General features: G+C 45.1%; 1 protein-coding gene and 1 long non-coding RNA gene across 2 annotated transcripts; both read left to right on the top strand.

Moving 5' to 3' along the window:
- The first annotated feature begins 88,108 nt into the window (after nucleotides 1–88,108).
- Nucleotides 88,109–360,246, top strand: UBXN1 (UBX domain protein 1). The gene is made up of 5 exons (XM_068261474.1): nucleotides 88,109–88,299; nucleotides 186,261–186,312; nucleotides 195,270–195,398; nucleotides 264,449–264,632; nucleotides 359,717–360,246. The coding sequence occupies exons 1-5, from the start codon at nucleotides 88,109–88,111 to the stop codon at nucleotides 359,755–359,757; spliced, it is 597 nt and encodes a 198-aa protein (XP_068117575.1). The 3' UTR covers nucleotides 359,758–360,246.
- Nucleotides 360,247–372,142: 11,896 nt separating this feature from the next.
- Nucleotides 372,143–377,849, top strand: LOC137538097 (uncharacterized). The gene is made up of 3 exons (XR_011024681.1): nucleotides 372,143–372,470; nucleotides 373,783–373,977; nucleotides 376,903–377,849. It is a non-coding gene; the product is annotated as an uncharacterized lncRNA (long non-coding RNA).
- Nucleotides 377,850–449,380: the final 71,531 nt, after the last annotated feature.

The raw sequence follows: 449,380 nt of genomic DNA, 5'->3' as shown, positions 1-449,380 counted from the left end.
AAATTTCGAACTGCTTTTATTACGAATGCGAAATTTAACATTACGACCCAAATTCGTAATTTCGTAATTAATTTTCAAATCGTAATTTACAATTTCGTAATCGAAATTTCACTTCCGTAATGACGAATTTCGTGTCTCCAACCGAAATTTTACTGTTTCAGGTTTGTAAGGGTTTCTATCCCTCTAGATGCCTAAAATGAATAGCACAGCCAGCCCTCCTCCTCCTCCTCCTCGCTCCTCCTCCTCCTCCTCCTCCTCCTCCTCCTCCTCTCCTCCTCCTCCTCCTCCTCCTCCTCCTCCTCCTCCTCCTCCTCCTCCTCCTCCTCCTCCTCCTCCTCCTCCTCCCTCCTCCTCCTCCTCCTCCTCCTCCTCCTCCTCCTCCTCCTCCTCCTCCTCCTCCTCCTCCTCCTCCTCCTCCTCCTCCTCCTCCTCCTCCTCCTCCTCCTCCTCCTCCTCCTCCTCCTCCTCCTCCTCCTCCTCCTCCTCCTCTCTCTCTCTCTCTCTCTCTCCAGAGATCTGTAGTATTTCAAAACCATACTCACATTCATGACATGTCCAGGGATCAAACCCAGGCCAACCACATGGAAGACAGCTATGCTCACCACCATACCACCAAACACACACTAAATAGACTGCTAACCTAAATCTTACTTGTAGACAGTCATATGAGACACATGCTGGGTGCAGGGCTTTGTGATTGGACCATGGACCATGCGATAGAGTGAGGTGCAAAAATGAAATCATGCCTAGCAGAGGATGGTTTCACAATGCTAAATGCTAGGCTGGCTGTGGTGCAATTGGTTAGTGCGTCTGGCTGGTAACAGCAAGGTTACAGGTTCGATTCCATCCAGGCATGTCTTTTCCTTTTGCGTTCAACAGTTGTCCAAACAGAGCCAACAGAGCCCCAGATAGCCATGTAGAGTTAGGTCACAGCTAGCCTGGCTGTGGTGCAATTGGTTAGTGTGTCTGGCTGGTAACAGCAAGGTTACAGGTTCGATTCCATCCAGGCATGTCTTTTCCTTTTGAGTTCAACAGTTGTCCAAACACCGAGCACAAAGTTTTGCATGCGTAAAGTTTTACGCACGCAAAATACCCCATGGGGTTCAATGGCGCAGCGCGCGCACGCAAAAGGAAAAGACATGCCTGGATGGAATCAAACCTTGCTGTTACCAGCCAGACACACTAACCAATTGCACCACAGCCAGGCTAGCTGTGACCTAACTCTACATGGCTATCTGGGGCTCTGTTGGCTCTGTTTGGACAACTGTTGAACGCAAAAGGAAAAGACATGCCTGGATGGAATCGAACCTGTAACCTTGCTGTTACTAGCCAGACGCACTAACCAATTGCACCACAGCCAGGCTAGCAGTGACCTAACTCTACATGGCTATCTGGGGCTCTGTTGACTCTGTTTGGACAACTGTTGAACGCAAAAGGAAAAGACATGCCTGGATGGAATCGAACCTGTAACCTTGCTGTTACTAGCCAGACGCACTAACCAATTGCACCACAGCCAGGCTAGCAGTGACCTAACTCTACATGGCTATCTGGGGCTCTGTTGACTCTGTTTGGACAACTGTTGAACGCAAAAGGAAAAGACATGCCTGGATGGAATTGAACCTGTAACCTTGCTGTTACCAGCCAGACACACTAACCAATTGCACCACAGCCAGCCTAGCATTTAGCACTGTGAAACCATCCTCTGCTAGGCATGATTTCATTTTTGCACCTCACTCTATCGCATGGTCCAATCACAAAGCCCTGCACCCAGCATGTGTCTCATATGACTGTCTACAAGTAAGATTTAGGTTAGCAGTCTATTTAGTGTGTGTTTGGTGGTATGGTGGTGAGCATAGCTGTCTTCCATGTGGTTGGCCTGGGTTTGATCCCTGGACATGTCATGAATGTGAGTATGGTTTTGAAGTACTACAGATCTCTGGAGAGAGAGAGAGAGAGAGAGAGAGAGAGAGAGAGAGAGAGAGAGAGAGAGAGAGAGAGAGAGAGAGAGAGAGAGAGAGAGAGAGAGAGAGAGAGAAAGGAGGAGGAGGAGGCTGGCTGGCTGGCTGGCTGGCTGGCTGGCTGGCTGGCTGGCTGGCTGTGCTATTCATTTTAAGCATCTAGAGGGATAGAAACCCTTACAAACCTGAAACAGTAAAATTTCGGTTGAAGACACGAAATTCGTCATTACGGGAGTGAAATTTCGATTACGAAGGCATCTAGAGGGATAGAAACCTTTGCAAACTTTAAAATACTAAATTTCGTAATCGTAATTACGAAAATTTGCGTAATTTGCGAAAATTACGAAATTTCGATTACTGCTAAAATCGTAATTGTAGTAATTTCGCGAAATTTCGGAAATTCGTAATTAGGTCATTACGCTCATCCCTATATATATATATATATATATATATAATGATATTTATATAGCGCTTTTCTCCCTGGGGACTCAAAGCGCTGTGACCCTGCATTATGCAGTCTCAAAGGCTAGGGAAAAGAGGTGAGTTTTTAGCCTTTTTTTGAAGCTGTCCAGAGAAGGAGCCTCTCGTACTGATTGTGGAAGTGAGTTCCATAGAGTAGGGGCTGCATAGGAAAAGGCCCGAGCACCAAATGTTAGTTGTATCCTGGGAATAACCAGCTTCATCTTGTTGGCAGAGCGGAGGGTGCATGGAGGGGCATAAAGTTCCAATAGATCAGCTACGTCTTCCTTCTTCCATCTAAGAAATATAGCGAAAATCAAACACCTTATCCCAGCTGAAGACCTACATGCCCTGGTTCACGCATTTGTATCCTCCCGCCTAGACTACTGCAACGCCCTGTTAATCGGATCTACAGATAAGGTTCTGCGCCCCTTACAGCTAGTACAGAATGCTGCAGCCAGACTCCTAGCCAATGCCCCCCGCAGCTCACACATCACCCCAGTACTGCAAACTCTTCACTGGTTGCCAGTAAAATGGAGAATCAATTTTAAGATCTGCCTGCTGACATTCAAGGCTCTACACCACATGGGACCCAAATACATAGCGGATCTATTGGAACTTTATGCCCCTCCACGCACCCTCCGCTATGCCAACAAGATGAAGCTGGTTATTCCCAGGATACACTTAACATTTGGTGCTCGGCCTTTTCCTATGCAGCCCCTACTCTATGGAACTCACTTCCACAATCAGTACGAGAGGCTCCTTCTCTGGACAGCTTTAAAAAAAAGGCTAAAAACTCACCTCTTTTCCCTAGCCTTTGAGACTGCATAATGCAGGGTCACAGCGCTTTGAGTCCCCAGGGAGAAAAGCGCTATATAAATATTATTTTTGTTGTTATTTGGGTCCCATGTGGTGTAGAGCCTTGAATGTCAGCAGGCAGATCTTAAAATTGATTCTCCATTTTACTGGCAACCAGTGAAGAGTTTGCAGTACTGGGGTGATGTGTGAGCTGCAGGGGGCATTGGCTAGGAGTCTGGCTGCAGCATTCTGTACTAGCTGTAAGGGGCGCAAAAGCTTATCTGTAGATCCGATGAACAGGGCGTTGCAGTAGTCTAGGCGGGAGGATACAAATGCATGAACCAGGACAGGTAGGTCTTCAGCTGGGATAAGGTCTTTGATTTTCGCTATATTTCTTAGATGGAAGAAGGAAGACTTGACGACAGCTGATATCTGCTGTTTGAGTTTTAGATTTCCATCCAGGATCACCCCAAGGTTTCGCACCGAGTCTTTATACTGTACAGTATCTCCCCCAATTGCTAGTTTGAGATGGTGAGCGTTTTGAACTTTATCCATCATGTGTGGACCACCTACCACCAACACCTCTGTTTTGTCAGAGTTCAGCCTCAGCCAGCTGGTGTTCATCCAATCTTGTAAATCCACTAGACACGCATTTATGGATGCTGATGGGTCTTGGGTGCCAGGCTTGAAGGACAGATACAGTTGTGTGTCATCTGCATAACAATGGTATCCTAGGCCATAGTTCTGGATTATTTTGCCCAGTGGGAGCATGTAGACTGCAAAGAGTAATGGTGATAGTACAGAACCCTGTGGAACTCCATAGGGAAGTGGCACTGGATTAGAGTAGTGTGTGCCCAGACATACTTGCTGTGTCCTGCCGGATAGGAAGGTCTGAAACCAGCTAAGAACAGTACCCCTTAGGCCACATTAATTCTTCAGTCGCTGGATTAGTATTTCATGATCCACAGTATCAAATGCTGCAGACAAGTCAAGATGAATCAGAATTGAGCAATCACCCCTGTCCCTTGCAGTAAGTAGATCATTCATTACTCGAACTAATGCCGTTTCAGTGCTGTGCTTTCTCCTGAATCCTGACTGAAAAGTATCAAAGATGTTGTTATCTGTAAGCCTGGCTTCTAGCTGGTTGGCGACTGCTTTCTCAATAACTTTTGATAGGAATGGTAAGTTCGCCACAGGTCTGTAGTTGGTTACAGAATCAGGATCTAGTGATGGTTTCTTCAAGAGGGGTTTTATGATTGCTTTCTTTAGTTCTTCTGGGAAAAGTCCACTTTGCAAGGAGCACTGAGTGATTGTGTGAAGTGCTGGCCTGATCAGCTCTGGGCACTGCATTAAGGATCCAGTTGGGCCAGGATCCAGGTCGCAGGTAGTGGGGGCGGAGACTTTGAATGAGAATTCCAAAATCTTCTTCACTCCTTCACTCAGAGTGTCAAAGACTTGCCATGGTGGTACGGTAGTAGGCAGATGCAAAGTCCAGTGGTCAATTGATGTTGTTAGTGTAATGCTGGCACGGATGGTAGACACCTTGTTTGTGAAGAAGGCAGAGAATTCTTCACACCTTTCCCTGGAGACTGTGGTTGGGGCTTTTAGGCAGGAAGGACTGCAGAGTGATTCCACTGTGTGGAAGAGTTGACCAGCTCTTACTATATATATATATATAGTAGATTGTGGTCGCCTAATCCTGGCTATTCCTGGTAAGATTATGACTTATCCATTGTTCCCTGATAGCAAATAATTACAGGCAGTAAGCAGTATATTACAGTAAATGATAAATAAACAAAAAAGACAAATAGAAGAGGAAACAGAGTGAGGGCCCTTTTCCACTATGAAATGCGATCGCGACTGCGATCGCGATTCTAATCGCGATCGCAATCGCGTTTCAATTTCCACCATGCGATTGCGATTGAGCTACTATACTCATTATAGTCCAGCTCAATCGCATACAAAACGCGGCAGGACGACGATTGCGCTTTTACCAAAATCGCATCGCAATCGGATCGCACTAATGGAAATTGCTGCTGCAGTTTCCATTAGTTTAATGTACCTTGCGATTTGCGATCAGAAGCAAATCGCAAATCGCAGGCTAGTGGAAAAAGGCCCTGAGACTACAAAGAAAACACTAAAAGGAAAAGGTATATACAATTTAAGTGGGAAGGTACTAATATAATCAGAAACTAATGTACTCAATAAGGGTTCGAAATTTGGTCCACAGCAGAACAATAACAAATTTGACATGTATTTCAACATACATGAATTTGTGTGTAAACTGAATATTAAGCAATACTTTTTGTCTCTAAAGAAGGACCAACACAGAGACCTAACCCCACATATAGTGGGTTTGTACTTACAACCATTAGAAACCTATCACTTTTTAATCCTCTGGATGACAATAAAGACAATATCGGTGATATGTAAAAAAAAAATAAAATTGTGGGGAAGGGCCAGACAATTAGCTAAGCATGAAAATTAGCTGAGCGAAAAACTTCCAAAAATACTTATTACTAATACTGAAGAAAGGGCTTTATAGGGGGATATTGATTGACACAGAATATGACTACTTAACACCTAGTGCACCTTGGATCTTGGTTATTTATTATTCCCCAAATGCCCCCGATGAGTCCTCATGGACGAAACTTGTAGGGCGGAGCCAGGTGCGTCTGACATCACCACTCAGGAAGGAGAAAGTACCAGCCAGTTACAGATTTTTTTTTCACAATTGAATTTGATTTGCCAAATGTAGTTAACGAACATACAATACTGTTTTTGAGACATAAGTCAAGCGAAAGAACACTGATAAGTCTTGAGGGATACATTACTAGATGAAGACATTTTGACAGTAGAAAAATGCTATCAAAACAAAGCATAAACATCAGAAACATATCTATGTCGAAGCATATAGGCTTTTATAATTGCAAGACTGTTTGTTAATTCCAAAACATTAAAACGACATTAAAAGTGATATAAATTGTAGTCTGGGGTCCTCCCACAAGGCCACCAGAAAGAGAGGAAGAGAGAAGAATGAAAAAAGACAAGGAGAAAAAAGAGGTTGGATATTTGAGCCTCATATCTGCATAATATCTTTATATTTTTGAGAGTATTGGAATTCGTTCCAAACAGTGGCGGACACAGCCAGCAGTGGGCCCCTGTGCAAAATTGTAATTGTGGGCCCCCTATGACCTGCGTCAAAATATGGGCGTGGCTACAACCTGCGGCGCGCCGCGGCAAAAAATAGTGGATAGAGCCTGCGGCGCGTAGAGCCTGCGGCGCGTAGCGCCGCGGCAAAAAATGGGCGTGGCAATGACCGGATGAGGGCGGAGCTAACTGTAACTTAAAGCGAACCCGGGGTGAGGGTTTATTTCCTTTTAAACAATACTAGTTGCCTGGCGGCCCTGCTGATCTATTTGGCTGCAGTAATAAACTGAATTACACCAGCAACAAGCATGCAGCTAATCTTCTCAGTTCTGACAATATTGTCAGAAACCCCTGACCTGCTGCATGCTTGTTCAGGGTCTATGGTTGAAAGAATAAGAGGCAGAGGACCAGCACGGCAGCCAGGCAACTGGTATTGCTTAAAAGGAGAGAAATATGTCAGCCTCAATATTATTCTCACCTCAGGTTCCCTTGAAAAGTGCAACGCAAAGACAGTGGGCCCAAGTTTTGGTGACCCTTTCCCCAGAAAATTCACATAATTGTGCAGGTTTTCTCAAGAAAATACACATATATGCCCAGAAAATACGTGCAATCATGTCGGCAGATATGCCCAGAAAATACGTGCAATCATGTCGGCAGATATGCCCAGAAAATACGTGCAATCAAGTCGGCAGATATGCCCAGAAAATACATGCAATCAAGTCGGCAGATATGCCCAGAAAATACGTGCAAACAAGTCGGCAGATATGCCCAGAAAATACATGCAATCAATTCGGCAGATATGCCCAGAAAATACGTGCAAACAAGTCGGCAGATATGCCCAGAAAATACGTGCAATCATGTCGGCAAATATGCCCAGAAAATACATGCAATCATGTGGCAGACCTGCCCAGAACATACACCTGCTAATATAAATAAAACAAAAACATTTACTCACCTGCAGCAGCAGACCTCCTGTCCCAGCCTCCATCCGGCGCGCAGCTCCCATGGGTGGTTGGGTGGATAGGTAGCCTAGTGGGTGGGTGAGTGGGTGGGTGGGTGGGTAGGTAGCCTGGTGGGTGGGTGGGTAACTAGCCCGGTAGGTAGGTAGGTAGCCCGGTGGGTGGGTAGGTAGGTAGCCTGGTGGGTGGGTTGGTAACTAGCCCGGTAGGTAGCCGGGTAGGTGGTTAGGTAGGTAGCCTGGTGGGTAGGTAGGTAGCCTGGTGGGTGGGTTGGTAACTAGCCCGGTAGGTAGCCGGGTGGGTGGTTAGGTAGGTAGCCGGGTGGGTGGTTAGGTAGGTAGCCGGGTGGGTGGTTAGGTAGGTAGCCTGGTGGGTGGGTGGGTGGGTAGCCTGGTGGGTGGGTAGGTAGCCTGGTGGGTGGGTTGGTAACTAGCCCGGTAGGTAGCCGGGTGGGTGGTTAGGTAGGTAGCCTGGTGGGTGGGTAGGTAGGTAGCCTGGTGGGTGGGTTGGTAACTAGCCCGGTAGGTAGCCGGGTGGGTGGTTAGGTAGGTAGCCGGGTGGGTGGTTAGGTAGGTAGCCTGGTGCGTGGGTGGGTGGGTAGCCTGGTGGGTGGGTAGGTAGCCTGGTGGGTGGGTTGGTAACTAGCCCGGTAGGTAGCCGGGTGGGTGGTTAGGTAGGTAGCCGGGTGGGTGGTTAGGTAGGTAGCCGGGTGGGTAGGTAGGTAGGAAGCCTGGTGGGTGGGTAGCCGGGTGGGTGGGTAGGTAGGTAGCCGGGTGGGTGGTTAGGTAGGTAGCCGGGTGGGTAGGTAGGAAGCCTGGTGGGTGGGTAGGTAGCCGGGTGGGTAGGTAGGTAGCCGGGTGGGTAGGTAGGAAGCCTGGTGGGTGGGTAGGTAGCCTGGTGGGTGGGTGGGTAGGTAGCCTCGTGGGTGGGTAGGTAGCCTGGTGGGTGGGTTGGTAACTAGCCCGGTAGGTAGCCGGGTGGGTGGTTAGGTAGGTAGCCGGGTGGGTAGGTAGGTAGGTAGCCTGGTGGGTGGGTGGGTAGCCGGGTGGGTGGGTAGGTAGCCTGGTGGGTGGGTTGGTAACTAGCCCGGTAGGTAGCCGGGTGGGTGGTTAGGTAGGTAGCCGGGTGGGTGGTTAGGTAGGTAGCCGGGTGGGTGGTTAGGTAGGTAGGTAGCCGGGTGGGTAGGTAGGTAGGTAGGTAGCCGGGTGGGTAGGTAGCCGGGTGGGTAGGTAGCCGGGTGGGTGGTTAGGTAGGAAGCCTGGTGGGTGGGTAGGTAGCCGGGTGGGTAGGTAGCCGGGTGGGTGGTTAGGTAGTTGGGTGGGTGGTTAGGTAGGAAGCCTGGTGGGTGGGTAGGTAGCCGGGTGGGTAGGTAGGTAGGAAGCCTGGTGGGTGGTTAGGTAGTCGGGTGGGTAGGTAGGAAGCCTGGTGGGTGGGTAGGTAGGTAGCCGGGTGGGTAGGTGGTTAGGTAGCCGGGTGGGTAGCTATCCGGGTGGGGGGCCCGACTCCTATCCTCCCTCCCTCCCTTCCTTCCTCACCTCGGGGGGCCCCCTCCCGATATGCGCGGCGGGAGAGCGAGCGGCAAATGCAGGAAGTCTTCAGGGCTCTCCAGGCATCCGCTAGAGGCCCAGCCGCTGAGTCTCCAATATGTCTCCAACTGGAGACATATTGGAGACTAAGCGGCTGGGCCTCTAGCGGATGCCTGGAGAGCCCTGAAGACTTCCTGCATTTGCCGCTCGCTCGCTCGCTCTCCCGCCGCGCATATCGGGAGGGGGGCCCCCCGAGGTGAGGGAGGGAGGGAGGATAGGAATCGGGGGGCCCCCCGGGGAATAAAATAATAAAAAAAAAAATTAAAAAAAAAAAAAATACTTAATGGGCCCCTGAAGAAAACGGAACTTCAGGGGCCCTCGTGCGGCGGCACGGCCTGCACGGCCGTATGTCCGCCACTGGTTCCAAAGGGACCAGGTAATGGTGTATTGTTCATTACGATCCTGTGCCAACAGTATAATATGCTCCATAGTCTCAATTGCCTCCACCCGCCTGACCCAGGCTTTGATTATAGGGGGAGTTGTGCTTTCCAATTCAATGGGACAAGGGCCCTTGCAGCATTGATTAGGTGGATTTTCAGGGATTTTTTATATGATTTGACTGGGTCACACGTGTCATGAAGCAGAAAGAGGCCCGGAGAGAAAACAACGCTCTCACCCAGAATATACTCCATCAGCCCATGTATATCCGTCCAGTAGGATACAATTAAAGAACAAGACCAAAAGATGTGAAAAAGAGTGCTGACATCTGAATTACATCTCCAGCAGTCAACAGAAGCAGATGGAAACACCTTCTGAATGGTGTAGGGAGTTTATACCAGCGTGTTAGAATTTTGTACCCTAGTTCTTGAGTATTAGCATTGAGAGACCCCTTATGATTTAACAAGTAGATTTTTGTCCATTGATCATTGGCAATCTCGTTACCCAAATCTGTTTCCCATTGAGTCTGGCATTTAAGTTTGGCTTCCTCAGTGCCAGCTATTAGCATCTTATAAATCGTAGAGATCAGGTGATTCGGTTTAATAGCATTAGAGATAAGATTCTCAAAGTCTGTGGGCGTTTTAGTCCAATCTGTGGATCTGCGTCTGGCATTGAGGAAGTGCCTGATCTGAAAGTATTGCCACTGTGTAAGCTTGACACCCTCTCTCAAAGCTTTCATCTGTGGGAATGAGAGTACTGCACCTCTACTGAGAAGGTCTTGGATTCTAGGGCAGCAAGTACCCGGCCAGTTCCTCAGGAATGTGTTGTCTGAGGCCACACAAAAGTCTAGGTTATCTATGAGAGATTCCAATCTACTAGGAAATGAGACCTGTTTTAACGATGGGAGGATTTTCCTTAGGGTTTTAATGGTTGCCGTCATGAGGGGGTTACCCCATTGGGATTGAATCTTGGCTGGGCAGGTAGACCAGGGTTTGGATCTTGCATTCGGCCGAGGCCTGTTCTATTTTAACCCAGTTTTTAGGTGATATAGTATTGGCCCATTCGACCACTCGACAGGCTTGGGCAGCTACATGATTGTTAAGCTTGGGGGTGTAATCTCCACAGTCAGCATACAACACATAAGCTGACGTGAAGGAGGTACACACACCAGCACAAGGGATCAGGATATCCCCAGTTTAGTGGAGGAGAGGACTGACTCCAATAGGAGATTGTGGTGCACAGAGCCGGTGCAGATCTGAACAGCCACAAACACTTCCGTAATAACGTCTCAGCGCAAAGTAGCGCTGAGCGCATAAACCAGGACTGAGGAGATCAGGACAGGTAGACAGAATGAACGCTTGCTAGCTAGCGATTACTTAGCGACAGCAAGCGTCCAAAACCAGACAGACTGGAATGAGGCAGCCAATGCGTTGCGGCGATGGCGTGCCTCACAAAGACAGGACAGGAGAGACAGGAAATAGCAGGATCGAGATAGATGAACGTAACACAGATAAATATACAATAAGTATGTTTTCCTAGCGTATTACACTTACAGCTATCAATGAAACTATTTGTAAGGTCTGACTAACATATGTATATATCGGCAATGAACCGATATATGACATAAGCAGGAACGCTGACTAGAACTGGAGTAATACAGGGAACAGGACTCAGAAGGATTCGCTATCTCTTCGCAGAGATGAACGCAATCCACAAACAGGACCAGGAACAGGATAACTAGCTCAGCACGGGTGTTCACGATACGCGCAAACTACCAAAACGTGCTGGAAACTGACTAACTGAACACAGGAAATAAACAGTTCGTGTACGTATATATCAGCAACACTGATATATCAACGTAACACGGATACAAGGAAAATAACAAAATGCGCAAGTATGCGTATATATTGGCGATGAACCAATATATGACACAAGACAAGCAAGTAACAACTTCTAGAACAAGAGCAGAACTAGGAGGACTCGCTGACCCCTTCGCAGGAGTCAGCGCAGTCCACACGGACCAGGAACGAGGTGGGGCACGAGCAGAGTAACAGATAGAGTCTGAAACTATGGTAGCCCATGAGGCATTGCAGGAAGCAGTTCTTTATACTGAGGTCATCCAATGGGAGCAGACCTGCAGATTCCCACACAAGTGAATGGTAATTAATCACAGGCTGATAGCAGGAAAAGGCAGACAATGATATGCAGCCTGCAGGAAAGGGACCGCCCCTCCACTGCAGCAGACAATGTTTGTTTACACAAAAGCATATTAAACTGTCATTAACTTCAGAGCGACTGCAGATGGAATCAGCAACTAGTTTAAGTGCAAACCAAACTATGCAAGCAAATGCATGTAATGACATTAGAACTGTTTGGTTTGCAATACCACTGCAGTCAGCAGTAAACGCTGCAGAAGCGATCATAACAGTACCCCCTCCCTTAAACGCGGCCTCTGGACGCCTATGAAAACTGACATATTTCTCCTGAACCACCCAAACCAAAAAATCAGAAGTGGGAAATCCAGCAAACTGATCTGACTGAAAATTCATGAAGGTCGGATCCGTCCGACAAAACCAAATTCCCAAATCAGTCTCACCAAAACTAGACCAATTGAAACCAGAACCTACCGAACCATGCCCGTCAGCACTACAAGCCTCAGTGTGATACCCATCAGAACCACGACTTCCAGAGAAAAGCCCCCAGAAACTCTCTGAGCGATACCCACCGCCTTCCCGGGACTGTCCAAAAACGCCAAAGCCTTTGCAATGCCCACCGGAACTGTCCACACCAACACAAAACCCACCGTTGAACCAGTCCAAGGTACCAGGACAAGTTTCCTTAGAGATCTCCCAGAACACTTGGAAGCTCCAAAGAGATCCCCACAGGTCAGAACGCCCCTTAGGCTCACATGGAGAACCATCAAGAACCCCTATGGAACCCAGGGCAACTCTAGAGTCAGGGTCACAAGGACAAACATCAAGATCAGGGTTTTTAGGGACCAGAACCATCTCCGGGCATGCAGGTCAACCGGCAACATCAGAACATGTCTCCACTAGGGAAGCGTGTGAGCACGCCAACACAGACACACTTGGGCACTCTGGCATACGAAGCACATCTGGGCACACCGGCACAAGAGAGACTTCTGGGCATGTCAAGGAACTGCAAACCTCAAAGTCAGTCAAGGTAGGACCCGAAACCAGGACTGGGCAAAAAAAAATCATCATGACTAGACTTCACAGTTACTGGATTCTCACTAAAAAATGCAGGATCAGACTTAGATGTCTCTGATTCCAGCAAAGTTATTAACAAATCATGTTCAGGGGCATTTACAAGACAGGACAAATCTTCTGATGTATGCACCGAACTAGACAGGGTTCCCATAACTTCTTCTGGACTAGACAGAGACTCATCAAATACACTGGATTGGAGCTCATGAAGGGCTGCAAAACAAGTCAGTAGTGCAGCAATCCCCACTGAACTAGGCAAAACTGAGTAACTCACTGGACAGGAAGGGGACTCAGGAACTTCTGCCACACCGGCCAGAGAACCAGAATTTTCCAGGATACAGGGCTGGGTTTCAGAAACACTCATTAACCCGGACTGAAATTCTGAGATTTCTATTATTTTTTCCAGCGAGTCAGAATTATCCATGTTACAGGGCAAGACTTTTGAAACATTCAGAGGACAGGGCTGGAGTTCCTCGGCTGTTACAACACTGGAGAGGGACTCAACAACATTGGTTAAATCAGACTGTGTACAGGGCAAGGTATCTAACACACTTGCTGACGAGGACAACATTTCAATGGCTTCTGCTTCGCTGGGCAGAAATTCATCAAGTTTTATTAGAGCAGACTGTAATTCCAAAACAGCTGCTAGACAAGTGAATATTACTGCAACACCAACTGAGGTAAGCAGTGCCTCAGACTGTTCTGCTAGAGGGTTTGAAGTATCCAAAGTACTGGGTGAAGCATAAGACTCTGCGACCACAGCTTCACTGGACAGGATCACCGAACAGTCCACACTGCAGGGCAAAACCATGGAAGCACCTGCTGGACAGCATAATGACTCTGTGACCTGAGTTTCATTGGAGAGATCTACTGCACAATTCATGGTACAGGGCAAGTTCACTGGAACATTTTCTGAACACGGTAATAATTCTGCGATTTCGGACTCACATAGCAGACGCTCTGAGTTATTCATGAAACTAGAGCGAGGTGTAGAAACAGGAAGATCAAAACACAATGTTTGCGCATCTAAATCACCATTCAATTGTGAAATTGGAAAATTCAGATGCTGGGGTTCTGAGATTTCTGGACAGGATTGCTGGGACTCAGAAACTGATGTAGTGCATCTATTGGCATCTGCTGGATCAGACAGGAGTTGAACTTTATTAACACAGGTAATTTCTGCAGAAATGTTTGCAGAGACAGGCAAGATTTTTCTGGTGTCTGTTTCACTAAACAAAGAGTCATGAGTACTGGCTAGGCTGGACTCAAAAGTCAGCAGGACCTCTGGGTCCTCTGCTGAGAAATTTGTGCAGGGCAAGATTAAGGAAGTATTAGTAATTTCTGTCTTACTGGGAAGTAACACTGAGTTATCCATGGTACAGGGTGGAATTACAGGAACTTCAATTTCACACAAAAGGAGCTCTGAATCACTCGCTGAATCAGCCAAAGGTGCTGAAGCAGGCGAGTCCTCAGGAACTGAGGAAAAGGAAACAATCTCCACTTGACAGTGTGTCTTCCCTGGTATCAACTGATTGAATCGCATAAAAATCGTCAAGAATCATTCTCCACACATCGATCAATGGAGCCACAAAGTCATACCCACACACACCAGTTTTTATTAGGTTATAGGCAGACTTAATGCATGCATTCAATACTAATTCACTTTTTGCACTGTAAAACTGACAAAATGAACTTGCATCTTTCTTCCATTCATAGACCAGAGCTTCCATCTCTCCTTTCTCAAATGGAGGATCCCATGCATATTTAACAGCTGAGCATTCCGGCTGATCATAGTTTGCAAATGTGTTAGTGGCAGAAACATACATTGGGTTATTTAGCAGGTAATTGGCCGATTTCTTATTCCTAAGGATTTCCAATACCTGTAGCAAGTGTTGAACTGTAGTGTATGCAAATTTCCCTTGCTGCACGAATAAATTGATCTGTTCAATACTCTGTAATATATCTTCATAATCATATTCAGATAATTCATTTAAACAAGAACTTTTATTTTCCCTGGCTAGCAATGAAAGTTCATTAGTAGTTTCATAGGTCCATTTGACTCCCCTGAATGGTGACTGAATTTCATTATCTGCTACTGGCGGAGTCTCATTACAGATCTGATGCGCAGTCGCCAAGGGCAACGACTCCGCTGATTGTAACGCTTTTCTTTTGGAGCGTTTACGTTTGGCTTTAGACCCTGCTGCCTTAGCAGAAGAAAAGTTATCAGAACAATTATCTGCTTGCTGATTATTTTTGTAGGCAGTAGAAGGAGCAGCTGATTGACAAGCTGCCAGGAGCTTATCAAAAGGGCTAGGCAAATCGGTTTTGCGCAGCCAGTTATGGATCACAAACGCTAGAAATTCCAGTGGTCTTTCTTTTAAATTGGTATGATCCAAGACATCGTAGGCCCACTGAAACAATCTTCCCTTAAATAAAACATAAACTAGCTGGGGGGCCCACGTTGAAACAGGAGTAGCCTGGAGCTCAGGATTGGCCAGGAACCTGGCACATTCAGAAAAAAACTCATTTTCTGTTTCAGAATTGAGCTTCTCAAATTTCTTAAAGGAACAGGAACCATAACAAACAGTGTCATTTTTGCTGGGAACCCCCCCCCACAATGGGGATTGGTAATGGGGCTACCATAATGTTAAGCTTGGGGGTGTAATCTCCACAGTCAGCATACAACACATAAGCTGACGTGAAGGAGGTACACACACCAGCACAAGGGATCAGGATATCCCCAGTTTAGTGGAGGAGAGGACTGACTCCAATAGGAGATTGTGGTGCACAGAGCCGGTGCAGATCTGAACAGCCACAAACACTTCCGTAATAACGTCTCAGCGCAAAGTAGCGCTGAGCGCATAAACCAGGACTGAGGAGATCAGGACAGGTAGACAGAATGAACGCTTGCTAGCTAGCGATTACTTAGCGACAGCAAGCGTCCAAAACCAGACAGACTGGAATGAGGCAGCCAATGCGTTGCGGCGATGGCGTGCCTCACAAAGACAGGACAGGAGAGACAGGAAATAGCAGGATCGAGATAGATGAACGTAACACAGATAAATATACAATAAGTATGTTTTCCTAGCGTATTACACTTACAGCTATCAATGAAACTATTTGTAAGGTCTGACTAACATATGTATATATCGGCAATGAACCGATATATGACATAAGCAGGAACGCTGACTAGAACTGGAGTAATACAGGGAACAGGACTCAGAAGGATTCGCTATCTCTTCGCAGAGATGAACGCAATCCACAAACAGGACCAGGAACAGGATAACTAGCTCAGCACGGGTGTTCACGATACGCGCAAACTACCAAAACGTGCTGGAAACTGACTAACTGAACACAGGAAATAAACAGTTCGTGTATGTATATATCAGCAACACTGATATATCAACGTAACACGGATACAAGGAAAATAACAAAATGCGCAAGTATGCGTATATATTGGCGATGAACCAATATATGACACAAGACAAGCAAGTAACAACTTCTAGAACAAGAGCAGAACTAGGAGGACTCGCTGACCCCTTCGCAGGAGTCAGCGCAGTCCACACGGACCAGGAACGAGGTGGGGCACGAGCAGAGTAACAGATAGAGTCTGAAACTATGGTAGCCCATGAGGCATTGCAGGAAGCAGTTCTTTATACTGAGGTCATCCAATGGGAGCAGACCTGCAGATTCCCACACAAGTGAATGGTAATTAATCACAGGCTGATAGCAGGAAAAGGCAGACAATGATATGCAGCCTGCAGGAAAGGGACCGCCCCTCCACTGCAGCAGACAATGTTTGTTTACACAAAAGCATATTAAACTGTCATTAACTTCAGAGCGACTGCAGATGGAATCAGCAACTAGTTTAAGTGCAAACCAAACTATGCAAGCAAATGCATGTAATGACATTAGAACTGTTTGGTTTGCAATACCACTGCAGTCAGCAGTAAACGCTGCAGAAGCGATCATAACAATGATATTTGTATAGATCTGGAAGAGCCATACCACCCTCTTCTTTTTGCGTGGACAAAATGGATCTTTTTAAACGCGGGGGTTTGTGGCCCCAGATGAATTTAGAGATTTGACTTGAAGGTCTTTGATAAATTTAGGTGGTAAGGAAATAGGAATGCATTGACTAATATATAAGAAGCGTGGTAATAAGTTCATTTTGACTGAAGCCATACGGCCGAACCATGAGGCTTTTTTGTTGTCCCCATCTCAGTAAGTCATCTCTCAAGGAGGTCCCCAAAGTAACATAGTTCAAGGAGTAGAGGTTATTTAGGTTTGTTGGAATGTTAATCCCTAAGTATCTGAGGGAGTCTCTGGCCCATTTGAAGGCAAAGGAGTGCTTACAGTGTTGGATAAGGGAATTCTCTAGAGAAATGTTTAGAGCTTGGGATTTATGAAAATTTATTGTAAGATTTGAGATAACGCCAAATTCCTTGAATTTACCGATTAGGACAGGCAGAGATACCAGTGGGTCCTGAAGATAAAACAGAAGGTCATCCGCAAATGCTGAGACTACATGTATGGTGTCATCAGCTGATATCCCCCTAATGTCCCTGTGTGGCCTCACAGCATTGAGGAATGATTCCAGAGTGAGAATGTATATGAGGGGGGACAGGGGGACACCCTTGCCTTGTTCCATTTGAAATAAGCAATGGCTCAGATAAGACGCCATTAGCCTTCACCCTGGCCGAGGGGTTGGTGTAGAGGAGCCCAATCCATTGTAACATGGGGGTGCCCAGGCCAAGGCTCGACAGGGTGGCATGCATATAATCCCACGCCACCCTGTCGAAAGCCTTTTCGGCATCAGTGGAGAGGAGGAACGAGTCGATCTTATGAGCCCTTGCATATGCTATTACACCTATCGTACGCATGACATTATCTTTAGCTTCTCTGCCTGGGACAAAGCCTGACTGATCTAGTTCAATGTGGTTCGGTACAGGGCCAGGACAAGGTTCTCCAGCACTAGAGGCGGAGATTCCAAGTTGCCCCCCCCCCCCTCAAAAAGGCAAAAAAAGCAAAAAAAAAAAATGCCCACCCCAGTACAGGTAACAAATTTGCCCCCAGTATTAGGAAGCCCCTAACCCTAGCCTTCCCCCCTTCCCAGTAATAGCCAGATGTGCCCCTCGAATAAGGTAGCTCACACACCACACCACCAGTAAAAGCCAGTCGTGTTTCCAGAGTAAAGTAGCCACCCCCCACCTAAGTAATAGCCAGATATGCCCCCAGAATAATGTAGCATTCTCCATCCAACCCGCCAATAGCCTGACATTCCCCCAAAATGAGATAGCCTCCCCTCCCCCATTAAAAGACGGATTTGCTGTCAGAGTAACTTGACCGTCCTCTTCCACTCCGGTAACTGTCAGACCCCCTTCAGAATATGGTAGCCTCCCCCCCTTCCCCCAGTAATAGCTACACATGCCCCCAGAATAAGATAGCACCCCCAGTAATAGCCAGACCTGCCCCAGAATAAGGTAGCACCCCACAATAGAACCTCACAGGACCTGCAGAATGTCATGTACAGAAATAGTAATAATTATATATAATATATAAAGAATTATATATTAGTTTCCCCCCTCTAAGCTAAACGCTGAGCAGATGATTAGAATACTGAAATTCCTGTGCTATCCCATGTCAATCTGTAAGCAGTGGTGTTGCAGACATATAGATGCACCTCTCACTAAAAACAACAATTAAATGTATGGCACAAGCACTTTATTGTTCTTATTGCCTCTAATCACTTGTATACTGTGGCTCAGGCTCACTGCAGTATACAAGCCCCCCTGCATCCCCCTCCCCCCCTGCAGAGTACGGAGGAGTGTGCAGAGAGGATCAAAGCAGCAGCTTCACTCACTTCCCAGCTACAGAAGTCCGGAGCTTGTCTGTCTCCTCTGCCTCTATATACTTCCTGTACTGAAAGTCAGGAAATATAGAGCATAAAGAGATAGATGGGCTCCGGTGCTCCTTGTCTATACATGTAGGCTGAATGAATCGCACACAGGCAGAAACACCAGACTTCGCTTGGATCCAGGAGGAGGTGAGTCAGGTTTCTGCTGTAATCCTTGCTGGTTGCCCGCTGCGCTCCATGCTCTGTCGGGGAGAAGTGTGGTGGGAAGCACAGTGAAGGAGGGGCATGAAGAGTGGGAGGGAGGAGAAGTTGGGACTTGGGAACCCCTTTTTGCGCCCTGGCAGCCAATCGCCCTAAGGCTGTAGCCTTTCCAGCCTCTGCCTCGGCCCGGCTCTGGTTCGGAATAAAAGGTAATATCCTATTTGCTAGAATTTTAGCAAGTAGCTCTGCGTCTAGGTTCAGCAGCGAAATTGGTCTATAATTAGAGCAACATTGGGTATCTTTTTCTGGCTTAGGGATGACTGAGATGTGCGCCTCAAGAAACTATCTAGAGGGGACAGTGGAGGACGAGACCCCGTTGAAAGCCTCCACAAAAAGTGGGCCTAAGGTTTGTTTAAATGTTTTGTAATATTGAGCTGTCAGTCCATCCGGACCCGGGGCTTTGCCTGGTTTAAGGGATTTTACTGCAATTAAAAATTCATCCACTGCCAGTGGAGCCTCCAGGTCCTCCCTGTCCCCCTCAGAAAGCCCGAGAGGTTTAGCATATTGTTTAAGAAAATCATTAATTTTGGGGGGCCCATGCGCGGCGCGGAGCAATGCAGTAGCTACTTCCGTGAGCTCCGATCGCAGCCTGGACCTAAAGCGAATAATCTCCTGAACCAAGGACTCTAGACGCACCGAGAGAGAATGAGCTGGAAGGGGAAGGACTCCCCGATCCCCCGCATGTCTTCGGCAGCGAATAAAACTAAAGACCCCACGGCTAGAACGCTGGATTTTTTTAGGCCGCGTGGTACTGGCACAGCTAAGATGGCCGCCGACAAGCAATCTGAGGCGCAAGCCGAGAGGGAGGCAGAAACAATCCACTGCACGCATTTCTCTCTAAAGGAGATAACAGATCTCCTCTCCGACTTGAAAGTCTCATTCCAAAGCGAGATCAGAGCGGCAGTCTCTACTATAACAGAACAGCTAGATGAGCTGGGAGATCGAACAAGCAAACTCGAATACAGGATGGATGAAGCAGTAGAGGTTATCACAAGCCTGCAGAAAGCTAATAAAGCACAGGAAGAACGCCTGGACTTTACGGAAAACAAACTGGAGGATATGGACAATAGAGGGAGAAGAGAAAACATCAGAATAAGGTCGGTACCAGAGTCTATCACTGATGTTAAACACTATGTGACAGCTCTCTTCAAGGCCCTTCTGCCTGATATTTCAGATGAGATGCTTAGATTTGACAGGATTCACAGAGCCCTTAAAGCTCCTAAGAACTCTGAATGGTCCAGGGACATTATTTTAAAAATTCACTACTCAGAAGCGAAGGAGGCAGTAATGAAAGCTGCACGAGACATGGGCCAGAACGGCATAGGCGAGCATAAGGTACAAATTTTTCCGGATCTCTCTCCCATCACACTGGCAAAGCGCAGATCGCTGAGACCTATTACAGCAGCATTGCAGAAGAGAGCAGTTCTATATAAATGGGGATTTCCATTTATGTTATACTTCAACCTGGGCCCTAAGAAATACCAAATCCATACGCTACAGGAAGGTCTGAAAGCACTGAAAGAGAACGGCTTCTTGGACTTAGTGGAAGGAACGCCGATGGACTCCTCACTGAAGTCCAAAAGACTCTCAAGGGATTGGCGAGAGGCGCAACACCCTAACTACAAGAGATCCAGGGAGAGCCACCTAACTCCTTCCAAGATCCCCAGAGCTCATAGGTCCGAAGTGAACACTGACTGAATAATTACAGCCACAGGTACCTTCACCTCCACAGAAGAGGTTATGACCTCTATTCCCCGTACCAGACACCAGACGAGTCCCACAGACGGTTTAACTACGGGTAGTACCCTCTCTTTCTCTTAGCATTGAACATTTGACCCATCTCATTTGGGATATAGGAAGTATAAGAGTTCTACACTGGTTGCTAGGTGTTTACTAGCTTAATGTTTCAGTTTTCGTAGACATGTTCCCGCTATTTTCATTCATGTTTTAGTTACCTCATCCAAGGTTCAGGAGGCTACTTTAAGCTTAATTGAGAGAATAGGTCAGGCTGCATGAATTGCAGCTCCACACTTCCCCACCAATGCATTCCCAAGCAGAGTCTGAGTTGGTGGCAGACAACACTGGCAGCAAACTGTCCAGTAAGGCTATCTTAGTTATAATTATAATTATATCTATATGTGCTTTATATAGACATATGTTTAGACCCTATAAGGGTCCACGCAGTCCACAAAAGAAGTGTAACACGGGAAGGGATGTGTCTAGACGTCCGCAAGACTTAACAGTATCGATTAGGTACTCAGGAAGATTTGAGTATGCAGGTTTTCCAAGGGAAGGTTCTCTATATCGCACTTGTACAATCGGGAATCAGATGGCAACCCCCCGGCCCCCTTAATATGAAAATATTCTCGCATAATACACAAGGACTTAACAGTCCTACGAAAAGAGCTAAATTTATGAAATTCTACGAAACAAGGAACCCCACAATAGTTATGCTGCAAGAGATCCATTTTACCAGGAAATCCTACCCCAAATTCCTTCATAAAACATTTCCTGAATTTTACCTATCTAGCCATCAAACAGCAAAAAAGAATGGAGTTGCTATCTTATTCCACAAAAATACTGCCTTTACCTTAAGAAAGAAAGTAACTGACAAGGAGGGGAGATATCTGTTTTTGGAGGGCAAAATGGAGGGATCTCCGATACTATTAGTGAATATTTGTGCCCCATCGACTAAAAACGGAGCCTTTTTTAAAGAAATCATAGAAATACTATACAAATTTGACAACCAAAATATTATTATAGGAGGAGATATGAACCTAGTCATAAATCCTAAATTAGACCACTATTCTGCAGCTTCACACTCAGAAAGATCAAAACCTCCCAAATCCTTTATAAGACTCCTGAAAGAATTCAACCTAACTGATTCTTGGAGAGAATACCATTCAAAAAAAAAAAAATTCTCGTTCTTTTCTCATCCACACCATAGCTCCTCGAGACTGGACTATATCTTCTCCGCTAAAACACTTATAACCAAAATTAGAGTGTCTTCGATAATTCATACGGACCTGTCAGACCACTCTATTGTGAGCACCCTTTTCCATATATCATACAACTCCCATAATCCCCCTAGATGGAGGATCCCGCCTTTCTTGCTCTCCAATCCTAAATGGGCAAATAGAATTGCTGTTTTCCTTACCGAATATTTTCAGATTAACAAGCCGGAAGACACTGCAGTTAGCACCTGGTGGGACGCCCACAAAGCATTCATTAGGGGCCACTTTATCTGCCTTTCTAAAGCTATTAAAAAAGATAGAGAGGCTAATAAAGTGGCCTTGGAACACCAGCTGCAGCAATTGTGGGAGTCTTATCACTTAAATAATTCGAGCACTCTCCTGAGACAGATAAATACAGTAAAGGAACAACTGGATGCAATAAGAACCGAAGAGGTCGCCAGGTCATTCAGATGGCTTGGAAGCAATAGATATTACTTAGCTAACAAAGCTAACACAAGACTAGCTAGACTCCTTGCAGGCAAAAATAGAGCATCTAGATTCAACCCTCCCCTGAGTAAATTAACACCGGAGAGGATAACTGCCAACCTGGATTTTACAAATCTGCTCCACAGCCAAATGGACCCAAACACTCTAGTAACCCAGTACAACACCACGATATATGAAACACTTGACAGTATTGCCCCATGGCGCACCAAATCAGCAACCAAAAAGCAGAAAGCTAATTGGTTTGACAAAACCATCATGGATCTAAAAAAGAAAGGGCGCAGACTAGTAAGACAGTGGCGTAAATCAGGGACTGAGGAGCACAAATCTAGCCTAGTTCAACACCTCAGACAATACCAACAAGCAATAACCAAGAAAAAATCAGACTTTATCTCGCACAAAATATCTACAGCCAACAACAGAGCTGCTCAACTCTTCCACACAGTGGAATCACTCTGCAATCCTTCCTGCCTAAAAGCCCCAACCACATACTCCAGGGAAAGGTGTGAAGAATTCTCTGCCTTCTTCACAAACAAGGTGTCTACCATCCGTGCCAGCATTACACCAACTACATCAATTGACCACTGGACGTTGCATATGCCTACTACCGTACCACCATGGCAAGTCTTTGACACTCTGAGTGTAGAAGATTTTGGAATTCTCATTCAAAGTCTCCGCCCCACTACCTGCGACCTGGATCCTGGCCCAACTGGATCCTTAATGCAGTGCCCAGAGCTGATCAGGCCAGCACTTCACAAAATCACTCAGTGCTCCTTGCAAAGTGGTCTTTTCCCAGAAGAACTAAAGAAAGCAATCATAAAACCCCTCCTGAAGAAACTATCTCTAGATCCTGATTCTGTAACCAACTACAGACCTGTGGCGAACTTACCATTCCTATCAAAAGTTATCGAGAAAGCAGTCGCCAACCAGCTAGAAGCCAGGCTTACAGATAACAACATCTTTGATACTTTTCAGTCAGGATTCAGGAAAAGGCACAGCACTGAAACAGCATTAGTCCGAGTAATGAATGATCTACTTACTGCAAGGGACAAGGGTGATTGCTCAATTCTGATTCTTCTTGACTTGTCAGCAGCATTTGATACTGTGGATCATGAAATTCTTATCCAGCGACTGAAGAATTACTGTGGCCTAAGGGGTACTGTTCTTAGATGGTTTCAGACCTTCGAATCTGGCAGGACACAGCAAGTAACTCTGGGCACACACTACTCTAATCCAGTGTCACTTGCCTATGGAGTTCCACAGGGTTCTGTACTATCACCATTACTCTTTGCAGCCTATATGCTCCCACTGGGCAAAATAATCCAGAACTATGGCCTAGGATACCATTGTTATGCAGATGACACACAACTGTATCTGTCCTTCAAGCCTGGCACCCAAGACCCATCAGCATCCATAAATGCGTGTCTAGTGGATTTACAAAATTGGATGAACACCAGCTGGCTGAGGCTGAACTCTGACAAAACAGAGGTGTTGGTGGTAGGTGGTCCACACATGATGGATAAAGTTCAAAACGCTCACCACCTCAAACTAGCAATTGGGGGAGATACTGTACAGTATAAAGACTCTGTGCGAAACCTTGGGGTGATCCTGGATGGAAATCTAAAACTCAGACAGCAGGTATCAGCTGTCGTCAAGTCTTCCTTCTTCCATCTAAGAAATATAGCGAAAATCAAACACCTTATCCCAGCTGAAGACCTACCTGCCCTGGTTCACGCATTTGTATCCTCCCGCCTAGACTGTAGAAAGTGAAGTCCGCACGATGTCGGTAGAATCAATATGGCTTTATTCAATCGTTACACATAACAAGCTATGATTAAGGGCGTGTAACGCCCGAAACATGTCAGCATGTGGTGCTGGCTTTTAGCTTGTTATGTGTAACGATTGAATAAAGCCATATTGATTCTACCGACATCGTGCGGACTTCACTTTCTACGGTCTTGGATCTGAGGTCTTGGCAGCCTGCTTTCCTGCACTGACGGTGGACGGAGGTGTGAGCGGAGTTCCACATTTACAGTGTATCTCCCGCCTAGACTACTGCAACGCCCTGTTCATCGGATCTACAGATAAGGCTCTGCGCCCCTTACAGCTAGTACAGAATGCTGCAGCCAGACTCCTAGCCAATGCCCCCCGCAGCTCACACATCACCCCAGTACTGCAAACTCTTCACTGGTTGCCAGTAAAATGGAGAATCAATTTTAAGATCTGCCTGCTGACATTCAAGGCTCTACACCACATGGGACCCAAATACATAGCGGATCTATTGGAACTTTATGCCCCTTCACGCACCCTCCGCTCTGCCAACAAGATGAAGCTGGTTATTCCCAGGATACACTTAACATTTGGTGCTCGGGCCTTTTCCTACGCAGCCCCTACTCTATGGAACTCACTTCCACAATCAGTACGAGAGGCTCCTTCTCTGGACAGCTTTAAAAAAAGGCTAAAAACTCACCTTTTTTCCCGAGCCTTTGAGACTGCATAATGCAGGGTCACAGCGCTTTGAGTCCCCAGGGAGAAAAGCGCTATATAAATATTATTGTTATTGTTGTTAAACACCCGGGGGGAGGGGTAACCCATAACCCTGCCAAGATAGCGGAATTATTCAGAGAATTCTATGCTAAACTCTATACCAACAACCAATCCTCCACTCCAGATGCAATACGTGGTTTTCTCAAACAAATTAATCTCCCAAAAGTAACACATCAACAGTTAGAATCACTCAATGCCCCCTTTACCCTACAAGAAGTCATGAAGGTTATCAATAACTTAAAGCCACTAAAGGCACCAGGCCCAGACGGTCTGAATGGACAATATTACAAAAGCTTCCAAACAATTATTGCACCCCAGCTTCTCACTTATCTTTCCTCAATCAGAGAGGGCAAACTAATTTCCCAAATTTCAAACAATGCGACAATCACGGTTATCCCTAAAGAAGACAGGGACCACACATTGTGTAAAAATTACAGACCTATATCACTTATAAATGTAGACCATAAAATATTAACAAAACTTCTGGCTGACAGAATAAACAAATTTCTTCCCTCTCTGATTGGGTGAGACCAGGTGGGCTTTGTGAGAACCAGACAAGGTACGGACAACATAAGGAAAATTTGTAATATTGTTCATTTAGCCAATCTTAAGAGCCTTCCTATGCTCCTGCTGGCAGTGGATATAGAGAAGGCCTTCGATTCACTGAATTGGGACTTTCTCTACGCTGTCCTAGGAAAATTTGGATTTCAGGGCCCCTTCATTGATATCCTCAATAACTTATATTCTAACCCATCAGCTTCCATTTTATCATCGGGCTCTTTCTCAGATCCCTTTCTCATTATGAGGGGTACGAGACAGGGCTGCCCTCTGTCCCCCGCCCTTTTTGTATTAGCATTCGAAACATTACTGGAGTCAATAAGAACAAACCCTTCAATAAAAGGCATTCAGATAGGCACAAATATGTATAAATGCAGCGCCTTTGCAGATGACCTTCTGCTGACTGTGACAGACCCTATAATATCTCTACCCAATGTTCTTCACACCCTTAATACCTTCGGCCTGGCGTCTGGCCTTATAGGTAACCAGGACAAAACAGAGGCTTTAGCACTAAATTTTACCCCTAAATTAGAATCCCAGATCAAAGAAAATTTTCAATTTATATGGAAAAGTAGTAAATTAAAATACTTAGGAATTCAGATCATGAATTCAATTAAAACCTTATACGACCAAAATTACCCACCTTTAATGAAGAAACTAAGAGCCAAACTCTTATCTTGGGAAAACTTGCACATATCCTGGATAGGCAGGATAACCTCCATTAAAATGATAATCTTACCCAAATTGCTCTACTTATTTAGATCCCTACCAATTGAAATCCCTTCCTCCCACCCACAGAAGCTGCAATCAGACATTTCGAGATTCATCTGGAATAAGAGCCACGTATTGCATCATCCATTATGTACAAACATAAATCGGAGGGGGGGCTAGGAGTACCCAAACTACAAAAATTCCTTAAGGCGGACAGAATTTCCCAACTGCTAAGTGCGACATTCAAAGACCACTCCTCACAATGGAGGGAAATAGAGGATACATTTATAACTCTCTTTAGAATACAGGATGTAATCTGGTTTAAAGAAATACCAAAGTCTATTCTGCACTCTACCAACCCAATTATACTCTATGCATTCAAACTTTAGAACATGCTACGCTTCAAGTACAAGCTTATTTCAGTAAATTCTCCCTTAGCTTCTATAACTAGAAACCCGGACTTTATACAATATACAATACAATACAATAACATTTCTATAGCGCTTTTCTCCCATAGGACTCAAAGCGCTTAGGCTCTCTCAGATTCAGTAATTAGTAGGATGAAGTATTCACACAACAAAAGTTATATTTTTGCAAATGCCAAACTGAACAGGTGGGTTTTCAGTCTGGATTTAAACACGTCCAGGGATGGAGCTGTCCTGATCTGTTGAGGTAAGGAGTTCCAAAACGTAGGGGCAGCATGACAGAAGGGTCTGGGACCAAAAGTTTCCAAGTGGACTCTGGGTATGACTAGATTATTAGAACCTGTTGATCTGAGAATGCGGGGATTGCTATGCAGCTGCAACATATCTTTCATGTATCCAGGGCCTAAATTATTCAGGGATTTAAATGTCAGTATAGACCAGGTCCAGGTATAGACCCACGGTACTACTCCTGGTGGACTGAAAATAAATTTAACTGCTTTCTCGACATCCTACAGAGAGGCCGAGGCACTATACAATCTATAATAAATCCCCCACCTTCTGAGGTATTCTGTTCCATTTAATTGCAACACTATTTATCACAACACTGGAAAAATAATCTCATCCCACCAATGACCACACTAGAAAAACTTGTTTCTAAAGAAGGGGAGATATCAAAATCTATATCTGTAATCTATAAAATGCTATCTCTTCCTCTAATTTCAGAGAAAAAACGTTATCAATTGAAATGGGCTAGCGACTTAAAGTCTGAAATCTCGGATACCCAGTGGTCATTAATATGGAGAAACACAGCCAAATGCTCAAGCAATATAACAATGACGGAAATTTCCCTCAAGCTTATGTTTTGCACTTATTTAACCCCAACTAGAATAAGCAAATACAAAAAAACAATTCTCCAGTAACTGCTTTAGAGGCTGTTTGGACACAGGGGACTATATACACATATGGTGGCATTGCCCCATAGTACAGTCATTATGGAGCAAAATCTTCAACCTACCCTCTGAGCTATGGAATAAGCCTATCCCCTTAGATCCACTATATGCTCTTCTCAACCTCAATACAACAAATCTTTCCAAATGGGAAAAATCACTCTTCACAAAGATGTTAGTGGCCACCAGATCACATATTGCCCAATCATGGCTTTCTGTAGAACTTAGCTGGAAGAAAGTAGTACAAAAAATCAATCATATGAATACATTATGGCTCTAACAAAAGGGGACACCCTCACATTTCTCTCCACTTGGCAGGATTGGTTAGCCTCTTCCTATGGAAAACACATACAAACTATCATAACTGGTTATGAGTAAGAGCACTCAGATACAGATAAATCTAGACAATCTTTAAAGAGTAACTGTCAGGCTGCAGAAGCTAATTTAAACCTCTATTCTCCTGTGTTAAACAGTTTAGAAGGAAGCTCAAAAGCCATTAGTGAAGATAAACATTTCAGTTACCTTTGATGTGTGCTTATCTTAAAGTCTGTTATAGACCCATAAAGACGCAAGCCGCAGCTAAACTGCAAAGCATTCTGGGGCCCTCCCCTCGGCTGCTAATGAGACGGTACAGGAGCTTCTATTCAGTCCAGCGCGAAACACTGATAAATCTCGGGGCAGAGTTTCACTGCAGGAGTCAGCTATTGTTCCTAGCCACATGGCTCATTAATATTCACTGCACACCGTGTTGTTCAAGAACGAGCTTATCTGTGATCAGAAGCAGGCAGGACATGACGACACATTTGGCTTCACAAACATGGAGCCTGCCATGAGCTGTCAGGAGCATCTATCTCTGCATATACTATATACAAATTCTGTGAAATCCAAACGTGGACAGTGAAATGCATATGTAATGTAAGTACAGCCAATCTTTAGCTACTGATATATGTGTTTATTTTCTCTGAGACCCTATACCTAACAGCTCCTCTTTAAAGTGCTCACTAAAAGTAGAGTTCATGTACTCACTTCTGTATCTGCCCGATAACAACAGGATACACATATCGTCAGCAAAATCCCCCCCAACACACTTCGTTCTTAATGTAAATAATTTGTTGTAATTAGTTCTAATCTGGTTAAAAAAAACTCTTGATTATCATAGGTTATTTCTGTATACAGTGAAGTTCAATATAGGTGACGAATTGTTGAATCTTATCCAAGGGGAAGAAATTTGGATCTCCCTGAATGTATAATGTCATTATCACTGATATTTGTACAGAATGTGTTAATGTTGACATTGATTGCTATGTTTTGTAATGCAGTTAATAAACTTCTTTGAAAGTAAAGAAAATCATTAATTTTGGCCTTTCTTAATTCTGGGTTCAAATGAGGTGAATCTGAATTCAGGTTATAGAGGGAGTTGTAATACACTCTAAATTCTTCCGCTATCTCTTCAGATTTTACCATTTTCTTTTGTGTTTTGGGATTTATCAGGCAGGAAATGTTAGATTGGAGAGACTGTTTTCGTAGGGCCCTGGCCAGGTACTTGCCACTCTTATTACCAGTTTCATAAAAAATATGTTTCCCCATTAGAATTATTATTATTATTATTTATTGTATTTATAAAGCGCCAACACATTACGCAGTACTGCACAATAGATAAAAGGGTTAACGTACAAGGTAGGACATACAGGAAACTCACAACAAAACAAGATCATGCAAATGATTTCATAATACAGTGTCATAGGTCAAAATAGAGATTGTTCTAGTCCACAAAAGGGGTGAGTGTCAGTAAGATTGCATAATCAAGCTGGAAACACTAAGGGAGAGGGCCCTGCCAGAGGCTTACAATCTAAAGGGTGGGGGTGGAGACAATAGGTGCGTCTTTTGAGAGGGTGTCTAACAGAACATATTATGGTGCTGGTGTAGGGGGGTATGCGAGCATGAAAGGGTGAGTCTTGAGAGCTTGTATGGAGGTGGGGGAGAGTCTGGTGGCTGGAGGGAGTGAGTTCCAGAGAATAGGGGCAGCCCTGGTGAGGTCCTGCAATCGTGCATGTTTGTTTTTATTTGGTGGCGTGGCTTGTGGGCTGTGCAGTTCAGATTCAAAGGCAGAGATGATCTAGTTAGACAGCAATAGTGTTCAGCAATACAAGTAAATCACAACAAAGATAATGTTACCTTGATGTGGTGCTTATTTCTGCTGAATTACTGGTGAATTCGGGTAAATTCGTTTTTTCGTCCTTTGAAAGCTGCCCTTAGAAAGCGAACCTATTTGTCGGCGAACCGACAAAAGAATGAGCTCTCCTTAGATACACAGAGCTAATCAGGAAGGCCTAGTCAGCTGGCAGACAATATGCTAATTAATAGAGGTGGGCTTGTCTCCTGCAAGTTCAAACAGATCTGTATGTGATACAGGCTTTGATGGAAATTGCAGGCCAGCCACCAGAAAGTAAAGTGTGAACAAACAAAGCCAGAATTCAATAGCAATTACAATAATGTCTGTAATGTTACTCAGGTGCTAACACTATTACAGAGGTAGATCAAGAAAGCAAAAGTGATCAAATACAAAAGATGGAAATTATCAGACATACACAGGCAATGCAGGATGAGATTAAGCGTGTGGTTGCAGATTTCAGTGCAGTTTAGATTCAAAGATGGAAATTATCAGACATACACAGGCAATGCACGATGAGATTAAGCGTGTGGTTGCAGATTTCAGTGCAGTTCAGATTCAAAGATGGAAATTATCAGACATACACAAGCAATGCACGATGAGATTAAGCGTGTGGTTGCAGATTTCAGTGCAGTTCAGATTCAAAGATGGAAATTATCAGACATACACAGGCAATGCAGGATGAGATTAAGCTTTCTTTTAGCATCAGAGAACAGTAATTTATGTAATTTGTCATGACATTCAGTCAATTCTGCAAGGGTACTAGCTGCCAGGGAGTGCTTGTGTATTTTTTCTAGTCTGGTAATGTTGGTCAAGAGATTTTGAATGCCCCCATTACGTTCTTTTTTCAATTTAGAATCTGCCTCTGACCACCGTCCTGTGTGCCTCCCACACTGTCAGCTTAGAAACTTCTGGGGTGTCATTATGATCAATGTAGGAAGACCGTGCAAGAGAGATCTCTTGTATTCTAGATTTGTCTGCTAGGATATTTGGATTGAGTCTCCAACACCATGATTTAGATACATTCTGTGCAGATATAATGGTAAGGAAGATTGGAGCATGGTCTGAGATAGATTTGCTTCCGATCTTAGATTCCAATACCAATGACAAATCTCTTTGAGCGATAAAGAAATAGTCTATCCTAGAGTATTTGTTATGCAGCGGTGAGAAGAATGTAAAGTCACTTTCCGCCGGATGGGAAATGCGCCATTGGTCCATTAAAGTTAGTTGTTGTCGTTTTTGCCTAATTAATTTAATTGTTCTATACGATAGCACAGATGAGCCATTTGAGCAGTCCAACAGGGGCTGTAAGGGTACATTAAAATCCCCACCTAAAACAAGAACTCCTTAAGTGAAGTTAGCAAGTTTTGACAGTGTGGAGGCAACAAAAGACGGCTGGTTCCTATTAGGAGCATAAAGTGTAGCAAAGGTCATTACTTGGGGGCTGATAGTCCCTTTGACAAATAAGGAACGTCCCTCTGAGTCTGATTCCACCTCATCCACCACAAAAGGAAAATCCTTATGTATGAAAATAGACACTTCTTTGGTCCTGGATGTGGGGGAGGCAGAATGAAAAGATAGTGGAAATCTGTGATTACACTTAGCCGGAACATGGTTCATTCGAAAAGGTGTCTCCTGCAAAAAAGCAACCTGGACCTTTTCTTTATGTAAAAAGTTAAATACAGTAGATCGTTTCTCCGGGATATTGAGACCATTAACATTCAAGCTAACAAATTTCCATGAAGACAAGGTTCTATTCTCTCTAGCATCCCTGTTTGAGGACATAGTTTTACATGATCTGGGCGGCATTCCAGACCCAGAAGGTGAATGAGCAGACATTATAACAAGACGGTAATGTTGAGGTACCAAAGCAAGAAAGGAGAGACTGAGTAAGAAAGAGATGAGTAAATAGAGTAAATGGTGACCTGTGGGAAAGGGTCCCATAAAATAGCTTTTGTGCACCTTTAGTAAGGAGCGAGAACTAACCCACACGGGCGCACCAGGGGAGGGTGCGTCCACAACCAATGTGGGATGAGTAACCAGTGTATCCGAGACACTGTTTGGGGGTAAGTGTATGACGTGCGGATGGCTCTTACCTCTGGAGGCAATAGCGATAATCTGTATACGTGTATGCCTGTCTAAACAACAGTGCGTACACGTATTAAAGTAAGAAAGTGGTTGAAAACACACCAGGTGCAAAATCCATCCACACCGTCCGCCCATATACTGATTAGTTAAGTGTACATCCCCTCAGCTATCAATATACGACTGCCCTACACAGCTAGACAATCCGACATTTAACAGAAAAGTAAAAATAAAAATATTTAGAAGTAAGAGCAGGAAGGCATCTAGTGGATATATAAACCTGTGGAACGATAATTATAACTCACATATCAATTTGGTTATAAAGTTAACTATCCCATCCCCCCCAGAGAGTTTTAAAGCTTTATCAATGCAGATTTACCTCATAGCATGGGCTTATGCCCGTCATATCCTTTGACTTCTAATCCGTCGATCCCGCCCTCCCTCCCCCTCACTCTCATCCAGTCCCTACATTAAATGGCAGCATAAATTGGAAAAACATTAACACAGTCCCCTAGGAACGGCACTCCCCGTCCCGCTCTCCCGGGAAGGGCCCCGCTAAAACGGGGGGCCCGACCAGGGAGGGCACGACAGCCGAGTCCGCCCCCGTCAAAACAACCGGAGTTTACTCAAATCTTCCCCAAACCTATGCATAGTATCATCAGTAGTTGCAACAACATCTTAGTGCTTTAGGTTAGTAGGCACTGTGCCCAATCAGCTATGCTAAGACAGTTATTGCCTTCCATCATGTCAGGTGCGTCCATGAAATGTTCCATGTAAAAGCATACTACACATCTGCCCACACTGAGAGGGGAGACTCGGGTGTTTAAGCAGATGTGTACCCCGGTCAACATAAGACCAGCATAAACTGCACTGCAGATGTTGGGTTTTGATCTATATTGAGAGGAGAGGTAGACAAAGCATCAACAGTTCAAGAAGAATAGGTCGGTAAAATTAGGCACTTCCCAGCCAAATAACGTGGCGTATAAGCATTGTGGGGTTCAAAACAAAAGGAGGGCAAATGGTTGGCACTACAGCGGTATGACATGCACAGCTCAGCTTGAAAGACATTCAGACTGCACAAGAGGATTTGTACTAACACACTCCTTCTCTAGAACCTCTTCAGCGTGCTCAAGCAAAAGCATCAAGTTGCAAATAAACAGGAGAAAGCAGGAAGGCTGGCACTGCTGCAAGTGTTCAATTTATTGTAGCGTGGATAAAGTGCAATTCAGCAACATCTTGCATAATGACATAGATAAAACACATACCCTTGTGAGAGGAGGCGTGGGTGGTGGTGGGTGCTGGGCACAGGATGCCTGACGGCCGTTTCGCGCTAGATAGCGCTTTTATGGAGGCTGCAACCATGTACTTCCGCATCACGTACGCGTACGTACTGACGCATTACGTCACCGTACTTTACACGCGTACATGATTCCGCGTCGCGCCTGTAACGTATGCATGTCTATTGGATACACGCGTACTGCATTATTATGCATATGGCGCATGCGTAAAAATGGTCGCATACAGGTGAGTGGAGGCTCCACCTAGCGGCCAAGCTTGAGTAGGACCCGACTCAGGCAAACCCACACCTTGGGTTGTAGGTGGGAAAGGAAAGAAAATGAAAGGGGGAGAAAGAAAAAGGGGGAAAGAGGGAGGGAAAGTGGTTATTAGATCAGGAAGAAACCTGAATAGGTGGGATGGAGTGAAACCCTTGGTGTCAGTGTGACCGAGTCGTGCTCCTTCAAGACGCAAAAATATCTAATTAAAATGCACCTAATGCATGGTGAATATCGGCCGTAAAGGCCATATTGACAACATAACAATTAATGTGGGAGAGAAAACTAAAAAAGAATTCACGAGTCCCGGACCAAAATACCAAGATGTCGTCCACATACCTGGACCACATCCTGAGGCTCGCCCTGTATGGATTGTCCTCTGCGTGTATAAAAAGTTCTTCCCACCATGCTAGGAATATATTGGCATACGTACAGGAGACAGCTGTCCCCATGGCGGTGCCCGCCACCTGTCAATACCATTTTCTATCAAAAAGCTCTCCCAGTGTTTCCTGTCATGTTGTGTCTTGATGTTTATGCTCTTGGTGCTATTAACCGCCTTTTGTATTGTTATCTAATTGGAGGATGGTATACAGACCAGACGCTTGCCCACCCCCCTCCCTTTATCATCCAGGTTATGTTCATCCCAAATGGCGGCAATCCGCCAAGGGATGTGGGCTATTTTACTTCCCCACACAATTTTTGCCTCCCTACTTCCTTCCCCCTTTTTTGATGGCACTTCTATTTAGCTTGATACAGCATTAGGTGCATTTTAATTAGATATTTTTGCGTCTTGAAGGAGCACGACTCGGTCACACTGACACCAAGGGTTTCACTCCATCCAGGGCCGGGCCTAGGCATAGGCTGGAGAGGCTCCAGCCTCAGGGCGCAGTGTAGGAGGGGGCGCACAATTCATTCAGCTGTCATTCCTAATTGTTTATGAAGGAGAAATAAATAAGAAAAGGGGATACATAGCAGTGACTGCAAGCCAGATAACTAGATATTAAGGTGTTGGGGAGGTTGTGGGCCCTGTGGCGCCTCTTAGTCTAATAGCAATCAGTGTGTGACAGCTGGGGTGGCAGGGATGGAGGGGCGCACTTTGGTGTCTCAGCCTTGGGTGCTGGAGGACCTTGTCCCTGCTCTGACTCCATCCCACCTATTCAGGTTTCTTCCTGATCTAATAACCACTTTCCCTCCCTCTTTCCCCCTTTTTCTTTCTCCCCCTTTCATTTTCTTTCCTTTCCCACCTACAACCCAAGGTGTGGGTTTGCCTGAGTCAGGCCCTACTCAAGCTTGGCCGCTAGGTGGAGCCTCCACCCACCTGTATGCGACCATTTTTACGCATGCGCCATATGCATAATAATGCAGTACACGTGTATCCAATAGACATGCGTACGTTACAGGCGCGACGCGGAATCATGTATGCGTGTGAAGTACGGTGACGTAATGCGTCAGTAGGTACGCGTACGTGATGCGGAAGTATGGGCGGCGCTGCCACCGGAAGTAATGCCAAACACCGGCTCTGAACAGTATTTAATCAAGAGCCTTTGCCCAACATGGTTGCAGCCTCCGTAGAAGCGCTATCTAGCGCGAAACGGCCATCAGGCATCCTGTGCCGAGCACCCAGCACCACCCACGCCTCCTCTCACAAGGGTATGTGTTTTATCTATGTCATTCTGCAAGATGTTGCTGAATTGCACTTTATCCACGCTACAATAAATTGAACACTTGCAGCAGTGCCAGCCTTCCTGCTTTCTCCTGTTTATAAGCATTGTGGGGGGTGGTTAAGGAAATAATCAACTCATCTAGATCCTTTAGTCCTCATCCGAGAGCGTGTGGTCAGGGCTGGGGTGTTGCGTGCTCTCTTGAATTTCTTGTTCCCCTGTGGTGTCTTGTTCCGCCTCCTCTGAGGCCTCCTGATCACGATCAAACTTGGAGCGTTTGTTAGTAGAGGTTTCTAAACTGGCCGGATCTGTGTCCCAGTCAGGAATGGAGATACGCTGGAGCCCAAGATCCTTACAGAAGCTTGTTATTTCTGAGGCATGTCTAATGATAAAAAGTTTACTGCCCTGTTGGACTGCAAGTGCAAAGGGAAACGGCATTTATAACTTAGGCCCTTGTTTTTTAAAGCAGTAAGCAGGGGCTTGAGAGCTCTCCTTTTAGCAAGCGTAAGAGGTGAAAGAACCTGATATAGTTGGATCGGATTACCATTAAAGAGTATCTCATCCTGTTCTCTCGCTGCTCGCATGATCTCTTCTTTCAAAGGGAAAGATTCCATACAGCAGATTATATCTCGCGGCTTTTCACCATCAAGGGCTCTCGGTTTCAAAGCGCGGTGAGCTCTGACAAAGCCTATCTGAGTATCTGCAGGTCTCTCCAGTAAGTCATTAAAGATGGCTGTTAGGGCCTTAGTAATATCTGTAGATGCCACGTTTTCCTGTACCCCTCGCACACGGATGTTCGCTCTGCTGCCTCTATTATCGAGGTCTTCCAGCCTTCTAGCGTGCTCCGTAAATCTCTCGTGGTGTGAGACGGAGGTTTTCTGAAGGGAGGCAATCTGAGAGTCCCTTTTAGAGCCTGCGGCCTCTATTGTGCATATGCGTGCTCCGATTGCGGCCACATCATGGCGTACCTCCGCAATCGCTGATTGGAAGGAGGCTTTTATGTTGTCCGCAAAGGCTTTCATGTCTGCAAGCGTGGGTGCTTTTTTCAGCTTTTCACCCACCTTATTAGATGTAGAGGCTGGCGGAGAGGAGTCCGGCGAGGTTGTTGGAGCTGCCGTCTCCTTCACTGGCGCCATCTTGGGAATCTGGGATCTGAGGCTGTGTGAGCGGAATAGATCGGGAACCGTTCTGCCGATTTGGACCGGAGTGGATTTTTCCTGCAGTGCGGGGGATTGCTGTCTTCGGGCGCTCCTCATAGCCACGTAAGGACAGCTGAGTGGATTGTCAGGTGAAGCTCTAGGTGGACAGCGTGTCGGAGCTCTGAGTTAAGCGGCCATCTTGAGACAGCGTCAAGCCACGCCCCTGCCAGTTACAGATTTATGAGCGGACCCACCTGGTTACCAAAGTGGGGACGGGACGCCCAACCACGGAAGGACAGTGGACATCGCTGGGCAACAGCCTGATGTTCTTAATCCTCACATGAACCACGGGAATGCGCTCATGACGTATTCAACATTTTACGCTGTGACGGATTTTATGTTTTTATCCCAGCACATGTGGAAGATGGTTTAAAGTTTTATATCTGCAACCAGCGTAAAGCAAATCTCTCATTTAACAAAGGATACTATGCGAACCTTACAATGGGTGTGCACATTTATGGTAGAGCCTGAATATATACTTGTACCAGTTGAGTTGTCACCACTGTACATGGTAATACCACATGATGAGGGGATACAGGCAGTGAAACAATGCGTGCCAAAGTTGCATCGTGTAGTAAATATCTTCATGGCTGAATAGGAGGGATTCTTTTTTCAAAAACATGGCAGTAAGATACACTTCTGGTCTAGGTGTATAGTTGACTCATTTATCATTTGGGGAGGGTGAACAGGAGAACTTACTAAATTCCTGCAACTTATGAGTGCAGCTCCTGCAACTAATGAGGAGTGTTCATAGAGTCAGTTTATGGCATCTACTAGTAAAAAGACCAGCCTGTTAAAAAACGGGCGCTAGGTCACAGCCGCTACCCCCTGCAATGCGCGCACATACACGTCCAGCTTGCTCGTTCCCCACCACTGTCTGAAGTATATGCACACAGGGAGCCGCTTGCTTGGCAGTTGGAAAAAGCTGTTATTTCCCACAATGCAATGAAAACCTCTGTGAACCACAGGCCGCAAACTGTCAGGTCCGGCCCTGTGTCCTATCTGCCCTGGCTGCGCACATGCTAAATACAAAAAAACCAGGGACACACAGTTGATGACGCAGGGACACTTGCATTTTATTGTATAGGATTAATGAAAGGGAAGTTAATTTCCTAGACTTGCTTATCTACAGATTTGATTGCAAACAATTCATTAGAGTTCCTGTTTCTGAGCAAAGATTACAAGTTTTTGTATACACCGTCCTGGCTCCTGTGTGTTTTTTTTCTAACAATACATTTTTATTGGTTTTAGAATAAAGTATACAGCATGAATGATATACATTATGCATTGCAGCATGTTACATAAGCAAAGTATACTACAGGGCATGTATACAGTATAAAAGAGTACATATACCGAATAACAGAGATCAATATTGTAAGATTGTGTATAACAAAGCAGCCATATTGTATTGTTTGGAAGCCATATTTTTCATTTTTCTATCTGCTGTGTATCTTTCAGAGGTGTATGTATGTTAAGCGGCCACTCTAGCAGCTGGCTTCAGGGTAATTGGTCACCTGGCGGGAGGAAACTGAATGCTAATGTGATTGTCTGTATGGCAGTGTGAAGTACAATAGCATTCAGGTCCTCTGGAAGCAGGGAGCTGCTAATTAGCAGCCATTTGGCGAAGGATAGTCTGTGTCTGCATGGCTTTTGAACTCTGTGTATATGTAGACAACCCCATTGTCCCAATATACAAATAAGGACCAACTGAGTCTGGGAACTTCAAAGGCTAACAGGAAACCTTTTATTTAGAAGTCTTTTGATATGTGTGTTAAACTACAATTTTACCTGTGGAAATTAGATCTATGGGGAGATGGGAAATATCTGCAAAGTTCAAGGTGGGACAGGAAAGGGTTGACGTTGCGTGTCATAGCCAGAGAGGATATGACAGGCATTCTGTGCGAACAATCTGGGAAGTTGGATTATGTCTGGACTTGTACCCCCGGGCCTCAAATCTGGCTATAAAACCTCATCTAGTAGGGTTTAGAGTTGTAGTTCTTTGGAGATAGCAAAGACGCTAGGACTATCCTGACTACCGGTCAGACCGCGTTCTCCCGCAAACAACGTTCAGACCTCGTATTGGTAACGTTACTCCCATTTTATTTTTAAGCAAACTGTCTTATTGTGTATCTTTGTAATTTTTACTTTGTTTTTGTAAATCTTTTGTATATATTATTTTCTGCATTGTTCCACTTTTTTCTGGAATATTAAATCTTTATTAAAGAAGTTTGACTTCTGATGTACTAAACTAGCTCATAGCCTAGAAAGAGACTGCAGTGTAATTTACGTTACAAGTTCAGTGCCTGATTGTGACTTGCTACTGTACGATTGTATTGTGTGTGTGGCGTTCCCATGTTTGGCCTAAGCGCAAAGCTGACCCAAATACGAAAACGCGGACTGCGTGCAGATCACTCGACAGCAGAGTGGGAATCGTTGAAGTGTCTAGCAGCAGCTAGTGGTGGCAGTGAGAAGTGCTTTGAGGGGCAACAGCCTTGTTGTAGCTTGAATAAGGCTGCTCCCCTCTCGATCTGGTCAAACCCGCAGTCGGGAACCGTTTCTGCAGGCATGCCGCGGGGCCAGTTCCTGACAAATATACCATTTAACAAGAACCATTTGTAGTTAAAGTATAGTATCTAGAATAGGGATATGGAATTCATAGCATATATTTATGAGTATCTTTTAGGTAGTCTACATTGCAGTAAGGGACTCCTAACCAGCTATTCATTAACCAATTTGGCTGACTAGTCATAGGTCTCCTCCCAGAAAGTGGTCTTATTCCTAATTCCCTTTATTTGGAAGTTGTTGTAGTGGTCAAGTAATAATGTGGCAACAATTATGATTAACCTTAGAATTTGCTTCAAGTTATCTGACCTCGTATTTCAAGGTAAAATTGTGATAAACCAATTATGCTGCATGTTAATGAGAGATTGAATAATATCTATTGAATAATATCTATTGTATATTGAGGCGCGTAATATGTTGGTGCTTTATAAATATAATAAATATATTTGGATATTAAAGCGGATCCAAACCAAACATTTTTTTAATTCAAAATATTTAGTTGCACCACTCTGACACATACAAAGATAAATAAACACTCCTTCAAGCCTATGAGCATTTCAATGCATGCTTTTCACCTTTCTTTTTTCATAACTAGGGTTATACAGGTGGCAGCCATTAGCAATTCCTCCTTTGCCAGATACCACCTACTCCACCAGTTTGCCGGATTCTGTCCCGGCAATATGAAAGGAAGGGAGGGGTTCTTCCAATAAATTTAAACTATTTTATATTTGTCATCATGCAGCTGAAAAAAGGCTGCTATTTATTATTATAATTTGGAAAATAGGTTTTATTCCTGAAAACTTGTATTTGTAATTTGGGTCCACTTTAAAGAGACTCTGTAACAAAATTTTCATCCTCATTTCTTCTTTCCTATACGTTCCTACAGTGGGTTGCAAAAGTATTTGGCCCCCTTGAAGTTTTCCACATTTTGTCACATTACTGCCACAAACATGCATCAATTTTATTGGAATTCCACGTGAAAGACCAATACAAAGTGGTGTACATGTGAGAAGTGGATCGAAAATCATACATGCTTCCAAACATTTTTTACAAATAAATAACTGCAAAGTGGGGTGTGCGTAATTATTCGGCCCCCTGAGTCAATACTTTGTAGAACCACCTTTTGCTGCAATTACAGCTGCCAGTCTTTTAGGGTATGTCTCTACCAGCTTTGCACATCTAGAGACTGAAATCCTTGCCCATTCTTCTTTACAAAACAGCTCCAGCTCAGTCAGATTAGATGGACAGCGTTTGTGAACAGCAGTTTTCAGATCTTGCCACAGATTCTCGATTGGTCTTAGATCTGGACTTTGACTGGGCCATTCTAACACATAGATATGTTTGTTTTAAACCATTCCATTGTTGCCCTGGCTTTATGTTTAGGGCCATTATCCTGCTGGAAGGTGAACCTCCGCCCCAGTCTCAAGTCTTTTGCAGTCTCCAAGAGGTTTTCTTCCAAGTTTGCCCTGTATTTGGCTCCATCCATCTTCCCATCAACTCTGACCAGCTTCCCTGACCCTGCTGAAGAGATGCTCCCCCCGAGCATGATGCTACCACCACCGTATTTGACAGTGGGGATGGTGTGTTCAGAGTGATGTGCAGTGTTAGTTTTCTGCCACACATAGCGTTTTGCATTTTGGCCAAAAAGTTCCATTTTGGTCATATCTGACCAGAGCACCTTCTTCCACATGGTTGCTGTGTCCCCCACATGGCTTGTACCAAACTGCAAACGGAACTTCTTATGCTTTCTGTTTACAATGCCTTTCTTCTTGCCACTCTTCCATAAAGGCCAACTTTGTACAGTGCATGACTAATAGTTGTCCTATGGACAGAGTCTCCCACCTGAGCTGTAGATCTCTGCAGCTCGTCCAGAGTCAACATGGGCCTCTTGACTGCATTTCTGATCAGCACTCTCTTTGTTCGGCCTGTGAGTTTAGGTGGACGGCCTTGTCTTGGTAGGTGTACAGTTGTGCCATACTCCTTCCATTTCTGAATGATCGCTTGAACAGTGCTCCGGGGGATGTTCAAGGTTTTGGAAATCTTTTTGTAGCCTAAGCCTGCTTTAAATTTCTCAGTAACTTGATCCCTGACCTGTCTTGTGTGTTCTTTGGACTTCACGGTGTTGTTGCTCCCAATATTCTCTTAGACAACCTCTTGAGGCCCTCACAAAGCAGCTGTATTTGTACTGACATTAGATTACACACAGGTGCACTCTATTTAGTCATTAGCACTCATCATGCAATGTCTATAGGCAATTGACTGCACTCAGATCGAAGGGGGCCGAATAATTATGCACACACCACTTTGCAGTTATTTATTTGTAAAAAATGTTTGGAATCATGTATGATTTTCATTCCACTTCTCTTGTGTACACCACTTTGTGTTGGTCTTTCATGTGGAATTCCAATAAAATTGATTCATGTTTGTGGCAGTAATATGACAAAATGTGGAAAACTTCAAGGGGGCCGAATACTTTTGCAACCCACTGTATACCTGTTCTAATGTGGTGTGTCTTACTGCAGACTTTTCTAGTTGCACAGTGGCTGTATTATCTATGTTATATGATCTAATCTTCTCTCCTCTGTCGGCTCTGTCGGGCTGAGGCAGTCAGGCTGGAATGTGCTGTGCTGCTTGTGATTGGATAGAAGCTATACACACCCTCTCCAGGCCCCCTGCACACTCTGTATGACTCACACACTGAGCTACTCTCAGCCTATCACTTGCTATGTCTTTTGTTTGTAAACACTGCATTAAAATGGCGATTGCAGCAAGGAGTGGCAGAAACAGCACAGAGGGGCCCAGGAGAACATAATGAATAGAATGGTATGCTTTTTATTGTAAGAATTTTAGAGTACAGATTCTCTTTAAGCGGTGAGAGAAAGCATCCTTATAAGTCTTAGAACCAATAGAACTATATAAGAAAAGAAGAAAAAAAGAAAAATGAAAAAGAAAAGTACAACCTTTCTAAAATAGAACCTGTATACCTCACCCTAACTCTTATACAAAGAATATATATGAGCTCTTAATGACCATTAATGACCATGCCACTAAATGCATCTTCATCTACTCAGAGGTACGATTTGGCCTAAGATATTCCTCTGTCAAATTGTGCTTGTACTTTGCCAAGAGATTGGGAAGGTCCTAGATCTGTAGATTTTCAATTAATCAAGATGGTGCATAGGGTTGCCATAATTAGATGAGTAATCTGTTTACGAAATGTAGAGACAACTTTGTCGATTCCAATAAGTAAAATCGCTAGTTGTGGTATCGCACAGAAGTTTGGGATACAATTATTTCCAGAGGACCAATGCAAGTTGGCAGTCCTATAACATGTGAGACATAGTGCCTATTTGTGATAAACATTCCAGCAGGTTGAAGGGGAGTTGGTAAAAAAAGGTTGCTAGCTTTCTAGGGGTGATATACCAACGTGTAAGGATCTTTATATATTGCTCCCAATGAGAATTGCATTTGGACATTTGTAATAGAGTTTTAATAGTTGTGATTATTTGGTGGACAGATAGATTGATGTTAAGGTCATATGACCATGTTTTGACATATTTATCTATCAAGGAAATATTATAGTCTTTTCATTTAATTTCATTATGCCATGAAATGAAATATATACCTCCTAGGAGTGGCTTAGGTGAGATGAGCATAGTTAGGATTTTGCTGTTGATTTGTGGAATATGTACCTTTTTGGCTTTTAGAAAGCTAGCAATTCTTTGATACGAGAATAGGAAGCTGTCTGGAATGTTTTGTTTGCTTTTCAGGTATGGAAATGATTTAATCTTATTCCTGTCCAAGATATAATTTAGGTTTGTGATACCAGCTGTTCTCAAAGGCAATGTATTTATATCTGAAATCATGACTTGTATGGCCGTTAGAGGAATTCTAGGCGTTTACATATAGGCCCTCATGAGGAGGGTGTTTCAAAAAGTATTCCCACGATAGTAGGACCTCAGCGAGTGCAGTGATTGGCTAGAATGGCAGAGCCTGCTCCCGCCCTCAAGACAATCAGCCCCCTCCTGATTGGCTGGCGGCGTCTGATAGGGACATATGGAGGCAGAAGCCGGGAGGAACGCTTGTTGCGGTGGGCGGCATACGGGTCAGCGTGTCTGACCATGACTGGCAGCGAGTCAAAATGGACATTTGAAGAAGAGCGAGGCAGCCCTTTGGCAGAGCAGACTTACTGGAATGCACGCACAGACTCTGCTGTACACAGACCCGGCCAGGAGGAAGAGTGACGGCAGGGGTCAGCGTGTCGGGCCGCTGCAGCGGCCATGATTGACAGCGCCCCCACAAGATTTGCTGGCATCTGAAGGATGAATAGATGCGGAGGCCACCTTGAGATTATCATTAAAGTGAGTGACACACTGGCGCATAGTTGCGGTGAGTGGGGGCCATGGGAGATGCAGCAAAAGGCCACAGGACAGGATATCCACAGGACAGAGAGGGGGACACAGGACAGAAAAAGGGGGACATGGGATGAAAGCAGGAAGGATATGGGGGCCACAGGAAGGACATGGAAGGACTGAGGAGGACAAGGAGGGACACAAAAGGCACAAGAGGTACAAAGAAGCCATTATAATTTGGGGGGGATTGGGGCAAAAGGTCCATAAGATGCCCCTGTGCCATGGACACACCAGGATAAGTTTATATTTTTTTTTCTGATTTTTGTCCGCAAAACCTAGGTGCGTCTTATGGTCCGAAAAATACGGTATTAAAAGCGTTGGATAAAAAAAAAGCTGCATTAACTTTTGCTGAGGGGTTAACATAGAGTGCCATGATGGCATTCAGTATTGGTCCCTGAAATCCAAATTTAGAGAGAGTTGCCTTTAAGAAGCCCCAGTGTACTCTGTCGAACGCTTTCTCAGCATTCAAAGTAAGGAGCAGAGAAGGCATTTGACAGAGCTCTATATGTCCCAAGACATTTAACATGTGCCTGGTGCCATCTGATGCCTGTCTGCCTTTTGTAAAGCCTACTTAATGAGGTAGTAATAGGTCAGGTGTTATTTGCATTAGTCGATTTGCAATTAGCTTCGCATATATGTTTATATCTATATTCAGAAGGGAAATTGGTCTATAATTGTTGGGATGTTGATGGTCTTTGCCCGGTTTGGGGATTACCGGTATTGTGGCCTGTAAATATTCTTTGGGTATGGGAGTTCCTAACATGAAGGTGTTAACGAGATCAGTTAATACTGGGGTTAATATTTGTAAGTATAGAATAAAATACAGGACTGTGGAGCCGGTACAAAAATCCACCGACTCTGACTCCTCAGTTTAGGATTCCTCCGACTCCTCTAATTTGCATATTACAATCTTGTTGATTGAAAGTATGTTACATGAAATTCGTCTCTTAACTGCCAATGCTTAGGAATTTTAAAAGACAACTGAAGTGAGAAGGATATGGAGACTGCCATATATATTCCCTTTAGTCATAGACTAAAACTAGTCCTTGGTAAGAGTACTTGTAAAAGGTACAGACCGGAACAAAGAACATCTATCAGGCCCTAGGCAATGTGACTGTGGGTACATGTAAGAATGATGTGCAGGTACTCTGCAGGGGAATAAGGAGATTCTTCCTCTATTACACATTCTTCATGCACAATCTGAACCAGGTTTATAGGTGATAGACAACACCTCTGTGTTCAATGTGCACAACATTCTCAGTGGATTCCCTGCAGCTCTGTGGAGAGTGCATATGCAGCGTATAGTACTACTGTGTAACAAAGTAAACCTGAGACAGATGAAATTAAAGTTTTATACATACCTGGGGCTTCCTCCAGCCCCCTTCAGGCTAATCAGTCCCTCGCTGTCCTCCTCCGCCACCTGGATCTTCTGCTATGAGTCCAGGTACTTGAGCCTGGCGTAGTGCGCATGCACACACTCCGCTGCCGGGAGCGTACTACACCTGTGCAGCACTATTGCACAGGTGCAGAACGCTCCTGGCTGTGGAAGCGGCACGTGGCTGGACTGCGCTGACTGGCTGAATTACCAGGACTCATAGCAGAAGATCCAGGTGGTGGAGGTGGACAGTGAGGGACTTATTAGCCTGAAGGGGGCTGGAAGAAGCCCCAGGTATGTATAAAACTTTTCTTTTCATCCTTCTCAGGTACCATTTAATTCGTAGTCAAACCAAATTTTAACAACATATCAAATTATTTGATTTCATGAGCAAAGGGAGTGCGTACATTTGCATAAATCAGAATCAACGCAGAATCATTTCCATCTCATTGACCATCTCTATTAGTGACACGGCTACACATCAGGCTTTATACTTACAGCATAGATGTTATTTAGTATATTTAGGAGATTCCTGTGTACACATCATATATACAGTCACAATCAGATATGCAGGGGTCTAGTCCTGGAAAAAGAGTTGAGTGGACTCACCCGAAAACCCCCTGCGCAGCGCATAGCGTGGCGTGCCAAAAAATGGGCGTAGTCAAACATAGTGTGGGCGTGGTCATGGGTGGGGCCAAATATACATGACCTTAGCAGTGATTTAAAAGGTCTGCCAGGGAAGTTTGAGCTCTGCCGTAGTGTATCCCCCAAAATAGATGTAATCTGACAGCATTTCACCAAAAAAACACATAATCTGGTAGAAGTTCCTCCAAAATAGACAATGTCGCAGCAGCAGTTCCCCCAACATACACATCATTTGGAAGCAGTTCCCCAAAATACGCAAAACCTGGCAGTGAGTCACCCAAAATGCACGTAACACCCAAAATACATATAATCTGGCAGCAGTGGTCCCCCAAACCTACACAATCTGGCAGCAGTTCCCCAAAATACATATACTCTGGCAGCAGTTGTCCCCCAAACATACACAATCTGGCAGCAGTTCCCCAAAATACACGTAATCTGGCAGCAGCCATTCCCCTAACATACACAATCTGGCAGCTGTTCCCCAAAATACATAACAGCGGTTCCACAAAAATGCAGATAATCTGACAGCAGTTCCCCCAAAATAGGTACCCCCAGCATAGTTAGCCAGGTCTATAAGTGTCCCCAGTATAAGTAGCCATGAGTATAGTAGTCCCCAGTATATGTAGCCAAAGGTATAGTTGCCTAGTATATGTAGCCAAGTGTATATGTGCCCAGTATATGTAGTCAGGGGTTTAGTAGTCCCCAGTATATGTAGCCAGAGGTATAGGTGTCCAGTATATGTAGCCAGGGGTATAGGTGTCCAGTATATGTAGCCGGGGTATAGGTGCCCAGTATATGTAGTCAGGAATATGTAGTCAGGGGTATATGTCCCCAGTATATGTAGTCAGGGGTATATGTCCCCAGTATATGTAGTCAGGGGTATATGTCCCCAGTATATGTAGTCAGGGGTATATGTACCAGTATATGTAGTCAGGGGTATATGTGCCCAGTATATGTAGCCAGAGGTATATTTCCCCAGTATATGTAGTCAGAGGTATATGTGCCCAGTATATGTAGCCAGGGGTATATGTCCCCAGTATATATAGTCAGTGGTATATGTCCCCAGTATATGTAGTCAGTGGTATATGTCCCCAGTATATGTAGTCAGGGGTATATGTGCCCAGTATATGTAGCCAGGGGTATATGTGCCCAGTATATGTAGTCAGGCAGCACAGAGAGGAAGGATTGGTGGGCACAGCAGGGAATGTCTCCCCCCCCCCCCCCCCCTCCGGGCTCCCCCTTCCTCCCTCTCCCCCTCCAGAACTAAAATTTGTGGGAGCCTGACAGCAGCGTGACTTACCTCTTCCTTCCGGGTAAGCCGGGTAAGTAGTGATGTCCGGTTCATTTGAGCCGGTTCTTTCCTGTGAGCAGGGGCGTTCCTAGCGCTGTTCATTCGTGGCCCGTGCCACGAACCTGGCGTAGGGTGCCCCTGATCTCTGTGTTATGGGGTGCCCAACACAGGTGCCCTGAATGTATGTGCACAGCAGCTGCACAAGTATGACTCAACACGACCGCTGTTCGCTCGATACGGCGGCCGCTCACGCTCACATTTCCGGCTCCCAGTCCCGACATCAACTTGACAGGCAGCATACGCTGCCTTGATCCGCCCCCTGCCGCCCCGTGCTCCAATCAGAAGCGGAGGAGCACCTGGAAGGGGGCGTGGCATTCCATTGAAAGGCAGGGGGCTGGAGCCATGGAGCGTGACTAGCTCCGCCCCCTGCATGGAGTCTGACCCGACCCAGGCAAGGCAGCACATGGCATGGCGTCATATTGGCGGCGCCGGCTTCCAATCCGCACCCGGCCAGACTGCTCCACGCCTCCACCACAGAGCAGCAGACCCCCACGACACCACCATCTGGCCGCCGCCCCAGACTTCGCCGCCTCAGTCTGCCTCACCCGGCCGGTGCACCCCACAGTGCCTCTCAAGTTGGCTCATTCGAGCAGACAGTGGACAGGACAAGGAAGCAAGCCTGCAGCCAGATGCCAGAGAGTCCCCACCAGGCAGCCTGCAGCCAGCAGAACACCGCAGTCATCCACCTTCACACAGTAAGTGGCAGCAGCAGCAGCACCCAGCAAATGCAAGTGGTGGGGGTTTGGTGGGGAGGGGGGAGATGAGAGGGTGCAGCACTGCAGCCAGAGCCAGCTAGCCACCCTGAAGCCAGCCTGTCACTAGCTATTGGGGGTCCCTGTCACTCACTAGCTATCAGGGGTCCCTGTCACTCACTATCGGGGGTCCCTGTCACTCACTATCGGGGGTTCCTGTCACTCACTAACTGGGGTCCCGGTCACTCACTATCGGGGGTCCCTGTCACTAACTGGGGTCCCTGTCACTATCTAACTGGGGTCCCTGTCACTATCTAACTGGGGTCCCTGTCACTATCTAACTGGGGTCCCTGTCACTCACTATCGAGGGTCCCTGTCACTCACTACCTAACTTGGGGGGCTACCATATTAAGGGGGGCATTCTGCCTATTTATGTGAAATGCTGTGTCTATTTATGTGCCTCATGACTGCTGAATTTGTCTTGTTGGGGGCCTTATGATTTTTTGGGGCCTCAAGATTGCTGAATTTGTCTTGTTGGGGGCCTCATGATTGCTGAATTTGTCTTGTTGGGGGCCTCATGATTTGTTGGGGGCCTCATGATTGCTGAATTTGTCATGTTGGGGGCCTCATGATTGCTGAATTTGTCATGTTGGGGGCGTCACGATTGCTGAATTTGTCATGTCGGGGGGCGTCACGATTGCTGAATTTGTCATGTCGGGGGGCGTCACGATTGCTGAATTTGTCTTGTTGGGGGTCACATGATTGCTAACTGCGAGACTATGGGAAAAGCTGAATCCTTATCATATGAGACAATAGCATTAAACCTACTTTTTTAGCTTTTTAAAACAGAAAATAAAACTAGGAGATTCTAAAAAATTGAATACATTTTTCAGGAGCAGGATGGATGAAATTGTTTATTTTCACAGTTTATTTTCATCTTGGATTTTCCATAATGTTCATGTATGAGTTAAAACGTTTGTACAGCATTTAGTTTAAATTGCTGTTGCCACTTTGCGATAGATAAGTGACTTTTGGGTTGCAGTTTGGGCACTCGGCCTCCAAAAGGTTCGCCACCACTGTCCTAATCTAATGTCCCACCATTGCTAGGTTCATGAAAATTTGTCTCCACCTGCTACCATACCTACATTCTGGTCCATGGCCCACCCATTTTTCCGCCGCACAACGTGATCCTCATATTTTTGGCACGCTCGCTGCAGTGTGCTGAATTCTGCTGCCTACAGTATGTACAGTATACGCTGTTCTCTAGTGCCTGCACTGTGTGCTGATCTACCTCCAGTGTGTACAGTGTAAGGTGTTACTCTGTGCCTTTACTGATTGTAAACCAGCTGTATTGTATGCTAATCCCTGCTACTTTTAGTATGTACAGTATTAGCTATAAAGCCTGGTACACACATACAGTTTTGATTAGCCAATTTTAGCTCTGTTCATAAAATTCATTGTCTGTTGGCCCACTTACTGCACGGGGGTGGTAAAATTGGTGGTCCGTGAATGACCAATCAAAATTGTATGTGCGTATACATCTTTGATCTATGCCTATACTGATTGTAAATTATCTAAATAAAGGACAGGGGGCTCCATCCAATATTTCGATGGGCAGGCCCGTTATCTGTAGCTTACACCGCTGCTAAGTTCATGTACATTTGGCCCCACCCATGGCCACGCCCACTCACCTCATGGCCACGCCCATTTTTGCCGCGACACGCGCACCTCCCCACCTGGTGGCCACCGGTGCCCCCGATCTCTAAGGACCCTAGAAACGCCCCTGCCTGTGAGTTGTGTGATCCGGCTCATCATACTGAACCGAATCAGTTCAGTGAAGGAGACAGGAACTGCAGCTGCAGTATTCAGCTGCAGTTCCTGTCTCATCCACTGAACTGATTCATAAAGCAGAGATACCGAGAGCCTAGTATAGTGTAGTATGTATTGGATCAAAGGTGAATAAATGACAAGTAAGTATTATACTCACAAACGTGGGTTACCACCAAGGCAACCACTGTATAGGCAGGTGGGGAGATTAGACCTGTCCTCACTCAGGATTAAGATGTCACTCTCTGAAGAAGAAAAAATGGGTTTATCACCCTTCCACCGAGGGTGGAATTCTTAACAAGTGAAGGTACAGAGACGCCAAAAGGATAAAATACGATAAAATGTTTAAAATATTCAGGTGGCGGCGGTGGACTGACCACTCAGAAACAGACTCGATGCTGTCTTAAGTAACAAAAAGGCAATTTATTTACATACTTCACGAACAATAACTGCAACGCATTTCACGGGCAGAATCCCGCTTCATCAGGCATTAAGCAACGGGAGTATCATACTGCAAAATGACATAGATGAAGGTATATCAGATCGCTGTTCAGTGTATGATAGTATTAAGCATAAAATACATGATCACGTAAAATATAGGTGGGTATGGTGAATTGGGGTGGAGGATAGTTACTGTATTTGGTAATAAGTATGAGTGATAAGGTGAAGGACTATGTATCAATAGTACAGTATTTAGGATAGTGTGTGTGTGTGTGTGGGGGGGGGGGGGGGCGAGATGGAAATCTCCTTTTAAACTTAGGACGTAGGTGGAGTGAGAGATGTTATAATCAGTGGGGGGACATGACAAGAAGAACTGAATGGGGAGGCACATAGTGTGTGATAGACAATATTGTGTGATAAAATATACTGGAGGGACTAGGGAGCTTATAACTGGATAGTGCATAGATATATTGCAATAGAGGTGCTGGGGTGGCATATGTTAGGACACAACACACATTAAACATAAATATGCAGCGCAACAGGAAAAAGTAAAAGTATAAATTCACTCACCAACTGTAGGTCCGAGACACGCTTGGCACCTATCCAGTTATAAGCTCCCTCCAGTATATTTTATCACACAATATTGTCTATCACACACTATGTGCCTCCCCATTCACTTCTTCTTGTCATGTCCCCCCACTGATTATAACATCTCTCTCTCCACCTACGTCCTAAGTTTAAAAGGAAATTTCCATCTTCCCCCCCCACACACACACACATACACTATACTAAATACTGTACTATTGATACATAGTCCTTCACCTTATCACTCATACTTATTACCAAATACAGTAACTATCCTCTACCCCAATTCACCATACCCACCTATATTTTACGTGATCATGTATTTTATGCTCAATACTATCATACACTAAACAGCGATCTGATATACCTTCATCTCTGTCATTTTGCAGTATGATACTCCCGTTGTTTAATGCCTGATGAAGCGGGATTCTGCCCGTGAAACGCGTTGCAGTTATTGTTCATGGAGTATGTAAATAAATTGCCTTTTTGTTACTTACGACAGCATCGAGGCTATTTCTGAGTGGTCGGTCCACCGCCGCCACCTGAATATTTTAAACATTTTATCATATTTTATCCTTTTGGCGCCTCTGTACCTTCACTTACTGAACTGATTCAGTTCAGTGTGATGAGCCAGATCACACAACTCACAGGAAAGAACCGGCTCAAATGAACCGGACATCACTACTTAGGGCCTTTTTCCACTAGCCTGCGATTTGCGATTTGCTTCTGATCGCAAATCGCAAGGTACATTAAACTAATGGAAACTGCAGCAGCAATTTCCATTAGTGCGATCCGATTGCGATGCGATTTTGGTAAAATCGCAATCGTTGTCCTGCCGCGTTTTGTATGCGATTGAGCTGGACTATAATGAGTATAGTAGCTCAATCGCAATCGCATGGTGGAAATTGAAACGCGATTGCGATCGCGATTGGAATCGCAATCGCGATTGCATTTCATAGTGGAAAAGGGCCCTTACTCAGCGTTTGGAACGAGAGCGAGGTAAGGTTCGACTCCCGCCCGCTGCCAGCTGCCCGTTCGTTACTTTTGGAGGGGAGAGTGGGGGATGGAGAGCCCCAAGGTGAGGGAAGGAGGGGGGAGATGGCCCCCCTTCCCCACCACTGCTCACAGCTCTCCTTCCACTGCGCTCTCTCCCTCCACAGATGCCAGGTTGGACGGCGTCCACTTTCTGAAAAAAAGCAAGTGGACGTCGTCCACCTGCGTCCACGCCCCACTCGACCCCTGCAGATATGTATATCTGACTTTAAAAATACGGGGACTGCTTTATTGAAGCAGCACAAGTAACTAATTTTGATTGGTTTATTTCATTTTTGTGGAGTAGTGCTAGCTAATAGCTGTGCTAGCTATTACTGTATCTATAAATTATTTATGATGACTATGATCTGAGAAATAGAACATTTTATCATATTTTCTATTTTAATTACAGTTTAAATTCATTAGGAGTCGGAGTCGGTGCATTTTTTCCCCGACTTCCACTCCAAGCACCCAAAATTACTCCGACTCCACGACTTCGACTCCACAGCCCTGATAAAATATTCATTGATAAAGCCATCTCGGCCATGGGCCTTATTTTTTTTTTAAAGATTTGATAGGTTTGAGAACCTCGGCTTGTGTAAAAGGCAAATTTACTTCTTCTAATTGTTCTGATCAGAGTTTTGGTAAGTCGATTGAAGCAAGGAACTCATTAATTGAAACTGGGGAAGGTTGAGTAGTATTGGGGTTGTTTTGTAGATTATATGACTGTGTGTAATAATCAGCAAATACATTAGCTATATGTTTGGGGTTCAGAATTTTTGATTTAATGGTTGGGTGTATGATTGAGTGGATCATGGATTTAGAATTTCTGTGTTTTATCAGATTGGCTAAACATTTTCCTGCCTTGTTACTGTTAGAGTATTTGGCGGAGTTCATTTTCCTCAAATTTGCTTCATATTGATATAGGAGAAAGTCTTTAGTTCTTGTCTGAGATAAAAACAATCTATTATATATAGGGAAGGATCAAGTGATTGTTTGTGTGCTTTTTCTAAAGCCTGAATCTGAGTGAGAAGATTTGAGTACATTTTCTGTCCTTTCTTTTTTTTTTTTTAATTCTGGAACTTTGTTGGAGGTATAGGCTTCTCATAAAGGCCTTGTGTGCTAACCAAATAGTGGGTTTGTCAGTGACTGGAGTAGTGTTAGATATGAAGAAGTCTTGCATATGTTCTTTGAAAGCACGTATATAATTTGGGTTAGATAAATTATCATAATTCATCCTCCATAATTTAGGTCTTGAGACATTGGATGTGTTTCTAATAGAGATTTGTATCCGGGCGTGGTCTGACCATGTTGCATATTTTGGTGTCTACTACTAATTGTAGGAGGTTTCGATCTGTGAGGAAATAAATCAATTTGTGAATGAGACTTGTGTACTGCGGAATAGAATGAGTTAAGGTAGCCATACAGTGGTCGATTTGCCATCACATTCGACCATCAGATAGATCCCTCTCTGATCGAATCTGATCAGAGAGGGATCGTATGGCTGCCTTTGCTGCAAACAGATTGTGAACCGATTTCAGCCTGAAACCGTTCACAATCTGTTGTGGTGGTGGTGCTGCCGCCGCTCCCCCCCCCCCCCCCCCCCCCCGCATGCCCGCATACATTACCTGTTCCGCCGGCGCGACTCCAGTCCCCAGGTCACCGCTGCTCCGTCTCCGCTCTGGTCTCCGGCCCCGGCATGCTTTACTTCTTCCTGCCCGGCAGGAACTTTAAACAGTAGAGCGCCCTCTACTGTTTAAACTTCCTGCCGGGCAGGAGGAACTGAAGCATGCCGGAGACCAGCGCGGACACGGAGCAGCGGTGACCGGGGGTAGTCGTGCCGGCGGAGCAGGTAATGTATGCGGCTCTATTGCGTCGGTCGTCGGGTACTCGAACGCCGCTAGCGACGCGCTCCCTACCCGCGGGCGATCGACGCTAATTTTCCGCACGGAGCGATCGACGGGATCGGACGAAAAGGATCGAAATTCGGCGTGTAGCGCGAACGGTTGGCAGCAGATTCGATCCCAGTGATCGAATCTGCGGCAAATCGGGCCAGTGTATGGCCAGCTTAAGTCTCTCTCTGTTGTGTGAAATATTCTCCATGGATCCAGGGCTGGGACACGGTCCACCATCAACAGAAGCTGAGCTGCCCTCTGCGTCCTCAGGGTCCCCCCCAGTCGTCCAGCTGGAGCTCCCGAAGTCCTGTGACTTTGCTTGAAGTCACGGCAAAGTGTGTAAGCATGGCCAGTCTGTGCTCCTGGCAAGATGGCGCAGGCTGTCTCTGTAAGCTTACTGCGCATGCGCGGTTCTCTGATGACTTAATGTATGTGTTAGTATGTGCTTGACCAGTAGAATGAAGGCAGTCATGCACACAGAAAATGAAACTTTGCACAGCACCTTCATTCTAATGGACACACGGACCTTATATCGCGCATTTCCAGTATGAACACAGTCGTCCACATTGGCACTCACACACACTGAGGAAACCTATTCAGCCAGAGAGGGACTCAGCACTGTAATGGAGGGGTGTAAGAAGACACAAGAAACTTCAGGACTTTTCAGAGGTGTAACACTAATGAGATAAATATCTCTATATATACATTTATTTTATTTGGTTCAGGATTGCTTTAAAGTGTTCCTGAGATAATGACTACTGCACATGCGCGGCCCTGGCCACGTGCCTCCATGGTCGTGCTCCCATATCCTGCATAGGCACAGAATGCTCCTATCCATTGAGGGCCATGCACAATAGTCCCTGACTACCTGGGCTGACTGTGGGAGAATGTAGCGGCCCCAGGAAGACATCAAGGGAGCCCACGGCCTACAGGGGGCCGAGGAAGCCCCAGGTAAGTATAAGTTATTGTATTTACTTTATCTCAAGTTTCCATTAAAATGAACCTAAAGTGACATTAAGGTTCCCAGTTTAACTAATCTGGGGCTTCTTTCAGCCCCCCTGTAGTCACCCTGATCCAACACTGTTGTTCTGCTCTTCTCCCTTCTCCTCAATCGTGTTTCCATAGCCAGCAGCATTCAGCGCATGCTCAGTTGCAATTTAATTAAACTGTGCAAGTGTAGAACGCTTCCGGCCATGGGAGTGTGATCAAGGCACCGTGTGGCATGCAGCTTTCAGAGGGGACAGCTGCTGAATGGAACAGGGTGAAAAGACATCCAGGACAACTACAGGAGGCTGGAAGCCCCAGGTAAGTTAAACTGGAAGCCTTACTAGAGAGAGAGAGAGGAGCACTTAACTGGAGAGAGAGAGAGAGAGTCACCTTACTGGAGAGAGAGGGAGGGAGAGAAAGAGACAGTCATCTTACCGGGGAGAGAGAGAGAGAGAGAGAGAGATACATCTTACTGGGGGGAAGGGGGGGAGAGAGATAGAGGCACCTCACTGGGGAGAATGAGACAGTTACCTTACGAGAGAGAGAGAGAGAGAGAAGAACCTTACTGGGGAGAGAGAGAGAAGCACCTTACTGGGGAGAATGAGACGGTCACCTTAGGAGAAAGAGAGAGAAAGAAGCACCTTACTGGAGAAAAAGAGAGGGAGAAAGATAGAGAGGGTTTGTGAGTCTCAGTGTGTATTACAAAAAAGGCAGGGTAAATGAACCATCTTACCAGAAGCTAAGCTTTTTCCTTCCTCCACACGCTGCCTGGATCATTAGTGTCAGTCCCAGCAGCGCGGCAACTTCTAGACCTTATGACCTGCAAGCAACTTTAGCTGGCAGAGACAGCCTACTGAGCGCTATAGAAAAAATGGGGAGAGATATCCTAAACTTGGTGATGCGTGGTGAAGGCACAGGGGACAGAGTGATTACTTGTGGAGGAGAGAAAGCAGGAGATCCACAGCACACAGCACAGATACTCTCCTTTATGGCTTCAGGGTCTGACGACGAACCGGCACCCAGATGAGGCTTCAATCTGCCCTGCACAAGTAACTGTGAAGGAGGACAGAGCTGGAGACATTCCTGTTAGAGCAGTCAAAGCTAGGCTGCAATAAGCGTGCAGCCGATGCCTTACGTTTCTGTAAGTGGTGCAGTGCTGCTTTGCTCCCCCTCTGTTCTGGGTTTATGTCTTGCTGAATTCTGACAGTCAAAAGAGGGATCCGCACACAGTCTTCATGGAACAACATGCTTTTATTGTTCCAATGCACTCATATAATACACACCAAATTGTCCCCTTTTTCAAGGCATAAGCAGAAAACATATACAACCACCAGTGTGAACAAACCCCCTATATATAATAAAGAAACAATTGGTGCAACACCCTAACTGCCACTACAGTGCCGCCCCAATCGGACGGACTGTCACTCAAGTCAAACAATTCAAAATCATTAGTGGAATGACCAGTCAGCTTACCTGTCAATGTAGTCTATTGCAGGACCATAACATCTGCAGCAGAATGTGTGCTTTGCTCCAAAAAGTGGGCGTGGCCAGTGCGCTGATGATGGCTTTCTTGTCCAATAATAGTCCATAGAGTCCGGAAGGTCTGTTGCTTAGCAACACCTATGCCGGTGAAGCGCCGGCCAATAGGATCCTGCCACCAAAGCAACCTGTGTGCCTCTCCATTGGTGCATCCCCGAGTGCCGGTCACATGATCCATGATGACATTAGTCACATGGACCAATAGTTGTCGTCCGTGTCATTCTGCACAAACCCCGCCCATCCACATCACACATCAGAGTGCTGGGTGGGTATGTGCAACCATGTTCCGCCCAGGAGGCAGATCAATGGGAGGAGGTGAACGTCTCTATTGCTGCTATGGATACGCATCAACAATAGGGAATATCATTGCATCTAAAGACACCGCTGCTGTGTCGCCACGATATCCCTAGACTTCGCCGCATAAAGCTGATCTGGTTTCTCCTATAATATGACAGCACATCACGAACACAATAAAGACATGGTCTTAAAGGGGAAGCATACAAGCAATTGCATAAAAATGCAGTTGGTGCAAACAGACAAACTGCACACGTCACATAAGGAACACAATAAAGACATGGTCTTGAAGGGGAAGCGTGCAACCAAATTGCAATTGCGTAAAAATTACATGGGATGGTGGGAAGAACAACACGTGGAGGGGGGGGGGGGGGGCTGCGGTCTGATGGAGAATGTTGTATGGTATGAGAGGTAGATTGATGATTTGTTGATCATTTGGAAGGGGGACATTATCCAAATTGGATCCCTGGTAGAATATTTTAATACCAATAGATTGAATTTACAATTTACTCATGAGGTGGGGGATCACTCCATTAACTATTTAGACCTGACACTTAGAGGTGATACTGAGCATGGTAGCATCTTAACTACCACCCACAGAAAGGCATGTAGCGGCAACACTGTACTTAGGGCGGATAGTTACCACCCAGCACATACCATTCGTGGGATACCTGTGGGGGAGTTTACGAGGGCCAAACGAAATTGCTCAGATAACAGATGTCTAGAACAAGAACTAGATATAGTGGAGGCATGTCTAAAGGACAGGGGGTATCCAAATTTTTGTATAAAGCGAGGGAGGACTCGTGTGTCCAAAAGGCCAAGAAGGGATTTGGTAAAACCATCAGAGTTACAAAGTAAAGTATCCCGTAAACCTACATTCGTTACGACCTATTCCTCTGAGTACAAACAGGTCACTAACATTATTACAAAATACCTTCCTGTATTACAGGCTGATAGTGGCCTTTCACAGGTGTTGAAGGAAGGGGTTAGGTATGCAAGCAGACGAGCACCCACCTTGGGACAGACCTTGTCTCCTAGTCTTTATAGTTCAAGTTCCACAGGCAAAACTTGGCTGGCCACGGTGGGTTCTTACAGATGTAGCATTTCATCGTGTAAATATTGTCGGGTGCATACCAGGACCAAGGTTGCTGTATCTGCCTCGAGTGGACGGAGTTTTCATATCAAACAGTTTATTAATTGCGGTTCCAGCTACGTGGTGTACCTCATTTCGTGCAGCATCTGCATGCTGCAGTATGTGGGGTGCACCACGAGACCCTTGAGGCAGAGAATAGCTGAACACTATTTGGGAGCAGGATGGCAGACTTCAAACATTACGAATGTTGCCAGGCACTTCCGTGAGGCCCATGGAGGTGACATGACGGGGTTCTCGTTTAGTGGAATTGAGAGGGTTATGCCATCGACTAGAGGAGGTGATCTTTACAAAAGGTTGTTGCGACAGGACGCTAAGTGGATTTTCCAACTAGGAACTAGGGTACCACTGGGCCTTAATGCCAGGTGGGATTTGGCGATGATTACTTGATTCCTTACCCCTTCCTTTCCTCCCTTTCTTCCATTCCCTCCCCATTTCCTTTTTCCCTTCCACCCTTCCCCCTCTTCCTTCCCATTTCCTGCCCGGCTCCTCTGGCTCCAGTGCATGCGGCATGTTTGTTCCTTACTATGATGGATAGCTGCCATGTATAACACTAGCTGTCTATATAATAATGACAAGATATAGCTATCATTTATATGTATTATTCGGTCCTAGGGTGATGTCTTCTGAGTTTGCTGCTTCTTGTTTTTGTCTCCTTGTTTTAATCTGTATATTTTCACTTTTTATATTCTTATTATGTTGTGTATATTTTAAATATATCATTGTTCAAGGTGATGGGGAGGCAGTGTGTGTTATGTAACCACTACCACAGGTGGATCCTGTGTGGGGGTGCAACACTGACCTCCCTATTTATATGTCTGTGTTGCCATTTGTGTGCAGGCTATGATTAAGGACTGACGTCCGAAACATGTCAGCCCTGATGTCTGCTGTGGGTGTTTGTGGATACGTCCATCAATAAAAGTTTTGTCCTGTTGACAAGTGCGGACCGTCCTTTCCTTTGTTGAACCGTGGACTTGCTATCCAGGTCGAGCACTGCAACAGGATTGTGGAGGTGAGCGGTGTTCACCACACTGCACTGTCTGCATAAAAATGTAGTTGGTGCAAACAGACATACTGCGGATGTCATATAGGCAGGTAAATGAATTATAACAGACATGAAACAATCCTGTAAATTAGTACATGACAGACATTGAGTATGCAATGCAAGGATACATTTGTGGCAGTAGCAGAATATGAAGTCCAAAGTAACAATATTACACAACACCTGATATCAATTCAGACCTGAAGAAAAAGACATGATTAAAATAATTGCACGATATGCAAAAATAATAAGAAAAAGTATTCAGCCCATATTGACAATCATCTATCCTTCAAGAAACATTATAAGACATTATTGCTGTTTAGACTTGCGGGAGTTACGGTATTCAAAGTGAATATCCACTATGCTTCCCTTTGCAAAAGGATGTTTTTGCGGTCACCTTCTCTTCTGGGGCTCTGTACTTGATCAATAACCATACCTCTGAGTGCGCTGGTTGGGTGTTGCACATTAAAAAATGTAAAGCTACTGGTTTGTTGGGGTCATTGGGTTTCCCCTTTTTATTAGTTTCCTTTGCGATCTTAGTATCGCTTCTGTGCTTCTGGAATCTCTTTTTGTAAGGACCAGTTGTTTTGCCAATATATGCTAGTCCGCATGGCCATTTGAGCATATAAATGATTCTCAATTCACTAAGCTTATCTCCTGTCCTTAACAACGTTTCTAGAGTTGTTACCATGGTGATGGTAGTCAGGAAACATTTTACCTCAGGCAAACCTAACGTTAACTCTTCTGTCTTTAAGTTAACTCTTCAATCCTTAAAATAACTCCAGAATTCTACATAATAACTACAGAGGAGGTAACTTAAGGAATGGAGAGATAACTCTCTCATTGTGTGGAGGTAAGTTTACTCTTGCCTTATTATCTCCAGCATGATCTTAGTGAATTGAGGCCTGTCTGAGTCACAGTTGAGGTAATAGCAGTAGGAGAACAGAGGCGCCAGCAGGATAAAAGTGGATAAAAACTTTAAAATTTGCTGGGAGGAAGTGGTGGACTTACCTCCATAAAGCAGACACGAAAGACTGTCTGAATAGTAGTCACATTTATTAATTAGTACCCCAAAACAGTGCAACGCATTTCGCAGGCCCAGCCCGCTTCATCAGGCAATAAAAATGGGGACAAGACAGAATTTCAGCAATAGCAGGTGTAACGCCTCAGGCCTGAGGCGTTACACCTGCTATTGCTGAAATTCTGTCTTGTCCCCATTTTTATTGCCTGATGAAGCGGGCTGGGCCTGCGAAACGCGTTGCACTGTTTTGGGGTACTAATTAATAAATGTGACTACTATTCAGACAGTCTTTCGTGTCTGCTTTATGGAGGTAAGTCCACCACTTCCTCCCAGCAAATTTTAAAGTTTTTATCCACTTTTATCCTGCTGGCGCCTCTGTTCTCCTACTGCTATACCGTGTCCACCCCTGGTGGAGGGGTGATCTACCCCCTTTCGCATCTACAGAGAGCGACTTCTTATCCCTGAGTGAGGACAGGTCTAATCTCCTCACCTGCCTATACAGTGGTTGCCTGTGTGGTAACCCATGTTTGTGAGTATAATTTTCTCACGATAACCTTTACTTCATTTATGCTTAACATACTACACTATATTGGGCTCTCGGTTTCTCTACTCTTTACAGTTGAGGTAATATTTGATGTCATATTTTCTGCAACTGTGAGGGTCTGTGAACTGACTACCTGTGTTGAGAGCATTGCAAACATTGCATTTCTGGTATCTAAACCAACCAGTTCTGGTGGATATTGTCACTTTTCGTTTGCTGTATTTTTGCCAGGGATCTGCTTGGACCAATTGGTCCCTCAAATTTTTGCATGATTTGTATGCAAACATGGGTCTTTGAGCGTTTTGGTCAGTGTTTTGTCAGATATTAGTCAGTTTGGTCACTGTTGTCCTAACTGTTCTGGACATGGCGCTGTAGGTATGGACAGGGTCGGACTGGGACACTAAGGGCCCACCAAGGAAGTTTCAGCCTGGGGCCCGCCACCCTCTCCTCCTCCTCCCCCCCCCCCCATTTTGGGCTCACATACACATGTACTCTACAAATTTTGCATGATTTTATGGTAGGGAATAGATTGTGAGTACTTCTGAGGACAGTCTCCAATAGGGATATGTCCACATGCGGAGCATGCAGCAGCAAAAATAAATGAGTGTCACCACGCACTGGAGCATGGGCGTGGTCATGATGAATCATGGGCAGACTTTAAAAAAAACCACAAAATAAGTAGCGGTGTTATTCACAGAGATTAGGTCTGACCAGATACATTTTAGATAAAATAATCAAGTAGTTGCATGCCTCATGATAATTCATCAAGTAGTCAAATGGCAGCAGATTTTCCGACAAAATGCAATCAGATTGGCAGCAGATATCCCCACAAAATGCAATCAGATTGGCAGAAGATACCCCCACAAATTGCAATCAGATTGGCGGCAGATTTCCCCACAAAATGCAATTAGATTGGCAGCAGATATTCCCACAAAATGCAATTAGATTGGCGGCAGATATCCCCACAAAATGCAATTAGGATCGGCTGCAGATTTCCCCACAAAATGCAATTAGATTGGCGGCAGATATCTCCACAAAATGCAATCAGATTGGTGGCAGATTTCCCCACAAAATACAATTAGATTGGCGGCAGATATCCCCACAAATTGCAATTAGATTGGCAGCAGATATCCCCACAAAATGCAATCAGATTGGCAGCATATATCCCCACATTGGCAGGTCCCCAGTTAGTGGGGGCCCCCATGCTGGAAGGGGGGGCAGCAAGCACAGAGCGGCGGGGAGGGGGTAAGCTCCCCCCCTCACCTAGAGCCCCCCCTTCCGCGCTCCCCCCCCAGTTAGGTATGCAGGTCTCAATGTATGCTGGAAGGGGGAAAAGTGGGCACAGAGCAGTGGGGAGGGGGGGAAGCCTCCCCCCCCCTCACCTAGCCCCCCCCCCCTCTCCAGGATTGCAGCGGCAGCGAGCAGGAATCACTTACCATCAACAGATCGATAGCTCTGTGTGCGGCTGCTGGTCTCAGTCTCCTGCACTGCTTTCCAATCACCCTCTCACAGGAAGTACTGCGAGAGCGTGATTGGATAGCGTCAGTGCAGGAGACCAGCCCAGCGGCACGCAGAGCTATCGACCTGATGCTGGTAAGCCATTCCCCGCTGCTGCCGCTGGCTGGCTGCAATTCTGGAGGGGGGGAGCTCGGAAGGGGGAGATCCCTAGGTGAGAGAAGGGGGGGAGGATTCCCCCCTCTCCGCCGCTCTGTGCACAATTTCCCCCCTTCTTGCACTGTGCCCCCCCTCCTTCTCAGCTCTGGGGCCGCAGCCCACCGATGGAAAAATCGGTGGTTCGGTGGCTCAGTCCGAGCCTGGGTATGGACAAGTGAGATACGTGTCTCTAGGTCCTGTTTGGGGTGGTCATGTGTCCACCTCTCCTTCGCTTGGTCAAGTGCTTTCACCAGATCCCAGTCCGTGTACCCTCTTTTCAGGAACCTTTTTTTCATATTTTCAATCTGGGTCTCTGTGTCCAAGTTGTTGTTGCAAATACGGAGTACTCTCAAAAATTGAGAAATGGGAAGTGACTTTTTAAGATGTTCAGGGTGGAAGCTGTCGTAGCGTAACAAACTGTTTCTGTCAGTTGGTTTTTGAAAAAGTGAGGTTCTGAATCTGCCATGATCCTTGATTCTAACATCAGTGTCCCCTGCATTTTTAACAAAGCTCCACCCATCAAAGTAAAAAAAAGTCTGGGCTTTTTTCCCCTGATTCTGTGCAGAGCATGTTGGGATTTCCTATGTTGTTGTTCACGTTGCCTAGCAACTGGGAGAGGTGCTCCGGACACAGGACAGTTGGAACTGTGTCTCATACTCCCTGTCACCTCCTTTCAACCAAAAAGATGGCTGCCATCATGAAATTAAACATTTGCCTGTTCTTTTAAAACAGTGTGGGTAAGAGATTATATTACCTATCTATTTTAATTAACATAACTAATGTAACTTAATGACAGTATGTTTGTTTAGGCTGGAGTTCCTCTTTAAGGACCAGAGGCTGCTGGTACTCTAAAACGCGTATACCGACGAATCGCCGCAATAATCCATCACTCCCCCCGATCACACCACTCTGTCCCCGCCGCAGGCTGCTCTCTCTGCTGTCTCTATGACGGCAGAGAACTGTGCGCCGGTCAGGAGCCGTTTTCATTGGCTCCTGACCCTGTCACTCAAAGTAAGCCAATGGGAACGTCTTACAGGAATGACAGGGCCAGGAGCCAATGAAAACGGCTCCTGCCCGGCTCACAGTGCTCTGCCGTCATAGAGGCAGCAGGGCAGCACATTGCGGCGGGGACAGAGCGGCGGGAACGGGCGAGGGCGCACGGTTAATGGGACGTAGAGTTTACGTCCAGTCAGAACCGCAGCGCCCCCTGCCCGACGTAGATTTAAACTGCGTCGGTCCGAAAGCGGTTAAGCTCAGACACTTTTTTTCCATTCAGACCACTGCAGCTTTAACGGTTTATTGCTCGGTCATACAACATACCACCTAAATTAATTTTACCTCCTTTTCTTGTCACTAATACAGCTTTCATTTGGTGCTATTTGATTGCTGCTGTGATTTTTAGTTTTTATTATATTCATCAAAAAAGACATGCCATTTTTTAACTTTCTGTGCTGACATTTTTCAAATAAAGTAAAATTTCTATATACATTTTTGTCAGAAATGTATTGTGCTACATGTCTTTGATACAAAAAAATCCAATAAGTGTATATTTATTGGTTTGGGTAAAAGTTAGTGTTTACAAACTATGGTGCCAAAAGTGAATTTTCCCATTTTGAAGCATCTCTGACTTTTCTGAGCACCTGTCATGTTTCATGAGGTGCTAGAATTCCAGGGTAGTATAAATACCCCACAAACACTGGTCCACATGACAGCTCAGGGGCCCCAGGTCTCTCTCACTCACTGGGGCCCCCAAACCACCATGCGACACCTAGAGGGAAGTGCGGGCAAGCCCTGGACCTCTCACCTCCAGGGAACTCACCCCACTAACTCTAAACTGAATGCCAACTGCAACAAACACAATTGCTAACTTCCAGTCAGAGCAATATCCTGCCTCTATCTGGCCAGCAGACGCTAGTCAGCCAATCAGGTGCACTGTCATACACCCTTTGCCTGCTGTACCATACCTAGCAGGAATTACATAGATTAGCATTCAGGTGGGAGGCTTCGGTTGGACACAATCGTGAATTGCGTCGTTTACAGGGACGCCCCGTGTAGGCACATCTCCCACACGGTCCCCTCCCTAACCACTCACCTGTCAACCGCATCCTAGAAGCTGCAAAAAATAAATTTAAAATCACAAACACTGGTCCACATGACAGCCCAGGGGCCCCAGGTCTCTCTCACTCACTGGGGCCCCCAAACCACCATGCGACACCTAGAGGGAAGTGCGGGCAAGCCCTGGACCTCTCACCTCCAGGGAACTCACCCCACCACCTCTAAACTGAATGCCAACTGCAACAAACACAATTGCTAACTTCCAGTCAGAGCAATATCCTGGTCAGCAGACGCTAGTCAGCCAATCAGGTGCACTGTCATACACCCTTTGCCTGCTTTACCATACCTAGCAGGAATTACATAGATTAGCATTCAGGTGGGAGGCTTTGGTTGGACGCAATCGTGAATTGCGTCGTTTACAGGGACGCCCCGTGTAGGCACATCTCCCACATGGTCCCCTCCCTAACCACTCACCTGTCAACCGCATCCTAGAAGCTGCAAAAATAATAATAATAGTATAAATACCCCCCAAATTACCCCATTTTGGAAAGAAGACATCCCAAAGTATTAACTAAGAGGCATGGTGAGTTCATAGTAGATTTTTTTTTTTGTCACAAGTTAGCGGAAAATTACACTTTGTGACAAAATTTTTTTTTCAAAAAAGTTTCCATTTCTGCTAACTTGTGACAAAAAAAAAAGAAATATGCCAGGGACTCACCATGCGCCTCTCTGAATACCTTGGGGTGTCTACTTTCCAAAATGGGGTGTGTTTACTGTCCTGGCATTTTAGGGGGTGCTAAATTGTAAGCACCCCTGTAAAGCCTAAAGGTGCTCATAGGACTTTGGGTCCCTTAGCTCACCTAGGCTGCAAAAAAGTGTCACACATGTGGTATCGCCGTACTCAGGAGAAATAGTATAATGTGTTTTGGGGTGTATTTTTACACATACCCATGCTGGGTGGGAGAAATAGCTCTGTAAATGAGATTTTTTTTATTTTTTTACACACAATTGTCCATTTACAGAGATATTTCTCACACCCAGCATGGGTATGTGTAAAAATACACCCCAAAACACATTATACTACTTCTCGTGAGTATGGCGATACCACATGTGTAACACTTTTTTGCAGCCTAGGTGCGCTAAGGGTCCCAAAGTCCTATGAGTACCTTTAGGATTTCACAGGTCATTTTGAGGCATTTGGTTTCTAGACTACTCCTCATGGTTTAGGGCCCCTAAAATGCCAGGGCAGTTTAGGAACCCCACAAGTGACCCCATTTTAGAAAGAAGACATCCCAAGGTATTCCGTTAGGTGTATGGTAAGTTCATAGAAGATTTAATTTTTTGTCACAAGTTAGCGGAAATTGATTTTTATTGTTTTTTTCACAAAGTGTCATTTTCCACTAACTTGTGACCAAAAAAAAAAAAAATCTTCTATGAACTCATCATACAACTAACGGAATACCTTGGGGTGTCTTCTTTCTAAAATGGGGTCACTTGTGGGGTTCCTATACTGCCCTGGCATTTTAGGGGCCCAAAACCGTGAGGAGTATTCTAGAAACCAAATGCCTCAAAATGACAGATCAGGGGTATAAGCATCTGCAAATTTTGATGACAGGTGGTCTATGAGGGGCCGAATTTTGTGGAACCGATCATAAGCAGGGTGGCCTCTTAGATGACAGGTTGTATTGGCACTGAAGGGCAGGAAGCACAGGATGTTCTCAAATCGTGACCTGGACATGGCAGCAGAGAACATGGGCATGGGATGTATTGGGTGCGTAGACCAATAAGACCGCAATACATTCTTTTTGACTAGACCCATGTTAAGGAGAAGGCCCCAAAAATTGTTACGTTCGGAAACTTGGAGTGGTTTCCACCGAAAAGGCTGGGCATGTTAGCTTCTTGGATTGGCGGTTGCGTATTGTGTGGCATAACGGTTGGTCTCAGCCACAATTAAGTCATAGAGACCAGCAGTGATCAGGAAAAAAAATTCTGTCACTGCGGTGGGGCGGGTGAGGGTTTGGCCGGGTGATCAGAAGCCGGCAGGAGGAAGATTAGGGCCTGATCTGATGGATAGGAGTGCTAGGGGGTGAGAGGAGGTGATTGATTGGTGTCTCAGGGGGTGATTAGAGGGGAGAATAGATGCAAGCAATGCACTGGGGAGGTGATCAGGGTGTGTGTGTGTGTGTGTGTGGGGGGGGGGTGTCTGAGGGCGATCTGAGGGTGTGGGCGGGTAATTGGGTGCCCGCAAGGGGCAGATTAGGATCTGATCTGATGGGTAGCAGTGACAGGTGGTGACAGATGAATGATCAGTGGGTGATTAGAGGGGAGAACAGATGTAAATAATGCACTTGGGAGGTGATAAGAGGGGTCTGAGGGCAATCTGAAGGTGTGGGTGGGTGTTTGGTTGCCCGAAAGGGGCAGATTAGGGTCTGATCTGATGGGTAGCAGTGACAGGTGGTGACAGGAGGTGATTTTATTATTATTATTATTTATTGTATTTATAAAGCGCCAACATATTACGCAGCGCTGATTGATTGGTGTCTCGGGGTGATTAAAGGGGAGAACAGATGTAAACAATGCACTTGGGAGGTAATCCGACGGTGGGTCTGTGGGATGATCTGAGGGTGTGGGTGAGTGATCAGGTGCCCGCAAGGGGCAGGTTAGGGTCTGATCTGATGGGTGGCAGTGACGGGGGGTGATTGATGGGTGATTGACAGGTAATTGACAGGTGATCAGTGGGTGATTACAGGGGAGGATAGATGTATACAGTACACGAGGGGGGGGGGGGTCTAGGGAGGATCTGAGGGTGTGTGTGTGTGTGTGGGGGGGGGGGGGTGATCAGGAGCCCCCATGGAGCAGTTTAGGACCTAATCTAAAATATAGCGTTGACAGATAGTGACAGGGGGTGATTGATGGGTGATTAGGGGGGTGATTGGGTGCAAACAGTGGTCTGAGAGGGTGATCAGGGGGTGGTCTGAGGGGTGCTGTGGGCGATCAGGGGGCGGGGGGGCAGAATCAGTGTGTGTGTGTGTTACTGTATCAAGGGCTGCAACCTGCCCTGGTGGTCCCTCGATCACTGGGACCACCAGGGAAGGAGGCAGCCTGTATAATACGCTTTGTATACATTACAAAGCATAGTATACGCTTACTATGCGGCAGATCAGGGTTTAACAACCTGCCGGTGCTTCTAAATGGCCGGCAGGTGGGCGGAGCCTAATGCCGGCGGATGCGTGCTATCCCTGGCAATTCAGTCCCCTAGGAGCCGCCGCTGATCGGTAGTGGGCGGTCGGCAAGTGGTTAAACGCACTGTAAAGCATAGTTGCAAAATTGTGTTGCAAGTGCTGCATCCTTTCAGCCTTGTGGTGATTTATTAACATCTCCGCCACTTTGTGCTTATACCGAGGGTCTAGTAGCGTGGCCACCCAGTACAGGTCATTCCCCTTGAGTTTTTTTCTACGGGGGTCCCTCAACAGGCTGGACAGCATGAAAGACGCCATCTACACAAAGTCAGATGCTGACGTACTAGCCATCTCGTCTTGCTCTTCCTCAGTGATGTCAGGTAAGTTCTCCTCATCCCCCCCCCCCCCAGCCACGAACAATACCACGGGAAAGGTGAGCAGCACAAGCCCCCTGCAACGCCTGCTGCAGTTGTTCTTCCGCCTCCTCTTAAAAAAAAACCCACCTTCTTCATCTGACTCCTCTTCCCCAGACGACTCCTCCCCCCTCCTCTGTGATGCCACAGGTATTGATGATGCTGTTTCCCACAACTCTTCCTCCTCTTCCTGATTACTCTCCTCTACAGCTTGATCCACCACTCTACGCATGGCACGCTCCAGGAAGAAAGCATATGAGATCAAGTCGCTGATGGCACCTTCACTGCGACTCACCAGGTTTGCCACCTCCTCAAACGGATGCATGAGCCTGCAGGCACTACCCATGAGTTTCCAGTACTTCTGCCAGAAAAGTCCTAGCTCCCCAGAGCATGACCTTTCATTGTAGTTGTACAGATACTCGTTGACGGCTTTCTCCTGTTGTAGCAGGCAGTCAAACATGAGGAGCGTTGAATTCCAGCGAGTCGGGCTATCGCAAATCAAGCGCCTCACCGGCAAGTTGTTTCTCTGCTGAATATCAGCCAAGTGCGCCATGAAATGCCCACACATCTTCCTGGACTGCTTCAGGACCTCCTGTAAGCCTGGGTACTGAGACACAAATCTTTGGATTATAAGATTGAGCACATGTGCCATGCAGGGTACATGTGTCAACTTTCCCAAACTCAAAGCCGAAATGAGATTCCTGCCGTTGTCACACACCACGTTGCCAATCTCCAGTTGGTGTGGGGTCAGCCACTGATCCACCTGTTTGTTCAGAGCAGCCAGGAGAGCTTCTCCAGTGTGACTCTTGGCTTTGAGGCAAGACATGTCCAAGATGGCGTGACACCATCATACCTGGCATGCAGCATAGGCCCTGGGGAGCTGGGGTGTGTAGTTGTAGAGGAGGTCGCAGCACCAGTAGAGTGGCACTGCCACTCAGCCGAGGAGGAGGAGGATGACCGCGAAGAGGATGTAGCAGGAGGAGTAGGAGGAGAAGGAGAGGTGGCAGCAGGCCTGCCTGCAAGCCGTGGAGGTGTCACAACTAGGTCCGCTGCACAGCCACATACTCCCTGCTTGCCAGCGGTCACCAGGTTGACCCAATAGAAGTATAAGTAATGTACCAGCCCTGGCCATGCTTTGCCTGGACCCTTGACCCAACGCTGTGTGCCAGAGATGACACCACTTGCCTTTCTACATCACGGTACAGTTTGGGTATTGCCTTTTGAGAAAAGTAATTGCGGCCTGATATCTTCCACTGCGGTTTCCCAATCGCCACATTTTCGGAAGGCCACAGAGTCCACCAGCTGGTATGGTAACAGCTGGCGAGCTAACAGTTCTGCCAAGCCAGCTGTCAGACGCCGGGCAAGGGGGTGACTGGCAGACATTGGCTTCTTCCTCTCAAAGATTTCCTTCACGGACACCTGGCTGCTGCTGTGGGCAGAAGAGCAGGAACCGCTCAAGGTGAGAGGCGGAGTGGAGGAGGGTGGATGTGAAGGTGCAAGGGAGAAAACGTCTGAAGATGCTGCACCATCATCTTGTAATAATGGCTGTGAATAAGTTAATTCCCCACCAAATAACTCCTGCGAAGTGTCAAATGGAGCGGATGTGGTGCTAGTAGTAGCGCTGGTGGCTGCGGAAGATGAGGTGTTCTGTGTTAAATAGTCAACTACATCCTAACAATCTTGGGAGTTGATGGCACGTGCCTTCTGAATACTGCACTTTGGTCCAGGGCCACACGAAATCATGTCAGTACGATCTCGAACAGACCTGCAGGGAGGCCTGCCTCTGCCTTTTGTTTTGTCCATATTGGAGGGATGAAGTGAAAGGTATGCACTGACTTGACTAATACAATGTGCAGTCACACAGGTGCAGTGAAAAAATTGCAGTGACTGGTGGTATATAAAACTGCGTGCAGTCACACACAGGTGCAGTGGACAGGCATGCAGTGACTGGTATATAAAACAGCGTGTGATCAAACAGAGGTGCAGTGAACAGGTATGCAGTGACTGGTATATAAAACTGCGTGCTGTCACACACAGGTGCAGTGAAAGGTGTACAGTGACTGGTATTACAATACAATGTGCAGCTGTCATACACAGGTGCAGTGAAAGGTATGCACGGACTGGTATATAAAACAGCGTGCAGCAGTCACACTAGGCACTGAATGTGCTGGGCCTGGCACAGTATAGCAATTAGCAAGGACCAGCTGCGACAGACAGGGCTGTATATGTAGTGTCAGTGAGCCACACAAAAAAAAAACACATCACAAGAACATTAGCTCTCAAAAGAGCTATTTTGGTGGTGCTTTTCCACTTTTCCAGCAACAAATATCAGCAAGGAGCAAGCTAACAGACCTCCTAACTATCTCTTTCCCTATCTCTCCAATGTCTCTCCTTTCTCTCACTAATACTGCAGCAACACAGAGTGAGAACATGGCCGATGTTGCTGCCTTATATAAGGGGGGGAGGGGGGGGGGCTTCAGGAGGGTTGCAGCCTGATTGGCTACCATGTGTCTGCTGACTGTGATGTAGAGGGTCGAAGTTTAGCCCAATGACGTAGTATAGGGGGCGGGGTCGAACCGGCATGAAGTTCACGATGTGAACGTGAACCTGCGTTCGTGCAAATAAGTTCACATGCGAACGGTTTGGGGCATCTCTATTTGTCACCCTTGTTCCACTAGGTCAGGTGTATCTTCAAAGAGACACAAAAAGAAAAAACATGGTATAGTCTGCTTGGCACAGCATGATCGGTGTCCCATCACCAGGAAAAATATACCTCCTGTGGTAACACCACGTGATCGCAGTGTGCACTGTCAGACGAGTGGCATGCTCATTTGGCCCTCTGGGTGCCATGACCCACGGACAGCAAAAATAGATTGTTTTTACCATTGCTTGACCACCTCCATGTACACCAGTGCTCCCATAAACCTCAGAAATGATAAAACCGCATCATTGCACAGCTATCTTCATTAGCATATTGCATCAAGTTTAGGAAACAACCACTGTAAGCAATGCAACCTTCACCTTGTTCACCCTCTTAGTATGCTGTCCACCCTCACAGACAGCTGTAACGCTTTGTAGTTGCATGCGGCCACCTTGGATACAGCCCTGGGATAGAACTTGTCCCAAACCAGTCTGTTTGTCCAGTGCTCCTTAACACCCCACTATCAGCATGTATGTAACACCAGCCCCTCCACAGTATCTAGGGACAAAAAACACTTGATAGTGTAAAACAATTAATTGAATTACAAAAGAGATTACACTCACAAACACAAGCGCTTATCAGTTTAAAAACAGGGGATATCCTCCAGGCTTACCCTGGCCACATCCTGCCTTTTAGCCCCTCTCCAACGCATTTCATCATGTAACCCATCAGGTCTATACTATGTTTTTTCTTTTTGTGTCTGTTTGAGGATACGCAATTAGGGCCCTGGATACATGAAGGACTTGCTGAAACTGTACCACACCTCTCAGAACCTCAGATCAGCAGGATCCATAAACTTGGTCACTCCACTCCCACAGTGCATCTCAAAACCTTCAGAGCCAGAGCTTTTCTGTCATGCTGCCCCTTACCTTTTGGAACTCCCTGCCACACCCAGTCAAGACAGCCCCATCCCTGAAATTATTCAAATCTAGACTGAAAATTCTTAAGGTGCCCATAGACTTAACGATTATGGGTAGATTCTGCCCATATACTACAAGCCGATTCCCGTCCGATTTCAGCATGAAATCTTCAAGGAATCTGCTGAGTCCACACCGCCACTGCCCCCAATGTATAAATGCCTCTCCCTCCCCCCACATCCGTACACGCTGCTGTCGCATAGAGTCCGACATCGGCGCATAGCGTCTGCTGTCAGACGCTATGCACCAGTGGTGTGTACGGAGAGCCGCAACAGGACAGGTAACACATAAATGCACACGGGGAGCACATTTATACTATGCGGCGGGGTTTTGTCATTTTATTGCTCATTCCGGAAATCGCCACCGCACACCCGACCAACCAACTTCGGCCTGACATCTTGCAGCATGTGCCATCGACTGTGCGTTCAATTTCCGTCCCGAAATTGGTCGCTTTGTCGGTCAGGCATGCACTTGGTGGCACCAATTTTCATCCAATTTGATTATAATAATCGAATTGGATGGTCGTTCGGCTTCCAAGTCACATGATGTATGGCCACCTTTATTCTGTACCACAATTTACAATTCAACCAATTACTGGTCTGAGCCATGGTTATGCGCTTTGAGTCCTACGGGAAGAAAAACTCAAATGAGCCAGGATGGTGTATACAAAAATTTTATACATAAACTTTTAATCTTTGTCGAGGACCAGGAAGTGCTCTCTAATGATTTTTTTTTTTTGTAATCAATTACTAGTAGTGCATGTAACACTTATTAAGAGGAGCAGCATGCCCATATTAAGTATTGATAGGGCCATAGTAGTCTTTTGTTAGAGGGGGAGTGCTTTCATTTCAAAACTTTAATCCACAGATAATGCAATCGATTATATCCAGCCAATCACTTCCAACCTACAGATAGAAACAGGCAAGATACAGATAGAAACAGGCAACAAGTGCAACTGTCACCACCCAGATGGTTAGATGGGATACCAAAAAGCCAATATATGAGGATAAAAAGTTATTGTAAACGATGGGACATAGTTACATAGTTATTTGGGTTGAAAAAAGAAATACGTCCATCGAGTTCAACCAGAGAACAAAGTACAACACCAGCCTGCTCCCTCACATATCCCTGTTGATCCAGAGGAAGGTGAAAAACCCTTACAAGGCATGGTCCAATTAGCCCCAGAAGGGAAAAGATTCCTTCCCGACTCCAGATGGTAATCAGATAAAATCCCTGGATCAACATCACTGGGCATTACCTAGTAATTGTAGCCATGGATGTCTTTCAATGCAAGGAAAGCATCTAAGCCCCCTTTAAATGCAGGTATAGAATTTGCCATAACTACTTCCTGTGGCAATGCATTCCACATCTTAATCACTCTTACTGTAAAGAACCCTTCCCCAAATACAGGGAGTGCAGAATTATTAGGCAAATGAGTATCTTGACCACATCATCCTCTTTATGCATGTTGTCTTACTCCAAGCTGTATAGGCTCGAAAGCCTACTACCAATTAAGCTTTTAGGACCATTGTAGTCCTTTACACACTCCAATGAGTTCTGGGTCACCATGAGCTTGCTGGTTAGTCTGTACCTCTCGGTGTTACAAGCCCTACTGCATAGAGCCAAATTAATCCATGCCATGCACTGATGAGGATCAAACAATCCGAAACAGTCTGTATGCATGTTGGATTGTTATGGCTCTGTACAAATTAACAAGCTGACACATCATTGCATTCCAGCAGTTCTGGAGGTGTGTTTAGCTTCTAAGGTTACAATGGTTAATTTGCATATATTCAGCAGTGATGCTCTGGGAGACATCTCAAGCTCACTCCAACCTGAATTATCGCAAATTCTTTCTGTTTTAAGAAAGCAAACTTTCGTTTTTCTTAACATCTTAGTAAGGGGGCTTTTAGGACCGTTGTAGTCACACACTCCAATGGGTTCTGGGTCACCATGAGCTTCCTGGTTAGTCTGTACCAATTAAGCATATTAGGTAATGTGCATCTCTGTAATGAGAAGGGGTGTGGTCTAATGACATCAACACCCTATATCAGGTGTGCATAATTATTAGGCAACTTCCTTTCCTTTGGCAAAATGGGTCAAAAGAAGGACTTGACAGGCTCAGAAAAGTCAAAAACAGTGAGATATCTTGCAGAGGGATGCATGCAGCACTCTTAAAATTGCAAAGCTTCTGAAGCGTGATCATCGAACAATCAAGCGCTTCATTCATAATAGTCAACAGGGCGCAAAATAACTGCCCATGAACTGAGAAAAGTCAAGCGTGCAGCTGCCAAGATGCCATTTACCACAATGTCATAGCCTTTGTCGATCAGAATGAATTGTAGCGCGTCCATTTTATTTGCAACGCTCCTAGCATTGGTTACTATACAGTTTATTTTTACCACCATATTTTCCAATTTTGGTTACCTGAAATGGGCTACTTGAAATTTTACCAACTTCCTTACTCTTTACACTGTCCCCACCCCCCTCTCCACCCCCCCCCCCCCCATAATGTTAGGCTCCCACTGTCTTTTTACCTTACCTTGTCTACATATTGAGACTTTGCTATGCAGGTGCTGGACCAATTTCTGGGGTAGCTGATGACCTGCGTCGCGGCAAAAAATGGGTGTGGCTACAACCTGGAAAAATGGTCGTGGTCATGACCAGATGAGGGCGGGGCTAACTGTAATTTAAAGTGAACCCGGGGTGAGAGTGATATGGAGGCTGCCATATTTATTTCCTTTTAAACAATTCTAGTTGCCTGGCAGCCCTGCTGATCTATTTGGCTGCAGTAGTGGACTGAATTACACCAGAAACAAGCATGCAGCTAATCTTGTCAGTTCTGACAATATTATACATATAGAGACAGATAGCGTGCATCTTCCGTCTTAAGCATGTAGATTTATTGTCAGTGTTGTACATCAAAATTGAATTCTGTGCATAGCATTTTCCATAACTGCATACAAAGTTTGCCAAGTATTGCGCATATATAGTACCTTGCGGTTCCTTGTGTGGGCCTGTCAGCGTAGGAGGTGGGAGTGAGGGACTGATGTGGGCCTAGCGACGGCCGTATCGCGTCCTCCTGGACGCTTGGTCACGCCGTGTTCCACAATATTGTCAGAAACCCCTGACCTGCTGCATGCTTGTTCAGGGTCTATGGTTGAAAGAATTAGAGGCAGAGGACCAACACGGCAGCCAGGCAGCTGGTATTGCTTAAAAGGAGATAAATATGGCAGCCTCAATATTATTCTCACCTCGGGTTCCCTTTAAAAATGCAACGTAAAGACAGAGGGCCCAAGTTTTGGTGACCCTTTCCCCAGAAAATTCACGTAATTGTGCAGGTTTATTCAAAAAGATACACATACTGTGAGCAGATTTGAACAAAAAACACGTTCAATAACCCCAATATGCACAATCGTTATCAGATATAACCCCAATATGCACATTCGTTATCAGATATGACCCCAATATGCACAATCGTTATCAGATATGACCCCAATATGCACAATAGTTATCAGATATGACCCCAATATGCACAATCATTAGCAGATATGACCCCAATATGCACAATCGTTAGCAGATATGACCACAATATGCTTAATCCTCAGCAGATCTGACCATAATATGCACAATCCTCAGCAGATGTGACCACAATATGCAGAATCCTCAGCAGATCTGACCACAATATGCACAATCCTCAGCAGATCTGACCCCAATATGCACAATCCTCAGCAGTTCTGACCACAATCAGCAGCACCACCTGAAAAAGAAAAGAAAAAGAAAAACCCATTTACTCACCTACAGTCAGAAGACCTCCTGTCCCGACCTCCTTGTGGCGCGCGGCTCCCACGATCCTCTTCCTTCACGTGACTTCCTGCCTGCAGCCTGCATTACCCGGTGAGCAGGGCTACGGGAAAATGGCTGCCCAAAGCACTGCACTGCAGACTCCAAGTCTGCAGAGCAGGGCTTTCGGAAGCCATCTTACCGTAGCCCTGCTTTGCTGCTTCGGGCTGCCGCTGTGAACTGACTCTGCGTGTCTTAGACGCCTGAAGTCAGTTCACGCCAGGGGGTGCTTTGGGGGTGCTTGGACAATTCTAGGGGGTGCTTGAGCAACCCCTTGCACCCCCCTGGCGCCGCCCATGTTTCTCAGCCACTTATTTAACTCCCTAAGCTCCATCTGTCTCTCAGATGTAGCATGTGGCACTGGCAGTATTTCTGAAAACACCACCTTGGAGGTCCCTGCTTCTCCATGTTGTGTATGCATCTCAGTGTTGCAAGATGCTCATTTAGCTCTCTGACTTCAGCCTCTAATTGAGCAACTCGCACACACCCAGGGCAACAGTAAACACTTTCAATCTGCTGATCAAGGCATGCATACATGTTGCAGTATGTACACTGTACTGCACTCTCCAACATGATGACAATTGTGTGGGGAAAAATTACTTAAAGTAAACCGTGGTGGTAAAAGATGAAGCGGGGGTGGAGGAGAAGGAGAGTGAGTTAAATAAGAGAGAGAAAATTAAAACTTCGACTACACCACAACGTGCCTAGCACATGGGACTGTAGTCAACACTGTTGGGGAAAAAAAGGTTAATCATAACATAAATAAATAAATAAATACACTCCAGGTTGCGGTTTTAAGGCCGTGGCCATCTTTATTGGTAAAATTTAAAAACTGTTGAGGTCCCAACTTTATTAAACCAATAACTTTATTCAAATTATTAACCATAGTAAAACAGACTTAACTCAGGTTATTAGATCCACCACTACGGTTTGGACCCAAATCAATATGACAACTCCGTTAGGACCCCACACGACAGGCAACTAGCCTGTCACCCCACCAACGGACTTTTCAATACAACCCTGGAGACCAAAGTTAAAGATATCCAGACCAACATCACTCAAATGAACACCATCCTGCCTATACAGACCTTGCAGCCCCCCTTCCAAATCACAATGCCTGAAGGAGAAGCCCCCAATTGTTGGTAAAGTTTTCTGGAGCTTATGATTCAAACGCTTCCTGACTTTTTCACAAGACCGAAGCTCAGGTGACACTAACCACTTCAGCCGCGGGACCACTTCAGAGAACACAATTACTGTTTTAGGAGAGAAAGATTTGAAGTCCGCTAAATCGTCCCTGATATTGAAGTACAGTTCCAGAGATTTAAGTTTTCCTATATCGTTCCCCTAAGTGAACAATTAACACATCTGGTTCAGCCCGAACTTTTAACAAATCAATTAACACATCACGCAACTGTGACCATAGCATACCTCTAACTCTGTGCCAATAAACATTAAACCTATTAGAGTCCGTAATCAAATTAGTGGTGTAGCATCTTCGGTAGGCCCTATTATGTGCCCAAAATACATAAGAATGGCCTATTATCCACACCTCAGTCTTTAATCCTGAAAAAACAAGAAAGAAGTTAAGTGCGGATATACAATTAAAAAGCACTCGATCTCCATCTACCGATACGTTTTATGACACTTTCATGTAAGCCCAATTTAGCTGCTTCCGTTGCTGCCCCGATACGGAATAATTGCGAGGTCAATTTCATATTACCAACACCAGCGGTTCTAGCGCACAGCTTCAGAACCGCATTAAACTGGAAATTAGATAAAGGGGAACCATTCTCATGACGTAACAACACGCCCTTGCTCATACCCCGTACCTGTAAGAAATCCTGAACATTTTTAAGCGGACATAACTTGTTACCGGGCCATGCATTCAGCTCCACTAATTCCCCTCTGCCTTCCTGATTCATTTTAGACCTCCTGATCCAAACGCCCAAGCTAGAATCTGAAATAATAACATTCTCATATTGGAGCCCATCATCCTTGGTCCTACTTGGCGAAATCAACTGAAGATACGCGCAAAGCGGCAAAAAACAAGACTAAAGGCGCAGCGAAAAAGAAGCGACTCAAAAGTAGATGAACAAGTGCTAGCAGTAGACTCCCACAACGACGTCAATATATCAATTGAAATCGGCTGCCTATCATCCGGAGTATGGGTGAGACGCCTATGACCTTTTAATGCCTGCTTTATTGGGAAAAATGAATTGCATGGTGGCAGATTGTTTAATTTTCTGAAGAAAGAAATACCCGCCAAGGATTTGCCAATATGAGAATGTGAAAGACCTCTTTGTATACAAATATGAGAATGTGAAAGACCTCTTTGTATACAAACCCCTACATAGTGTAAGACAATATCCTCCGAAACTGACCATTCATTCAAGCCTAAATTCCTAGTAAAGGTAATCCAGTCTCTCCATGCACCTGAATAGGCCTGCCTTGTAGACACAGAGACTGATTGACAGATTCTATTAATAACTAAGTCCATAATAGTTCCCACAGGAATGCTGGAAGTTCTTCTCCCACTGGCTCTGCTGACGGAGCTAATTCCCAGAACCTCTGTATCTGTAAGCGCAATAGAGAATCAGCTATATCATTATATATACCGGGAACATGGGAAGCTTTCATCCAGATATTAAATTTAAGAGCGTACAAAACTAATAAACGCAGCAATCTTACCACAAGAGGCGATTTGGATGACCTACAATTGATTGCAAATACAACACCTTTATTATCGGATTGAACTAGCACCCGCACCTTTATTATCGGATTGAACTAGCACCCGTTTTCCTTCAAAATGCCTGCCCCAGATAAATAAAGATGCCACTACTGGAAATAATTCTAAGAGAACTATATTTCCTGTCACCTCCTTCTGTCACCATTGTGCAGGCCATTGCGCGCAAAAACAACGGCCGCGGAAAAACGCCCCGCAGCCAACACTGCCGGATGCGTCTGTGAAAAAATTCATTTGAGAATTAGTCAAAAATTCATCTTGCCATATTAAACAACCATTATAATTGTTCAAGAAATTAGCCCAAACCAAAAGATCTTCTTTTCATTCTCCGGTTAACCTGATATGGGAATGAGGGGACTTGAGACCTTTTGTTGCTGCAGCTAACCTTCTAGAAAAAGCGCGGCCCATAGGCATTACTCTGGTGGTAAAAGCTAAACATCCTAATAATGACTGCATTTCCTTTAGTAATATTTTCTTACGTCTCAAAAAATTGCAAATTAAAGCATGCAGCTTTTACGATTTTTTCTTCAGGTAAACGAAACTCCATTAAACAGGTATCTATTGTAATCCCCAGGAATTCAATGCAAGTGCACGGCTGAACTGTCTTTTCTAACGCTAGGGGAATACCAAAGTGCTCACATACTACTGTAAATGTCACTAATTGATGGCAAAGGTTAGACTGTGAAGGACCCATAAATAAAAAATCATCCAAATAGTGAATAAGGCGGTCCTGGCCAGATATTATTTTAACAACCCAATCTAAAAAAGTGGAAAAGCTCTAAAAATAACTACATGACAAAGCACAACCCATAGGCAGGCATTTATCATAGTAAAATTGATCATCAAAATGAAAACCCAGAGAATTAAAAGAATCTGCATGGATTGGTAACAGTCGGGACGCAGATTTTATGTCTGATTTCGCTAGCAGAGCACCCCGACCTAAAGGCCGAAGTACTCCCAAAGCATCTTCAAAGGATGTATAAGAAACCGATGTTAAACTACCATCAATTTCGTCATTCAATGACTGACCGGACGGATATGACAAGTGGTGTATTAGTCTGAAAGAACCCAGTTCTTTTTTAGGCACTGCACCTAAGGGGGACAGACGGAAATTAACAAAAGGAGGTGACAGAAATGGGCCAGCAATCCGGCCCTCATCTAACTCTTTCTTGATTTTTTTCCCGCACTACATCTTTGTATAACTCTACCGATTTTAAATTTGGCACTAAGACACAACCCACTCCCGAAAATACTGGCAAACGAAAACCGTGGCTAAAACCATCAATTCTATATTTGATCAGTGCGCTCCTCAATAGATATTCTAAATATTAATAAATCTTAATAAATCTCTGTCTGGTCGGATCGCTATTCTTCAATTGTGTGTGTCACACTACGTACAAAATTTCTATTCTATGGAAACAGCGCTCAACAACCCACATATTAATACACAAGATTCCACATTTAAAAAGTCCACAACACCCTCAATAGGTGTGATCCACAGGTATCCAGTTAATAGTCCAACCAATAATTCTTCATATACAGTTCATAGCAGTAATGATATATTCTCACCGGAACAATAGGCCAACCACTAACGATTAGCAATCACGTTTTTGGACCATGCCAGCACACGAACTCCTCCACTGATATAGGACTCCTCAGATGTGTGTATACATGTCATATGAAAGAGAGACACAGCAATAGTGTGATACCGTTTACAGAGCATACACTATCCAGCACCACCAGTGCTCCCACTCCACTCACGGGTCACCCTAAAGTGCCTCCACCAGCTATGCACTCAAGCCTCTCACCAGATAATATGGCCGACCCTTCACAGACCAGCAGCTCTAGCTTGTTGTGATGACTTTCTCTTGTATCAGCAAAGAAATTATCTCTTTTGCTGATACAAGAGAAAGTCATCACAACAAGCTAGAGCTGCTGGTCTGTGAAGGGTCGGCCATATTATCTGGGGAGAGGCTTGAGTGCATAGCTGGTGGAGGCACTTTAGGGTGACCCGTGAGTGGAGTGGGAGCACTGGTGGTGCTGGATAGTGTATGCTCTGTAAACGATATCACACTATTGCTGTGTCTCTCTTTCATATGACATGTATACACACATCTGAGGAGTCCTATATCAGTGGAGGAGTTCGTGTGCTGGCATGGTCCAAAAACGTGATTGCTAATCGTTAGTGGTTGGCCTATTGTTCTGGTGAGAATATATCATTACTGCTATGAACTGTATATGAAGAATTATTGGTTGGACTATTAACTGGATACCTGTGGATCACACCTATTGAGGGTGTTGTGGACTTTTTAAATGTGGAATCTTGTGTATTAATATGTGGGTTGTTGAGCGCTGTTTCCATAGAATAGAAATAAAACCATCAATTAACAATTGCGCCGTCTCCCTGTCTGGATACAGCCTGAGCCACGGTAGCATGTTTGCCAGAATCACCGCGGTGGGCATTCCTAAGAAAAAGCTCCTTAGGATTCGATTGTGAAGCAGCAGCAGCTTTTTTGAAGCACTTGTCTATGGGGTGTGAGCCAGCACAGAAGCCGCACTCATGTTTATACTTTCAGGAACCAGGCCACTTGCATTGCGAATCATTAAACGCATAGCAAATGCCCTTCTTGTAATTTGTACTTGTGGAAGAATGTGCAGTTTGTTTAAAATTAGACATTTTTTGGTTTTGTTGCATCAGATTTAGCCAGAGGCCAACATCTTTTGAACCCCATCCCATTTCCGGGTACACTGAAATCCTCTGTCTAAACGCCTCATCATATGTAAACCATGCTAGGTCATATCACAAGATTTGTATGCTTCAACTATGGAATCTAAATATATGAACATTTCCGGACATTTTTGTGGGAATTTTTCCCCCATCACACCTGCATAAATAAAAAAGGCTTGAAGCCAGGTATGCAATGACCTGGGAACTGGACGTCTCCTATCGTCCTCTGACTTCTCATCCTTTTTACCTTCACCCTTAAGAAAATCTTTCGTATGTGGTAGCAGAGATAAAATGTCAACATACTCTCCTCTCCATATTTTCTCTTTGACCGTGATGGATAGGTGAAAACCTAAAGGAGACAATTTACATGACATATTTTCCTTATAAGCTGTTTCAGTAACCCCCGGTCTAATAACTGGTGCAGGCTGCACATGTGTGACAGGCATAGAAACAGTAGCAGAAGGAAGACTAGAAGCATCCTGCTGTGTGTGATGTGTATTAGCCAACCCTCCACTCACCACAGTGTTTTGTTCATTAACCCATACCCTGCCAGCATTATTAACAATAGGAATACCCTGCAGTGCTGTCAATAAAGCAGACATAATTGCAGATACTGGTGCAGTGCTGGGATACATACCGTCACCTGCAGGTTGCTGAGGTTGGAGTGAAGAGCTGCATACCACAGGAATCATCGATGAGGCGGCGACATCCGATGGGCCTGCAGCATGGAGCTGCGCTGCACCGCCTGAGCCCGCTGAAGCCAGCGTCGCCTGTTGCCAAGGCGACACTGGTCCAACAACCCCGGCGTGCGTGCGACCACTCCCAACAGGCTGGGATGACTGACAGGTGGAGGAGCCGATCGCTCCCCTCCGCGATCCGATGCAACCTCTGTGGAGGGCAGGAAACCCCCACGCCTGCTGCCGCCGGCTTCCCCGACAGGAAGCCCTGGATATGAGGACGCCCCGCTGCTGAAGGCCCCGCCGGAGCCATTCAGATGAAAGCCGACTCCGTCCCAGGGATCCGCAACGACCCGATTGGTCGCCGGGACCATGCCAGCTGGGAACCACGCCTCCTCCACTGTCCGATTGGTCGCTGCGTGGGATGGAAGCACAGGACATGCCTCCACTGCGACCCGAATGGTCGCTCCAGAAGACATTGCCGGTGGCCCCGCCTCCACTGCAACCCGACTGGTCGCTCCGGCAGACATCGCTGGTGGCCCCGCCTCCTCAGCGACCCGGTTGGTCTCTACTCCCAAAGGACCAGCTAGCTCCGCCTCCTCAGCAACCCGACTGGTCGCTGACAGGGACGATGCCGATGGACCCTCCTCCTCCGTGACCCGATTGGTCGCCATTTGAACCAGCGCAGGGCGGGCTTCAGGCTGGCCGGACTTCGCCGCCGCTGCTGATGACTTCTTGCCGGAGCCTCCACGCTGATTGCTCCGGCTGCCACTTTTCTTCTTCCCGGCCGATCCACCCAGTGCCGGCGACAGCGAAGCTCGAGACCTGGAGCTGGGATCTTCAGGCGAATACGCCCGAGGTGTCTTCTGCGGCCTCTTTGCTGGTCTGTCTCCGGCGCTGCTTGTGGCGATCTCCACCCTCCGCTCTTCCTCCGCCAGCTGCAGACACCGGGTAAGCACATCGAGACCACCCGGTTCTTCGGCCCTGGCGGCCAACAGCCTCACAACATCCATAGTGGCAGACAGCTCAGTATTACAAGCTCACGTAATACAGCTCTAGAGCTTGTCCCAGCCACGCAGGAATGAAGGCAGATAACAGCGGACCGGGGCTTCTTATATACACCTATCTAGCCCCTGATTCGTCCCTGCAACAATGTTGCACCCCAGCAACACCTGGCAGAAAAGGCACAGGTACCTGTGCCGACCAATCATTAACCTGCCTACACTATTTTCCCCTACTACTGAGCCCGAAGTAGCCAGCCAATCAGATACTTCATTACCTCATAACTAAATTCCACAGGTTTTTACCGACCCATGTTGGGCCACATTTATGTAAATATGTCCCTTCTCATTCTAACCAATGCAAAAAAACGCAATATTAGTTAAAAAAAAAAATATATATATATATATATTTTTTTTTAGTGCTTACCTGCTGCTTAAGGTATTTTCTCCCCTTTTGTGCCTGTGTAGTAACGCCTGTTTTTAACTCCTATGCCACTTGTGTCGAAGCCACTTGGTGAGCAAGCTCAGGTACTGAGTCCTGAAGCTGACCAAATACCTCCTGTTACAGATAATACAGCTAATCCCTCCCCTAGCTTATCCCCTGTCTGCTAAGCAAACTGGAGGGAAAGGGAAAAAAAAAAAAGGAAAAATATATGTTTACAATCTACCAACAACAGCAATGTATTATAAGCAGTGCTCACAGTTCCCAGAAGTGAAGTGAAATCAGACCTCCACCAGAACTATTAACAACAGAGTAACATATTGAACCAATGGTGCATAGAATGGACACAATGGAGAAAACCGTAGACACTGACTAGACAGACACATTACTGACAGATAACAGAAGGACCCCAGAATACAGCAATGGGAATAGGGCTACAATGCTATTAATTACCAGTTGAGAGATTTTGAAAAAATTTCAAGCAAACATTGTGAAGTTCTCCATATACTGGGTAATAGCTTACCAGACAGACCTAAATTTATATATGAGGGCACCCAACTTGAGATCTGTGTTGGCACCCAGCCATATTGATTTCCCACCCCCGCCCCTCAGTGCCTAGTAACCTGGGATAAAGGGGCTATTTTCCATATAGGACCCGTATTAGGTTCAAAATTGAAAAGGTGGCACTAATTAATGGCATCATATCTTTCAGCAATATCAGTCAATTTAAAATCCAACTTTTGGACTTTCTGCCACCTGATGAGAAATGTAAAGGATGCACCACCCACCCCCAAGATGGCGGCACTCACGGAGGAAAGTTGCGAGTGTGAGATGCAGGGAAAGTGCGAGTTTGAGACCGAGACAGTGCGAGTTTGATAAGGAGGGAAAATGCGAGTGTGAGATGCAGGGAAAGTGGAGCCGGAGGGAAAGTGTGAGTGTGTCAAGGAGGGAAAGTGCAAGATGGAGAAAGAGGATTGCAAGTTGGAGGAGCACTACTAAATGTTAGACAGTGCACTCTGACAGCCAGAGAAACTCAAGTACTGACAGCTCGTGTGACCTCCACAGCACAGCACACACTACAGGAGGTCTGTAGCTCGGGAAGGCTGATGTCCTCCGACAGCTAGATAACTTCTCTCAAGCAGTGGGAGAAGGGCAGCAATAGTGGCTGTAAAGTAGCCTGCTATCAGTCTCATCTCCTCTGCTCTCCTCCTGATAGAGGAAGTGAAGGGAAGGTCAGAAAGTAGGACCACAAAGACAGCACTGGCAACACGGCAGCTGTCGCCACCTTACCTAGGATGCCATAGCTGGGGGATCATCAATATAACATCAGCACCACAATCCTGTTGTTGCTCTCCTGGGACACTGCGTGATCGCTGCCGCTGCTCCACCAGATAAGTTATAATAGCATAAACATATTTACGGTAGATTATTTTAGGTTAACTGACAAGATGTAATGTAAATAAATATATAATATAAATGTATTATAACTGAAACAGTGGATCAATGCGTAGCACTGGAAGGGTTAAGCACAGAACAGCTTCACAGGACACCTGGCAGCAGGGGGGAGGAGCACTTCACAAATCATGTCTAGTGTACACTGCACAAGCTGTGTAGAAGTGCTATAAAGCACTACTTAACCACCTAACGACCGTCCCATGCCAATAGGCGTGGCCGCGGCAACAGCCCCAGGACCGCCTAATGTCAATTGGCGTCAAGTCCTGGGGCCGGCTACTGCAGCCTGCGCGCGCATCTCCTGCTAGGGGAGTGTAGCTCCGCCCCGCCTTAGTACAGCAAAAAATTTACAAAATAAAGAAATAAATATTTATTTAAAAAAAATAAACACTAGAGGGGCGATCAGACCCCACCAGCAAAGAATTCTGTTGGTCGGGGGAAAAGGGGGGGGGGGGGATCACTAGTGTGCTGTGTTGTGGCCCTGCAGCTTGGCCTTAAAGCTGCAGTGGCCTATTAAGCAAAAACTGGCCTGGTCTTTAGGGAGGTTTAGCACTGTAGTCCTCAAGTGGTTAATGCTGCAGTTTAGCACTGGCTTTGCACTGTAGTGCAGTTCTAGAAATTCATGCTAAACTGCCTCTATTAAGTAGGATTTACGAAGGTTCTTATTATCATGCAGAACAGTTCCTCCGGTTCGTTGGAACTGTTTAAGAAGAAAAAAAAATGGTAATGCTTTGATAAATCTAGCCCACAGTCACACAGCAATGCCACACTGCACTATAGAAATGGCTGATTGTCAAGGACACTGAGTGACTGTGCAGCTGCCGCGTGGTGTTCTGATCAACTTCCTGCTGAGAGCAGAGCACTGGGTGTCCAGGCGAACGATCAACAAGGCAGCGGCAGGTCAGGCTTCCAGGCACACTCTTCCACCCATCCTGTGGGCTGAATCCAACGATGTGCTACATGATGTACAGCTGGGGTTGTATATATTATATGGTGTACATGTGGTTAACAATACACAGGAAGAACAAAAAGACTACTAAAACCTGTTTATTAGAGCATGTTGATTATATAAACAATAGACTGATTGCACAATAGTGTCTTTGCAGATAAATATGGACGCAACCTGGGAGAGATTTTGTTTCTTTTGGGTGCAAAACATGTCCGATTTGCTTTTCGATCGTTTTCCGAGCATTTTCCAATCGATTTCCGTGCACTCTAATAGGAAATCGATCGGAAAATGCTCGGAAAACGATCGAAAAGCAAATCGAACATGTTGAAAATAATCGATCTGACAGTAAATCGACCAGAAAATCTCATAGTGTGTACCCAGCATTAGATATGGAGCTGGACATAAACTGCTTCATTGCAAATAACTAATGAGAACCTGAAGTGACAATAACCAATGTATTACCGTCTGTAACCAGAAAGGGTTTGCAATTAATGGGAACCTGAAATGCCTGTGACAGATTATTTTGTGCATATCACTAATGAATCATTGTGGTTCCCTTTAATCAAAGTGGACCTGTTTGGAGCTGGACTGGTGCAATACTTATTGGTTTATACATAATTAGACACTGTAAAAGATCCCCGTAAACTAATGTGCACCTGTAACTATTCTGGGTGATGTACTGCTGTCTGTAGTTAATTAGAACTTGAAGTGGTCATAAAACTTATGGTGCTGTTATAGATTTCCGATCATAAATTCAGATTTCCGATTGGAAATTCCGAAATTTCGATTCCACAAAATCCAAAGGAGCATCCCTAGTGTTCAGTATTTTTCTCCAGCTCTGTCCAGCCAATAACTCACACTCTCCATGTGGTAACATATTGACAGATGTAGCAGCCAGCCAATAGGAAGAGCCTCAAAGCCCTGCTTCTCTCCTGAATTGGTCCGATACCCTGGAAGGCAGGACTTAACTCTGGCAGAGCAGGGGAAGGAGACATTTATAAGGCTTTTCTGCATCCCTTTAAATGTGAATATCTGTATATTCATATACAGAAGACCTCCCACTGGTGGCTGCAGCACATCTAAAGGGATGCCGTGGATTCACTGGATAGAATGCCCCTACTCATACTCACAGCTTCCTGCCTGACTGCTGGACCTGCTCCACAGCTAGCACGTGAGACTTACCGAGCAGGGCTTAGTGAAGTAAAGCATATTTGTTTGGTAAATTACCAAACTTCTACCTCATGCGGAGAATCTTAGTGAATTTGTGAAAAAAGTGTAAAATACCGAATGTGACATTTTACTGACCTAAATTATTTTACCAAACTGCCTTAGTTTAGGTCTAGGTCAAGCCATATTTATTTTAGATTTTATCTTTAATCGATTGAGAAGTGTGTGCATACACTTTAACTACCATTCACGATGAATATTAATTTGCATAAATCTGCATGTTCTGAATGGTGGCCTAATTAATCAGTGAAAGTCTGTCCCAATTAGTGGTCAATGATTTATGTCTAAAAAATTTATAATGTTGGAATGATGCACTAGTAGTAGTGGGAGGATGGACCCCCAGAAAACACTGTGCATAGTCTCTGCAGGCTCAATGGCTGTGCATAGTCTTTGCAAGCTAGAAGACTATGTATGGTCTCTGCAGGTTCTATGGCTGTGCATAGTCTTTGCAAGCTCAACAACTATACAGTGTTCTTGCTCTGCAAGAAGCCCAGAGACAGAAGCAGCAGAACAGGAATTTATCCGCATCATAGTATCAACAGTGAATGATTGTACAGCGAAGCACCACAAAATGACTGGTCCCTGGCATATAAGAGGGACCCAAGTGCAGACCACTGCAATAGCAGCTCTTCTATCAGATGAGACCTGACCTAGTAGTCTAAGCACTACTATACCTACTTCCCCAGAGAGGGCTCCACATTGCCTTTTGTTTTTTGTGTTTCAGCCTACAGGATGGAGCAGCCCTGTGGATGTTTTCATCAGTTACCTATACACTCACTTTCTCTTTTTATTTACTTCACTTTTTATTGTAAGGGTTAATAAACGAGTGCTTTATCTATGCTGATGAGGGAGTTGGACTAAAGGCCCATACGAACGATAAATTGAAGTCGGCTATGGCTGCTGATAGCAAACGCCTGAGCTGTTAATCAGGTGTGTGTATAGCAGCCCCTGACAGATGCCCAGCCAGTGATGCGCCAGGCGGATCAAGTTGACTAGGCAGCAGACCGATACCTTTGCTCTTGACGCTCTTCCCGCCTGCCGCATGATGTCATGCCTGCCGTTCTCTGGCATCTCCCCCCCCCCACCCCCCTCACATTGCAACAGATTGCATTTTTAGTCTGTAGGCTGCCTCTGTATCTGTACAGCCTTGGCCCAGCGATATTTCCCAAGGGTTCAGGTCCCGATCCCTGTCAGAAGACATTTATCTAGTGTGTGTATGGGCCTTTACAGCTGAATGCAACATCAGCTCTCTGGAGAAGTAACTAGGAGCCAAACCGTTAAACTCCTGATAACAGTATAGTGATGAAAGTTCAAAAGGGTGATTTTTTTTTTCTTTTGTGGGAGATGAGTGAAACAATTTTATATTGATCTCATACGTTTGTTTTTAGCTTGCTTTAAATGTTTACATTAATTTAGTTTTTTCAGCACGTTAAAATAGCTCCCATTCTTGACAACAATTCTTCTTGTACACAATGGCGTCAATTCACCAGAGGTTACTAACCTATTTATCTCTTGGAAGGTAATTTACCTCCTGTGATATCTCCAAATAGCAATTCTCCAGAAGTATAGGGGAAAATAACGACAGAGAGAAATGCAAGAGGTAAATGTGAGATAAGTATGAGATAAATAAGTGATAGTTAGTAGTTAGTTTTTCTCCAAATCACAATTCACCAGGGAAGAAAGGGGGTGTGGCCATTCGTTATTTTTTCATCTCTTTATCCCCTGAATGAACCTGGAGATATCGTGGTTTTCACACAGCAGCTGCTGCTGTGGAAGATGGAGCCTTTTGAGCTTACTCTTTTAGGCCTGGTGCACACCAAAAACCGCTAGCAGATCCGCAAAATGCTAGCAGATTTTGAAACGCTTTTTCTTATTTTTCTGTAGCGTTTCAGCTAGCATTTTGCGGTTTTGTGAAGCGTTTTTGGTGTAGTAGATATCATGTATTGTTACAGTAAAGCTGTTACTCAACAGCTACTGTAACAAAAACCACCTGGCAAACCGCTCTGAAGTGCCGTTTTTCAGAGCGGTTTGCGTTTTTCCTATACTTAACATTGAGGCAGAAATACCTCCACAATCCAAAATCTGCAGCAGCCCGGGAGTATGCGTTTCTGCAAAACGCCTCCCGCTCTGGTGTGCACCAGCCCATTGAAATACATTACCCAAGCGTATCCGCAGCCGCAAGCAGATCACAAAACGCAGCCGAACCGCTCTAGTGTGCACTAGGCCTTAGAGCTTGCTTCTATTATGAGGAGACGAGGCGCAGGAGGAGGGTCTGTTTAATCGCCCCTCGTATTTTTCGTGAGAGAACAGTTCTTGATAATTTTACTGAGACAGAGGTGGTGAAGAAGTTCAGACTCACTCGTGATATGATTTATGATATGAACCGGCAGTAAAAGGCGGGAATACTCTGGTCACGTAGTGGTAAAACTCCACCTCCTACCCACAATGCTTCACTTTCAAGCTTACAGAGAGGAAAAGTATCCCATGTAAATCATTAATACCGATTACCTAACTCTCTGCTTTCTCTCACTTTCCTCATGCATATCTCTCCATTATCCCCTGTTATCGAACATTTTTCTCTCTGTCCTCTCACAATGGTGAATTGACTCCAGAGTGTTAGAATACCTCATGAGATAAACTACCTACCTTTTTTCTCTTAGTTAATACTCTCTGGTGAATTGACGCCAATGTCACGATTTAAAATATACAGTTTAACCTAAATAACACACCATTTTTTATAGTTTTATACTGCAAGGCTACACTGTAAATTGTATACATATTTTCTACAGAATGATGGAACTGATTGCCCAAAAACAACAAGAACGTGAAGAACGAGAAAAACGAGAGAAGGTTGAACAGGAGAAGCAAAGACGAAAGAAGGGACAAGAGTTATCAGCAATCAAACAAAAACTTCAAGAGCAAGAGATGCAAACAGCAGTGGAAGAGAGAAAAAGAGAAAAGCAAGAGGAAAGATTGGCTAGGTGAGGTTATTTGGATTTGAAAAATCATTAAGCTACAGTTTTTTATGTTGTGTAAAGAAAATCCTATCTTTATTTAAATGTTACTTGTGCAACTATGTTAGAAGATACAGATGTGTCTTCTAGGGACAAGCCAAATAATCAATGCCATGCTTGTGAGATGTTTGTTGAATTTCCAACTGTTGTGTGAAGTTTCGGCAAAACAGCTTTGCAAACTTAAATTGAAGAAGTTTTAAATCAGGATGATACCATTTATTGGCTAACTACAAATGAATAAGAATAAACAAGCTTTCGGCCTTGCAGCCTTCGTCAGGTTTACATCCTGTTAGTTTGCAAGCTGGTGGTACAGACAGCTTATATACATGCAACATCAAAAGGGAAAACAGATATTTTTTTCAAGCATAAATACGTCATTAAGATGCCTTAATACAAACAGACCATCTAAATGGGGTAAGATAAGGACCCTTGTTTACTCCATTGCTCACAGACCTGGTATTTAGGATTGACTCAGAGGTATCATAAATTCTTAGTTCACAGGTTCAGCTAGAGTGGCTGAGACAGTTCATATATCATCAATCTCATACCAATATAGAAAGTTGTTGTCCTTATTCAAACCCTTCTGCACAGCATTGAACCAATTTATAAATTTTGTTTCTGCTATTAATCGGTCATTTGACGTTTTGAAGCCGCCCTTCAGGGCAGTGACACGAAGATCATCCATGCTGTGTCCGTTGGACCGAAAGTGTGTAGCAACTGGGAGTCCAGATTTGGTATCATTAATAGTGTGCCTGTGTCCATTCATACGTTTGCGCAGTGTTTGTCCAGTTTCTCCCACGTACATAGCATTGGGGCATTTAGCACACATGATCAGATATACCAGATTGGTGGACCCACAGGAAAATTTACCTTGTACTCTGTACTCCTGTTGTGAACCTGGTATCGTTACCCTGTCAGTGGAGTAAATGTGTCTGCAGGTCCCACATATTTTTTGTCGGCAGGGTGATGTTCCGTTTTGTTGAGGCCTATTCAAAGAGCTCCTGACAATCATCTGTTTTAGATTGTGTGGTTGCCGATATGACAAGAGTGGAGGTTTAGGGAATATCGTTCTCAGTCTGTGATCCTTGTGTAAAATGGGATGAAGTTCCTTAGCAATCCTCCTTAAGATTTCCAGGTGTGGGTTGTAGGTAACAACCAAAGGGACACGTTCCTCTTTCTGGTTTTGCTTATATTTCAGGAGTTGACTGTTGACTGAACTCCTGAAATATAAGCAAAACCAGAAAGAGGAACGTGTCCCTTTGGTGGTCACCTACAACCCACACCTGGAAATCTTAAGGAGGATTGCTAAGGAACTTCATCCCATTTTACACAAGGATCACAGACTGAGAACGATATTCCCTAAACCTCCACTCTTGTCATATCGGCAACCACACAATCTAAAACAGATGATTGTCAGGAGCTCTTTGAATAGGCCTCAACAAAACGGAACATCACCCTGCCGACAAAAAATATGTGGGACCTGCAGACACATTTACTCCACTGACAGGGTAACGATACCAGGTTCACAACAGGAGTACAGAGCACAAGGTAAATTTTCCTGTGGGTCCACCAATCTGGTATATCTGATCATGTGTGCTAAATGCCCCAATGCTATGTACGTGGGAGAAACTGGACAAACACTGCGCAAACGTATGAATGGACACAGGCACACTATTAATGATACCAAATCTGGACTCCCAGTTGCTACACACTTTCGGTCCAACGGACACAGCATGGATGATCTTCGTGTCACTGCCCTGAAGGGCGGCTTCAAAACGTCAAATGACCGATTAATAGCAGAAACAAAATTTATAAATTGGTTCAATGCTGTGCAGAAGGGTTTGAATAAGGACAACAACTTTCTATATTGGTATGAGATTGATGATATATGAACTGTCTCAGCCACTCTAGCTGAACCTGTGAACTAAGAATTTATGATACCGCTGGGTCAATCCTAAATACCAGGTCTGTGAGCAATGGAGTAAACAAGGATCCTTATCTTACCCCATTTAGATGGTCTGTTTGTATTAAGGCATCTTAATGACGTATTTATGCTTGAAAAAAATATCTGTTTTCCCTTTTGATGTTGCATGTATATAAGCTGTCTGTACCACCAGCTTGCAAACTAACAGGATGTAAACCTGACGAAGGCTGCAAGGCCGAAAGCTTGTTTATTCTTATTCATTTGTAGTTAGCCAATAAATGGTATCATCCTGATTTAAAACGTCTTGCTTTTACTGATGGCTAACACGGTACAATACCCTACTGTTACTACTAAACTTAAATTGAAGTCAATAGCGCCGACCAATAGCATGGTATCATTTAAATGGACAGCAATTTTTCAGGATTTTCAGTAAGTAAATTTTTTGCCAATTCACTGTGAGATTAAATAGTTTGCTCCTCCTATGTGTCTTCTACTTTTAAAATGGAAATATTTCTTTAATGAGGATTGCATATGTTGCAACCCATCAATAAAGTATTTATAAAAATGAGTAAGTGTTTCATCTAATGCTTGCATTTAATAATGAAGTTTTTAAACCTGCATAAGGTGCAACAAAAAAAAACGTTCAGGTGGGGACTCACCGGATGTTGCGGCCTTCAGGGCCTCACTGGCAATCCACCATTGGTGTTTCTGTAGTTGGAAAAATAATGAAAAAGCTCCACATCTGTAAAAGCGTAACATAATTATTAATAAAAAATTGTAATGTTATAATGGCAGCAGAATGCTAATAGCCAGCATAAGCCCACTCACTATTGACAAAAAGACCGCTATGAAGCAGATGAGGGGATGCAATGGGCCTAACTGCACTCAAGTAGGAGTTGCTAACGCTGTCACACTAGCCTAGCCTGCTTGGTGTATATGCAGCCGCCCGCCGGCAAAAAGTTAAATCTCCCGCGTGTAAATCCTGGCCGGAGCCATGGAGTGAGGCTATCGTGATTTGCTGGTCGGACGCTCCGATGGTGGATTACCAGTGAAGCTGTTTGGGTGGCCTATACCCCAGAAGCGATTACGGGCCCTGAAGGCCGACACATCCGGTGAGGCCCCACCTGAAGTGGGGTTTTTGTTGCACCTTATGTAGGGTGACCATATTTTGATTTCCAAAAAAGAGAACGATCGGCACGGCCTCCAGACCTTCTGCTGCATTTACATCATCCTCAGTTTTTCCTGGTCTGACAAAAACCTCTGTCAACTCTCACCTCGCACAGCTTTTTTATGTTTCTCGGTGTCCATGTGGGCTTTCAGATCCCCAGCACCTCTGCTGGATACCGAGACATATGTACCGGGTTTGCACACTCCGCCTCCCACTTGTCCCGACCGGGTCGGTATGTGGGAAATTTTCTTTGCAGTTCATCGGTGAAGCTGCACTTACGCTTTGGCATTTTTCCTGCTATACTGCTCCGCTCTCTGCTCTGATCCCTGTCTGCAGTCTGCACTGCTCCCTGTCTGTGTCGCTCTCTGCTCTGATCCCTGGCCTGTCTGTCTGCAGTCTGCACTGCTCCCTGTCTGTGTCGCTCTCTGCTCTGATCCCTGGCCTGTCTGTCTGCAGTCTGCACTGCTCCCTGTCTGTGTCGCTCTCTGCTCTGATCCCTGGCCTGTCTGTCTGCAGTCTGCACTGCTCCCTGTCTGTGTCGCTCTCTGCTCTGATACCTGGCTTGTCTGCACTGCCACTGCTGCTCCCTGTCTGTGCCGCTCTCTGCTCTGATCCCTGCACTCTCTGCACTGCATCTGTGTCGCAGCTTATATAAATAAATTACTGCTCCCACAGGCCACAGCAGCCCAGTGTGACTTCACTTCACTGACTAAGTAACTCCGCCCCTCTGCTCCGCAATTTTCTCTCAGTGGATGGAGGCGGAGCAGAGCAGCAGGGATTGATTGCTTCATGCAATGAAGAGCCGTTTGGGAGCCGAATGAGCCGGCTCTTTGGGAGCCGAGCGACCGAGCCAGAAGAGCAGATTCTTAAAGAGACGGAATTCCCATCACTAGACTGAGTCTCAGTCTAGTAGACTGAGACTCAGTCTAGTGATGGGAATTCCAGGCTCTTTAGAAAGCATCGGCTCTTCTGGCTCGGCCGCTTGGCTCCCTTTAAAGAGCCGGCTCGTTCGGCTCCCAAACAGCTCTTCATGCTTGTCATTACTACCCGGACATTTCTAAAACCCGCCAGGACGCCCCGGACAGGACGGAAAAAGTGGACCTGTCCGGACAAAAGAGGACGCTTGGTCACCCTACCTTATGCAAGTTGAAAGACTCCATTATTAAATGCAAGCATTAGACTTAGTCATTTTTATAAAGACTTTATTGATGGTGCACACATCGAAGAGGAGCGTTCCACATGATTATTGCTAACTTGAGACTATTTGTGTTTAATGATTGACAGCTTTGGTACCTTTTTAGTTACCTATTAGGCAATAGGTTTTAATTGATTGTATGAGCACAGTGTCCTGGTGCATACCTTTTGTTTTATATATGTTGCAACCCAACCTTTTTTACCATACCTCCCTATTCTTTTCAGCCTTTGTTTTAAAACAAAATAACTGTAGGTCATATATGTCCAAAGACTACTGTATATGGGTATTTTACCTTCATCAGAACAAGATGTAGATTTTTCATAACTCGGTAGGACTTATACATGTAGTGATGCAAAGTAACCATCTCTCGGTGGGAGTCCCCCAAGGCTCTCTCCTTATCCCCTAATGTTTTCCCTATACACCTCCATTGGCAAGGAATCTCCTCCATGGGTTTAAACTATCATCTGTATGCATGGACAAGGTCTCCTCCTGCCTATCAGCCATCTTCTCCTGGACGTCCGCTAGGTACCTGAAACTAAACCTGGACAAACAGAACTTATGATCTTCCCACCCTGGTCATCCCTGACCCTCCCAGATGTACATGTCACTGTTAACCATGCTACCATTCACCCTACCTCTCAAGCCCGTTGTCTGGGTGTCACCCTGGACTCCGCACTCACCTTCTCCCCCCAAATCCAAAACCTCACAAAAAAGTCCTTCAACTTCCACCTCTGCAACATCTTCAAGATCCGCCCTTTCCTGACCTCTGTCACCACCAAACTCCTCATCTATGCCCTCATAATTTTCCGTCCTCATTAATGCAATGCCCTTCTGTCTGGTCTCCCTATGACCCGAATTGCCCCACTGCCTGAATGCATCAGCCAGAATTATCCACTCCACCACCATGGCTCCCCTCTGTGAATCCACTGGCTTCCTATCCAATACAGAATCAGATTCAATCTGTCCACAAAATCTGCCCAACCTACATTTCTGATCTTACTCAGAAGTACACAGCTAGCCACTCACTCTGCTCCTCCAATGAACTTTGCCTGACCGTCCCCCACATCACTTAGTCCCATGCACGCCTCCAGGACTTCTCAAGAGCTGCTCCACCACTATGGAACTCCCTAACTCCCTCCTTCGATCAATGAATGGGATTATAGATCCCATTCATTGATCGAAGCCCCTCACAGAAAAAACGACAGCCTCTTATCAGAGGCTGCAGTTTTTCTGGTTTGAAAAAAATTCCCATCCTCCTAATGCATCCTGGAAGCATGATCGTACACGCTTCCAGGACTTTTTGACTGTAGCCATCTTGTGGCCAAATAGTAAAATTATGCCCACATCCATTTTTCATTAAATAAATACATTTTTTACATTCAAAATTAGCTGTTTACCTCCCACACCAAAAATTACTCAAATTTAAAAAAAAAAAAAATTACAATAAAAAAAAAACATAAATAGTTACCTAAGGGTCTGAACTTTTTAAATATGCATGTCAAAGGAGTATATCATTTTTTAAAATGATGGGCTTGTAAAAAGTGATGGACGCAAATTGAAAAAATGCACCTTTATTTCCGAATAAAATATCGGCGCCATAAATTGTGATAGGGACATAATTTAAATGGTGTAATAAGTGGGACTAATGGGCAAATAAAATACATGGTTTTAATTACCGTAGCATGTATTAATTTCAAACTATAATGGCCAAAACGGAGAAATAATGATTTTTTTCCATTTCTTTCTTAAAGCGGAATATAACCCAGAATTTCTTCTTTGCTCTAAAAGATTATTTACAGCATATAATATACTAACACAATTTTTTTTAGTAAAACGGCATTCAAAGGGTTGCATCACAGGGCTGACTCTTTCTTCTGCAGGGAGAACCCGCATCCGAACTGCTGTTGGCTTATCTTATGTGCACATTCTTTACTTGCTACATTTATGTAAACATTCTCTGGCTGTGCTGGACTTCAGCTGATGAGTCCTGGGGTGAAACACAGGTCAGAAATCACTGGTGGCTGCATTCACAACAGAATTACAACAGTTATGAATAAAATGCACCAACAGCTTTAAAAATAAATTAACTGAACTTTGGGAAGTTATAATGTCTAAATGAATAATAATACTTGTGCACAAAAGCAAATATGATAATTGTATGGGTTATAAAAAGTAGGAAAACACATTTTTGTTGGAAATTTTGTCAGTTTTAAACCGCTTTAATATTCCTGTTAAAATGGATTTAGAATAAATTAATTCTTAGCAAAATGTATCACCCAAAGAAAGCCTAATTGGTGGTGGAAAAAACAAGATATAGATCAATTCATTGTGATTAGTAGTGATAAAGTTATTTATTTATTATTTATTTATTTATTGTACTTCTAAAGCGCCAACATATTACGCAGCGCTGGACATTAGTTCAGGTTACAGACAATATTTAGGGGTGACATACAGCAAAATGACAATACATGAATAGAAGAAAGACCAGGTCATGCAGCACAGTATGAGTACAAGGTAATGCTTAGTCAGTCACTGGATGGGAGCATGGAGATTAGGCAAGTTAGGCTCACTCAGATGCTTAGCATGGGTTCACAGTAATGGAGGTGCATGATCAGGTAGGACACAAAAGGAGGAGGACCCTGCCCAAAGGCTTACAATCTAAAGGGAGAGGTAAGGACACGAAAGATAGGGGACCAGATTTCAGCTGTGAGTTTAGAGCACTTGTGAGGGGTAATAGGCCAGAGTGAAAAGGTGAGTTTTGAGGGAGGTGAAAGTTGCTCAGATGCACAAAATAAACAATCCTTTGGGCTTAAATGGTTAAGATCAGCTCGCTCACAGTCTTACTAGCCATCGGAGACGATTATTCCCCGATGGTACTAGAGTAAGTTAGATGTGGGGCTGGGCATCACAGTGTATGCTAGCATCCCGTGTTTTTATTTGCCTTTAAATGTATCCCAAAATTGTATTTGCTTTATCTACAGCAGCTTGGCATTGAATATGATTACTTAACTTGCTGTCAACAAGTACTCCTAAGTTATTCTCCAAGATTGATATACCCATTCATTAAATGTCATCTGCCATTTATGTGACCATATAGCCATCCTATCCAGACCCTCCTGCAATATGTCACTATCTTCCCGAGAGTTGATGATTCTGCACAATTTTGTATCATCTGTAAAAATAGCAGCATTACTTTCTTCTTCATCTACTAGGCCATTAACCACTTCGCGTCCCTGAGGTTTTCCCCCTTAAAAACCAGAGCAATTTTCTACATTTCACACTCCTCCCATTCATTAGCCAATAACTTGATCACTACTTATCACACATACATTATCAATACCTTGTTTTTTTCGCCACCAATTAGGCTTTCTTTGGGTGGTACTTTTTGCTAAGAATTATTTAATTTTGTACAAATTTTAAAGGTAAAAAGGGGAAAAAATGAAAAAAGTAATTATTTCTCAGTTTTCAGCCATTATAGTTTAAAAATAATAAGTGCTACTGTAGATTAAACCCACAAATTTGATTTGCTCATTTGTCCTGGCTATTACAGTGTTTAAAGTATGATCCTAGTACAATGCATGGCGACAATATATTCTTTGGAAATAAAGGTGCATTTTTTCCATTTTGTGTCTTTGGATTTTTCTTTAATTGATGTGGGACTTTTTAATCCTCCACCCCCTCCCCCAGTTAGCCAGATGTTCTACTTTATATCCCCCCTCCCCTATAGTTGGCCAGATGTGCCTCTGTAACCCCCCTACTCAACCCCACCTCAGTAAGCCTGCTGCGCCTGTTACTCCCCCCCCCCCCATAGTTGGCCAGATGTGGGTTTTTTTTATTACCCCCACCCCCCCATTCATAGCCAGGTGTGTTCCCCTTTATCCCTTCCCCTCCCCATTGATATCCAGCTGTGTGCCCCTTTAATGTGTCCACCCATGGATAGCCAGGTGGTGGCCCTTTAAGATTTCCTTCTTACCCCCAAATGCCAGGTGTCTTCCCCCCCCCCCCCCCTGCAGAGTTGGGCGCAGGGAAGCATTACCAGTAACAATCTCTCACCTGACCTTGTTCCACCGGCGGTCGCGATCTCCTCCCAGCACTACCGCTGTCAGCCTCACTATGCTGACCGGATTGGGTCCCGGCTTGATGACATCATCAAGCCGGGACCTGATTCATTCAGCATAGTGAGGCTGTCAGTGGGACTGCAGGGAAAGGATCACGATTGCCGTAGGAACAAGGTCAGGTAATGATTGTTACATTGTAATGCTCCATGCTGCGCGATCACACCATGGAGGGGGAGGGGGTTATTACAGGGGATCGGCAGGTGGTGGGGGGATCAGAGCCCCGGGAAGGGATGCCAGTATAGTGTAGTTAGGGGGAGGGGGGTTAATGAGCCCAGGAGCGTGCTAGCACGCCCACTGTGCTCATTAAATGACAGCAACTTATATTCACGTCGGGTGGCTTTCAGGAGCCACTTGCAACGACGTGAATATATTGTATGCAGGATGTAAACTGGTTAATAAATACATTGAAAAATACTAGACCCAGTACTGACCCCTGTGGGACCCCACTGCGGACGGTCACCCATTTTGAATATGATCCATTGATCACACTCTTGCTTTCTGTCCATTAGCCTACTCATGCACACAGACACTTCCCCAGTCCTTGCATCCTCAACTTTTGCACCAGACTTTTGTGGGGAACAGTATCGAAAGGCCTTTGCAAAGTCCAAGTGGATATCAGGAATGCTGTAGATATACATCTACAGCATTTCCAATATCCACACTAGCATTCACCACCTCATAAGAGTCGGAAGGCATTGCCGTTTTGTACACCAATAAAACACAGCGGATTAAAGGTTTGATGGATAGAGACGGCCAGGCGATGGAAGATTCCAATCCCATGCGGGAGGCTTCACCGCCACTCCGTTCACGCAGCACCACGAGCAATGCGAGTGCCAACTAGAGATGGGCCGAATGGTTCGCCGGCGAACGGTTCCAGGCGAAAGCAAAGCCCCCTTACATAGTAAAAACACCAAAATTGTTGGGAATGTTAAGTGGAATAGTGGGAACAAGAGGAAAAAATTTTTTTTCAAAAAGACCTTATACTTTTTGAGAAAATCAATTTTAAAGTTTCAAAGTAAAATGAGCCGATTCATAAAAAAAAGAACCGATTCATTAAAAAGAACCGGATGATTCATGAACTGTTAGTATAGCAGAGAATGCGTCCTGAGCAGGACGTGAAGCTGCCGTCTCCGCTGCTGTTTCTCCCCACCTGCCTGCACCTGTCACCCTCACCTAGCCTGGCACCCGGTGCACCCATGGGTGCCAGGCTAGGTAAGGGTGACAGGTGAGGAGGTGGGGAGAGACAGCAAGAGTCGGCAGCTACGCGTCCAAAAGGACGCATTCTCTGCTATGTGGGAGGCGTTGGAGATCTTCAATCAACTTAATTGAAGATCGCAACATAAGAGGATACAGTTCGTTGGATCGTTTACCATGGATATTGGCGTGGGAAAACTTTTTTAAAGGTACAGGTAAGTATTTATGGTTAATTTAGAATAATAAAATACTTTTCTCGTGGTTGTGTTTGTATTTCATTTAACCCTTTGTGGAAATGGGTACCATGGACCATGTGGGCTGGTATAGCTCAGGGTGCGAAGCCCCAGTCGGCCGGGGCTCCGCATTCTGGCTATCCCAGCCTGCATGGTGGACAAGGGGTTACAGAGGCTCGGGAGGAGGGACCCCACGCCATTTTTTTTTTCAGATTTCCCACACACCGCACATAAAAATAATTTTAAAAACATAAAAACCTTTTTTAAAGGACTTCCGCGGCCACAAATGTGAAAAAAAGTTAAATACCTTTTCATAATCCAGATCCATTGAGGACGCCATCCGCACCCTCCCGTTCATTCCCCCATGGCTCCCGCACTAATAACGGCCCCGGTCGAGTCCCGACCCCTCTGAACGGGTCGGGTTCTCAACTCATTCCCCCCTCAATATGGCCGCCACAGATTGCCGCGGCTGCGCAGTCCGCATAGACGCGATTGCGGCTGCGCAGCTCTAGGACCTCCTCCCGATGCATCCGATGTATGCATGCATATTGATGACGCGGCGGGTGGAGAGCCTAGAGCGGCGCAGCCGCAATCACGCCTATACAGACTGCACAGCAGCGGCAATCTGTGGCCTTATTGAGGGGGGAATGAGAACCTGACCTGTTTGGAGGGGTCAGGGCCCGACCGGGGCTGGTATTACTGCGGGAGCCATGGGGGAATGAACGGGAGGGTGCGGATGGCGTCCTCCATGGATCTGGATCTGGTGTTTAACTTTTTTCACATTTGTGGCCTAGGAAGTCCGTTAAATATTGTTTCCCGCTATCTTTTTAACATATCCTGCAAATTTGGTGTTGCTAGGATGTAAGGGGCCTTTGCTATTAACTGCTAAAGTCGGCAGGTGATGATGATAACCAACCAGAATTATAGGGGTGCAAAAGTGCTGAATTCTGCCATAGGCTTCCATTAGGCTCCCTATTTCACTTTCCAAAATCTCAAATCTTTTCAAAGGGCAATGGCTCAGCAGTACCAAATTTTCTAGCATTGTAGGGACTCTTAGGGGGGTCATGACTGGTGAGTTTCGGGCCCCTAGGCCAAAGAGGTCATAGCCTAGGGCAGGGGTGCCCATACTTTTTCGGCTCGCGAGCTACTTTAAAATTTGCCAAGCCCAGGAGATCTACCAACATTTAGGTAGCTAGGTATACGTGCCTTCAGTATAGGTAGATAGGTATAGGGGCCTTCAGTATAGGTAGCCAGGTATAGTGTAGTTAGGTGTAGGAGCCTTCAGTATAGTTAGCCAGGTATAGTGTATTTAGGTGTGGGTGCCTTCAGTATAGTTTTCCAGGTATAGAGTAGTTAGGTGTGGGTGCCTTCAGTATAGTTAGCCAGGTATAGTGTAGTTAGGTGTGGGTGCCTTCAGTATAGTTAGCCAGGTATAGTGTAGTTAGGTGTAGGTGGCTTCAGTATAGTTAGCCAGGTATAGTGTAGCTAACTAAGTGTAGGGGCCTTCAGTATAGTTAAATATAAAATGTAAAAAGGGAATAGCGCTCTATAGCAAAGTCTTTGTTGCTAGTAGTGAAATGACATCAACTTTATAGGTGGAGCATGGAACACACACTCCCCCCTATGTGGATTAACTCACCGGATGATGCGGCCTATAGGGCCCAACAATGCCTCAGGGGTATAGGCCACCCCTCAGCCACACCGGCAATAACTGCTGGGCACTTGTAAGCCTTTCCAGGCAATAGGTCACCAGCTGTATTGTGTTTTCCAAAGGAAAAGAAAAAAACACGCCTCACATAGCGTAAAAGTATCAGGGTCAGCACCTACGTTTATTAAAAAAGAGTTGGGCAATAAAAAATGATAGCGGATGCGGCATGGGTGTGTTGGGCATATAAGCTAGAGCCTAGGAGCATCTGTAAGGGAAGCGCTCGGACTCACTCTAGCTCCAACCGCGCTCAAACACCGCCGCTCGTTTCCTCGTATGCAGCGCGTCACCGCGTCCGGTGACGTCACACGTTGCGCCGCTCCGTAGCTCCGCCCTACGCATTTCGTTGCTGTGCAACTCTTCAGGGGCTACGGAGCGTCGGATGTCGGCATCTTAAATAGCGTTCTATGCTACATTGATGGCTAAACTGCAGACCATGGCTGCCTATATGTCCCCACACCATGTCGCACCAGCACATAGCATATATTAAGAACAGCATATAATCTTAAAGAGACTCCGTAACAAAAATTGCATACTGTTTTTTATCATCCTACAAGTTCCAAAAGCTATTCTAATGTGTTCTGGCTAACTGCAGCACTTTATACTATCACTGTCTCTGTAATAAATCAACTTATCTCTCTCTTGTCAGACTTGTCAGCCTGTGTCTGGAAGGCTGCCAAGTTCTTCAGTGTTGTGGTTCTGCTATGAACTCACCTTTCCAGGCCCCTCTCTGCACACTGCCTGTGTGTTATTTAGATTAGAGCAGCTTCTCTCTTCTCGCTTATCTTTTACAAGCTGGATAAATCGTCCTCTGAGCTGGCTGGGCTTTCACATACTGAGGAATTACAAACAAGGGCAAAGCTGTTTGCAGGAAGAAAAGAGCAGCCTGAAACTTCAGTGCATGGGGGAAAGAAACACACAAATGATCTCTTGAGATTCAAAAGGAAGGGTGTATACAGCCTGCTTGTGTATGGATGTATTTTCTATGTGTGGACATACTGTACATCAACCTACTTCCTGTTTTGGTGGCCATTTTGTTTGTTTACAAACAAACTTTTTAAAACTGTTTTTAACCACTTTTAATGCGGCGAGGAGCGGCGAAATTGTGACAGAGGGTAATAGGAGATGTCCCTTAACGCACTGGTATGTTTACTTTTGAGCGATTTTAACAATACAGATTCTCTTTAAAACAATGGCCATTATACATAATGAAAAACTAATAAGGCTTAAAAGCAATGGTACAAACATAGTATCAATTGATATACATATCTGCCGCGGCAATTAAATTAAATTACAAAAATAAGTGCAGTTCATACACTTCCACTAGATGTCTCTATTACACTACGTATAACCAACCAAGGAAGGTTCAAAGTAGAGAGTTCATAGGAAGCACAAATCATGCATAGCTATCCACATCTACACTCCTACAGTTTATATGCACGGCACCAGTAATGCATGAGTCAAATTCATAATGCAAAGAGCAGTGATATTTCATCATATCAAATATAGGACAAACAGAAATTAAATACTTAAAAAATGTAATGAATTAAAATAAAAAAACATATAGGTAAATATAAATAGCTCCCCTTTCTCCAGTGCATACACAAGACACACCTAGGCCAACCCCCAGAGAAATTAACTATTATTAATGTAACAATTGAGATCAATATCAATATTCAGACCGGTAGGCTGTAGTGTGCCCATCTTGTGTATCCACTGTGTCTCCAATTTAGAGACAGCACGTACCCTATTGCAGCCCCTCCAGTCTGTCCTGACTTTCTGGACACCACATATCCTGAGACCTCGTACACATGATCCATGATGGTCAGAGAAGTGCCTAGAGACACTGTGGTTCTGGTGGCTTTTATTAATTTTATAGATATGCTCGCCCCATCGTTTATGGAGAGCCCTTGTGGTTCTACCAAGGTACTGCAGACCACACGCACAAGTGAGCAGGTAGACAGCATAGACAGTTTTACAGGTGATAAAATCCCTTATTTTGAACCTAGAGCCATTAGTCCCCGAAGTTATCTCATCAGTTCTATAAGTAAGGCCCTCACTACATGCCCTACAATCCCTACATGGATAGAAACCTGCTTTCTGCCAGGGATTAGTAGGTACCCTGGGTGGGTCCACGCAGCTAGGTGCTAGGTGGTCCTTAAGGTTCCTAGCCCGTCTATAAATGAAGGTAGGACGCGCAGGGATATGCACCTTGAGGGTAGGGTCATGTTGCAAAAGAGCCCAATGTTTTTTAAAAATAGATTCTACTTGTCTAAATTGACAGTTATATCCTGTGAGGAAGCTAAAGTCCATACTGACCTGCTTCTGCTCTCTAGGGGTGAAGGTGGCAGATCTATTCACCTCTGCAACCAAATCCCTCTGTTTAAGGACCAAATCTCAATTATATCCCTTCTCAATGAACCTATTAGACAGTATCTGAGACTGGGCATAGTAATCATCCAAGCGAGAGCAGTTCCTGCGTAACCGCAGGAACTGGCCTTGCGGGACCTCCCTGAGCCAATTAGGATGGTGACAACTCCCCTCAGGAATGTACCCATTTCGAGCTGTCTCCTTGAAATGAGCTTTAGTCCAAAGCAAATCACAATCCTTGTGAATTTACAGATCAAGGAAAACTACTGATTTGTAACTACTAGTAGCAGTAAGCTCTATATTAACTTCATTATTGTTAAGGGTCTCAATATACAGATTAAAGTCATTCTGTGTACCCTCCCATAGGATCAGCAGGTCATCAATGTAACCGGACCACTTGAGTACCCGCTCTGAACTTGGTCTCATAAGGACTTCCTCCTCCCATACAGCCATGAATAAATTGGCGAAGCTGGGAGCGTACCCAGCACCCATTGCGCATCCGCGCTTCTGTACATAGTACGCCCCAGCATGCCAAAAATAATTGTGTCTCAAAGCGTAGTCCAACAAAGTCAGAACAAACTCACACTGTTCACGCTTCATGTCTGTTTTTTGCAGGTATATTGCAGCAGCCTGCAAGCCTTCAGTATAGGTAGCCAGGTATAGTGTAGTTAGGTGTAGGAGCCTTCAGTATAGTTAGCCAGGTATAGTGTAGTTAGGTGTGGGTGCCTTCAGTATAGTTAGCCAGGTATAGAGTAGTTAGGTGTAGGTGCCACTCACCTCCCTCCAGTTCCAGCGGCGGTGTCTGGGGCTCTTCCTGGTCTCCCCTCCTTCGGCCGCGCTGGCTAGAGTCCGTGCAGATGCGCGGCATAGAAGAAGACTCCGGCGAGCGAAGAGGGCGGCGGGCAGCGTGCGCTGACGCATTGTGCCCAGCACCGCCCGCCGCTATGACGTTGCGGCGTCCTCCATTCCCGCTGTGCCGCCCCACTCCTCTCTGCCTCTTCCGATTGGCTAGCAGCCAACAGGAGTGCAAAAGTGGTAAAATCCCCCATAGGCTTTCATTGGGCCTCCTATTTACTGTTCCAAAATCTCACATCTTTTCAAAGGGCAATGGCTCAGCAGTATCAAATTTTCTAGCATTGTAGGGACCCTTAGGGGGATCATGACTGATGAGTTTCGGGCCCCTAGGTCAAAGAGGTCATAGCCCTGGGTCACAAAAACCTGTTTATTTGGGCAAAGTCAATGGTGGAAATTCTGACGAACATAAATCGCAGCCATGGCCGTTAGCAACGTCTGATTCTCACGACATGTCTCATGCAGGTAGAAGGCATATTGTTATACTTGGAATCCAAAGATGGATTTCCTACATCTCTGCAAACCAGAGTTACAGGGGTGCAAAATTGGTAAAATCCCCCATAGGCTTTAATTGGCTCCCTCTTTCACTTTCCAAAATCTCAAATCTTTTCAAAGGGCAATGGCTCAGCAGTTCCAAATTTTCTAGCATTGTAGGGACCCTTAGGGAGATCATGACTGGTGAGTTTTGGGCCCCTAGGCCAAAGAGGTCATAGCCTTGGGTCACAAAAACCTGTTTATTTGGGCAAAGTCAATGGTGGAAATTCTGACGAACATAAATCGCAGCCATGGCCGTTAGCAACGTCTGATTCTCACGACAGGTCTCATGCAGGTAGAAGGCATATTGTTATACTTGGAATCCAAAGATGGGTTCCCTACATCTCTGCAAACCAGAGTTACAGGGGTGCAAAAGTGGTAAAATCCCCCATAGGCTTTCATTGGGCCTCCTATTTACCGTTCCACTATCTCACACCATTTCAAAGGGCAATGGCTCAGCAGTGGCAAAACTCACCAGTCATGATCCCCCTAAGAGTCCCTACAATGCTAGAAAATTTGGTACTGCTGAGCCATTGCTCTTTGAAAAGATTTGAGATTTTGGAAAGTGAAATAGGGAGCCAATGAAAGCCTATGGGGGATTTTACTACTTTTGCACCCCTGTAACTCTGGTTTGCAGAGATGTAGGGAACCCATCTTTGGAGTCCAAGTCTAACAATATGTCTTCTACCTGCATGAGACATTTCGTGAGATTCAAACGTTGCTAACGGCCATGGCTGTGATTTATGTACGTCAGAATCGCCACCATTGACATTGCCCAAATAAACAGGTTTTTGTGACCCTAGGCTATGACCTCTTTGGCCTAGGGGCCCACAACTCACCAGTCATGATCCCACTAAAGGTCCCTACAATGCTAGAAAATTTGCCACTGCTGAGCCATTGCCCTTTGAAATGGTGTGAGATTTTGGAACTGTAAATAGGAGGCCCAATGAAAGCCTATGGGGGATTTTACCAATTTTGGAACCCTGTAACTCTGGTTTGCAGAGATGTATGGAACCCAACTTTGGAGTAAAAGTATAACAATATGCCTTCTACGTGCATGAGTTATGTCATGAGATTCAGACGTTGCTAATGGCAATGGCTGCGATTTATGTTCGTCAGAATCTCCACCATTGAAATTGCCCAAATAAACAGGTTTTTGTGACCCTAGGCTATGACCTCTTTGGCCTAGGGGCCCGAAACTCACCAGTTATGATCCCCCTAAGAGTTCCTACAATGCTAGAAAATTTGCAACTGCTGAGCCATTGCCCTTTGAAAAGATATGAGATTTTTGAAAGTGAAATAGGGAGCCTAATGGAAGCCTATGGCAGAATTCAGCACTTTTGCACCCCTATAATTCTGGTTGGTTATCATCACCCGCCAACTTTAGAAGTTAATAGCAAAGGCCCCTCACATCCTAGCAACACCAAATTTGCAGGATATGTTAAAAAGATAGCAGGAAACAATATTTAACCTCCCTGGCGGTAAGCCCGTGCTGAGCACGGTCTATGCCGCCGGAAGGCACCGCTCAGGCCCCCTGGGCCGACTTGCATAATTTTTTTTTTGCTAGCTGCATGTGCATTCCGATCGCAGCCGCTACCCGCCGATCCACCGCTATCCGTCGCTCCGCAGCCGCCCCCCCCCCCCCCCAGACCCCGTGCGCTGCCTGGCCAATCAGTGCCAGGCAGCGCTGTGGGGTGGATCGGAGTCCCCTTTGACGTCACGACGTCGATGACATCGGTGACGTAATCCCGCCCGTCGCCATGGCGATGGGGGAAGCCCTCCAGGAGATCCCGTTCTTTGGGGCTGGGGGGATGCCGCTGAGCAGCAGCTATCATGTAGCGAGACCTTGTCTCGCTTCATGAAAAAAAAAAAATAATAATAAAAAAAAAAATGGCCTTGCTGCCCCCTGGCGGATTTTAATAAACCGCCAGGAGGGTTAAAGGACTTCCGAGGCCACAAATGTGAAAAAAGTTAAATACCTTTTCATAATCCAGATCCATGGAGGACGCCATCCGTGCCCTCCCGTTCATTCCCCCATGGCTCCCGTAGTAATACCGGCCCCGGTCGGGTCCCGACTCCCGACCCCTCCGAACGGGTCGGGTTCTCATTCCCCACTCAATATGGCTGCCACAGATTGCCGCGGCTGCGTAGTCCGCACAGAGGCGATTGCACCTGCGCAGCTCTAGGGTCTCCTCCTGCCGCGTCATCAATATGCGTGCATACATCGGACGCATCGGGAGGACGACCTAGAGCTGCGCTGCCGCAATCGCATCTATGCGGACTGCGCAGCCGCGGCAATCTGTGGCGGCCATATTGAGGGAGGAATGAGAACCCGACCCGTTTGGAGGGGTCGGGACCCGACCGGGGCCGGTATTACTGCGGGTGCCATGGTGGAATGAACGGGAGGGCGCAGATGGCGTCCTCCATGGATCTGGATTATGAAATGGTATATAACTTTTTTCATACTTATGGCCTCGTAAGTCCACAAGTATATATGTATATATATATATATATATATATATATATATATATATATATATATATATATATATAAAAAAATTTTATTATTATTTTTTATGTGCTGAGTGTGGGAAATCTGAAAAAAAAAATGACGTGGGGTCCCCCCTCCCGAGCCTCTGTAACCCCTTGTCCCCCATGCAGGCTGGGATAGCCAGAATGCGGAGCCCTGGCCGACTGGGGCTTCGCACCCTGAGCTATACCAGCCCGCATGATCCATGGTATGGGAGGCTCCGGGGGGGGGGGGGGCAGCCAAGCATTCCCCTTCCCCCCGGAACCCTTGTCCAATCCATGGACAAGGGGCTCTTCCCCACCTCCGGTGCCCCAGGAGGAGGTGGGGGCGACGACTCCCTGGGGGGGGTTCATGGTGGCATCTGGGAGTCCCCTTTAAGGGGACCCCAGATGCCCACCCCCTCCCAGGAGAAATGAGTATAGAGGTACAAAGTACCCCTTACCCATTTCCACAAAGGGTTAAATGAAATAAAAACACAACCACGAAAAAAGTCCTTTAATTTTCTTAATTAACCAGAAATACTTACCTGTACCTTTAAAAAAAATTCCCACGCCAATATCCTCGGTAAATGATCCAATGAACTGTATCCTCTTATGTTGCGATCTTCTATTAAGTTGATTGAAGATCTCCGAAGCCCCCCACCCACATAGCAGAGAATGCGTCCTTTCGGACGCATAGCTGCTAGCTCCCGCTGTCTCTCCCCACCTGCTTCCCTGCACCTGTCAACCCCCACCTAGGCTGGCACCCAGTACACCCATGGGTGCACTGGGTGCCAGCCTAGGTGGGGGTTGACAGGTGCAGGCAGGTGGGGAGAGCCAGCAGCTTCACGTCCTTCCGAGGACGCATTCTCTGCTATACTAACGGCTCATGAATGAGCCGGATCTTTTTAATGAATCGGTTCTTTTTTTAAGAATCAACCTTTTTTTTTTTTTTTTTACTTTAAAATCGATTTTCTCAAAAACTATAAGGTCTTTTTGAAAAAAATGTTTTTTCCTCTTGTTTCCACTGTTCTTCTTAACATTCCCAGTAATTTTGGTGTTGCTAGCTTTTAAAGGGGCTTTGCAATTAACCATTAAAGTCGGCGGGGGTATATTTTCCCACGGTCAGAAGGAGAATTTACATTGAAACTTTAAAATTGATTTTCTCAAAAACTATAAGGTCTTTTTGAAAAAAAATTGTTTCCTCTTATTCCCACTGTTCTTCTTAACATTTTCTGCAAGTTTGGTGTTTCTAGCTTTTAAAGCGGCTTTGCTATTAACTGCTAAAGTCGGCGGGCGCTTAATTTTTAGTTTTCAAAGTTCGCCTCCCCATTGAAGTCTATTGCGGTTCGCGGAAGTTCATGCGAACCGAACCTTCCGCGGCAGTTCGCGAACCGAAAATCGGAGTTTCGAGACATCTCTAGTGCCGACATTGCTACTTCAGCTCCAGGTGATGTAAATACCATGTCCACAGCTCCTGCTGACCCTCAGCCAGGAACAAGCACCTCTGGAATAAACTACACTGCAGCTCCAGCTGAAGAGAGAACAGCTCCAGCTTGAGAGAGAGGAGCAATAGCAGCGTTTCCAGCTCCAGAGAGAGGAGTTGCAGCACCAGCGTGCACTGGAACTAGCCCAGATGAGACAGGCCAAGCGTTCTTTCTCTCCGAGCACTCCTTCTGCTTTGCTTTGGGAAGCTGTGGCTCCCAAAGCAAAGTTTCCAGTTATGAAGAAAAATGGGGACATTGACTTGTACTTGCACTCTTTTGAGAGAGCGTGCCGCCAGTTCTGCATCCCTGAGGAACAGTGGGCAAGCCATTCGATGCTGCAGCTGACTGGTTAAGCTTTAGATGCTTTTGCAGAGCTACCCGCAGACCAAGACTGCAATTATCAAACTATCAAGGATGCTATTATCGCTAAGTTTCAGTTAACTCCGGAAGTTTACCAGAAAAAGTTTTGTCCCACAGATTTTTACGCTGATGTGGCTAGCTGCTTATGCACCACATTCCACCAACGGACTCAGATCCTTACAGAAAAGACTTATGACAATATTGATGATTTGATAATTCACAACCAGTTCCTCGCTGTATGCCCTATAGACGTGAGACAGTTTGTGCTGGAGTGAAAGACCCAGTCTGCCAAAGATGCCACTGAGCTAGCAGACCTATTTGGCGCAACCCGAGGAACCTGTAACAATCGCTAACCTGCGGTACTGGACACCCGCAAACCTGCGGTATCAGACACCTGTAAACTCCTGGTACCTGATGGCCAAAAATCACCAGTGGCTGACAAGGACAGAGCCATGTCCCAGAACTGGAGAGAAGGCAGGCCCTGGTGTGAGTTGTCGCCAGCACAGTCACACCACACACACCTGTTATGCAGGGAAGCCGCCAGGCTACCACCGTGGCTATTATGCAGGCTACCACCGAGACAATGCTAAGGTGGCCAACACCTCCGCACCTACTTCATCCACTGCATTGCTGGTTGGGGCCCTCCGAGATCCATGACAGCTCCCACAATTATCAGCCTGTCAATGTGAATGGCCAGACTGTCATAGGCTTCTGAGACACTGGCGCAGAGGTTACCTTGGTCTGTTCACACCTTGTTACATAGTTACATAGTTATTTTGGTTGAAAAAAGACATACGTCCATCGAGTTCAACCAGTACAAAGTACAACTCCAGCCCGTCCCCCACATACCCCTGTTGATCCAGAGGAAGGCGAAAAAAACCCCACAAGGCATGGTCCAATTAGCCCCAAAAGGGCAAAATTCCTTCCTGACTCCAGATGGCAATCAGATAAAATCCCTGGATCAACATCATTAGGCATAACCTAGTAATTGTAGCCATGGATGTCTTTCAACGCAAGGAAAGCATCTAAGCCCCCTTTTAAATGCAGGTATAGAGTTTGCCATAACGACTTCCTGTGGCAATGCACTCCACATCTTAATCACTCTTACTGTAAAGAACCCTTTCCTAAATAAATGGCTAAAACGTTTTTCCTCCATGCGCAGATCATGTCCTCTAGTCCTTTGAGAAGGCCTAGGGACAAAAAGCTCATCTGCCAAGCTATTATATTGCCCTCTGATGTATTTATACATGTTATTTAGATCTCCTCTAAGGCGTCTTTTCTCTAGACTAAATAAACCCAGTTTATCTAACCTTTCTTGGTAAGCGAGACCTTCCATCCCACGTATCAATTTTGTAGCTCGTCTCTGCACCTGCTCTAAAACTGCAATATCTTTTTTGTAATGTGGTGCCCAGAACTGAATTCCATATTCCAGATGTGGCCTTACTAGAGAGTTAAACAGGGGCAATATTATGCTTGCATCTCGAGTTTTTATTTCCCTTTTAATGCATCCCAAAATTTTGTTCGCTTTAGCTGCAGCGGCTTGGCATTGAGTACGATTATTTAACTTGTTGTCGATGAGTACTACTAAGTCCTTCTCCAAGTTTGATGTCCCCAACTGTATCCCATTTATTTTGTATGGTGCTAGACCATTGGTACGACCAAAATGCATGACTTTACATTTGTCAACATTGAACTTCATCTGCCATGTATGCCATGTATTACGGCAAAGAATATCCTTCCAGGAAAATACCTCACTGTGGCTGGAGCCTGAGGCACTCGCGTGCATGTTGCACAAGCCCAAGTCAGTATTGACTGGGTAATGAGATGTAAAAAACAGGTACCGTATATACTCGCATATAAGCCGACCCGCATATAAGCCGACCCCCCAACTTTTACCTGAAAAACCAGGGGAAAATGATTGACCCCCATATAAGCCGGGGGTAGGAAATGCTGGCCGCCTTATTCCCCTAGTGTGTCCCAGTATAGCTAGTAAAGTGCCCAGTATGGGTAGGTAGTGCCCCAGTATAGCTAGTATAGTGCTCAGTATAGCTAGTAAAGTGCTCCAGTTTAGCTAGTATAGTGCTCCAGTTTAGCTAGTATAGTGCTCCAGTTTAGCTAGTATAGTGCCCCAGTATAGCTAGTATAATGCTCAGTATAGCTAGTATAGTGCTCAGTATAGCTAGTATAGTGCTCAGTATAGCTAGTAAAGTGCCCCAGTTTAGCTAGTATAGTGCTCAGTATAGCTACTATAGTGCTCAGTATAGATAGTATAGTGCCCCAGTATAGCTAGTATAGTGCTCAGTATAGCTAGTATAGTGCTCAGTATAGCTAGTATAGTGCTCAGTATAGCTAGTATAGTGCTCAGTATAGCTAGTATAGTGCTCAGTATAGCTAGTAAAGTGCCCCAGTTTAGCTAGTATAGTGCCCCAGTTTAGCTAGTATAGTGCCCCAGTTTAGCTAGTATAGTGCTCAGTATAGCTAGTATAGTGCTCAGTATAGATAGTATAGTGCTCAGTATAGATAGTATAGTGCCCCAGTTTAGCTAGTATAGTGCTCAGTATAGCTAGTATAGTGCTTAGTATAGCTAGTATAGTGCTCAGTATAGCTAGTAAAGTGCCCCAGTTTAGCTAGTATAGTGCCCCAGTTTAGCTAGTATAGTGCTCAGTATAGCTAGTATAGTGCTCAGTATAGCTAGTATAGTGCTCAGTATAGATCGTATAGTGCCCCAGTTTAGCTAGTATAGTGCTCAGTATAGCTAGTATAGTGCTCAGTATAGCTACTATAGTGCTCAGTATAGCTAGTATAGTGCCCCAGTTTAGCTTGTATAGTGCTCAGTATAGCTAGTATAGTGCTCAGTATAGCTAGTATAGTGCTCAGTATAGATCGTATAGTGCCCCAGTTTAGCTAGTATAGTGCTCAGTATAGCTAGTATAGTGCTCAGTATAGATAGTATAGTGCTCAGTATAGCTAGTATAGTGCCCCAGTTTAGCTTGTATAGTGCTCAGTATAGCGCTCAGTATAGCTAGTAAAGTGCCCAGTGTAGGTCCGCGGGTCTTCCCCGTCCCCCGCTCCCCCCACCCCCACCGCCGCTGCTATTACCTGGCCGCATCTTCTATTCACCTCTCCGTGCTTGTAAACATTCACAGCAGCGCGCCCGGCGCTGCTACTGTGACGAGCGGCGAGCCAGGAAAGAGCGGTTCCCATAGTAACAGGAAGCCGCGCTCTTTCCTGGCTCCTGACTCGTCACAGTAGCAGCGCCGGGCGCGCTGCTGTGAATGTTTACAAGCACGGAGAGGGGAATAGAAGATGCGGCCAGGTAATAGCAGCGGCGGCAGCCGTGGGGGGAGCGGGGGACCCGCGGACCAGCATGACTCGCATACAAGCCGACCCCCCAACTTTTGACCCCCTTTTTGGGGGTCAAAAATTCGGCTTGTATGCGAGTATATACGGTAGTTTTTAAATGAAATCCCTGTTAAAACAGTACTTGGTACTGATCTGGGCACCCTTGTGTGCCATTGTGAGTACCGTGTGGACAACCAGGAGACCCAAGCAGGATTCTCTGACCAAAACCAGGTACTGTACAATCCTTTGGGGAAACAGGGAGATGGAGACACCTATTTCTACCACAACTAACTCAGCTAGGCGGGAATTATCAGATTTAAATGTGCGAACAACTGAATGTTATTTACCTATTTCTGCACCTGTCATTGTTAATAAAAATGCATGTGTCAGTGATAACGATTGTGCTATAAATAATGCTATTCCTGTTCTGGCCATTACACGTGCTATAGCCAGCCCCATGAGCTCAGAATCGACAGATGAGACCCCATCTGGCAATTCTGACTTTCAGGCGGATGACAATGATGCAAAGGGTAACTTGTCATGTTATACCAATGTTTGTGTACATGCACTGGCAGAAACTTTCAGTGTTGCCAGTAACCTGACTCAGGTAGGGCTACTGGGAAAGAACAGACAGTTCCTCTACCCAGGCACGTGCAGAGGGGGTGCTCTGGGTGCCCAGACACCCCCTTTTTTCATTTGAATAAAAAAGGCCCCTTTCGCCGCGCACAATAAGCCCCGTCCCTGTCGCGGTAAGCTCCACCCACTACCCACAGGTAGCTCCACCTCCAACCAGGGTACTTGTTGAGAGGCAGCCCCAACAGGAGACTTTCTCTAGCCAAGAGTGGGAGCAGGTAAGACCCTGATGGCCTCCTTCCTTGGCACCCACAGTGACCTCTCCTTCCCCTGACATGCACTGTGACCTCCCCCCTCCTCCACCAGAATCCACACTGACCTCTCCCTCCACCAGCATGCACACTGACCTCTCCATTCCTCTGCACTCACACTGACCTCTTCCTCACCCGGCAGCACCTTTACTCGTCCCAGCAGCACCCACAGTGTCCTACCCCATTCCAAGCACCCACAGGGACCTCTCCTCCCCCCTGCACCCAAAATGACACCCCCATACCCAGCACCCACCTTACATTAAACCAGGAGCCCCCTTTCTACCCCCTATACCAAGCACTCACATGCTACCCAGAACCCGCACCATTTCCTCCTACATTTGGCACCCAGTACTTTCCCCCACACAATATCCAGTAACTGCACCCAGCCTTAACATGGCACCCAGTACTTACACCTGCACCCACATGATTTCCAGTATCTGCACCCAGCCTGCACATGGCACCCAGTACTTACACCTACACCCACATGATCTCCAGTACCTGCACCCAGCCTCGACGTGGCACCCAGTACTTGCACTTGCACCAACATGATATCCAGTACCTGCACCCAGCCTCGACATGGCACCCAGTACTTACACCTGCATCCACATGATATCCAGTACCTGCACCCAGCTTTGACATGGCACCCAGTACTTACACCTGCACCCACATGATATCCAGTACTTGCACTTGCACCTACAGGTCCTTCTCAAAAAAATTGCATATTGTGATAAAGTTCATTATTTTCTGTAATGTACTGATAAACATGACTTTCATATATTTTAGATTCATTACACACAATTGAAATAGTTCAAGCCTTTTATTGTTTTAATATTGATGATTTTGGCATACAGCTCATGAAAACCCAAAATTCCTGTCTCAAAAAATTAGCATATCATGAAAAGTTTCTCTAAACGAGCTATTAACCTAATCATCTGAATCAACTAATTCACTCTAAACACCTGCAAAAGATTCCTGAGGCTTTTAAAAACTCCCAGCCTGGTTCATTACTCAAAACCGCAATCATGGGTAAGACTGCCGACCTGACTGCTGTCCAGAAGGCCAACATTGACACCCTCAAGCAAGAGGGTAAGGCTCAACACACACCATACAATCTTGGTTGTACAGATTTACCAAAAGTATGTAGTATAAGGGCAATCAGATTGAAAATACTTTGAAAGGATTGTTTTGATAGGCTTTTATACTACATGAAAGTGGTAAGATTGAACAACCAAGATTGTATGGTGTGTGGTGAGCTTAAGACACAGAAAGAAATTTCTGAATGAATAGGCTGTTCCCAGAGTGCTGTATCAAGGCACCTCAGTGGGAAGTCTGTGGGGAGGAAAAAGTGTGGCAGAAAACGCTGCACAATGAGAAGAGGTGACCGGTCCCTGAGGAAGATTGTGGAGAAGGACTAATTCCAGACCTTAGGGGACCTGCGGAAGCAGTGGACTGAATCTGAAGTAGAAACATCCAGAGCCACCGTGTACAGGCGTGTGCAGGAAATAGGCTACAGGTGCCGCATTCCCCAGGTCAAGCCCCTTTGAACCCGAAACAGCGGCAGAAGCGCCTGACCTGGGCTACAGAGAAGCAGCACTGGACTGTTGCTCAGTGGTCCATAGTACTTTTTCGGATGAAAGCAACTTTTGCATGTCATTCGGAAATCAAGGTGCCAGATTCTGGAGGAAGACTGGGGAGAGGGAAATGCCAAAATGCCTGAAGTCCAGTGTCAAGTACCCACAGTCAGTGATGGTCTGGGGTGCCATGTCAGCTGCTGGTGTTGGTCCACTGTGTTTTATCAAGGGCAGGGTCAATGCAGCTAGCTATCAGGAGATTTTGGAGCACTTCATGCTTATATCTGTTGAAAAGCTTTATGGAGATGAAGATTTCATTTTTCAGCACGACCTGGCACCTGCTCACAGTACCAAAACCACTGGTAAATGGTTTACTGACCATGGTATTACTGTGCTCAATTGGCCTGCCAACTCTCCTGACCTGAACCGCATAGAGAATCTGTGGGATATTGTGAAGAGAAAGTTGAAAGACGCAAGACCCAACACTCTGGATGAGCTTAAGGCCGCTATCGAAGCATCCTGGGCCTCCATAACACCTGAGCAGTGCCACAGGCTGATTGCCTCCATGCCACGCCGCATTGAAGCAGTCATTTCTGCAAAAGGATTCCCGACCAAGCATTGAGTGCATAACTGAACATAATTATTTGAAGGTTGACTTTTTTTTGTTTTAAAAACACTTTTCTTTTATTGGTCGGATGAAATATGCAAATTTTTTGAGATAGGAATTTGGGGTTTTCATGAGCTGTATGCCAAAATCATCAATATTTAAACAATAAAAGGCTTGAACTAATTCGGTTGTGTGTAATGAATCTAAAATATATGAAAGTCTAATGTTTATCAGTACATTACAGAAAATAATGAACTTTATCACAATATGCTAATTTGAGAAGGACCTGTACATGATATCAAGTACCTGCACCCGGCCTCGTCATGGCACCCAGCACTTACACCTGCACCCACATGATATCCAATACCGGCACCCAGTACTTACACCTGCACTCAGCCTCGACATGTCACCCAGTACTTACACCTGCACCCACATGATCTCCAGGACCTGCACCCAGCCTCGACATGGCACCCAGTATTTACAGCTGCACATACATGATATCCAGTACCTGCACCCAGCCTCAACATGGCACCCAGTACACCTGCACCCACACCATATCCAGTACCTGCACCCAGCCTTGACTTGGCACCCAGCACTTACACCTCCACCCACATGATATGTATCCAGTACCTGCACCCAGCCTCCACATGACACCCAGTACTTACACCTGCACTCAGCCTCTACATGGCACTCACTATCTACAAACACCCACATAATAACTAGTATCCGCAAACACACACGATAACCAGTACCAGAGCCATCAAGGTTCTGAATACTTGCACTCAGCACCCACATAATACCCAATGCCCACCCATAACCAGCAACCAGTGCAGGCATGGCCCCAAGTATTCACACCCATGTGGCACCCAGTACACACACCCAGTACTCATACCCAGCCACCATATGGCATGCAGTACTTGCAACCACCACCCACATGGAACCTAGTAGTTTCATCTGTACCCAGCCTTTGCTTGGCACCCAGTACCCGCACCTAGCACCCCCATTACAACTAGTACCTGCACCCAGAACCCACATGGCACCAGGTACCTGCACTCAACACCCACATAATGACCAATCCTCCACCATAACCAGCACCCACACCTACATCGCATCCAGTAATCACAGGGTACGAAGTTTTCCCCATAGCCAGCATTCAGCCCCCACATGGGATTCAGTATTTCCCTTACCTAGCAATTAACTCACATATGGCACCCAGTAGCCAGTACCCACCTATGCCAGCACCCACATGGCACTAAATAACCTTCACACCCAGTACCCAACCATGGTTTGTAACCGCATGGTACCGAATACCTAGTCATTATGCACCTAGTACCCTTCCATGGCCTGCACCGACATAGCACCCAGTACCCAACCATGGTCAAAACCTATATGACATCCAGTACTGACCCGTGGTGCACATCCAGAACCAACATGGCACTCACTACCCACTCATGTCTTAACAGCACCTACATGCACCCAGTACCCACCTTTGGCCTGTACCCAGCACTCACATGGCACCCACTACTGTTTAGCACCATCTGCTGCTCAGTCAGCACCTACTGCAAAATAACACCCAATACTACCTAGCATCCACTACACCTTATCACAAACTAGACCTTGATACCCACTGCAACTTGACACATACTGTTTCAGTAATTCAACTTAAAAGATCAAATTCATAAATTAAATAAACTCATTATATGCAAAGCGAGATATTTCAAGCCTTTATTTGTTATCATTTTTAAGATTATGGCTTACCCCAAAATCAAAATCTCAGCCCATTACAATATTGTGGAAATGTTCAGTATTCTAGGCTCAAAGAGTCAAACTCTAATCAGCTAATTAATCCAAAAACACATGCAAAGGGCTCCTATTACATACAGTATATTAGTTTCACCTTTAAAGTTGAATTATTGAAATTGACTTTTACCATGATATTCAATTTTTTTGAATTCCACCTGTAAAGGGAGAGGGGACACAAAATCTGCCTGACACTGCTATCAAGGTAAAGGGGGGGGGGAGGCACTGCCTAATACTGCTTTAGGGGTGGATAATTACATACATAACGTTTCACAACTGATTGGTACCCTTTTTCAAAATTTGAGCACCCCCCTCTTGAGGATCCTCTGCACGGCCCTGCCTCTACCTACATCTGACCCCAGCATTGAAGGTAACTCTCCGCAGCTGACTCCCTACGTCACCGGTCAGCTAGAGGAGACATATGGCACTGCATTTGTGCAGGCCTTGAGAAGTGATCCAAGTTTGGTAGTGCTTAGGGCTCATGCCGCCAAGCCTCCAGCTAAGGGTGCTCCATACACAGTGTATTGGGAAAATTACAGACTGTACAACAAAGCTGTCCAGCCTACGAAAGGTGACGCAGGTAAGAAAACGAGGCAACTGGTAGTCCCTAGAGGATTTCGGGCACAGGTACTCAAAGCAGCTCACGACATTCCTCTAGCAGGACATTTAGGTACCAGAAAGACCCACAACCATGTTCATGACCTCATCTATGGGCCTAGCTTAAAAGTGGATGTTACTAAATTTTGCAGGTCATGTGCTGTTTGTCAGGAGTTGGAAAAGGCCAGGGATACCCACGGGGTTCCCCTATGTCCACCGCCACTCTGATGAACCCTTGCCAGGGTGGCTGTTGATATACACGCCTCACTGCTTATTATCAACAGTCCTGAGGACCAACACATCCCAGCGCAGTGGCACGAACGCACTGCAGGTGAAATACCATGTGATGCAAGTTTTTTGTTCAATTCTTTTTTATTGAATTATAAATAAAAAGGTAACATACAGACTCAGTGGTTTACTATCCGTATCACATGCTTGATAGGAATGGTGAATATACAAAATACAATGGGTATATAGTACATAGATCAACTATATTGCATACACATATTGCAGCATACACTTTTATTAAAGTTGAGTGTACAGTTTTGTATTATTTACTAATGAAGACAGTAGAGTCTACTTATACACCTTGAATGCTATCAACATTTGCCAGACTTGTAAAGACCATTAAAACAAGTATAACATACACTACACTTCTAAAAAAAAAAAAAAAAAACAACGGGTCCTAACATAAGAATCAATTATGTTAAAGGGCAGATACAAAAGAACCTCAAAGATGTTTCTCTTATATATCCCAAATAAAAACAATTTTTTCGTCGAGAGACTCGACTGGATTGCTCTCAGTATAGGGTATATATGAGGAGAAACCATAGTATTTAGAGTGGATAGGAGGCGCCCGGGCTGGGTTGCATCAAGGTATGAAGTAATACTATATCGAAATATCAAATGGTATCTAATCCAATCTCTATAAAGTATGGGATAATAATGTTCTCCTACCTTATACAGTAGATGTTTGGCAGAGTATAAAAGCAAGTAGACGTTTACGAATAAGCATTCAGTTTTTTATTGGTGCACTTTGACAACGCGTTTCTCGGCTCTCAGCTGCTTCCTCAGGTCAATACAAGTGCCTGCCAAAGGTTCGGAACGAGTATCCGGGCGCCAAAGGTCTTTGACGCCCGGATACTCGTTCCGAACCTTTGACAGGCGCTTGTGTTTACAAAATGTTGCACTGATAGTTAATTATGATGATGAATAGGAGTTGAGTATCTTCTCTTGCATTCTTTTACATGGCCACTCTGGGCGGAATGCAAGGGAAGAGATGTATAAATACAAGGAGAAACCAGAGCAGTCAGTACTGGTCTCCCTTAAACACGTCAGTGCTGTCAGTACAATAGAAAATCTTCCTCATCACATGACTGCAAAAGACTAATACCTACTTTTCCAGAAATATTTGAGCTCAGCCAAGTTAAATAACCTAGAGAACAGTATTATGCCTTACAGCTGAATACTCCACCATGAAAGTTAGATTAGTCTTTGTTTAGCCTTTTCCTTATATTTGTTTCAATTTGTAAGTTACTACTCACCATGGCCTGTAGTTGGGAGATATACATTTCTTCTGTGGATTTCCTATTAATATATGGCAAGGTAAAGGTTGGAGCTGGATTTTTATGTTATCAAATCCTAATAAAAGTAGAGCTAGAGCTGATGAGAGTTTGAATTGGGGAGATATTAGATTTTTTAAAATATTCTCTACTTTATCCCAAAATGTTTTAATTTCCCAGAGCATATGCAGTAACGTGCCTACATGTGTTTTGCACCTCCAGCATAGTGGGGAAGTCGTGGGTGAGAAGGATGCTACACTTCTTGGGGTGAGGTAACATCTGAACATGACTTTTTGGTGGGTTTCCCAGTGCGAATTGCATTTGGAGAATATTGTTATATATTTATAGGAGTGTCTGATATGCTCTGGAGAAATGTCTATTTGTAAGTCATGTGCCCATGCATTGGCGCAACGTGATAACATTTTCTCAGCTCCATGGAACATTTCGGTATACCACAAAGAGATGAAGCCTTTCAAGATACTTTTTTGTTTTCAAATATGTTGTAGATTTTATATGACATTTTGGGAATTGTCAGATTATGACTGTGAATTATATGATATATTCTATGGTACGTGAATAATTGAGAGTTGGGTAGTTTAAATCGGAGATCTTTAACCACTTGAGGACCACAGTCTTTCTACCCCTTAAGGACCAGAGCCTTTTTCTCCATTCAGACCACTGCAGCTTTCACGGTTTATTGCTCGGTCATACAACCTACCACCTAAATGAATTTTACCTCCTTTTCTTCTCACTAATACAGCTTTCTTTTGGTGCTATTTGATTGCTGCTGTGAGTTTTAATTTTTATTGTATTCATCAAAAAAGACATGAATTTTGTCAAAAAAATGACTTTTTTAACTTTCTGTGCTGACATTTTTCAAATAAAGTAAAATTTCCTATACATTTGAGCGCGAAAGTTATTCTGCTACATGTCTTTGATAAAAAAAAAACCATTCAGTGTATATTTATTGGATTGGGTAAAAGTTATAGCGTTTACAAACTATGGTGCCAAAAGTGAATTTTCCCATTTTCAAGCATCTCTGACTTTTCTGCCCACCTGTCATGTTTCATGAGGTGCTAAAATTCCAGGATAGTATAAATACCCCCCAAATGACCCCATTTTGGAAAGAAGACATCCCAAAGTATTCACTGAAAGGCATGGAGAGTTCATAGAAGATATTATTTTTTGTCACAAGTTAGCGGAAAATGACACTTTGTGACAAAAAAAAAAAAAAGTTTTCATTTCTTCTAACTTGCGACAAAAAAAAATGAAATCTGCCACGGACTCACTATGCTCCTCTCTGAATACCTTGAAGGGTCTACTTTCCAAAATGGGGTCATTTGTGTGGTGTGTTTACTGTCCTGGCATTTTGGGGGGTGCTAAATTGTAAGCACCCCTGTAAAGCCTAAAGGTGCTCATTGGACTTTGGGCCCCTTAGCGCAGTTAGGCTGCAAAAAAGTGCCACACGTGGTATTGCCGTACTCAGAAGTAGTGTAATGTGTTTTGGGGTGTATTTTTACACATACCCATGCTGGGTGGGAGAAATATCTCTGTAAATGACAATTTTTTTATTTTTTTTATACACAATTGTCCATTTACAGAGATATTTCTCCCACTCAGCATTAACTGCGCTAAGGGGCCCAGAGTCCAATGATTACCTTTAGGATTTCACAGGTCATTTTTGTTTCAAGACTACACCTCACGGTTTAGGGCCCCTAAAATGCCAGGGCAGTATAGGAACCCCACTAATGACCCCATTTTAGAAAGAAGACACCCCAAGGTATTCCGTTAGGAGTATGGGGAGTTCATAGAAGATTTTATTTTTTGCCACAAGTTAGCGGAAATTGATTTGAATTGTTTTTCTTCACAAAGTGTCATATTCCGCTAACTTGTGACAAAAAATAAAATCTTCTATGAACTCACCATACTCCTAAAGGAATACCTTTGGGTGTCTTCTTTCTAGAATGGGGTCATTTGTGGGGTTCCTATACTGCCCTGGCATTTTAGGGGCCCTAAACCGTGAGGAGTAGTCTTGAAACCAAATGTCGCAAAATGACCTGTGAAATCCTAAAGGTACTCATTGGACTTTGGGCCCCTTAGCGCACTTAGGGTGTAAAAAAGTGCCACACATGTGGTACCGCCGTACTCAGGAGAAGTAGTATAATGTGTTTTGTGGTGTATTTTTACACATACCCATGCTGGGTGGGAGAAATATCTCTGTACATGACAATTGTTTGATTTTTTTTTACACACAATTGTCCATTTACAGAGAGATTTCTCCCACCCAGCATGGGTATGTGTAAAAATACACCCCAAAACACATTATACTACTTCTCCTGAGTACGGCGATGCCACATTTGTGACACTTTTTTTGCAGCCGAAGTGCGCTAAGGGGCCCAACGTCCTATTCACAGGTAATTTTGAGGCATTTGTTTTCTAGACTACTCCTCACGGTTTAGGGCCCCTACAATGCCAGGGCAGTATAGGAACCCCACAAGTGACCCCATTTTAGAAAGAAGACACCCCAAGGTATTCCGTTAGGTGTATGGCGAGTTCATAGAAGATTTTATTTTTTGTTACAAGTTAGTGAAAAATGACACTTTGTGAACGTTTGACAAAAAATAAAATCTTCTATGAACTCGTCATACACCTAACAGAATACCTTGGGGTGTCTTTTTTCTAAAATGGGGTCACTTGTGGGGTTCCTATACCGCCCTGGCATTTTATGGGCCCAAAACCATGAGTAGTCTGGAAACCAAATGTCTCAAAATGACTGTTCAGGGGTATAAGCATCTGCAAATTTTGATGGCAGGTGGTCTATGAGGGGCTGAATTTTGTGGAACCGGTCATAAGCAGGGTGCCCTTTTAGATGACAGGTTGTATTGGGCCTGATCTGATGGATAGGAGTGCTAGGGGGGTGACAGGAGGTGATTGATGGGTGTCTCAGGGGGTGATTAGAGGGGAAAATAGATGCACTCAATGCACTGGGGAGGTGATCGAAAGGGGGTCTGAGGGGGATCTGAGGGTTTGGCCTAGTGATCAGGAGCCCACACTGGGCAAATTAGGGCCTGATCTGATGGGTAGGTGTGCTAGGGGGTGACAGGTGGTGACAGGAGGTGATTGATGGGTGTCTCAAGGTGTGATTAGTGGGGGGAATAGATGCAAGTAATGCACTGGCGAGGTGATCAGGGCTGGGGTCTGAGGGTGTGGGCGGGTGATTGGGTACCCTAGGGGCAGATAGGGGTCTAATCTGATGGGTAGCAGTGACAGGGGGTGATTGATGGGTAATTAGTGGGTGTTTAGAGGAGAGAACAGATGCAATGCACTTGGGAGGTGATCTGACTGCGGGTCTGCAGGCGATCGGATGGTGTGGGTGGGTGATCAGATTGCCCGCAAGGGGCAGGTTAGGGACTGGTTGATGGGTGGCAGTGACAGGGGGTGATTGATGGGTGGCAGTGACAGGGGCTGATTGATGGGTGGCAGTGACAGGGGGTGATTGATGGGTGATAGGTGATTGGCAGGTGATTGACAGGTGATCAGTGGGTTATTACAGGGAAGAACAGATGTAATTAATGCACTGGCGAATTGATAAGGGGCTTCCGTATGGCCGGCGGGATGTTGCGGCGGGTGGGCGGAGCCAGTTGCCGGGGGAAGCGCGCGTCATCAATGACGCGATCGCTCCCCCGGCATACGAAAAGGACGCAACGCCCTTGGGCGTATTGCGGTCCTTTAGGGATCCACTTTGCCGCCGCCCATCAGCTATGGGCGGTCGGCAAGTGGTTAAATAACCTAATTTTGCACTCTGAAAACAGATCATTCATTTTGGTAAGCCCAGGGGTCGAGTGGTGCATGGATGCGGGTGGACGACGTCCACTTACTATTTCCAGAGCGTGGACGCCGTCCACCCTGGCATGTTCGAAGGGGAGCAGCGCAGTAGAAGGAGAGCTGTGAGCAGCAGTGGAAAAGGGGGGCCATCCCCCCCCCCTTCCCTCACCTTAGTGCTCTCCCTCCCTCGCTCTCCCCTCCAGAAGTAACGTGCGGGCGGCTGGCAGCAGGCGGGACTTACCTCTCCTCGTTCCGGCGCCGGATCTGCTGGACCAGACCAGACTAGCGGCAGTGGAACGCTCGCGCCCGAACAAGGAGAGGTAAGTCCCGCCGGCTGCCCGCATGTTACTTCTGGAGGAGAGAGTGAGGGAGGGAGTGCACTAAGGTGAATGAAGGGTAGGGAGATGGCCCCCCTTCTCCACCGCTGCTCACAGCTCTCCTTCCACTGCGCTGCTCCCCTCATGCTGGGGGCACACCTGACTACCTATTCTGGGGACATATACACCTGACTACATATATACTGGGCACATATACCCCCGGACTACATATACTGGGCACATATACCCCTGGCTACATATACTGGGCACATATACCCCTGGCTACATATACTGGGCACATATACCCCCTGACTACATATACTGGGCACATATACCCCTGACTACATATACTGGGCACATATACCTCTGACTACATATATACTGGGCACATAAACCCCCTGACTACATATACTGGGCACATATACCCCCTGACTACATATACTGGGCACATATACACCTGCCTACATATACTGGGCACATATACCTCTGGCTCCATATACTGGGCACATATACCCCTGACTACATATACCGGGAAATATATCCCTGGCTACATATACTGGGACATATACCCCTGACTACGTATACTGGGCACATATACCCCTGGCTACATATACTGGCACATATACCCCTGGCTACATATACTGGGCACATATTCCCCCGACTACATATACTGGGACATATACCCCTGGCTACATATACTGGGCACATATACCCCTGACTACATATACTGGGCACATATACCCCTGACTACATATACTGGGCACCTATACCCCTGGCTACATATACTGGCACATATACCCCTGGCTACATATACTGGCACATATACCCCCGGCTACATATACTGGGCACATATTCCCCCGGCTACATATACTGGGCACATATACCCCTGGCTACATCTACTGGGCACATATACCCCTGGCTACATATACTGGGCACATATACCCCTGGCTACATATACTGGGGACATATACCTCTGGTTACATATACTGGGGACTACTATACTCATGGCTACTTATACTGGGGACACCTATAGACCTGGCTACCTATGCTGGGGGTACCTATTTTGGGGGAACTGCTGTCAGATTATCTGCATTTTTGTGGAACCGCTGTTATGTATTTTGGGGAACAGCTGCCAGATTGTGTATGTTAGGGGAACAGCTGCTGCCAGATTACTTGTATTTTGGGGAACAGCTGCCAGATTATGTGTATGTTAGGGGATAGGCTGCTGCCAGATTACACGTATTTTGGGGAGCTGCTGCCAGATTTTGTATGTTTGGGGGACCACTGCTGCCAGATTATATGTATTTTGAGTGTTACGTGTATTTTGGGTGATCCGCTGCCAGGTTTCACGTATTTTGGGGAACTGCTTCCAAATTATGTGTATGTTGGGGGAATTGCTGCTGCCACATTATCTATTTTGGGGGAACCACTGCCATATCTGTATTTTGGAGGAACTTCTACCAGATTATGTGTCTATTTTGGGGGGATACACTACGGCAGAGCTCAAACTTCCCTGGCAGACCTTTTACATCACTGCTAAGGTCATGTATATTTGGCCCCACCCATGGCCACACCCACATTATGCTTGACCACTGCCATTTTTTGGTTTTCCAGGTGAGTCCACTCACCTCTTTTCCCAGGACTAGACCCCTGGGTAAGCCTCAATTTGGACCATATAGACGTGTTTAGATGAGGAGAGAATAAGGCTAGACTGCTAATCGGGATTTGAGCGGAATGGATATTTTTGGCTTTGGGGGGAAATTTTAAACGTTCTCATGTTTTAAGAGTAGCATTAATAGTAGGGAAGGTGTGATTGACTGGTTTATAACCCAGCATCACAGCTGCTAATATGTCTTTGAGTGGGTAGTTTAAAAGTGAGGCTTCCATTTTAACCCAGATTTTTGAGGAATTCTCATCCCACCAATGTTTAATATTTTCAGGTAATGCCGCATTATAGTAATTGTATAGACATAGAAGACCCATGCCTCCTTTATGTTTTGGTAAAATCATAAAGCACTCACCAGAATTTCGGCAATAGCAGGTGTAGCGCCTCAGTGAAGTGGTGAGGACGCTCAACTCCTTATATATACCGGTTCTTGCTAAAAGGGCCAATTGGATGTGTGGGAGGTGTTAGGTGGGCGGGGTTAGGGTGGGCTTGTGAGTAGCCAATGAGCTCTCGCCACCTGTATTCAGTGTATTGGGTAGTTTGGGGGCGGATACAGGTATCATGGTGACCAAATGTGCAGCTGAATAGCGTACTGGCTGAATAGAGTACTGGTTAAGGGCACTGCCTTTGACATGGGAGACCAGGGTTCAAATCCCGGCCAGGGCCAGTACCTACTCAGTGGTGGTTGTAAAATGGGCAAAAGAATAAATTAAGTAAAAAAGAATATGCAAAGGTCTTTTTCAAGATTTAAATAAAATATAATGATTCAAGCCAGTGGGAATATAATTAGTATATTTCACAGAGGGATTGATGTGTAAAAATATTTAGCTGTCATCTAGTGGACCAAAAAGTTATAACCCGGTCCTAAGACACAAGCATAAATAGACATGTAAGAGCAACATAAAAATTAATAGAAACATAATAAAAATATATTAAAAAATATAATATATATATATATATATATATATCAAGAAGGTCATACCAATAATAAACAAATATGGATCAACTTAATAGTCCTGGACAATTGTAGCAACGGGTAAAAAGCACATAACAATCAAACCAAATTACACTTTTTGACATAAAAATATGTATGTAACGATTGCTGAACTATTTCTGTGGTCAGCGCACAGGACGCGCACTGACACTACGGAAATCCTCCACAAGCGTGTAAATTGAGAGAACCCAGCTATGGTGCTATGCACCTGTAGAAGGAGATTCCCACCGGCAGATGGAGCTGTGGAGTGCAGACGAACACAGCCTCTGCACTGCCACAGACGCCAGATGGGAATTGTATGAGTTGAAGCAATGCAGGGCAAGATCGCCCTTAAAGAGAGAGAGAACACAGAGACAGAATGTATGTGTGTCCTCCAATCCAGTCGCCACCCAGCGACGGTGAACACACAACAACGGAAACGAAGTGGTAACGCAATCGCCAGAGTGGCGATTACCAATAGTGACACAAAACCGAACTAGACAGAGCACAAGTATAAAGAAAGAGCACAGAGACAGAATGAATGTGTGTCCACCAATCTAGTCGCCACCCAGCGACGGTGAACACACATCAGCAGAAACAAAGTATGAATGCAATCTCCAGACTGGCGATTGCCAACAGACACAAGACTGAGCAGGACAGAGCACGAGAGTAGCAAAAGGCACAGCAAGCAACAACAATTAGAACATCAAGGAAAATAACAAACGCTAGCTAAACGCGAACACCGCACTCATTCGCAACAGCGAACACGTTATAGACACGATCACCACGCGTTAGGCGGCCAGTGATAACTCACCAATACAACACAAACACGAAATAGAGAACGCGAGCGCTTGCTAAACGGTTACCTAACCGAGCCTACAGCAAGCGTTCGTACCAGACCAGACAGAGAGAAGGAGTAGCCAGCAGCAACCGCAGCTCTGGCCTACACTCCCAGACAGAGCACAGAAGGAACCACCGCTGCTACCGCTAGAGCGGATGCGATTCAGACAGACAAACAGATGGGGCTACCGGTAGCAACCGCTGCTCTGGTTAGCACCCCTAACCAGAGCAGGGCATGGGATTCGCGTGGATTAAGGTTGGATTTGGCGGTGGATAGGTCATCCTGTAAGGTTTGTAGGTCTTTAAGAACTAAAGAGTAGAAAGTTTCAATGTAGCAGCCCTTAGAGGCTGCTGGGTAAAAGCGGGATCTCCCTTTTAACTGAGTAGTAATGTATTTTTCTGTGCTAATTTCAGGGTGAGAAATGGTAACATTGGGTAGGGTGTCATTGTTGGTGATGATAAGCGAGGTTAGGGCATTATCTTCAGTGGGTTTGAGGTTTTTGATGGCATAATGTCTTTTGAGTGTTAGTTTGCGGATATAACCATTGAGATCTGAGAAAAGTTCGAATGTATTGACTTGATTAGTTGGGCAAAAGGATAGGCCTTTTTCTAAGAGAGTAGTCTCATGGGTGCTAAGAATGTGGTCTGATAAATTGAAAATGCATCTGCTAATGTTTGTGGGGGAGAGTGTTGTGATTATGGTTTGTTTCTTTTTCACTTCCCTATACTTCCTCTTTTTCTATGTCTGGTAGTGGTCGTTTGGATTTGTTGGTGAGTTGGAAAAAAAAAATCACTAAAAAATTCCCCCTTCACAGCGTATCACGGCACTTCTGCACTCACCATGCCAACAACCCACAATTCTTCAACATTACACTAATTGACTCAATTGATGCAAGTTCGTGAAACGCATTCGCACAACTTAAAAAATATGAAATGTTCTGGATACAAACTATAAGAACCCTCACCCCTGAGGGTCTGAATGAAGTTCTGGAAAAAATTTACAAAAATTCCTCCTAAACCGTTTTTCTTTTATCTTGGCCGCTCTCTTTTACCCTTTTTTTTGTCTTGTTTCATGACTTTTTTAATTTATTTTATTTTATTTGTCCCAATAAGTTTCAGTGTAACATCATCCATTTTTACAATTACACCTCTGGCTTGATCATTATTTTACATATTTTTATGTCAAAAAGTGTCATTTGGTTTGATTGCTATGTGCTTTTTACCCGTTGCTACAATTGTCCAGGACTATTAAGTTGATCCATATATCAGTTTATTATTGGTATGACCTTTTTCTTTTAAATATATATATATATATATATATATATATATATATATATATGTATATATATATATATATATATATATATATATATATATATATATATATATGTATATATATATATATATATATATATATATATATATATATATATATATATATATATATATATATATATATATATATATATATATATATATATATATATATATATATATATATATATATATATATATATATATATATATATATATATATATGTATATATATGTATATATATGTATATATATATATGTATATATATATATGTGTATATATATATATATATATGTATATATATATATATGTATATATATGTATATATATATATATGTATATATATATATATATGTGTGTGTGTGTGTGTGTGTGTACAGTGGGTTGCAAAAGTATTAGGCCCCCTTGAAGTTTTCCACATTTTGTCACATTACTGCCACAAACATACATCAATTTTATTGGAATTCCACATGAAAGACCAATACAAAGTGGTGTACATGTGTGAAGTGGATTGAAAATCATACATCATTCCAAACATTTTTTACAAATAAATAACTGCAAAGTGAGGTGTGCGTAATTATTCGGCCCCCTGAGTCAATACTTTGTAGAACCACCTTTTGCTGCAATTACAGCTGCCAGTCTTTTAGGGTATGTCTCTACCAGCTTTGCACATCTAGAGACTGAAATCCTTGCCCATTCTTCTTTGCAAAACAGCTCCAGCTCAGTCAGATTAGACGGACAGCGTTTGTGAACAGCAGTTTTCAGATCTTGCCACAGATTCTCGATTGGATTTACATCTGGACTTTGACTGGGCCATTCTAACACATAGATATGTTTTGTTTTAAACCATTCCATTGTTGCCCTGGCTTTATGTTTACGGTCATTGTCCTGCTGGAAGGTGAACCTCCGCCCCAGTCTCAAGTCTTTTGCAGTCTCCAAGAGGTTTTTTTCCAAGTTTGCCCTGTATTTGGCTCCATCCATCTTCCCATCAACTCTGACCAGCTTCCCTGTCCCTGCTGAAGAGATGCACCCCCGCGCATGATGCTGCCACCACCATATTTGACAGTGGGGATGGTGTGTTCAGAGTGATGTGCAGTGTTAGTTTTCTGCCACACATAGCGTTTGGCATTTTGGCCAAAAAGTTCCATTTTGGTCTCATATGACCAGAGCACCTACACATGGTTGCACTTCCACATGGTTGCTGTGTCCCCCACATGGCTTGTGGCAAACTGCAAACGGGACTTCTTATGCTTTCTGTTAACAATGCCTTTCTTCTTGCCACTCTTCCATAAAGGCCAACTTTGTACAGTGCATGACTAATAGTTGTCCTATGGACAGAGTTTCCCACCTGAGCTGCAGATCTCTGCAGCTCGTCCAGAGTCACCATGGGCCTCTTGACTGCATTTCTGATCAGTGTTCTCCTTGTTCGGCCTGTGAGTTTAGGTGGATGGCCTTGTCTTGGTAGGTTTACAGTAGAGATGTGGCGAACGGTTACTGAGAAATTACATACAGGCAGAGCTGTCTGCACTCTGCAGGAAGAAACAGCCTGACACTTCAGTGGAAGATAGCTGCAGGGGGAAAGAAACACACAAATGATCTCTTGAGATTCAAAAGGAAGGGTGTATACAGCCTGCTTGTGTATGAATGTATTTTCTATGTGTGGACATACTGTACATCAACCTACTTCCTGTTTTGGTGGCCATTTTGTTTGTTTATAAACAAACTTTTTAAAACTGTTTTTAACCACTTTTAATGCAGCGAGGAGCGGCGAAATTGTGACAGAGGGTAATAGGAAATGTCCCCTAACGCACTGGTATGTTTACTTTTGTGCGATTTTAACAATACAGATTCTCTTTAAGAAGGTGGAATATATGGTATTCTGTTTGATGAATGCTCTTTTTTTCCCTCAATAAATTATATAAAAAAAACATTTAAAAAAAACTTGATTTTAACCACTTGCCGACCGCGCACTACCTATGGCCGGCGGCTCCTGGGGGACTAAATAGCTGGGGATCGCGCGCATCCACCGGCACACACACACTGATTCTGTCCTCCTGCCCCCCTGATCGCCCACAGCACCCCTCAAACCCCCCCCCCCCCCCGATCACCCACTCAGACCCCTGTTTGCACCCAATCACCCCCCTAATCACCCATCAATCACTCCCTGTCACTATCTGTCAACGCTATATTTTAGATTAGGTCCTAAACTGCCCCCTGGGGGCTTCTGATCACTCCCCCACCCTCAGATCCTCCCGAGACCCCCCCCCCCCCCCGTGTGCTGTATACATCTATTCTCCCCTGTAATCACCCGCTGATCACCTGTCAATCACCCATCAATCACCCCCTGTCACTGCCACCCATCAGATCAGACCCTAACCTGCCTCTTGCGGGCACCTGATCACCCGCCCACACCCTCAGATCACCCGCAGACCCACCCTCAGATCACCTCCCAAGTGCATTGTTTACATCTGTTCTCCCCTCTAAACATCCACTGATCACCCATCAATCACCCCCTGTCACTGCTACCCATCAGATCACACCCTAATCTGCCCCTTGCGGGTGCCCAATTACCCGCCCACACCCTTAGATCGCCCTCAGACCCCCCTGATCACCTCCCCAGTGCATTGTTTGCATCTATTCCCCCTCTCTAATCACACCCTGAGACACCCATCACCACCTGTCACCCGCTAGCACACCTAACCATCAGATCAGGCCCTAATTTGCCCGTGTGGGATCCTGATCACTCGTGCAAACCCTCAGATCCCCCTCAGACCCCCTTCCGATCACCTCCCCAGTGCATTGATTGCATCTATTCTCCCCTCTAATCACCCCCTGAGACACCAATCAATCACCTCCTGTCACCCCCTAGCACTCCTATCCATCAGATCAGGCCCTAATCTGCCCCCTGCGAGCTTTTGATCACCCGGCCAAACCCTCACCCGCCCCACCGCAGTGACAGAATTTTTTTTTCTGATCACTGCTGGTCTCTACGACTTAACCGTTATGCCACACAAAACGAAACCGCCAATCCAAGAAGCTACCATGCCCAGCCTTTTCGGTGGAAACCACTCCAAGTTTCCGAACGTAACATTTTTGGGGGCCTTCTCCTTAACATGGGTCTAGTCAAAAAGAATGTATTGCGGTCTTATTAGTCTACGCACCCAATACATCACATGCCCATGTTTTCTGCTGCCATGTCCAGGTCACGATTTGAGAACATCCTGCGCTTCCTGCACTTCAGTGCCAATACAACCTGTCATCTAAGAGGCCACTCTGCTTATGACCGGTTCCACAAAATTTGGCCCCTCATAGACCACCTGTCATCATAATTTGCAGATGCTTATGCCCCTGAACAGTCATTTTGAGGCATTTTGTTTCGAGACCACTCCTCACGGTTTTGGGCCCCTAAAATGGCAGGGCAGTATAGGAACCCCACGAGTGACCCCATTTTAGAAAGAAGACACCCCAAGGTATTTTGTTAGGTATATGATGAGTTCATAGAAGATTTTATTTTTTGTCACAAGTTGGTGGAAAATGACACTTTGTGAAAAAAAAGAAAAAAAATCAATTTCCGCTAACTTGTGACAAAAAATAAAATCTTCAATGAACTCACCATACACCTAACAGAATACCTTGGGGTGTCTTCTTTCTAAAATGGGGTCACTTGTGGGGTTCCTAAACTGCCCTGGCATTTTAGGGGCCCTAAACCCTGAGGAGTAATCTAGAAACCAAATGCCTCAAAATGACCTGTGAAATCCTAAAGGTACTAATAGGACGTTGGGCCCCTTAGCGCACCTAGGCTGCAAAAAAGTGTCACACGTGGTATCGCCGTACTCAGGAGAAGTAGTATAATGTGTTTTGGGGTGTATTTTTACACATACCCATGCTGGGTGGGAGAAATATCTCTGTAAATGGACAATTGTGTGTTAAAAAAAACAAAAAATCTCATTTACAGAGATATTTCTCCCACCCAGCATGGGTATGTGTAAAAATTCACCCCAAAACACATTATACTAAAACACCCTAAAACACATTATACTATTACGGCGATACCACGTGTGACACTTTTTTGCAAATTAGGTGCGCTAAGGGGATCAAAGTCCTATAAGAATCCTTAGGCTTTACAGGGGTGCTTACAATTTGGCACTCCCTAAAATGCCAGGACAGTAAACACACCCCACAAATGACCCCATTTTGGACAGTAGACACCCCAAACTATTCAGAGAGGGGCATGGGGAGTCCGTGGCAGATTTCATTTTTTTGTGTCACAAGTTTAGCAGAAATGGAAACTTTTTATTTATTTATTTTTTCAATTCAATTCACTTTATTGTCATTGTGTAACACAACGAAATTACTTTTCATGACAACCCCACGGTGCATATAGGGAACATAGTGATAGTAACAAGGAAGAGAAGAAATTATACAAGTATGCCAGGTATTACAGATGTTTAAACAATTTGTTCACAGTGTTAATTATTTCAGAGAGGATTCAGAGTTCATCAAGTTTATGGCGGATGGGAAAAAGCTGTCTTTCAGTCTGTTTGTGTGTGTGCGGATTGATCTAAAACGTTTGCCTGATGGAAGGAGCTCAAACAAGGCATTTCCAGGGTGAGTGTTGTCCTTGATAATGTTTTTGGCCCTTCTCACGCTGCGAGTATTATACAAAAGTTCCAGTGATGGTATTTTTTTTTGTCGCAAAGTGTCATTTTCCGCTAACTTGTGACAAAAAATAAAATCTACAACACAAGAAAAAGCATCCATCTAGGCATACAATCATGTAAATCAAATTCGCCACAACATGATAAAGTAATGAATATCAAACTTTATTTAGGACTTATCCCTTAGTTCATAAAATCAATTAAAACAATGCAGCACACAGACTGACAGAGGGATATCACAAATAACAACCTATACAGGCTCCACTGTATGTGTGGGTGTGTTGCCACAGCCTATAGTGTGTGATCATAAGTTCCACCTTCAACAATATTGCACATATCCGCCGCTAAAAGCTGTGATAATAAATGATACTTCCTCACCCAGACCTGCAAAGTTGGTGATCCACTGCCAGTCCGCGCCCCTCACGCGTTCCGTGACACCGTCACTTCTCCAGAAGTGGCAGTGGATCACCAACTTTGCAGGTCTAAATAAAATTTGATATTCATTACTTTATCATGTTGTGGCGAATTTGATTTACATGATTGTATGCCTAGATGGATGCTTTTTCTTGTGTTGTGGCTCACTACAGGTCCATGGCTATAGCCCTAAGGATTTGGGGCAGTGTTATCTCTATAATTTCTTTTGTTGTGTATACTGAAAAAATAAAATCTATGAACTCCCCATGCCTCTTAGTGAATACTTTGGGATGTCTTCTTTCCAAAATGGGGTCATTTGGGGGGTATTTATACTATCCTGGAATTCTAGCACCTCATGAAACATGACAGGTGCTCAAAAAAGTCAGAGATGCTTCAAAATGGGAAAATTCACTTTTTGCACCATAGTTTGTAAACGCTATAACTTTTACCCAAACCAATAAATATACACTTATTGGATTTTTTTTAATCAGACATGTAGCACAATAAATCTGGACAAAAAAATGATATTGAAATGTTGCTTCATTTGAAAAATGTCAGCACAGAAAGTTAAAAAAATCATTTTTTTTTACAAAATTCATGTCTTTTTTTATGAATATAATAAAAACTAAAAATATTAGCAGCAATCAAATAGCACCAAAAGAAAGCTGTATTAGTGACAAGTAAAGTGTCTGGTCCTTAAGGGGTTTTATGACTGCAGTCCTTAAGTGGTTAAAGTTTGTATCACTTTAATAACTTCTAGTGTAGTCAAGGGTTTGTTTAATACATCTAATTGGGCTGAGGAAAGAGAAGGTAAATTAATACTTGATTGTGTGGGCTGGGGAGTATTTGAATCATTAAGATTGTACAATTGCTGACAGTATTCTTTAAATGTTTCTGCAATCTGGGTAGGGTGAAATAATTTCTTTTTTGAGTGAGGATGGATTATTGCTGCTATTTTGGCCTTAGCTTGCTTTTGTTTTATTTGGTTCACTAGTAGTTTGCTTGCTTTGTTGCTTTGTGAGTAATGTAGTAAATTTAATCTAAAAAGATTAAGAGAATACTGTTTTTGTAACAGCTCTTTTAATTGTTGTCTCAGTTTGTAAAGCTCCTGGGTCAGATGTGTGGTTGGGTTTTGTTTATGGAGTTTTTCATTTATTTTGATAGAGGTAAGAATAGAGTTGTATTCAGCTTGTGTGTGTCTTTTTTTTTTTTTTTGGCGCCCAGTTTGATAAGGAGTCTCCTGATGTAGGTCTTGTGCGCAGCCCAAATCATAGCAGGGCCTACTTCTGGGGTGCATTTGAGTTTGAAGTATTCTTTAACCACTTTACCCCCAGTGGTGCAGATTTCTCAATCCCTTTTTTCCAGCCTGTTAACACCAAGGGACGGAGAAATCCTCACCTCCTGCGCTCTCGCCGCTGTCCACGCTCCCGCCCGCTCATCCGCGCGCCCGTGCACGCTGCCGCCCGCTCGCCCGGAGATCAATGAACGGGAAAAACTGTTCCCGTTCGTTGATCTAAGCCCCCGCAATGATCAGCTGCTTCTATGAGACACAGCGCGATCATTGTAATTTTCCCAGCCTCATTGTGCTTCCTGCAAGCGTACTTCTGGACGCTTGCAGGTCGCATGAACAAAAAATCACTGTGGCCATCTTGTGGCCAAATAGTAAAATCACACCCTAAAGCATTTTTCATGTACACATACATTAGTTTTACGCAATAAATTAACTCATTGCCTCCCACACTCAATTTTTTTTTTTTTTGTAATTAAAAAAAAAAATTGCAATTAAAAAAAAACAAACATAAATAGTCACCGTAGGGACTGAACTTTTTAAATATTTATGTCAAGAGGGTATAACACTGTTACTTTATAAACTATGGGCTTGTAATTATTATGGGCGACTTCAACTTTCCAGACATTGACTGGAGTATTGAGGCTACCCATTCTGGTAAAAGCAGCAGATTTCTGGCAGCACTACAGGACAATTACTTGACTCAAATGGTAACTGAACCAACTAGGGGGAATGCGTTACTGGATCTGATCATTTCTAATAGTAATGTATCAAAATGTGCAGGTTCAAGAACATTTGGGAAATAGTGATCACAACATGATAACGTTTGATCTGGTGACTGATAGGCCACGGGGCAGCGGGACCACTAAAACTATGAATTTTAGAAAAGCAAAGTTCAATCAAATTAGGCAGGCACTAAGTTTGGTGAACTGGGATAATGTACTACAAGGGGAAGACACTGAAGGGAAATGGCAAGCTTTTAAACTTATACTCAATCAATATTGTAGTATGTATATCCCAAATGGAAACAAAATATCTAGGAATAAAAAAAGGCCTTTATGGATGAATAGAAAGGTTAAAGATAAAATGAAGAGGAAAAAGAATGCCTGTAAGGTCTTAAAACAGGAGGGGACCGAGGCTGCACTAAGCAATTATAAGGAGTGCAATAAAAATTGTAAAAAAGAAATTAGGCAGGCAAAGATTGAAGCTGAAAAACAAATCACTAAGGATATCAAATCTAACCCAAAAAAGTTTTACAAGTACATTAACTCTAAAAAAAGAAAGGTTGACTGTATAGGACTCCTAAAGGATGAGTGTGGGAACTCAATGGTGGATGACCAAGGTAAGGCAGAGTTATTAAATGCTTTCTTTGCTTCTGTCTTCACAAAAGAAACAGCACTGTTGCAAACTACAGAGGCGGAAGAGTCTCAATCTTCTAACTGTAATATTAAACACTTAACGCAGGAAGAAGTGAAGGCAAGACTAAATAAATTAAAAATAGACAAGGCACCTGGCCTGGATGGCATGCATCCTCGGGTCCTAAGGGAATTAAGTTCAGTTATAGATAAGCCCCTTTATCTTATCTTTTGTGACTCTCTTGCAACTGGCAGAGTCCCAGTGGATTGGCGTACAGCCCACGTTTTCCCATTATTTAAGAAGGGCAAAAAATCTGATCCAGGAAATTATAGACCTGTAAGCTTAACATCAGTTGTATGCAAACTATTTGAGGGGTTACTAAGAGATACTATACATGACTTCATAGTAGAAAATAATCTTATTTCTCAGCATCAACATGGGTTTACTAAAGACAGGTCCTGTTTGACTAACATGCTCAGCTTTTATGAGGTAGTGAATGCTAATATGGATATTGGGAATGCTGTAGATGTGATATACTTGGACTTTGCAAAGGCCTTCGACACTGTTCCCCACAAAAGTCTGGTGCAAAAGTTGCCAAGCTGCTGTAGCTAAAGCTAACAAAATTTTGGGATGCATTAAAAGGGAAATAAAAACTCGAGATGCTAGCATAATATTGCCCCTGTTTAACTCTCTAGTAAGGCCACATCTGGAATATGGAATTCAGTTCTGGGCACCACATTACAAAAAAGATATTGCAGTTTTAGAGCAGGTGCAGAGACGAGCAACAAAATTGATACGTGGGATGGAAGGCCTCACTTATCAAGAAAGGTTAGATAAACTGGGTTTATTTAGTCTAGAGAAAAGACGCCTTAGAGGGGATCTAATTAACATGTATAAATACATCAGAGGGCAATATAATAGCTTGGCGGATGAGCTTTTTGTCCCTAGGCCTTCTCTAAGGACTAGAGGACATGATCTGCGCATGGAGGAAAAACGTTTTAGCCATTTATTTAGGAAAGGGTTCTTTACAGTAAGAGTGATTAAGATGTGGAATGCATTGCCACAGGAAGTCGTTATGGCAAACTCTATACCTGCATTTAAAGGGGGCTTAGATGCTTTCCTTGCGTTGAAAGACATCCATGGCTACAATTACTAGGTAATGCCTAATGATGTTGATCCAGGGATTTTATCTGATTGCCATCTGGAGTCGGGAAGGAATTTTTCCCTTTAGGGGCTAATTGAACCATGCCTTGTAAGGGTTTTTTGATTTCCTCTGGATCAACAGGGATATGTGAGGGAGCAGGCTGGTGTTGTACTTTATACTGGTTGAACTCGATGGACGTATGTCTTTTTTCAACCAAAATAACTATGTAACTATGTAATTAGGGAGGGACGCAAAACTGAAAAAAGACACCTTTATTTTCAAGTAAAATATTGGCGCCAAACATTGTGATAGGGACATAATTTAAACGGTTTTATAACCGGGACAAATGGGCAAATAAATTTCATGGGTTTTAATTACAGTAGCATGCATTATTTAAAAACTATAATGGCTGAAAACTGAAACATAATGATTTTTTTCCCTACATTTTTTCCTATTTTCCCATTAAAACACATTTAGAATAAAATAATTATTGGCATAATGTCCTACCTAAAGAAAGCCTAATTGGTGGTGAAAAAAAACAAGATATAGTTCATTTCATTGCGATAAGTAATAATAAAGTTATAGATGAATGAATGGAAGGAGCGCTGAAAGGTAAAAATTGCTCTGGTGTTTCAGGGGTAAAACCCCTCAGTTGTGAAGTGGTTAATGCTATCATTCAACTGTTTACAATTTTCGGAGTCATGTAATAAAGTGGCATTTAGTTGCCATTGTTTATATGTTGGGACCACGGGGCCCATATCATTTGACCTATACTGGCATCAATCACACTCTTAAGAAGCATTCTGTCTGTGAGGAAAAAATCTATCTGGTAATGAGATCTATGAACCGCAGAATAATACGAGTAAGCTCTTGAAGAACCGTTTTGTCTCTTGAACCATGATGACGTCACATTTATTGGAAAAGGCTTCTTTCCATAGTGCATGTTGTTTAAAGGCACTGTTCAGTCCTCTGGTATTTAGCGATACGATCCTTATGGAGGCCATCTCAGGGAATAATGTTGCATAACGTGCCCCTAACGCAACACCTGGTGATGTTCAAGGAGGACGCCAGAGTGAGCCTCGTTATGCAGCTATTTGTGCGCACTACGTCTCCGTGGTGCTGATTAGCTGGCGGGACTAACGTGCGCCTGTAACGTTTTACTGGGAAAGCAGCCTTAAGATAAAAGCATTATGTGTCACATAAGGATGATAATTTGTAGCTAAGGAATATTCACGGAGATCCACTGCCCAAAAAGTCATTTTCCCAAATTAACCTTCAAAACAGATTATCCTTAAAGCGGAATGAAACCCAGCATTTCTACTTTGCTCTAATAGATTATTTACAGCATATTATTAGAGATGGCCCAAACCTCCGATTTTCGGTTCGCGAACTCAGTTCGCGAACTTTCGCGACCCGCAATAGACTTCAATGGGGAGGCGAACTTTGAAAACTAGAAACACTTATGCTGGCCACAAAAGTGATGGAAAAGATGTTTCAAGGGGTCTAACACCTGAACCCTCAGGTGGCGGAGTAGGATACATGCCAAAAGTCCGAGGGAAAAATCAGGATTTGACGCAAAGCAGCAGGGCAGAAATCACATTGAATGCTAAATTGCAGGCCTAAAGTGCTTTAAAACATCTTGCATGTGTATACATCAATCAGGGAGTGTAATTCGAGTACTGCTTCACACTGACACACCAAACTCACTGTGTAACGCACCGCAAACAGCTGTTTGCGTAGTGACGACCGTGCTGGACTGGTGCGCAACATGGCCAGAGTGCAGGCCGTGGCGGTTTTCCAGCCCATATGGTCGCAGGGCTGTGGTAGCTTAATGATAGAACAACAGTGACTGTCCAGCTGATCAAATTTGGTCTGACCATAATGAAGCAACGACCTTATTATATTTGGTGTGCCACCCCCACCCGAGACACTCATATAGCCGGCGGTCATTGCTTCATTGTGATACGCAAGCCCCTTCACCGCGGCAAGGTAATGATCACGAAGGGGAATGGGCACATGTACATGCCTTTTGTTTTGTTGTTGCAGCCGCCTGCAGTGCAGCCAGAAAAATTAGGCAGGCATGTACACGCACCAGAAAAATTAGTATAGCTAGCAGCGGCCTTAAAAATTCAGGAATCCGCCTGGAGTGCTGGACGCTGTTGGTGGTGGCGGAGAAGGCAAGCGGCCTGCAGGCAGAGAGATGCTGTGTGTGGGGACTGACTTAGTCTTGGGGCAGGCAATAGCCATCCGGGATCCATGCCTCATTCATTTTGATAAAGGGGAGGTACTGAACACTTTTGTGACTTAGGCGACGTCTCTTCTCAGTGACAATGCCTCCATCTGCACTGAAGGTTCTTTCTGACAGGACGCTTGCGGCAGGGCAAGAGAGAAGTTAGATGGCAAATTGGGACAGCTCTGGCCACAGGTCAAGCCTGCACACCCAGTAGTCCAAGGGTTCATCGTCGCTGCTCGCAGTGTCTACATCCACACTTAAGGCCAGGTAGTCGGCTACATGCCGGTCCAGGCGTTGGTGGAGGGTGGATCCGGAAGGGCTAAGGCGAGGCGTTGGACTAAAGAATGTCCACATGTCCGACATCACCATGAGATCGCTGGAGCGTCCTGTCCTTGCCTGCGTGGACATGGAAGGAGGAGGATTACTGGCATTGGTACCTTTATTGCGTTGTGCTGTCACATCACCCTTAAACGCATTGTAAAGCATAATTGCCAGCTTGTTCTGCATGTGCTGCATCCTTTCCGCCTTCAGGTGAGTTGGTAACAGGTCCGCCACTTTGCCTGTACCGAGGGTCTAGTACCATGGCCACCCACTGCAGGTCATTCCCCTTGAGTTTTTTTATACGGGGGTCCCTCAACAGGCTGGACAACATGAAAGAGGCCATCTGCACAAATTTGGATCCAGACGTACTATCCATCTCCTCTTGTTTTACCTGAGTGACGTTATGCAAGTCCTCTTCCTCCCCCCAGCCACGAACAATACCAAGGGAACGTGGAGCAGCACAAGCCCCCTGTGACGGCTGCTGCGGTTGTTCTTCTACCGCCGCCTCTTCCTCCTCCACAGAAACACCTTCCTCATCATCCGAGTCTCACTCCTCTTTTTTCCCACACGACTCCTCTTCTTCCTCCTCCTCCCCCCTCTGTGCTGCCGCAGGTGTTGAGGAAACATCTGGTTCGGATGAAAATTGCTCCCACGACTCTTCCTGCCGTAACTGTTCTTCTTCATGCTTAATCCACCACTCCACGCACGGCACGCTCCAGGAAGTAAGCGTAGGGGATCAAGTCGCTGATGGTGCCTTCAGCGCGACTCACCAGGTTGGTCACCTCTTCAAACGGCCGCTTGATCCTGCATGCATTTCGTATCAGTGTCCAGTTCGGTGGCCAGAACATCCCCATCTTCCCAGATTGCGTCCTTCTACTGTAATTGTACAGGTACTGGGTGATGGCTGTCTCCTGTTCTAGCAGGCGAGAGAACATGAGCAGGATCAAATTCCAGCGAGTCAGGCTATTGCATATCAAGAGTCTCACCGGCAAGTTGTTTCTCCGCTGAATGTCCGCAAAGCGTGCCATGGCCGAGTAAGACCGCCTGATATGCCCACACAACTTCCTGGCCTGCTTCAGGACGTCCTCTAAGCCTTGGGTACTTTGACACAAATCTTTGAACGACCAGATTCAGCACATGTGCCATGCAGGATACATGTGTCAGCTTTCCCAAATTCAAAGCGGAAAGGAGATTGCTGCCGTTGTCACACACCACGTTGCCAATCTCCAGCTGGTGTGGGGTCAGCCATTGCTCCACTTCTGTGTTAAGAGCAGCCAGGAGAGCTGTTCCAGTGTGACTCTCCGCTTTGAGGCAAGACATGTCTAAAATGGCGCGACACTGTCGTACCTGGCATGCAGCGTAGGCTCTGGGGAGAGGGGGCTGTGTAGCTGGAGAGGAGGAGATGGCAGCACCACTAGAGTTGAACTGCCACTCAGGCAAGGAGGAGGAGAAGGATGACAGTGAAGAGGATGTAGCAGGAGAAGAAGGAGAGGAGGTAGCAGGAGGCCTGTCTGCAAGCCGTGGAGGTGTCACAAGTTGGTCCGCTGCGCAGCCACATACTCCCTGCTTGCCATCGGTCACCAGGTTGACCCAATGGGTTGTGTACGTAATGTAGCTGCCCTGCCCATGCTTGGCAGACCAGGCATCCGTGGTCAGGTGGACCCTTGACCCAATGCTCTTTACCAGAGATGACACCACTTGCCTCTCAACTTCACGGTACAGTTTGGGTATAGCCTTTTTAGAAAAAGAGGCAGAGGGTAAAACAGCTTTGATCAAATTTGTGATGTATAGACGCAATTCTTCGGTAGTGATCTTTTCTGAGACCCCCTGAACTTAAGGTTGTTCCTCCTGCATCTATCTTCCAGGTCTGCAGCTTTGTGTTTCAGCCACTGGATATCATCAGATTGAGGGATTGAGATTGATTGAGATCAATCATTTTATTGAACACTTTGGCAATTACTGTGATTTTGTTTTGTGTAATGTCTGTTCTGCTTCTCAGCTCAGCTATATCTCCTTTCAGCTTTTTATGTAATGTGGACATATCTACCATTAAAGGGAAGGTCCAAGCAAAAAAAAAAAAAATGAGTTTCACTTACCTGGGGCTTCTACCAGCCCCATGTAGCCATCCTGTGCCCTCGTAGTCACTCACTGCTGCTCCAGTCCCCCGCTGGCAGCTTTCTGACCTCGGAGGTCAGGGCCACATTGCATACATTTTTACGCATTCCAGCTAGTGCAGGAACAAAAATGTATGCGTTGCACCACTAACGCGTAAAAATGTATATGTTAATGTTCCTGCACTAGCGGGAATGCGTAAAAATGTACACAATGCGGCCCTGACCTCCGAGGTCAGAAAGCTGCCAGCGGGGGACTGGAGCAGCAGTGAGTGACTAAGAGGGCACAGGATGGCTACATGGGGCTGGTAGAAGCCCCAGGTAAGTTAAACTCATTTTTTTTTTTTTTGCTTGGACCTTCCCTTTAAGGATGATCAAAAGGATTGCAGTATATCCTTAATGTATAGCTGTGAGGCTGCTTGTTCAGTGGCGGGGAAAGATTCAAATGGAGTCTGCGGTCTGAGGTGCTTTCAGGGAGCTGACCGTGAGTGTGTGTCATGATTAGCTCTTACCTGCTCTGCAGTATATGTTGTTTCTGCAGTACGGGGCTTCGTTTTAACAGGGCTTCTGGTGTGGGGGTACCATCAGATGATGAAGAGGATCCTGTGGGATTGTTATACGCTGAGTCTGCAGCGTCTGGATGCTCTCTGTCAGCGCTGCCAGATAACTGCGTGTTACACTGTTTTGAGCCGGCGCCATCCTGGGAGTGCAGGGAAGGCCGCTGAGCTCTCTCGGTAAAGTATTCCATTAGTTTCTGCAGACGCTGGCTTCCTTTCTTTCTCTTTTTGCTCTAATCGAGCTCTAGCTGCATCTTCTCCATCTCATTAGTTTAAAATTGGCTGTAATACACTGCAGTAAATCGATATGAGCAGCCTGGACAGGAAACTCCTCTACTACACGTCCGTCTTCCTTGCGTGCTAGGCCACTACCCACCATGTGATGCAAGTTTTAACGGCAATGGACAACAGAATGCCCATGTCAACATGTTAAAGGCACATGAGGACACAGTAGGCAGTCAGACCCTGAAACCAAAGATAAGGAAGGTTGATGCCATTGTGGCATGGCTGCAGTCTACCACCAAAAAACACATACAGGCTTTCCTGGGAATTGCAGGGTAGTATAGGAAATGTGGGCACATTTAGAAAACCAAAGTCTGGGAACATGCTCCTGCATGCCTTGAGTTTCCACCTCTCATCACAGATCAGAGGAATACCCACTGGTCAGTTCCTGCGAGTTTGCAGAAACTGCTAGAATGAGGAGGAATTTAGGGTGTAGGCTGATACTATGCAAGAGAGGTTTAAACAGCGTGGCTATAGTGAAACTATCCTACATGATGCCAGAGAAAAACCTGAATCTATACCAAGGGAGCAACTCCTGCTTAGAAACACTACAAAAAAAACAACGTAAAAGTGATGATCATGCCCGTATGATAACGCGTTATGGTACACATGGGGGGGGGGGGGGCAATTAAGGGCCATTCTGTCCCGTCATTAGCACCTCCTCACACTTGATCCTAAAATAGCTAAGGTAGTAGGGGACTTTCCCAGATTAACAGAAAAGAGGGTGCCCAATTTACAGGATATTTGGATTACCGAGCGAAACGATCATCATCATCACAAATGTGGTTGGGTCCCTCAACACAACCAAATGGCAGGTTTCCATGTTCAAAATGTAGTGTATCCAAAACAAACAAGTAGAGCCTTCTTATAATGAAAACCGTAAATGCAGCCATAAGGACATTTGTATAACTCATAAACTAAAGAAGAAAGTGTCAATGACATAATAATTATACATGAACACTGTGTAGTCAAAATTAATACCATTTATTAGGGACTGATCCCAAAGTCATAAAAATATTAAAAAAAACACAGGTTTAGGCTTGGTATATCACTCTATACTCACTTTTTCCCTTGAGAGGAGTATGCACAATAATTTATACACCTGTGGTTCACGTATGATCTTGTAGCTACACAATAATTTTGTGATATTAATTTGTATTTTTATGCTAGATTTCAGACTTTACCTTTAAGAGCCAGCATTCTGGCATTGTATGGATCTCGATGTGGATCCTTTGGCACAGTTATCCCTGCACTTCTGGACTTTTTACCGTCTCTTATGCAGATTTTTTTGACTATCTCATAACACAATGCTTTTGCACATTTTTTGCAAAATGTTTGTATTTTTTTGTACTTTATGCGCACTTATGATTGGATCACCTATTGATAGAATTTACAGTATGTATTATATTTATGACATATTTATCACAGATATAACACCATTTGGTTGTAAAAAAAATTTGGGCTGCCATTTGGATATTCATTATCAGATGTGTGACCCAGGAAACCTACTGTATTTATTTATTTATTGCAATGTATTATATTTTTTCACCACTAGATGGCATGTTAGAGACACTTAACAATTTGTTAGCATCTTTGGAACACTACGTCCAGGCTTTGCTTCTATTACATAATTATTGTAAAAACAAAAATTTGCTTTCCTAAAACAGAAAGAATTTGCGATAATTCAGGTTGGAGTGAGCTCGAGATGTCTCCCAGAGCACCACTGCTGAATATATGCAAATTAACCATTGTACCCTTAGAAGCTAAACACACCTCCAGAACCGCTGGATTGCAATGATGTGTCAGCTTGTTAAATTGTACAGAGCCATAATAATCCAACATGCATACAGACTGTTTCGGATTGTTTGATCCTCATCAGTGCATGGCATGGATTAATTTGGCTCTATGGAGTAGGGCTTGTAAACCGAGAGGTACAGACTAACCAGCAAGCTCATGGTGACCCAGAACTCATTGGAGTGTGTAAGGGACTACAATGGTCCTAAAAGCCCCCTTACTAAGATGTTAAGAAAAACAAAAATTTGCTTTCCTAAAACAGAAAGAATTTGCGATAATTCAGGTTGGAGTGAGCTCGAGATGTCTCCCAGAGCACCACTGCTGAATATATGCAAATTAACCATTGTACCCTCAGAAGCTAAACACACCTCCAGAACCGCTGGATTGCAATGATGTGTCAGCTTGTTAAATTGTACAGAGCCATAATAATCCAACATGCATACAGACTGTTTCGGATTGTTTGATCCTCATCAGTGCATGGCATGGATTAATTTGGCTCTATGGAGTAGGGCTTGTAAACCGAGAGGTACAGACTAACCAGCAAGCTCATGGTGACCCAGAACTCATTGGAGTGTGTAAGGGACTACAATGGTCCTAAAAGCCCCCTTACTAAGATGTTAAGAAAAACAAAAATTTGCTTTCCTAAAACAGAAAGAATTTGCGGTAATTCAGGTTGGAGTGAGCTCGAGATGTCTCCCAGAGCACCTTACACACCTTACACACTCCAATGAGTTCTGGGTCACCATGAGCTTGCTGGTTAGTCTGTACCTCTCGGTTTACAAGCCCTACTCCATAGAGCCAAATTAATCCATGCCATGCACTGATGAGGATCAAACAATCCGAAACAGTCTGTATGCATGTTGGATTATTATGGCTCTGTACAATTTAACAAGCTGACACATCATTGCATTCCAGCGGTTCTGGAGGTGTGTTTAGCTTCTAAGGGTACAATGGTTAATTTGCATATATTCAGCAGTGGTGCTCTGGGAGACATCTCGAGCTCATAATTATTGTAGTTATAGTATATTACTTTTAAGCTCCCAATATCTCCTAATATGCTTTTACTTTATTTTGTTTTCATTTCTTTGCTATTTTACCACTGTCTTGGATTTATCTATTTCCCGTCCCCATTCCCATAGCAATAGTGTATGTTTAGTGACAGAGCCGCGCTTGCGTGTCACCTTATGACGCTCATCATGGTGACATCAGGGGGCATGGCCACGCCCACGGAAATCATCAGAGGTTCAGTATTTAGGGCTTCCTGTTAGCTTATACCCTTATCTCTGACAAAGAAAGCGTTTCAGGACGCGTGAGACACTATGGCTGTCTGGTGACATGCTTTATCTTTAGAGTGGGTAAGGTACCTTTTCTACTACTTCACGCTACTTCCTTTTCCCTCCTACTCGGACTACTTACATACATATTGTTTTGCAATATATTGGTATATTGGTTGCAATTTTTACATAGTTATAGTTATCTGGGTTGAAAAAAGACATACAGTACGTCCATCGAGTTCAACCAGAAAACAAAGTACAACACCAGCCTTCTCTCTCACATATCCCTGTTGATCCAGAGGAAGGCGAAAAACCTTTACAAGGCATGGTCCAATTAGCCCCAAAAGGGAAAAAAATTCTTCCCGACTCCAGATGGCAATCAGATAAAATCCCTGGATTACCACCACTGGGCATTACCTAGTAATTATCTAGGCTTTGGGTTTATCTGTATGGATGCAATTATTTTATGCTATCTAGTTTTGAACAACTTACTCTTATACTATATGATGTGACATTATATTCATCACCAGACACTGCTTGTTTTAATGTTTTTATGTCTTTGGGATAAGTCCCTTATAAATGGTATTATTTTTGACTACGCAGTGGTCATGTATAATTATGTCATGGACGCTTTCTTTTTTAGTTTACAAACTGTAGTGTATGCCATTTGGTGGAACGTGGTGATGTGTTTATGGATGCAAACTCAAGATATCGATATGACATTCGGTCGTTTATTAATTGCCTTATGTAATGCTAAGGTTGCATTATTAGTTCAATATACCATAATTACTAAGGAAAGCCCACACTTGTTGCTAGAAACTTGGTTTACTAAAGCAAAATATTTAAGATACTGCAAAACACAAGCAATAGTAGAACTGTACAATTGCATACACAATGGGAAAGCATACACATACAATCTTTACAATAATAAGTAAACACAAATGAATACTTATCTTTCATTAAAACTGTGAAAATCCTGCACAGACCACGGATCTGTGCAGAGAAAGACTTTTTCCATTCCAGGCTCATGCATGCTTCCTCCTTGCACAGGAGCTCCAAAGAAACATCTCTTCAGTCCTCAGTGGTTTCAAAAACCAGAGAGCACCTCTCCTGGTGTGTGAGTTAGTTAATCCTCACCAACTCCTCCCACAGCTAACATGTTACATCTATTGTGACCTCGGCCACACCTACTCCTAACACAATGGCAGCCATCTTCCCATTGTTAAACACAAATGGATACTTATCTTCCAAAATGCTGTGAAAATCCTGCACAGACCACGGACCCACAGGGAAAGACTTTTTCTTTCCAAGCTCATTCATGCTCCCTCCTTGCACAGGATCTCCAAAAAGCATGTCTCCAGTCCTCAATAATCTCTTAACTCTTAATCTTCACCAACTCCTCCCACAGCTAACCTTCAAACAGAGCGAGCCTCTCCTGGTGTGTGAGTTGGCTTAATCTTCACTAACTCCTCCCACAGCTAACCTGTTACATCATTTTTGACCTCAGCCACACCTACTCCTAAACACAATGGCAGCCATCTTCCCATTGTTAGAAGCAAAATGGAGTCTGCACATGGCAAAGACTCCATTTTACATTGGCACGCATACAGACTGTTTCGGATTGTTTGATCCTCATCAGTGCATGGCATGGATTAATTTGGCTCTATGCAGTAGGGCTTGTAACACCGAGAGGTACAGACTAACCAGCAAGCTCATGGTGACCCAGAACTCATTGGAGTGTGTAAGGGACTACAATGGTGCTAAAAGCCCCCTTACTAAGATGTTAAGAAAAACAAAAATTTGCTTTCTTAAAACAGAAAGAATTTGCAATAATTCAGGTTGGAGTGAGCTTGAGATGTCTCCCAGAGCATCACTGCTGAATATATGCAAATTAACCATTGAACCCTTAGAAGCTAAACACACCTCCAGAACCGCTGGAATGCAATGATGTGTCAGCTTGTTAATTTGTACAGAGCCATAATAATCCAACATGCATACAGACTGTTTCGGATTGTTTGATCCTCATCAGTGCATGACATGGATTAATTTGGCTCTATGCAGTAGGGCTTGTAACACCGAGAGGTACAGACTAACCAGCAAGCTCATGGTGACCCAGAACTCATTGGAGTGTGTAAGGGACTACAATGGTCCTAAAAGCCCACACTCCAATGAGTTCTGGGTCACCATGAGCTTGCTGGTTAGTCTGTACCTCTCGGTGTTACAAGCCCTAATGCATAGAGCCAAATTAATCCATGCTATGCACTGATGAGGATCAAACAATCCGAAACAGTCTGTATGTATGTTGGATTATTATGGCTCTGTACAAATTAACAAGCTGACACATCATTGCATTCCAGTGGTTCTGGAGGTGTGTTTAGCTTCTAAGGGTACAATGGTTAATTTGCATATATTCAGCAGTGATTCTCTGGGAGACATCTCAAGCTCACTCCAACCTGAATTATCGCAAATTCTTTCTGTTTTAAGAAAGCAAACTTGTTTTTCTTAACATCTTAGTAAGGGGGCTTTTAGAACCATTGTAGTCCCTTACACACTCCAATGAGTTCTGGGTCACCATGAGCTTGCTGGTTAGTCTGTACTTTACATTGGCACACAAGACACAAAGAAAGTCAATAAATATCATAGCACAACAGTCCACCTCTTGACTTTCATTGTGGAAAATTCACTTTTGTTTTTCACTTTATCATCTTCTTAATGTAGGACCCAGAGGAGGGCGAAAACTCAAAAACCTCTTTTGGGGCCCTTTTCCACCTGCAGTCGCTAGCGTTCACGCTGAACGCTAGCGATTGCTGAATCGCAAAACCAGCGATTCCCCGACGTTCGCGGCCGCGATTTTGCTATGCTATGCACTGCATAGCAAAATCGCGGCAAATATCGCTCCGCCGCGCGTTCGCGTTCCCGTAAAAAGTGATTCCTATGTTAAAAAGCAAACCGTAGCGATTGTAAAATCGCTAGCGGTTTGCGTTTTTGCGATTCAGCCAGCGCAAACGCGCTGGTGGAAAAGGGCCCTTGGGCATATGTTCAAAGTTGAAAATAAAAATTCCCTCCTGACCCCATCTGTAAGGGCAATCGGATTACAATCCCTGGATCATGCTGACTGTCCTTGTTAGCTACTGAGAATCTAACAGTTCTGGTCAGTCCATAGCTCTCAACACAGTTCATATCCTCCTCAAAGATGGTTAACAAGGAACCCTCATTGAACATCTTGCAGCCTCCACAGTCATCAGGCAATGATCTGGCTTCTCTGGACATCTGGTTCCTTCTCCAGTCTGCCTTGGTCATCCCTTTCTAGCTCCTCTTCAAGCAACGATCAGCCATGTGAGCTCAACTCCGCTTAGTTTCTCCTTCGCCAATCAGATGAGTAAGCCTATGAACAGGAAATAAGACGGCAGATGAACTGTTCCTTACAACCACAAAAATTACATGATCTGTGATTAGCTAAAACAATGAACTGCTACTTCTGCAATTCTCTCATTTCATATGACGTCCATCTTAATCTGACTTGATTTAGCTCTCTGTTCTTTAGACCCCAGCGTGGAGAGTTAACCTCTATGTCTCTCTTTGTGGTTCTGGGACCACCTGTTCTGGTTGCTCGCTGCACACAGTTACTCACAGCAGAGCAAAATCTTGCAATGTGACCTAATCTGCCACATGCAAAACATCTTATACAATGCTGAATTGAAGAGGACTTCTGCAGCTCCTTCCACCTCTTCAGCAAAGTTGGTGTGGGAACACCGTCAATTTCCTGCCTTTCTTTTTATGGACATTCAGCTACAGCCATTGTATGCTCTCCTTCCAACAATTGTCTGCAGTACTTTCCGTACAATCAATAGACCCAAGAAACTGTCTTTTGAATACATTCAATTCACATTCAAGTTTCTCTCTCCTGCTAGCCTCTGCATGGATTACATAAAGGAACTTCCAGCACAAAGAGTAAAGTCTTCAAAATCATTTGTAACATTATCCAAACCTGTTACATCAAAAGGGGAGGCATATGTGGCTAGTTCCTTTGCTACTGGTATCCATGCACTCTGTCGTAGCCACTCAGGCAGCTTACAGTCCTGCAATTTGTCAGCACTCTTAAACTTCAATACTTTGCTCAGAAAAATTTTAAAATAAATTCCAGCAACAAGTTGGCAAATCAGTCAGCAATCAGGGTATCCCGGACAGGGTATCCCATTTGTAATGCTAAGATAGCAATTATGGTATATGAAACTAATAATGCATTCTTAGCATTACCAAAACAAGTTTCTTGCAACAAGTGCGGGCTTTCCTTAGCAATTATGGTATATTGAACTAATAATGGAAAGGAAAGCCCACACTTGTTGCAAGAAACTTGTTTTGGTAATGCTAAGATTGCATTATTAGTTCCATATACCATAATTGCTAAGGAAAGCCCACACTTGTTGCAAGAAACTTGAGTTTACTAAAGCAAAATATTTACGATAATGCAAAACATAAGCAATAGTAGAACTGTACAATTGCATACACAACGGGAAAGCATACACATACAATCTTTACAATTATAAGTAAACACAAATGGATACTTACGATAATGCAAAACATAAGCAATAGTAGAACTGTACAATTGCATACACAACGGGAAAGCATACACATACAATCTTTACAATTATAAGTAAACACAAATGGATACTTCTCTTCCAAAATGCCGTGAAAATCCTGCACAGACCACGGACCCACAGGGAAAGACTTTTGCTTTCCAAGCTCATTCATGCTCCCTCCTTGCACAGGATCTCCAGAAAAGCATGTCGCCAGTCCTCAGTGGTTTCAAACAGAGCGAGCCTCTCCTGGTGTGTGAGTTGGCTTAATCTTCACTAACTCCTCCCACAGCTAACCTGTTACATCCTTTTTGACCTCAGCCACACCTACTCCTAACACAATGGCAGCCATCATCCCATTGTTAGAAGCAAAATGGAGTCTGCACATGGCACAGACTCCATTTTACATTGGCACACAAGACACAAAGAAAGTCAATAAATATCATAGCACAACACCTAATAAAAGAAATATTATATATGATTTTGTGTCCATGTGGATTGAAATACATTGGTGAATGTGGTGGTGGGAAGCCCCCCTGGGGGAACATTTCCAGCTGCATCACAATAGTGACCCAAGGAAACTGAAATTTAAAGGTTTCTTTAAAACTAGTATTCCCTCCAGGGGAGGCAATCTTGAAAAAAATGCTAAAATGTAGTGAATTGAGGTGGATTTTTAGACTCGGCTGATACCGAAGGGACTGAATTCTGATTTTTCACTCGTACCCTTCCTGCCTTCTTAATGATGCAGATGGGATTGTACTATACATGAGTCTTAATCATTACCTTTTCCTGTTCTTTCCTGTCGTTCTTCTTTTTTTACTTTCCTTCCTTCATATTGGGTAATTTGTTAATTTATTGTCTTTAGCTAGACAGGGTTAATAAGGTAGGAGCAGGCTGCTGAGCCCTGGAAGGGGTTTAGTGGATTGCACCCTGTCATCCTAGTGAGGGGGCCTAGAAAATATCAATGTTGCTGTGAGAATACATCGGCAAGCAGGTCTGTCTATGTAGTGACAGAGGTTGCAACTCATTATCAATAAAAAGCCTGACTTTATAGAAGGAGAATGTTTCATCTCACTACTTCATGGGTTGTGTAGGTTCCACTGTTTCTAGCGATGTGAGACAAATCAACAAGTGTATAATGTCTGAGATGGTAAATTAAAAAAAATACAGAGGTGTTACTATATGTGAGTAAAAGAGCCATTGTGCTCTGAAGTGCCTGCAGCGTGAATGATATGGATAAGTGAATGTAGTATCTTAAGTTAGGAATGGAGATGTAACAGCCATGGGCGTCCGCAGAAAATTTTCCATGGGGGGGGCAAGAAATGATGTTAAGTGAATGTTGCGCCGCGGTGAAAAGTGGGTGTGGCCATGGGTGGAGCCAAATTTACATGAACTTAGTAATGGTGGGACATTAGACTAGGGCTACGGTAGGATTCGATTGTGAGCTTCTCTGATGACAGCCTGTGACATGACTACGTACTCTGTAAAGTACTCTGTAAAGTGCTGCAGAAGATGTCAGTTCTATATATCTAATAATAATAATAAGGTAGGACATCAGACTATAGTTGTGGTAGGATTAGATTGTGAGCTACTCAGAGACATGACTATGACATGACTATGTACTCTGTCCAAATGGCCAATGCAGCAACCAGGAGGCCTCCAAGTGGCCAATGCAGCAACCAGGAGGCCTCCAAGTGGCCAATGCAGCAACCAGGAGGCCTCCAAATGGCCCAATGCAGCAACCAAGAGGCCTCCAAATGGCCAATGGAGCAATCAAGAGGCCTCCAAGTGACCAATACAGCAACCATGAGGCCTCCAAGTGATTAATACAGCAATCACGAGTCCTCCAAGTGACCAATACAGCAACCACGAGGCCTTCAAGCGGCCAATGCAACAACCACGAGGCCTCCAAGTGACCAATACAGCAACCATGAGGCTTCCAAATGATCAATACAGCAATCACAAGGCCTCTAAGTGACCAATAAAGCAACCAAGAGGCCTCCAAATGACCAATAAAGCAACAATGGGTCCAGAGGTGGAAGAAGAGAGACAGAGGGTGGGAGAGAGGGTGAGAGGCAAAGAAAGAGGTGGCATGAGAAAGATGGAAATAGAGGCGGGGGGGGGGGGGGGGCGAGGTGAGAGATAAAGAGAGATAGAGGGTGAGAGAGCACAGAGAGAGATGGACAGAGAGACAGAGGATCAGAGATGGACAGAGAGGAAAAGAGAGAAACAGAGGAGCAGAGAGAAACAGAGGGGAGGGATATGGACAGAGAGAGAGACAGCAGAGGGTGAGAGAGAGAGATGGACACAGAGAGACAGAGGAGCAGAGATAAACAGAGATGAGACAGAGATGGACAGTGAGTGGGCAACGCCACATGGACAGTGTATGGGCAGTGCAGAAAAAGACAGAGTGAGAGTTGGAAGGAGAGAGACAGAGGGTTAGAGAGTCTGGACAGAGAGTGAGGGGGAGGGAGAGAGAGAGGGTAGGCAGATAGACAGATACAGAGTGTTATAGAATACATGGACATTTTTGTTCATCTAAATTAAAGGTCACAGCAGGATTTTATCACTGGGTGCAGCTGGGAGGGTGACATTGTGAGAATATATATATACTGTATATACCGGCGTATAAGATGACTTTTTAACCCTTAAAAATCTTCTGAAAAGTCGTCAGTTGTCTTATACGCCGGATGTCAGTCAGGAGGGTGCTGGGTGCCAGGCAGAGTTTTAAATACCGGACTTATACTGCAGTCCCCTGGTTAATAGATCGCATTCTCCGCCCAATTGCTCCTTGCAGCTGCTCGCGCGGGTAGCAGTGCCTCTTCCGGGGTCACCTGACTGGTGATGCGTGCGCTCCAGTCAGGTGACCCCGGAAGAGGCACTGCTACCCGCGCGAGCAGCTGCTAGCAAGGATCAATTGGGCGGAGAATGCGATCTATTAACCAGGGGACTGCAGTATAAGTACAGTAGTTACAACTCTGCCTGGCACCCGGCATGCTCACTCACACACAGTGGTAGTCTTATACGGTGAGTATACCTCAAACTGTATATTGTAAGAGGAAAAGTTGGGGGTCATCTTATACGCCCAAGTCGCCTTATACGCCAGTATGTATATATATATATATATATATATGTGTGTGTGTGTGTATATATTCTTTTTAAATGAGCTTTGCTGACAGCACCACAGAATTGAATGAAGATTTCAGACAGTAGAATGTACACTAAATCAGAGCCTCGTAAGTGATACTGCTGAGCTGCTGAATGGGTTAAGTGCCCCATCCCCCATAGGAGAGCAGCCAGAAACTGGAGGAATACATGATAAGCTTGACCCTCTGTGTGTGTGCAGACAGTCCAGCTCCAATTAAGCAGCCCATACACTCAGCCGATTTTCTGGCCGATCGATCCCGATCGATCGATCGATCAATCGATTGCAAATCGGTTGGCCAATCGACCGATCGACGGCCGATTTCGATGGATTTCGATGGATTTCCATCGAACTTGCAGGGTGGAAAATTTAGGTTGATCTGATGAGATTGCTTATCAGTTTGCATTGACCTTAATGGAAATCTGATGGCAAAAAAATGCCATCAGATCGAATTTCAATAGATTTCAAACTGAAATCTATTGGAATTCCATCCTGGTAAAAAATGTTCTAAAAACGCATCAGATAGATCATCAGATGCATTTCTTATCTATCTGCTGCCAATCTGACGAGTGTATGGGCACCCTAAGGCTGCTGTTTGAGGAGGAAGGGAGGGAGTCTTTGCCAGCCAGCAAGAAAAAGCAAAGCATTATCTTCAGCAACAAGTGAAGGAAGGGACACTTATTGCAGCTGGTTATTGAAGCCCTGCCTGGAAAAAGACTCCGATCTCTCTTACAAATCACAACAACCAGAGCCATAAACCTCCAACTGTACCTGCAGGCTGCAGCTGGAGTTTCACTAGCTCCCTGGTGGCTGGCAGAAGTGTAGAGGCAGGAGGAGGATTTCATGCCACCCGCACTGGAATAGAGCTCTGTTTGCTCACGCTGGCCGGGACAGAGGCGGGACAGGCTCGGCTGGCTCTCTCCTTTCATTGGCTGAAGAGAGGTGCAGCTACTGACTGGAGGGAGAGAGAGACCCGGAACTCACTCCCCAGCTGCTGTCAGCATGTGTGCTATGAATGCACACAGAGTGCGCCGAGGTCTCTCTGAAAACAATCAAATTAAAAAAACGGAGCAACCCTGGCCCCAGGGGGTGGCGTACGCCCGAATTTGCCATATGTGTGAACGCCCATGGTAACAGCGGTCCACTCAGAAAATAGAGTAATGTCTTGCTGGGCAGATTATAGAAGATCATTGATTGGAGCAGAGTTTACACCGAGACACTACAAATCCGGAAATCTGTGTACCAAGCCTAGTTTTAGTTTGAAAAAGCTCAGAGGGAGGAGCGAAACATGTTACATGATATCGGCCGGTGACGTCAGCTGAGGAGACCGGCATCATTGCGGGCTACAAGCACTATTATCGTGCACTCTAGATCCTTATAACGGCAAGACGGCTGCTCAGGACGTGGCGAGCCTGATGACACTACCGCTTACCACTTTGAGCCTTAGTCCTTAACACGGTGAATGCAGGCTGGAAGGTGGTTAGAACCCCGGCGGGGCATCTAGAAGTGTTACTAGATATCTTGACGTATACGTTTGGCATAGGCTCTGTGATAAACTGTGCATCTTGTGCAATATAAGCCAGCAAGTAACCTGTGCAGCCTGAGCTTAGCAGAACTTTTAGATCCAATACTTCTGGTACTGTGGCTGCTTTGCATCCCATGATCACCCACACTGTGCATGGTGAGGGACCCCATAGTTACATAGTTACATAGTTATTTTGGTTGAAAAAAGACATACGTCCATCGAGTTCAACCAGCATAAAGTACAACACCAGCCTGCTCCCTCACATATCCCTGTTGATCCAGAGGAAGGCGAAAAAACCCTTACAAGGCATGGTCCAATTAGCCCCTAAAGGGAAAAATTCCTTCCCGACTCCAGATGGCAATCAGATAAAATCCCTGGATCAACATCATTAGGCATTACCTAGTAATTGTAGCCATGGATGTCTTTCAACGCAAGGAAAGCATCTAAGCCCCCTTTAAATGCAGGTATAGAGTTTGCCATAACGACTTCCTGTGGCAATGCATTCCACATCTTAACCTCTTGACGACCAGCTAACGCCGATCGGCGTAAACTGGTCGCCTGCGGGTTACCATGGAAACGGCCGCTCGATTGAGCGGCCTTTCCATGTCAGTTCACGGAGGGTGTCTCCGTGAACAGCCGGAGAGCCGCCGATCGCGGCTCGCCGGCAAAATGTAAACACGCGGGGAAGAAATCCAGCAGCAGCGCCGTAGGGCAGATCGGCGATCCCCGGCCTCTGATTGGCCGGGGATCGCCGGCATCTGATAGGCGGAAGCCTATCCTTCAATGCGCAGGACGGAACTCCGTCCTGCGCATTACGGAGAGAGGAAGGGAGGGAGGTAAGGAGGCAGAGGGCGGAAATGGCTGCGGAGGGGGGCTTTGAGGAGCCCCCCCCCCCCGCAAAACGCAGATAGCCGGCGGCGATCCGACCCCCCCGGCAGGACATCCCCCTAGTGGGGAAAAAAGGGGGGGGGGAAGTCTGATCGCCCTGGCAGAATACTGATCTGTGCTGCGGGCTGGAGAGCCCACGCAGCACAGATCAGGCAAATCACCCCTGGTCGGCAAGTGGTTAATCACTCTTACTGTAAAGAACCCTTTCCTAAATAAATGGCTAAAACATTTTTCCTCCATGCGCAGATCATGTCCTCTAGTCCTTTGAGAAGGCCTAGGGACAAAAAGCTCATCCGCCAAGGTATTATATTGCCCTCTGATGTATTTAAACATTTTAATTAGATCCCCTCTAAGGCGTCTTTTCTCTAGACTAAATAAACCCAGTTTATCTAACCTTTCTCGATAAGTGAGACCTTCCATCCCACGCATCAATTTTGTTGCTAGTCTCTGCACCTGCTCTAAAACTGCAATATCTTTTTTGTAATGTGGTGCCCAGAACTGAATTCCATATTCCAGATGTGGCCTTACTAGAGAGTTAAACAGGGGCAATATTATGCTAGCATCTTGAGTTTTTATTTCCCTTTTAATGCATCCCAAAATTTTGTTAGCTTTAGCTGCAGCTGCTTGGCATTGAGTACGATTATTTAACTTGTTGTCAATGAGTACTCCTAAGTCCTTCTCCAAGTTTGATGTCCCCAACTGTATCCCATTTATTTTGTATGGTGCTAGACCATTAGTACGTCCAAAATGCATGACCTTACATTTGTCAACATTGAATTTCATCTGCCATGTATGTGCCCATATAGCCATCCTATCCAGATCCTGTTGCAATATGACACTATCTTCCTGAGAGTTAATGATTCTGCACAATTTTGTATCATCTGCAAAAATAGCAACATTGCTCACTACTGCATCTACTAGGTCATTAATAAATAAATTGAAGAGCACTGGACCCAGAACAGACCCCTGTGGGACCCCACTGCTAACAGTCTCCCATTTTGAGTATGATCCATTGACCACAACTCTTTGTTTTCTGTCCATTAGCCAGTTCCCTATCCATGAACACAGACTCTTCCCCAGTCCTTGCATCCTCAACTTTTGCACCAGACTTTTGTGGGGAACAGTGTCGAAGGCCTTTGCAAAGTCCAAGTATATCACATCTACAGCATTCCCAATATCCATATTAGCATTCACTACCTCATAAAAGCTGAGCATGTTAGTCAAACAGGACCTGTCTTTAGTAAACCCATGTTGATGCTGAGAAATAAGATTATTTTCTACTATGAAGTCATGTATAGTATCTCTTAGTAACCCCTCAAATAGTTTGCATACAACTGATGTTAAACTTACAGGTCTATAATTTCCTGGATCAGATTTTTTGCCCTTCTTAAATAATGGGAAAACGTGGGCTGTACGCCAATCCACTGGGACTCTGCCAGTTGCAAGAGAGTCACAAAAGATAAGATAAAGGGGTTTATCTATAACTGAACTTAATTCCCTTAGGACCCGAGGATGCATGCCATCCGGGCCAGGTGCCTTGTCTATTTTTAATTTATTTAGTCTTGCCTTCACTTCTTCCTGCGTTAAGTATTTGATATTACAGTTAGAAGATTGAGACTCTTCCGCCTCTGTAGTTTGCAACAGTGCTGTTTCTTTTGTGAAGACAGAAGCAAAGAAAGCATTTAATAACTCTGCCTTACCTTGGTCATCCACCATTGAGTTCCCATCCTCATCCTTTAGGAGTCCTATACAGTCAACCTTTCTTTTTTTAGAGTTAATGTACTTGTAAAACTTTTTTGGGTTAGATTTGATATCCTTAGCGATTTGTTTTTCAGCTTCAATCTTTGCCTGCCTAATTTATTTTTTACAATTTTTATTGCACTCCTTATAAGCGGGCTATAGTATACTGTAGAAAAGGAATCAAGGGATAGATATCCTGGAATTTTGCCAGTGACTCTCTTATTGTCCCAGCCTCAGGGCCGTGCAGAGGATCCTTAAGTGGGGGGTGCTCAAATTTAAAAAAGGGGCCTGTCAATGCCTTCTCCCGCATGCCCCCCCTCCCCCCTTCCTTGTTTTCTGGCTACGGGGGTATTGATTGTCATGCTGCTGAATGCAGATGAGGGGTGCCATGTGGGTTCTGGGTGTAAGTACTGAGTGTCATGTGGGTTCTGGCTATGGTTGGGTATCGAGTGTCATGCGGGTGTTCATTGCAAGAACTTAGTGCCATGTAAGATCTAGGTGCATGTACTGGATGTCATGTGGGTGCTGGGTGCAGGTACAGGGTGTGACATGGGTGCGAATACTTGGCGCCATGCCTGTACTGGGTGCTGGCTATGGGTGGGCTTTGGGCATCACATGGGTTTTGAATGCAGGTACTTTGGGTGCGGGTACGGGTTAAGTGAATACTTGGTGCAGATAGTGGGTGCCATGTGGAAGCTGTGTGCAGGTGTGAGTACTAGGTGCAATTTTAGGCCTGGGTGCAGATACTTGGTGTCATGTGAGTGTGAGATCTGGGTGCCAGCTATGAGGGGAAGGGGTGGCTGATGGGAAATGTAGAGGTCAGTGTGGGTGCTGCAGGAAAGGGCAGGACCATGCAGAGGATCCTCAAGGGTGTGGTGCTCAAATTTGAAATCGATAAATTGTGCTAAATTGTGTATTTAATACCCCCTCTCCAGAAAGCATAAGGCAGTCTTAACCCCCCCCCCCCACACACACACACACACACACACACACACCTTTATAGCAGTATCAGGCAGACCTTGTGTCTCCTTCCAACTCTTTTGGTGCTACCACCCTCAAATCAGCAGTGATAGGTGCCCACTGTTAGTGGGTTAGAGTGGGCACAGTGGAGCCCACTGTGGAGGCACAGACTCACCTTTCATTACTGGGACCTCTGTCCCTCTTGCTCAGCACCCAAGCTTCTTTTCAGGCAAAGAAGTGGTTACCAATATGCAGTGGTTGCTAAGCATTAGTAGATGCAAAACTGCAGTAAGTGCCAAGGTGCAGTGGGTGCCCAGATGCAGTAGATGGTAAGACGCAAAGGTTCACTTTGTGGTAAGTTGCAGTGGGTGCCGAGATGCCAAAGTAAAGTCTGTGTCAAGCTACTTTGGGTACCAAGGTCCAGTTTGTATTGGGTGTTTGCAGTGGGTGCTATGCAGTATTGGGTGCTGAATGAGTAGCAGATCGTGATAAACAATAGTGGGTGCCATGTGAGTGCTAATTGGTACAGGGAGCCATGTGAGTGTTGGACATGAGTGAGTAGGGAGTGCCATGTGTGGTCTGGATGTGTGCCATGGGAGAGTACTGTGTCTCATATGGGTTCGGACCAAGGATGGGTACTGCGTGCTATTTGGGTGCTGGCCATGGACGGGTACTAGGTGCATATAATGGCTTTGGAACTTGGTGACGTGTGAGTACTGTGCCATGTGGGTGTTGATTATGGGGGTATGTGGGTCTTAGGTGCAAATACTGAATGCCAAGTGGGTACTGGGAGTGAGTACATGGTGACATATGGGTGATGGGTGCCGGCTAGTGGGGTATTTGTTGTCATGTGGGTGCTAAAGGGAGATGCTGGGTGCCATGTGGGTTCTGGGTGCTGGCACAGGGTGTCATGTGGATTCTGGCTGTATGGGTATGTATCAACCATCATGTAGGTGTTGATTGCAGGTACTCAGTCCCTTTTGAGTTCTGGGTGCAAGTACTGGATGTCCTATGTGAGTGCTTGCTGTGGGTGCTGGGCACCAAGTGGAGGCTTAGTGCAACTGGAACTACTGCAGATGAAACATGTGGGTGTTGGGTGCAGGTACCGGGTATCACATAGGTGCAAATACTTGGTGCCATGCCGGCACTGGGTGCTAGCTCTGGGTGGGTGTTGTGTGTCACGTGGGTTCTGAATGCAGGTACTTCGGGTGCTAGTACTGGTTATGTGAGTGGGTGCCATGTGGAGGCTGTGTGCAGGTGTGAGTAGTGAGTGACATGTCAGAGCTGGGTGCAAGTACTGTGCCATGTAGGTGTAATTACTGGGTGGTGCCAGCTATAGGGTGAAGGGGTGCAGGTATTGGGTGTCATGTGGCTGTTTGATGCAAGTACTATGTGCCATATTGAGGCCGGGTGTGAGTATTGGGTGCAGGGTGCTTGGTGCAAGTACTGGGTGCTTGCTATAGTGGGGGTTACTGGTTGAGTGTAATGTGGGTGCTGAATATTGGTGGGATTGCTGTGGGTGCAGGGTGTGGGAGGTCACTGTGGGTACTGCTATGAATGGCATAGTTGCTGCTAGGGGAGCTTGAGGTCAGTGTGGTTGATGGGGGAAGGATAGGTCACTGTGGGTGCTGGGGGGAGAAGTAACTGTGGGTGCTGTGAAAAGTAGAGGTCAGTATGGGTGCTGGAGGAAAGGGAGGTCACTGTGGGTCCTTTGGGGGAGATCACTGTGGGTCTCGGGAGGTAGAGGTCATTTTGGGTGCAGGGGTGGGAGGTCACTAGGGGTGCTGCTATGAATGGCATAGTTGCTGCTAAGGGAGGTAGAGGTCAGTGTGGGTGCTGGGGGAAGGGTAGGCTCTGTGGGTGCTGGGAGAAGTCAGTGTGGTTACTGGAGGAGGGAGTGGATGCTGGGTGTTGGGAGAAGCCACTGTGGGCGCTGGCAATGGGAGAGGTCACTGTAGGTGCTGCTTTTGGGATGGGAGGTACCTGTGGGTGCTGCAGGGGACAGGAGGGTAGCCACTGGGGGAGGGAAAAATCACTGTGGGTGCTGAGGGAGGGATAGGTCAGTGTGGGTGCTGGGGTAGGCAGGATCACTGCTAGAGCTGGGGAGGGAGAGGTCACTGTGGGTACTAGGTGGAGGGAGAGGTCACTGTGGGTGCTAGGGGAGGGAGAGGTCACTGTGGGTCCTAGGTGGAGGGAGAGATCACTGTGGGTTCGGGGGGAGGGAGAGGTCACTGTGGGTGCTGGGGGAGGGAGAGGTCACTGTGGGTTCTGGGGAGGAAGAGGTCACTATGGGTCCCAGGTGGAGAGAGAGGTCACTATGGGTCCCAGGTGGAGGGAGAGGTCACTGTGGGTTCGGGGGGAGGGAGAGGTCACTGTGGGTGCTGGGGGAGGGAGAGGTCACTGTGGGTTCTGGGGAGGAAGAGGTCACTATGGGTCCCAGGTGGAGAGAGAGGTCACTATGGGTCCCAGGTGGAGGGAAAGGTCACTGTGGGTCCCAGGTGGAGGGAAAGGTCACTGTGGGTGCTAGGTGGAGGGAGAGGTCACTGTGGGTGCTAGATGGAGGGAGAGGTCACTATGGGTCCCAGGTGGAGGGAGAGGTCACTGTGGGTGCTAGGTGGAGGGAGAGGTCACTATGGGTGCTAGGTGAAGGGAGATGTCACTGTGGGTACTTGGTAGGGAGAGGTCAGTATGGGTCCTAGGTAGAGATCACTGTGAGTGCTAGGGGAGGGAGTGTTCACTAGGTACTAGATGGAGGGAGAGGTCACAATGGGTGCTGGGGGAGGTAGAGGTCAGTATGCCACACTAGGATTCCTGTCTGGGCCTCTTCACTTGAAAGTGTCCCAGACGGGGGGCGGGGCTTCCCGCGGGTGAGTGGGGTTTGTCGGGGGTGGGGCTTATTTTGTGCGGCGAGAGGGGCCTTTTTTGAAGATTTTAAAAAGGGGGATGCCTGGGCACCCAGAGCACCCCCCTGTGCACGTGCCTGCCCAGCCTCATAGGTGGCCACCTGCGTGTATGAGTGGTATGCAAGTGTGTATAAGTGATATTTCAGCTGATGTTATATATACGGCTGATATTGTCACTATTTTAACCACTTAAGGACTGCAGTCTTAAAACCCCTTAAGGACCAGACACTTTTTTTCCATTCAGACCACTGCAGCTTTAACGGTTTATTGCTCGGTCATACAACCTACTATCTAAATGAATTTTACCTCCTTTTCTTGTCACTAATACAGCTTTCTTTTGGTGCTATTTGATTGCTGCTGTGATTTTTATTTTTTATTACATTCATCAAAAAAGACATGAATTTGATGTCACCAGGAGCGCACGGCGCAGGCACAGACCATACTGGGCCTGCACAGTACGCTCCTGGTGCCATCAGCGGGAGTGAGGACACGGCACCGCAGGTGCAGTGGCTTTCAGACTTTAAAGTCTGAAATTCCAGAAGTGAACCAGAGGCGGGCCGGAGCATTGGGGAGTGGCTGCGCAGGCACATGATGTCTGTGGGGGACCATTAGAAGCCCCGGGTAACTTCAACTCATTTTCCCCTGAGACCCCCCCCTCCCCCTTCCCTTTAACTTTCTGTGCTGACATTTTTCAAATAAAGTAAAATTTCTATATTTTTTTGTCCAAATTTATTGTACTACATGTCTTTGATAAAAAAAAAATCTAATAAGTGTATATTTATTGGTTTGGGTAAAAGTTATAGCGTTTACAAACTATGGTGCAAAAAGTGGATTTTCCCATTTTGAAGCATCTGACTTTTTTGAGCAACTATCATGTTTCATGAGGTGCTAGAATTCCAGGATAGTATAAATACCCCCCAAATGACCCCATTTTGGAAAGAAGACATCCCAAAGTATTCACTAAGAGGCATAGAAGATTTTATTTTTTGTCACAAGTTAGCGGAAAAATGAAACTTTGTGACAAAAAAAAAAAAGTTTCCATTTCTGCTAACTTGTGACCCAAAAAAATGAAATCTGCCACGGACTCACCATACCCCTCTCTGAATACTTTGGGGAAGTCTGCCATCCATTCAAGTGAAAGGTATGCACTGACTGCCAGGTATAATACAATGTGCAGTGAAAGGTATGCAGTGACTGCAAACAGCTGTTTGTGTAGTGACGGCTGTGCTGGACTGGTTCGCACCATGACACGAGAGTGCAGGTGATAACGGCTTTCCAGCCCATATGGTCGCCACCGGGCTGAGGTAGCTGAATGACAGAACAGTGATTGTCCAACTGATCAAATTTGGTCTGTCCACAATGAAGCAACGATCTTATTATCATGGGTGGGCCCCCTCCCCCCTCCGCCGACACACTCATATAGCCGTTGGTCATTGCTTCGTTGTGATACGCAAGCCCCTTCACCACATCAAGGTAATGATCACGAAGGGTAATTGCCACATGTACATGCCTTTTGTTTTGTTGTTGCAGCTGCAGTGCAGCCAGAAAAATTAGGCAGGCATGTACACGCACCAGAAAAATGAGTATATCGGCCGCTGCTAGCAGCGGCCTTAAAAAAATCAGGAATCCACCTGGAGTCCTGGACCCTGTTGGTGGTGGCGGAGAAGGCAGTCAAGCGGCCTGTGGGCAGAGATGCTGTGTTGGGAGCGACTTAGTCTTGGGGCAGGCAGTCAGACGGCATGCAGGCAGAGATGCTGTGTGTGGGGACTGACTTAGTCTTCGGGCAGGCCTGACCGTGCTTTGCAGACCACGTGGTCAGATGGACCCTTGACCCAACGCTGTGTGCCAGAGATGTTACCACTTGCTTTTCAACATCACCGTACAGTTTAGGTATCGCCTTTTTTGAGAATAAATTGCTTCCTGGTATCTTCCACTGCGGTGTGTGGCTTTGCTTTTGTGTGCTGCTTTTCCTCAGGTGGTCATCCCATTGCAGTTTGTGCTTTGTAATCATGTGCCTTCGTAAGGTAGTTGTCCCTATGCGGGTTTTGGTCTTTCCATGGCTCAATTTTCGGGGGCAGAGCGTACAGGTGGCATTGCTCTCATCTGAGGCAGACACACAAAAAAATGTCCACACCGCTGAGCCCTGGAGTGATGACACTTTGGTGGTGGCGGCTGACTGAGTGTTAAGTGGGGTGCCAGAATCAGAGCAAGAGGAGGAAGATATGTCATGCTTCCGTGCGGAAGCTGAGGTGTTCTGTGTTAAATAGTCAACTACGTCCTGACAATATTGGGGGTTGATGGCACATGCCTTCTTCTGAACTCTGTACTTTGGTCGAGGGCCACACGAAATCACATCAGCGCGACCTCGACCAGACCTGCCTCTGCCTTTTGTTTTGTCCGGATTGGGGGGGATGAAGTGAAAGGTATGCACTGTCTTGACTAATACAATGTGCAGTCACACAGGTGCAGTTAACAAGTATGCACGGAGTGGTATATCACACTGTGTGCACTCACGTAGGTAGGTGGGTGCATTAAACACAACAGGTAGGTATATGCAGTGATGGGTATTACAAATGTGCACCTGTCACACACACTTACCGTGAACAGGTAGAGTGACTGGCGGTATTAAATATCACACTGCGTGCTCTCATGTAGGTAGGTGGGTGCACTGTGAACAACAGGTAGGTATATGCAGTGATGGGTATTATAATGTGCACCTGTCACACACAGACAGGTACCGGACAGGCACAGGGACACTGTGTGCGCTCACGTAGGTAGGTGGGTGCACTGTGAACAGCAGGTAGGTATATGCAGTGAAGGGTATTATAATGTGCACTTGTGACACACCGACAGGTACCGGACAGGCACAATGACCCTGCGTGCGCTCACGTAGGTAGGTGGGTGCACTGAAGTGAACAACAGGTAGGTATATGCAGTGATGGGTATTATAATGTGCACCTGTCACACACAGACAGGTACCGGACAGTGCCTGTGCACAGTGACACTGCGTGCGCTCACGTAGGTAGGAGCGTGCACTGTGAACAACCGGTAGGTATATGCAGTGATGGGTATTACAATGTGCACCTGTCACACACACAGGTAGTCACTGAATGTGCTGGGCCTGGAAGTGGCACACACAGTAGGAATTACCAAGACTGTCTATGCAACACAAGTGTCTGTGGGACGCGCACGCACACACGCACGCACGCACACACACACACACACACAAAATAGATCACAAAACAAGATAAGCTCTCAAAAGATCTGTTGAGGGGTGCTTTTTTAGCAATAAGAATCAGCAAGGAGAAAGCTAAGAAGCCTACAAGAGCCTAAGCTTTCTCTATAGGTCTCTGCACAGCAGATCTCCCTTCTCTAATTACTGCAGGCACACGAGTGAGTGAAAAGCCTGACGCTGCCTGCCTTTTATAAGGTTGGGGGGGCTCCAGGAGGGAGCGTAGCTACGATGTGCCTGCTGACTGTGATGTAGAGGGTCAAAGTTGACCCTAATGATGCACTATGGGGGCGAATCCAACTGAACCACCAAAGTTCGCAGGGAACCGTTCGCCGGCGAACCGTTCAGGACATCTCTACTGAACATCACTATTTACAAGCAACTCATCTGATTCAAAAACATAGGGAGTGGCAATTCTGCTTAGCAGGAACCTCCCGATAGAAAACATTGAAATACTGAGAAACGACCAGGGTAGATACATCATGCTGAAATGACTATTAAATTGACAAACATATACCATATGCTCCATTTATACCCCCAACATAGAACAGACACAATTCCTACTGCATTTCCTGGAAACACTAGATACCTTGTGGAAGGCAGTGTCATATTAGAGGGAGACCTTAATGTAGTTCTAAACCCGTACATTGATACCTTACATGGCAAATCCTCCCTATCATTTTCCAAAATTAATGAGATCAAGAAAGCATTGCAAGGGCCTCAGTTGATCGATGCCTGGAGATTGCTAAACCCATCTAACAAGGAATATACTTTCTATTCTGCAGTACGTCACTTACTGTAGAATAGACTACATACTAATATCCCACAATCTTCTCTCTGACATTTCCAAAGCAGACATAGGTATATTTTCCTATTCCGACCATGCCCCAGTGGTACTAGAAATGTGCTGCAGGCACAAAACAGAACGGCCATTTAATTGGAAGCTTAATTCTTCCATGCTATTGAACAAAGAGACTGCTGTCAAGATCGAGATAGAGATTGAGGCATATTTCCACTTGAAGGCCAAGTAAGTCACCCCAGCCACCAAAGTCTGAGAGGCACACAAATGTGTCCTTAAGGTGCCCATACACTTACTCGATTTCGATAGACAGCGGATTAGATCACTGTGATCGAATTTGCTGTGACATCCATACCGCACACGTGGACCGACTAACTGATTTCCATCCGAAATCAATCGATTCCGTCAATATGTCCAGGCGGAAAATTTTGCTCGATCGCCGGCGTGTGGGAAGCGCGTCATTAGCGGCGGTCGATTTGGTGACGACTGACGAAGCAATAATCTCACCTGTTCTGAGTCCACAGGTCCGTGCTGTCCCTTTCTCTGGCTGGTCTTCCTCTGCATCTTCACTTCCTGTCCTGTCCTGTGACCAGCGGAAGTTTGAACAGTAGAGGACGCTCTACTGTTTCAACTACTCCTTCTCACAGGAGGGGACAGGAAGTTAAGAGAAGATGAGGAAGGCCAGCCAGAGAAAGGGACAGCACGAACTCGGGGACTTGCATCGGCAGAACAGGTGAGAGATTGTTGCGTCGGTCGTCACCGAATCGAACGCCGCTAACGACCAGCGGAAGTTCAAACAGTAGAGGACGCTCTACTGTTTCAACTACCCCTTTTCACAGGAGGGGACGGGAAGTTAAGAGAAGATGAAGAAGGCCAGCTGGAGAAAGGGACAGTACGGACCCGGGTACTCGCGCTTGTGGAACAGGTAATGTGTTGCTGCTGGTGGGGGAGCAGAGTGATCTGAGGCAGGCGGCAGCTCCACAGATTGTGAATCGATTTCATGTTGAAATTGATTCAAAATCTGTGTGCAGTGTATGGGCAGCCATTATCCCTCTTTGATCAGGGGGCAATCAACCAGTGTATGGCTGCCTTTAGAGCTACCTGAACCAACTTGGTAAGAGATTGAAAAAAGAAAGGGATAAAGAACTTAATGACCTGCTAGAAGAAATTCACAACCTAGAACAGAGACACAAAAGAATCAGAGCTCCCCAAGATCTTGATAGACTCACTAAAGTCAGATAGGAAATAGGAAAAATTATGAAAGCTAAAACGCTGAAGGCCGCTTATCGCTGTCAAAATATACAGTGCTGCCCATAATTATTCATGCGCCTGGCAAATTTTAACTTAGTTACTTTTATTCAACCAGCAAGTCATTTTTTGATAGGAAATGAAATAGGTGTCTCCCAAAAGATAATAAGATGGTGTACAAGAGGCATTATTATGGAAAAAGAACATTTCTCAGCCTTTATTTACATTTGAGCAAAAAGTGTCCAGTCCAAAATTATTCATACCTTTCTCAAACTGTCACAGTCTGTGGGAAAATACAAAGTTCCGTCAATATGTCCAGGCGGAAAATTTCACAGTAAACGGCACCATTAAAAAAGAGCAATACATGAGGATTATCAACAACAACATCAGGCAGTCTGCAGAGAAACTTGGCCTTGGGCACCAGAGCACATTTCAGCATGACAATGACCCAAAACACACAGCAAAAGTGGTGAAGAAATGGTTGACTTGACTTAAATCCAATTGAGAATCTGTGAAGGGAGCTAAAGATCAGAGTGGTGGCAAGCTGACCCTCCAACCTGAAAGATTTGGAGTTCATTGCTAAAGAGGAATGGGAAAAAATACCTGTGGAGATATGCAAAAAGGTGGTCTGCAATTATAAGAATCGTTTGATTGCTGTAATTGCCAATAAAGGCTATTCTAATGATTATTAAGAAGGGTATGAATAATTTTGGACTGGACACTTTTTTGCTCAAATGTAAATAAAAGCTGAGAAATGTTTTTTGTTTTGTTTTTCCACAATAATGCCTCTTGTACATAGTCTTATTATCTTTTGGGAGACACCTATGTCATTTCCAGTCAAAAAACGACTTGCTGGTTGAATAAAAGTAACTTTAAGTCAAAATTTTCCGGGGGTATTAATAATTATGGGCAGTACTGTATTGTACATGTCAGGTAATAAACCTGTTAGATTACTAGCTAGAGCTTTAAAACAACAGCAACAAAGGAACTATATTCCCCAGATTGTAGATTCAACAAAACCACAAAAACATATGTAACGATTATCCATTTCCAACACTTTCAGGGCATTCTACCACAAATGATATAATCTCTTAGAGAGATCGGGAAGCAGACAAGGGGAGGACATTAGTACTAAAATGAATGAATATATTAGAGAAGCAGGAGTCCCGGGCATGATCCAGGCACTGGAAGAGAAAATTACTGTGACAGAAATTGCACTAGTAATTGCACAAATCAAACGCAGAAAGGCTCCAGGTCCTGACTGCCTACCGATTGTATATTATGTGTACAGCGTTCAATAATATATTAGACCCAAAAAAAGTAGAAACATCCCCAGCTCAGATGTAAGAATCTCATATATCCATGATGCACAAACCAGGGAAAGACCCTGCAGCCTGTTCCAGGTATAGACCCATTTCTTTACTAAACTTTGACCTTAAGATATTCTCCAAGCTGCTGGCTAAGAGATTGGCAGAATGGATGGGTCACCTGGTACATTGGGACCAGGTGGGGTTCATACCGAATAGAGAAGGATGCAACAACACCATATATACACTAAATATTGTCCAGTCATCCCGGTCGAGTGCCACTCCCCTCATGCTGCTATCCACCGACGCTGAGAAGGCGTTTGACCGGATAGACTGGACATGGATATTTGAAGTTTTAAAACATGTGGGCTTCTGGCAATAGAATGTTAAACAGCGTTCGTGGTTTGTACTCGCATCCATCTGTGAAGTTAGAGCAAATGGTGTCCTGTCTGAATCACTATCAATCTCCAATGGTATGCGGCAGAGCTGCCAGTTTTCGCCCCTTATATTTGCCCTGGAGCTTTTATTATGCAGAGTCTGCAAAAATATCAATATATCGGGTCTTACTATATCAGGACAGCCCCAGAAAATTGCCACTTACGTGAAGGATTTACTATTCTACATCACTAACCCAGTGACTACATTACCAGACCTGGCATAATTCAATATGTTCAGCGAGTTATCTCTATTTAAATTAGTCTGGACAAGTATGAAGCCCTCAATATTTCCCCATTGAATGACACTCAGGCCTCTCTAGATGAAAACTTCCCTTTTTAATGGAGCATTGAATATATCACATATTAAGTACCAAGATAACTCCACACATGTCAGACATATTAACTAAAAACTTCCCATCGCGCCTCGAAACACTTGATGCTGAATTAAGAAAAAGAAATTCAGGGGTCATAGCGGTCATAAAAATTAAAGTGATGCCAAGAATACAGTGGGATGCTAAAGTTTGGGCAACCTTGTTAATTGTCATGATATCCTTGCATAAATCATTGGGTGTTGCAATAAAAAATGTCAGTTAAATATATCATATGGGAGACACACACAGTGATATTTGAGAAGTGAAATTAAGTTTATTGGATTTACAGAAAGTGTGCAATAATTGTTTTAATAAAATTAGGCAGGTGCATCAATTTGGGCACTGTTGTCATTTTATTGATTCCAAAACCTTTAGAGCTAATTATTGGAACTCAAATTGGCTTGGTAAGCTCAGTGACGCCTGACCTACATACACAGGTGAATCCAATTATGAGAAAGAGTATTTAAGGGGGTCAATTGTACGTTTTTCTCCTTTTTTAACTTACTCTGAAGAGTAGCAACATGGTGGGTGCAAAACATCCCTCAAATGACCTGAAGACAAAGATTGTTCACCCTCATGGTTTAGGGGAAGGATACAGAAAGCTGTCTCAGAGTTTTCAGCTGTCTGTTTCCACAGTTTGGAACATACTGAGGAAATGGAAGACCACAGTCTCAGTTCAAGTTAAGGCTGGAAGTGGCAGGCCAAGAAAAATCTTGGGTAAACAGCAGAACCAAAGACCTACAACACCATCTTGCTGCAGATTAAGTGGCTGTGCATCTTTCAACCATTCGACACACTTTACACAAGGAGATGCTGTATGCGAGAGTGATGCAGAGGAAGCCTTTTCTCCGCCCACCACACACACAGAGCCGCTTGAGGTATGCTAAAGCACATTTGGACAAGCCAGCTTCATTTTGGAATAAGGTGCTGTGGACTGATGAAACTAAAATTGAGTTATTTGGTCATAACAAGGGGCATTATGCATGGAGGAAAAACAACACAACATTCCCAAAAAAACACCTGCTACCTTCAGTAAAATATGGTGGTGGTTCCATCATGCTGTGGGGCTGTGTGGCCAGTGCAGGGACTGGGAATGTTGTATAAGTTGAGGGACGCATGGATTCCACTCAGTATCAGCAGATTCTGGAGACATTGGTCTCCAGAATCTGCTGATACTGAGTGGAATCCATGACATTTCCCTTCAGTGTTCTCCCCTTGTAGTACATTATCCCAGTTCACCAAACTTAGTGCCTGCCTAATTTGATTGAACTTTGCTTTTCTAAAATTCATAGTTTTAGTGGTCCCACTGCCCCGTGGCCTATCAGTTACCAGATCAAACCTTATCATGTTGTGATCGCTATTTCCCAAATGTTCTTGATCCTGCACATTTGATACATTATCTGGTCTATTAGAAATGATCAGATCCAGTAACGCATTCCCCCTAGTTGGTTCCGTTACCATTTGAGTCAAGTAATTGTCCTGTAGTGCTGCCAGAAATCTTCTGCTTTTACCAGAATGGGTAGCCTCAATACCCCAGTCAATGTCTGGAAAGTTGAAGTCGCCCATAACTATGACCTCATTTTTACTTGCAGCTTTTTCAATTTGCTGTAGTAATCATATATACATATTTTGGATTATGAGCACTGGTCAAGGTAATACCCATATCTTTCTCACAAGCTGAGAAGTCTGATAGATTTTTTACTTTTTTAGGTTATTAGGTATAGGTATTGACAATGATTTTTCAAAGGTCCCATGGTTTGGCATAACTCCTTAAATTCGGTGAGCTCTCTAGCACTGGTGGGTTTCACACCAAGTTTCTGCAGTAAGTGTCTACATTGGGTATATTCCCACCAGTTTAACCTCTGATCTCCCAGTTTAAGTCTCAGGTCTTCTCAAGACAACCAGTTTCTGTTCGTACAGAAAACTCTAGCCATAAGAGGGTTATTAAGTCTCCAGAGCTTCAGGCGAGTATTGGAACAACCTTGTTGGACTTCTGAGTTACTTATTACTGGGGCTAATGTAGACGTTCACGAGGATATGTCCAGTAAAGACCGTGTTTTTGAGGATACTTATAATGTGGTAAGTACTAGATCCGAGCATGACCTGTGTTGTTTTGGGGCTGGAAAAGACCAGGGCAGGTTTACCATAGGGTAATGAAGCAAAGCTTGTTTCACTGCAACCCACTGCTTTGTGTGGGTATGCCTGTGCCAGTCAACTAGTCAGCTGCATGATAGCTGTTTTGAACGTGTAGGACAGCAAGACCTCCCCCCCCCCCCCCCCCGACGGTCTATAAAGGATCTGTCTGTGTATCCTGGGCGGTTTCCACTTCCTAATGTACCTATTGAAGATAATTTGTTCCCCTCTCAAGAAAGAAGTGGGAATAGAAATTGGGAGGGTCTGGAATAGGTAAAGTACAGTGGGATGCGAAAGTTTTGGGTAACCTTGTTAATTGTTATACTTTTCCTGTATAAATTGTTGGTTGTTACGATAAAACATGTCAGTTAAATATGTCATATAGAAGACACAGAAGTTACGTTTATTGGGTTTACAGAAAGTGTGCAATAATTTTTTAAACAAATTTAGGCAGGTGCATATATTTGGGCACCACAAAAATAAATTAAATCAATATTTAGTAGATTCTCTTTTTGCAGAAAAAGTCCTCTTTTTTGCTGAAAACAAATATTTAGTAGATCCAAAAACTCAATGGGAAGCGGCGCTAGTGGGCTTTCTCAGCTGCACTATTCCAAAAGGGGATTCCACAAACCTTTCAATTGAATAAATGTAAAAAAAGGAACATGCGCTTCTAAAATATCAACTACTTTTTAATCAGATAATTGTATGAGTCAACAAATCAATATAATTTAAAAAGGATCCTATACGTATAAAAACAATCCACAATCATCCCACCATCACATTCACACAATCATACACTATGCGTGACCTGCCGCATATAGCCTTCCAGCACCAAGAAAAATTTGTTTAGTTTCCAGGATGCAGTTCACTTTTGCAAAAAAAGGGAGCTCAAGTTGCAGCGTTACAACGAATAAAACTTGCGAGTCCTTTAAAAAAAGACCCAGTGTGTCCACAATGGCAGGTAGAAAAATTTTATATGCTCTCCACCGTTATAGAGAAACTCCAGGATTAATCCTCCCAAGGTTGTAATGTGGTCTATAATGTGCTTCTTAGATATATATAAAATTGCTCATATCATTGATCCACTCAAGGTACCTTAAGTTAGATGATCAGGTCCTGCGTGGCTAAGAACTCCACAACTCTCCGTCTAGATTGCGGGGATACCCGGCGGCCTACGTCACTTCCTTCTGGCAATCCCAGTGGTGACGCTCGCTCTTAGCGGCTGCACTTCGAAAAAGAGCTCCTATATCTTTAAGGTGACGTCACCGACTACAAAGACACTACAAGCGAAGATCCCGGAAGAGCGAGCGTCACCACTGGGATTGCCAGAAGGAAGTGACGTAGGCCGCCGGGTATCCCCGCAATCTAGACGGAGAGTTGTGGAGTTCTTAGCCACGCAGGACCTGATCATCTAACTTAAGGTACCTTGAGTGGATCAATGATATGAGCAATTTTATATATATCTAAGAAGCACATTATAGACCACATTACAACCTTGGGAGGATTAATCCTGGAGTTTCTCTATAACGGTGGAGAGCATATAAAATTTTTCTACCTGCCATTGTGGACACACTGGGTCTTTTTTTAAAGGACTCGCAAGTTTTATTCGTTGTAACGCTGCAACTTGAGCTCCCTTTTTTTGCAAAAGTGAACTGCATCCTGGAAACTAAACAAATTTTTCTTGGTGCTGGAAGGCTATATGCGGCAGGTCACGCATAGTGTATGATTGTGTGAATGTGATGGTGGGATGATTGTGGATTGTTTTTATACGTATAGGATCCTTTTTAAATTATATTGATTTGTTGACTCATACAATTATCTGATTAAAAAGTAGTTGATATTTTAGAAGCGCATGTTCCTTTTTTTACATTTATTTAGTAGATCCTCTTTTTGCAGAAATTACAGCCTCTAAAGACTTCCTGTAGGTTCCAATGAGAGTCTGGATTGTGCTTGAAGGTATTTTGGACCATTCCTCTTTACAAAACATCTCTACTTCATCCAGGTTTGATGGCTTCCTATCATGGACAGCTCTCTAACTCACACAACAGATTTTCAATTATATTCAAGTCTGGGGACTGAGATGGCCATTCCAGAACTTTGTACTTGTTCCTCTGCATGCATGCCTTAGTGGATTTTGAGCAGTGTTTAGGGTCATTGCCTTGTTGAAAGATCCAGCCCTGTTGTAGCTTCAGCTTTGTCACTCATTCCTGGAACCAACTAGGGGGAATGCGTTACTGGATCTGATCATTTCTAATAGACCAGATAATGTATCAAATGTGCAGGTTCAAGAACGTTTAGGAAATAGTGATCACAACATGATAACATTTGATCTGGTGACTGATAGGCCAAGGGGCAGTGGGACCACTAAAACTATGTATTTTAGAAAAGCAAAGTTCAATCAAATTAGGCAGGCACTAAGTTTGGTGAACTGGGATAAAGTACAACAAGGGGCGGACACTGAAGGGAAATGGCAAGCTTTTAAACTTTACTCAATCAATATTGTAGTATGTATATCCCATATGGAAACAAAATATCTAGGAATAAAAAAAGGCCTCTATGGATGAATAGAAAGGTTAAAGATAAAATGATGAGGAAAAAGAATGCCTATAAGGTCCTAAAACAGGAGGGGACCGAGGCTGCACTAAGCAATTATAAATTGTAAAAAAGGAATTAGGCTGGCAAAGATCGAAGCTGAAAATCAAATCGCTAGGGATATCAAATCTACCCCAAAAAAGTTTTACAAGTACATCAACTCTAAAAAAAGAAAGGTTGACTGTATAGGACTCCTAAAGGATGAGGGTGGGAACTCAATGGTGGATGGCCAAGGTAAGGCAGAGTTATTAAATGCTTTCTTTGCTTTTGTCTTCACAAAGGAAACCGCACTGTTGCAAATTACAGAGGCAGAAGAGTCTCAATCTTCTAACTGTAATATTAAATACTTAACGCAGGAAAAAGTGAAGGCAAGACTAAATAAATTAAAAATAGACAAGGCACCTGGCCCGGATGGCATGCATCCTCGGGTCCTAAGGGAATTAAGTTCAGTTATAGATAAACCCCTTTATCTTATCTTTTGTGACTCTCTTGCAACTGGCAGAGTCCCAGTGGATTGGCGTACAGCCCACGTTTTCCCATTATTTAAGAAGGGCAAAAAATCAGAGCCAGGAAATTATAGACCTGTAAGTTTAACATCAGTTGTATGCAAACTATTTGAGGGGTTACTAAGAGATACTATACATGACTTCATAGTAGAAAATAATCTTATTTCTCGGCATCAACATGGGTTTACTAAAGACAGGTCCTGTTTGACTAACATGCTCAGCTTTTATGAGGTAGTGAATGCTAATATGGATATTGGGAATGCTGTAGATGTGATATACTTGGACTTTGCAAAGGCCTTCGACACTTTTCCCCACAAAAGCCTGGTGCAAAAGTTGAGGATGCAAGGACTGGGGAAGAGTCTGTGTGCATGGATAGGGAACTGGCTAATGGACAGAAAACAAAGAGTTGTGGTCAATGGATCGTACTCAAAATGGGAGACTGTTAGCAGTGGGGTCCCACAGGGGTCTGTTCTGGGTCCAGTGCTCTTCAATTTATTTATTAATGACCTAGTAGATGCAGTAGTGAGCAATGTTGCTATTTTTGCAGATGATACAAAACTGTGCAGAATCATCAACTGTCAGGAAGATAGTGTCATATTGCAACAGGATCTGGATAGGATGGCAATATGAGCACATACATGGCAGATGAAATTCAATGTTGAAAAATGTAAAGTCATGCATTTTGGTCGTACCAATGGTCTAGCACCACACAAAATAAATGGGATACAGTTGGGGACATCAAACTTGGAGAAGGACTTAGGAGTACTCATCGACAACAAGTTAAATAATCATACTCAATGCCAAGCCACTGCAGCTAAAGCTAACAAAATTTTGGGATGCATTAAAAGGGAAATAAAAACTTGAGATGCTAGCATAATATTGCCCCTGTTTAACTCTCTAGTAAGGCCACATCTGGAATATGGAATTCAGTTCTGGGCACCACATTACAAAAAAGATATTGCAGTTTTAGAGCAGGTGCAGAGACGAGCAACAAAATTGATACGTGGGATGGAAGGTCTCACTTACCAAGAAAGGTTAGATAAACTGGGTTTATTTAGTCTAGAGAAAAGACGCATTAGAGGAGATCTAATTAACATGTATAAATATTATTATTATTATTTATTATTTAGTATTTATATAGCGCCGACATATTACGCAGCGCTGTACAGTGTATATATATCTTGTCACTAACTGTCCCTCAAAGGAGCTCACAATCTAATCCCTACCATTGCCATATGTCTATATTATGTAGTGTAAGTACTGTAGTCTAGGGCCAATTTTTTTTTTTTTTAGGTGGAGCCAATCAACGTATCCGAATGTTTTTGGAATGTGGGAGGAAACCGGAGTGCCCGGAGGAAACCCACGCAGACACAGAGAACATACAAACTCTCTGCAGATAGTGCCCTGGCTGGGATTCGAACCAGGGACCCAGCGCTGCAAGGCGAGAGAGCTAACCACTACGCCACCGTGCTGCCCTAAATACATCAGAGGGCAATATAATAGCTTGACGGGTGAGCTTTTAGTCCCTAGGCCTTCTCAAAGGACTAGAGGACATGATCTGCGCATGGAGGAAAAACGTTTTAGCCATTTATTTAGGAAAGGGTTCTTTACAGTGAGAGTGATTAAGATGTGGAATGCATTGCCACAGGAAGTCGTTATGGCAAACTCTATACCTGCATTTAAAGGGAGCTTAGATGCTTTCCTTGCGTTGAAAGACATGGCTACAATTACTAGGTGTAACGATCGGTGTCAGCACACAGAGAGAATCTGATTATTGGTGATCTGCAGTATCACCAAGAATACAGATATATATCTGATTATTAATGATCTGCAGAATCACCAATAATACAGATATAGCTAACCTCTGGACACCTAAGTAATGTGAGTGTTTTGGTGCAACAGTAATGACTTGAATACAATACAATAATACAATAACATTTGTAAAGCGCTTTTCTCCCATAGGACTCAAAGCACATAGCTGTGTTTCAGATTAATACAGGGTTGCAGGCTGGGTTGTGTTACAGAGGAGATAGTCAGATGTTCATGAATGCCAGACTGAAGAGGTAGGTTTTCAGTTTAGACTTAAATGCTTCCAGGGATGGAGCTGTCCTGATTGGGTGTGGCAGGGAGTTCCAAAGTGTAGGGGCAGCATGACAAAAGGCTCTGTCTCCAAAGGTTTTGAGGTGGACTCTGGGGGTGACCAAGGTGTTACGTCCTTTTGATCTAAGATTGTGGGGGGTGTGATGTAGTTGCAACAAGTCCTTCAGGTATCCAGGGCCCAGATTGTGCAAGGATTTGAATGTCAGTAAGCCAATCTTAAAGAGAATTCTCCATTTTATCGGTAGCCAGTGTAGTGAGCTCAGGGTTGGTGTTATGTGGCAATGGCGGGGTTGGCTCGTTAACAGCCTTGTGGCGGCATTTTGTACTAATTGCAGGCGGCGTAAGTCTTTCTTATACAGGCCTGTGTAGAGGACGTTGCAGTAGTCTAACCTTGATGTGACGAAGGCATGAACTAGGGTTGGAAGATCCTCTGAAGGAATTAGGTGTTTAATCCTTGCAATATTCCTTAGGTGAAAGAAGGAATGTTTCACAACAGCTGAGATTTGATTCCTGAAGCTTAATTACCCATCAATCAGTACTCCCAGGCTGCGCACACAGTCTGAGTTGTTCAGGTCTGAGCTCCCTATCCCTAGCTGTGTTGGTTGAGACTTGGGCTGCTTTGCTGTTGAGCCCTGGCCCTCGATAACAAGAACCTCAGTTTTGTCAGCATTAAGTTTTAGCCAATTATTATTCATCCACTCCTGAAGCTCAGCTAAGCATGCATTTATTTGTGGAGTAGGGTCTGTGACGTCAGGTTTGAATGACAAATATAGCTGGGTGTCATCAGCATAGCAATGATATGTCAGGCCATGTTTTTGTATGATTTCTCCAAGTGGCAGCATGTATATGGTGAACAGTAAAGGGGATAATATTGCACCCTGAGGTACACCGTATTTTAGTGGTACAGGGTTGGAGAGGAAGGGCCCCAAGGCTACCCTTTGTGTTCTGCCAGCCAGGAAGGAGTTGAACCACCGGAGAACAATGCCATCTATGCCACAGTGCTCTTGTAGCCTGTTGAGCAAGATTTCATGATCGACTGTGTCAAAAGCCGCTGAGAGGTCGAGCAAAATCCGGATGGAACATTGACCCTTGTCTCTTGCAATGAGCAGATCATTGCAAATCTGGGTGAGGGCTGTTTCACAGCTGTGATATTTCCTGAAGCCAGATTGAAGAGGGTCTTGCCGGCCTTGCCGGCAGTACACGCGGCGGCTTTTCCGCGTTCTCTCACAGTACCCCCCCCCCCCCCCCCCCGAGGAGTGGACTCCGGACACTTTCCACCAGGCTTTCCAGGGTGCAGGTCATGGATTTCCTTCTTCAATTCCTCTGCGTGCATACGACAGTCTGGCACCCAAGTTCTCTCCTCTATGCCATATCTCTTCCAGTGCACCAGATACTGCACGGAGTTCTGCACAAGCCGTGAGTCCAGAATCTTTTCAATCTCATACTCAGGTTGGTCATCAATCAACACAGGGGGGGGGGGGGGCGTAATCCACGTTAACTGCCGGCTTGAGCAAGGACACATGGAACGATCTCACACCACGCATGCTGGTAGGGAGATCAATGGCATAAGTAGCATTATTGATCTTTCTGGTCACTGGAAAAGGGCCCACAAATCTAGGGCCTAGAAAGTCTCGTATGTCAGGTAAGGAACGTCTCTTGTCAGCCTGTTTTTTCTGGTTCTGAAAAGCCCTCACCAAATTTCTTTTGACTATTCCCCAAATTTGCTTCAAGGATTTCTGCCAATTCTCCAGGGCTGGAAACGGAGTAGAAGCCACTGGCAACGGGGCAAACTTAGGTGACCTTCCTGTCACCACCTGAAATGGGGAAAATCCTGACGAGGAACTTTTCAGATTGTTGTGTGCAAATTCTGCAAACGGCAAGAATTTAACCCAGTCAGTTTGTGGATCTGCAACATAACCTGTCAGAAACTGTTCTAGGGATTGATTGACTCTTTCGGTCTGGCCATTGGTCTGTGGGCGGTATCCTGATGAAAATGAAAGATCCATATCTAGCTGATGGCAAAATGCCCTCGAAATTTAGATACAAATTGGACTCCCCAATCTGACACTATATTTTCCGGAATGCCATGCAGCCGGAAAATGTGCTGGATGAAGAGATCAGCCAATTCCTGGGCCGAGGGGAGTCCTTTCAGAGGGACAAAATCAGCCATCTTATTGAATCGATCGACTACCACCCAAATGACCGTCATGCCCTCAGACCTGGGGAGTTCGCCCACAAAATCCATGGACAAATGGGTCCAAGGTTCACTCGGAACTGGTAAAGGCTGCAATGTTCCAACAGGTGCCTGACGGGAGGGTTTGCTCCTAGCACACACTGCACACTCTCTTACATACTCCTTACAGTCTGTTGCTAATGACGGCCACCATCTAGCAATTAGATCCTGAGTTCTGGTGGCCCCAGGATGCTCAGCATTCTTGTGGGAATGAAACAGCTGTAACAGTTATAGACGAAAAGGCAATGGTACAAACATGACCCCCTCAGGCTTCCCCTCAGGAACATCTTGTTGAAATGGACTCAAAGTGACAGTCCAGTCTTTCCAGGTCTCAGTGGCTGCCAGGACCACCTTCTGGGGGATAATGGTCTCAGGGTCTGAGGGCTGTGCTGTCTCGGGCTCAAAACACCTGGATAAGGCATCAGACTTGATTTTCTTACTACCAGGGGTATACGTGATTACAAATCTGAATCTTGAGAAAAATAATGACCACCGGGCCTGTCGGGGGCTAAGTCTCTTAGCGCCCTCAATGTACTCCAAATTCTTGTGGTCCGTGTAAACCGTAATGGTGTGTTCTGCCCCTTCTAGCCAATGTCGCCACTCCTCAAAAGCCAACTTGATGGCTAGAAGTTCCCTATTGCCTATATCGTAGTTTTTCTCTGCGGGTGAAAACCTACAGGAAAAATAGGCACAAGGATGCAGTTTACCTTGCAAACCAGAACGCTGAGAGAGCCCAGCCCCTACCCCTACCTCTGAGGCATCTACCTCCACGATAAAGGGAAAGGTGACGTCTACATGTCTCAGTATGGGTGCAGAACAGAAACATTTCTTCAGAGTGGAGAAAGCATCATGGGCCTCTTGGGACCAGGGGTGAGTATCTGCCCCTTTTTTGGTGAGACTGGTGAGAGGCGAAATCACCGTGGAGTACCCCTTTATGAACCTCCTGTAGTAGTTGGCGAACCCCAGGAATCTCTGGAGGGCTTTCAGTCCTACAGGTTGGGGCCATTCCAAGACAGCTGAAACCTTTCCTAGGGTCCATAGAGAGGCCGGAGGTCAAGATAATGTACCCCAGAAAGGCGACAGAGGTCACTTCGAAAATGCACTTTTCCAATTTAGCATACAGCATATTCTGTCTCAACTTCCGTAACACAAACCCAACATGTTTTCTTTGTTCTGAGAGGTTGGATGAGAAAATGAGTATATCGTCTAAGTACACTAAGACGAATTTGCCCAACACCTCTCTGAAGACCTCGTTAATCAGCTCTTGGAAGACGGCCGGGGCGTTACACAACCCGAAGGGCATCACTAGGTACTCGTAATGCCCGTCGGGTGTGTTAAAGGCCGTCTTCCATTCATCACCGTCCCTGATACGCACAAGGTTGTATGCACCCCTCAAATCTAGCTTCGAGAAAATCTTAGCATTGGTGACTTGGGTAAACAAATCGTCAATTAAAGGCAAAGGATAACGATTTTTTACTGTAATTTTATTTAAGCCCCGATAATCAATGCATGGACGGAGGCCTCCATCTTTTTTTTTTCACAAAAAAAGAATCCTACCCCTGCTGGTGACCGGGAGGGACAAATAAAGCCTTTAGCTAGGTTTTCTCGGATGTATTCTTGCATAGCTAATTTCTCTGGCCCAGATAAATTATAGAGATAGCATCTAGGGGGCATACAACCAGACCTGAGATCAATGGGACAATCAAAAGGACGGTGAGGAGGAAGTTTATCTGCTGACTTGGGACTAAACACGTCCGCAAATTCTGAATACTGGTCTGGCAAACCTTCCATGTGACTCTTGGTGTTACTCAAGGTTACCTTCGCTAAACAATGATGATAACAATGGGTAGACCAGCTCGTTAGCTGACCTGAAGCCCAATTGATCTGAGGAGAGTGAAGTTGTAACCATGGCATACCGAGAATGATCGTGGAAGTTGTCATTCGCAGGACCAGAAACTGTAGATTCTCTTTATGTAACACCCCCACCGTAACACTTAACTCTGGGGTCTGAGACAGAGGGTAATTACTCTGCAGAGGAGAGTCGTCCACTGCAGTGACCAGAATACGTTGATTCAACGGGGTAATAAGAATCCCCAATTTCTTATCAAATTCGTAATCCATAAAATTGGCTGCTGAGCCAGAGTCAATGAAGGCCTCAGTGGTCTCTGTTTGATCCTTCCAGGATATAGTACAAGGGAGGAGCAAACGTGTATCGTCTAGAGGTAAAGACTGTGCGCCTAGGGTATTACCTCCAACTACACCTAGGCGACAGCGTTTCCCGACTTCTTGGGACAATTCTGTACTCGATGACCCTCCTCTGCACAGTATAGACAGAGCTGCTCTGTTTTTCTGCGACTCTGCTCCACCCGAGACAATTTTGACCGACCAATCTGCATTTGTTCTAGTGGAGGTGAAACGGGTGGAGATGAGGCGTAGGAAACGTATCTCACATTGTTCCTACTCCGAGTCTGTTTTTGGTAACGTAGACGACGATCAACCCTGACCGCTAATGAAATGGCCTCATCAACAGATTTTGGCTCAGGATGACCCAATATTAGATCAGAAACCGCGTCTGACAATCCTGAGAAAAAACAGTCTAGCAGTGCGAATGAGCCCCATCTAGCCGAAACTGCCCACTTTCTGAACTCAGCTGCGTAAACTTCAACCGGATCTCTGCCCTGCCGCAAAGTCTTGAGCTTCCACTCAGCGGTAGAGGCAATGTCCGGATCATCATAAATTATAGCCATAGCTTTGAAAAATTCCTCAACCGAGGCTAGGGCCTCATTCCCTGGCTGAAGACTATATGCCCAGGTCTGGGAATCCCCTGACAACAGAGTCTTAATGAACGTAATTCTCTGTGCCACAGTTCCCAAAAAATTAGGTCTCAACTCAAAGTATGATAACACTCGATTTCTAAAGTTCTGAAAGTCAGATCTGTGACCAGAAAACTTTTCGGGCACAGGCATACGTAAGTCTGTACCTGGAGGAGATCGCACTGTATCCACAGCTGTCTGTAGGACTTGTGCAGACCCAGACAAAGCGTTGATCTGGGTCTGATGACTGTCCAGCACTCGGATGAAATTTTCCACCGAGGTGGTGAGTGCATTCAGACGGCTGTTAAGTGCGTCCATTTGGTTTTGGTCTGCCGTTCTGTAACGATCGGTGTCAGCACACAGAGAGAATCTGATTATTGGTGATCTGCAGTATCACCAAGAATACTGATATATATCTGATTATTAATGATCTGCAGAATCACCAATAATACAGATATAGCTAACCTCTGGACACCTAAGTAAAGTGAGTGTTTTGGTGCAACAGTAATGACTTTGAGTGAGACCACCCGAGGAGCAGGTGGTCTTTCACAGTATGGGCAATACTGCTTTAGAGAAGAACAAAAACCTTCCAGCAGCCTGAAACCTCCAAAAGGGGTGGAGTCCCAGGCTGAAGGTAGGAAGGACCTATGAGTGAGTGACACCTGAAGGTGGATGTCACTAGCAGGTCTGGAGACTATCTCTTAAAGAGAGAGATAGCTCTCGAGGTCGGGCAAGCCAGGTCGGCAACACACAGACAGATAAGGTACAGAGATAGAAGGCTGATTCGGTATCAAAAGGCAGGCAGGGTTGGCAACAGATAATCAGATATGCGAAGGTACCGAATCAGAAAGCAGAGGGATAGTCAGAAGAGCAATAGGTCATAACAGATATCAACAATGCCTAGTCTTGGGTGTGAGGTCTGTGGTCTCTACACCCTGGAACTAGTCTGAATGATAACACAGCGATAACACAAGTTCCCTTATCTTGGGTGTGAGGTCCGTAGTCTCGACACCCTGGAACTAGTCTGAATGATAACACAATGATAATACAAGTTCCCTAATCTTGGGTGTGAGGTCCGTAGTCTCGACACCCTGGAACTAGTCTGAATGATAACACAATGATAATACAAGTTCCCTAATCTTGGGTGTGAGGTCCGTGGTCTCGACACCCTGGAACTAGTCTGAATAATAACACAAAGATAATACAGAAGTAATCTGGCTCAGTGTGAATTCCCAGGTCCTCCTGGTTCAAACACACTGTGGGATCTGACTAAGGTCTGAGTGCTTCCACGTAAGTGTTCGCAACGGCAGACAACCTGAAACTGGCCAGCAGTGACTATATATAGGGCAGCGCTCTCCGGCGCCACCCACCCGCAGTCAACCAATAGCCACTTGCCTTGAGGTCAGCTGATCGGCCTGGTCAGCTGATCCCTCCTTGTTTGTCATAAAGGTTCTGCCTCTCAGCGCGCGCGCGCGCGCGCGCGCGTATTCCTCAATCTGTGTGAACTAACAGACCCAGCCACACCAGATGTACGCTGCTGCAGACAAACCGCCACGCTGGACGCGGAATCAGCCGCCTTGCCACCGGTACACGCGGCGGCTTTTCCGCGTTCTCTCACACTAGGTAATGCCTAATTATGTTGATCCAGGGATTTTATCTGATTGCCATCTGGAGTCGGGAAGGAATTTTTCCCTTTTGGGGCTAATTGGACCATGCCTTGTAAGGGTTTTTTCGCCTTCCTCTGGATCAACAGGGATATGTGAGGGAGCAGGCTGGAGTTGTACTTTGTACTGGTTGAACTCGATGGACGTATGTCTTTTTTCAACCAAAATAACCATGTAACTATGATCATAAAACGTCCACTGCAACATACATCCAAGAACTCAAGAACTTAATTACAAAATGTTAGCTAGATGGTATAAAATCCCTTTTAGACTAGCCCAACAATACCCATATAGGGACCCTAACTGTTGGAGATGCAAAAATGGCAAGAGTTGCACACTTGAAACTTATTGGGGAGATGACTAACAGAGTATGGACATTTGATTCTCAAACATGGCATATTAAATCCTACAAGGGTTCTGTGGTGCTTCATATTTTAAATGTGGCCAAAATGGTCATCCTAAGAAAATGGGGCTTAGAAAACACACCAACAGTGAAGGCTCTAGTGAAAGAACTGGACTTGATCTATGACTTGGAAAAGTAATGTCTATTCTCTACAAGGAAGGAGGAGAAATTCTAAAAAATCTGAAATATATGGCTAGTGTATAGCTACTCAGATGATTTTAAACAACTTCTGGGATAGGATAAGATTAGAAGATGTGAAATATCACCTTGGCGTTGGTCCACTACTGATGACATCTGATAGAGATGGCAGTTTGACTGAGATGGAACACCTGGACCCATAAAGTTTATAGGTTAAGTTTTATGTTTATGTTCAGAAATGAAAATGCTAGGTTCTATATATGATAAAAATTGAGCTTCAGTATACTAAGCCAAGAAGGTAAAAAATTTGCTTCAGATATAAAATTGTTTTGTTTCAGTGGGTTAAGACGTCAAGATATTTTTTACATTATTATTATTATTATTATTATTGATTTATAAAGCGCCAACATATTCCGTGGCGCTGTACAAAGTAAGAAACAAACATGGGGTACATAATAATACAGACAATGGTGTACACCAAAATGCAAGATACATAATTAGTGACAAAATACAAAGAATGATACAAAATATAGAATTGGTAATGACAGTGATAAAAGTAACATGATGAATAAAATGTATAATGGTTACCAAGACACAAAAGGGGGAGAGAGCCCTGCCCTTGCGAGCTTACAATCTAAAGGGAATGGGGGGGGGGGGAAACATGAGGAGGGGTAGTATGCAACAAATATATAGAGGCTGTGTGTTTTAGGATACCTAGTAGGAGTGCAATTTGGTCTTAGGACAAAGGTAAGTGGCCTAAGGTAGAGCGTACGCTTGTCGGAACAAGTGTGTTTTTAGAGAGCGTTTAAAGGGCATTCCAGAGGGGGGGGGGGGGGGTGAAGCGCGTGCGAAGTCCTGTAGACGTGAATGTGAGGAGTTGATTCTAGAGGAGGACAACAGGAGATCATGTGCCGATCTGAGATTGCGGTTGGGTTTGTATCTGGAAATTAGTGAGGATATGTACCGGGGAGAGAGATTGTGGAGAGCTTAGTAGGTTAGGAGTTTGAACTGAATCCTCTGGTTAATTATCAGCCAGTGAAGAGCTTGACAAAGAGGGTCAGCAGAGGAGGATCAAGAAGAAAGATGAATGAGACGAGCAGCTGAGTTCAGTACCGACTGGGGCCAGTCTGTTAGAAGGTAGTCCACAAAGTAGTATGTTGCAGTAGTCCAGACGAGAAATTATAAGAGCATGTATTAACATTTTAGTTGTGTCTTGAGTGAGAAAAGGACGGATGCGAGATGTTTTTGAGTTGGAGATGGCAGGAGTTGGTTATTGAGTTAAGATGAGGAATAAAAGAGAGAGATGAGTCGAATATTACCCCCAAGCACCAAGCTTTGGGAACTGAAGTTATGGGAGTGTTATTAACATTTATTGTTACTTCAGGCAGGGAGGTGGACAGAGATGGTGGAAAAATTATTAGTTCTGTTTTATTCATATTAAGTTATAGGAAGCGAGAGGACATGAAGGAGGATATAGCAGACAAGCAGTCAGGAACACGTTTGAGGAGGGAGTTAAAGTGAACCAGAGACGAAGCACCCTTGTGTATTTTACCATAGAAATCAGTGGGAACATTAGAGAAAACATTTACCATGCTCTCTGTTCCATCCTCACTGCTAAAAGTGTCTGTTATCTAGCTGAGATAAGAATCCCGGACTGAGCATTGATTCTGGCTTTGCTATAATGACTCAGCTATAATGATTCCTGAGCAAAGCCAGCAGGGGGCAGGCTTGGACTTGAAGACAGCAAAGAACACAGTCTCAGCTATAATTATTCTGTAGCAAAGCCAGACCGACTGCTTAGTCGGGATTCTTATCTTAGAGGTGATAACAGGCAAATTAAACAGAGAACAATGTAACAAAGAGCAGATTAGGTGTTTACTGTCATGTTCCCACTGATTTATAAGGTAAAATACATGAGGTTGCTTCATCTCTGGTTCTCTTTAAGGTCTGTGGCAGAGAGGTACAGTTTTGTATCGTCTGCATAGAGGTGGTATTGAAACCCGAATGAGTTGATTAAATCACCAAGACCGTGCATGTAGATGGAAAAGAGGAGGTGACCAAGGACAGAGCCTTGGGGAACCCCAACAGACAAAGCATGAGGAGAAGAGATCTGATCTGAGTAGGAGACTGAAGGACCTTCCAGAGAGGTAGGAAGATAACCACGTGAGAGCAAGGCCCTTTATTCCTACATTTGAAAGTATTTGTAGGAGTAAGGTGTGGTCGACAGTATCAAATGCTGATGACAGGTCAAGAAGGATGAGTATGGAAAATTGACCTTTGGATTTGGCTGAAGAAGGTCATTGGCCACTTTGGTAAGGGCTGTTTCCGTGGAGTGGTTAAAGCGAAAGCCAGACTGGAACTGATCAAGTAGGGAGTTAGCAGATAAATAATGGTTTAATTCTACATGTATTCAAGTATGTGTTCAAGTAGTTTGGATGCAAATGGGAGAAGTGACACTGGGCGGTAGTTGGCAAGTGTGGTAGGATCTAGAGAAGGTTTTTTAAGTAGTGGTGTCACAACAGCTTACATGAAGAACTAACCATTTCCATTGATGATAAACCTATCTGTTTACCTTTTTTGTAATTGCAAAATATGCTTAAGAAAAAGTCATGTTTTTGTGTAAATTGCATTTCACCTCTTCAGGGTTGTTTTGTCATACTGCATATCTTTACGAATGTAATTGCAAGCTTTAATAAAAGTATTTGAAAAAAAAAATAAAAAAAAATAAATGGCGATTGGGTATCAAATGGAAGAGTTACATTTCTATTTACAAGGCTGACACATTGACTTAGTGACTCATCATGTCCCACTGAAATCCACTGAAATAGAGAAAAAAAAGAGACCAGGAAGGGGGTAACTGCCTGAGCACTTTTTTTTTTCTTTTATTCATAGTACACTTTATTGGCTCTTGACTTTTTGGTCCTCCATCTATTTTTTTAAATATGAATCTGAAGTGAAAATGAACTTATCACATAATGATTTGTATGTGTAGTACAGCTAAGAAATAACAATAACAATAATATTTATATAGCGCTTTTCTCCCTGGGGACTCAAAGCGCTGTAAATAGAACATTAATAGCACAGATATGAGTCTCATATTGTTTCCAGTACATGAAGAGTTAAGAAACTTAAGTTGATCTATGCAAATGAGCTTTTCTGAGCTCTGCAACCAAGCTTGGTTGGCTACGGTGCTGTTTTCTGAATCACTTATCTCAACCTGTCTCTCACTGTTTCTGGTTTGTTTTAAGGTTTTACTGCAGGAAAGTTGAAAGGATCATTAGCTCTGCTCTGTTTCATAGTTTAAATACAGAGAGTGTAGTTTGTAAACTGCAAATATTAGATAATGATGCAAAAAAAAGCTATGTAACTGAAAATAAAAATGACTTTTCTTTGCTACTAATTTTCTATGAATTATCCATACTACATATAAAATTCATTATGCCATAAGGTTTTTTTTTTTGTTTGTTTGTTTGTTTTTTTGCTTCGGTGTCATTTTAAATTATGTCAGAATGGAAACTGGAGTGTTGAATTAATTTTAGATCAGTTTGAAGTTCAGAAAAGAGTACAACAGGTGTGCAGGTGTAACCACAAATGTTCATTTATAACTGAATTATTGCAAGTTTCCTTCTGTTTTAAGAAGGCAATTACACCAAGTTCAGAAAAGTGAATCTTGGACAGGTGAAATAGAAAGTGCACAAACCATCGGGCTGGAACCTTAAGTAGATATTTAAAGATAATGAAGCACATGTGGTGTAGGTGACAGTTAAAAAAAGCAAGTTCATAGAAGTAGAAGTGATTTGTTCTTTTATGACAAGTTTGTTATTCTCATGTACAGAGATCGTGTTCGAGAGAAAATTGCAAGAGATAAAGCTGAACGAGCAAGAAGGGTGAGTGCTGCTACTTTTTATCATTTTCAAAAAGTGCATAAACTTGTATTAAATATTTGTTTTTATTATTTTTTACAAAGTATTACAAAGTATTTTGCAGTAATTGTAAAAAACCCCGCAAAAAATAAAAAACCTTCAACAGAACCTCAGGACTAGTTTAAATGAATGTACAACACTGGCAATTGTCTGAATTTCTAGGAAGACATCTCAAGCAGTGGAATTAAATGGGACGATGAACTCAGAACTTGGTGGCTTACTAACAAGAAACGTTTTTTTTTCCTTGGTTGTTGCAGAAGAAGAAGATCTCACGTTTTGTAAATAAGTGTGCATTTGTAAAGTGACCCAATATTGATAGAGTTTAAAACAGTCTTATGAAACATCACGTGATAATTGACAAGTCTTGTAAACTCCTTTGTGGATGTAAATTTCTAATTGTCTTGAAAAACTTTAATAAAAAGATAATATATCACACAAGTCTTAAAACAATAACACTTCTGTAGTGCTTTTCTCCCATAGGACTCAAAGCACTGACTCACTCAGATTCAGTAGTTGATAGTATAATGAAGTATTTACACAACAAAAATTATATTTCTGCAAATGCCAAACTGAACAGGTGGGTTTTCAGTCTGGATTTAAACACATCCAGAGATGGAGCTGTCCTGATCTGCTGAAGTGTAAGGAGTTCCATAACGTAGGAGCAGCATAACAGAAGGCTCTGGGACCGAAGGTTTCCAGGTGGACTCTGGGTATGACTAGATTATTAGAACCTGTGGATCTGAGATTGCAGGGATTACTATGCAGCTGTAACATTTCTTTCATGTATCCAGGGCCCAGATTATGTAGTGATTTGTCAGCAGACCGATCTTGAATCAGACCCTCCATTTTATAGGTAGCCAGTGAAGGGAATGCAGGACTTGCGTTATGTGGCAGTGATGGGCTTGGTTGGTTCACAGTCTGGCAGCAGTATACTGTATCAGCTGTAGGCGGTACACATCCTTTTTTGGAAGGCCAGTGTAGAGAGCATTACAGTAGTCTAGTCGGGATGTAATGAAGGCATGGACTAAGGTTGGCAGATTTTCTGGAGGGATGAGGTGCTTGATTTTTGCAATGTTCTTCAGGTGAAAGTAGGATGATTTCACCACAGCAGAGATGTGAGTTCTGAAGTTTAAATCCCAATCAATTAGAACTCCCAGGCTACGCACATGATCAGAGCTGCGTAGATCCGTGCCTCCTATTCCCAGTGGTGAAGACTGCAAGTTAAGTTGTTTTGTTGTCATGCGCTGTCCTCCAATCAGAAGGACTTCAGTTTTATCTGCATTTAGTCTCAGCCAGTTGTCATTCATTCATTGCTGTAGTTCACCTAAGCAGACGTTTATAGTTGGAGTTGGGTCTGTCACACCAGGCTTAAAGAAAATATATACTTGGGTGTCGTCAGCATATCAATCACATGTCATTCTGTATTTTTTTATTTGTTTTCCAAGCAGTAACATGTCAATTGTGAAAAGCAGGGGAGAAAGGATTGAGCCCTGGGTCCCCCCATACTTAAGTGGTACAGAGGAGGACAGGAAGGGCCCCATAGACGCTTTTTGGGTTCTGCCACTCAAGAAGGATTGGAACCACTAAAAAATGATGCCATCAATGCTGCAGTATTCCTGTAGCCTGCTTATCAAGATGTTATGGTCAACTGTATCAAAGGCTGCAGAAAGGTCTAGCAGTATCAGGATGGCACACTCTCCTCTGTCTCTTGCCATGAGCAGGTGGTTGCAGATTTGGATGAGGGCAGTTTCAGTGCAGTGATGTTTCCTGAAGCCAGATTGGAATTGGTCATAACTGTTGTTTTGTAAGATTTTGGCTTCTAGCTGGAGGTATACGGCTTTTTCAATTACCTTACCTAGAAAGGTGAAAGTTAGAGACAGGTCTGTAGCTGGTTATTGCATCCAGGTACAAGGAAGGTTTTTTGAGGCGAGGCCTGATGATTGCTATATATTTTGAGGAATACTGGTACAAACAGGTCGGGCAGTACAACATGAACTGTGTTGGGCCAAGATCCAGGTCACAGGTAGTTTGGCGGAGATGGAGGATGTGACTTCTTCATCAATTTCCTTGAAGTTTGACCAAGGTGTTACGTTGTCTCTGCTAATGGTCTTGTGTCTAATAAACATTCATTTTCCTAACCCTTATTCCTCGTCTGAGGTAAGATTATTTTCATTGAATTTACAGTACACCTCCCACCTATCTTAGTTTAGTATCTAGTATCCAGCAGCCTTGTTTTTGTTTTTTTTTGTTTCTTGGAGAGCGACCTGGATTGAATCCATATGGAGGCAGAATTCTCTACATGCTGTATATGTTGCACATGTTGCTATCTAATAACCCACCTTTGTTGTAACAAATATTCAGGTGCTTTTACCACTACACTATAGGGGTACTCCTGTTTTGTTTTGCTTTTTCTTCTTCTGCCCTTTTTTGAAGTACTTCCAAGCCCAATAAAGTTCAATGAAGTTCAGAGCCCCAGCAGAAGCATAGGGCTCCCATAGGATTGCAACAGGGAGAATTCTCATTGATCCACCATGATGCAATAAAAATCCTCCATGGTACTAGGGAGGATACCCATTGGTTGTTTGCAGTGCAATGGAAGCACTATGTTTCTGCCCAGGATCTGAGCTATATACCTAGCTTGTCCCTTAGCCCAGCAGCAGTAGAAGCAGCAGCGGAGGACCAAAATAATGCATACATTCCATGAGCATCTGCAGTGTCCGCGGTCTCCGGAAAAATTCTGGCATTTGGAAATGTGCACTTCCGCTTTCTCTTCTGCTCCCATTTTGTTTTAAGTGGAAAGCGCGAATGGATCCTATGTTTAACATCAAGTTTTTTAATCAAATATGCACCTAGCCCAAGGCTAGTTGGAAATCGGGGACTGAGGGAAAAATCCAAAAGGCATCTGTAGCCAAAAGAAGTTTGTTTATATCGTCTCTCTAACAGACAGGAAAACATGTTCAATCTCTTGTAAAGAAAAGGAGGACATATCCCTCTGATGTACTTTGATGAAGTTCCTGACGACATGAGAGAGGTTGGGTAAATAGCCAATGGGCTCACAAGGTGCAGAGATAGCAGGAAGCCTGAGATTATGTACATGGAGGAGCGCTCCTGCTGTGATTCTCTGGGTGGCCAATCATTGCTCCTGCTCTGCTCTCCACGGGAATCTGAATGCCGCTAATCTGTACACCCCCGGGCATGCTTTCACTCCCTCTCATCAGCTCATCTCTGTGCACTCCCCTTCATTGCTCCTGTTCTGCTCTCCCCGGGCATCCGACCGCCGCTAATCTGCTCACCCCAGGCATCCGACCGCCGCTAATCTGTGCTCACCCCAGGCATGCAATTGATCCCTCTCATCAGCTGATCTCTGTGCGCTCCCCTTCAGCCCCGATCAGCTAGAAGCATCTCGCACTGCAGTATCGCAGCAGCTGATCTGCTCTCCCTCGGGCATGGGATCACTCCCTGTCATCAGATGTTCTCTGTGTGCTCCCTTTCGGTCTCGATCACTAGAGAAACATGTCTCTGCAGGCACAGCAAACCTGCTCAGCATCACCGCTGACCCCCATCATCAATCCACACACCCCCACCACCGACACTGACAGGTGACTCGCATATAAGCCGAGGGGGTAGCTTTTCAGCACATTTTTTCTGCTCAAAAATTCGGCCTATATGCAACTATATACGGTATGTGACTTTTCACAGAGGGTGACTGGTATATATTGCGGCTTTTTAGGTTCCACAGAGTTACACCCCATACACAGGAGGTTATAAAAAAAAGTACATATATTTCTTTAGAAGGTTAAGTCGCTGGCTTGTTGTACAGCATTGTTGCACCAAAGATTGCAGGTTGTAAAAAAAAACATAAGCTTTTTTTATGTAATAGTTGAAGTCACTGACCTTTTGTACAGCGTCACACCAACAGAGATCGTACCTGATTGATAATAAAAAAAAATGTGTACACTTATTTGTTGTTATTTTAACCACTTCCTGAATCATGTACAGTATATTTACGCCCCTTGATACTTCATCTTAGCTCCAGAGGCATTGATATATGTACTCCAGTTCTGCTGCTTTTCGCGGGTCTCTCCCGTGTGTGTGCACGTTCCCTGGTGCCCCTAAAGGCAGCACTAGTTAGTGCAAGGGAACATGTGTTCCCTGAGCCAATGTGTGCTTTTTTTTTTTTTTTCCAATGATTACTGTTAACTCAGTAATAGTAATCACCTCTACTCTACCCTATGCAAGGACATTGTAGTTTTCCTGCTGCTGTGCACAATCATGTGTGTTTGCGCAGGATCATGTGTATAGACATGATAGCAAACATGTACACAGGATCGCGCATGTATACGTGATCCTGTGAGTTCACCATCTGCCATGCACTCTTGTGCATGTGATTGCACGCTTGTGCATGTGCATGTGCATACACTCTTATACACGCTTGTGTGTTCACATGAAAGTTCCCCACAACTGCCAAAGCAGCACTGATTAGTGCAAGGAAACGTGTTCCCTGACCTATTTTGTGTTTTTTTTTCTTCTTCTCTGAATAACAACAACTGGACGTTCAAATATACTGTATATTAACGAACTTAGTGTCGGCAACAATAAAAGAAATCCACAAATATATTTAAGGCTCACTGTGCAAGAGGTCAGCAACTACAGCACTAAAATGCCAGCGCTGCGTAATATGTTGGCGCTTTATAAATACAATAAATAAAACATACTAATAAAAACACACAAATATATTTTACACGCAACTGTATGCAACAATCCCTGTGCATTTACCCCCCAGCCTGCACCCATATTCTACTACTTAATTACAATTAAAAAACATTAACACAAATCCAAAGTCACTTGCCGTGCTTACGTAGTCCCAATCTTCAGTGAAGATATGACACCCTATAATAAAAACAAAGAGAGCGCACATAGTGCTCAGCACTGTCTAAACACTGTTAATTTCTACCTCGTGCTGCACTCACTCCAGGGGGATGTGCCTTCACCACCTGGATCAATAAGATCTTTCCCCCCTTTGTGAATGAACTCACCAGATGGCACCTTGGTTCTCAGCGTGTAATATATGCTGTGCAGTAATCCACGCTTCTCCGATGGGTTTCCACAAGCGTCTCTTTATTAAAATCAAAAGGCAATCCAGCGTGCAACAGACTTCTGAATCCCTGGCCGCGGACACAGGGCGATCAGTCCTCACTCGGTATGCCTGTACTTCTGGAATGCCAGCGTGCTGCCTAGCTCCGCCCTACGCGTTTTGTCGTGATGACTCATTCAGGGGCTGGCAGCACGCTCTACTGACATCATTAAAATACCGTCGCAACCCCTCCTGGGTACTGCCCATGACGCCGCCCTCTACTATCGCTAGGCAACCAAGTGGGGAGTGATATACAATAAATACACCCTGCATCCACTAAAATAGCTAAAAAACATCATAATCTAACTGTCTACTGTTTAATGTTCCTTCTACTCATATGTATTGTAGGCTTCTGAATATACATTGCTATTATTGTACACTTCCTCTAACCGACTGGATTTGTGTTGGTTGATTGGAGTAAGGTGACTCTATACAAGCTGTGATCCCCTATTGTGCATTGTTTTCTGTGGTGCGCAGTATTTTTGATTATATTGTTGGTAATTAAAAAATATTGGTAATCTTTACCAACGTCTTACTATGTCCTAACCTAACTACACTCTAACACAGAACCCTCCCTCTACCAATGCCTAACCCCAAGACCCCCCTGGTGGTGTCTAAGAACCCCCCCCCCCCCCCCTTGTTGCCTAATCTTAATCCTTCCTGCCCATGCCTAACCTAAATCCCTAATGACCTCCACACTCCTAACACTACAGACCCCTGCCTCCTAACCCTAACCTCAATAGCTTCACTGCTGTTAAAAGCCCAGATAAGCAGCCATAAATGGCTAAACTGGTAAATAATACCTTGGTGCCTGCGGGCACCCAAATTACGTTTTTTAGGTGACAATCACGGCTGTTAGCATTGCCACCTATGACAGCGGAAATATCAGGGGCTAGAGTTAGTAGTCAACGGTCTTTAGTGTTAGGCGTGTGGAGGGAGTCATTAGGGATTAAAGTTTGGCACTGAAGAAGAGGGGGATTAAAGATTAGGCACCACCAGGGGGGTCTTGGGGTTAGGCATCGGTAATATTCATTTTACTAATATTCTGCTTGCGGTTATTTTTGGCGCCCTTTATACTGGATGCCTTTTTTTACATGTACACTTCACCATGACCGAGGGGCCTGAACTCCCTCTATTTCAATTCACTATGACCCCCAACCTGCACTGTCATTTCCCCAATAAGCAACTGAACTATGACTCCAAACCTGCAACCCAACCACACACAATTTCACTATAACTCACAGTCTGCAATCTACCCCCTCCTCATTTCACTATAGCCCCCAGTCTGCAATTTCCCAGCCCCCAATTCGCTATAAACCCCAGTCTGCAATCCCCCCATTTAACTATGCCTGCAGCCTGCGCTCCCCCTCCCCCACACACAGTTTCACTACAACCCCCAGTCTACAATTCCACCCCCCCATTTCACTATGACCCACAGCCTGCAGTCCCCTCTCACACAAACAATTTCACTATAACCCCCAGTCTGCAATCACCTCCCCCCCCCCCCAATTTCACTATAGCTCGCAGCCTGCACTCCCCCTTCTCACCCCACACAATTTCACTACAACTCCCAGTCTGCAATACCCCCCCCCCCATTTTACTATGACCTGCAGCCTGCAATCTCCCTCCCCGCCCACACACAATTTCACTATAACCCCCAGTCTGCAATCCCCCCCCCCCCCCCCCATGCACTCACCCTTACACACACCCACCCCATCATGACAACCTGACTGATGCCCAGCAATTCTCTTTCTTCAGTCGTTTCAGGCTTTCAGTTAACCACCCTCTGGCCTCCTCCGCTCAGCCGCCTTCAAGCTCGTATGGTCTCCTTCTCGGGTGCAGTCAGCCATCATGCAAGGATTTTGCTCTCCAATCCGGCCTCAACCACAGCACGATGACTGCTGTGATAGTCTGCTTTCTTGTCTAGCTGTGCCAATCGGAAAGCTCCTAGTCGGGGGGGGGGGGGGGTGTAGTCAGTGTGCACCACAGTGGCAGCCGGAGCCTGGGGCAGGATTTTGGATTAAGCAGCCGCGAGTGGCTGTGCGCACTGTCACTACAGGGCTGAATATTAGGTAAATACACCATGGTATTGCACCTGCCCAGGAACATTAAAGTGGAGGCAGCCTGGCGGGAAATCTCCCCCTTGCCCCCTAGCCAGTCCTTCGCCTGGCAAGAGGTCAGTATCTGCAACAATGAAATATACACGCTAGCAAGGGAAGCTATGCTCATCCTGTGTGAGGCCCAGGATTTAAAGGAAAAAGGATGTGCTTAGGGGAGTAGTCAATTTCCATACAGTCATTAACCCTCTGCACTCAAACAATCGCAACAAGCTCAATTTCTAGTAATGATAGAAACAACTAGAATTCAAGTTGTATTCAATTGCACTTATGGAGAATATTCACTTCCAAAATGGATTGCATGAAAAATCATTCTGCACTAATCCCTTTCAACAATGTTGAGGTTTCCTACAGTTAAAAGGGTCCCTGCTCTACCAACACTTGTCAGTCAGCAAGCAAGCACACATTTCATACTCTTGAAACTGAAATTCATGCTGAGGCCTGTCAGGTTCTGCCATTCTAGGGAACACATACATGCACATAAAACCTGGTACACACCTTCAACTTTTATTGGCCAACCACTGACCAATTTTAACACTTCTATCAGGGTGACTAGATATTGAATACTATGAGCAAATTGTGTAATTAAATCCTCATACTACATGGAGGTGTATAATTGGTCAGTGATTTAGCTACTCATAATTGAAAGTGTGTACCAGGCTTCAGATCTCCAGTGACAAACCTACTACTCACACCTTTATATAAATGGGTTGTGCTGGTAGAGCTACAGCCTGCAGCCAAATCACCTTTCAATGCTGGTAAAGGTGTTTAGTACAGAATGATTTTGCATGCAATCCATTTTAAAAGTAAATACACTCCATTAGTGCAACCAAATTCAACTTGCATTCTATCGTTAGTTGTTTTGATCATTTCTAGAGTTTCAGCTTGTTGTGTTTTGAGTTCAGAGGATTAATAATTTCAACAATGAACTAAATGCACCAATATATTTTAGGAACAACTGTGCATTCAAATATGTGCAAGTGGTCAGTAACTGCAACAATGAAATTAATACACAAATATATTTTATTTAAGTGCAACTGTTAGAGTAATGACGTATACGGTGTAACTGTGTGGAATGCTAAAAACCTTAGTGATGTCACAATGTACAAACCCCCTGTATCCTTGTAATTTCACAGATAATTAACCCCTTACATCCCAGTGATGTCACATATTAATTCCCTGTATCCCAGTGATGTCACAAAATGTTTATAACACCCACACCCTCAGTAATGTTACAGTATATTAATCTCCTGTAACTTAGTCATTTGTAGCTGTGCACCTACATGGTTCTATGGTTTGGCTTGAAGATGTTTCAGAGTAGCAAGTTATGTCACCAGAAATTCAAAATTATGTTTTCTCATAAATGTTGTGTAGCAAATATTAGTGTTTACTACACAATCTTTATACTACATTAGTAAGTACAGTTTAATCAGAAACTGTGTACATTTGTAAAAGCATTTGAACACATATACTTCTTGCTTTTCTTTAAAAGTACATTTCACAGGCATAATTTTCAAGCAGCGTGTATTTGAGATCAGTTAAAAAAGTTTGAGACTTAAATCTCCTATATAAATAATATCATATCTGTTCAAGAATGGTACAAGTATTTTGTTAACATTAAGCTGATTGCTTGTATAATGAAGCCTGTACTTATTTCTGTTTCTTTCCAGTTTGGTGGAGCAACATCTGAGCCAGTCTCCACTCCAGTAGAAATGCCTATACAGGCCCGTACTCTTTCTTCATCTTCTCCCACACAGGAGCCACCTACTAAAAAAGAATATGATCAGTGCCGTATACAGGTGATTATATTCATCCTGCTATATACCATTTGTCTCCCTGATTTATACTGTATATTTTTTTTTCTAGCCTCAGATACCAGTAGTCTTGAAGTATTCTGGAACATTGCTCTTACTTTATTTGAGAAAAAATTGACAGACATGGAAGTACAAAAATATAGAGCCACAAAAAGCTTTACATGACTATGGATGAAACATAACACTCTCAAAAAAGAATCTATATTGTGAATTGTGAAAGATTAATGAAAGACCTATACTCTCTCGGTTATTTAATAATCTTTATTCAAACACAAGCATGTTATTAAAATCATTTAAAACCATCCATACATGCACTGCCCCTACTAGGAATCAGTGTGCCCAGAGGTGGCCTTTGGGGGAGGGAGGCAGTTGCCCCAGGCCCCGTGTCTGGAGGGGGCCCCGCGGTCATACAGTATAGGCAATACTACCGCCCACCGATATTACCTTCCATGCGTTTTTTGCTTAACTGGCTGAGGAGAGCTCAACGCTGCCTCCATACACGTCCCCCTCTGCACCCGGCCAATAGAGGCAGTCAACACTGCTCTCTGCTTCAGCCTCCCCCTCTAAACCCGCCCCGTCACCATAGCAGCAGCCAACAGCCTCCAGAGTAGTGTTTACCATTTTTGTGAGGCTCTGCCTCTAACTCCACCCCCTGCTCGTTATGCCAGGCATAAGGACGACAGAGAGACTTTGTTCCCCTGTGTGGCTGTGTCCCCTTGACTCCCCCAGGCATTGAGACCAGAGCAGGAGTGGCAGAGACAGTGAGTTGATACAGGCAGGAGGGCACACCAGAGTGTGTGTGGGTGAGACAGACAGGCATTGCCAGCCAGCTCTGAGGACACAGGTACAGTCAGCAGCTGCAGAATTATCAGTGATCTGTGGAGGACACATAAGGTGTGACACACAGTTTTTGTATCTGATGCAGCAGTAGTTATAAATTATGAGCATGTAACAATCATGCTGATGCTGCTGCATTGCTTCTATTTTTTTTTTTTTTTTTACTGATTTTAACCACTTCTGAGGGGTTTTACCCCTTGAGCACCAGAGCAATGTTCACCTTTCAGTGCTCCTTCCATTCATTCGTCTATAACTTTATCATTACTTATCGCAATGAAATGAACTATATCTTGTTTTTTCTGCCACTAATTAGGCTTTCTTTAGGTGGGACATTATGCCAAGAATTATTTTATTCTATTCTAGCTGATTGCCCGGCGTTGCCCGGGTATGTATTTGGCTGGTGTTGGCTCTGCATACTTTTTCTAACCCTAACACCCAATTACTCACTGACCAAGTTTGTGAGCTTTGCGGTCTTTGGTATCAATAATTTGCATTGAAATGAAAAAAATCTGATTGGCTGTTTGTGGCTCCACACCCTTTTCTGAATTTGAACCCCAGTCACCCAATAACCAACTGTACCAGGTTTGAGGCCTGTGCCATTAACAGTGCAAGAATAGTAGCAATTAAATATTCCCCTTGAAAAGCAATAGGTGAAGTTTGATTCACTTTTATAGGCTCCACGCACTTTTCTGAATATTAATCCCAGTCACCCAGTGACCAACTGTGCAAAGTTTAAAAACCCTGCCATTAACAATGTAAGAATGGCTGCAGTTTACATTTTCCCAGTGAAATTTGTATTTGTCTCCACCCACTGATGACCCGGCATTGTCCGTGTATGTATTTGACTGGTGTTGGCTCCGCCCACTTTCTAACCCTAACGCGCAAACCCTCAATGACCAAGTTTGTGAGCTTTGGGGTCCTTGGCATCAATAATTTGTATATTCCCATAGAAATTAAACAAATCAGATTGGCTGTTTGTGGCTTCACCCCCTCTCCAGCATTTGAACCCCAGTCACCCAATGACCAACTGTAGCAGGTTTGAGGCATCTGCTATTAACAGTGTAAAAATGGCAGCAATTTAAATATTCCACTTGAAAATCAACATGTGAATTTTGATTGGCTATTATAGGCTCCACCCACTTCCCTGAATATTAATCTGTCACTCAGTGACCATCTGGGCAACGTTTGGGAACCCTGCCATAAACAGTGTAAGAAGGGCTGCAGTTTACACTTTCCCAGTGAAATTTGTTTTTGGCTCCGCCCACTTTGTATAACCTGGACACAAAGTCATTACTCAATGACTAGGTTTGTGAGCTTTGGGGTCCTTGGCATCAATAATTTGTATTTTCCCATGAAATTAAACAAATCTGATTCACTGTTTGTGGCTATGTCCCCTTTTCCTGAATTTGAACACCAGTGACCCAGGTTTGAGGCTTGTGCCATTAACAGTGCAAGAATGGCAGCAATTTTAATATTCTCCTTGAAAAGCGACATGTGATTTTTGATTGGCATTTTTAGGCTCCACCCACTTTTCTGAATATTAATCCCAGTCACCCAGTAACCAGCTATGCTAAGTTTGAGAACCCTGCCATTAACAGTGAAGAAGGGCTACAGTTTACAATATCCCAGAAAAATCTGTTTTTAACCACTTAAGCCCAACTGGACGAGATTTCTCGTCCAGTTGGGCTGCGCGCACTCCCGCGGGTCGCGCGCGCTCCCGCGCCCCCCCCCCCCCCCGTGCGCGCCCCCGCTGCTGGCCGCTAGCCCACCGATCAGTGAAAGGGATTATAAATCCCTTTCGCTGATCGGACCCCCCCGGAGAAAAGCCGACAGCGTCTCTTCAGACGCTGCGGCTTTTCTGAGCTCTGGGCTCCTTTCTTCTGCCTGGGAGCGAGATTGATCGCTCCCAGGACTTTTTGATTCTGGCCATCTTGTGGCCAAATAGCAAATTACACCCCAAAAAAAAACAGTTTAAAAAATAAACATATAAATATATTAAAAAAAACCCTGTTTACCTCCCACACCAAAAAATACCCACATACAAGTTTAAATTAAAAAAAAAAAAAAATTACAATAATAAAAAAAAAAAAAAAACATAAATAGTTACCTAAGGGTCTGAACTTTTTAAATATGCATGTCAAAGGAGTATATCAATATTATTTAATAAATTATGGGCTTCTAAACCGTGATGGACGCAAAATGGAAAAAATGCACCTTTATTTCCAAATAAAATATTGTCGCCATACAGTGTGATAGGGATATAATTTTAACGGTGAAATACCCGGGGCATATGGGCAAATATAATACATGAGTTTTAATTATGGAGGCATGTATTATTTTAAAACTATAATGGCTGAAAACTGAGAAATAATGAATTTTTTCCATTTTTTTCTTATTCTTCCTGTTAAAATGCATTTACAGTAAAGTGGCTCTTAGCAAAATGTACCACCCACAGAAAGCCTAATTGGTGGCGGAAAAAACAAGATATAGATCAATTAATTGTGATGAGTAGTGATAAAGTTATTGGCAAATGAATGGGGGGTGAAAGTTGCTCGGATGTAAAAAAATGTTAACCCTTCGGGCTTAAGTGGTTAACTCCACCCACTTTGTGTAACCTGGACACACCGTCACTACTCAATGACCAAGTTTGTGAGCTTTTGGGTTCTTGGCATCAAAATTGTGCTAATGGAAGCAGTTTATCCAGCAAATAAATCTGTCTGTTTTTGGCTCCGCCCCTTAACTGAATTTGAACCCCAGACACTTAACGACCGACTGTAGCAGGTTTGAGGCCTCTGCCATTAACAGTGTAAAAATGGCTGCAGTTTCAATATTCCCCTTGAAAATCAAAAGGTGAATTTTGATTGGCTGCTGTAGGCTCCACCCACTTTCCTGAATATTAGTCCCAGTCACCCAGTGGCCAACTGTGTGACGTTTGAGAACCCTGCCAATAACAGGATGGCTGAAATCAATCTAACAAATCTGATTGGCTGTTTGTGGCTCCACCCCTTTAGTGAATTTGGACCTTAGTCACCCAATGACTGACTGTATCAGGTTTGAGGCCTCTGCCATTATCAGTGTAAGAATGGTAGCAATGTGAATATTCCCCTTGAAAATCAATAGGTAAATTTTGATAGGCTGTTGTAGGCTCCACCCACATTTCTGAATATTCATCCCAGTCACCCAGTGGCCAATTGTGTAAAGTTTGGGAACCCTGCCATGTAAAAAATGTAGTTGTTGGCACCGCCCACTTTTTCTAACCTTGACATACAGTCACTCAATTATCAAGTTTATCAGTTTTGGGGTCCTTGGTATCAATACTTTGTATATTCCCATTTAAAAATAAACAAATCTGATTGGCTGTTTGTGGCTCCGCCCCCTTTCTTAATTTGGGCCCTAGTCACCCAGTAACCAACTGTACCAGGCTTGAGGCATCTGCTTTTAACAGTATAAGAGAATGGTAGCAGCTTAAATATTCCCTTTAAAAATCAAAAGGTGAATTTTTATTGGCTGTTGTAGGCTCCACCCACCTTGCAAAATCTTAATCTAAGTCACCCAATGACCAATTGTGCAAAGTTTGAGAACCCTGCCATTAACGATGTAAGAATGGCTGCAGTTTATACTTTCCCAGTAAAAGTTGTTTTTTGCTCCGCCCACTTTTTGTAACCTTGACACACAGTCACAATGACCACGTTTGTGAGCGTTTAGGTTCCTGGCATCAAAAATGTGTGAATGGAAGCAGTTTATCCACCAAGGAAATCTGATTGGCTGTATGTGGCCCTGCCCCTTTAGTGAATTTGGACCCCAGTTACCCAATGACGACTGTAGCAAGTTTGAAGCCTCTGCCATTAACAGTGTAAGAATAGCAGCAGTTTAAATATTCCCCTTGAAAATCAATAGATGAATTTTGATTGGCTGTTGTAAGCTCCACCCATTTTCTTGAATCTTAATCGTATTCACCCAGTGACCAACTGTGTCAAGTTTGAGAACCCTGCGATTAACAGTCTAAGAATGGCTGCAGTTTACATTTTCCCATTTAAATTGAACGGCTGAAATTTGATTGGCTGTTTTATGCTCCGCCCACTTTTCTTGGATTTGTAACCTCGGTCACCAAGTGACCACCTGTGCCAAGTGTGGGGACTCTGGCTTGATTACTGTGAGAATGGCAGCCTTTTACATTTTTTCCATTGACTTGAATGGGTGAAATCTGATTTGCTGTTTGTAGCTCCGCCCAGGTGTGCAGGGGGGACGCAAGACCCCCAGAACATATCATCCCAGGTAGTAAGGGCACACACACACACACACACACACACACACACACACACACACACACACACACACACACACACACACACACACACACACACACACACACACTTTTATATATAGATTTAATTTATATAGCAGTGACATCTTCTGCAGCACTTTACAGAGTACACAGTCAGGTCACAAACTGTCCTCAGAGGAACTTACAGTCTAATCCTACCATAAACCTAGTCTAATGAGCTACCATATTATTATTATTTATTTATATAGCACATATCTTCTGCAGCACTTTACAGAGTACATAGTCATAGCACTAACTGTCCTCAGAGGAGCTCACAATCTAATCCTACCATAGTCATTGTCAAATGTCCTACCATATTATAATAGTTATTTATATAGCATTGACATCTTCTGCAGCACTTTACAGAGTACTTAGTCATGCCACTGACTGTGCTTAGAAGAGCTCACAATCTAATCCTACCATAGTCATAGTCTAATGTCCTACCATATTATCATAGAAGCACTGTACAGAGTCAGTAATTGACTGTCCTTAGAGAAGCTTACTGTAACGATTGGTGTAACACAGAGAGGGTCTGATTATTGGTGATCTGCAGTATCACCAAGAATACAGATATATACCCGATTATTGATGATCTGCAGTATCACCGATAATCAGATATATCACTAACCTCTGGACACCGGAGAGATATGAGTGTTTTGGTGCAACAGTAAATACTTTGAGAGCAATACCTGGAGAACAGGTATCAGAGCAGTAGGCTATACTGCAAAAGAGAACAAGTGCCTTCCAGTAACCTGAGAATCTCCCGAAGAGAGGAGCCAGGCCAGGTGATGGAAGGACCAGAGCGTTAGTGACACCAATAGGAGAGTGTCACTAATGATCTGTGAACTATCTCTAAGGTAGAGAGATGGCTCTCGAGGTCGGGCAAGCCAGGTCAGCAACACACGGACAGATAAGTACAAAGACAGGAGACAGATTAAGTAATCCTAAGACATGCAGAGTTTGGCAACAGAATATCAGATATAGTGAAGTACCAAATCAGTAATCAGAAGAGTGGTCAGGAAAGCAGAAGGTCATAACAGATAATAAATAATGCCTAGTCTTGGTGTGAGCTCCGTGATCATCAACACCCTGGAACTAGTCTGAAGTATGACAGAATGATAATACAGTTCCCTAGTCTGGGTGTGAGGTCCGTGATCATCAACACCCTGGAACTAGTCTGAAGTATAACAGAATGGTAATACAAGTCCCTAATCTGGGTGTGAAGTCCTTGATCATCAACACCCTGGAACTAGTCTGAAGTATAACAGAATGGTAACACAGAATCTAACAAAAGGTCTGAGTGCTTCCACGTAGTGATCGTAACGGCAGACAACCAGTGAATGACCAGCACCCAGTATATATAGCACAGCGCTCTCCAGCGCCTCCCCTAAGTGCTGGACCAATGGGAACTGGTTGAATCGTCAGCTGACCGGCTTGGTCAGCTGACTCCCTTCTGGCTGTCATAAAAGTTCTGCCTCTCAGCGCGCGTGTGCGTCCTTCTGAACCTGTGTGGACTATCAGTCCCAGCCACACCAGCCATGTGTTGTGTACCACCCGCCGCGCTGGACGCGGAACCAGCCGCACCGCTATCAGGGCATGCGGCGGTTTCTCCAAGTTCAGCCATAATGGTAGATGTAGGCCTACGCGTGCAAACCGCTGTGTTGGACGCGGAATCAGCCGCCTTGTTCTGAACACACGCGGCGGCTTTTCCGCGCTTTCTCACAGTACCCCCCCCCCCTGAGGAGTGGACTCCGGACAGCTCCTACCCGGCTTCTCAGGATGTAGGGCGTGGAATTCCCTCTTTAATTCATCCGCATGCATGCAGCAATCAGGTACCCATGTTCTTTCCTCAATGCCATAACCCTTCCAGTGAACCAAATACTGTACTGAATTCTGTACAATACGTGAGTCTAAAATCTTTTCCACTTCATACTCAGGTTGGTCATCCACCATCACAGGGGGAGGAGGAGTGGAATCTACATTCACTGCTGGCTTAAGCAGGGATACATGGAACAATCTCACACCACGCATGCTGGCAGGAAGGTCAATGGCATAAGTAACATTGTTGATGTTCCTGGTTACTGGGAAAGGACCCACAAATCTGGGTCCTAGCTTGGGTGAAGGCTGTTTTAAAGCCAAATGACGAGTGGACACCCAGACCAGGTCTCCTGGCCGGAACTTCCACTCTATGGAACGTTTCTTGTCAGCTTGTCCTTTCTGACTCTGAAAAGCCTTCTCTAGATTCTGTTTCACAATTCCCCACATGTTTTTAAAAGACTTTTGCCAAGCCTCTAAAGCTGGAAACGGAGTAGAAGCTACTGGCAGTGGGGAGAACCTAGGCAACCTTCCTGTTACCACCTGGAATGGAGAGACTCCAGAAGAAGAGCTTTTCAAGTTATTGTGTGCAAATTCTGCAAACGGCAAGAACTTGACCCAATCAGTTTGTGCATCCGCAACGTAACACCTTAGAAACTGTTCCAGAGAATGATTAATTCTCTCGGTATGACCATTGGTCTGTGGGTGGTAGCCCGACGAAAACGACAGTTCCATGCCCAACTGATGACAGAATGCCCTCCAAAATTTAGAAACAAATTGGACTCCCCGATCTGACACTATATTTTCCGGAATGCCATGTAGCCGGAAGATATGCAGGATGAATAGATCGGCCAACTCCTGGGCCGAGGGGAGTCCTTTCAAGGGCACGAAATGGGCCATTTTACTGAATCTGTCGACTACCACCCAAATGACCGACATGCCCTCAGACCTCGGGAGTTCACCCACAAAATCCATGGACAAATGGGTCCATGGTTCACTTGGGGTGGGTAAAGGCTGCAATGTTCCCACAGGTGCCTGACGGGTGGGTTTACTTCTTGCACACACTGCACATTCTCTCACATACTCCTTGCAGTCAGTTGCCAATGAAGGCCACCAAGCACACCTAGCAACAAGGTTCTGTGTTCTGGTGGCACCAGGATGCCCAGCATTTTTGTGGGAGTGGAACATCTGCAATATCTGGAGACGAAATGGCAATGGTAAAAACATGACCCCTTCAGGCTTTCCCTCAGGGACATCCTGCTGGAAGGGACTTAAAGTTTCAGTCCAGTTCCTCCAGGTCTCTGTGGCTGCCAACACCACTTTCTGTGGGAGAATAGTCTCTGGGTCTGAGGGCTGTGCTGTCTCTGGCTCAAAACATCTGGATAAAGCATCTGCTTTAATATTTTTACTACCCGGGGTATACGTAATTATAAATCTGAATCTTGAGAAAAACAGTGACCACCGAGCCTGTCGGGGACTCAATCCCTTAGCCCCTTCGATGTAATCCAAATTTTTGTGATCAGTGTAGACTGTATTCATATGTTCTGCTCCTTCTAGCCAATGACACCATTCTTCAAAGGCCAATTTAATGGCTAGGAGCTCCCTGTTGCCTATATCGTAGTTTTTCTCTGCGGGTGAAAATCTACGGGAAAAATAGGCACATGGGTGTAACCTCCCTTGCAACCCAGAACGCTGAGACAGCACAGCCCCTACCCCAACCTCTGAGGCATCTACCTCCACAATAAAGGGATAGGAGATGTCAACGTGTCTCAAAATGGGTGCAGTACAAAACAATTCCTTCAGAGTGGAGAAAGCAGCAAGAGCTTCGGGGGACCAGTGGTTAGTATCTGCCCCTTTCTTTGTGAGACTGGTGAGGGGTGCGATGACTGTGGAGTACCCCTTTATGAACCTTCTATAGTAATTAGCGAACCCTAAGAATCTCTGGAGAGCCTTCAGTCCCACTGGCTGAGGCCACTCCAGAACAGCAGAGACTTTGGCAGGGTCCATAGAAAGGCCTGAGGTAGAAATTATGTACCCCAGAAAGGCGACAGATGTTACCTCAAAAATGCATTTCTCCAACTTGGCATATAACATGTTTTGTCTTAGCTTGTGTAACACAAACCTGACATGGTCCCTATGCTCTGAGAGGTTGGCTGAGAAGATTAGTATATCATCCAGATATACTAGGACAAATTTGCCCAAAACCTCTCTGAACACCTCGTTAATGAGTTCCTGAAAGACGGCCAGGGCGTTACACAACCCGAAGGGCATCACCAGGTACTCGTAATGCCCATCGGGTGTGTTAAAGGCCGTCTTCCACTCATCGCCCTTTCTGATCCGTACCAGGTTGTATCCAATTTTGAGTAAATCTTAGCATTGGTGACCTGAGTAAATAAATCATCTATTAAAGGTAATGGATAGCGATTTTTTACTGTGATTTTATTCAGGCCCCGATAATCAATGCACGGCCGAAGGCCTCCGTCCTTTTTCTTTACAAAAAAGAAACCTGCCCCAGCAGGCGACCGGGAAGGACGAATGAACCCTTTGGCTAAGTTTTCACAGATGTATTCCTGCATGGCCAATTTTTCAGGCCCAGATAAATTGTAGAGATGACCTCTAGGGGGCATACAACCAGACCGGAGATCGATAGGACAATCGAAAGGATGGTGTGGAGGAAGTTTATCGGCGGACTTAGGACAAAACACGTCCGCAAACTCGGCATACTGATCTGGCAATCCCTCCACGTGAATCTTGGTCTCACCCAAGGTTACCTTCGCTAAACAATGATGAAAGCAATGGGACGACCAGCTCGTTAGCTGACCAGTGGCCCAATTAATCTGAGGTGAGTGAAGTTGTAACCAAGGCATGCCAAGAATGATCGTGGAGGTTGTCATTCGCAACACAAAAAAATGCAAATCTTCTCTATGCAACACCCCGATAGTGACTCCCACTTCTGGAGTCTGTGACAGAGGACTGTTACCCTGCAGAGGGGAATCATCTACTGCAGTAACTTGAATCAGTGGTTTTACCGGGGTGACTGGAATACCCAATTTCTTTGCAAATTCGTAATCCATAAAATTAGCCGCTGAGCCCGAGTCAATGAAGGCTTCAGTGACCTCAGACCTATCTTCCCATGAAACAGTACAGGGAAGAAGCCATCGTTTCTACATCTAGGGGTAAAAATTGCACGCCTAGGGTATTACCCCCAACTACACCTAGGCAGAAGCGTTTCCCGACTTCTTAGGGCAATTCTGTACTCTATGACCCCCCTCTGCACAATAAAGACAGAGCTGCTCTGCTATCCTGCGTTTCCGCTCCACTTGAGACAATTTTGACCGACCAATCTGCATTGGCTCAGGCGGAGGTGAAGTGGGAGGAGGTGGAGTTACTGGAGGTGCAGCGTGGGGCACCATTTTCACGTGGTTTTTACCCGGGGTCTGTCTCTGATAGCGCAGCCGGCAATCTATCCTGATGGCCGATGAAATGGCCTCATCGATGGACTTAGGTTCAGGCTGGCTTAACATAAGATCGGAGACCTCGTCTGACAACCCTGATAAAAAACAGTTTTACTCACTCGTCTGCCTACACAAATTAGTTAAGGGACAGCTGCTACACACACTCTGCTTTCTGCTAGGGAGAGTTTAATTAGGCTCTTGTATATTACTCACTCCATTTACCCTCCTACCCATTCCCTCCTACCGGAGGGAGGAAGGTCTCATCTGCCAAGGAATTATAGTATTTCAAAAGCCAGCTTACATACCGTGGCTGGGAATTGAACCCTGGTCTCACTGTGTGGTGTGCACGTACCTTAAAGAGACTCCGTAACAAAAATTGCATCCTGTTTTTTATCATCCTACAAGTTCCAAAAGCTATTCTAATGTGTTCTGGCTAACTGCAGCACTTTCTACTATAACAGTCTCTGTAATAATTCAATGCATCTTTCCCCTGTCAGACTTGTCAGACTTGTCAGCCTGTGTCTGGAAGGCTGCCAAGTTCTTCAGTGTTGTGGATCAGCTATGAACTCCCCCTTCCAGGCCCCTCTCTGCACACTGCCTGTGTGTTATTTAGGATTAGAGCAGCTTCTCTCTTCTCTCTTATCTTTTACAAGCTGGATAAATCGTCCTCTGAGCTGGCTGGGCTTTCACATACTGAGGAATTACAAACAAGGGCAAAGCTGTTTGCAGGAAGAAAAGGAGCAGCCTGAAACGTCAGTGCATGGGGGAAAGAAACACACAAGTGATCTCTTGAGATTCAAAAGGAATGCTGTATACAGCCTGCTTGTATATGGATGTATTTTCTATGTGTGGACATACTGTACATCAACCTACTTCCTATTTTAGTAGACATTTTGTTTGTTTATAAACAAACTTTTAAAAACTGTTTTTAACCACTTTTAATGCGGCGAGGAGCGGCGAAATTGTGACAGAGGGTAATAGGAGATGTCCCCTAACGCACTGGTATGTTTACTTTTGAGCGATTTTAACAATACAGATTCTCTTTAACCGCTTTACCACCAACACTACTAACTGAAGCTAGCCTAGCATGTATCCATATCCTTCTCAGTTTAGGTTCCCTTTAAGGATTTGTTGCATAAAAGCCAACTCACATTGGCTGGGAATTGAACCCAGGTCTCACTGTGTGGTGGGCAAGTACCTTAACCGCTGTACCACCAACACTACTAACTGAAGCTAGCCTAGCATGTACCATTTCTGCTCAATCCAAGAGAAACATTAGGTTGCTTAAAGGGAACCTTAACTGAGAGTGATATGGATGTTTCCTGTTAAACAATACCAGTTGCCTGGCAGTCCTGCTGATCTCTGTGGTTGCAATAGTGGCTGAATTACACCCTGAAACAAGCATGCAGCTAATCCAGTCTGACTTCAGTCAGAGCACCTGATCTGCATGCTTGTTCAGGGGCTGTGGCTTAAAGTATTAGAGACACAGGATCAGCAGGCGATTCAGGCAACTGGTATTATTTTAAAAGTAAACATCCATATCCTTCTCAGTTTAGGTTCCCTTTAAGGATTTGTAGCATAAAAGCTAACTCACATTGGCTGGGAATTGAACCCAGGTCTCACTGTGTGGTGGGCAAGTACCTTAACCGCTGTACCACCAACACTACTAACTGAAGCTAGCCTAGCATGTACCATTTCTGCTCAATCCAAGAAAAAAATTAGTCAAGACAAATAACATTTATATCACGCTTTTCTCCTGGAGGACTCAAAGCACCAGAGCTGCAGCCACTAGGGCACACTCTATAGGCAGTAGCAGTGTTAGGAAGACTTGCCTAAGGTCTCCTACTGAATAGGTGCTGGCTTACTGAACAGACAGAGCCGAGATTCGAACCCTGGTCTCCTGTGTCAGAGGCAGAGCCCTTAACCATTACACCATCCAGCCACTGCTTAAGGATTTGTAGCCAGGCATGGCCTTGCCTTTTGTGTTCAACAGTTGTCCAAAGAGAACCCCAGATAGCCAGGTAGATTCATCTCTCTCTCTCTCTCTTGTATTTTTGAGCATAAATGGATTGAGCATAAATGGTACATGCTAGGCTGGCTTCAGCATGTAGTGTTGGTGGTACAGTGCCTGGCTATCTGGGGTTCTCTTTGGACAACTGTTGAACACAAAAGGCAAGGCCATGCCTGGCTACAAATCCTTAAGCAGTGGCTGGATGGTGTAATGGTTAAAGTGAACCTTAAGCCAGAAAAAAAAATGAGTTTTACTCACCTGGGGCTTCTACCAGCCCCCTGCAGCAGTCCTGTGCCCTCGCAGCCACTCACTAATCCTCTGGTCCCCCGCTGCCAGCTAGTTTCGTTTTTGCCGACAGGCCTGTCAGGACTGGCCACACGTAGCTTTTTCCGCATTCCCGACTGTAATTAGCGCTATTGCGGGCCGCAACGCGTACAAAAATATGCGTTGCCGCATATCTATGCGTGCGTAATGCGGCGACGCGTATTTTTGTGTGTGTTGTGGTCTGCAATAGCGCTAATTACAGTCGGGAATGCGAAAAAAGCTACCCGTGGCCAGTCCTGACGGGCCTGTCGGCAAAAACGAAACTAGCTGGCAGCGGGGGACCAGAGGATTAGTGAGTGGCTGTGAGGGCACAGGACTGCTGCAGGGGGCTGGTAGAAGCCCCAGGTGAGTAAAACTCATTTTTTTTTCTGGCTTAAGTGTCTCTTTAAAGAGAATCTGTATTGTTAAAATCGCACAAAAGTAAACATACCAGTGCGTTAGGGGACATCTCCTATTACCCTCTGTCACAATTTTGCTGCGCCTCGCCGCATTAAAAGTGGTTAAAAACAGTTTTAAAAAGTTTGTTTATAAACAAACAAAATGGCCACCAAAACAGGAAGTAGATTGATGTACAGTATGTCCACACATAGAAAATACATCCATACACAAGCAGGCTGTATACAGCCTTCCTTTTGAATCTCAAGAGATCATTTGTGTGTTTCTTTCCCCCTGTTCTCATGCACTGAAGTGTCAGGCTGTTTCTTCCTGCAGAGTGCAGACAGCTCTGCCTGTATGCAATTCCTCTGTATGTGAAAGCCCAGCCAGCTCAGAGGAGGATTTATCCAGCTTGTAAAAGATAAGATAGAAGAGAGAAGCTGCTCTAATCTAAATAATACACAGGCAGTGTGCAGAGAGGGGCCTGGATGGGGGAGATTCATCACAGAACCACAACACTGAAGAACTTGGCAGCCTTCCAGACACAGGCCTGACAAGTCTGACAAGAGAGAGATAAGTTGATTTATTACAGAGACTGTGATAGCAGAAAGTGCTGCAGTAAGCCAGAACAGATTAGAATAGCTTTTGGAACTTGTAGGATGATAAAAAACAGGATGCAATTTTTGTTACGGAGTCTCTTTAAGGACTCTGTGGGAAATGGTTTCTGGTGAAACGCTGCCGCAATACGTGTATTTTCTGGTAAAGCGCTGCCGCAATGATTTTTTTCATAGTGTGGGGGGCGCCACAGGTTTACTTGCCTGGAGTGACAAAATGGCCAGGGGCGCCCCTGCCCGTGGTCATGCCTTGCTGCGCTCGCACTGAGGACCCCGTTCTTCTGGGTGAGCTGGAGATGGGTGCTAGGCTACCTTGGAGAGCTGGGCATGGTTTCTAGGCTGACTGAGGAGCAGGGGATGAGTACAAGGCTGGCTGGGAATGGGTACTAGGCTGGCTGTGGAGCAAATCTGTAAAAAGATACAAACTTTGATCTCCAAACCTTGTATCTCTATCCAGACACACTCCCCAGTCAGCCTAGCACCCATCCCCAACCAGTCAGGTACACAATCCTAGCTCCCCAGCCAGCCTTTACCTATCCTTACTCCCCAGCCAGTTTAGTACCCATACCCAGGGGCATAACTAGAAATCACTGGGCTCCCCTGCAAAACTTTGGATGCCCCCCCCCCCCCCCCCTCTGCACAGGCAAACTGAGAACCAATGTTATTCGATTGGCTAGTGCACACTTGAATGTGTTTTCCCCATGCAGATGAAAACAGACAGCAGTGATGCACTGCACGCATTTTCTCTATCAATTACATTAGCTTCTGTGATAAAATGTGCATATTTTCACACATACAGACACAAATGGGGGGCAGAAAACGCATACAAAAAAACGACAGACAGGTGTGCCCCCAGCCTAGGCTTATTACACTAACTCTGTCCATCTCTGATGGAGCAGAACTGGCTCTGCAGACGTCTCCAGCATCACTACAGTACACAGTGCTTGGGGAGGGGTAGAGAGGTTGGAGGCTGGGTGCTGTACACAAGACCTTGCTGAACACTGAATAGGGACTGTCTACAAATCTTTGTCTGCAAAACTTTGTATGATTCCTTATCAGAGTCTGCAAGAAGTTTTAAATCAGGATGATACCATTTATTGGCTAACTACAAATGAATAAGAATAAACAAGCTTTCGGCCTTGCAGCCTTCGTCAGGTTTACATCCTGTTAGTTTGCAAGCTGGTGGTACAGACAGCTTATATACATGCAACATCAAAAGGGAGAACAGATATTTTTTTCAAGCATAAATACGTCATTAAGATGCCTTAATACAAACAGACCATCTAAATGGGGTAAGATAAGGATCCTTGTTTACTCCATTGCTCACAGACCTGGTATTAGGATTGACCCAGAGGTATCGTAAATTCTTAGTTCACAAGTTCAGCTAGAGTGGCTGAGACAGTTCATATATCATCAATCTCATACCAATATAGAAAGTTGTTGTCCTTATTCAAACCCTTCTGCACAGCTTTGAACCAATTTATAAATTTTGTTTCTGCTATTAATCGGTCATTTGACGTTTTGAAGCCGCCCTTCAGGGCAGTGACACGAAGATCATCCATGCTGTGTCCGTTGGACCGAAAGTGTGTAGCAACTGGGAGTCCAGATTTGGTATCATTAATAGTGTGCCTGTGTCCATTCATACGTTTGCGCAGTGTTTGTCCAGTTTCTCCCACGTACATAACATTGGGGCATTTAGCACACATGATCAGATATACCAGATTGGTGGACCCACAAGAAAATTTACCTTGTACTCTGTACTCCCGTTTAGAGATGGGCCGAACGGTTCGCCGGCGAACGGTTCCACGCGAACTTCGGTGGTTCGCGTTCGCGTCCCGCTAGCGAACCTTTGCGGAAGTTCGGTTCGCCCCATAATGCACCTTGAGGGTCAACTTTGACCCTCTACATTACAGTCAGCAGGCCCAGTGTAGCCAATTAGGCTACACTAGCCCCTGGAGCCCCACCCCCCCTTATATAAGGCAGGCAGCGGCGGCCATTACGGTCACTCGTGTGCTGCCTGCGTTAGTGAGAGTAGGGCGAGCTGCTGCAGACTTTCTCTCAGGGAAAGATTAGTTAGGCTTAACTTGTTCCTGTCTGGCTGCATACCTGTTCTGTGAACCCACCACTGCATACCTGTGCTGTGAACCCACCACTGCATACCTGTGCTGTGAACCCACCACTGCATACCTGTTCTGTGAACCCACCACTGCATACCTGTTCTGTGAACCCACCACTGCATACCTGTGCTGTGAACCCACCACTGCATACCTGTGCTGTGAACCCACCACTGCATACCTGTTCTGTGAACCCACCACTGCATACCTGTTCTGTGAACCCACCACTGCATACCTGTGCTGTGAACCCGCCACTGCATACCCGTGCTGTGAACCCACCACTGCATACCTGTTCTGTGAACCCACCACTGCATACCTGTGCTGTGAACCCACCACTGCATACCTGTTCAGTGAACCCACCACTGCATACCTGTGCTGTGAACCCACCACTGCATACCTGTTCAGTGAACCCACCACTGCATACCTGTGCTGTGAACCCACCACTGCATACCTGTTCTGTGAACCCACCACTGCATACCTGTTCTGTTCAGTGGACCCGCCACTGTATACCTGTTTAGTGAACCCGCCACTGCATACCTGTTCAGTGAACCCGCCACTGCATACCTGTTGTGTTCAGTGAACCCGCCACTGTATACCTGTTCTGTTCAGTGGACCCGCCACTGTATACCTGTTTAGTGAACCCGCCACTGCATACCTGTTGTGTTCAGTGAACCTGCCACTGCATACCTGTTTTGTTCAGTGAACCCGCCACTGCATGCCTGTTCTGTTCAGTGGACCCGGCACTGCATACCTGTTCTGTGAACCCACCACTGCATACCTGTTCAGTGAACCCACCACTGCATACCTGTTCTGTTCAGTGAACCCGCCACTGCATACCTGTTCTGTTCAGTGGACCCGCCACTTCATACCTGTTCAGTGAACCCACCACTGCATACCTGTTGTGTGAACCCGCCACTGTATACCTGTTCTGTTCAGTGAACCCGCCACTGTATTCCTGTTCAGTGAACCCGCTACTGCACTCTCGCCATGGTGCGCACCAGTCCAGCACGGCCGTCACTACACAAACAGCTGTTTGCAGTGCGTTACACGGTGAGTTTGGTGTGTCAGTGTGAAGCAGTACCTTAATTACACTACCTGATTGATGTATACACATGCAAGATGTTTTAAAGCACTTTAGGCCTGTCATTTAGCATTCAATGTGATTTCTGCCCTTAAAACGCTGCTTTGCGTCAAATCCAGATTTTTCCTGGGGACTTTTGGCGTGTATCCCACTCCGCCATGCCCCCCTCCAGGTGTTAGACCCCGTGAAACATCTTTTCCATCACTTTTGTGGCCAGCATAATTATTTTTTTTTTCAAAGTTCGCATCCCCATTGAAGTCTATTGCGGTTCGCGAACTTTAACGCGAACCGAACCTTCCGCGGAAGTTCGCGAACCTAAAATCGGAGGTTCGGCCCAATTCTACTCCTGTTGTGAACCTGGTATCGTTACCCTGTCAGTGGAGTAAATGTGTCTGCAGGTCCCACATATTTTTTGTCGGCAGGGCGATGTTCCGTTTTGTTGAGGCCTATTCAAAGAGCTCCTGACAATCATCTGTTTTAGATTGTGTGGTTGCCGATATGACAAGAGTGGAGGTTTAGGGAATATCGTTCTCAGTCTGTGATCCTTGTGTAAAATGGGATGAAGTTCCTTAGCAATCCTCCTTAAGATTTCCAGGTGTGGGTTGTAGGTGACAACCAAAGGGACACGTTCCTCTTTCTGGTGTTGCTTATATTTCAGGAGTTCAGTCCTGGGGATGTTGCTGGCTTTCCTGATTTGGGCCTCAGCCATGGGAGGACTGTAACCTTGTTTAATGAAAGTGTTCTTAAGGTGATCCAGGTGCTTGTCTCTGTCCATCCTGTCAGAACAAATCCGGTTGTACCTTATAGCTTGGCTGTAAATTATAGAGTTCTTAATGTGCTTGGGATGAAAACTGTCATATCTTAGGTATGTGGGACGGTCTGTAGGTTTGCGATACACAGAGGTTTGTATGTTGTTACCCCTGATGTATATGGTGGTGTCCAGAAAGTTAATCTCTGTGTGAGAGTAGGTAAGTTTCAATTTGATTGTAGGATGGAAGGCATTGAAGTTCCTGTGGAACTGGAGAAGATCATCCTCACTTGCGGACCAGATGATTAAAATATCATCAATGAAGCGGAAGTAGGCCAAGGGTTTTATGCCACATGCATTGAGGTATTCCTCTTCGATTTTAGCCATGAATAGATTTGCATACTGTGGAGCAAATCGCGAACCCATCTGCTGTAAATAGAGGTCCTGTCCAAAAGTGAAATAATTATGAGTGAGAATAAATTTGATCAGTCCAGTAATAGGCTTTACAGGTATGCCCTGACCCTGAAGATATTTAAGGCAGGCCGCAATTCATCATGGGGAATGTTCGTGTACAGGGACTCCACGTCCATCGTGGCCAGTATGGTTCCCTCAGGTACCATACTGTTGACTACGTAACTTCCCTCAACAACCAACTGTTGACTACGTAACCAGGATACAATTTCTGCAACCAGAAGCCTGGCTTGACAGAGATCTATTTTCTTACACTCCTAATGACGAATGGTCTTGACATCTGTGACCTTAAATTCCACAAGGATAGGAACACATGTTCTAAGCTCAGCAGACTTCTGACAGTTCATTATAAACCTTATACTGTATAGCTATTAACCAATATTGTATAAGTATCACTATATTAAACAATAGTTTTTATATCTCAATCTCATGACACCGTATACCAATAACTTAATTCTCCAAATGGCAGGGCCCTAGCCACGTGCAGAAATCAAGTCATCAAATATTTTATATCATTTGATTAAAATCTCAAAACATTCAACATATAACACCCATCAAACTCATGGTGAAAAAGAACTCCTAGGAGTGTGTAAGGGATTGGAAGAGACCAAAAAGCCTCCTTACTAAGATGCAATGCAAAACAGAAGTTTGCCCTCTTAACCTCCCTGGCATGCAACTTCCTCAGGATTTCTGTGGAAAAAGTGATCAAATTAATTGTCATAACTTTTTTTTCATGTAACTTGCCAAAATGTGTCAAGCAAGGGTCTAGTATACAGTGCAGGAGAGTATTAGTATTGCTGACCGCTCCTCTTTAAAACAGAAGGTATTTGCAATTATTCAGGTTGGAGTGAGCTCTAAGGTGCCCCACAGTTCATTTACTGTTGAATATGCAATTCATTTCTTTGTTGTCCCTGATTGCTAAATACACCTCCAGAACCTCTGGAATACAATGATGTGTCAGCTTGTTAATATTACACAGCCAGACTAATCCAACATGCATACATCTGTTTCAAATTGGTTGATCCTCATCAATACAGCACTAGAGTAAGCAAAATACAGCAATCCAAACAGCAACCTTATATGGACAGACCAAACTGAGTTAAAAAATCTACTAAAACAAAATGAGAGACTGGTCCTGAAGTACAACATTGCCTCTACCACTGATGAAGCAGCAGGAGCTGCAATACATGTGAGGAGCAGCGTGGAGTTGGATTGTTCGGGACACTTGTGGTAAAACTTTTTAGAACATTGACCATATACTTTGGAGGATCAGCGTCAATGCATAGGAGCTTTATATAGGAACCAGTGGTAGAGGCAGTGTTGTACTTCAGGACCAGCCTCCCTGCTTGTTTTCATACATTTTTGGACTGAAAGTGTCTTGAATCTTTTAGGGAACCAGCAAACCTCAACCTTCAGTTATATACAGGGTCGGATTTGTACTTTTTACCATCTTAGGCCTCTATCAACCCCCAAACACACACACACACTCACACACCAATATTCAAATTCCACCCCCAACCCCAGGCAAAAAAAGAATAGTACCTGAAACTACTATATAAAACTTAGATTCCATCGTTATAGCACTGAGGCCCTCTCTGCTCAAGTAGAGTTCTTTATTGTGCAAGCACGGGCATGGGTGACCGTGTCCGTACTGGGCATGCACGAGTAAGATCTGTGCATAGCCAGTAAAACTAAGGCACTTATACAAGGCTTTTTTTTATTCCGTACACAAGCACTTCATTTTACTGGGCATGTGCTTACCTTTCTTGTGGATTCCCAGTACAGATACACTCACCGACGGTCATGCGTTCGAATTGAAGAAACCTATTCAAACGTAGAGGAACCTAGCACTGGAAAGGTGGGGTGTAGGAAGATATATTAAGCCCCTGGACTATCCTCTACTTCCATAGAGGCACTACAGCTCCCAGCAAACCCTATCCCCCTTTATAGATGTACTACAGTTCCCAGCATGCTTCTCCCCTCCATAAAGGCACCACAGCTCCCAGCATGCTGCTCCTCTTCCATAGAGGCACCACCGTTCCCGTATATTATTGGGTTGTCCCCCAGGGCCTCAGAAATGACTGCTGCCCCCTTCCCCCTGGCCTCCTCCAATGTGAATAGTGGTCCCCAGGGTCCCCTGCAGAACATTTTCAATGGAGCACACTCACCTGTCCGGCCGACTTGCACCTCTCTGTACTTCATCCTTATGAGTGTCTTGACAGAATGTGCATACTCACATGGTCACAGAGATGAGTTGCCTGCAAAGATGAAGATGGAAAAAAGTGCAGAAGAGTGCACTGGCCAGACAGGTGTCTTTGTCCTCGCTGCAAATACTTAGAAGCTCTGGGGACCACTATTCACTTTGGGGGAGACCAGGGAGGGGTTTCCAGCCAGCTCTACGGCACTGAGGGAAAATAGAATACTATATGGAGGAGGTGGGGCATGCTGGGATCTGTGCTGCCTCTAAGGAAGGAGGGGGCACGCTGGCAGCTATAGTGCCTCTATAAATTAGGGGGGGGGGGGGTTGCTGGGAGCTGTGATGCCTCTACAGAGGGGGAGCGGCATGCTGGTAGCTGTAGTTCCTCTATTGAAGGGGGGCTTGCTGGGAGCAGTGGTACCTCAAAAGAGAGTAAGGGGAAAAATGGGCCACCAAGTGCTGCACGGTGAGGGGTGTCAGAACTCAGTAGCAGGTACTTACAAGCATGCAGGTCAGGGTCACAGCAGCAGAGAGACACAGAGACATTAAATCCTCCAGCTTCCTGGAGCCAGTGAAGGCTGCGAGTCCTGCTACTCCACATGTGAGCTGAACTCCTGTCCCATTCAGCTGAGCACTCTCACCTTCCCCGGCTTAGCTATCTAGACTTGAAGGGGAGAAGTAACAAACAGCTGCTGGTTTGACCATCTCTCCAGGAAGTTCAGAGTCCCAAGCCAGGCTGTTTGCTGTACATTGCCTTAAGTTGCATACAGCTGTTTTGTTTGCTGCCTCTGCCCACTGCCTCTTGTCAGACTCGGCAATACAGCCTTCTTGCATTGGGCACTTTCAAAAGCACCTATCACCTGACCGCGCTATGATTCATTCAGGCCACCAGCTGCACTCTCCACCATGGTTTCACACTAGTAAACACAAGCAGCCAGCACTTTTACATCAGGCAGCCAGACCGTGTTCTTCTGCGGCCTTCCTCTGCTATATGCAAACTGATGCAGGACAGATGGATTGGGCCTAGCTGCCTCATGTTACAGTGCTGTCTGCTTGTGTTTACTAGTGTAGAGTCATGGAGCATGGACAGAACCGTAGCGAGGACAAGCGCTCTGATAGTGTGACACAAAGCATTAATGCCTTATACTGCCCTAAACAAGGGCCAGTTATCTGGTGCCCCAGGCTATCTTGTTTATGGGGGAAGGGGGGGGGAGTGGCTCTTAGAGAGTACAACACCCTAAAGACCCCTCTCTTGTGGGAGGTCTAAGGCTTTAAATCTTTACATTCAAACCAATGGAGCGACCCTTACCTGCACCTGGAAATATGTTTCTACATTACCCATACACATTGCAAAAAAAACACAAAACATTGAATTCTCCACATTTTATTCATTCCACTAGGCCTTATGCAATACATTTTTCCTATCCACTTTGCTTCTTTTTGCAATAACACTCAGTGGACCCAACACTATTGAGTGGCGGCATATAGCCCACTACCATCCACCTCAGCTGTGAAACAGAATTACCTGCCTCCACATACCTTTGGCCACTGGGGTCTCATGTCTTGGTTTACTGGGATCATATGCCCTAATCAAATCTTTATGTTCCTGAATCCTCAATTTCATGTTAATAACAGTTTGCCTAAACTTTAGTGCATAGACTAGCCATGAGCAAACTTGGCCCTCCAGCTGTTAAGGAACTACAAGTCCCACAATGCATTTGCCTTTGAGTCATGACTGTGGCTGTCAGACTTCTGCAATGCATTGTGGGATTTAAAGTTCCTTAATAGCTGGAGGGCCAAGTTTGCCCATGCTTGGCATAGACCATGTAAGGAATAGGCAGATTGCATGTAATACTTTTTCCCACTGTACAGGTGAATTATATGATAATCTTTCATAATCATAAATAACGTTACAGCAAAGAGAGATAAGAATACAGTGTATGAATTGGTTGAGGAGTTTGTGAAGAAAGGAAATGACACAGGCAATCCTTGATGAAAGTTATGGAAAGGGTTGGCAAGAAACCCTAGGTCTCACTATTGCAATCTAGGGTATATTCAGAGAACAAAAAAACTGATGCCTTTTGTGAAACATTTTACATACAGTGTAGGATGGTGATGAGTGTGAAATATTGGCCGATTCTTCAGCTTGATCCACAATTCGGGGAACTATTCTCTTAGTCACCCTTGTTTGCGTTCAGGAGAGGTAAAACAGTTCGGGATATGGTGCATACATTTGACCTATATGAAGGTGGAGAGAAACATGTGCATGGGAAGAAAAATAAAAGATAAATCCCCATGTTTCTTGTAATTGCTGTGTGATTATGATTAAGGTGATCACACATCGCACCCTTACAGTGGTAAAAAGTATTACATTCGATCTGCCTATTCATGCAACAGCACTTAAATGGACTATTCATATAATTATTACTAGTTTTATTACACTAGTATTACTAGTATTATTACATTATACTAGTTTGGAATGTGTAATTGAGGATTCAGGAACATTAGTATTCAATTAAGGCTTTTGATCCCAATAAACCAGGGCATGACACACCACACTTTGTGGAGGCATGCCACTCTGTTTCACAGCGGAGGTGGATGGTTGTAAATTACATGCCACCACTTGATGGAGGCAGCGATAAAGAGAAAATGTTATTACAAAAAAGAAAAGCAAAGGGCATAGAAAAAAATAAAAGGTTTAGTGGATTGAATGAAATGAGGGCCTAACATTTTTTTTTTTTCTTTTTTCTTTTTTTTTTATTTTTAAGATTTTGATTCTTGTGTTACCACCCACTATCAGGGTGCTAATGCACCATGGAAGATGCTATATAAATCTATAATAATAATACTAATGTACTGTGTATAATGATCATCTATTAGGATGAAATGTGGTGCATGCACAGAAATGAAAATTGAATTGATTGTTTTATTCAAAATTGTCAATTATCTTATCTTATAGTTGCCCCCAGTATAGGTAGGTAGCCAGTATAGTTGCCAGTAGCATAGGTAGGTAGCCAGTATAGTTGCCAGTAGCATAGGTAGGTAGCCAGTATAGTTGCCATTAGCATAGGTAGGTAGCCAGTATAGTTGCCAGGAGAATAGGTAGGTAGCCAGTATAGTTGCCAGTAGCATAGGTAGGTAGCCAGTATAGTTGCCAGTAGCATAGGTAGGTAGCCAGTATAGTTGCCATTAGTATAGGTAGGTAGCCAGTATAGTTGCCAGTAGCATAGGTAGGTAGCCAGTATAGTTGCCATTAGTATAGGTAGGTAGCCAGTATAGTTGCCAGTAGCATAGGTAGGTAGCCAGTATAGTTGCCAGTAGTATAGGTAGGTAGCCTGTATAGTTGCCAGTAGCATAGGTAGGTAGCCAGTACAGTTGCCCCCATGTATAGGCTGCAGCGGTGGGGAGAGCGGGCATGGAGGCAAACATCTCACCTTCTATCCTCCATCTACTTCCTCTCCCAGGCATCCCATGCGTTGATACCAGCATTTCCTGTGATGACATCATCACAGGAGACGCTGGTATCAGCACAAGGGGATGCGTGGGAGAGGAAGTAGATGGAGGATAGAGGCTGTGGAAGGTGGGATGTTTGCCTCCATGCCCGCTCTCCCCGCCGCTGCAGCAGTCTCCTCTCACCATCCACCGCTGGGCGCAGTCTCCTCTCTTCTGCTCGCTTCTCCTCCACTCGCGCGGTAACTTCGGGTCCCGACGTCATGTGACATCGGGAACCGGACCATCTCTCTTAAGGGGGCAGTCGCGCGAGTGAGGGAGAAGAGAGGAAAAGAGGACACTGCGCCCAGCGATGGATGGTGAGTAACCCCTCCACACACACACACCCCACATCCATAACACACACCCTCACCCCACTCAGGCTGTAAGTCGCAAAATTTAGGACTATGCGACTATAAGTCGACCCCCCCACTTTTTTACTTTGAATCAGTCCTAAATTTTGTAACTTATACCCGAGTATATACGGTAGCTTCTAATGCTTGCTTTTCAGTGGAGCGCAGATGCTAGGACAGAGGATGCGGCGGAGTGTGCGTACTTCTGCCCGTCATTATGCACCGGGCAGAAGCAAAGATTATCCAGGTTAAAGGTAAGCCAAGTTGCCAGGACACCGGGAGGAATAGGAGAAGACCGGATGCTTACTGATTGGTGTATAAAAATAGCATTAAAAAAGTTATCTAAACTGTTGAAGTTTGAAATAACAAGTCTGAGCTATTGACAATAAATTCACCAAGAATAATGCATGTTACTTCTCTTGTGTTCTAGAATCAGTGGAAGGTAGTCTATAGGCCTCAGTCGATTTCAGTAGAGTTTCAGGCTCAATAGAATAGATATGCAGCCTGGTAGGCCTTCTTATAGTAAAGTTTCTAAGATGGTGTTTGTTAAGGGATTTTATGGTGACACAAAATTCATAATTATTTTTAACTGGTACATTCTGACATTTTGTGACATTTTAACTATTGGGTTATCTGAACAGGTGCGTACATATGACGCTACTTGGCTTATTAACGTAAGCAATCTACGTCTTTTCTAATCAAAATTACATCAATAACATTTTAATTAGTTAAACTCAAACACGAGCCTGAAACATACCCAGTCATGTCAACTGTGAGCTAACCTACAATAAGGGCTCTTTCACAGTGCGACGTTAAGGACGCACGTTAGGGAAGTTCGTAACACAGACTAACGCACAGCAGCACAAAGTATGTGTGACATTCACCGTGCTCACGTTGCGTTGTGTGTAACGTGTAGCAATATTTAGAAAGTGCTGCATGCTGTGCGTTGTCTGCGTTATTAGCTACGTTGGACTGTTTGCACATGCTCAGTAATGTTTTTTTTTTAAATGTTACGCATGCGCCATTTTCGTTCTATCAATATGCGACCAAAAAGTATGCATCAAGAGACTCATAAGGCAATTCAATATAACGTCCAACTTCAAGACTAACATGCGTTGCGTTAGGGGCACGTTATGCAACCTTAACGTCGCATCAAATGCAATGTCTTAGTGTGAAAGAGCCCTTAGGATGGTTTTATATTGGGGAGCTAGGATCACCAACCCAAATACTACAGCATCAACAGAATCAGAAAAAAGTAGCTCCCCCTTGGGTTGTATCAATCAAAAGGCTAACACTACAGCATTACCATAGACAAACATTATTAAAAACACTTATAATCACTAAATGGCCCCCGAGCCAATAGATCCCATAGTTATGATTGTATTTATTTATTGTACTTATAAAGCGCCAACATATTACGCAGCGCTGGACATTAGTTTAAGTTACAGACAATATTTAGGGGTGACATACAGCAAAATGACAATACAGGAATAATAGAAAACCAGATCACACAGCACAGTATGAGTACAAGGTAATGCTTAGTCAGTCACTGGATGGGAGCATGGAAATTAGGCAAGTTAGGTTCACTCAGATGCATAGCATGGGTTCAAAGTAATGGAGGTGCATGATCAGGTAGGACACAAAAGGAGGAGGACCCTGCCCAAAGGCTTACAATCTAGAGGGAGAGGTAAGGACACAAAAGGTAGGGGACCAGAGTTCAGCTGTGGGTTTAGAGCACTTGTGAGGGGTAGTAGGCCCCTATTATTGTAAGTATCCATACACTGCTCTGACAACCAACAGTGCAATGGCCCAATTAATATATGTCTCACCTAGAGTAAATAATCAGTATTGTGATATGGTGAGACACTGGGTCAGTGCACTGCTGGTCAGACAACAAATACATGTCAATACATAAAATAGCCCTATTTATATAACTCTATCTGGCATGGAAAGACTGTGCAAAATGTCAGCAATTAAAGTGCATATGCATAGCATCAATACAAAAAGGGAAGTCCTATTATAAAGACCATAAAGTGCATCATCAGCATATCAATAAGTGAACACTGCAATAACCAATTAATAATCAGCAAGAAAATGTGATAGAAATACACCAGTGAAAAAGGGAGAAAAACATCACCACCAAGTCTAAACAAATGAATAGATGAGCATGCAAAATAAGAAGTACACTGTGATGGTTGTGTAATAACTCTAAATAGGATCCCAGCCAGCAGAGAAAACATTGGTACCAGAATGAATATAGGATAAAGGGAATAAGAGAAGGAGCAATCAGAGTACCAGAGAGTGGTACGGAGCTTACCAGTATGTGTAACGTGACAGGGCCCGGGCGGTCAAATGATCCTACTAGTTGTACCGAAGCTACATCAGGGATAGTGTACTCGGGTGTTGGTGCAGTTTAAATACTTTGGACGCGTCATCAGCGTGACCACCGTCGCTATGGCGCGCCGTGTCCGCCCCTTAACCACTTAATGACAAGCTGACTTATAAAAACGTCCTGCTAGAGCCTCTTAATGGCTCCAGGATGTCTTTATAAGTCAGACAGTGCTGCTGCCGCTGTGCGTGTGCATGTGCGCGCCCCCGCGCGTGCACGTGAAAATAGTGGGGAAAAAAACCACCAAAGAAAAAATACAACTTTATTTCCAAAAACTATATTGTCACCATACTTTGTACTAGTGACATAATTAAAATGTTGTGATGACTAGGACAAATAGGCAGATAAAATGTGTGCGTTTTATGTACAGTAGCAGTGTTAAAACTATAGGGGATGAAATTGCAGAAAGTGTATTTTTTTCATTTTTTCCTTGTTTTTCCCTTTAAAATGCATAAAAATAAAGTAATTACTGAAAACAAATATCAACCCCAAAAAGCCTAATTGGTGGTAAAAAACAAAACAAGATATAGATAATTTCTTTGTGATTAGTAGTGATTAAAGGACAACTGTAGTGAGAGGGATATGGAGGTTGCCATATTTATTTACTTTTAAACAATACCAGTTGCCTGGCAGCCCTGCTGATCTATTTGGTTGCACTAGTGTTTGAATAACACCAGAAACAAGCATGCAGCTAATCCTTGTCAAATCTGACAATAATGTCACAAACACCTGATGTGCTGTATGCTTGTTCAGGGTTTATGGCTAAATGTATGAGGCAGAGGATCAGCAGGATAGCCAGGTAATTGGTATTGCTTAAAAGGAAATACATATGGAAGCCCCCATACCCCTTTCACTACAGTGGTCCTTTAAGCTATTGGCAAATTAAAGGGATAAGCACTGAAAGGTGAAAATCGCTCTTGTCTGTTAGGGTAAAAACGCCTTTGGGGTGAAGTGGTTGGCCTCCCCAAAAAGGACCTGCGTCGACTGCAATTAGTGCAGAATGCTGCTGCCAGATTGCTAAGGCCCGGTTCACATTAGCGTTCGCTATCCGGATTTTCCGGATCTGATCCGGACCGCATACTGTACAAACGGAACGTACGTTCCGCATAGCCATGTAAAGTCTATGCGGACGTTCACACGCGTCCGTTCCGTACGTACCGGAGCCGGATCGTATCCGGACTCCGGACTCTTTTCCAACATGCGCTATTTTTTGGGTCCGGATCTCCGGCCCACGCACCCGGACCGGAGCCGGACCTGAGCCTGACAGCACCATCCGGAACACAGAAACCAATGGGAAACGGAAGGCACAGAACACACTGCCTACAAAAACCTGACGTTCTACCCCACTTTCTATGCGTATCCAAGCGGCCATTTCGGACACATGGGCCAAGCATGTCTGGAGTGGAGCAGCAGTGACAGACGTGCTGGAGCTGTTTGGCAGAATGTCGGAGGTGGAGGTGAGGCCTACAGCGGAGGAACCTGATTCTACAGGTGCACCAGGTGCACCTTCTGCTGACCCCAACATTTTTTTCTTAAAATTTCGCTATTTTTTTGCCCACGGATCCGGATGGCAGCCTGATGCATGCCTGATGCAAACGGACCGGATCCGGATCGGAACCGTACGGTTCTGATCAGGTCAGGATCCGGTCCGTTTACTTGCCAAAACGCAAGTGTGAATGGGGCCTAACAAACCAGCCTCGCCACTGTCACATTACACCGATCCTTTCGCTCACTGCACTGGCTACCAGTAGAATGGAGAATACTCTTCAAGATTGGACTGCTGACATTCAAATCCCTGCACAATCTGGGCCCTAGGTAAATGAAGGACTTGCTGAAGCTGCACCACACCTCTCACAACCTCAGATTAGCAAGTTCTATAAACTTGTTCACTCCCAGAGTGCACCTTAAAAAATCTGGAGATAGAGCCTTCTGGCATGCTGCCCCTACTCTTTGGAACTCCCTGCCACACCCAGTAAAAACAGCACCATCTCTGGAGCTATTCAAATCCAGACTGAAAAGCCACCTGTTTAGCCTGGCATTTCCGGACTTATAAAATTCTTCCTCTGTACCACGATGGTCTGAGCCATGCTTATGCGCTTTGAGTCCTACAGGAGAAAAGCGCTTTACAAATGTTATTTGTTGTTGTTGTTGTGGTTAAACTATGGAAGCTGCTGTGTATAAGAAACATATTGGAATGAGGGATTGAACTCAGTAGAGACATCTTGTGGGGATAAAGGAATAAGATAGCAAAACTGCAGAGGGAAGAACAGTAAGGAGCACCACTGACATCTAGTGGTGAAATAAGATAGTATATGTACAATATTACATTTAAATACATTTATCAATGTATCACAACAATACAGTCTTATTTTTCTTATTGAGACAGTAATTATCCCAGAAATTGCAAATATACAAAGATCATATGTAAACAGTAGAGATACAGTGGGATGCGAAAGTTTGGGCAACCTTGTTAGTTGTCATGATTTTCCTGTATAAATCATTGGTTGTTAAATATAGCATATAGGAGACAAACACAGTGAAATTTGAGAAGTGAAATGAAGTTTATTGGATTTACAGAAAGTGTGCAATAATTGTTTAAACAAAATTAGGCAGGTTCACAGTGGCGTAGCTGAGGAGCTGTGGGCCCCGAAGCAAGTTTTACAATGGGGCCCCCTAAGCACTCTATACATAACAATTGATACGGTGCACCAAAACCTGCCAATGGCAACTACAGTGTCAGAGGTGTAAGAAGAGGATGGGGAACAGTTTGATAATGATTACCACTGTTCAAAGTATCTATAGAAGTGATTATTATGAGCACATGACCAATAGAGAGTGAATACTGTAGTTGAGGGAGGGCCCATCAGGGTCCCTCTGGCTTAAGGGCCCCGATGCAGTCGCTACCTCTGCACCCCCTATCGCTACGCCCCTGCAGGTTCATAAATTTGGGCACCACAACAAAGAAATTAAATCAATATTTATTAGCGCCTCCTTTTGCAGAAGCTACAGCCTCTAAACGCTTCCTGTAGGTTCCAATGAGAGTCTGGATTCTGGTTGAGTGTATTTTGGACCATTCCTCTTTACAAAACATCTCTAGTTCATTCAGGTTTGATGGCTTCCAAGCATGGACAGCTCTCTTTAACGCACACCACAGATTTTCAATTATATTCAGGTCTGGGGACTGAGATGGCCATTCCAGAACTTTGTACTTGTTCCTCTGCATGAATGCCTTAGTGGATTTTGAGCAGTGTTTAGGGTTGTTCTCTTGTTGAAAGATCCAGCCCCAGCGCAGCTTCAGCTTTGTCACAGATTCCTGGCCATTGGTCTCCAGATTCTGCTGATACTGAGTGGAATCCATGCGTCCCTCAACTTTGACAAGAATCCCAGTCCCTGCACTGGCCACACAGCCCTACAGAATGATGGAACCACCACCATATTTTACTGTAGGTAGCAGGCGTTTTCCTTGTTATGCCCAGATAACTAAATTTTAGTTTCATCAGTCCACAGCACCTTATTCCAAGGTGGCATGTCCAAATGTGCTTTAGCATACCTCAAGCAGCTCTGTTTGTGCTGTGGGCTTCCTCTGCATCACTCTCCCATACAGCATCTCCTTGTGTAAAGTGTGCCGAACGGTTGAACGATGCACAGTGATTCCATCTGCAGCAAGATGATGTTGTAGGTCTTTTGCGCTGGTGTGTGGGATGACTCTGACTGTTCTCACCATTTGTCGCTTCTGTTTATCCGAGATTTGTCTTGATCTGCCACTTCAATCCTTAACTTGAACTGAGCCTGTGGTTTTCCATTTCCTCAATAAGTTCCTAACTGTGGAAACAGACAGCTGAAATTTCTGAGACAGCTTTCTGTATCCTTCCCCTAAACCATAATGGGGAACAAACTTTGTCTTCAGGTCATTTGAGGGTTATTTTGACACCCCCATGTTGCTATTCTTCAGAGACAATTAAAAAAGGAGGAAAACTTACAATTGACCCCCTTAAATACTCTTTCTCATAATTGGATTCACTTGTGTATGTAGGTCAGGGGTCACTAAGCATACCAAGCCAATCTGAGTTCCAATAATTAGTTCTAAAAGCTTTGGAATCAATGACAAATGACAACAGTGCCCACATTCTTGCACCTGCCTAATTTTATTTAAGCAATTATTGCGCACTTTTTGTAAATCCAATAAACTTCATTTCATTTCTCAAATATCACTGTGTGTGTCTCCTATATGATATATTTAACTGACATTTTTTATCGTAACAACCAACGATTTATACAGGAAAATCATGACAATTAACAAGGTTGGCCAAACTTTCGCATCCCACTGTATCTTTGCCCTAAAGTTCTTCTAGATGAGGCATAATGAATAATGTCCATACAAATGCTACAATCAACAAAGTATGGAAATACTTTTGACAGACACAAGATGACCTTGGAATCCATGATATGTCATAGAACAATAAAATTCTTCTCAAGGAACAGCACGTCCACTCTTCAGCATAAAAATAAATGGTTCCAACAGAGCCTCCCCTTTGTATGGTTACTGATGACAAAAGAGATACTGTATATTCCGGCGTATAAGACAACTAGAGATGGCCCGAACATCAGATTTTGGGTTCGTGTAATGCAAACGCAAACTTCCTCAAAAGTTTGAGTTCGCACGAACCGGGCGAACCGCCATAGACTTCAATGGGCAAGTGAATTTTTAAACATACAGGGACCATTTCAGGCCACAAAAGTGATGTAAAAGTTGTTTCAAGGGATCTAACACCTGAAGGGGGCATGCCAGAGTGGGATCCCTTAGAAAATTACGTATTTGACGCAGAGTAGCCTTATAATCCCTAAAGGGCAGAAATCACATTACATTCCTAAATTGGAGGCATAAAGTGCTTTAAAACATCTTGTGTGTGTATACATCGATCAGGTAGTGTAAGTAGTGTACTGCTTCACACTGACAGACCACACTCACTGTTTAACGCACCGCCTCAAACAGCCGCAAAGGTTGTCATTAGTTGACACTCTCAGGACATAAAAATGTCAGGCCTCTCGGCGGCAATGTTTGTGTAGTGATGGCCGTGTTCCTGCGCACGTTGGCAAGAGTGTAGGCGATGGCGGTTTTCCAGCCCATATGGTCGGGCTGAGGTAGTTCAATGACAGAAGGACAGAGACTGTCCAGCTGATCGAATTTGGTCTGTCCACAATGAAGCAACAACCTTATTGTCTTGAGTAGGCCCCCAACACACTCATATAGGTCATTTCTTCATTGTGAAGCGCAATCCCCTTTACCGCGACAAGGTAACGATCATGAAGGGGAATTGACACATACCAGAAAAATTATTATTTTTGGTAGCGGCTGCTTAAACATACAGGATGTACCTGGAGTCCTGGTCCCTGTCAGTGGTGGCGGAGAAGGCAGTCAAGAGGCGTGCAGGCAGAGATACTGTGTGGGGACTGACTTAGTCTTCGGGCAGTCAGTAGCCCTCCGGGATCCATGCCTCATTCATTTTAATAAAGGTGAGGTACTGAACATTTTTTTGACCTAGGTGACTTCTCTTGTCAGTGACAATGCCTCCTGCTGCGCTGATGGTCCTTTCTGACAGGATGTTTGAGGCGGGGCAAGCCAGAAGTTCGATGGCAAATTGTGACAGCTCTGGCCACAAGTCAAGCTTGCGCACCCAGTAGTCCAGGGGTTCATCGCTGCTCATAGTGTCTATATCCGCACTTAAGGCCAGGTAGCCGGCTACCTGCAGGTCGAGGAGTTGTCGGAGGGTGGATCCCGAAGGGCTGAAGCGAGGCATTTGGACTAAAGAAAATCTGCATGTCCAACCTCACCATCAGATCGCTAGAGTGTCCTGTCCTTGCCTGTGTGGACATGGGAGGAGAAGGATCACTGGCACCCCTTTCCCATTGTGCTGTGACATCACCCTTAAACGCAGTGTAAAGCATACTTGCCAGCTTGTTGTAGAAGTGCTGCATCCTTTCTGCCTTCCGGTAATTTGGTAACATCTCCACCACTTTTTGCTTATACCGAGTGTTTAGTAGCGTTGCCACCCAGTACAGGTCTTTCTCCTTGAGTTTCTTTTTTTATACGGGGGTCCCTCAACAGGCTGAACAGCATGAAAGACCCCATCTGCACAAGGTTGGATGCCGACCTAGTCGTCATTTCCTCTGCCTCTTCCTCATTGATGTCACGGAAGTTCTCCTCCTCCCCCTAGCCACGAACAATATCACGGGTACCCGAAAGGTAAGCAGCACAGGCCCCCTGCGACGCCTGCTGCGGTTGTTCTTCCATCTCCTCAAAGCCACCTCACTCCTCTTCCCCAGACTCCTCTTTCTCCCCCTTCCTCTGAGCTGCCCTCTTCCTCCCCCCTCCTCTGAGCTGCCGCAGGTGTTGACAAATCTTGTTCAGGTGGTGTTGGTTCCCACAACTCTTCCTCTTCCTGTTCACGTTCCTCTACAGCTTGATCCACCACTCTACGCACGGCACACTCCAGGAAGAATGCGTATGGGATCAGGTCGCTGATGACGCCTTCACTGCAACTCACCAGATTTGTCACCTCCTCAAACGGACGCTTGAGCCTGCAGGCATTACACATGAGTGTCCAGTACCTTGGCAAGGAAATCCCCAGCAATCCCCAGAGCCTGCCCTAGCACCGTAGCTGTACAGATACTCATTGACTGCTTTCTCCTGTTGTAGCAGGTGGTCAAACATGAAGAGCGTTGAATTCCAGCGAGTCGGGCTATCGCAAATCAAGCGCCTCACTGGCATATTCTTTTTCTGCTGAATATCGGAGAAGCGCTCCATGTCTGTGTAGGAACACCTGAAATGCCCACACACCTTCCTGGACTGCTACAGGACCTCCTGTAAGCCTGGGAACTTACACACAAAGATATGCACTGGTAATAGAGTGTGCTTGCGGACTACAACAAGGGCCAGCTGTGTGGACTGTGAGCTTTAAGCAGTGTGTCACCCACACAAAGAGCTATGCTATAGTAAGTGAAATCACAAATACAGTTGAAAGATATGCACTGGTAATAGAGTGTACTGGCAAACTACAAGGGCCAGCTGGGAATGTATGCAGTGTGTCACAGAGAAAAAAAAACAAAAACCATCAGAACAGTATTAGCCTTCAGAAGGTTTTTTTTGGGGTGCTTTCAGCAACACATTTTAGTGAGGAGCAAGCTAAACAACAGCCTATCTAACTGTCCCTGTCTCTGCAGAAACCTGTCCCTTCCTCTCACTAAAGCAGCAGCCGGAGCCGGAGACTGAGAATATGGCTGGCGCTGCTGCATTTTTATAGGGGGGCGGGGGGTCTGTGGGGGAGTGCAGCCTGATTGGCTGCCATGTGACTGCTGACTGTGAGGTAGAGGGTCAAAGTTTAGCCCAATGACAAGGTATAGGAGACGGGTTGGATGCACTATGTGTTTGCGTCTTGCCGCGGACCCGAACTGCTGAATTTCGCCATGTTCTCACCTCCGGCAAACCATTTAAGATGACTGGACGTTTAAGACTACCCCCAACTTTTCTAGGTAAAATATACATTTTGGGATATACTCACCCTATAAGACTACCCCTCTTGACTCTTGGACATTTGTATATTGTACTTCATGTACTGGTGCTATACTGTATACACAGGTACAGATACTGGTGCTGTACCCAGTATACATCAACCAACCAATCATGGCAAGTGATGTACCTTACCGGTTATTGATTGGGTATTGTACACAAAGGGCTTGATTCACAAAGCGGTGCTAACCTACTTAGCACGTCTAAAGTCTTTTAGCTAACCAGGGTGCTAAGTAGGTTAGCACCGAATTTCTGAATCAGATCGCGCGCTAAGTACCGCGCGCAAAACAAAGTCCTATGCACGCGCTAAGTCCCATAGGCTTTAATGGGCACTTCACGTGGAGCGCCCTGCGCTCTGTGCAGTGCGCTCATAAAGTTTTACGTGCATAAAGTTTTGCGCGCGAAAAGCTCGTTTAGACGTGCTAAGGGGGTTTTCACAGGTGTGCTAACAGTTAGCACCGCTTTGTGAATCAAGCCCCAAGCCTGCTTGGATTGGTCAGCTATCCTTGTCTCCAAGAGTTGCCTCTTTCAACCGCCTGGCCTGCACTATTATCTCCTTCTCTGTCTCTCATATCTCGCACATGTGCGCCTGAGCCGCTTAACTGCAGTACTATGGAGTGGGATCTGAGAGGCACAGAAGGAGATACAGTAATAGGATACAAGGGCAGGCCAGATGGGTGAAAGAGGCATGTTTTTCTGGGTACAGCGCCGCTCTCTCTCTTTTCCATACCCCAGGCAGCCCAGATGCTTGCAGCTTGCTCCACCCTTCACTTGCACCTTCATTCAAACTGTTCTGCACAGCTTTGAACCAATTTATAAATTTTGTTTCTGCTATTAATCGATCATTTGACGTTTTGAAGCCACCCTTCAGGGCAGTGACACGAAGATCATCCATGCTGTGTCCGTTGGACTGAAGGGTGGCTTCAAAACGTCAAATGATCGATTAATAGCAGAAACAAAATGTATAAATTGGTTCAAAGCTGTGCAGAACGGTTTGAATAAGGACAACAACTTTCTATATTGGTATGATACTGATGATATTTGAACTTTCTCAGCCATTATAGCTGAACTTGTGAACTAAGAATTTACGATACCTCTGGGTCAATCCTAATCCCAGGTCTGTGAGCAGGGAGTAAACAAGGATCCTTATCTTAGCTAACAACCTGTAACCCCATGTCGATGGACTGTGTGAATTAAGGCATCTTAATGACATGTATTTATGGTTGAAAAAATATCTGTTTTCCCTTTTGATGTTGCATGTATATAAGCTGTCTGTACCACCAGTTTGCAAACTAACAGGATATAAACCCGACGAAGGCTGCAAGGCCGAAAGCTTGCTTATTTTTATTCATTTTTAGTTAGCCAATAAATGGTATCAGCCTGGTTTAAAACTTCTTGCTTTTACTGATGGCTAACATGGTACAATACCCTACTGCTATCACTAAAATATATCAGAATAAAGGCCTGGTAGACATTCTGCATATAAAAAAAAAGACTGGAACACAAATTTGCTAAAATAATTGAATTTATCAATAAACTGAAATAACAAAACGGTACAATTAAGGCAGCAGATAATATATACAGTATGTACATGTAGTACAGTATATACCTACTACACCTCCCGCGTGTGCTATATATTAAAACAAGGAACGGCACACAGGGCGACATTACAATTCGGACAGTAGAATCTGGTTTCTTGCCCTTGCTATAAGTCTTGCTGCAGCATACAACGCACATCCTCTTTTTTTGGAGTGGGAGGTATGTGCTCCATAAAATGATGGCCAGTGAGGCGCTCAGAATTTACAATGTACAATGCCCAGCGCCCAACTCTCGCATCTGCTGATGACGTCTGGTACTTCATGCAGATGCATTTGCACATTTTCCAAATAAAATCTGCATGCGTAACTGGCCTGTCACTGCATTGTTTGAACAAGATCATGTAATGATCCGCTCAGCTGTCTGCACAGGCAGACAGTTTTTTGACCATTCTTTAGGCCTGAGTGTTGCAGGTCTCTGGAAAAGAGACCTGTCTTCCCTTAGCAAGTTTCAGAGTTGCTCTGCTGCTGAGGAATTTGCATATACTTGCCATGCAAATTGTCTACCTGCCTCCTTTGATGGCTTGCAGTATAAATACCGTTTGCTCCCAGAATCCCTTGCTGGTCATAGAGGTTTGTTCCTGCTGGACTCACCTGGAGTGTCAGCCATTGCTATCTTAGTATAGGTAATTCTGGGGAGTGCTCCTTGCACTCCTATTTAGTGCAGTCGGTTTGTGTATAAATTGTACTGCCTATTCTGTCTTGTCTGTCTTGCGATTGTCTTGTCGCCAGCGGCGGTCGACAAGAAATCGTTCTGTCTGTTGGGATCGCACTCGCCCTAGCGGTAGGGGCGGTGGTTCCTTTTGTACTCTGTCTGGGAGTGTAGGCCAGAGCTGCGGTTGCTACTGGTTACTCCTTCTGTCTTGCGATTGTCTTGTCGCCAGCGGCGGTTGACAGGAAATCGTTCTGTCTGTTGGGATTGCACTCGCCCTGGTGGTAGTGGCAGTGCTTCCTTCTGTATTCTGTCTTGGGGGTGCTAACCAGAGCAGCGGTTGCTACTGGTAGCCCCATCTGTTTGTCTGTCTGGATCGCATCCGCTCTAGCGGTAGCAGCGGTGGTTCCTTCTGAACTGTCTGGGAGTGTAGGCCAGAGCTGCGGTTGCTGCTGGCTGCTCCTTCTCTCTGTCCTGTCTTGTACGAATGCTTGCTGTAGGCTCGGTGAGGTAACCGTTTAGCAAGCTTTCGCGTTCTCTATTTCGTGTTTGTCTGTCATTGGTTAGTTAGGGTGGCACGCTTATCACTGGGTGCCTAACGCGCGGTGATCGTGCTTAAATGCGTTCGCTGTTGCGAATGAGTACGGTGTTCGCGTTTAGTTAGCGTTTGTTATTTTCCTTATTGTTCTTGTTTGCTGTGCCTTTGCTACTCTCGTGCTCTGTCCTGCTCGGACTTGTGTCGCTTCTGGCAATCGCCTTTCTTGCGATTGCGTTCCCACTTTGTTTCCGCTGTTTCGTGTTCACCGTCGCTGGGTGGCGACTAGATTGGTGGATAGACATACATTCTATATCTGTGCTCTTTCGGTCTGGTGTCGCTGTTGGCAATCGCAACTCTTGCGATTGCGCTTCCCACTTCGTTTCCGCTGTGGTGTGTTCACCGTCGCTGGGTGGCGACTAGATTGGTGGACACGCATACATTCTATCTCTGTGCTTGCTTTTCTCTCTACAGGTGCATTGCACCAAATCTGGGTTCTATCGTTTAATACGCTTGTGGAGGACTTCCGCAGTGTCAGCGCACATCTTGTGCGCTGACCACGGAGATATCCCACAATCGTCACAGATCAACACGTTCCAAAGGCTCTGTTCCAGCAGATGACGAAATATTCTTTTATAATATTGTTTCTGTTGTTTGCGGACTGCGGGGTAGAACGTCATCGCCTGGTCAGCTCTGTCCACCACACCCATTGTGTTATTATAGTCCAGGATGACTTGAGGCTTGTCAAGGACTTTACCTCCTCGTGTTCTGGTGGTGACAGATTATGCATCATGGACAGTGCTGAGCACACAAATGTCCTTTTCACGCCAGGAGTGCCAACATTTTTCCCTTCTGCCAAGCCACAATGTCCCCAGTTTTTAGTTTTTGTTTGGCGAAAGCTGTTGGCATTTCTCGCTGGTTAGGCCGAACAGTGCCATAGGCATCGGTTTTGTTTCTGATCAAGATGTCAAAAAGTGCAGGGGAACTATAGAAGTTGTGTGTGGTGACACAGTATCCCCTGTTCGTCAAAGGCTCCACCAAAATCAGCACAGATAAAGTCGCCAGTCCGCAGCTGTCCCTTTTCCGGTATACATAATGCTATTCCAAATGTATCCCATTTATGCCTCGCAAAGCACATAGGACTTGACTCCAAAGCGGGCCCTCTTGGATGCAATGTGTAAGAAACTATATATGTCTTCTTCGTCAACAACACACCTTTATTACGGCACCAGAAACTCATTAGCAAGAGCTGCAAACACGACTCTCATCACAGCAAACAGCATAGGAGATAAAACTTCTTGAGGCGGCTTCCAAGTTCCAAAGTGTTTATTAAGTAAACAGATATACAGATACATTTCGTTACATCTTAGCAAAGCAGATTCTTCTGTAGCAAGTCTGTTGCGTTACAGCTTCTTGATTACCTTCCTACTGAAGGGTAATCAGGTTATCTTCTTTCTATACTAAGTTACATCTAAACTAAGTATATACAGATACAGATAGAGCATACAAAATGTCATAACATAAATGTATTTATTTTATTTATTGTATTTATAAAGCGCCAACATATTACGCAGCGCTGAACATTAATTTAGGTTACAGACAATATTTAGGGGTGACATACAGCAATATGACAATTAGAGATGCCGCGAACCGCCGATTTTCGGTTCGCGAACTTCCGCGGTAGGTTCGGTGCGTGGAAAAGTTCGCGAACCGCAATAGACTTCAATGGGGAGGCGAACTTTGAAAAATAGAAAAAATTATGCTGGCCACAAAAGTGATGGAAAAGATGTTTCAAGGTGTCTAACACCTGAGATCTTTCAGTGACTACAAGAGGGGAAATTTTTTTTCAAAAATACCTTATAGTTTTTGAGAAAATCAATTTTAAAGTACCGTATTTTTCGGACCATAAGACGCACTTTTTCTCCCCCAAACATGGGGGGAAAATGTGCCTGCGTCTTATGGTCCGGATGCTGCAATTTTTACTGGTGCCAGTTGTCACCCCCTGTAAAATACTGTTTCCCCGCGGCTGTGCTATTCCCCGTCTGTGTAAGTCATCGCTGTGGGGTTTGCAGGAGGGTTATGAGTCAAAGTGTCCCCGCGGCTGTGTCCCCGCGGCTGTGTCCCCGCGGCTAAGTGTCCCTCTATACACGTGCTCCCGCCCCCTCCTCCTCTGCCCCGTCCACCCGACCACGTTGCCCGGCTCTCTATGGGATATGTGGGGAGTGTGAAGGCGGCCGCTTACCGCTGGATGCTATCGCCGATCAGCGGTAATCCTCCGTGATACAGCCGCCGGGTGGTCCGTGCACGCTGCCAAAGCCTTCCTCCCTTCACTTCCGCTTACATCATCAATGCGGAAGTGAAGGGAGGAAGGCTTTGGCAGCGTGCACGGACCACCCGGCGGCTGTATCACGGAGGATTACCGCTGATCGGCGATAGCATCCAGCGGTAAGCGGCCGCCTTCACACTCCCCACATATCCCATAGAGAGCCGGGCAACGTGGTCGGGTGGACGGGGCAGAGGAGGAGGGGGCGGGAGCACGTGTATAGAGGGACACTTAGCCGCGGGGACACAGCCGCGGGGACACAGCCGCGGGGACACTTTGACTCATAACCCTCCTGCAAACCCCACAGCGATGACTTACACAGACGGGGAAACAGACACAGGGGACACTTTGACAGACACAGGGGACACTTTGACAGACACAGGGGACACTTTGACAGACACAGGGGGCACTTTGACAGACACAGGGGGCACTTTGACAGACACAGGGGACACTTTGACAGACACAGGGGACCCTTTGACAGACACAGGGGACCCTTTGACAGACACAGGGGACACTTTGACAGACACAGGGGGCACTTTGACAGACACAGGGGACACTTTGACAGACACAGGGGACCCTTTGACAGACACAGGGGACACTTTGACAGACACAGGGGACACTTTGACAGACACAGGGGACACTTTGACAGACACAGGGGGCACTTTGACAGACACAGGGGGCACTTTGACAGACACAGGGGGCACTTTGTCAGACACAGGGGGCACTTTGTCAGACACAGGGGGCACTTTGTCAGACACAGGGGACACTTTGACAGACACAGGGGACACTTTGACAGACACAGGGGACACTTTGACAGACACAGGGGACACTTTGACAGACACAGGGGACACTTTGGCAGACACAGGGGACACTTTGACAGACACAGGGGACACTTTAAAGGACACAGGGGACACTTTAAAGGACACAGGGGCCACCTAATAAGACATGGTGGAATTTAAGAGGACACAAGGGGCACGGATGAGGACACGGGGACAGAGGAGGACACAAGGGGACAGAGGAGGTCACAAGGGAGACACTAAAGGTACAAAGGGGAAACAGGGACACAAGAGGTACAAGGGGGACATATAAATTGGGGAGGGGAGAGGATCCACAAGATGCCCCTGCACCATGGATGCACCAGGTTTAGTTTTTCTTTTTTTTACCTGGTTTTTGTCCTTCAAACCTAGGTGCGTCCTATGGTCCGGAGCGTCTTATGGTCCGAAAAATACGGTAACTCCTTCTGACCATGGGAAAATTAAGCGCCCGTCGACTTTAGCAGTTAATAGCAAAGCCGCTTTAAAAGCTAGAGACACCAAACTTGCAGAAAATGTTAAGGAGAACAGTTGGAATAAGAGGAAACATTTTTTTTTTTCAAAAAGACCTTATAGTTTTTGAGAAAATCAATTTTAAAGTTTCAATCCAAATTCTCCTTCTGACCGTGGGAAAATATACCCCCGCCGACTTTAACCACTTGCCGACATATTGGCGGCGGCAAAGTGGCAGCCCCAGGACCACGTAACGCAGAATGGCGTCGGGTCCTGCGCGCGCATCGCCGGCATTAGGCTCGGCCCACATGTGACGTCAACCCGCCGGCCAATCAGCAGCGCCGGCGGGTTGCAACATTTTAAACTAGCCTATAGAAAGTGTATAATACGCTTTGTTAGGTAAACAAAGCGTGTTATACACGCTGCCTCCTCCCCGGTGGTCACAGCGCTCGATCGACCACCAGAGAGGAAGGCAGCACTGTAAGTGACACCACACACACACTGATCCTGCCCCCCCTGCACACTGATCGCCCACAGCACCCATCAGACCCCCCCCTGCCCACCCCCTGACAGTACTGTTTGCACCCAATCACCCCCCTAATCACCTATCAATCACCCCCTGTCACTAACTGTCAACGCTATCTTTTAGATCAGGTCCTAAACTGCCCCCTGGGGGCACCTGATCACCCCCCCCCACACCCTCAGATCCTCCCCAGACCCCCCCCCCCCCTGTGTACTGTATACAGCTATTCTCCCCTGTAATCACCTGTCAATCACCCATCGATCACCCCCTGTCATCACCTGTCACATCCACCCATCAGATTAGACCCTAACCTGCCCCTTGCGGGCATTTGATCACCCACCCACACGCTCAGATCGCCCACAGGCCCACCCTCATAACACCTACCAAGTGCATTGTTTACATCTTTTCTCTCCTCTAAACACCTACTGATCACCCATCAATCACCCATCAATCACCCCCTTCACTACCTGTCACTGCTACCCATCAGATCAGTCCCTAATCTGCCCCTTTTGGGCACCCAATCACCCGCCCACCCCCTCAGATTGCCCTGAGACCCCCTCTGATCAACTTGCCAGTGCATTGCTTGCATATATTCGACCCTGTAACTACCTTCTGATCAACTATCAGTCACCCCGTCACCCCCTGTCACTGCTACCCATCAGATTAGACCATAATCTGCCCCTTGCGGGCACCCAATCACCCACCGGAACCCTCAGATCGCCCACAGACCCCCCTTCGCCAGTGCATTGCTTGCGTACATTCTCCCCTGTAATTACCTATCGATAACCTATCAATCACCCCATCACCACCTGTCACTGTGGGCTCCTGATCACCCTCCCCCCTGCCCTTAGATCTCCCTCTGATCACTCCACCCTGCCCTAGATCACCCCCCTGCCATTGTGTACATCTAATCTCCTGTCTGTAACGCTTGATTCTGCTTTGATTGGCTCCAATTGTCTCAATTGCCCTGTGACCGACTTAGATTGTCCCGTGATTGTTTTTTGATTGCCCCGTGATTGGTTTTTGATTGTCCCTCGATTGGTTTTTTGATTGTCCTGTGATTGGCTTCGATTGTGCTGTGATTGGCTTCAATTGTCCCGTGATTGGCTCGATTGTCCCGTGATTGGCTCGATTGTCCCGTGATTGGCTCGATTGTCCCGTGATTGGCTCGATTGTCCCGTGATTGGCTTCGATTGTCCCGTGATTGGCTTCGATTGTCCCGTGATTGGCTTTGACTGTCCCGTGATTGGCTTCGATTGTCCCGTGATTGGCTTCGATTGTCCCGTGATTGGTTTTCGATTGTCCCGTGATTGGTTTTCGATTGTCCCGTGATTGGTTTTCGATTGTCTCGTGATTGGCTTTGATTGCCCCGTGATTGGCTTTGATTGCTCTGATTGGCTCGATTGTCCCGTGATTGGCTCGATTGTCCCATGATTGGCTCGATTGTCCCGTGATTGGCTTCGATTGTCCCGTGATTGGCTTCGATTGTCCCGTGATTGGCTTTGACTGTCCCGTGATTGGCTTTGATTGTCCCGTGATTGGCTTCGATTGTCCCGTGATTGGTTTTCGATTGTCCCGTGATTGGTTTTCGATTGTCCCGTGATTGGTTTTCGATTGTCTCGTGATTGGCTTCGATTGCCCCGTGATTGGCTTTGATTGCTCTGATTGGCTGTGATTGCCCTCTAATCACTCTAATTGGCTCTAATTGTGTTGTAATTGCCTTGATTGCCCTCTGATTGTCTGTGATTGTTTCTGATTGCCCCCATTGCTGTCTGTTTGCCCCCTGATCCCCCCCCCCCCCCCCGGTCACTATCCTATTAGTATCACTAGGGTTAACAGTTAGGCCAGTTAGCTAGGCCCCTGTGTTAGTGTCAGTTAGCACTCAGCCCACCGCACCACAGTCACTAATTAGTCGCTGATTAGCGTCATCACTGTCGCTAATCAGCATTGGTACTATATAGTATCTGTAAGTGATCATTACTGATCGCACACAGATCTATATTGGGGTCACTAGGATCCACTAAAAACGCAGTGTTTGCCGAACAGGCCTGATCGTTCGCCTGCACTTGCGTTCAGCCCGCCCCACCGCAGTGACAGAATTTTTTTTTCTGATCACTGCAAAAAACACTGTACAATAGCTGTGGCACTGTAAAGATCAGTTTTGATTTTTTTTTTCAAAACTCAGTGACCACAGCTTTCTGCTCCGCAAGTACTCCCTTTTGCTAGGTAGGTGCTCTTTTTCCTGGGTAGTCTCAGAGGAATACCCCCTAAATTTAGCAGCCCACCATGGCAAGAAAGGGGTATTCCGATGATGAGGTTCTCAGGTACATGGCCCAGTCAGATGAGGACGATTGGGACGTCTCATCCGACGAATCTTGTGGGTCAGAGTACGAACCTGTGGACAGCAGTGGCTCGCTGACCGATAGCGATAACGAGGTTGAGGTCCCGGCTAGAGCCAGGCGTACCACACCCCATGTCACTGGACCGCAGGTGGCGCAGGATCTGCCTCAAGGGCAGCAGAGTGGTGCTAGCGCTGGTCTGAGGTTTCATGGTGAGGCATACACCAGCAGCGCAGCATCTCCTGGACCTAGCACCAGTACTTCCGTAGACCCTGGTGAAGCGGTGAGCTGTTGAAACTGGTTCGGTGGCACGTGCATTAAGACCCGAGTCTTAATGCACGTGCATGCTGCTTGCTTGTTTTTTTGTGTGTGTGTTTTTCTCTCTTTTTTTCCATCCTTTACCCTTCCAGGTGGACTGACCGACCGACCGACCGACCAACCAGCTGCAGCACTGATGGGGCATCCTGACAGAAGCATTGTGTGTCTGTCAGATTACACACAAGTCAGTGCATGCAGCGCTGCAGGACGAGATTTCTCCTCCGCAGTAAAAAAGATACGTTTGCCGAGGCATATGAGCTGAGGGGTGGTGTTGGAGCTCCTATGCTTTGGCAAGCACTTTGTATCAAAAAAGAACTCTGGCAATGATTTGTTCATCCACATCGATCGGTGTGAATGGATAAATCGGCTTTGCCAGGGCATACGAGCTGAGTGGGTGGACGTTTTTGGGTGGCAGCTCCTATGTCCTGGCAGACGCCTTCGCCTCTTTTTTTTCCACATTTTTTTGGCAGATATTTTTTCATCCACATTGATTGATTGATTGATTGATTGACTGTAATTTTTCCTTTCAGCCCAGAGTGCATTACCCGTATACCCAATATAAGGAGTATAGCAGAAACTCCTAATACTGGCCATACATGTAATGATTGCAGAGACCCTAAAATGCCAGGACAGACCCCACGAATGATGCCATTTTGGAAAGAGGACACCCCAAAGTATTCCGTGAGGTGCATGGTGAGTTCATAGAATATTTTATTTTTTGTCACAAGTTAGCAGAAATTGTTGTATGTTTTTGTCACAAAATGTCATTTTCCGCTCACTTATGACAAAAAATAAAATTTTCTATGAACTCACCATGCCCCTCATGGAATACCTTGGGGTGTCTTCTTTCCAAAATGGGGTCATTTGTGGGGTTTGTTCACGGTCCTTGCATGTGGGGGGGGGGGGGGGTGCTAAATTGTGAGCACCCCTGTAAAGCCTAAAGGTGCTCATTGGACTTTGGGCCCCTTTGCGCAACTAGGCTGCTAAAAAAGTGTCACACATGCGGTATTGCCATACTCAGGAGAAGTAGTATAATGTGTTTTGGGGTGTATTTTTACACATACCCATGCTGGGTGGGAGAAATAGCTCTGTAAGTGGACAATTATGTGTAAAAAAAATCAAAAAATTCTCATTTACAGAGCTATTTCTACCACCCAGCATGGGTATGTGTAAAAATACACCGCAAAACAAATAATACTACTTCTCCTGAGTACGGCGATACCTCATGTGTGGCACTTTTTTGCACCCTAACTGCGCTAAGGGGCCCAAAGTCCAATGAGTACCTTTAAGATTTCACAGGTAATTTTGCGACATTTGGTTTCAAGACTACTCCTCACGGTTTAGGGCCCCTAAAATCCCAGGGCAGTATAGGATCCATACAAGTGACCCCATTTTAGAAAGAAGACACCCCAAGGTATTCAGTTAGGAGTATGGTGAGTTCATAGAAGATTTTATTTTTTGTCACAAGTTAGCGGAAAATGACACTTTGTAACAAAAAAACAATTAAAATCAATTTCCGCTAACTTGTGACAAAAAAAAATTCTATGAACTCGCCATACTCCCAACGAAATACCTTGGGGTGTCTTCTTTCTAAAATGGGGTCATTTGTGGGGTTCCTATACTGCCCTGGCATTTTAGGGGCCCTAAACTGTGAGGAGTAGTCTTGAAACCAAATGTTGCAAAATGACCTGTGAAATCCTAAAGGTACTTATTGGACTTTGGGGCCCTTAGCGCAGTTAGGGTGCAAAAAAATGCACACTAGACATTTCAGCATATATAGACATTTCAGCATATGGATCTCTTCCAGAAACTTGACATACAGCTTTATACACTCTCAGATGCCTGCAAAAAAACATACCAAAGAAAAATACCACCGTAGTTTGTGAAGTCTCTTATCTCCTCCACCTCAGGAAAAGAAACCAAACATGCTGACAGAAACTAAACACGCAAAAGCCAAATACAGCAAGAGCCAAATACAGCGCTTCTCCCACTATCCCAGCTGTGACTTTAAACTTCTTCATACCTTCAAAGCGACCCAGTGAAGTGGGCTGTGTGCAATCCTGTATATCCAGCTCACGCCAAAAGAAAGAAGGAAAAAAAAATACTTCCAACTGCTAACAATTGCTAGAAATACTTCAAACTTTTAACAGACAGCGTAGACACTTTGCCTGAAACTTGGAATGTGTCTCCCTCTCAACATCTACAGCTACACTCCCTCCTGTCCACCTGCAGACTACACACACATCTGGCATCACTCCCAGACTATCGCTGTTAAACGAGGGGAAAAAAAAACATCACAAGTATGCTGTGAAACTGAAACTGCTAGCTGCTACTAGCATAACACGAGAGAAAAAAAAAACAGCACAGGAAGATGACACGCTAGCAATGCACACTGCTGGAAAAAAAACACTGTTAACATACAACAGACATCAGACACTGCTTCAAAATCAAGTAAACGAAACTCCATACTCGCCTCATTATACGGACTCCTCCCAACTGCTGCCAGTTCGATCAGCTACGGCAAGTTTTCCTTCATGAGCCGGTGGACCTCGGTGGGCGTTTACTGGGCGTTCCAAAGTGTTTATTAAGTAAACAGATATACAGATACAGTTTGTTACATCTTAGCAAAGCAGATTCTTCTGTAGCAAGTCTGTTGCGTTACAGCTTCTTGATTACCTTCCTACTGAAGGGTAATCAGGTTATCTTCTTCCTATACTAAGTTACATCTAAACTAAGTATATACAGATACAGATAGAGCATACAAAATGTCATAACATAAATAAAGATTATTATAGCCAGCAGGGACAGGAAGCAGAAAAGTGCCTCTACTGACGCCAGCGGTGGGTTTTATACGGACCAGAAAAGAGTTAACTGGAACATCATCTGAGCCTCCCCCAAACCTACCATTGGCTCAGACCCCTCATGGTGTCATGATACACACCTACTTGATTAATATTTTATGAGCCCCTTGTCCTAGTTGCAAGGAATTTGATATTGATTAAATATAGCTGTGTTTACTGTTCTTGTGGTTTACATGTTGAGGTCAGTGAGACCTGTGGCCTTGTCCATAGAACAGCTTCTTGGTATGTCCTAGCTCTGCTGACAGTCAGAACTGTATATTTTCTCTCTAAGAGAAAATCGCTTTAAAGGGAAAGTCTGCACCCCAAGCCTCAGTCCAAATCACTGAGGCCTACTTAAATTATAACACACTCGGGTACATAAGTGTTCCTGAAGTTTTCCACCACCAGCTGATATAATTTTTTTCAGCTTTGGTGCAGGGTGGGTGGACTCGTCAAAGGTATTGTCTGCAAAGTGCAAATACTTCATTATAAGTCCAAAACGGTACTCCGACATTACCGTGCCAAAGAATGGGGTAGCAATAATCTTGTTGGTCGACCAGTACCATTTCTGCAGTCCCCACCTCCCCCTGCAGAATAATTAGTCTAAGGAACAGCCACAAGTCCTCCTTGGTGACCGGCTCCCACGTCCTGCTCCTTTAAAAGGGCCCTGGTGGAGCAGCCAGTTCTTGCGTGGCGTAGCAGTTTGTCTCCACCATGATTTTCACAATGACAGCGTCATTGAAAAAGAACTGCAAGTATGCCAGGGGGCTGTGATCACACACAATTTTTAGGCCGGGCTCCCCAGTAAAAGGGAAATGTGGGGGTGGTGGCGGAGCCTGAGTAGTGTCGACTGGGCACCACACCCGTGCATCACTAACCTTGGTGTCGGTGGTGATGGAGTCACTGTCGCTCTCCGAGTCAGATGACAGGTTACTTGGTGTGTCACTGTCACTGGAGTCCACCAGCGACTGCAAATCAGAATCGCTGTCCTCGAACTCCATCAGCACTTCTGTTGTGAGATGCCTTGAGGCTGACGCCTTAACAGGTGATGGGCAGGTGACAGGCAGAGAGAAATCAAATCCGGGCCGAGGCTGCAGGTAAAGAGAGTAGTCTTAATCCAGGCAGAGGTCGGTACAGGCAGTAGGCAAAGAGAGTAGTCAAAATCCAGTCAAAAATCGGTACACAGGTAATCCAAAAATCAGAACAGCAGATCACAAAGATCACAGCACTTGCTCACAAGCAGCAGGAAACCAAATGGCTACAATGCATTGGATACAAATGTACTTCATACATGTGTATCCAATACATGCAGAATAGGGCCAATCACCATTCATATTTTAAAATTTTCCGCTCCTCCCCCATGACGTCACGCCGCACCTCTGCTCTGCTCATCTGATTGGTTGCTGAGAGTATGCAATTCTTAAGGCAAAAGTGGTTCCAACTCAGTGCTACCAAGATAAACCTAATTAGGTGGCCTAATAAACCTAATTAGAAAATGATATACATTTTCCTATCATTGTGCTTCTTTTGGTTCATGTATTGGCCTACAATTTAGTAATCATAAGGCACTAAAATGCCAATCTCAACAAAAACAACCCTGAAATATCAAATTCAGCAATTATGACCCTCACATAATAAATGCAGTTGTCAATATCCTACATAGGAAATGCAGAAAACATTACCCCTCACATCAAATGCAGGAAATATTACCCCACAAATGGAAGAACAGTGGACTCACTGTAGTACTCAATAGCAATGACATACCTCCAAAGTTTTGAAGACAGGAAAAAAAGGACTCTTTAAGATACACCCCTAAATGACTATGTGGTCACATGGTGCACCACTGTGAAAAAGTGGGCATGATCATTAGAGGTTGTGAGTCAAGGTCATGAGAGGAATCAAATGTACATGAACCTAGCAGGAGTGGTATCCTCTACTTTAAGAAAAGTTAAGACCCTAAATACCATAAAAACATACATGAGATGTAACATTTGAGTCATTTTCCACAGTAGCCACAATATGAGATGTAACGTTTGACATGATAGACATTTTCCACAGTAACCACTTCTTTTAATTATATGTAAACACAAATAACCTCCACACAGAAAACAAAAAACATTTTTCAGCAGCATCGGCACAAAACAACATACTTTGCAGTGTCTCTCTATCCAAACATGAAGACAACATGTTCCCAAAACATTATTAGGCAGCACGTTCCTCAAACATATTTAGGCAGCATTTCACATCAATAAGTAGAAATTATGCAGTCCCCCCCAACCTGAACCACCAAACATTGGTAGGCGGAGTTGTCTCCTTCGAAAGAACACCACTGGACTGCAGATCAAAGGGCATTTTGTTAGAGGATTTAAGGGGATATGCCTAGTAATGTTTTAGGACTAGGCATATCCCCTTAAATCCTCTAACAAAATGCCATTTGATCTGCAGTACAGCCTAACAGCAGCTTCAATACTGGTGCTCTAGTGGTGTCCCTATCCCCCCTTCTAGTATTTCCTGGTGGTCTAGTTCCACTTCTCCCCTTTACATTATGCCCTGGTGATCTAGTGGTCCCTCATCCCCTTTACAAGATGCCTTAGTGTTCTAGTGGTCCCCCATCCTCATACAGCTTACCTGGTGGTCTAATGGTCCCTCCTCCATTCTTAAAGGATCTCCGAGGCAAATTAAATAAGCTTTATATCTATCTCTGGTATGCGCTTCTCAGAGCTAAATCATATCCTTGTTATATATATCTAAGCATCACACATTCCTATATAATCATAGTCTCTATTGCACTGATGAAAGTCCTTTGAAAAATTGACAATGTCCCTTTAAATCCTCAAACGAACAAAAGCACGATCATCCACCACGACAGCAATATCATAACCACTATCCGCTCACCAGACACTTTGGCTGACCGGATTAAAGATCAGCAACAGCGTTTGTTGGGGTTCCACCGCTTACACTGGTAGACTGCGACCTTCAAGCCTTAGGATAAAAAGGACAAAAACCTCCACATAGCGTAATACTGTAAGTCTTTCCAGACACCTCTTGTGCTCAAGCATGCAATTTGGGTGAAAATAATCCTCCACCAGAATACTTTGAGCAGCTCACCAGATATAATGGCTGACCCTCTCTGGAACCAGCAAGTTACGTTTAGTTTTTTGAGATGTCTCCACACTCCCTCAGCACCTTGAACTCAAACAAAGATCTCCATAGCGTAACACCGTTTATTAAAATTAGATAAAGTTTAAAATTACACTCACAAACATCTGTTCAAAATGCGCATATCTTAACCACTTCCCGACCGCCCACTGCACAGGGGCGGCCGGAGAGTGGATCTCGCAAGGACCGCCGCATGCACAGAGGCGGCGGTCCTTGTACGGGCATGGGTGGCGCGATCGCGTCATTCGTGACGCGATCGGCCGCTGGGGACTGGCTCCGCCCACCTCGCGCTGTAACCCGCTGGCCGTTCGGAAGCGCCGGCGGGTTACAAGCACCCGGATCGCCGCATACAAAGTGTATAATACACTTTGTAATGTATACAAAGTGTATTATACAGGCTGCTTCCTGCCCTGGTGGTCCCAGTGTCCGAGGGACCACCAGGGCAGGCTGCAGCCACCCTAGTCTGCACCCAAGCACACTGATTTCCCCCCCCTGCCCCCTGATCGGCCACAGCACCCCTCCCAGACCACTGCCCACCCCCCAGACCACTGTTTGCACCCAATCACCCCCCTAATCACCCATCAATCACTCCCTGTCACTATCTGTCAACGCTATTTTTTTTGTATTCCCTAAACTGCCCCTGCTCCCTCCTGATCACCCCCCACCCCTCAGATTTTTCCCAGACCCCCCCCCCCAGTGTACTGTATGCATCTATCCCCCTGATCACCTGTCAATCACCCATCAATCACCCCCTGTCACTGCCACCCATCAATCAGCCCCTAACCTGCCCCTCGCGGGCAATCTGATCACCCACCCACACCAATAGATCGCCCACAGATCCAACGTCAAATCACCTCCCAAGTGCAGTGTTTACATCTGTTCTCTACCCTAAACACCCACTAATTACCCATCAATCACCCCCTATCACCACCTGTCACTGTTACCCATCAGATCAGACCCTAATCTGCCCCTTGCGGGCACCCAATCACCCACCTACACGCTCAGATTGCCCTCAGACCCCCCCTTATCAATTCGCCAGTGCAATATTTACATCTGTTCTTCCCTGTAATAACCCACTGATCACCTGTCAATCACCCCCTGTCACTGCCACCCATCAATCACCCCCTGTCACTGCCACCCATCAATCAGCCCCTAACCTGCCCCTTGCGGGTAATCTGATCACCCACCCACACCAATAGATCGCCCGCAGATCCGACGTCAGATCTCCTCCCAAGTGCAGTGTTTACATCTGTTCTCTACCCTAAACAAACACTAATTACCCATCAATCACCCCCTGTCACTGCTACCTATCAGATTAGACCCCTATCTGCCCCTAGAGCACTCAATCACCCGCCCACACCCTCAGAACGCCCTCAGACCCCAGCCCTGATCACCTCGCCAGTGCATTGCTTGCATCTATTCCCCCCTCTAATCACACCTTGAGACACCCATCAATCACCTCCTGTCACCCCCTAGCACACCTACCCATCAGATCAGGCTCTAATTTGCCCCGTGTGGGCTCCTGATCACTCGGCCAAACCCTCAGATCCCCCTCAGACCCCCTTCCGATCACCTCCCCAGTGCATTGATTGCATCTATTTTCCCCTCTAACCACCCCCTGAGACACCCATCAATCGCCTCCTGTCACCCCCCTAGCACTCCTATCCATCAGATCAGGCCCAATACAACCTGTCATCTAAAAGGCCACCCTGCTTATGACCGGTTCCACAAAAGTCGCCCCCTCATAGACCACCTGTCACCAAAATTTGCAGATGCTTATACGTCATTTTGAGACATTTGGTTTCCAGACTACTCATGGTTTTGGGCCCGTAAAATGCCAGGGCGGTATAGGAACCCCACAAGTGACCCCATTTTAGAAAAAAAGACACCCCAAGGTTTTCTGTTAGGTGTATGACAAGTTCACAGAAGATTTTATTTTTTGTCAAAAGTTAGCGGAAATTGATTTTTATTGTTTTTTTTTCCACAAAGTGTCATTTTTCACTAACTTGTGACAAAAAATAAAATCTTCTATGAACTCGCCATACACCTAACGGAATACCTTGGGGTGTCTTCTTTCTAAAATGGGGTCACTTGTGGGGTTCCTATACTGCAGGGAATTTTAGGGGCCCTAAACCGTGAGGAGTAGTCTAGAAAACAAATGCCTCAAAATGACCTGTGAATAGGACGTTGGGCCCCTTAGCACACCTAGGCTGCAAAAAAGTGTCACACATGTGGTACCGCCGTACTCAGGAAAAGTAGTATTATGTGTTTTGGGGTGTATTGTTACACATACCCATGCTGGGTGGGAGAAATCTCTGTAAATGGACAATTTTACACCCTAAGTATACTAAGGGGCCCAAAGTCCAATGAGTACCTTTAGGATTTCACAGGTCATTTTGCGACATTTGGTTTCAAGACTACGCCTCACGGTTTAGGGCCCCTAAAATTCCCTGCAGTATAGGAACCCCACAAGTGACCCCATTTTAGAAAGAAGACACCTAAAGGTACTCATTGGACTTTGGGCCCCTTAGCGCAGTTAGGGTGCAAAAAAGTGCCACACATGTGGTATCGTCGTACTCAGGAGAAGTAGTATAATGTGTTTTGGGGTGTATTTTTACACATACCCATGCTGAGTGGGAGAAATCTCTCTGTAAATGGACAATTGTGTGTAAAAAAAAAATCAAACAATTGTCATTTATAGAGATATTTCTCCCACCCAGCATGGGTATGTGTAAAAATACACCCCAAAACACATTATACTACTTCTCTTGAGTACGGCGGTACCACATGTGTTGCACTTTTTTACACCCTAAGTGCACTAAGGGGCCCAAAGTCCAATGAGTACCTTTAGGATTTCACAGGTCATTTTGCGACATTTGGTTTCAAGACTACTCCTCACGGTTTAGGGCCCCTAAAATGCCAGGGCAGTATAGGAACCCCACAAATGACCCCATTTTAGAAAGAAGACACCCCAAGGTATTCCGTTAGGAGTATGGTGAGTTCATAGAAGATTTTATTTTTTGTCACAAATTAGCGGAAAATGACACTTTGTGAAAAAAAACAATTAAAATCAATTTCCGCTAACTTGCGACAAAAAATAAAATCTTCTATGAACTCGCCATACTCCTAACGGAATACCTTGGGGTGTTTTCTTTCTAAAATGGGGTCATTAGTGGGGTTCCTATACTGCCCTGGCATTTTAGGGGCCCTAAACCGTGAGGAGTAGTCTTGAAACAAAAATGACCTGTGAAATCCTAAAGGTACTCATTGGACTTTGGGCCCCTTAGCGCAGTTAGGGTGCAAAAAAGTGCCACACGTGGTATCGCCGTACTCAGGAGAAGTAGTATACGGTAATGTGTTTTGGGGTGTATTTTTACACATACCCATGCTGAGTGTGAGAAATATCTCTGTAAATGGACAATTGTGTGTAAAAAAAAAAAAAAATCAAACAATTGTCATTTACAGAGATATTTCTCCCACCCAGCATGGGTATGTGTAAAAATACACCCCAAAACACATTATACTACTTCTCCTGAGTACGGCAATACCACATGTGTGGCACTTTTTTGCAGCCTAACTGCGCTAAGGGGCCCAAAGTCCAATGAGCACTATTAGGCTTTACAGGGGTGCTTACAAATTAGCACCCCCCAAAATGCCAGGACAGTGAACACACCCCACAAATTACCCCATTTTGGAAAGTAGACACTTCAAGGTATTCAGAGAGGGGCATGGTGAGTCCGTGGCAGATTTCATTTTTTTTTTGTCACAAGTTAGCAGAAATGGAATTTTTTTTTTTCTTGTCACAAACTGTCATTTTCCGCTAACTTGTGACAAAAAAATAATATCTTCTATGAACTCACTATGCCTCTCAGTGAATACTTTGGGATGTCTTCTTTCCAAAATGGGGTCATTTGGGGGGGTATTTATACTATCCTGGAATTCTATCCCCTCATGAAACATGACAGGGGGTCAGAAAAGTCAGAGATGCTTTAAAATGGGAAAATTCACTTTTTGCACCATAGTTTGTAAACGCTATAACTTTTACCCAAACCAATAGATATAGGCTGAATGTTTTTTTTAATCAAAAACATGTTTGTCCACATTTTTCGTGCTGCATGTATACAGAAATTTTACTTTATTTGAAAAATGTCAGCACAGAAAGTTAAAAAAATCATTTTTTTTACAAAATTCATGTCTTTTTTGATGAATATAATAAAAAGTAAAAATCGCAGCAGCAATCAAATAGCACCAAAAGAAAGCTTTATTAGTGACAAGAAAAGGAGCCAAAATTCTTTTAGGTGGTAGGTTGTATGAGCGAGCAATAAACCGTGAAAGCTGCAGTGGTCTGAATGGAAAAAAAGTGCCTGGTCCTTAAGGGGGTAAAGCCCACGGTCCTCAAGTGGTTAAAATCCACATGGTTCTGGCGTCTCACACTGCATCCCAGGCTCCGCCCTACCGGTTTCGTCACTGCTGACTCATCAGGGGCTTCAGTGACGAAACCGGTAGGGCGGAGCCTGGGATGCAGTGTGAGACGCCAGCCCCATGTGGATTTTAAGATATGCGCATTTTGAACAGATGTTTGTGAGTGTAATTTTAAACTTTATCTAATTTTAATAAACGGTGTTACGCTATGGAGATCTTTGTTTGAGTTCAAGGTGCTGAGGGAGTGTGGAGACATCTCAAAAAACTAAACGTAACTTGCTGGTTCCAGAGAGGGTCAGCCATTATATCTGGTGAGTTGCTCAAAGTATTCCGGTGGAGGATTATTTTCACCCAAATTGCATGCTTGAGCACAAGAGGTGTCTGGAAAGACTAACAGTATTACGCTATGTGGAGGTTTTTGTCCTTTTTATCCTAAGGCTTGGAGATCACAGTCTACCAGTGTAAGGGTGGAACCCCAACAAGCGCAGTTGCTGATCTTTAATCCGGTCGGCCAAAGTGTCTGGTGAGCCGATAGTGGTTATGATATTGCTGTCGTGGTGGATGATCGTGCTTTTGTTCGTTTGAGGATTTAAAGGGACATTGTCAATTTTTCAAAGGACTTTCATCAGTGCAATAGAGACTATGATTATATAGGAATGTGTGATGCTTAGATATATATAACAAGGATATGATTTAGCTGAGAAGCGCATACCAGAGATCGATATAACGTTAATTGAGGGAATACCCCCTTAAAAGGGAATGCGCACCTGAGCTAAGCTGTAGAAACTTATAAAACTTGGGACAGTTCAATTGGTGGGAAAAGCGCAATAACCACTTTGCAAGAAAATTAAATAAGCTAGTTTTACTTACCTAGGTCTTCTTTCAGCCCCTAGTTGTCATGTCCACCCCTCACTGCAGCTCCGCTCATCTCTCTGGTCCCGCTAGCAGGCTCCGAAGTATTGCCAACCACCAACAGGTTGGCGACTTCTACGCACGCAGATGTAGCACACTCTTGATGATGTGGACATGGACCCGCCAGAGGTCGGCAATACTTCAGAGCCTGCCAGCTGGAACAGAGAGGTGAGTGGAGCTGCGGCGAGGGACAGACGTGACCTCTAGGGGCTGGAAGAAGCCCCAGGTATGTAAAGCTAGTTTTAATTCACCTCGGATGTCCTTTGAATAGCTACCCTGGTGATAGTCTGGTCTAGTGGTCCTCCATCTCGTTTAGCTTCCCTGGTGGTAAAATGGTCTCCTCAACTTAATTTAGCTTCTCTGGTGGTCCCTTTTTCAACTTATAGCTTCCCTGGTCATCGTACCCCCACCCCCCCTACCAATATGTCCTACCTAGTGGTCTTGTGGGCGAAGCAGGTAACTTCGGTGCAGGGTGCTCAGCACTGAGCGCCCTCATAGCAAGAATGCTATGCTGCGCGAGGCGCGTAAGAGCAATTCAGGGATCCGGAGATCGCCAGACCCTGAATTACATCTCCTTCTGAGTTGCTACAACTCGGAGGGGGAATAGTATTTAACGCCGCTGGTGGGTTTACCTGCTGCAGGGAGAGCCATCAATTTGGCTTTCCCGGCACCCAATTCATTGGTGGCTAAATTGTGGGTCCCTCAGTCAGTCCCTGGTTGTCAAGTGATTCTCCCATCCCCATATTGCTTTCCTGGTAGTCTAGAGGTTCCCCTCATCCACAATGGCTTCAGTATGTTTATATACCCAATGGCTTCTATGGCTGTGGACTGGCCACCTGGGCCTCTAAATCTCCTGGCCCTTAGTCAGGCTAAGTGGCTGGGCCTTGCTTGATGCTGCTTGGCTGTGCTACTGACTGCTTTTTAGGCCCTGGATTGGCTGACTCTCTGACTGTGCACTCCTGGACTGGCCCGGGTTGACCTGCCTGTGGTGGCTCTCTCTGACTAACTCTCACTGACTGTGTCTCTTGTTATTTTTACTTGGCTAGGCCTCTCCTCTCGCCTCCGCTGCTTGGCTACTGCTGCCTTTGGGGATCCACAGAGCTGGATTGGTCTGCTTCCTCAGGTCATCAGGAGGTGGCTAGGGTGGGGGAGAGGTCACTGTAAGAGGTTGCTGGGGAGGGTCACTGGGGGATGGCTAAGAGGTGAGGGGTCGCTGGAGGGATGGGAAGGTCATAGGGGTGGCTAGGGTGGGAAAGGACACTAGGTGGTGGCTATGAGGAAAGAGGTCATTGGGAGTTGACTGGGGGGGAGAAGTCACTGGCAGGTGGCTAGGCTTGGAGAGGTCATGGGGGGGTGGCTAGGGTTCGAGAGGTTGCTAGCAGGTGGCTATGGAGAGAGGGGTCACTGGGGGTTGGCTAGGTCACCGTGAGAGGTAATGGGTGGGAGCTCCCTGGGAGGTTGCTAGGGGAAAGAGATTTCATGGGGGGGTCACTAATAGTGGTTAGGGTGGGAGAAGTCACTAGGAGGTGCCTATGGGGATAGGGGATGGGCGTTGGCCAGGTGGAGAGAGGTAACTGGGGGGGGGAGGTCTCTAGGGGATGGCTAAGGTGGAGAGGAACCTGGCAAAAGCGTGAGGTCACTGTGAGAAGTGGCTGGGAGGGAAGGAAGTCACTGGGAGATTTCTAGGGGTGAGAGGTTACTGGGTGGAGAGGGGGGCTAGTGGGAGAAAGTCACTGAGGAGTGGTTAGGATGGTAGAAGACACTAGGAAGTGGCTATGAGGAGAGAGGATCACTGGGGGTAGAGAAGTCACTAGACTGTGGCTGGGGTGGGGGGGGGGGGGGGGGAAGAGGTTGCTGAGAGAGTAGAGGACTTGGGGGTCGCTAGGAGGAGAGAGGTCACTGGGTGGTAGCTGGGGAGAGAGGTCACTGGGGGGTGGCTTGGGGGCAGAAATCACTGAAAGGTGGCCAGAGGGGGAGAGGCAAGCCAGGCATGCTCCAGGATCCTAGTGACAGCTGTCCCTTCCTCTCTAGTTGTGAGAGTTTCGTGGGGGCAGAGCTTTCTCCAGGCCATTCACCACTTCCTCTGCAGTTTCACCAGCAGGGGCGGGGCTTCCTTCAAGCAGGGGGTGGGCTTACCAGGTAACATACAGTCCCCTTCAATGTTTCTCAAGTGGGGGCGGGGTTGTCGCCTGGCAGGAAGCGGAAGTTGCTGTGTCCGCGGACATTTGATCTCATGTGTCTGTGTCTGGTACAGTGCGGGCAGTTCCTTATGCTCCCTCGCTCTCTCCTACAGCCAGACATCCCAGTAGGCTCACTCTGACAGGCACACAGGTTGCCTCAGCAGTTGAGCGAGTGGCAATGGCTCCTGGCAGGGGGCGGAGTCATGTCCCGACCAACTCAGCGTGAACACGCTGCCTGCAGTGCACGCACCAGGGCACGCCACGGCTGCGTGATCTGATTGGAAGGAAGCCGGCCCGGTGCGCGTACATCTTTATTAATCTTCCTCCTGAGCTGGGGTGCACCGACGAAATAAGTCTGTGAAGGGGCGGGCAGGGGGCCAGCTTAGAATTGAGCGGCCACAGTGCATTAATCGTGAGGCTGAGCACAGCTCTCTGACTGTAACTGCGATGCGGTCTGCACCTGTCCCGCACCTGACCAGCCCTAATTACCTAGGAAGAGGGTGGCCAGGTGGAAATCGCCCCCCCCCCCCATCCCCCCGGTCCAGTCCGCGCCTGCATGTAGTGATGCAATCTTTCCATTTAATGTAGATATCATATTAAAAGTTTAGGCATCAAAAAGTTCTTGGCAATTCAAATTGCAAAGTATCCACTTGTAGTAGACCATTTTTAAATATGTTATCCGTGAATCAAATTTATTAACATCACATTGTTGAAGATGCTTCTCCACTTCATATTTTCTTTCCAGTATTATGGAGTAATTATTTTTCTTAAATTGATCAGTATCTATAATGCTGATTTGAAAGTATTTTAAAAAACTTATGATGTAGACGGTGAGCTTTCTTGTATGTGAATTTTGGTATGTTATATGGACGTATTTTTGCCAATGATGAAAATAATGGGATATTTAGTAACAATTAATTTGATAAGAACATAAACAATTTCTTCACATAGCTAGCAAGGCTGTCCCTTTCTGATAAGTCTGCTAGTACATTTGTTTAAATGTTTCTTAAAATATTTTTCTTCTTCTGACTAAAGTAGTACTCCGCATCAATCTATTCTGTTGCATTGGAAGCAGTTGTCATTTTATTGATGCAGAAAAACAAAAAACAAAAACAAAACCCAAACGAATGCATGTATATATGGCGATTCCACCGATGATAATGCAAATACAATGGGATGCGAAAATTTGGGCAACCTTGTTAATCGTCATGATTTTCCTGTATAAATCATTGGTTGTTTCGATAAAAAATGTAAATTAACCACTTTACCACCACGTGTACGAATTTCTCCGTTCCTTATTCCATCCTTTAACCCCCAGGGACGGAGAAATCCGTACTCTCCGCGCTCCCGCCGCTGCCCGCGCTCCCGCTCGCTCTAGCGCGTACTCTCGCCGGTAAACACGCCGCCCGCCGCTCGCCCAGAGATCAATGAACGGGAAAATCCATTCCCGTTCGTTGATCTAAGCCCCGCAATGATCCGCTGCTGCTCCGCTGAGCAGCGCGATCATTGTGAAAAAAAAAAAAAAAACTCAGCCTCCTAGTACTTCCTGCAAGGGTCCGGAAGGACGCTTGCAGGTTGTATTAAACAAAAAGTTACTGTTGCCATCTTGTGGCCAAATAGTAAATTACACCCTAAAGAATTTTTTACATACAAATAAATTAGTGTTACACAAAAAATTAACTCCTTACCTCCCACACTCCCCGATTTTTTTTTTTGTAATTAAAAAAAAATAAAAAATTGTACAATTAAAAAAAATACATAAATAGTTACCTTAGGGACTGAACTTTTTAAATATTTATGTCAAGAGGGTAGAACACTGTTACTTTATAAACTATGGGCTTGTAATTAGGGATGGACGCAAAACTGAAAAAAATGCACCTTTATTTCCAATTAAAATATTGGCGCCAAACATTGTGATAGGGACATAAATTAAACGGTTTTATAGCCGGGACAAATAGGCAAATACATTTAATGGGTTTTAATTACAGTAGCATGCATTATTTAAAAACTATAAAAGGCGAAAACTGAAAAATAATTTTTTTTCCCACATTTTTTCCTATTTTCCCATTAAAACACATTTAGAATAAAATAATTCTTGGCATAATGTCCCACCTAAAGAAAGCCTAATTGGTGGCGAAAAAAACAAGATATAGTTCATTTCATTGCGATAAGTAATGATAAAGTTATAGACGAATAAATGGAAGGAGCGCTGAAAGGTGAAAATTGCTCTGGTGGTCAGGGGGTAAAGCCCCTCAGTTGGGAAGTGGTTAAAATATATCATATAGGAGACACACACAGTGATATTTGAGTAGTGAAATTAAGTTTATTCGATTTACAGAAAGTGCACAATAATTGTTTAAACAAAATTAGCCATGCAGGCCGTTTGTGATAGGAGCCACCCGGGATCCAGATAGCGCGACGCTGCCCCTTGGAATATTCGGGCGAAACGGCTGTTAGGGCTGTCGCCCTGGAGGACCCCTGAACATCGGTGCTTTCATCCAGATCCACTTCTGCTACTGTAGAGCCACGCAAGTATAGCCTGCACTGTCAGAATCATTGCTCCCTGCATGTCATGTGCTTTGCAATCTGCTTTGCTACCATTCACAGCTGGAGCTGTTTGAGCTGTTTTGTCTAGGTCAGTGTAAAGTGTCACAGGTTGCTGGATGCATAGTAGTGACTTGAAATTTTTTCACTGAGTGAATAAAGTGGTGACAGTTTTATCCTGAAGTTCCTGCCGGTCTAGTCTCTTTTTTGTTGGTTACAAAATTAGCCAGGTGCATAAATTTGGGCACCACAAAAAAGAAATGAAATCAATATTAAGTAGATCCTCCTTTTACAGAAATTACAGCCTTCCAACGTGAGTCTGGATTCTGGTTGAAGGTATTTTGGACCATTCCTCTTTACAAAACATCTCTAGTTCATTCAGGTTTGATGGCTTCCGAGCATGGACAGCTCTCTCTAACTCACACCACAGAGTTTTAATTATATTCAGGTCTGGGGACCGAGATGGCCATTCCAGAAAATTGTATTTGTTCCTCTGCATGAATGCCTTAGTGGATTTTGAGCAGTGTTTAGGGTTGTTGTCTTGTTGAAAGATCCAGCCCTGGCGCAGCTTCAGCTTTGTCACTGATTCCTGGACATTGGTCTCCAGAATCTGCTGATACTGGGTGGAATCCATGCATCTCTCAACTTTGACAAGATTCCCAGTCCCTGCACTGGCCACACAGCCCCACAGCATGATGAAACCACCACCATATTTTACTGTAGGTAGCAGGTGTTTTTCTTGGAAGGCTGTGTTGTTTTTCCTCCATGCATAATGCCCCTTGTTATGCCCATATAACTCAATTTTAGTTTCATCAGTCCACAGCACCTTATTTCAAAATGAACAAAAAGTAGGGTTAATAAAAATTGCATCCTGCAGGAAGAAAACAGAGAGAACAGGAGCCCAAATGGTGCAGTATGTCAGTACCAGAAGTATGTAAAATATGTGGATGAATTATACTCACAAGGGTGGGTTGCAGAAGGGCAACCGACCACTAGAAGCAGGTGGAGATGTATAACCCCGACGCCACTCAGGTGACCTGACGGAGCTGGGGATGGTTGCACTCCTGATAAAAAGCAAACCTCAAATGACCTAAATTGGTCAAGGAGGGTTGATCCCCCTCCAAAAGGAGGGTGAAGGCACAGGATAAAGGGGAAAAAAGCGCCCAGAGAAGATAAAATGCGTTAAAAACAAATAAAATGAAAAAAGTGAGGTGGCTTACCTCAATGAGACAAATTCACGTATTAATAGAATTTTATTGCACTGGCAACGCTTTTCGTGGGTGCATACCCACTTCCTCAGGCCAAATAGCAGTGCCTACAATCATCAGACAAGGCGCCTAATGCCACAGCACTAACAGCATATCAAAACCATAATTCTACTTATAACAAATACTACAGACAACATTGTATAATGAGAATCAAAAATAAATAATAGCAATCAAACACATTTATGCATATAGTATTTGATTTCAACTATCAGAGGCAACTATCAGTGCCAGAGCAGTTACATACAATTTAAGTAAGGTTATAGTATGCACACAAAATACATGACTATGGTGCATTCAACGTTTAAATGCTTTGCATAAATTTGCATGCACGTGTAGCGGATGTGGTTCCATTTAAACAAAAGTTAGTTTATTACATGAGGTCATGCTAAAATATGTGCATAATACAAAAGTATAAAATCTAATGCTATAGGATCGCATAAAAAATATATAAAGGATTAAACATTCAAATCTCATAGACTATGCATAATATACAATAAACAAATGCAGCTGCACTGGAGTATATCCCCAGTGTTATACTGCTTATAAAAATAGCATGTCAATAAATAAGAACAAAAACATGTGCCTAAAGATAAATGTGCTATATGGTCCTGTGGTATATGGTTCCAGGGAGGGCTGCATCAATGGAACACTCCAAAAGGGTAAAGGGGACAGAGTGGTGTGTATCAGATCAATAGGATAAGTAAATGCACCATATAAACAGCTGCACTTTATAAATGACACTCTGCGTGATTTAAATGCTTAAAGGGACTCCGAGCTCATCTAAAAAATAAAAGTTGTACTCACCAGGGGCTTTCTCCAGCCCAGTGCTGGTCGGGAGGTCCCACGCCGGCGTCCTGGCTCCTCTCCTTCTCCCCGCTCCGGAATGGCTGACAGGCCGCAGCCCGAGCGACACTCTCCCAAATGTCGGGCTGCTTCTTCCGCATATGACGCGGATTACGTCACACGCCGGCCGCCTCGCGTCATCACGGCGGCCGGCGTGAAAGTACTGCGCATGCGCGTATGGGTATTACAAATGTGCACCGGTCACACACACGTACCGTGAACAGGTACAGTGACTGGTGGTATTAAATATCATACTGCTTGCGCTCACGTGGGTAGGTGGGTGCACTGAACAACAGGTAGGTAGGTATATGCAGTGCTGCTAGGTATTACAAATGTGCAGCTGTCTCACACACGTACCGTGAACAGGTGCAGTGACTGGTGGTATTAAATATCACACTGCGTGCGCTCACGTAGGTAGGTGGGTGCACTGAACAACAGGTAGGTAGGTATATGCAGTGCTGCTGGGTATTACAAATGTGCACCTGTCACACACACACACACGTACCGTGAACAGGTGCAATGACTGGTGGTATAATTAACAATGCGTGCGCTCACGTAGGTAGGTAGGTGGACTAAACAGTGAACAGATGCAGTGATTGGGATTACAAATGTGCAGTTGCCTGTCACACACACAGGTAGTCACTGAATGTGCTGGGCCTGGCAGTGGCACAGTAGGAATTAAGGGGCCAAAGACCAGCTGCGACTGACTGACAGGGCAGAATATAAATATAATGCAAGTGGGCCACACACACACACACACACACACACACACACACACACACACACACACACACACACACACACACACAAAATAGATAACAAGATAAATAAAGATAATGTATCAAATGTGCAGGTTCAAGAACATTTGGAAAATAGTGATCACAGCATGATAACGTTTGATCTGGTGACTGATAAGCCACGGGGCAGCGGGACCACTAAAACTATGAATTTTAGAAAAGCAAAGTTCAATCAAATTAGACAGGCACTAAGTTTGGTGAATTTGGATAATGTACTACAAGGGGAGGACACTGAAGGGAAATGGCAAGCTTTTAAACTTATACTCAATCAATATTGTAGTATGTATATCCCATATGGAAACAAAATATCTAGGAATAAAAAAAGGCCTCTATGGATGAATAGAAAGGTTAAAGATAAAATGAAGAGGAAAAATAATGCCTATAAGGTCCTAAAACAGGAGGGGACCGAGGCTGCACTAAGCAATTATAAGGAGTGCAATAAAAATTGTAAAAAAGAAATTAGGCTGGCAAAGATCGAAGCTGAAAATCAAATCCCTAGGGATATCAAATCTAACCCAAAAAAGTTTTACAAGTACATCAACTCTAAAAAAAGAAAGGTTGACTGTATAGGACTCCTAAAGGATGAGGGTGGGAACTTAATGGTGGATGACCAAGGTAAGGCAGAGTTATTAAATGCTTTCTTTGCTTCTGTCTTCACAAAGGAAACAGCACTGTTGCAAATTACAGAGGCAGAAGAGTCTCAATCTTCTAACTGTAATATTAAATACTTAACGCAGGAAGAAGTGAAGGCAAGACTAAATAAAAAAAAATAGACAAGGCACCTGGCCCGGATGGCATGCATCCTCGGGTCCTAAGGGAATTAAGTTCAGTTATAGATAAACCCCTTTATCTTATCTTTTGTGACTCTCTTTCAACTGGCAGAGTCCCAGTGGATTGGCGTACAGCCCACGTTTTCCCATTATTTAAGAAGGGCAAAAAATCTGATCCAGGAAATTATAGACCTGTAAGCTTAACATCAGTTGTATGCAAACTATTTGAGGGGTTACTAAGAGATACTATACATGACTTCATAGTAGAAAATAATCTTATTTCTCAGCATCAACATGGGTTTACTAAAGACAGGTCCTGTTTGACTAACATGCTCAGCTTTTATGAGGTAGTGAATGCTAATATGGATATTGGGAATGCTGTAGATGTGATATACTTTCAGCAGCTTTTGACACAGTAGATCATCCCCTACTCCTCCAGTCCCTTCAGTCCATGGGCATTCACGATCTTGCCCTGTCCTGGCTTTCATCCTATCTCTCCAAACGCTCCTTCACGACCGCCTTCAATGAGTCCTCATCCACCCCCAATCACCTCTCGGTGGGAGTCCCCCAAGGTTCGGTCCTTGGCCCCCTACTGTTCACCCTATACACATCCTCCATTGGCAAGGTTATCTCCTCCATGGGTTTTAACTATCATCTGTATGCAGATGACACCCAGATCTACCTCCACACCCCTGACATATCCACCACTACCATGGACAAGGTCTCCTCCTGTCTATCAGCCATCTCCTCCTGGATGTCCGCTAGGTTCCTGAAACTAAACCTAGACAAAACGGAATTTATGATCTTCCCACCCCGGACATCCATAAACCTCCCAGATGTGCATGTCACTGTTAACCACACTACCATTCACCCTACCTCTCAAGCCCGCTGTCTGGGTGTCACCCTGGACTCCGCACTCTCCTTCACTCCCCACATCCAAAACCTCACAAAATCCTGCAACTTTCACCTTCGTAACATCTGTAAGATTCGCCCTTTCCTGACCTCTGCCACCACCAAACTCCTCATCCATGCCCTCATAATTTCCCGCCTTGACTACTGCAATGCCCTGCTGTCTGGTCTCCCTATGACCCGAACAGCCCCACTGCAGTCCATCATGAATGCAGCAGCCAGAATTATCCACTGCTCCCATCGCTCCACCATGGCGGATCCCCTCCTTGAATCCCTCCACTGGCTTCCTATCCAGTCCAGAATCAGATTCAAGATACTGTGCCTGACCTACAAATCTGTCCACAAAACCTGTCCAACCTACATTTCCGATCTTACTCAGAGGTACACACCTAGCCGCTCACTCCGCTCTTCCAATGAACTTCGCCTAACCGCCCCCCGCATCACCCAGTCCCATGCACCCCTCCAGGACTTCTCAAGAGTTGCTCCAACACTATGGAACTCCCTACCTCCACCTATTAGGGCAGCCCCCTCCTTCAACATCTTCAAGAAAGCCCTCAAAACTCACCTTTTCACTCTGGCCTACTACCCCTCACAAGTGCTCTAAACCTACAGCTGAACTCTGGTCCCCTACCTCTCGTGTCCCTACTTCTCCCTTTAGATTGTAAGCCTTTGGGCAGGGTCCTCCTCCTTTTGTGTCCAACCTGATCATGCACCTCCATTACTGTGAACCCATGCTATGCATCTGAGTGAACCTAACTTGCCTAATCTCCATGCTCCATCCAGTGACTGACTAAGCATTACCTTGTACTCATACTGTGCTGCATGATCTGATGTTTCTTGTATTCAGGTATTGTCATTTTGCTGTATGTCACCCCTAAATATTGTATGTATCCCTATTTATTGTCCAGCGCTGCGTAATATGTTGGCGCTTTATAAATACAATAAATAATAATAATATACTTGGACTTTGCAAAGGCCTTCGACACTGTTCCCCACAAAAGTCTGGTGCAAAAGTTGAGGATGCAAGGACTGGGGAAGAGTCTGTGTGCATGGATAGGGAACTGGCTAATGGACAGAAAACAAAGAGTTGTGGTCAATGGATCGTACTCAAAATGGGAGACTGTTAGCAGTGGGGTACCACAGGGGTCTGTTCTGGGTCCAGTGCTCTTCGATTTATTTATTAATGACCTAGTAGATGCAGTAGTAAGCAATGTTGCTATTTTTGCAGATTATACAAAATTGTGCAGAACCATCAACTCTCAGGAAGATAGTGTCATATTGCAACAGGATCTGGATAGGATGGCTATATGGGCACATACATGGCAGATGAAATTCCATGTTGAAAAAGGTAAAGTCATGCATTTTGGTGGTACCAATGGTCTAGCACCATACAAAATAAATGGGATACAGTTGGGGACATCAAACTTGGAGAAGGACTTAGGAGTACTCATCGACAACAAGTTAAATAATCAGACTCAATGCCAAGCCGCTGCAGCTAAAGCTAACAAAATTTTGGGATGCATTAAAAGGGAAATAAAAACTTGAGATGCTAGCATAATATTGCCCCTGTTTAACTCTCTAGTAAGGCCACATCTGGAATATGGAATTCAGTTCTGGGCACCACATTACAAAAAAGATATAGCAGTTTTAGAGCAGGTGCAGGGACGAGCAACAACATTGATACGTGGGATGGAAGGTCTCACTTACCAAGAAAGGTTAGATAAACTGGGTTTATTTAGTCTAGAGAAAAGACGCCTTAGAGGGGATCTAATTAACATGTATAAATACATCAGAGGGCAATATAATAGCTTGGCGGGTGAGCTTTTTGTCCCTAGGCCTTCTCAAAGGACTAGAGGACATGATCTGCGCATGGAGGAAAAATGTTTTAGCCATTTATTTAGGAAAGGGTTCTTTACAGTAAGAGTGATTAAGATGTGGAATGCATTGCCACAGGAAGTCATTATGACAAACGCTATACCTGCATTTAAAAGGGGCTTAGATGCTTTCCTTGCGTTGAAAGACATCCATGGCTACAATTACTAGGTAATGCCTAATGATGTTGATCCAGGGATTTTATCTGATTGCCATCTGGAGTCGGGAAGGAATTTTTCCCTTTTGGGGCTAATTGGACCATGCCTTGTAAGGGTTTTTTCGCCTTCCTCTGGATCAACAGGGATATGTGAGGGAGCAGGCTGGTGTTGTACTTTATACTGGTTAAACTCGATGGACGTATGTCTTTTTTCAACCAAAATAACTGAGGGGTGCTTTTTTAGCAATAAGAATCAGCAAGGAGAAAGCTAACAAGCCTACAAGAGCCTAACTAAGCTTTCCCTATGAGAGTCTGCAGCAGCTCTCCCTTCTCTAATTACTGCAGGCACACAAGTGAGTCCAATGCCTGACACTGCCTGCATTTTATAAGGGGGGAGGGCCTCCAGGAGGGAGTGTAGCCTGATTGGCCACAATGTGCCTGCTGACTGTGATGTAGAGGCTCAAAGTTGACCCTAATGATGCACTATGAGGGTGAATCGAACTTTCGGAAAAGTTTGCGGTTCTCCGCGATCGTGAACCCCGGAAGTTCCCCGGGAACCGTTCGCCGGAAGCAAAACCTTCAACCTCTCTGATAAGAGAAGGCTGTATATCTGCAACTTGAAACCAGGCTGTTATGGCTATCTCTTTGTCTTTTTAAAACAATAAAAGAGCTATAGATTACTGACGTGGTGCTGTGGACTTCTCGTGTTGGACTTTATTTGACCCACTCAGGGCTACTGGGTCTATCCACTTTAGCACACGTCTGTCCCCATTGGAGTGCTAGTCTATCCGGTTTCTACTTGAAACCAGGCTGTCACAAACAACATCCTGGACCCTCTACAATCTGGCTTTAAGAAACACCATAGCTGTGAAACAGCCCTCATCCAAGTCAGCAACGATCTGCTCATGGCAAGGGACAGAGGGGAATGCTCCATCCTAATCCTGCTTGATCTCTCAGCGGCTTTTGATACAGTTGACCATGAAATCCTGCTTAACAGACTGCAGGAGTACTGTGGCATCAGTGGATCAGTCCTCCAGTGGTTCAGATCATTCCTGACTGACAGAACACAGAGAATATCCCTAGGACCTATCATTTCCAAACCTGCACCTCTACAATTCGGAGTGCCACAAGGATCAATCCTATCCCCTCTGCTGTTAGCAATCTACATGTTGCCACTCGGTACACTTATCCAACGACATGGCCTCACGTACCACTGCTACGCCGATGACACACAGCTATACCTGTCCTTCAAACCTGGTAGAACAGACCCTACTCCAAAAATAAATTCTTGCTTAGCTGAGCTACAGGCATGGATGAATGATAACTGGTTGAAACTGAATGCTGACAAAACTGAGGTCCTTTTTGTCCAAAGGCAGTGCTCGCCATCAAAACAGCTCTATCCTAAAGCAACACCAATCAGGATTGGGAATTCAGACATAAACAGCTCCAACCTTTTGCGCAGCCTTGGCGTACTAATCGATGGGGAATTGAGTTTCAGAAATCAAATTTCATCTGTAGTTAAATCTTCCTTCTTTCATCTGAAGAACAATGCAAAGATTAAACATCTGATTCCCCCAGAGGATCTTCGAACCCTAGTTCACGCCTTCATCACATCACGGCTGGACTACTGCAATGCCCTTTATGCTGGCCTCCCCGAAAAGGACCTGCGTCGCCTGCAATTAGTGCAGAATGCTGCTGCCAGATTGTTAACAAACCAGCCTTGCCACTGTCACATTACACCGATCTTTCGCTCACTGCACTGGCTACCAGTAGAATGGAGAATACTTTTCAAGATTGGACTGCTGACATTCAAATCCCTACACAGTCTGGGCCCAGTCTGGGCTGCACCACACCTCTCACAACCTCAGATCAGCAAGTTCTATAAACTCCCAGAGTGCACTTCAAAAAATCTGGAGACAGAGCCTTCTGTCATACTGCCCCTACTCTTTGGAACTCCCTGCCACACCCAGTAAAGACAGCACCATCCCTGGAGCTATTCAAATCCAGACTGAAAAGCCACCTGTTTAGCCTGGCATTTCCGGACTTATAAAATTCTTCCTCTGTACCACGATGGTCTGAGCCATGCTTATGCGCTTTGAGTCCTATGGGAGAAAAGCGCTTTACAAATGTTATTTGTTGTTGTTGTTGTTGTTGTTGTTGTTGTTGTTGTTCTGGCCATCTCTACAGCTGACTGCTTCTGATTGTTGCACACTGCGAGCCAATCAGAAACAGTGCTTCCAACGTTAACAGGGCAGAAATATTGATTTCCAAAAAGAGGAGTAGAGAGTTTTACGATGCTATGAAAGGTGGAGTAGGTTCTGTGCCTCTGATACATGAAGTTCATGGTGCACATGTCTGAGGTAAGACAGTATTGTATGATTAGAGAACTAATGATTTTGCTGTATGGTCCACCTAAAATTGCATATTTGACCATCATTTTTTCTTCCTAACTGCTTTGAAAATGTATTTTTGCCAATAATACAATTTCTGTTTAGAGTCACAATCATCATTGAGAAAAGAACTACAGTAAGAATAAAAGCAACACTGTGTTGTGCAATAGCATAGAGTAAAACATTGGATCTTATTAGAAGAAAATACATTTTTATGTTCATTAGCACATACTTGAAATATGTTTTTTTTTCTCTTAGATACGTCTTCTAGATGGTACAGCTCTCTCACAGACATTTCGTGCACGAGAGCAGTTGGCTGCTGTTCGCTTATATGTTGAATTAAATTGGCCTGGTGCCCCACAAGGACCTTTTGACTTTATGACCACCTTCCCACGAAGAGTTTTCACAGAAGATGATATGGAAAAACCACTTCAGGAACTTGGTGAGCATCTCTCCATATTATTTTAATGTAAAGGATAGTAACTGCTGTAGATCTGTTTTTTTTTTCTGTAAAGACTTTCATAATGGCCAGCAATCCAGAATTTGACCCATCATGCCATTGCTATTGGCCTGCTAGCTCCTTGGGATTGACCACTACAGTACCATTGTTTTGGTTTCTTTTGTAGCTGCTAGAGATAGCCTGAACTATTCGCAGGCGGACAGTTCCTGGCAAAGAACGCGTTATCCATTTGCAACGGCAGGAGAACACATGGCACATTCGACCCACCCCTATACATCATCATGGAGCCAAACTTTGCCCCCTCACTCCAGAGTCAGCAGCCACATGGCAGCCAATCAGCTAGCACTCCCTCCTGCCCCCCCCCCCCCCATAAAAACATGTGTGCTGTGTTAAAATGTGTAGAGAGAGCTGTGCTGCTATCAGGGAAAGCATTATTTAGGCCTACGTTCTGTGTCCCCACTGAGTCTCTTGCTGTTAGTACAGAGTCCTGAGCACCCAAAGAGCCCTTCTAAGGGCTGATACATTGGTTTTCTTGCTATTGTGATATTGCAGTTCTGTGTGTCTGACTGCACAGTGCACCACTGACTTTAGCTGTTTTACACAGGTGTGCACACACTGCTGCTAGTGCAGTACCTTGCACAATACTCTTCTAAGTGATTTTTTTCTCTCTCTTGATTGTTATATTGCAGTTCTGTGTGTCTGACTCTGCACAGTGCACCACTGACTTTAGCTGTTTTACACAGGTGTGCACACACTGCTGCTAGTGCAGTACCTTGCACAATTCTCTTCTAAGTGATTTTTTTTCTCTCTTGATTGTTATATTGCAGTTCTGTGTGTCTGACTCTGCACAGTGCACCACTGACTTTAGTTGTTTTACACAGGTGTGTGCACATTGCTGCTATTGGTGGTATGGCACCAGGCACAATACCCCTCACCATAAGGGCCCATTCAAACTTGAGCGTTTTGCCGACGTTTTTGAAAGCGCTAGTGTACATTAACCCTATGGGTCCGTTCTTACTTGGGCGATTTGCGCTAATTGCCACAAATTGCCCAAAATAGCGAAACGCAAATGCGTCGCCTGCACCATTTTCAGGCGATTTCCCGGCGATCGTGGTTCAGTGCTATAGAAGTGCTCAACGCAATTAGTGAGGTCTTCCATCCCTCTGATTAATTCAGTGGTTTGTCTTTGTACCAGTTCTAGAAGGTCATTGTCCTTTCTATAGATTGGTGACCAAAACTGTATCCCATACTCCAGATGTGGCCTCACAAGTGATTTATACAGAGGAGTAGTACACTAGCATCTCAAGATATTATATCCCATGTTATGCATCCCAAAATTTTATTTGCTTTAGCTACTGCAGCTTGGCATTGTATATAATTACCTAACTTGTTATCAACTAGTATTCCTATGTCCTTCTCCAAATCTGATGTTCCCAACTGTATGCCATTAATTTTATATAGTGATCTACCATTGGTACATCCAAGGCGCATGACTGTACATTTATCAACATTAAAGTGGTCTGAAAGCCAGCATTTCTACTTTGTTCTAAAAGATTCCTCACAGCATGAAAGCTACTATTCCAGAATTTATTTTTTAGCAGAACATCACTGAAATGGTTAAACAAAAGCATTTTGTCCTGCTATTCAGCTTAAATCCGCTTCCAAACTGTAGATAACAGTATCTTTGTTTGCATTCCAATCTTTTTACAATGTGTGTAAACAACGTGTAACAGGTGAAAAGGAGCTCTCTGTGACACGCACGCACGCACGCACGCACGCACGCACACACACACACACACACACACACACACACATGCTTCAGAAAAGCTCATTAGAACATGTTCATATGTAATAAAATGCAGTTTGAATAAAATGCAATGCCAGCTTTCAGGGTACAATAAACTAAACTTTGGAAACTTGTAATTTGTAACAGACAATAATACTTACAGTTGTGTTAAAAACTATTCAACCCCCACTGAAATTGAGTGTTTTGGCCAGTTTGACATTGATTTTGATCATTTCGGTCATCTTGTTTACAATTAAATCAAAGAGGCACTTGTAAGACAGACAAATATAACATACAATTTATAATGAAATAACCACAAATGTATTTTCTGTGCTCAGGTCATTATCAGTTTTATTCAACCCCCAAGTGACATTCATTCTTAGTACTTAGTACAACATCCTTTTCCAGTTATAACAGATTTTAAGCGTGAAGCATAGCTTGACACAAGTGTCTTGCAGCGATCTACAGGTATCTTAGCCCATTCTTCATGGGCAAAAGCCTCCAGTTCAGTCACATTCTTAGGCTTGCGCGCTGCAACTGCTTTCTTTAGGTCTTACCAGAGGTTCTCAATCGGATTTAAGTCTGGTGACTGCGCTGGCCACTCCAAAATGTTCCAGCCTTTAATCTGCAACCATGCTCTAGTGGACTTGGAGGTATGCTTGGGATCATTGTCCTGTTGAAAGGTCCAACATCTCCCAAGCCTCGGGTTTGTGATGGACTGCATCACATTTTCATCCAATATCTCCTGGTACTGAAGAGAATTCATGGTACCTTGCACACGCTGAAGCTTCCCTGTACCTGCAAAAGCAAAACAGACCCAAAGCATGGTTGACCGTTCCCCCCATGCTTCACAGTAGGCAAGGTGTTCTTTTCTTCATAGGCCTTGTTCTTCCTCCTCCAAACATAGCGTTGATCCATGGGCCCATACAGTTCTAATTTTGTTTCATCAGTCCACAGAACACTACCACAAAAGTTTTGGGATAGTGTTCTGTGGACTGATGAAACAAAATGTGCCTGCCCATATGGTGATGTTAAGATCCTGTTGTGATATATGCATAGCACCAGTAAAAAAGGAATAGCACCACTGAGTATATGTTGAAAAAGTCAAAAAAGCTTTATGACAAATCCAGAAATATCAATAATATACACAATGGGCTTGATTCACAAAGCGGTGCAAAGTGTTTGCACGCCAGTGAAAAGCCCCTTATCACGCCTAAACTCACTTTAGGCATGATAAGAAGCAACTCGCGCGAATTTTCCGCGCGCAAAGCTTTGCGCGCGCAACCGCGCACGCGCGCGCGCAACGTCCCCGCTTCGCGCGAAGCTCCCATTAAGCCCTATGGGACTTTGCGCGCGCACGTACGCGCGTACGCGCATACGCGCGGAAACTTCGCGCGAGTTAGAGCAAAAATCGGTGATAACTCAGTGGTGCAAAGGTTATCACGCCTAAAGTCTTTTAGGCGTGATAACTGGGTTATCACCGCTTTGTGAATCGAGCCCAATATGTTAAAAACACTTAAAAAGGGTATTATTACCACCTGCCTCTGTCTGCATACTTACACACAGTGCTGCCCATAATTATTAATACCCCTGGCAAATTTTGACTTAAAGTTACTTTTATTCAACCAGCAAGTACATTTTTGATGGGAAATGACATGGGTGTTAACCAAAAGATAATAGACAATGTACAAGAAGCATTGTTGTGGGGGAAAAAAACATTTCTCACCTTTTATTTACATTTGAGAAAAAAATGTCCAGTCCAAAATTATTCATACCCTTCTCAATAATCAATAGAAAAGCCTTTATTAGCTATTACAGCAATCAAACGCTTCCTATAATTGCAGACCAGCTTTTTGCATGTCTCCTCTCCACAGGTATTTTTGCCCATTCATCTTTAGAAATGAGCTCCAAATCTTTCAGGTTGGAGGGTCTTCTTGCCATCACTCTGATCTTTAGCTCCCTCCACAGATTCTCTATTGGATTCAAGCCAGGACTCTGGCTGGGCCATTCCAAAACGTTAATGTTGTTGTCTGCTAACCATTTCTTCACTAGTTTTGCTGTGTGTTTTGGGTAATTGTCATGATGATATGCTCAAGGCCTAGTTTTGCTGCAAACTGCCCGATGTTGTCGTTGAGAATTCTCATGTATTGCTCTTTTTTTCATAGTGCCGTTTACTGGGATTAGGTTCCCGGGTCCATTGGCTGAAAAAAAAAAAAACAAAGCATTGCCACCACCATGTTTGACAGTGGGGATGGTGTTCCTTGGGTTGAAGGCGTCTCCTTTTTTACATCAAATGAAGGAAACATCATTGTGACCAGACAATTCAATTTTTGTTTCGTCTGTCCATAACACAGAAGACCAGAAGTCGTCTTCTTTGTCCAGATGAGCATTTGCAAAGGCCAAGCAAGCTTTTGTGTGCCTTATCTGGAGAAGTGGCATCCTCCTTGGTCTGTATCTGTGGAACCCAGCAGTGAGCAGTGTCCGTTGGATTGTCTGCTTTGAGACTTTGCCGCCAGTAGAGCCCAGATTCCCCAGGATGTCCTTGGTGGTGATCCTTGGATTCTTTTTCACCTCTCTCACTATCGTCCTGGCCAGTACAGGTGTCACTTTTGGCGATCACGTCCTCTGAGATTTTCCACAGTGTGGAACATCTTGTATTTTTTAATAATACTTTGCACTGTAGCCACTGAAACTCGAAAACATTTAAAAATGGCCGTGTAGCCCTTTTCTGACTTGTGAGCAGCCACAATGCGCAGCCACAGATCCTCACTGAGCTCCTTTGTCTTAGCCATGACTGTCCACAAACCAACTACAGAGAGGTGCTGTTTTTCACCTGCTGAGTTTCTTAAAACAGCTGTTCCCAAATAATCTATTGAATTAGGAAGCTTTAAAACAGCTTGGACTATTTGGAATGGTATCTAACTTTGGATTTTTCCACAGACTGTGACAGTTTGTGAGGGTATGAATAAATTTGGACTGGACATTCTCTGCTCAAACGTAAATAAAAGCTGAGAAATGTTTTTATCGAACAATATTGCCTCTTGTACATTGTCTTCTTATCTTTTGGGAGACATCTGTCATTTCCCATAAAAAAATTACTTGCTGGTTGAATAAACGTAACATTAAAGTGGGATTGTCAACATAAAAATCAAATTTCAACAGCAACTGATCTGAGTGTATTAAGTGATAAAGATGCTAATCCTGCATTCAAAACTTTCAAAACTTTTTCTGCTGTTATGATTTTGAGTTATCACATACTTAAAGAGCACTGGCCCTTTAGTAGTCAGTGCCAAACAGTTGCATGCTGGGGGGTTCTTTTTATCTGTAATATATTCCTCCTCTTCCATTTACTTCCCTGCCTAGCTGCTTATCTCTAACATGATCCCCTGCTCACTTGTGTTTACAAGCAAGGCTGAGGTGACTCAGCGATTGGAGGAGAAAATAAAAAATGTAAAGGGCAGAAATGACATCAGGATTTAGCCTAAACTGTGGGCAAAATACTTGGTTCCCACCAGGAACAGAATTCTCTTCATTTACTGTATAAAATTTGCTGAAAAAACGTGGACAGTACAAAACATGTGTTATGTAAGTAGATCAAGTATTTATCTACTTATATATGTGTTTTTTTCCCTGGCATAGTATGGCTAATCCTACTGCATTAAATCAAAATTTGCCAAGGGTATGAATAATTATGGGCAGCACTTTATATTTGCATGTATAAAGTGCATGCTGCAATGATCAAGGACACTAAACACTCATATGCTATATTTTGATAAATCTGGTCATGCAGTTCCAATAGGACCCTGCACTGACCATAGAACCCGGGTTCACAAGAAATTGCTAGGTGAACACTGTGATATAGTATTAAAGTGCTTCTCTATATAGAAGTAAGTGGCCCAGAAAAAGCAATGAACATAGACAGCCTCGGACTGACCCACCGAAGTACCGAGGATTTGCTCGGTAGTCCCCGCCTCCACATCTCCAGTGGGCCCTGCCTCCAGCCTGGGGTGAACGAATCACTGCCTGCAGCAGAAAGATTCTCCTCTCAGCGTTTGGATCAGTCACGCTGAGAGGCTGCTGCAGGCTTAGGCTGGGCTGTGTGTGTCATATAGCTCCGCCCCCCCGTGATGCTGGGCTGGGGCGGGAAGGTTCAAAGGCTCCAGCCCAGCATGATAAAGCAGTCAGTGCGGAGCTATGCAAAAAAAAAAAGCTGCCGAGGCTAGGGAGGGAAAAGCAAGAAGAGGAGACAAGGGAGGCAGGGGCGGACACAGACATCAGGGGACCCTTCATTGCTGCTCACTACCTTTTAGCACCTGCAGCAGAGTCCCACAGAGAGCCTGAGCCCTGAGGCGCAAAGAGAAGCCTGCAGTGCTGAAATTCTTGCCCACCCCTCCTTTTTCCTCCTTCCCCCTCCTCCCCAGACTCTGGCTCCCTTGTGCTGAGAGAGACGTCAGGCATACACACGCTGACCTGACGTCTCTGTATCTACACCACGTGAGGCACCAGTGCGGGAAATACAAGAGCCAGAGAGAGGAAGAAAAAGCAATGGAGCGAGTGAATGAACTGTTCAGCAGCCAGCCAGCCAGCCGTGACAAGCAGGGGGAGAGCCCAGGCAGACAGCAGAGAGAGGAGCTGCAGCCAGAGCCTGCCAGTGACAGCAGGTGTTGAGGTAGCCTTTTCAGACATCACACCGGCCTCACAGACAACCAGAGAACATAGCTGCCAAAGCCAGCCCAGCAGAGTGCACAGAGAGCCAGTCCAGTCACATGACAGAGGGAGAGGAGGTAATGTACAGTGCTCTGTCATTTTCTTTATGCCCATATACTCATTATCTTTTTTTTTTTTTTGTAACACTATCTGCCTACCCTCTGTCTCTCTCTGTTCACTCTATGTCCAGCCTCTCTCGCTCTCCCTCTGTCCCTCTCCTTCTCACCCTGTCTTTTACTGTGCTGCCCACCTACTGACCAACTCTAACACTCAGTCCGTCTCTTGCTGTCAACCCACTGACTGTCTACTGCCCTCTCCCCATCCATCTCTTTCTCACCTATGATTCTCTTTGCTCCTATCTTTCCCTGTCTCTTTGTTCATCTCTGTCTGCTCCTCTGTGTGTCTCTCTCTCTCTCTCTGCCCATCTGTCTCACCCTCTGTCTGTCTCTGTCTCTCTGTCCATCTCTCTCACCCTCTGTCTCTCCTCTCTGCCCATCTCTCTCCTCTTTGCCCATCTCTCTCCTCTCTGCCCATCTCTCTCCTCTCTGCCCATCTCTCTCCTCTCTGCCCATCTCTCTCCTCTCTGTCCATCTCTCTCCTCTCTGTCCATCTCTCTCTGTCCATCTCTCTCTCTCTGTCCATCTCTCTGTCCATCTCTTTCCCACCCTCTGTATCTCTCTGTCCATCTCTTGTTGCTCCTCTGCCTCTCTCGCTGCCTCTCTCACCATGTCTCTCTCTGCCTCTCTGTCCATCTCTCTCTCTCTCTCTCTCTCTCTCTCTCTCTCTCTCTCTCTCTCTCTGTCCATCTCTCTCCCACCCTCTGTATCTCTCTGTCCATCTCTTGCTGCTCCTCTGCCTCTCTCACCATGTCTCTCTCTGCCTCTCTGTCCATCTCTCTCTCGCCCTCTGTTTCTTTGTGCCTCTGTCCTCACCCTCCATCTCTCTCTGTCTATCTCTCTCAAATGCCCCTCCCACCACCACCACTATCTGCTTCTCAAACCACCCTCTCTCCCTCTTATTTCACCTCCCAGTGACCCATTGTTGCTATATTGGTCACTTGTTGGCCTTGTGGTTGCTGCATTTATTTGCTTGCAATCTCTTAACTCCAAGGCATAGCTAGTCTAATGTCCTAGATTGGTATTGTTATTATTACCACCATGTTGGTTTTTTTATATATAGCATTGACCTCTTTTGCAGAACTTTACAAAGTACATAGTCATGTCTCTGACTGACTCAGAGGAGATCACAATCTAATCCCTACCATAGTCTAATGTCCCACCATATTATGTATTCCATGACCATATTACGTCATCTTCTGCAGCACTTTACAGAGTACATAGTCATGTCACTGACTGTCCTCAGAGGAGCTCACAATCTAATCCTACCATAGTCATAGTCTAATGTCCCATCATATTATGTTTTATACAGCACTGACATCTCCTGCAGCAATTTACAGAATACATAGTCATGTCACTGACTGTCCTCAGAGGAACTCACAATCTAATCCATGTCATATGTATGGTAACTAGGACATTACTTTATAGTAAAGGAGGGGGACTCTATGCAAAGTTTTGCTGGGCAGCAGTGTTTCTGAATTACAATGCTGCTAAGTTCATGTACATTTGGCCACGTCCATGATACATCATGACCACGCCCACCATCTGGTGCATGGTCACACCCCTTTTTCACCGCAATCATGGGATGTGTGGGCCCCAGGTTGAAATTTCTCTGGTGGGCCCCCAGGGTCCCAGTCCGACCCTGAACATAGATAAATCTAAAAAGCAAAAACTGACATGAATTAGAGTATCATGGGATTAAACTGCATAAGAGATCAAGCATGAATCTAGTGTAAGGTGCAAAATGCACCAGCAATATAATAAGCAAGATACTTAGCCCCAGAGTGGTATGAGAGTCAACGGCAAGCTGAGGAGCAGGGGTAGATCCACCGAGCGGCCCGCTTTCAAACAGCCCAAATTCCAGTGTCAGTACACTGAATGATCAGCATTTTTATACAGGGAGGATCTCGCGTACCTCACCGGAAGTCATGTCAGTGGAACGCAAACTCAGGGAAGTAAGCCACACTGGCTTACCTGGCTAGCCACGCGGGGCTATCCATCAAAGGTGGTGTCAAGTGCCTTAAACAAAGCCAAAACGAGAACAAGACTAGACCTATTACAGCCGCATAGACGGTATTCAGAGGAATTGGTGAGATTATGCACTCCTTATAATAACTCTTGGCCCAAACTATATGGAATTTTGAAGTTTTTGACCTATTCTTCACTCAGATCCAAGTGTGTCTAAATATGTACAGAAGAATCCTTCTCTGGTAGCAAAAAGGAGCCTTAACCTTAGGAATAAATTATGTGATAGTCACTACTCCAAGAATGTTAGACATACCCATTTGTCAGTTTATGGCAGTCGGTGATGTGTTTCCGGAGGCAGGAGATGTTTTCTAAAGGAGTAATCAATTGTCGGACTAATGGTGTGATCTATGCTATAGTGTGTCCATGTAAAAAGGTATATGTGGGACAGACTAAAAATTCCTTTAAGAGCAGGATCCAGCAACATTTCTCAAATAACAGACTAGCAAGGAAAGACAGGTTTTAAGGAAAAAAACTTACGTCAGTGGCTGAACATTTTTTTGGAGCACCATGAGGGGGTTTATAACCCTGTAAAATTGTATGGACTGGAGCGAGTCAAATTGAATATAAGAGGAGGTGATATTACTTAGAGACTACTACAGAGAGAGGCGAGATGGATTTTCAATCTAAAATCGTCCCCTCATGGCTTGAACGAGGACGTGGATTTCTGTGAAAGTTTTTTACCTAATGCCTTGTTGATCTACATAAAATTAATTACAGTAAAACTTTGTATTGAGAGTAACTTGGTTTAAGAGCTCTTTGCAATACAAGCAAAACATTTTGTGAAATTTTGACTTGATATACAAGCAAATAAATATATATACAGTTGTGTCCAAAATTATTCAACCCCCACGGAAATTGGGTGTTTTGGCCAGTTTCACATTGATTTTGATCATTTCAGTCATCTTGTTTACAATTTGTAACGATTGTGGAACTTTCTCCGTGATCAGCACACAACGCGTGCGCTGATACGGCGGAAATCCTCCACAAGCGTATAATTGCAGGAACCCAGCAAAAGGTGCTACGCACCCGTAGAGGGAAATTCCTGTCGGCAGATGGCGCTGAGGAGTGCAGAGGAACCAATCCTTTGTACCTCCACAAATGCCAGACAGGAATTGTACGAAGCACAGAACGCAATCGCAAGAGAAGCGATTGCGAATGAGAACGAGCAAAGGGACAGGTAGTATGTGTGTGCGCCAATCTAGTCGCCACCCCGCGACAACGCACACACAACAGCAGATCCGAAACAGAAACGCAACCGCAAGAAAGGTGATTGCCAAAAGTGACACAAGGCAGAACAGAACAGAATACGAGGATAGCAAAGGCACAGCAAATCATACAATGAGGAGATACGGAAAATAAACAAAAGCTAACTGAACGCGAACACCGCACTCATTCGCAACAGTGCACGCGTTCATGCGCGGTCTCCACGTGATAAGCACAATAGAGACAAGCACGCCTAACTAACCATCGACAGACAAACATGTAACAGAGGACGCGAGCGCTTGCTTAACGGTTACCTCACCGAGCCTCCAGCAAGCGTTCGTAGCAGACAAGTCAGACACACGAAAACAGGGACAAGCGAGAGATAGGATCCACAGCACTAGCGAAAGTGGCTAGCGCGATCCAGGAAGACAGAACAGAAGGATCCACAGTACTAGCGCAGGATGCTAGTGTGATCCAGGTACAGAGTAGCAGAACAGAAGGATCCACAGCACTAGCGCTAGGCGAGTGCGATCCAGGCAGACAGAGTAGCAGAACAGAAGGATCCACAGCACTAGTGAAAGTGGCTAGCGCGATCCAGGTACAGAGTAGCAGAACAGAAGGATCCACAGCACTAGCGGAAAGTGGCTAGCGCGATCCAAGAAGACAGAACAGAAGGATCCACAGCGCTAGCGCAAGATGCTAGTGCGATCCAAGTGAGACCGATCAGAAGAGATAGCTGGTAGCAACCGCTGCACCAGCTATACTCCAAGAACAGAGATCAGAACGATTTCCTGTCGACCACCGCTGGGACAGGACAATCGCAACAGAACAAACAAAACAGATAAGCAATCCTAACTGCACTAGGGGAACCTGCCTAGCGCAGTTTCAGAAATTACTGTAAGCTGATCTTCAAACAAAGAGTAAGGCTGACACTCCTCCAGGAGTGTTTCACCGGAAGGAATCCTTATGACCAGCCAAGCATTGTGGGAAACACATAGTACTTATAGTACACGCCTCCAATGAATGAGGCCAGGCAATTTGCATGACAACGTATGCAAATTCCTCAGCAAGCACAAGCTGCAAAACTGACAGAAGCTCTTCTTTCCAGAGTCCTGCAGCATGCAAACCTAAACAATGGTCAAAAAACTGCCTGCCTGCACAGACAGCTGAGCAGATCATTACAGTACCCCCCCCTCCAGGGTTGAATTCCAGACGACCCTCAAAACTGCTATTAGCAAAAGACTCCTAACGAAGACTCATGAAGGTCGGGACAGCCCGACAAGGTCCAATTCCAGAGTCAGTCCACCCGAAACCGACCTCATCGGAAACAGAAGTCACCGAAACATGCCCATCAGTACTACAAGTCTCAGCGTAACACCCATCAGGACTGTGGATACCAGAGAAGAAGCCACCGACACCCTCCAGACAATACCCACCACCTTCCAAGGAGCGTCCGAAAATACCAAATCTGCCACAAAACCTGTTCAAAGTGTCTCTTTCAAAAAAAAAGCCGCTGTTGATCGTATTCAGGGTACCAAGCAAAACTTCTCTCGGAATCTCCCAGAACGCCTTGAAGCTCCGCAGTGATTCCAAGAAGCCAGAACGCTCACCAGGCTCACATGGAGAGCTACCAAGCACCCCCATAGAACCTATGACAGTTCCAGATTCAGAATTAGCAGGACCCCCATCAAGATCAGGACTTTCATTGACCACTTCTGGGCATGCAAGCAGGCAGGCTAAATCAGAACAACGTTGTGCGCCGATCACAGAGAAAGTTCCACAATCGTTACACAATTAAAGAGACACTGAAGCCTCCTTTTTTTCCTCTTTTTCCACTTGGCTCACCTTTATCTTTATGAGCCAAGCAGAATTGCCACATTCCCTGCAAAAAACGAGTGTGTTATCACCTAATTATGCAGGGAAAATCCTACGACTTTCTTGGTCGTAGATTTTGCTGCCCTGTTGAGTCATGAGGAGGCAAGGCTGTTTGCAGGAGCTCTGCCTCTGTGTGTGTCATTCCCCGCCCCTCTGTTCATTCAGCACTGATTATGCCACCCCCTGCCCATGCTGTGAGACTCCAGGGAGAGATCCGTGATTCATAGCTGCAGAGGAAGACCAGAAGTGCAGAGCTGGATGCTGTTACAAATCCTAAGGTAATAAATACACAGGAGAATGATGTAAATGCATGATAAATGTATAATATTGGATTTACTATATATATTTATGTTGGATGTGCAATTTTGGTCTCCTGTGTACAGTAGAAAAGTACACAGGGGAGTAAAAAGGCTTGCTAAATTTATATAATCTACTTTATAATGATTCAGTTGCTATTGTGTGTGGGGGATGGGTGGTATTGTGTGTGGGGGATGGGTGATATTGTGTGTGTGTGTGTGGGGGGGGGGGGGGTATTGTGTGTGTGTGGGGGGGGGATGGGTGGTATTGTGCATGTGGGGGATGGGTGCTATTGCGTGTGGGGGATGGGTGCTATTGTGTGTGTGGGGTGAAGATTGTTTATCGTTATTGTCAATCTGATGGCAGATTGGTTACCATTATCCTATGTCTGGTGGCAGATTGGTTACCATTATCCTCTGTCTGGTGGCAGATTGGTTACCGTTATCATATGTCTGGTGGCAAATTGGTTACCGTTATCCTATGTCTGGTGGCAGATTGGTTACCGTTATCATATATCTGGTGGCAAATTGGTTACCGTTATCCTATGTCTGGTGGCAGATTGGTTACCGTTATCCTATGTCTGGTGGCAGATTGGTTACCGTTATCCTCTGTCTGATGGCAGATTGGTTACCGTTATCCTCTGGTGACAGATTGGTTACCGTTATCCTATGTCTGGTGGCAGATTGGTTACCGTTATCCTATATGCTTGTGGAGGATTTCCGCCGTATCAGCGCACACGTTGTGCGCCGATCACGGAGAAAGTTCCACAATCGTTACACAATTAAAGAGACACTGAAGCCTCCTTTTTTTCCTCTTTTTCCACTTGGCTCACCTTTATCTTTATGAGCCAAGCAGAATTGCCACATTCCCTGCAGAAAACGAGTGTGTTATCACCCTTAATTATGCAGGGAAAATCCTACGACTTTCTTGGTCGTAGATTTTGCTGCCCTGTTGAGTCATGAGGAGGCAAGGCTGTTTGCAGGAGCTCTGCCTCTGTGTGTGTCATTCCCCGCCCCTCTGTTCATTCAGCACTGATTATGCCACCCCCTGCCCATGCTGTGAGACTCCAGGGAGAGATCCGTGATTCATAGCTGCAGAGGAAGACCAGAAGTGCAGAGCTGGATGCTGTTACAAATCCTAAGGTAATAAATACACAGGAGAATGATGTGAATGCATGATAAATGTATAATATTGGATTTGCTATATATATTTATGTTGGATGTGCAGTTTTGGTCTCCTGTGTACAGTAGAAAAGTACACAGGGGAGTAAAAAGGCTTGCTAAATTTATATAATCTACTTTATAATGATTCAGTTGCTATTGTGTGTGGGGGATGGGTGGTATTGTGTGTGGGGGATGGGTGATATTGTGTGTGGGGGATGGGTGGTATTGTGTGTGTGTGTGGGGGGGATGGGTGGTATTGTGTGTGGGGGGGGGGGATGGGTGGTATTGTGCATGTGGTGGATGGGTGCTATTGCGCGTGGGGGATGGGTGCTATTGTGTGTGTGGGGTGAAGATTGTTTATCGTTATTGTCAATCTGATGGCAGATTGGTTACCGTTATCCTATGTCTGGTGGCAGATTGGTTACCGTTATCATATGTCTGGTGGCAGATTGGTTACCGTTATCATATGTCTGGTGGCAAATTGGTTACCGTTATCCTATGTCTGGTGGCAGATTGGTTACCGTTATCATATATCTGGTGGCAGATTGGTTACCGTTATCCTATGTCTGGTGGCAGATTGGTTACCGTTATACTATGTCTGGTGGCAGATTGGTTACCGTTATCCTCTGTCTGATGGCAGATTGGTTACCGTTATCATATATCTGGTGGCAAATTGGTTACCGTTATCCTATGTCTGGTGACAGATTGGTTACCGTTATCCTATGTCTGGTGGCAGATTGGTTACCGTTATCCTCTGTCTGGTGGCAGATTGGTTACCGTTATCCTCTGGTGACAGATTGGTTACCGTTATCCTATGTCTGGTGGCAGATTGGTTACCGTTATCCTATGTCTGGTGGCAGATTGGTTACAGTTATCCTATGTCTGGTGGCAGATTGGTTACAGTTATCCTATGTCTGGTGGCAGATTGGTTACCGTTATCCTATGTCTGGTGGCAGATTGGTTACCGTTATCCTTTGTCTGATTGCAGATTGGTTACTGTTATCCTTTGTCTGGTGGCAGATTGGTTAACGTTATCCTATGTCTGGTAGCAGATTGGTTACTGTTATCCTATGTCTGGTGTCAGATTGGTTACCGTTATCCTATGTCCGGTGGGAGATTGGTTACCGTTATCCTCTGTCTGATTGCAGATTGGTTACTGTTATCCTTTGTCTGGTGGCAGATTGGTTAACGTTATCCTATGTCTGGTAGCAGACTGGTTAACGTTATCCTATGTCTGGTGGCAGATTGGTTACCGTTATCCTATGTCTGGTGGCAGATTGGTTACCGTTATCCTCTGTCTGGAGGCAGATTGGTTACCGTTATCCTATGTCTGGTGGCAGATTGGTTACCGTTATCCTATGTCTGGTGGCAGATTGGTTACCGTTATCCTCTGTCTGGAGGCAGATTGGTTACCGTTATCCTATGTCTGGTGGCAGATTGGTTACCGTTATCCTATGTCTGGTGGCAGATTGGTTACCGTTATCCTATGTCTGGTGGCAGATTGGTTACCGTTATCCTCTGTCTGGTGGCAGATTGGGTACCGTTATCCTATGTCTGGTGGCAGATTGGTTACCGTTATCCTTTGTCTGGTGGCAGATTGGTTAGCGTTATCCTCTGTCTGGTGGCAGATTGATTACCGTTATCCTATGTCCAATTGCAGATTGGTTACGGTTATCATATGTCTGGTGGCAGATTGGTTACCGTTATCATATGTCTGGTGGCAGATTGGTTACCCTTATCCTCTGTCTGATTGCAGATTGGTTACTGCTATCCTATGTCTGGTGGCAGATTGGTTAACGTTATCCTATGTCTGGTGGCAGATTGGTTATCGTTATCCTATTTCTGGTGGCAGATTGGTTACCGTTATCCTATGTCTGGTGGCAGATTGGTTACCGTTATCCTATGTCTGGTGGCAGATTGGTTACCGTTATCCTCTGTCTGGTGACAGATTGGTTACCGTTATCCTATGTCTGGTAGCAGATTGGTTACCATTATGCTTTGTCTGGTGGCAGATTGGTTACCGTTATCCTATGTCTGGTGGCAGATTGGTTACCGTTATCCTCTGTTTGGTGACAGATTGGTTACATAGTTACATAGTTATTTTGGTTGAAAAAAGACATATGTACATCGAGTTCAACCAGTATAAAGTACAACACCAGTCTGTTCCTTCACATATCCCTGTTTTTCCAGAGGAAGGCGAAAAAACCCTTACAAGGCATGGTCCAATTAGCCCCTAAAGGAAAAAATTCCTTCCCGACTCCAGATGGCAATCAGATAAAATCCCTGGATCAACATCATTAGGCATTACCTAGTAATTGTAGCCATGGATGTCTTTCAACGCAAGGAAAGCATCTAAGCCCCCTTTAAATGCAGGTATAGACTTTGCCATAACGACTTCCCGTGGCAATGCATTCCACATCTTAATCACTCTTACTGTAAAGAACCCTTTCCTAAATAAATGGCTAAAACGTTTTTCCTCCATGCGCAGATCATGTCCTCTAGTCCTTTGAGAAGGCCTAGGGACAAAAAGCTCATCCGCCAAGCTATTATATTGCCCTCTGATGTATTTATACATGTTAATTAGATCCCCTCTAAGGCGTCTTTTCTCTAGACTAAATAAACCCAGTTTATCTAACCTTTCTTGATAAGTGAGACCTTCGATCCCACGTATCAATTTTGTTGCTCGTCTCTGCACCTGCTCTAAAACTGCAATATCTTTTTTGTAATGTGGTGCCCAGAACTGAATTCCATATTCCAGATGTGGCCTTTCTAGAGAGTTAAACAGGGGCAATATTATGCTAGCATCTCGAGTTTTTATTTCCCTTTTAATGCATCCCAAAATTTTGTTAGCTTTAGCTGCAGCTGCTTGGCATTGAGTACGATTATTTAACTTGTTGTCAATGAGTACTCCTAAGTCCTTCTCCAAGTTTGATGTCCCCAACTGTATCCCATTTATTTTGTATGGTGCTAGACCATTAGTACGTCCAAAATGCATGACTTTACATTTTTCAACATTGAATTTCATCTGCCATGTATGTGCCCATATAGCCATCCTATCCAGATCCTGTTGCAATATGACACTATCTTCCTGAGAGTTGATGATTCTGCACAATTTTGTATCCTCTGCAAAAATAGCAACATTGCTCACTACTGCATCTACTAGGTCATTAATAAATAAATTGAAGAGCACTGGACCCAGAACAGACCCCTGTGGGACCCCACTGCTAACAGTCTCCCATTTTGAGTACGATCTATTGACCACAACTCTTTGTTTTCTGTCCATTAGCCAGTTCCCTATCCATGAACACAGACTCTTCCCCAGTCCTTGCATCCTCAACTTTTGCACCAGACTTTTGTGGGGAACAGTGTCGAAGGCCTTTGCAAAGTCCAAGTATATCACATCTACAGCATTCCCAATAACCATATTAGCATTCACTACCTCATAAAAGCTGAGCATGTTAGTCAAACAGGACCTGTCTTTAGTAAACCCATGTGGATGCTGAGAAATAAGATTATTTTCTACTATGAAGTCATGTATAGTATCTCTTAGTAACCCCTCAAATAGTTTGCATACAACTGATGTTAAGCTTACAGGTCTATAATTTCCTGGATCAGATTTTTTGCCCTTTTTAAATAATGGGAAAACATGGGCTGTACGCCAATCCACTGGGACTCTGCCAGTTGCAAGAGAGTCACAAAAGATAAGATAAAGGGGTTTATCTATAACTGAACTTAATTCCCTTAGGACCCGAGGATGCATGCCATCCAGGCCAGGTGCCTTGTCTATTTTTAATTTATTTAGTCTTGCCTTCACTTCTTCCTGCGTTAAGTATTTAATATTACAGTTAGAAGATTGAGACTCTTCCGCCTCTGTAGTTTGCAACAGTGCTGTTTCTTTTGTGAAGACAGAAGCAAAGAAAGCATTTAATAACTCTGCCTTACCTTGGTCATCCACCATTGAGTTTCCACCCTCATCCTTTAGGAGTCCTATACAGTCAACCTTTCTTTTTTTAGAGTTAATTTACTTGTAAAACTTTTTTGGGTTAGACTTGATATCCTTAGCGATTTGTTTTTCAGCTTCAATCTTTGCCTGCCTAATTTTTTTTTTACAACTTTTATTGCACTCCTTATAATTGCTTAGTGCAGCCTCGGTCCCCTCCTCCCGCTATCCTATGTCTGGTGGCAGATTTTTACGGTAGTGTAATGCTGGGTACAAACTATTGAGATTTTCTGTCCGATTTACTGTCAGATCGATTATTTCCAACATGTCTGATATGCTTACCATTCGATTTACGAGCATTTTCCGATCAATTTCCTATTGAAGTAAATGGAAATCGATCGGAAAGCAAATCGGACGTGTTGGAAATTATCAATCTGATGGTAAATCTGCCAGAAAATCTCATAGTGTGTACCTAGCATTACACTACCGTAAAAAATCTGCCACCAAGACATAGGATAATGGTGGCCATACACTCAACCGATTTTCGGCCGATTGATCGATCGCAAATTGATTGCACAATCGATCGATTTGCGGCTGATTTCAATCTATCTGACATGATGGAAAAATCAAAATCGCTCTGTTGAGATTGCTTATCAGTTTGCATTGACCCTAATGCACATCTGATGGCAAAAAAATGCCATCAGATCGATTTTCAATAGATTTCATTCTGAAATCTATTGGAAATCTGTTCCTAGTAAAAACACGTTTCTAAACACATCCGATAGATTAGAAATCTATCTGATGATCTATCTGCTGCTAATTAACAAATGTATGGCCACCTTTATGCTGGGCATACACGGCATAGATTACGCGCTGGATCGAGCCGCTGGCTCGATCCTGGCGCGTCTCCGCCGGCGTCTGGATCGATCCCCGCTCGTCCCCACGAGCGCTCCTTATCTTCCGCTCGATTCCCCGCTATTGTCCGCCCGCGGGGATCGAGCGGGGAATCTATCCGGCGGGTCATCGGACCTGTCGGATATTATCAATCAAGCCATCAGCGGCTCGATTGATGAGGGGAAATTGTACCGTGTATCCCCAGCATTAGTCTGCTGGCAGATTAGTTACCGTTGGTCTCTGTATGGTGGCAGGTTGTTCACAGTCAATCTGATAGCAAATATGGTACTCATATGCTAGGCATACACGGTACGAAGTACCACTTATTTCTGTTGTAAACTGCATGTTGACTGAGTTGTCATTCAGGTATGTCATAAAATTAGTGAACTCTTGTTCTGTACCTGCCCACACCACCAGGACGTCGTCCTGGTGGTGTGGGCAGGTACAGAACAAGAGTTCACTAATTTTATGACATACCTGCTCTTTGATTTTTCACCAATGGCAGATCAAGTTAGAAAATCCATCTACAAAAACTGGTCAATTCTTAAACAAGACCAGTCCCTTGCCCCATGCATAGGAGAACTACCTAGAGTCGCCTTTAGAAGAGCACCTACACTAGGAAATATATTAACTCGAAGTGAATTTGTGTCCTCTGGATCGATCACATGGCTACCTAAAGGGAACTATCGCTATGGTCATTGCAGATTCTGTAGACAGATGCTCACCCAGAAAAATAACCAAATTGGAAGAGAGAAAATTATCTTAAAAATTTCATCACCTGCCAAACAGAATATGTAGTATATGTGATGATCTGCCAGTGTGGGAAATACTACATTGGTCAAACGCCTAGACCCATGAAAATTAGGGTACGTGAACATATTGCATCAATTAAAACTGGGAAGGGCTGCACTCGCTATATAAATCACATGAGAGAAGTTCATGCTTCCAAAGGAAAAGGGATAAAATTTGCTGGTTTGATCAAAGTGGAAAATCCCCGAAGAGGAGGGGACCGTGACAGATTGTTACTAAGAGAAGAGACAAAATTAATCCTAAGAACTGAAGCAATGGGCCCTTTGGGCCTAAATGATAAGGTAGAAATGGCTAGTATGTTAGACCCATAGGATAGATCTGCTGCATTGATGTACATTGATGTATATTGTTATTGTGTTCTCTGTGATCATAGTTAAACAGTGATGAAATGCTGAGATGGTTACAGAAGGTGGTGATAAAAATCGATCCCCTTAGTATTTCTGTCTCTGGTTACAGGCGTAGCAGCGCAGTATCCCCATTTATGATTAAATTAAGATGGGGTGTTTGAAATTGGCAGACTGCGCTGTGGCGCACTGAAGACTAGTAACAGATCTTATGTACTCCAATATCTATCTATTTATTTGTATTCTTGATTTCATATATAATTGTATTCTTTGGATTCCCATGTCCTTGTGTCTTTTGAGTGACGCCACTAGGTCCAGTTTGTAATGGTCATTGAGTATCCTATTGTTTTTAATAATTTTAATACTTATGTTCACTATTCAGAGTCACTGTCACTTTAAGAAACACACAAAATTGACACATCCTGATCACCGAAGGTCTGGCAGACGAGACGATGATATACACGTCACCCATGTTTTGGAACGCCTTGAATGGACTACTTACTGACTAGAAGATGTTTCAAATGTATCTTTAGTCTGAAACTGTGAGGTAATAGTTGCTCTCTATTGCCTCCTTGGTTGCCATGACAACCCGTTTCTTTAGCATAGTTCAGAGTCTAACTTTTAGCTCTGATCTATGGGTAATGTAGTCCTATATACTGTTTCCGTGGAAATACTCCACTGATACGCGACGTCGGAGCGCAATAGCTAGCTCAGATTTATGGGTAATGTAGTACTCCGTGATGCGTCCCTGTGGACGCACCGGAGGCGTATGACGTCCCACGCCATCCTGTTCTGCCAAGCCTGAAGCTCCAATTACAGAGGACTCGGCTTTCCAGAAGGGGCGGGGTTTTACCCCGTCTTTAATCCGGAATTAGCCGCCCTCTATTCTAAGGTGGTACACAGCGTGACCAAGTGTCTTTGCGACACAAAACGGCCGTCGCTTCCCGCCATCCATACCCGCTACCCACCTCCTTCACCACCACCGTCCAGCATGGGTTACTCTATTGAAAACCTGATGTAAGAGATCCGATGTGATGGAATACCACTGCTGAAAATAAACACGCATATCAAAGGACGGAAGGTGCACGTTTTTTCTCTTATATTTATCGTTAAATTTTAAATTGTTGGTTGACTATTTTTTAATCTTTATTAATTATTTATGATTATAAAATTTTATTTTTTTTTTTCAGTTTTGGAGAACATGCCTCACTGCATAGTTGTCGGTTGTCCTAATTATACTGGAAAAATGAGAACATTAGGCTGCATTGCTTTCCTCATACTTTCGACAAAATTAAACTATGGCTAGAAAGAACAGGTCAAACCTTTGTCGACATTGATGCGCTTTCAACCAAAATTTTAGAAGGAAAATCTTCAAATTTGTACAGAGTATGTTCAAAACATTTCACACCAGAGTGTTACAAACCAGAAACCAAAAAAAAAAATGCTTCGCAAAGATGCTGCTCCATCAATTTTCCCTTCAACATCTAACAATGTAATCATAAACGAGGAAGCTGTTATGAAGTCTGGAAAACTAAAAAATATTTTTATGCACCGAAAAACCCCCAGAAAACTCAACATTTGACAGAGGAATTGGGAGAATCTGCTAACACTTGTCCACATTGTTATCGTATTTACCAAGAAAAAGAAAAAGTACAATGTAAAGATATATCAACCCAAACTGAAGACCTAGGTTCTACTCAATCTGACCTTTTATCAGACAGTGGAAGTCCATCGTCAATTCAGCATATACAGTAGAACATCCGTACAACATATTCTTTTCAACACCGGAAAAACCTTTGGAAATTTTGTCTAGTGCACAAATTCAGTTACAACCATCTCTACCAAACCTATCTGAAAGTCCAGTTACTTTGCAAAAAACTACAATAACTTTACCAATTTTATTAGAAACCCCTACATTACATGTTGACCCTATTGATCAGCCCTGATCTGAAAATATTTTAAATCCAAGTAGACAAAACGATCAGCTTCAATCCCACCCCTGTGACAAAGGAACACCTGAAGATGATTTAAATTCCAGTAGACAAATAGATCAGCATACGTCCCACCCCCATGCAGAAGGAACACCTGAAGATAACTTAGACTCAAGTATTCAAAGCTCAAGCTCAATAACTGAGAAAAGGAAAGACAGTGATGAGGAATTTAACCCCTTTGACTTTAGTTTAGACAAATCTGAAATAAGTGTACTTCGTTATCTTCAAGAAGCAACATGTACAGAATCGCCATCGGACCCTGACGAATATTTTAAAAATATTGTGTTTCAGCGTAATTTTATTATATTCGAATCTTGTCTAGACAACTTGATAAATAAAATGACATTCCTTGGGGACCCAGCCTGTAACCATAAAATCAAAAAGTTTAACAAACAAACACAAGGTTCTGCAATTATAGTAAGAGGTGAATGTGAGGATGGACATGAATTCAAAATTTTTGAACCTCAACCAAAAATAAAACGGTACCATGCAGGAAATCTTCTTTTAGCTGCATCTGCACTGTGTACAGGGCTGAACTTCACAAGGTTAAATAATTTCCTTACTGTTTTTGGTATGCAATTTTTTACTGAGAAAACTTTTCATGATTACCAGAAAAAATACCTCTTCCCTGCAATTAGTCATGCCTGGACCATAGAAAAAGAAAACCTCAAAGAAGAATTGTTTGATGAGTCGGTGACACTGGCAGGAGATGGGCAGTGTGACAGCCCTGGACACAGTGCTAAATACTGTGTGTACACTATGATGGACCTGGTTAGTGGAAAAATTTTAGATTTTGAAGTAGTACAAAGTACCCAGTATTCTTCATCCATCGCCATGGAAAAGTTTGCCTTTGAGAAATGCATAGGCCGTGTAATTGATGATGAATATGAAATTATATTTTTTGCTTCCGACCGACATGCAGGCATACGAAAAGTTATGAGAGAACAGTATCCACACATCGATCATCAGTTCGATGTGTGGCATTATGCAAAAAATATTTCCCAGAAAATCAGAAAAATCAGCCAAAACAGACCCTGTTCTACTTTAACACCGTAGATCAGTAAACTCAACAATCACTTTTGGTGGTCTATCAAAAATCGTGGAAATGATCCTGAAAAACTGCGTAAGAACTAGCAGTCTTTGCTTCATCATGTTGTCAATGAACATGAATGGGTGGAGGATGGTGAAATCGTGAAATGTGCCCACCAAGAACATACTGAAAATCAAGAAGGCGATTCCAAGTGGCTGAACCGTGAAACTACTGCATACGAGCTACTAAAAGCAATAATAACCAACAAACCACTCCTGAATGATCTTCCACATCTGACTTGGTCTTGTCATACCGGGCCACTTGAAAATTTTCACAGTCACGTACTGAAGTATAGGTCAAAAATATTTCATTATAGTTTTGATGTTATGGAATGCAGAACTATTCTTGCTGTATTGTCACACAACTCTTAACATTAAAAGACTTCAGGCTGTTATTGAACGGGAGCAAAAAGGTAGTAGGAAAAAAGGATTAAAAAGATACATCCTTGTGGCCCCAAAGGGAAAAAACAAATGGGTGTTGAGAAAAAAGTTTGAAAAAAAAAATTGCCTTCCTCTCTCCAATTCTTGTGGTCACTTTAAAAATTTGTGAAGGTACACTGAATACTAATTGGCTATCAAAATCAGATTCACTGCCCCCGAACATTTCTACTGCTCCAAAGCCAGATATGGAAGATATGATTGCTGCTAGGCAAAGCCGATTTGGCTCTAGTAACTAATACCAATGACTATGGACATTAAACTATTGAATATTTGATCACAATGGTATTCAATAGTATTTTATGTAAATGACTTCTTACTACTATTTTTAAAGCTTAAAATATTACAATTATGTTGATTTTTTTTTAATATTTATAATTTTTTTTTATAGAATATTTTTTTATTTCTTTTAAAAATACCAGAATAATTGAATTTTTATACTGAAAACTTTTACATGCTAAAAGAGTGAAGCAAGTGTTTTTTGTTATTTGAAAAAATATTTTTTTTAAAAAATATCTTTAGGGTATATTTAGAGAATATTCACTTTATGGAATACATTTCACAATATCAGTATAATTTGACTATTAGATGCTGTAGATTACTGTTATCAACCTTTTTTGCTCATCCACGTTGCTGTACATTCAGTGACGGATTGACATCTCATGTGCACTAGGCAAATTGGAGATTATGGGGCCCCGTACACACGCTTGTGCTGCAGAGGTGCCTCCAGTACAAGTAGTCGGTAACATTCCCCCCTATATAGGTTAGATCAGTCTGTTCCCCCAGCATACTTTAGATAGGTAGGAGATGCCTCCAGTATAGGTTAGATAGGTCGGTGCCTTCAGCATATGTACTGCAGCAGGTGGAGCGTGCATAGTAGTTACAACTCCCCTTTCCCTGCTGATTCACTGCAGCGTCTATCTACTTCCTCTCCCGCCATCTGTCCTAATGGTAGCAGCCCAATCTGTGATGACATACGGTCACGTCTGCACAGGGAGGCGTTGTTACCAGTGGATGACTGACCTGGGAGAGGAAGGAAATAGAGGCTTCAGGGGATTTTTAAACAGAAATTGAGTTGTATCTACAATTACTGCTCACTTTGCCCTTGCCATCCCCCCTCTCTGCCTCTCAATCTCGCCAGTGAAGGGCCTCCTACTGACCATGGACCCTCGCTCCATGCCCGAATGCACTAATGGTCCGTTCATCCCTGTGTACATTATTAAAACTTTATATTTATATTTCTAAATTCATTCAACACAATGAAGTTTACGACATAAAGTGAATTCATTATTTGTTTAACTTCATAATTTCTGGGAGCTGTGCTCTGGGTTGAGAAGGAAGGTACGGGAGGGCCTCTCACCCCACCCTAGCACATAAGGGTTTTGAACATAACAGGCACTGTACATACGTTCTATTAATATGTGGACAATTAATCATACCAAACCACACATACAGAGAATTGCTGGATAATTCTAATCTATGTCTATATTCATAATGCTCCTGTAATTGTTTTAATTTCGAATATGTTAATGACCTTATATATATATATATATTAACCACTTCACCCCCCCAGTGCTAAATTTCTCCGTCCCTCTGCGCACCGCTTCACCCCCAGGGACGGAGAAAGGCGCACTTGTTTATTTACTGGCTGGGAGTGGGCGGGGAACTCTCGCGCACACTCCAGCCAGCCCGCACAGCAGGTGACTAATTGGATGTTAGGAACGAGCGTTCCTAAATCCAATTAGCCTCGCCGATTGCGAGTATAATGAAGACGGCTTTAAACAGAAGCCGTCTTCATTCAAAACAATGTAATGTAAACAAATGTGCAGCGCGCGATCGCGCGCCCCCGCGACCCGCGCGCGCGCACACACCCCGGCTCTGCAGTACAATGATTGGTTATGGGGACTCTCCAGTCCCCAATAACCAATCATAGTACATAAATACTAGAATGGAGGCAGCGCTGAAAGGTAAAAATAGCGCTGGTGTTACAGGGGTAAAACCCCTCAGTTGTGAAATGGTTAAAATAGAAAACAATTGTTGATGGAAAACAAAAACGTTTATTGAAATAAAATTTGCAAACCGCACACTAACTTTTTTTTTTCTACTGTAAAAAAACACCATTTATAACGTTACCATGAAATTTAAATAAAATAAATATACAATTTTACATTTAGTCCAAAGCCATGTATTCTGCAGCTAAATCACGACTTGGTCTGAACCCCATGTATTGTCGATCAGGATCGGGAAAGGCCTGACGGACTTTTTGGACTACACACGATGGAATGGGCCGCCTATTTCCTTTACCTAAATAGCCGTGAACTCAGCCAGTAAAAGCCTTATAAATCGATTTCTGAATCAACTTAAAAAATATATTTTTAGAAAAAAAATTAGAATTTAAAATTACATAATGTATACATATAGTACAGTATCATTAACACACATTGTATACAAAAATGACACAATATGAATCAACTAATTAAAAAATATTTTTTTTTTGTTATGACTTAGTAGTATAACCTCCATGAAATTAGTATAATTGAGCCTCTTTGGGTATCGTATACCGTATTCCTCTCCTTGGAGAGGTGCACAGGTAAGTGCTATATAAATTTTCTGCTCCTGCTGCCACGATCCAGTCTCCAATACTGCTTTTTCCAATCCTCTTATCCCATCCACCACTGCCTGCTGCAGCCGTCGACCATCTGTGGCCAGACCTAAGTACCAGTGTAGGGAATGCACTATCAGCACATGTGCGCTAGGGTCATGTATCGTGACCACAGTGCATGTGTGCTGAAAGTGTAATCCCTGCACTGGCACTTCGGACTGGCTGTGGCTGCAGTGGTGGATGGGAGAAGAGGATTGCGAAAAGCAGAACTGAAGACAGGAGTGCTGCAGCAGGAGCAGACAATTTATGACATACCTACGCTGCATGCACAGGGGGGCACAGCAGATACTGGGGAACCTAGTCCTAGAAACGATGATGTGCACAAGAGCAGATAGTTGTAGGATATAGAAGGACAGAGCTGGACTCTGTTCCTATTTCATTCCTGTACCGCATCCTCTGAGGGAGACCAGCACCCTGCACTCTTTGCAATTTTGAAATTGATTCAAAACACTTACCGTATTTTTCGGACTATAAGACGCTCCGGACTATAAGACGCACCTGTTTTTAGAGGACAAAATCCAGGGAAAAAAATATATATACTAAAACTGGTGCGTCTATAGTGTAGGGGCATCTTATGGCCCTTCCTTAACCCCATTATGTTTCCCATGTGCCTTATGTGTTCTGGTGTCCCCCTGTGTCATTCTTTTTCTGTCCCCCTGTGTCCTCTGGTGTCCCCATGTCCTCTGGTGTCCCTCTGTGTCATTCTCTGTCCCTGTGTCCTCTGGTGTCCCTTTATGTCCTCCAATGTCATTCTCTGTCCCCCTGTGTCCTCTGGTGTCCCTCTATGTCCTCCAATGTCATTCTCTGTCCCCCTGTGTCCTTCTGTCCCTTTGTGTCCCTCTATGTCATTCTCTATCCCCTCTGGTGTCCTGTGTCATTCTCTGTCCCCCTGTCCTCTGGTGTCATTCTGTCCCCCTGTGTCCCTCTGTCATTCTCTGTTCCCTCTGGTGTCCTCCTGTGTCATTTTCTGTCCCCCTGTGTCCTCTGGTGTCATTCTGTCCCCTGGTGTCCCCCCTGTGTCATTCTCTGCCCCCCTGTGTCCCCCTTTGTGCAGTGTCTTCATGTCCCATTAACATCCGTGAATAAGGAGACCCCCAGATATGCTGTAAACAGTGCACTGATCCAGTGCTGAGTGAGAGATAAGTACGTGCATAAGGAAATATGACAGATCGCTGCAGAAGCACTTTGGATAGCTTACCGAAGAGGAGGAAAATGCAGCGCAAATGCCACCGCTACCGTGCAGCTTTCTCCCGGTTAGATGATGAACAAGCCTTAGACCAATCAGGTGGCGGAGCGCTGCCCCATACAGCCAATCACAGCGCTCGCGGCTACTGCCGGTTTGTTACACCACCCGATAGTCCTGCGGGCGGGATCATGCTCGTCATTGCGGCCAATCACTGCACTCCCTCAGTAGCTGGGAGTGCAGTGATTGGCCGCAATGACGAGCATGATCCCGCCCGCAGGACTATCGGGTGGTGTAACAAACCGGCAGTAGCCGCGAGCGCTGTGATTGGCTGTATGGGGCAGCGCTCCTCCACCTGATTGGTCTAAGGCTTGTTCATCATCTAACCGGGAGAAAGCTGCACGGTAGCGGTGGCATTCGCGCTGCATTTTCCTCCTCTTCGGTAAGCTATCCAAAGTGCTTCTGCAGCGATCTGTCATATTTCCTTATGCACGTCCTTATCTCTCACTCAGCACTGGATCAGCGCACTGTTTACAGCACTAGATCGCTATCTGGGGGTCTCCTTATTCGCGGATGTTAATGGGACATGTAATGGGACATGAAGACAACGCACATGGGGACACCACACACAAGGGGACTAGTACAAAACACAGGCACGGTTAGTACATTCGGACTATAAGACGCACTGACTTCCCCCCCCCCCCCACTTTTCAGGGAGAAAAAGTGCGTCTTATAGTCCGAAAAATACGGTAGGTCATGTTTCCATTAGCTGCGTTGGGATGCGGCTACATAGCCACAATACACCGTGGATGTCCTGAACTTAATGCACGGCAATGGAACATTTTCCATTGATTGCATTGTGTACAGAGCGGTGCATAGTGATTCAAGAATCTGCTGCATTCTGCAGATTCTTGGACGCTGTCCCCTCTATACACTTTCGCATCTGCAGAAGTGATGCGTAGCTGTATTGCTTCACTTTCGCTAATGGCAAATGTCCCTTATCCCACATTGAAATTGCATTCACTGGTATTAGACCATTAATGTTGTTGGTTTGATCGTATATGGGAGGCTACTTGTACAAAAAAAAAATTAATCACATAGACGAAAACTTACCTATTACGATCTTTATTGGCTGGGTTAATTGCATTCTGGTTGTTGGTTAGGAAAAGAAATATTCTAGCCCAATCCTCATGCCCGCACAATTGTGGGAACATGGGGTGTTGAGTAATACAGTTTACGTAGTCCATTAGTCCATATACGTTGCCAATTTCACTACAGCATACAGACTCCATCCCTGTTGGCATTGCTATACAATTTTGTCAAGTACACCATTGTGCATGGCCAATTCTCTCTCTGTCAAAATCAACAACGTGATCTGGATTTGATGGATCATGAATAGGGTTTTCTGGAAAGCTATCACTCGGCTCATCCTGACCACTCATTCGTCGCATGTTTGCATGCAAACCTGCTATCTGAAAAAAAATAAAACTGTAAAACTATGATTATCAATTGGAAGTGAATTCAATAGTGAGTGAATAACATCATCATATCAAGTAAAGATATAGATAGATACAGTGTCTGTCTGACTGGGACACTAAGGGCTTATGGGACACTGAGGGCCCACCAGGAAAGCTTTAGCGTGGGCTCCCACACCCCCATTTTGGGCTCACATACACATGTACGCTAGAACATTTTGAATGATTAAGGTAGGGAATAGATTGTGAGCGCTTCTGAGGACAGTCCCCAACAGGGATATGTCCACATGTGGCGCGCTGCAGCAAAAAATAAATGGGTGTCACCACGCACTGGAACATGGTTGTGGATATAAAAAACCAGCGGTGTTATTCACAGAGATTGGGTCCAACCAGATACTTTTTAGATAAAATATTCAAGTAGTTACATGCCTCATGATAATTGATCGAGTAGTCAAATGGCAGCAGATTTTCTGGTAACATGCAATCAAATTGGCGGCAGATTTACACACAAAATGCAATCCGATTGGCAGCAGATTCCCCCCAAAAAGAGGGCCTGCCAGGCAGGTCTATAGGTGTCCCCAGTTTAGGCAGGCAGGTATATAGGTCTCCACAGTATAGATAGCCCCAGGTCTATAGGTGTACCCAGTATACATAGCCCCAGGTCTATAGGTGTACCCAGTATACAGGTCCTTCTCAAAAAATTAGCATATTGTGATAAAGTTCATTATTTTCTGTAATGTACTGATAAACATTAGACTTTTATATATTTTAGATTCATTACACACAACTGAAGTAGTTCAAGCCTTTTATTGTTTTAATATTGATGATTTTGGCATACAGCTCATGAAAACCCATAATATCTAAAAAAATTAGCATATTTTATCCGACCAATAAAAGAAAAGTGTTTTTAAAACAAAAAAGTCAACCTTCAAATAATTATGTTCAGTTATGCACTCAATACTTGGTCGGGAATCCTTTTGCAGAAATGACTGCTTCAATGCGGCGTGGCATGGAGTCAATCAGCCTGTGGCACTGCTCAGGTGTTATGGAGGCCCAGGATGCTTCGATAGCGGCCCTAAGCTCATCCAGAGTGTTGGGTCTTGCGTCTCTCAACTTTTCTCTTCACAATATCCCACAGATTCTCTATAGTGTTCAGGTCAGGAGAGTTGGTAGGCCAATTGAGCACAGTAATGCCATGGTCAGTAAACCATTTACCAGTGGTTTTGGCACTGTGAGCAGGTACCAGGTCGTGCTGAAAAATGAAATCTTTATCTCCATAAAGCTTTTCAGCAGATGGAAGCATGACGTGCTCCAAAATCTCCTGATAGCTAGCTGCCCTGCCCTTGATAAAACACAGTGGACCAACACCAGCAGCTGACATGGCACCCCAGACCATCACTGACTGTGGGTACTGGACACTGGACTTCAGGCATTTTGGCATTTCCCTCTCCCCAGTCTTCCTCCAGACTCTGGCACCTTGATTTCCGAATGACATGCAAAAGTTGCTTTCATCTGAAAAAAAAGTACTTTGGACCATTGAGCAACAGTCCAGTGTTGCTTCTCTGTAGCCCAGGTCAGGCGCTTCTGCCGCTGTTTCTGGTTCAAAAGTGGCTTGACCTGGGGAATGCGGCACCTGTAGCCCATTTCCTGCACACGCCTGTACACGGTGGCTCTGGATGTTTCTACTCCAGACTCAGTCCACTGCTTCCGCAGGTTCCCCAAGGGCTGGAATCGGTCCTTCTCCACAATATTCCTCAGGGTACGGTCACCTCTTCTCGTTGTGCAGCGTTTTGCGTTTTCTGCCACACTTTTTCTTTCCCACAGACTTCCTACTGAGGTGCCTTGATACAGCACTCTGGGAACAGCCTATTCGTTCAGAAATTTATTTCTGTGTCTTACCCTCTTGCTTGAGGGTGTCAATGATGGCCTTCTGGACAGCAGTCAGGTCGGCAGTCTTACCCATGATTGCGGTTTTGAGTAATGGCTGGGAGTTTTTAAAATCCCTAGGAATCTTTTGCAGGTGTTTAGAGTTAATTCGTGGTTCAGATGATTAGGTTAATAGCTCGTTTAGAGAACCTTTTCATGATATGCTAATTTTTTGAGATAGGAATTTTGGGTTTTCATGAGCTGTATGCCAAAATCATCAATATTAAAACAATAAAAGGCTTGGACTACTTCAGTGCAGTTGTGTGTAATGAATCTAAAATATATGAAAGTCTAATGTTTATCAGTACATTACAGAAAATAATGAACTTTATCACAATATTCTAATTTTTTGAGAATGACCTGTACATAGCCCCAGGTCTATAGGTGTACCCAGTATACATAGCCCCAGGTCTATAGGTGTACCCAGTATACATAGCCCCAGGTCTATAGGTGTACCCAGTATACATAGCCCCAGGTCTATAGGTGTACACAGCATACATAGCCCCAGGTCTATAGGTGTCCCCAGTTTAGGTAGGCAGGTCCCCAGTTAGTGGGTGCCCCCAAGCTTGGTAGGGGGGGCAGTGTGCATGGGTAGGGGGGAAAGCCTCCCCCCTCACCTAGGGGCCCCCCTTCTGCGCTCCCACCTCCAAAATTGCAGTGAGTGGAAATCACCGAGAATCCAAGAGAGCTGAGTGCCGCTGCTACTGCACTGCACTGTCCAATCATGCTCTCACAGGAAGTACAGTGAGAGAGTGATTGGACAGTGTCAGTGCAGAAGAGCAGAGCAGACCAGACCAGCGGCACGCAGAGCTATCGATCTCTGTAACCCGTTCCCGCTGTCTGGCTGCAATTCTGGAGGGGGTGGGAGCGCGGAAGGGAGGCCCCTACATTGGGGGGAGGCTTCCCCCCCCTTCCCGCCGATCTGTGCCCACTGCCCCCCCCCCCCCTTCCTGTGCTGTGCCACCTCCTTTTCAGCACTGGGGCTCCCTGATGGAAAAAAAACAGTACTTTGGCGGCTCCGTCCGAGCCTGGATAGATAGATATATCTGCCGGCTCAACACTTTTTGCCGCCTGAGGCAAACTTGTTGTGATGATGCCCCCTCCTTCTTTCCCCCCTCATTGGTTGCCTGGAGAAAGTAGCAGACAGGAAGGGAGAGCAACAGGCACAGGGGTAGGAAGGTGGGGATCACCCCCCTCCTGCACTTGGGGTTCCCCCATCCTCGCTCCCCCTCCAGCTGCGATTGCTAAAATTGGAGCTGGGAAGCAATTACTCACTTCCTTGCGTTCCACCGCCTGCCGTGTCACTTCATGCAATGCCGCCGACTAGTGGGTGGCTTTGCAGGAAGTGATGTGACGAGTGGTGGAACGCAAGGAAGTGAGTAATCGCCCTGTCTGTTTAGCGATCATAGCTGAGGGGGAGCCCGGATAGAGGAGACCCTGGTGAGGAAGGGTGGCTGATCCTCTCCCCACCGCTGTGCCTGCTACTCCCCCTTCCTGAGTGTTACACCCTCCATCTTGGCTAACCCCACACCCCCAACAGCCAGGTGGGTTCCTCCCCCCCCCCACACACACTTCTGTTGCCTGAGAAACCCCCCTCACCCTGCTTCATGTTTGGCACGTGGCTGTATATATATTTCATTATCATAAATACGCACAGAATAAATAAGTACAAATCAGTCTGATAGCATGTATAAATGGCAAGTTGTGCAGAGATGTGTAAAGAAGCCCCGATCCACATATCCAGATGAACCTAATCTTGTAATTAATCTCCCCTCCCTTAGGGCCAGTTTACACTACACGCAGAATAAGGATGCAGAAAACCTGACTCCAATGAACACCTATGGGTTTGTTTCCACTAAATGCAATTTTTCAGATGCAGATTTCCCATAGGCATTCATAGGAGTTAATTTTGTGCATCCTGAACCTGTGTATAATGGAAACAGGCCTTTAGCCATGTTCCCCTTCCTTAGCCATGTGTATCCAAAAGTGTCAGACAGCCCTCCTAAGGCCCAGTTTTCATTAGCATTATTTTATGGATCAGAACCGAAACGTATACTATATAAATGGAACGGATGTGAATGGATCCATTGTTAACCTATGGGTACATTCACATTCGTCCATTGGCATGGATACGTTCCGTACGTTACGGTCACCGGTTCTAAAAATTGCTGCAGGCCCTAATCTTATGGACCGTTCTGCCCAGCGGAACGGATCCGGACAGAAAATACTTCAGCATTGGGGCAATAAGAAACGGAACGTTTCTTCACAATAGTGAAGAAACGGACCGTTCAACGGGGAATGGGGGCATGGGCCGACATGAGCCTGAGCGACGGGAGGGTGAGGGGAGGATGTAGCAGCTGGGCGGGTGAGTGGATTTATACATACCTAATATTCTGTAACAGCAGGCGGTAGAGGCTTCCGTCTTCTTCTGCACCATGTGACTAGTCATGCTCTGTGTAGTCACAGCAGAAGAAGAGAAAGCCTCTACCGCTGGCTGCTACTGAAGATTAGGTATGTATTTGCTGAGTGAAAATGGATCCGATCAATCATTGATCAGATCCGTTTTCACTATGTGAACCGGTCCACAAACAGAGCCATCCAGATCTGGTGAAGCGGAGACCGGATCCGCTCACCGAATCCTTTTGGTTCAAAACGCAGATGTGAACCGGGCCTAAACATAGAAATATGTCCACCAATATGTTATGCAGGCCCATTCACTAAACCAGGGTGCCATTTACTATACCAAGATGTAATGTCAAGTAGTTTACCTCCTCCCACATGTTATCTTTTAACATGTTGGCAGCAAGATGAATGAAGCTGGCAGCATTTCTTGTCTCTAAGCAGAATGCTACACTTTTAATATGTGATTGTAGACAAGACAAATAACATTTATATCGCGCTTTTCTCCTGGCGGACTCAAAGCGCCAGGGCAGCAGCCACTAGGGCGCGCTCTTTAAAGAGAACCAGAGATGAAGCAACCTCATGTATTTTACCTTATAAATCAGTGGGAACATGACAGTAAACACCTAATCTGCTCTTTGTTACATTGTTCTCTGTTTAATTTGCCTGTTATCACCTCTAAGATAAGAATCCCGACTAAGCAGTCAGTCTGGCTTTGCTACAGAATAATTATAGCTGAGACTGTGTTCTTTGCTGTCTTCAAGTCCAAGCCTGCCCCCTGCTGGCTTTGCTCAGGAATCATTATAGCTGAGTCATTATAGCAAAGCCAGAATCAATGCTCAGTCCGGGATTCTTATCTCAGCTAGATAACAGACACTTCAAGCAGTGAGGATGGAACAGAGAGCATGGTAAATGTTTTCTCTAATGTTCCCACTGATTTCTATGGTAAAATACACAAGGGTGCTTCGTCTCTGGTTCACTTTAAGCAGTAGCAGTGCTAGGGAGACTTGCCAGAGGTCTCCTACTGAATAAGTGCTGGCTTACTGAACAGGCAGAGCCGAGATTCGATTTGTAGATGGTGTGTCCTTTCCGCCGACCTCCCTTTTTAAAATATTTTTTAGTAGTGTCAGTACAATACCCCGTTTATCCTTCTCTGAATATCTGGGTACACATTGAACTCCAGATCTGTGCAAAGTTTTCTCTCTTGCTCCAGAACTCAAGTCACTGTACATCGTAGTATGCAAGAAAGTGATGTTCCGCTCGATGATCCAGCAAAAATAGAAAATCTTTATTATGGCAGTAACACACGACACAACATGTCAGCTAACATGTTTCGGACACACAATGATCCTTAATCATAGCATGTACATCACTGTACATCGTACTTATCCCTCTTCATTGCACTGTATTGCTTCCAGATAAGACAAATAATACTATTTAGCTGCTTCAGACTAATGGAAAAAGGGGATGAATGTTTTACTGCCACTCACAAGCTCTATGTGCTCAGCTCATATACTTTCTCTTCACGGCAAGATACCTCCACAATGAGTACAATAATACTCTACTCGCGGATGACGAGCAGCACCTGTGCAGAACACAGTCAACTACACAAGGTGCTGCCTGCCATGTGCAAGTAGAGTATTAGTATACTCATTATGGAGGTCTGTTGCCATGAGCAAGAAGTCTATGAGCTGAGAACATAGAGCTTGTAAGTGGTAGTGTAACATTTACTCCCTCTTACCTATAGTCTGATGCAGCTAAATGATATTATTTTTGTTTTATTGAAGCAATACAGTGCAATGAGAGAGGATAAGAACGGTGCAGAGCATGGGTGTGAAACTCAAATAAATGGAGGGCCAAAATGAAAAAGTTACATCATGTCGAGGGCCAACAGTCAAATTTGACACCCGGAGCAGATAATTTAAGGCCGCCCCCCCCCCCCCCAAATAAAAGCAAAGCGCGGCATGGCAAAAAATGATGGGTGTAGAGCTAACTGTAAAGTAACTGTGTAACAGTAAGGCAGTGGGCTGATATAGGTAGTCAGAATAGTTACCACCAGCATAGGTTAGATAGGTAGGTGCCTCCAATATAAGTAGCCAGTATAGTTGCCACCTGTATAGGCTAGCTAGGTAGGTGAGTGCCCCCAATACAGGTTAGATACAGGTGCCCCAGTATAGATTACATAGGTAGATGCCCCCCAGTATATGTTAGATTGGTAGCTGCTCCCCAGTATAGGTAAGATAGGTAGCTGCTCCCAAGTATAGGTTAGATTAGGTAGCTGCCCCCCAGTGTAGGTTTCTTCGGTAGGTGCCCCCAGTATAGGTTACATTAGGTAGCTGCCCCCCAGTATAGGTGTTAGGTAGGTAGGTGCCCCCCCTAATGGAGAGGGGAGTCAGCTGCGGGGAGGGAAGCCCGACCTCTCCCTCCCTCTCCCTGGGCCGACCTCCGTGTCACCCCTCCGACTGTAGAGTACAGACAGCAACTCACCTGCCTGGTTCCAATCGCCTCTCACTTGCCGCCGGTCTCCTCCTCTGCATAGACGATGATACACACACTGCTTCCTGCTAAACAGGAATACACGCACTGATACACACACTGAATACACACTGATACACACACTGCTTCCTGCTTAGCAACCAAGGAGCAGACTGCTGCAAAGAGAAAGGGAATAGGAGTGCAGCTAAGGCTAGACAGGTACTGGTGGTACAGGATTCAATTATTAGGCGCAGAGATAGGGTAATCTGTCGAAGAAACCGTGAATGCCGTACAGTCTGTTGCCTCGCGGGTGCTCGGGTTCAGCATGTAGCGGAAAGAATTGACAGATTACTGGGTGGGGCTGGGGAAGACCCGGCTGTCATGGTACACATTGGCACCAATGACAAAGTTAGTGGGAGATGGAAGGTCCTCAAAAATGATTTTCAGGTACTTGGAGATAAACTTAAAGCAAGGACCTCCAAGGTGGTGTTTTCTGAAATACTGCCAGTGCCACGTGCTACATCTGAGAGACAGAGGGAGCTTAGGGAGTTAAATAAGTGGCTGAGAAATTGGTGTAGGAAGGAAGGGTTTGGGTTCCTGGAGAACTGGGCAGACTTTGCAGTCGGCTACAGGTTCTACAGCAGGGATGGGCTGCACCTTAATGGGGAGGGTGCAGCTGCATTGGGGGAGAAGATGGCTAAACGGTTGGAGGAGATTTTAAACTAGGATCTGGGGGGAGGCGGGAGGATAAAGTCTCAATACGTAGACAAGATGAGGTAAAAAGACAGTGGGAACCTAACATTATGGGGGGTGGAGAGGGGGTGGGGACAGTGTAAAGATTAAGGAGGTTGGTAAAAAGTCAAGTAGCCCATTTCATGTAAACAAAATTGGTAAATGTGGTGGTAAAAATATAAAGTGCATGGTAACCAATGCTCGGAGCTTTGCAAATATAATAGACGAACTAGAGTTCATTCTGAATGACAAAGGCTATGACATTGTGGGAATAACCGAGACATGGATGGATGAAAGCCATGACTGGATAGCTAATTTAAAAGGATACAATGTGTTTAGGAGGGATAGAACAGGGAAAAAAGGTGGAGGGGTTTGCCTCTTTGTTAAGAATTCTCTTACAGCTGTCCTCAACGATGAGATGGAGGAAGATTGCGAAGATGTGGAGTCCGTTTGGGTAAATATTCATGGTGGAAATAAAAGTTGCCAATTGCTTATTGGGGTATGCTACAAGCCACCTCTTATTAATGAAGCTGCAGAACTGCGATTACTACAAAGCTGCAAGTAAAAATGAGGTCATAATTATGGGCGACTTCAACTTTCCAGACATTGACTGGAGTATTGAGGCTACCCGTTCAGGTAAAAGCAGCAGATTTCTGGCAGCACTACAGGACAAAAGCAGCAGATTTCTGGCAGCACTACAGGACAATTACTTGACTCAAATGGTAACGGAACCAACTAGGGGTAATGCGTTACTGGATCTGATCATTTCTAATAGACCAGATAATGTATCAAATGTGCAGGTTCAAGAACATTTGGGAAATAGTGATCACAACATGATAACGTTTGATCTGGTGACGGGGCAGCGGGACCACAAAAACTATGAAAATTAGACAGGCACTAAGTTTGGTGAACTGGGATAATGTACTACAAGGGGAAGACACTGAAGGGAAATGGCAAGCTTTTAAACTTATACTCAATCAATATTGTAGTATGTATATCACATATGGAAACAAAATATCTAGGAATAAAAAAAGGCCTCTATGGATGAATAGAAAGGTTAAAGATAAAATGAAGAGGAAAAAGAATGCCTATAAGGTCTTAAAACAGGAGGGGACCGAGGCTGCACTAAGCAATTATAAGGAGTGCAATAAAAATTGTAAAAAAGAAATTAGGCAGGCAAAGATTGAAGCTGAAAAACAAATCGCTAAGGATATCAAATCTAACCCAAAAAAGTTTTACAAGTACATTAACTCTAAAAAAAGAAAGGTTGACTGTATAGGATTCCTAAAGGATGAGGGTGGGAACTCAATGGTGGATGACCAAGGTAAGGCAGAGTTATTAAATGCTTTCTTTGCTTCTGTCTTCACAAAAGAAACAGCACTGTTGCAAACTACAGAGGCAGAAGAGTCTCAATCTTCTAACTGTAATATTAAATACTTAACGCAGGAAGAAGTGAAGGCAAGACTAAATAAATTAAAAATAGACAAGGCACCTGGCCCGGATGGCATACATTCTCGGGTTCTAAGGGAATTAAGTTCAGTTATAGATAAACCCCTTTATCTTATCTTTTGTGACTCTCTTGCAACTGGCAGAGTCCCAGTGGATTGGCGTACAGCCCACGTTTTCCCATTATTTAAGAAGGGCAAAAAATCAGATCCAGGAAATTATAGACCTGTAAGCTTAACATCAGTTGTATGCAAACTATTTGAGGGGTTACTAAGAGATACTATACATGACTTCATAGTAGAAAATAATCTTATTTCTCAGCATCAACATGGGTTTACTAAAGACAGGTCCTGTTTGACTAACATGCTCAGCTTTTATGAGGTAGTGAATGCTAATATGGATATTGGGAATGCTGTAGATGTGATATACTTGGACTTTGCAAAGGCCTTCGACACTGTTCCCCACAAAAGTCTGGTGCAAAAGTTGAGGATGCAAGGACTGGGGAAGAGTCTGTGTTCATGGATAGGGAACTGGCTAATGGACAGAAAACAAAGAGTTGTGGTCAATGGATCGTACTCAAAATGGGAGACTGTTAGCAGTGGGGTCCCACAGGGGTCTGTTCTGGGTCCAGTGCTCTTCAATTTATTTATTAATGACCTAGTAGATGCAGTAGTGAGCAATGTTGCTATTTTTGCAGAGGATACAACATTGTGCAGAATCATTAACTCTCAGGAAGATAGTGTCATATTGCAACAGGATCTGGATAGGATGGCTATATGGGCACATACATGGCAGATGAAATTCAATGTTGACAAATGTAAGGTCATGCATTTTGGACGTACTAATGGTCTAGCACCATACAAAATAAATGGGATACAGTTGGGGACATCAAACTTGGAGAAGGACTTAGGAGTACTCATTGACAACAAGTTAAATAATCGTACTCAATGCCAAGCAGCTGCAGCTAAAGCTAACAAAATTTTGGGATGCATTAAAAGGGAAATAAAAACTCGAGATGCTAGCATAATATTGCCCCTGTTTAACTCTCTAGTAAGGCCACATCTGGAATATGGAATTCAGTTCTGGGCACCACATTACAAAAAAGATATTGCAGTTTTAGAGCAGGTGCAGAGACGAGCAACAAAATTGATGCGTGGGATGGAAGGTCTCACTTATCGAGAAAGGTTAGATAAACTGGGTTTATTTAGTCTAGAGAAAAGACGCCTTAGAGGGGATCTAATTAACATGTATAAATACATCAGAGGGCAATATAATAGCTTGGCGGATGAGCTTTTTGTCCCTAGGCCTTCTCAAAGGACTAGAGGACATGATCTGCGCATGGAGGAAAAACATTTTAGACATTTATTTAGGAAAGGGTTCTTTACAGTAAGAGTGATTAAGATGTGGAATGCATTGCCACAGGAAGTCGTTATGGCAAACTCTATACCTGCATTTAAAGGGGGCTTAGATGCTTTCCTTGCGTTGAAAGACATCCATGGTTACAATTACTAGGTAATGCCTAATGATGTTGATCCAGGGATTTTATCTGATTGCCATCTGGAGTCGGGAAGGAATTTTTCCCTTTAGGGGCTAATTGGACCATGCCTTGTAAGGGTTTTTTCGCCTTCCTCTGGATCAACAGGGATATGTGAGGGAGCAGGCTGGTGTTGTACTTTATACTGGTTGAACTCGATGGACGTATGTCTTTTTTTTAACCAAAATAACTATGTAACTATGTAATTAGGACTCTATATTTTGACATTGAAAGTCGCTTGTGTTTATATAAGTTTATATAAGTTTATTACTGCTGATTTGTTGCTTACTTGGATCTAATAGTGAGAGCGCTGTACACTGCCATATCTTACTGGTTGCGCAGGCTTGACCTGTGGCCAGAGCTGTCCCAATTTGCCATACAACTTCTCTCTTGCCCTGCCGCAAGCGTCCTGTCAGAAAGGACCTTCAGTGCAGCTGGAGGCATAGTTACTGAGAAGAGAAGTCGCCTAAGTCACGACAGTGTTCAGTACCTGACCTTTATCAAGATGAATGAGGAATGGATCCCGGAGGGCTACTGCACGACCGAAGACTAAGTCAGTCCCCACACACAGCATCTCTGCCTGCAGGCCGCTTGACTGCCTTCTCCGCCACCACCAACAGGGTCCAGGACTCTAGGCGGATTCCTGAATTTTTAAGGCCGCTGCTAGCAGCGGCCACTACACTAATTTTTCTGGTGCGTGTACATGCCTGCCTAATTTTTCTGGCTGCACTGCGGGCGGCTGCAACAACAAAGCAAAAGGCATGTACATGTGCCCATCCCCCTTCATGATCATTACCTTGCCGCGGTGAAGGGGCTTGCGCATCACAATGAAGCAATGACCGCCGGCTATTTGAGTGTCTCGGGTGGGGGTGGCACACAAAAGATAATAAGGTCGTTGCTTCATTGTGGTCAGACCAAATTTGATCAGCTGGACAGTCACTGTTGTTCTATCATTGAGCTACCACAGCCCGGCGACCATATGGGCTTGAAAAACGCCACGGCCTACACTCTGGCCACGGTGCACACCAGTCCAGTACGGCCGTCACTACGCAAACAGTTGTTTGCGCTGCGTTACACAGTGAGTTTGGTGTGTCCGTGTGTAGCAGAACTCTAATTACACTCCCTGATTGATGTATACCCATGCAAGACGTTTTAAAGCACTTTAGGCCTGCAATTTAGCATTCAATGTGATTTCTGCCCTTAAAATGCTGCTTTGCGTCAAATCCAGATTTTTCCCCGGGACTTTGGGCATGTATCCCACTCCGCCATGCCCCCCTCCAGGTGTTAAACCCCTTGAAACATCTTTTCCATCACTTTTGTGGCCAGCATAATTTTTTCGATTTTTGAAAGTTCGCATCCCCATTGAAATCTATTGCGGTTCGCGAACTTTTCCGCGAACCGAACCTTCCGCGGAAGTTCGCGAACCCGGTTCGCGAACCGAAAATTGGAGGTTTGCGACATCTCTAGTTGTTTGTGTATAGGGAAAAGAGAATCGGGGATAGTACGCATCCTTGCGGAGCGCCTGTATTGGTGATTCTAACACTGGAGGAACAGCTGCCAATTCTGACTAGTTGTGTCCTGTTGGTGAGGAAGTCTTTGATCCAGGAGCAAAGAGTAGGGCTGATACCGAGTTGTAGGAGGTTGACGTGCAGGATGTTTGGGCAGATGGTGTTGAAAGCGGAGCTGAAGTCTAGGAGGAGAATCCTGGCATAGGTGTTAGGTCTGTCCAGTTGAGCTGTGATGTGTTTCAGGCAGATGTTAACGGCGTCTTCTACTGACCTGCTCTCCTGTAAGCAAACTGGAGGGGATCCAATAGAGTGGCGGTTTGGTGCTTCAGGTGCGAGAGAATCAGTCTTTCAAATGTTTTCATGATAATTGGGGTTAAGGCTACAGGTCTGTAATTGTTTAGATCTGTGACACCAGGTTTCTTGGGGACTGGGATAATGTCAGATTTTTTAAGGCAGGAGGGAACTTTGCGCATCGACAGTGATTTGTTGAAGATGGAAGTGAGGACCGGGGCCAGCTGGCTAGCACAGGTTTGCAGGCAGGTTGGTGATATGCCGTCAGGACCCGGGGCTTTTCTGGTGTTGAGCTCCCGTAGGTGCCATAATACGTCGGCCTCCTGGACTAAGGGCAGTTGGCCGTGAGGTGATGGGTTGGGCTCGCTGAGTGTAGGTGTGGATTCCTGGCCCACCGGGTGGATGGGTGGGTGCTCGAACCTGCAATAGAATTCGTTGAGCTCCTCCCCTAGTGCGATGCTTGGAGGTATGTGTTGAGGCGGGGGCTTAAAACTGGTGGCTGCCCTGAGGCCTCTACAGACATCACGAGCATTGTTGGACTGTAGGCTGGACCTCAGCTTGTTGGAGTAGTCCCTCTTGGCCAACCTCCGCTCTCGGTTTAGGGTGTTCCTGGCCTCCTTGAACTCCTCTGGGGTACCAGATTTGTGCGCTTCCTCTTTAGCCTTCCTTAGCTGCCGCAGCTTTCGGTTGAACCAGGTTTTGTTGTTAAGGAAGATTTTTACTGTCTTCCTTGGAACACACAGCTCCTCGCAAAAGCCGATGTAGGAGGTGACATTCTCTGACCATTCCTCCAGGCAGGGAGCTTCCAGGGCTGACCAGTGCTGTCGAAGCAGGCCTGAAGTTTCCACTTGGCCTCCTCTGTCCACTTTTTGGCGGTCCAGACAGAGGGCTTGGAGGATTCGAGCTGCCTTTTGTAGGTAGGGATCAGGTGTATTAGGCAGTGGTCAGAGTTGCCTAAGGCAGCCCGGCGATTTACCTTGTATGCGTCTTTTAGGGCCGTGTAACAGTGGTCCAGGGTGTTTTGGTTCCTGGTGGGGCAGGTGATGTGTTGTTTGTATCGAGGCAGCTCCTGGCAAAGGTTTGCACTATTGAAGTCCCCTAGGATGATAAAGAGGGAGTCCGGGAGGGATGAACAATCAAAAAAAGTAGCCATTTACAGAGATATTTCTCTCACCCAGCATGGGTATGTGTGAAAAAACACCCCAAAACTCATTATACTACTTCTCCTGAGTACAGCGATACCACATGTGTGACACTTTTTTGCTGCCTAGCTGCGCAAAGGGGCCCAAAGTCTAATGGCGTACGTTAAAAAGGGGCGCTGGGAAAAAGGGCGCAGGGTTTTAAACGATAAGCATGGATAACGTTTAAAAATATATTGTACTATATTTCGTTTATAAATAATGTTTTGCAAAGTTATAAATCATTAAACAATGTGCATTAAATCATCAATTGTGAAAACGTTAATCTTCCGTTTAAAAACTGAAATGCATAATAACGTTTAAAAAAAAATGAGTAAGTAACCCTCCCTGTACCTACCCCTAACCCCTAGACCCCCGTATTGGTGCCTAAACCTAAGACCCCCTGGTGGTGCCTAAACCTAAGACCCAGGGCCGGCCCGCTCATGAGGCGGGGTGAAACTTTTGCCTCAGGCGGCACATTTCTAGGGGCGGCACCCGCCCGTCCGTGGGTGCGGGGAGCCGGCCGCCGAGCTGGAGGGGTAGCGGGCAGGACGGGGGTATTGGGCCTAGCGGCAGGGTGGGGGGTCGGACCCCCCCTCCCTCGCCTGGGTCCCCCAATCTGCGCTCCCCTCCAGCCTTAAATAGTTAAGAAGCAGCCGCTACTCGTAAGAGGCATGGGCGGGGAGGACTCACCTCTTCCTCGTTCCAGCGTGCGCTCCACTAATGTCACTTCCTGCAAAGCTGCAGGAAGTGACGTCAGTGGAGCGCACGCTGGGAAGAGGTGAGTCCTCCCCGCCCGTGCCTCTTAGGAGTAGCGGCCCAATACCCCCATCCTGCCCGCTACCCCTCCAGCTCGGCGGACCCCCACGGGGAGATGGGGCGGCATACTTTTTTAAAATTTGCCTCAGGCGGCAAAAAGTCTAGGGCCGGCCCTGCTAAGACCCCCTGGTGGTGCCTAAACCTAAGACCCCTCTGGTGGTGCCTAAACCTAAGACCCCCCTGGTGGTGCCTAAACCTAAGACCCCCCTGGTGGTGCCTAAACCTAAGACCCCCCTGGTGGTGCCTAAACCGAAGACCCCCCTGGTGGTGCCTAAACCGAAGACCCCCCTGGTGGTGCCTAAACCAAAGACCTTCCTTAGTGATCACTGTATTGTGTGTAGAATAATGTTTTAGAAACAGTAAGGGATAACATTTAAAATAATGTTCTATTGAAATACGAAACGTAAATCATCACAAGCAGTTATAAAACATTAAACATCTTTGGGTGCCGTTGGAAAACGTTATTATTCTCGGGCGCCCTTTTTTCCTGTTTGGCGCCCAGTAAACAATATTTATTATGGGAGTGAATGGCGGCGCCCGATTTGTCCACTAGCCACCTGCGCCCTTTTTTTACTGTTTCCAGTCTAATGAGCACCTTTAGGCTTTACAGGGGTGTTCACAATTTAGCCCCCCAAAATGCCAGGGCAATACAAGTACCCCACAAGTGACCCAATTTTGGAAAGTAGACACCCCAAGGTATTCACTGGAGGCATGGTGAGTCCATGGCAGATTTTATTTTTTTTGTCACAAGTTAACAGAAATGGAAACACTTTTTTTTTTAATTCTATTTTTTGCTACAAAGTGTTATTTTGAAAGAATTCAGCTTCCAGCAATTGCTGGAAGCCGAATTATTATGTTTTAAAAGTAACTTCAGCTCCGTCTTCTGACGGCGCTGAAGTTACTCCCTGTGCCTGCTATAGCCGTAGTTCCTATTACGGTCTATGGTGGCGCCGGCTGCGCCCAAATCTCCTTCGCTGGTTTCAGCGTGTTCGACTAGGGGGGTTTAAGCCCGTGGTCCTTAAGTGGTTCAATTGCAGGCTCAACAGCCACTGCTGTGTGTTATGCTGGGAATACAAGGCTCGATTCTGAGCATTTAGATGGCTCGATAGATAATGGAAGCTAAGAGAATCAGGCGCGTAATCGAGCAGGGAACGGACGTGATCGGACGGCAGAATCGAGCCGCAAAAATGCACCGTGTATTGCCAGAATAATGCTGGGAATACGGTTCATTTTTTAGCTAGATGGTTCAGTAGATAATTTCCGACATATCCGATCTCCCTTTCGATTCTTTTGCCGCTCGATTTCTGATAGAAGTGAAAAGAAAAAGATAAGAAAAACGAGCGGAAGATTGGAGAATCGACTGCAGAATCGAGCGGCAAAAACGATCGAGAGCAGAAATGCATGGCAGAAACAAACCGTATATTCCGAGCATAAGACAAATGCCTTTACACTGACAGACCCATATGGGCTAGTCAGCAACCATCAGAGGTTAGATCATTCTCCAGCAGGCTTGCCAGGCATTACAAACTTGATTCAGGTGGTACAGACTACCCAGTAAGCTCATGGTGAACCAGAACTCATTGGAGTGTGTGAGGGGCTACAATGGTCCTAAAAGCCCCCGTACTAAAATGCTAAGGAAAACAAGTTTGCTTTCTTAAAACAGAAAGAATTTGCGATAATTCAGGTTGAAGTGAGCTTGAGATGTCTCCCAGTGCATCACTGCTGAATATATGCAAATTAACCATTGTTACCCTTACAAGCTAAACACACCTCCAGAACCGCTGGAATGCAATGATGTGTCAGCTTGTTAATTTGTGCAGAGCCATAATAATCCAACATGCATACAGACTGTTTCAGATTGTTTGATCCTCATCAGTGCATGGCATGGATTAATTTGATACAAACTTGATTCACTAAGCAGTGACAACTGATATCATGGTCGCGCTAGCGTTTTGCACACATAATAACCCACGTAACTTTTTTTGCGCGCAATTGCGAATTGTCACATGCAAATGCGACTTTGAAAATTCGTTATTGTGCATGAAAAAGTTACGCGCATTATAACCTGCACAAAACGCTACCGCGACCGTAATATCAGTTATAACGGTTTAGTGAATCAAGCCCTTTGAGTGCACTCTCCTTTCCTCTCTCCCTGTTTATCTGAGTGTTGCAGAGTTACATAGTTACATAATTATTTTGGTTGAAAAAAGACATACGTCCATCGAGTTCAACCAGTACAAAGTACAACTCCAGCCTGCTCCCTCACATATCCCTGTTGATCCAGAGGAAGGCGAAAAAAACCTTACAAGGCATGGTCCAATTAGCCCCAAAAGGGAAAAATTCCTTCCCGAATCCAGATGGCAATCAGATAAAATCCCTGGATCAACATCATTAGGCATTACCTAGTAATTGTAGCCATGGATGTCTTTCAACGCAAGGAAAGCATCTAAGCCCCCTTTTAAATGCAGGTATAGAGTTTGCCATAACGACTTCCTGTGGCAATGCATTCCACATCTTAATCACTCTTACTGTAAAGAACCCTTTCCTAAATAAATGGCTAAAACATTTTTCCTCCATGCGCAGATCATGTCCTCTAGTCCTTTGAGAAGGCCTAGGGACAAAAAGCTCATCCGCCAAGCTATTATATTGCCCTCTGATGTATTTATACATGTTAATTAGATCCCCTCTAAGGCGTCTTTTCTCTAGACTAAATAAACCCAGTTTATCTAACCTTTCTTGGTAAGCGAGACCTTCCATCCCACGTATCAATTTTGTTGCTCGTCTCTGCACCCGCTCTCTAAACTGGCAATATCTTTTTTGTAATATGGTGCCCAGAACTGAATTCCATATTCCAGATGTGGCCTTACTAGAGAGTTAAACAGGGGAAATATTATGCTAGCATCTCGAGTTTTTATTTCCCTTTTAATGCATCCCAAAATTTTGTTAGCTTTAGCTGCAGCGGCTTGGCATTGAGTACGATTATTTAACTTGTTGTCGATGAGCACTCCTAAGTCCTTCTCCAAGTTTAAGGTCCCCAACTGTATCCCATTTATTTTGTATGGTGCTAGACCATCATGTACGACCAAAATGCATGACTTTACATTTTTCAACATTGAAATTCATCTGCAATTTATGTGCCCATATAGCCATCCTATCCAGATCCTGTTGCAATATGACACTATCTTCCTGAGAGTTGATGATTCTGCACAATTTTGTATCATCTGCAAAAATAGCAACATTGCTCACTACTGCATCTACTAGGTCATTAATAAATAAATTGAAGAGCACTGGACCCAGTACAGACCCCTGTGGGACCCCACTGCTAACAGTCTCCCATTTTGAGTACGATCCATTGACCACAACTCTTTGTTTTCTGTCCATTAGCCAGTTCCCTATCCATGCACACAGACTCTTCCCCATTCCTTGCATCCTCAACTTTTGCACCAGACTTTTGTGGGGAACAGTGTCGAAGGCCTTTGCAAAGTCCAAGTATATCACATCTACAGCATTCCCAATATCCATATTAGCATTCACTACATCATAAAAGCTGAGCATGTTAGTCAAACAGGACCTGTCTTTAGTAAACCCATGTTTAAGCTGAGAAATAAGATTATTTTCTACTATGAAGTCATGTATAGTATCTCTTAGTAACCCCTCAAATAGTTTGCATACAACTGATGTTAAGCTTACAGGTCTATAATTTCCTGGATCAGATTTTTTGCCCTTCTTAAATAATGGGAAAACATGGGCTGTACGCCAATCCACTGGGACTCTGCCAGAGAGTCACAAAAGATAAGATAAAGGGGTTTATCTATAACTGAACTTAATTCCCTTAGGACCCGAGGATGCATGCCATCCGGGCCAAGTGCCTTGTCTATTTTTAATTTATTTAGTCTTGTCTTCACTTCTTCCTGCGTTAGAGGGTATCCTTGTTTATGCTCATACTCCAATATAGCATCCTCACACACCGTCCCATACACTAACATGCATAACATACCCTTCAGAATATAATTGTTTATATAAAATTAGGCAGGTGCATATATTTGGGCACTGTTGTCATTTTATTGATTCCAAAACCTTTAGAACTAATTATTGGAACGCAAATTGGCTTGGTAAGCTCAGTAACCGCTGACCTACAGACACATGTGAATCCAATTATAAGAAACAGTATTTAAGGGGGTCAATTGTACGTTTCCCTCCTCTTTTAAATTTCTCTGAAGAGTATCAACATGGGGGTCTCAAAACAACTCTCAAATGACCTGAAGACAAAGGTTGTTCACCATCATGGTTTAGGGGAAGGATACAGAAATCTGTCTCAGAGATTTCAGCTGTCTGTTTCCACAGTTAGGAACATTTTGAGTAAATGGAAGACCACAGTCTCAGTTCAAGTTAAAGCGGAATATAACCCTGCATTTCAACTTTGCTCTAAAACATTATTTACAGCATATTATATGCAAAAAGCATTTTTTTTTTACTAGACCAGCATTGGAAGGGTTAAACACAGAGGTTTAAAGTTCCGTGGAGAGATATGCAGAAGTTCAGATTGTTACATTCTATTTAGTTAAATGTATCTATTGAGAAATGGTACACACTCTTTGGCTGTCCTCCAGCTCCTTCTCAGTCAGAGGGAGTGAGTCACATTCAACACTTAGATACATTTATGTAAACAAAATGTATCTATGTCAGCTTCGGATGCGTCTGCAGAAATCTCCAGGAACTTTAAAGCACTGTGTAACCCTTCCAATGCTGGTCTAGTAAAAAAGAAAAATGCTGGTTGCATATAATATACTGTAAATAATGTTTTAGAGCAAAGTTGAAATGCAGGGTTATATTCCGCTTTAAGGCTCGAAGTGCCAGACCAAGAAAATTCTCGGATAAACAGAAGTGACGAATGGTGAGAACAGTCAGTCAACCCACAGACCAGCACCAAAGACCTAAAACATCATCTTGCTGCAGACGGAGTCACTGTGCATCGTTCAACCATTTGGCACACTTTACACAAGTAGCTGCTGTATGCAGAGGAAGCATTTTCCAAAACACAAATAGAGCCGCTTGAGGTACGCTAAAGCACATTTGGACAAGCCAGCTTCATTTTGGAATAAGGTGCTATGGACTGCTGAAACTAAAATTGAGTTATTTGGGCATAACAAGGGGCGTTATGCATGGAGGAAAAACAACACAGCATTTCAAGAAAAACACCTGCTACCTACAGTAAAATATGGTGGTGGTTCCATCATGCTGTGGGGCCGTGTGGCCAGTGCAGGGACTGGGAATTTTGTCAAAATTGAGGGACGCATGGATTCCACTCAGTATCAGCAGATTCTGGAGACCAATGTCCAGGAATCCGTGACAAAGCTGAAGCTGCACCTGTCAAAAACCTGAGCGGTTCTTGCCTTTTTCATGATTGCTAACTCAGTAAAGGACCAGCCCTTAAAACGTTGCTATCATATAAATCCGGCATAGTTGGGTCTGAACCCTCTATAACAGTAATTATAGATTGATGGTATACCTTGAAATGAATCAGAGCACTCAGTATATGATTTTATATAAAAAAATAGTTTTTGCTTATCATACAGCATATATACAAAATATGAACAGTTCCAAGTAGTGTTTCCTTCTAACAATATTCCATCTTATCAAGGCTTTATAGCCAAGCAATCATCCATCTTCTAAGTAAATTCAAAAAAGAATATAACAGTTGTGTTATGTAGAATAAGATCAAAAGTAGTCTCATCTGTATCAATAGCTGTGTATATAATAGTTGTGTAAAACTTGTAATAATCTTCTTAAAGAAATAGTATAAAAAATAGCTTCTAAAAAACTTCTTGCTAACATCTTAACAAAACTTAATGCTGAAAAATTAATAAAGTAAATCACCAGAATATTAAGCATATTACCCCTTCTCTGCCATCTCTTCAGCATGTATAACCACGTGTGGGAAGGTAGCTTCTGCCTCATGTGTCTTCTCAGGAGATTGTTGGGCTTCTGCATACTATGAGCTTTCAGGCCCTACTTTTATAGGGGCAGGATGCAATATGGCTGCCTAATCTGGACTTTCCCTGAATCCCAGACTCTGATTGGCTAAAGCTTCCGTGCGTCAAACGCTATCTATGTTTTGAATACCTAAATCACAATATTATTGTTTATAAATTCTTAATTACCTTATCTTGTGGGAATTTACGTAGGTTTGCAATGTTTACACATTCTAATCAGGTCATTTCTGACGCAGTTAATTAAAAATGGACGTCAACAGCCATCTTATCTGCTGGTTGACTTTTTTGACTCAGACATGGACTTCCAAAAACATTAAACAATGTCATTTATGACGCATTTCTAATAATCTCCCGTTCTTAATTAGTTTTTGGAATGTCTCTGTACTTTCCCAGGTCAGATTGACCCTATAACACTGTACACAGATCTGTAAGAGCCTTCAGCAATTTAAGGCTTATTGAAGCATGCAGGGCTTCTAATATACTTATTTACATATAAAGCCTATTATATAATTCTTCTTAAAACAATTAATCATATAAGAAATAATTGCATATTAAATCTTAATAATATAAAATCATTGTCTATATAAATATAATAACTTCAACCAGCAGAGGTCAGCCTTTTATAACAAATAACAAACAGTATTAATTATATAAGACTATGAAACCGCCAGGTGGCATCATTGAATCATCTTTAACTAATTGGGAAAACACCTTCTTTGTTTTATTTTCTTCATATTTTGACTTTCTCTGTCTGGGAAATTTTTATCTTTTCTTGCTGGCCTTGGCCTTCAAGCCAAGGAACATGTAAACAAAATTGTCTAGCTTACAAGTTAAAATAACCTTGTAAAAATTTCACTGTCTCTATCACTGGCAAAATCCAGTTTACATGTAATTCAAAGTAATACATTCTTTTATTTAGAGTTTAACTATAACTATTTCTTTCTTTAGAATGACTGTATTGATTATTAACCACTTTAAGATTTCTGGTACTCATATCTACGCCCCTTTAAACTTCACGTGCGGATCAGGGGGGTAGATATGCGTACTTTTACCTTACCATGGCATTCACGATCCCCGCGCCATTTTCGTTTGATCCACCGTCGCAACCCCCTCCATCTGTAATCGGGATGTGAGAATCTTTTGTTCTCAATCCCGATCACCGTTCCCATGTCTTCTGAGAGCTTGATAAAGTCACACAAGCTCTCAGACCCAACACGTCCATGTTCTTTCGTGTTCTATTAATAGAAACACGGTCTCACGGTCTCTTTTGCATAGAAAGTTTATTTTTATTTTATTTTATTACTTTTAACCCCTTCCAACCCTGCCCCACAGTTACAGAAATAAAACACTTGTTAGAAAAAAATGAAAAAAATTACATCATTTAATTTTTTTTTACCTTAGGTACTTTTCTCATATGGATGTCATGAGACTATATTACTGTTCATTTTGCAAAAAAAAAGTCTTGTAATAAGTGAAAAAGTATCAAAAATCCCTAAACGGAAAAATGTTCTTTTATTTACAGATAAAATATTATTATCATACATTGTACTAGGGACACAATTAAAATGTTGTAATAACCAGGACAAATAGGAAAATAAAATGTGTGGGTTTTATGTATCGAAGCCCCCCTTGCAGGAAAATTATGGCAGATGATTAGCGATCTCCGTAGTTGTTATATTTCTCAGAAAGAAAAAAAAATCTATAATCAAAATTAAAAGTAATGCAATCTTTCATTCATGCAAAACCTTGCTCATTAAGTAGTGTTGTCAGCTGTGTTGCCAGCCTGACAATTGACTCAATAGTAATATTAATAAGATTAATATCTTCTCCAATAAACATATTTTGCTGGTCTAGATATGGCTATAGTCTTTGTATATGACATATGTATGGATTCACCCTTGAATTTGTAGTTTCTATCACTGTGGTAGCTTGTGTAGATATGTAGGGAATTTCTAGGCAATATTTGTCACCCATTTTAAGACGTGGTAAAACTTAAAGTTCAAAAATAAATAAACAAGTAAAAAGTTCTGGGGTAGTGAGCCCCTCAAGGTGCGATCTGGCCACCCGACAATCACTCGGCTGCTCCCATGTTAATCACTAGAGGAATATGTAAAAAAGAGAGGAGCGCTCTGAGATTTCCAGCAATGATAGATCAATTAACAAACACATTAACAAACACACGCTGAAAGGCGTGGTGAGCAGCGTCCAATTGTCCGTGAATGGTAAAAATAGAGGCAGGGGAATAGACTGGCCACAGTGTTACAATATGGCACAAAATACATATGGGACTATAAAATAAAGGTTTATTAAAATGACTTGTCATTTTAATAAACCTTTATTTTATAGTCCCATATGTATTTTGTGCCATATTGTAACACTGTGGCCAGTCTATTCCCCTGCCTCTATTTTTACCATTCACGGACAATTGGACGCTGCTCACCACGCCTTTCAGCGTGTGTTTGAACAGACGTCCTCGCTACCATCGCAAGGAGGTCTGGAGTTGGTGACGTCGCCTCCGCCCTGTCTCTGCCTTGCTGCCACGGAGAGCCCGGTCCCCGGCTGCCTAAGAGGGACGCATGCGAATCGCGGCTGAGTACGCTGTACCGGCCACACTAATACTAGGTGAGACCTTTCCTAGTGTTAATTGATCTATCATTGCTGGAAATCTCAGAGCGCTCCTCTCTTTTTTACAAAATAAATAAACAGGAATTATACCGTTCATGTGGCCCCTAGGTTATTTTAAGAACAATATATTCAACATTTTATTGTTAGCTTACAACAGGTTAATTAGTTAGTTGGTTAGTATTATGTATTAATACAGTTAATTACACCTTTCTTATACTACTAGGTTTTTTTCACAAATGGTATGTAGCAGAACAAAGTATGTGTAGTTTGCCAGCAGAACCCCATAAAATAATGTAATATTTCTATGTAAATATAGATATCTTAAAAATGTAGGCATTAAAAAAGTTCTTTAGCAATTCAAATTGCAAGCTAACTAGTTGCAGTAGCTGTTTTCAAATATATTCTCAATAAATCATATATATTAACATCTCATTGTTGAAGTTTCTTCTCCACTTCATGTTTCCAATATTTTGCAGTAATTTTCTCTCTTGAATTGATCAGATCTTTACTGTTGAATTAAAAGTCTCTTGAAACTTATGTTGTAGACTGTCAGCACTCTTGTATGTAAATCTTGCATGTTTACTTCCGCAAAAAGTCAAATGTGATAGATTATCTTGTAGATTAAGTTTGATATAAGGTTGTTTTCTTGTTAAGTACAGTCTCTTCTCATGGCAATACTTAATGTAGTTACACACTTGATCCTGGATATGTCATGTGAGATCTTCTCTCTGATTGAAGTAGTTCTCCGCACCAATCAATCATTAGTATTGGAATCAGTAGTCATTCAGAATTTTCTTTTCTGGAAGCTTCTTTAACAGGTATCATATGTTTCATATAGCTTTCAGTCAAGTCGCTGTAATTCTTGTGTAGAAAGTTATAACATGCAGTTTTCACGATAGCGCGATAGGATCCCCCCTTGTGCCACTTTACAGCAATCTAGTATCAGTCCAGTGTTTTACTAGCAGTTCGGTCTGCCACTTTAATGCATTGACAGGTCAGGTTGTTTAGAACAGTGTTTCTCAACATTTTATTGGTATGTACCCATTTTAAAACCCTGTACTCGCCACGTACCCCCTGGCATAGTAAACATTATCACAGGTACCCCTTGACAAATATATATTTAATCGTAGTACGTGATGATTGGTTCTAAACAATTTCCAAGCATTTATCTCTTGCTTTTAATAAGCTAAAACACTAATTGGTGTTGTTTAAATAAGATTTTTCATTATCTAAAACTCTAAATTTGTTACTCATGTTGAGAACCTATGGTTTAGAACATTTCATCTGTAATATTATCAAATAGTCCCGCAAAAAACTCTCGCATTTTCTGAGTTGACTATGGCTAGTCATCTTGCATCTATAAGTCTAGTGTATACGACAATCTTTGCATACCATGGCACTTGAAGGTGTTTCACTCTCTTAGTTTCTTTAGTACTTCTCTTGTATATATACAGATTAGGTATTTAATTGATATTTGAGCTGTTCTTGTTTCTTAAGTCATGTAGCGTGTGTTCCTCTTGTTATGGTGCATCTACCTTTTCCACCATCAGGCAATAACTTGTATGCTAGAACCAGTCATAGGGCAATTTCATTTGTCCCCGGATGCTTTCTTAAAACTTGAAAAGGATGAGTAGCAACGGTCATCTCCAAGTTGTATTTTTAAAGAGATCTTTGTATTGTTTTCCTTATCAGTCGGGTTGCAATTTAGTACAGTTGCCTTTCACTATGCAGAGCTGTGTGCAGATTTACAATAGTCCCTTGCTGAACATATCTTTTCATCATTGAGGATATTTTCATCTCTCTTGGAATGCAAACAAATATTAAACTGTTCTTTATTCTGGTGAATTGGATTTTCTCTTTTAATTGTCCATGTATTGCATATTTTAATGCTTCTTAAGAATATTTTTCTTAACTTCATGTGAACAGCACAGTGGTGTAGGGGTTAGTGCTCTCGCCTTGCAGCGCTAGGTCTGAAAGGAGTTTGTATGTGCTCTCTGTGTCTGTGTGGGTTTCCTCCGGACACTCTGGTTTCCAACTCTTCAGATAGTACTGGAATGGCTAAGTTGGGCATCATCTTCAAGGATAAAGGCTGTATGAGCAAATCCAGCAGTCACTCTTGTTCAGGCGCTGGCCATACTGTTGATGCATCAAGTTCAATTTATTTTAAAGTCTTCCTTGTAAGTTTCAAAGATCAGCTTTTGTAGCCATTAAATGTATCAGGTACAGCAAACCCCATTGTATGGGTATTTTTGTCGATAATTGGTATTGTTCTCAGCACCTATCAGAAAAAATAAAAAGGAAGAGGAGAGAAGGGGAAAACACACAAAAGTAATATGCAACATTCTGGTGAATTTTCAGCATAAACAAAACTAACTCACTACTACCTTCCCACTTGTGGTTCAAAAAGAAAAATATTATTGATGCTATATGGTGCTGAGTGCATTCTTACTAGTTTGCTCTAGTGTTCAAACTTATAACAGCAGGTTCATTCTCTTCTTGCTTATGTCTTTTCGTAAGTTCATCTTAGTTTGTCTTTTAAAAATCAAAGTAGTATTATCCATTTTCTGTAAATGTTGAGATATGTCTTCTCTTTGAAAAGTGTGTGAAAAGTGTTCATTTTCTTCTTCTGAAATAAAAAACTTTCACGTTTAAGCTGTGCATAAAAATCCATCAATAGCATATCATACATGTCTTCATTGGTGGCTTCATGCGTGTCGTGGCTTTTTCCTAGCTTGACATCAGTAAGTAAATCCTTGTCCATTTACAAAAACATTTTCACTTGTTATCTGTTCATCACTTTAGTAAACTGTTGTCCTCTTCCAATGTCTTGTCTTCATGTTGATATCTTGGCATAGTCTTCTAGCATGTAGCTTTCATCGCTTATCTTAGCAGGTTTCTTCTGGGTGCCTGCAAGGAATGCTTGTTTGGAGTCTTCTTTGGTTCAGACAAAAGAGATTATTTTGTGAGACTTCCAAGCTTCAGTAGCAACATTTTCAATTCTTCTGTAGTCAAACCTTCTCAGTATAATGTCATCACAAAAATAGTCTCTCTTGATGCTTCTTAATAGGATCTAGCCTCAAAAATAAGTAGAGATTTCCCCCCTTGAGGCTAGGACTATAAAAATTAAAAACTTTCTTGTTTAACAGTCACTTCTGTATATTCATCTGTTACATCTAAACATGGCAGCTGCTATATCTGAGTCTTCATTACTCCTTGAGCTTCTCATGATAAAAAATTAAATACAAACAAAAAAACACTTCAACCTTTACTAGTGCATTATTCTTGTATTTCCTTCTAGGCATAATTGTTGATTAACTTCTGTATAAAAAGACAGATTAGCGGTTATGTAAAAAAAACCTTTCATTTGTAGTCTGAGAGAGAAAAAAAAATCAAGTGTCATATCGCTTTAAGTCTATTTCTGAATGCATGTTGTGTTGCTGCCATTTGGAGGATTGTCTTGTCTTCTCCTGTGTCGGCATCTGGTTGTGCTAGCCACACACTAAAGATTCTTGTTCTCATAAAAAAAAAAAAATACAAAAATAAAAATGTCTTCTTACATCTCAATTATGCCTGCTGTAACTTGTCTTGTATCTGCAGTCTTCTACATTTAAAGAGCCATACATCTTTAAAACAGGATTTTTCTCTCTTTTTTTTTTTCTTCAAAAAAGTAATTTATAGGAGCATTTGCTTTCATCACAAAGTCTGTTCAATTGTCTAGTATAAAAACAATGTTAATTCTCTTGATCGTAGGATCTCTTCATATATATTAGATTATATTAGAAATTATATATTATATTAGAAATTAGATCTAAGATGGCGCCTATCGGCTGCCCCGGCACAGAGCTCCTGCTACTTTTCCTTTATATAGACTAGTTTTTGCTTTTTTTTGTATTGTTTTTTAGTGATTTTAGTTGTGTTTAGTTGTTAGCTGTTAGAGGTCAGTATTTTAGTCAGCTCCGGCATCCCACCCTCCGGTCCTGCAGCAAGCCAAGCAGAGGATACACTGACTACAGAGCCGACCACACATGTGGAGGACCCGAAGTGAACACGCAGGCCTAACCACCCAGTTACCTGCACTCCTTCCCGGCCGACGGCACCACCTCAATCACTGGTCCTGCGGATGAGCCTCGGAACCGGCGTCCTCCGCCTCTCCAAGGCCTCCCGACCCAAGCTCCACCACCCCGCTAGCAGCGGCACGGATCCCCCATCTTCCCTCCGGCCTGACCACGGAAGCCGCGGGCTCCCCATCAAGAGAGGATCTTCCATCCGGGTGCCACTGCTGCCACCGCCGCTCGGAAGTCCACTACTGCACCACCCGACCTAAGCTCCACCACTCTGCTAGCAGCGACACGGGACCCCCATCTGCCCTCCGGTCCGACCACGGACAGCCGCGGGCCCACGCGCTCCAACAAGATCCGCCATCCGGGTGCCACTGCTGCAACCGCCACTCGGAAAATCACTGCCGCACCACCCCTGTGGCTTGCCTGCCCCCCTGGCTGCGGCCTGGCTCATGCGTCCGATCCGCACGACAAATCGACCCATTGATGGCCGCTTCCCATGTGCTCCTGCACAACGCTGTGCCTAGGAAGCCCAGATTAAAGGCGCCCTCCACCGCTTGCCCGTACAACACCGGCCCCAGGAAGTGCAGGCCTGCTCACCGGGTCCCTAGACGCACACAGCTGACAAGCATCCTCTCCAGACTGTAGGAGTCAGCCTGCCTGCACCAAGGACACACCGCTGCCTGGAGCGACAGATCAGCTGATAAGAACCACTGGCCACACATGCTCTTCCCGTCCTGTCTGTCCTGCACTGCAAAAAACTCCCTCTGACCTGCACACTGTCAGCTTGCTTGGAACTCTTTCTGCACTCTCTGCTGCACTGCTGTTCTCCCGGGAATGTTTACTTGCTGGCTTTCTTGGAGCTCGCTCTGCACTCCCTGCTGCATTGCCGACCTCACTAAAATGTTTAATGCTAACTGATCTCCCTGCTGGCTTTCTGGGCTTGCTGCCACACTGCTTGTACCCGGTGTACCCTGCTGAACCATTGTGCGGCACATAGCGCAGCTGCTTCCCCTATGCCTCCCCACATCCAGCGCACCACCTACACCAGGGCACAGCTTCTGCAATGGGAGACTTATGCCACCCACCCTGAGGGCACGCTGCTGTTCAACACCGTCTGGAACTATGCCCAGCAAATCTCCGGCACTACTCTTGAACCCCTCGCAGGATGGCGTAAGAGAGGCAGTCGGGCTGGGGCTCAAGTGAGACTCAGGAGGAAAGGACTGAGGTTGGCTGTCCCCTCAGTCCTCCTGGCAAATGTCCGTTCCCTTCCAAACAAGCTAGACGAACTCTGTCTCCTCAGCAACAAAAATGGAGCTCTGCAGCAATACCCCAATCCTCTGCTTCACAGAGACGTGGCTGCACGTGGACATTCCAGACAATGCTCTTCACCTTCCTGGATTCGGCCTCATTCGAGCAGACCGGGACACCATCCTCTCAGGCAAAAAGAAGGGTGGGGGCATCTGCCTTTACATCAGCCACTCGTGGTGCCCTAACACATCTGTACTAGCCAGGAAGTGCTCCCCTGAGCTTGAACTCCTAATCGTCAATTGCAGGCCGATATACTCAACAAGGGAATTCTCTTCCTACGTCCTCGTGGGAGTGTACATCCCACCTGACGCTGTAGTCAAACATGCCCTGCGTGACCTGAGTGACACCATCACACAGTGGGAGTCATCCCTTCCTGACTCGCTGTTCATTGTAATGGGAGACTTCAATAGGGCCAACCTTCACCAGGAGCTGCCACGGTTTCACCAGCACGTTATCTGCCCTACGAGGAACCTGAACACTCTTGACCATTGGTACACAGTGCTGAAAGACGCATATAAAGCGGTCCCTCGAGCACCCGTTGGCTCCTCCGACCATTCCCTCATTCACCTAATCCCCACCTACAGGAGGCGCCTGGAGTCAGCAAAACCAGTGCTAAAGTCTACCAAAGTGTGGTCGGGGGAGGCCAAACTCCAACTCCAAGCCTGCTTCGACTGCACAGACTGGAAAGCCCTGGAGGCACCGGACCTGGATGAGTGGGCGGACAATGTCTCCTCATACATCAGATTCTGTGAAGACTCCTGCAGTCCATCCAAGTCCTTCAAGGTCTTCCCAAATAACAAACCCTGGTTCTCCAACAAACTACGGCAACTGAGCAGAAGCAAGGAAGCCGCACACAAATCCGGCAACCAGGAGGACTTCAAGATGGCAAGAAACAACCTGAAGCGCGAGCTGAGAGCCGCCAAGAGGGAGTATGCGGAGAAGATGCTACACAACCTTCGCTCAAATGACCTACGCACTGTCTGGAAGGGTCTAAAAGCTGCCACAAGCTACAAACCTCCCCCACAACATGTGACGCCTAGCAGTGAGCTAGCCGAGAACCTCAGCAATTTCTATTGCAGGTTCGAGAACCAGGAGGTACTGGGGGGACTAGCAACACCTTCAGACGCTCAGTCCTCATCTGCGGATGATAAGGACCGAGGGCTGAGCATACCACCTCCAGCTGTGAGCGAGGCAGTTGTCTTACGCCATCTAACAACTCTGAACGCCAGGAAAGCCTCCGGCCCGGATGGCGTGTCACCAGCCTGCCTAAAAACCTGTTCACGGCAGCTCGCTCCCATTCTCTCCTCCATCTACACCAGGTCCCTCCAGGAAAGCAAAGTCCCTGTGTGCTTCAAAAGGTCCACCATCATCCCTGTCTCCAAGAAGCAGGGCATCTCCGACCTGAACAACTACAGGCCCGTGGCACGAACATCGGTCATCATGAAAACCTATGAGAGAGTGGTCCTGTCCCACCTTAAGTTTTCTACCTCGGCGCTACTGGACCCGCTACAGTTTGCGTATAGAACTAACAGATCCACTGATGATGCCATCAACATCTGCGTGGAGCTTACAAACAACCACATGGACAAACCGAACTCGTATGTCAGAATCCTCCTGCTGGACTTCAGCTCAGCATTTAACACCATCTGCCCCCGCATACTCCAAAACAATCTCATGGCACTGAATGTCCACCCCACCCTTCACTTATGGATTACACACTTCCTGACCAACAGGTCCCAAGCTGTCAAACTGGGGGATATCTCGTCTCATCCCAGGACAACAAACACAGGGGCTCCACAAGGCTGTGTCCTGTCACCGATTCTTTTCTCCTTCTATACGAACAATTGCAGATCCACTGTGGACTCGGTAAAAGTAATCAAATTCGCTGATGATACCACCATTGTTGGCCTTATAACAAACAATGACGAGCAGGACTATCGTCATGAGGTCGACAGAATTTGCCAGTGGTGTAAGGAGAACAGGCTGGTCCTCAACACGGCCAAGACCGTGGAGCTGATAGTGGACTTCAGGAAGAAGGCGCCCACTCCACCACCAATCTACATTGATGGCACAGAGGTCGAAAGAGTGGCTAGCGTCCGCCTTCTGGGTACTACCATCTCTAAGGACCTGAACTGGAAGGCAAACACCACCTTGACCCAGAGGAAAGCACAACAGAGGCTGTTTTTCCTCCGCCAACTGAAGAAGCTTGGCATGGCCCAGGAGCTGCTGATGAACTTCTACACAGCTACCATTGAGTCCGTCCTCTGCTCATCCATCCTAGTCTGGTACGCTGGCTCCTCCAACAGCGACAGATACAAGCTGCAGAGGGTCATTAGATCGGCGGAGAGAATCATCGGCAGACCTCTCCCCCTGCTCGACCTCCTCCACACCACCAGATTACGATCTAGAGCACTGAGAATTGCCAGTGATCCCTCACACCCGGGACACCGCTTTTTCAGCCGGCTCCATTCAGGCCGCAGGTTTCGAGCCATTTACACCAGAACTTCGAGGCATAGAGACTCCTTTTTCCCCTCTGCCGTCAACCTTCTGAACTCCCTTCATCTCTAACGCACCCCCCCCCCCCAATGCTACAGTTGCCGACTGAAGGACTGTCTAGTGTAAAACTGTTTAAACTGCACCCTGCAGACTACCGCTATACCGCTGCACATATAACTATTAATATGTACTACCGATTATACTGTGTGTTTTTGTATGACTATGCCCTTATACTGTATGATTGTATGACTATGCTTTTTTTTTTCTTATGTTGACTATGATAATTTCTTATGTTGTTACTACTCTCAATCTCTCTCTGAGCAATTGTATGTGCCAAACCCAATTCCGTGCACGACCCAGTCGTGCGTGGCGATTAAAAGATTTCTGATTCTGATATATAAAAAAATGTTCTTTGTTTGACAAAAACTGCTCTCTTATTTTTCTTTTTTAACTGAGCTTGTCTCAAAAACGTTTTTCTGCACTTCTAAGGTAACCATTTTCATAGTGTATAGCTATATACTCTGCTTCAGTATGCTGCTCCAATGTAATCTGCTTCATTTTGTCAGAAAAATACATGTAGCACTATTCCTTTTCTTAGGTTCAATAGGCCAAAGTATTTATTCTCTCTTCTACGTCTTTTCATAGACTATAAACTGAGTGTGCTCATTAGCAATTCTCTTCTATGAGACTTTAAAGCATAAGAATACCTTCCTTCTTTGCTTCAAATTTTTGGATGCTTCATATGCATATCCAACTCTATATATGTGTATAAGTACTTTTTTATTCTCTTTTCACGATAGAAAGCTATGGTCTATACTTCCACCATAGAAAGTATTTTTCAAGATAACAATCAAGATAACCATCAACTGTTGGGCGCCAACTGTCATAAACCTGAGTGGTTCTTGCCTTTTTCATGATTGCTAACTCAGTAAAGGACCAGCCCTTAAAGCGTTGCTATCATATAAATCCGGCATAGTGGGGTCTGAACCCTCTATAACAGTAATTATAGATTGACGGTATACCTTGAAATGAATCAGAGCACTCAGTATATGATTTTATATAAAAAAAGTATTTGCTTATCATACAGCATATATACAAAATATGAACAGTTCCAAGTAGTTTTTCCTTCTAACAATATTCCATCTTATCAAGGCTTTATAGCCAAGCGATCATCCATCTTCTAAGTAAATTCAAAAAAGAATATAACAGTTGTGTTATGTAGAATAAGATCAAAAGTAGTCTCATCTGTATCAATAGCTGTGTATATAATAGTTGTGTAAAACTTGTAATAATCTTCCTAAAGAAATAGCATAAAAAATAGCTTCTAAAAAACTTCTTGCTAACATCTTAACAAAACTTAATGCTGAAAAATTAATAAAGTAAATCACCAGAATATTAAGCATATTACCCCTTCTCTGTCAGCTCTTCAGCATCTATAACCACGTGTGGGAAGGTAGCTTCTGCCTCATGTGTCTTCTCAGGAGATTGTTGGGCTTCTGCAAACTATGAGCTTTCAGTTCTTACTTTTATAGGGGCAGGATGCAATATGGCTGCCTAATCTGGACTTTCCCTGAATCCCAGACTCTGATTGGCTAAAGCTTCCTTGCGTCAAACGCTATCTATGTTTTGAATACCTAAATCACAATATTATTGTTTATAAATTCTTAATTACCTTATCTTGTGGGAATTTACGTAGGTTTGCAATGTTTACACATTCTAATCAGGTCATTTCTGACGCAGTTAATTAAAAATGGATGTCAACAGCCATCTTATCTGCTGGTTGACTTTTTTGACCCAGACATGGACTTCCAAAAACATTAAACAATGTCATTTATGATGCATTTCTGATAATCTCCCGTTCTGCTAATTAGTTTTTGGAATGTCTCTGTACTTTCCCAGGTCAGATTGACCCTATAACACTGTACACAGATCTTTAAGAGCCTTCAGCAATTTAAGGCTTATTGAAGCATACAGGGCTTCTAATATACTTATTTAAATATAAAGCTTATTATATAATTATTTTTAAAACAATTACTCATATAAGAAATAATTGCATATTAAATCTTAATAATATAAAATCATTGTCTATATAAATATAATAACTTCAACCGGCAGGGGTCAGCCTTTCATAACAAATAACAAACTGTATTAATTATATAAGACTATGAAACCGCCAGGTGGCATCATTGAATCATCTTTAACTAATTGGGAAAACACTTTCTTTGTTTTATTTTCTTCATATTTTGACTTTCTCTGTCTGGGAAATTTTTATCTTTTCTTGCTGGCCTTGGCCTTCAAGCCAAGGAACATGTAAACAAAATTGTCTAGCTTACAAGTTAAAATAACCTTATAAAAATTTCACTGTCTCTATCACTGGCAAAATCCAGTTTACATGTAATTCAAAGTAATACATTATTTTATTTAGGGTTTAACTATAACTATTTCTTTCTTTAGAATGACTGTATTTATTATTAATATTTATGTATACATACACATATGACAGTTTTTCCTGCATGAATAAAACCGCTAGAATTCTGACACACCAGGGCTGGATCTTTCAACAAGACAACAAATCCACTAAGGCATTCATGTAGAGGAACAAGTACTATGTTCTGGAATGGCCATCTCAGTCCCCAGACCTGAATATAATTGAAAATCTGGGGTGTGAGTTAAAGCGAGCTGTCCATGCTCAGAAGCCATCAAACCTGAATGAACTAGAGATGTTTTGTAAAGAGGAATGGTCCAAAATACCTTCAAGCAGAATCCATTCTCTCATTGGAACCTACAGGAAGTATTTAGAGGCCGTCATTTCTGCAAAAGGAGGATCAACTAAATATGGATATAATTTCTTTTTTGTGGTGCCCAAATGTTTGCACCTGCCTACAGGAAGCGTTTTTTCTGCAAAAGGAGGAGCTACTAAATATTTATTTCATTTCTTTTTTGTGGTGGCCAAATGTATGCACCGGCCTAATTTTGTTTAAACAATTATTGCATACTTTCTGTAAATCCAACAAACTTCATTTCACTTCTCAAATATCACTGTGTGTGTCTCCTATATCATATATTTAACTGACATTTTTTATTGAAACAACCAACGATTTATACAGGAAAATTATGACGATTAACAACGTTGCCCAAACTTTCGCATCCCACTGTATTGTTGAGGCCATTATCAGCACACTGATTTAACACAGGTGGTGCAGATCCAATTCTGTATGATTATGTCTCATCTGCAAAAATGTCTACATTACTTCCGTCTACTAAATTAAAACAAAAGTTTGCTTTCCTAAAACAGAAAGAATTTGCGATAATTCAGGTTGGAGTGAGCTCGAGATGTCTCCCAGGCACCACTGCTGAATATATGCAAATTAACCATTGTACCCTTAGAAGCTAAACACACCTCCAGAACCGCTGGAATGCAATGATGTGTCAGCTTGTTAATATGTACAGAGCCATAATAATCCAACATGCATACAGACTGTTTCGGATTGTTTGATCCTCATCAGTGCATGGCATGGATTCATTTGGCTCTATGGAGTAGGGCTTGTAAATCCGAGAGGCACAGACTAACCAGCAAGCTCATGGTGACCCAGAACTCATTGGGGTGTGTAAGGGACTACAATGGTCCTAAAAGCCCTCTTACTAAGATGTTGCATATATTCAGCAGTGGTGCCTGGGAGACATCTCGAGCTCACTCCAACCTGAATTATCGCAAATTCTTTCTGTTTTAGGAAAGCAAACTTTTGTTTTTCTTAACATCTTAGTAAGGGGGCTTTTAGGACCATTGTAGTCCCTTACACACCCCAATGAGTTCTGGGTCACCATGAGCTTGCTGGTTAGTCTGTGTCTACTAAATTATTAATACATAAAAATTGAAAGGAATTGGACCAAGTACCGACCCCTGCGGTACCCCACGGAAAACAGTTTCCCATTTTGAGCATGTTCTGTTTACCGCAACACTCTATATATATAAAATCGGATGTGTGTGTGTGTGTGTATATGCCGCGATCACTCAAACGCCTTGACCGATTTGAACGAAACTTGGTATACAGATCCGTTACTACCTGGGATGATATGTTCTGGGGGTCTCATGTTCCCCCGCACACCTGGGCGGAGTTACAAACAGAAAATCAGATTTCACCCATTCATGTCGATGGACAAAATGAAAAAGGCTGCCATTCTCACAGTAATCAAGCCAGAGTCCCCACACTTGGCACAGTTTGTCCCTTGGTGACTGAGGTTACAAATCCAAAAAAAGTGGGTGAAGCGTAAAACAGCCAACCACATTTCAGCCATTCATTTTTAATGGGAAAATGTAAACTGCAGCCATTCTTACACTGTTAATCGCAGGGTTCTCAAACTTGGTACACTTGGTCACTGGGTGGATGAGATTAAGATTCAGTAAAGTGGGTGGAGACTACAAAAGCCAATCAAAATTCACCTATTGATTTTCAAGGGGAATATTTCAACTGCTGCCATTCTTACACTGTTTTTGCAGAGGCTTCACACTTGCTACAGTCGATCATTGGGTGACTGCGGTCCAAATTCACTAAAGGGGTGGGGCCACAAACAGCCAATCAGATTTACTTGCTGGATAAACTGCTTCCATTCACACATTTTTGATGCCAGGAACCTGAAAGCTCACAAACTTGGTCATTAGTAGCAAAAAAGTTACTGTACCGTGTTAGCCAACAATTTTTCCTTTTACCTATATAAACTTGGTCATTGAGTGACTGTGTGTCAAGGTCACAAAAAGTGGGTGAAGTAAAAAAAACAGATTTCCCTGGGAAAATGTAAATTGCAGCCCTTCTTCGCTGTTAATGCCAGGGTTCTCAAACTTTGCACATTTGGTTACTGGGTGACTGGCATGAATATTCAGTAAAAGTGGGTGGAGCCTAAAAAAGCCAATCACTAGTCACCTGTTCATTTTCAAGGGGAATATTAAAATTGCTGTTATTCTTGCACTGTTAATGGCACAAGCCTCAAACCTGGTACAGTTGGTCATTGGGTCACTGGGGTTAAAATTCAGAAAAGGGGGCGTAGCCACAAACAGCCCATCAGATTTGTTTTTATTGATGCCTAGGGCCTGAAAGCTCAAAAAATTGGTCATTGAGTGACTGATTCGACCAAGAGACAAATCTCTCTTATCATCGAATCTGATAAAAGAGAGATCTGTCAGCTGCCCATATACCACAGATCGATTCCCGATCAATTGCATGCTGAAATCGATCCGGAATTGGCCTTGTGCGCCACATGCACTGCTGTGCTTCCCTAATGTAAATGACCCCCGTGCCTGTAAATGTATACATTACCTCTCTGCGGCCTCCGCTTGTCCCCTGCTGGCTTCCGGGATTCTGTCTCTGCATACGTGCACACCCCACGTGGTTTCCTAGTAAGGGCGCGTGTGTGTGATGTCACACGTGCGCCCTTACTAGGGAACCACGTGGGGCATGCGTGTATGCAGAGACGGAATCCCGGAAGTAAGCGGGGGACAAGCGGAGGCCACGGAGAGGTAATGTATGCATTTACACAGGGCACATTTACATTAAGGGGGACAGCATCGGGGGATTTGTTACCCTGTCAATCATCAGGAAATTGCACGCCGTTACCGTCACGCACCCGATAGAGAAACATCTTGCAGCATGCGCGATCAAGAATGTGACCAATTATCATCCCGAAATGTGTCGCATTGTAGGTCAGGCAAGCACTCGCCACTGATTTTCAACCAATTTGGTTAAATTAATCGAATTGGATGGTTGATTGGCCACCAAGTCGCCTGATGTATGGCCACCTTTAGGAAATTCATGCTGAATGAAATAGATTGGGAATAACGCAGGGCCGTATTATGACCTAAAGGCATCACTTTGGTAAAAACAGAAGCAAAGTAAGCATTTAAAATTTCTGCTTTAGCTCGGTTCTCCACAATCAAGTTTTCCACCTGATCTTGTAAAAGTCTTATATTATCTGATTACTTTTTGCAGTTTTTTTTTTTACACAGCCTATAATTCTTTAGTGCAGATGCAGTCCCCTCATTCCTTAGGGAACTAAAGGCGTTCCTACACTTAATCATGTCTAAAACAGTATTATTTATCCATACTGGCCCTTTTTTTGTTTGAAGAAAGGGAGGTAAAATTCATTTGGGTGCTAAGTTGTATGACCGAGCAATTACCTGTTCAAGGAGAATCTGTATTGTTAAAATCGCACAAAAGTAAACATACCAGTGCGTTAGAGGACATCTCCTATTACCCTCTGTCACAATTTCGCCGCTCCTCGCCGCATTAAAAGTGGTTAAAAACAGTTTTAAAAAGTTTGTTTATAAACAAACAAAATGGCCACCAAAACAGGAAGTAGGTTGATGTACAGTATGTCCACACATAGAAAATACATCCATACACAAGCAGGCTGTATACACCCTTCCTTTTGAATCTCAAGAGATCATTGTGTGTTTCTTTCCCCCTGCATCTCTCATGCACTGAAGTTTCAGGCTGCTCGTTTCTTCCTGCAAACAGCTTTGCCTTTGTCTGTAACTCTTCAGTATGTGAAAGCCCAGCCAGCTCAGAGGACGATTTATCTAGCTTGTAAAAGATAAGAGAGAAGAGAGAAGCTGCTCTAATCCTAAATAACACACAGGCAGTGTGCATAGAGGGGCCTGGAAGGGGGAGTTCATAGCAGAACCACAACACTGAAGAACTTGGCAGCCTTCCAGACACAGGCCGACAAGTCTGATAGGGGAAAGATACATTGATTTATTACAGAGACTGTGATAGTAGAAAGTGCTGCAGTAAGCCAGAACACATTAGAATAGCTTTTGGAACTTGTAGGATGATAAAAAACAGGATGCAATTTTTGTTATGGAGTCTCTTTAAGATGTGAAGTGCCGAATTTTAATGGATGGTGTTATTTATTTATTTTTTTGGGCTGGACTTGGATGAATGTCTTTTTTTTCAACCAAACTAACTATGTAACTATTTATGAACTTGTCTGATTTTGCAGTCTCATTTTTCTATATCTTTTAGAGACAAGACACATTTATATTGTGCTTTTCTTCTGGCATACTCGAAACTCCAGAGCTGTAGCCACTAAAGCGCACTCTATAGCCAGTAGCAGTGTCCAAAACCTGAGCGTTTCTTGCCATTTGCATAATCGCTAACTCAGTAAAGGATCAAGCCTTTAAAGCGTCATATAAATCCGGCACAGCAGGGTCTCAACCCTCTATAACAGTAATTATAGATTGAAGGTATACCTTGAAATCAATCAGAGCACTCAGTATTTGATTTTATATAAAAATGTTGTCTTTGCTTATTTTACAGCATATATACAAAATATGAACAGTTCCAAGTAGCTTTTCCTTCTAACAGTATTCCATCTCATCAGGCCTTTATAGCCTAACTGTTACCATCCACGGCGTCCTGCTTCCCGTCCTCGGCGTCCTTTCCTTACGCACGCGCCCTGTGTTTTATGTATTTCAGCAACTTCCGGGTACGCCGTCATGGTGTACGCGTAACGCGCGCATGCGGAAATAAGTACGCGTCTAAAGCACATGCGCGTATGCGTGAACGCGCATGCGCGTACGTGTTGACTCGTAATCTGGCGCCAGATTCAAAATCTGTATTTAGGTCCCTGGTTGCAACCACTCAGTGCTGTTGCTTTGTTACAACTAGTTGGTATTTGCCTGTATTACTTAGTTATCTGATTCTCCGGTACCTGACCTCGGCTTGTTCCTGTTTACTTTCTGTCTGCTGCCCGCCCTGACTTGTGCCTGATTAACCGTTTACGCCTGTCTGCCGCCTGCCTCGACCTGTGCCTGTATCCTCGACTACGCTTCCAGCCTCTCACATCGGACTCAGTTGTTCTCTCTGCCTCCGGTGGGGCAATCCTGGGGGCCGCGACCTGGTGGCTACTAGGCAGCTGAAAGTAGTCCGTTGCCCACTAGGGGTAGCGGCCCATCATCCCTTGCGGGGTGCTCTGCTGAAGACCCGTAGCCACTTAGACTCCACGCCCTGGGGGAGCCCACGTCTACCACTGGTGTCAGGGTCAACAGTTTGTCCGTTCACGTAACAGCAAGCAACAGCCAAGATGGAGTCCTCGGGAGCTGGAGCTGCTGCACCCACTATGGAGCATTTATGCAGACTGATTGCTGACTTGTCTATCTCCGTCCAGAGTACTTGACAAGACTTTGAAAAACAGAGTCCAGTCTCTTTCTCCTGCTCCAGCCTTATCGGCTCCTGTTCAAGTATCTGTTCCTCCACCTGAACCAAAGATTCCATTACCTGATAGGTTCTTTGGTGATTGCAGCAAGTTTCGCCAATTCCGCAGCGCCTGTTCACTCTACTTCTCGTTAAAGCCACGCAGTTTCACTGATGAAGCCATTAAAGTGGGTACCGTCATCTCGCTCTTACAAGATGAACCACAGGCGTGGGCGTTACAACTTAGAGATCAGCAAAGTCCTCACCTTGCCAACACAGAGTCACTATTCAAAGCATTAGCCGAGATCTATGATGACCCTCGTCTCGCGGATTCTGCAGAGACTGCTTTACACAATCTACAACAAGGCAAGAGACCAGTCGAAGATTATGTTGCTGATTTTAGGCGGCTGAGTGTTGACACTGACTGGAATGAGGCAGCTCTCCGACACCAATTCCGACTTGGACTGTCTAACCAGCTCAAGGATGAGCTTGCTCGAGTTGGAGTCCCTGCTACCCTGAATGAACTTGTCTCCTTGGTCACTCAGATTGACAGACGTCTGCGAGAACGCCGTATGGAGCGATCATGTATGCTCCGTACTCCTTGGAGCTCTTCTGGTCTAGGGCCTTCTGCTGCACCATCAAGTGACCAAGGGTTCTCTGCCTCTTCCTCTCCCAATGAACCTGAACCAATGCAGCTTGGTCTAGCTCGGCCTGCTCTGTCTCCTGAAGAAAGACAACAGAGACGCCAAGCCAACCTGTGTCTATACTGTGGGGCCTCCGGTCACTTTCTTAGATCCTGTCCAGTGAGATCTGCAGGTGAGAGTGAGTCTTCTTCTTGTGTTACCACAACTCCTCTACCTGCTCCAGGGACTCATGTTTCTCTTATCCTGTCATTACAGGCCCCAAGAGGACCTCACGAAATTGAAGCCATTGTGGACTCAGGAGCCTGTAGTTGCTTCATTGATATCCACAGTGTATAGCAAGCACCAATAGGAGAGATTCGTATTAGACGTGCTCCGACCCCTATGGTCTGTGCACATCAGACCATATCAATAGTAGAAGTCCAAAGCATGTCAGCACTGTCTTCAGTAAAAATGAGCTCTTTATTGGTTAAAATGGCATGATGTCAAGCATCTTTCAGTGACAGCTCCGCTGTTTTGGGCGTCAAGCCCTTTATCAAGCCAAGAAGCAAAGTCATCAACCAAACTGAATTCAATCACAGTTTAAATAGTACATTATTACCTTAACAGCCAATCAAATTGCTCCTTGTCAGCCAATTAGAGAGAGGCAGGGACCGGCGGACCTAATGGGGAACTAATCCCTTAACATGTAAATGAGGAAGCCCAACTCCTCCCCCAGGAATTGCAATGTACTCACCACCTAATCAAAGAGTAAACACAAACGTTTTTTGTGCCTGGCACAGAGATGCTTCCCCCCAACAGAGGGTGCTGGCCACAGAGGTGCTCCCCCCCCAGACAGTGGGCACTGAGGTGCTCCCCCTCCTACAGTGGGTGCTGAGTGGGCACAGAGGTGCTTTCCCCAAGACAGTGGGTGCTGGGCAGAGAATCATCTCCCCCAGTCAATAGGTGCAGGGCATAGAGGTGCTTCCCCCCCAACAGTGGGTGCTGGGCACTGAGATGCTCCCCCCAAAAACAGTGGGTGCTGGGTGCAGAAGTGCTCCCCCCCACAGAGGGTGCTGGGCACAGAGATGCCCCCCCCCCTCAGACAGGGTGTGTCTGGCACAGAGGTGTTTCCCCCCCCCGACAGTGGGTGCTGGGCGGGTACAGAGCTGCTTTTACCCCTGCTCCCCCAGCAGAAATGCCTCAGAACTCAACCCCCCCCCCCCCCATTGGTTCTGGGCAAAGGAACGGTTCCAATTCCCTTTACCCCCAAGGGTCCTGGGAACAGAGTTTCTTTCAACCCCACTCTCTGTGTTCACTGGGCACAAACCCCTTCCCCCCAGACAGTGCTCACCGAGTGCTCAGCCTTCTTATCCGGACAGTGGGTACAGCTGGGAATAGCAGCCCCGCCCCCCATCCCCCAGGCGCAGCCACAATTCTTTCAGTCTAACCGGCTGCAGACTGCAATGATCTTTCCCTCCATCTGGGGCGGCCGCTTATTCTCAACTCGCCGCACAGTCTTTTGCACCTCACACTTGTAGTCACGTGATGTGCAAAACCAGGAAGTGAAAAATGAGTGGCTGCTGCGGAGGATGGAGGAGCATATCAGAATCAGAAAAACTTTATTTTCCAAGTGTGACCAAGTCACACCCAGAATTGTTTGTGGTTACATGGCATACGACAAAAGGAGCAGTAAACAGACATTCAGGCAAGCAAGCATCAATACATTACAGATGAACATAAACATAGTGGTGATAACATTGCACAAAGCAGTGCACAGGGGCTGGACCATGTCCTTAGGGACTCGCATATGGGCGGGTGAGTGAGTTCAAGAGAAGGTTCGCCTGGGGGAAGAAAGAGTTCCTGTGCCTTGTGGTTCTGGTGAAAATGGTCCTGAGGGGGCCACCAGAAGGGAGGCGGTTGAAATAGCGCCAGCCGGGGTGTGAGGGGTCGTTCAGTATCCTATGCACCCTATGTAAGGCTTGGTGGTGTATTCTCCACAGTCAGCATGCAACGCATGAGCTGGCGTGGAGGAGGTACACACACCAGCACAAGGAAACAGGCTATCCCTAGTATAGTGGAGGGGAGGACTGACTCCAATAGGAGATTGTGGCGCACAGAGCCGGTGCAGATCTGACAGCCACAAACAATGCTTTCGTTATAACGTCTCAGCGCAAAGTAGCGCTGAGCGCATAAACCAGAACTGAGGAGATCAGGACAGGTAGACAGAATGAACGTTTGCTAGCTAGCGGCTACTTAGCGACAGCAAGCGTCCAAAACAAGACAGACTGGAATGAGGCAGCCAATGCGATTGCAGCGATGGCGTGCCTCACAAAGACAGGACAGGATAGTCAGGAAATAGCAGGATCAAGATAGATGAACGTAACACAGACAAATATACAATAAGTATGTATTCCTAGCGTATTACAATTACAGCTATCAATGAAACTATTTGTAACGTCTGACTAACATATGTATATATCGGCAATGAACCGATATATGACATAAGCAGGAACGCTGACTAGGACTGGAGTAATACAGGGAACAGGACTCAGAAGGATTCGCTATCTCTTCACAGAGATGAACGCAATCCACAAACGGTAACAGAACAGGATTCAGAAGGATTCGTTATCTCTTCGCAGAGATGAACGCAATCCACAAACAGTAACAGAACAGGATTCAGAAGGATTCGTTATCTCTTCGCAGAGATGAACGCAATCCACAAACGGTAACAGGACAGGATTCAGAAGGATTCGTTATCTCCTCGCAGAGATGAACGCAATCCACGAACAGGACCAGGAGCAGGATACTAGCTCAGCACGGGTGCTCACGATACGCGCAAACTACCAAAACGTGCTGGAAAGCTGACTAACTGCACACAGGATATAAACAGTTCGTGTACGTATACATCAGCGACACTGATGTATCAACGTAACACGAATACAAGGAAAATAATAAACGTGCTGGTATGCATATATATGGGCAATGAACCAATATATGATGCAAAACCAGCAAAGTATCTTTTAGAACAAGAAACACGATCGGGGGCTGAAGCGACAGCAAGACAGGCTAAAACTGAAGCTATGAAAACCCGAGGTGTCCTGCAGGAAGCAGATCTTTATACTGAGGTCATCCAATGGGAGCAGACATGCAGATTCCCACACAGGTGAATAATAATCAGTCACAAGCTGACAGCAGGGAAAGGCAGACAAAGCTATGCAGCTTGCATGGAAAGAGATCAGAACTGCCTGAGCTGCAGCACTACTACTTCCAGCAACACCTGCTGCAGCAGCGATCATTACAGTACCCCCGCCCTTAAAAGCGGATTCCAGACACTTTTCAAAACTGAAATTCCCAACAAAACAGTCTGACTGATAATTCATGATGACCGGGACAACCCGGCAAGACCGAATTCCAGAATCAGTCCCCACAAGACTGGACCCATCAGAACCAGAACCTACAGAACCATGCCCATCAGTACTACAAGCCCCAGTGTGACACCCATCAGAACCATGATTTCCAGAAGAAAGCCCTCCGAAACTCCCTGAGCGATACCCACCGCCTTCCAGGAACCGTTCAAAAACGCCAAAGCCTTTGCAATGCCCACCGGGACTGTCTTTACCAACACAAAACCCACTGTTGAACCAGTCCAAGGCACCAGGACAAGTTTTCTCAGAGACCTCCCAGAACACCTTGAAGCTCCAAAGAGATCCCCATAGGTCAGAACGCCCCTTAGGCTCACATGGAGAACTATCAAGAACCCCTATGGAACCTAGGGCAATTCCCGAGTCAGGGCCACAAGGACAAACATCAAGATCAGGGCTTTCAGGGACCAGAACCATCTCTAGGCATGCAGGCAGACTGGCAACATCAGAACATGTTCCCACTAAGGAAGCATCAGAGCACGCTAACACCTAAGACACACTTGGGCATTCTGGCACACAAAGAACATCTGGGCACACTGGCACAAGAGAAACCTCTGGGCATGTCAAGGAACTGTGAGCCTCAGGGTCAGCCAAGACAGGACCAAAACCAGGACTGGCCAAAAAAAAATCATCATGACTAGACTTCGCAACTACTGGACTTTTACACGAGAATGCAGGATCAGACTTAGATGTCGCTGATTCCAGCAAAGTCAGTAACAAATCAGATTCAGGGGCACTAACAAGACAGGACAAATCTTCTGATGTATGCACTGAACCAGATAGGGACTCCACAACTACCTCTGGACTGGACAGAGACTCATCTAATACACTGGATTGGAGCTCATGAGGCGCTGCAGAACAATACAATACAATACAATACAATAACATTTCTATAGCGCTTTTCTCCCATAGGACTCAAAGCGCTTAGGCTCTCTCAGATTCAGTAATTAGTAGGATGAAGTATTCACACAACAAAAGTTATATTTCTGCAAATGCCAAACTGAACAGGTGGGTTTTCAGTCTGGATTTAAACACGTCCAGGGATGGAGCTGTCCTGATCTGTTGAGGTAAGGAGTTCCAAAACGTAGGGGCAGCATGACAGAAGGCTCTGGGACCAAAAGTTTCCAAGTGGACTCTGGGTATGACTAGATTATTAGAACCTGTTGATCTGAGAATGCGGGGATTGATACGCAGCTGCAACATATCTTTCATGTATCCAGGGCCTAAATTATTCAGGGATTTAAATGTCAGTAGGCCGATCTTGAATAGGACCCTCCATTCTATAGGTAGCCAGTGAAGGGAGTGCAGGACTGGCGTTATGTGGCAGTGACGGGGTTGGTTGGTTAGCAGTCTGGCAGCAGTATTCTGTATCAGCTGTAGTCGGTACAAGACCTTTTTTGGAAGGCCAGTGTAGAGAGCATTGCAGTAGTCCAGTCGGGATGTGATGAAGGCGTGGACTAAGGTTGGCAGATCTTCTGGGGGTATGAGGTGCTTGATTTTTGCAATGTTCTTCAGGTGAAAATAGGATGATTTCACCACAGCAGAGATTTGAGTTCTGAACTTTAAATCCCAATCAATTAGAACTCCCAGGCTACGCACATGATCAGAGCTGCGCAGATCCGTGCCTCCTATTCCCAGTGGTGAAGACTGCAAGTTAAGTTGTTTTGTTATCATGCTCTGCCCTCCTATCAGAAGGACTTCAGTTTTGTCTGCATTTAGTTTCAGCCAGTTGTCATTCATCCATTGCTGTAGTTCACGTAAGCAGGCGTTTATAGTTAGAGTTGGGTCTGTCACACCAGGCTTGAATGAAAGATATAGTTGAGTGTCGTCTGCATAGCAGTGGTATGTCAGGCCATGTTTTTGGATTAGTTTTCCCAGCGGTAACATGTAAATCGTGAAAAGCAGGGGAGAGAGGATTGAGCCCTGGGGCACCCCATACCTAAGTGATACAGGGGTAGACAGGAAGGGCCCCATAGACACTTTGTGGGTTCTGCCACTCAAGAAGGATTGGAACCACTGAAGAACTATGCCATCAATGCCGCAGTATTCCTGTAGCCTGTTTATCAAGATGTCATGGTCAACTGTATCAAAGGCTGCAGAAAGGTCTAGCAGTATGAGGATGGAGCACTCTCCTCTGTCTCTTGCCATGAGCAGGTGGTTGCATATTTGGATGAGGGCCGTTTCAGTGCTGTGGTGTTTCCTGAAGCCAGACTGGAATGGGTCATAACTGTTGTTTTGTAGGATTTTGGCTTCTAGCTGGAGGTAAACAGCTTTTTCAATTAGCTTGCCCAGAAAGGGAAGGTTAGAGACAGGTCTGTAGCTGGTCATTGCATCTGGGTCCAGGGAGGGTTTTTTGAGGAGAGGCTTGATGATTGCTTCCTTCAGTAAAGCAGGAAATATCCCTGATTTTAAGGAACAGTTAACAATTTTTAGGAATACCGGTACGAACAGGTCGGGGCAGTTCAACATGAACTGTGTTGGGCCAGGATCTAGGTCACAGGTAGTTAGGCGGACATGAATGAGGATGCTTGATGTGACTTCTTCATCAATTTCTTTGAAGTTTGACCAAGGTGTTACATTGTCTCTGCTAATGGTCTTCGGCGCTATATTAGGCTCAGATGCTGTAAGTTGGATGTCGGACCTTATAGCGGAGACTTTGTCTGTGAAGAAATGGGCAAATTGGTCACAGAGGTTCTTTGAAGACTCGATGTTAAGTTTTTGACATGCCGGGTTGCAGAGTTTTTCCACTGTGCGGAACAGTTGGGCTGGTTTGTTAACTGCATTTGCAATCTCTTGTGATAGAAAGGATGATTTTTTTCCCGTGATTACCTTTTGGTAGCTCTTCAAGTGGAGGATTAAGGCATGTTTGTCTTCTGGGGACTGAGATTTGCGCCACAGTCTCTCAAGTTTTCGGCCTTGTCTTTTCCGCTCTTTTATAGCGTTATCAAACCACTGTGCATGATGGTGTGGAGTAAGATATTTGGTGCGCAGAGGAGCAATGGTCTCAAAGGTGGAGGACACACATTTGTTGTATTTAAACACCAGAGTATCAGGGTCCAAGCTGGAGTCAGTCAATTCATCAAAGCTAAGGTTATCTCGGATATGTTGAGGTGTTAGCCCTTTTAAGCGGCGATATTTTATTTGATTCTTGACCTGGTGTCAGTATTGCAGCAGCCCCCACTGGACTAGGCAAAACTGAGGAATTCCCTGGACAGGAAGGGGACTCTGGAACCTCTGCCACAGCGGCCAGAGAACCAGAATCTTTCAGGATACAGGGCTGGGTTTCAGGAACACTCATCAGACCGGACTGAAATTCTGAGATTTCTATTATTTTGACCAGAGAATCAGAATTATCCATGTTACAGGGCAAGACTTCTGAAACATTCAGAGGACAGGGCTGGAGTTCCTCGGCTGTTACAACACTGGAGAGGGACTCAACAACATTGGTTAAATCAGACTGTGTACAGGGCAAGGTATCTAACACACTTGCTGACGAGGACAATATTTCAATGGCTTCTGCTTTGCTGGGCAGAAATTCATCAAGTTTTATTAGAGCAGACTGTAATTCCAAAACAGCTGCTAGACAAGTGAATATTACTGCAACACCAACTGAGGTAAGCAGTGCCTCAGACTCCTCTGCTAGAGGGTTTGAAGTATCCAAAGTACTGGGTGAAGCATAAGACTCTGCGACCACAGCTTCACTGGACAGGATCACTGAACAGTCCATATTGCAGGGCAAAACCACGGAAGCACCTGCTGGACAGCATAATGATTCTGTGACCTGAGTTTCATTGGAGAGATCTACTGCACAATTCATGGTACAGGGCAAATTTACTGGAACATTTTCTGAACAAGGTAATAATTCTGCGATTTAAGGTTCACATAGCAGATGCTCTGAGCTATTCCCGATACAGGGCAAATTTACTGGAATATTTTCTGAACAAGGTAATAATTCTGCGATTTCAGGTTCACATAGCAGATGCTCTGAGCTATTCACGAAACTAGAGCGAGGTGTAGAAACAGGAAGATCAAGACACAATGTTTGCGCATCTGAATCACCATTCATTTGTAAAATTGGAAAATTCAGATGCTGGGGTTCTGAGGTTTCTAGACAGGATTGCTGGGACTCGGAAACTGATGTAGTGCATCTATTGGCATCTGCTGGATCAGACAGGAGTTTAACTTTATTAACACAGGTAATTTCTGCAGAAGTGTTTGCAGAGGCAGGCAAGATTTTTCTGGTGTCTGTTTCACTGAACAAAGAGTCATGAGTACTGGCTAGGCTGGACTCGGAAGTCAGCAGGACCTCTGGATTCTCTGCTGAGAAATTTGCGCAGGGCAAGGTTAAGATTGTATCAGTGGCTTCTGTTTTACTGGTAAGTAACACTGAGTTATCCATGGTACAGGGTGGAATTGCAGGAACTTCAATTTCACACAAAAAGAGCTCCGAATCACCTGCTGAATCAGCCAAAGGTGCTGAAGCAGGCGGGTCAGAACGCCAAATTTGCGAATTCGGAGTCACATAAAAATCATCCAAAATCAGTTCCCACACATCAATCAATGGAGCCACAAAGTCATACCCACACACACCAGTTTTTATTAGGTTATAGGCAGACTTAATGCATGCATTCAATACTAATTCACTTTTTGCACTGTAAAATTGATAAAATGAACTTGAATCATTCTTCCATTCATTGACCAGAGCTTCCATCTCTCCTTTCTCAAATGGAGGATTCCAAGCATACTTAACAGGCAGATCATGGTTTGCAGATATGATTGTAGCAGGGACATATATTGGGTTAATTAGCAGGTGATTGGCAGATTCCTTATTCCTAAGAATCTCCAATACCTGTAGCAAGTGCTGAACTGTAGTGTATGCAAACTTTCCTTGCTTCACAAATAAGTTGATTTGTTCAATACTCTGTAATATCTCCTCATAATCATACTCAGATAATTCTTTTAAACAAAAATCTTTATTTTCCCTAGCCAGGGAGGAAAGTTCATTAGTAGTTTCATAAGTCCATTTAACTCCCCTGAAAGACAATTGCATTTCATTATCTGTTAATGGCAGAATCTCATTATAGTTCTCAGTCGCTAAGGATAAAGACTCTGCAGATCGGACACGTTTCTTAGAACGTTTGCGTTTTGCCTTAGACCCTGCTGTTTTTGGTGATTTATTCAAGGCTGCAGGAAAATTATCAGTAACACTTTCTGCTTGCTGAACATTTTTGCAAGCAATTGAAGGAGTAGCTGATTGGCCTGCTGCCAGGAGTTCATTAAGAGGAAAAGGCAATGGATCTATGCGCAACCAGTTATGGATCACAAATGCTAGAAATTCCAGCGGTCTCTCTTTCAAATCGGAATGATTGAGAACATCAAATGCCCACTGGAATAATTCCCCTTTAAACAAAATATAACTTAGTTGGAGTGCCCAGGTTGAAACAGGAGTCGCTTGGAGATCGGGATTGGCCAGGAACCTGGCACATTCAGAGAAAAACTCATTTTCTGTTTCAGAGTTAAGTTCTTCAAATTTCTTAAAGGAACAGGAACCATAATTAACAGTGTCATACTTTCTGGGAATCCCCCCCACAATGGGGATTGGTAATGGGGTTTTCATAATGTAAGGCTTGGTGGTGTATTCTCCACAGTCAGCATGCAACGCATGAGCTGGCGTGGAGGAGGTACACACACCAGCACAAGGAAACAGGCTATCCCTAGTATAGTGGAGGGGAGGACTGACTCCAATAGGAGATTGTGGCGCACAGAGCCGGTGCAGATCTGACAGCCACAAACAATGCTTTCGTTATAACGTCTCAGCGCAAAGTAGCGCTGAGCGCATAAACCAGAACTGAGGAGATCAGGACAGGTAGACAGAATGAACGCTTGCTAGCTAGCGGCTACTTAGCGACAGCAAGCGTCCAAAACAAGACAGACTGGAATGAGGCAGCCAATGCGATTGCAGCGATGGCGTGCCTCACAAAGACAGGACAGGATAGTCAGGAAATAGCAGGATCAAGATAGATGAACGTAACACAGACAAATATACAATAAGTATGTATTCCTAGCGTATTACAATTACAGCTATCAATGAAACTATTTGTAACGTCTGACTAACATATGTATATATCGGCAATGAACCGATATATGACATAAGCAGGAGCGCTGACTAGGACTGGAGTAATACAGGAAACAGGACTCAGAAGGATTCGCTATCTCTTCGCAGAGATGAACGCAATCCACAAACGGTAACAGAACAGGATTCAGAAGGATTTGTTATCTCTTCGCAGAGATGAACGCAATCCACAAACAGTAACAGAACAGGATTCAGAAGGATTCGTTATCTCTTCGCAGAGATGAATGCAATCCACGAACAGGACCAGGAGCAGGATACTAGCTCAGCACGGTGCTCACGATACGTGCAAACTACCAAAACGTGCTGGAAAGCTGACTAACTGCACACAGGATATAAACAGTTCGTGTACGTATACATCAGCGACACTGATGTATCAACGTAACACGAATACAAGGAAAATAATAAACGTGCTGGTATGCATATATATGGGCAATGAACCAATATATGATGCAAAACCAGCAAAGTATCTTTTAGAACAAGAAACACGATCGGGGGCTGAAGCGACAGCAAGACAGGCTAAAACTGAAGCTATGAAAACCCGAGGAGTCCTGCAGGAAGCAGATCTTTATACTGAGGTCATCCAATGGGAGCAGACATGCAGATTCCCACACAGGTGAATAATAATCAGTCACAAGCTGACAGCAGGGAAAGGCAGACAAAGCTATGCAGCTTGCATGGAAAGAGATCAGAACTGCCTGAGCTGCAGCACTACTACTTCCAGCAACACCTGCTGCAGCAGCGATCATTACACCCTACCCCACAAATGGTTGGTGTGTAGGAGGTCCAGGGGTGGAAGAGGTGACCCAATGATCCTCTCCGCAGTATTGATAGCTCTTTCAAGTCTCAACCGGTCACTTGTGGAAGCGTCTGCGTACCAGACAATGGAGGAACAGAGGATGGACTCAATAGTGGCAGTGTAGTAACAAGTCAACAGTTCCCGCGGCATGCTAAACTTCCTCAGCTGTCTTAGAAAGAACAGTCTCTGCTGAGCCTTCCTCTGGATAAACATATCATTGCAGCCTTCAGCCAGCCACTAGGGCTGAGGAGCATTGTGGCTGCCTCCTATACTGCCAAGCCGACAGGGGGACACAGGAGGGAAACCAAGTCGGCCCCCTCCCATTCTGCCAAGCAAATGGCCAGAAACACCAGGGGCCCACAACACGGGGGTAGAGGCGGCCCAGGGGGAAATCTCCCCCCAGGCCAGTCCGTGCCTGGTAAAAAAAACCTCACAATTTTCTTGAAAAAATCAACATATAAATAGCTTGTTTTTGTGTCCAAACATTGCACACGGAATACTGTTGAACTGAGCTCACAGTGTTAAAAGCTGCTAAAGAACAATTTTTTCTTTCTACTACACTTTAAGTGGCAATCAAGTAATCCAATGTAATTGATAAACTACCACCTTTCCAGACTATTTGTGTCCAGAATCATGGACACACTTATTAAGTGTAGTTCAGCATGGATCATGTGATTTGTGCAGCAAATGATTTACTAAAGATGTACGGTATGTTTAAGAGCAATGAAGCTAAAGCTCCTTTTTTAATTTTTTTTTTCTTTATATATCTCTCATTAACTGATTTGATGTTTGAAGTGATCACAATGAAGCTTCACTGCTCTCCACGTCACTCTTTCTATAGTAAAACATTCAAGATCTTATCCAGTTCTGTATACAGTACTTGGCTGGTGTTGGCTCCGATCACTTTTTTTAACCCTAACCCACAATTAATCAATTACTCAATGACCTAGTTTGTGAGCTTTGCAGTCTTTGACATCAATAATTTGCATTGAAATGAAACAAATATGATTGGCTGTGGCCCCACCCCCTTTTCTGAATTTGTACCACAATGACCAATTGTACCAGGTTTGAAGCTTGTGCCATTAACAGTGCAAGAATGGCAGCAATTAAATATTCCGCTTAAAAATCAATAAGTGAATTTGGATTTGTTTTGTAGGCTCCACCCACCTTTCTGAATATTAATCCCTGTGCAAAACTGTGCAAAGTTTGAAAATCCTACCATAAACAGTGTAAGAATGGCTGCAGTTTACATTTTTCCAGTGAAATTTGTTTTTGTCTCCACCCACTTTTTGGTTATGGGGATAAAATGATCCTGTATGTTATTCTAGGTGTTATAAAATGGGATTAAAAAATGTTTGTTTAAAAACAAAGTCCTCAGGAGATAATAAAATGTGGATTTTAATTAAATGTTATTGATCTTCGTAGATATTCAATAATCAATAAGGTACAGTTCTTTGGTACATTAAAAATCAGTTACAAAATATATAAAAACAGAATGAGTAAATCGCTGTATAATCTGCATATGGAGTCTATTGTTTGTAGTATTCTTCTATTTGAGCGTATGTGTATATGTGTCTGTCCGTAAAGAGAACAAACTGAATGAGTGTGTGTGAGTGTGTGTGAGAGTAAAGGTCCGTACACACGCCGGACTTTAGGCAACGACGGGTCCGTCGTTGCCTCCCGCTGGGTGGGCGTGCCAGCGACAGTCCGGCGTGTGTACGCTCTGTCGGATCGCTCAGAAACAGCCGTATCAGTCTGACGACAGAGCGTACACACGCCGGACTGTCGCTGGCACGCCCACCCAGCGGGAGGCAACGACGGACCCGTCGTTGCCTAAAGTCCGGCGTGTGTACGGACCTTAAGTGTGTGAAAATGTGTGTCTGTCAGTGTGCTTCCTGCTGGTTTAAATAAACAACAGATGATAAAATCCTGCCTTATCTGACACTGGGTACAATTCCTTTTTAGGACTATTCATTATACATGATCTTTTTCATATACTCCTCCTCCTATTCTAAATAGCACCTGCCTTTTTAATTGGATCAGCAATAATGCTATGATGTAATCTTTGAGGTCTACTACATATGGTTATATCATAAACTAAGCCTCTTTCATTAACTTAGAATAACTTAGGGTGGAGTTACATCACCCCCAACCACCAGCTGCTGACTACGTAACCAGGACACAATTCCTGCAACCCGAAGCCTAGCTTAACAGAGATCTATATTTTACACTCCTAATGAGGATTAGTCATCTGTGACCCTAAATTCCACAAGGGAAGGACACATGCTAAGCTCAGCTCACTTCTGAATGTTCACTCTAAACCAAGTTAGCATTATATACTGAATATCTATTAACTAATATTGTATAATTATCACTATAATAAACAATAGCTTTGATATCTCAATCTCATGCCATCCAATACCAACAACCTAATTCTCCAAATGGCAGGGCCCAAACCACATGGAGAAATCAAGTCATCAAATATTTTATATCATTTGATTAAAATCTCAAAACATTGAACATATAACACCCCGCTGATTATAGAAGTTAAATCATTTATTAAAATGACCTTCACTTCTATAAATACTTTTTTTAAATAATTTTATCATTATCAAAAATGTAATTAAAAATTTTATAAAATTATATTTTATCATATCTTACTGATAATGATATTTAAACTTTGCTACCTCTTGTTTTTAGATAAGCTAATAACAGTCCTTTAATTCTAATTTCATTTTTTTTCCACCCATTTTCGGAAAATGTATTAATTTATGTATAACAATATATTATATAGAGAAGCCGTTAGCTTTATTAAACTAATTGCATTTATATGCTTCTCTTATGTAATATAACTTCTGCTTTGTGAATGAACTCAAAGGCAAAAAAACTTTTAACTACTCCCTTGCTGGACCTTTTTCAACTGCAACTGTTCTTTGTTTCTCATGTGTCAGTGTTACATAGTTACATAGTTATTTTGGTTGATAAAAGACATACGTCCATCGAGTTCAACCAGTATAAAGTACAACTCCAGCCTGCTCCCTCACATATCCCTGTTGATCCAGAGGAAGGCGAAAAAAACCCTTACAAGGCATGGTCCAATTAGCCCCTAAAGGGAAAAATTCCTTCCCGACTCCAGATGGCAATCAGATAAATCCCTGGATCAACATCCTTTGGCATCACCTAGTAATTGTAGCCATGGATGTCTTTCAACGCAAGGAAAGCATTTAAGCCCCCTTTAAATGCAGGTATAGAGTTTGCCATAACGACTTCCTGTGGCAATGCATTCCACATCTTAATCACTCTTACTGTAAAGAACCCTTTCCTAAATAAATGGCTAAAACGTTTTTCCTCCATGCTCAGATCATGTCCTCTAGTCCTTAGAGAAGGCTTAGGGACAAAAAGCTCATCCGCCAAGCTATTATATTGCCCTCTGATGTATTTATACATGTTAATTAGATCCCCTCTAAGGCGTCTTTTCTCTAGACTAAATAAACCCAGTTTATCTAACCTTTCTTGATAAGTGAGACCTTCCATCCCACGTATCAATTTTGTTGCTCGTCTCTGCACCTGCTCTAAAACTGCAATATCTTTTTTGTAATGTGGTGCCCAGAACTGAATTCCATATTCCAGATGTGGCCTTACTAGAGAGTTAAACAGGGGCAATATTATGCTAGCATCTCGAGTTTTTATTTCCCTTTTAATGCATCCCAAAATTTTGTTAGCTTTAGCTACAGCGGCTTGGCATTGAGTACGATTATTTAACTTGTTGTCAATGAGTACTCCTAAGTCCTTCTCCAAGTTTGATGTCCCCAACTGTATCCCATTTATTTTGTATGGTGCTAGACCATTAGTACGTCCAAAATGCATGACTTTAAATTTGTCAACATTGAATTTCATCTGCCATGTATGTGCCCATATAGCCATCCTATCCAGATCCTGTTGCAATATGACACTATCTTCCTGAGAGTTGATGATTCTGCACAATTTTGTATCATCTGCAAACATAGCAACATTGCTCACTACGGCATCTACTAGGTCATTAATAAATAAATTGAAGAGCACTGGACCCAGAACAGACCCCTGTGGGACCCCACTGCTAACAGTCTCCCATTTTGAGTACGATCCATTGACCACAACTCTTTGTTTTCTGTCCATTAGCCAGTTCCCTATCCATGAACACAGACTCTTCCCCAGTCCTTGCATCCTCAACTTTTGCACCAGACTTTTGTGGGGAACAGTGTCGAAGGCCTTTGCAAAGTCCAAGTATATCACATCTACAGCATTCCCAATATCCATATTAGCATTCACTACCTCATAAAAGCTGAGCATGTTAGTCAAACAGGATCTGTCTTTAGTAAACCCATGTTGATGCTGAGAAATAAGATTATTTTCTACTATGAAGTCATGTATAGTATCTCTTAGTAACCCCTCAAATAGTTTGCATACAACTGATGTTAAGCTTACAGGTTTATAATTTCCTGGATCAGATTTTTTGCCCTTCTTAAATAATGGGAAAACGTGGGCTGTACGCCAATCCACTGGGACTCTGCCAGTTGCAAGAGAGTCACAAAAGATAAGATAAAGGGGTTTATCTATAACTGAACTTAATTCCCTTAGGACCCGAGGATGCATGCCATCCGGGCCAGGTGCCTTGTCTATTTTTAATTTATTTAGTCTTACCTTCACTTCTTCCTGCGTTAAGTATTTAATATTACGGTTAGAAGATTGAGACTCTTCCGCCTCTGTAGTTTGCAACAGTGCTATTTCTTTTGTGAAGACAGAAGCAAAGAAAGCATTTAATAACTCTGCCTTACCTTGGTCATCCACCATTGAGTTCCCACCCTCATCCTTTAGGAGTCCTATACAGTCAACCTTTCTTTTTTTAAAGTTAATGTACTTGTAAAACTTTTTTGGGTTAGATTTGATATCCTTAGCGATTTTGTTTTTCAGCTTCAATCTTTGCCTGCCTAATTTCTTTTTTACAATTTTTATTGCACTCCTTATAATTGCTTAGTGCAGCCTCGGCCCCCTCCTGTTTTAAGACCTTATAGGCATTTTTTTTCCTCTTCATTTTATCTTTAACCTTTCTATTCATCCATAGAGGCCTCTTTTTATTCCTAGATATTTTGTTTCCATATGGGATATACATACTACAATATTGATTGAGTATACGTTTAAAAGCTTGCCATTTCCCTTCAGTGTCTTCCCCTTGTAGTACATTATCCCAGTTCACCAAACTTAGTGCCTGCCTAATTTGATTGAACTTTGCTTTTCTAAAATTCATAGTTTTAGTGGTCCCGCTGCCCCGTGGCCTATCAGTCGCCAGATCAAACGTTATCATGTTGTGATCACTATTTCCCAAATGTTCTTGAACCTGCACATTTGATACATTATCTGGTCTATTAGAAATGATCAGATCCAGTAACGCATTCCCCCTAGTTGGTTCAGTTACCATTTGAGTCAAATGTGTGTAAGTTAACTCTTTGGGCCATATGCAATTCACTTTTTCACCTGAGTTTTCTCCTAGGAGATAATTTTTCATCTTCAATTTAAATAACTTTTTAGCACTTTCCAATGGAAAAAATACCAAAAAGTAGGTCAAAAATGACTATAAACATTATTTTGAGTATTAGTTAGCTTGCTGGGGGCTTAAAAGGGCTTTTATTTTAAGTTGTAAAAATATCACCTTGGTGAAAACTCAAGTGAAAAAGTGAATTGCATATGGCCCTTTCAGTTAGTGTACAGAAATCTTCACATTAGACAAAAATGATAGACTCTTTTTAAAACCAAATCAATATCCTTTTTCATCCATTGTAAAATTATCATAAAATCTTTGATAAATTAATAATAATAATGTATATAACTCATTGGTAGAGTTGGGCCGAACGGTTCGCCGGCGAACCTGGTTCGCGCGAACTTAGGTGGTTCGCGTGCGGGTACCGCACGCGAACGTTTTGCGGAAGAAGTTCGGTTCGCCCCATAATGCACCTGAGGGTCAACTTTGACCCTCTACATCACAGTCAGCAGGCCCAGTGTAGCCAATTAGGCTACACTAGCCCCTGGAGCCCCACCCCCCTTATATAAGGCAGGCAGCGGCGGCCATTACGGCCACTCGTGTGCCTGCATTAGTGAGAGTAGGGCGAGCTGCTGCAGTCTCTCATATAGGGAAAGATTAGTTAGGCTTAACTTCTTCCTGGCTGCATACCTGTTCTGTTCAGTGAGCCCTCAGCCCACTGCATACCTGTACTGTGATCCTGCCACTGCATACCTGTTCTGTGAACCCACCCACCACCACTGCATACCTGTTCAGTGATCCTGCCACTGCATACCTGTTCTGTGAACCCACCCACCACTGCATACCTGTTCAGTGATCCTGCTGCCACTGCATACCTGTTCTGTGAACCCACCCACCACTGCATACCTGTTCAGTGATCCTGCTGCCACTGCATACCTGTTCTGTGAACCCACCCACCACTGCATACCTGTTCAGTGATCCTGCCACTGCATACTTGTTCTGTGAACCCACCCACCACCACTGCATACCTGTTCAGTGATCCTGCCACTGCATACCTGTTCTGTGAACCCACCACTGCATACCTGTTCTGTGAACCCACCCACCACTGCATACCTGTTCAGTGATCCTGCTGCCACTGCATACCTGTTCTGTGAACCCACCCACCACTGCATACCTGTTCAGTGATCCTGCCACTGCATACTTGTTCTGTGAACCCACCCACCACCACTGCATACCTGTTCAGTGATCCTGCCACTGCATACCTGTTCTGTGAACCCACCACTGCATACCTGTTCTGTGAACCCACCCACCACTGCATACCTGTTCAGTGATCCTGCTGCCACTGCATACCTGTTCTGTGAACCCACCACTGCATACCTGTTCAGTGAACCCGCCACTGCATACCTGTTCTGTTCAGTGGACCCGCCACTGTATACCTGTTTAGTGAACCCGCCACTGCATACCTGTTCTGTTCAGTGGAGTTTGGTGTGTCAGTGTGAAGCAGTACCTTAATTACACTACCTGATTGATGTATACACATGCAAGATGTTTTAAAGCACTTTAGGCCTGTCATTTAGCATTCAATGTGATTTCTGCCCTTAAAACGCTGCTTTTCGTCAAATCCAGATTTTTCCCGGGGACTTTTGGCATGTATCCCACTCCGCCATGCCCCCCTCCAGGTGTTAGACCCCTTGAAACATCTTTTCCATCACTTTTGTGGCCAGCATAATTATTTTTTTTTTTCAAAGTTCGCATCCCCATTGAAGTCTATTGCGGTTCGCGAACTTTAACGCGAACCGAACCTTCCGCGGAAGTTCGCGAACCCGGTTCGCGAACCTAAAATCGGAGGTTCGGCCCAACTCTACTCATTGGATCACCCTAATAATGTTTGATACTAAAATGTATTGCCTTCCAGCTACTGATATCATTAATATGCTTTATATTCATCTTGATAGTATATAATTTATCTATCCCAAATCTATATGATAAAATGTATACCTTGCATTTTCTTTTAATCAAGTTATATCTCCTTAAAAAGTTTGTATTATTGTTTGGAAATTTGTAATATTTTCAGTTTGAACTCTCAAACATATACTTGACAATTATGTTTTGCTCACTATTGATCATAATTAAAAATATCATAAAAATGTATCATTGAAGAACATGATACTGATGCTATTTGTATAATAATACTTTCACATCATCTGATTTAAATTGACATAATTATGGTATCTATCTAGCCCTTTGCTTTCTGTTAAGGTCTTTGCCTTTAAATAAGATTTCAAAATCTCTAAGTACAAACCATTAATTATAGAATCAATAATTTTTGCACCATCTAAAACTTGTTCATTAATGATTCCATCAAACTTGCAAAATAACTTTGCATACAAAATATATTATGGACATTTTCTCTATCAAAATATTCAATTTCCAAACAATAATCATACATTTACCTTTTTTAAAAAATGATTGGATCTATATGTTAATAAATTAAAAAAAAAACTTCCTTAAAAATGTTCTTTATGAATCCTGTTCACTAACAAACAAAACAAACAAACAATTGAACAAAAAAAAAACAACCATCAATACAAAAATTCTTCTTCATATGTGTCAAGTCAGTTGTATGTGTGTAGAGATTAGATTTCTTTTCTCCAGTTCAGTTCATCTTCAATGTATAAACTATTAAAACTCAATATAACTCAGTTCATGAGGAGAGGAAAAAAAAACTCTTCAAAGTTCTTCAGGCCTAAGCCATGTTCCTTGCAAACCTCAGAAATGCCATTCATTCCTTCATCTCAAATGAATCTTTAGTTTGTGTCATGTGACTTTGCCATATCTGCATGTCACCTCCAACCGTGAATGGATCATTAAAATCTATAACAAGAAAATGCAGTATCATAACTCTTGTAAACCTTTGTTCCACTTTTGAACAAACAAAATATTAAACTCCAATGACATTGTCTAAACTATTGCAATCCTTTGAGGACACAAATTTTACCATGAACCTTATACATCTTGTCTATCTAATAAACATAAGTTTCATAACCTTAGAAAAAACTAAAAACCTAAAAAAAGTTCAATAAAAAACTACAATGTCATCTTAAATTATCTCTCACATCTTATTGTGAGGACAACAAAGTTATATTTCCATAACTTCATAATATCTTGTCTTATGTAAGTGTTTAATAGCATGGTAATTTGTGTGTGTGTTTACATAACATGCTAATCTCATGTGTATATATATATTTTCAATATCAAGTGTGATTACATCTTCTGTGTTTCTCACAGCATGACTCTGTTGTGTGTATTCTCGTTTCTTTTATCAGTTAATCTACTTGCTGTGTGAGTGCAAATTGCAAGTAAACCATATGTAACTCCTCTGCATTTCTTACAAAATAATATCTCAAAAATGATCAATACATCATTTCTATAAAGACTTTTCTGATGTATCTTGAAATAACTATTTTTTTAATTGTTCTTAAACTTCATTGTACCATTGCAACTTAGATGACAACAGCTCAGATGACATAACTACAGCTGTCCCTTTAAATATACCTCATGACAATCCCCATACTTCATTACAACTGGGCGTTACAAAAGTACATAGCAACTGGACGTATTCAATTGCTAGTATCCAAAATAAACTCAATGAAACATGGAATCAACTTCTCTATAAACAACTGATACTCTAATTATTTTAATGTCCCATAATTCAATTAATATCGTACCTTAGACTTCATCAATTTATTGAAAAGGGGGAAAAATCACCACTACCTTTGATCTTCTTCACATATTTCTCAGGAAATAAAATGTAATAATTAAAATACATGTATACAATAAATCATAAATAAAAATGTTATCACTTAAGCACATATAAAATAAACAATTACTTTTATCAGAAGTTTCTTCTAATATGCTGTCCTTTTAACTTCATTTTTAAACTTTCCTTTGCATTTAAACATTATATTGTGCACAGTCTATGATATCATTACTGTATTGACAATTTACAGCAATGATTAAAGTATACAATTTTAATCCAGATATCTGATTCATTAGCACAATGTCCCCCTGATTAACAACAATTAGAACTGGCACATTTGATTTCACACCTCTGACCGGAAAAAGATATGAAAACATCTGTCACCATTCATTAATTATATTTTCATAAATTTCACCTTTCTTCCGGTAAGAAAAAGCTATTCATATGAAAATATATATAAGTATAAAGACATACTTATTCATGATCAACAACTTATGGGACTGTGCACTCAGCATATCATAACCTGCTTACATTAATCAAATAATTAATCACTGATCAAATTAGACTGAACACAAATTGATTTCCAAAAAATATTTTTTTTACCTTAGAAAGCATCATAAATCATCTAAATTTAGTATTGCATTTGATAAACAACCTCTTAACTATAGTCATGTGCTGCTAAATTTATGATAAAATTATTGGTTCAATCGTTATTTGCAACAATTCAAATTTATTCAGTCTAAATTAAACCAAATCATGTTATTTCACAGTAAACTCACTAAGAATAACTTCCTGACTAAACCCACTAGTTTAAAACCTACTTTTAACAATTTTTACGAAAAACGATTTTTACAATGTCTGTCTGTCTATGGTCACAAGCAATCACATCTTACTTATGAATGCTGACCCTTACCACGATATCCCCGTTAATCACCTAATACAGAGACAGATATGTTTATCATCCAGCCAAGATGACTATCAATTATATGCAATATTATAGGCTTAATTTGAATTAATTAAAATTTTATATCAATTATAACATTCATGGCTATATTTTATGCTTTTTATCAATATTCAAATGAAAATATGGACAACAACTCAAACTTAAATGAACTTTTTCATAACATGTATAGCTTGCAATGCTAATACATTTATGTGACCTTATGCAATGATTTTATACTCTAATTTAAGTTTAAACAAATGATATCTGTAACATAAGACATGCTGCTGCAAAGAGATCATGTCATTTTGGTAACCAATTCATAAAATATCAATTTTAAATACCCAGAAACATTTTTATTTTCCTGGCTTTCAGGGTTGCAAGCTGCGCTTCTATTAAACCACTATTACAGATGTATTTCTTTTTTATATAAATTGTGACTTATACATGGACTTACTTTACTTATAGAAGCTATTATGGTAAGTTTTGCTTCTATAATTCAATTACATTTTGATTACACTATCAAAAGCTTCCATTTAAACAATTTTTTCCCAAGTTTAGCTTGCAGCTCTGTAGACCAGAATGGTTCCATTTTTAAATATGCACACCCACTGACAAGGTTTGCATTCTGTTTACCACTATAAGAGAATACTACATAGAGACAGGGATAAAATTTCCTTTGCATGCTGTTCATTTTAGCAAAAAATAAGTAACTATTTCCCTTATTAGCTGACAAATCTTGACTAACTGATAATCTTGGATTATTTTGATAATTTTGGATAACGCAATCTGACTTTATTTAAACTTTTAGCCAATTCAACAGAAAATAAAACATAATTACCCTTGCAAATAGATTCCTGCTCACAGCCACATGATGTCAATCATCAGATCTCCTGTCGACTTTGTCACCTTCCCCACTTCAGGTTCAGCGCAATAGAGTTTCACAAGCACACAGCTCAGCTTCCTTCTCGTCCTCGTTCCCCGATTTTGAAACGATGTTGCGATCTGGCTGATTTAATCTGCGTGAATCAAAGAATTTTGTGGATGGCTGGCTCACCAAATGTAATAAAATGGGATTAAAAAAATGTTCTTTTAAAAACAAAGTCCTCAGGAGACAGTAAAATGTGGATGTGGATTTTAATTAAACGTTATTGATCTTCGTAGATATTCAATAATCAATAAGGTACAGTTCTTTGGTACATTAAAAATCAGTTACAAAATATATAAAAACAGAATGAGTAAATTGCTGTATAATCTGCATATGGAGTCTATTGTTTGTAGTATTCTTCTATTTGAGCGTATGTGTATATGTGTCTGTCCGTAAAGAGAACAAACTGAATGAGTGTGTGTGAGAGTAAGTGTGTGAAAATGTGTGTCTGTCAGTGTGCTTCCTGCTGGTTTAAATAAACAACAGATGATAAAATCCTGCCTTATCTGACACTGGGTACAATTCCTTTTTAGGACTATTCATTATACATGATCTTTTTCATATACTCCTCCTCCTATTCTAAATAGCATCTGCCTTTTTAATTGGATCAGCAATAATGCTATGATGTAATCTTTGAGGTCTACTACATATGGCTATATCATAAACTAAGCCTCTTTCATTAACTTAGAATAACTTAGGGTGGAGTTACATCACCCCCAACAACCAGCTGCTGACTACGTAACCAGGACACAATTCCTGCAACCTGAAGCCTAGCTTGACAGAGATCTATATTTTACACTCCTAATGAGGATTGGTCTTGACATCTGTGACCCTAAATTCCACAAGGGAAGGACACATGCTAAGCTCAGCTCACTTCTGAATGTTCACTCTAAACCAAGTTAGCATTATATACTGAATATCTATTAACTAATATTGTATAATTATCACTATATTAAACAATAGCTTTGATATCTCAATCTCATGACATCCAATACCAACAACCTAATTCTCCAAATGGCAGGGCCCAAACCACATGGAGAAATCAAGTCATCAAATATTTTATATCATTTGATTAAAATCTCAAAACATTGAACATATAACACTAGGCAATGTCAAACAGAAAATAGTCACACCAGTAGTCCATACACGATCAATGCAGATTGTAAAACCTTTAAAGATAAAAACACAACAGAGCGAACCTTCTCATGGTGAGTATTGTCTCAACAGTACATCCTTGTGCTTACACACACTGTGTGAGGGAAAAAGAAACTGTCACCAAGGGTTAGGGGAGATCACACACCCCCTTTATGCCCCCGCTCACCAGATAGCTTCTTTCACTTTTGCATATCAATAAGTCAGTGCTGTATAAGGCCTAAAAACACCAAAGCACTCTTCATCGTATAAAACCGCTTTGATAAGGCTCCCAATGGCCCCCAAGTTAAAACTGCGTACATAAAATACACTTGCACAGTTGCATATCACAATACCACATCACCACCGGCGCCGGTCACCTCTCGCATGCCCAGGCCGCGTCTCTCTCGGTGGTTGAAAAGCGCGCGTCCTCCAAACTCCGCCCTATGCGTTTCATCACGTGGGTTGTGACTCATCGGGGCTGTTGCACTATGTATGCACGGACCCCGCCTCCTCCCTCCCCGACAAGCCTCTAGGGTGTAATAGAACTAGGCGGGACATCATGGGGGGCCGAACCAGCTCCGTTTACATTCGCTATAATACCTATGCCTACCCTAATGTAATAAAACAATTTAAAACATAAAAACGATCAAACTTCCCGCATCCCCCCATAGCTTCGTCATCAGTATGCACTACTGCTCATAGCGCATCACGCCTGCTAGTATTAGCTCACTGCATACAACTACCAGGGGTGGACTGACCATTCGGGCACAGACCGAGGGCCCGTGGTCAGGGGGGGGCCCGCCAGAGAACCCTGAGCAGGAGGGGAGGCAGCCAGTGAAAGAGGGTGATGGGCATAGCAGTGGAGAAGGGGGGAAGTCTCCCCCCCTTCCCTCACCTTGGGGCCCCCTTCCTGGCTCTCAGATCAGCGCTCCCTCCGGTGGCTGTAACAGCGGTAAGTCCCCGCCCGCTGTCAGCCGCTGTGCGACACTTACACATTCCGGAGGGGAGAGCCAGGAAGGGGGGCCCCAAGGTGAGGGAAGGGGGGGGGAGACTCCCCTCCCCCCCCTTCTCCGCTGCTATGCCCATCACCCTCTTTCACTGGCTGCCTCCCCTCCTGGGGACACCTATAGACCTAGCTACATATACTGGGGGCACTTATAGACCTAGCTACATATACTCAGGGCACCTATAGACCTGGCTATACTGGGGACACCTATACACCTGGCTGCATATACTGGGAACACCTATACAGCTGGATACCTATACTGAGGACACCTATAGACCTGGCTACATATATTGGGACACCTATCCACCTGGCTACATATACTGGGGACACCTAAAGACCTGGCTATCTATACAGGAGACACCTATAGACCTGGCTATCTGTACTGGGGACACCTATAGGCCTGGCTACCTATTCTGGAGACACCTGTAGACCTGGCTACCTATACTAGGGACACCCATAGACCTGGCTACCTATTCTGGGGACAGCTATAGACCTGGCTATCTTATCTGGGGACTTCTATAGACCTGGTTATCTATTCTGGGGACACCTATAGACCTGGCTACTTATACTGGGGACACCTATAGACCTGGATACCTGCACTGGGAAAACCTATAGACCTGGTTACTTCCACTGGGGATACCTTTTTACCTGGTTACCTATACTGGGGGCACCTATTTTGGGGGAACTACTGCCAGATTAACTATTTTTGGGGAACTGCTGCTGCCAGATTAAGTGTATTTTGGGAAACAGCTGCCAGATTATGTGTATTTTTGGGGGAACCGCTGCCAGATTGTGTATAATGGGGGAACCGCTGCTTCCAGATTCTGTGTATTTAGGGGGTACCACTGCTGCTACATGTTTTTTTGGTGATCCGCTGCCAGATTACCCATATTTTGGGGAGCTGCTGCCAAATTATGTGTATTTGGGGAACCGCTGCTGCCAGATAACATCTATTTTGGGGGAACGACTGCCATATTATCTGTATTTTGGCGCAACCTCTGCCAAATTGCATGGATTTTTGGGTGAAATGCTGTCAGATTACATGTATTTTGGGGGGAAACACTATGGCAGAGTTCAAACTTCCCGGTAGACCTTTTACACCACAGCTAAGGTCATGTATATTTTGCCCCACCCATGACCACGCCCACATTCTGTTGCGTGACCACACCCATTTTTCGCCGTGCTATGCGCAGTGCAGGGGTTTTTATCAGTATAAAATATCACAATATACAATATTTACTGTTGTCAGTAAATTATTATATCTTAGCCTGTAAAAATATAATGTGAAAGGTGGGAAACACTGGTACGGGGGCCCCATAATCTCCTATTTCCCGGGGGCCCCATGAGTTGCCCCCTGACCACTACACACAAAATAATAGCATTTAACTGCCTCAATTCCCCCTTGATGGGGTATATTTGTATACAGTGAATTTACATCTGATGTTCCCAGCACCATATTTTCCTCAACCTTCACCCTCTGCAGCACCTGTAGGGTATGCCTGGTGCCCTTCAACACATGTTGTAAGTTGCATACAAGTGGCTGTAAAAACCTGTCAAGATAAGATTCCCACCCTATGTGTAATTGAACCTATACCGCTAATAATGGGGCGGCCTGGGGGTTCTGTTATGCTTTTGTGAATTTTGGGATTTGGTATATGATAGGCACTCTAGGTGCTGAGGGAATCAAATATCTAAATTCTTGATCTGAAACCACCCCTTCATCTAGTCTTTCTCTAAATAGCGTGATCAGCTGTTTTTTATACTCCTGTGTAGGATTCTCCATCAATTTCTCATATGTGTTGGCATCATAAACCATTTTATCCAATTCATTGAAACATTGCTTTTTATTTAAGACTACCACCCCTCCCCCCTTGTCGGCCGGTCGTATGACCAACCCTTTTTATGGGGGGATGCGGGAAGTTTGATCATTTTTATGTTTTTAAATAGTTTTATAACGTTAGGGTAGGCATAGGTATTATAGCGAATGTAAAAGGAGCTGGTCTTGCCCCCCATGATGTCCCGCCTAGTACTCTTACACCCTAGAGGCTTGCTGGGGAGGGAGGAGGCGGGGTCCATGCATACATAGTGCTACAGGGAACGTGCGTATTCCAGCCCCTGATGAGTCACAACCCACGTGACAAAACAAGTAGGGCAGAATTTGGAGGACGCACGCTATTCAACCACCGAGAGAGACGTAGCTGGGCATGTGAGAGGTGACTGGCGCTGGCGGAGATGTGGTACTGTGATATGCAACTGTGCAAGTGTATTTTATGTACGCAGTTTTAACTTGGGGGGCCATTGGGAGCCTTATTAAAGCAGTTTTATGCGATGAAGAGTGTTTTGGTGGTTTTAGGCCATATACAGCATGGACTTATTGATATGCAAAAGTGAAAGAAGCTATCTGGTGAGTGGGGGCATAAAGAGGGTGTGTGATCTCCCCTAACCCTTAGTGACAGTTTCTTTTTCCCTCACACAGTGTGTGTAAGCACAAGGGTGTACTGTTGAGACAATACTCACCATGAGAAGGTCCGCTTTGTTGTGTTTTTATCTTTAAAGGTTTTACAATCTGCATTGCTCGTGTATGGACTACTGGCGTGACTATTTTCTGTTTGGTAATTGTGACTGGGACTTGTCTCTGTGTATAGTCAGCAGCCCCATAGGAGATTGAGGACTGAGCACAACATCACAGTGAACTATTCCAGGTAATGTACTATGTGTGTGCCAAATTCCATTCAAATCCGTTCAGCCATTGTTGCGTGATTGAGTAACAAACATCCAAACTCTAACATTTATAATATTAGTAAGATAAGATACCATATATACTTAGTGCAGACATTGGAAGCGTGCACTGTATCTATGGTTACCACTTCTTGTTTCTGACAGCAATTTTCCCATCGCCCGTACAGCTTTCCTTGCTAGATGTCCAGGTTTTGCTCTCTTCTTGTCCTGTGGAGCCACTTCCTGTTTCCCTTGCACTTCTGTACTCGGCCGCTAGAAGTCAGTGGCAAGTACAAAGCTGCAAGGGAAACAGTAAGTGGTTCCCTGCGACGTGAAGAGAGTGAAACCTTGACATCTAGCAAGAAGAGCTGTACGGGAGATGGGAAGATTGTTGCCAGGAACAAAGAGTGGCAACTATAGATAGTACAGTATATACTGTATACTTAATATATAGATTTCTTGCCAGTTGTCATTTGTTTTACATAGTATGCTTGAAAACAGGCATTTGTTCATCAAGTCTCACCAGGAAAAATAAATAAATAAATAAAAAAAATCAATAAAACACCATTCTGAACCTGCACATATCAGAGTTGATCCAGGGGAAGGCAAAAAAAACTTTACAAGGCTTGGGCCAATTAGTCTTAAAAGGGAATAATTCCTTCCAAACTCCAGATGTCAGTTAAGAATTACTTAAAAATTATAGCCGTGGGTGCCCTTCTCAATGTAAGGAAAGCATCCAAGCCCTCTTTAATTGTTTAATTTTTTTTAAAAGGTAACTATAGCTACGAGCATGCTTCACTCTGCACCACATGCTGGGGAGAGGCACTCTGTCCCCCAATACAGGGGGAAGACTATGGGAGAAATTGGGGGGGAGGGGTCGACTTTTCTGTGGGTAACACATTAATTATTAGGTTTTTTCAGAGGCAAACGTTGGTGGGGTCGGCCTATACACGGTGTGGCTTCTACACAAGTATATATGGTTTGTACTATGTACTAAATCTGTGTATTAAGGGATTGCCTAAATCAACTTTTGCTGTGTTAACAAATAGTATGATTTTAGTAAATTATCTACACTGTTTTATTCTTTTTGTTATTAATTTTATATTCTGTAGGTTTGGTGCCTTCATCTGTCTTGATTGTTTCCAGAAAATAAGATGTAACCAAATCTTACCAGCGTAAATATTACCTAAAATCAAAGGACGTCCATGAAGATTGCAAAAAAAGAACTCTAAGAGATGGCAGCCTGAAAAGACCATAAAAAGTCTATTGCCTTCATTTCTTGAAACGGATTTCTAAACACGGTGTTTTCCAAACTTTGTTGAATCGAGGAACACTGTGACAGATTTGCAGTGTTTGACTAACACTTAGGGTAATAAAATATCTATTAGTGCCACCCAGCTGCAATACTTAAATAGTCAAGACATGTTTTCCAGTACATTTACCTGTATAAGCCCACAGGACAGCTTTTCCCATGCTTTTTTTGGTATCTTTCACTAGGACACTTGAATTACTTCACTTTTCCAAATTGCAGTGCATCACATATAGATGTGAGTTCCGCTATTGGTAAGAGTTTCAAAATTTGGGAAATACTGGCCTACTATATATATTCTATTATTGGAAAATAAAATATTTGAAATCATAATATTTTGTTCCATTATTTTTTCTTGGGGAAAATAATTTAATATTGTCAATGTCTTTTTAGTATTATTTAAAAAAGATCTTCCTTACTGTCATGACCAGCAGGATTCAGAACGTCTTTATTACTAGCCAGCACAGTCAGCTTTAAATGTCCTTGTGCACATGTGAAGAAGAATTTAGGGCACAGTGCACAGAAGTTTTATTGTGTCAAAGTAGGTACAAAACACAAAGTTTTAAAAAAGTAATACCTTCTAACGGCTATTAGGAATTGTTACATAGTTACTTAGTTATTTGGGTTGAAAAACGACATAAGTCCATCGAGTTCAACCAGAGAATAAAGTAAAACACCAGCCTGCTTCCTCACATATCCCTGTTGATCCAGAGGAAGGCGAAAAACCCTTACAAAGCATGGTCCAATTAGCCCCAAAAGGGAAAAAAAATCCTTCCCAACTCCAGATGGCAATCAGATAAAATCCCTGGATCAACATCAAAAAACCCTTACAAGGCATGGTCCAATTAGCCCCAAGAGGAATTTTTCCCTCTTGGGGCTAATTGGACCATGCCTTGTAAGGGTTTTTTGCCTTCCTCTAGATCAACATGGATATGTGAGGGAGCAGGCTGGTGTTGTACTTTGTACTGGTTGAACTCGATGGACGTATGTCTTTTTTTCAACCAAAATAACTATGTAACTATGTACTATGTAACTATCATTGGGCATTACCTAGTAATTGTAGCCATGGATGTCTTTCAACGCAAGGAAAGCATCTAAGCCCCCTTTAAATGCAGGTATAGAATTTGCCATAACTACTTCCTGTGGCAATGCATTCCACATCTTAATCACTCTTACTGTAAAGAACCCTTTCCTAAATAAATGGCTAAAATGATTTTCCTCCATGCGCAGATCATGTCCTCTAGTCCTTTGAGAAGGCCTAGGGACAAAAAGCTCATCCGCCAAGCTTTTATATTGCCCTCTAATGTATTTATACATTCTAACCTTTCTTGGTAAGTAAGACCTTCCATCCCACGTATCAATTTTGTTGCTCGTCTCTGCACCTGCTCTAAAACTGCAATAACTTTCCTGTAATGTGGTGCCCAGAACTGGATTCCATATTCCAGATGTGGGCAAACTAGAGAGTTAAACAGGAGCAATATTATCCTAGCATCTCGTGTTTTTATTTCCCTTTTAATGCATCTGTGACAATCTGTCAGCTAGAGCACGGAGAACTGATTACGTGATTAACTGCAGTACCACCACTAATGCAGATAAAATGAGAGCAAGGTAATCAGTATCTTTCTGATGGTAGATCAACGGAAGGCTCACTACTGAAGTTAGGGCCTGAAACGATCAGATAAGATCAGTGTCGCACCCAGCACCTTGATTATTGGGGATCCGCAGAATCACTAATAATACAAGGACAGACCCGATTATATAGCAATCTGCGGAATTGCTAATAATGCGGGCTGAACAAAACAGGGTAGTAGACACACAAAACAATAAATGCAGCAAAATACAACGTAGTGGAAATATCCACCACACAGCGATTCCTCAGAGGTGTGGTTACCTCTGAATGGGAACCCCGTGTGCGAGATCCTCAAATAGGCAGCGGAGGAGTCTCAGCCTCTAGCAGTAATGGTCTGCTAGGACAAGTGTCTCGGAGAGGCAAGCCTCAGAGAGAACCCTACAGTGGGAGACGTTCCACTGAAGGGAGAAAGGTCAGACAGATTGAGGTTCGGCAACAGTACAGGTAGCGACAGTACAAAAGCGTGAGACGAGAGAATAGTCAGAAACCAAGCCAATAGTCGATAACGGTACGGGCTGGCAAAGTACAGAAACGGAAGGCTAATTCAGAGTTGGTAAACAGGCAGGGTCGGCAACTTGAATCAGATAGGCAGAAGTACAAAACGATTAGAGTAAAGGATAGTCAGGGACAGCCAGAGTCATACACAGGTAAACAATCAAATACAATCCTAATCTGAGGTGTGAAGTCCTTGGTTTCGACACCTGGGAACTAGCCTAAGGTCTGAGCGCTAACACAGAAGTATTCACGACAGCAGACAACTTGCTACTGACCAGCAAGTCCTATATGTAGCCAGAGAGCTGCCCAGTGCCGCCCCAGAGCCCCAGCCAATCCAAGGTTCTGCTGGAGTCAGCTGACCGGCCTGGTTAGCTGACTCCCCTTCTAGAGGCATAAAGTTCCTGTCTCCTCGTGCGTGCACGCGTAATGCGGAGACTCTGAGCCGACGAGGGAGCGGGCGACCCCCCCAGGCAGCAACTGTGCGGCGGAGTCCGCCGAGCTCACGGACTCCGCCGCCTGCCCTACTCCACCCGCCGGCAAGGATGCGGAGGCTTCTGTTTGTGATACGGAATCCGCCGCCACGTGCGTTCTGGCGGCGGTTCCGCTACCTCTTACAGCATCCCAAAATTTCGTTAGCTTTAGCTGCAGCGGCTTGGCATTGAGTGCGATTATTTAACTTGCTGTCGATGATATATGTAGGCCTCAGTTATTTGGACTGAGCTTTAGGTAAAAGGCTTGTTCGCAGAGTATACCTTTAAATAGAGTTTCTCGTGATGCAGGCAGAAGCATCTCAGTGTCTTCTTGAAGCAGATGATACAAGCAGATACTGAGAAGATGTTCCTAGTCCAAGGTCTTAGGCCTACACTGCCCCAGACAAATGGACTACGGGAACAATCAACATAGGCCATATTTATAAAACATAACATTCCTGCAACTGGGACAAGGGGGCTCATAGAATATTAATTGAGTAGGTGTGTATCATGACATCACAAGGGATCTGAACCAATTATAGATGGTTCAGATGATGACACAGTTAACTCTTTCCTGGTCAGTATTAAGGTTCATGTTTTGCCAACGGAGGGCTCTCTTACTTTCAATCTCTCTATCTACTGACTGGAACCCTAACTACTTTCCTTTATGTAATCTGATATAACGTATGCTGTATATACTTAGTTTAGATGTAACTTAGAATAGAAAGAAGATATCCTGACTAACATTTAGGAGGAATGTTAGTCAAGAGCGTGTAACGCAAATGGACTTAAAGAAGAATCTGCTTGGCTAAGATGTAACGAACTGTATCTGTATATCTGTTGAATAAACTTCTAACTCTGAAGACTGCTGTTGCTGTGATGAGAGTCGTGTTTGCAGCTCTTACTAATGAGTTGCTGGTGCCGGAATACAGGTGTGAAACGTGAAGTTCTTACAGTTGGTGCCGTGAACCCAGCGCTGTCTAGCAGAAAGCCAGAGAAGGGCCGGGCCCTAGATGGTAGTCAGTCTATCGAGAAATTCCACAGCGAAACACGGACAGGCTTATCGAGAAGATAAGTGGTGTGTGGGAGGCTGCATGAGCCAGCACACGGGCTGCAGTTCGAGGTAATCAGTGGCTGATCTCTTGGACTTTGAATTTCAACTGCGCCGTACATGCTGTTGCATGCCTAAACAGGATCAGAAGATATCCCAGGCATGGCCCAGCAAATGCCGCAGGGGGTTGATCCGCTGAGCGAAGTGAAGATACTCAGCAGCTTCGAGGAGTGGGTCCAGGGGTCCGTGTGGAAATTTGCTACAGCTGAATCGAACTGGCAGTATAGGAAGTCCGCTGACCAGGCGAGTATGATGTTTGTTTATTTGGTGTTATAATGTGTGGTTGGATACAGTAATATGATATTGCATTCTGTGTGTTATGTGCAGCTGCGGATTTTTCTCTCCCTCCCGTGGGTTTTTAGGGAGGGGGGGGGGGGGGGGAGCTGACAGGGCTGGCAGTAGCTGCTGCGGTGTCAGTGTGAGCAGCGTACATACTTTTCTCTTGCTGTCTTTCCTTCGTGTTATCTCAGAGGTTGTGTTTGTTTTGTTTTCTTTTGGGTCATGTGGGATGCTTTCACCCGCCCGCTAGTATGTCAGTGGAAGGGGGTGAGTGAAGCCAGAGGAGAGTGGCAGAGGAGGAGGGAGGAGAGCTGGTTCCAGTTCAGTGCTACATGTGTTGTTGTTTTTTTAACTTGAATAGTTCAGTGTCATGTTTTTTTTTTATATTCACGGATTGCAGAGCGTAGGTTTAGTTGGGGGGGGGGGGGGGCAATACAGTGCCCCGACCCCCCTCTCTACAGATTGGGGGGAGCACGGTTAAGGTTTGTGTCTGTGGACATATGCTAACAGCTGGAAGATTTGTTCAGTTTTTCTTTGTCACTCCACATTCCAGGCATAGTTTTATGCTACGGGTAAAGTTTGACGTATTTATAGTGGCGACACAGGGTTAAGTGCGTGTTTTTTTTTCTCTCTGTCTGCATGTCCAAGATGATTTTAGTTTCGTTTTCTGAGGTGGAGGAGATAAGAAACTTCACAAACTGCTGTGCAATTTGTCTTTTATGTGTTTTTTTTTTTGCAGGCATCCGAGAGTGTATATAGCTGTATGCTCAGTTTCTGGAAGAGATCCATATGCTGAAATGTCTATATATGCTGAAATGTATGGTGTGCATGTATCTTTCTTTTCTATAAGTGTATAGGATTGACAGGTTGCTATGGGGGATTACATAGCAGCCATCTTGGCTGGCATGCCATGACTCAAAAGGGAGTCGCATTTCTGAGAAAGCCACTCCCACCTTCATGATGTATTAGGAGGGGAGGGGACTGGAAGCGCCCACTGACAGGCACGCCCCAATATCAGGGGGAGGATGTGCTGGGGGGATCCCACGTCCCACGTCACAGCTGTGCACACGGCGCCATGCACGGAGACAGCTGGTGGGGGGGTCCAGAGTGGGGACAGAGATATTCCACCGAGTATCTAGGCTTCCAGATGATATCCTCAATAGAAGACGGGGCACAGGGAAAGGAGTGTCCGCATACGTGAGCCAAGCAAGTTGCATGGTCACGGATAGGAAGTGTTTTCCAGCCAGGGGCATGGAGACACGTAGAAGTCAGATATTTCCAAGGGAGTGATTTGCAAAAGCGGATCAGGGGGGTTATCTGTACAGGGTTGTTTATGGGATTATTCCTTTAAGTGAGGCACCTTAAAGTGCAGTGCAGCATGTGTTCCCAATAGAGATAGGGGGGGCAGTGCATAGTTGGAGAGGGGGAAAGGAAAAGAGAGAAAGAAAGGAGTTGACCAATCCAGGTGTACGTCGCTGCGACTGCAGAATGTTTTTTTCAGGGTTTTTTTGTGTCAGGGACAGGACCAGAGATTGACAAAGAGGTCATTGCTGGGCTGTTAGCGTGTTTTTCCTCGCCCACCGATTGGTCAAATATATATATTTTTTTATTTCTCTTCTTTTCTCCAGCTCTGATTCAGTTTAGCACAGAACAGAACTGAAAGCAGTTCATGGGGCAATTACAAACAAACAAATAATTGCCATTTATAGAGCGACGGTGTCTCAGTACAGTGTTTACCATAGGACTACCTACCAAGTGGGCATTCAGTGATTCGCATGCAAGCATGCGCAGCCCTGAACCCTGTGTGGTTACCTGGCAAACATTGGTCAGAGGGTACACTAAACAGGACGTCGAGCAGAGAGGGCTGCGATCGATGAAGTTCTAGGTAAGTCAATGCGAAAATGAGTAAGAGCATTGCAGGCTCACCTGCAAAGCAGCAACAGATGTGTGGCATCCGTAATCTGTGCATACTACGGCCGAGTATGTACAGAAGGGGGGGATGTGGGGAGAGTTTGCAATGAGGTGAGAGCATCCAAAGGTAAAGTCCGCGGGAGCATATTTTAAACAGGTAAGTACTTAGGATAGTACTTAGGTAGGGGAGCTCCAGTCTACCAAAAAGAGCAAACAGAGCTCATGAGAACCATAAAGCAACGAGATCCATTATGGTATATATTGATCAATTTAAAGTGTACAGAGTACAAGCCGCAGGGCGAAACCCAAATCATTAATAAGAATTGATTTGTTTTTATTTCGATTTCAGGAGTTTGGCAATATGGAAGCAAGAAAGCTGAGGTGCTGGCAGCCGAGACAGAGATGTCAGTCGGATAAGCAAAAGGCTCCAGATGCCAATCCGGGTTTGGAGAACAGCTAGATTCCTGAGATTGGAAAGAGACTAAAAAGAAGGCACAAACAGCTATGGCAAGAACACCTGAGGAAAAGCAGCACCCCTCAAAAGACAAGCCACCCTCCTTCTCCTCTTCCTCCTTCAGGTGCATCGTTTTCATCCACTTTCTCCCGTGCACCTTAACAGCCACCCTCCTCTACACCACCTCTTCCCTTCAGCGGTTCCTTCTCCTCTGCCCACAGCAGTACCCAGCTGTCCGTGAAGGAAGTATTTGAGCGTAAGAAGCAAATGTCTGCCAGTCACCCTCTTGCCTGGCGTCTGACAGCTGGCGTGGCGTAACTATTAGCTCACCAGCTATTACCATACAAGCTGGTGGAGTCGATGGCTTTCCGTAAGTTTGTGGCCATTGGTACACCGCAGTGGAAGATACCAGGCCGCAATTATTTTTCACAAAAGGCCATACCCAAACTGTACCATGCAGTTGAGAGGCAAGTGGTGTCATCTCTGGCACACAGCGTTGGGTCAAGGGTCCACCTGACCACGGATGCCTGGTCTGCCAAGCACGGGCAGGGCCACTACATTACATACACAGCCCATTGGGTCAACCTGGTGACCGATGGCAGCAAGCAGGGAGTACGTGGCTGCGCAGCGGACCGACTTGTCACACCTCCACGGCTTGCAGGCAGGCCTCCAGCCACCTCCTCTCCACCTGCTACCACCGCTTCGCTGTCGTCATCCTCCTCCTCCTCCTTGGCTGGTGCCGCAATCTCCTCTCCAGCTACACAGCCCCAGCACCCCAGGGCCTATGCTGCATGCCAGGTACGACGGTGTCAAGCAGTGCTAGACATGTCTTTCCTGAAAGCGGAGAGTCACACTGGAGCTGCTCTCCTGGCTGCTCTTAACAAACAGGTGGAGCAATGGCTGACCCCGCACAAGCTTGAGATCGGCAACGTGGTGTGTGACAACGGCAGCAATCTCATTGCTGCGTTGAATTTGGGAAAGCTGACACACATACCATGTATGGCACATGTGCTGAATCTGGTCGTGAAAAGATTTGTGTCCAAGTACCCAGGCTTAGAGGACGTCCTGAAGCAGGCCAGGAAGTTGTGTGGGCATTTCAGGCACTCTTACAAGGCTATGGCACGCTTTGCGGACATTCAGCGTAGAAACAATTTGCCGGTGAGACGCCTGATTTGCGAAAGGCCCGACTCACTGGAATGCCACCCTGCTGATGTTCTCTCGCCTGCTAGACCAGGAGAAAGCCGCCACCCAGTACCTGTATCATTACAGTACAAGGACACAATCTGGGAGGATGGGGATGTTGTGACCTAACAACTGGACACTAATGCAAAATGCATGCAGGGTCATGGAGCCCTTTGAGGAGGTGACCAAACTGGTGAGTCACGATGAGGGCACCATCAGCGACTTGATCCCCTACGCCTACTTCCTGGAGCGTGCCGTGCATAGAGTGGTGGATACAGCTGTGGAGGAGCGTGAACGAGAACAGTTACAGCAGAAGGAGTCGTGGGAGCAATTTACATCCAAACCTGATGTTTCCACAACACCTGCGGCAGCACAGAGGGGGGAGGAGGAGGAAGAAGAGGAGTCATGTGGGGAAGGAGAGGAGTCAGACTCTGATGATGGTGATGATGAGGAAGGTGTTTCTGTGGAGGAGGAAGAGGCGGCAAAAGAAGAACAACCGCGGCAGCCGTCACAGGGGGCTTCTGCTGCTCCACGTTCCCATGGTATTGTTCGTGGCTGGGGGGAGGAAGAGGAGTTGCGTCCCATCACTGAGGAAGAGCAAGAGGAGATGGAGAGTACATCTGCATCCAGCTTTGTGCAGATGTCCTCTTTCATGTTGTCCAGCCTGTTGAGGGACCCCCGTATCAAAAAACTCAAGGCGAATGACCTGTACTGGGTGGCCACCTACTAGACCCTCGGTACAGGCACAAAGTGGCGGACCTGTTACCAACTCAACAGAAGGCCGAAAGGATGCAGCACTTGCAGAACTAGCTGTCGATGATGCTTTACAATGCGTTTAAGGGTGATGTGGCTGCACAACGCAATCAAGGTACCACTGGCAGTAACCCTTCTCCTCCCAAGTCCACGCAGGCAAGGACAGGACGCTCCAGCGATCTCAGGGTGATGTCGGACATGCGGACATTCTTTAGTCCAACTCCTCGCCATAGTCCTTCCGGATCCACCCACCCGACTACCTGGCCTTGAGTGTGGATGTAGACACTGCGAAAAGCGACGATGAACCCTTGGACTACTGGTTGCGCAGGCTTGACCTGTGGCCAGAGCTGTCCCAATTTGCCATACAACTTCTCTTTTGCCCTGCCGCAAGCGTCCTGTCGAAAAGGACCTTCAGTGCAGCTGGAGGCATAGTTACTGAGAAGAGAAGTCGCCTAAGTCACGACAGTGTTCAGTACCTGACCTTTATCAAAATGAATGAGGAATGGATCACGGAGGGCTACTGCACGACCGAAGACTAAGTCAGTCCCCACACACAGCATCTCTGCCTGCAGGCCGCTTGCCTTCTCCGCCACCACCAACAGGGTCCAGGATTCCTGAATTTTTAAGGCTGCTGCTAGCTTCATTGTGGTCAGACCAAATTTGATCAGCTGGACAGTCACTGTTGTTCTATCATTGAGCTACCACAGCCCGGCGACCATATGACCTTGAAAAACGCCATGGCCTACACTCTGGCTGCGGTGCGCACCAGTCCAGCACGGCCGTCACTACGCAAACAGCTGTTTGCGGTGCGTTACACAGTGAGTTTGGTGTGTCAGTGTGACGCAGAACTCTAATTACACTCCCTGATTGATGTAGACCCATGCAAGATGTTTTAAAGCACTTTAGGCCTGCAATTTAGCATTCAATGTGATTTCTGCCCTTAAAACGCTGCTTTGCGTCAAATCCAGATTTTTCCCCGGGACTTTGGGGATGTATCCCACTCCGCCATGCCCCCCTCCAGGTGTTAGACCCCTTGAAACATCTTTTCCATCACTTTTGTGGCCAGCATAATTTTTTCTATTTTTCAAAGTTCGCATCCCCATTGAAGTCTATTGCGGTTCGTGAACTTTTCCGCGAACCGAACCTTCCGCGAAGGCTCGCGAACCGAAAATCGGAGGTTCGCGGCATCTCTACTATGCTCTTGCTTGGCCTCTCAACTCAAGGGCATACATACACAGAGTTGTCTTAAAGCCACTCCTTTGATATATTTGCTGTGTGCGGAGGGGCTTATTCCTACCAAAGATGAACCATTGCCCCAGTCTATGTTCAAGAGCGCTCTTTATATCCTATCCTATTTATATTTTACTGTATTTAAAGCGAATGGGTACCATTTTTAAAATAAAAAAGTCAGATACTCACCTAAGGAGAGGGAAGGCTCGGTCCTAATGAGCCTTCCCTCTCCTCTCCCGGTGCCCTCGGTGCTGTGCTGGCTCCCCCGTTCGCATCCGCCGCCGCAGGGACTTCGGAGGTCTTCGGGAGCACTCAGGCTCCCGAAGACGGGCCGCTCCATACTACGCACGCGTGAATGCATCATAGAGGGTGCTCGCGCATGCGTAGTATGGATTGGCCCGTCTTCGGGAGCCCGAGTGCTCCCGAAGGCTTCCGAAACCTCCCTTTGGCGGCGGAAGTGGCAGTATTTGACCGAACTGGTCGAATACTGCTACGGGGGATCCTGCGCGGGACTGGGCACTGGGAGAGGAGAGGGAAGGCTCATTAGGACCGAGCCTTCCCTCTCCTTAGGTGAGTATCATACTTTTTTTTTTAAAGTGGTACCCATTAACTTTAAGAGTCATATACTTTCATGTCCAATAAAAAAATAAACGTTATTAGAATATAACTTTTTTCTTTGTTTAACCACTTCGCATCCAGACCTGGTTTCCCCCTCATGGACCAGTGCAATTATAGCCAGATGTGCCCTCTGGATTAGTGTGTGCACCCAGGATTACGTCCCCCCCCCCCCCCCATTAAAGCCAGATCTGCCCCCAGTATATTTTTTTTTTCAACCAAAATGGGTATATGTATCCACATTATCTTATAAGTCACCCCAGCTGCACATTTTAACACCCCACCCCTCACCCCACCCCTCACCAGGGGTCCTCAATCCCCCAGTATGGATAGTCAGATGTTCCCCCCCCCCATTCAGGCATCCCCCTTCGTGGGTAGATCACATGCCGTCTCTCTCACCTCACCTCGTTCCTGTGATCAGGCTGTAGCCTGAGCCTCCGTTCCCCGCTCTACACGCAGCCCGGTGATGCCCTTAACTGGGTCTGGGCTTGATGACATCATCAAGCCGGGAATCGGATAGTCTGCATCACGGGGCTGACTGCAGAGTGGGGAACGGAGGCTCGGGCTGCAGCCTGATCGCAGGGACGAGGTGAGGTGAGAGAGACTGCTAACAGTTGGATACAGCAGCGATTAAAAAAAAAATTAGTTTGAGTAAAAACGTAATACTTTTTTCATGACATATTTCGTTCTCATTATATTATTTATTATTCTTTATTACAGCTGGATCTGCTTCTCATCCCCCACCTGCACAGCAAGGCCCAGGACGCGCCCCCAGACAGGGCAGGATCCCTCTGTCTGTGCAGCCCCCGGACCTGCAGGAAGGAGATGCCCCTGGACCCAGCACCTCCCAGTCTTCCTCCCCAGGCCCCTCGTATCGCAGCCAGCAAGTTGCCAGGCGATTTGCCGGAAGCCTCCAAACGGCTAAAAATCTTGCACTGTATAATTAATAGGTTTTGGATCAGGATGATACCATTTATTGGCTAACTTCAAAGAACTTAAAAGAGCATGCAAGCTTTCAACTGTAGACTAGAGCCTTCTTCGGGCTTAAAGCAAATGGGTACCACTTTTAAAATAAAAAAGTCAGATACTCACCTAAGGAGAGGGAAGGCTCGGTCCTAATGAGCCTTCCCTCTCATCTCCCGGTGCCCTCGGTGCTGTGCTGGCTCCCTCGTTCGCATCCGCCGCCGCAGGGACTTCGGAGGTCTTCGGGAGCACTCAGGCTCCCGAAGACGGGCCGCTCCATACTACGCACGCGTGAATGCGTTGAAGAGGGTGCTCCCGCATGCGTAGTGTGGATTGGCCCGTCTTCGGGAGCCCGAGTGCTCCCGAAGGCTTTTGAAACCTCCCTTTGGCGGCAGAAGTGGCAGTATTTGACCGAACTGGTCGAATACTGCTACGGGGGATCCTGCGCGGGACCGAGCACTGGGAGAGGAGAGGGAAGGCTCATTAGGATCGAGCCTTCCCTCTCCTTAGGTGAGTATCATACTTTTTTATTTTTAAAGTGGTACCCATTCACTTTAAGTGTCATATTCTTTCATGTCCAATAAAGAAATAAACGGTATTAGAATATCTTTTTTCTGTGTTTAACCACTTCGCATCCAGACCTTGTTTCCCCCTTATGGACCAGTGCAATTATAGCCAGATGTGCCCTCTGGATTAGTGTGTGCACACAGGATTAGGTCCCCCCATGATAGCCAGATCTGCCCCCAGTATATATTTTTTGCAACCAAAATGGGTATATGTATCCACATTATCTTATTAGTCACCCCAGCTGCACATTTTAACACCCCACCCCTCACCCCACCCCTCACCAGGGGTCCTCAATCCCCCAGTATGGATAGTCAGATGTGCCCCCCTATTCAGGCAGCCCCCTTTGTGGGTAGATCACAAGCCGTCTCTCGCACCTCACCTCGTTCCTGCGATCAGGCTGTAGCCTGAGCCTCCGTTCCCCGCTCTAAACGCAGCCCGGTGATGCCCTTAACTGGGTCTGGGCTTGATGACATCATCAAGCCGGTATTTGGATATTCTGCATCACGGGGCTGACTGCAGAGTGGGGAACGGAGGCTTGGGCTTCAGCCTGATCGCAGGGACAAGGTGAGGTGAGAGAGACTGCTAGCAGTTGGATACAGCAGCGATTAAAAAAAAAAATTAGTTTGAGTAAAAACGTAATACTTTTTTCATGACATATTTCGTTCTCATTATATTATTTATTATTCTTTATTACAGCTGGATCTGCTTCTCATCCCCCACCTGCTCAGCAAGGCCCAGGACGCGCCCCCAGACAGGGCAAGACCCCCCTGTCTGCATAGCCCCCGGACCTGCAGGAAGGAGATGCTCCTGGACCCAGCACCTCCCAGTCGTCCTCCCCAGGCCCCTCGTATTGCAGCCAGCAAGTGGCCAGGCGATTTGCCGGAAGCCTCCAAACGGGTAAAAATCTTACACTGTATAATTAATAGGTTTTGGATCAGGATGATACCATTTATTGGCTAACTTCAAAGAACTTAAAAGAGCATGCAAGCTTTCGACTGTAGACTAGAGCCTTCTTCGGGCTTAAAGCGAATGGGTACCACTTTTAAAAGAAAAAAGTCAGATACTCACCTAAGGAGAGGGAAGGCACGGTCCTAATGAGCCTTCTCTCTCCTCTTCCGGTGCCCTCGGTGCTGTGCTGGCTCCCCCATTCGCATCCGCCGCCGCAGGGACTTCGGAGGTCTTCGGGAGCACTCAGGCTCCCGAAGACGGGCCGCTCCATACTACGCATGCGTGAATGTGTCATAGAGGGTGCTCGCGCATCCGTAGTATGGATTGGCCCGTCTTCTGGAGCCCGAGTGCTCCCGAAGGTTTCCGACACCTCCCTTTGGTGGCGGAAGTGGCAGTATTTGACCGAACTGGTCGAATACTGCTACGAGGGATCCTGCGCGGGACCGGGCACTGGGAGAGGAGAGGGAAGGCTCATTAGGACCGAGCCTTCCCTCTCCTTAGGTGAGTATCATACTTTTTTATTTTTAAAGTGGTACCCGTTCACTTTAAGTGTCATATTCTTTCATGTCCAATAAAGAAATAAACGGTATTAAAATATAACTTTTTTCTGTGTTTAACCACTTCGCATCCAGACCTTGTTTCCCCCTTATGGACCAGTGCAATTATAGCCAGATGTGCCCTCTGGATTAGTGTGTGCACCCAGGATTAGGTCCCCCCCATTATAGCCAGATCTGCCCCCAGTATATTTTTTTTTTCAACCAAAATGGGTATATGTATCCACATTATCTTATTAGCCACCCCAGCTGCACATTTTAACACTCCACCCCTCACCCCACCCCTCACCAGGGGTCCTCAATCCCCCAGTATGGATAGTTAGATGTGCCCCCCCCCCCATTCAGGCAGCCCCCTTTGTGGGTAGATCACAAGCCGTCTCTCGCACCTCACCTCGTTCCTGCAATCAGGCTGTAGCCTGAGCCTCCGTTCCCCGCTCTACACGCAGCCCGGTGATGCCCTTAACTGGGTCTGGGCTTGATGACATCATCAAGCCGGGATTCGGATATTCTGCATCACGGGGCTGACTGCAGAGTGGGGAACGGAGGCTTGGGCTGCAGCCTGATCGCAGGGACGAGGTGAGGTGAGAGAGACTGCTAGCAGTTGGATACAGCAGCGATTAAAAAAAAAATTAGTTTGAGTAAAAACTTAATACTTTTTTCATGACCAATTTCGTTCTCATTATATTATTTATTATTCTTTATTACAGCTGCTTCTCATCCCCCACCTGCACAGCAAGGCCCAGGACGCGCCCCCAGACAGGGCAGGACCCCCCCGTCTGCGCAGCCCCCGGACCTGCAGGAAGGAGATGCCCCTGGACCCAGCACCTCCCAGTCTTCCTCCCCAGGCCCCTCGTATCGCAGCCAGCAAGTGACCAGGCGATTTGCCGGAAGCCTCCAAACGGGTAAAAATCTTGCACTGTATAATTAATAGGTTTTGGATCAGGATGATACCATTTATTGGCTAACTTCAAAGAACTTAAAAGAGCATGCAAGCTTTCGACTGTAGACTAGAGCCTTCTTCGGGCTTAAATCCTGAATGCTTACAAACAGATAAAATGGACAGCTATATACATGCAACATCCCAAGGGGATACATAATTTTTTTTACACACAAATACATGTCATTAAGATGCCTTAGTTAGGACACGTGTCAAACTCCAGTCCTGGAGGGCCAGATCCATGCCAGTGTTTAGGATGGACTGAGAAAGAAAGGAATGTGTTCTACCTGACGGACCATACCTTTCCTGATTCAGACCCAACAATTTATTTGAGCTTTGCCAAAAATGTGTGAGGATCTTGGCCCTCGTAGGACTGGTTTAACATACCTGCCTTAGGAGAAGCAGAGCAGAGTTAGTTAGCTGAGAGTACTGTGTAAACAAAAGTCTTATGTCAGCTAACTTAAGCTGGCCACTAACGGTCCAATTTCTAGCGAAAAATCGTTCGAGCGATCAGAAATTCTGATCGGATTGGTTGTAAATAATCCCCATTGGTGGACACAATTGATTATGAACGAGTGAAAAAAATGTCGCCCGAATGAATTTTCGTCGAACGAAAATTTGGATTTTCTTGGTGGTCGTGATAGATAGGAAGAAATGATTGGTTAGTTGATGGTGTAGTGAACGATTTTTCGTCCGATCAGAATTTCTGATCGCTCGGACGATTTTTCACTAGAAATTGGACCGTTAGTGGCCAGCTTAACTCTGCTCTGTTTATCTCATCCAACTAACTCTGCTCTGTTTAAAAAATGTATCCCCTTGGGATGTTGCATGTATATAGCTGTCCATTCCATCTGTTTGTAAGCATTCAGGATTTAAGCCCGAAGAAGGCTCTACAGTTGAAAGCTTGCATGCTCTTATTCTTTTAAAGCCAACCTACACTGAGAGGGATATGGGTATTTACTTTTAAACCATACCAGTTGCCTGGCAGTCCTGCTGCAGCCAAAGAGATCAGTAGTGGCTGAATCACATACCTGAAACAAGCATGCAGCTAATCCAGTCTGACTTCAGTCAGAGCACCTGATCTGCATGTTTGTTGAGGGGCTGTGGCTGAAAGTATTAGAAACACAGGATCAGCAGGTGAGTCAGGCAACTGGTATTATTTTAAAAGGAAAACTCCATATCCTTCTCAGTTTAGGTTCCCTTTAAGTTAGCCAATAAATGGTATCATCCTGATCCAAAACGTCTTGCTTTTACTGATGACTAACACGGTGCAACACTCTACTGCTTTCACTGTATAATTAATACCGTATTTCACGCCGTATAAGACGCTCCGGAATATAAGACGCACCCAGGTTTAGAGGGCAAAAACCAGGGAAAAAAATACTAAACCTGGTGCGTCCATATTCCAGGAGCGTCTTGTACATGTCCTTGTGTGTCCTCATGTGTGCTCCTGTGCCCCCCATGTGTCCTGTGTGTCCCCCTGTGCCCTTCTGTGCCCCCCATGTGTCCTTCTGTGCCCCCCATGTGTCCTCCTGTGTGTCCTTATGTGCCCCCCATGTGTCCTTCTGTGCCCCCCATGTGTCCTCCTGTGTGTTTTTATGTGCCCCCCATGTGTCCTTCTGTGCCCCCCATGTGTCCTGTGTCCTCATGTGTCCCCCCATGTGTCCTCCTGTGTGTTTTCATGTGCCCCCGTGTCCTCATGTGCCCCCCATGTGTACTTCTGTGCCCCCCCCCATGTGTCCTCCTGTGCCCCCTATATGTCCTCCAGTGCCCCCCATATGTCCCCCCCCCCCAGCCTTCCTCTCTCCCACCTGCGTCTCCTGGCCCCCCCGGATGGAAGTGTCAATAGCTGCGGCAACTTACCTTTGGCAGGCTCCTGCGCTGATCCTAGATCATTGCGCTGCCCCCCGCTAGCCTCCTCTGCCTCCCCCCTCTGTATCTGGCCCCCCCAGGTGAAGGAATAAGTTGCGGTAGCTTACCTCTGCAGTGCGCCCGCGATGACTGCAGACGTCCGTCTTCCAGGCACTTCTCGCTCTAGTGGCCGGCTTGAACTGATGACGCGCAGTTCAAGCCGGCCACTAGAGCGAGAAGTGCCTGGAAGACGGACGTCTGCAGTCATCGCGGGCGCACTGCGGAGGTAAGCTGCCGCTACTTATTCCTTCACCCGGGGGGGCCAGATACAGAGGGGGGAGGCAGAGGAGGCTAGCGGGGGGCAGCGCAATGATCTAGGATCAGCGCAGGAGCCTGCCAAAGGTAAGTTGCCGCCGCTATTGACATTTCCATCCGGGGGGGGCAGGAGACTCGGGCAGGCATGGGGAAAGCAGGCAGGGAATCCCCAACATGGTGGCGGGTCGGCGGTTCAGAACAGCGGGCGTTATTAAGTTGGGGATTCCCTGCCTTTGCCGTATAAGACGCAGGGACTTTTTCTCCCCATTTTTGGGGGAGAAAAAGTGCGTCTTATACGGCGAAAAATACGGTATCTCATATTAGGTTAACTACAGTCAGGTCTATTTCCATTTAATGCGGTACGATATGGCACACCGCGGGTGTCCTGAAAACCATTCAGGAAACCATTGCACGGTAATGGTATAGTTTCTATTGCGTTCAGGTTCTGCGGAGCGGTGTAGACTGATCCAAGAATCTGCAGCATGCTGCAGATTCTCGCAGGGCTGCATCTGCGTCCCATCTCCTCTAATCACTTCTGCATTGGGAGATGCGGAAGTGGTGCGGCTAGATGGCCGCCTTCGCATCACTTCTATGGTGGAACAGGGCCCTAAATGTTATTATATAAGCTTTACATTACAGGTTTCTTTTCTTTTTTTTGTTTACATGTAAAATGTATAATCATTGTATCAATCAGGTTAACCTATTTTCCCTATTCTTTCTGCAGTTCCACTATCCACTCACTTACTAGTGAGACGGGAACTTAAGAGGCTGAAGGCAAGGGTGAGGAGGCATGAGACAGGAGTGCCGGTCCGGGAGTTCAATCTCCTACAGCAGCAGGTCCTGGAGCTGCGGGAAAAATCGGCCCTGCAGGACGAACTGATCGGCCAATTAATGGGCACCAGGGGCAGGCGTGATGCCTAATTTTTTTTGTTTTTTTGTACATAGTTTTATTTTATTTTTATTTATATAATTTGCATATATTCATCAGTGATGCACTGGGAGACATCTCAAGCTCACTCCAACCTGAATTATCGCAAATGCAATAGTTGCTTTACGTGATGTAATGTTCACTCTAACGATCAGATCGTTACACACCTTTAAAAGCTAACTTTACTTAGATCGTTCTTTCGTCAATTAAAAGTTCTTTCGTCAATTAAAAGTTCTTTCGTCGTTCACAACGAACGATCGTTGTTGTATGTGTGTATGATGTAGCTTATAGAGAAACTCCAATCAAGATTTTAACTTTATCCCAATCAGTAGCTGATACCCCCTTTTACATGAGAAATATATTGCTTTTCACAAACAGACCATCAGGGGGCGCTGTATGACTGATTTTGTGCTGAAATCCCTCCCACAAGAAGCTCTGAGGACCCCAGTACTTTTGGCTGTTTCCCACAATGTAACAAGGTTCACAGACAGGAAAAAGCTGTTTACAGCTGTCTCTAACGGCCAAAACAGCTACCAGCAGCTACATAACCTGCCCACAGTAAAAATGTCACCATGTAATAAATGTCAGAATGTAAACCGGGGAGAGGAAAGATTTTACAATGAGCAAACACTGAGTAAATCATTTATACATAATTATTGTAAAAATGAAGCACTTTTTTATTACATTATTTTCACTCGAGTTCCTTATGTTCTTTAATGACAGTATGTTTGTTTATGCTGAAGTTCCCCTTTAAGGTTTTTTTTTTTCCTGCTATATGGTACTGTGGACCATTCTTTTTTACTAAAAAAAAAAAAAAAAAAATGTGCCCGTTGCAAAACAAACAAACAAAAATATATACATATATACACGTTGCAAAACAAAAAAAATAAATGTTTTTCATAAACAAGTATCCGTTTCTTCTCTCTTGTTGTACGATCTCTGACACTGACACAATGGGCTTGATTCACAAAGCGGTGATAACTCAGTTATCACGCCTAAAAGACTTTAGGCGTGATAAGCGGTGCAAAGCTGAGTTATCACCGATTTGTGCTGCTCTTCGCGCGAAGCTCCCGCGCGCAAAGTTTTGCGCGCGTAGCGCACCGCGCTGCGCGCGCAAAGTCCCATAGGGCTCAATGGACGCTGCGCGCGAAGCACGGCACACTGCGCGCGCAGCGCGGTGCGCTACGCGCGCAAAACTTTGCGCGCGGGAGATCGCGCGAGTTTCTTCTTATCACTCCTAAACTGAGTTTAGGCGTGATAAAGGGCTTTTCACAGGCGTGCAAACACTTTGCACCGCTTTGTGAATCAAGCCCATTGTGTTGGACTAAATAATCGCAAAAGAAATGCAATGACATTGTTAGTACAATGCATTTCTGAAACATATTTTTATGCAGAATGCTTAGTTGTATGTGTCACATTGCTTGTGATGCAATCCCTTAATTTTTTAGATCTTCATTGTCCAACACAAAGTGCCAGTGTGAAAAATGTACACTGTGAAGAGTATGTGTAGCAATTGTTCATTGCTTTTTAGTTCTCTTTTACAGCGCATGCGCCGGCTCAGTCTCCTTTAATTTCTTCCTCCCTTCTTCTGCGTCGCCCGCATCATAGTGCACCGAACTATGATGTGCTGCAGAGAGTCGGAAATAATTAGAGGAGACAGAGCCTGCGCATGCGCAGTAAGGACCCGCAGACATAATTTTTTTAGGTTACAGCTCTACTTTCTGTAGGAGCCATGGTTTCAATAGCATTAAGAGCGGGCATACCGGGATGGAGAGGGATTAAGAGAGGGAGTGTATACTCTTCATATACACTTGGGTATACTGAAAAGCATACACAGCGCTCCTACTCAGTGTCCCTTTTTTTTTTGGGGGGGGGGGGTCGTTTGGACTGGTTTGCAGGCTTTAAAATACTTACCGAGCCTCCAGCAACATTTTGTAGCCTTCCTGAAGCTCCTAGCATGCTCCTAGTGGCTTTCCAACGTCCTCTGTGCACAGCAGCAGGCGTATCACTTGACTCTAGGCAGGTCAGGTAACACACCAGCTTCCATGCAAGGAGGATGGCAGAAAGCTGCTTGGAGTTTCAGGAGGGCTGCAAGATGTTGCTGGAGGTTCAGTGAGTATTTTGGAGTAGGTGTGTGCTTTTTCTGCTGGTGGTTCAAGCAACCGACAAGCACATGAATCAGGTGATCCCAGCTGGTGGTGTATATATATATATACATCTGATAATATATCTGTATGCATGTACAGTATATCTGATATGCATATAAATACAGGTAGCCAGACCTCTCCCTCCAGTTAAATATACATAGCCAGACCTGCTCCCCCCCTCCCAGGAATTCATAGGTAGCTAGACCTTTCCCTACTACCCCCAGTAACTCATAGGTAGGCAGACCTCCTCCCCCCCCAGTAACTCATAGGTAGCCAGACTTCCCCCCCCCCCGTAACTCATAGGTAGCCAGACCTCTCCCCCCTCCTCCCCAGTAATTCATAGGTAGCCAGACCTCTCCCCTTCCCCCCAGAAATTCATAGGTAACCAGACCTGAACCCCTTACACCCTCCCCCCAGAAATTCATAGGTAACCAGACCTGAACCCCTTCCACCCTCCCCCCAGAAATTCATAGGTAACCAGACCAGAAATTCTTAGGTAACCAGACCTGAACCCCTTCCACCCTCCCCCCAGAAATTCATAGGTAACCAGACCTGAACCCCTTCCACCCTCCTCCCAGAAATTCATAGGTAACCAGACCAGAAATTCTTAGGTAACCAGACCTGAACCCCTTCCACCCTCCCCCCAGTAATTCATAGGTAACCAGACCTGAACCCCTTCCACCCTCCCCCCAGTAATTCATAGGTAACCAGACCTGAACCCCTTCCACCCTCCCCCCAGAAATTCATAGGTAACCAGACCTGAACCCCTTCCACCCTCCCCCCAGAAATTCAGGTTCAGTTTTTTTTTTTTAATGTGGAGTGCTCCCTGACAGTGGAAACACTCCTATCTATAATCAAAAGAAGGTGGTAAATTATAATAAAAAGTGTGGAGTAACCTAACGGTGGGGACACCCAAAAAACTGAACAGGAACAGGTTAGTAGTAATTTTTTTTGTATTTATTTATTTTTTTGGTGGAGTTCTCCCTGACAGTGGGAACACTGCTATCTATAATCTAAAGAAGGTGGTAAATTATAATAAAAAGTGCGGTGCACCCTAACGGTGGGGACACCAAGAAACTGAACAGGAAAAGGTGAGTCCTTTTTTTTTTTTAAATCAGCAGAAGCCATTTTGGTGGCAGGTAGTAGGCAAAGTCCTAGCTTGTGGCCTTGAGAGGAGCAGCAGCTCAGTCATACAGTAAGTTGACCATCACCCTCAGTCAGCACAAGCCATTTTGGTGGCAGGTAGTAGGCAAAGTCCTAGCTTGTGGCCTTGAGAGGAGCAGCGGCTCAGTCATACAGTAAGTTGACCATCACCCTCAGTCAGCACAAGCCATTTTGGTGGCAGGTAGTAGGCAAAGTCCTAGCTTGTGGCCTTGAGAGGAGCAGCAGCTCAGTCATACAGTAAGTTGACCACCACCCTCAGTCAGCACAAGCCATTTTTGGTGGCAGGTAGTAGGCAAAGTCCTAGCTTGTGGCCCTGAGAGGAGCAGCGGCTCAGTCATACAGAAAGTTGACCATAACCCTCAGTCAGCACAAGCCATTTTGGTGGCAGGTAGTAGGCAAAGTCCTAGCTTGTGGCCTTGAGAGGAGCAGCAGCTCAGTCATACAGTAAGTTGACCATCACCATCAGTCAGCACAAGCTATTTTGGTGGCAGGTAGTAGACAAAGTCCTAGCTTGTGGCCTTGAGAGGAGCAGCGGCTCAGTCATACAGTAAGTTGACCATCACCCTCAGTCAGCACAAGCCATTTTGGTGGCAGGTAGTAGGCAAAGTCCTAGCTCGTGGCCTTGAGAGGAGCAGCGGCTCAGTCATACAGTAAGTTGACCATCACCCTAAGTCAGCACAAGCCATTTTGGTGGCAGGTAGTAGGCAAAGTCCTAGCTTGTGACCTTGAGAGGAGCAGCGGCTCAGTCATACAGTAAGTTGACCATCACCCTCAGTCAACACAAGCCATTTTGGTGGCAGGTAGTAGGCAAAGTCCTAGCTTGTGGCCTTGAGAGGAGCAGCGGCTCAGTCGTACAGTAAGTTGACCATCACCCTCAGTAAGCACAAGCCATTTTGGTGGCAGGTAGTAGGCAAAGTCCTAGCTTGTAGCCTTGAGAGGAGCAGCGGCTCAGTCATACAGTAAGTTGACCATCACCCTCAGTCAGCACAAGCCATTTTGGTGGCAGGTAGTAGGCAAAGTCCTAGCTTGCGGCCTTGAGAGGAGCAGCGGCTCAGTCATACAGTAAGTTGACCATCACCCTCAGTCAGCACAAGCCATTTTGGTGGCAGGTAGTAGGCAAAGTCCTAGCTTGTGGCCTTGAGAGGAGCAGCGGCTCAGTCATACAGTAAGTTGACCATCACCCTCAGTCAGCACAAGCCATTTTTGGTGGCAGGTAGTAGGCAAAGTCCTAGCTTGTGGCCCTGAGAGGAGCAGCGGCTCAGTCATACAGAAAGTTGACCATAACCCTCAGTCAGCACAAGCCATTTTGGTGGCAGGTAGTAGGCAAAGTCCTAGCTTGTGGCCTTGAGAGGAGCAGCAGCTCAGTCATACAGTAAGTTGACCATCACCATCAGTCAGCACAAGCTATTTTGGTGGCAGGTAGTAGGCAAAGTCCTAGCTTGTGGCCTTGAGAGGAGCAGCGGCTCAGTCATACAGTAAGTTGACCATCACCCTCAGTCAGCACAAGCCATTTTGGTGGCAGGTAGTAGGCAAAGTCCTAGCTCGTGGCCTTGAGAGGAGCAGCGGCTCAGTCATACAGTAAGTTGACCATCACCCTCAGTCAGCACAAGCCATTTTGGTGGCAGGTAGTAGGCAAAGTCCTAGCTTGTGACCTTGAGAGGAGCAGCGGCTCAGTCATACAGTAAGTTGACCATCACCCTCAGTCAACACAAGCCATTTTGGTGGCAGGTAGTAGGCAAAGTCCTAGCTTGTGGCCTTGAGAGGAGCAGCGGCTCAGTCATACAGTAAGTTGACCATTACCCTCAGTAAGCACAAGCCATTTTGGTGGCAGGTAGTAGGCAAAGTCCTAGCTTGTAGCCTTGAGAGGAGCAGCGGCTCAGTCATACAGTAAGTTGACCATCACCCTCAGTCAGCACAAGCCATTTTGGTGGCAGGTAGTAGGCAAAGTCCTAGCTTGCGGCCTTGAGAGGAGCAGCGGCTCAGTCATACAGTAAGTTGACCATCACCCTCAGTCAGCACAAGCCATTTTGGTGGCAGGTAGTAGGCAAAGTCCTAGCTTGTGGCCTTGAGAGGAGCAGCGGCTCAGTCATACAGTAAGTTGACCATCACCCTCAGTCAGCACAAGCCATTTTGGTGGCAGGTAGTAGGCAAAGTCACCCGAAAGGTGGAAAGACCAATAAACAAAACAGCAGCAACATCAGGGACACAGGATTTTTTTTCAAGTGCTCCATGAGGGTAGGAACACTGAAATACTTTTGCAGCAGGAGCAGAAAAAAATAAAATTGTGCAGTGCACTCTAACGGTGTTAGCAACAATATCAATAAAATGTTTTTATTTTTTTTTAACCCTAGTGCTCCATAAGAGTGGGAAGACTGCTGTACCTTTGAATCAAATTGTGCAGTGCACCCTAATGTTGGGAACACAACTGAACATTAAATATTTAATGTTATCTTATAGACATATAGGAGAGGGAGTTGAAAGCAATCTCATTCAGTTCCTGTCTCTGAGGGCAGGGGCTGAGTATTCACCATCAATCCAGGACTGATTCATTTTTAAGAAGGTCAGTCTGTTCACTGAATCTGTAGACAAACAGGATCGCTTTTCAGTAACAACCCTACCTGCCACACTGAATGCACGCTCACAAATGACGCTGGAAGCAGGGCATGCCAGAAATTGAAGCGCATAATGTGCGAGCTTGGGACAGGTTTCCAGTCTGGCGGACCAAAATTCCATGGGGTCCTCAGTGCGCATGCTATCAGATGCACCAAGTGACCCCATGTAATCACTGACCATGCTGGTGATAACTTCCTTCTTCTACTGTTGTTGTTGTTATTGTTGGACGCTCAGAGAAGTAAACGTTTCTCAGTGCTCCAAAAAGGTCTCCTGGAAGACTGGGTCTGATAGGCTCAGCTACTTGCTGGGTGCGATGAGTGGGGATAGCTGTGATCTCAGACTGTGGAAAGGACTCCTGCAGATGACTTATTAGGGCCTGCTGCAGCTCACACATCCTCTCCTTCTACCGGCTTGCTAGAATCAACTGACCCAGTTTCCCCTTGCATCGAGGGTCTAAAAGGGCGGCCAACCAGTAGTCATCCCTCTCCTTAATGTTTTTGATCCAGGGATCTCTGCGGAAGCATTTCAACATATGAACAGTGTTGGATATGATTTCTATCCAGAACATTGACACAGGACACATGGTGAAACCATCTCAAAATGCTTGCTGTGTTACAGAAACCAGATCAAAGAGACGTTCATGTCACTGCTATTATTACCCTTGGGAACGGAAAGCCAAATAGCCAGCGAAACTGGTGTTATCCTATCTCAAAGAATGGGACCCTTGGATGCTAAAGCCATAAAAAACAGGGGGGACAATGGAAGTTCTCATGGGAACAGTCTTGTTAGCAGATGGACAATTTCCAACAGTTTCTGTATGCCTGAGACAATGAAGGGATGGTCACCTTTCAGACATCAAACACCTGTGTGAATGACCTTAACACCAGCATCACAGGACCTCATGAGTGAGGTTACAGCGCCACCTAGAGGTCCAATGAAGACATAACTGGCAAGGACAGGGGGGCAGAATGATACCTGAGCTGGAGGTGGTCATGTGGGTGTGTGTATGTGATGAATGGATTTCTTGGCTATTTAAGACAAAAGAAGCTTCCATAATGATATAACATCCCAGAAGAAGCTTCCATAATTGCTCTAGAGATTCCACCAGCAGGAGCATAGAGAAACATCAGACTCCACCAAGCCTCCATTTTGATGTAAGAAGTAACCATCTTGCTTAAGATATAGTACCTGCATTGATACGCAATTAGTCAGAGTAGATAGGACTAGAGGAGCAACCTTAACTTGTAACTGTGATTCTACTTTGTTATACTTTCTTTAATTTGGAAAACAATAAATAGCGTAACTGCAACAAAAGACTGTTATTTACAAAAGTAGAACTAGGAAACGAAGTAGCAGATACATCAAACAGCCATGGGGAAGAGCTGAGCCTGCACCTCCAGATCATCCTGTCTGCTCGACACATCAAAATCCTCTGACTGCTGCTGCTGCTCGTCCTGCCTTCCAATGTCTCCCCATCCATGAACCACAGATGCCGCACTGGCCTGCTCTCCCTCCTCACAATGGTCAGGCACCTCAAGTAAGTCTGGCATGAAAGTAAGCTCCTCCTCCTCCTCATGTGCCTGAGTCTGGGTGGCTTGGAACAAGCTTTGTTGTTCAAGCTCATCAAGTGCATCCTCCCCAGCTGTCATCAGGCTACTCTACGAGACGTCCAGCATGTACACGAGAGAGATCACTTCGCTGATACAGACTTGTGCCCCACTTACGAATGTTGTAGCCTGATTGAATGGGGACAAGATACGGCAGACTTGATACATCAGCCGCCACTCTTCCTGGGTGAATCGGGCAGATGCGCCCTGGATGCCATGTCCTCCTCGGAGGTACTCTGCAACCGCCTTTTTTTGCTCGCACAACCTATTCAGCATGCGAAGTGTGGAGTTCCACCGTGTTGCACTGTCTGCAATGAGCCTATGGGGGGGCAGGCCATGTTTCTCCTGCAATTTAGACAGCGAATCTTTGGCATTTGAAGACTAACGTAACTTCGATACAACTTTTCTTGCATGCTGCACCACATCACTCAAACCTGGGTAGGTGCGTAAAAAGTGCTGCACCACCAGGTTGAGTATGTGGGCAAAACATGGCACATGGGGGATGTTACCCTGATTCAGGTCGGCAATCAGATTTGCTGCGTTGTCACATACAACATAACCAACCTGGAGTTTTCTTGGGGTCAGCCACTTCTGCACCTGTCCATTGAGAATGGCCAGGACATTTGCTGCAGTAAGTCTCTGCTGCTCAACGCTGACTAAACCCAGAACCGCCTGACAGCGTTGATGTACCACTCTGCTGTGGCCAGTCCCACGGGCACGCTTACTGGGGGGCTCAGCTGTATCGGTTGCGACATGAGTAGAGGCAAGTGTGGAACTGTTCCCCTTGACCCCACGGGGCGGCGCAACCAGCTCACTGGCCGCCCCAGGACTGGAACCCTCCTATTGACATTGGAGGGTGACCCAATATGCCGTAAAGGACATATAACGTCCCTGGCCATGACAGCTGGTCCAGCAATCCATCATGAGATGTACCCTGTTGCCTACAGAATAATCAAGGGACAGGGTCACATTATCCACAGTGTGGCGATACAGGTCAGGTATTGCTGTCCTAGCAAAAAAAGGGCGGCTGGGGATCCGCCATTCTGGTATGCCAAACCTCAGCAGCTCGCGAATGGCTGTGCCCTCCTCTACAAGACTGTAGGGCAATAACTGCTGGACCATAGCCTGTGACAGCAGCCCATTCAGCCTCCGGATCCTGCTGTGATGGGAAGGCAGTGGCTTTGTCGACCTTATCGACTCAGTAATTAAGGGCTGGGTGCTGTGAGCCACTGCCGAGGACCATGCAATTGTGGTAGCTGACATGTGGCCTCTACTGCCAGACTGTGTTGCGGAGTGAAGGCAGGGGGAAGGGGTGCCGATGTCAGAACCTGAATGGGAAGAAGGATGGGGCACTGTGCCCATTGCTTCCTCAACAAGCTGATGCTCTCTCTTATGCTTTTTTATGTGGGAGAGTTGTCCACCTGTGCCCGCTCTTGACAAGTCCTTCCCTCTGCGCACCTTATGACCACAAATGTTGCATATGACAATGTGGGGATCAGATTCATCAACAGTAAGGTACTTCCAAACTGGGGCTTTCTTCGATGATTTTTTTTACTGGTTTTTCAGTCTCAGGCCCAACCGTTTGGGAGAGGGTGCTTTCAGCTGCAGGCTCAGGCTGTGGCTGCTGCCTCTTTTCAAAAAGCCTACCAGAGGAGCCTCTGCTTCCACTACTTCTCATGGCTCTGAATCATCTGAGCTGGCATCATCATGATGTTCAGACGTGTCATAGTTCCTATCTATATCATCGTATCATCGTCACTATATCCCTCATAACAACCCAGCTCATCATCATCAGGATAATTGGGAGAAAGAAGGTGCAGAGAGCCCTCCTCCTGGATGTTATGTTCTCCCATTGAGGACTGAGACTGATTGCGGGCATGGTACACCCGCCAATTCCTCATCGATAACATTCTGACCTTCATTAAAAAAAATCTGGGCATCAGACTCTAGGTTTATGTCTGACTGCGAAAGAGCTTCGTCCACAAGGTCTGAAATATGTGCAGTATATGGAAGTAAAGGCTCTTTATGGATGTTGGGGGCAGATCTTTGAGCAGGCGTGGGTGTGCTGCTGGCACTGCTGCTACTCTCCGGTGCCTGAAGACGGGGGGACGGAGAACCACTATCTCTCATCACAAAGTCCACAATATCATCAGCCTGGCTTTCCATAATGGGGCGGCGTGGGCCCTTCATCATCAAAGAATCGCGCGTAAGGTTGTAGGCTTTTTTTGGAGTTACATCTTCACTCCTGACTGTGGATTGGCCACTACCTCGCACTGATTTTAATTTAATTATCCCATACTTTATAGAGATTGGTTTAGCTACTATTTGATATCCTGATACTATGACGTAACCCAGACCGGGCGCCTCCTACTCACCTGTTATCTTATTATACTCCCTCGTACATACTTTGTACCGAGGGTGGTCCAGTCGAGTTCCTCGACGAAAGAACCATTTTTAGAAGGAGAAGCGACCGTCTTGGATACTAAAGGCCGAGTGGGGACAGTATTTCTCCACCTGCAGACAAGAGTGGTTGCCTTGTTGCAACCCGCCTTTGTGAGTATATACTCAATTATTTTTCAACATACCCAGACCAACTAACAATATTGCACCAGATTGGGCTCCCGGACCTCTTTGTGTTTTTTTCTTCTTCGCTATTCTACAATTGTAGGGAATATGTTCAGCAAGTGCCAAACGTTATTGTTTTATTGAAATTTAAGGGAAAGTGACAAATGATAAACTTATTAAAAAAAAAATTAAATAAAAACAAATCAAATGAAAATTAGTGTTGGGTGAACACCTGGATGTTCAGGTGTTCGCGCCGAACTCCGAACATAATGGAAGTCAATGGGGACCCGAACTTTCGTGCTTTGTAAAGCCTCCTTACATGCTACATACCCCAAATTTACAGGGTATGTGCACCTTGGGAGTGGGTACAAGAGGAAAAAAAATTTAGCAAAAAGAGCTTATAGTTTTTGAGAAAATCGATTTTAAAGTTTCAAAGGGAAAACTGTCTTTTAAATGCGGGAAATGTCTGTTTTCTTTGCACAGGTAACATGCTTTTTGCCGCCATGCAGTCATAAATGTAATACAGATAAGAGGTTCAATAAACAGGGACCGGAAACGCTAACCCAGCAGCAGCACACGTGATGGAACAGGAGGAGGCGCAGGAGGAGAAGGCCACGCTTTGAGACACAACAACCCAGGCCTTGCATGAGGACAAGAAGCGTGCGGATAGCAGGGACCGGAAACGCTAACCCAGCAGCAGCACACGTGATGGAACAGGAGGAGGCGCAGGAGGAGAAGGCCATGCTTTGAGACACAACAACCCAGGCCTTGCATGAGGACAAGAAGCGTGCGGATAGCATGCTTTTTGCCGCCATGCAGTCATAAATGTAATACAGATAAGAGGTTCAATAAACAGGGACCAGAAACGCTAACCCAGCAGCAGCACACATGATGGAACAGGAGGAGGCGCAGGAGGAGCAGGCCACGCTTTGAGACACAACAACCCAGGCCTTGCATGAGGACAAGAAGCGTGCGGATAGCATGCTTTTTGCCGCCATGCAGTCATAAATGTAATACAGATAAGAGGTTCAATAAACAGGGACCGGAAATGCTAACCCAGCAGCAGCACACATGATGGAACAGGAGGAGGCGCAGGAGGAGAAGGCCACGCTTTGAGACACAACAACCCAGGCCTTGCATGAGGACAAGAAGCAAGCGGATAGCATGCTTTTTGCCGCCATGCAGTCATAAATGTAATACAGATGAGAGGTTCAATAAACAGGGACCGGAAACGCTAACCCAGCAGCAGCACACGTGATGGAACAGGAGGAGGCGCAGGAGGAGAAGGCCACGCTTTGAGACACAACAACCCAGGCCTTGCATGAGGACAAGAAGCGTGCGGATAGCATGCTTTTTGCCGCCATGCAGTCATAAATGTAATACAGATGAGAGGTTCAATAAACAGGGACCGGAAACGCTAACCCATCACAGATGTTCATTGTTCATGTTACTTGGTTGGGGTCCGGGAGTGTTGCGTAGTCGTTTCCAATCCAGGATTGATTCATTTTAATTTGAGTCAGACGGTCTGCATTTTCTGTGGAGAGGCGGATACGCCGATCTGTGACGATGCCTCCGGCAGCACTGAAACAGCGTTCCGACATAACGCTGGCTGCCGGGCAAGCCAGCACCTCTATTGCGTACATTGCCAGTTCGTGCCAGGTGTCTAGCTTCGATACCCAATAGTTGAAGGGTGCAGATGGATTGTTCAACACAGCTACGCCATCTGACATGTAGTCCTTGACCATCTTCTCCAGGCGATCGGTGTTGGAGGTGGATCTGCACGCTTGCTGTTCTGTGGGCTGCTGCATGGGTGTCAGAAAATTTTCCCACTCCAAGCACACTGCCGATACCATTCCCTTTTGGGCACTAGCTGCGGCTTGTGTTTGCTGCCCTCCTGGTCGTCCTGGGTTTGCGGAAGTCAGTCTGTCGGCGTACAACTGGCTAGAGGATGGGGAGGATGTCAATCTCCTCTCTAAAGTCTCCACAAGGGCCTGCTGATATTCTTCCATTTTGACCTGTCTGACTCTTTCTTCAAGCAGTTTTGGAACATTGTGTTTGTACCGTGGATCCAGAAGGGTATAAACCCAGTAATTGGTGTTGTCCAGAATGCGCACAATGCGTGGGTCGCGTTCAATGCAGTCTAGCATGAATTGAGCCATGTGTGCCAGAGTCCTGCCAGAATCCTCATCATCCTCTTGTGAGCGTTGTGATAGTTGTTGTGATGCATCATAGTCGTCACCTTCTTCCTGGTCTGCTTCTGCTGACCATTCGCGCTGAATTGTGGAAGTCCAACGTGCACCGCTCTGGCCCTCGTCAGTGGTGGCATGAAATTCCTGCTCCAACTCCAGCTGTTCCTCCTCCTCTTCTTCGTCATAGCTGCTGGGGCCAGCGTTTCCTGAGGCGGATGGCCTGATGTTGGTACCATCACGCTGATCGTTTTCTCCTTCAGATTCCCCCAGTTGCATCATGACAGCTGTTTCCTTGATTTTCAACATTGACTTCTTCAGTAAACACAGCAGTGGTATGGTAATGCTGACTGGAGAGTTGTCACTGCTCACAAGCAACGTGGATTGCTCAAAATTTTGGAGGACTTGGCAGAGGTCCAACATGTTGGCCCAATCGGATCCACAGAAGCTTGGCAGCTGTCCGGATGCGCCTCGGTACTGCGCCGTCATGTACTGGACCACTGCACTCTTCTGCTCGCAAAAGCGGGCTAGCATGTGCAGCGTAGAATTCCAGCGCGTAGGGACATCACACAGCAAGCGATGGTGGGGGAGATTGAAGTGCTCCTGCATCTTGGCGAGTGCCCCCGAAGCAGTACTGGAATTTCTACAATGTTTGGCCACTCGTCGCACCTTCAACAGAAGATCGGCCACGCCTGGGTATGTCCTCAGGAACCGCTGAACTACTAGGTTCATCACGTGCGCCAGGCAAGGGATGTGTGTCAGCTTAGCCAACCTTAAAGCGCGAATGAGATTACTCCCATTATCACACACAACCATGCCCGGTTTCAGGTCCAGCGGTGCCAGCCACAAATCCGTCTGTTCCTTTATTCCCCTCCAAATTTCCTCCCCTGTGTGCTGCTTATCCCCAAGGCAGATCAGCTTCAGCAACGCTTGCTGACGCATGCCAACAGCTGTGCTGCACTGCTTCCACGATCCTACTGCTGCTGGGTTAGCGTTTCCGGATGAGGTACAGCTTTGAGATGCGTTGGAGGAGAAGAAGTCAGAGAGGTAGGTGCTGCTGTTGTTATCCAGTGGGAGGGACGGCGGGGCAGCTGTTTTCGGCGTGGGCAACACCCGCGCCGTAGCAGGTGAGGAATCGCTGCCAGGCTCCACAAGGTTCACCCAGTGTGCGGTAAGGGAGATGTATCGACCCTGGCCGAACGCACTCATCCAGGTGTCAGTGGTGAGGTGAACCTTGCAGGCAACGGCATTCTTCAAGCTTCGGGTTATTTTGCTGACCACGTGCTCATGCAACTCAGGCACTGCAGAGCGCGCAAAGTGGTAGCGGCTGGGAACCACGTAACGTGGGATGGCCACTGACATCATGCCCTTGAAGCTGTTTGTCTCCACCACTCGATATGGCAGCATTTCGCAGGCCAGAAGCTTGGCTATGCTGGCTGTTAGTGCCACGGCCCGGGGGTCATTTGCTGGCAATTTCCTCTTGCGCTCAAGCATCTCCGAGACAGACAACTGAACCGTAGGGCTGCACACTGAACGGCTGTTGGTTGTTGTGCTTGATGAAGACTGGGAGACCTCAAGAGCACTATTCCGGAAAGTGACAGTGTCAGCGTCGTCTGATGTTTGTGAATGTTGTTGTGAACCACGCAATGGCTGGGCTACTGCTGCTGCTAAGGAGGGTCTGGTGGTGAGTCTGGTGACCCCAAGGGAGGCAGTGTTGCTGGTACCCTGTCCTGGCGGCCACAGAGTGGGATGTTTGGATACCATGTGGCGGGTCATGCTGGTGGTGGAGAGGTTGTTAATATGTTTCCCCCTGCTCAGGCGGGTCTTGCACACCTTGCAAATCACCATGGTACCATCCTCACTGCAGTCTTCAAAGAAAGGCCAGACTTTGGAGCACCTGCCTTGCTGGCGATTTCTGTTTGCGCCTCTTTTGCGTCTCACTTGAACTTCCACGCTTGTGGTGCCTGAAATTTCACGCCGCCTACCTTGTGGCACAAGGCGAACTCGTGCAGCAGTGGGTTCTTCAACAGACTCATCTGTGCTGCTATGACGGCGATGCTCTCCTTCACATACAAAATCTGGGTCTCTGTCAACATTGTCCATACCCTCCTCCTCTTCCATCTCCTCAAACTCCTCATATGTGATTGTGGGCCGCCGCCGTGGAGTAGAGCTCCCCACAACAACCTCTGCGCAGCACACTCCAACGTCGTCTTCAAGATCTTCTCGGACGACCTCCTGCAATTGAAACCCCTCCTGTTCAACTTGCTCTGGGATTTGGGTTTCAAAGTCCTCGGACTCGCCTTGCATTTCAGTGCGCGGTGCATTTCCCACAGTCAATGGTTGTGAATCCGGGCACAACATTTCTGGCTGTTCCATTGACCTTTGAAAGGTGGAAGTTTGTTGGGCTGGGAATAGCTTTTTGCGAATACCCCATTGTGTCCTGAGGAAATTCTTCGGACTGGTTATTTGGCAGTTGTGTGCGTGGTGTCGCTGCCGGTTGTGTCAGCTTTGTGCCCACTGGCTCCTTGTAACTGGCTGAGGACTCGGACCTCGTGCGTGATGTGCTGGTGCTGCTTAACCCACTGCTGGACGCTTGAGAGGTCATCCAATTAATTATCTGGTCCTGTTCTTTTGGATTTGTGAGGGTTGATTTCCTGGACAACATGGGCGGTATTGAGTGGGTTTTCTTCGGTGCTCCACTGTGGCCTGTACGTGAACCGTCAGGGGGAACACCTCTTCCCTTGCCCCTCCCTCTTTCACAGGATTTCTTCTTCATTTCACTTATCCTTAAAGTACACGCTGACTGGCAGCAGTACAGTGGCAGTACAGAAATGCTATACAGTGGCGGGTGAGCCGTGTACTACTGTTCCCAGCAGAGACACAGAGGGGCAGTAAACACAATGCTATACAGGGTGAGCGGTGTACTACTGTTCCCAGCAGAGACACAGAGTGGCAGTAAACACAATGCTATATAGTGTGGGTGAGCGGTGTACTACTATTCCCAGCAGCGACACAGAGCACAATGCTATACAGGGTGAGCGGTGTACTACTGTTCCCAGCAGAGACACAGAGTGGCAGTAAACACAATGCTATATAGTGTGGGTGAGCGGTGTACTACTATTCCCAGCAGCGACACAGAGCACAATGCTATACAGGGTGAGCGGTGTACTACTGTTCCCAGCAGACACACAGAGTGGCAGTAAACACAATGCTATATAGTGTGGGTGAGCGGTGTACTACTATTCCCAGCAGCGACACAGAGCACAATGCTATACAGGGTGAGCGGTGTACTACTGTTCCCAGCAGAGACACAGAGTGGCAGTAAACACAATTCTATATAGTGTGGGTGAGCGGTGTACTACTATTCCCAGCAACGACACAGAGCACAATGCTATACAGTGGTGGGTTATCGGTGTACTACTGTTACCAGCAGAGACACAGAGTGGCAGTAAACACAATGCTATATAGTGTGGGTGAGCGCTGTACTACTATTCCCAGCAGCGACACAGAGCACAATGCTATACAGGGTGAGCGGTGTACTACTGTTCCCAGCAGACACACAGAGTGGCAGTAAACACAATGCTATATAGTGTGGGTGAGCGGTGTACTACTATTCCCAGCAGCGACACAGAGCACAATGCTATACAGGGTGAGCGGTGTACTACTGTTCCCAGCAGAGACACAGAGTGGCAGTAAACACAATTCTATATAGTGTGGGTGAGCAGTGTACTACTATCCCCAGCAGCGACACAGAGCACAATGCTATTCAGTGGTGGGTTAGCGGTGTACTACTGTTCCCAGCAGAGACACAGAGTGGCAGTAAACACAATTCTATATAGTGTGGGTGAGTGGTGTACTACTATTCCCAGCAGCGACACAGAGCACAATGCTATACAGTGGTGGGTTAGCGGTGTACTACTGTTCCCAGCAGAGACACAGAGTGGCAGTAAACACAATGCTATATAGTGTGGGTGAGCGGTGTACTACTATTCCCAGCAGCGACACAGAGCACAATGCTATACAGGGTGAGCGGTGTACTACTGTTCCCAGCAGACACACAGAGTGGAAGTAAACACAATGCTATATAGTGTGGGTGAGCGGTGTACTACTGTTCCCAGCACTGACACAATGACTGGGGGGACCCTGGCTAGCCTGGCTGGAGAGAGAACTACCCTGCCTGCCTACCGAAAGCTAAACCCACAGATAAATGGCAGAGAAATTACGTGGATCAGGTATTTATTTACCCGAACCACGTGACCCGTTCGGCCAATCACAGCGCTAGCCGAACGTTCTGGTAACGTTCGGCCATGTGCTCTTAGTTCGGCCATATGGCCGAACAGTTTGGCCGAACACCATTAGGTGTTCGGCCGAACTCGAACATCACCCAAACAGGGTGATGTTCTGCAGAACCCGAACAGTGGCGAACACTGTTCGCCCAACACTAATGAAAATTACAATGTAATAAGGGACAAGAGGACTGGAGAACTAGTCCAAATTATTTATCAATTGCTTTGGGACAACGCACTTGAAATAAATCCCCCACAAAAAAATGAAAATAAAATTCTATCAAATAATTAAATTAAAATGATAAAAAAAATGTAAATAATAAAAAAAAAAAAAAACTGAAATACAATTCACTCTCAGCACACGATCCCTGAATCTAACTGCTTTCACTCTATTACATATCACAGGCCCTTTCTTGTCTCAACAATCTACACGCTTTTACTGTAAAATCACAAGCCCTATCATCAGTTTTTCCTGCCTCTAACACTAAACAACAGAATTCTATGCCTAAACAAAGCCCTAACTACAATAATCAACTTCCTAACACAGGCTTTCAATCACACAGATCAAAGATTAAAGAAAATGCAATAGAATTGCAAGTAATATGGGTGTGTAACTGTGTATCACTCTTTGTCTCACTCCTTCTCCTCAGAAAGTGAAAGCAACCCACAAAGAACACAGATCATGCCTGACAGCTTATATACTGAAGGATGGGAGAAGCTACTATTGGTTGCTTAGGATGTAGCTCCCAACCAAACATGTTGACTGATTGGCTACTCTTAGAAAAGGGGCGTTGTATGGTAGTAATTACGCGTAAGTTACCGTAAAATTACGCATACATACGCAATTACGGTAGATGGCGTAATTACGATACCGCTTTATGGCTTACGCGTAAGACCGTAAGTTACGCGTAGCGCTTACGCGTAAAATTATAGTAAATTATGATGCGTAATTACGCGCATGCGTAATTTCGGCCCAGCACTGGTGTTCAATGAATCCACCTCATCACTGCATATACCTACCTGTTGTGTTCAGTGAACCCACCTCATCACTGCATATACCAACCTGTTGTGTACAGTGAACCCACCTCATCACTGCATATACCTACCTGTTGTGTTCAGTGCACCCACCTACCTACGTGAGTGCAAGCAGTGTGATATACACCTACCTACGTGAGTGCACGCAGTGTGGTATACCACTCCGTGCATACCTGTTAACTGCACCTGTGTGACTGCACATTGTATTAGTCAAGTCCGTGCATACCTTTCACTTCATCCACCCCTGATATGAACAAAACGGACAAAACAGGTAGAGGAAGAGGTAGAGGCAGACCCAGAGGAAGGCCACCCGGCAGGTCTGTGTGAGGTCGTGTTGATGTGATTTTGTGCGGCCCTGGCCCAAAGTACAGTGCTCAGAAGTAAGCACGTGCCATCAACTCCCAAGATTTTCAGGACATGGTTGACTATTTCACACAGAAAACCTCATCTTCCGCAGCCACTAGCGCTACTACAAGCACCACATCCGCTGCATTTGACACTTCACAGGAGTTATTTGGTGGTGAAATCACTGATTCACAGCCACTACTGCTACAACAAGATGAAGCTGCTAAGCAAGTTACACCACCTCATATGTGGGAGTTAGACGACACAATGGACGTAATGTGTGAGGAGGAGGAGGATGAAGTACCTGCTGTTGGTGCAGTTTTGGAGGTGTCTGAGGCAAGCGAAGTTGGGCAGGATGATTATGATGATACGAATCCCACATGGGTTCCTAAGAGACAAGATGACCAAGGGGACAGTTCAGAGGGGGAGTCAGAGAGGAGTAGGAGGAGACAAGTTCCTGAAAGAAGCAGGGAGAGTTTCGTTGTCAGAAACAGCTGGTGGCAGTGTCCGGCGCCATTTATCGCCACCTATGTACAGCCAGCCAACATGAACTTGAACGTGATGCCACCATAGTGCTATCACCCCAGGGGGGCTCAGCGGTTTGGAAATTTTCTCATGTGTCTGCCTCAGACCGGAGCAATACCATCTGTTGTCTCTGCCGCCAAAAATTGAGCCGTGGAAAGGCCAACACTCACGTAGAGACAAGTGCCTTACGAAGGCACATGCAGAAAAGGCACAAACTGCAGTGGGAAGAGCACCTGAGCAAAAGCAGCACACAAAAGAAAAGCCACCCTCCTTCTCCTCTTCCTCCTTCAGGTGCAGCATCTTCAGCTGCTTTTTCCCTTGCACCTTCACAGCCACCCTCCTCCACTCCGCCTCTGCCCTTGAGCGGTTCCTGCTCCTCTGCCAACAGCAGCCAGGTGTCCGTGAAGGAAATCTTTGAGCGGAAGAAGCCAATTGCTGCCAGTACCCCCCTTGCCCAGTATCTGACAGCTGGAGTGGTGGAACTGTTAGCTCGCCCGCTGTTACCATACACGTTGGTGGACCCTGAGGCCTTCTGTAAATTTGTGGCCATTGGGACACCGCAGTGGAAGATGCCAGGCCGCAATTATTTCTCTATAAAGGTTATACCCAAACTGTACCGTGAAGTGGAGAGGCAAGTGGTGTCATCTCTGGCACACAGTGTTGGGTCAAGGGTCCACCTGACCATGGATGCCTGGTCTGCCAAGCACGGTCAGGGCCGCCCGCTACATTACTTACACAGCCCATTGGGTCAACCTGGTGACCGATGGCAAGCAGGGAGTGGCTGTGCAGCGGACCAACTTGTGACACCTCCACGGCTTGCAGGCAGGTCTCCTGCCACCTCCTCTCCGCCTTCTACATCCTCTTCGCTGTCGTCATCCTCCTCCTCCTCATTGGCTGGTGCCGCGATCTCCTCTCCAGCTACACACCCCCATCTCCCCAGGGCCTATGCTGCATGCCTGGTACGACGGTGTCACGCCATCTTAGATATGTCTTGCCTCTAAGCGGAGAGTCACACTGGAGCAGCTCTCCTGGCTGCTTTTAACAAACGGGTGGATCAGTGGCTGACCCCGCACGAGCTGGAGATCGGCAACGTGGTGTGTGACAACGGCAGCAATCTCCTTTCCGCTTTGAATTTGGGAAAGCTGACACATGTACCCTGCATGGCACATGTGCTGCATCTAGTCAATCAAAGATTTGTGTCAAAGTTCCCAGGCTTAGAGGATGTCCTGAAGCAGGCCGGGAAGTTGTGTGGGCATTTCAGGCGGTCTTACATGGCCATGGCACACTTTGCGGACATTCAGCGGAGAAACAACTTGCCGCTGAGACGCTTGATATGTGATAGACCGGCTCGCTGGAATTCAACCCTGGTCATGTTCTCTCGCCTGCTAGAACAGGAGAAACCCGTCACCCAGTACCTGTTCAATTACAGTAAAAAGACACAATCTGGGGAGATGGGGATGTTGTGGCCCAACAAATGGACACTGATGGGAAATGCATGCAGGCTCATGCGGCCGTTTGAAACAACACTGTTGCAAACTACAGAGGCGGAAGAGTCTCAATCTTCTAACTGTAATATTAAGTACTTAACGCAGGAAGAAGTAAAGGCAAGACTAAATAAATTAAAAATAGACAAGGCACCTGGCCCGGATGGCATGCATCCTCGGGTCCTAAGGGAATTAAGTTCAGTTATAGAAAAACCCCTTTATCTTATCTTTTGTGACTCTCGTGCAACTGGCAGAGTCCCAGTGGATTGGCGTACAGCCCACGTTTTCCCATTATTTAACCCCCTTGGCGGTATGAAAAATACCGCCAAGGGGAAGCGCAGCAGTTTTAAAAAAAAATTTTTTTTAAATCATGTAGCGAGCCGAGGGCTCGCTACATGATAGCCGCTGCTCAGCGGCATCCCCCCGCCCGCTTCGATCGCCTTCGGGATTTCCTGGAGGGCTTCCCCCGTCGCCATGGCGACGGGGCGGGATGACGTCACCGACGTCAGCGACGTCGGGACGTCATTGGGAGTCCCAATCCACCCCTCGGCGCTGCCTGGCACTGATTGGCCAGGCAGCGCACGGGGTCTGGGGGGGGCCGCGCGCCGCACCGGATAGCGGCGATCAGGCGCGCGGCGGCGGCGATCGGGGTGCTGGCGCAGCTAGCAAAGTGCTAGCTGCGTCCAGCAAAAAAAATTATTTAAATCGGCCCAGCAGGGCCTGAGCGGCACCCTCCGGCGGCTTACCCCGTGTCACACACGGGGTTGCCGCTAAGGAGGTTAAAAAGGGCAAAAAATCTGATCCAGGAAATTATAGACCTGTAAGCTTAACATCAGTTGTATGCAAACTATTTGAGGGGTTACTAAGAGATACTATACATGGCTTCATAGTAGAAAATAATCTTATTTCTCAGCATCAACATGGGTTTACTAAAGACAGGTCCTGTTTGACTAACATGCTCAGCTTTTATGAGGTAGTGAATGCTAATATGGATATTGGGAATGCTGTAGATGTGATATACTTGGACTTTGCAAAGGCCTTCGACACTGTTCCCCACAAAAGTCTGGTGCAAAAGTTGAGGATGCAAGGACTGGGGAAGAGTCTGTGTTCATGGATAGGGAACTGGCTAATGGACAGAAAACAAAGAGTTGTGGTCAATGGATCGTACTCAAAATGGGAGACTGTTAGCAGTGGGGTCCCACAGGGGTCTGTTCTGGGTCCAGTGCTCTTCAATTTATTTATTAATGATCTAGTAGATGCAGTAGTGAGCAATGTTGCTATGTTTGCAGATGATACAAAATTGTGCAGAATCATCAACTCTCAGGAAGATAGTGTCATATTGCAACAGGATCTGGATAGGATGGCTATATGGGCACATACATGGCAGATGAAATTCAATGTTGACAAATGTAAAGTCATGCATTTTGGACGTACTAATGGTCTAGCACCATACAAAATAAATGGGATACAGTTGGGGACACCAAACTTGTAGAAGGACTTAGGAGTACTCATTGACAACAAGTTAAATAATCGTACTCAATGCCAAGCAGCTGCAGCTAAAGCTAACAAAATTTTGGGATGCATTAAAAGGGAAATAAAAACTCGAGATGCTAGCATAATATTGCCCCTGTTTAACTCTCTAGTAAGGCCACATCTGGAATATGGAATTCAGTTCTGGGCACCACATTACAAAAAAGATATTGCAGTTTTAGAGCAGGTGCAGAGACGAGCAACAAAATTGATACGTGGGATGGAAGGTCTCACTTACCAAGAAAGGTTAGATAAACTGGGTTTATTTAGTCTAGAGAAAAGACGCCTTAGAGGGGATCTAATTAACATGTATAAATACATCAGAGGGCAATATAATAGCTTGGCGGATGAGCTTTTTGTCCCTAGGCCTTCTCAAAGGACATGATCTGCGCATGGAGGAAAAACGTTTTAGCCATTTATTTAGGAAAGGGTTCTTTACAGTTAGAGTGATTAGGATGTGGAATGCATTGCCACAGGAAGTCGTTATGGCAAACTCTATACCTGCATTTAAAGGGGGCTTAGATGCTTTCCTTGCGTTGAAAGACATCCATGGCTACAATTACTAGGTAATGCCTAATGATGTTGATCCAGGGATTTTATCTGATTGCCATCTGGAGTCAGGAAGGAATTTTTCCCATTAGGGGATAATTGGACCATGCCTTGTAAGGGTTTTTTCGCCTTCCTCTGGATCAACAGGGATATGTGAGGGAGCAGGCTGGTGTTGTACTTTATACTGGTTGAACTCGATGGACGTATGTCTTTTTTCAACCAAAATAACTATGTAACTATGAGGAAGTGACCAACCCGGTGAGTCGCAGTGAAGGCACCATCAGCGACTTGATCCTGTATGCTTACTTCCTGGAGCGTGCCGTGCGTAGAGTGGTGGATCAAGCTGTGGAGGAGCGTGAAGAGGAACAGTTACGGCAGGAACAGTTGTGGGAGCAATTTTCATCAGAACCAGATGTTTCCTCAACACCTGCGGCAGCACAGACGGGGGAGGAGGAGGAAGAGTCATGTGGGGAAGAGGAGTGAGACTCAGATGATGAGGAAGGTGTTTCTGTGGTGGAGGAGGTGGCAGCAGAAGAACAACCGCAGCAGGCATCGCAGGGGGGTTTTGCTGCTCAACATTCCCGTGGTATTGTTCGTGGCTGGGGGGAGGAGGAGGACTTACTTGATGTCACTGAGGAAGGGGCTTGCGTATCACAATGAAGCAATGACCGCCGGCTATATGAGTGTCTCAGGGGGGTGGCACACCAAAGATAATAAGGTCGTTGCTTCATTGTGGACACACCAAATTTGATCAGCTAGACAGTAACTGTTGTTCTATCTTTGAGCTACCACAGCCCAGCGACCATATGGGCTTGAAAACCGCCACGGCCTGCACTCTGGCTATGGTGCACACCAGTCCAGCATGGCCGTCACAACGCAAACAGCTGTTTGCGGTGCGTTACACAGTGGGTTTGGTGTGTCAGTGTGAAGCAGTACTCTAATTACACTCCCTGATTGATGTATACACATGCAAGATGTTTTAAAGCACTTTAGGCCTGCTATTTAGCATTCAATGTGATTTCTGCCCTTAAAACGCTGCTTTGCGTCAAATACAGGTTTTTCCCTGGGACCTTTGGCATGTATCCCAATACGCCATGCCCCCTTCCAGGTGTTAGACCCCTTGAAACATCTTTTCCATCACTTTTGTGGCCAGCATCATTTTTTCTAGTTTTCAAAGTTCGCCTCCCCATTGAAGTCTATTGCGGTTCGCGGAAGTTCGCGCGAACCAAACTTTTTGCGGACGTTTGCAAACCGAAAATCAGAGGTTTGGGCCATCTCTACTGCCAAAGGCCAGCTGCAACTGACTGACAGGGCTGTATATAATGCAAGTGGGCCACACAAACAAACAAACAAACAAACAAACAAAAAATAGATCACAAGAACAACATTAGCTCTCAAAAGAGCTTTTGAGGGGTGCTTTTTTAGCCTTAAGAATCAGCAAGGATCAAGCTAACAAGCCTACAAGAGCCTAACTAAGCTTTCCTTATGTGAGTCTGCAGCAGCTATCCCTTCTCTAATTACTGCAGGCACATTGAGTCCAATGCCTGACGCTGCCTGCCTTTTATAAGGGGGTGGGGCTCCAGGAGGGAGTGTAGCCTGATTGGCTACAATGTGACTGCTGACTGTGATGTAGAGGGGCAAAGTTGACCCTAATGATGCACTATGGGGGTGAACCGAACTTCTGCAAAAGTTTGCGGTTCTCTGCAATCGCGAACCACGGAAGTTCGCCAGAAACCGTTCGCCGGCGAACAGTTCGGGCCATCTCTAATCATAAGCTGTCCTTAGCTTTCAACTGTATCTGTTATTAGTATATGTATGGATTACACACTGTATTCAGGCCACAGTCAGTTGCCTGTCCTTGTAGTTCTACTATACTCTTCTAACTATTGCAAGCAAGCCAGCACACTGTCTATCATAAGCTGTGCTTAGCTTGCTACTGTATCTGTTATTGATATCTGTGTGGATTACACACTGCATACAGGGCACAGTCAGTTGCTGGCCCTTGTAGCTGTACTATACTCTTCTAACTATTGCAAGCAAGCCAGCACACTGTGTATCATAACTAAGCAGTGCTTAGCTTGCAACTGTATTTGTGATTGAAAGTTGTAACGATTTGTGTCAGCAAGAAACAGAGTTCTGATTATTAGGTGATCTGCAGTATCACCTATAATGCAGATATATACCTGATTATATGGTGATCTGCAGAATCACCTATAATACAGGTATATCAGACAGCTGATGTGACAGCAAATAGCAAGTATAGTGATTGGTGCAACAGTAGTACTGATAGGTTTAGCTATACCTCACCAGAGGAGCTGGTGGGTACTAACAGTACAGCGCCCCTCACCAGAGTCAAGGGCCCTCTGGTGAGAGTAGAGTGGTCAGACTAATCGAGTTGGCAACAGACAGACAGATGCAGTACAAAAATCGGAAGGCAGAGACAGAAAGGTTTAAACAGGCAGAGTCGGCAGCAAGATCAGATGGGCAGAGGTACAGAATCACTGAGCAGAAGAGTAGTCAGAACGAGCCAGAGTCATGCACAGATAATAACACAGTAATGAATAATCTTATAGCTATCAAACAATTCCTATCTTGTGTGAAATCCCCGGTTTCCTCCCGGATCAAAGCACACCGGAACAATCTAAGGTCTGAGCACTTACACCAAGTATTCGCAACAGCAGACAAGTTGCGAGTGATTCCGCTTGGCTTATGAAGCAGAGGAGACCCCTCTGTCACGCCTACTCCTCTCAGCCAGTGAGGAGCGGCGAGTGTGTCTCCTCTGACGTCAGCCAACCGGTCGGTCAGCTGACGAGCCTCCTCCCCGCATAAAGGTCCTGTCTGTGCGCGCACGCACGTGATAAGGCGACCTTATGTGCAGCTGACAAACCTGTTCTCGGTGTGCTAGATGCCCGAGGCACGGATAGATTGCTAGGCAGAGAGCTGGAGGCAGCTGCGGTGGTATCGCTGTTCACCGCAACTGCCTCACCAACGTTTGTTACAAAAGTACTATAGGATATCTCTCTATGGGCTCGATTCAGTAAACCGTGCTAAGTGTTAGCACCATAGTGCTAAGTAGGCTAGCATGCCATAAGTGGTTTATTGCGTGAAGTCGGGCGTGCAAACTTTTGCGCGCGTTAGACAGCGTTTGCGCACGCAAATAGTACCCATGGAATGCTAAAATTGTTACCACGTGGTATGGATGCATATAGCGCGATCATATGATAGAGCACGTGTTTTGATATTTGCGCGCGATCAGCATGTAATTTAGCGCGCGTAGTAGTAAACTCGCGCGCAGCACAATGTGGTGCGCGCATTAAGCGTGCACGCAAAGCAAAAATGCATATGTTTGTACTGAAAGTGTCATTTTTGTTTTATTCCTTTGTAGATTGTGTAAGCTGGTAAATATATTTTTAATGGTTGTTATGTATTACCATTAAGTAGAGTGTGTTAGCAAAAGGGGGTGTAGATACAGTGAGCACATTGGGGCCCTTGGACTACAGGGTCCCCTTTTGCGGCACCGTCTTCTGCAGTATTATCTTGTAATAGTTCATCTGCTTGTAATCCTCCTTTCTATAGATGCTTATATTAGTAGTGAGGAGGTAAACACTGTTTTATATCCACTTGTATGACCTCTGACATACAGTGGAGGAAATAATTATTTGACACCTCACTGATTTTGTAAGTTTGTCCAATGACAAAGAAATGAAACGTCTCAGTATCATTTCAATGGTAGGTTTATTTTAACAGTGGCAGATAGCACATCAAAAGGAAAATCGAAAAAATAACCTTAAATAAAAGATAGCAACTGATTTGCATTTCATTGAGTGAAATAAGTTTTTGAACCCCTACCAACTATTAAGAGTTCTGGCTCCCACAGAGTGGTTAGACACTTCTACTCAATTAGTCACCCTCATTAAAGTGAACCTCCGGACTAAAAATCGACTCAGCAGCACTGAAAAGGCTTGGTGTTTCTTTAAAAGATTTACAGCATCAGAACTGTGTTTCTCTTATACAAGCCTCATTTTTAGCTGCACAGAAGAAAACTGCCCGGGCTTTTTTCCCCTGATGCTGTGCAAAGCATGATGGGATTTCTGATCTTGTTGTTCTCGTTCTGCTGTTTTGGTGCATTTTTTTTTTTTACATTTTCAGTTTGACATTTGAAGCCTAGCGTGTGCAGCTGGGATGGGTAATCAGGACACAGGACAGTTGGAGCTGTGTCTCCTGCTCCTTGTCACCTCCTTTCAACCAAAAAGATGGCTGCCCCCATGACAAAGATGGCAGCCCCCATGAATCACAAACATTTGCCTGTTCTTTTAAAACCAGGTGGGTAAGAGATTATATTACTTAGCTATTCTAATTAACATAACTAATGTAACTTGTTGACAGTATGTTTGTTTAGGCTGAAGTTCCCCTTTAAGGACACCTGTCTTAACTAGTCACCTGTATAAAAGACACCTGTCCACAGAATCAATCAATCAAGCAGACTCCAAACTCTCCAACATGGGAAAGACCAAAGAGCTGTCCAAGCATGTCAGAGACAAAATTGTAGACCTGCACAAGGGTGGAATGGGCTACAAAATCATTAGCAAGAAGCTGGGAGAGAAGGTGACAACTGTTGGTGCGATTGTTCGAAAATGGAAGGAGCACAAAATGACCATCAATCGACCTCGCTCTGGGGCTCCACGCAAGATCTCACCTCGTGGGGTGTCAATGGTTCTGAGAAAGGTGAAAAAGCATCCTAGAACTACACTGGAGGAGTTAGTGAATGACCTCAAATTAGCAGGGACCACAGTCACCAAGAAAACCATTGGAAACACATTACACCGCAATGGATTAAAATCCTGCAGGGCTTGCAAGGTCCCCCTGCTCAAGAAGGCACATGTTCAGGCCCGTCTGAAGTTTGCCAATGAACACCTGAATGATTCTGTGAGTGACTGGGAGAAGGTGCTGTGGTCTGATGAGACCAAAATAGAGCTCTTTGGCATTAACTCAACTCGCTGTGTTTGGAGGAAGAAAAATGCTGCCTATGACCCCCAAAACACCGTCCCCACCGTCAAGCATGGGGGTGGAAACATTTTGCTTTGGGGGTGTTTTTTTGCTAAGGGCACAGGACAACTTAATCGCATTAACGGGAAAATGGACGGAGCTATGTATCGTGAAATCCTGAACGACAACCTCCTTCCCTCTGCCAGGAAACTGAAAATGGGTCGTGGATGGGTGTTCCAGCACGACAATGACCCAAAACATACAGCAAAGGCAACAAAGGAGTGGCTCAAGAAGAAGCACATTAAGGTCATGGAGTGGCCTAGTCAGTCTCCGGACCTTAATCCAATAGAAAACCTATGGAGGTAGCTAAAGCTCAGAGTTGCACAGAGACAGCTTCGAAACCTTAGGGATTTAGAGATGATCTGCAAAGAGGAGAGGACCAACATTCCTCCTAAAATGTTTGCAAACTTGGTCATCAATTACAAGAAACGTTTGACCTCTGTGCTTGCAAACAAGGGTTTTTCCACTAAGTATTAAGTCTTTTATTGTTAGAGGGTTCAAAAACTTATTTCACTCAATGAAATGCAAATCAGTTGCTATCTTTTATTTAAGGTTATTTTTTCGATTTTCCTTTTGATGTGCTATCTGCCACTGTTAAAATAAACCTACCATTGAAATGATACTGTTTTTATTTATTTATTTATTTATTTATTTGTTGTATTTATAAAGCGCCAACATATTACGCAGCGCTGGACATTAATTTAGGTTACAGACAATATTTAGGGGTGACAAACAGCAATATGACAATACAGGAATACAAGAAAACCAGATCACACAGCACAGTATGAGTACAAGGTAATGCTTAGTCACTGGATGGGAGCATGGAGATTAGGCAAGTTAGGTTCACTCAAATGCATAGCATGGGTGCACAGTAATAGAGGTGCATGATCAGGTAGGACACAAAAGGAGTGAGGACCCTGCCCAAAGGCTTACAATCTAGAGGGAGAGGTAGGGACACGAGAGGTAGGAGTTCGGCTGTGGGTTTAGAGCAATTGTGAGGGGTGGTAGGCAAGAGTGAAAAGGTGAGTTTTGAGGGTCTTCTTGAAGGTGTTGAAGGAGGGGGCTGCCCTAATGGGTGGAGGTAGGGAGTTCCATAGTGTCGGAGCGGCTCTTGAGAAGTCTTGGAGGCGTGCATGGGACTGGGTGATGCGGGGGACGGTCAGGCGAAGTTCATTGGAGGAGCGGAGTGAGCGGCTTGGTGTGTATCTCTGAGTAAGATCAGAAATGTAGGTTGGACAGGTTTTGTGGATGGATTTGTAGGTCAGACACAATATCTTGAATCTGATTCTGGACTGGATAGGAAGCCAGTGGAGGGATTTACGGAGGAGAGCCGCCCTGGTGGAGCGATGGGAGGAGTGGATAATTCTGGCAGCCGCATTCATGATGGACTGCAGTGGGGCTATTCGGGTCTTAGGGAGTCCAAACAGAAGGGCATTGCAGTAGTCGAGGCGGGAAATTATGAGGGCATGGATGAGGAGTTTGGTGGTGGCAGGGGTCAGGAAAGGGCGAATCCTACAGATGTTACGAAGGTGGAAGTTGCAGGACTTTGTGAGGTTTTGGATGTGGGGAGTGAAGGAGAGTGCGGAGTCCAGGGTGACACCCAGACAGCGGGCTTGAGAGGTAGGGTGAATAGTAGTGTGGTTAACAGTGACCTGCACATCTGGGAGGTCCAGGGATGACCGGGGTGGGAAGATCATAAATTCCGTTTTGTCTAGATTTAGTTTTAGGAACCTAGCGGACATCCAGGAGGAGATGGCAGATAGGCAGGAGGAGACCTTGTCCATGGTAGTGGTGGATATGTCAGGGGTGTGGAGATAGATTTGGGTGTCATCTGCATACAGATGATAGTTAAAACCCATGGAGGAGATAACCTTGCCAATGGAGGATGTGTATAGGGAGAACAGTAGGGGGCCAAGGACCGAGCCTTGGGGGACTCCCACTGAGAGGTGGTTGGGGGTGGACGAGGACTCATTGAAGGAGGCCGTGAAGGAGCGGTTGGAGAGGTAGGATGAAAGCCAGGTCAGGGCGAGATCGTGAATGCCCATGGATTGGAGGGACTGGAGGAGTAGGGGATGATCTACTGTATCAAAAGCTGCTGAAAGGTCAAGGAGGAGGAGAATGGTGTATTTACCTTCAGCTTTAGCTAAGGCAAGGTCATTGACCACTTTGGTGAGAGCCGTTTCGGTTGAGTGGGCAGGCCGAAATCCAGATTGCAGTGGGTCTAGTAGTGAGTTGGCATTGAGGTACTGGGTCAGGCGTTTGTGAACCAGACGCTCAAGGAGTTTTGAGGCGAAGGGGAGGAGGGAGATCGGGCGGTAGTTGGAGGGTAGCGAGGGGTCGAGGGAGGGTTTCTTGAGCAGAGGCAGTACAGTGGCCTGCTTGAAGTCTGAGGGGAAGGTGCCTGTGGATAGGGAGAGGTTAAACATGGTAGTGAGGACTGGGGCCAGATCCGTGAAGTGAGGCTGAAGTAGATCAGAAGGGATAGGGTCAAGGGGGGAGGTAGTGGTATGGGAAGTCTGCAGTAGGTGGTTGACCTCCTCAGTGGTAGTAGGAGTGAAGGAGGTGAGGGGAGGATAGGGTGGAGAAGGAGTAGGTTGTGAGCAGGTGGGAGGTAAAGATTGAAGATTGGATATTTCCTGACGGATGGAGACTATTTTGTTGGTGAAGTGGGTGGCTAAATCTGTGGCAGAGAGGGAGGAAACAGAAAGTGGGGGGGTGGGTTTAAGCAGGGAGTTGAAGGTGCTAAAAAGACGCCGGGGATTGGAAGCTTGTGCTCCGATGAGCTTGGTAAAGTATTCCTGCTTCGCATGAGCAAGGGCAGTGTGGAACTGCTGCAGGTTAGTCTTGTACTGTAGGAAATCCTGGTTTAGTCGAGTTTTCCGCCATTTTCGTTCAGTGGCGCGTGTTTCCCTCTGGAGGTTGCGAGTATGGGTAGTGCGCCAGGGCTGGGGGTTAGGGGGTCGGTTGCGGCGGAATATTGGTGGAGCAGCTTTCTCTAGGGCTGATGAGAGAATTTGGTGATACTGAGCTGCAGCAAGATTAGGACAGGTTAGGGTGGGGAGAGTGGAGGATAGGCCATGGAGGGAGTCAGCAAGGATGCCAGGGTTGAGCTTGCGTAGGTCTCGCTGCCATCGACCAGGTGGGTGGGCGGGTAGTTTGGAGGTGCCTTCCGTGAGGAGGTTGAAGGCGAGAAGGTAATGGTCTGAGGGTGGAAATGGTGCGATGTCGAGGTCTGCAATGGTGGTGGATTTAGTGAATATAAGGTCGAGAGTGTGACGTGCAGTGTGAGTGGGGGCGTTGGTGTGTTGTACTAGGCCATGTGAGTTGGCTATGGTGAGTAGCCGGGTCGCAACAGAGTTCTTGGGTTCATTGATGGGTATATTGAAATCCCCGAGGATGATGGTGGGGAGGTCAGAGGAGAGGATGTGTGGGAGCCAGGAGGCAAGGTTGTCGAGAAATTGTCGTGTGGAGCCCGGAGGGCGGTATAAGACTGCAACAATGGCTGGGAGGGGATTGTAGAGGCGGATAGTGTGGGCCTCAAATGATGTGAATTGTAGGGAGGAAGGTGGAGTGAGGACACGGAATGTGCAGGATGGGGAGAGGAGCAGACCCACCCCTCCCCCGGTCCTGTTGTCTGGTCTGGGGGTGTGACTGAGGTGAAGCCCCCCGTATGAGAGGGCAGCCTCTGTGGCAGAGTCAGAGGGGGTGAGCCATGTCTCAGTGAGTGCGAGGATGGTGAGGGATTTGGAGAGGAAGAGGTTGTGGACCTCTGTAAGTTTATTGCGGACGGATCTGGCTGTTAGGATCCCCAGTTCTGCCTGTCATTGCAGTGATGGGCTGACTCTGCATTTGCTTCAGTCTGCACATTACTGCAATGGAATTGTATGCAAGTCTGTGAGGATTCTCAGTTCTGCCTGTCATTGCAGTGATGGGCTGACTGTCCCATCGGTTTTTGTCTGCACATTGCTGCAATGGAATTGCATGTGTGTGTGCAAGGATTCTCAGTTCTGTTTCTCACTGCAGTTATGGGCTGGCTTTGCATTTGGCTCAGTCCTGCTGCAGTGAGATTACATGGGAGTGTCTGAACACCTGCAAGGTGAGGGCCTTGTTAGCAGAGTACTTAAGATCCAGACTTCCCAGCAGCCTGTGCTGTCGCATTGTTTGTCCTCCCTGCTTGTGCAGCCTCAGTTCCTGCTCCTGTCTTGCCTGAGTCCTAGGAATTATATCTGTCTGGTTGCTCCAGTTCTGCCTGACCTCTTGGAGTTATAGCCCGTGTGTTTGCTCTTGTCCTGTATGCTGTATTCTGGATGAATAACTACATACCTGCTGGTGGACTTGAACTTACTAATATTGCCTGGGTAAATACTCCTGTCAAGTTGCTTCATGAACATAATGTTGCATGCCTGTTCCTGCACGGTCTGGAATCTACTTTGAATAATGTTGATGTACATACCTTCACTGTAAATAAAACATCACTTTGCATCATATCCTGCGTGTCTGCGTCTTTGGGAGTTCATCTGCACGAAGCAAAGCCTCGCCAGACGGAATGCCTGCTGGTGAGCATGACAGAATGCGACAGCCCACAACGACTCCCAGCAGATCTCAGGACAACGGAAGGTATGATTATATTCCTCAGAGAAAATTCAATAGACTTGATTCTGTGTTGTTTCTGGAGTTTTGTGCTGAACTGCAAAAGTTATTTCAAGTGCCTGCTGTTCGATTGTCACTACACACTACCTGGTCTGCATTGATTTCTCATTGCCTATTTGAGGGTGAATTGCTCGATTGGGCCCTTGAAACTTTGAACTTCTCTGACAGTTTTGTAAATGTTCCTGTGGAGTTTTTGAATTTTGCTTGTGCTGTTTGGTTAGGAAAGACAATTCCTCGTGCTACCTTTGATGAATTAATTTCTTCTGAACCTATACAATCAGCTGCAGCCCTCATGCAAATCAGAAACCTTGTCTCTGCTAAACCATCAAAAAGACAAAGTAAAAAATCTAAAACCAAGTCTTGTCAATCAAAGAAATCTATTAAAAGTTCAGTTGGTGCAGTGAAACTAATTCTGCAAGATGGATCTGAACCTGTGCCTGAACCCACAGTTAAAACTTCTGCTTGTCCATTTAGGGCAGACAATCCTGGGACATTCAAAAGACCTGTAAAAAAGTCTGCTAAACTCTCTCCTGTGCATAAACTGTGTATTGCATCTGATGTTATTCAGCAAACTACTGTTGTCATGCCAAGTCAATCTGCATCTACTCAGCATGTTAATGATTCTGCAACTTCTTCCTCTGCAAATCAAGTACTGGATGATCCATTGTCAGTAGCAACCACCTGTCTAAGTTATCAAAATGCTGGTTCCTCCATGTCAGAGGTAAAAACTGCTATGCATGCATCACCTTGTTCTGAATCTAACCCTGTGAAAAAAGTTTTTTCAACTCCAGCTTCTGTTGATCCATTGTCTATAGCAACAATAAGCAAAGTTTCTCAAACTGATGTTTTTGCTGCAACTGTTCCTCAAACTATTATGCATCCAGTTCAGTCTGATACTAAACTCAGTCCTGAGATGAAAAAATGTAAAACTTCAGTTTCTGCAATACGGTTGCCGTTAGCAACTGCAAACAAAAATACTTCAACTGACTTGCAGCCAGTAGCAACAGACTTTCTAACGTCTCCATTGCAACCATCACAATGTTGTCTGGATTCTGTGCTTAAGAACAGTGCTGAATCTGCAAACCCAGTGTTACCGTTGCCCTTAGCAACCACCAACCAATTCTTAAATACTGCCGTATCACAGTCTGCTAAAAAGGATCTTCAAACTGTTACTTTTTACTCATCCCAAGCTTTAGAGATTAAAAGTGTGGTAAATTCAACACCAGTAATTCCGTTGTCCATAGCAACCACCGATCAAACCTTGTTGAATAAAGATGCATCTCCACCATCATCTAAGGAAATGGACTCTGTTACTATGCATCTACTTCATTCTGTTCCGGACTCCAGTTCTGAAGTAAAAAAACGCCTCAAGTTCTATAGCTCTGTTACATTATGCAATTCTCGTTTCAGCCGGTTTGCGCTCCACATGTTCCATGTTCTTGCTGTTCCAAGTGCTTACAGATTGAGAGGCTCTATGCATCCATGTGACCGTTTCTTTTCATGGTATAGCACTGGAACAACATATAAGTTACCTACTGGAAAACCATATAAGTTACCTACTGCTTCATCTGCCTCTAGTACCCAAGTGTTGAACTCTGCAGTACAACCTTTATCTGCCAATTTGTCTACGCCAGAGACTTTGTCATCTAGTTCTGCTGTTGTGGAAACCCAGCATCTTGTTTCCCTGACTACAGACTCACTATGTACTGCAATAGAGTACCAGTCTCATGATACTTTAAGTCCTACTCCGTCTGCAGCATCACAAACTTTCTTTGCCACATCTGCCCAGTTGAACTTTGTCCAGTCGCAGTCCTGCCAGTCTGAGCTGGCCGATACTTTACAGCCTGATCAAAGTTTATGCCAAGTTTCTAATGTGAACTCTGATAAAAATGTTTCTGTGTTTAAACTTGTGTCAGTACAAGGGCCAGTTTGTACCCAGACTGTGAGCACATGTGCCAAGCCAGTGCTGCTCGTTAAGGAGAGCCAGCCAGAGCAGGCGAATGCTATGTCTAAGGGTGCAAACATAGAGCCTACACTCATGTGTAATCCTGAATTAATGTTACCCAGTTTTGAATCTGCAATTGAGCAAGGGCCAGTTTGTACCCAAACTATGAGCACATGTGCCGAGCCAGTGCTGCTCATTAAGGAGAGCCAGCCAGAGCAGGTGGATGCCATGTATAAGGGTACAGACACAGAGCCTATACCTATGTGTAATCTTGATGCATTAATGTCGCTCAGTTTTGAATCATTAATTGTGCCAGGGCCAGTCTGTATTAAACCCACGGCTACCAATGCCATGCCGGAGTCAGTCGATAAAGAGACAGGCTCAGTGCTGGTAGGTCACCTGCCAATGGGTACAGACACAGTGCCTGCACCTAGGTTTAGCCATGAATCTGTTCTTGATGATGATGATGATCTTGTTTCCCAGTCTAAGTGTGTCCCTTCCAGTGATATTGTTGTTCTTGAATCTCTTGTAAGCTCTGATCTGGAAGGTAAAATAGAACATGTCTCTCAGTTTCTCAAGTCTGAACCTATACCAGCTAGTACTGAGTTTGAGTGCACCAGGTGTGAGTCAGAGCCAATCCGAGGAATGATTGTGCCGGTCTCAGAATGCACTATACCAGTACATACAGTCACTGGGCCCGTACCTGTGCATACCGTTTCTGAAGGTATCGACACTGTGTCAGAGTCAGTGAAGGCTGAGTTGGTATCAGCTTGGGCCACATACGAAGAGCATGGGACTTTACCTCTTGATGTTTCCAAGTTGGAGAATGAAATTGTGTCTGATATTATGAATGGAGGAGTTTTGTGTTCCCTGTCCAGCAGCTCTTCCCTGTCCAGCAGCTCTTCCCTGTCCAGCAGCTCTTCCCTGTCCAGCAGCTCTTCCCTGTCCAGTAGTTCACCGTCCAGCAGTTCACCGTCCAGTGGTCCCCAGTCTAGCAGTCCCCTCTCCGGTGGTTCTCTGTCTAGCAGTTCCCTGTCCAGCAGTTCCCAGTCCAGTGTTGAGTCAGTTATTGATTTGATGTCTACAGAATTTGTGGAAGGTGAACAATCTTTTTTTGAGTTCCCCAATTGTGACAATTTCTCTAACACTCTGTGTACTTCAGGTATCAGTCATGTCATAGCTTGCCCTGATGCCTCCGCTCCAGCATGCCCAGATGTTGCCCTTGTGTCAGCATGCCCAGTCGCTGCCTCCGCTCCAGCATGCCCAGATGTTGCCCTTGTCTTAGCATGCCCAGTCGCTGCCTGCGCTCCAGCATGCCCAGATGTTGCCCTTGTGACTGTATGCCCAATTGCTGTCTGTACTTCAACAGGCCCAGATGTTGCTCTAAAGCCGGCATGCCCAGCAGTTGCTCATGCCCCAGCATGCTCTGACACTGCTACTGACCTGTCTTGTTCAGACACAGTTGCCATGTCTTGCAAATCAGGTTTTGGGGTCTCTTTGGGTACTTCCATAGGTCTTGGTGGACCGAATGGAATGTCTGAGGAATCCTCCATTACACTGAGAACTCTGGATGACTCTGAGGGGTTTCTAGAGATTTCAGAGAAAGTAGGACTTGGCTCTGTAGGTCAAGTTGGCAGTGTGCATTGCTCTGAAGGTTTCGGTTCTGCTGGGTATTGCTCTGAAGGTTCCGGTTCAGCTGGGTACTGCTCTGAAGGTTTCGGTTCAGCTGGGTATCGCTCTGAAGGTTCCGGTTTAACTGGGCATTGCTCTGAAGGTTCCGGTTTAACTGGGCATTGCTCTGAAGGTTCCGGGTTAATTGGGCATCGCTCTGAAGGTTCCGGGTTAACTGGGCATCGCTCTGAAGGTTTCGGTTCAGATGGGTATTGCTCTGAAGGTTTCGGTTCAGATGGGCATCGCTCTGAAGGTTCCGGTTCTATTGGGCATAGCTTTGGCAGAAATGATCCTGATGTGGTGTTTGAACGCGTGTCTGGTTTTGGGATGTTTCTGTTTGTCCTGATGTTTGGTAGGCACCCGGAGTGTGCCTTTAAAGGAGGGGGTAATGTTAGGATCCCCAGTTCTGCCTGTCATTGCAGTGATGGGCTGACTCTGCATTTGCTTCAGTCTGCACATTACTGCAATGGAATTGTATGCAAGTCTGTGAGGATTCTCAGTTCTGCCTGTCATTGCAGTGATGGGCTGACTGTCCCATCGGTTTTTGTCTGCACATTGCTGCAATGGAATTGCATGTGTGTGTGCAAGGATTCTCAGTTCTGTTTCTCACTGCAGTTATGGGCTGGCTTTGCATTTGGCTCAGTCCTGCTGCAGTGAGATTACATGGGAGTGTCTGAACACCTGCAAGGTGAGGGCCTTGTTAGCAGAGTACTTAAGATCCAGACTTCCCAGCAGCCTGTGCTGTCGCATTGTTTGTCCTCCCTGCTTGTGCAGCCTCAGTTCCTGCTCCTGTCTTGCCTGAGTCCTAGGAATTATATCTGTCTGGTTGCTCCAGTTCTGCCTGACCTCTTGGAGTTATAGCCCGTGTGTTTGCTCTTGTCCTGTATGCTGTATTCTGGATGAATAACTACATACCTGCTGGTGGACTTGAACTTACTAATATTGCCTGGGTAAATACTCCTGTCAAGTTGCTTCATGAACATAATGTTGCATGCCTGTTCCTGCACGGTCTGGAATCTACTTTGAATAATGTTGATGTACATACCTTCACTGTAAATAAAACATCACTTTGCATCATATCCTGCGTGTCTGCGTCTTTGGGAGTTCATCTGCACGAAGCAAAGCCTCGCCAGACGGAATGCCTGCTGGTGAGCATGACACTGGCATTCCAGAGACCGCAGGGTAGGGGGAGCATGTGCTTGTGAGTGGGATGGATGGAAATGAGGTTGGGGCGAGGATGGGTGTTGAAGTTATTTGTGGACAGAGAGCTGTGAAGCGGGTCAGCAGGGGATGCTTGTCTGGCAGCAGGCTGTGGCCCAGGGTTAGGCGATATATCACCAGCAGCAAGTAAAAGTAGGAGGGAGAGAGTAAGCAAATGTGAATGGGATTTAAATGTTTGTGAGGTTTTTGAGCTGCTGGAGGGAGAGAGAGATTTCAGGAGAGCTAACAGTTCATGAGAAGCTGAGTAAGGTGAGCAAAGCAGAGCAGATGAAATGAATATGGAGTGAGGTACACTGGGAGGATGCATATTGCAATGCAACTTGTAGATGTTTGCAGACAGGCAGAACATAAGAAAAAGTGCAGTAAACATGGTAAGTGTCAATGATTATCAGCAGGAAATTTCCAACTCCTAAACAGTTTATATGAGTATGCAGTTAGTGCAAGCAAACCTGTGTACATAAAGAGTCTACTTAGTAGTGCAACATATGTCCAGCAGTGGCATTTTGAGCAACAGCATTGGAGGCAGTTGTGGATGCAGAGTAGTAGTTTCCAGCAGAGTCCTTTGGCTGTTGAATCCTGTTTGAATTCCTGGGTGAATTCTTGGTAAATTTTTGGTAAGTTGTTGCAAAGCACTTTGTAATAAATGGCACTTAGGAATTAAATGGCACCAAATGACCTAGGCCACAAGTGACCTTCTTGCAGCGTTTAAATAGGTATGATAGCTGCCTTGGCTGAAATGGAAGTGATTCTCAATTAGAAATTGAGAAAAAGGTTCAGCTGGGGATGGGAGTGGCTACCAAAAAACAGGCCTGTAATAAATAATTGGTGGTCACTGGGCTGGAACACAAGGATTCACAGGATGTAATATGGGAATTTACAAACACTGCTGAACTACTTAAATTTATATTAAACAATCTTAGTAGCAATGTATGCAGCAAGCATACCAATTAACGGGAAGATAACGATTGCAGTCCCAAATTGTAAGGCAGACTTTTGCAAGGAATCAGCAAGCATACCAATTAAACGGGAAGATAACGATTGCAGTCCCAAATTGTAAGGCAGACTTTTGCAAGGAATCAGCAAGCATACCAATTAAACGGGAAGATAACGATTGCAGTCCCAAATTGTAAGGCAGACTTTTGCAAGGAAAATGTTCTGAGACGTTTCATTTCTTTGTCATTGGACAAACTTACAAAATCAGTGAGGGGTCAAATAATTATTTCCTCCACTGTATCTCTGACAGGCTGCAAGTAATTTTTTTTTTTTTAATGTGAATAACAAAAAATGTGTACATAGAAACAGGGACAAAGTCAGGAATGAAGGGAAAAGGAAGTGAAAAGAGGGTCAGGCTTTGCAAAGAGGTACTGTCGCTTCCATAAATGTAGACTTTTCATTGTTGAATGTAATGTATATTTTGGTGTACAGTAGTTAATGTTTATGTAATTGTCATATTCACTTGCAGATGGAGCCGTTTGAGGTTTGGTTGGAGGAAGCTGACACTGTTGACCGCATGTACCGCTATGCTCTGGGCAGGAGACACATTCCACGTGTCATACGGGAACGCACTGATGTGGCGCTGCTTTCTGATGGGGAACTGCTAAGGCTGACAAGGCTGAACAGGGCAGCCTTTGATGAGCTCTATGCTCATTTGGAACCCCATCTCAGGCCATTAGCATTTCGAGGTCATGCAGTTAGTGGGCAAACTAAGTTGTTTGCCTGCTTGCAGTTCCTGGCCTGTGGGGTGTCCCAGTCCACCATGAGTAGGGTTATATCCCAGTTCTTGATGGGCATGCGGAGGAGAAGCCGTGAGTTTATCCACTTCCCGCGTTCCCGTGCCCAATGAGATGCAGTCATGGTGGCCTTTTACCATCTTGGCCACATGCCCAATGTCATCGGGGCCATTGACTGCACCCATGTTGCACTTGTGCTTCCAAGTGCACAGGAGTATATGTACAGGAACCGGAAGTTTGGCCATTCATTGAATGTTAAAATAGTGTGTGGCCCTGACATGGAAGTTTTCTCCGTTGTCGCTAAATTCCCTGGTTCGTGTCACGATGCCCATATTTTACGTCAACCTGGCCTTTTTCATTTTTTTGATGCAGTGTATCAGGATGGTGGTTGGTTGCTTGGTAAGGTATATTTTCTTTAGTAGAGTGTACATTATAATGTCCATGTTGTATGTACTGTATTAATTATGAATGTAAATATTTGATCTTGCAGGTGATGCAGGATATCCGTGCCTGCCATGGATTTTGACACCTGTTGGCCATCCAAGCAATAGTGCGGAAGACCGCTATAACAGAGCACACATTAAGACCCGTTCTGTTGTAGAGGGTTGTTTTGGGCACTTAAAAACGCGATTCCGCTGCCTCGACAACAGTGGAGGTGCGTTGTTATACAAACCACAGAAGGTCATTGACATTATAGTGGCCTGCTGTGTGTTACATAACATCTGCATTAAAAATAACCTCCCTGGCTACAGGCTTCCCCACACACCCAGCTCTGATGATTTGGATGACTTTGCTGATGATGTCCGTAAGACAAGCGAAGCAGGCAATGAAGTCGTGCAAGAGTCATTGCTGATTTTTTTGTTTAATTTTTTTTGTTATTTTTTTCTCTCCCAATTTTTTTGTTGTTGTTGTTGTTGTTGAGGCAGCTTAGATAAAGTTGTTGGTCTTGCAATATTATGTGGGCATAGCCTTACAATGCTATTGTCCATTACTATCTAGGACTACACGTGTTCATTTAAAATATTACTGAGTGGATTGTTTAATATGTGTTCTGCCGATGTTTCACACCAACTGGCATGTTGTTTAGGAGGACATACATATACTGCATATTTATTTGTGTGCTAAACATATGTGCAAATGTGCTAAGCAATTAGGATACTGTGTATGTATTTGTGCTGTGTTGTTTTCTTGTATTAGTGCATGCATTTCCCTCTTTCACATACACATGTTTAAAATGTAACAATGTGAGGGCTCGTTCACATCTGAGCAGCGCAGATGGCAGTGGGATCCAAACGCAGCGCATACGATCGCACGCTATCTGCGCTGCTGCCTGCTGCGCTGCTGATTCCATCCATGACAGTGATGGGATCAGCTCTGCGCTTCCGGGAAAAATGCAGGCAGCAGTAGGCAATCGCTTCCCAGAGCATCGTACTGCTGCAGAGCGCTGTAGATGTGAACGGTAGAAGGGCAGTCTATGCCCTTCATCCGTTTGGGCAGTACGCAGGGTGTTCAAAGTGCACTATATGTGAATGAGCCCTCACACATCATTGTTTGAGTGCGCAGATTTGTAACTTGCGCAAAACTTTATGCGCACACAGTACAGTAGTGCTGTATGCTGAGTGGTGCTTTGAAATCCGCTATGCGCGCATTGCAACATATGATGCATTTTGGGGCTTGTATGCTGAGCGGCGCTTTGCAAACTGATGTACGCGCGTTGCATGCTTTGCGCAACGCAGCGTCTGGCGCTGTGTGTATACAGGAAGTTACAGGAAGTAGATGAAGTGTAGAGAGGGAAGCATAAGGATGCAGAACTTCACAGCACCAGAGAGGCTGTATTTGGCCACTGTAAGTATCTTGTTTGCAGTTGACACTATCTTGGGTTTGTGTGTGTGTGTGTGTGTGACTGTGTTCAGCTGTATGTATGTGTGTGTGTGTATATATATATATATATATATATATATATATATATATATATATATATATATATATATATATATATAATTTTTTTTTTTTTTTTTTTTTTTTTTTTTTTTTTAGGTACAGTATTTGTTTAATATTTTTGGATAAATGTCACTAGTACACACTGTGGTTGTTTACCTAGGCATGAAAGTTTTCTGATGGACTGAAGGGTATGTGTCTTTTTTTGTTTATTTTATTTTTGTTTTATGTGGGTTAGTATGTGCATTTTAGCTGTAGATGTGCACATGGACTGGATGAAAGTGGTTTACAATTATGATATATGTTTTTTTGTTCATAAAATTTTTGGTTTCTTCTTGTTTTAATAATTGTTTAAAGGGACTCCGAGCAGTGAAGAAACTATGGAAAGATGCACATCATTTTAAAGCTTTCTTTCTCCTCTTTCCAATGATATATAAACCACCACCCTACGCCTTTTAGTTTTCGCTATTTTCATGATTGAAATTGCCGCGGCCGCGATTTCGATCGCGAAAATAGAGAAAACTAAAAGGCGTAGGGCAACGATGTAGGTGTCGTCAGAAAGAGGAGAAAGAGAGCTTTAAAATGATATCCATCAAGCCATAGTTATATTGTATTACCCAGGGCGACTTTTTGTCAAAGTCAGCAGCTGCATTCAGCAGAGTGGAGCTGCTGACACTGGGGAAAGTGTCGTCCTGTGTAATACAAGTAACTATGGAAAGATGGATATCATTTTAAAGCTCTCTTTCTCCTCTTTCTGACGACACCTAAATCGTTGCCCTACACCTTTTAGTTTTCTCTATTTTCGCGATCGAAATTGCGGTCGCGGCAATTTCAATCGCGAAAATAGCGAAAACTAAAAGACGTAGGGTGGTGGTTTATATATCATTGGAAAGAGGAGAAAGAGAGCTTTAAAATGATATGCATCTTTCCATAGTTTCTGCACTGCTCGGAGTCCCTTTAAACATTTCATACTGTTCTCTTGTTTATCACTGTGTTTAGCTATGTCCACACCTATATAGTATGGTTAAATGATTGTTGTTCACTCCAGGTGTGTGTGCGATCATATTGTCTGTGTGGAGATCCTGAGGGACCTGGCATGCTTGTTGTAAAATGTGGAAATGTAAACATAGATGTGTTGCTTTTTGTGGGTTTTTTTGGGAATTTTTATGCTAAAATAAGGTGGAAAAGGCCTAGTGCCATTACTTTGGCCTAGGTTTGTCTATTCACATGGCTATTTGTGTGAAAGGTGTTTATGAATAGCACCTTGACGCACTCTTGTTTCTATCCTTGCGGCCACCCCAACAACATAATGTAATGGAGTGAGGCCACTGATGCAGTTGTACATTTATGTGTACCTGAACATTACACACAAGATAGTGATTTATGTTAACTACTGCATACAACTGCATGTGTGGCCTCAGGCCGTTAGTGTCATCAAACAGGCACAGAGGCGGGGTTCCGGTAATAATGTTTTGTTGTACATGCTCTATACATGCCATTTGCAGTGATTATGGTCTTTCATGTAAAATCATTGGCATCATCATGCCTGTCAGGTTGCTTAAACTGTACGTGATGACTACTGACATGCATTTGTAGTTTAACTTAAAGTGGCAGTGCTTAGAAACATCTGTAGTTGAGTCAAGCTTTTTTGCCTTTCACAATGCACATAATGGTTTTTGAAATCGATGTTAATAAATAATTGATGTTGTTTTCAACTTTACTAATCATGCAATACTACTACAGTGACATGTTAGTATTTATAATTATTGTCAATTTTATAATTTTGTGTAAAATTGTATTGACTATAATGCAACAAGGCTCATCCCACACAAAGACAGGATAATGGTCATTACAGTTGTTCTTTTCATCCCTTTAAAAGCAATATTTCACATATAATCCACTGCCCCCTTCTGATAACATATGAAAAAGTAACAAAATCACAAGTTAGTGTTGCAATTTCTACAGTTAGTCCACAGGTCCACCAAGGGTAACAGATTCACATGCAGTATTTTGTTGCTAGTGAGCGTGTCTTCTGCATAATGATGTATGTGGCGACTGTTTTTCCTACTAACGTCCAAAAAACTACCCGTACACGCCTTGCATTTATGACAGTGTTGTTGTTAGTCAACTGTTTTGTCATATACATTTTGGTATGGTTTTTATTAGTTGGTTGTTAGGTAACCCCTGCACAAAAGTTCTTAGTTAGACAATTGGACATGATCCAATTTTAACTTATTACTCTTGTTTTGCTGGTTGCTGTTTGATTTGATGAAGTCTACTTGACTGGTGCTTACAGTTGAACATTATGTTTAACCATTACCCAGTGCTATTTATCAAAACAGTTTTGCATGGTGAAATTACATCCTACTGATCCAAATCTATGATTCTTGTACTTACAAACAATGCTACAGAGGAATTATGATGGGCTCCGGGACCTCTTTCAAAAGCGAGCCATTGTGGAGGAGGTGCGTGCTCAACTTTGGGTGAGGTACCAGAAGCGCCATACGGTCACCCAGATTCAACGGCGATGGTCGGATATGAAGAGGAGGGACAGGAGATTTCTCCTTCAAGTCCGGGATTGCCACGTGCCTAGTAAGCAATGTGCATACACAAGTTTCAACAGATATGTTAGTATAGTTGTTACTTGATTATTTATATTTGTTATTCTGATGTGTTTTGTTTTTATTTTTGAAATCCCTTTTCCATTCTGATACATGTGGCAATGTTTGTAGTGTGGTCAATAGTATAGTAAGCAGCTACACATGCATGCAGTCACAGTATAGTAATTAGCAAAACCAGGTAAAATATACACTAGCAAACACCGTGTTCTATATGCTTTTCACCCACTTTCCACTACACGCAGATTTGATGTAGAATGGATTGTGAGAAATGTACTCCAATGAATGGCGCATGTACAATTGCAAGTACCAAAATGGTGGTGCATGCAAATAGACTCCTTGTCATTAATCAAAGTCATTTTTTCTGCCTCTATTTGGCATAAAAAATGTGTGTATTGCAAACAGGCCCTTAGGTGTCTGAGTGAACCACAAAGGTTTTTTTTACATACAAAATTAACATATAGCAAGCCGGTGTTATTACTATTTGATTACCTACAGCCCCTAAACAACCATGCAAAAAAAGGGACTCCAATCTTAGTAAGTAGTTTAGTCATGTTATCTAAATTATGCAGACTAATGTCAAGAGGACAGCACATTGCTTAATGCCTGCTACACCACACCCTTTAGATGTGTATCTGGTTGTTTATAAATTTTGATTTATGTTTATAGAGACACTTAAACAAGGTAAAGTCCATCATTCTAGGTGCCACATTTCTCTCAAACTGTTAAGTGATAGCAACTGTATGAACGTATTATCACTCTTATCGTGTGTAAATGGTAATTTTTCATTTTAACAAAATGGATGGCACTTATTTTTTCAATATTAAATTTTTTTTATGTGTATCCAAGTGCAGTGGAGCATGTGTATGGTGCTTATTAGTTTGTCATTTTTCAATAGATGCTCATATGCCACGCCGTCTACGGCGTCCTCGTAGGCCAGTGGAGCCCTTTTTGGAGGAATCTCCTGACTCAGACAGCCCACCGCCGTTGAATGTGGGTGACCAAGCACCGCCTGCAGACCAGCCCCAGGACTCCAACCAGCATGCTGGACCCCCTGCACTACACCCCCAGAACCCAACACCCCCTGATGAAGAGGCAGGATCATCAGGCCAGCAAGAGGGTGACAGAGATGGTAGGCGGCAACAACGAAGACGCCTCAGTAAGTTGCAACATTGCAAACTTCTAGACAGACTTGACATGCTTATTAGTGTAATTAAAATTAATTTTGTTTCCATTTTGCAGGACGAGCACAAATGGCGGAGATTGGGTGTCAGCTAGCCCGTGTGGTGGAGGCCTTTCAACAGCAATAGCCGACTCAGAGTCCAAATCGGACTCTGATCACTAATTGTGTGTTTTTTGAATTTTTATTTTTTTTATCTTCAAATGTTTCCGGCATATTTTAATGTTTGTTAAATAAATATTGTTATAGTCACTTTTTCATTTGGTTGTTTATTCATACTTTTATTGTGTGTAGCTGATTGTTATCAAAATAGTTTTGTGCAGCTAGTCATGTTACTGGGAACAATCACTGTAATACCGTTCCACAACTCATTAGTAAAACCATATACAGGGAGTGCAGAATTATTAGGCAAATGAGTATTTTGACCACATCATCCTCTTTATGCATGTTGTCTTACTCCAAGCTGTATAGGCTCGAAAGCCTACTACCAATCAAGCATATTAGGTGATGTGCATCTCTGTAATGAGAAGGGGTGTGGTCTAATGACATCAACACCCTGTATCAGGTGTGCATAATTATTAGGCAACTTCCTTTCCTTTGGCAAAATGGGTCAAAAGAAGGACTTGACAGCCAGGCTCCGAAATGTCAAAAATAGTGAGATATCTTGCAGAGGGATGCAGCACTCTTAAAAATGCAAAGCTTCTGAAGCGTGATCATTGAACAATCAAGCGTTTCATTCAAAATAGTCAACAGGGTTGCAAGAAGCGTGTGGAAAAACCAAGGCGCAAAATAACTGCCCATGAACTGAGAAAAGTCAAGCGTGCAGCTGCCAAGATGCCACTTGCCACCAGTTTGGCCATATTTCAGAGCTGCAACATCACTGGAGTGCCCAAAAGCACAAAGTGTGCAATACTCAGAGACATGGCCAAGGTAAGAAAGGCTGAAAGACAACCACCACTGAACAAGACACACAAGCTGAAACGTCAAGACTGGGCCAAGAAATATCTCAAGACTGATTTTTCTAAGGTTTTATGGACTGATGAAATGAGAGTGAGTCTTGATGGGCCAGATGGATGGGCCCATGGCTGGATTGGTAAAGGGCAGAGAGCTCCAGTCCGACTCAGACGCCAGCAAAGTGGAGGTGGAGTACTGGTTTGGGCTGGTATCATCAAAGATGAGCTTGTGGGGCCTTTTCGGGTTGAGGATGGAGTCAAGCTCAACTCCAAGTCCTACTGCCAGTTTCTGGAAGACACTTTCTTCAAGCAGTGGTACAGGAAGAAGTCTGCATCCTTCAAGAAAAACATGATTTTCATGCAGGACAATGCTCCATCACACGCGTCCAAGTACTCCACAGCGTGGCTGGCAAGAAAGGTTATAAAAGAAAAAAAACTAATGACATGGCCTCCTTGTTCACCAGATCTGAACCCCATTGAGAACCTGTGGTCCATTATAAAATGTGAGATTTACAAGGAAGGAAAACAGTACACCTCTCTGAACAGTGTCTGGGAGGCTGTGGTTGCTGCTGCACACAATGTTGATGGTGAACAGATCAAAACACTGACAGAATCCATGGATGGCAGGCTTTTGAGTGTCCTTGCAAAGAAAGGTGGCTATATTGGTCACTGATTTGTTTTTGTTTTGTTTTTGAATGTCAGAAATGTATATTTGTGAATGTTGAGATGTTATATTGGTTTCACTGGTAAAAATAAATAATTGAAATGGGTATATATTTGTTTTTTGTTAAGTTGCCTAATAATTATGCACAGTAATAGTCACTTGCACACACAGATATCCCCCTAAAATAGCTAAAACTAAAAGCTACTTTCAAAAATATTCAGCTTTAATATTAATGAGTTTTTTGGGTTCATTGAGAACATGGTTGTTGTTCAATAATAAAATTATTCTTCAAAAATACAACTTGCCTAATAATTCTGCACTCCCTGTAGGAATGTGTAAAGTAGGAATGGTCCCATGTATTTTGTGGAGTGTTAGTTACCATTCACTATTATGTCATAAAGGTAGCTGTGCACAAATTAAAAATAATGTTAGTTTACACATATGTTTGTATGTGCATATTGGCAGCAACAATACTTTGGCATTTCAACTTTACTTTGCTGAAGTCTGGTGTTTGTCAATATGTTATGGCCAAACCCACGATGGAATGTACTATTAATAATTATATACCATCCAACAGTGGGTGACTTTTACAATAGTCATATAAGCTGGTGTTACATGTATGGTACAGTCAGAATCCATATTTTTTTTTAAAAAAAGCTCTAGACTTGAATGCAGTGCAAAATATTTATTTGCTTACAAAGGTAGAAATAGCATCCTTTTGTGCCTAGGCAACATCTGCCAAATGTAACATTATTTGGTTTTGGCGCTCATGGGCATCAGCAAGGCGCTGTAAGGCTACATTTTGTCCCTCTTGCCCACCGGCCAATCTACTCAAAATTACATTCTGACGTTCAACTACCTCTGTCAACCGTGACAATATTATGTTTTGACCCTCGGCTAGAGTGGCCCCTTGTCCCAAGGTGCACAAAATCTCTCGACCAGTTCCCTGCAGCTCAGCGAGATCATCATGGAATTGGCTCATGTGGTCACTCATGAGCAGGGCCGGATTTAGCACTAGGCACTGTAGGCACGTGCCTACAGGCGCCATGTGCTACAGAGGCGGCAGACAGCAGCGCAGCAAATCTCTCCAGCTGTCCTAACTCACCATGACAGCGCGCCCCGCTCCACATCCGCCCCTGCTGTTCATCGGGTGTTGTATCGCAGCGCTAATATCCGCTGCAATGCCGCCCCACTCTGCACTGAATCTCTCAGTGCATCTGCTGACAGAGCTCCTGCGACAGGGGAGAGGGAGGGGCGGTGTGCCCAAACTTCCGTCGGGACTCGGAGTGTGTGTAGCCGCTCAAGCAGAGCTTTCTCCCCGGACAGGCATGAGAGGGAACAGGCTTCATGCTGCTGCAGCTCCAGCCGGAGAAAGAGTGTGGGATCCTCCTCCCTCTCCTCAAGGAAACTTCAAAGGCCGTCTCTGCTGTGCTGGTGAAGTATTTGTTTTTTTTCTTCTTTTAGCAGTTTGATTGTCCGGAGGTTAGGGGGGAATGGAGGGGGGTTGTAAAGTGTGTGTACATTGTATGTATGCGTGTTGTGTGAGCCATGGTGTGTGTACAGTGTGTGTCAGGATGTCTGTGTGTGTCCACAGCATGTGTGTGTCCACAGCATGTGTGTGTGCAGTGTGTGCGTGTGTGTGTGTCTCTTTGTGTACCAGTGTGGGTGTGTGGCAGAGTGTGTGTGTGTGTGTGTGTGGTTGCCTTTGTGTACCAGTGTGTGTGTGTGTGCGCATGTGTGTGACAGAGTGTGTGTGTCTCTTTGTGTGTGTGTATCCACAGTGTGTGTATGTGTGTGCCAGAGAGTGTGTTTGTGTGCAGGGCCAGCTCTACAATATAGGCAAGGGGGGCATTACCCCCTGGCACCAGAGTCCGTAGGGGCCCCCCAAGTGTATACCATTTTGCCCCTTCAGTTTGCCCCACTGCGGCCACCCGTGGCTTGTGTAACTGTGCTGTGTGCAGGCAGGGGAGGGAGGCAGGGATACATACGTTACCTGTTTTGCATCATGGTTTCCATGGTTCCCTTTCCGCCTGTTGGAACGCAGTGGCGCTCTCCCACAACGTGATGTCACATTCCAGCATCACGTCGGGGAGAGCGCCGCTACTGTCTACCAGGCAGGACGAGAACCATGTAAACCACAATGCCTCCTTCCTGTGCCTGCTGAGCTGCTGACTTACCCCACCACCATCCGCACAACACAGTTATACAACCGCGGGTGACCATGGCAGGGCAAACTGAATTTTTAAAGGGGCAAAATGGGAGATGCTTGGGGGGCTCCTACAGACTTTGAATCAGGTAAAGTATGTGCATACCTCCCTCCCCTGCCTGCTGAGCTGCCCACCACCATAACAGCCCACCACCATCCACACCACACAGTTATGCCCACCACCATCCACACCACACAGTTATGCCCACCTCCACCCACACCACACAGCTATGCCCACCACCATCCACACCATACAGTTATGCCCACCACCATCCACACCACACAGCTATGCCCACCACCATCCACAGGCCCGCCATCAGGGGGGGACATCCGTGACTCCCGTCACGGGCCCGGCCCTGCAGGGGGGCCCCATCCCCGCCGCGGCCCTGGCGGGTGCCGCCCGGCCGCCGCTCAACCCCCCATGACCGCTGCTCCCTCCCTCCCTCCATCCCTCTAACCGCCGCCGCCGCCTCCACCTAGTCAGACCCCGATCAGACGGCGACAATAGTGCGGGCGCTAGGACCCAGCGCCCGCACTGATATGCGGAAGTGACGTCACTTCCGCATATAGAGCGGGTGCGTCCAGCGCCCGCTCTGGTCGGGTCGCCGCTGATCTTGAGGTCTGACGCTGGGCAGCACTCACTGGCAAGGTAGGGGAGGCAGCGGAGGCGGCGACGACGACGGCGGCAGCGGCTGGGGGGGGGGCGGCTCCCTGTCACTCGCTCACTAGCTAAAGGGCCTCCCTGTCACTCACTCACTACCTAAAGGGCCTCCCTGTCATTCACTCACTATTAAAAGGGCCTCACTGTCACTCATTCCCTAAAGGGCCTCCCTGTCACTCACTCACTAGCTAAAGGGCCTCCCTGTCACTCACTCACTACTTAAAGGGCCTCCCTGTCACTCACTCACTACTTAAAGGGCCTCCCTGTCACTCACTCACTACCTAAAGGGCCTCCCTGTCACTCACTCACTACTTAAAGGGCCTCCCTGTCACTCACTCACTACTTAAAGGGCCTCCCTGTCACTCACTCACTAGCTAAAGGGCCTCCCTGTCACTCACTCACTAGCTAAAGGGCCTCCCTGTCACTCACTCACTACTTAAAGGGCCTCCCTGTCACTCACTCACTACTTAAAGGGCCTCCCTGTCACTCACTCACTCCCTAAAGGGCCTCCCTGTCACTCACTCCCTAAAGGGCCTCCCTGTCACTCACTCACTACCTAAAGGGCCTCCCTGTCACTCACTCACTATTAAAAGGGCCTCCCTGTCACTCACTCCCTAAAGGGCCTCCCTGTCACTCACTCACTAGCTAAAGGGCCTCCCTGTCACTCACTCACTACTTAAAGGGCCTCCCTGTCACTCACTCACTACTTAAAGGGCCTCCCTGTCACTCACTCACTACTTAAAGGGACTCCCTGTCACTCACTCCCTAAAGGGCCTCCCTGTCACTCACTCACTAGCTAAAGGGCCTCCCTGTCACTCACTCACTACTTAAAGGGCCTCCCTGTCACTCACTCACTACCTAAAGGGCCTCCCGGTCACTCACTCACTAGCTAAAGGGCCTCCCTGTCACTCACTCACTAGCTAAAGGGCCTCCCTGTCACTCACTCACTAGCTAAAGGGCCTCCCTGTCACTCACTCATTAGCTAAAGGGCCTCCCTGTCACTTACTCACTAGCTAAAGGGGCTCCCTGTCACTCACTTGCTAAAGGGGCTCCCTGTCACTCACTCACTACCTAAAGGGGCTCCCTGTCACTCACTCACTACCTAAAGGGGCTCCCTGTCACTCACTCACTACCTAAAGGGGCTCCCTGTCACTCACTCACTACCTAAAGGGGCTCCCTGTCACTCACTCACTACCTAAAAGGGCTCCCTGTCACTCACTGCCTAAAGGGCTCCATGTCACTCACTGCCTAAAGGGCTCCATGTCACTCACTACCTAACCTGGGGGTCCCTGTCAGAATCCAGGTGAGAGGTGTCTACCATAATAAGGGGGCATTCTGCCTATTTATGTGAAATGCTGTCTATTTATGTGCCTCATGACTGCTGAATTTGTCTTGTTGGGGGCCTAATGATTGAATTTTTACTTGTTGGGGGCCTCATGATTTGTTGGGAGCCTCAAGATTGCTGAATTTGTCTTGTTGGGGGCCTCATGATTTGTTGGGGGTCTCACGATTGCTGAATTTGTCTTGTTGGGGGCCTCATGATTGCTGAATTTGTCTTGTTGGGGGCTTCATGATTGCTGAATTTGTCTTGTTGGGGGCTTCATGATTGCTGAATTTGTCTTGTTGGGGGCCTCATGGTTTGTTGGGGGCCTCATGATTGCTAACTGCGAGACTATGGGAAAAGCTGAATCATTACCATATGAGACAATAGCATTAAACCTACTTTTTTAGCTTTTTTAAACAGAAAATAAAACTGGGAGGTTCTAAAAAAATGATGGAGCACTTCCTCCTTCCGGCTTGAAGGAGGAAGTGCTCGATATCGAGGCTTGCAACGCGTCCATTCGGACACTTGCACCTCGTTGAAACGCTGGGTGGAGAACGGCGTTCTGGGTAATTAACCCCGCCGCATCTAGCCACTCAGCTGTGGCAATTAGAGCTAACTTGAATCACGAGTATCCACCGTGGTTATTCGTGATTAATTTGTGGACAGCAAGCCTCCAACTAGCTCTGCCAACATGTAATGGCTACGCACATTTCTCAGTTTGTGTGGGGGGGGGGGGGCCCGGACTGATGATTTGTGAGGGGCCCCAAAATTTCTGATGGCGGCCCTGACCATCCACACAGCTATGCCCACCACCATCCACACCACACAGCTATGCCCACCACCATCCACACCACACAGTTATGCCCACCACCATCCACACCACACAGCTATGCCCACCTCCATCCACACCACACAGCTATGCCCATCACCATCCACACTACACAGCTATGCCCACCACCATCCACACCACACAGCTATGCCCACCACCATCCACACAGCTATGCCCACCACCATCCACACCACACAGCTATGCCCACCACCATCCACACCACACAGCTATGCCCACCACCATCCACACCACACAGCTATGCCCACCACCATCCACACCACACAGTTATGCCCACCACCATCCACACCACACAGCTATGCCCACCTCCATCCACACCACACAGTTATGCCCATCACCATCCACACTACACAGCTATGCCCACCACCATCCACACAGCTATGCCCACCACCATCCACACCACACACCTATGCCCACCTCCATCCACACCACACAGCTATGCCCACCTCCATCCACACCACACAGCTATGCCCATCACCATCCACACCACACAGCTATGCCCACCACAATCCACACAGCTATGCCCACCACCATCCACACCACACAGCTATGCCCACCACCATCCACACCACACAGTTATGCCCACCACCATCCACACCACACAGCTATGCCCACCTCCATCCACACCACACAGCTATGCCCACCACCATCCACACCACACAGCTATGCCCACCACCATCCACACCACACAGCTATGCCCACCTCCATCCACACCACACAGCTATGCCCATCACCATCCACACTACACAGCTATGCCCACCACCATCCACACAGCTATGGCCACCACCATCCACACCACACAGCTATGGCCACCACCATCCACACCACACAGCTATGCCCACCACCATCCACACCACACAGCTATGCCCACCACCATCCACACCACACAGCTATGCCCACCTCCATCCACACCACACAGCTATGCCCACCACCATCCACACCACACAGCTATGCCCACCACCATCCACACAGCTATGCCCACCACCATCCACACCACACAGCTATGCCCACCACCATCCACACCACACAGCTATGCCCACCACCATCCACACCACACAGTTATGCCCACCACCATCCACACCACACAGCTATGCCCACCTCCATCCACACCACACAGCTATGCCCATCACCATCCACACTACACAGCTATGCCCACCACCATCCACACAGCTATGCCCACCACCATCCACACCACACAGCTATGCCCACCTCCATCCACACCACACAGCTATGCCCACCTCCATCCACACCACACAGCTATGCCCATCACCATCCACACTACACAGCTATGCCCACCACCATCCACACAGCTATGCCCACCACCATCCACACCACACAGCTATGCCCACCACCATCCACACCACACAGTTATGCCCACCACCATCCACACCACACAGCTATGCCCACCTCCATCCACACCACACAGCTATGCCCACCACCATCCACACCACACAGCTATGCCCACCACCATCCACACCACACAGCTATGCCCACCTCCATCCACACCACACAGCTATGCCCATCACCATCCACACTACACAGCTATGCCCACCACCATCCACACAGCTATGGCCACCACCATCCACACCACACAGCTATGGCCACCACCATCCACACCACACAGTTATGCCCACCACCATCCACACCACACAGCTATGGCCACCACCATCCACACCACACAGCTATGCCCACCACCATCCACACCACACAGCTATGCCCACCACCATCCACACCACACAGTTATGCCCACCACCATCCACACAGCTATGCCCACCACCATCCACACCACACAGCTATGCCCACCACCATCCAAACTACACAGTTATGCCCACCACCATCCACACCACACAGCTATGCCCACCACCATCCACACCACACAGCTATGTCCACCACCATCCACACCACACAGTTATGCCCACCACCATCCAAACAACACTGTTACACAAGCCGTGGCTGTGTTGCTGCGAGAAATTCACCAAAAAGGTATCCTGCTGTAGCCATGAAGTCATGTTGCATGCCGCAAGGGAGGGAAGAGACACAGAACTTGCAGCCATTAATATCTGCTGTAAAGTGCTGTGGCTGTTTAGACCTGCAGGCACTGGTGTTTACATTTTCAACAAAGCTTATTAAAATACCTGAATTTTCCAGAAGTAAATCTTTGTGAGGGCTCACCCTGCTGCCAATGCCATTTCAGGTCTCTCCCTACTTATGTTCCCTGGGGCCCCTGCACCGTTTCTGCCAGTGTACCAACTCACCTGCCCTGGTGCATTCACTCCCCATCTTCATCCTTGCTAGTTGTATCATCTCACTAACCTGACCCATGTCATTATGTAATAACTAGCAAGGATGAAGACGAGAGTGTACGGGCTAATAGAGCAGTGCGCCAGGACAGGTGAGATGATACGCTGGCAAAAATAGTGCAGGGGCCCCCATGGAGCCTAACTCAAAGGGAGACCTGGGATGGCCTGGCAGTGCATGAGGGGTTGGGGATAGATCAAGATGGGGGCAGGCTGGCCAGAGTTTGCCAGTATACGGCGCCCTGCACACTGCAAATCAGTTTTGCGATTCCGTTCCCGATTCCGATTTTCAATTCCGATTTTCCCTGAATACATTCAACAGAAAAATGGATCAAAAAATGCAGCATGCAGTAAAGATTAAAAATCGGAATTGGATGTTAAAAATATTAAAAATCGGAATCGCATGCAGTGTGCAGGGAACCTACACCCGCTTGTGACTGGCATTTGGGGCTGGTCTTTGATGCACCACACTGCTCTTTATAGAGACAACATGCTCTAAATTTGGTAAAATCTGACTGTAAAAGGGGTGTGGCCTGTGCAAAGGGGCGGGGTTAAGGGCGCCAGAACTTCTGTGCCTATAGGCTCCTAAGCTGTAAATCCGGCCCTGCTCATGAGCCTACGATAATCTCGCTGAGCCTGCAGGAACTGGCGAGAGTGCCACCGTACTGTATTAAATTCTTGACGGCTTTGGGATGGAGGGGATAATGAAGTTGATGAATGCTGATCACTAGCTGGCCCCTGCTCAGAATGGTCTATCACCGATGTTGCTGAGGCCAGTTCTGAGGTGTCTGGGGAATTTGAAGAGATATGTAACCCCAACTCTTGCCCTTCCAGTTCATCTTCTTCCAGTGGTAAGTTAACATCCACAGATGGTCTTTCACCTAGTAGGTGAAACAAACAAATGTTACTGATTTGGAAATGACACGCTTACACATATTAAAACGGTGTATTCAGTGTGAAGCACAGTGTAAAGTATGGTTTGGTGAATAGCGTAATGTTCAACCTCTATATTATGCTGGGCATACACGGGTAGATATGGCGGACGATTATCCCCCGGATTGACTAGCGCCACATCCCCGCTCGTCCGTATTGATTCCTGCTTGTCCCCGCCGGTGCTTCTTATCTTCCGCTTCATTTGCTCATATTGTCCGGCCGTGGGAATCAAGCACAGAATAGAATCACGCGGTGATGGGGCCATTTGGATATCAATCAAGCCATCAGCGGCTCCATTGCTAATGAATTATTGTGCCGTGTATGTACAGCATAAGTGGCTCAGTGTATCCACATTCACAGTGATTAAAGTGTGTGATGCACTGTTCAGAAAATAACCTTGTTTTGGGAAAAATTAAGCATTTACAATAAGACTGAAGGGCCCATTAACAATTGTGCGTTTAGGTTAAATAGAAAAAAAAATTAAACTACAAATAAATGGCCTAGCATGATTAAAGCCCATGTGGCAGTTCTTGAAAGTTCACTTAGGCCTGATTGTGGCACAATCTTAACGAATGCAACCTGCTAATCTTTTTTACTAAAAGATTCTAATTATGTTGCTCAAAATACCTTTCGGTCATATACAAGGTGTGAAGCCAATTGTCCCACAAGCAACCCACTAATTAATTATTTATAGGGGGCCAAACAAATCACAATTTACAAACTCAAACCATGGTCCTCACTTTCAGGGCCGATTCATACTACCAGAGCTTTCTTCAAAGTAGAGATGTAAAAAGATTTTGAAAATACAATGCTATGTACAATCTCACATTGCTCCAGTGTGAGCAAACACATAGGATAACATTATCAAGAGCTTTTAAATTAAATGAGCACCAAACTAAACTCTTCTATTGTGAATCAGTCCACACAGTCTAAAATGTCATTGTTCCATTGTAGGTCTTAGCACATTTATGCTAATGCACAAATCACTCACTAGTTATGCAGTTATTGTTTATAGTGGTGAATACCTTTCAAAAAAACAATCAAAAAATAAATGTGTTCAATTTAGGATAACACCTTCACTTTTCTGTCACGTTTCCACATATAACAAAGCCATGTGTGTACATTTTGACACTCACCAGCTGATGTTGTTTCGGGAACAATGGGCTCCAAATTCAATAAGACTTCTTGGCCCATGGAATCTACACCAAAACATGTGGAATGTTAGTGGGAGAGCAAATACATAAACAAAGGCATGCCTGATATGTAATACATATCAGAATCAGATTTTATTTCGCCAAGTACAATGGAGGTTGTACCCGGAATTGGTTTTGACACTGCAGGGTCGGTGGTGGTACAGTAACATACAGTGAACAAAATAAACATACAGTGCATAAGCATACATTGGATACAGTACATAACACAATATAATACATAGTGGATACAGTATAGTATAGACATAAATAAGAGATGCGAAGGTATAGAAGATGGGCCAAGAAGAAGGACCAGGAGGCAATCTGCTGCCATTCAGGCACTCAAACGCTTCTGCAGCGATATATGAATCAGATACCCCACTTGCCTGTCTTGGAGTAAAGAGAGGAAATACAAGAGAGAGAGAAAGAGACGTGAGTCCCCCTGTTGGTGTAGAGTCCCAAAGTCCCAAAAGTCTGTGGGCCCAAGGCTGCTTGTGCAGTGGTTACAACCCCAAATTTAGCTCCCGGCTGCGGCCTAGTGTGGAGCAAACCAGCCAGAGGGCCTGGAGGTGCAGGGTGGTCGGCATGGAGTGACCCTGCAGTGTGGGGGCAGTGTGCAGAGAGAGCATTACCGGGCTGCAGTGGAGGATGGTCCAGGCATGTGTCAGACAAGGTCCAGGTCAAGTTCCTACCGGGTCGGGGTGGACTGTGTGGCGTGTGATTTGTGTAGGGCAGGGACTGGTCCTGCTTGTGGCCACCTGCAGCAGCGCCTGTGTGATGTAGCTGGGCTCGATCTGTCTGGAGTTGGGGATCGGCTCAGTGAGAGCTTCTGCAGGGTGGAGGGTCCAGGCAGTGGATGGGGGATCGGGCAATGATGGCAGGATCTGGAACCCCCAGGGAGCGGCAGAGTAGCTATCTTCTCCAGAGAGATGGTCGCCGAGAGATCCGTGCGGCGGTGTGAGAAAACGCGGAAAAGCGGCCGCGAGTACTCAGAGTAAGGCGGCTGATTCCGCGTTCAACATGGCAGCTGGCGCGCATGGGCCTGCATCCACTAGCCTGACGGAGCGTGGAGAAACCGCCGCATGCCCAGTGAACAAGGCGGCGGATTCCGCGTCCGACGCAGCGGTTTGCACGCATGGGCTTACCACTAGCAGTATGGCTGAACGCGGGGAAACCGCCGCATGCTCTGACAGCGGTGCGGCTAGCCCCGCGTTCAAACCTACAGATGCATTACAACACATGTCTGGTGTGGCTGGGACTGATAGTCCACACAGGTTCAGAAGGACGTGCACGCGCGTTGAGAGGCAGAGCCTTTATGGCAGTCAGAAGGGTGTCAGCTGATCCAGCCGATCAGCTGACAATTCTATCAGTTTTCATTGGTCCAGCACTTAGGGGAGGCGCTGGAGAGCGCGTGGGTATATATACTGGGTGCTGGTCATTTCTCTGGTGTCTGGCGTTGCGATCACTACGTGGTAGCACTCAGACCTTGTCAGTATCTGTGATATTATCTGTGTTATTATTTAGACCAGTTCCTAGGTGCTGATGACCAGGGACCTCACACCTCAGTCTAGGAATTAGCTTTACCATCTAGTTATACTCAGACCAGTTCCAGGGTGTTGATGATCAAGGAGCTCACACCCAAGACTAGGCATTGTTGATTATTTGTTATGACCTTCTGCTTTCCTGACTACTCTTCTGATCTCTGATTAGGTACTTCGCTATATCTGATACTCTGTTGCCGAACTCTGCTTGTCTTAGGATTCCGCATCTGTCTCTTGTCTCTGTCCCTGATCTGTCTGTTGCCGACCCGGCTTGCCCGACCTCGAGAGTTATCTCCTCAGTCAAGAGATAGCTCACAGACCTGTGGGTGACACCCTTCCTTGGTGTCACTCACACTCTGTCCTTCCAACTCCTAGCCTGACCCCTTCCTCGGGAGAGTCTCAGGCTTGCGGAAGGAACGTGTTACAGTGCAGTACTCCTTACTGCTGTGCACCTGCTCCTCAGGTGCAGTCCTCAAAGTATTTCTGTTGCACCAAACACTCTTATTACCCAGGTGTCCAGAGGTTAGAGATATATCTGATTATCGGTGATACTGCAGATCATCAATAATCGGGTATATATCTGTATTCTCGGTGATACTGCAGATCACCGGTAATCAGACCCTCTCTGTGTTACACCGATCGTTACAGGTGGCAGCTCGTGTGGATGGTCACAGTAGCAGCACCCGGCTCTAAGGTTCTCCACAGTGGCAGCACGGCTGCAGTCCGGCGATCCGCGACGACACCGGCTGCAGTTTCAAAGTCCCGGCAAAAGCAGCCGGGTGAAGCAGCCATGCGGGTGGTGACCTTTCAGCCGATCAGGCCCACGATGTGACGTTGCCCCAGAAGCGGCCGTTGGACAGCGCAGCCCATCCTACGACATCTCAGCTCCACGTGGGCCGCGGCACTCTGGCAGTGATTGGCTCCCGCCCGGGACAGCCGCAAGGATCCCGGCGGTGGGCCTTTGTAATGGGAGAGGAGATCACAACCGACCCCGATGCTGGTGAGCGGCGATCCTGGGGGGCACCCGCTAGTCCCTCCACGTGGGTGGCCATGCCGATCCGGCTCGTACAGCCGATCTCACAGCGTGACCTGGGTCCCAAAAGCACAGCACCACATCCCTGGATCCCTGGAAGCAGCGGGGATCCATCCCCACAGAAAGGTGGCAATGCTGTCGGGGAGAAAGGGGGAGAAAAGGGAGAAAGGCCGGAGCCCTGTGTGCCCTGGCAACCTCCTTACGGCTGTGTTAACGAAGAAAAACCAAACAAAACCCATAACTCTAAACATTATGCAGGTTTCTAATGGGAACTCGAAAGCTATAAGGAGTAAGGCCCAGTGCACACCAAAACCGCTTGCAAATCCACAAAACGCTAGCGGTTTCGGGTGCGGATGACAGAGATTTAGCCCAGTGCACACCAAGCGGATTTGGATGCGATCCGCCGTCCACATTCGCCTGAGCATCCGCTTGGCTAACGTAATTGAATGGGCTGGAGCACACCGGCGATTTGTGGTTTTTTAGCAAACCGCAAACGTGCAGCAAGAAGCACGTTTGCGGTTTGCTAACAACCTCAAACCGCCAGTGTGCACCAGCCCATTCAATTACATTAGCCAAGCAGATTTTCAGGCGGATGCGGACGGCAGATCCGCTCGGTGTGCACTGGGCCTAAGCCATATTTGACCATTGAATCCATACCAGTTGCCTGGCAGCCCTGCCGCTCTATTTATCTGCAGCAGTATCTCTCTAACACCAGAAACAACCATGCGGCTAGTCTTGTGAGATCTGAATTAAAATTCACAAACACCTGATCTGCTGCATGGTTGTTCAGGTGCTATGGCTAATAGTATTACAGACAGAGGATCAGCAGGGTGACCAGGCAACTGGTATTGATGACAAGGAACTAAATATGGCAGCCTCCATATTCCTCTTAAAGTGGCACTTAAGTAAAATGAAAAAACAATATAGTTTCACTCACCTGGGCCTTCCCTCAGCCCCCTGCAGAGTGGCTCAGATCCTCCTTGATCCGGCGGCGGCCACTTCCAGTTTTGCCGTCAGCCGCCGAATGGGATCAAAAGTGATTCTTCGCCAGTGGCGTAGCTAAGGAGCTGAGGACCCCGATGCAAGTTTTACAATGGGGCCCCCCAAGCACTTTATACATAACAATTGATACGGCGCACCAAAACCTGCCAATGGCAACTACAGTGTCAGAGGTGCAAAAAGGGGATGGGGAACAGCTAGTTAATGATTACCACTATTCAAAGTATTTATAGAAGTGATTATTATGAGCAGAGGACCGATAGAGAGCTAATACTGCAGTTGAAGGAAGGCCTCTCGGGGCCCCTCTGGCCCAAGGGCCCCGATGCGGTCGCAACCTCTGCACCCCCTATTGCTATGCCCCTGTTCTTCGCATTCCCAGCAACAAGATCACCCTCTATGCTGCTATTGCGGCCTTCCTTGCCGCAATAGCAGCATAGAGGGTGCTATTGTGGCTGGTAACGCAAACTATCACTTGTTTTTCCAGCCCGCCGGCGTCTGTAGGCAAAACTGGAAGTGGCGTGCAAACCGCCGCGTCGTGTCTGCTTTATGGAGGTAAGTCCACCGCTTCCTCCCAGCAAATTTTATCCACTTTTATCCTGCTGGCGCCTCTGTTCTCCTACTGCTGAAAAGGCTTGGTGTTTCTTTAACAGTTTCACAGCATCAGAACTTTGTTTTTCTTATAGAAGTCTAATTTTTAGCTGCATTTTTAGCTAAGCTCCGCCCCATCAAAGAAAACTGCCTGGGCCTTTTTTCCCTGAAGCTGTGCAAAGCATGATGGTATTTCCTATGTTGTTGTTCACGTTGCCTAGCAACTCGGAGGGGTGATCAGCACACAGGACAGTTGGAACTGTGTCTCATGCTCCGTCACCTTCTTTCAACCAAAAAGATGGCTGCCCTTATGAAATCACAAACCTTTGCCTGTTCTTTTAAAACAGAATGGGTAAGAGACTATATTATCTATCTATTTTAATTAACATAACTAATGTAACTTAATGACAGTATGTTTGTTTAGGCTGAAGTTCCTCTTTAAGGGGGCAGAGGCTGTTGGTACTTAAGTGGCTTAAGTCTTTAAAAAAAAAACAACTAGTCAAATAATGATGGAGTCCAGCACACAAGGATCAGCAGGGACAAGGGGGATATGGGACAGTCAGATCAGGTAATGTATTTCCAGTAGCGTCCATACTTGCACATGAAAACAATGCGATGTACACACTCAATTAACACCATTTTTGAAAAAAAATCTTACGCAATGACAAGAACAACGAATAATGCTAACTTTGTATTTTGCCTCTAATTCGTTCACTAGTTACCGGTTTTCAAAACGATTTCTGACCATATATCATGTGATTGATTGTATTAGCTGTATGTAAGTGTAGAAATTGCACAGTGTATGTGTCTCTTTATGATGTTTAAGGCTGCTTTCACAGTGGGATGTTACAGCCACACGTTAGAGCAGCCTGCAACATAGGCCACCACAAAACACTGAAAAAAAAATGGTCTGTTCACAGTGCCCACGTTGTGTTACAGTGTAACACAGCACCTTTAGGCTTCTTGCACACAAAGACGTTGCATTAGGTGGCACGTTAAGGTCGCATAACGTGCACCTAACACAACGTATGGTGCTGCAAGAGCCGACGGTAGAGTGAGCCGTGTTAGGCGGCTCGAGTCCTATAATGTCTCCCAGAGTGGCGCTGATTGGCCACTCCGCATCACGTGGTCCCGCCGGCCAATCAGCGCCCGCCAGTGCAGTGAATATTAAGTAGCCATGTGCGCGGCTACTGTAGCTGGCTCTCCCCGCCTCCTCTCCGCCCCCCACTGCGCATGTGCAAACAGTCTAACGCGGCTATAGCCGCTCCAACGCCGTAGCATGCTGCACTTTGCACAGAACGTGCAGCGTTACATGTAACGCAACGTGGGCTGTGTGAACAGCCCACTTGTGTTACATTGCTGTGCGTTGGGGGAGCGTTACAGGCGCACTAACGTGCGCCTGTAACGTCTTGGTGTGTAAGCAGCCTTAACCAAAGTGCTGCATGCTGTACATTATAGCGGCTTTATCTGCGTTAGGCTGTTAGCACATGCTCAGTTTTTTATTTTTTTAACAATGTGTAGGCCCGGAGAGGAGGCGGGGAAAGTCCGCTAGTCTAGCCAGCCACATGGCTATTTAACAATCACTGCACTGCAGTGTTTACTTCCCGCAGTGGCTGATGATTGCCTGGCAGAACCACGTGATCACGTGGTCTTCACCGGCACATGTGGCAAAGATTTCACTTAAAGGACACATCAAGAGCCACTCAACGTGGCTATAAGTAGCATCCTCCAAAACCAGCACCATTCGTTGCGTTAGGGGCACGTTATGCAATCTTGCCTTTACTTGTAAAAATGATGTCCTATGTTCATGAGTGTAATGTAGAAGTATATTTCACTATACATGGTACAATGGTAAGCATCACATAGTACCAATTGATTGAACTATAAGCGAATTGGCAAAATTATACATACTCATACACTTCTTTAACCCTTACACTACATATAAATGTGATTGTGTATTGTTAGCACTTTAACATGTATGCACAGCATTGTAAGGATTACATATCACATTTTTAAATAATTTATAACATAAAAAAGGGACATTCAACAAATACTATTAACTTAGAACAACAAAAAAATCACCATCAATTTCCACCACAGAAGAGACACCTTCCAAGGATCCTCCAAACTCCTCCGATACTTCCATTGATGAGGCATGCACAACAGAAACTAGATAAAGAAATAATTCAAAGAAAGCTCATTGTGTATATGACCCTTGAACCATTCTACATAAACAAGCATACATCACATAATAAAGTTGAAGAGAAATCAAGAGCCCAATATGGTGTAGTATGTCAAAATTGATTGGATAAATGAAACCGTGAGATGGTAATACTCACAAACACGGGTTACCACCTAGGTAACCACTCATTAGGCAGGTGAGGAGATTAGACCTGTCCTCACTCAGGATTAAGAAGTCGCTCTCTGTAGATAGGAAGAAAGGGGGTAGATCACCCCTCCACCTGGGGTGGACTCAAATATATTGGTACGTGAACAGAGGCGCCAGAAGGATAAAAGTACATAACATTTTTAAAAAATTGCTGGGAGGAAGTGGTGGACTCGCCTCCGTTAAAGCAGACACCAAGGACTGTAAATATATAGATATACACATTTATTGAAAATACCCCAAAGATGCAACGCGTTTCGTGGGCACTGCCCACTTCTTCAGGCAATAAGCAGGGGATAAACAACTGTAAACAAAAGACAGAGGCATAGCTATAAATGTTGCCATAAAAAGATACAAATGGATTATTATTTAGTGTAATAAGAATAGTATTTCAAACATAGTGTTTAGTGATATGTTATAGTAGGGGGGTGATTGCAAGGAATGGGTCGGTGTAAACTACATAATGTGTATAGGGGAATGGACTAGATAACAGTGGTAAAAGGTAGTTAGTAAATCAGATTAAGTTGGTATCAAATTGACCGCTTTAGGTATATTTCAGTAGAAGGTAGGGAATGGAATAAATTGTAGCTGGCAAGAGAGAAAAAAAGGCATGTGTAGTGGTTAAAAATAAAGATAAAGACTTACCAGCAATTCAGTTATAGCAAGCAGAGCACCTCTGTACTGTTGTGAGGTCGCTTGCTGCTTTAAATGTTAATGCTGGCAGCTCTGGCCTATCCAGAAGCTGCTCCAGTGTGGGTGGGTGGAGTCAGTGGCCATGGTGACAGAGAGTCCTCCAATCAGCTGCTGCCAGCTGTAAGGAGTAGATTGGTGTGCATGTGGTCTTACATAACATAGTTACATAGTTACATAGTTATTTTGGTTGAAAAAAGACATACGTCCATCGAGTTCAACCAGTACAAAGTACAACTCCAGCCTGCTCCCTCACACATCCCTGTTGATCCAGAGGAAGGCGAAAAAACCCTTACAAGGCATGGTCCAATTAGCCCCAAAAGGGAAAAATTCCTTCCCGACTCCAGATGGCAATCAGATAAAATCCCTGGATCAACATCATTAGGCATTACCTAGTAATTGTAGCCATGGATGTCATTCAACGCAAGGAAAGCATCTAAGCCCCCTTTAAATGCAGGTATAGAGTTTGCCATAACGACTTCCTGTGGCAATGCATTCCACATCTTAATCACTCTTACTGTAAAGAACCCTTTCCTAAATAAATGGCTAAAACGTTTTTCCTCCATGCGCAGATCATGTCCTCTAGTCCTTTGAGAAGGCCTAGGGACAAAAAGCTCATCCGCCAAGCTATTATATTGCCCTCTGATGTATTTATACATGTTAATTAGATCTCCTCTAAGGCGTCTTTTCTCTAGACTAAATAAACCCAGTTTATCTAACCTTTCTTGGTAAGCGAGACCTTCCATCCCACGTATCAATTTTGTTGCTCGTCTCTGCACCTGCTCTAAAACTGCAATATCTTTTTTGTAATGTGGTGCCCAGAACTGAATTCCATATTCCAGATGTGGCCTTACTAGAGAGTTAAACAGGGGCAATATTATGCTCGCATCTCGAGTTTTTATTTCCCTTTTAATGCATCCCAAAATTTTGTTAGCTTTAGCTGCAGCGGCTTGGCATTGAGTACGATTATTTAACTTGTTGTCGATGAGTACTCCTAAGTCCTTCTCCAAGTTTGATGTCCCCAACTGTCTCCCATTTATTTTGTATGGTGCTAGACCATTGGTACGACCAAAATGCATGACTTTACATTTTTCAACATTGAATTTCATCTGCCATTTATGTGCCCATATAGCCATCCTATCCAGATCCTGTTGCAATATGACACTATCTTCCTGAGAATTGATGATTCTGCACAATTGTGTATCATCTGCAAAAATAGCAACATTGCTCACTACTGCATCTACTAGGTCATTAATAAATAAATTGAAGAGCACTGGACCCAGTACAGACCCCTGTGGGACCCCACTGCTAACAGTCTCCCATTTTGAGTACGATCCATTGACCACAACTCTTTGTTTTCTGTCCATTAGCCAGTTCCCTATCCAAGCACACAGACTCTTCCCCAGTCCTTGCATCCTCAACTTTTGCACCAGACTTTTGTGGGGAACAGTGTCGAAGGCCTTAGCAAAGTCCAAGTATATCACATCTACAGCATTCCCAATATCCATATTAGCATTCACTACCTCATAAAAGCTGAGCATGTTAGTCAAACAGGACCTGTCTTTAGTAAACCCATGTTGATGCTGAGAAATAAGATTATTTTCTACTATGAAGTCATGTATAGTATCTCTTAGTAACCCCTCAAATAGTTTGCATACAACTGATGTTAAGCTTACAAGTCTATAATTTCCTGGATCTGATTTTTTGCCCTTCTTAAATAATGGGAAAACGTGGGCTGTACGCCAATCCACTGGGACTCTACCAGTTGAAAGAGAGTCACAAAAGATAAGATAAAGGGGTTTATCTATAACTGAACTTAATTCCCTTAGGACCCGAGGATGCATGCCATCCGGGCCAGGTGCCTTGTCTATTTTTAATTTATTTAGTCTTGCCTTTACTTCTTCCTGCGTTAAGTATTTAATATTACAGTTAGAAGATTGAGACTCTTCTGCCTCTGTAATTTGCAACAGTGCTGTTTCCTTTGTGAAGACAGAAGCAAAGAAAGCATTTAATAACTCTTCCTTACCTTGGTCATCCACCATTGAGTTCCCACCCTCATCTTTTAGGAGTCCTATACAGTCAACCTTTCTTTTTTTAGAGTTGATGTACTTGTAAAACTTTTTTGGGTTAGATTTGATATCCCTAGCGATTTGATTTTCAGCTTCGATCATTGCCAGCCTAATTTCTTTTTTACAATTTTTATTGTACTCCTTATAATTGCTGAGTGCAGCCTCGGTCCCCTCCTGTTTTAGGACCTTATAGGCATTCTTTTTCCTCTTCATTTTATCTTTAACCTTTCTATTCATCTATAGAGGCCTTTTTTATTCCTAGACATTTTGTTTCCATATGGGATATACTGTACATACTACAATATTGATTGAGAATACGTTTAAAAGCTTGCCATTTCCCTTCAGTGTCCTCCCCTTGTAGTACATTAGCCCAGTTCACCAAACTTAGTGCCTGCCTAATTTGATTGAACTTTGCTTTTCTAAAATTCATAGTTTTAGTGGTCCCGCTGCCCCGTGGCCTATCAGTAGTGTTGGGCGAACATCTAGATGTTCGGGTTCGGGCCGAACAGGCCGAACATGGCCGCGATGTTCGGGTGTTCGACCCGAACTCCGAACATAATGGAAGTCAATGGGGACCCGAACTTTTGTGGTTTGTAAAGCCTCCTTGCATGCTACATACCCCAAATTTACAGGGTATGTGCACCTTGGGAGTGGGTACAAGAGGAAAAAAAAATTAGCAAAAAGAGCTTATAGTTTTTGAGAAAATCGATTTTAAAGTTTCAAAGGGAAAACTGTCTTTTAAATGCGGGAAATGTCTGTTTTCTTTGCACAGGTAACATGTTTTTTGTCGGCATGCAGTCATAAATGTAATACATATAAAAGGTTCCAGGAAAAGGGACCGGTAACGCTAACCCAGCAGCAGCACACGTGATGGAACAGGAGGAGGGTGGCGCAGGAGGAGAAGAAGGCCACGCTTTGTGAGACACAACAACCCCGGCCTTGCATGAGGGCAAGAAGCGTGCGGATAGCAGGCTTTGTACCGCCATGCAGTCATAAATGTAATAAAGATAAGTGGTTCAATAAACAGGGACCACGCGGCAACGCTAACCCAGCAGCAGCAGACGTGATGGAACAGGAGCAGGCGCAGGAGGAGAAGGCCACGCTTTGTGAGACACAACAACCCAGGCCTTGCATGAGGGCAAGAAGCGTGCGGATAGCATGCTTTGTACCGCCATGCAGTCATAAATGTAATAAAGATAAGTGGTTCAATAAACAGGGACCACGCGGCAACGCTAACCCAGCAGCAGCAGACGTGATGGAACAGGAGGAGGCGCAGGAGGAGAAGGCCACGCTTTGTGAGACACAACAACCCCGGCCTTGCATGAGGGCAAGAAGCGTGCGGATAGCATGCTTTGTACCGCCATGCAGTCATAAATGTAATAAAGATAAGTGGTTCAATAAACAGGGACCACGCGGCAACGCTAACCCAGCAGCAGCAGACGTGATGGAACAGGAGCAGGCGCAGGAGGAGAAGGCCACGCTTTGTGAGACACAACAACCCAGGCCTTGCATGAGGGCAAGAAGCGTGCGGATAGCATGCTTTGTACCGCCATGCAGTCATAAATGTAATAAAGATAAGTGGTTCAATAAACAGGGACCACGCGGCAACGCTAACCCAGCAGCAGCAGACGTGATGGAACAGGAGGAGGCGCAGGAGGAGAAGGCCACGCTTTGTGAGACACAACAACCCAGGCCTTGCATGAGGGCAAGAAGCGTGCGGATAGCATGCTTTGTACCGCCATGCAGTCATAAATGTAATAAAGATAAGTGGTTCAATAAACAGGGACCACGCGGCAACGCTAACCCAGCAGCAGCAGACGTGATGGAACAGGAGCAGGCGCAGGAGGAGAAGGCCACGCTTTGTGAGACACAACAACCCAGGCCTTGCATGAGGGCAAGAAGCGTGCGGATAGCATGCTTTGTACCGCCATGCAGTCATAAATGTAATAAAGATAAGTGGTTCAATAAACAGGGACCACGCGGCAACGCTAACCCAGCAGCAGCAGACGTGATGGAACAGGAGCAGGCGCAGGAGGAGAAGGCCACGCTTTGTGAGACACAACAACCCAGGCCTTGCATGTGGACAAAAAGCGTGCGGATATAGCAGCAATGCTTTTTGCCGCCATGCAGTCATAAATGTAATACAGATGAGAGGTTCAATAAACAGGGCCCGGAAACGCAACACCATCCCAGATGTTCATTGGTCATGTTACTTGGTTGGGGTCCTGGAGTGTTGCGTAGTCATTTCCAATCCAGGATTGATTCATTTTAATTTGAGTCAGACGGTCTGCATTTTCTGTAGAGAGGCGGATACGCCGATCTGTGACGATGCCTCCGGCAGCACTGAAACAGCGTTCCGACATAACGCTGGCTGCCGGGCAAGCCAGCACCTCTATTGCGTACATTGCCAGTTCGTGCCAGGTGTCTAGCTTCGATACCCAATAGTTGAAGGGTGCAGATGGATGGTTCGACACAGCTACGCCATCTGACATGTAGTCCTTGACCATCTTCTCCAGGCGATCGGTGTTGGAGGTGGATCTGCACGCTTGCTGTTCAGTGGGCTGCGGCTGCATGGGTGTCAGAAAATTTTCCCACTCCAAGGACACTGCCGATACCATTCCCTTTTGGGTACTAGCTGCGGCTTGCGTTGTTTGCTGCCCTCCTGGTCGTCCTGGGTTTGCGGAAGTCAGTCTGTCTGCGTACAACTGGCTAGAGGAGGGGGAGGATGTCAATCTCCTCTCTAAAGTCTCCACAAGGGCCTGCTGGTATTCTTCCATTTTGACCTGTCTGACTCTTTCTTCAAGCAGTTTTGGAACATTGTGTTTGTACCGTGGATCCAGAAGGGTATAAACCCAGTAATTGGTGTTGTCCAGAATGCGCACAATGCGTGGGTCACGTTCAATGCAGTCTAGCATGAATTGAGCCATGTGTGCCAGAGTCCTACCAGAATCCTCATCATCCTCTTGTGAGCGTTGTGATAGTTGTTGTGATGCATCATAGTCGTCACCTTCCTCCTGGTCTGCTTCTGCTGACCATTCGCGTTGAATTGTGGAAGTCCAACGTGCACCGCTCTGGCCCTCGTCAGTGGTGGCATGAAATTCCTGCTCCAACTCCAGCTGTTCCTCCTCCTCTTCTTCGTCATAGCTGCTGGGGCCAGCGTTCCCTGAGGCGGATGGCCTGATGTTGGTACCATCACGCTGATCGTTTTCTCCTTCAGATTCCCCCAGTTGCATCATGACAGCTGTTTCCTTGATTTTTAACATCGACCTCTTCAGTAAACACAGCAGTGGTATGGTAATGCTGACTGAAGAGTTGTCACTGCTCACAAGCAACGTGGATTGCTCAAAATTTTGGAGGACTTGGCAGAGGTCCAACATGTTGGCCCAATCGGATCCACAGAAGCTTGGCAGCTGGCCGGATGCGCCTCGGTACTGCGCCGTCATGTACTGGACCACTGCACTCTTCTGCTCGCAAAAGCGGGCTAGCATGTGCAGCGTAGAATTCCAGCGCGTAGGGACATCACACAGCAAGCGATGGTGGGGGAGATTGAAGCGCTCCTGCATCTTGGCGAGTGCCCCTGAAGCAGTACTGGAATTTCTACAATGTTTGGACACTCGACGCACCTTCAACAGCAGATCGGGCACGCCTGGGTATGTCCTCAGGAACCGCTGAACTACTAGGTTCATCACGTGCGCCAGGCAAGGGATGTGTGTCAGCTTAGCCAACCTTAAAGCGCGAATGAGATTACTCCCATTATCACACACAACCATGCCCGGTTTCAGGTCCAGCGGTGCCAGCCACAAATCCGTCTGTTCCTTTATTCCCCTCCAAATTTCCTCCCCTGTGTGCTGCTTATCCCCAAGGCAGATTAGCTTCAGCAACGCTTGCTGACGCATGCCAACAGCTGTGCTGCACTGCTTCCACGATCCTACTGCTGCTGGGTTAGCGTTTCCGGATGAGGTACAGCTTTGAGATGCGTTGGAGGAGAAGGAGTCAGAGAGGTAGGTGCTGCTGTTATCCAGTGGGAGGGACGGCGGTGCAGCTGTTTGTGGCGTGGGCAACACCCGTGCCGTAGCAGGTGAGGAATCGCTGCCAGGCTCCACAAGGTTCACCCAGTGCGCGGTAAGGGAGATGTATCGACCCTGGCCGAACGCACTCGTCCAGGTGTCAGTGGTGAGGTGAACCTTGCAGGCAACGGCATTCTTCAAGCTTCGGGTTATTTTGCTGACCACGTGCTCATGCAACTCAGGCACTGCAGAGCGTGCAAAGTGGTAGCGGCTGGGAACCACGTAACGTGGGATGGCCACTGACATCATGCCCTTGAAGCTGTTTGTCTCCACCAATCGATATGGCAGCATTTCGCAGGCCAGAAGCTTGGCTATGCTGGCTGTTACTGCCACGGCCCGGGGGTCATTTGCTGGCAATTTCCTCTTGCGCTCAAACATCTCCGACACAGACAACTGAACCGTAGCGCTGCACACGGAAGGGCTGTTGGTTGTTGTGTTTGATGAACACTGGGAGACCTCAAGAGCACTACTCCGGAAAGTGACAGTGTCAGCGTCGTCTGATGTTTGTGAATGTTGTGAACCACGCAATGGCTGGGCTACTGCTGCTGCTGAGGCGGGTCTGGTGGTGAGTCTGGTGAACCCAAGGGAGGCAGTGTTGTTTCTGGTACCCTGTCCTGACGCGTTTGCCCAAAGAGTGGGATGTTTGGATAGCATGTGACGGCTCATGCTGGTGGTGGAGAGGTTGTTAATATTTTTCCCCCTGCTCAGGCGGGTCTTGCACACCTTGCAAATCGCCATGGTAACATCCTCAGTGCAGTCTTCAAAGAAAGCCCAGACTTTGGAGCACCTGCCTCCTTGCTGGCGATTTCTGTTTGCTCCTCTTTTGCCTCTCACTTGAACTTCCACGCTTGTGGTGCCTGAAATTGCGCGCCGCCTACCTTGTGGCACAAGGCGAACTCGTGCAGCAGTGTGTTCTTCAACAGACTCATCTGTGCTGCTGCTACGACGGCGATGTTCTCGTTCACAAACAAAATCTGGGTCTCTGTCCACATTGTCCATACCCTCCTCTTCCATCTCCTCAAACTCGTCATATGTCATTGTGGGCCACCGCCGTGGAGTAGAGCTCCCCACAACAACCTCTGCGCAGCACACTCCAACGTCGTCTTCCAGATCTTGTCGGCCGACCTCCTGCAATTGCAACCCCTCCTGCCCAAATTGCTCTGGGATTTGGGTTTCCGAGTCCTCTTCGGACTCGCCTTGTATTTCAGTGCGCGGTGCATTTCCCACAGTTAACGGTTGTGAATCCAGGCACAACATTTCTGGCTGTTCCTCCATTGACCTTTGAAAGGTGGAAGTTTGTTGGGCTGGGAATAGCTCCTGCGAATACCCCATTGTGTCCTGAGGTAATTCATCGGACTGGTTATCTGGCAGTTGTGTGCGTGGTGTCGCTGCCGGTTGTGTCAGCTTAGTGCCCACTGGCTCCTTGTAACTGGCTGAGGACTCGGACCTCGTGCGTGATGTGCTGGTGCTGCTTAACCCACTGCTGGACGCTTGAGAGGTCATCCAAGTAATTATCTGGTCCTGTTCTTTTGGATTTGTGAGGGTTGTTGTCCTGGACAACATGGGCGGTATTGAGTGGGTTTTCTTGGGTGCTCCCCTGTGGCCTGTACGTGAACCGTCAGGGGAAACACCTCTTCCCTTGCCCCTCCCTCTTTCACCGGATTTCTTCCTCATTTCACTTATCCTTACAGTACACGCTGACTGGCAGCAGTACAGTGGCAGTACAGAAATGCTATACAGTACCACTATTCCCAGCAGCGACACAGAGCACAATGCTATACAGTGACGGGTGAGCGGTGTACCACTATTCCCAGCAGCGACACAGAGCACAATGCTATACAGTGACGGGTGAGCGGTGTACCACTATTCCCAGCAGCGACACAGAGCACAATGCTATACAGTGGCGAACGAGCGGTGTACCACTATTCCCAGCAGACACAGAACAGTACACAGAATGCTATATAGTGTGGCTGAACGAGCGGTGTACCACTATTCCCAGCAGACACAGAACAGTACACAGAATGCTATATAGTGTGGCTGAACGAGCGGTGTACTACTGTTCCCAGCAGACACAGAACAGTACACAGAATGCTATATAGTGTGGCTGAACGAGCGGTGTACTACTGTTCCCAGCAGACACAGAACAGTACACAGAATGCTATATAGTGTGGCTGAACGAGCGGTGTACTACTGTTCCCAGCAGACACAGAACAGTACACAGAATGCTATATAGTGTGGCTGAACGAGCGGTGTACCACTGTTCCCAGCAGACACAGAACAGTACACAGAATGCTATATAGTGTGGCTGAACGAGCGGTGTACCACTGTTCCCAGCAGACACAGAACAGTACACAGAATGCTATATAGTGTGGCTGAACGAGCGGTGTACCACTATTCCCAGCAGACACAGAACAGTACACAGAATGCTATATAGTGTGGCTGAACGAGCGGTGTACTACTGTTCCCAGCAGACACAGAACAGTACACAGAATGCTATATAGTGTGGCTGAACGAGCGGTGTACTACTGTTCCCAGCAGACACAGAACAGTACACAGAATGCTATATAGTGTGGCTGAACGAGCGGTGTACCACTATTCCCAGCAGACACAGAACAGTACACAGAATGCTATATAGTGTGGCTGAACGAGCGGTGTACTACTGTTCCCAGCAGACACAGAACAGTACACAGAATGCTATATAGTGTGGCTGAACGAGCGGTGTACTACTGTTCCCAGCAGACACAGAACAGTACACAGAATGCTATATAGTGTGGCTGAACGAGCGGTGTACTACTGTTCCCAGCAGACACAGAACAGTACACAGAATGCTATATAGTGTGGCTGAACGAGCGGTGTACTACTGTTCCCAGCAGACACAGAACAGTACACAGAATGCTATATAGTGTGGCTGAACGAGCGGTGTACCACTATTCCCAGCAGACACAGAACAGTACACAGAATGCTATATAGTGTGGCTGAACGAGCGGTGTACTACTGTTCCCAGCAGACACAGAACAGTACACAGAATGCTATATAGTGTGGCTGAACGAGCGGTGTACTACTGTTCCCAGCAGACACAGAACAGTACACAGAATGCTATATAGTGTGGCTGAACGAGCGGTGTACTACTGTTCCCAGCAGACACAGAACAGTACACAGAATGCTATATAGTGTGGCTGAACGAGCGGTGTACCACTGTTCCCAGCAGACACAGAACAGTACACAGAATGCTATATAGTGTGGCTGAACGAGCGGTGTACCACTGTTCCCAGCAGACACAGAACAGTACACAGAATGCTATATAGTGTGGCTGAACGAGCGGTGTACTACTGTTCCCAGCAGTGACACACAATGACTGGGGGGGACCCTGGCTAGCGTGGCTGGAGCGCGAACTACCCTGCCTGCCTACCCAAAGCTAAACCCACAGACAAATGGCGGAGATATGACGTGGTTCGGGTATTTATTTACCCGAACCACGTGACAGTTCGGCCAATCAGAGCGCGTTCGGGTCCGAACCACGTGACCCGTTCGGCCAATCACAGCGCTAGCCGAACGTTCGGGGAACGTTCGGCCATGCGCTCTTAGTTCGGCCATATGGCCGAACGGTTTGGCCGAGCACCGTCAGGTGTTCGGCCGAACTCGAACATCACCCGAACAGGGTGATGTTCTGCAGAACCCGAACAGTGGCGAGCACTGTTCGCCCAACACTACCTATCAGTCACCAGATCAAACGTTATCATGTTGTGATCACTATTTCCCAAATGTTCTTGAACCTGCACATTTGATACATT

The sequence above is a fragment of the Hyperolius riggenbachi genome, chromosome 11 (assembly GCF_040937935.1).
Source record: "Hyperolius riggenbachi isolate aHypRig1 chromosome 11, aHypRig1.pri, whole genome shotgun sequence".
NCBI lineage: Eukaryota > Metazoa > Chordata > Amphibia > Anura > Hyperoliidae > Hyperolius > Hyperolius riggenbachi.
Note: the sequence above shows the minus strand (reverse complement) of the source record. Positions and strands in the feature narration are given on the sequence as shown.

Coding starts and splice junctions, on each gene's coding strand:
- UBXN1 (XM_068261474.1), top strand. CDS start 88,109: ATGATGGAACTGATTGCCCAAAAACAACAAGAACGTGAAGAACGAGAA. Junction 88,300..186,260: donor CAAGAGGAAAGATTGGCTAG/GTGAGGTTATTT, acceptor TCTCATGTACAG/AGATCGTGTTCGAGAGAAAA. Junction 195,399..264,448: donor ATGATCAGTGCCGTATACAG/GTGATTATATTC, acceptor TTTTTCTCTTAG/ATACGTCTTCTAGATGGTAC.